The sequence below is a fragment of the Mobula hypostoma genome, chromosome X1 (assembly GCF_963921235.1).
Source record: "Mobula hypostoma chromosome X1, sMobHyp1.1, whole genome shotgun sequence".
NCBI lineage: Eukaryota > Metazoa > Chordata > Chondrichthyes > Myliobatiformes > Myliobatidae > Mobula > Mobula hypostoma.
In genome coordinates this window covers 19962630-20537781 of record NC_086128.1, presented here as the reverse complement: position 1 = coordinate 20537781, position 575152 = coordinate 19962630, and the positions used below count along the sequence as shown (strand labels likewise).

Here is a 575152-nt window from a genome sequence, read left to right as displayed (position 1 = left end):
CTTAATAATTGACTTCAACATCTTCCCATCTACTGAGGTCAGGCTAACTGGCCTATAATTTCCTTTCTTCTGCCTCTCTCTCTATACACCATCTGGTCCATGTGACTTATATAGACTCAGACCTTTCTGTTTCCCAAGAACCTTCTCCCTAGAAATGGTGACTTTACACATTTCATGACTCCTGACACTTGGAACTTCCAGCATACTGCTAGTGTCTTCCACAATGAAGACTGATGCAAAATACTTATTGGTTCACCTGCCATTTCCTTGTCCCCCATTGCTACCTCTCCAGCATCAATTTCCAGTGGTCCGATATCCACTCTCGCCTCTCTTTTACCCTTTATGTATCAAAGAAACCTTTGATATCCTCTTTAATATTATTGGCATGCTTACTTTTACATTCCATCTTTACCTTCTTAATTGCCTTTTTAGTTGCCTTCCGTTGATTTTTAAAAGCTTCCCAATCCTCTAATTTCCTACTAATTTTGACTCTATTATATGCCCTCACTTGGCCTTGACGTTTCTTGTCAGCCACGGTTGTGTCATCCTGCCTTTAGGATACTTCATCCTCTTTGGGTGTATATATCCTTCACCTTCCAAATTGCTTCCAGAAATTCCAGCCATTGCTGCTCTGCCGTCACCCCTGCCAGTGATCTTTTCCAATCAATTCTGGCCAACTCCTCTCTCATGCCTCTGTAATTCCCTTTACTCCACTGTAATGCTGATACATCTGACTTTAGCTTGTCCTTCTCAAATTTCAGGGTGAATTTGATCATATTATGATCACTTACCCCTAAGGGTTCCTTTACCTTAAGCTCTCTAATCAAAACCAGTTCATTGCATAAGACCCAAAACAGAATAGCTGATCCTCGAGTAGACTCAGTCACGAGCTGCTCTAAAATGCCAGCTCGTAGGCATTCTAGAAATTCCCTCTCTTCGAATCCAGTACCAACCTGATTTTCCCATTATTGTGCCCACTGTTTGTCTGAAAGGAAAATTTTCTGATTATCTGAAGACACATTACAAGGGTCTGCAGTCTTGTGGATGGCGTTGAGCTGTTTGTGTACAGTGACAATCCCATCTGATGTTTAATCAACTTGTTAAGATATCTGAAAAAGAAATGACACATGCATTGAGCATTTCATTAAGAATAATAAGTATTGATCCCGAGTGGGATATTATTTCATTACAGCAGCAACATATAAAACACACTTAGCAATAATAATAAATATAATAATATTAATTAACAATAAAGTACAGAATAATATACACAATAATAATTTATCATTGTGCAAAAATAATATGCGAAATAATAAAACAGAGACTATTATACTATGACGTGTGTTCTCCTGTTGCACAGAGATGAACTGTTGTACATGCTTATTGCATTTGGTAGGAAAGATTTTCTGTAACGATCCTTGTGACAGTGGAGCTGAATGAGTTTGTTTGAAAAGGGTGCTCCACTGCTTATTCAGTAGGTCATGGAGAGGATGTGCCAGATTGTCCATAATGACTAACAGTTTGTTTAGTAACCTCCTCTCCACCACTAACTCAAAAGAGTCTGGTTTGTAGCCAAGGACAGATCCAGCCTTTTTGATGAGTTCATTTAGTCTTTTTGCATTACCTGGACTGATGCTGCTCCCCTAACATAAAGCCACAAAGAAGACTGCTCCCGCTACAAGAGACTGGTAAAAGATCTCCAACATCCTGCTGCACACGTTGAAGGATCTCGGCTCCCTTCAAAATTAGAGTCTGCTCATCCCCTTCTTGTAAACAGCCTTGGTGTTGGTTTTCCAATCTGTGGTCTATGGTCTGTGGTCGAGGTGAACACCCAAGTATTTGTGCTCCTCCAACACTGAAACCTCTTCTCCCAGAATGTATACAGGACTCGTCACAGTCCTCTTCCTACTAAAATCAATCACCATCTCCCTGGTTTTGGTCACGTTCAGGAGCAGGTGATTCCTCCTGCACCACTCCACAAACTTGTCCACCAGTCCTCTGTACTCTGACCCCTGCACATCTCTGATACACCCAACCACCGCAGAGTCATCAGAGAACTTCTGCAAGTGACAAGACACATATTTGTACTGGAAGTGGGAGGCAAACACCAAACACTGTAAACAGAAACAGAAACTATGTAATTACTATTTAATTTCAATCTAAGACACCAATTTTTTTAGTGACTGTACTTTGAAATTCTTAAAACAGTAAATTTATATTTATCAAATTGTATTTTGATTCCACAGAATGACTGAGACTAAAATTATCACTGCAAATGCAACAAATGCGGAGTGTAATCAAACCACCAAGATAATATTATCAGTCATTGTGGTCTTTCTAGTTCTACCCTACATATTCCTTTTACGGAAACAAATCTTAAAATATTTTGGCTTGTGTAAGTATGAATCTACAATAGCTACTACGACTGGGATGTTGAACTACTGTATATGACATCCATATCATGGAAATACCTCTAAACTTTTAATCGAGAATGAGTCAGCAAGATTAGAAAGGATTGGACGAGGGTTTTGGGATAATATCTTTAGGCAGAGCCACTATTAAGGAGAAAAGTGCCCAATGAAGGAGTGGAGGCTACCTCAGTAAATATTTTTCAGACAAAGTTGAATAGATTTTTGCATAGTAGGGTAATTAAGGGTTGTGGGGAAAAGGCAAGTAGGGAGATGAGTCCACGGTCAGATCAGCCATGATCTTATTGAATGGCAGAGCAGCCTCGACAGGCCAGATGGCTGACTCCTGCTCCTATTTCTTATGTAACATCTGGACACTTCTCATGCTCTGAAACTTTTCAATGATTTTAAGTTCCCTGGCCCCCACTGCTTTATTTTCACCATGGATGTCCAGTCCCTATATACTTCCATCCCCCATCAGGAAGGTCTCAAAGCTCTCCGCTTCTTTTTGGATTCCAGACCTAACCAGTTCCCCTCTACCACCACTCTGCTCCATCTAGCAGAATTAGTCCTTACTCTTAATACTTTCTCCTTCGGCTCTTCCCACTTCCTCCAAACTAAAGGTGTAGCCATGGGCACCCGTATGGGTCCCAGCTATGCCTGCCTTTTTGTTGGCTTTGTGGAACAATCTATTTTCCAAACCTATTCTGGTATCTGTCCCTCACTTTTCTTTTGCTACATCGACAACTGCACGCATGCTGAGCTCGTTGACTTCATTAACTTTGCCTCCAATTTTCACCCTGCCCTCAAGTTTACCTGGTCCATTTCCGACACCTCCCTCCCCTTTCTAGATCTTTCTGTCTCTGTCTCTGGAGACAGCTTATCTACTGATGTCTACTATAAGCCTACTGACTCTCACAGCTATCTGGACTATTCCTCTTCTCACCCTGTCTCTTGCAAAAATGCCATCCCCTTCTCACAATTCCTCCGTCTCCGCCGCATCTGCTCTCTGGTTGAGGCTTTTCATTCCAGGATGAGGGAGATGTCCTCCTTTTTTAAAGAAAGGGGCTTCCCTTCCTCCACCATCAACTCTGCTCTCAAACGCATCTCCCCCATTTCACGCACATCTGCTCTCACTCCATCCTCCTGCCACCCCACTAGGAATAGGGTTCCCCTTGTCCTCACCTACCACCCCACCAGCCTCCGGGTCCAACATATTATTCTCCGTAACTTCCGCCACCTCCAAAGGGATCCCACCACTAAGCACACCTTTCCCTACACCCTCTCTCTGCTTTCCGCAGGGATTGCTCCCTACGCGACTCCCTTGTCTATTCGTCCCCCCCCATCCCTCCCCACCAATCTCCCTCCCGGCACTTATCCTTGTAAGCGGAACAAGTGTTACACATGCCCTTACACTTCCTCCCTCACTACCATTCAGGGCCCCAGACAGTCCTTCCCGGTGAGGCGACACTTCACCTGTGAGTCAGCTGGGGTGATATACTGCGTCCGGTGCTCCCGATGTGGCCTTCTATATATTGGCGAGACCCGACGCAGACTGTGAGATCGTTTTGCTGAACACCTATGCTCTGTGCGCCAGAGAAGGCAGGATCTCCCAGTGGCCACACATTTTAATTCCATGTCCCATTCCCATTCTGATATGTCTATCCACGGCCTCCTCTACTGTCAAGATGAAGCCACACTCAGGTTGGAGGAACAACACCCTATATTCTGTCTGGGTAGCCTCCAACCTGATGGCATGAACATTGACTTCTCAAACTTCCGCTAATGCCCCACCTCCCCCTCGTACCCCATCCGTTATTTATTTATTTATTTATATACACACATTCTTTTTCTCTCTCTCCTTTTTCTCCCTCTGTCCCTCTTACTATACCCCTTGCCCATCCTCTGGGCTTCCACCCTCCCCCTTTCTTTCTCCCTCGGCCTACTGTCCCATGATCCTCTCATATCCCTTTTGACAATCACCTGTCCAGCTCTTGGCTCCATCCCTCCCCCTCCTGTCTTCTCCTATCATTTCGGATCTCCCCCTCCCCCCCCCACTTTCAAATCTCTTACTAGCTCTTCTTTCAGTTAGTCCTGACAAAGGGTCTCGGCCCAAAACGTTGACTGTACCTCTTCCTAGAGATGCTGCCTGGCCTGCTGCGTTCACCAGCAACTTTTATGTTTGTTGCCTGAAATTCCAGTATCTGCATATTTCCTCGTGTCTTTGTTCAAAACATCATTTTACTTTCTTAATTTGTATCGGTTTCCTTTTTAAGACCTTATTCATTGTGTAGTTTTATAAAAAATTAAGACCCTATTCCTATGGCAAATTAATTGGATTTTCTACCAATAATTGTAAATATCACTTTAAAATTTGTTAAAGTATGATGCATCATTTAATATGAGTGTCACTTGTGGATTTTTCTTTTTTCAGATTTTTATTCATGATTTATTCAAAGGATTCGAATGTTCATTTATTATCAAAGTAATACATGAGATAATAATTAAATCTGAGATTCCTGTTCTTCAGATAGGCCTGAAACCAAGAAAATAAAGAGAATGGCAACATGATCACCAACCCCCAAAACCGTTCCCCCGCACAAAAAAAATGAGAAAGAACAGGTGAAAAACATAGAATATAAAAAAAACTATAAGACTGAAAAAATTCATAACTGCAACTACTTAAAGGTATTGACGATTATTTAAAATCAAGATAACTTGATCATTGGCTTTCTTCAAGAAGCCAGTCAATGGCTTCTGAACTGATGGGACAATCGCTGTTTGCAAGAATAGTGTGCAATCGCTCAGCAGTTGCCGCCTTCTTTTCCCGATCCCTCCAGAGTTTCAGCATTTTAAAGCGTTGCATGACTACGTCCTGTTCACTTGATTCACAATGTTCGATTTGACATTCTGTCAGATTCAGGAACTCAATGCCAATTCGCTTCCAATTATGTCCGAATTTTGAAGCCAGTGTTACCAGTTGTTTGTCAGTCAGTGGCTTTGCCTCCAACCCTGTAAGCAATCAGATACTGAATTAAAACTTGGCCTGTGGTCTCTCTTACACCTTCTGTGGCGATGAAACAAAAATTAAATGTTCAACATCCAATGCCTTCTGGTGAAAAATCTCTTCAATCTGGATATTGGGAATGGGAACAGGATTAGAGTTCTGATGCTGTTCACAGTTAAATATTCTGCCGATCGTACTCAAGACTTTATTCTGAGCTGGAAGTGGGGATTTAGGGAGTAAACTTAGTGCTGAGGAAAAGGAACATGTGACTGTCCATTCTCTATACATTTTCCCAGTGGATGCATCCAAGGGGCAGAACAACAATGGAGTAATATGATTAAACATTTTTACTAAGTCATGTTAGTAACGGAACATGCTGGGCCACTTGCATTGTGGGAGCTAGAACTGGGTCTGTCGAGATGAAAGACATGAACACCAAAAGAGAGTCTCCCACATGTAGAAAGCCCAATCAAATCACTGCGCGATCGATCAGCCCCATGTGCACTGGCCATATTCTCACAATTTATCTGATCGATTTTGTAGGGTTGGCTCCCTATGGGATTACCCCCACATGAAGGGCAATGCTACTACCAACCAGGACCATGCTGTAACTCTGCAGTGGGTGCATCTTCTGCAGAACCTGAAATTTTATGGACTTGTTTGAAAAATTAAATACTTTAATACTTGAATATGTTGAAGGAATATTTAAATATAACTTCACGTACTTTTTTTCTTTGGGATGGGGTTCTCACTCTCTGAAGGATCACTCACAGTTCCAGCGCTGTCCTGGTCTTCAGGTTTCTCCCTTTTTCTCTCTGTTAAATAAAGGAACAAGGAATAAAAACTTGGGACAAATCAGATTACGATTCCAGCTTGGGAATTTCCAGAATATGTGGGTTAATTGACTGCTGTAAATTGTTCCTACTGTGTGAGTGAGGGGTAGTATCTGGGGTGGGGGTAGGGAAAGACACGATGGGAGAATAAAATGGGATCAATAAAATTTTTAAAAACACTTTCTAATTGGTCACCTCTCTCTTTATCACTGATTGGCCAAATTAATTCTATTAAAATGAATATCTTACCTAAATTTATATACCCTTTTCAAGCTGTGCCTGTTTTTATTCCTAAATCTTTTTTTGACTCTTTGGATTCAATTTTTTCTTCCTATATATGGAAGAATAAAAAACCTCGTATAAATAAAGCTCACCTTCAAAAACCAAACAAAATGGAGGCTTTGCCTTACCCAATTTTAGGTTATATTATTGGGCAGTTAATATACGAAATATAACATTCTGGATATATTACATTAACCATGAGAATTGCCCTATATGGGTTTCTTTGGAAGTCAACTCTGTTATGAAATTTGCCATTATTCCTTTATCTTTAAATAAACTAACTGACAATGTGGTGGTCAAACATACTTTGAGGATTTGGTTACAGTTTAGAAAACATTTTGGTTTATTGAGATTCTCCCTCTCGAGTCCCATCTTTTCTAATTGTTTTTTTAAACCATCTTTAATTGACTTATCTTTTAAAGAATGGGATAGATTGGGTATTAAACGATTTCAGGATTTGTTTGATGGAGGGAATCTCTCCTCTTTTGTGCAATTTTCAACGAAATTTAACTTTTCCAATACCCACTTTTTTCATACTTACAGATTAGAGATTTTTTAAGCTCTCAACTACATACATTTCTTACCATAGAACCATAGAAACTACAGCACAGAAACAGGCCTTTGGCCCTTCTTGGCCGTGCTGAACCATTTTCTGCCTAGTCCCACTGACCTGCACACGGACCATATCCCTCCATACACCTCCCATCCATGTATCTGTCCAATTTATTCTTAAATGTTAAAAAAGAACCCGCATTTATCACCTCGTCTGGCAGCTCATTCCATACTCCCATCACTCTGTGTGAAGAAGCCCCCGCTAATGTTCCCTTTAAACTTTTCCCCCCTCACCCTAAACCCATGTCCTCTGGTTTTTTTCTCCCCTTGCCTCAGTGGAAAAAGCCTGCTTGCATTCACTCTATCTATACCCATCATAATTTTATATATCTCTATCAAATCTCCCCTCATTCTTCTACGCTCCAGGGAATAAAGTCCCAACCTATTCAACCTTTCTCTGTAACTGAGTTTCTCAAGTCCCGGCAACATCCTTGTAAACTTCTCTGCACCCTTTGAACCTTATTTATTTCCTTCCTGTGATTTGGTGACCAAAACTGAACACAATACTCCAGATTTGGCCTCACCAATGCCTTATACAACCTCATCATAACATTCCAGCTCTTATACTCAATACTTTGATTAATAAAGGCCAATGTACCAAAAGCTCTCTTTACGACCCTATCTACCTGTGACGCCACTTTTAGGGAATTTTGTATCTGTATTCCCAGATCCCTCTGTTCCACTGCACTCCTCAGTGCCTTACCATTAACCCTGTATGTTCTACGTTGGTTTGTCCTTCCAACTTGCAATACCTCACACTTGTCAGTATTAAACTCCATCTGCCATTTTTTAGCCCATTTTTCCAGCTGGTCCAAGTCCCTCTGCAGGCTCTGAAAACCTTCCTCACCTCCAATCTTTGTATCATCAGCAAACTTGCTGATCCAATTTACCACATTATCATCCAGATCATTGATATAGATGACAAATAACAATGGACCCAGCACTGATCCCTGTGGCACACCACTAGTCACAGGCTTCCACTCAGAGAAGCAATTCTCTACCACCACTCTCTGGCTTCTTCCATCGAGCCAATGTCTAATCCAATTTACCACCTCTCCATGTATACCTAGCGACTGAATTTTCCTAACTAACCTCCCGTGCGGGACCTTGTCAAAGGCCTTACTGAAGTCCATGTAGACAATATCCACTGCCTTCCCTTCATCCACTTTCCTGGTAACCTCCTCGAAAAACTCCAATAGATTGGTCAAACATGACCTACCACGCACAAAGCCATGTTGACTCTCCCTAATAAGTCCCAGTCTATCCAAATGCTTGTAGATTCTGTCTCTTAGTACTCCCTCCAGTAACTTACCTACTACCGACGTTAAACTTACTGGCCTATAATTTCCCGGATTACTTTTCGATCCTTTTTCAAACAACAGGAACAACATGAGCCACTCGCCAATCCTCCGGCACCTCACCTGTAGACAGCGACATTTTAAATATTTTAGCCAGGGCCCCTGCAATTTCAACACTAGTCTCCTTCAAGGTCCGAGGGAACACCCTGTCAGGTCCCGGGGATTTATCCACTTTAATTTTCCTCAAGACAGCAAGGAGCTCCTCCTTTTCGATCTGTACAGTTTCCATGATCTCACTACTTGTTTCCCTTAATTCCATAGACTTCATGCCAGTTTCCTTAGTAAACACAGACGCAAAAAACCTATTTAAGATCTCCCCCATTTCCTTTGGTTCCGCACATAGCCGACCACTCTGATCTTCAAGAGGACCAATTTTATCCCTTACAATCCTTTTGCTCTTAATATACCTGTAAAAGCTCTTTGGATTATCCTTCACTTTGACTGCCAAGGCAACCTCATGTCTTCTTTTAGCCCTCCTGATTTCTTTCTTAAGTATTTTCTTGCACTTCTTATATACTCCTCAAGCACCTTATTTACTCCCTGCTTCCTATACACGTCATACAACTCCCTCTTCTTCTTTATCAGAGTTGCAATATCCCTTGAGAACCAAGGTTCCTTACTCCTATTCACCTTGCCTTTAATCCTGACAGGAACATACAAATTCTGCACTCTCAAAATTTCTGCTTTGAAGGCTTCCCACCTACCGATCACATCCATGCCAGAGAACAACCTGTCCCAATCCACGCTTTTTAGATCCTTTCTCATTTCTTCAAATTTGGCTTTCTTCCAGTTAAGAACCTCAACCCTAGGACCAGATCTATCCTTGTCCATGATCAAGTTGAAACTAATGGTGTTATGATCACTGGAACCAAAGTGCTCCCCTACACAGACTTCTGTCACTTGTCACTCGGACAAAGTCAGCATGGATTTGTGAAAGGAAAATCATGTCTGACGAATCTCATAGAATTTTTTGAGGATGTAACTAGTAGAGTGGATAGGGGAGAATCAGTGGATGTGGTATATTTGGATTTTCAAAAGGCTTTTGACAAGGTCCCACACAGGAGATTAGTGTGCAAACTTAAAGCACATGGTATTGGGGGTAAGGTATTGGTGTGGGTGGAGAATTGGTTAGCAGACAGGAAGCAAAGAGTGGGAATAAACGGGACCTTTTCAGAATGGCAGGCGGTGACTAGTGGGGTACCGCAAGGCTCAGTGCTGGGACCCCAGTTGTTTACAATATATATTAATGACTTGGATGAGGGAATTAAATGCAGCATCTCCAAGTTTGCGGATGACACGAAGCTGGGCGGCAGTGTTAGCAGTGAGGAGGATGCTAAGAGGATGCAGGGTGACTTGGATAGGTTGGGTGAGTGGGCAAACTCATGGCAGATGCAATTTAATGTGGATAAATGTGAAGTTATCCACTTTGGTGGCAAAAATAGGAAAACAGATTATTATCTGAATGGTGGCCGATTAGGAAAAGGGGAGGTGCAACGAGACCTGGGTGTCATTATACACCAGTCATTGAAAGTGGGCATGCAGGTACAGCAGGCGGTGAAAAAGGCGAACGGTATGCTGGCATTTATAGTGAGAGGATTCGAGTACAGGAGCAGGGAGGTACTACTGCAGTTGTACAAGGCCTTGGTGAGACCACACCTGGAGTATTGTGTGCAGTTTTGGTCCCCTAATCTGAGGAAAGACATCCTTGCCATAGAGGGAGTACAAAGAAGGTTCACCAGATTGATTCCTGGGATGGCAGGTCTTTCATATGAAGAAAGACTGGATGAACTGGGCTTGTACTCGTTGGAATTTAGAAGATTGAGGGGGGATCTGATTGAAACGTATAAGATCCTAAAGGGATTGGACAGGCTAGATGCGGGAAGATTGTTCCCGATGTTGGGGAGGTCTAGAACGAGGGGTCACAGTTTGAGGATAGAGGGGAAGCCTTTTAGGACCGAGATTAGGAAAAACTTCTTCACACAGAGAGTGGTGAATCTGTGGAATTCTCTGCCACAGCAAACTGTTGAGGCCAGTTCATTAGCTATGTTTAAAAGGAAGTTAGATATGGCCCTTGTGGCTACAGGGGTCACGGGGTATGGAGGGAAGGCTGGGTTCTGAGTTGGATGATCAGCCATGATCATAATAAATGGCGGTGCAGGCTCGAAGGGCCGAATGGCCTACTCCTGCACCTATTTTCTATGTTTCTATGTTTCTATGTCCTAACTCGTTTCCTAACAGGAGATCCAATATTGCATCCCCTCTAGTTGGTCCCTCTATATATTGATTTAGAAAACTTTCCTGAACACATTTTACAAACTCTAAACCATCTGGACCCCTAACAGTATGGGAGACCCAATCAATATATGGAAAATTAAAATCCCCTACCACCACAACTTTATGTTTCCTGCAGTTGCCTGCTATCTCTCTGCAGATTTGCACTTCCAATTCTCTTTGACTATTGGGTGGTCTGTAATACAATCCCACTAATGTGGCCATACCTTTCCTGTTTCTCAGCTCCACCCACAAGGACTCAGTAGACAAGCCCTCTAATCTGTCCTGCCTGAGCACTGCTGTAATATTTTCCCTAACAAGCAATGCCACTCCCCCACCTTTCATTCCTCTGCCTCGATCACATCTGAAACATCGGAACCCTGGAATATTAAGCTGCCAGTCCTGCCCCTCCTGTAGCCAAGTTTCACTAATTGCTACAACATCATAATTCCACGTGTCAATCCACGCCCTCAACTCATCCGCCTTCCCCGCAATACTCCTAGCATTGAAATATATAGACCTCAGAAGATTTTTACCACCACTCACAACCTTTCTATTAGTGGATTTGCTTGAACTTTTAACATCATTTATTTTCACCCCAGCCACACTGTCAGCTCTGGTACTGTGGTTCCCTTCCCCCTGCAAATCTAGTTTAAAGCCCCCCCAATAGCATTAACAAACCTCCCTGCAAGGATATTGGTCCCCCTGTAGCTCAAGTGTAACCCGTCTCTCTTGTACAGGTCCCACCTGCCCCAGAAGAAGTCCCAATTATCCTGAAATCTGAAACCCTGCTCCCTACACCAGTTCCTCAGCCACTTGTTCATCCTCCAGAGCATCCTATTCCTACCCTCACTGGCACGTAGCACAGGTAGCAATCCTGAGATTACCACCCTCGAGGTCCTGCTTTTCAACTTCCTACCAAGCTCTCTATACTCACTCTCCAGGACCTCCTCACTCTTCCAGGTTCTCTACCAGTCCAGATAAGAATCTCATAGGTACAATTTTTAATCTGAAACTCTTTGACAATGGTTTAACATCTTACATTTACGGTCTGCTGTTGGGACTGAAAAAGGCCTCTTTAGATAAAGTTAAAGGAGACTGGGAAAAGGATTTACAGATTTTCATATCTGAAGAGAACTGGAAGATTATTTTAAAATTGATTAATTCTTCATCATTATGTGCTCGTCATTCTTTATTACAATTCAAAGTGGTACATAGAATTCATAAGTCTAAAGACAAGCTCTCTCGTTTCTACACAGATATTTCCCCTTACTGTGATAGATGTACTAATGGAGTGGCCACACTAATTCATATGTTTTGGACATGTCCGAGCCTTGCAAAATTTTGGAAAGATGTATTTCAAACTTTTTCTGTACTTCTCAATGTTAGTTTTAAACCCAATCCTTTGACTGCCATGTTTGGTATTGTTGAGGATAGTGCTACAATACTGAAGCCATCTAATTTGCGGGTAATTTACTCGAAGAAGGAGTCTGAGAGTCTGAGTGGGAGTGCCAAGAAAGACATTTTTGAAATTTTCGTTATTTTTTTTTCTCCAACAGTGTTCTGAGAGGCGGGACTGCGCAGGCGTGTGATGTCGGGCAGTGCAACGCGGCAGATTTAAAAGGAACAGAGCCTCATAGAGCGGGCAGCGTAGTTTGCAGGTGGCGGAGTGAGCCGGGAGCAGAGTGAAGACTTAAGGGCTTCGGCTCAACGGGCTTAGGCGGAAACGGGCGAGGCGAGGAAGGTTTGGCATTCATTTTAGAAACATAGTAACATAGAAAATAGGTGCAGGAGTAGGCCATTCGGCCCTTCGAGCCTGCGCCGCCATTTATTATGATCATGGCTGATCATCCAACTCAGAACCCCGCCCCAGCCTTCCCTCCATACCCTCTGACCCCCGTAGCCACAAGGGCCATATCTAACTCCCTCTTAAATATAGCCAATGAACTGGCCTCAACTGTTTCCTGTGGCAGAGAATTCCACAGATTCACCACTCTCTGTGTGAAGAAGTTTTTCCTAATCTCGGTCCTAAAAGGCTTCCCCTCTATCCTCAAACTGTGTCCCCTCGTTCTGGACTTCCCCAACATCGGGAACAATCTTCCTGCATCTAGCCTGTCCAATCCCTTTAGGATTTTATACGTTTCAATCAGATCCCCCCTCAATCTTCTAAATTCCAACGAGTACAAGCCCAGTTCATCCAGTCTTTCTTCATATGAAAGTCCTGCCATCCCAGGAATCAATCTGGTGAACCTTCTTTGTACTCCCTCTATGGCAAAGATGTCTTTCCTCAGATTAGGGGACCAAAACTGCACACAATACTCCAGGTGTGGTCTCACCAAGGCCTTGTACAACTGCAGTAGTACCTGTTGTTATTTGAGGAGAGGGGCAGTATGAGTGTGAGGGCAGTTTGCTGTTCTCGGTGTCGGATGTGGGAGGCCCTGGAGTCTCCAAGCCTCCCGGACGTCTACATCTGCGCCAAGTGCATCGAGATGCAGCTCCTAAGGAACCGTGTTACGGAACTGGAGCTGCAGCTCGATGACCTTCGTCTGGTCAGGGAGAGTGAGGAGTTGATAGAGAGGAGTTGCAGGCAGGTGGTCACGCCGGGGCCACGGGAGGCAGACAAGTGGGTCACGGTTAGGAGGGGGAAGGGGAAGAGTCAGGTAATAGGGAGTACCCCGGTGGCTGTACCCCTTAACAATAGGTACTCCTGTTTGAGTACTGTTGGGGGGGACAGCTTACCCGGGGGAAGCGACAGTGGCCGTGCCTCCGGCACAGAGTCTGGCCCTGTAGCTCAGAAGGGTAGGGCAAGGAAGAGGAGGGCAGTTGTGATAGGGGACTCGATAGTAAGGGGATCAGATAGGCGATTCCGTGGACGCAGTCCAGAGACCCGGATGGTAGTTTGCCTCCCTGGTGCCAGGGTCCGGGATATTTCTGATCGTGTCCAAGATATCCTGAAGTGGGAGGGTGAGGAGCCAGAGGTCGTGGTACATATAGGTACCAATGACATAGGTAGGAAAAGGGATGAGGTCCTGAAAGGAGAATATAGGGAGCTAGGAAGGGAGTTGAGAAAAAGGACTGCAAAGGTAGCAATCTCGGGATTACTGCCTGTGCCACGCGACAGTGAGAGTAGGAATGCGATGAGGTGGAGGATAAATGCGTGGCTGAGGGATTGGAGCAGGGGGCAGGGATTCAAGTTTTTGGATCATTGGGACCTCTTTTAGCGCAGGCGTGACCTGTACAAAAAGGACGGGTTACACTTGAATCCTAGGGGTACCAATATCCTGGCAGGGAGATTAGCAAGGGCTACTGAGGTGACTTTAAACTAGAATGGTTGGGGGGTGGGAATCAAATTAAAGAGGCTAGGCGTGAGGAGGTTAGTTCACAACAGGGGGATAGGAACCAGTGCAGAGAGACAGAGGGGTGTAAAGTGAGGGTAGAAGCAAAAAGTACTAAGGAGAAAAGTAAAAGTGGCAGGCCGACAAATCCAGGGCAAGCATTAAAAAGGGCCACTTTTCAACATAATTGTATAAGGGCTAAGAGAGTTGTAAAAGAGCGCCTGAAGGCTTTGTGTGTCAATGCAAGGAGCATTCGTAATAAGGTGGATGAATTGAAAGTGCAGATTGTTATTAATGATTATGATATAGTTGGGATCACAGAGACATGGCTCCAGGGTGACCAAGGATGGGAGCTCAACGTTCAGGGATATTCAATATTCAGGAGGGATAGACATGAAGGAAGGGGAGGTGGGGTGGCGTTGCTGGTTAAAGAAGAGATTAACGCAATAGAAAGGAAGGACATAAGCCGGGAAGATGTGGAATCGATATGGGTAGAGCTGCGTAACACTAAGGGGCAGAAGACGCTGGTGGGAGTTGTGTGCAGGCCACCTAACAGTAGTAGTGAGGTCGAGATGGTATTAAACAGGAAATTAGAAATGTGTGCAATAAAGGAACAGCAGTTATAATGGGTGACTTCAATCTACATGTAGATTGGGTGAACCAAATTGGTAAAGGTGCTGAGGAAGAGGATTTCTTGGAATGTATGCGGGATGGTTTTTTGAACCAACATGTCGAGGAACCAACTAGAGAGCAGGCTATTCTGGACTGGGTTTTGAGCAATGAGGAAGGGTTAATTAGCGATCTTGTCATGAGAGGCCCCTTGGGTAAGAGTGACCATAATATGGTGGAATTCTTCATTAAGATGGAGAGTGACATAGTTAATTCAGAAACAAAGGTTCTGAACTTAAAGAGGGGTAACTTTGAAGGTATGAGACGTGAATTAGCTAAGATAGACTGGCAAATGACACTTAAAGGATTGACGGTGGATATGCAATGGCAAGCATTTAAAGGTTGCATGGATGAACTACAACAATTGTTCATCCCAGTTTGGCAAAAGAATAAATCAAGGAAGGTAGTGCACCCGTGGCTGACAAGGGAAATTAGGGATAGTATCAATTCCAAAGAAGAAGCATACAAATTAGCCAGAGAAAGTGGCTCACCTGAGGACTGGGAGAAATTCAGAGTTCAGCAGAGGCGGACAAAGGGCTTAATTAGGAAGGGGAAAAAAGATTATGAGAGAAAATTGGCAGGGAACATAAAAACGGACTGTAAAAGCTTTTATAGATATGTAAAAAGGAAAAGACTGGTAAAGACAAATGTAGGTCCCCTACAGACAGAAACAGGTGAATTGATTATGGGGAGCAAGGACATGGCAGACCAATTGAATAATTACTTTGGTTCTGTCTTCACTAAGGAGGACATAAATAATCTTCCAGAAACAGTAGGGGACAGAGGGTCCAGTGAGATGGAGGAACTGAGCGAAATACATGTTAGTAGGGAAGTGGTGTTAGGTAAATTGAAGGGATTGAAGGCAGATAAATCCCCAGGGCCAGATGGTCTGCATCCTAGAGTGCTTAAGGAAGTAGCCCAAGAAATAGTGGATGCATTAGTGATAATTTTTCAAAACTCTTTAGATTCTGGACTAGTTCCTGAAGATTGGAGGGTGGCTAATGTAACCCCACTTTTTAAAAAAGGAGGGAGAGAGAAACCGGGGAATTATAGACCGGTTAGCCTAACGTCGGTGGTGGGGAAACTCCTGGAGTCAGTTATCAAAGATATGATAACAGCACACTTGAAAAGCGGTGAAATCATCGGACAAAGTCAGCATGGATTTGTGAAAGGAAAATCATGTCTGACGAATCTCATAGAATTTTTTGAGGATGTAACTAGTAGAGTGGATAGGGGAGAACCAGTGGATGTGGTATATTTGGATTTTCAAAAGACTTTTGACAAGGTCCCACACAGGAGATTAGTGTGCAAACTTAAAGCACACGGTATTGGGGGTAAGGTATTGATGTGGATGGAGAATTGGTTAGCAGACAGGAAGCAAAGAGTGGGAATAAACGGGACCTTTTCAGAATGGCAGGCGGTGACTAGCGGGGTACTGCAAGGCTCAGTGCTGGGACCCCAGTTGTTTACAATATATATTAATGACTTGGATGAGGGAATTAAATGCAGCATCTCCAAGTTTGCGGATGACACGAAGCTGGGTGGCAGTGTTAGCAGTGAGGAGGATGCTGAGAGGATGCAGGGTGACTTGGATAGGTTGGGTGAGTGGGCAAACTCATGGCAGATGCAATTTAATGTGAATAAATGTGAAGTTATCCACTTTGGTGGCAAAAATAGGAAAACAGATTATTATCTGAATGGTGGCCGATTAGGAAAAGGGGAGGTGCAACGAGACCTGGGTGTCATTATACACCAGTCATTGAAAGTGGGCATGCAGGTACAGCAGGCGGTGAAAAAGGCGAATGGTACGCTGGCATTTATAGCGAGAGGATTCGAGTACAGGAGCAGGGAGGTACTACTGCAGTTGTACAAGGCCTTGGTGAGACCACACCTGGAGTATTGTGTGCAGTTTTGGTCCCCTAATCTGAGGAAAGACATCCTTGCCATAGACGGAGTACAAAGAAGGTTCACCAGATTGATTCCTGGGATGGCAGGACTTTCATATGAAGAAAGACTGGATGACCTGGGCTTGTACTTGTTGGAATTTAGAAGATTGAGGGGGGATCTGATTGAAACGTATAAAATCCTAAAGGGATTGGACAGGCTAGATGCAGGAAGATTGTTCCCGATGTTGGGGAAGTCCAGAACAAGGGGTCACAGTTTGAGGATAAAGGGGAAGCCTTTTGGGACCGAGATTAGGAAAAACTTCTTCACACAGAGAGTGGTGAATCTGTGGAATTCTCTGCCACAGGAAACAGTTGAGGCCAGTTCACTGGCTATACTTAAGAGGGAGTTAGATATGGCCCTTGTGACTACGGGGATCAGGGGGTATGGAGGGAAGGCTGGGGCGGGGTTCTGAGTTGGATGATCAGCCATGATCATAATAAATGGCGGTGCAGGCTCGAAGGGCCAAATGGCCTACTCCTGCACCTATTTTCTATGTTTCTGTGTATTGGCCTTTCTGTCTCTTATGGCCAGGAGGGCGATCTTGCTCAAGTGGAAGGAGGCCACCCCACCCACTCATGTTCAATGGCTATCTGATGTTATGTTATACTTTGATCTAGAGAAGATTCGTTGTTCTTTTTCTGATTCTAAGCATGATTTTCTAATGTTATGGGGACCCTGTCTGAGTTATTTTCATAATCTTTGAACTGTTATTAAAGTATGGATCTGAGCCATTATTATTATGTTATATGGTAAGGTTTTTCTTTTTTTTTTCTTTTTTTTTTAACCAACCAGCTCATTTTGGTAGTGGGAGCAGATTTTTAAAAAATAAAATACAATTATTTTATTTCATTTCATAATTCAATCTTTTTTTTCTACATGATTGATTTGGAATATGGGATATTGTGGTCGTATTACTGTGATTTAAGTGTAATGTAATTCATATTACTTGTATCCTTATGAATTTTGTATTTGTATTTATGCAATTTATATAATATTAATAAAAATATTTAAAGATAAGAATACAAGAGCAAGGATATAATGCTGAAAGCTTAAAAGGCATTGGTGAGGCCTCACTTGAAGTATTGTAAGCAATTTTGGACCCCTTACCTCAGAAAGGATATGCTGACATTAGAAAGGGTTCAGAGGTTCACAAGAATGATTCCGGGAATGAAAGGCTTACTGTATGAGGAGCGTATGATGTTTCTGGGCCTGTACTCATTGGAATTTAGAAAAATGAGGGGGATCTCATTGAAACCTATCGAATGTTGAAAGACCTGGAGTGGATGCTTCCTTTGGTAGGGAAGTCTAGGACAGGAGGGCACAGCCTCTGAATAGAGGGACATCCATTTAAAAGAGAGATGAGGAGGAATCTTTTTAGCCAGAGGGCCTAATTCTGCTCCTATGTCTTATGGTCATAAGTGAATGACCCCAAGCTTCTGGTCACCTGTCCTAATATCTCCTTAACTGTCTCTGAATAAATTTTTGTTTAATATTGACCTCAAAAGCATTATGAATGTAATAAGAACATAAGTAGGCCGCTTGGTCCCTCAAGGCTGCCCTGCCATTCAATGATCATGGCTGATTTGCTCCAGACCTTCTCTATGCCAGTTCCCAGTACCTGTAGTCCTATGAAACTTTGATTTTCAAACGTTTACCTACTTCCACTTTAAATGCTTCCACAAACTTCAGGGATAAATAATTCAAGCGATTCACCAAAAGGTTCTTCTGCCCTCAGTTTTGATTGACCTATGGATCTATGGAAAAGAATACAGTCGATGTTTCGGGCTGCATGGCCGCTGAGTTCCTCCAGCATTTTGTGTGTGTGTGTGTGTGTGTGTGTGTGTATGTTTGCAAGAATTTAAACAGTTCTTTACTAATTATTCTGCAGTGGGACAGCAAGAATGTTGTTTCGATCACCGGTGAAATGAATGGGAGAAAGTGGGAACGTGGGAGAATACAGGCAGATGTTTAGTGATGGAAAACAAGTATCTGTTGTCAACATTCAGGGAAACATAGAAAATAGAAAATAGGTGCAGGTGTAGGCCATTCGGCCCTTGTGCATTTTCTGTTTACAGCCTGCTCTTATTGTGGGTCCTGACTAACTTGTTCATTCGATGGCTGAGTTCCTTGGGGCAATTTCAATCAACGTGTCAATCTTACCTTGCATCCTTTCTATGGATCCGTTCCTCTCTCCTCCATCTGCGAACATCCCCTCGAGATCGCGCCTTGGGATATTACGAATAACCTTTCTGGTGATATCCACCGCCTGCTTGCCATAGTGTTCCTGGAGCAATTGTGCAATTTCCTCGCGTGCTTTGTCTTCCAGCTGACTAATCGGTATTGGAGCCCACTCAGCGCTTTCCCTGAGATGAAAGATGAATTTTTTCAAGTCTCCCGCGGTCAGTTCATCAAGGACTTTGAGTATAAGACATTTTGGTGTCATGATGGCTTCACGTTAAATGAGACCCAGTCCCGTCTTTCCACTATAGCACACAAAGACTCGGGTGTAGATAAACTCAATTCAAAAATTCGTCCCAAAGTACGCTTCGTACGCCTCAATTAACGCATAGCTAGTTCTTAGATTCTCGTTTAAAATGTAGAAGTTCCGATTATGAAGCGGGGAATCACGAAAGCAAAGATTTCTAGCTCACGGCTGCAGGAAGTAAACGGCGTGCTCTACCCTGCCCCGCTCCGGTTGCTGCAGGAACTGCGACCGACGGAACAACAAGGCGCCAAACTGAGCAATGTTGGCCCTGGTCGGAGTCACTGCCAGCCATGTGTACTGAAACAGCAAGATAGAACAGTTCCACAGGGTTGGCAGACAGTCTCTCTTATTCCCAAATTCAAGGGTAGGCAACTCAGGGGCCATAATCCAGTTTGTTTAACACCAGGAAGGAGTTATTTAGATTAATGACTGGTAAAAAGAGGAAAACAATAACAGATTGCAGAATCAACACACATCAAAGTTGCTGGTGAAAGCAGCAGGCCAGGCAGCATCTCTAGGAAGAGGTACAGTCGACTGTACCTCTTCCTAGAGATGCTGCCTGGCCTGCTGCATTCACCAGCAACTTTGATGTGTGTTGCTTGAATTTCCAGCATCTGGAGAATTCCTCGTGTTTACAGATTGCAGAATATAGTGTTGTAAAATTAACTTCTGAAACTTAATGATAGTAATTTGCAAAGTTGAGATGAGATGGTACTTTCTAAAGTGGCGGGACAAGTAGTTAGGGCAGGGGTCCCCAACCTTCTTTGCACAGCGGGCCGGTTTAATATGACAATATTCTTGCGGACCGGCCGACAGGGGGTGGGAGGGTGTTCAAGTTCAACAGTGGGCGTGACGGAATGAGGAAAGGTGCAGCTGACTCATATCGTTTCATATCGCCAAATCATATCGTTTCTTCGCGGCCCGGTAGCACATGCTTTGCAGCCCGGTGGTTGGGTCCACTGAGTTAGGGAACCAGTTCAAACTACTAACAGACTTTTTTAACCGCTGAAGGAGTGCGTTATTTTGTTCGACGCCGCGAAGGCGTTTGACAGAGTTGAATGGAAATATTTATTTAATGTGCTTGAGAGATTCAACTTTAGCACAAAATTTATTTCTTGTTTTGAATTGATATATCATTCACCTTTGGCTTCCGTAGTTACCAATAATCAGAGATCCCCTATTTTAGGCTTTTCAGAGGTACTAGACAGGGTTGTCCGTTAAGTCCTTTGTTATTTGATACAGCTTTGGAACCCTTGGCAATTGCCTTTCATGATTCACCCAATATATTTGGAATTACTCGTGGGAAGGAGACGCATAAGGTATCATTGTATGCAGATGACTTGTTGCTATATATCTCTAACCCAGAGAAAGCCATCCCGGCAGTTTTATCACTACAGTACTAACTCAGGTTAGTAGTTTTTCTGGTTATAAACTAAATCTTAAGAGTGAGCTTTTCCACTAAATATGCAAGTTCCAATTTATAGACAATTGCCATTTGAATTAATTACTGATTATTTCACTTATTTGGGTATCAAAATTACTAAAAAATATAAAGATCTATTTAAAGTTAACTTTCTACCCTTAATTAACCATGTTAAACAATACATGTGGGCACGTGGCCAAGTGGTTAAGGCATTGGACTAGCGACCTGATGAACCTCCTCTGGACTTACTTCAATGTCAGCACATGCTTTCTTAGATAAGAGACCCAAAACTGATCACAATACTCCAAGTGAGGCCTCACCAATGCCTTATAAAGCCTAGGCATTACATCCTTGCTTTTGTACTCTAGTCCTCTTGAAATGAGTGCAAGCATTGCATTTGCCTTCCTTACTACTGACTCAACCTGCAAGTTAAGCTTTAGGGAATTCTGCATGATGTCCCAAGTCCCTCTGCACCTCTGATTTTTGAATTTTCTCCCCATTTACAAAATAGTCCACACCTTTAGTCCTTCTGCCAAATTGCATGACCATGCACTTCCCTACATTTTATCCCATCTGCCACTTCTTTGCCCAATTCCCCCAATCTCTCTTATTGCAGACACCCTGCTTCCTCAGCACTATATGCCCTTCCACCTATTTTTGTATCATCTGCAAACTTGGCCATCAATTTCTTCATCCAAGTTGTTGATAAGCAATGTGAAAAGAAGTGGTCCCAACACCAACCCCTGTGGAAACTAGTAGTCACCAGCAGCCAACCAGAAAGTGCCTCCTTTATTCCCACTCTTTATTTCCACCTCTGTAAGGGGTCTTTGTGCATCCTCCCTGTGGAATGCATGGGTTTTCCCCAGGCGCTCTGGTTTCCTCCTACGATCTAAAGATGCACCGGGTAGGTTAATTGGTCATTGTAAATTGTCCCGTGATTAAATTAGGGTTAAAATGGGGTTTTCGGGGATTGCCAGGCAGTGCATCTCAAAGGACCAGAAGGGTCAATCTATATTAACAGTTTGGATGAAGGGACTGAGTGTAATGCAACCAAATTTGCTGATGAGATAGGTAGATTAGCAAGCTGTCAGGAGAATGCAAAGAGCTTCTTGTTGTATTAACAAGTTGGCAAATGGAGTTTATTGTAGGGGGAAACTATAGGAAGGAAGAATGAAAAGGCAAATGGTAATGGAGTGAGACTACAAAATGTTTAACTACAAAGGGATCAAGTACATAAAATACAAAGTGAACCCTGCACATTGTGGAACTCCTAGAAAATGGGCAACATTGATTAAATGTATCTTAGCATGTTACCTCTCTCATTCTTCACTGCCTGTTAGAGAAGTTCCTAGCTCAGTGGCCTTAATAAAAATTGTAATTCCAAGCAAGCAATTAGAGTTACAAGATAGTAAGCAATTCTGCACTGCCAGCATAACATGGTTTCTACGGCATTCATCTAATCTGTTTACAGTCATGTGTTCCATTGCAGTGAGGCTATAAGTTTTTAAGGTGTGTGCCTTATTCAATATCGCATCCTGATCAATGTTTTGCTGAAGCAAATGCAATCGAGGTTTAGAGTGTGCAGTAATGCCATCAGCCATCGCATCAGTATGCTTTACCTCTGCAGAATAAAGGATGTTATTTGCCCTAAATGAGAATCCTAGTGCTGTGAAAAGTGCATCAAATAATACACAAATGGAAACTAGGCACATGTCCCTGATGTTTGACACTATTTTGCTTTCTCCATTTGTCATTATAGGTGGGTTTTAATGTCCTAGTGTGAGCAGGTGGCCAAGTGGTTAAGGCATTGGACTAGCGACCTGAAGGTCATGAGTTCGAGCCCCAGCTAAAGCAATGTGTTGTGTCCTTGAGCAAGACACTTAATCATACATTGCTCTGTGATGACACTGGTGCCAAGCTGTATGGGTCCTAATGCCCTTCCCTTGGACAACATTGGTGTCGTGGAGAGGGGAGACTTGCAGCATGGGCAACTGCTGGTCTTCCATACAACCTTACCCAGGCCTGTGCCCTGGAGATTGAAGACTTTCCAGGCACAGATCCATGGTCTTGCAAGACTAACAGATGCCTTTATTAAACAATTGTTTACTAAATGGTCCCCGCTGTCCTTATCATTGATTGGTTAAATTAATGTTATTAAAATGACTGTTTTACTTAAATTTCTGTATTTATTTCAAATGGTACCAATTTTTATCTCTAAATCCTTTTTTGATATTATTGATTCTAAAATTTCTAAAATTAATATATATGGCAGAATAAAAATCCTAGATTGAGAAAGAAAAATCTACAGAAATCAAAAAAGGACAGTGGTTTAGCATTGCCGAATTTTAGATTTTATTATTGGGCAATTAATATAGTCATAGTCATACTTTATTGATCCCGGGGGAAATTAGTTTTCGTTACAGTTGCACCATAAATAATAAATAGTAATAGAACCATAAATAGTTAAATAGTAATATGTAAATTATGCCAGGAAATAAGTCCAGGACCAGCCTATTGGCTCAGGGTGTCTGACCCTCCAAGGGAGGAGTTGTAAAGTTTGATGGCCACAGGCAGGAATGACTTCTATGACGCTCTGTGCTGCATCTCGGAGGAATGAGTCTCTGGCTGAATGTACTCCTGTGCCCACCCAGTACATTATGTAGTGGATGGGAGACATTGACCAAGATGGCATGCAACTTAGACAGCATCCTCTTTTCAGACACCGCCGAGAGAGAGTCCAGTTCCATCCCCACAACATCACTGGCCTTACGAATGAGTTTGTTGATTCTGCTGGTGTCTGCTACCCTCAGCCTGCTGCCCCAGCACACAACAGCAAACATGATCGCACTGGCCACCACAGACTCATAGAACATCCTCAGCATATCCGATATTTAAAGTTTTGGACGCAAGATTGGGATGAAATTCATTGTCCACGATGGGTGAACCTGGAGGGTGAGTCTATGCAGGGATTCTCATTAGTTTCTATTTTAGGAGCTTCGCTCCCCTTTGCATTAACCAAACTGAATAAACAAATAATTAATCCAATAATTAAACATACAATACGAATATGGTTTCAATTTTGCAAATTTTTTGGATTGAATGAATTTATTTTATCTTGTCCTATTATATCTAATTTTTTCTTTCAACCTTCTAGAATTGATCAAGCTTTTTCCTTATGGAAAACGAGGGGAGTAGCATGCTTTCGTGATTTATCCATGTCTCATGTCGTTTGAACAATTATCTAATAAATATAAGTTGCCTAGTTCACGTTTTTTCAGGTATCTGTAGATTAGAAGTTTTTTGAATGGTATTTTACCTAATTTTCCAATATTTCATCCAACTAATATTACAGAAAAAAAATTAGGTTTATATCCCGATCAGAAGTGCTTAATAGCAGTTTTGTATGATTTAATTATGAAAATACATCTAGGTACATCTGATAAAATAAAAAATGAATGGGAAAGAGAACCTCAGGTATCTTTACCTATAGAGAAATGGGAGAAAATTCTTCAACTAGTTAATACTTCCTCAATGTGTGCTAGACATACACTGATAAAATTTAAAATAGTCCATAGGGCTCATATGTCTAAGGATAAATTAGCTCTGACACATATGTTTTGGTCTTGCCCTCTTTTAGATACATATTGGAAAGATATTTTGATATTATTTCAACAGTTTTACATATTAATTTAAAATCTCACTCTATTACTGCAATTTTTGGATTACTAGTGACAGATGTTGGTCATTTATCCTTTTCAGCTTGCTGTTTGATTGCATTTGTTACACTAATAGCTAAAAGATCCATCTTACTTAAATGGAAAGATTCTGATCCCCCTACTACTTTTCAATGGTTTTCTCAAACTATATTATGTTTAAACCTGGAAAAAATTAGGTGTGGTACGGGTGATTCTTCAGTTAAATTTGAAGAAACCTGGAGACCATTTATTCAACATTTTCATATGATGTAAGCTGTCCCTTTCAGAACCATTTCTTTTTTAATAACCTTTTGTTTATCTATGGAGGACCGGAGTTAATGACAAATAATGTTCTTATCCGAAGGAATAGGACATCCCAGTTTTTGTTTTGTTTTTTTTTTAGTTTGGGAGTTCTTTATAAAATGCTCTTTTCATGTTCAATTACTCAGAGATTGGGAGGATTCAATCATATATTTTACTCTAATTATGTTTGTATATGTTAACCATTATCAATGTTACACCGATCTCTTTATATCATTGTTATTATCATAGTTGATAATTGTTATCATTGTTGTCATCATCGTATTGTTATGTATATATTCATCTGAAATTTAATAAAAAGATTGAAAAAGAAGAGATACACTGAAAAGCTCTTGTTTGTGTGATGTCCAGACAGATCATCAAGGTGGTAAAAAGAGGAAAACAGTAACAGATTGCATAATATAGTGTTGCAAAATTAACTTCTGAAACTTAATGATAGTAATTGCAAAATTGAGAGGAGATGTTACTATCTAAAGAGGTGGGACAAGTAGTTAGGGAACCACTTCAAACTACTAACAGACTTTTTTAACCGCTGAAGGGTCTGGAGAGGCAGGCAGCCATTTGAACAGTGAGCCAAGGTCTTGTTTGGATTCAGAATTGTCCTCGTTGAAAGCTGGTCATGTGTCAGTCAATTCTGGAATTGAGCTCACAACTGACTTTGCACTTGTAGGTTTTCGCAAGTAAAACCAAGTGAGGTGTTTTATGTTTAATGAAGCCTGTGACACATTTTATTGAACTCCAAAAACTAAACACAAAAGCACTCGAAAAATCTTTATGTAATTACATTATCACATCATACCAGCCTCTTAAAGCAAAACCCCAACTCAGTGTTGGTGGTTGTGAATTATGTACATTTGTTGCTTTACCCTACACAGTCCCCCACCCCCTCAGAATTCACAGAAACCAGTATTGTGAGCCTGTCTGGAGGTCAGGCGAGCCGGTTGGCTCGGGTTCTGTGTTCCATGGGTGGAGGAACGGCAGGTGCCTCTGGCTCATCCAGAGATGTGTTGACATACTCATGGTCATGTCGTGACGGCAGGGGCGTGGTATTGGAGTCCTCCAAAACTTGGTCAGTTGGATTAAGGTGATCTACTGAAGTAGGTTGAGGTTTACCCCTCTTATCTATGTTAAAAGTCTGGTCTCCCCGTCCCAGTGCGTGGAAGGGACCATTGTAAGGGGGCCTAAGGGGATGTTTGTGCATCATGGTGGACGAAGACAAACAAGGCAGAATGTCGGTCAGCTGGAACCCAAGAGGCTGTAGGCCATGATGGGATGTAGGAATAGGTGAAAAGGAACTGAATTTACTGAGGAGGGTGGAACACTGTTGAGAGGCCGGCCAGGCGGTCGTGGCTTCAGGAATGAAATTACCTGGCACTAGTAACGGCTGCCCATATCCCAACTCTGTCACGGGCGACTGTAGGTCCTCTTTCAGAGCAGTTCTGAGCCCCAGAGGGAACCATAGGAGATGATCATGCCAACACCATCTGTCGGTGAAGCCCTCACAGCAGTCTTTAAGGAGCAGTGAAACCACTTGCTTAGGCCATTGGACTGTGGGTTGTATGCCATGGTGTGATGTAGCCTCATGCTGAGGTTCTGGGGCATTGCAGCCCAGAGGTCTGATATGAATTGGGGACCGCGGTCAGAGGAAATATCAGATGGGGTGCTAAACCAAGCAACCCAGGTGCTGAAGAACACGCGAGCCACGTCTGCAGCCATCATCGATGCTGGAGGGACAACCTTTGGCCCCAGGTGGTATGATCCACCAAGGTAAGAAGTTGCGTAAAACTGCAGGAGGCGGGAAGAGGACCAACATTGACGTGGTCAAACCGTTGTTCGGGGACCTCAAAACTGTGCCAATGGTGCCTGTACATGAGGATTAATTTTTTCCTGCTGGCACTCCACACAAGCTGCAGTCCAATCATGCACGTCCTTTCTGAAGCCATGCCGAACAAACTTTAGTGCAATCTGTTTCTGTGTGGCCTTCCAGCCCGGATGTGGGAGGCGATGTATGGAGTCGAAAAAAGTCCATCTCTGGTTTGCAGACACGATGGGGTGAGTGCGACCATTTGAGACATCACACAGGAGAGAAACACCAACTTCCCCGAACTTAATGTCAGCAGGCCCATGACTGCTGTTCGGTAAACCTGGATCTCTAGGTCAGCCACGGCATTATTCTTCCCCCTGATATGTCGTATATTCATTGTGAACCTGGATATATAGGCCAGATGGCGTTGCTGCCATGCAGACCAAGGGTCTGATATTTTGGCCATCGCGTCCATGAGGGGGTTTGTGGTCAATGAATGCTGTGAAATGGCAACCCTCTAGAAGGAAATGAAAATGGCGGACAGCCATATAGAGACCGAGAAGCTCACAGTTAAACATGCTGTACTTTCTTTCGGGGGACAGAGCTGCCGGCTGAAGAACATGAACAGCTGCCTATGCCTCCAACCAGCTGTTCATGCACAGCACCCACTTCATGAAGCGTCAGAAGTAATTGTTACAGGTGCATTGGGGAGCCAGTGTGCCAGTAGGGTTGCATTAGAAAGACCTTGTCTGGTATGATCAAATGCCCTGGTCATATCCACTGACTAGTCAAGCACTTGATTAGGGGTATTTCCTTTAAGCGCACTATACAGGGGAAGCACAAGCTCAGCAGCTCTCCAAATGAAGCAGTGATAGAAATTCACCATACCTAAAAACTCCTGTAGTTTTTTTTTGTATTGCGGGGCGGTGAGAAATCCATAATAGTGGCTACTTTTGATGGGAGTGGTTTTGCATCTTCTGCGGAGATGCGATGGCCGAGAAAGTCAATGGTTGAGAACCCAAACTGGCATTTAGCAAGGGAAATAATCAACACATGTTGACTTAAGTTCTCGAAAAGTGTGCAGAGATGGGATACGTGTTCAGATTTGGATGCACTGGGGACAAATGTGTCATCCAGATAAACAAAAAGAAAATCTAAGTCTTTTAATACAGAATTCATCAGCCATTGGAGAGTCTGTGCTGCATTTTTCAGGCCGAGTGGCATGCGCAGAAACTCAAAAAAGGCCAAACAGGGTTATCACAGCTGTTTTGAGAATGTTCTCTGAGCACACAGGCACCTGATGGTCGCCCCTAACTAGATCAACTTTGGGGAAAAAATAATTTTCCAGCTAAGGGTGCCGAAAAGTCCTGGATGTGTGGGACCACCAGGTAATATTCGGGGGTGGTGGCCTCATTAAGGCATCAGTAGTCACCACATGGGTGGCAAAAACCATCAGGCTTAGGGACCATATGGATGGGAGAAGCCCAGGGGCTATTTGACTGGCGTACAGTTCCAAGTCTTTCCACGTTGGCAAACTCAGCCTTCACAGTTTCACAGCCACGGCCATCCTTATGTTGAGGGCATTGCTGACCGGGCTTATTGAGATGGAGAAAGGAAGAATAATACACCGTTGCCTAGCTGACTATAGACTATCAGCCATTTTAACAAGCTCCCTACAGTCCTTCACGGGTGCATTAGTGAGGGTGATGTGAACTTGATCAGGCATTTGCTGCATGAAGAGTTCTTTAAAAATAAAACAAGGATAGTAATTTCCCAAGAGAGACAGCATGTGGTCCATTAGCTCTGAAGGCCTCACGTCGCCAAAACCGGATTAGGAGAGCAACTGTATGGTGTGCTCAGACTCCGATAGTCCAAAAGTCTGTAAAAAGTGAGCTTCCAGTGATCGATATTCAATGTGTTCAGTGGGTATTGAAGCAGACTCACCACTCTCACAGCCATGGAATTGCTGAGTGATACTGCCATGTAGTAGAATTTGGTGTGGTCGGCAGTGATTTCTCGCAGAGCAAACTGAACTCAGCTTGTACAAACCAAGCGACGGCATTTTTGCTCCCAAAACTCCAGCAGTTTCTAAGTGACTGCATTGGCCGACATGTTCAATAACTCAAGAATTGTCCAGGAGCATCGGGGTCACCAATGTAGGTTTTTGCAAATAAAACAAAGTGAGGCATTTATTTTTGATGAAACCCATAACACATTTTATTAAACTCCAAAACCTAAACACAAAAGTGTGTTAAAACTCTTTACATAACAACATCATCAGGTCAGGCCAGCTTCTTAAAGCGAAACCACAACTTAATGTTGGTGGTTGTGAATTACGTACATTTCTCCCAGTTACAATACCTAGTGCAGAGGAAATGAGCAAACTGGAAAAGTTTATGCTGGATTATGTATCGAGAATTTGAACAATTCATACAAATTTTCGGAAGCATCGTAAAGCAGGTGACGCAAGAATGGCCAGATAGATGTTTAATGAACTGAAAAATATTAACAAAGATTAAAATCTGCTCAAAACTGATAAATATCTCCATTTTAATAGTCAGCTGAATGAGATGGTAAGGCAAGTTGGTGCAGAGTCACAGAGCGAGAGCACTTTAGCCAGTGAGATTGACGAGGGCAATGCAGTGACCCAGAGCTGAAGGAATTTCATTTGCCCCATTACATAGAGAAATGGAATGTCCCGTGAAGAATGAAGTTTGTGGGCATAACTATGAAGAGGAAGCCAGAATAGAAATAAAGCAAACCAAACACAAACAGAGGAAGGAGACTTGGTGCCCGGTTGTTGGGTGTGATAATGGAGCTGTGAACCAGTTTGACCTTGCAATGGATACTACCCTGAGATGAGCAATTGAGAGTCAGCGAAGGCATCAAAAACTGTAATTCCCAGTCACAGATACAGCAGGCACTTTCAATGAAGGAGGTTTTGCCAGATCTACTTCGAATGTTGTGAGATGAAAGAAAAATCTCGCAAAATTAGGTAACTTGGCTCAGGGTCTGCTCCACCATTTCATCATGGCTGATCCAATTTCCCTCTCAGCCCCAATCTCCTGCCATCCCTCCACCCCCTCCCCTCTCATGCCCTGACAAATCAAGAATCTATCAACAACCAAGAGAAATCCAAGTGACACACAAAATGCTGGAGGATCTCAGGCAGGCAGCAGACAGTCCTGCTGAAGGGTCTCAGCCCAAAACGTTGACTAAACTCTTTTCCATAGATGCTCCCTGGCCTGCTGAGTTCCTCCAGCATTTTGTGTGTGTTACCAAGAATCTATCAACCTCTGCCTTAAATATACATAAAAACAGCTCCCTGTGGCAAAGAATTCCACAGGTTCACCACTCTCTGGCTAAAGAAGTTCCTCCTCTTCTCTGTTCTAAAAGAACGCCCCTCTATTCTAAGGTTGTGTCCTCTGGTCTTAAGACTTTTCCACCATAGGAAAAATCCTCTCCACATCCATTCTATCAAGGCCTTTCACCATTTGATAGGTTTCAATGAGTTCACCCTTCATTCTTCTGCATTCTAGTGAATAAAGGCCCAGAGTCATTAAACACTTTTCATATGATAAGCCATTCAATCCTGGAATCATTTTTGTGAACCTCCTTTGAACCCTCTCCAATTTCAGCACATCCTTTCCAAGATAAAGTGCTCGAAACTGCTCACAATACTCCAACTGAGGCCTCACCAATGCTTTATAAAGTCTCAACATTACATCCTTGCTTTTATATTGTAGTCCTCTAGAAATGAATGCTAACATCACGTGTGTCTTCTGCACCACAGATTGAACCTGCAAATTAACTTTCAGGGAATCCTGCATAAGGACTCCCAAGTCCCTTTGCACCTCAGATTTTTGTATTTTCCCTCCATTTAGAAAATAGTCAACCCTTTCATTTCTTCTTCCAAAGTGCATGACCATACACTTCCCGATACTATATTCCAACTGCCATTTCTTTGCCCATTCTTCTAATCTACCCAAGTGCTTCCATAGCCTCTCTACTTCCTCAAAACTACCTGCCCCTCCACCTATCTTCGTATCATCTGCAAATTTTGCAACAAAGCCATCAATTCCATCATCCAAATCATTGGTATATAGCGTAAAAAGAATTAGTCCCAACACAGACCCCTGTGGAACACCACTAGTCACTGATAGCCAACCAGAAAAGGCTCCCTTTCTTCCCACTCTTTGCCTCCTGCCTATCAGCCACTACTTTATCCATGCTAGAATCTTTCCTGTAATGCCATAAGCTCATAGCTTGTTAGGCAGCCTCATGTGTGGCACTTTGTCAATGGTCTTCTGAAAATCCAAGAGCACATCAACCGATTCTCCTTTGTCTGTCCTGCTTGTTATTTCTTCAAAGAATTCCAACAAATTTGTCAAAAAAGATTTCCCCTTCATGCTGACTATGGGCTATTTTATCATGTGCCTCCAAATACCCTGAGACCTCATCCTTAATAATTGACTTCAACATCTTCCCATCTACTGAGGTCAGGCTAACTGGCCTATAATTTCCTTTCTTCTGCCTCTCTCTCTTCTTGAAGAGTTGAGTGACATTTGCAATGTTCCAGTCTTTAGGAACCATTCCAGAATCTTGTGATTTTTGAAAGACCATTACTAATGCCTCCATAATCTCTTTCAGCCACCTCTTTCAGAACCCTTGGGTATACACCATCTGGTCCATGTGACTTATATACACTCAGTCCTTTCTGTTTCCCAAGAACCTTCTCCCTAGAAATGGTGACTTTACACATTTCATGACTCCTGACACTTGGAACTTCCAGCATACTGCTAGTGTCTTCCACAATGAAGACTGATGCAAAATACTTATTGGTTCACCTGCCATTTCCTTGTCCCCCATTACTACCTCTCCAGCATCATTTTCCAGTGGTCCAATATCCACCTTCGCTTCTCTTTTACCCTTTATGTATCAAAGAAACCTTTGATATCCTCTTTAATATTATCGGCTAGCTTACTTTTGTATTCCATCTTTACCTTCCTAAATACTGTTTTAGTTGCCTTCCGTTGATTTATAAAAGCTTCCCAATTCTCTAACTTTCCACTAAATTTTGCTCTATTATATGCCCTCACTTAGCTTTGACTTTTTTTGTCAGCCACGGTTGTGTCATCCTGCCTTTAGAATACTTCATCCTCTTTGGGTGTATATATCCTTCACCTTCCAAATTGCTTCCAGAAATCCCTGCCAGTGTTCTTCTCCAATCAATTCTGGCCAACTCCTTTCTCATGCTTCTGCAATTCCCTTTACTCTATTGTAATACTGATACATCTGACTTTAGCTTCTCCTCAAATTTCAGGGTGAATTCTATCATATCATGATCAGTTGCCCCTAAGAGTTCTTTTACCTTAAGGTCTCTAATCAATTCTGGTTCCTTGCCGTACACTCACTCCAAGATGCTTGATCCTAGTGGGCTCAACCACGAGCTGCTCTAAAAAGCCAACTAATAGGCATTCTAGAAACTCCCCCTCTTGGAATCCAGCACCAACCTGATTTTCCCAATCTCCCATGACTGTTGGAACATTGCCCTTTTGGCATGCATTTTCTACCTCCTGTTGTAATTCGTAGGCCACATCCTTACTACTGTTTGGGGATCTGTATACAACTCCCATCAGAATATTTTAACCCTTGCAGTTCCTTAGCTCTATCCGCAATGATTCAATGCCTTCTTACTCTATGCCACCTCTTTCTGATGATTTAATTTCATTTTTTACCAACAGAGCAACTCCCACCCCATCTGTCTTCATTTTGATACAATCTATATCCTTGGATGTTAAGCTCCCAGCTTCTTTTAGCCATGATTCACTGATGCCTACATCATACATGCCAATCTATAACTGAGCTACAAGTTCATCTACCTTATTCCATATACTGTGCCCATTCAAATGTAACACCTTTAGTCCTGTATTTGCCCTTTTTGATTTTGTCCACCTTTTACATTGCAACTCATCCCGTTGACTGTAATTTTGCCTGATCATCAGTCTCTCCTTGCTAGGAGTCTCACTACACATTGCCTCTGTTTATAAACCAACTACCTCATCTTCAGCACTATCATTCTGGTTCCCAACCCCCGCTAAATTAATTTAAACCCACCTGAACAACTCTAGTCAACCTGCCTGTGAGGATATTGGACCCCCTCAGGTTCAATTGTAACCCATCCCTTTTGTACAAGTCATACCTTCCCCAGAAGAGATTCCAATGATCCACAAATCTGAACCCCTGCCCCCTGCACCAGTTCCTCAGACACACATTCACCTGCCAAATCATCCTATTCTTATCCTCACTGGCACATGGCACAGGCAGCATTTCAGAGATTACTATCCTGGAGGTCCCGTTTCTCAACTTTCTACCTAATTCCCATAAAATATCTCTTCAGGACCTCCTCACCTTGTCTACCCATGTCATTGTTGCTAATATGTACCAAGACTTCTGGCTGCTCACCCTCGCTCCTGGGGATGCCATGGACCTGATCTGAGATATCCCTGATCCTGGCACCAGGGAGGCCACATACCATCCGAGTATCTCTATCGCACCCACCGAACTTCATCTCTGTTCCTCTGACAAAGGAATCTCCTATCAACACCACACTCCTCTTCACCTCTTACTCTTCTGAGCCAAAGCACCAGATTCAGTGCCAGAGACCCAGTCACTGTGCCCCTCCCCCCCCGGGTAGGTTGTCCCCCTCAACAGTATCTCAAGTTGTATACTTATTGAGGGGAACAGAGGTGTCTCTGCACTGGCTGGGCATTTCACTTCCTTCTCCTGACAGTCACCCAGCTATCTGCCTCCTGCAACCTAGGCGTGACTCCCTCCCTGTAGCCCCTATCTATCACCTCCCTTAGTCTCTCGGATGAGTTGAAGGTCATCGTGCTGCAACTCCAGTTCCTTAATACATTCTCTGAGGAGCTACAACTCGGTGCACCTGGTGCAGATCTGTTTATCTGGGAGGCTGGAGGTCTCCCAGACTTCCCACATCCCACACAGAGTACAGAACACTGCCGCTGGAGCCATTCTCACTAAACTGCTATGCCCTAACAGATCAGGAATGAACAAATAAAGAGAGAGAGGGGGAAAGAGGCAGAAACTTACAAGATACTTTACTTCACCCAAACCTGACAAACCAAAGCCACTGGCACACTCACAAGAATGCCACTCCAACCTGCACTTGAGTTATTTTTATTGGCCCTTTCTAATGCATCCCTCTGATTGGTTGCTCCTCAACTCAGGGAAACTGCTGCGAATCGCTGCCCTTAAAATCTCGATCGCCCTCCTGATTAAAAGGTAGCTCTTTTTATGCTGCCCTAACATTGATTGTCCAACTCGAATTAAACAATTTGACCAAAAAAAAGGAACTCGGCCCAAAATGTTGACTGTTTATATTCATTTCCAGATGCTGTTTGACCTGTTGAGTTTCTCCAACATTTTATGCATGCATGTTACTCTAGATTTCCAGCATCTGCAGAATTTTATTCTGTTTTTAAACTTTTAACTATTTGAAAACATTTTTTGGGCTTGGCAACTGTCTGGTATCCTTCTTTGGGTGTCAGCCATCACTCTATAATGAGGATTAAGGAATGAGTGTGTTTGTGTGTGGGGGGTTGGGGGGGGGGGGAAGAGGAAGAGACCCAGTCACAATACTCACTCCAATTTGTCCCAGGACCAGGTACCATCCTCCTCCTCACTGGAGCAAGCACCATACCCACCATATTCACCCTCTTTCTCAAAGAGAAATAAAGGGACATACAGAATGTCAGGGTTAGCATGTATGGAAGAGACACACAACAAACATGAGGAAAATGATTTTATGTGGGCTCAGTCATACTAATGATTATGCCAGGGTTAAATTGGCCAAATCAAGAACTTGGTCTGGGCACTTCTCACTTTCCTGGTGAGCCTTTCATCCAATGACATCTCAGCTCGTACATCCCGACTTTCCTCCAATGCTGGCACTAAGCTGAAGCTTTAGGGAGCAATCTTTGTTAGTGGATGCCATAGTTGTGCAGATAGCAGTACTGCTGCCTCAGCTCAAGACCTACCTTCAATCCTGACCTCTGCTGTTGGTCTGTGTAGTTTGCATGTTCTTCCTATGACTGTGTGGGGTTTCCCTGGTGCTCTAGTTTCCTCCCACACCCCAAAGACACATGGATCAGTAGATTAATTGGCTGCTACAAATTACCCCTGGTGTGTAGGTGAGTGGTAGAATCTCGGGGAAAGTGATGGGAATGTGGGGAGAATTTGTTACAAGAAAAAGTAGGATGATAGGATTGCTGTGAAATGGCCTCCTTTTGTAATAAGGAAAAATAGACATAAGCATTTTCAAAAATAGGAGCACATTGTACCATGTTGTCAATGAGACAAGTGAAAGGTGTCCCTCTGACATTCACCTCTTGCATAGAACATCTGACAGCTTCATTGCTGATTGCAGCTTTTTAATACAGTGCCCATTAGAGCTGTGATCACTGCTTCATTAATTGATCTGCATTCTGCAGTAGCAGAGGGCAACTTGCAGCATGGGAATAGATCAGGATAGAGGACTTCAAGGGGGTGGTCTCTCACATATTCCCGTGGCCCATGCATTTTTTCTTTTACCCTAGTGCAAAGCTTTTTACAAACTAGTTTTGTGTGGCTGTTATGGGGAGCATTCAAAGTTTGACACCATTTCCAGTGATCAGTGCAGCAGCTGCAAGCTTTTTAGGCAGTTTCCAACAATGAATTAGACACGCTTAACAGCATGATCTGTGTGCTGTCCAGAGGTCTATATTTAACACAAATTTAGCCAATTCTAATTTTTTGTGGGGATTTCAGTTGGGATTAGCACAATATACAGCGTATGTTCAGAACAACAAAGGTGGTCCAAATCCAATTTTCAAGCAACACTTTTAATCACACTCATAGAAATGCCGTGTTTGCAACAACTGTTACAAAAAGTAACTAAAGGATTCTTAATATAAATGCAAAGAAAACTTACAAGGATGGTTCTTGTCTTCTTGAAAAGATGAGTGAAAATAAAACTGGTAACTCTGGAAACACCTCAAATGTGTTTATTTTTCGGTTGGTGGAACTATTACTGCTGCGACTAGAGTCCATAATTGCAATGCTAAGATTTGTGATTAACAATAGTATTCATCAGAATGTTCAAAATGATGCACAACACCCTGCAAAAACACCTTTATAGAATCTCACTTAAGGACTTGGCTCCATCCATACAGATAAGAATTCATGGAGCAAAAAAATGGCCAGTAAGATTCAAAAAGCAACACAGAAGCAAAATAGTTGATATCCCCACAAGTTCATCATGTAACATTCTTCCATCAAAAGTGAGAGCTGTTAGTGGAAATAGAATTATGTATATTTCATACACAAATGTGATTCAGCAAAAACTCCCAAAGCAAATACAGACAAGTTGGAAAAAGTAAGGCTCTCAGCCAAAAATTAAGAGGGCCATTTCAACAGTGTTACAATGCAACATATCACAAGCCAGATGTACTTCTGACCAGACCAAATATTGAAACTCATTTCACACAGCAGTCATATACCACCATGCTGACACAGAAGATACTTTATTCTACTAATCTAAGTTGAATTGATATCCAAAGGCAATAGCCCAATGGAGTGCAAATGCCAAATTCTCACCAGCTGGGTGAAGTTAAAAGGTACTTTGCATATACTTTTACTATTTACTTATAGACTATTCATTGGTGGTAGAATTCCAGTATTAGTGATTGTACCAGCAGTGTTCGCTGTGAATACTGTACCACCCTTTAATATATTTTTTAAAAACTGGATAACAAAGTATATTTATTTTTACCAGAAGTACATAGTGATATAAAACTAAGGCATAATTGTTTGCTGAACTCTCAAGTTCCAAAAATAAATCAAATCAGACAAACTAGAATTTTTTTTTAATCTAATGCCAAAAAGCATAGCTGGTGGACAGGACACTGGCTTTCTCTGCTAAATGAACATCTTCAGAGTCCACTGGCCTTGTCTCCCACCAAAATCATTAATTGCAGCTAGACATTCCAGAAGTAGTTCAGTAAATATGTTTCTAAAAATATAGTACAGTGCTTCTATATATACATTTTGAAAAGATATTGTTTGAATTGATGTCACAATTTTAAGCAACGTATACACTGTAACAGAGAAAGGCTTAACATTGATTCAAGTGCTTCAGTTTCAATGGAAAGCCACTTACTGATTGTGATTGGCAAAAGTCTCTTGACCACAAAATACAATGCAACATTAACAACCATAGTCAACCAATCTAGACTCTTGCATACAAATAAAGGGGGGGGGGGGGAGGGAAGGGAAGAATCGCAAAGGAATTCAGGCACGTGCCAATCGCTCTAGGATACGTCGGTACTGTTCCACAGTGCTCTGATAGGTTTCTTCCAAATATTCCTGCTCTTGGCTCAAACTCATCTCTGCCTGTTGTGCAAGCCAATCTTCAGGCATCAAACGAGAAAGACGCGTTGCTTCTTTCTTATTTTTCTGAGAAAATTAAATGAGAAAGATTTAATGACAAATTAAATGACAAAGCTATAAAATAGGTCTTTGTACTAAGGTTGTATAACAGGAGTTAGCAAAAGTATAATAGAATTTTCTCCTTCTTCTTTGGCTCATACTACATGGTTGTTGAAAGAAGTTCTGCCACAGCAAATAGTTAATATATAATAATGGGACTGGGGGTAACAGAATGTCAGTACTTTGGTTGGGATTGGACTACAGAAAAAACTCCAGACTGTAACAGCAATGTCAGATGAGATAATTGAGTTGAGAGGAATGGCTGAATGGGTGACAATTACACAAATCGTTACTTTATAAAACTCTGGCGAGGCCATATTTAACAGTACTGCGTGCATTACTGGTCATATTACAGGAAGGATGTGGAGGCTTTGGAGAAGATGCTAAAGAGGTTTACCAGGATACTGCCTGGATTAGAGGGCATGTGCTATAAGGAGAGGTTGGACAAATTTGGGCTACTTTCTCTAATGCGTTAGAGGCTGATGGATGACCTGATAGAAGTTTACAATGTTATGAGAGGTATAGGTAGGGTAGATAAGAGTCTTTTTTCCCAGGGTGGAACTGTCAAATACTAAAGGACGCAGCTTTAAAGAGGGGCAGAGTTTAAAGGAGATTTAGAAGGCCAGTTTTTATTTAAACCATGGTGTGTCCCTGGAATGGACTGCCAGTGGAAGTAGTGAAAGCAGATATAATAGTGGAGGTCAACAAGTATTTGAACAGTCACATGAACAGGCAGGGAATAGATGGATATACGCCATGTGCAGGTAAATGGGAATAGTTAAAATTTGCATGGTTAGCACAGACACTGTGGGATGAAAGGCCTGTTCCTGTGCTGTACTATGAAAGGAACTAACCAATCAATTTCTTGACCCATGAGATGAACAATGAATAGGTACTGTAATTAACTGGTTATAGTACTGGACTAATGACACAGACATTCGGAGTTCAGATCCTCCATTGTTTAGCAAAATCATTGCCATAAGGGTGATAATTGTATCTTAAACCCTAAAGTCATCTGTGGAAAGAATAATGCCACCTGACCCAGCCTAGAGCACAAAACAACTTAATTGCAATCAATTTTGAACGATGTATTAGAAAATTGGAAGAAAACAAGAAAACATCAAATCTGAACTCCAATTTTCTTGCAAAGTAAGACCACTGATGTGGGGAGCAAGAAAAAAAACTGAGTTGTTCCATAACTTCAGGCTGATCTTCCTCACTCCTAACAGTCATTTTTTTGGGGGGGATCACAGATAAAAACCAGAATTTATTGCCCCTTGAGAAGGCAGTGAGCTGTCTTCTGGAACTACTGCAGTCCTTCTGGCAAAGGTACTCCCACAGTGTGATTGGGGAGGAAACTCCAGGATTTAGACCCAGTGATGATGAAGGAACATATTTTTAACTTTGACATGGAGGGGAACTTCGGGTTCTCAAAGTGAATGAGGAAATTAAAATGGGCTGTGGGTATCAATGCCACAGCATCATAGGAAGCAAGCAAGTCAATCTTTTACTGTTATCCTGTATTATTTAAGTATATGTGGGTGCTCAGATCTGCCTTGCACCATCACCACACAACCAACATACCACCCCAACTGTTTCAACTCTGCTCTCTCTCAACATTAATCTCGGCAAGAAAAATATTGTCCTAAATACCTTAAAGGGAATGGCAAGCCTGCGTTTCACATCCAACCGGTACTCGCTGCTTTGCACTGGGTCACTCATGTTGGTCACTCGCAGCCGTAGAATCTCATATACTCTTCTTGCGTGATGCTGAAAAGTTGTAAAAATATTAAAAGACTGCAGGCTTAAATTTTCTTCAGACTCCAGGTTATTGTTTTATTAACATAGCCATCGTTAAAAGAATAAATAAAAAAGGAACCGGGGGCAGTTTGCAGGATATAAAACTGTTGAGGTGGACAAGCCTTGGACAATGTTATTTCCTTGGGAATTTATATTTTTAAAAGCCCCTCTGTGGTAACAATGAAGATTATTCTATGAAAAATGAGATGAAAAATCTGGCACACAGTATAAAAGACAGTGCAACTGCAAGGAGAGAGAAGGAGGAATGTGAACAAAAATTTGGTGTAAAAAGAAAGTAGAAATTCATTGGGTTCCTGCTAGGTCTCTGTCCATCTCAAAGAAGTGGTCTGTAGTTGCTTATAATGAGTTTACAATGGCTCTGCAATAGTGTCTTAAACTTGAATAAAGTCAATTGCATTCAGCATGAGGTCAAGTTAGAATCTTAGAAAACTAAAACACTGAAATAGTCCATGCCAACTATTATTCTGCCTAGTCTCACCAGCCTGCACCTGGACCATAACTCTCCCACCCGTTTACTAATCCAAACTTTTCTTAAATGTTGAAATCAGACTCGCATTCACTCTGGCAGCTCGTTTCACACCCTCACCAAGCTCTGAGTGAAGAAGTTCCCCCTCATGTTCCCCTTAAACATTTCACCTTTCACCTTTAGCCTATGACCTCTAGTTCTAGTCTCACCCAATCTCAGTGGAAAAAGCCTGCTTGCACTTACCCCTCATAATTTTGTACATCTCCATCAAATCTCCACTCATTCTCCTACAATCTAGGGAATAAATTCCTAACCTAGTCAATCTTTCCCTATGACTCAGATTATCAAGTCCTGGCAACATCCTTGTAAATTTTCTCTGTACTTTTTCCAATCTTATTGACATCTTTCCTGTACGTTAGTGACCAAAACTGCATATAATAATCCAATGTCTTATGCAACTTCAACATAATGTCCTAACTTCTCAGCTCAGTACTTTGATTTACGAAGGTCAATCTGCCAAAGCTTGCTTTTTTTTAAAAAAAAAGACCCCATCTACCTGTGACGCCATTTTCAAGGAATTATAGATCTATATTCCCAGATTCTTCTGTTCTACCATAGTACTCAGTGCCCTATCATTCACTGTGCAAGTCCTACACTGGTTTGTTCTCCCAAAGTGCAACAGCTCACACTTATCTGCATTAAATTCCATCTTCCATTTATCAGCCCATTTTTCCAGCTGTCCAGATCCCCATGCAAGCAATGATAGCCTTCCTCACTGCCTACTACAATCCCAATCTTGGTGTAATCTGCAAATTTGCTAATGATTTGCTTAGCATATTATCATCCAGACCATTGATATAGATGACAAGCAACAACAGACCCAACATTAATCCCTCCACACATCACCAGTCATAGGCCATCAGTCAGAGAGGCAACCATCTCCTACCACTCTGTGACTTCTCCCCCAAAGCACCTGACCACAATGGCTTTCCTCTGCTAAGTCATCATATTGTTATTGAGGGGGAACTGCTACAGGGGTACCCTGTACTGGCAGCCTATCCCTTTTCGCCCTCCTGACAGTTGCCCAGTTACCCATGTCCTGCACCTTAAGTGTAACCATTGCCCTGCATAGCCTGTCAATTAACCCCCCACCCATCCGAATGATCCTGAGTTCATCAGCTCCATCTCCAGTTCCCCAGTACAGTCAATAAGAAACTGGATGCACTTGTTGACCAGGGTAATTATAAAATTAGATTTAAAACTGCAATGGCAGAAAAGTAATGATTAATATTTGAGGTAGTATTCCATCATTCACAACAAATATACATTCCTCAAAAACTTGCAAATAAATAGACCAAGAGTGGTATTAAGTGACTTACATTGTCAACAACTGTAAAATTGGGAGAATTCTATAAACTAGAGATGGATGATCCACAAAGCAACAGAATAGAATGACAGTTATCCAGCTACAGACAAATTAAAAACAGATTGTTGAAATTCTTAATAAAATAAGTAGCTAAAGTAAATGTGGCTACCTTAGAAGCGAAGCAGAAATTATGTCTAATTACAAAAAGATTGGGAAATTATTTTGCATATCTCCTAAATAAATAACAAAAAACAAATTGAAAATTATGGAAAACCATGATTGGGTCATATGCAATATCCTGTATCAAAAGGATAAGCACAAGACCTCACGGCAACAATCTGGTCTAAGCATGGACATCTGTTAGATTAAACATCATTTGAGTGAGGGTCCAGAAAGCTATTCACACCATTTGTTCCCTGACAGGTACTATTGACTGCTCCACCTAATTTTCTCTGTTGTCCCCATCAACCTGGCTCCAAACATTAGTGGTATTAGAAACAATGAGGAAAGAAGACCAATATGAATATTCTCAAGGACCCCACAATGTAGGTCTTCTTAACCAGATCCTCAGAAGCAACCTGTTGATTCCCCGCCAAAAGGAGTTGCAGAATGCCCACTGAACTGCCCTGAAGTTCACCATAATTGGCATCTGTGAAGAGCATCTTGGTTTCACTTACAAGAAGACCAGGAATGGTTTGATGAGAATGTCTGAGAGACTGAGGAGATAATTATTTGCAAATGTATACAGTGTTCTTGGATTGGAAGCTAAATGGAAAAGAACAGTTCTATGGACATCTGAAGATAGAAGTCCAGCAGAAACCTGATGACCCAAAGGGCAGATACTGGATAGAAAGATTACATGACTTTCAGCAATTCAAGGACAACCATGACACACACAGGTTCTTCAGTGCTGTCAAGGCGGCCTAGAGTCCCAAAACTTAAGATTCTATCCTACTGAGAGCCAAGGATGAAGGTGAAGTTATCAGGATCAGAGTTCGTGCCATCGGAAGCAACACTTTAAAGACCTGCTCAACCACATCTATTTCTGAATGTCCTTGATTGCATCCTACAGGAGCAGATTTAGTACATCTTTGCTGTCATTCCTGATCATCAAGAGGTTGGTATCATAAGGAAAATTTACAAGGCCTCAGGAAAAGGAGGCCAAAGTAGACAGCAGATCCTATGGTGAGAGGACTGTGTATGTGTATGGGTGGGAGGGAGGAATAGGGTTTATTTTGCTGTTATTGTTTTGTTGCTTGTTGTGTTCTGCGGAGCATTGAGGGCATGCTATATTGGCACTAAAATGTACAGTGACACTTGAGGGCTGCCCCTGCACATCCTTGTGTGTTTGTTAATGTAAATGACACATTTTACTGTATGCATTGATGTACATGTGATAAGTAAATGTAAATCTTGAAAAGGGAATGTCCCTACTGATGTTATAAACCTTAGCAGTAACAAGCTTGAGTCACAAACCCACAATTTCTTTGCCTCTAATTGTTAGGAGGTTGATACATTCAGTGGCCACTTTATTAGGCATCTCCTGTATCTAATAAAATGGACACTGAGTGCATGTTCATGGTCTTCTGCTGCTGTAGCCCATCCACCTCAAGGTTTGACATGTTGTGCATTCAGATTTGCTCTTCTATACACCACTGTTGTATGTGTGGCTACTCAAGTTACTGTCATCTTCCTGTCAGCTTGAACCAGTCTGGCCATTCTCCTCTGACCTCTCATTAACAAGGTGTTTCTGCCCACAGAACTGCCACTCACTGGATGTTCTTATTTTGCTTTTGGCACCATTCTCCGTAAATTCTAGAGACTATTGTGCGTGAAAATCCCAAGAGATCAGCAGTTTCTGACAAATAGAAATGTTAGAAGTGGAAAATGTATATTGGAACTCAAATTCCAGTTAACTTAGAACTGAAGTGTTAATTGGGGAATTAGAAAGGTCTGTTAAAAATGCAATGATAAATTCAACAATTAAAGATCAGTCATCTTAAACTTGAACAGTGAAGACATGGTAATCATGGATGCAATTAGCAGTCACTTGGACAAGTGTAATTAAAAAAAAACATGATACAAGAGTTTTTTTTGGAGGTGGCAAAGGATCAGTGAGTCATGCAGTTATTGGGATATATATGGATTCCCAAAAAAAAAAGATAATGAGGTGTGTTGATAAGAGGCTTATCAGTTTTAAAACCAATGCAATGAAAAGGGTAACAGTAGCACATAAATGGCTAAATAACAGAAAGTAAAAGTTAGATTAAACTACTGTTCATACTGGAAGAAGTGTGTAGTGGTGAGTCTCATGAGTCACTAGAATCATGGTTTTTCTTAGTACTTGATAATAATCTGGACTTGGGAAAACATGACACAATTTCTAAATCTGCAAGTAACACATTGAGTTGGAGGCATAGGTAAGTTGTGAAGAGGATGGTAACAGACTTCAATGAGAGATTAGGTAGGCTGATAGAACAAATGCAGATGAAATTTAATGCTGAAGCACTACATTTCAATTGAAGTATGAGAAGCAATACAAACTAGAGAGCACAATCCTAAAAGCATGCATTTCCACCTATTAAATTAACTAAATTTGGCTCATTTCATTCTATACATTCCTGCTATTGCACACGAAGATATAAAAAATAAATTGTTTATTGATTCCTCAGGAATCAATCTGGAATCCCTTCACATCTTGCTGTCAAATAGGAAATAAAGTTCTATCTGCAAATATTCCCTTTTACTCTCATGTGAACTTTTATTTCACATACTTTTGAATTGTATAGTAATTTTGTTGTGGGTGCACATGCATTCTAAACTGTGCCAAAACTGGCAAACTTGATATAGGAGCCACTGCCAACAAAAGGAGGCAAGTTGGCAAGGCCCCAAAGTGTACACCATAGGGTACAAGATACTGACTGTGTATGATTTGGAAAACCTGATGAAATTTGAAATCCACTATCATAGTGAGTAAATCACAAATACCTTATTTATTTTCCAGGTTCTTCTGGCCTCTTCTACCATTTCTGCACTGAATCCTTTCCTGAGTTTTTCAGGTGAAAAGGCAGGGAGATCCTGGCAAAGTTTAGCAAGAACATAATCTCGTAATTTCACAAAGTCGTCAGATGGTTCTTCAGCTGAAATTCCAAATTAAACACCCTTTAAACATGGCATATGATTTGGGACAGAAATTACTGCAAACATAAAACATGAAGGGATGGAAAAACATTTATAGACATAGGAACAACCCCTTTGGCCCATGTCTGTGCTGATCCAAGCAATCCATTATCAAACCCCTTGTCATGATTATTTCTTTGTCAGTTAAAAAGAAAAACATTGAACTTTCTGCTACTTTGGTAAATTGAGATTACACCATTCAACTCTATTTGGAATTCCTTGAAAATGAAGAAGTCTCTACTAATATGACACGAGAAGATAATCCATCTTCTAGTAACATTATCACCAAATCAATATCCTGGGTTCACCAGTGATCAGAAATTTAACCATCCCAGCCACATAAATGCTATGACTGCAAGTCACAGTCTGGATATTCTGTGGAAGTATCTAATTTCTCAATTCCCCGAAGTCTTTCTATCAACTACAAAACACAGTTCCAGAAGCATAAATGAATGCCTAGATGACTGCAATTCCAAAGTTCAACATCCAGGGCAAAGTACCTGTCCCCATCTTAAATACAGAGGATTCAATTTAATTGGGTTATTGGTTAAGTGGCTGTCCTGATTAAATGGAATAAGTGGTTTTGATGCCAAGTTTGAAGATGATACGAAGATTGGTGGAAGGGCAGGTAGTGTTGAGGAATTGGGTAGGATGCAGAACGGCTTGGACAGATTAGGAGAATGGGAAGAAAGTGGCAAATGAAATACAATGTTGGAAAATACATGGTCATGCACTTTGGTAGCAGAAATAAATGTGCAGACTATTTTCTAAATGGGGAGAAATTCCAAGAATCTGAGATGCAAAGGGACTTGGGAGTCCTTGTGCAGAACAACCTGAAGGTTAACTTGCAGGTTGAGTCAGTGATGAGGAAGGCAAATACTATGTTAGCATTCATTTCAAGAGGTCTAGAATACAAGAGCAAGGATGTGATGCTGAGGCTTAATAAGGCACTGGTGAGGCCTCCCCTTGAGTATTGTGAACAGTTTTGGGCTCCTCGTCTGAGAAAAGATGTGCTAGCATTGGAGAGGGTTCAGAGGAGGTTCACAAGGATGATTCCAGGAATGAAAGGGTTATCATACAAGGAAAGTTTGATAGCCCTGGGTCTGTACTCAATGGAATTCAGAAGGATGAGGGGGAAATCTCATTGAAACCTTTCAAATGTTGAAAGGCCTAAACAGAGTAGATGTGGAACGGATGTTTCCATGATGGGGGAGTCTAGGACAACAGGGCATAGCCTCAGGATAGAGGGGTATCCATTTAAAACAGAAGTGGAGAAATTTCTTTAGCCAGAGAGTGGTGAATTTGTGGAATTTGTTACCCCAGGCAGCTGTGGAGGCCAGGTCGTTGGGTGTATTTAAGGCAGAACTTCATAGGTTCTTGATTGGACATGGCATCAAAGGTTATGGGGAGACGGCTGGGGAGTGGGGCTGAGGAGGGGAAAAAAGGATCAGTCATGATTGAATGGCAGAGCAGACTCGATGGGCCAAATGGCCTAATCCCGCTCCTATGTCTTATGGTCTTATTTGGGAAAACTCTTTAAAGAATAAAAACTAATTGACAAAACAGCCAGATTCCCTTAGTTCATTTGGGACACTATGTCAAACAGTTTCTAACTAGCGTCAGTTGCATGCACTTGTGTGGCCATTAGACACTAAACCATGCTTATAACCATATAACAATTACAGTACGGAAACAGGCCATCTCGGCCCTTCTAGTCCGTGCCAAGCTCTTACTCTCACCCAGTCCCACCTGCACTCAGACCACGACCCTCCATTCCTTTCCTGTCCATATAGCTGTCCAGTTTAACTTTAAACAACATCGAACCTGCCTCAACCACTTCTGCTGGAAGCTCGTTCCACATAGCCACCTCTCTGAGTAAAGAAGTTCTCCCTCATGTTACCCCTAAACTTTTGCCCTTAACTCTCAGCTCATGTCCTCTTGTTTGAATCTCCCCCACTCTCAATGGAAAAACCCTATCCACGTCAACTCTATCAATCCCCCTCATAATTTTAAATACCTCTATCAAGTCCACCCTCAACCTTCTACGCTCCAAAGAATAGATGGAATAGTTTTCAAATAGTGTCAGTTGTGTGTGTTTGTGTTCAAAAAGCAGTGAGTTTAGTCACTGATAGTTGGTGAGAAATAAACATTAAGATAATTCAGAACTGCTTTGCTCACTTTGGTTTCAAGCATTCAGGCTTGGAGATGCCAGAAATGAAAATAAAATGATTTCACTACATCAACAAGTTGGGAAATACGGAGAATTTGAAGGTTTCATCTTGAATATTACAATGAAAATGAAGATTTGGAGGATGCAACGGTGGAAAGCATTGTATGAAGGCTGTCCATTATCTGTATGATGTGTCTGCACTGATTTTGTGAATTTACTGTCAATCAAAATAACAATGTACACTGGATCAATTCCTCTGGCGATAACAATTAGGAACTAATACACAATTCATACTACTGTAGTAGTATTAGTAGTGATCTAATTTGTTATGTATTTCATTCAAATAATTTGTTACTCGGTTTGCCTTTTTTTAAAAAGTACTTTTTTAACCATTTTCATGAAACTGGCTAATTGGGGCAGCCATTTAATTGGGCCAAAATGTACTGGTCCCAATGTGTCCCAATTAACTGGAATCCACTGTATTCATTCCATTCACCAGCTTCTACACCATGCCTGCAGTATTTGCACACTGCACTAGTTACTCATCAAGACTATTCAGACAGCATCTCCCAACTAGAACGTTGTTCGTTTAAGTGCATACACTGATAAAATACCTGAATTTGGGTCAATGCAAATACAATGGAAAGCTACAATCTCCAAATTTCTTTACAAATCACACACCATCCTGACTTGGAAGTATATCACATTCCTTTGCTCTTGCCGGATCTATATCCTGCAACTTCCAACAGCGTAGAGTACCTTCACCTTAAAGGCAGCAGGGATTCTCCATCACCTTCTCAAGGGCACTTAACGGTGGTTAATAAAAATAATTAACTCCACATATGCTGCCTAACCTGCCAAGTATTTAAAGCATTTTGGATTTCCAATATCTGCAGATTTTTGTTTTGGTTAAGAGAGTCTTGCTGGCAACTCATGTATTTTTCACACTTACTGGCAGAAAGTGGTATAACAGCTAAACTAACAGTTTATCACCTTCCTCATTTTTCATTGGCTAAATATTAGCACATTACCTAGTTTATTCTCTATCTAAGGAATTTCTCTCATCCATAAAAGTGATAGATTTATCAGAAACGCCATCTTTTATTGTTTTGTCTTACATCCCTTAACATTAATTCCCTCATAGCATAGTTTCTCAGCTCTTTATTTAGTTCGTTTGCACTTTAAAATAAAGTGAAATCTTGGAATTAAGACTGCTCGCTAGTTTTGACTCCTGGAAGAACTAAGGATCAGAAATTAAACAGAGATCCAACAATACCCATATTCAGACATTTTCAAAAGTCCACTTTGCTTGAAAATACCATGGCTGTTTCAGTATTGGTTTTACTCTGTGGTAATCATTTATGTCAGTCAACACATATTGGCTGGAAAATTGACCTGTTTAAATTGGACACGGAATGCAGGTTGGATTTCCCCTCTGTTATCTAATTTCAATGAAAAACAGCAGGTCAATTACAGCAGAATAACAGATGGACACTAACAGCAAATGGACTAAAGAAAAGGATTTAAATCACCTTCCCTGCCAAACCACATCTCCCTGGCCACAAAGATATCGAACAGCTAAGGACGGACAGTTGCCCTTGGACAGCAAATTCTCTTGGCAAACATTTTCTAATTGCTTTCAATTCCAACTGTTACTTTGCACGATTCACATGCTCTCTCAAAAGTAATTGTTGAACATGTTCCAGTGCAGAGACTGACCAGTGATATCCAAAATGGATGGCTTTGTTGTGTAATATTTCTGGACCGTCTCCATCAGTTGTGCACCGTGTCCTTCACCTTGGAACGGAGGCAGCACCAGCATTTGGCTTGAAAAAAAAACAAAAAGAATTAATAGAAAGTCATTGTTCAATTGTATCAGTCTGCATCCTTTGAAGTGTGTATTTTTAGCTGTTGGTCTCTTTCACTTTTTATTTCTTCTTGGCACTCACATTCTACCTTTTGATTCTCTCTCTTGGATCACTACTTAACCAGTCTCATTCCCCCCCACCCACCCCCATTGGAACATTTTGCTCCATCCTGCTTCTCTTTTAAATATATCACCCAGCAATTCTAACTAAGACATCCTGCTCGCCCTCAACCTTGGTTTGAGTCACTTTTCAATGTTGACGATTTCAATCTATTTCCCTTAGCCCTATCTTCAACAGCTCTTTTATAAAAATGATATGTCTCCTTAGAAACTCTGCAGCTAATATTCACAACTATCCTCTTGATTTGTCATCTAATGTAGCCACTCTACTGATGCATCAGTCACAGACAAGGTCACTTTGATTGTTGTACTAATGTAAGCATTGTCTAGATTTAGTGGGACTGCACTACACTTTGTCTTAACTACACACAATTCCAAGAGCATCCTGAAGAACAAAGATACCACACAACTTCTCTTCCTCCAATTTCCAAACATTGCCCGATTGGCATCTGTGTGTTAAAAATCTCTCCTCATACACAGCCTCTGTTGATGCTCTTTTTGTACTCCGCTCCTGATCTCTGGTGTTACTTCCTAACCTCCAGCACCTTTCTCTCACCTGAAACTTGCCATTTTTTCTTGTATGCATTTTTTCCTCCCACCTCCATACTACCGGCAATATATCTTCCGACATAAAAACCCCCAAGGCACTAAGGCACTAAAGTTCTGTTTTCTACCTCTCTCTCTCCTTAATATGTTACATCTCTCATCTTTAAGTCAGGTATCCTTGTTTGCTCCTCGGTCTCAATCTCCAATTTTGTCTAATCATGGCTTTCTGAAATTCCATGGGATATTTACAGAGCATCTCTAATATTGGCAAATGCGAGCTTTTGATGGAAAGAGAAATAAATTATTCTATTGTACTGACAATAACAGTGACACTTTATCAGGATAATTTGAGATTTCTCAAATTTGACTTTTTTTTTCCAAAATTTACTCCAAAATAGAATATTTCTGTATGACATCTTGCTGCCAAGTTACCTACCCAATTCGAGGTCTCATTTTATCAGGGTACGCATAGAAATTATATACAGTCATATAACCCACAGTTGCAAAACGTGGAGAGCCATCTTCAAGGTACTTTTCAAACCTGTGTAAAATAAAAATAGGGAAATAACTTATTAACTTTCACTCACTTCAGGATCCTCAGTATAGGTAATGTGCATGGAGTTGACTCCCACTCAATCCATTCCTACCCTCAAAAGCAGTGAGCCACTGGGGGGGGGGGTGGCTGTGTGTGTGTGTGTGTGTGTGTGTGTGTGTGTGTGTGTGTGTGTGTGGAGATGTACTACATATCCTCATTAGTGACTGTATTCATTCTACTGTGTGTATTTTGTCTCAGTTTCTGCTTTACTAACTGATGGCTCAAGTTAGTACACATTGAAAAGTAACAGCTGACAAAGATCCTTGAACCTGCAATATTAACTGTTTCTCTCTCAGATGTTGCCTGACCTGCTGAGTGTTTCCTGCATTTACTGTTTTGCTTCCGATTTCCAGTACCTGCAGTATTTGGTTTAATACTTTCGTTTAACTTTAAATCAGCAGAGAGCTCTGGCCAGAATCAATTAATCCAAGTACATCTTAAATTCAGACACTGCCATTAGACAGGCTTCACAAAATACATCTCTGCAATGCATCAGATGTCTACTTACACGAGAAAGAACTGCCATTTGTCATCATCCACATCAATGAAGCTTGCTGTTTCAATGAACCAGATAAGGAAGGTCTGTAGTCTCTTGTGATATTCTCTGAATCCTGGACAGGTAATATCAGTCTGCACAAAAGAGCATTATCATCATCATTCAACTGCAACCTAAATTTGCCTGGTAATGCTTAAATGAATGGTTGATGTGCCCCAAAATACATTTAGCATCTGTGTGATGCAGACGATTTAATCACTTCAGTTTTGATTCTTTGTGGAGACAGCTCAAGATTGTGGATGGATACTAAACAGTGGTAGTACAAGCTTACTCAACAGGACAACACTGAAAAGGAATCAGGGCTAATGTTCGACTAAAACCTAGAAGTGTGGGAATAATAGAGAAAACCTGGTCTTGGGCTCTATAATTATGAAGAGACTGTTTACTCCTCTCCATAGACACTGTCTTGCTGAGTTCTTCCAGCATTCTGTGTCTATTACTCTGGATTTCTTGCTTCTGCAGAATCTCATGTACAGTGATTGATTTTGTACAGCACCTTGGTCCTGTCCTACTTGGAGCTCTGTGTACAGTTCCTGAGCTCTCCACCATGAGGAAGTCACCCAGGTGCCAGGGTGAAGCAGAAGGTAATTGAACAGTGGTGGGGTTACCAGGAAAGGCAGAATAAACTGGAAGCATTTTCAAAGGAGCAGCAGCTCTAGACCATCGTAAAGGGGACACAGACAAAGTAAATGAAAATGTTGATCACCAACTGCCAAGAAGCACCCATCCTAAAGTTGGATGAAGAGGCAGTTCAACTTCATTCGCTTTATGCAGGTAGAGGTAAGCATCTGGAATGGGCTGCTCAGTGTATCAGCAGAGTTGTGTGCCAGCATATTGATACAAGAGCTGAATCAGTTCTTGTTATATTATTCTTTTGATGATTTTTTAAAAGTCACTCCTTACAGTACAAGGTCTTACTTGGTGTTAAGCTCTTGAATATTAGCCATCATCCATCATATCCATTCTTCTACGAGGTAAGCAGAGATAGTGAGTATTGGTAGGATATTCGATCAGAGAGGAAGGAACTCAATGTTCCATATGCATATTGCCTAGTAGGAGTAACTTGACAACAATCAAGTTGTCCGACTCTACCTTCTTACCCCAACCCACACTTACACACACACGTCTATAATTTCTAGCCATCCTTCTTATAAAAGGCATCATCTTGTCTTGAAAGCAGTGTCGTCATGAGTTACAAGTTTAAAGGCACAAGACTGACAAGACTTGTGGCCATTTTGTGTCTCAGTAACTGAATGTGACATGTGTGTTCGAATTATTTAATGTGTAGTGCTTTCAAAACTGCAGCACAACAACCATTACAGTTGTAGCCTATAAATCTCCCATGTTCAAGTTGCTAACCATTTAAAGGCAGCAAGATTGCACAAAGAATAGCCAAATATACTTATGCACCAGACGAGACATGGACACATACATAGAAATATCAAAAAAAAAACAAGAACAGGCCACTGCGCTCTTCAAGCCTGCTCCATCATTCAGTACAATCATACCTGATCCTCTAACTCAATACAACATTCCTACTCTTCTGTGCCCCCTCCCAATTTATCCTATTTTTATCTTCTTGAGCAACTTGGCCTCCTCTACCTTCTGTGGTACAGAATTCCACAGGTTCACTGCCTTCTGAGTGAAGACATTTCTTCTCATCTCTGTTCTACATGTGTTACCCCACATCCTAATATTGTGACCAAATGCAAGGCTACATGAAACTCATCACAGGTATGTTGGTACAATATATTCTTCTGCATGGAGAGTGGCACATTAGTTACAGTGAAAAAATCTTTGTAAAAATCAAAGATGTCAACGATTCAGTGCTATCTCACAGAGCCCTGATTTGTTGCAAAGTTCTTGGTTGGTCCTCCAGCCAACACACTTACAGGGAGTGTAATCATGCAGGGACATCCACATCATTTACACTCTGATGTGGACAGTGGAAGATGCTCAAGTAGTGTGGTTGGCCATGACAAAGGTTACCACAAAGTCAAGGATATATTGTGGTGTACGAATTACTGTCAGGGAAGGTCACATGTGATTTTGGTTAGGGCTGCTTCCATGATGTTGCAGGGCTAGATGTCAAGCATTCCAATAAATACATGAGAAGATTATCCAGAATGACTTGCAAGTTAAACAAGACTATTACATTCAGTTTAAAGATGTTTAGCAGCAAGATTCCCATTCAATGCCATATCTTCCATCCATGACCATATATCTCCCCCAGGAAATGCAGAGGTCACAAAACTGAACTTTGGGTCAATTCAGCGACCCAAAGAATATGAGATCTGAAAATTACAAAGGCAATCCAAAAGCAGTTTTGGAGAACAAAATCTGAAAATAAAAATCTAATACTAGAGGATAACAATGAAGCCACTGCATTGTTATAAAAACACATCTTGTTAATGTGCTCTTAGAAAAGATAACCCAATTACCTTGCTCAAGTTGTCCTATTGTGATCCCAATGATGGACCAAGACACTTACTGCTCCCTAAGGTGGGGGGTGTTCACTTTACCATACCAATAGATAGGAGAAAGATAAAACAAGGCATAATACTTAGCAGCGATCAAAATGTTCAATTTCAACGTGACACAATGCTTCAATCTCCTCACCAACATCTTAGGTCAGGTGGAAGAATTAAGAGAGAGTAGTATTATAGGCTGAATAAGCAAGAGAGCCTTGAGTAAATTAAGCAGCTTACATTTCTTGTGCTTTTTTTCCCCATCTCTTGAGGTCCCCAAAGAACACTAATTTTTACATATTCCTGCAGCATACCTACTGTTGCAATGCAAGGAAATGCATCAGCTAGTCTATGCAAAGCAAGCAAGCAAAGCAAACAATTACAACACAATGCCCTGATAATTTACTGCAATGACATTCAGAATTGCACAGGAAGAGAAGCTTCAATTCTATCATCAAACTTTTGGAATAGAACTTCAGTCTATGATCTCCTAATTCTGAACCACTTATTTCTGGTAACTCAGCAATCTATTGAATCATACCCATATAGACTAGCCCATCAGCACCTTTAGATGCATCTTGTCCCACAGGCAGGACAGACCCACCAAAGATAACACAATGGCAAATATGGCTGGGAGCATGACAGAAATGAGAAGAGTAACCACTGCACCTAACTTTGCAGGCATCAAGGCTCACATTCACATAAAGGAAACACTCCTTTTGTGCTCTGTGGTATTACATCCAGCTAAATCAGAGACCACAGAACTTAAAACTGAGTGGCACTGTGGGGAGCAGGCCTATGCCTAACTACAATACAACTTTCTGGCTTGAATGGAGAGTTTTTTCGGAGGGAAGGGTTGGATTGATCTTTGAGCAGGTTAAAAGGTTGGCACAATATTATGAACTATGATGTAATGTTCTATATATCTCTTGGTCTATCATTATCATTAGGCCAGAGGACCAACCCTGGTTCAATAAGAGTGTAAAAGAGTATTGCAAGAGTATCAAAACATGCACCTGGAAATAAACTGCTAATCTGAAGTTATTACAAAGAACAATGTGAAAACTAAGCTATAGAAGGAACATATAATAGACAACGGAGAGAATCCTCAACCAACAAAACAGCTCTACTGCTGTATCCTGACTTGAACAGTAGAGGGCAGTTAAGCAGCTAACTGCAGTTGGGTATGCTCCAACAAACAGAAGTGCACAGCCTATGTGTGCTGATGAAAAGGCTAAAGCATTTGCAACCACAGTCACCCAGATGTGCCCAGTAGATTATTTGCCTTGGCTTCCTCCTACCAACCCCACCATCACAGAAGCCAGTTCAATTCACTTCACATACTATAAAGAAACAGCTGAGAGCACTTCAAGACTATATGGGTCCAAACTTCCTGAAAACAAACAAGATGTAGAACTAGCTACAGCTCAAGTCAAAATGTTCTAGTACAGTTACAAAATGGGCATCTACCCGTGTGGAAAGCATTCAGTGTGCTTGGTTTACAAAAGGACACATCCAATCTGGCTAATTACTATCCAATCAGTCTACTGTCAATCACAGTGATATAGAAGGTGATGTTGCAAACAATGCTATCAATTTATACTCATTCACCAATAACCTGCTCTTCAATAGGACCATTTTCTTTCAATTTCATCTCAACCCTAGTTCAAAAATCGTGGACCACAGCTGTATTCCAGTCACAAGGTGAGAATGAATGCACTTGACGACTAAGCAGCATTTAATTGAGTGTTACATCAAGGAGATGTCGTAAAACTGAAATCAATATGCAAAGAAAAAATACACTTAAACAGTTGGAGTCGTTCCTTGCACAAAGAGAGGTGGTTGTGTTGATGGAGGTCAACAATCCCAGCTGTGACCTGGGTGCTACCACCATTAGATGCTTCAGCACCGACTTCCTTCTGTCATAAGGGCAGAAGTGGGATGTTTGTTGATAATTGCAGAATGTTCAATTCCCTGACACTCCTCAGCAGATGAAGCAGCCCATAAGTGCAAACAGGAAAACCTAGACAATATTGAGGCATGAGCTGTTAAGTTCAAAGTAAATTTATTATCAAAGTACACATATGTCACAATATATTACCCCAAGATTCATTTTCCTGCAGGTATTCACAGTAAATACAAAGAAACAATGAAAAACTGCACACACAGATGGACAACCAATAAGCAAAAAAAACCCACAAATTGTGCAAATGTAAAAAAGAGAAATATAATAACAATAAATAAGTAATAAATATTGAGCACATGAGTGTAGAGTCCTTGAAAGTGAGTCTTTGGTTCAAGAGCCTGATGATTGAGGAGTAATAACTGTTCCTGAAGCTGGTGGTGCAGGTCCAGAGGCCCCTGTACCTCACTCCTGATGGCAGCAGTGAAAAGAGCATGGCCTGGATAGTGGAGGTCCTTTCCTGCAACAGCGCTCCTTGCAGATGTGCTCAAAGTTGGGGAGGGCTTTATAATGGACTGGACTGTATCCACTACTTTTTGTAGGCTTTTCCATTCAAGGACATTGGTGCTTCCATACCAGACCGTGATGCAACACACTCAGTTTTATGATATCTCCTTGATGCCGTACCTTCTCTGTAATGGCACTTACATGCTGGACCCAGGACAGATCATCTGAAATGATAACGCTGAGGAATTTAAAGGTGCTGACCCTCTCCAACTCTGATCCCCTAACGAGGACTGGCTCATGGACCTCTGGTTTCCTCTTTCTGTTGTCAATAATCAGCTGTTTGGTTTTGCTGACATTAAGAGGTTGTTGTTACAGCACACTTAGCCAGACTTCCAATCTCCCTCCTATATGCTAATTTGTCACCACCTTTAATATGGCCAATAATATGATGTCACCAGCAATCTTAAATAAGGCATTGGAGCTGTAGCCTGAAGAGTAATATTCATGGCATGAAAGTGCTGAGCAATGCTCATTTCCAATGAGAGAAAATCTACTTCCTAAACTAACATTCAATGACGTTATCACCACCAATGCCCTGAGGTTACCACGGACCAGAAACACAACTGGACCAAACACATAAAAATAGAGCAGTTCAGAGACTCAAGTGTTCTGCAGCGAGTGACTTATCTCCAGTTGCTCCAAGGCCTTTCCAACATCTACATGGCCCAAGGTAAGGTGAAAACTCTAAACTTGCCTAATGAGCACCTCCTCTGCACTGTCTGCAGTGTGTACCATCTACAAAATGCACTGCAGTTGCTCGCCTAGCCTATGGCGATAGCACCCTCCAAAACCACAACCTTTGCCACCAGGAAGGACAAGCACAGCAAGGGCATGGGAACACTGCCACCAGCAGTAGTAGACTGAGGCAGAGTACGACATGGGGGAATCTTATGATGGAAATTGGTTAGCTAAATGAAACTTAGGGTAATGGTCAAAGACATTGGTTTCTCCCTATCCAATAATTAGCTGGAGATCATGTTTTTCCTCCAATTAGATAGCAGAAGAGCAAAGGCACAACCTCCATCTACTCCCGGGCTAATTCCTGAAATCAAACCAGACTGTTTTCCACATTGGTGTTATAGTTAAGCCAGAGGTTATCTACAGACCATGTTTTTATGTCATTACTAAAGCCACCTATTTTCAATAATATTAACTCCACCCCTGCTTCAGCAGAGGTGTTGCGGATACTTTCATCCATACTCAATCCATGGAAGTGTCACTACACAGACATCGGAGGATGTCAGTGTCAGTAAGCTCCACTACTATAAAGGGAAGAGAAACTGATACCAGAAATTATTGCAGAGAAATACATGCAAACTCAACTTCTCAATAAAACAAAAACAGAAAAGTAAAGGCCAGTATTCATTTTCAGTTTAGAGACAATCCAGACATGCTAGTACTAAATGTTCAAATACGCAAAGAATCACTCAGGCTTCATTATAGCCATAAAAAATCTATATCATTATATTTATTCACTCACCTTGTAAATCTCATAGTTTAACTCCATTCCTTCTTTCTCATCATACATGGTGTATGAGTGAATAAGTAATCCAAATGGTCTGAAGGAGGCATCCTTTTCCAGTTGCACAATAAACTCATCAAGATTGCTGCAGTAACCAGGTGGGATAAATTCTAACATTTTACTTTCAACATTATCAACCTAGATAGGAACAAATTGTTTAAAATAAACTACAAGACTTCATGCACAAAGGAAGCAGTTTTTATTTCTTTATTTTCTCTCTTTCTGCAAAACATCAGTTGTGGGAAGACGACTGGAAGGTATTCTAAGGGATCAGATACATGAGTATTTAGATAGACATGGACTGATTAAGGATAGTGTGGCAGCTCATGTCTAACCAATCTTATAGAGTTTTCCAAGGAAGTTACCAGGAAAGTTGATGAAGGCAAGGCAGTGGATGTTGTCTACATAAGACTTTAGCAAGGCATTTGACAAGTTCCCACATACTGTAGGGGGTGGTTGCGAAGGTTCAGTTGCTTGGCATTCAGGATGAGTTAGTAAATTGGATTGGACATTGGCTTTGTAGGAGAAGCCAGAGAGTGGTAGTAGAGGGTTGCCTCTCTGACTGGAGGCCTCTGACTAGCGGAGTGCCACAGGGATCAGTGCTGGGTCCATTGTTATTTGTCATCTATATCAATGATCTGGATGATAATGTGGTAAACTGGATCAGCAAATTTACAGATAACACCCAGGTTGAGGGTGTTGTGGTCAGCGAGGAAGACTATCAGAGCTTGCAGCATGATCCAGACCAGCTGGAAAAATAGTAGATGGAATTTAATTCGGACAAGTGTGAGATGTTACAATTCAGTAGAACCAACCAGGGTAGGTCTTACACAGTGAATGGTAGGGCACTGAAGACTGTGGTAGAACAAAGGGATCTGGGAATATAGGTCCATAATTCATTGAAAGTGGGAGCACAGGTAGATAAGGTCATTAGGAACACTTTTGGCACATTGGCCTTCAAAAATCAAAGTATTCAGTACAGGAGATGGGACGTTATTTTGAAGTTGTATAAGATGCCGATAAGGCCCATTTGGAGTATTGTGTGCAGTTTTGATCTACCTACAGGAAAGATGTAAATAATGTTGAAAGAGCACATTGAAAATTTACAAGGATGTGGCTGGGACTAGAAGAAAGTTGAATAGGTTAGGACTTTATTCCTTGGAACGTGATAGAAGTATACAAAATTATGAGGGGTATAGATGGGGTAAATGCAAGCAGGCTTTTTCCACTGAGGTTGCGTGAGACTACAATTAAAGGTCATGGGTAAAGTGTGAAAGATGATATGTTTACAGGAAAACTTCTTCACTCAGAAGGTCGTGAGAGTGTGGATTCAGCTGCCAGTGCAAGTGGAGCATGCAAGCGCGATTTCAACGTTTAAGAGAAATTTGGATAGGTACATGGATAGGAGGTGTATGAAAGGCTAAGGTCCCTGTGCAGGTCAATGGGGCTTGGCAGTTTAAATGGTTTGTCGTGGACTAAATGGGCTGAAGGGTCTGTTTCTGTGCTGCATTTTTCTACAACCAAGTATTCTTATTGATCTCATAACTCAAAACGCAGAAATTATGACAGCTGAGTGACAGGCTTCTAATCACTGTTCATCCCATACATTAAATAATCTCCTTAGCAATACTGTCATATCTCAATTTATTGAAGTCAACAGGAACATAGATACAAGTGCTTGCTTATGTTCAGTTCCTGCGGAAGGGATGCTTTTGCTTTTCAGCAACAATTGCGTAATTGCATTTCCCCTACTCTCCAAGATTCAAGGGATTTTTTTCTAGTGACCTAAAAGACCTTTGGGATTATCAAAGGCAAAAAATTTTATTACATCAGTGAAAATAATTTAATCAATGACATGGCTCTCTCTGAAAACGTTTCTATATGCACACAAGCCAATGTCACAATCACATCAAGCACACGTGGTCTTATTTTTGGTTTACCTCGATTCCAAACTGTGAAGTCACGATTTGGAAATCTTTCTCCTGTCTTTCTTAGAAGTGATAACTCCTGTGCTGGTGCAGCACCAGAGGTATCTGCAGCCCTCCAATAAAATACTCTCTTGATTGGCTGCTCCTATTGTGTGAACCCACAGAGGACCAGTGGAAAATCCAAACACGGGAGAGGTGAGACTTAGCAAGTAAAGAAAAGTATTTGACAATCGTCACCTGACAATAATCTGGAGCAGGAACTCTGGCAAAATATGTCTTCCTTAGTTAAGGGCAATGAGTCAGACTACAGTCAGTAATGCTGTCACAAGATAAATCAATGCAAATTCACTGAACTAATGCATTACATTAATGCTTGCAGGAGATACCGCAGTATCATGATGGGAGTGCATAACCTAGTGAAGAGAAGCAACCGATACATTTCAATAGCCTACCTCTACGTTGTCATATTTTTCTACAACTTTGCTGGAGTATTTGATATTGAAGAATGTAGTGAGGCTGCAGGTAGTGTAGTACAATTGGATTTCAAGGTCCTTGTAGCCAAATACTGATTCTCTGCAGGCAAAGCAGAAATAACCACATGTTGGTAGAGAATCTGCAGGTTAGGTTTCTCTTTATTTTAATCCAGGCTCATTTATAAATCTCAAATGAGCACAATACTTGGAAATATCCAGTCTTACGCTGTTTTTTTATTGCAAAAGTATTGCCATTGAGTTTGAACTCTCAGCCTGCCAATACAGCTCAGTGGTGTACTTTTGCAATTACTGCTCTGTCGAAAAATAAAATTTGCATTGTTAAAAAAAGCGCCATTCATAATTGCAAAATCTTTCAAAGTGCTCTACAACCAGTGAAATATTTTTGAACTTCAGTCACTGTTGTAACATAGGAAATGTAGCCATCTATTTGCGCACAGCAAGCTCTTAAAACAGCAATGTGATTATGGCTGGCTAATCTGTGCAGGGATTTTTCAGCAGAATGAAAAGCTGCGCTTGCGACTGTAGAAAATGGCCGTGCAAATGCTGCTAAAACCATCTTAATACAATTGGGATGCAAGTTGTAGTTTGGAAACACTTGCACTAAAAGAGGTTCCATTAATATGATCACCTCTTCAAATTAGGCAATGCAGGTTTTTCAGTCGTTCAACAGTTCTGAAAACAGGGCAATAGCAATGGTATTAGAATGCAACCATTTATATAGTGCCAAATTTTTGAAGTAGAGCAAAACTTGCTGATTTGAGTCTCAAAGCATCTATATTAATTGTACATGAAAGTCAGAAAATGGCAAACACTTTGCATGGGATGTGATGACTGAAATTTTCAATTAGGAAGCTGTCATTTAATGCTCTGTGCCACACAATATAACTATGCCAGAGGTCCGTACACAATGCAGAGCTATTCTAGAACACAAATCAGGAGCCATGATTGAATTCCACAATACAGAGGTCTTACTATAACCATGTGTATTGGTCAAAGAGAATAGGTACAAGACCAATCCTGAGGGTCAGATGGATTGAGTTACAATAGTTACATTGAACTGGGGTGCCATGGTAGCATAGCTGTTAGCATGACGCCATTACAGCTTGGCGCGTTGGAGTTCAATTCTGGCATCCTCTGTATGCAAGCTTGTATGTTCCTATGTGCACGTGGGTTTCCTACAAGTGCTCTGGTTTCCTCCCACAATCCAAAGACACACTGGTTAGTAGGCTAATTGGTTATTGTAAATCGTCCCACAGTTAGGCTAGGATTAAATTAGTGTGTTGTTGGGCGGCACAGCTCGAAAGGCCAAAAGGGCCTGTTGCACACTGCATCTCTAAATAAACAAGAACTTGAAAAGATAGTGCTTTGCATTATTAAAAGGAGGCAATAAAAACAGGGTATCAGACAGAAATAATGACAGCTTGATTCAACTGGTAGCACTATCACGTTCATAAAGTTATGAGTTGAAGACTTATCTCAGGATGCAGCCCATATTCCAGGATGGCATTCAGTGCAGTAATGGAGGAATGCTCCATTACTGCACAGGCCGTGCCTCTGCAGATTTGAAGTTGAAGAGCTATGCTTACTCAGATGGTTGGCAAATATACCACATCAAAGTTTAATCGAATTCAGCACCCATCTGATAACCTTGCCAATTTTCCACTTTTGATCAACATTAGTAAGAGCAGCATGTGCAATCCTACATATAAAAGGTTAGAAAGTCAAGGAAAAGGGCACCATAATAGTTCAGTTACAATACCAAGAGGTAAGCTATAAAGTTGGAACAAAGGACAAAACAAAACATTAGTCTGTTTCTCAATGAAACAGAAAAGATCAAATGCAATTAAGGTTTTCAAAAGTATAGAAGTTTCATAAAGAAAATGGATTTGGGAATAATTTGCCTAATACTCTCGCAATACAAATTGCTTTGAATTCCTCATTTCCTTTTTGTATGCTTTCAGTGCCTTCTATTCTGAAGACCTACAAAATATATTAATGGCTCTACCATTTTGTTATTCCCATTATTAACCAGTTTCAAAACGACCAATATGTTGCTCTCTTCCTTGCATACTTGGAAAAAAATTTCATAATTTGTTTTTATTCAATTGATGATTTGCATTCATATCAATACTTTAAGCTCATCTTTTCCCTCCTACTTCAGGCCTACCATTATTCTTTCAAAAAGAAATTAAAACACTGAAATCCATTACCATTTTAGCTTTATTTAGCCATTTTCTCCCCACAAGGGGTCCATTTCTCACATGTGTGTCTTTCAATTGTACATTAGTTGGAAAATTTGAAATATTTCTTGAAGGTCTATCACTGCTCATCTATTGTGAATTCTCAATATAATTTTCCAATCTAGTCAATTTGCACCTTGTGCTCATGTAATGGTCTTTCTCTATATTTAAGATTAGTTATGGACTTAAATTTGTTAATTTCTGTCAGAATGTATCATTTTAATCACATCATGATCATTCTTTCTCAGAGGATGCTCTACTCTGAGATTAGCAACCTGCTTCCTTTTCCTACTTTGATCTTATTTACTGCTGTGGTATAACCTCTACATACTGACACTTCGTGTCAAACTTTGGTTACAATCATCCACGTAGTTGGATCGCATTATTACCTCATCTGATCTTTGTAACTTTCTCAACTCCTCCCAACACGTTTTGCTGTTTAAAGCCCATCTAAAAGCCTGGTATTCTTTTTTCTAGCGGGACACTTATTCCACCTAATTTAAATGAACAGCTCCATAAATCGAAACTCCTTTCAAACACTCAAGTCTTTAAATCTATGACTCTAAATCATGAAATCAATGCTGACCTATTTAAAAACCAATGTCAATTGTACAGCTATAAACTATTCACTAATGGGATCAGTGGTTAGGTACAAGTATGATAGAGAAAGTTAAAACTGCAACTGTGCAACACCCATCGTGACTGTAGGATGTTACAAAGCAGTTTGAATGCATAATTATTGCTGTACTGCACAAAATCTGAAGGCTGTAGAGACCAAGAGCACTGTCAACCAATCAGCAGCTGACATCATACGACCACAAGACAGAGGAGCAAAATTAGGCCATTCAGCCCATCGAGCCTGCTCCACCATCATAGCTGATTTATTATCCCTCTCAACCCCATTCTCCCATACTAATCTAGAACCTTTCAAATTCTGCTTTAAATATACACAACGACTTGGCCTCTACTGTTGCCTGTGGCAATGAATTCTATAGATTCACCACCCTCAGGCTAAAGAAATTCCTCCTCATCTCTGTTTTAAAGGAACGTCCTTCTATTGAGGCTGTGCTACTACTCTACTCTATCTAGGCCTTTCAGTATTTGACGGGTTTCAATGAGATCCCCCTCCCATTCTTCAAAACTGCAGCAAGTACAAGCCTAGAGCCATCAAACACTCATTATGTTAACCCCTTCATTCCTGGGATCATTTTTGTGAACTACCTCTGGACCCTCTCCAATGCCATCACATATTTATCAGATAAAGGGCCCAAAACTGCTCACGTTACTCCAAGAGCAGTCTGACCAATGCCAGAAAGAGAACAAAACAACCAAGATCAGCCAGATCTGGTCACAGCTTGAAAGCAGACATATCTTGCAACATCTTGTACATTTGATATAGAAACCCTGCTTGACGGATTCAGTGTCATTGAATTAACCCATGGAACATACTCATCTCCGAACACTTGGTGACTGAATAACGGACTGAAGCTTGTTGTCTCATCCTCCAGGTCTTCAGCAAATCGAACTGTTAACAAAGAAAAAAAAAACACACATTTCTGTTTTGGAGGAAGACAGATCAACTCAAATTGATTACTGCTTGATAGTTACATTAGCAATTCAATAGGTTAAAATAAATTAGATCTCAGGACCTGTTAAGAACTACTATATGCCCATAGCAACAAGGATTGCCGCACATACCACCATAAATGAATTAGCACTACATCACCATTCACCTCCTCACCCCACCCAATTCTATTACCAATTTGCCCAAGGCTGTTGAAGTCAACAGAATTCCTCAATGAATGGGGAAAAAAAAATCAAGAACTGCAGATGGTCTATATCTGAAATTTTAAAAAAGATGCTGGAAATATTAAGCATTTTCATTTATTAACTCCATTTCTTTTACCACAGATGCTGCCCGATTTGATGAGTGTTTTTGTCATTTCTGTTTTCAGTAGTGTTTCCCTTTGCATTTGCCTTGCCTCCACCAATGGTGGCAGCATGCAAATCGCTAGATAACAATGTTTTTGAAGCACATACCTAACTTCAGCCGAATAGCCTTGTTGGTATCACATTTGTATTCTGCCAACTTCTTCTCGAGGTTCAAAATATCTGTAAATATAAAGCCAGATGAAAAAAGTAAATGTGATATATATATTGAAGTAATTCAATAAGGAGGAAACTGTCCTGCCAGAACATTTTATACACAGAAACCCATATGTTTAATAAGAACAGAATATGTTTAATAAGCTTTAATAAGAACAGAAGTGTTTTTATAAGGCAGTGATATCATCATTAGTCATGGTCCTGCCTTTTCAAAGCACCAAGTGGGGTCCATTATCTACTGGTATTTGGAGGTAGGTTTTCAGAAATTGAATGGAGGTTTCAAGCAGTTCACAAAACAAAAGCAGTCCTGGATTCACTGGGATCTAATGACGATGGGGAAGGAAGTTCAAGACTTAAAAGAGGGGGAATTATTGACAGTGTGGTCTAGAGATTTGCATGGACCAGGGTTTGTGGAATCCAAGAATGGGAAGAAGGACCGAGGAGAGAGAAGGAAAGAAGGAAAAAAGGAAAACAGAGTTCAACACCTTTTTATTCTAAACAGGGAAGCAACAAGCAATATACAGAACAAAGCAACTCTGCAGTCAACTGATCAGGTCAAAGATCTGCAATCTTGACACTCCAGTCATGAATGGGGGACAACATTTAATTAACTTCTTAGGAGATGATATTCTCATACTCAATAGCACAGCAGTCCAACACACAAGTGCAAAAGCCTGAAGTACTTGCAACCATCTTCAACCAGAAGAGTTGAGAGAATGATCCATCCCAGCCTTCTGAGATCTTCATAATCACAAAATCTAACTTTCAACCAATTTGATACACTTTGTGATATCACAGAACAGCCCGGGGCAACAAACAGAGAGTATCTAAATGCAGCAAGGTCTGAACAATATTCTGACCTGATCTGAGAAGTGACAAGAAGCATCCGTGCTATATAATAAACTTTTACAACAAGAGGGAGTCTAAGGACACTCTCTCATCATTCAAAGGCACTATGGACGCCTTGACCCCCCCCCCCCCCACTATCAATATCCGCATGGGAACACCACCATTTCCACACTCTACTCTGAGGCAGACAACATCTGACTTTTAACAATAATTACCAATGTTGCTAGGTGATAATTCACAATTTATTACCATATCTTCATCCACATTTCATGGCAGCAGCACACCATCAGCAAGTAAAAAAAGTAGAGAATAGAGATTTTCAAAGAAGCATTTCCACCTTTCCAGATCTTCAAACAGCAGCCAGCCAGAGTTTGGCCAATATTACATACAACCCTCATTCCCTAGACTTCACATAATACTTCAGCTTTCAGATTGAAGTCTGCTGTATGCATTTGCACCTTCCCTTGACCCATTCGTTTCATCCCTTGTCGGTACCAACTCCTTATGACTTGCACTTTCATCTCTTCCATCACTCAATCTCTCCTGCCTTTCACCCCACCAGTGAGGCCACATCTAGAGTACTAGTTTTGGTCTCTTTATTAAGGAAAGATACATTAAATTAGGAGAGAGCTTGGAAAAGGTTCACCAGGGTTTCTTTACTGTCTTTTGAGAAAAGTCGAGCAGTTTAGGCCTGTACTCACTGGAGTTTATAACAATGAGAGGTGACCCCATTAATAACACAAGATTCTTGGGGAGCTTGACAGGGTAAATGCTGGGAAGATAATTTCCCTTGCAGGAGAGTCTAGAACCAGAGGGCTAAGTCACAGAACAAAAGTAAGACTGAGATGAAAGGAAGAATTTCTCTTCAAATGATTGAGAGTATTTGGAATTCATTGCCCCAGAAAGCTGTGGAAACCAAATCCTGATGTATATTCAAAGCCAAGACAGAATTTCAATCTTTAAGGGAAATCAAGAATTATGAAGTGGTGAGGAAAATGGACTGGAGGACAGTTAGATTAACTACAATGGAGCAGGTACGAGGAGCAGAATGGCCTCTTCCTCCTATTTTTTTATTACCTTTCCATTTGTCTCCTCTTAATTAAATAAACACTATCTTATCAACCCAAAATGTTGCCTTCTGTGATCTGGTTTCTCCACTTACTCAAAATCTTTCCTCTTCCACAACTCTAAACCCACTTCCAATTAGAGTACATCCACTGAAAGAAAAAAATCCAAAATGCGTTAACTCACTTATTTACATCTGTCTCTTTTCATCAATATCCTTAATACAGCATTGTTACTTATAGGCCTATATTCAAAAAATTGATATACAGTAAAGAGGCCACCAACTTGAACCTTATATTGTGCCACTCCCTGTTTCAACCACTGAAAGATTCTCCTTAATTGCTACTCGTCCTTCTATTAACTTTTCTTTTTAAATTCAGTTTGTTGGTCACTCTTGAATTCTACGCCTTTTAATCTTTACTAAAAATACCCTCCTCCAAAAGCTTTTGTATATTGATGGAGACTGGTTACACACCCAAGTTGGTGCAGTCTTTCATTGATTACATTATGGTTATGATTCTATTCTGGATTTATTGTGTACGCTAAGAAAATGAATCTCAGGGTATTATATGGTGACATATATGTACTTTGATAATAAATTTACTTTAAACATCTCCACATCACCTGTAAGAAATTCTGAAGTTTGTTAAACACAATTATCCCTCTTGAAAATGTGATTACTTCTACTTTCTCTTCACCTAACTATATAGTAATTCATCCCAAGAAAATATTTTGTATCACAGATGCTAACTGCAGTTACCTTCTTCCTGTTCTAAAAATGGGGATAATGCAGGCCAGTTATTTTGTCACTCATTCTTTCTCATTGCAGCCCTTAAGTATCATGAAGGGCTTTAGCAATTTCTCCCCTGGAATCCAAGAACGTCTCCGAACAGAACTTGGTACTTTGTCTTCCTTTGCTTTCCAAGACTTTCTTCAAATCATCAGGTGCATGATCATGACTTACAAGCAAGATTTGTACCTCTCCTCCACTCTACCTATAAACACAAAGCTTTAGAAAATTACAGAAACTGAAACTTTGCCTTAAATCACCATATAAATAATATAAACTAGAATTAACATGGACAAGATATGAATTAACTTTTATGGATGAAAAAAATGGAAGGCTATGTGGGAGGGAAGGATTAAATCGATCTTGGAGTAAACTAAAAAGTTTGCCACAAAATTGTGGGCCGAAAGGCCTGTATTGTACTGCACTGTTCTATGTTCGAACAATAACCAAAATATGAACCTCAAAGCTGAACTTTCCTGCTGCATCACTACAAGCTCATGTTGCTGCAATTATCACTGCATGGTCAGCTGGAACATTTGGGAGTTTCTTCTGAATTGATCTAAACGTGTATATAGTTAACGGAGGTGGCAAGTATGGCAAATCAACTTAGGCTCAGCTCAGTAATTTTTTTTAAAAAACAAGAGCAAGCTCACTGCCTGAACTTTTTGTTTGCAAATGTGAATCAATAATTTCCGAATAGTTATATTATCTCAAATACTGTTGGTAACAACCTTATCAAAGTTATAATATGGTGGGCTTAAGTCAACACTTCTACGCAGATACTGTATCAGATTGCCACTCACTCTGTCAGATATATAATCTTCCAATCTGAGAAGTACACAAGCATCCATTTACCACAGCAAGCCTCGGAACTAGTTGGTCTTACTTAATCTGTCTATTTTCTACTTTCTAGATCCAATGGCGTAAATGAACAAACAGAAGCACAACCTTATTGTATCTACGTCTTTTGATTTAACAAAGGGAAGCTTTTCCTGACATTTGAGGAAATATTTTTCTCTCAATCAACTTCACTGAAAGAGAGTTCATCACACATTCTTTGTTAGTGGGATCTTGCTGTGTAAAACGGCCACAGCATAGCTCTGAAGTACATGTTTGATCATAAGGTGCCCGGAAATGAACTACATAAATGCAAAGAAATAGAGAGGAGTAAACTCTAAAATGCTGCACCGCAAGTAACAAGAGCGAAAGAACAGCATCCCTAGTATACTGGGTAGCTGAGGCTAACTGTGGTGATCTCAACAGTGAGCACACACCGCCCCCGAGCTCCACAAACTTGCCGGGACCCGCGGAGGGAAACTGACAGTCCTCCAGCTCCACACGCGGCGGCGTCTCGCGGCGCCCTTGCAACGATCTCTGCCGGAACTCCGCCCACTAAGATCGGCAAACCCACACTTTTTCCCCACGAAACCTTTAGCGCGCACCGTTTCTCCCTCTTTTCCAAACCTAGCCGTACTCACTTGCCATCTCTGCAGCCCAGCACACACAGGCTGACAGACCAACTCACGCCACCGGCTCCTGCTCGATTAGCTTTGCCTGCCCCGTGTCACGTGACTGTCAGCCGTCAGGCGCGGGAAGGTCGATGCGAGAAAAACACACCAGAAAAGCCAAACTCCGCCCCTTCGCGAGAGAAGGCGAAAGTATGGGCACCCACGGTCAAAAATTCTGTTACTGTGAATAGCTAAGCGAATAAAAGATAACCTGATTTCCAGAAGGCATAAAGTTAAAGATGACACATTTCTTTAATATTTTAAGCAAGAAAACTTTTTTATATCCATCTTTCACAGTAACAAAAATAACAAAAAAGGAAAAGGGCCCAAGCAAAAGTTTGGGCACCCTCCATGGTCAGTACTTAGTAACACCCCCTTTGGCAAGTATCACAGCTTGTAAACGCTTTCTGTAGCCAGCTTTCAATTCTTTTTGGGGGATTTTCACCCATTCTTCCTTGCAAAAGGCTTCTAGTTCTGTGTGATTCTTGGGCCATCTTGCATGCACTGCTCTTTTGAGGTCTATCCACAGATTCTTGATAATGTTTAGGTCAGGGGACTGTGAGGCCATGGCAAAACCTTCAGCTTGCACCTCTTGAGGTAGTCCATTGTGGATTTTAAGGTGTTTAGGATCATTATCCTGTTGTAGAAGCCATCCTCTTTCCATCTTCAGCTTTTTTACAGACAGTGTGATGTTTGCTTCCAGAATTTGCTGGTATTTAATTGAATTCATTCTTCCCTCTACCAGTGAGATGTTCCCCGTGCCACTGGCTGCAACACAAGCCCAAAGCATGATCGATTCACCCCTGTGCATACCAGTTGGAGAGGGGTTCTTTTCATGAAATTCTGCACCCTTTTTTCTCCAAACATACCTTCACTCATTGCGGCCAAAAAGTTCTATTTTAACTTAATCAGTCCACAGGACTTGTTTCCAAAATGCATCAGGCTTGTTTAGCTGTTCCTTTGCAAACTTCTGATGCTGAATTTTGTGGTGAGGTCACAGGAAAGGTTTTCTTCTGATGACTCTTCCATGAAGGTCATATCTGTGCAGGTGTCACTACACAGTAGGGCAGTGCACCACCACTCCACAGAGTCTGCTAAATCTTCCTGAAGGTCTTTTGCAGTCAAACGGGGGTTTTGATTTGCCTTTCTAGCAATCCTACAAGCAGTTCTCTCAGAAAGTTTTCTTGGTCTTCCGGACCTCAACTTGACCTCCACCATTCCTGTTAACTTCCATTTCTTAATTACATTACAAACTGAGGAAACGGCTACCTGAAAATACTTTGCTATCTTCCTATAGCCTTCTCCTGCTTTGTGGGCAGCATTTATTTTAATTTTCAGAGTGCTAGGCAGCTGCTTAGAGGAGCCCATGACTGCTGATTGTTGGGACAAGGTTTGAGAAGTCAGGGTATTTATAAAGCTTTGAAATTTGCATCACTTAGCCTTTCCTAACGATGACTGTGAATAAATCATAGCCCTAACAAGCTAGTTAAGGTCTGAGACCTTAGTACTTCTGGTTTGGTTGCCGGCCACTCGACCATAGTTTTTGGTCGGGCACCAGACGCTCGGAGAGATTTGGCGGGGGGTGGGCGCCCGGCGCTTGGCCGGGGGCCGTGGTCGAGTGGTCGGCGACTTGAGCCGGCTCCCCCACCAGACTTAGTCTGGTAAAGAGGGTGTGAGGACACCCAGCAGGACTGAAAGAAAACAAGACCTAACAAAGGGTGGATGAGCTCCTTGTGAGCCAACGGCCATCTTCCGTGGAAGAGATTAAAGCCTCACCACATATCTACGAAGTGTATGCTATGCACCTAGTTAGAAGAGATTGATGAACTTGGGTGCTGCACTGTGTGCCTGGACCTGCCCAAGGCCTCTGCCTAAGGAAGGGCTGAGCTTGAAGAAGCGGCCACGGCTGAAAGCCGACACGGCCTCGGGCTCGAGTTCGGCAGGGGCAGCGGCGGGCAGTGCCAAGGCGGCCAGCAAGAACAAACTGGAAGAGAGGCTATACTCGGTGCTGTCGCAAGATCGAAGAACATGGAGGTGCATAGCCGCCAACCCTGGATTTGGGGCGGCACCCACTGACTGACCTTGGTAAAAGTTATCTGAGAGCTCAAATCTCTTGGGGTGCCCAAACTTTTGCGTGGTGCTCCTTTCCTTTTTTTTCACTCTAAAATTGTACAAAACAAAAATAATACACCAATCTTGCTTAAAATGTTGAAAAGAATGTTTCATCTTTAACTTTATTACTTTTGGAGATCAGTTCATCTTCTACTCACTTAACTATTCACAGTAACAGAAATTTTGACCAGGGGTGCCCAAACTTTTGCATGCCACTGTATCTATATAAAATAAAGTATTTTTTAAGGATAAAATCAGCCTCCTGGTTCAGTAACAAAGAGCTTCTGAAGAAAAATCAGAAAATGGTGCAAACCTTCATCAGCTCTGGCAGCATCTGGAGAAGAAATCAGAATTAAAATTTCAGGCCTCAGACCCTCCATCAGAACTGGTTTGAGTTTCAAGATATACCAACCTGCCATAATGTTTAAGAAAGTAGTGCGAGCAACTGTTCAGTATTACCCCGTGAAAAAGGCCACTGTTCAAAAGTGATGCAACAAATCAAGCTTTTGGAGATTAGGATTTTCATAGGAATTAAATTTCTTGTGTTCAGTTTTCCAACTGCTGAATCCCAAAGGTCAATGGTTATGGCATTCATGAACAGCGTCGTAGGCAAGGACATGCCAAGACTAAACTTGCAGCCAAACCGAATGTGCAAGGTGAGGTGCAAGTAGACTTGATATTACAAAGACATGTTCTATTGGCATTGATCAGCTATGCTCATTTGGGTTGTGGTTTCCATTCCTACTTAAGAGATGAACACAGAATCCAGGCTAATTTCATTGGTGTACTGTTGGAAATGCTTGTTCATGTATGAGATACCATAGGCCAAATAGAAGGTGGTGACGAATCAACAGAAGCGAGGGAGATTGAAAATCTGGCTGAGTAGTAACACAACAGCAACCTTTTACTCAATGTCAGCAAGACCAAAGAGCTGATTATTGACTCCAGGAGGAGGAGACCAGAGGTCCATGAGCCAGTCCTCATCGTGGGAAATCAGAGGTGGAGAGTGTCAGCAACTTTAAATTCCCTCGTGTTATTACTTCAGAGCCCAGCATGTACAGTAAGTGCAATTATGAAGAAAGCACAACAGCTCCTCTACTTCCTTAGGAGTTTGCGAAGATTCAGCATGTCATCTAAAACTTTGACAAACTTCTATAGATGTGTAGCGGACGATATATTGAGAGCATTATAGCCTCATATGGAAACACCAATGCCCTTGAACAGAAAATCCTATGGCCCAGTCCATCACAGGTAAAGGCCTCCCCACCACTGAGCACATCTACACAGAGCATTGTCGCAGGAAAGCAGCATCCGTCATCAAGGACCCCTACCACCCAGGCCACGCTCTCTTCTCTCTGCTACCATCAGGAAGAAGGTACAGGAGCCTCAAGACTTACACCACCAGGTTCAGGAACAGTTATTACCATCAGGGTCTTGAGGGGATAACTTTACTCAACTTCACTTGCCCATCACTGAGTTGTTCCCACAACCAATTGACTCACTTTCAAGAACTCTTCATTTCATATTCTTGAAATTTATTGCTTATTTATTTATTTATTTATTAATTTATTATTTCAATTTTTCTTTCTTTTTGTATTTCCACAGTTTGTTGTCATTTGCACACAGGTTGTCCACCCTGTTGGTGCAGTCTTTCATTGATTCTATTATGGTTACTGGATTTATTGAGTATGCCCACAAGAATATGCATCTCAGGGTTGTATATGGTGATATATATATATAGTTTGTTAATAAATTTACTTTAAACTTGAAATTTGAGATGTGAAACAAGGGACCAGACTGCCCTCTTTAGTGAACATAGAATAAAAGATTCCTTGTCACTGTTCTGGAAAAAAAATCATGTTCTGACAAATACTAATCTCAATTGTCATAATTAAAATAGATGAACAGATTATCTTGTCATTATCCATTGCATTTTCTTTTCTTTGGCTGTGAAGCACATTGGGATCATCTATGGCTGTAAAATGTGATATAAATCTATGCAGTAAAAATAAATAATGCTGGAAATGCGCACCAGGCCAGGCAGCATCTCTGGAGCAAGGAACAGTTAATGTTTCAGATCAATGATTTCAGGAGAATCAGATATATATAATTGCCATTTTTTCCCCAGTAGGATTTTGGATGAATTAAACTTAAAGAAAGAGGCAGATTGGAAGTCACCTCTTGCTGCCAATTTTCTTTAAGTTTAGTTAACCCAAAATTATTCTGGGAATTATATACAGTAGATCTGATTCTCATGAAAGGGCATTGGAAAGTCAAATCCTGAAGTGACAAGGCCATAGATGAGAGTTTCACCAGTAAATGGGCTCAGCTGGGGCTAATGCAGACAATGTTATGTGAGTGAAAGTCAAAATTCTTTGCAGCGAAGGGGATACATAATTGAGTTGAACACTTATCGTGGAATCAAATAGAGCACCAGAGTCTCAATGAACCTGTGATAGAAACAGTGATAAAAGAGAGTGCCAAAGACCATAGTCTCAATCTCCCCAGTGTTTACTTGAAAGAAATGACAGCTCATTCCAAAATTAAATGTCAGTTAGCAATATGAAAACGAGTGAGTTGGTGAGGAGATGGAATTGCTCCACAGTATTATTAATAGGCATCTGGAAGCTGTCCTATGTTTATGAATGGTGGATAATTATATTTTTGGTAATACAGTGACACCTTTAAACATAAGACACTTGGACTGAGAGAATAACTATAAGGCCTGCTGAGTGTTTCCAGCATTTCCTCCACTTGTCACCAGTTTTATCTCAAACTATCACCTTAAACCCTCTCCTCTGTCCCTTCCAGTAACAAGTGTGAGGTGTTATCTCTACTTTCCTTGCCCTAGCCCACTAGCCCAAACTTACACTGTTTCCATGGCCCAAGTTGCTACATGGTCAGGGAATATGAGTTGGTGCTTGGATGGGAATCACCTATTATAAGGCTAGGGGTAAGGGTAACTGTGGATTGGTGCTTGCTATCTTGCATTGTTGATTGGCTGAGGAGTGAGAAAGTGCATTGGCAGTAGATACAGAATCTTACTCTGACTTTCTTTCCAGTCCTGATGAAGGGTCTCGGCCTGAAACATAGACTGTTTACTCTTCCATAGGTGCTGCCCGGCCTGCTAAGTTCCTCCAGCATTATGTGTGTGTTGCATTTGACTGGCAGTAGAGTTGGGTCTTGGAAATATCCATTGGGACTTCACTGTGGTGTGGGGAAACAGGAACATGTTTTTCTACATTGGAGGAAGGTGCTAGCCTATTGATCATTTCTGGATTATATGGATTCATTTGCAGCTGTACCTTCAGTTGCCAAGAGACTAAGCTCTCCACAACTCTACCTCTATTTTTTATTCCAGTATGGTGATCCTTAAAGCCACACATTTGCTCATCTGCCTTCATGTCTCCTGATGTAGCCAGTGTCCAGTTTTCTGTGTATTGGGATGATTTTCCACTTTAAAGTGACTATATGAGTCTAGGAATTCTTGTATATGTCAAAGCACACATTAAAGCAGAAATGTTTAAGAATCAATTGTTCATATGATTACATGTGGAACTAACTCCAAATAGGAACTACTGCTTCTGTGGTAGGTGTGGTGGTCCAGTAGTTATGTTACTTGATTAGAAAGCCAGTAACCTCAGGTAACAATACAGAAACCTGGCATGACAGCTGTTGAATTTATATTCAGTTAATAATGTAGGATTCGGAATAAATTACCAGTCTCATTGATGATGACCACAAAACCATCAGATTGTCATTAAAAACCCATCCAGTTCACTAACTTCCACAGGGAAGGAAACCTGTTATCCTTACCTGGCCTCGTCTACAGGTGGCCTCCCTCACCCCCAATTTTGACTTTATAGAATTCACAAATCACTAACAAAAAAAAAAGAGACACAGAATTAAATTTGTTCTCATGGAATTTATGTGAAAAAAAGTAAATTAATCATGACTTTTTTTCAACTCATATTTTGGTGGTGCATGCGCAGACTGTTTTCTAGGAATGCAAAAAAATCTATCCTATTGTCTACCAAATATGGGGGTTGCCCAAGTGATTCCAGACCCATGTGGTTCAATCTTGAATGCTCTCATTCTTGGCCTAGCAAGCCAGTCTATTCAATGGCAGTGAAACATGCTGGCCTTGCCAGTGATACCAAATTCTGAAAAAAATAAAAATTTAAAGTAAATGATTTCACCACGTTGTTCCCCTGTGATTGGTAACTAGGGCAGGCACTACATATTGCTAGAAGCTGATGGGAAATAATAATATCAGAGGTTGGTGCCTGGGGCAGTGATCATTGTAGTTGGCAACTCCCAACAAAGGCAAAGGACTTGCTTAATAGGTGGAAGACATCAAATCATCTATGAGAATTTCAAATTATGTTTTACTAGCAAATTGCTGACAATATCTTGGATAGGGAAGGACACTCAAACATACAGTGGAGTAGGCCATAGGCTCTGGTAACCTTGCTCCTGTGTTTGAGGCCTGGTCACACTATAATATTGCAACAGCTATATCAGCCATCTGTTGCATGCTGCTTGACATCGTTGCTGCACACCGCACAGTCTCCAGGTAAGGGTGTTACATACATGGAGGCCTGTAGAAGTCATGTATCTGTCCTCTATCTGCATTGTATTTTGTATTGCGTGTTTATTATGTAACTAGTCACATGTGTGGGGTCGTGGTAAAGGCGAAGGGAACAAGTTACGTATTTGTGCTTTGTTTGTGGTAGTTTGGGGCTGAGGACCGACGGATGTCATATCTTTTGCTGACTGCTTGATTATATGTAACTTTCACTTGGGTACGCTTAAGTTTCATCGCTTCAAGATTGTATGTTTACTAATTGCTAATAAAGGATCAAATACGTATCTTCAACTTTTGGAACAAGTCTAACAAATCCATGGGGTTGCCGGCAGTGGCAATTGTTTTGGTTAGAAATGGCTGCTACATTCTGTCAGCAAAAGTTCTCAACAGTTACACCAAACAAACATCAGCATTCGGACCTGGCTGCAAAAGTAGAAGCACCACAGCCTGGAGTAGCCTATGGCAAAGAATGACCTTTTGTTGTTTCATGCTGTGTGTTCAGTTCTATTGCAAGCAGATTGACCCAAGTGTCTGGTACCTCCTTGGCATGCACTAAAACGGAGGCTGATTTAGCTGAGTTGTGTGCAACACAACAAATATTGAGGGATAAACACAAGTTGCTCCTCAAGATGGAGCAGCTTAACTTTCAAGAAGAAATAGCAGCCAAGATGGCCAGAGTTAAAGTGCGAAGGCTTCAAGTGCTGTGAGTGTGCTAAGCGTGCTCCAGCAGGACAGTTCTATGGTGTGAGTTCCTATTTTGACATGGCACAGAGAAAGTCCAACATACTTGATGTCAATGGGCCAAATGTCTATGGGCCATGAGTTTGAACCCCAAAGGGTAGTTCAGGGTGTTCACTCTCAGCCTGCATCAAGGAAGTACTCTGAACCTATGCCATTCTAATGCACAAGATGCTTCTGAGGAAATTGATTTACAGTATGGAGACACTCGTCTTTCAGAGGATAAAGGCTTAAATGCTGTGCTAGAGGCCATATGGATGCGAAAGGAAATAACAAGTATAGTGAAGCAACAATAATGCATTGCATCTCTGCCTAAAAGAGAGACTCAAATCTTCAATGGCGATCCATTGCAGTATCATTCGTTTATGAGAGCTTTCAGGATTGACAATGAAGGCAAGTCTGATAATTATGGTGACCATCTCCATTTTCTTGAACAGTTCACTGGAGGTTATCCTAGAGAGCTTATCAAAAGTTGCCAGCGAGCCAACCTGGATCAATGATATCTAAAGGCCCAAGCTTTACTGCATTTTGGTGATGAGCACAAAATTGCTGTGGCCTACATGGAAAAGGCTCTTTCTTAGCCACATATCAAATCAGAAGAGGTGAAAGCTCTTCAAGGTTACAGTTTTTTTTTCTCAGAGGCTGTTGCAATGCCATGGAAGATGGCCAGGCCGTGCGTGCCTGCTAATATGAGGATTGTCGTAAATAAATTGCCCCATAAACCTAGGGAAAAATGGAGATCTGTGGTCTGTAAACTGTAAGAAAGGCACAACTGTAAGATTAGTTTCACTGACATTGTTGATTTTATTGAAAGGCAAGTAAAGATTGCTACACACCTGGTGTTTGGGAAGAAATACAATACTACATCGCTGACAGTAAGCAAAAGTGTGAACAAAACTGGATCACAAATTCAGTCGAAAACTAAAGGAAGCAGCTTTTCTACTACTGTGGCTATGGTGACAAGTAAAGCTAAAACTGAACCCAGAACTTATGAAAGGATTTACCTGTTCTGCCAGGGTGAACTTTGGATTCCTGCTCTCAGCTGGAAAAAAAGGTTCATAATTATCTTCCTAAAAAAAAATGGTATCTCCTTTGGTTGTCTGTGTACAGGACACTCCAGCAAGGATTGCAAGAGGTGTCTTTTACGCAAGATATGCAGTGGCAAGCATCTCTGCATACTTCATATTTACTCTCAAGAAAAGTGTGTATATTCAAAAAAAGCCATGAGTGAATCAAGCACAGTATGAGTAGTGCCCTGGCCTTACAGAGCTGGTGATCTTGGTTGTAAACTTCCTATAGTTCCAGTTCAGGTGAAGTCTAAGAAGAGTAACAACAGTGGTTACTTAGGCTTTCCCAGATCAAGGAAGTACAGCAGTGTCTTGTACAGAGAGCCTCATGAACAAACTTAACTTGACAGAAAAAAGAACATGCATTCTCTTACGTTCCATAGGTCAAGAGAATGTTGTGAGTAGCTATGCTGTCTTAAAGATTGGAAGTGGTTGACTTAGAGAGTGAAAACTACTATGAACTGTCTAACAGGAATGTATGTTTGTCCACGAAGGGAACATTCCTTGCCAGAGAGATCTTCAGGAATGGTCTTACTTGAAGCATATATGTTTACTGAAAATTCAACTGTTTATAGGGGTGAATGTACCTAAGACATTAGAGCTGCTGCAATTGACTTGTAGTGTTAATGATGGACTCTATGCAATCAGAAAAATCCTGGATTGGACTGTAAATGGACTACTGAAAGGAGACCATGGTGGTGAAGAGACTATGCTCAGCCAGAACTGACAGTTAATGGGACTTCAGATTTGTACTTGGATGAGCTTTGGCAGCAGCGCTTCAAATTAGATTTCCCTGAATGTAGTCAAGAGGAACAATCTGGTTTGTTAGGAGAAGATCACAATCCAGGACGGTCTGCTTACCAGAAAGAGGATATTTTGTGTAAATGTTGAGATTTCATGTCTCCTGTATCTTGGTAGCATGTAGTTGTAGTTATTATAGTGTAATAATTAGGGAGCTGGAATGTAGGAGCCATGTATTTATTCTCTATCTGCATCGTATTCTGTGTTGCATGTTTAAAATGTTTACTATGGTAACTAGTGGCATGAGTGGGGGGTGTGGTAAAAACGAAAGGAATAAGTTAAGTATTCATGCTTTATTCGTAGCAGTTTGGGGCTGGGGTCCGATGGCTGTCATATATTTTCCTGACTGCTCAATTACACTTAACTTACACTTGGGTACGCTGTCATTGCTTCAAGATTGTATGTTTGCTGATTGCTGATAAAGGATCGAATACATATCTCCCACTTTTAGACCAAGACATTATTCCTCAGGGGCTAAGGTGCAAAGTACAGTTACACACAGCACATATAGTTACGATAGCACAGACTGACACAAAAATAATATTAGCAGAAGTCTTGAGTGACATGACCTAAAGATTGATGGTGCATGGTATGTTGACCAGTACTTTCCCTGTGTTGGCAAATCAAATTGGTGCTCAAGAGTTCCAGCTTCTGCAGAGTATCTTATGCTTACAAGTGTTTATTTCTCCCTAAACGTTGTGAGCCTCTGCCTTCACCACCTTCTCTAGGACAGGGCGTTCCAGATATGAAACACCCTCTGGATGAAATAATTTTTCTTCAGATCCCCTCTAAACCTCTTAAACCCATGCTCTTGCTTGAGATACTTCTCCAATGGGCAAATATTCTAGCGTCTACTCTATATATGCCCCTCCTAATTTTGTAATTTTGTACACCTCCATCAGGTTCCCCCTCGGCCTCCATTCCAAGGAAAACAACTGGACTTGATTAGAAACTATTTCTCTTTGAGTTCTGAATGGTAACTTTGGTTTTGGTCTGCCAAATATTTCCAATCTTTTCTTTTTTTATATTTTAAATTAATTTCAGCACCCGAGAGTTCTCGCCATTTTTATTGTCATTACTTCATTAGCATGTAATAATCGCACAAAGAGCGGACTTTTACGATTCATAAACACGATAAAGTCTGCAGACGCTGCCTGACCTGCTGAGTTCCTCCAGCATTTCGTGTGTGATGTTTTCGCTATTGATGTCGTGCAACGGTGGAATCCCTGAGCCCGACTTCCTGGTCATTGTCCGGCAAAACTGACACATGGCCAACCCTCGTGTCTGATTGGTACTTTCAAGCAGATGGAATGCAGTCACAGGACGAGGCTCCCTTTCTGATTGGTGGAGAAGAGCCATCAATCTTCAGTGTTCACACCACAAATCCAAGAAACGGGTGAAAGTGGGGCGATTGTAGCAGTGGACTCAGCGGGAGCAAAGAGATCAGAGCAAGATGGTGAGTGAGCTTTGCTAAGCAGTTACTGTTACTTCGTTTCTTTTGACTGCATGTGGCATTGATTTTTTCCCCCTCCTCTTGTGTTTGTTTTTACAGTGCGATTTTTCAGAGGATCAAATTGCCGGTAAGTTACACATTTGTTTTAATCCCGAGCGCTGGAAAAAAGGGAAACTTTCGGCCTCTGATTTTTCGAGGTTTGTAGAATCTCTTGATATGCTCATATTTACGTTAAACTTCAACAGCAGCTGCTCTCCCGTGGGGGGATATTTTCGCTCCAGAGCTTTGCAGGTGGCTGAATAAATTTCCCGACAACGATAATCGCTATAGAGACCCGAAAGCCTTGTCCTCTCGCAGCATTATGCATTAAGGCTTGTATTCTAATCCTTTTTGTCATCGTCGGTATCGCGTATGGCTGATCGACTCCTGTTGAGACCGGAAGCTGCGCCTTTTGGTTAGCTTTGCACTGCCTAAATTGGACTCGCCCGATAGGGCTGATGGCATTAACTCCATATAAGGGCAAAGATCTCAGTGTTTCGCATATTTCAGGGCGGCGATCTGGCCCTTCCCTTCCTGAATCTCAAGACTGGCCACCAGCCGATTTCCTATACTGTCTGATCTCTTTCTAAGCTTCCAAAAACACCCCGCCAACCTTTGGGACCGGTCTCCATCGGCTTGACGGGGTGTAAATCAGAACCAAACTGATTCCGGGCTCCGCGCTCTTGTTTCCCCTTTCTCTTTTTTAGGCAAAAAATAGTGGGCCAGCTGTGAGCTTCGGGTAGTTTTGCGGTGCGATGCAAAGAGGTGAAGTGTGAGGAAATAACTGCACACGCTTCCAAAATGATACTGAAACCTTTCCCAACAATCATTAAACTTTAATTGTAGCCATTTTTTCTAATTCTATTGTTTTAATTATTGATGTTTTTTTCTATTGGGAGAAATTAGAGCCTGAAAGACGAATCATTCCATGTGCTTTGATACATGAATAATTCAGAATAACTGCTTGCCTGCATACTTGATATCTAGAATAGAGCAGCAATTCATCTTTTGGTGTTCTTCACGAGAACTCTTAAGCATTTAAAATTTTGTTTGGAGGGAGAGGAGGAAGTAGATTATCTTCACTAGTAGCTTCTCCGGGGCTTTTAGGTTGGCCAATTTTGCTCAATTTTTAACAACTTGATTATTTTTCCATCTTAATGCGGAAAAGTAAACTTCAGCCATCTTGGACAGATTGCACCTCAACAAGTGGTGATCATGTCCTCTGTTTAAGCTGATTTGAATGGGAGATGAACACTGGAAGCTAATTAAACAGGTCAGAGATTTAAGAAGGGTAAATTATACCAGAATAAGAATCTATTTTCTTTTTTCCTTGAATCTATTTCCTTGATTAGACTTGACCAGGAATACTAGGGTGTGCATGGATATGTTTGTATTAAACAACGATTGTGAGCTTCATAATCTTGTATGGGCAAATTTGTTGCAGTAAAGCATCTGCTTTTTTAATAACGACAGAAATGGGATCTAAATATTCTAATGCTCAGAAAAGACGGGTGAAGAGCAGTATTGATCGAAGAGAATATTGCAGACAATTGAAAATGGCAATTTCTGCTCAGCTTTGGGAACTGAAAGAGCTATTTTCTGTACTTGTTTTGTAGACTGATGCCCATGGTGGGGAAGAGCACAACTACATCCAGATTAATTGGGATAGTAATTACAAAGGGGGAAAGAGTTCTTGAAGTTCATTTAGGAGAGCGTTTGATTGTTTCTGGCTCATGAGGAAGAAAGCATTAGTTCCAGACGTGGCTCTGGAAATTAATCAAGCCAAGTAGAGCAAGTATCAGTGGGGGAAACGTAGAAAACGGTGATGTTTAAAATCCATGTAGTAAAGGATGTGAACCAGTACATGTTACTAATAATCAGTTAGGGTCATCTCAATTTCACTATGATAAGAGCAGACCAGATTCCAGTTTACCAGGCGGTGGGAACTTTTAAAGATAGAGATGGCCAGGTACATGCTCATGAGGTATAAGGGAAGGGAAATCAAAGCTGGAAAACTGGATAACCTGAGGGATGCTTTTAGTTTTGGCTGACTTAAGCCCACAGAGGAAATTTGTAATCAGCAAGGCAGAGGCCATGGCTGAGTTACTAAGTGAGGACCTGGTCTTCACCAAGGAACTGGGTGCAATCAAGATTCTGGATGAAATATTTTAAAGTTTTTTTTTATTTTGAAAGGCTAACTCCACGGTAGATAAACGTCCCAGGTTGCTGAGGAAAGTAAGGGAAGAATTGGCAATACCCTGAGCCATAATTGTCCAATCATTTTGGGTTTGAGGATGATGCCCAAGAACTGGAAAGTCAAAAATTATTATACTCTTCTTCCAAAATAATAACTGAATGTAGTTTGCAGGGCAAAGGAAAGGGACGGTGGAGTTAGCTGTGAACTCCATTCTATTGTGTCTTTCTACCAGTGTTGTTCAACTTGCAACCAGCATCTATGAAGATTAAAGCCTTCTGCACTGTAGTTAGAAAGTGGTGACTAGTTTGATCAGAGTTACTGCTGTTGTCTCAATACTGAACAAAACTCAGTTGGAGAAATGACCTCTCAATTCTCTTTGTTCATGGCATGTTGCTTTAGATTCAATTAATCAGTCTGTTTCACCCACCTAGTCTATCTTGGTGTTATTCGTCATAGAGCAGTGATCCAATTCCACATTCCTGCCTTTACCATATTATTTGTCCTTGTATAGACCTGATTCTATTTTAGTTTTTTTTTTGCTCTAAACCTGTTAGACAAAATTAAATCTGCTTGTTCTGGAGTACCCAAACAATGGATGCCTCCTTTGCTCTTCAATTCTGTGCGTTCTTTTTGAGGATCCATTTTCTTTTCAGAATTCAAAGAGGCTTTCTGCCTCTATGATCGAATTGGTGAAGGTAGAATTGGCTACAACCAATTTGCTGATCTGCTGCGTGCCCTTGGCCAGAATCCATGCAATGCAGAAGTCTTGAAAGTTCTTGGGAATCCAAAGCCTGAAGGTAAGAATTGGAATGTTATGAGAAAGATCTCAGAAACTTTGTGAGAATGTAGAGGAAACTTGAGCATTGTTGAGATGATTCTATTTCAGATCTGTGGACAGATTAGAGTAAATTGTTCTCTTTGGAACAAAATGGGATAAAGAGAGATCTGCAAAACCTTAGTTTTGCACTGTTTCTTCTGAGGGTGTTGGTGACCAGAGAAGATTGGTAAGAAGGTTTTTTTTTGTTTTATTCCCCTTAATGAGTTGTGTGACATGTGGAAATTAATTGGGAAAGGAGTCGATTCATTAGTAGCTTTTAAGGAATTGCTTAAGTACTTAAAGGCTGCCTTGAAATATTTTTAATGAGCAGCAAAGTGTGATTAATGGCTATTTTTCAAAAACCATAAGTGTGATAAGCTGAACAGTGTCCTTTCCTGTAGTAGGTATTTATAAATATTTTCTGACCCTTGGTCACAAGTCCAAAATTTTGACTCTGCATTGACAATTCAAATCTAGCCATTAAATGACGAATGTTCTGCTGGCAGGCTTTCTAGTTTGGGACTTTCCTGCATGGTTTGTTTTCAGGGAAAGCAGGAATTAGTGAAACCACTTTTTAAGAAGGAAAATTGTATAACATGAGGGAAATCTATCTTGCAATTTCTAATGACTTTGTTCAGAGTTTGCTTGAATGATCTTGTTCTACGTATACGGTCTTGTTCTGATTGAACTAGATAACAAAAAAATTTGGTTCTGACAACTCCAGCATATCCCTTAATGGATTGCCATGCAAAGACTTCACAGTCTGGAAATGCTTATAACCAGTAGAAAAGATCATAAAAATGGGAACAATTGAACATTGTCTTTTATTTTTCAGATATGAATATGAAAACTCTGGATTTTGAGCAATTTCTCCCAAAACTTCAAGACATTGCAAGAAACAAAGAACCTGGAACCTTTGAGGATATTGTAGAGGGCCTGCGAGTCTTTGATAAAGAAGGAAATGGCACAGTCATGGGTGCTGAACTGCGCCATGTGCTGGTTACTCTTGGTAATGCTTGTGTTTAATGTGATGTATTGTTGCCCTGTGAAAATCTTGCAACACAACACAGAAGGTGCCATCTGTCTCAGCAGAACAATCCATTAGCATAATCTACTTATATCCTTGCAACATGTTCTCTTTCTTGCATGCCCATCAGTTTTTTTTTGGCCATTAACCTACCAATGTCTTGTTCTCTCTAGCATGCCCATCAGCTTTTTTGGCCATTAACCTACTAGGGGGTTTGGGGGCAAATTGGAGTACCCAGGAGACATCTGAGGGCTGTGTACAAACCTGACATGGCATTAACGGTCAGGATTGTCCTCTGGTTTCTTGAGCAATTGAGGCAGTAGCACTTGCTGCCCCAGTATTATCATGTAAAACTTTTAAGAGGTTCAAGGACTTTCAGTTTTTAGTTATGAATGCAAAGCAGCCTGTACAACTGATATTGAAGGATGGGATCCATTTAATTAGTTATGCTTTCACTCAAGCCTAAATTCAAACTCATCTAACAACTTTGGCCCCCACATTCAAGTTTTCTGCTGACTTGCAGAATCAAAGATCTCCATAATTTAGCCTAAATGTGCACTTGTGATTTGTTGCTATGAATTGGGGGCTATCCAGCATGGCTTGTTTCAGGGAAGGTAGGAGTTAGTGATAAAGGCGGCAAAATGTATGACATAAGGGGAAAAAAATCTATCTTGCAATGTTTGGATTTGTTCAGAGTTTGCTTGAATGACCTTGTTCTACATGTACAGTCTTGTTCTGATGATTGAGTTAGGTAACCAAAAATTTGGTTCTGACTGCTCCAGCATATCCAGCAACTTTAATTGAGAGGGACATTTTCCTGGTTGCTTTTGAAGGAGCTTGGCTCTGCTTTTTCTGTGCTGTACTTGACGTGGGAATGTTCTGGTTCTTCTTTCCCCCCCCCCCCCATTTTTTAAAAACTTGAATATTAATAACCTGGTTCCAGAGACTTCAATAGGTACATTTAACATCAGAAATGTATACAGTTATACATCCTGAAGTTCTTTTTTTCTTTGCAGGCACCTGTCGTGCTTTTCCATGTTTGTACCTATCAGTTGTGTTTTAGATCTCACCAGGGCACAGAAGCAGCCTTTGGCAAAATCTATTAACAATGTCCTCTTTGCCAATCAATAACAATGGTCCCTTTTGCATCCTTCCTGCATCCATTGAGTCAACCACAGCATCCTTCCCAGGACCTTTCCTTTGCCCAACTAAATGGAATTGCACTCCTTGTTCCAGTCATTGTTAGAGCATTGACTGGCATGGCTTGGGTTGGTGTAAGCTTATCTCTGCCTATGAAAATAAATGATTCATTGTCATCTAAAGATCTTCACAGAAAATTTGCAGCTATTTGAATGACTGCTGTTCATTTTTTTTTCCCCCAGGTGAGAAAATGACCGATGAAGAAGTGGAGACTCTGCTGGCCGGCCAAGAGGATGCAAATGGCTGTATTAACTATGAGGGTAAGTACTGTGCTATGCTGCAGTCGGTAAGAGTGAAACCACTTGCCCACCATTTTGTAAGCTGATGTAGCTGGAATGGCTTTTTTTTGGGGGGGGGGTGGGTGGACTTGTTTCTTTATACTTGTGATGCTGTATGACAGATAATGATCCGGAAAGCTGCAAAGCATTGATTCACTACAAATTCACTTTCCACTGAGAGGGAGTGGATTCAGTGAGAGGGAGAAATGAGGGGGTTATGGCACCTCCACATAATCCCATCCAACCTCTATCAGTAAGAGTGAAAAATGCTATAAATGGTTGCCCTTGATGCCAGGTGGAGAGGCTGGTCCACCCAGGAAAAACCCAAAACCTCCAATTTAAACAATTTAATTCCCCCCTCCTGTCTTGGAGACCATTTAATAGTCTGCTGGTCTGTGCTAAATGATTTAGTTTTGTGCTGTGATACACTGCATGGATGTGTTATTAGCTTGTCGAATAGATAAGCCCTGTACATGAACCTGAATGGGATGAGGTGTGCATCAGTTGTAGGGGATTGAAAGTAAATCTTCTAGGACAGTTGTTTCTGTTCAAAGCAATATTTACACTTTTCTTTGGTTGCAAAACATTTAACACTACTCCGTGTGCCCCATGACTGAGGGCCGACATGCTAATTACACTGACTCTCCCCTGATCTGTGAGTAAACATCTTCAAATTTGGGTAGTTTGCTTACTGATCTATGTGGAAGAAGATTTTGAAACAACCCTAATTAATACAGTTAATATTTTCCTATCTTGTGAGAGACCAATTGACTTATGTCTATACTGGCTCCGAGTAGGACCATCCCATTTATCCCTCTTCTCGTTTCCCTGTGTCCCAGCACCTTGTTTGCTCTCTTTAGGGCAACCAACTCCCCTTCAATTGTTTTGCCATTAAGCTGCACTGGGTAAGTTGCTGTAGTTAATCAACCAGTACATCTTAGGGAGACCCACATTCGTGGAAAGAACAGGCAAACTTCACACAATGGCTCAGTTCCTAGAGCTCTGCAGCAGCAGTTAACCCCCACCTGCTCAAAGTGGTTGTCGTCCTTCCCATCCCTTGGTCCTCCCTAGTCTATTGGTCAAATGGTAGCAACACAAGAGTCAATTTTCAAGCTTGGATATCATCTGAGCTTTGAATGTCTACTGGCCATTGAAACATGCTGTAGGGAAAAACTATGGTGGTAAGCTGTTCATTGTTCCCTTTTGTGCCTTGTGCATCGGGTGGCATTTTTGCCATTTCCATGGCATTTGACTTTTTTTTTAACAAGGCTGAGTTGCTAGCTTGACACTCAACCCAGCACAGATGGAAAGCGTGCAAGGAGCTGGCTGGATTTGAACTTAAGACCATTTGCCTCAAAGTCCAGTGCAGATGCCACTACACCACCGGCAGCTAAGCTGCCCATTAGTGTATGCATTTTGAGTTGCCTTAAACTCACTGGATTTGTTGTTTATTTTAATGACACTTGACTGTTGAAACAGTTCATCATCCAAATCCCCAGTAATTCTTGGGGTGGCTGTGTGTCAGAAACTTGGTTCAAATTGCATTTTTTTTTTTCCTGCACTTTAACTTTTTCCTTCTTCTTTGACAGCTTTTGTCAGGCACATCATGTCTGGGTGAATGGCAGGCCATGGTATGCCACCTTGACACTCTTCCCCTGCCAATTTTTGTCCTGTTTTCTTTTGGCATGCTCTGCATGTGGCTTGTTCTAGGTCTGTTTTACTTTGTTTTTAGGAAGGGGAGGGAGGAAGCTAACTTCCAGTTCTTGACTGTACTCGAATTTCTGCCAACTAAAGGAAGACCATTTGAATCTAGACTTCTCTTTTAGTTTGAAGACAGGCTTGGAATTATCCGCTGTTAAGTTTTGGTGGATTATTTGTGCCAGTGTCATCTTGCTTAAAAATGACTGGTATTGGATGCTAGAAGCTTCCACAGTTCTGAGGAAATGGTGAATTATAACTTTCTTCCTTTTTTTTTGGAAGAAATTCATCTGTTCCTCATTTGATTAGTGGCAGATGACATGAAAGTCCCCATTAGCTGAATAGTGGAAACTGCGGTTATATGGTCTTCCTTTGGTATTAAATGTATTGCTGTGAGGTTAACATGCCTGCAATCTTGTATTCAGCCTAGGCTTTATCAGCCCAGTGGTTAGAGCTGCCACCTTTTCTGCTCCTCTCTGTAGTTAGTGTGAACTAGAAAACTTAATTCTCAACTGGCTATGCTTAGATCCTTTGGATGGGGGTGGCGGGGGTGGGGGGCAGATGGGGAGGGAGGTGAGTGGGTTGGAGAAGGTTCCAATACTTTTCAGTTTAAATAATATACAAGTTTAAAATAGTTGCCTTTTTTGTGGGGGGGGGGAGATGGGGCATGGGGAGGTGGGGAAGAGAAAATTACTATCATCAACACTAGCCCAATACCAATTGGAGTAAATGGGAGGGGAGCGCGTCATTCAATTCTTTCTTTAACATAATTCACTTTACTCTTGCTTGTGCAGACTTTTTTTTGTAACGTTGCAGTATTTTGGCTGTTTGTCATAAACTTTAAGGTTTTAATCAGAACCTTGCATCAATTTCTCTTCCCCCCCCCCCACCGCAGAGTAATTTAATACTTAATTTTTTTTCTCACTTTATTTTTTTTCTCTCTTTACAGAGTTGGTCCGAATGGTGATGAATGGCTGATGGCTCTCTTGTACCTGAATTTTAAGTGCCTTTTCTACTTGAACACAAACCTTTTTTCTAAATGAATTACTTTCTTGTTTATATCACATGCACAGATGCAGGCTAGAGAATGGTAGTCTCCAATGCACTAATAGTGGGAGCTGAAAAGATAGTTGGAGGAAGTTTATTCCTTTTTATACTGCAACCTTCAGATCTTGGTACTAAGTGCCCCATACAGTTTGAGGGAAGCAGTTGCTCTTTTTTTCCTCCCCTTTGTGTACACATGCATGAACGTACTCACACTTTTTAAAGGCTGAGTGTTGGGTGAGGAATTTGGATGCCCCTAGTCCAAAAGTAAAGGTGGCTCCAAATTCACTAGTTTCTGCTCAGAATGTATCTGCACATCTTTTTAATCTGAAATTCTTCGTTTTTTTTCAAAATGCTTTCAATTAATAAAATCTGAACTGTTAACATGGGTTTTGTCTGCTTTTACTGATTTTTAAAAAAAATCATGCCTAGGATGATGACATTCACTTATCCAGTTCTACTGGTAATAATGGTGATGTAGTGGTTATATTCCTGTTCCATGGCAGCTGTGAAATTTAATATGTAGTCTGTATTTTTAAAAATAATTTGGTGTTAATGACCACAAAAGGAAAGTCAGATATCTACAGAAGCTTTTATAACTCTCATTACTAATGTATTCTATTCTTTGCCTTAATTTCTTTGTTGCAATTTGAATTCTGATTTTTTTCTCTCTCACCAATCAAGGTTATTAAGAAATGTTAATGCTCTGTTCCAGATGGAATTCACACAACCTAGACTCATAATTCTTAACTTGTCTGAGTGATTAATGCCAGTGTTCCAAAACCAGCCTTATATTCTACAGTACAGTAGGCTATTAAAGGAATCCTTGTAATCTCCACATGTGTATTTGGGTGGGTGGGGTGGAATTCCAAAATTTGTACCAACAAAGGAATCCCTAGCACCAAACAACTCAAATTGGTGGAGACGCATCCAGGGAGAATTGTCTCTAAGAGCACATGGTCAAGTACGAACAGCAGAAAGAATGCATGACCCAACTGAGCCAAGGTCTATGGGGCTTGTGTACCTCAGAACCCACAAATGGAGTGGAAGCAAGTCATCTTTAATCCTGAGGGACTTCCTGAAAAGGTCTTGATCACTAACACTAACAGGAGTAGGGGAGCTTTGAGAGCTGGTGAGATTGAATATTTTAAAAACTCTATTTTATGTGGATGGGCATGAAGCTTTGGAATTCTCTGCCAAAGATGGCTAGGGATGCTTATTTGTTAATTTGGAGGGTACGAGAGTCAAGGGATAGGGGAATAGTGCAGAAGGGTGAAGTTGAAAGAGGGTGATCATTATCTTAATGGCAGAAAAGGCTATTAACCTCCAATCAGTAAATTAATAGTTATGCTGGTGCATTGATGAAATTTACCACAGCCTTCATCAATGTCAATCTTCACTGAAGTGGCTCCAAAGATGCATGAAGTTCTGTTTTCCAGGGTTTTGCTGTAAAACTTTAGAAAGGTAGTATTATAAGTTGGGTAAATGCAATGTTAACATTCATTTTGAGAGGACTGGACTATAAAAACTAGGATGTAATGCTGAGACTTTATAAGGCATTGGTGAGGCCTCACTTGGAGTATCTTGAGCAGTTCTGGGCCCTTTAATGAGAAAGTATGTGCTGATATTGGAGGGCGTCCAGAGGAAGTTTACAAAAATGATTCTGGGAATGAAAGCCTTATCATATAAGGAGTTTTTGATGGCTCTGGGCCTGTACTCACTAGAATTTAGAAGACTGGGGGTGGGGGGGGGGGATCTAATTGAAAGGCTTAGATAGAGTGGATGTGGAGAGGATGTTTCCTGTGGTGGAGGAGTCTATGACCAGAGGGCACAACCTCAGAAAAGAGCAATGTCCATTTAAAACAGATGAGGAGGAATTTCTTTAGCCAGAGGGTGGTGAATCTATGGAATTCATTGCCAGGGGTGGCTGTGGAGGTCAGATCATTGGGTGTATTTATGGCAGAGTTTGATATGTTTTGGATAAGTCAGGGTGTGAAAGATTATAGGGAGAAGGCAGGAGAATGGGGTTGAGAGGGAAATGATGAAATGGTGGGGCAGACTTAAATTGTCTGAATGGCCTAATTGTGCTCCTATGTTTTATGGCAGGGGTCCCCAACCTTTTTTTGCACCGCCGACCGGTTTAATATTGACAATAGTGCGGACTGGCCAACTGGGGGCGGGGGGGGGGGTGTTCAAGTAGGGTTAAACTCACCTCAACATGTCTTTTACAGTTAGGGTTGCCAACTTTCTCACTTGCAAATAAGGGACAAAAGTAGCAGTCATATCCCAGAAACACGAAGAAATCTACAGATGCTGGAATTTCAAGCCACACACATCAAAGTTGCTGGTGAACGCAGCAGGCCAGGCAGCATCTGTAGGAAGAGGTGCAGTCGACGTTTCAGGCCGAGACCCTTCGTCAGGACTAACTGAAGGAAGAGTGAGTAAGGGATTTGAAAGCTGGAGGGGGAGGGGGAGATCCAAAATGATAGGAGAAGACAGGAGGGGGAGGGATGGAGCCAAGAGCTGGACAGGTGATAGGCAAAAGGGGATACGAGAGGATCATGGGACAGGAGGTCCGGGAAGAAAGACAAGGGGGGGGTGACCCAGAGGATGGGCAAGAGGTATATTCAGAGGGACAGAGGGAGAAACAGGAGAGTGAGAGAAAGAATGTGTGCATAAAAATGAGTAACAGCTGGGGTACGAGGGGGAGGTGGGGCCTAGCGGAAGTTAGAGAAGTCAATGTTCATGCCATCAGGTTGGAGGCTACCCAGACGGAATATAAGGTGTTGTTCCTCCAACCTGAGTGTGGCTTCATCTTTACAGTAGAGGAGGCCGTGGATAGACATGTCAGAATGGGAATGGGCCGTGGAATTAAAAGCTCTTCTTTCAGTTAGTCCTGACGAAGGGTCTCGGCCCGAAACATCGACTGTATCTCTTCCTAGAGATGCTGCCTGGCCTGCCGCGTTCACCAGCAACTTTGATATGCGTGGAATCAAATCGCGGGACACTTTACCCCAGGAAAGACTACCATGACCATGAAGCCTTGCGCGGGCACGTGTGCGCGCATGCGTGACGTGCGCATGTGGGTACATGCCGATTTCCCCCCACAAATCAGTTTTGCCTTCATCTTCCCGACTATACTGTACTGCCTCAGTCCCTTCTTTGACATTGATCTGCACGGAGTTTGTTGATCCCTTAGCTAGGACAAAGGTTGAATGATATCATAATACTTGTACTATTTATAAGCAGCCATCTCAAAGCACTGGAAAAATGCCACCAATGCCCTCTCCTCAAAATTCTCCAAATCTACTGGTAGGATAACCACACTGATAACAGAGTCCTTTCGTAGACCAACAGCCCCAGCACCATGGGTCTAACTGAACTCAGTTGGCCCCACTGCAGGTTATGGTGTTTGCATACCTTACACCAGGTTCCTGAAACATTACTCTAAGCTCAATCACAGCCAGGATATTTATGGATGTTTTCAAAACCTCCTTGGGGAAGGGGAGCAGGATGGGGGGAATGCAACATCCCCATTGACTAGGAAACCCTTGTAGGAGAATGCAAGTTGGCATTGAGATGCTTGTGTCAATGTGTAAGAAGCATCTTGAAGGCCAGCATAAATGGGAAGGAGCACACCACCTCAAATCTCCACCTACCTGCCCCATTAAGTACTCCTTGACCTACTTGTGGCGGGATCTGTGCATTCCACATTGGCCTCATCAGTTCCCTCAGAACTCAAAAGAACTGCAGTAGAAGCACGTCATGAGGGACTACCTCAGGAGAGAATGATTTATGAGAAGAATGCAATTCAGGACTTGGAGGGGTAATATACTCTGTAGTTCAGTCATCCTAAGTCTCACATTTATTTGTTATAACTCTATTGCTTCTGTTGTTTGGAATGAATAGTCACCAGCCTGCACTGTTTGAGGAGAACCTGGCACATTGCCAACATTCTTTGCTATTTAGGCAGTTTATGACGCTAAAGAAATTCCAGCTAATATTTCTATGAACTGTTTATGACTTTTTATGGCTATGCATTGCATTGGCTCAGCAAGGACTGAACTTATATTTCTGAACCTACAAGTACACCTTCTAGGATTTTGTAACATTAGAGACACTTTGGAGAGGTGGTGGGGTGGGGGAAAGCTGCATAACTCACTAATATAAAATTGGTGAGCAAATTTCAATTTTAGTTCATTATTGTATCTTTGGTATTTTTGTGAGTTACTTGGACAAGAGGTTTTACATGAACAATTTTACATTTAATATTTTGAGTTGAAATATTGCTCAAAAGAGCTGATGGTGCCTGAGGTTCACACCTCATGTGAAAGACAAAGCCTTCCTCAGCGCTGCAGTGTACGATTAACCTAGATATTTTTGCTCGTGGATATTATGTTGAAAGGGTGCGGGGGGGGGTTGGGTGTATGTTTGCACAGGTCTGAAAGTAGCAAGAGCAGATTGAGAAAGTGGTTAACAAGATGTACACAACTCTGGGCTTTCTCAAGAAGCATAAAGCATCAAAATCATGTCCAACATTGACCTGGAGGACTGTTCATTTCTGGTCACTTCATTAAAGAAAGGATGTAAAGGCATTAGAGGACCAGAGGACGTTTATAAGAATGGTTCCTGGAATAAGGGACAGTGGTTAAAAGATAGATTGAAGAGGCTGGGCATTGAAGAGAAGACTGATGTGAGATTTGTTGGAGGTACTGTATATAAAAGGATGAGTGGTCCAGACAGAGTGGGTAGTGGTTCCCATTGTTTGAGATTTAGTATTAGAGATAAGTTGTAAAATAAAGGGGAAGAGACATGAGGAAAAAAAATATTTTTACATACATATTTGGCTTGCAGATGTGATGGAGACACATTCTAACACGGCCCTCAAGAGGGATAAGTATATAGTAAGAAATAAATTGCAAGGAGAGGCTGGGGGTGGGGGAATGGAATTAAAGTTGCTCCGGCAGACAGCCAGCATGACATATTATTGCTGAAAAGTAGTTGTCTGGAAATAATACATAAGACACAGGAAATAAGAACAGAATTAAACCATTTGGCTCATAGTGTCTGCTTCACCATTCTATCATGACTGATTTATTATCCCCCTCAATCCCATCTCTCTTACCTTCTCCCCATAACCTTTGACAAACTTACTAATCAAGAACCTATTAGCCTCTGCTTTAAATATACCTAATGACTTGCACTCCACAGTCATCTGTGGCAATAAATTCCAGATTCACCACCCTCTGGCTAAGGAAATTCCTTCTCAGCTCTGTTCTAAAGGGACGTCCACCTATTCTGAAGCAGTGTCCTCTGGTCTTAGACTCACCCACTTTCGGAAATATCCTCTCCATGTCATCTAGGCCTTTCAATATTTGATAGGTTTCAATGAGATCCCGCCTCCATTCTTTCTTCTAAACTCGAGTAAGTACAGGCCTACAGCCATTAAATGCTCCTTGTACGTTAACCCTTTTATTCCTGAGAATATTCTCAGGAACCTTCTCTGGATCCTCTCCAATGCCAGCCCAACCTTTCCGAGATAAGGGGCCCAAAACTGCTTACCATATTCAATTGTGGTCTGACCAATGCCTTACAAAGCCTCAGCATTACATCTTTGCTTTTATATTCTAGTCCTCTCAAAATGAATGCTAAAATTGCATTGGCCTTCCTTACTACCAACTCAACCTACAAGTTAAGCTTTAGGAAACCTTGCACTAGAATCCTTGAGTTACTTTGCACCTCTGGTTTCTGAATTTGTTCACCATTTATAAAATAGTCTACACCTTTATCTTTCTATTAAAGTTCACGACCATACACTTCCCACATTGTATTCCATCTGCTGCTTCTTTTCCCATTCCCCCAATCTGTCTCAAGTCCTTAAACAGACTCCCCGCATCCTCAACACTACCTGTTCCTCCACCTACCTTTGTATCAGTCCACAAACTCAGCCACTAAGCCACCAATTCCGTCACCACTGATCACCTATAATTTATTTTTATAAATTTTGTTTGTTTCATTGGATTTGTGCTTGTACTTTTGTGAAATGAGCCAACTGGAATGTTGCATGTGATGTTAACTAATTTGAGCATTTCAAGCAGTTTCGGATATTACAGTGAAGGATTAAAATGCCAAAGATTTTGGCTCATTTTTAAAAGCTATTAGTTCAGATAGATTGTGAAGTAATTTTTCAAAATGTTTATGTTGAAATGTAGAGCCAGCAACAAGATCCTATCTAACTAAAATCTGATTATTACAAATAAACCTATTGTCAACACTCTTCTGAACTTGATCATCCCACCCCCATTGCCTATTTTCACATCAGAAATCTGGTGTATTGTTTTTGATTATTATCTTTCCTCCTACTCTATGTTAAAAATCTACTCCCACCCCCTTGTGAAACTGTGGGGCATCTGCTACCATTCTGAGGAGAAACCTCCAGGAAACAAACTTTAAAGCAAATTTCTGCAACAGGTGAAATTTTAAAGTAGAAGAGGCCATGTGCATTGGCTGCCACAAGAGAATGTGGCTTTTTTAAAAAAAATCAAAAGGGCACTCTAAAACTTGCAATTGTTTAAAAAGTAGAAACGGTGGTCATTCAGGATTGTAAAAGCAACAGACCACTTGTAGGAACTACGTGACCAATACCAAGAGCGAGAGCTAAAATGATCTAATCATAATGCACAAGTGATTCCATCCATACATTAAGCTCAGCAAATCCTGCCAATTGCAGGGAGCTACATTAACCATTTATGGAAATGTGCATGGGTTGACAGGAACAAACATAATAAAAGGGCCAATGTAACATTCCTTGGAACCTGGGAGTGAAGTATAAAAGTAAATACAATACTGCTCTGATATTTAATAAGTACAAGTTTATTCTTTAGCAGGTTCTCGTGATAGCGAAAGCTATACAGACTACAGAGTTACAGACTACATTTTGACAAAACACTACAACTGAAATTTGTCAATTTGTAAAAAGAACAGCTTACTTTTAAAGGGCTTGACATTTTGTCTTGTACATAATTTGTGTTAACAATTGACTGTGATAACACACAAATATGAAGCAACTTTCTTGGGCAATTTGAGCCGGAAGTCTCAAGGGTGATACCTACTTACATCAGTGAAAGGAACACTTCAAATTATTGTAACAAATAAACCTATTGACATGTTCATATGCATTCAAGGTTTTAAAAATTAGATTCCTTCATGCTTCATTGATACACATTCCTGGAAAGTTTTGACAATTTTAGGATAATACTGTAAATTTCAGAAGGTATAACGGATGATTTGAATAAAAAGGGAACTCCTGGGAGGGTAATAAACAAATGGAAGCCAGTCCATGTGGCTACGGTGGCAGTTACCTCTATCCAATTGATCACAAATGATTTGTTTCAATACTACAAATGTATTTCTAAATTTTAGTGTGTTGGAACAGAGAATATACAGCACAAGTGGATGTAGACGACATACAGAAAAATGGGCAATTCCAACATGAAAAGTAAAATATTAATATAGAAATGAGCAAATATACAATAAAAAACAATAAAAAAACTAAAGCCAGACACCCAGTCAAGCAATTCCCATATAAAATCACCGCCAGTAACATCTGTGGTATTTGAATGTTTTGGAGTCTACTTTAAATCAGCTTGCTTGACAAGATGGGATAGCTGGCATCTGAAATTAGGGTGTTACACTTAGTGTCCCATTTTTGTTCCAATCGTACTCATTGTTACTTTGCCCAGGTGCTTGGCTGCTTCAGTCAATGGTCTTTTTCAATGCCACTAAGTTTCTACAATAGCTGCTGGACACTAATTGCAATTTCCAGGCACAAATGCCCAACTGCTGCCCACAATGGAAAGAAACTGAGACTGTATTTGATTACAAGCAGGCAGCCCTGCACAACGTCTAACCATTTAAGGTCAAGAACCATACATTTTCATGGCAGTTTGGAGCCAGGAGTTCCTGCATTTGAAATCCAAGTTAACTAGTAAACTGGAAATAAAACCCCGCCTTCAAGCCAGCAAGAATGGGTTTCCTGCCAAAGCTAAAATTGGTCAAATGGAGCCAATGAATACAACACTTACAGTATGTATACATTTAATAAGCAGAAAAGCTGTTTAGTTTAGAAACGACAGTTTTCATTCTGTTGAAGAGGAGAGGGTAAGAGTGGTGCACACAATGTTAATCACTGGATGATAGTAACACCTTTACCCTCACTCAAGTCTCACTGCACAAAGATATAATTACTTGCCTTTCCTTCCACACCTATGTGCATTCCCAGACGTTTTTACTTTTTACTTTATGAAGATTACTTACCATTATACAGGAAACACAGCAGTTACTCCATACAAAAGCTCCCACTAACAGAAATGTGACAATCGCCAGATAATTTGTTCTAGTAATGTTATTGGGAAAGAAACATTGCCCAGGCCAGAAGGCTGACTCTCCTGCATATTCTTAAAAATAGTGCCAAGGGATCTTTAATGTCCACTTTAAAGGGCACAGACTGGAGGACCTTGGTTTAAAATTTCATCCCAATGTCTGACTATGTACCATTCCTTCTGTACTCCAATAGAATATCAGCCAAGACCTTTGAGCTCAAGCCTCAAGTTTGACTTCAATTCACAACCATCGAACTCAAAGTTGAGAGTGCTGGAAATATTCAGCAGTTAAGTCAATATTCTGTGGAGAGAAACAGCTAATGCTTATCAAACCATTCTGATCCTGAGATGTTAACACAAATGCTGTTTGACCTGCGGAGTTTTGCTAGCACTTTTTGCTTTAATTTACAATTCCAGCAATCATTAATTTTACTTTTGTTCTACAAAGTGAGTGTAAAATTAGGCTCATGTGGAAAAGGCTATCAACTATTTGTTGTATGGTGATAGAAGCTAATATTGTCACAAGGTAACATACTACACCTTCCACTGCATTACTCTTTTTCAGGGCAGGATGGACTGGTCCATAGCACCCACAGCCACAATTATCAGAGCACACATCTTCTGAATGAGAATAGGCTATCTTCCCATACACAACTGGTGGTCATGATGCTCAAGGACCTATGTACATAGTCCAGCCAAATGGAACATTTATTATTAAAATGGTGGTGGGGTGGGGGGAAACAGGTTAATAAGAAACACTGGATTATTTCTGAAATTTGATGATGAATCAGAAGATATTACTGTGGCAAACTAGGACATCACTTACTGTCCAGCAGTAGTCACATTAAAGTTGTAATTAAGTTTGTTAAGCTAGAAATACAAAAGGATATGGACTACCCTAATCTGAAAGACAAGACTGTTCGAAATGTATTCTGTTACCTGTTGATTAATCCAAGTCTGGAGTATAGATATAATGGATTTCTACCCTTATCAGCTACAGAGAAAAACACTCATCTTTGGCAGTTTTGTCCATATTTATTCAGTTTTGAAATTACTGGATTTTTTGTCTTGCGAAGTATTTTTCAGTTTTTATATGAAAAGAATAAGATTAGCTGGGTCTCAGTGGTCTATGAGTGCATAGCAACACTCTACATTCACTTCTAACTGATCGTTTGAAACAAGAGAGAAATCACAACTTCTTCAATGACAACTCTAGTTGATTCTTAAAGACAAATCCTCTTATTGGTAAACTTGCTCATATTCCCAGCATTCCATGCCCACACTTAAATGGGTAACAAAGATAATGCTACCAACTCAACTCCTAGAATACATTCTTCTTTTCTACAAATATAGCTCAAGAATTAAAAAGACCATAAGTATGGTGGTTGAGGGCTTTCAATAATTGAGTTACAGGCAGCATACTGGAAATGATTATGTAAGTAATACTGCAATTATCCAGTAGAACAACTAACTCTCACCTAGGGATTGGAGGAGGATGAAAGTCATAAAGTCTGGCATATTTATTCATTTCCACAGTGCAGCAAGCTGCTTACCCTTCGGGTTGAGGTTCTTTACTTGTACTAGTAGAACATCCAACAACTGAGTGACTATTGGCTATGGTATGCCAAGGGCTCCTCATTCTTGTACTTTCGCCTACTGTAGCAAAGGCAGTAATATCTGGAAAGACTGGGTAGTATTGACAATATGGTTCAGTAGCTTCATTCAACAGTGAAATTATCAATTAACTTCTTATTCAAGAAAATAGAAATGGAAATTTGCATCTACAGAATAGCAAACAAAGTTCTAACCTATAAAAATATAAACTTTGAAAACCATGCACCTGCATGTCTGTGTGTGCCCACATTCATCTACTCTTGTACATTTGTGCATACCTGTGATTGCCACTTGTGTCATCAAGTGCATTTTGCATTATTTTGTACGTGTGCATATTCTCTGCAACTTCTACATATGGAGAAAGTTACCCAATGCATCTAGTAAATTAAAACCACTAACAATCATGTCATGCCATAGGAGTATACAAACAAGCCCACAAGGGCAAATTTTGTTTCCAAAACAAAACCAGAAGAAAATCGTTTTAAACAATTTTTTTCTGGGCAAAGAAACATTCTATATGACAAGGAATGGAGATCAAATCATGTAATGTCCCGTATGTGCAGTGGTGGCAGGGTTGTGTGACTGATTGCTTCATGGTGCCCAAAATACCTGTATTTTGAGAAAACATTATCACAAAAAAATTATGAACCCAAATACTAACGTGACAGTGCTTTTTGCCACACTTTATAGGATCAGCTTAAGTTGTCTAATATTACTTTCAATATAAAAGCTGAATTTGAACTGAGACTAATCTTTTATTCCATGACTCAGGATCCCCTCTACACATAACAATTGATAAAATAGTAGCTGGAACAGAAAGGCTCACAAAGGCTTACGCAGCTCAAATGAGCTTGCTTTTTCTGTGGGAAACAGCAAGTTCGTTCACATTCACTAACACTAACTTAAGCAGCCACTGAACAATCATTACTCAAGACACAAAATAAACACTGAGATATCAGAAGGCTATTTGCATCATTTGCTGCTTCAAATTACACAGCTTTCAAGAAGCCATGAAAGCTGCTCAAGTAGAAACACGCTCAATAATCTGGCAAAGTGAAGGCTCTCATTGGTCTGTGCTCTGACCACTTAAACGTCCAGTGTTTGGGGCACTCAGTGATGGAGTGAAAGGCATAAGGAGATCTTTATGGGTGATTTCCTAGCACTAAAGTTCTAATATTGGGGCTCTATTTATTTTTACAAGGAACAAAATTGTGAGGCATTGGTGCTGTTGTCTGTCAGAGGACCCCATTGGCATCCACGACAATCTAGAAAATGTTACGACTGGAATAAATGTATTAAGAATGAATCACTGATATGTTTGGTCAATTACTATCAAAGAAAGCTAAACTATCATTTTTAAGTCACATAAGGCATGGAACAGAACTGGAGTGAGGTGCTTAAAGCCGAAAAACCCCATTCCTAATCTCACACTCTACCACAATGATTTCAAAACTTGCTGGCTGCCATTTTGAATCAAAATGGAAGACAAAACATTGGAGTACAGTGTTCAACATGGACAGAACTCGTTTCAAACTTGTGGCTTAGCCCAAACCGACAATTTAGCATAATTATAAAATGGATAAGGACCAAATACAGAAAGTACCTAACATGTAAGCTGCTGATTGTAAAGCAAGAACTAAATTAAAAAGCCCAAAGCTGGCTATTATATTCTCAACGTCAAAATTCCCCCCTCCCTCAAATTGGCACAAAAAAGATATTTTCACAAACAACAAAACAAGGAAAATAGCAACAGTCAACTATGCATTGAGCAAGGAACTCGGGCATGCTCACTCAATTCTTCTGATGACAGTTTGGTATATTTGAAATAAAAACTAATTACTTTCAAAAGTTATCAGATGCTGTTCAAGGTGACAGTATAGATGGTCTATATGTATCAGCAATATAGCAGATTAGATAATGAGTTTTACATTGGTCTATGTAACATGGTCATTTTCCAGTGCACACATTACTTCTAACAATACTGACATCAGAAGCACCTCCATTAATGATCAGAATTGTTATTTTTAACCAAATTAAATTTGAAAAAGAGAATATTTCAGCACAGCCACTCAAACTGCTCCTCACACTGGCACACTTGAGAAAATAATATTCATTCCAGGTAGAATGCTTTGTCCTGCTCAAATGTCTCACATCACTGTGACGGAGGGACTGGTGCTGCTGGGGTTGCCATCACTTCAGTCTGCATTGAACCTCCTTGCTCTGAAAAATAAATCAACATCTCTTTTTAAAAAGACTGATAGAGCAGCACACAGAATCCTGTACAGGCCATTATACTTGCTCAAGTGGACATTCAGAACCAAACAAAAGATGTTAGGAATGGTCTTCTCAACACTTCGGATAGAAGAGATGAACATTTCTCTAACTGTTAAATAATATAAATACAGACTGAATTTTGCAGTCAGCAGTAAAGTGAACACTGCTGACTTTGAAAAGATCTGTCCACAAATATTTCTGTGCTGAGAACTCCTGATCTTTTCAATGTTGGCTTCTGTCAGCTATTGATTCTAGGCATCCAGCAACAGTATTCCACTTAGCTAGGTAATCAATCATCTTAAAGAGTTCTTAACATTAGCAGGCTAGGAAGCATAAAGCCCAATTTGCAGCTAATCTTTTAATAATTTTAAGGAACATGAAATAAAAGACAACAATCTTCAGAGAAGATTAAGGGCGAAAGTGAAATATCAAAAGCCTCTTCAAGTGGACAAATGCGACTTGAAAATTCATTATAATTTGAAATATTTATCTGAGGAAATAATAATTCAAACATAAAGTGAGATCTTTAAGACCAGAGGCTTTTGCTAAGGAGAAATTATAGGTCAATAGGCAATTAAAAAGTGCTATTAATGCAACAAAGCTTAACATTTTTAGGATATTTTATAATGAGAAGAGTTTGTAAATACCTGATATCTGTGCAAAGTCACTGTTTCACAGCAACATTTAGAAAGTTTTTTGCTTTTAATTTAAAAAATGCTTAAAATCAATTGTAGTTAAATGTACATTTTTAAAGCATTTCCTCGTCCTGTGGCTCACATTTCTCCATCTAATCTTGAAATCTATTTAATTTTGCAACTTGCCAAAAGTTGTATTTTTTTCATGAGTATCCAGGGGCCTGGACTAAGAATCCAGAGATTTGAATTCAAATCCCACCATTGCAGCAGAGAATTTAAATTGTTAATTAATTCAAGAAGCAAGTAACGGCTAAAAGTAGACTCAAGGTAGATTTATGAATGGAAAATCATATTTGACCAATTTATTGGAGTTCTTTGATTCAAGAATAATTGCCCTGAACATCAAGCAGCTCAATTAAATGGGAATCAGGTGGGGTGGGGTGGTGGTGGAGAAATGCTGCTTTGGCAACAGTAGTTCATAGCAAAAAGGAATATGCCTGCAGCTGATGGAGGCAAACTAATGGTCTCGTGAACATTGGACATTATTGAAGGGGTTCTCAGGGCAGTGTCCTCGGCCCAATCATCTTCAGCAGCTTCATCAAAGATTTCTCTCTATTGTAAGGTCAGAGTGCAGCATTCAGTTCTTTTTCTAACCTCTCAGATAATGAAGTAACCCATGTCCAAACAGAACAAGTTTGAGATAACATTTAGACTTGGATTGACAACTAGTAAGTAATATTCATGACATAGAAGTAATAGACAATGATGACTAGCTTTAACTACCAAAGAGTCATACAACACAGGAACATACACTCTACCATAGATGCAATGTGGTTGGAGTGTTTGTTGTTTACACTTTGCACTGCAGGAACTTACTTTGACAGCACCATGCAGCCACTAACTATCTACTACCCAGAAGGATAAGAGCATCAAGACATTTATTACTGTTTCTCCTTGTCACTAGATCCGGAAATTCCCAATTGAGCAGTATTTTAGAATTACCTACATGACTCTCGACTATAGCTTTGTAAAGGTGACCATTTATGGGAACAATTTGAACTGGGGATTAAATGCTGGTTTTAACACCAATGCCAAAATCCCATGAATGAGTAAGCAGACAGAGGGTAAATATTAGAAAGTGGTAAAACTTGCTCTATACAGTCTCATAAAACATTCCCAGGGCAGCAACAACATGGATTAATTGGACTAAAGCTCCCCCTACACTATCCACTCCAAGGGCAGGAACAGCATGGATGAGGCACAGAGTAAATCACCTTGATGGAATGGTAATCCACTGTCCATTTACACTCTGTAACCCAGTGTTCCATCCACTCTGACCACACAGGCCAATGCAATCACCCACAGTACTAATTCCTGTCTATGAAAGGATAACAGCAATCTTTTCTGGAACTACTTTCAGTTTGGAAAAAAAAACAGCATGATAACCCATTGTTCTGAACCCAGAGAGTAAACTGCGTAAACTGATGACCCAGTGTACCAAGTCACAGAGTGTGAAAGGACCGTGTGATAACCCAGTATACCCAGTCCCGGAATGTAAAAGGACAATGTGATAACCCAGTGTACCCAATCACAGAGGGTGAAAGGACAGTCTGATAACCCAGTGTACCCAGTCCCAGAGTGTGAAAGGACAGTGCAATTACCCAGTGTATCCAGTTCAAGAATGTGAAAAGAATGGGGCAATAATCTAGAATTCTAAATCCCTTCATCAGCAGAGTTTTGTTCCATGAAAGACCAATATCATTTCCATTTTGAAACTGCTGTTCCATTTAAAGCTCAGTTTTAATAAAGTTGTACAGTTACGAAAAGCCAACTCCAATCAATTTTTCATCTGATATTGAATAATGCCTATTCCTTGAGATGTACTAGTATACAATCTAAGAAAATTATAAAATTAAAATGCCAAGCTTCACTTCTCACCTGGCAATGGACTTGTGTTTCCCTGCACAGCAGCTACAATAGCAGGGCTTTGAGCAGCTGCCGACCCTGGTGTGGATGCAAGAGACGTGGAGCCTGTGTTGATGTTTCCTGATGTGTTAGGATGTAAAGAACTAGGCAGATCTACAGGCAAATTTCCTGGCAAACTTGTACAGATATTGCCAGGAGCAACCCCAGACATGCTACTGGACATATTACCATGCACCGGGTTTGACATGCGAGCAGGAAGGTTAACTGGGATGTTTCCTGTGATGGTACTACCCATGCTACATGCAATATTGGCTGGCACCATACAAGGTATACCAGCAGCCATATTACCAGACATGTTCGTTGGCATGCCAACAGGCATGTTACTGGGCATCAGTTGGTTTGGAGTTTGTTGACCTGGAAATGGTGGCTGACCTGCAAAAGTAAAATCAACTTATAACATTTGTTTGTGGTAAATCCAAGTTGCATACTTAGTACATAGGTAGTAAATTAGAACACAAGATATTTTTCTTGAATGAGGCTGATTTTTAAACACTTAAGAATAATTAAGTTTTTATTTAAAATTTTATTTTATTTAGAGATACATCACAGAACAGGCCTTTTCGGCCCAATGAGTCACACCACCCAGCAACCCAACATTTTAAAACCAGTATAATTACAGGACAATTTACAATGACCAATTAACCTATTAAATGGTACGTCTTTGGATTGTGGGAGGAAACGCACGTGGTTCACAGGCAGAACATATAAACTCCTTACAAATGGTACCAGAATTGAACTCCAAAATGCTCTGAGCTGTAACAGCATTGTGCTAACTGCTACGCTACTGTGGCACCCAATTTTTTAGTCACAATTTTTAGTGTCATTGCATCTTTACTTGTTCATATCTGGGTCCTGCTAGGATGACTGTATCAGGATTTATCCAATGAGTGACTGGGACATTGTTGAAGGACCACCAAATCTACAACCGGGAATGACAAACGACCTGTTTAATCTATGACTGGGACATTGTACAAAGGTCCCATCTACTGAAAATGGGAAACAATACAAGTGTTCTATACAATCTCTCAGTTACACATAGTGTAAGGATTGGGACACTCACAAGAGCATTGTCCAATATTTGGTGTGGACATTGGACAAGGACCACATCCAATCTACAAATGGACCAGTTCACTGTGACCTTTTCTAAGCTGTGACTGGGTCACTGAATAAGTTTCCCATCCAGTGTGTGATTAGGACTCTGAACAAATCTTCACCCAGTAGTACTCACACCTCCTGTGATGAAGTGCTTTGACAGGTTGGCCATGGCTAGAATTAACTCCTGCCTAAGCAAAGACCTGGACACACTGCAACTTGCCTATTGCCACAATAGGTCTACAATAGATGCGATCTCACTGGCTCTCCACTCTGCCTTGGATCATCTGGACAATTGCAATACCTACATCAAATTGCTATTTATTGACTACAGCTCAGCATTCAACACCATCGTCCCCCCTTAGTATTACCCAACAAACTTTGAAACCTGACCCCAGTACCTCCCTCTGCAATGGGATAGAAACATAGAAAATAGGTGCAGGAGTAGGCCATTCAGCCCTTCGAGCCTGCACTGCCATTTATTATGATCATGGCTGATCATCCAACTCAGAACACCGCCCCAGCCTTCCCTCCATACCCCCTGACCCCCGTAGCCACAAGGGCCATATCTAACTCCCTCTTAAATATAGCCAATGAACTGGCCTCAACAGTTTCCTGTGGCAGAGAATTCCACAGATTCACCACTCTCTGTGTGAAGAAGTTTTTCCTAATCTCGGTCCTAAAAGGCTTCCCCTCTATCCTCAAACTGTGACCCCTCGTTCTGGACTTCCCCAACATCGGGAAAAATCTTCCTGCATCTAGCCTGTCCAATCCCTTTAGGATCTTATACGTCTCAATCAGATCCCCCCTCAATCTTCTAAATTCCAACGAGTACAAGCCCAATTCATCCAGTCTTTCTTCATATGAAAATCCCGCCATCCCAGGAATCAATCTGGTGAACCTTCTTTGTACTCCCTCTATGGCAAAGATGTCTTTCCTCAGATTAGGGGACCAAAACTGCACACAATACTCCAGGTGTGGTCTCACCAAGGCCTTGTGCAACTGCAGTAGTACGTCCCTGCTCCTGTACTCGAATCCTCTCGCTATAAATGCCAGCATACCATTCGCCTTTTTCACCGCCTGCTGTACCTGCATGCCCACTTTCAATGACTGGTGTATAATGACACCCAGGTCTCGTTGCACCTCCCCTTTTCCTAATCGGCCACCATTCAGATAATAATCTGTTTTCCTATTTTTGCCACCAAAGTGGATAACTTCACATTTATCCACATTAAATTGCATCTGCCATGAATTTGCCCACTCACCCAACCTATCCAAGTCACCCTGCATCCTCTTAGCATCCTCCTCACTGCTAACACTGCCACCCAGCTTCGTGTCATCCGCAAACTTGGAGATGCTGCATTTAATTCCCTCATCCAAGTCATTAATATATATTGTAAACAACTGGGGTCCCAGCACTGAGCCTTGCGGTACCCCACTAGTCACCGCCTGCCATTCTGAAAAGGTCCCGTTTATTCCCACTCTTTGCTTCCTGTCTGCTAACCAATTCTCCACCCACACCAATACCTTACCCCCAATACCGTGTGCTTTAAGTTTGCACACTAATCTCCAGTGTGGGACCTTGTCAAAAGCCTTTTGAAAATCCAAATATACCACATCCACTGGTTCTCCCCTATCCACTCTACTAGTTACATCCTCAAAAAATTCTATGAGATTCGTCAGACATGATTTTCCTTTCACAAATCCATGCTGACTTTGTCCGATCATTTCACCGCTTTCCAAATGTGCTGTTATCACATCCTTGATAACTGACTCCAGCAGTTTCCCCACCACCGACGTTAGGCTAACCGGTCTATAATTCCCCGGTTTCTCTCTCCCTCCTTTTTTAAAAAGTGGGGTTACATTAGCCACCCTCCAATCCTCAGGAACTAGTCCAGAATCTAACGAGTTTTGAAAAATTATCACTAATGCATCCACTATTTCTTGGGCTACTTCTTTAAGCACTCTAGGATGCAGACCATCTGGCCCTGGGGATTTATCTGCCTTCAATCCCTTCAATTTACCTAACACCACTTCCCTACTAACATGTATTTCGCTCAGTTCCTCCATCCCACTGGACCCTCTGTCCCTTACTATTTCTGGAAGATTATTTATGTCCTCCTTAGTGAAGACAGAACCAAAGTAACTATTCAATTGGTCTGCCATGTCCTTGCTCCCCATAATCAATTCACCTGTTTCTGTCTGCAGGGGACCTACATTTGTCTTTACCAGTCTTTTCCTTTTTACATATCTATAAAAGCTTTTATAGTCCGTTTTTATGTTCCCTGCCAGTTTTCTCTCATAATCTTTTTTCCCCTTCCTAATTAAGCCCTTTGTCCTCCTCTGCTGAACTCTGAATTTCTCCCAGTCCCCAGGTGAGCCACCTTCTCTGGCTAATTTGTATGCTTCTTCTTTGGAATTGATACTATCCCTAATTTCTCTTGTCAGCCACGGGTGCACTACCTTCCTTGATTTATTCTTTTGCCAAACTGGGATGAACAATTGTTGTAGTTCATCCATGCAACCTTTAAATGCTTGCCATTGCATATCCACCGTCAATCCTTTTAAGTGTCATTTGCCAGTCTATCTTAGCTAATTCACGTCTCATACCTTCAAAGTTACCCCTCTTTAAGTTCAGAACCTTTGTTTCTGAATTAACTATGTCACTCTCCATCTTAATGAAGAATTCCACCATATTATGGTCACTCTTACCCAAGGGGCCTCTCATGACAAGATCGCTAATTAACCCTTCCTCATTGCTCAAAACCCAGTCCAGAATAGCCTGCTCTCTAGTTGGTTCCTCGACATGTTGGTTCAATAAAACCATCCCGCATACATTCCAAGAAATCCTCTTCCTCAGCACCTTTACCGATTTGGTTCACCCAGTCTACATGTAGATTGAAGTCACCCATTATAACTGCTGTTCCTTTATTGCACACATTTCTAATTTCCTGTTTAATACCATCTCCGACCTCACTAGTACTGTTAGGTGGCCTGTACACAACTCCCACCAGCGTCTTCTGCCCCTTGGTGTTACGCAGCTCTACCCATATCGATTCCACATCTTCCCGGCTTATGTCCTTCCTTTCTATTGCGTTAATCTCTTCTTTAACCAGCAACGCCACCCCACCTCCCCTTCCTTCATGTCTATCCCTCCTGAATATTGAATATCCCTGAACGTTGAGCTCCCATCCCTGGTCACCCTGGAGCCATGTCTCTGTGATCCCAACTATATCATAATCATTAATAACAATCTGCACTTTCAATTCATCCACCTTATTACGAATGCTCCTTGCATTGACACATAAAGCCTTCAGGCGCTCTTTTACAACTCTCTTAGCCCTTATACAATTATGTTGAAAAGTGGCCCTTTTTAATGCTTGCCCTTGACTTCTTCACCTGGAAACCACAATTAGTGTGAATCAGAAATAACATCTCTTCCTCGTTGACAATCAACACAAGCCACTTCAAGGATGTGTGTTAGCCCACTGTTCTACTCTCTCTACAGTCATTACTGTGTGGCTAGGCATACAGTAATGACTGTATAGGAACATACAGGAGTGAGATAGATCAGCTGGTTGAGTGGTGTTGCAACAACAACTTTGTACTCAACATCAGTAAAACCAAGGTATTGACTGTGGACTTCAGGAGGGTGAAGTCAGGAGAACACACACCAGTCCTCATTGAGGGGTCAGCAGTGGAAAGGGTGAGCAGCTTTAAGTTCCTGGGTGTCAACATCTCTGATAATCTATCCTGGGCCCAATATATTGATGCAATTATGAAGAAGACATGCCAGTGGCTATACTTCATTAGGAATTTGAGGAGTTTTGGTATGTTACCAATGACTAGCAAATTTCTAGAGATGTACTGTGGAGAGCATTCTGACTGGCTGCACTGCCTTCTGGTTTGGAGATGCCAATGCGCAGGATTGGAAGAAGCTGCAAAGGGTTATAAACTCAGGTCTATCATGGGCACTAGCCTCCCCACCATCAAGGACACCTCCAAAAGGCAATGCCTCATGAAGGCTGATCCATCATCAAGGACCCTCTTATCCAGGACATGCCCTCTTCTCAATACTACCATCATTGAGGAGGTCAGGAGCCTAAAGATGCACACCCAGCATTTTAGGAATAGCTTCATCCCATCCACCATCAAAATTTCTGAATGGACAATGAACCCATTAACACTACCTCAATACTTGTGTCTCCTTTTGGACTACTTGTTTTTTTATATATTCCAGTTGTAATTTATAATATTTATGTATTTTATTGTACTGCTGCGCAAAAAAAAACATACACTTACTGGCCACTTTATTAGATACCTCCTGTACAAATAAAGTGGCTACTGAGTGTGTGTTCATGGTCTTCTGCTGCTGTAACCCATCCACTTCAAGGTGCGACATGTTATGCATTCAGAGATGCTCTTCTGCACACCTCTGTTGTAACACGTGGTTATTTGAGTTACCCTGTTGTCTTTCTGTCAGCATAGAACTAGTCTGGCCATTCTCCTTTGACCTCTACGTAAGAAGTAGGAGCAGGAGTCGGCCATCTGGCCCGTTGAACCTGCTCGGCCATTCAATAAGGTCATGGCTGATCCGGCCATGGGCTCATCTCCACCTACCTGCCTTTTCACCATAACCCTCAATTCCCCTACTATGCAAAAATCTATCCAACCTTGTCTTAAGTATATTTATTGAGGTAGCCTCCACTGCTTCATTGGGCAGAGAATTCCACAGATTCACCACCCTCTGGGAAAAGCAGTTTCTCATCTCCGTCTTAAATCTACTCCCCCAAAACTTGAGGCTGTGTCCTCCAGGCTACATCTCTCTCATTATTAACAAGGCGTTTTTGCCCACAGAACTGCCACCCACTGTTTTTTTTTTGTTTTTCACACCATTCTTTGTAAACTCTAGAGACTGTAGTGCATGAAAATTCTCAGAACAGCAGTTTCTGAGATACTCTGGCACCAGCAATCATTTCACAGTCAAGGTCACTTAGATCACATTTCTTCCTCATTCTGATGTTTGGTCTGAACAACAGAACTACTTGACCATGTCTGCATGCTTTTATGCACTGAGTGTAGCTGCCACTTGATTGGTTGGTTAGATATTTGCATTAAAGTGGCCATTGAGTGTATGTCAGTGATAATAAACTTGATTCTGATTCTAATATGTGACTGGGACACTGAAGAAGGCCTCTGTCTAATATATGACTGTGACATTGTAGCAAGTTCTGATTTAAACTGTAACTGACAGTCTTTTCAAGCAGCTTGCCTCATCTGTCACTGGAATACTGTACCAGGGCCCACTCTGATTTGCGACTGGAAATCCACAAGGGTTTTGTGCATTATGCCTTCTACCCCTTTTAACTATCCCAAATGGGATATAGATCCTGTGCCCCCATGCTTAGATCTGAGATGCACCATTGGGAAATATATGTTCAGTGGTGCCTAATATTTCTGGTAGTCTAGGCTCCTCCAGCAAACAACGCTGACATCCTTCACCATAACCTCTACAGTCAAAAGCCAAACTGGTAAAAGCAAAAAAAAAATCTACCAACAATTTTGATGCTATTTTTGTTTTGTTACATTTTGTTGAGTTGTGCTGTTCTGCTGAAGATTGTGGACATGCTATGTTGGTGTGGGTGGCCCCACGCACATCCTTAGGTTGTGCTGGCTGTTAACGCAAACAACACATTTCACTGTCTGTTTTGATGTACATGTGATAAATAAATCTGAATCTGAGATTCTGAGATCTCTTTCACTTACCATGGGTAAGAACTGGAGGTTGAGCCTGCTGTTGCTGCTGCTGTGGTTGCTGTGTTGGTGGTGTCTGCTGCTGTTGTGGAATGGATTGTGCTATGGAATCTCCTGCAGCCTGGCTCAAAGCTCCTTGCTGAACTGCAGCAGGTGGCACTGGCTGTACAGATGCAGGAATGACAGCTGGCTGCTGGCTGGCCTGAGGGCCAGATGGGAGCTGATGTTGTTGTTGCTGCTGTTGGTGCATTTGTTGAAAGTGCTGCTGCCGAGCCCTCATCTCAGCATACTTCAGCTGCTCCATGTGGAAGGCCTGTCTATCAGAGAGAAGCTGTTGTCTTTGGTACTCCAACTGTTAGATTTAACAAAGAAAGCAATATTTAATCCAAGTATATTTTGGACACACTTGCAATTAACATAGCAAACATAAGGACTGCTCAGACTGTGAGAACACAGTACAGCTACTTACAGCCTCTCTCTCTCTGTCCATTATGGTCTCAAGTTCTTCAAAATGTCGGAGCTTGATTTCAAGTTTTTTCATCTGCGTTTCAACAAGCAGAGCAACTAATGATTTGATTTTCCGCTCCTCTACTGCAGCAAGGTGCTGTAAAAGAAACAGATTTCAGTTACAAATATTTCTTGTCCAGCAGCAAATAAAGGGCACTATTACCATTATATCTACAGCAATTCAACATGGCCCTAAATCAATTTCTCAAACAAGCATGGGATGGGCAATAAATGCAGTTAGCCAGTAACACCCGCAGCCTGAAAAAAAAATGCTTGTGTTCGCTGACATTTTTTCATTGGCTTCAGTGCTACAATCATTGGAGATCCCCACATTCTTTCTACTCTGGCCTCTACTGCAACCATGGTTTCCATCGACCCACCATCAGTGGCTGTGTCTTTAGTTGTCAAAGTCCTAAGTGTGGAATTCTCTTCCTCTCATGCTCCTTAAAATTTACCGCTTTGACCAAGCTTATGGTCATGTGTTCTTTATATGGTTCATGTAAAGTGATCTGGGATATCTTGCTGTTAATGATATGAATTGCAGTTACTATTTCACAATAAAGCACCTTATTGATAAGAAGGTACTGATTCAAATATGGATCGTGATTTGTGCAGAGTAAAAACAGGGCAGCCATTTGCCTCTTGAGTTAATTATTGTTTGAAGTGGATGTGGCTGTAAAAATATACATGATTTTGTTGTTTCAGATTTACATTTTCAATGGTGAAAGGAAAAACAAGCAAAATTCAGCAATGCTATGCTATGTGACTCTATATAGTTATGGATCGTCATTGGCCTAAAGTTAGAACTTTAGACAGATTCCCTACTTTATGAGACAATGTGGAAATAAATAAATGTTTCTCATTTGGGAAAACAACCTTCAAATGCTGTAACTTCCATTTCTTACCATGGACTGAATATGGGATGTACAAGGAGACTGAAATCATGCCATCAGGGTTTAATTGAAACTTTCCAGGAGGCGCTCATGGAGCGAGCTACAGTTTGACATCGCTCCATTCCCTTTACCTCTTTTACCTGTAACCACCCTTATTTACTTTATCTATACCTACACTAAGGGGTTTATACTACAAACATATCTTTGAACTTCGATTTCAATTCACTGAAAATGCTGACCAGAGGACGAGAAGTTAAAAACGGAAAGGACTGCGGCGGGAACAGAAAAAAAGATGGCGATCTGAAAGCATCGAAGGAGACTCCATTAACTGTTGAAATAATGATGAAACTCCAAGAGAATACACTTAACCAAAGATTTGCTGTGTTTGAAGAAGTTTTGAACACTATTCAAGATGACGTTAAATCGTTCAGACGCGAAATTGATCAACAACAAATTAGAATCTTGGAACTAGATGAAGCTGGCCGCAAAAGGGATAGAAAAATTGAATCTCTTGAAAAAAACCTAACTTCGACAACTCAGCAGTTGGAGCGTTATAAAGCAAAGATTATCGATCTTGAAAATCGTTCTCGACGACAGAATCTGCAAATAATCGGACTTCCTGAAGACGTTGAGACTGGGGATCCTACTAAATACTTTTCAAAATTGTTAATGGATGTGTTTGATCCAGAAATTTTGGAGGAACCCCCACTGCTAGACCGCGCACATCGTACTTTACGCCCTAAACTTTCTAAACAATTTAAACCGAGATCCGTCATCGTTCGGTTTCATTACATTCATGTTAAGGAACAAGTGATATGAGCTGCTCGGCGGAAAGGCATGGTCGAATTTCAAAGTTTTAAGTTTCGTATCATTGAAGATTTCAGCCAGGAAGTATTGAAAGAACTGATGGCTTTTAAATCGCAGATGTCAGAACTTTATCGTAAGGGCTACAAATTAGCGTTGCTGTTCCCAGCCTGTTTGAGAGTTGTTATGGTGGATAATTCTCGTCGTTTGTTTAAAACTCCGGGCGAAGCTCAAAGTTTTCTCGACAACTTGTCTTCCTCTGCTGAGGACTAATTAACACACTTTTTCTTCTTTTTGTTAATCTGTTTTTCATTTCCTTTTTTTGAAAAAAAGCTAACATCTAGCTTACAGATTTAGATATTTATATTTTGCCTTGATTCTGTAGTGTAGGTATTTTTCATATTTTTAAACAAAAGTACTCTTTTTTTGTTAGTGATTTTGTATATTTCACTTTTAATATTTTCCTTTTGAGAGTAATTTAGTAACAGTTTTAATGTTTGATTTTCCTTTTTTTTTGAAACGTTATTGGAGAAGTATTACATCTCAAGATGGTGGATTGCTTCCTTCTCCTCAGAATTTTCTTTTCTTCTTGCATCATTTCTGATCACTTATATACGAAAAGCTAATAATATGAACTGGCGCTTGGTCTTTTTTTTGAAATATGAGTAAGAAGTAACTATTTTGTGTTTGTAATTGTTGTAATCTTTTCCTTACATTTATAGTAATTGCTTTTTTAAAAAACTTTTTTGACCATGGGTGGTGCTTTTTACGATAAACATATTTCTTTTGGGTTGGCTTCTGGAAAGACTGGGTTAGATTTAGCAGTAGATTTAGCATTGGCCACTTTCTGGCTTTTTTCTGGGTTTTTGTAGGAGGGCGGTGGTATTTTTTGTTCTTATTTTTAATTTAGACTTTTTCTTTAAACGAGCTGACTTGAAACTACCAAAATGTCTGAAATGTCGTGACTTCCGGTTCCTCTTTGAACCTTCTTTCCTCTTCTGGGGTCATGAGTTTGTATTCTGGTTAACCCTTTACATACCTTATGTTCGATTTCAGTACTATGGATAAGATCATTAATTTGGTTTCTTGGAATACAAATGATTTAAACCACCCGATTAAACGGAAGAAAATTTTTAAAAGTATTCCATAGGATAAATGCTCACATTATCTTTGTACAAGAAACTCATGTCTGGAAAGAGGATAATTAGCGGTTTTTTAAGTTTTGGAAGGAACAACAGTACCACTCAAATTCACAGGCCAAAGTAAAAGGCGTTTCTATCTTTATAGATCCGTCAATTTCATTTGTGCATCATGAGACTATTTCAGATCTGAATGGTAGATTTTTGTTAATTACTGGTTTGTTATTTAACAAAAAAATTGTTATGCTTAATGTTTACACCCCAAATGTTGATTGTCCTGAATTTTTTAAGAATCTCTTTACATGCCTTCCTAACTTAAATGATTATATGTTGATTATGGGCGGAGATTTTAACTGTTGTTTAAATCCTTTGATGTATAGATCTATGTCCAATCAAGTACTTCCAAACAAATCCGCTACTTTTATTAACTCTTTTATGGTTGACTCTGGAATTTCAGAAATTTGGAGATTCTTACACCCCAACGAGAAAGAGTTCTCATTTTTTTCACATGTATATCATTATTCAGTAATTGATTATTTTCTTATTGACTCTTGATTAATTCCACTTGTTATTGACTGCAAATATGACTCCATTGCTGTCTCTGATCATGTGCCGTTGAAACTATATATTAAGTCAATGGATACATCTTCTAGTACTAGACAATAGCGATTTAATACCATTTTGCTTCAGGACTCGGACTTTGTTAATTTTATTGAGGAACAGATTAAATTTTTCTTTACAACAAATTTTACGGAGTGAATTTCCAGCGGGGTATGATGGGATACTTTTAAAGCATATATCTGTGGACAAATTATTTCATATTCTGCTGGATTAAAAAGGCAAACTAATAATGAAATACTTAAACTGGTTGACAAGATCAAAGAAATTGACAAGAAATATTTTCTAGCTCCTAATCAGGAGCTTTACAAAGAGAGAGTCGAACTTCAAATGGAACATAGTATGTTACTATCATCTTCGATTGGAAGTCAATTAATTAAAACTAAGAGTCAATTCTATATACATGGTGATAAAACTGGGAAACTATTGGCTAATCAATTGAAATCGGCTTTGGTTAAACGCCAGATTGTTAAGATTCTTAAAAAAGATGGTACTCTGATGGTTGATCATGATGAGATACATAAATCCTTTCACGAATTTTATACCTCCCTATACCACCATTTAGAGTGATTACTGTCTATTTTACTTACTTGGGAGTTAAAATTGCTAAGAGACATAAGGACTTATTCAAGCTCAATCTTTTACCGTTAATTAGTCAGGTTAAACAACTGATTACTAAATGGTCCCCATTGTCTCTATCACTGATTGGCCGAATCAATGCTATTAAAATGATTATTCTACCTAAATTTTTATATCTACTCCAAGCAATACCAATTTTTATTCTTATTCCTAAATCTTTTTTTTGATACTATTGATTCTAAGATTTCCTCCTATATATGGCAGAATAAAAACCCCAGGTTAAGTAAAAAATATTTACAGAAGTCCAAGAAAGATGGTGGTTTAGCATTGTTGAATCTAAGATTCTATTATTGGGCAATTAATATTCGATATTTAATATTTTGGACACAAGATTGGAATATAATTCCAAGTCCACAATGGGTAAACCTGGAAGGTTACTTTGTACAAGGGTTCTCTTTGGCTTCCATTTTAGGAACTTCACTTCCTTTTGTATTATCTAAATTGAATAAACAAATGGTTAATCCAATTACGAATTTCGTAAATTTCATAAATTTTTTGGTTTGAACAAATTTATATTATCAAGCCCTATTATATCTAATTTTTTTTTCAACCCTCGGTTATGGATCAAGCCTTTTTGATATGGAAAATGAAAGGTATAACATGTTTCTGTGACTTATTTCTGAATAACTGTTTCATGTCTTTTGAACAGTTATCTAATAAATATAATTTGCCCAGATCTCATTTTTTTAGATTTTACAAATAAGAAACTTTTTAAATACCACGCTGCCTACCTTTCTGATTTCACATCCTACTGATATCACCGATAAAATGTTAGGTTTAAATCTCTTTCAGAAGGGATTAATAGCAACTATTTATGATATAATTATGAAATTACAGCCAGGTACATCTGATAAAATTAAAAATGAATGGGAAAGGGAACTTCAACTTCGCCTACTTATAGAGAAATAGTATAAAAATTTTCAATTAGTTAGCTCTTCCTCTATATGTGCCAAACATAACGCTAATACAATTTAAGGTAGTGCATAGGGCCCATATGTCTAAAGATAAACTAGCTCGTTTTTATTCCCATATAAACCCTTGTTTGTGATAGATGTCACTCCAAGGTGGCTTCCTTGACTCATATGCTTTGGTCCTGCCCTACTTTGGAAAAATTCTGGGAAGATATTTTTGATATTATTTCCAACAGTTTTGCATTTTGACTTACAACCCCATCCTATTACGGCAATTTTTGGTTTGCCAATAACGGAACATAGACCTTTATCCTTTTCAGCCTGTCGGATGATCGCATTTGTTACTTTAATGGCCAGAAGATCCATTTTATTGAATTGGAAGGAGACCAACTCTCCTACTACATTTCAATGGTTTTCCCAAACTATATCATGTTTAAATTTAGAAAAAATTAGAAGTGTCATTTTTGATCCTTCGGTTAAATTTGAATAGACTTAGAAGCCATTTATTCAACATTTCCATATGATGTATCTTGACCTTTTCTGAATCCTTATTAACTTAAAATATACAAATAGGGGAGCGGAGTTGACAACGTTATTGAATGTATTCGTTTAAAGATATTGGTCCAGCCTTGTTTTGTTCTGTTTGCTTTCTTTTTGGGTTTAGTATTTAGTTTTATTTTTTTGGGGGGGGTTTTCTTGCATTTTTTTTTCTTTTTATTTCTTTTTTCTTTATGATTAACTATATTAAGAGTTTGGAAGTCTATTACACCTGTATTATTTGAAGTCTTTTTTGTACATGTTTATCAATAATAAGATAATTCCAATCTCTCTGTATCAATATTGTTATTCTGTTTATAATTTTGGAAAATTAATAAAAAGATTTAAAAAGAAAGAAAAGGGTTTAATTGCTACACATAACTTTCCACTTGTGTAGATGGAGTTTGGTAAACTACCAAACAGATATTTATTTAAAACTAGGCATATTGGATTCATTTTAAAATAATGAGTGGCTGTCTGCTTTGAGAGGACTTGCATATTCCATAAAAATGCAAGCACTTTCAACTATATGCTACTGTAGTTCCCAAGACTAATAACGCTAGTATTAAAAACAACCACAGAATTGTAATTTGTAAATTAAGTTAGAAGAAAAAAATAGAAGAGCACCATTATACATGAAGCTAGACCCACAGTAATATACTAAAAACATAACTGCCTTAAGTTCCTGATAAACAGCCCATCCCTGCACACACCAAGACTGGACAATGTTTAGATTCAGGCAGATACATTAAAAGCAACACCTATACCATTTAAGCTGCGAGTAAAACTGACTTCTAACAAGTCATCTTCCTTGATATTCAATGTTGTTGAATTCCAATTATCAACATTACAGGGGCAAAAAACAGACAATTAAAATGAACAGCAAGGTAGCTATTACAAACCAGAAGCAAAATACTCCAGACCTTGATAACCTGAAAGAAAAACAAATAATCCAAGCTTCATGGTCACCGTAACTAGTATTAAATTTTTATTTGATCAAGTAATTCAATTTCAATTCCCTGACTGCTTTAGTGGCATTTAAACTGAAGTATCTGGATAATTAGTCTGGCTCTCTGGATTGGCAGTCTAGTAAGAGGACTACAGAACAGTTACACAAATATGTTCTTATGCATTTTGCACATGAAATTCATGCATGGATTTGAGCAACATCAATGACAACGCTTTTTTCATGAGTGCATGGTAACAGACCTTTCTGGCCCAATGAGCCAGTACTGCCCAATTACACTCATGTGACCAACTAACCATATGTCTTTAGAATGTGGGAGGAAACCCATGTGGTCACAGGAGAACATAAAAACTCCTGACCGTGACAGAATTGAACCCAGTTTGTTGACGCTGCAATAGCATTATGCTAATCGTGACACTACCATGAGACTTGGTGGGACAACTACTAAATCATTTATACTTAAGCAAAAATTTAGGCGCCTTCATCATTCTAATGACACTCAAAGTCTGAAATCCTACAATTAGTAACTAATAACAATCAGAAAGGAATTAGGGATGGTTTTAAATAGTGGAAACTTAGTCTAGATTTCTTGTGTGCCTCCCAATCTTTATATACATGCCAATGTGGTAGGGCAAGTGTAAATCAGCATTCCATGAGGGTATCACTGCTGCTTACTTTTGCCTTGTGTATTGTGAGATTCAACATTAGTTTGAGATACACTATAATATTATGAAATGCAGTTTTTAAAAAATGCTGTGCTATGCCATCAAATTTCTATTCCTTTGTACTATACACCAACCACACCACAAACATGCTGGACTCCAAGTATAGCAATATTATGCAAATTCAGTGTTGGAAACCTCATACAGCTGATGAACCTGTTTCTCAACCTGATGCTCACCTTTGCTTTGACTGCAGCTGCAGCCAGTGCAGCAGCTGCTGCTGTTGACAAATTCCCTTCACCAATATCCCGTTCAAGCTTAGTTTTCTTATCTGTTTCTGATTCTCCATCCTTCTTTGCTCCATCATCCTGGAATTCCTTATTTTCTTTCTCCCTCTCTGTGTCTGCTAGAATTAACAAGGAAAGAAAGATTACTAAACCTTAGACATTCTATTGGTGTACCCCAATAATCAATTGTGTTAGAGTTCCTTTGTTTTCAATCACTTTTTTTTTGGTCCCTGAGATCCAGCTCCTGCTCCTTAACTCTATTTTCACTGAAAAGGAAACCCAGCCATAAATGCAGAGCAACCAAAGTCAGATGCAGTTTTCAGCAGGAGTTGAGTAGAGGCAAGAGCAAGGCTATGTCACGTTGGTGATAATAGGCAGCTTTAGTAATGGCATACCTCTATGACCAAGCTCATCTTGGAGTTACAAAGAATTTGCATTGGACATATGGTACTGAAGCAGACTATCTAACACACTCAATTCATCCTAACAATTATGCTCCACTTGAGCCTCCTACTGTCTTTCCCTACTTAAATCTCTTGGAGGCTAATGTCAGAACATCTTTCAAGAGGGTGAACCCTCGCAAAGCATCAGGCCCTAATGGTGTTTCCAGTAGTTCATTCAAATTCTGTGCCAAACAACTGGCGGGAGTGTTCAAGGACATCTTCAATCTTTCACTACTGCAGTTGGGGGTTCCCACCTGCTTCAAGAGGGCGACAATCATACCAGTGCCTAAAAAATGCAGGGTGAGCTGCCTCAGCAACTATCACCCAGATGCTCTCACATCTACTGTGATGAAGTGCTTTGAGAGGTGGTCATGGCCATAAGCAACTCCTCCCTCAGCAAGAACCTAGACACACTGCAATTTGCCTATCGCCACAATAGTTCTACAGCAGATGCAATCTCATTGGCTCTCCACTCGGCCTTGGATCACCTGAACAATAGCAATACCTACATCAGGCTGCTGATTATTGATTACAGCTCAGCATTCAACACAATCATACCCTCAGTTCTAATCAACCACCTCCAAAACCTGGGCTTCTGTATCTCCCTCTGTAACTGGATCCTTGACTTCCTCACCGGGAGACCACAGTTAGTCCAGATCGGAAATAACATCTCCTCCTTGCTAACAATCAACACTGGTGCACCTCAAGGATGCATGCTTAGTCCTCTGGTCTACTTCCTCTACACCCATGACTATATGGCAAGGCAGAGCTCAAATGCCATCTACAAACTTGCTAATGACACAACTATTGGCAGAATTTCAGATGGTAACGAGGTGGTGTACAGGAGTAAGATAGATCAGCTCCTTGAATGATGTCACAACAACCTTGCATTCAATGTCAGCAAGGCCAAAGAACTGATTGTGGACTTTAGAAAGAAGTCGGGGGAATAGACACCAGTTCTCAATCGAGGGATCAGCAGTGGGAGGGTTGAGCAGTTTCAAGTTCCTGGGTGTCAACATCTCTGAAGATCTATCCTGGGCCGAACATATCGATGCAACTACAAAGAAGGCATCACAATGACTATGTGTCATGAGGAGTTTGAGGAGACGTGGTATGTTACCAAAGACTTGCAAATTTCTACAGGTGTACCATAGAGAGCATTCTAACTGGTTACAGCATTGTCTGGTATGGAGGGTTCACTGCAGAGAATTGGAAAAAGCTGCAGCCAGATACATCACGGACACTAGCCTCCCCAGCATTAAGGACACCTTCAAAAGGCAATGCCTCAAGAAGGTAGCACCATCATTAGGACCCCCATCACCCAGGATATGCCCTCTTCTCATTGCTATCATCAAGGATGTGGTACAGGAACCTGAAAACCTGTTATAGTGTGTGTGTGTGTGTGTGTGTGTGTGTGTGTGTGTGTGTGTAAATATATATATATATATATATATATATATATATATATATATATATCAAATTAAGTAGTGCAAAAAGAGAACAAAAAAAGTTAGGTAGTGTTCATGGGTTCTCACACACACACAGTGGTGCTAGAAAGTTTGTGAACCCTTAAGAATTTTCTCTATTTCTGCATAAATATGACCCAAAATGTGATCAGATCTTCACACAAGTCCTAAAACTGGATGAAGAGAACCCAATTCCCAGTTAAATAAATAACACAAAAACATTATACTAGTTCATTTATTTATTGAGAAAAATGGTCCAATATTTCATGTATTTGTTGGAAAAAGTATGTGAACCTCTGGGGTAATGCCTTCTACAAAAGCTATTTGGAGTTAGGTGTTCCAATCAATGAGATGAGATTGGAAGTGTGGCTTGCAGAGGTGCCCTGCCCAATAAAAAAGACACACTAAGTCAGGTTACTGTCAGAGCCTGCTCTTCTCTAGATAGATCTGTTCATGTGCATCATGCCTCAATCAAAACAACTTTCAGAGGACTTAGAAGAATTGCAGTGATGCGTGAAGCTAGAAAAGGCTACAAAGCATTTCTAAAGACAGAGTATTCATTAGTCCACAGTAAGAGAAATTGTCTTCAAATGGAGGAAATAAAGTATTATTGCAACTCTCCCTTGGAGTGGGCATCCTGCAAAGATCACATCAAGAGCACAACATGCAATGTTGAAGGAGGTGAAAAAGAACCCAAGGGTAACAGCAAAAGACCTGCAGAAATCTCTAGAACTTGCTAAAGTCTCTGTTCATGTGTCCACTATAAGAAAAACACAGAACAAGAATGGTGCTCATGGAAGGACACCATGGTTCTCCAAAAAAAAAACATTGCTGCACGTTGCAAAAGACCACCTGGATGCTTTACAGCACTTCTGGGACAATGATCTGTGGACAGATGAGACAAAAGAAGTTTTTGGCAGAAATGCACATTGCTATGTTTGGAGGAAAAAGAGCACTGCAAACCAACATCAAAACCTCATCCCAACTGTGAAGCATGATGGAAGGAGCATCATGGTTTGGGGCTGCTTTGCTGCCACACAGCCTGGCCAGTTTGCAATCGTTGAGGGAACAATTAATTCAAAATTGTATCAAGACCCTTTACAGCAGAATGTCAGGATAGCAGTCCATCACCTGAAGCTTAATAGAAGTTGGATAATGCAACAAGACAATGATCTGAAAGACGAGTAAATCAACAACAGAATGGTTTAAAAGGATACACACAAAATGCTGGAGAAACTCAGCAGGCCAGACAGCATCTAGGAAAAGAATACAGTTGGTGTTTCAGGCCAAAGTCCTGCCAAAGGATTTCGGCCCGAAACACTGACTGTACTCTTTTCCTAGATGCTGCCTGGCTTGCTGAGTTCCTCCAGCATTTTGTGTGTGTTGCTCGGATTTCCAGCATCTGCAGATTTTCTCTTGTTTGTGGTTTAAAAATATGAAGTGTTTTGGAATGGCTGAGTCAAAGTCCTAACCTTAATCCTATAGAAATATTGTGGAAGGACCTGAAACAAGCAGTTCATGCAAGGAAGCCCACTAACATCCCAGAGTTGAAGCAGTTTTGTAAGGAGGAATGACCTAAAATTTCTCCAAGCTGATGTGCAAGACTGATCAACAGTTACCAGAACTGTTTGGTTGAAGTTATTGCTGTACAAGGGGGTCACATCGGTTACTGACAGCAAAGGTTCACATAATTGTTCCAACAAATATATGCAATATTGGATTATTTTTCTCAATAAATAAATGAACAAGTATAACTTTTCTCATGTTATTTATCAATTGGGTTTTCTTTATCTAGTTTTAGGACTTAGGTGAAAATCTGATCACATTTTAAGTCATACTTATGCAAAAATAGAGAAAATTGACAAGGTTCACAAACGTGTGTGTGTGTACATGCACATATAAAAAATACATACATCTTATTGTAAATTAATTTAATTTTTTAAATTATGTATTGCAATGTACTGTTGCCGCAAAACAACAAATTTCACAACGAATGCCAGTGATATTAAACCTGATTCTGATTCTAAATCTATCTCTACTTCCTTCTCCCTCATGTGCTTGTCCAGTCTGCCCATACAGGCACCTAAACCATTCAGTTCAACTACTCAGTGTGGGAATGGGTTTCACTTGCTTGCCACTCATTTCTTGCAAATTTTTTTATTGGATTACTTGGTGACTGTCTTATATTGATCACCTTAGTCATGTTCTTCCTCACAAGTGGAAACATCTACAGCAAAACTCTTCACAATTCTACAAACTTGTTTGGTCACCCCTCAGCTGTCTTCTCTCAAGAGAAGAGAAACCCAGTCTGGTCATCCTTTCCTGATAATGTAGACCTTTGTAAATCTTCTTTGCAACCTCTCCAGTGCCTTTATATATCTTTTATTACATGGCAACCACAACTGTATGCAGATCTCTAAGAGTATGGTCTGACCAAGGTTCAATACAAGTTTAGCATAACTTAGCCATTTTTCAATTCTATCCCTCTAGAAGGAAACACTGGGGGCTTGCTTTACCTTTTTCTTAATGGACTTGTTAACTTGGGTACAGCTTTTAGTGACTGGTGTTTGGATAATAAGATCCCTTTATTCCTATACTCCACCTGGACATGCACCTTCTTAAATGCACTACCCTACATTTATCAATGTTGAACTTCACTTGGTGATATTTGCCCATTCAGCAAGCTTGTAAGCTGCCAACAGTCTATTTCAGTTTTTGACCGATGCCAGCGAGACAGATGGAGTTGATGACTAGCAAACAGTGGCTATGATGACTAAAGAAAGTTGCGATTAAGCTTTTCCAATATTTATTTGGAAGAAAATTCTGCTCATCCAGTATGGAATGTCAGACAAGCAGGCTGACCATTTAAGGACAGTAGAGAGGTCTAGACATGTTGCATGTTGTAAATATACTTGTGAAAGCTAGTGCTATATTATCAGTTGATACAGTAAAGGGCTAGCATGTTAATAAGAAGTGTGTTTCCTGTGGGTACAAGGAAAATCCTTGGGGATAGCAAAGGTATCAATGCAAGGGAAGAAACATTTACAAATGATTCTCTGGCTACAGCTGGGCAGATGAGAACCAGATGAGTGAAATCTCATCCAGATAGAGGAGATGCTGGAGATGGATGGTGAGGTCATCCGTGTCAAAGGATAGAGATGGATCAAAAAGGACAAGGAGGGATAGATTAGCTCAGTTACAAACACTAAGAACACCAGTGATGATGTTAATTAGAATCATTTCACATGGCAGGGTCAGAAACCTGAATGAAGGGATCCAAATAAAGAAAGCAAAGGAGACATGAATTTTAAAGACAAATACATTTAAGGACCAAGTAGAAGCGGGCAAGTTTCAGGTCCATGTGACAAAAGGCAGTTGTTGAACAATAACCTACCTACTTCTACCTCAGCTTGTTCATTTTCTTTCTCTGGTTCACATTCTTTTCCCTTTTCTTCCTCCTTTTTGGAAGAATCAGGTTGTTTCTCCTTACTTTCATCTTCTGTTATTTCCTTGTTGTCCTGGGAACAAATCAGCAACATGATTACCAGATATTGGAAAATTTAACAGGGAAAACTGGAATAGATTCCACTGTGGCAGTTTGGGACTGCAGGAATAATAACGCAATGTATGGCACTGAAAACAACTCTGAAGTTGCAATTTCTTGAAATATGTTTCTTGGATTACAAAATATGAAACTCATTTCTATTGACATTGACATTAAAGAAAAGGTAGAAACACATTTTTATCGTGGGGCAGGATTGATGGTGTGAAAAGAATAAATGGAATGACTTTATTTTTGGTTGACAATTATTCTTCTTCCCCATTTCTTCCGCTCTTTTGTAGAATAATCCAGGTCTTGCAAGTTCCAGGTAATAATAGTGCCTGATCCTATTTGATGTCTGCACACACTTGGAAATTTGAAATGAGAATTTAGGTGCAATCCTAGTCCATGTTATCAGCTCATAAATGATTAAATATTATGGTACTTGTGGCAGAGTACTGCACCAGACAATGTAGTTTCCCCATTGAGATAAAATGCTAAATTAAATTTCGAACAATGCCAAAAGCCTTCCCCACTGCGAAGAAGTTTGCTACCCTAATCCTTTCCAGAACTATTCCAGAGCAGATAAAAGCTTCTCCTATTAAATCAGTATAGTGACCATCTGTCCCAGTAGGTGGAAGCACAAAACTACTGATTAACACTCACATCCATAGGCTGGTTGTTGTGAAATAAGCTGCATAAGATCTGCTCTTTCAAGTTGAGGATGAAATAATATTTACAGAAGTAAGGCAAATAAATACCCAATGGAACATCTGCTCTATTTGAAATCTGAAGCTAACAATTGGAACTGTGTGTGAAATTAAATTCCCAGCAGTCTTATCCCCCAACCAACGACAAAAAGATGGTAAAATCAGTACCTTGGTAAAAATAGAGAGCACAATGCACAGTAGTGGGAGAGAAAATGAAGCAGCAAAATAAAGAGAATGACAGCAACATTACCTTTGATTCTTTCTTATCTTCTGATGGTTGAGCATCTGACTTAGCTTCCTCATTGCCTTCCTCTGAAGCACAAGTAAAATAAAATCACAGTAAATAATTTGAAATCTGCCTAAAACACAATAAAAGCTTGCTTGAGTTTTTAAAAAACACATATAAAACTCAGCAACACGGCATCAATATTTCTTCCAGTGGTCTGAGATGCATTTCTTAACTGAAATATTTAATACAAGTGAAGATTATCACATGGCCAGTTGGTTGGACTCTCACCCAAGTCGGAATATTCTGTATTCAACTCCAGAGACTTGTGCACAAACCACTCTCACACAGGACTGAGGAAGTACTATGTTATTGTAGGTGTCATCTCGTGCATTGGACCACGTTATCTTTCAGTCAATAGTTTAAAAAACAGATTTCCTGATCATTATCACGCTGCTGTCTGTAGGAGATGCAATTTGACTGTTGGGTTTCTTACATATGTATGAGCACACTTTAAAATTTTTCATGAACATTATGATGGTGTATTTTCATACATAGCACCTACTCTCAAAATGAGGGATGAACTGGACTGTATAACATTGTGTATGGAATTGCAAGCTTTAAATCAGGTAACTCTTGTAGAAGTATTCTGCCCGACCTGCTGAGGTTTTCCGCTTTTTCTGTTTTTATTCTTATACCAGGTATTGTTTCTTCACAGAGAATGCAACACCCTTTCAGTAATGCACATGACTACAGTTAACCTCCCTGATAATTCTTATATGTACTCACCCAACCTCTCTGGTTCATCTGGGGTAGTTCCTGCAATTCCACTGCTCTCCAGACCATAGGTTGGATCTGCCTTCCCAGTAACTTTAGCAGCATCTTCTACTTTCTTTACGTGGGCTTCTACGAGAGCAGAGGGGACCTCCTCCTTCATCTTAGAGAACTCTTCTGCAAAGCAAGCTCCAATAATTAAAATGGGAGAAGTGCTTATCGACATAAATACCCCATGCCTTATTTTAATAGAGGTGTTTATACAGTCATGAAATTGTATACTGAATGATTCAGGAAAATGAGAAAGACCCTATTAAAAAATTACCCTTCATTGTCCCAAGATTGAAGAGAACTTAAAATTATTTTGAACAAAAATGCTAACTTCTGTTCTAATATTGGGATTTACTTTCAACTTCTAGGAAAGAAAATCCCATTTGGTCAAAGATCTCATGGAACCCACAAAAATGGCTCTTCTTAGATAACACCTCACAGGCAACCTGTTGACTCACAATCTGAACGGTCCTGAAGTCCACTGTAATTGGCACCCATGAAGCAACTCTGAGGTTCTCTACTAGGATGATCGTCAATTGCTTTGAGAGCCATGGCTTGTGCAAGTTTTTCAATGCAGGGAAGGCCAATCACCTTAGGCCAAACACTCAAGGCCCTGAGAGCCAAGAACAGAGTGGAACTTATCAAGGACTGAGAGGTCAGCGATCACTGGAAAAAACATTTCAAAGACCCCTTCAACTGTGACACAAGTGCACTTGACTGCACCTGTCAGCAACTAGTCTGGTCCAGTCTCACCACCACCCTGACTGACAACAAATTGAAAAGGCCATATCTCAAATGGAAAACAATAAAGTCTTGGGAGCAGACTGTATGCTTACCAAAGGGCACCGTGGAAGTATCTTCATCACAAGGACTACAGTGAATTCTTACGGTTGACTCAGCACTACCTACCTAACACAGTTAAGGCCTGAAATAAGATACTGACCCAATCAACGGCACCCTAATCCTACACACAAATGAGAAAAAAAGGCTTTCGCTTTAAATTTTAGCCCATTATTTTGCTCTCCCTTATTAACATTTGGGAATCTTCTCTCAGTTGATCTCGTTTTATTGTCCAATCATGGCAATTTGTATTTCTCCCTCCTGGGTATTTTCTCACAGCTATCATTTGTGCTTTTTATCGTTCTGAGATGTGAATGTTGGAGGTGAGGCCAGCATCTATTGCTTATCCCTAACTGCTCCCTGAAATAAATGAGAATTGACCACACCAATGGGTCTGAAATCACACCTCCTCAAGCCTGGACAAGGATAGCAGATTTCCTTCCTCAAAGGAAATTTACCACTGTATCTGCATCAAGACATTAGTTTATCTTCCTCACAAACACAAATTTCAAGTATTGCAATATCAACTGAGATATAAAACTCAAAATGTTTCATAGAGTCCCTGAAACCTCGAACAGTCATGTTGTGATACCAATCCGAGGCACAAAATATGAGGAACACACATCACTGATACCAACACCCAATGACTGGTACAGCTCTTTTCACAGATATTTGTCAACATTACTTTCAATACAGCCCAACCTACAATATCTAAAATTCCTCTATATGCTCCAATCAGCATAAGCTGATTTAAAATACCTAAAACATTACTAAATACATTTCAGTGCCAGCAACTCTATGTATAATCGTAATTCTTCAGTATATATGAAGATCAATATAGCCCCAATTCTAATTCTTCTGTATGCGTTCCATGGGATATATTCTAATCAGTATGGTCCTCTCTATATCCTCTGTATACAGTATATACATTGAACAGTACTGCTGTGTCCATAAATATCTGAGGTTCCCGACCCAACTCAATTTTCAAACTGGTACTTAGAATTAAAATCATCTCACCTAATGCAGACTTTGCAGCTGCTGATGCAACCCGAGGGTCAACAACCGATGCCAGGAATGCCACAGTGCTCATTACGGGATTACCAGACTGGCTGAATGGAATTGGCTGATAAGCCAATGGACCTAGGGAGGCCTCGGAGTCTTCAAGGTAGGGATCTTCTATGGGCAAACGCAAGAAGTGCAAGATGCATTCATCCTGTGTGCGACTACCCACATGCTCTGAGACTTTGTTCCAATCATCCTTGTACATCTCCAGTGCCTGCGGGAGGGTGGGATTGGATACAGAAGTGAATCAGTGATCAACTACAAAGTTCGATGTATTCTTATTTCAACTTATTCTATGTAGATGGGAGCATGCTGGATTACATCCAAAAATAATGCATGTCCAATAAAGGTATCCAACTGGACTGGCAGTTCAAGTTTCAGTCAAAGAGGGACCACAGAGGTCAGCATCCCCTTTGATTTAATCTATTTTCACGTCATTACCATTTGTGCTGTGCATAACTAAAGGGGATATGAATGTAGTTTCAAGTGTAGCTATCTTGTGTTTTGTCTTTGCAGGGCATTAACAGAGGTTCTTGCTCCTCCTCCCAAAATATCATGAATGAGAAAAGCATGGAAGAGTGGAGTGAAATGAGGGTGAAGGGAAAGGGGGAAAATTATGACAATGATGATAACAATGATGTTAAAAGTTAATCATTGTGCCTCTGAGAGTGGCACTGTGAGGGATTAGCAGAATAGTTTAGCGGGATATGCGTCACAGGGAAATGTAGTGGGCAATAGTGTGCTAGGTCTGGAACCAGCTGGCGGGAATTTGCTACAGAGATAAGTTATTTCAGAGGAGTTGAGCAAAGACCACAATTGGATCTCTTTATGCCAAAGTTTCTGGATGCAAACAAAGTTGACGAGTGCATTATCAGGCTGTCTGGCTGACTGCAGATGTCAAGTAGGATAGAGTAGTCAGTCACCATGATCTTGCAGGAAGTTGTGTTGAACCAGGACCTTGATCTGCACTTTGAGATCCAATCATACTTCTTTGCAAGAGCTCAGTAATAATCCCAATAAACAATATCCATTGGTTCAGATGACAGATGCTATGGAGGCACAGACAAAGTCCACATGGTCTAGCAGCTTCTTAGCAATCTTGCCTTGATCCAGCAAGGGGGTCTGATCTCTGCTAGATAAGAATAACTTGATACTTGTCGGCAAAATGCCTCTAGGAAGCAACATGGTCTTCATTGGGCAGAGATGCTACATATGAGCAGATTGCTGTTCTCACTGAGCAGCAAGATGCACTTCGTGGTCAGAGGGATGTACCCATATGCAGCTTGGATTTCTGCAGGGGTGAAGGGATTCTACAAGCAAGCAGCTTCCTGTTCCTTAGACACAGATTTAGCACGTCAGCAGACTGCTCTTCTGCGTGTGAAGACAAATTAGATGTGAGCTGGCCATTGTTCTACGGGAGCAAAGATACATGAAAACTCTTCTCTTTTCTGCAGGAACAGAGATATTTCGCTCCAGTCCCCTTCTGTTACTCACACTTTTCATTTTGAGCTGAGCACCAACAGTGAAGAAACCAGTTCAGACTGCAGGGACCAGATATCTGAAATTTGGAGCTTTGTCTGTTGGCTCAGGTTTAAATAACGGTTGAGTGGCTTGAACATTAATCTATTCGTGCATCATGGTCTATCCAGTCCCTTGAAAGACATACTTAGAGCCATAGTGTCATAGAACAGTGATCCCCAACCACCGGACCGCGAGCATGTGCTACCGGGCTGTGAGGAAACGATATGATTTGGCAATATGATCCGATATGAGTCAGCTGCACCTTTCCTCATTCCGAAACGCCCACTGTTGAACTTGAACGCACGCGAGGTCCGCAAGAATATTATCAATATTAAACTGGTCCGTGGTGCGCAAAAGGTTGGGGATCCCTGTCATAGAACACTACAGCACAGAAACAGGCCCTTTGACCCACTGAGTCTGTGCCCAACTATTAATCTGCCTAGTCCCATCGACCTGCACCCGGATCATAGCCCTCCATGTCCCTCCCATCCAAATTTCTCTAAAATGTTGATATCAAACCTGTATCCATCACTTGCTTGTTCCACACTCTCACAACCCTCTGAGTGAAGAAGTTCCCCCTCATGTTCCCCTTAAACATTTCATCTTTCACGCTTAACCCATGACTCCTAGTTGAGGTTTCCAACCTCAGTGGAAAGAGCCTGGTTACATTTACTCCATCTATTCCCCTCATAATTTTGTATACTTCTATCAAATCTTCCCTCGATCTTCTATGTTCTGGGAATAAAGTCTCAACCTTTCCCTACAACTTAGGTCAAGTCCTGGCAACATCTTTATAAATGTTCTCTCCACCCTTTCAATCTTATTGATATCTTTCCTGTAAGTAGGTGAAATTAGGCCTCACCAAATTCTTAAACAATTTCAACATAACATCCCAATATATTGATTTATGAAGGCCAATGTGCCAAAAGCTTTCATTACGACTTTAACTACCTGTGACGCCACTTCCAAGGAATTATAGATCTGTATTCCCAGATCCCTCTGTTCTAGTGCGCTCCTCAGTCCACTACCGCTCACTGTCTAAGACCTACACTGGTTGGTCCTCCCAAAGTGCAACACCTCATACTTGTCTGCATTAAGTTCCACCTGCCATCTTCCAGCCCATATTTCCAGGTGGTCCAGATCCCACTGCAAACTTTGATAGTCTACAACACTGTCCAAAACCTCCAATCTTGGTGTCATCTGCAAATTTGTGGATCCAGTTAACCACATTATCATCCAGATCATTGATATAGATGACAAACAACAGACCCAATGCCTGCAGCATACCACTAATCAAAGATCTCCAGTCAAAGAGGAAAGCATATACTACCACTCTCTGGCTTTTACCGCAAAGTGAACATCTAATCCAATTTACTATGGCATCTTGAATGCCGAGCGACTGAACCCTCTTGACCAACCTCCCACGCAGGACCTTGTCAAATACCTTGCTAAAGTCCATGTAGACAACATACACTTTCCTGGTAACCTCCTTGAAAAACTCTATAAGATTGGTTAGACACAACCTACCATGCTGACTATCCTTAATCAGTCCGTCTATCCAAATACTCGCATCTGGTCCCTTAGAATACCTTCTAATAACTTGCCCACTTCAATGTCAGGTTCTATAATTTCCTGGCTTATTCTTAGAGCCTTTTTTTAAACAACGGAACATCATTAGCTATCCTCCAATCCTCCGGCACCTTACTTGTGGCCAAGGATGTTTTAAATATCTCTGCTAGGGCCCCTGTAATTTCTGCACCAGCCTCCCACAGGGTCCGAGGGAACACCTTGTCAGGCCCTAGCGATTTATCCACACTAATTTGCCCCAGGATAGCAAACACCTCCTCCTCTGTAAGCTGTATAGGGTTCATGAACTTGCTGCCACTTTGCCTCACTTCTATAGACTCTGTCTCCATCTCCTGAGTAAATACAGATGCAAAAAAATCCACTTAAGATCTCCTCCATCTCTTTCAGCTCCACACATAATCATTCTGATCTTCCAGAGGACCAATTTTGTTCCTTGCTATCCTTTTGCTATTAATATGTAGCGCCTTGAAAAAGTATTTAGCTCCCACATCTATTTCTACATTTTGCAGTCTCATTTTCTAAATTTAAAATATATTGAAGTAAGGATTTTTTGAGCTAATCTAATTGTGCATCATGTCAAATCAAAAGAAAAATTCCAAAACCTGTTAACAATTCACTAAAAATTAAAAACCAAAGTTGAGGCTGAAGAAGAATTCATCCCCTTTGTAATTACTATGCTAATTTTCCTCAGGTGTGATACTATATATCACCGTACTAACTCACCCAATTTGTCAATGTAGAAAATTGGAAGATGACCTAAATAAATATGCCCTCTCTCTGTAAGGTCCAACAGAATGGTAGATTTTCAACAGACCAAACCAAAATGAAAATAAAAGAGCATTCAAGGAAATAATAGAGAAGCACAAATCTGGGGAAGGATACAAGACTATCTCAAAGGCACTGAACATACTTCAGAGCTCAATGCAGTCCATTGTGAAAAAGTGGAAAAAATATGAAACCACAGCTACACTGCCTATGCCAGGCTGTCCCTCTAGACTTGGTTGCCAGAGAAGAATGGCACTTGTAAGAGAGGCTATTGTGGTGCCAATAGTCACCCTGAATGAGCTGTAGAAGTCAGTGGCTGTAACTGGAGATGAAGTTTATGGCTCCACAATCTCTAAGGCCTTGCACAAAGAGGGTATTTATGGAAGTGCAACTTTTTGGCCTCAATGCTAAATGGTATGTGTATTATACAGTGGCATGCAAAAGTTTGGGCACCCCGGTCAAAATTTTTGTTACTGTGAATAGTTAAGTGAGTAGAAGATGAACTGATCTCCAAAAGTCATACAGTTAAAAAGATGAAACATTCTTTTCAATATTTTAAGCAACAGCAGTGCATGCAAGCTGGCCCAAGAATCTCACAGAACTAGAAGCCTTTTGCAAGGAAGACTGGGCAAAAATCCCCAAACAAGAATTGAAAGACTTTTAGCTGGCTACAGAAAGCGTTTACAAGCTGTGATACTTGCCAAAGGGGGTGTTACTAAGTACTGACCATGCAGGGTGCCCAAACTTTTGCTTCGGGCCCTTTTCCTATTTTGTTATTTTGAAACTGTAATCTTGCTTAAAATATTAAAGAAATGTGTCATCTTTAACTTTATGCCTTTTGGAAATCAGGTAATCTTTTACTTGCTTAGCTATTCACAGTAACAGAAATTTTGACTAGGGGTGCCGAAACTTTTGCATACCACTGAGATTCTAATACTGCACATCAGCCAGGTAACACCACCTCCTACTGTAAAGTATGGTGGAGGTAGCATCACGCTATGGGGATGCTTTATAGCAGCAGGGACTGGAAATCTGGTTAGGATTGATTGGAAGATGAATGCTGCTAAATACAGAGAGATCCTGGACAAAAACCTGCTAGCCTCCGTCAGAAAGCTTAAACTGTGGAGGAAGTCAGTCTTTCAGCACGACGACGACCAACAAAAGCACTCTGCAGAGCAACAACGGAGGAGGCTTCAAATGAAGGAAATCGATGTCCTTGAGTGGCCCAGTCAGAGTCCTGATCTTAACCCTGATTGAACATCTCTGGCAAGACCTCCAGATTGCTGCCCGCCACTGCTCCTGGCACAGCTTGAACAATTTTGCAAGGAGGAATGGACAAATCTTGCTCCATCATGTTGTGCACAGCTAATCCAAAGAGATGACTGGCTGTAACAATTGTGAGAGGTGGTTCAACTAAGTACTGAACAAAGGGGGATGAATACTTTTGAACTATTGACATTTCATTTTTTAGATTTTTAGTTATTCATGCTTTACAATTTTCCTTATTTTTTGGGCTCTACTGTGAAAAAAAGAGCATGTGATTCACAAATATAAATTCTCAGTTAAATTGATCAAAATCCCTGGTTCTAATGCTCATGTGAACAAAGGGTAGGTGGCTGAGTACTTTTATAAGGCACTGTATCTGTAGAAGCCCTTAAGATTCTTCTTCACCTTTTCTGCTAGAGTAACCTCATGCCTTCTTTTAGTCCTCCTGATTTCCTGAAGTATTCCCTTGCATTTCTTATACTCCACAAATACCTCATTTGTTCCTACATGCCTTTCCCTGCTATGCACCTCCTCCTTTTTCCTAACCAGGGCCTCAATGTCTCTTGAAAACCAAGCTTCACTAAACCTGATGGCCTTGCCTTTTATTCTAAAAGGAACATAAAAACTCTGTACTCTCAGAATTTGAGCTTTGAATGCCTCGCACTTAACACCTTCGCCAGAAAACAATCTGTCCGAACCCACACTTTATTTATTTATTGAGATACAGCATGGATAGGCCCAGCAATCCTGATTTAATCCTGGCCTAATGACAGGACAATTTACAATGACCAAATAACCTGCCAATCAGTACATCTTTGGACTGTGGGAGGAAACCAGAGCAGCTGGAGGAAACTCATGTGGCCACAGGGAGAATGTACAAGCTCTCTGTAGTGTAAAGCATTGTGCAAACCACAACACAACTGTGCCGCCCCAGATCCTTTCTGATACTATCAAGATTGGCTTTTCTGCAATTTAGACTATCAACCCGAGGACCAGACCTATCCTTTTCCATATTCACCTTGAAACTTCCAATTTTTCTATTTTCTATTTATGATTTATAATTTAATTTTTTAATATTTACTAATTTTTACTATTTTTAATATTTAATATTTGTAATCCAGGGAATGGGAAGCACAGAATCAAATATCGCTGTGATGATTGTACGTTCTAGTATCAATTGTTTGGCAACAATAAAGTATAAAGTATAATGGCATTATAATCACTAGAGGCAGTGTTCTGTCACCTGCCCTGTTTCATTCCCTAATAGGAGATCTAGTATCACACTGTCTCTAGTTGGGACTTCTACAAATGAATTAAGGAAACTTTCCTGAACACATTTGACAAGCTCTTTCCCATCCAGCCCTGGAGTTCCAGCCAATATGTGAAAAGTTCAAATCACCTACTATCACAATCTTATGTTTCTTGAAACAGTCTGCAATATCTCCACAAATATACCTGTGGACTGTTGGTGTAAATGTTCAGGATATTGTTATGCCCTTTCACAAAGTGATCCTATTAAACTCACACATTAGCTTCTCAAACACTATAATCACCCATGCTCTAAAGTCATCCATCCCTAACTACGCCTTCAATTGGCCATGGGTAGCAATGCTTTGCCTGTCTATATAAGGGAAGGTATCTGCATGCACTCAAACTGAAAGGGAGCTGTTTTCCAGCAGCCAGACTTTAGCCAAAACAAAGGATACTGTGATGTCATGCTAGGACATTAAAAGGCATCCGTTAGTCTTGTGAGACCATGGATCTGCGTCTAGAAAGTCTTCACTCTCCAGGGCGCAGGCCTGGGCAAGGTTGTATGGAAGACCAGCAGTTTCCCATTCTGCAAATCTCCCCTCTCCACGACACCGACGTTGTCCAAGGGAAGGGCATTAGGACCCATACAGCTTGCACCAGTGTCGTCGCAGAGCAATGTGTGATTAAATGCAGAAAGCAAAATAGTGTCAAACATCAGGGACACGTGCCTAGTTTCCATCTGTGTATTATTTGATGCACTTTTCACAGCACTAGGATTCTCATTTAGGGCAAATAACATCCTTTATTCTGCAGAGGTAAAGCATACTGATGCGATGGCTGATGGCATTACTGCACACTCTAAACCTCGATTGCATTTGCTTCAGCAAAACATTGATCAGGATGCGATATTGAATAAGGCACACACCTTAAAAACTTATAGCCTCACTGCAATGGAACACATGACTGTAAACAGATTAGATGAATGCCGTAGAAACCATGTTATGCTGGCAGGGCAGAATTGCTTACTATCTTGTAATTCTAATTGCTTGCTTGGAATTACAATTTTTATTAAGGCCACTGAGCTAGGAACTTCTCTAACAGGCAGTGAAGAATGAGAGAGGTAACATGCTAAGATACATTTGCTCAATGTTGCCCATTTTCTAGGAGTTCCACAATGTGCAGGGTTCACTTTGTATTTTATGTACTTGATCCCTTTGTAGTTAAACATTTTGTAGTCTCACTCCATTACCATTTGCCTTTTCATTCTTCCTTCCTATAGTGTCCCCCTACAATAAACTCCATTTGCCAACTTGTTAATACAACAAGAAGCTCTTTGCATTCTCCTGACAGCTTGCTAATGTACCTATCTCATCAGCAAATTTGGTTGCATTACACTCAGTCCCTTCATCCAAACTGTTAACATAGATTGACCCTTTTGGTCCTTTGAGATGCACTGCCTGGCAATCCCCGAAAACCCCATTTTAACCCTAATTTAATCATGGGACAATTTACAATGACCAATTAACCTACCCGGTGCATCTTTAGATCGTAGGAGGAAGCCAGAGTGCCTGGGGAAAACCCATGCATTCCACAGGGAGGATGCACAAAGATCCCTTACAGAGGCCGGAAGTAAAGAGTGGGAATAAAGGAGGCACTTTCTGGTTGGCTGCTGGTGACTACTAGTTTCCACAGGGGTTGGTGTTGGGACCACTTCTTTTCACATTGCTTATCAACAACTTGGATGAAGAAATTGATGGCCAAGTTTGCAGATGATACGAAGATAGGTGGAAGGGCATATAGTGCTGAGGAAGCAGGGTGTCTGCAAAAAGAGAGATTGGGGGAATTGGGCAAAGAAGTGGCAGATGGGATAAAATGTAGGGAAGTGTATGGTCATGCAATTTAGCAGAAGGACTAAAGGTGTGGACTATTTTGTAAATGGGGAGAAAATTCAAAAATCAGAGGTGCAGAGGGACTTGGGACATCATGCAGAATTCCCTAAAGCTTAACTTGCAGGTTGAGTCAGTAGTAAGGAAGGCAAATGCAATGCTTGCACTCATTTCAAGAGGACTAGAGTACAAAAGCAAGGATGTAATGCTGAGGCTTTATAAGGCATTGGTGAGGCCTCACTTGGAGTATTGTGATCAGTTTTGGGTCTCTTATCTAAGAAAGAATGTGCTGACATTGAAGTAAGTCCAGAGGAGGTTCATGAGAATGATCCCAGAAATGAAAGGGTTACGTATGAGTAACACATAAAAATTGCTGGTGAACGCAGCAGGCCAGGCAGTATCTATAGGAAGAGTTACAGTCGATGTTTCGGGCTGAGACCCTTCGTCAGGACTAACTGAAAGAAGAGATAGTAAAAGTTTTGAAAGTGGCGGGGGGGGGGGGAATCCAAAATGATAGGAGAAGACGAAGGGTTTCGGCCCAAAACGTCGACTGCACCCCCTCCCACAGATGTTGCCCGGCCTGCCGTGTTCACCTGCACCTTCCGTGTGCGCTGCCCGAACTTCCAGCATCTGCAGATTTCCTCATGTTTACGAGGAGATAGAAAAGGCAATGCTAGGATAGTCATGGAGAATTTCAATATGTACTGTAGGTCGACTGGAAAAATCATGTACGTGTTGTAACCCAAGATGGGGAATTTGTAGAATTTCAGCAAGATGGCTTTTTAGAGCAGCTTGTGGTTGAGCCCACTGGGGAAAAGACAATTCTGGAATGGAGGTTGTGTAATGAACCAGATTTGATTTTGGAACTTAAGGTAAAGGATCATAATATGATAGAATTCACTCGGCAGTTTGAGAGCGAGAAGCAAAAGTCAGATGTATCAGTATTACAGTGAAGTAAAAGGATTTACAGAGGCATGAGAGAGAAGCTGACCAAATTGTCTGGAAGAGAACACTAGCAAGGCTGTAACCCAAGATGGGGAATTTGTAGAATTTCAGCAAGATGGCTTTTTAGAGCAGCTTGTGGTTGAGCCCACTGGGGAAATGTGAGGAGTGTTATGTGAGGAGTGTTTGATGCTCTGGGCCTGTACTTGTTGCGGTTTAGAAGAATGAGGGAGGGATCTCATTGAAGCATATCACATATTGAAAGGTCTAAATAGAGTGGATGTGGAGATGTTTCCTCTAGTGGGGGAGTCTAAGACCAGATGGCACAGCCTCAGGATTGAGGGACGTCCATTTAGACTAGAGATGAGGAAAGGTTTCTTCAGCCAGAAGGTGGTGAATCTGTGGTATTTTTTGCCGCAGACAGCTGTGCAGGCCAATTCATTGAGTATATATTTAAGGCAGAGGTTGATAGGTTCTTGATTAATCAGGGTGTCAAAGGTTACAGGAACAAGTCAGGAGAATGGGGTTGAGAGGGATAATAAATCAGCCATGATGTAATGGTGGCACAAATGGCTGAATTCTGCTCCTAGGTCTTAATGGCTGCCAGGACCGAACTCCAAACTCCAACGACCTGAACTGTAATAGCGTCACGCTAACAACTACACTGCACTGGCACTCCATTGGTGCCAGAAAAAGGAGTACGAGTGCCACCTCTCACATATACTCCTTTTCTGGGTTTGTTACACGCTAGTTAAAAAAAGTTCTACTGAATATAATTTAGAAATTCTGAGCTCTTTTTAATAAACTGTGATTAATCAATTGTGCTGTGATTAAACAACATTATTGTCATTGGATCATGCAACTAACAGGATGGTAAATCGGCAACTAGATGGAAGTCAGTTTTTTTTTAATATCCTACTGAGCAAGATTGGAAGGAGCAGTGTCACTATTAATGTGGTAGGCAAGGAACAGATAAGCAACAATGATAGTATAGAAAATACCACGCTAAGGCAGGAGATGGCGTTGTTGAGTTACAGCAATATTATGTGGGCAGCAAACAAATGTACAACTATTCTATTATTTATACTTTTTCTGGACTATGATCACTGCAATCCTCAGCCTGTAATTTCCTTTTGGAAGTTGTTGTGGCATCCTGAAGGACTTAGTAAACTGAACTCTTGAGAATGCAGGTCCGGACTTGGGCTGGACTGAAACTTTTGGCCACATCAAAATTGTGAGGCCCATTCCCAAGAGTGAAAACAGACCTATGTTTTGCCGATTTAAGCGGCGAGCCAGATTTAAAAGATCAAGGGTTTGAGGCCGAGAGTGAACAAAGAACCGGTGTTCAGCTCACTACTCCGAGAGAGTTTACTTGCCTTAGCATTGAACTGGTTCCGTGGTTGTGGACTCACTTTCAGGGACACTGTGGTTCATATTCTGTTTGTTATTTGCTTACTTACTTTACTGTTTGCACAATTTGTACTTTTTCTTCCCCCCCCCCCCCCCCAGATTGGGTGTCTTACAGTCTTTGTTATGTAGGCTTTTTTTTTTAGTGAGGTCTATTGTGTTTCTTTGTTTTGTGGCTGCCTGCAAGGAGGTGAATCGCAAGGTTGTATATGGTGTACATACTTTGATAATAAATGCACTTTGAACTTTGAAGTGCTTTATGACCAGAATGAAATTTAACTGTTTTTAGATTAACTCACAGCAAATGCCCTGAATTAGAAGCCCGCATGCTTACCTCAAGCAGTAAAAGTGTCTCCTGCTCAGTCCACTCTCGTGTAGCGCTAGCAGCTGCTTTACTCTGGGGTAGAAAGTAGAAGTAAAATGAGCACATAGTCAGGGTAACTTCCCATTTTTATGGACACTACCACTCCAAAGCACCAAAGGAGGATTCGAAATACTAAGTTACCTTGAAATGCTGAAACACTTATCATGCATTTAATTTGTATAAAGCAAAATCCCACAAACTGCTAATTACACAAGCTTGGGGAACAGCACCTTATTTTCAAAACAGGTACATTCCTCATTCACTGCATTCAATAATTTCAGGTAATCAGTTGTTCCAGCCTTGTGCTTCACATTCTAGTATTCAGCTTTTTTACTCCCTTCTGGAAATGTTAAGCTTTATTCATCTATTTAGATTTCCTCTCAACACATCTTTTGTTGTTCATCAGCCTCTACCACTTTCTTTTAGTTGGCACAACCACCACATACCATTCAATCGCTCTTGGTTTCAATCTCCATATTCTCCACCCCACCCCCAGTATCTCCGCAATTTAAAATTTGTTTTACTTATATTTTTTTCTAATTCAGATGAAAGGTCATTGACCTGAAATAGCAACACTGTTTCTCTCCCCTCAGATGCTGCCTGACTTGCTAGTGCAGAGTATGTGGTTTATTTTTGGCAAAAAGAGAGAAATGTTGGTTAAACTTGAGGCAATCTTCTGCTGCTCTTCCAAAAGACTCAAACGCTGCAAACAAAATAGCTTGTGTCTGAAACGGAATGATTCTATAAAACGTATAGAACAGAGCACAGAAATACACCTATAAGACTGTAGACCAAACTTCCACCTTTAAAACAATAAGACTAAGAATACTCATTTGTTAAAACTCTTTCTAAAGGTCCTTACAAGAAATTAGTATGAATTAAGTACCAATTCAACTCATTGTTGTTCCTTTCCGCGCCCTGTGGTGCATTGGACAGCAAGCTTGCCATTTCAGCAGTATTTTTTGTCTGTTTTTTCATGAGGCCGAGTTGCTAGCACACTCAACCCAGCACAGCTGGAAAGCGTGCAAGGAGCTGGCTGGATTTGAAGCTACAACCATTAGCCTTGAAGTCAGGTGCAGATGGCACTGTACCACCCGCCGGCTAATTTAACTCATATGAATGACGAAAAACTAGCTTTTATATGAAAGATGAAAAACCAGCTTTTATGGGGCATGTTTGGGGAAAATGGACCCATGGGTCCCTTTCCTTCTCTCAATATCCAGCTAATTAAGTGACAAATTATTAGAGGAGATGAATGCAAATCTTGGATCAGCTTGAAACACTGGCTTACCTTAGAAGGAATATTTTTCTTTGCATACATATCTGTACGTAGTCCAAAATTCTGCATATCAGGAGCCTTCTCTTTGTTCTTATCAGGAAAATTAAGCATTTGCTGGGATGCAGATGTCTGCCAAAATTATAACAAATTAATGCAAATTTCCAAATTTTTCCACTTGCTTTAAAATGTTTGTACCAAGAATACATTTTGATCAGTTTCCAAACCCATTCAAAATGCCAGCAGATGGGTCTAAACGGAACTAGTTTCATTAAGATATTAACCAAAGCGTACAGCCCTCCGCTTTATATCCCTGGAGACTTTCATGTTTACAAAGACTGACCTGTGGAGCTTTGGGTTGAAGAGGCACGAGGCCAGAAGGTGTATCTGCAAGCACATGGAAATGTGACGTTGGGGGAGGACCCATAGGTGTTGGTCGACTCTCTGCATCTACTTGGTAATTAATAAGTCCCCATTGCTCAAGAAAAGCATGTACCCTGCAGACAACCAAGAAATATCAAAATAAATGCTAGATTTATTGATTTAGTATGTGTCTTTGTGCAGCCACAAACAGATATAATTCATCAAGGTGTGAAACAACTATCATGAAGGAGGAAGTAGCTAGCATAAATTTGACAAACAACCAAGTTTGTGAAACAATTACTGGATAGGTAAAAGGCATTAAAAAGTAGAGTTCCTGTGCTACTGTGCAAGGTAACATGGAAAGCCTAATTTAGGAAGAGAATTTCAGATCTCAGCAGGGAAAATACTGCTTTACATTACATGTACTCATTTTTGCATAGCTGTACTTAAGCACACAAATATCTGAACATGTTACTTCTTAATGCTGTGTTCTGGTCACACTTTTGTGTAAGTTTTACACAGTTTACACAACAGGGGTTGTTGAGGAGGGGAGGGGTTTTATTGTGTCTTGGAGAAGATTTACATTACTTTAGGATAAGGTATTTGACAAAGGTAGCAGGATGACTATCCATCTGATCTAGTTGATAAAGTTGTAACATTCAATGATTCAATTATACTTCCATGCTGAATAAACTCTTCAGCAGCCTTTTGGTATTTTTTATTTGAAAAATAAACTTTACTCATAAAGATATAAGAAATACAAAAGTAACGCATGGTTTTCTTTGCAATTCATGGTGTTCCGTTTATATATTCATTTGTGTTATTAAGTCCATATATTTGTTGTGTTCACACATTTTATGTACAATGCAGCATTGTCACTAATGTGGTCGCTTTGGAAGAGGCCACATCCATGGCACATACAACAACTCTTTGAAATGCTATTCCACTGAGTTTAGCCCCTTAATATCTAGTGGTGGTAGGACTAGAGACTATAGTCCTTCCTCACAAATTCTTTGTGTTGGCTGAACCAAGTTTCGTTAAGCATGTACTCTAGCAGCCTGGAAAGCGCCAAGCTGCAGCATTCCCTGCAAAGGCATCTTGTTTTGCAGGAAGACCAGAGTGTGTGATAATCATTCAGTACTACTTGATGGTTCTCTTGGTATGCATCCTTGAATACAGCCAATAGACCAATGATCCGTTACACAGCTGGGATAAACCGTGACAAGAGTTTGCATCCTTTTCCAGACCTCCTTTGCAAATGCAGTCCAATAAGAAGTAGGTTATCGTTTTGTCCTCATCATAGCTGTCCTGGGCTAGTTTCAAAATGGACCACATCACAGATTTCCTTCAGTGCATTAGTGACTTCCTGAGTACATTAATGAACCAGTTGGGTTTTCACAGTAATCTGTTAGCTTTACATGGGATTACAACGTTCTTTAAATAGATGTTAACAGTTCTTGTTTATTACATACCTCATTATTGCACAGACATCTCCTGCCAGATTCCGGCGACATGCTGTTGACGTGAGGTACTCCTGTGGATTCAGACGGTACGTGTCAATCATGAAATTACGATAGGCAAGGTAACTGGGGAAGAACAGGATTAAAAAGATAGTTGAACCATCAATTTTAAAATAACATCACCATTAAGAGACTTCATAAGTCTAACCACATCTGTCCCAGTACTTTAGAACCAGCTTGCACAGGGTACTCTGCAACACCTCAGCACAGCCTCTGCAGATTGAAATTAACCAAGTTAGTATGTAACTTAGATTCCTTGTCATATGAACTCATCTTTCACCAATTCGTATGTGGGAAATATCGAGTCAACTAACCCACTTGAATCTATTTCAGCTTCTTCATTGGTTTGTTCTGTGATTGTAATTTGCCCTGGGTGCTCCAATTTCCTCCCACATCCCAAAGACATGCAAGTCGGTAGGTGATTTGGCCACCGGTAAATGCTCTTAGTGTGAACATGAGTGGGAGAATCTGGGGGGAGTTGATGGGAATAGAGTTATAAAACACTATAGCACAGAAACTGGCCCTTCCACCAATCTAGTCTGTGCTAAACCATTAATATGAGATACAATAGGTTATTGACAAAAATACTGGGAAATGGGATTGCTCTGAGTCGGCAGAAATTCAATGCCTGATGTCAAACGAAAAGCCTACCCACCTATCTCTTATCTTTTAGCTGCAAGAGGTACTTGTCCTTACTCAGCTTCATTTATTATTAATTTGAACCAATAAAATAATTTTTCAGTTAAATTATAATGTCTCCCTTTGAAAGTGGTAATTGTATGTTCAGAATACATTATATGATAGACTATAGTAATACATATGGAGTTTGGCTGACCTCCTTAATATTGCAGTAAGCAGCAAATTGAAAGGTGATGACATCAGCAGCAACATGACTTTGATATGGCCCTGATTCCAAGAAGCTGAGGTGACCATGAACCTGACCTCACCTCCACAGAAATGTAGTTCAGGCACACATAAGATTGCATCTGAGATCTCAGATTCCAATGAGGACAAAGAATGCAGCTTGATCATTAGCTCTGTAAATAGCATGGTTTCATAAGCTCCCCCCTACCCCCAAGACCAGTCAGGAGGCAAATTCTGTGTATTGATGACATCTTGGGATTTATTGGTATCAAAATATGGAATATGCTGTTTGCTTATTAAACAAAGTTACCGCTATACTACTGCCCAGATTGTGGAATCAAGGTGCTAGCAACTGGGCTTGTCTTGTGCTTTATGCTGACCAATAAATACTTTGAAATGTTGTCCATGCCTGAGAAGGTGTAAATTGCCATGTTCCTCTCAAGATGATATCTAACCCGTTCAATTCAAACTTATTGTGAAACAGGAAGACATTCAGCACATCAGGTCCATGCTAGCTCCCAGCAGAGCAATCCCATCAGTACCATTCCCTTTTCTCTTGTTTCCCAGCAACTTATTTTCTCTCACATGCCCATGAACTCTCTCTTTGATTCTTCTGTCACTTACCTACACTAAAGGGTAATTTACGGTGGGAATTTAACCCACCAACATGTATTTGGGCAGTGGGAAGAAACATGGTCATGAGGAGAATGCCTCTTCTTCATGAAGTGATTGCCGAAGGTTAGGATCAAACCTGCGACACTAAGTGCTGCACCACCATATACCGCCTAATACCACTACCCTGACATAATGCTACTTTGAATAGAACAAGCTTATGCAACTTTAAAGTTTCAATGGTGACAGTCAGGATATTAATAAAAGAAACAAAGTTGTACTTTGGACTCTTATTCATGAGGACTTGATACCTGAATACCCACTCTTGTAGTATTGCTGTAATTAAATGAAAAATACATGCACAGCAGAACCTAATTAGTTTTGTGTCTTTTACTTTGAACTTCATATAATGACACACTGAAATGGGATAGTTACAAACTGGTGAATTGGTGTCATGCCATTTAATTTCATTCATGTTTCATTATTCATTCTATTTGAAGTCCTCAAATGAATTGCAGGCCTGGAAACCAGTCTTAGCTAATTAATATGTTCTTTAGAAACCACAACGATTTATCTATTAACTAAATACTTACATCTCCGGGGTTTTGGATTTATTTTTCCCATTGAAGAATTCTGGGAGAGCTCGACGCTCAATGGCATGGACGCTATTGAGAATAACAACAACAATAATTGAGATTTTCTTAAAATTGTTGACTACTGCTCTGTACAGTTGGGCTTCCCAAAAAGGTATAATTATATCTTCCAATGGAAGCCCCATGGCAATCTTCTCAATTTAAATGTGGAGATTTTTTAATGTCTGCTGATAACTAAGAATTCAAATTTAGATTACTGAAGTTTTCACTTTATTAATTGCATGTACTCTGGTTTTGAACAGATTATATCCAAAAGTAAATTCTGAAATGAGGGAAATTCCCAAGGTTAAGTACAATATCTAAACTTTACTTTAGCTTGATTACTTTCATCTTGTCCTCCTTCAAGCAAGGTTTAGGATGAGAGAAATTACACTGTAATTTCAATACATTGTAACAGATCATTATTCATCACAATAATATACGCTAACCTCCACATAACAAATAAAAGCACCAACTGCCTCAGGTGTACCTGTTGTAGTCGAACCAGGCTGCATAGCTGGGTATAATGATATGGTGAGTCTGCTCTGTAACATTGTCTTCATGTAAATCTGGATTCTTTGTTTGTTCCCCTTTGTTTCCAGCAGAAACATCTTCCTCGTCCTGGTGCAGAAAAGCACAACTGACCATCAAATGCAATCTGGAAAGTCCTCACCTCTTACAATTTTGGACCACAATACATTACCATCAACAGACAACTTAACAAAGGAACTTAACACATTTAGAGTTATGGCTAAAACAACAGGAAAACTAGAACAACCTAATCCAATTGTGACTGCATGTTGGCCAGTACCTTTCACGGAGAAAAGTATACCTCCTATTTCGTCACTCCCGGTGGCTACCCATTTCAGTTCAACTTCTCATTCCCATTCTGACATGTCTGTCCATGACCTCCACTACTTCCAAGATGAGGTGAGGCCAAACTTAGGTTGGAGGAACAACATCTCATATTACTTTTGGGTAGCCTCCAACCTAAGACATGAACATCGATTTCTCTAACCTCAGTAACTTCTCCCCCCACCCTTTTTCCATTTCCCTTTTTGGTTACATTCTCACCCCTTTCCTTCTCCTCACCTGGTCATACCACCCCACCCCCCTGCTCATGTTACTTTGATATAGAGAAACTTACTTCACACATTTCTGCATTTATATCTTTGTGGCCAGTTGTCTTACCCTTCAATTCAGCTTGTTCACCTTGGTCTCTGCCTCAGCATAAATAAATTACTTACCACCCACTCCTTGGTCTGAACAAGGAGTCAGCAAGCCTGCTTCTACTCATCTCAGCTTCATTTTAAAGAAACTAAATTTTAAAAACTTGTGGGTTCTTTTAAAGGATGTGTTGGGCTGTAAATAAATGTAGTTTATTGCTCTATTACTGCATAAATATGGCCTAAAGTATGATCAGATCTTCACACAAGTCCTAAAATTAATTAAAGAAAACCCAACTAAATAAATAACAAAAAACATCATACTTGTTCATTTATTTATTGAGAAAAATGATCAACATTACATGTACTTGTTGGAAAAATATGTGCACCTCTTGGATTATCAGTTCATTTAAAGGGGAAATAAGAGTCAGGTGTTTAAATCAGTGGGATGACAATCAGGTGTGAGAATGGGAGGCCCTGCCTTATTTAAAGAACATAAACCTGGATCTTCATGATCAAAGTCTGATCTTCACCACACAGGTTTTTGGAAGTGTGCCATGCCTTGATCAAAGGAGATTTGTGAGGATCGCAGGAAACAAACGTTGTTGATGCTCACCAGGCTGGAAAAAGATACAAAACCTTTTCTAAAGAGTTTGGTCTCCACTAATCCAGTCAGGCAGATGTGTACAAATGGAGGAAATCCAACACCGTTGTTACTCCCCCCAGAAGTGGTCGACCAACAAAAATCACTCCAAGAGCAAGGCATGTCATATTCCAGGAGGTCACAAAGAACCTCAGGGTAACATCCAAGGAGCTACAGGCTTCTCTTGCATTGGCAAATGTCATTATTCATGAGTCTACCATCAAGCAAACACTGAACAACAATGGTGTCCATAGCAGGACTGCAAAGAGAAAGCCACTACTCTTCAAGAAGAACACTGCTGCCCATCTAAAGTTTGCTAAATAAGCCAGAAGGCTACTGGAAGAATGTTCTGTGGACAGATGAGTCCAAAACAAAACTTTTTGGCTTAAATGAGAAGTGTTATATTTGGTGAAAAGGAAACATTGCGTTTCAGCATAAGGACCTCATCCCACCTGTGAAACATAGTGGCATTGTCATGATTTGGGCCTGCTTTGCTGGCTCAGGACCAGGACGGCTTGCCATCATTGATGGAACTATGAATTCTGAATTGTTTCAGTAAATTCTATAGGAAAATGTCAGGGTATCCATCCGTGAACTGAAGCTCAAGAAAAAGTGGGTCATGCAGCAAGCAAACTAAACACATTGATGAAGGTAGAGCAGTAGATGTAGTGTATGGATTTCAGCAAGGCATTTGATAAGGTACCTCAAGCAAGGCTTATTGAGAAAGTAAGGAGGCATGGGATCAAAGGGGACCTTGCTTTGTGGATTCAGAATTGGCTTGCCAACAGAAGGCAAGAATGGTTGTAGACAGGTCAGTTAAGTTTTTTTTGAAATGCAGGAAGTGGTTAGTGCATGGAATGGGCTGCCAACGACAGTGGTGGAGGCAGATACCATAGGGTCTTTTAAGAGACTCTTTGATAGGTACATGGAACTTAGAAAAATAAAGGGCTATGGTTAACTCCAGGTAATTTTTAAAGTAAGTACATGTTTGGCACAGCATTGTGGGCCGAAGGGCCTGTATAGTGCTGTAGGTTTTCAATTTTTCTATGTTTCAATGACCCTAAACACACAAGTCAATCTACCAAAAAATGGTTAAAGCTGAAGAAATTTCACATTTTTGAATAGCCTCGTCAAAGTCATGACCTTAACCCTATAGAAATGCTGCGGAAGGATCTGAAGGAAGCAGCTCGTGGAAAGAAACCCAACAACATCCCAGAGTTGAACCAGTTTTGTAAGGCCTAAAATTCCTCCAAGCCATTGTGCAGGACTGATCAATAGTTACTGGAAACGTTTGGTTGAAGCTATTGCTGTACAAGGGGGTCACACCAGTTACTGAAAGCAAAGATTCACGTACTTTTTTCAACAAGTAAATGTAGCATTGGATCATTTTTCTTAATAAATAAGTGAACAAGTATAATTTTTAATGTTATTTATTTAATTGGGTTATCTTTATCTACTTTTAGGACTTATGTGAAGACTTATGTGCAGAAATAGAGAAAATTCTAAAGGGTTCACAAACTGTCTAGCACCACTGTCACCTTAGGAGGGATGATTGATAAGTTAGTGGCCTAAGGTAGAAGGAGTTAATTTTAGAAAACCTAGCAGGTTTATTTTTCAACATAGTCCCCTCCTACATTTACACACTTAGTCCAGCAGTCGCGGAGCATACGGAGCCTTCTTTGTAGAAGTCGGTATCTTGGACCTCCAGAAAGTGGTCCACAGCAGGGGTGATTGATAAGTTTGTGGCCTAAGGTAGAAGGAGATGGGTTATTAACTTCAAACTTTCTGCATAATCACTCAAAGAGTTGAACTGCATGTGCACGTAACGAGAGCTGTATAACTCATCTCCTTCTACATTATGCCACAAACGTATCAATCACCCCTGCTGTGGACCCCTTTCTGGAGGTCCAAGACGCCGACTTCTACAAAGAAGGGATCCGTATGCTCCGCGACCGCTGGACTAAGTGTGTAAATGTAGGAGGGGACTATGTTGAAAAATAAATGTGCGAGGTTTTTGAAAATTGAATCCTTCTACCCCAGGCCACGAACTTATCAATCACCCCTCGTATGTATATACAATTACTCTATGTATATGTTACTTGTACATTGTGTTTTATAGGATTACTTTTATTTTGTTTTTTTTGTGTTCTTTAATGCTTGTGTTTTTCATGCTGCATCGAATCCAGAGTAACAATCATTTTGATCTCCTTTACACTTGTGTTCTGAAGAATGACCACAAACAATCTTTAATCTTGAACTAACAGAGTGCACATGAATTATGAGTGAACAACACTCTTACCTTGCCTGTAGTTTCCAAATTATCATCCTCTTGCTCGTCTGGAACAGAAAACAGAGGTCAAAAGTGCTTCCTTGGCTGGAATTCTGGCAGATATGTTATAAATAATGCATTTAAGAGAGTAAGAGCATTACGTCATACTACACAGTGAAGCAGGATGTGTGGTGAGGAGAAACAATATATTAGCAGCCTGAAAATTTGCATTTCATACTATGAATCTGGTTGCATTCTCATTATTCTAAAGATCTGCATCCTTTCAAAAGGGCAGCCTATGAGAACTGCCAGAGCACAGGGTTTATAGGTTACGCATGAAGTAGTGGATCACCATTGTGACGTATACTCACATTGATATCTGTTTGCCTTGTACACTGCTCTGCAGGGGTTCCAGAGTCAAGCTTACAAATGTTCACGATGGGCAGACTGCTATTGGTTCACTTACCTACCTGCACTGATTTCTTCAGCAAATCTGCAGGCCCTACATTCTACCTTTTCATCTATCATTTATCTAAATTGTGAATTATTGAGGGCCGGTACTGAGCCATGTCACAACCAGGCAGTGCCACTTTACTAACCTGAAATAAACATTAATTATAATTAGTCATATTTTGCTGGCAACTGATGTTTGCCTAATTGGTTTATGGTTCCCTCTTTCGTCTCCACTTCCTTTCTTAGGTAGTGATGTTACATTTACTACTTCCCAATCTATTATGGATATTCCAAAACTTTGGGAATTTTGACAGATCATTCACAAATCCATTCACTTTCACTCAAGTCACTTCTTTTGGTACCTTAGGTCAGGGGTCCCCAACCTTTTTTGCACCGCGGACCGGTTTATTATTGACAATGTTCTGGCGGACCGGCTGACCGGGGCGGGGAGGGAAGGGTTGCCAACGGACAAAAGTAGCAGTCAAATACGTTGTGTTTACACCAAGAAAAACTACCATGACCATGAAGGCTTGAGCGGGCACCTGTGTGCGCATGCATGTACGTGCCGATTTTTTTCTACAAATCGTTTTTGGCGATTCTGTTCGCGGGGGGGGGTGTTAATCACGACCGGAATATAGGTGATAAGTGGCTAATACACTCAATTTCATTTCTAAAAGGGTTTATCTAATGAATTTAATATTAAACACACAGTGCATAATTGCATAATTTCCTCGCATGAATATAGTGATAAGTCAATTATCAGGGGAGGACAGGGGAGCTTGAAGTAAGTGTTGAACAAACTTCCAGTAGAAGTGGTAGGGACAGGTTCAATATTATCATTTAAAGAAAAATTGGATAGGTATATGGACAGGAAAGGAATGGAGAGTTATGGGCTGAGTGCAGGTCGGTGGGACTAGGTGAGAGTAGTGTTCGGCATGGACTAGAAGGGCAGAGATGGCCTGTTTCCGTGCTGTAATTGTTATATGGTTATATAAGTCACATAAGTCAATAGCATCATAACATTTTAAGTAACGTTTGGATATTAAACACACAGCACATATTTTCCCCGTATGAACATATAAAATCATTGCAACGCACTAATATTGCTGAATCAGTGGGAGCCCTGGGCTGAATACTTGTTCCCTGCAACAAGACGGTCCCATCGAGGGGTGATGGGAGACAGTGATACTCGAAGGGGGTTCCTTATGTCCACTCTATTCCGCAATTTAGTTTTCGTTGCATTCATTGCAGAGATATGTTGGAAATGGAAGCAACGTTTTCAGTGCTTTCGTGCCTATCTCAGGATATTCAGCCTTGACTTTGATCCAGAATGCCGGCAGAGATGTTATGTCAAACATATTTTTCAGCCCGACGTCATTTGCAAGCTCGAGGAGTTTATCTCCTTCCCGCGCAGACATGGATGACGCGTGCATTCAAGCTCAACAGTGGGCGTGACAGGGAATGAGGAAAGGTGCAGCTGACTCATATCGCCAAATCATATCGTTTCCTCGCGGCCCGGTAGCACATGCTTTGCCGCCCGGTACCGGTCTGCGGCCCAGTGGTTGGGGACCGCTGCCTTAGGATGTGAGCACAAGGTGCTAGGCCACATGACCAGATTTTGTGTTGTACGTTGTTTGACCACTGTTTGTGCTGTATGTTCTTTGTCACTGGTGGTTGTAGAGGGTGGTGCTCAAAGGACAACTTATTTTCCTTGTCATATCATAATTATTCTGTTAACATTTAAGAATTCATCTTTTTTGTTTTAGTCTTTAATATGTTGCACATATCATCTTCATTACCACAGATATTGACTGGGTGCAATTAAAGTTGTCCTGATAAACCAACTTAATGGTCAAAACAATTTGCATGAAGGTTAATGAAATTAACACCTAAGCAGGCAGCCAATGTGTATTGTGCTGCTCTGCTATTGGAAAATGAAGTTTTGCTCATCAATGAATGGTTGGTTTTGTAAAATTGGTGGTTTCAGTTCTGCAGTAAAGTTATAGATAAGAGTATAGCCTGTGTGTTATTTGTAGTCTCAGCTTGTGCATGTAATTTAAGACTCTGATTAATAAAATTCATGCTTGAACCAAAATCTGGCAATTCGGCACTGTGTTTTCCGAAGAAAATCACAAAGAGCAAAGTAAGTAAGGAGGAAAGTGAATAGGTATTTATAGTTGAGGGGATACGTATTGTTTCTGGTAAAATTTAGATGAGATGATTCAAGGGACAGGTTGGTAGACAGTGAGAAGGTAATGAGGAGAGAAAGTGAGTAACTGGCCAAAAGTGACAAAGATAGAGGTAGACATATTAAAGTGGAGAGATGTAGGATGATAGACAAATAGATGATTCATTACCTAGATCAGTCATTGTTCCACCTTTCACTGGAGCTGATTCAGAATCTTTCTTTGTATTCACTAAAAGACAAAATCTTACGTTACAAACACCGCAGACTATTTGACACCAATCATAAACATCCACAATGAACCCCAAACTGTGCAATTAACAATAGTAGAATACACAAATGAACACTGCAAATTTGAAAGGAACTGTATCCCAGATGCTGTTTGAGTCTCACTCCTCCTGTATGCTCAAACTTAAAAGAGAGATTGAAGAACTCTTGTTACTCTAACAGGATCTGGAAATCATTAGCAAGTGGTCATCTTCAATTAGTCTTAAGATGTTGGCAATGGGCTGCCTTTTTCCTGGATCTGTTCTAGAAGCAACCATCTAGGTTTGAAAACACAACCAAATTCTAATTGTGGTCCTACCAACTGGACCTGATAGCATTAAGGAGTGCTCAGTGTCACTGGCTGGCATTGTGCGACTCAGTTTATCTGTGGAATGATTTTGTTATTGTATGTTAAAAATCTTTGGGAAGGATAACATGCATTGGCTTATTTAACAGGTGTTTTATTTGGAAGACTGGCTACCCAATGTTGCAGAATATAATATGAAGAATTAAGGTGGTAGTTAATTTATCTTCATTTAAGCATGTTTTATGTAAATTTTGAGTGAACAAATGCAAAGCAAGGAGCACAAAGAGCCCCTGCTGATGAGTTATAATATTAGCTCTAGAAAATTGCTGAACTTACTACGATGAGCAGTATCTATCCAGACAATAATGCTCAGAAAACATACAAGGAGTATTGCAAAAGGCAGCGCTGTAAATTTTTTAACTGTTTGACCAAGAGGTAACAATGAAGCAGTTGTCAGCAACCTTTAACACTCCCTAAGGCTTCATTCCAGCAAGATGACTCTGTTGAATGCAGAGCCAGTGATCCATCAGCACAGTGGTTTTTCTTCAGTATCAAGACTTCAAGAACTGTTTTGCATTCAATACATGCACCAGATATGGAATAACATCATTTGCTAATGGTCAAAGAAGGGTCTCAACATACTGTATCTTGGGGTGGTAAAATTATTCGAAACTGAATGCAATCTAGATTTTAATTGCTTATAGCCCTCCAGATACTCAAATTGTACATGGACTTCCAATACAGAACAGTGGCAAAAACTAAACTGAGTTACTGAACCATCACTGTATTCTTCTGCTGAAACAGAACAGGCAAAAAAGTGACGATCCAGAAAATTGTAGAACTATCAAAACTGCAAACATTACATTGATTACAGGGAGCAGAGCGTCAGTTTTTGAGAAGGCAATGCTTTACAAGGGATGCAAAATTTTTTTAATACATTCATCCATAAATGCACTGAAATATTAAAAATGAAGACTGCTCTAATTATTTATGCCACATTAACTTTCCACACCAGGAACAACACTTCAATACACTCAAAGATGCTCTATTTTGACAGGCTGACTGCTGCATTACATTCAATACTAGAAGAAAGAAACACGACAGAGAGAGCATTCTTAAGTGAAATACCAGCTGAATCAATACATTATCTCACCATAAAGGCATGCCAATTGTGATCAACATACAATGAAATACTTTTGAAATGCTGTCACAGCTAAAGTATGTAAACATGCCAGCCAATTATTGCGCAATTATTGATGTGAAAATGAACTGTGACGGCTGTCATAGAATTCTTTAGGTCTCTGCCCAGCTTCCAGGGTTCATTAAAAGGTTTAAATCTTAAAGAATGTGTGAATTTCTCAATTACTCTGGCATGAGAGTTGGCTTTTCAGAGACCCAAATAACACAAATCATGTTTGAGCAGTATACTGCAGCATCAAGACTAGCACTCAACTTGATTTTCATTCTATTGATTTAAATGAAAACGAAACTTAGTGTCGAAGTGGTGAAGTTGAAAATTTTACCCAAATTGATCCATTCAAAATCCATCTGCTGGCACTGCTCTACAAGTCCTGCTGAACACCGTAGACGCATGTTAACAATAAAAACTTTGCTGATTAGTCATTTTGCGCCAAAGAGTTCTCGGTTTGGATTGCATGGAATATTTTACAATATGTCTGAGATGGAGTTGTAGCAATGGCAGTGGTGTTTGCATGCCTGATATTGATGTCAAAAAAGTCATTAATCAATTTTGGATGAAGATTATCAGCAGCAAGAGGATGGAATATTATTAGAAGTTGATGGATTACAACTTCTCCAGATTGAACTCATTTTGCTACCAATGAAGCAATTATACTAAAACTTGTAACAAAGCTCACTGCATTTCTTATTCTTTCAGTTACTTTTATTGTTTTCCTTTATGTTATGAATAAAAGTGCAGACCTATTGATTGTAAAATTTCAGTGAATGTCATGCATTTCTATTTCATAAAAAATACTTCCATTTATATAGCACCATGATTTTTTAAAATACATCACAGACAACTGAGTGCAGTCGCTACTACTTTTTAGGCAATAAGCAGCAGTCATTTTGCGCACAGCACGATCCAATAAAAAGCAGTGAGATAAATACGAGACAATCTGTTTCTTTTTTGCTGACAATGACTTTAGGGTAAATACCGTATAACATACCAGAAGCTACCCCTGCTCTTCCAATCATTTCTCAGGATCTTTAATGTCCAATAGGTAAACAGTGCAATGATGAAACTATTCACATGGTGGATATTTCCACAATATATTGTACACTTTAAGTGAGAAAATCCGTACTATTCTCATATATTATCTGACAAGAGTCCCTGATTATTTTTTCTATACTACCTGAAAAAATTATACTTTATCGGAAGGGGTATATTATTACTATCCCTATGTACTGCATAGTCAGATGGTCTTGTTAATGTGCAAGGAACAATACATTTATTTTCAGTAGGACATTTATGTATTGATTAGTTTCTCGTCACCCTCAAGAAATAGACAGATGGCAACTCTCCATATTGACTCTGCACTAATACAAACCACTCTGCTACAGCAAGGTTTCAGAATCCCTCACCCTCAAGTGCCCTCCAAGCATTTTACTGCAACATGAACAGTGGTCTTACATCATTTTGAGAGGTGTTTCAACCATGCTTGCTTTCTGCATATTCAATGTCTCTCTTACAGTTACCACAGATACAAAATTGGACAATAAATTTCAAGATACTGTCCAAACTCTGGAAGACAGTCCCTGGTGCATCTGTTAGCTGACAATCATTACCTGTATCAACTGTGGCCAGGTAAGGCCTCTGTTCACTAGAAGCTAATCTTCTTTCAATGACTTATTGAAGTTACTAAAATGGGACAAGCATATTGCTGCATCAGTAATATAGAATGCAATGCTGAGTTGTTTATCCAGAATCATCACCTAACGCTTACACGATTCAGGCATTTCAATGGAACACAGAATATTTCGACGGCAGTTACTGCACAGCATGCTCAGTACCAGCAAATTAATTTTTAAGCATCTTGTGTCTATTTAATGGTGCAAAATCAATCTTTCTCTGCTTCAGTTTGCTACTTTCTTTTATACACCTGTATGAATACTTCCTATCAATCTTCACTTGTTCCCTTTACTACAGATTAATGCATGATAATCATATAGTGTGTGAGGTTTCACTCATAAAATATTTACATTTATTTTGATATTCTCTGAATATTCAAATACAGGCTTGACACTAAAGTAGACACCATGCCCCATTTGTAAGTAGCTGGTCAACTTATCATTGCAGCTGAACATTAGTCCTAAATTAATTGAAAGCACAAAATAATCTTATTTATTTTGGAGTGTTGGGAGATGTTCTCTAAAAATAGCAGGAGAAAGTTGAATTCACATTTAATTAATTCTGCATATTAAAAGTAATTTCATTCCAATAGCAACTGAACACTATATTGCAAAGCACAACACACTCAATATGTATATGCACTGAAAACCAATTAGTTTAGCTCTAATAAATCTGGAGTGCAACCTACTTCTAGTATTTCTGTTTTTATTTCAGAGTTCCAGCACACACATGGTTATTAATTCATACACATTTCATCCAGCATACACTTATTTATTTATTAATTCATTCATCCCTTCTGGCCCTTTGAGCTACGCCACCCAGCAGACCAAACGAGTTAACCCTAACTTAATCATGGGATTTACCATGACCAATTAACCTACCAACTGGCACATCTTTTGACTGTGAGAGGAAACCAGAGCACCTGGAGGAAACCCACACAGTCATTGGGAGAACATACAAACTCCTTATAGGCAACGGTGGGAATTGAACCTGGTTCACCCGTACTTTAAAGTGTTGTGCTAACCACTGCACTACGGTGCCTCCTACCCTGTGTCTTACCCCTATTTTTGATATTGAAATAAGATTCAAAGTGGGTAAACTTATTTGAGAAGATCATTGGAGTGAATCACGGCTCAGTTGCAGCTATGCTGCCGAAGGTCAGGTTGGATGTTTTGCCAAGTTAAAGGCATTGTATACATACAAGTAACACACATCAAAGTTGCTGGTGAACGCAGCAGGCCAGGCAGCATCTCTAGGAAGAGGTACAGTTGACGTTTCAGGCCGAGACCCTACTGACGAAGGGTCTCGGCCTGAAACGTCGACTGTACCTCTTCCTAGAGATGCTGCCTGGCCTGCTGCGTTCACCAGCAACTTTGATGTGTTTTGCTTGAATTTCCAGCATCTGCAGAATTCCTCGTGTTTGCATATACATACAAGTTATGGATTTGTGTTCTATCCCATACACTCTTGGCAACTGCAAACCATGTTTCTTAGCGCTCAATACTGGACAGATATAAGCTGTGCAAAGGTGTTCTGACACTGTCATAATCTAATCAGACATAAAGATGCAAAATCCTGAAGTGAACTGAAGCTCCACAGGGAATTTTGTAAATGAAATTCAAAGTTCAGAGTACATTTATTATCAAAGGACACAAATACTACCTTGAGATTCATTTCTTGCAGACATTTATAGGAAAAAATGACAATAAACTATACTTAAGCAAAGAGTGATAAACAACCAATGTGCAACCAAGACAAACAGTGCAAATAGTGTATAAATAATAAATAATACTGAGAATTTTACAGCGAATAATGGTAGATAAATCCCCCGGATCTGACATGATATTTCCTCGGACCTTGAGTGTAGAAATTGCAGGGGCCCTGGCAGAAATATTTAAAATGTCCTTAGTCACGGGTATGGTGCCAGAGGATTGGAGGGTAGCTCATGTTGTTCCGTTGTTTAAAAAAGGCTCCAAAAGTTAAGCAGGTAATTACAGGCCGGTGAGCCTGACATCAGTAGTAGGTAAATTATTGGAAGGTGTTCTGAGAGATTGGACATACAAGTATTTGGACAGCCAAGGGCTGATTAAGGATAGTCAGCATGGCTTTGTGCGTGGTAGATCATGTTTAACGAATCTTGTAGAGTTTTTCGAGCAAGTTACCAAGAAAGTAGACGAAGGAAAGGCTGTGGATGTTGTCGACGTGGACTTTAGTAAGGCCTTTGACAAGGTCCCACATGGGAGGTTAGTTCAGAAGGTTCAGACACGAGGTATCCATGGAGAGGTTGTAAACTGGATTCGAAATTGGCTGTGTGGGAGAAGACAGAGAGCGGTAGTGGATGATTGCTTATCAGACTGGAGGCCTGTGACTAGTGGTGTGCCTCAAGGATCTGTGCTGGGACCATCGTTGTTTGTTGTCTATATCAATGATCTAGATAATAATGTGGTAAATTGGATCAGCAAGTTTGCTGATGACACTAAGATTGGAGGCGTTGTGGGTAGCGGGGAAGGCTTTCAAAGCTCGCAGAGGGATCTGGACCAACTGGAAAAATGGGCCAGAAAATGGCAGATGGAATTTAATGCAGACAAGTGTGAGGTGTTGCATTTTGGAAGGACAAATCAAGGTAGGACATACACAGTAAATGGTAGGGCACTGAGGAGTGCGGAGGAACAAAGAGATCTGGGAGTTCAGATACATAATTCCCTGAAAGTGGTGTCACAGGTAGACAGGGTTGTAAAGAAGACTTTTGGCATCCTGGCATTCATAAATCAAAGTACTGAGTATAGGAGTTGGGATGTTATAGGGAGGTTGTGTAAGACATTGGTGAGGCCAAATTTGGGGTATTGTGTACAGTTCTGGTCACCTAACTATAGGAAGGATATCAGTAAGATTGAAAGAGTGCAGAGAAGATTTACTAGGATGTTGCCGAGTCTTCAGGAGTTGAATTACAGGGAAAGATTGAACAGGTTAGGACTTTATTCCTTGGAGCGTAGAAGAATGAGGGGAGATTTGATAGAGGTTTACAAAATTATGAGGGGTATAGACAGAGTAAATGTGAATAGGCTCTTTCCACTTAGATTAGGAGAGATAAATACGAGAGGACATGGCTTTAAGGTGAAAAAGGAAAGGTTTAGGGGGAACTTCTTCACTCAGAGAGTGATGGGAGTGTGGAACGAGCTGCCATCTGACGTGGTAAATGTGGGCTCACTCTTAAGTTTTAAGAATAAATTGGATAGGTACATGGATGAGAGAGGTCTGGAGGGTTATGGACTGGATGCAAGTCAATGGGACTCGCGGAATAATGCTTCGGCACAGACTAGAAGGGCCGAATAGCCTGTTTTCTGTGTTGTAGTGTTCTATGGTTCTATGAGATGTAAAGAGTCCTCGAAAGTGAGTCTGTAGGTTGTAGAATCAGAGTAGTAATGAATGAAGTTATCCATGCAAGTTCAGGAGCTTGATGGTTGAAAGGTAATAACTGCTCTTTGTGCATGGTTGTACTAAACCTGCAGCTGAGACACTGTGAAGGAAAAGCCTAAACTGCAATAATAGCTTTGAGGGCGGATTCATTATTACAGGAAAGCTCCTGGTTATGATTTACTAAAAGCAGTAATTTCAGTTGCCATGTAGCAGCTTCAATTATAATTTACAAGGTTATGGTTTGGATGAATGTTTATATTTTATTAACTGAAGAAAGGAGTTTGGGACAACAGAAAATTAGTGATGTTAATTGCTTAGCCTAATGTTTTAGCTGTTCCACTCAGTCATATTGGGATTGTCTTGTGGGCTATCAGTTTTGCACAGTTTCTGACTGTCCTAACTACTGCACCAAATAAGATGTCACTGGATTTAAAAAAAAAATTTGATCTTAATCCAATTTACTTCTCCATGCATATATTTCTGCCAAATATCAGTAAAACATAGTTACTGGTTATAAGATTTTGAAAATGGCAAAATCAATTCCCAAGGTATTGCAGCTTAGAAAATCAGAAATATCTTCCAAACTCAGCACAGTTTGAGGCTTCATGTGATACATCTATAAAGAATCTGAAAGCTACACCAAAACACACTGCATAATCAACAGTAACAAGAGAGAAAACAGTGCTGGGTTGTTCATATTTACAAAGCACATTTAAAAATAGGTAATTCTGATCCTTCACTCTGTATCTGTAGTATAGTGGAGCAGAAATACAACTTGAAGTAATTTTGAGTGGTTCTTGGGCAGTACGTTCAATCTAAATGTTAGGCTTTCAGCTTTGGTATCTGGAACTAAATCCAACTTGAATTTCAGAGGAAGTGGCTCACCTTTAGGACAATGCAACTAAAATAAACATTGCGCAGTTCTAAATTTACCGCCAATTGAATACATATCCATGAAAAATCAAGCGATCAATACAAATTCAGTGATTAAAAACATTAAACGAGAAAAACTTATTACCACTTTTCGGTAGTGTGACCTCTTCTACGTTGGGGACAGGAGAAGGCTCATCCATGTCCTTGGTCAGATCCTCTTGGTCCTCCTCTCGATGTCCACGCTTTGACTTGGCATATGGTGTGGCAGGACTGCGTCTTAAAACAAGGTGCAATGCGGTCATCCGCTCAAGAGTACAACATTCTAACTCTTTCTTTATGTAGTCACATTCTATCACTATCACTGAGCAGCTACATTTATCCAATGTGGAAAATCATATGGAAAATGCTCCAGATACCAATACTGTCTCTTTGTCAAAGTTTGAGTGCATTTTATATTCAGTCAATTTATATGCAATAATGATGCAGGTGAGGATGGCTGTTACCAGAAGGCCCCAGTCAAAACAGGAAATGCTGGAAACAAGCAAGCTAGGTTTTCAATTTTTACCATCGTCCAACATCAACTTAAACAAATCTAACTACAGATCTGCAAACTTTAAAAATTTCTATCACTTTGCTGAGAGGTCATTTGGATATAGGTGTGCAGTGTAAAGCTACACCATCTTGGTTTAATATAGGTTGCAGGAACAAAAAAATTCAGATGGAACAAAAGCAGCTCAATGACCAATCCCACCAATGAATCCTACATACCCCTCAGTGCCACAGAATCTTGGATAATTTAAAAAGGTGACTATATACCAATATAGAACTCTAGTCTTGTCATGGACAGAAATATTGTAATTGTAAAGACTTGAAGTTCAAAGACCACAAGTGTGCTTCAGCCATATATTCAGTTTTTTAGTATGTTGAAGCAACCAGCCCCTCACACACAAAATTCAAATGATATATTTTGTAGATCACCATTAAAGTTAACTTAGTTGGAACTATAGAAGTTGTGCTACCTGTGTAGATCAAATGTTGGGGTGTACTTCATTTGGTTTACTGCAATAACTTGGTATAAAGCTCCAGAGTCTTGTTCCATTGTGTTTTCTTTTATCCAAGTTAAACAGAAACAGTTAAAACTCAAGGTACATGGAGCTTAGAAAAATAGAGGGCTGCAGGTAAGCCTAGTAATTTCTAAGGTAGGGACATGTTCGCCACAACTTTGTGGGCCGAAGGGCCTGTATTGTGCTGTAGGTTTTCTATGCTTTATGTTTCAACCCAAAAAATTATATCCCTGAATGACTGTTGGGTGGTATATGGAAGGCACAGATTACTCAAAGAATAAGGAAGCACCTATAAAAAGACTTTTCCCTCCATTCACTATCCTCTACAGACTGTATGACTGTAACAGAGTCTGAGAGTACATTGAGAAGTAGATAGGGGTTAAAGTTTAGTGATGTAGGAACCAATGAGTGAAGCAAATCTGCAAAAGCTCTATGAGTATATATGATGAGCTCAAGTTTTGGTCTTGGACAAAATAAAACTGATAATGAGTTAGACCCTAAGTGTGACCATCTGCAGAGAGACCAGAAAGAGGTACAAGAAAGCATTGTGGGCCCGGATCTTAATTTGAAACCTATGATAAAGGCAAGGAAATAGTGGGAAACCTACATCAACTCTGTAGTGCTATGAAGCAAAAAGTTATCTATAGACAAGGGGACACCTTTTATTTATGTGGTGAGGCATTCCATAATTAAAGTTCAGCCAACCACAACTGCAACACAACTGTAACAAAGTTGTCTGCAGAATGTACTACCTCCAAAGTGGTACTGTAAAGATATAAAAAGGTATTGGTGGAAAAACATCTTGAGAACAGTCAACAAACTGACAGTTTTTCAGTCAGCTTTGAGGAGTTGGGTTAATGGGCCATTTTCACAAGTGTAGTAACCTCATATTTCCTGCTCTTGAATGCATTTCTGTAGAAGGAAGGGTTTTATATTCTGGTCAATGAGATGATTTTTGGACAAGTGAAATGTTACTCATTAATTTGGCTAGGTACCCATGTATCGGCAGAGAGAGTAAATAGGTTAATGTAGGAAAATTGGATCAAATAATAAGGGGCAGCAATAAGGAGACTGAAGGGAATGTAAAAATAGAAGGAAACAGCAGATAAAGCAAGAAAAGCATAATGTATTTGGAAAATCATAAATATATTTAAGTCCTGAAGCAGGGTCTCAACCTAAAACATTAACCATCTCTCTGCTTCCACAGACTGCTTAGCTTCTCTAGCAGGATGTTTTTTGTTCCTAATTAAAGCATCTGTCTCCATAATTCCTCTGAATGTCAGGTTTAAAGAAGTGAAGCTGTACAGTCAGAGGTTTCCTACATATCAGTCCTACTGATATTACAGGTAACTAAGAAACATGGCTTTAGGCTCAAGAGATGGAATTGAAGGGATATAAAATGCATCAATAAAGCTACTTCTACAGATGAGGTTTGGGGAATTTCTGATAAATAAGTACAAAGGAGAGGGAAACCAATGGAAGAGATTATACTGTAATCACAAAGATCAGAAGGATTAAGGAATGATATTGCAATTACAGAATACAGATGGGAATTACTTTGGAAGTATGGACAAAATTAAAAATAGATGTGGTAGATAATTATTATTGGTACATGCTACAGAACTAAAGAATGTGAAAAAGATTATTCATAAAGAGCAGCTTGAAGTAAATAGTAGAACAATGTAACATGCCACTTAAAGGTTATTCCAATATCCATCAGTTGAATGGATAAATCAGGGAAACTGTTCAGGAAGGGCTGAGGTTACAAACAAATTCACGGAGTCAATCAAAATGGACCACTAATGAGGCTAATGACTGAACCAAAAACAGAGTTATGTTTGATATTCTGTAATCTTTCTAAGCTGGTTAGTAACTTGATGCTGATAAGCATCAGGGAATCTGTAACAGTATTTTGGTAAATTTATTACTGTCAAAGTCAAGTACAATAGCAACAAGCATAAAATACAAAATTGCAGATGCAGAAAAGCTAAAATAAAAACTGAAAATACTTAGCAGGCCAGGCAGCACCTATGGAGTGAGAAAGACCAACATTTCAGGTCAATCAATGACCTTTCATCACAACTGTTCCAATGTCCTGGCTGGCTAAGTCCAGCATTTTCAGCTTGTTATAAAATTAACAACATGCTGGTGGTGGAGTTTAAGAATCTTCATGTATTAACTAGGAAACTAAATGTAGAGATAGATTAGAAAGAAAATTCTCTCTTGAATGATATATTTATATATAGAGTAAGGGGCAAAATGGTATATTAATCTTTAAAACTTATATACCAATTTCTAATTCCATCAGAAACTTATTTACTTGAAATGTTTTCCATATTAAAAACTACTGGACAGCTATGTGTGTCTCAGACTACCCACTTGAGAATGGGAAGACTAGCAAGTATGATGTCAAAGGCAAACTAAATCTGCCAAATGACAGTTCACAATTATACCTTCTTAAATAGTGAATCAGTAACAAAGGTTCTCACACAATCAAAATGGGTTTCAACATGTTAGAAAATACTATCTTTCAAAGATCCTGTTTCACAGCAGAATAGTTATTTCTTGTATTTAAAATTGCAGTTTATTTCCTCGTAAAACATCCTTTTATTTATTAGGCAGCTCAAGTAATCTGAAGTGAACTGAAAATAAAAGATTCTATTGTTTTGTTTAGAACCTGATGAGGTAAACAAAATAAACTATGCCAGACACCTGCTGCATCATTCTGCTCTTGTAATTATAGTACTCGTAAAATAAATTTGACATTAGTTCCAGCAAAAACAACTTGTATGTTGTTTGGACAGTGGGAAAATATAGGTGTGCAGTGCTTAACAAAAAGCTAATGCAGTACCCTGAATGGTTAACTAGCACAGTAAATAAGGGTGATATACCCATTGCAATTAATATGAAGTTTCAATTGGCATAGCACCTCCTGTACAGTAGTAGGATTGTTTAAAATTTACTGGGGAGGGGGAATGATAAATATTGAAATGGAATTTTCTCAATTAGAAGGTAAATGAAGCATAATCTAGCCAGAAAAAAGTAAGCACTTCTCTTTTAGAATGTGTTAATATTAGAAGATTGATGTTAAGTGACATTAAAGGAGCAGATATTTAGAGTACTGAAGTAATAATGCAGAAGGGGTGCTTTAGAGCATAGAACAGAACAGTACAGCACAAGAACAGGCCCTTAGGCCCATGATGTTTCTACCAAACAAAACTAAACTTATCTGTCTACGCATGGCCATATCCCTCCATTCATGTTCATATGACTTAAGAAGGTGGCATCCATCACTGAGGACCCTCACCATCTGTGACATGCCCTATTCTTGTCAAGGCGGTGATACAGGAGCCTGAAGACCCAATTCAGGAACAGTATCTTCCCCTTGCTATCAGATTTATGAATGGTCTATGAACACTTCTTTGTAATTCCTTTCTTTTTGCACTATTTATTTTTGTAATTTATAGATTTTTATGTCTTTGCACTGTACTGCTCCTGCAATATAACAGATTTCACTTGTTGGTAATAATCAATCTGATTGTGATTAAATTCATTAGATTTCATGTTATTACAAATTTAATTAATTAGATTTCATAATATTAGGATTTACTGTTCTTAAGTCTTGCAGACTTCCTATTTCACTGTTTCATCCTTCAGGATGCTCTGCATTTTTAAAAATACTAGATATCAAGTGTATGGTCGTGTGGTTTCCTGGTTACTGTTACAAGTATTTTCTACAAGGCTTAGATACTAATGTTGATTCCAATGAATACTCAATCATTTCTATGGATTCCCTTGCACATAGTCCACTTTGGCAGATGCTTTGCCTTCGTTTATTACCACCCTATCCATTTCTAATATATCCTCATTCTTCCATGGTGAATGAATCTTTGATTAAAAACAAGTCAGTAGGAGTATTAGTCATCCTCTGGATATTCATTCTCATGTAGCCCTAAGAACCTAGCTGCATAATTCAGGATGTTGCCTCTGGAGTGCATCTATACAAATTGAAAGCATCATGCAAACATACATGTCAAATGAGCACCTAACTAATTTTAATATTATTCATTCATAAAAAAGAGTAAATAGTAATACATTTGCACACAAAACCTACTGAAGAGAAAATAGTAAGCAGATATACAAACAATGTATGAAAATCTACTCCTAAAAAACGTAACTAGCAACACCAGTTCAAACAGACTTGGCATATTTAAAATTATGTTTGGTCACCATCTTGTTTTTTGGTAACCCAAAGATCTAAAGTATTACATATAAAATATGATTTTTAAAAATCTTTAAACTTACCCAAAAAGTTGGCCCTGTCCTCCTGGAAATTTGTTCAATTAAGTCTTGCATTTACAGACCTACCCCCTTTCAAGAGCCTGAGGCTTAAGTTTTGGACTTTTCCTGCCATTTGCCTTGTTTTACTCAGCTTGCTATCCCTTCCAAATGATATTTAAGTTTTACAGCAAGGTACACTCCCATTGCTTACTATTTAGATATTTTGCAATGCATCAGAAAAAGTACAAGCAGATACAAGAGTAATTCTTTCAATTTATGCGCACCTAAAATAAATAATTGAATAGCATTAACATGTATGTATCAAGACCTGCGTTCTTATTTGGGCTTGCAGCAAGGGTAAAGCCATATAGCAAAATGTTCTCATTGACAACATTTTGTTTCAAATATGAATAACAGACAGAAAAGAAAATCTAAATCACTTCAAATATGATATTCCTTTACCTTCATTATGGTGACCCATATAAAAGAATATGTCCACTTGATATTATAGGTATGGAGAGCTTTCTTTAGATTATATATTATTTGAGACTTTGGGATTCATGAAAATCTATCTATAATCTGCATTGGTCTGATGTCATCATGAAGAAATTGTCTATATGGATGAATAAAATTATGGTTTTAAAGAGAGAAAAAGTCAGAGCAGAAGAAAAATTGGATGGGAGGGAGAAAGCAAAACAAAGATGAGGGAGAACAAAGACCAAAGGAGGATACTATGCGTCTGGGAACAGTTTAAGAGAGGGAGTGCACACACCAGAGGAAGCAAACATTCTGTTAAATTGCTCAGGTTTAGAATGTGAATGGAAATGCTTTCAATGTTAATAACAATATTGTGGGCACATGTCAGAGTTCATTTTTGAAACTGCATAATATTCGAGTTGATAACTTTTGTTTCCTCCTTGGGGTGGAAGAGTTTCTAAGCAACCTTTCTAACTTGGAAGAAACACTACAAAGACAACCCTGCAAATATTCTTGTTGGATTATATGTGCAATCTCACGTAAAAGCCCCTGAAATGAAGCCACCCATTCCATTAAACAAGAAACTGAAAGATCATTGCGCCCGAGTCCAAGACTTTAACTGCTGTTTGCTGCTGCAGCGTGGCGGCCTGCTTTGATGTACAACTTCAAAACTGATACTTTAGCGACTGGCCGTAATTGGTCCACAAGTACACTCATATCAGTCTACTTTGCGCACATCAGTTTAGATCACAAGACATTAAATAAATGACTGCAATTTTCAAGGTATTCCAAGGCTTTGGCAAACATTGATGCTGATCTCCCATCCCAATTATGAAGGCATTTTATTGGTTTGCAGCTAATATATTGCATCACTGGTTGTACTGAGCAACAGCTCAGGAGTGCAAAATGTGATTTTCAATGGGTGTTAAAAATTCTAACTGAATTCCTCAGTCACCTTGTTTGTTTTTTCTTCCTGTATGATTATCCTATGAGCGTTAGAAGTGCAAGTGAATGGTTGATGCTTGCTGCCATACTACCTGGAAACAGTGCCCCAGAGAGCATATCCTGCAAACAGATGAGCAACATTGATGTAATTAATTAATAAAGAGGCCCCAATATGGGCAGATGATACTTGCTATAAAGGTTCCCTGGCCATTGCTGATAATCTAATTCTTGGGTTGAACCTGAAAAAGAAAAAAAAACTTGGACCGGCCACGTTGGAAATAGAATGAAACATGTAATTTCAGAAAATTAAACTAATATTGTATTTTCGTATGACGTGGGATCAGTCATTCCACTGGGTCAATGCTAGTTTTCAGAGCATTCCTATCAGTCGCATTCCTCCACTTATTTCCCTGTAACCTATTCTCTCTCACCTACACATCAACGACCACAACTCCCCACACCCAACTCTCTTACCACTCATTTACATTAGAGGAAATGTACAGTAAACAACTAATTTGCCACCTGCCTAGACTAGGGATAACTTGTATTATCCAATTAAACTAACAACCAGCTTGTCTTTGGGATGTGGCAAGAAACTGGAGGACAAGCAAACCCCATATGGATAGCAATGGAGATCAGAATCAAATGTACGGTGGTGTAAGGCTGCAGGATTAACAGATGAGCTACTCAGCCCTGCACCTACTTCTGCAAGTTGACTGAAATTTTGTTCTGCTTAATAGTTGTACAAGTTGGGGAAAAAAGCCAGCTGTCCCAATGACTTTATGAATGCTGCACTCAGAATCCAGGTGATCACCAATCTCAGCCATTTTATGCAGGTGCTAAGCAACAACCAAATCAGTTTACTCCTGCGGAATGTGAAGGATGCATTATAAAGCAAAGGCATTAACATGCTCACTAAACTTTTTCCTAATGCATTTTTCCCTCAGTTTTAATAGCCTGGGATTTGGAAGTTATTAGGTGGTGATGACAGCATGCCATTTTCTTTGCACTAAGGCCCTACTAACCCATTATTAGAATGTTCTTTTACCACCTGCCTCCATCTACCAAAAGACGTCCACTTTATAACATAGAAAGAAACAAAAGAGGTAATGAATACCCCAGCAGCTCTTCTAAAAGATTGAAAATCCAACTGAAGTACTGTTTCAAATATTTAACACAGCTCTGCTGTTGCCTAAACAACACAGCAGGTCACCTATTTCTGTAATACAACAAATTTACTGGACTAATGTACCTTGAGGTCAAAATATTATACACTCTAATCATCCTAAAAGTTAAGACTTCCAACTGTGTCTAAATACTGTTAACTTTTACAATACTTTACTAAATGAATCAACTTTCGCTTCCTTCACAAAATCACTACTATTCACCTATATACGTTTCCTGCTACATAGTTTATATTTACTAGCTCGAATTGATCTGGGTAGGTGCTCCATAAGAGATGGCGAAAACTTTAACTTCCATGATGTAGCATCAACTGTAAATGCCAGATATCCAGACTGAGCCAAAATTTCAGCTTTTTGAAATTTCAAAGGCATTCAAGCAGATTAAACTCTCGAAAGGGAAGGCCATATACTGTATGTGTGATTAAAATTCTAAGGTCTTTTGATTGCCATTTTACAAACAGAGATGGAAATTTTTAAAGTCTTGAACAAAACTCACATGAAAAAATTGTATGCTTCAGTTTTCATTGTTTGAGTACTTTCTAAAAAGGCCATAGCCCCTTTCAAAAGCTTATACTATGAGACCGAACTGGGAGGTGGGGGGAGGGGGTGGGTTAGGCAGAGGGAAGGGGCAGAAAGAGGCACACAGGCAGAGTGGTAGAATAAGAAAGAGAGATAGCAGTGCATAGAAAGGTGTTGAGAGAATAGAAAGCAGTACTCAAGCATAGTAAATCTAAAAGGGGAATAGATAAACAGATGTAGTAGTACTAGATAAGATACAGTAAAAGATAGAAAGAGCTGGCATGAATATGCCTGGTATATAAAGAGGAAAAAGCTGGAGAATGAGAAAGTGCCCCTCTTCTATCATTAATGATGTGAATGAAGTAAAGAAAGATCAAGGCAAATAAGTTTGAGTTTAAGGAAAAAGTTACAGAATTGCAAAATTCAACCTTACAGAAAACCAATAAAAACAACAAACAGGAACTGAATCTGACTTAGTGGCAGTAAATAATTTGGCCTGATATTTTAATCTGCATTCCATTCCTATTATCAAATAGGATACCCACTGAAGCACCATAACACTGCAAGGGCATCTATTGGCAGATAGATCACAAATGTCAAGTGTTCATTTTGAAGTTTGTACTGATCCAGTAATTGCAATTAAAAAATGGTTGAGACCATCCCTCTTCATTACTGGGCAGAGGGTATACATTCAAAGACACCCCACCCCCCACAAAATAAAAACAATCTTCTACCAAGCAAACTGGAAAACTAAGCCACAGGCCCTTCAGAAGTAGCACGCCTCCAAAAATAACCATTGGTCAAATTTCCAAGAGAACTGAGCAAGGTTAGTTTTTTCTTGGGAATTTAAGTTTTGGTGTGTTTGCTGTAATAGAAACCTTTTTTTAAAATGACCTCTAGTTACTGGCAAAACAAAATGGTGGCCAAAACGATGTGTTTCCCCTGCAGAAGTATTTTGAGAATTTTAATTAATCCCCCTTCTTCTTGATGGATGCTTATGGCTAACTACTTACAATGCTCAAATGTTATTTTTACTGTCTCCTAAATATTTAAGACAACCAATATCATTCAATTTCTCATCATCCATTGCTTTGGACATACAGTTTAATTAAGGATCTGTGATAGGAGAAACTGATGAACAACTTGCATAAAGAGTTCTTAGAAATATGTAGGATGCATGTGACTTTTTCTTGTTTCAGTTTTTGCTTTGAAGAAATAATACTTGGACCAGGATCACTCTAGGTGGGCTTTAATAATTGTTGATGTTTCTTATAATTTTTCAGCACAATACCACTTTTTTTGGTCACTGTCCTCTAGATTTGTGTAGTTGTCATTATGGCATTATTAAAAGTAATTTATATTTTAACATGCTTTTGAGTAGTAGAGGACTATAATGTGCCTAATTTGTTTTAAGGAAAAACATCATTTTCTTCCAGGAGCTTGGTAGACAGGAATGTTGACAGGAGTTTTGTCTACTAATTTCATACAGGAAGGAAACAAAGATTAACATTTCCAATTTTAAAGAAATAATTTTGAGAGACAAGGGAAGTGCCTCACCCTTTCTTGGTATTCTTTTTCTTGGAGTCAGGTGTAGGAGAAGGAGAAGGAGAACGTTTCCTCTTTTTGTGACTGCTTCCTTTTTTATCTCTTCTATCTGAATCAGGGCTGTGCACCTTTGAATAAATATTTAAAGAATTATTCATTTTCTATACAGCCCATGAAACCTCATTTTCATAAAAGCACCAAATTTTACATATTTTCAGACAAGAATTGTCTCTAAATAACAGATCAAGCTTTGTCAGCCAGGGAACATATGAAAAAAAGTTTGGTAGAGGAATGACTACTCAGCTCCTCAAGCCTGCATTACCATAGCTAATTTGACTGTAACCTCAATTTTGCACTCACACCAACCTGCTGTAACTTTCACCCCTTTGCTTACCAAGAACCTATCTATTTTTGCCTTAGCATATTCAAAGACTTTGCTTCTACTGCCTTTTGAGGAAGAGGGTTCCGAAAACTCATGACCATCCAAGAGAACATTTCATGTCCTATTAACTAAGGAATAAGGGCAACAAAATCCAGCAACAGTTACTAAACTAAACTTATTTGGGATGCTAAACTCTGGGTATGGAAAAAGGAAATCAATGAAGAGAAATTAAGCTTCAGAATTCTACTAGGAAAATAAGCAGAACGGGATATTTTTCCTGATCTTAAAACTTTGAAACAAGTACATATTTACCTGAATTCAAATGATTTTACTTCCTCAGTATTTCCAAATTAAAACACCAAATGCCTGTTCTGAATATTGCATACTTTTGCAAAAATACAAGCTCACATTTACACATAACCAAAAGGAATAAACTTTAAAAAATATTTACATATAACCAATCACTCAAATGACTGAAACCTGTCTTAAATCAAGCAGAAACTAAAATGGAAAACCATGCAATTACCTCTTCTGTTAACGTTTTGGCAGAAATTCTTTTCCTTCGAACAACAGGTGCTCGATCATCATTTACCTCATAATCTTCCTCATTCATCCATTCATTAAAGGTATCAGTATCCATTATCCACTTAGCATGGACCTGTCAACAAAGAGGAAGTACAATTAGTTTTGAATATCAATTCATAAAACTGTACAGAAAGCAACAGCAAGTGAACACAAGAATTCTTTCCTGAAAACTCCAGATACAAATGTGAGAACTGATAAGAAACCAGCTTTTCTTTGTTTAATAAGATGTGAGGAATTTATTACTGCATTGCCTTACTTCTTCCACCCATCAGGAGAAAGAGAGCAGTCAAGGAAGAAGGGTTTTCACCACTATGAACGGAGTGTGCTGCAATATAAATGCAAAGTAGTCACAAAATAGGATGAACTATTTGCAAAGGTCTCAGCAAGGACCTGGACCCACTGCAATTTGTCTATCACCACAATAGATCTACGGAACATGCAATTTCATTGGGTCTTCACGTGGCCTTGGATCACCTGGACAATAGAAATACCCATGTCAGGATGCAGTTTATTGACTACAGCTCAGCGTTTAACACAATCATCCCTACAGTTCTGATCGAAAAGCTCCAGATCCTAGGCCTCTGTACCTCTCACTGCAACTGAATTCTCAACTTCCTCACCAGATTACTACAATATCTGCGCGGATTGGAAATAACATCTCCACCTTGTTGACGATCAACACTAGCGCACCTAAGGGGTGTGTGCTTATCCCACTGCTCTACTCTCTCTACACCCATGACTGTGTGGCTAGGCACAGCTCAAATTCCATCTATAAATTTGCTGATGATACAACCATTGTTGGCAGAATTTCAGATGGGTGACGACAGAATGTACAGGAGTTAGATATATCAGCTAGTTGAGTAGTGTCGCCGCAGTAATCTTGCCCTCAATGTCAGTAAAACCTAAGAATTGATTATGGGGCTTCAGGAAGGGTAAGACGAGGGAACACACACCAATCCTCATAAAGAGATCAGAAGTGGAAAGAGTAAGCAATTTCAAGTTCCTGGGTGTCAATACCTCTGAGGGTCTAACCTGGATCCAACATATTGATGCAGCTACAAATAAGGCACAACAGTGGCTATATTTCAGTCATCAAAGACACTCGCAAATTTCTGCAGATGTCCTGTGGAGAGTACTCTAACTGGTTGCATCACTGTCTGGTATGGGGGATTTACTGAACAGGATCAAAATAAGCTGCAGAATTGCAAACTTAAGTCAGCTCCATCATGGGCACTGGCCTCCATAGTATCCAGGACATCTTTAAGGAGCGATGACTCAAAAAGTCGGCACCCGTCATTAAGGACCCCTATCACCCAGGTCATGCTTTGTTCTCACTGCTACCATCTGGAAGGAGGTACAGGAGCCTGAAGCCACACACTCAACGATTCAGGAACAGCTTCTTCCCCTTGGCCATCCGATTTCTAAACAGATAATGAACTGCTGAACAGTACCACACTACTTTGTTTCAATTTTTGCACTACTTATTTAATTTAACTATTTTATTTATACATATTTATATACTGCAATTCTTATTTTTTTCCTATTATGTACTGCATTGTAGTGCTGAGGCAAAGACAATAAATTTCACGACCTATGCCGGTGACGTTAAACCTGATTCTGATGTAACAGATCTTCAATGGTCTCAATACTTCAAAAGAAGCTCCTTCTGTTCTTCTTGAACACATCTTTTATTACCTTTCTCCCTCATGTTTATTTGCCTTTCACACAAGTATCCTATTCATAACCACCATTTTTTGTGGTAATAGATTCTACAATTTAACCATTTTCAGTATGTAGATCTTTCGCTGAAATTCCTATTGAACGTATTAGTGTTCATTCAACATTTTGGTCTTCCACGTGCGAAAATATGCTCTGCATCTACTCCAATAAATCTTTTCAAAATAAGACCTCAAAAACATGGCAAAAGTGCATTAGACTAGAGGGCAGAGATTTAAGGCAAGTCACTGGTAGTGTGGGGGGATCTGAGGGATATTTTTCCCCCCACCCAGAGAATGATTGCTAGCTGGAAGAAATAACCTGAGAAGCTGATGTAGAAATCATTTAAAAAGGTACAGAGGCCTTATAAGGTGTCAGTCAGACTGCATTTGGAACACTGTGAGCAATTTTGGGCCCTGTATCTAAGGGGAAGGACCAGATGAGATTTACAAGATCCCAGGAATGAAAGGCTTAATGTATGATGTACAGCTCTGGGACTGTACTCAATGGAGCTGAAAGGATGAAAGGGGTGGGGGGGGAGGGGGGAGGATCTCAATGAACCCTACTGAATACTGAAAAGCCTGGATAGAGTGAATGTAGAGAGGATGTTTCCATTGGTAGGACAGTCTAGGATCCGAGGCTATAGGCTCAGAATAAAGGAACGTCCTTTAATCTTTTCAGCCAGAAAGTGGTGAATCTGCAGAATTCATGACCATAAAGGGGCATGGTAGGCTAAGTCATTGGATGCATTTAAAACAGAGATTGATAGGCTCTTGAATGATAAAGGGATTAAAGGTTATATATAGGCAGAAGGCAGTGGGGGGGGGGGGGGAGAGGGAGGAATAAAATCAGCCAGGATTGAATGTTGCAGTTGACTCATTGGGCCAAATGGCCTAATTCTGCTCCTGCATGTTATGGCATTGCTAGGCTGAAGACCAAATGCTGGTAAATGGGATAAGTATAGACAGATACTTGATAACTGGCATGGACATGTTAGGTTGAAGGGCCTGTTTCTGTGTTGTATGACTCTTGGATTGTACCTATTACATCTTCCCAATCAGAAAATCTGCTGGCTCCTTCTTCTGAATCTCAGTAGCTTTCCAATAGCCATTTGGAACTATTATATTTGCCAATTAATTTTTGTGCCATTATTAGTTTCTCTACTATCCTCCCCAAGTTTTATTACTTTATCAATTATCTCCCCCATTGTTATTTAAAACTATTTTTCACCACCAATGATATTTGTATCCGTTAATAGCGCTATTATTACCTTTCTTTTTATGTCTTTAAACTACTATTTCTCTCTATGATCCTTTATTTTATAACTCTCTTTGCCCATTAATGGCTTTTGTGGCTTCTTTCCGGACTCTATTAGATTGCATTTGTCGTTCTTATCCCTATTGTCCATGCAGTCGACATCCTTTTGTTCCGTTTCAGCTTTGCCTTTATTTCTTTATTCATCTGTGGTTTGAGATTACTGGCTAATTTCCATTTGTTTTTTAGTGGGATACATTCCTTTTCAATTCCATTCACCATTGTGTTTAACATTTCTCACTGCTTTTCTGTTTCTCTGCTGACAAATTTCTTTTTTTCTGCCTGCACTTTCATCATCAGAAAAGCCTTTTAGTTACTTCAAATGTTTGTTGACACATTTCTTTCCCTATGTCCTTCTAATGTTGGGTAAAAGGTAATGTGCTCCTATTAATGTAATCAACAAGAACAACATGTATTTAAATAGCATTTTTAATTCAATGAAACATCCCAAGCCACTTCACAGAAGACATCAAAAATAATCAGTCACCATCCCTTGTTTTTTTTCCCATTCCAGTCTGTGAGGATAACTTACATGTGATCTCACTACATGTACTAGGTCATGAAGAATTTGCCAGCTTATGTCATTAAGAAGAGGCCAAACACCTTAGCCTGAAGAGCATTACAGCACTGAATCAGACAACCAAAGGTCCCTTTCAGGACCAATTAACCAAAGTTAATTGCTTCAAATGTTCCTGCTCCCTAAGAAACCCATTCTGGTTGTAAATTAATAAAAAAAAACACAAGATAGTGGACTACGACGATGTAAAATAGTTTGGCTACCTCCATCCAACTTGCCGCCTTTCCACTGGAACAAGAATGGGTAAGCTGACCATCTTGAATGCTCATAAGTTACAGACTGAGATATGGCCAACCACTACCCTGCTCCATCCACCAGCCAGTCACCTACATCATTTCAGTTACTGCCCATAGATGTAGAGCCACCTGCTACCACATCATACAGACAAATAATTTAAAGATTAAACATTGAAACATCAAAACATACAGTGAAATGTGTCATTTGTATCCACGCCCAACAAAGTCTGCAGATGTGCTGGAGGCAGCTTGCAAGTGTCAACATGCCTCTAGCACCATTATGGCATGCCCACAACTTACTCAGCTTAACCCACACGTCTTTGAAATATGGAAGGAAACCAGAGCACCCCAAAGGAAACCCACGCGTCATGGGGAGAATGTACAACCTTCTTACAGACAGCGGTGGAATTGAATCCCCAACACAGGTGTTGTGAAGTGTTGCACTAACAACAATGTAGCGACAATGGGCATCCAATATCCAACATGTTTATGATGTTAAAAGCTAGGAATCTTCTTCATTGTTCACCAGCCCAAGGAAACAACCTGTACCATGGTTGCCAACCAAGTTTTAGATCATCCACCATGCAAATGCAGCAATGATACTAATGAACTTCCTTGAAGGCATGTGATTGCAGAGGAATGGAACTGCTGAAAATATGAAAAGCCTAAAATTTGCTCCATAGCCTTACTGCCTTCTCATGTGCCAAAGCTCAGCTGCAGATGCCATTTAACCTAGCGAACTCAAAGGCAACAACTTGCATCAAGAGCAAAGGCAACATAATGAAGAGGTGGGTACAATCCTGACTGTCAGCAAGTCAGAGAAAGCTAGTGGAATTAATGGCATCTATGCAGAATTCCTCAAGAACCAGGACTCCAAGCTGCATCTTCTTCATTTGCATCCAGCATCCTACATAACAGGATAATCTTAAGACATCAAAGAATTTGCCATCCCAAGATCAGGAAAAACAACAAAGTATCCTGAAAGGGTTTGTCCCATCAGTCATCTATGATCAACAGGCAATTCAAAAACAAGCAATAATAGATTTAGTAGCTGCCGCTTCAAATGTGTGATCTTCAGAAAGAAGTTGCTCTGATCAGGTCTTTGCACTCACTACTAGTACTGAGGCAGTATTCCAGAACAGCTGAAGACGAGAGTTGGCTTTATAGACTCATCACTATACACTCAATGTCCACTTTATTGGGTGCATCTGCACGTTAAATGCAAATATCAGGCATTCAGGTATCTGGAGGGGAGGAGAAGATGGCGGCGCAACGCAGTGCGCGCAGCTGCTCCGAATTGATATTGTATTTGTTAAATAGGGGCCGTGCACAATCCTGATTTGATGGAGAGAGACGTGAGAAACACGGAGGAACATCTGGAGAAACTTCTGAAATGCCTGCTTCACTGCTGCTGCTAATGTGCGATCGAGTATCTCCGGAGGGGAAGGCCCCAAATCCTAGGCTTTGCCTATTGCCGGGGCCGGGGTCGAAGAGCTCAGCAGAGATGGTGCTCGGTGTCGGAGGCTCGAAGTTTTTGGACGGACTCAAGAGTCGGCTGTGGTCGGGTGCTTCCAGGATGCTGCATTGGCAAGTTTGCGGCGCTGGAGGTTCATGTCAGGGAGAGTTTCTCCCTTCAACCATCTGCGTGAGATGATGGGACTTTCAAGAGACTTTGAGACTTTTTAAAAATCATGCCCATGGTCTGTTCTTTATCAAATTATGGTATTGCTTTGCACTGTTGTAACTATGTTATAATTATGTGGTTTTTGTCAGTTTTTTTTGGTCTTGGTTTGCCTTATGTTTCCGTGATATCATTCTGGAGGAACACTGTATCATTTCTTAATGCATGCATTACTAAATGACAATAAAAGAGGACTGCGTGTCCTCATAATCTAATCTAATCTAATATCTAATCAGCCAGTGTGGCAGAAACTCAATGCACAAAAGCATGCAGACGCAGTCAAAAAGTTCAGTTGTTGTTTAGACCAAACATCAATCACAATGAGGAAGAAATGTGATCTAAGTGACTCTGACTATGGAATGATAGTTGGTGCCAGAGGGGGTGGTTTGAGTATCTCAGAAAATGCTGATCTCCTGGGATTTTCATACCCAACAGTCTCTAGAAGAGGGGGCTTCCATGGACCCTTTGGTTAATGGTAAAGGTCCATGGCATAAAAAAGGTTGGGAACCCCTGCTCTAGAGTTTATACAGAATGATGCGATAAACAAAGAACATTCAGAAAGCAGCAGTTCTGTGGGCAAAAGAGCCTTTAATGAGAGAGGTCAGAGGAGAATGGCCAGACAGGTTCACATTGATAGGAAGGTGACAGTGACTCAAATAACCATCTGTTACAACAGTGGTGTGCAGAAGAGCATCTCTGAATGCACGACACGTCGAACCTTGAAGTGGATGAGCTACAGCAGCAGAAGACCACGAACATACATTCAGTGGCTATTTTATTAGGCACCTAATAAAGTGGCCACTGAGTGTATGACATTTTTTTGGTGTGACTGAAACAGTTTAACAATTATTCAAACACTGCACCTGATTTATCAATAGCCTAATGAGCAATCACAGGCTGTGCATCTATTTTGGCAATGGTGAGCTGAATGAGAACACTCAATAGCATGTTTGCCACGTGAACCAGTGCTCACATCAGCATTTTCTAACATTTTTAAAAGTCCTAAGCCCTGCACCAAATCCTGAAAGCCCTTCTATGTCAATAACGTGGCACTATTGATGCAAACATCAACACAACTAGCAGCAGGAGGGGGAGGGCCCCTCTTCACCTTTCTAATTACTTTATTAAGTATCCCATATGGAGGGCCTCTCTCATTTTCATTTCTCTATACCTGCCATGGTGAAGTTTTCTGATCTCTTCAACCATGAGCAGTGGATCCAGTTCAGTTCTCTCTCATATTGAGCACTGGCTCCAGCTCTGGTCATATCCATGTGGAGCACTGGCCCTAGCTGCAGTCAGGGAGACACATGGGATATATTCAGAAACTGTACACAACAATGAGGGGAGGTAAATGGTAGTCCCAAATATGAAGGGTGTGAGTTATTGGGATAAAACACCAGAGATTTTAGCTGTTTTGCAGAGAAAGGAAACACCTCTGAGATGACTTTATAAAGGGATGCAAAATTCTTGAAGGAATTGTAAAGATAAGTTCGAATCTTACTCCAAACTAAGTTGAGAGAGCAGTGCAAGGGTTCACAGGGTCAGACTACCGCAAGATAAATTAAGGACAGATATTAAGATCCTCCAGCAAGTAATCTCCTGGGGAAGAGGCAGAAGAACTTAAAATAATTTATGAACAATTTTACAGCCATTCAACTTGGGGATGGTTTTTCAGGATGCTGGAATTAAGACGGGCAGAAAGCCTTCCTTTCCGAAAGGGAGTAAGCATTTCATGCATATAATTAAGCCAAGAACAATGAAAAACTGCAACTGAAATGAGAAATTTCAGAGCATTTCTCAATGCTAATTTTGGCTCTATACAGAACATGAGTGATTAATAAACTGACTAATATTACAATCCTAATGAATGGAATAAATGCATGAAAATATGGACATTTTAAAGTATAATTTTTCAGAATATATCTGTACACTCAGTGGCCATTTTATTAGATACACCAGTAAACTTACTCATTAAAATAAATATCTCATCAGTCAATCATATGGCAGTTACTCAATGCATAAAGGCATGCAGACATGGTTGAGAAATTCAGTTGTTGTTCAGACGAAACATCAGAATGAGGAAGAAATGTGATCAAAATGACTTTGACTATGGAATGATTGTTGGTCCCAGACGGAGTGGCTTGAGTATCTCAGAAACAGCTGATTTCCTGGGATTTTCACACACAACAGCCTCTAGAGTTTACAGGGAATGATGTGAAAAACATCCAGTGCGCAGTAGTTCTGTGGGTGAAAATGCCTTATTAATGAGAGAGGTCAGAGAACGGCCATACTGTTTAAACCTAACAGGAAGGCAACAGTAACTTAAATGACCACACGTTACAACAGTGGTGCGCAGAAGAGCATCTCTGAACACACATGTTGAACCTTGAAGTAGATGGGCTACAGCAGAAGACAACGACCATGACCATACACTCAATGGCCACTTTATTAGGTATACGAGGTAACTAATAAACTGGCCAGAGTGTATTCTTCATGTATCAATTTTATTACTCTAGAGACTAAATGGTTAAGTGTCAAATGCTGTTAACTACCTAGCTGCAATACCACAGCAAACAGAACAAAACATTACTGTCTTTTCCTGATCTGAGTGCACAACCCAGGTGAATTTGATCAGCCACTGATCACGCACTGATTATGACACCAGGGCTGTGGCCAAAAACCATGACAAATCTTTGGAATTTTCCCTGACAAAATAACACAAATATATATATATATATATATATATATATATATATTTTGACATATCAGAAATTATAGATCTGCAAACCTTCCGGGGTCGTTCAGTTGGTGGGGGGTCCTCAACTGCTGCCTCAATTTCACTGGCTGGAATCCATGTATCGTAACTGGAGGGACACAATGAAGAAATAACCTCAATATCATAGAAGCGCTTATATTTTCACTTAATACGTCATAATAGTACCATAAGCCATTTCTTCACAATCACTCATTAACAAACTTTATTAAGGTATTAAAAGATTTCAGTTCCATCTTCCATTTTGCTTTTCATAATACTTTTTGATCACTCTGATAAATAAACAATTGTCGGAAAATTGTCCTGCTGAAGGGTCTCGGCCTGAAACGTTGACTGTACTCTTTTCCATAGAGGCTGCCTGGCCTGCTGAGTTCATCCAGCATTTTGTATGTGTTAATCAGAAAACTGTATTTACATATTTTACTTGTTGCAATTTTAAATGTGTTCTAAAAATGAATTTCAGTAAAGTATTTCAAAGATTAAGTCAATTTGGATTATTTTTACAGTACAAATGTTCAATGATTCATTTGATATCTGAAACATTTCAACTACAATAACTTGAGATTTGTGGTGAGAGAGAAAGAAAACAAAGATTATTTATACATATAATTATAATGGAAGAAATCTGACAGCAACTTCTGTAGTACAATGTGTAAGTACAGAAGTTCCTGTCAGTAATTTCCTGGAAATCCACAGGGTGCACTGTTTCACTGCCTTCTCCATTAAAATCAGTCAATTGATATTTCAGATATTGTTATTGTAAAAGTGTTGGCACTTGGCCAAGGGGTTAAGGCATCGGTCTAGTGATCTGAAGGTCACTAGTTCGAGCCTCAGCTGAGGCAGTGAGTTGTGTCCTTGAGCAAGGCACTTAACCACACATTGCTCTGCGACGACACTGGTGCCAAGCTGTATTGGCCCTAGTGCGCTTCCCTTGGATAACATCGGTGGTGTGGAGAGGGGAGACTTGCAGCATGGGCAACTGCCGGTCTTCCATACAACCTTGCCCAGGCCTGTGCCCTGGAAACCTTCCAAGGCGCAAATCCAGGGTCTCACGAGACTAACGGATGCCATAATTATTAATTAACAACTTCTCTCATGCTGTGCATAATAGAAGAAAAACTTAACTGCTTAAAAAGTAACCTCGTTATCTTGTGTCTACTCCGTAATATATTAAAGTGTCACTTAAAAGTTCAGCTTAATTGAAGATCACTCAGTAAGACTGACTACTCAGCCAACTTGAAAACAACTTGAAAAAAATCATGAGGTAACTACAAAAACTGAAGAAGACAGGGCAGCCAGAGGGTAGTGATTGAAGATTTTTTCTGATTGAATGTCTCTTAAACAGTGGTGTACCACAAGGATCAGTGCTGGGACCACTGATGTTTGTCGCATGTATAAATGGCTGATGGGAATGAAGGTAGACTGATTAGAAAGTTTGGTGACAACACAAAAGTTGGTCGAATAATGGATAGTGAAAAAGATTGTGATGGAGGACATAAGATCAGTTACAAAGTTGAGCAGTGCAGTGGCAGCTGGAATTTAATCTAGACAAGCATGAGATAATGCATTTTTAGACATCAAGTACCAACAGGATATTCACAGTAAATGGCAGGGATATTAGGAGAGTTGATATAGAAGGACATTGAAGTGCAAGTTCATAATTTGTATTAGGGACCACAAAGGATACTTTTCTTCCAAATACTTAGGAGGAAATTTCTGATCATCAAAGATTGGATCTTGAACATGTAGTCCAAAAGCTTAGGAATAATAGCAGAGTCAAGAGAGATGCCGGAGACACAGAATTAGGTGTCATCAGCATAAATGTGGAAACTGACACCATACTTTTGGATGTTACCAAGAAACAAAACAGATATGAAATTAGGAGGGTCAAGGATAGATTCTTGTGGGACACTAGAGGTAATAGTATGTGAATGAGAAGAGCCCATTGCTCATGATTAACTTAAAGATCTTCTTCTACATGGTTGTTAAAAACAAATGATGCTAAAAGAGCTAATCCTTTCTGACAATTACCCAGATTAGTCACTTAAATAAGATTGAAAAAGTACAGAAAAAATTTACAAGGATGTTGCCGGGACTGGGGGGCCTGAGTTATACAGAAAAATTGAATATGTTAGAACTTTATTCCCTAGAATGCAGAAGATTGAGAGGAGATTTGATAGAGATATATAAAATTATGAGGGATATGGATAGGGTAAATGCAAGCAGGCTTTTTCCTCTGAGGTTGGGTGAGACTACAACCAGAGGTCATGGTTTAAGGATGAAAGGTGAAATGTTTAAGGGGAACACGTGGGGAAACTTCGTTATTCAGAGAGTAGTGAGAATGTGGAACGAGCTGCAGCGCAAGCTGTGGATGCGATTTTGATTTCAACATTTACAAACCCCATTTCCAGAAAAGTTGGGATATTTTCCAAAATGCAATAAAAACAAAAATCTGTAATATGTTAATTCACGTGAACCTTTATTTAACTGACAAAAGTACAAAGAAAAGATTTTCAATAGTTTTACTGACCAACTTAATTGTATTTTGTAAACATACACAAATTTAGAATTTGATGGCTGCAACACACTCAACAAAAGTTGGGACAGAGGCATGTTTACCATTGTGTTACATCACCTTTCCTTTTAATAACACTTTTTAATCATTTTGGAACTGAGGATACTAATTGTAGATTTGCAATTGGAAATTTTGTCCATTTTTGCTTGATATAAGACTTCAGCTGCACAACAGTCCGTGGTCTCCGTTGTCTGATTCCCCTCTTCATGATGCGCCATACATTTTCAATAGGAGATAGATCTGGACTGGCATCAGGCCAGTCAAGCACACGCACTCTGTGTCTACAAAGCCACGTTGTTGTAGCCCGTGCAGAATGTGGTCTGGCATTGTCCTGCTGAAATAAGCATGGACATCCCGGGAAGAGACGTCGCCTTGATGGCAACATATGTCTCTCTAAAATCCTAATATACGCCTCAGAGTCAATGGTACCTTCACACACATGCAACTCACCCATGCTGTGGGCACTGATGCACCCCCATACCATCACAGATGCTGGCTTTTGCACCTTTCGCTGATAACAATCTGGATGGTCGTTTTCATCTTTGGCACGGAGAACTCGACGCCCGTTTTTCCCGAAAACTAGCTGAAATGTGGACTCATCTGACCACAGCACACGGTTCCACAGTCTTTCGGTCCATCTGAGATGAGCTCAGGCCCAGAGAACTCGCCGGCGTTTCTGCATAGAGTTGATGTATGGCTTCCTCCTTGCGTAATACAGTTTCAAATTGCATTTCTGGATGCAGCGACGGACTGTGTTGAGTGACAATGGTTTTCCGAAGTACTCCTGAGCCCAGGAAGCTATAATTGTCACAGTAGCATGACGGTTTCTTAGGCAGTGCCACCTGAGGGCTCGAAGATCACGCACATTCAACAGTGGTTTCCGACCTTGCCCTTTACGCACTGAGATGTCTCTGAATTCTCTGAATCTTTTCACAGTATTATGTACTGTAGATGTTGAAAGACCCAAATTCTCTGCAATCTTGAGTTGAGAAATGTTCCTTTTGAACTGACTAACAATTCTCTCACGAATTTTGGCACAAAGGGGTGAGCCACGACCCATCCTTGCTTGCAAAGACTAAGCCTTTGATGGACGCTACTTTTATACCCAGTCATGATACCTCACCTGCTACCAATTAGCCTGCTTAATGTGGAGTCTTCCAAACCGGTGTTACTTGAATATTCTGTGCACTTTTCAATCTTATTTTAACTCTGTCCCAACTTTTGTTGAGTGTGTTGCAGCCATCAAATTCTAAATTTGTGTATATTTACAAAATACAATTAAGTTGGTCAGTAAAACTATTGAAAATCTTTTCTTTGTACTTTTGTCAGTTAAATAAAGGTTCACATGAATTAACATACCACAGATTTTTGTTTTTATTGCATTTTGGAAAATATCCCAACTTTTCTGGAAGTGGGGTTTGTAAGAGAGTTTGGATAGGTACATGGAGGACTATGACCAAGTGCAGGTCAATAGGACTAGGCAGTTTAAATGGTTCGGCATGGAAAGGCCCATTTCTGTGCTGCAGCTTTTTTATGTCTCGAAGAACGGTTTTTTAAAAAATGTAACACACTGTAAGGTTTCACTGATATGTAATGGCTTCTTTGTAATGTTCACTGCTGAGGTAATGGTTTCTCTGTAGCAGCAATGTTTGGGTTATTGCTGGAGATAACAGTATGCATGTAGCCAATAAGAGATTGTGGTGGTGTCTTGTGATTCTGGAAGCAGTTGATTTCGCGGGCTTTTGCCAGAGGGAGAGAGAGAGATGAAGAGAGAAGACGCGAATGGAGAGATTTGGTAGACTTCCGGTTGGGGTGGACTCGGAGCGGGTGTCTGAAGGTCAGTGACGCTCGGAGGAGACTGATGGTGGAAGAAGGACTAAGGAACTGCGTGAGCTCCAACTTTGTGCACAGACAGTTTATTATTAAATCTTATGACTTGGGCCCTTTTTCTTTTATATTTTGTTTCTCTACTAACCATATAGTCAAGGTAAGAATTATAAAGCTTAATCATTTAATCACATATTGTGTACTGTTTGTAATTTCGGGGTACTGATTTGTAACAGGGGACACATCGCACAGCATCCACCCAAACAAGATTTCTTAAGTTTGGCTGGGCTGGGGGTTATCACTCCCTATATTAAGCCGCTAGGCGAAGCGAGTGTTACATAAATATAAGGAAGAACATCACATTTGATACATCTCAGCAGTTTCCATCCTTTTCAGCTTCCTACAGCTTAGGTAAAGACTCTAACTTCTCTGGTGACAATACTTACCCAAGACTTATAAAAATGAACTTTCCATTAAAAAGAAAATTCACTACAGTGTAAAAGGTTGTGTAAATCAGGACTGTACAGCTATAGAAACCAGTAACTGTTAGAAAACAAGAAAGGCACAAATGAAGTCAGCTACCACAGATATAATCCATGTGTTTAAACTGCTGAGTGGGCTTATCAACTCAGTGGTCTTGGAACTAACGCCTATGTCTCAGGGTAGGAAGTTCAACTCAACTGCATTGCTTATAAGGATTAGATCTACAAACAGAGATTATATTCTATCCAAAAAACAAGCTGTCTGTCCTCCCGTTCATTCATATCAAGATTATGGTGTGGTCCTTTTTGATTCTTAAAAATTAATTTATTATTGTGTGGGACGTCATTGGCAAAATCATAATTTATCCAGCCTATTTTCGATAAAGCGGGAGGTGAACTGCGTTCTACTGCATTCTGTTTTCTCCCACAATGTGCAGAGAATTTGAAGACTTAGACATGGTGAGGTTATTCATGCTCCTTATGGCTAAGCTTTTAGCTGCCAGAAGACAAATTCCATCACAGGGCACTCAGCCTCTGAACTGCTCTTGTATCCACTGTATTTATGTAACTGGTCCAGTTGAGATTCTGGTCCATGGCGAACACCAAGGAAGTTACCAATGGTACTGCTATGGAATATCAAGGGTATGTGGTTATCTTTTTCCTTGTGGGAAAGGCAATTATTTAATTGTGAATGTCAATGTTACTTACCATTTATCAGTCCATGTTTGAGTGTTACTGCATGCTGGAATGGGTTATTTAATATCCTGGAGTTCAAAAGTGGAAATAAACATTTGAAATATTAAAAATCCCCATTTCTCACCTTCTGATGGAAAGGAAGCCACTGATAAATTAAGTTGCAGGTATTTCGGTGCAGGATACTGTCCCAAGGAACTCTTGCAGTGATGGCTTGGGGCTGACGTCTAACAAATTTTCCTTTGTGAGAGTTTTTTCCTTAACTTCAGTTTTACCATAGCTCCTTGATGCTATTTTCAGTCAAGTGCAGCTCATATGTTAAGGGCCGTCACTTTCATCACAACTCTGGAATTCAACTCTTTGGCTATGTTTGGACCAAATCTTTATAATGTCAAGAGCAGAGTGATATTGGTAAAATCTAAACTGGACAACAATGAGCAGGTTTTGCAGGTTATTGGCTCTGTCAACTGGTAATAACTGATAGTAGGCTTCTGAAGCTGTAACTAGCAGGAATAGATTTTACTTCTTTAGTGAACAGGACAAACTTATACAATTCTCAAGAGAGCTGAAACAGTGTGGGTAGGGCGATGACCAGTTCTTCTGCTGGGCTTTTGCTATATGTACTGTTTTCATGTTTCTTGACATCACAAGTAATGAATAGAATTAACTGCAGACCATCTTCTGAGCTGGTGAGGAACTCAAGAAAAAGCTGAAAATGATTATCCAACTGGCACTTCTGGCTGAAGATTCCTGTTCTGCTTCAAATCTCTATTTCCTTACTTCCCATTCCTCATCCATGTTGAGTATTATGCAAGGTGATTCAATCAAGTTTACTTTTTTTAAAATTTTATTTCATTTTTTTAAAAGCGTATCGTACCAGACATTCAGCAATTCTTGTCTGGCACGTGGTGTCAGGATTAACTGGATCACGTTATAAACGTTCCTGACTCGACCCTTGTATTTTTTTTTACGAGGCTGAGTGGCTAGCTTGACACTCAACCCGGCACGGATGGAAAGCGTGCTTGGGGGTGGCCCGACCTGGATTCGAACTCAGGAACCTTCACTCTGGAGTCCAGCGTTGACCTCACTACGCCACCAACCGCAGTTTACTGAAAACCATCTTTCTGTGACATTTGAAAATTCTCACATCCTTTATCAAACCATTAATCCAGCAGAATATTCAAAAACCAAGATAAGCTATGCAATCATTAAGTATTTCAAAGCAGAGACTGTGACCCTTTTGTTATATGTGTAGTCCTGATTGTTTGAAATGAAAGGCACAATTGTTCACACAGTAAAATTTCCATAGCACCTCTCCATCACAGAAGTCCAATAATGTCACAGAAAGCTCCTTTTAAGAGGTTAGCTGTCCCAGAAAATTCCCATGGACTGACTGTTCACAGTTAGGGCAGCTAGCCAGTGAGTATATTTTATGTATTTTGACGGTTTTGTGAACTTTTTGATTAAGTAACTTCATTATTATTATTGCCCCAAGGCTCCTGTTGGTGACCCTTGCCCCAGGGGAGTTGCATGGCTCAGCTTGGAAACTCCTCTTTTACAGAAACCTATAATTCACCAGAAAACTTCTCCCTTCACTGAGATGAAGGGGGCCTTTCAGCCTACTGCCTCTCAACCTGAGCAAGAATTAGTTGCTCATATCTCATAATTGCTCTGAACAGAAGTCAAGAGACAGTATCTGTATTTAACATATCATATAAAGAACACTACTTCTGTCAGTGCAAGACTCCGGGAATGCTAGGTTTGATTAAGAGCTCAAATTTTGGTTTGGAGCTAGGTTTTAACTGGTCCATGCTGTTCACATATAGCTTTTTGATATACACAACATATCTAAAGGATATACATGTAACTACCTGACATACTATTTAAAGTGTAGATACATACCTGTCAGGACAATATCCCCAATGTAATAAGACCTGCTTCTCTCGCTTCATTATTGGCCGCACCCACTCTTCTAGGAGAGAAATGTACATGTTAGAGGTATAGGCTACAAATGACAATTCATGCTGTCCAATAACAGCGCTTTTGTAGACAAGAGAAATAAACCTTGACATTCAGCTGCATTGTTTTTTTTAAGTAATGGGGTGGAATTTGCAATCTTCCAACTGCTGTTTCAAAAAGCTCTTAAAAACAGTGCAACATCTTTTTACCATTGTTTAAGACTGATGCAAACACAGTGCATCAGTCTAAAACAGCACTAAAAAGGGTGCTTCATACAATATCACTCTGCTTCAGGAGTCCCAACAATCTGAGATTAATTCACATGCTAGTGCCACATTTCCCTCACAACTCTGATCTGAAAAAAATAGCCCTTAATGGGTCACTGAACTGTACAAACAGCACACTTCTTGCCCCTGCGAAGTGCTGGCAAGGAATGAGTACATGCTGCTATGAAAGGAGATGGCAGTCTTCTGTCCTCAGGAGCCAAAGGAATCTACACCGACTTTTATAGTCCAAGCCTTTGCCAGACAAACCTTAAGTACCACCTTGCTCTCAGAGTTAATGTCAAGGCCACACCAACGCTCAGAAACCTTGTCCCACTGTCTGTTGAGATATGGCACCAACATGTCTTTGCTGCTTGGTGAAGCACTGCCGAAGTTAAGAAAATTTCTAGTGATAAAGTGAGAAACCTTCATTTTTGGTCAATATGGCTTTTGTATTCATGCCTACAAGGGGCATATGGGGTGCACTGCAGGGCTCCCAACAGTGTGGGCATTCATAGATGGCACCCATGTCCTTACTGACACCTCCCTGGCAACTTTCCACCATAACTACCACCTTATTTGTCAGATGTCATTCTCCTATTCTGTAGTCATTTCTGATCTGATGAACAGACCAGTTCTGCTTGCTCTGACGTTAGTTAGCCACTGTGTCTTACCCTAGTGCAACAATTTACATATTCTAATAATCCCTCAGTTTGGATCAGTGGGGGATTTTGTTCCTGTAAGGTCTGAGGAGGGGCCAGATAAAATAGATCCCAGCCCTCTAGCAACTTGGTCCTGTGAAATAAAACTTCCACCTGAAATGTCCTCAGGGGAAACTCTGCTATATTCTGGTTGGTTTGATAACACCATGAGGGTGTTTCTATCCTCCTGAAGTGAGTGGAAGCTCATTAGCACCACGAAGAAAGGGAAACATAGGAACCTCACCCTGATTCAGTGCTATGCTCCAATAAATGACAGCAATGAAGCAATTCTACCACATACTATAGGTTGAACTAGAGACAGCATCACACCACAACTTCACTGTTGTTATGGGAAATTTGAATACCAGATTTAGATTACTTCTAATATCTCACTTTTCAAGCAGTCCCTTGAGGTTAAAACTGAATTATTTCCACTCTAGTCATGAGAAGTGGAAGATGCCTGCACATAAATTCTTTAATGCAGAGGCCACTGGACATCAGTTACAACATTGACAGACTGAGGTTTTGGTCTAATAGTAAGGAGGCTCAAGCCAATAGGACAAGCTTTGTGTATATACACATACATACACAAACACATACACTGACACCCATTCTTCCTCGTCTCCACTCCCATCTTAATCCTTACTTCTGCTTCCCACCTTCTACAGATGTGCAGCAGAGTATCCTAACAAGCTGCATCACTACATGGTACGGAAACTGCACTGCAGTAGACAAAAAGGCTCTGCAATGGGTATTCAAAACTGCCCTATGCATCACCAGCACTGTCACAAAGGACCCCACCCACATCAGAATGTCCCACTCCCATCAGGGAGGAGGCTACATAGCATCCATGCTAGACCACCAGACTCAAAAACAGTTACTTTCCCCAAGCAGTAAAGTTGAACAACACGTCCATCCACTAACCCATCCCACCACCACTACTTTATCATTTCCTGTCAGTCTTCTTAGTACAGATACTCCTGTACCTAGCATCACTTTATGTACATACAATCAATGTATTATAAGCTATCTTTATGTATTTACATTTGTTGTGATTTTTTTGATTGCATTCTTTATCTTATTGTTTTGTTTTTGTGTTGAATCAGATCCGGAGTAACAACTATTTAATTCTCCTTTACACTTGTGTACTGGAAATTACATTAAACAATCTCGAATACCCCTCTCAGATCATCGTACTCCCACTTCACTTATCCCTTTCTCTCTTTGTCCCACAACCAAGTACTTGCCCAAATGCTTTTCAACATTGTAACTTTAATGTCCCTACCACTTCATTGCATAGATTCTATATCCTCTCCATTAGCAACTCCTTGAGTGTTGCTGTCTCAAGGCCTATATACCAGATCTCTCATTATTCTCGCTTGTTGAAATGTATATATTCGCTGCATTTTGTAAGATCTAAACATTGGCCACAGTACCACAGTCGACTAATCTTAATTGCCAATTTAGCTGGCTCGATTTTCATGCCATCATAACTCCCCTTATTTATCTCTAAGTTACTTGCCTTGGACGAACAATCGTTCCAGTCAAACAGTGTAAAATTCTAATATATAACGAAGTGTAGTAATTAACCCTATCGCATTGTTTCAGCGCTCTGCAGTATCCAAGGGTATCCCGGGAGGCAGAGGCAACATGTGGGAATCTCGTGGCGAGAAGGCTGCAGGGTGCGAGCCGATGTTCAACTCCATTTCACCGATTAAAGCTTCCATTGTTCGCTGATTGTTTGCCTTTTGATCACTGATGCGATCACTCTGCAATGGAGAGGGGAAACTGCCTTTTTATCGCTGGTGATATCACTCTGCTACAGAGATGGGAGACTCCATCTTACGACCGGTGGGATCACTCTGCTACAGAGAGGGAAAGGCCTGCCACTGTGCCCAGAGAATGTTACCCAGGTTTTCTGTGTTTTGGATATGGACTTGGACTTCAGGACAAAGGAGATGGTGATGGACTAAGCCTGCACTGTTCCCTGTTAATACTGATGGTGAGGACGTGGATGTGGTGAGAATCTACAAGTACCTGGAGGTGCACATGGATGATAAGACTTGAGTGAAGCACCAACACGGAGGCTGTATACAAGAAGGGTCAGAGTCACCGCTACTTCCTGAGGAGACTGAGGTCCTTTGGAGTATGTACATCTCTCCTTCACATGTTCTACCAGTCTGTTGTCGCCAGTACAATCTTACATGCAGTGGTGTGTCGGGGCAATAGCATCAACACGGTAATGCCAACGGGCTCAATAAACTGATTAGAAAGGCTGGCTCTGTTATAGAAGTCAAACTGGACACACTGAAGGCTGTGGCAGAACAAAGGGCCCTACGGAAAATCCTGGCAATTCTGGGCAATGTTTCTCACCCTCTGCCTGCCACCTTGGCTTAGTCTATTACTAAAAGTGCTCCTCTGTTCAGCCAACTGCACTGCTCTAAAGAGCGCTAGAAGAGGTCATTCTTCCCCTTGGCCATTATGCTCTATAATGGTCAACCTATAGCCAAGGAAGTGATGACATCCTCCTGTTAGACTGCTTGAGGTAACTTTTTAAAAAAATTCTTTCTTACTTCTCTTCCAATATTTATATCTGTGCACTTGTAATGCTACTGTGACACTGTAATTTACTTTGGGATCAATAAGGTACCTATAGACTTTTTTTTCAGCCTTTTAGTTTTTTATATTCTATGTTTTTCACCCAATCTTTTTCGGGTCTTTTTGTGTGCATTGGACAAAACCATGCTCTCTGATTGGCTACAGAACACATCGTTTTAAAACCTATCCAACTAGGTAAATATTTATATAATATTTTTGAAATTAAAAGCAACATTTTTATAATATTAGTGACTGCAGGAAAGGACCTAGTCATCAGGTGCAAGATATTTCTCAGTCCTGCTGGTGTGGCTATACTGCCACTCTGCAGCAGTTACCTGAACTATCTTTCACTTTATGTACACATTAAAAATGGACTGTGCTCAAAGATACAATGTACAAATGTAGAAGTATAAATGCACCTACAAAACACTCACCCTGATAACTACATCTCTGTGTGGTTGTATTAAGTTGTGCGTAGAGCCTGGGTACTCTCACACATGGAGTGTCTCTACATGGTAAGGCTCTGCTTGTTCCTAATGTTATGAAGGACCTAGCCATATTACCACAAAATGCCCTGATCAATCGGACCATGCCATACCACCTGTCCTAGTACAAAATTCTATGCAGAGACACCTTTGAGCAAATAGAGACAACAGATCCTGTTGTATAGCTCCTCCTGCAGATTGTTAAAGCCATTTGGCAAAACTTTCTGAAAAGCATGAAGACATTACTTGGCTGATGGTATAAAGGACCCTCCCTAATAGATCCTCTATACAGAACCAGACCATTTCTACATGTTGCCCTCAAGATGTGGTGAGACAGTCCTTCTTCTTCCAAAATGTTTATCTGTTAAGAAGGCCTGGACAGGGATACAGTGATCTTTCCTGAACAGTTGCATGATACAGGGCTACGGGTCGTTTCCCAGACACACAATGAGAGATAATCAACTCTGACTGGTCTGCTGAAATATACTGGTCTTCAAGTGATTGAAAATAAAATAGTAAAATAAAACTTTATCTTGTCTCGCAAGACAATCTGGGTATCCTTGGATGCATTATGAGGTCAAGTCCCTTTTGAAGGCTAGAGCTGCAGCTTTTAGGTCCGAGAATACCAGTCGCTACACGGAATCCAGGCGCGAACTCCGGAAAGCCATTAAGGGCGCCAAGAGGTATTATCGAGCCAAGTTGGAAGCCCAGGTTAACCAGAGGGATGCCGGTAGACTACAGCAGGGTCTAAATGAGATCACTGGGCGCAAAAAAAAAAGGCTGGGAATATCAATAACTGTGGCGCTTCTCTTCTTGACAAACTTAACTTATTCTACGCAAGATTCGAACAGAAGAGGAGCGCCCCGTTCCCTCCGGATGAACCGAACCTGGTGGCATCGAGATTCATCGTCACCGAGGAGGACGTGAGAGGGGCCTTCCCGAAGATAAATCCAAGGAAGGCAACGGGCCCAGATGGCGTCCCAGGACGGGTTCTCCGGGTCTGTGCAAGCAAGTTAGCTGGAGTATTTGCTGACATCTTCAACTGCTCCTTGCTTCAGTCTAAGATCCCCTCGTGTTTTAAGAAGGCAACGATAATCCCAGTGTCGAAGAAGAGCAAGGTGGCATGCCTGAATGACTATCGACCTGTGGCTCTGACATCAATTGCTATGAAGTGCTTCGAGAGATTGGTTATGGTACACATCAACCACAGCCTACCGGTCAACCTTTACGCTTTGCAATTCGCCTACCGGAGCAACAGGTCAATGGCAGATGCCATCTCTCTGGCCCTACATTCCTCCTTAGAACACCTGGAGAATAAAGATGCATAAGTAAGGCTCCTTTTCATTGACTACAGCTCTGCCTTTAATACCATCATTCCAAATAAACTGATTCCTAAGCTCTGGAACCTGGGCCTCAGCACTCAGATCTGCAGCTGGATCTTCAACTTCCTCACAGATAGGACCCAGGCTGTAAAAATAGGGGACAAGCTCTCTTCTACAATCACTCTGAGCACTGGTGCCCCACAAGGCTGTGTACTCAGCCCCCTGCTGTACTCACTGTACACCCATGATTGTGTAGTCAAGCTTCCATCAAACTCAGTATGTAAGTTTGCTGATGACACAACAATTGTAGGCCGTATCTCGGGTAATGATGAGTTTGAGTACAGAGAGGAAATTAAGAACCTGGTGGCATGGTGTGAAGACAATAACTTATCCCTCAACGTCAGCAAGACGAAGGAATTGGTTGTTGACTTCAGAAGGAGTAGCGGACCGCACAACCCAATTTACATTGGTGGTGCACAAGTGGAACAGGTCAAAAGCTTTAAGTTCCTCGGGGTCAATATCACAAACGACCTGACTTGGTCCAACCAAGCAGAGTCCACTGCCAAGAAGGCCCACCAGCTCCTTTACTTCCTGAGAAAGCTAAAGAAATTTGGCCTGTCCCCTAAAACCCTCACTAATTTTTATAGATGCACCGTAGAAAGCATTCTTCTAGGGTGCATCACAACCTGGTATGGAAGTTGTCCTGTCCAAGACCGGAAGAAGTTGCAGAAGATCGGGAACACGCTGCAGCACATCACACAAACCAATCTTCCGTCCTTGGACTCACTTTACACAGCACGCTGTTGGAGCAGTGCTGCCAGGATAATCAAGGACACGACCCACCAAGCCAACACACTTTTCGTCCCTCTTCCCTCCGGGAGAAGGCTCAGGAGCTAGAAGACTCATACGGCCAGATTTGGGAACAGCTTCTTTCCAACTGTGATAAGACTGCTGAACGGATCCTGACCTGGATCTGGGCCATACCCTCCAAATATCCGGACCTGCCTCTTGGTTTTTTTGCACTACCTTACTTTCCCTTTTCTATTTTCTATTTATGATTTATAATTTCAATTTTTAATATTTACTATCGATTTGTACTCCAGGGAGCGCAAAGCGCAGAATCAAATATCGCTGTGATGACTGTACGCTCTAGTATCAATTGTTTGGTGACAATAAAGTATGGAGGTGTGCATGATTGAAGATTGAGATGGACACATTCCACATCTAGCACTATGTGCTAAAGGATGCACTGAAGTTTAGTGCAACTGTCGTCACAATGGCCACAATTTAACGTCCTCCCATTATTGCATGCTGAGGGGTCGGAGCACATGCCAGAATCCCTCAGAATGCTCAAGAAGTTTATTTTAAAAAAATTAATACCATACTGATATAATATAAATTTTTAAAGTGTAATGATCACTCTTGTATTAAGAATGGTGATTAGTGTATTGTATTTATAAAATTTGCAAATGTTCCAAGTTACATTTTGAAAGGCAGATATAACCAAAACAATGACCTTACAGTCCGATGGTAAAGGTTGGCATTGAATAATGATGAACAATTATACTGGACAAGATCAGGAAGTAGAATCAGTAAGGTGGAGAAGCAATACACAAGGCAAAGGAAAACCAGCAACTGTAGTGTCTAAGCTCTCTAACAGGAGCTATGCTGCTTAGGCAATTTGTTTTTATTTGATAGGGTGAATGCTGAGAGGATATGCCTTTAGTAGGGGTATCCGGGGGAGATTGTTTCAGCGTGAGGAGTTACATAATTTAAATGGAGATGAGGTGGGGTTTCTCTCTCAGAGGGTTATGAATCTTTGGAACTCTATAGCAGAGAAGTGTGTGGGTTGAGTATATTCAAAGTGGAGAATGAAAGACATTTAAACTATTAGGGTGTACAAAATAATCAAAGGGCATGGGAAAAGCAAATGAAAAAGGTGTTTGGGTTAAGATCAGATATGCATTAATATGATTGAACAGCAAAGCAGAGCCAAGTGATTAATTGGCCTACTCCTACTCCTGTTTCTCAGATTTCTTTTGATCCAGTTTTAATCTAGAAATAGGATGCAACTGCAACAAAGATAATGCCATAACTATGAAAGTTTTAACATATTTACCAAATCTTTGTCTCCTGTTATTAATTCACCAGCCTTGAACTCTAGGTCTCATACCTACCTTAGTTACTTTATTTTAAGAAAATATCCATAGAAGCACTTATTGTTCATGTTGATATTACAAGCAAGTTTTCTTTCAAAATCAATTTTCTCTCTTGACCTTCATAGTGTTTCACTGCTGGATTCACAACACAGAGCTCTCAGTAAACACACACCTTACACATGCCCATTTACACACACACACACACACACACACACGTCATTCTGTTGTCGTTGCGCTGAGAGCACGCACTTCAATGTCCTCCCCGGTATGTTCTCATAATGGGTCCTAAACTGAGCTAATGCACTCAGGTTGGCTTTACGATGCCTTTTCCACCATACACAGTGGAATATTCCATTTCTTTAGTAATGGGGATATGTAAATGTTTGATTTTTGACATATGTAATAAACATCCTTACAATGAAGTGCTGAGCAACTCCAGCCATTTTTTCCTTTGGTCATAATCCACGTATCTAACATTCCCAAATAGAAAATTCAGAGACCCTTCATAGAACCACTAACAAGCAAATTTCTTTCTGTTTTGATTTCACTAGATTGATTCCAAGGTTGAGACCATTGTCCCATAAAGAGAGATCCAGTAGAATGGAATCAATCATACTGAAATAAAATTCTGAGAAGGCTTGACTAGATGGTGAAAGGCTGTAGGTGATTCTGATGGAGATGAAGGGAAATTACTTGATGTAGAAGATAGTGAATTTTTGAAATTCTCTACCTCACACATCTCCAAATGGTCAGTTGTTCAGCATTTAAAAATCCTTGGACAATAAAGGATTCAAGGGATATGGGGAAATGACAATCAGCCATAATATTGAATGCCTTTCCAGGATCAAGGTTCGTAAGGACTACACTTGTTCCTACTCCTACTTCTTTAGTTCCTGTGTGCGCTGATAATCTCTTCCTAAAATTTATTGAATCAAAGTGTTTCATTAAAACAACACATATTACAAGCTATTCTAATCTTCAGATTTATGGCATAGAATTTCCAGCAGGGATGAATAGCCCAAACTCATTGTTTTCTCTTTCAATTTTCCAGTTATTTCTGAAGACATTACAACCTGCAATAATTACAAGCATAGCTGAGTCAAAAACTGCTCATTTTATTGACAAAAGCAAAAAAAAAACTGCCTTATTCACCTCTGAAAATCTCTTAAGCTTTTATTTTACATTTAGCACACATCTGTTCCTCACATTGCACCATCAGATTCTAATTCAGAATCAGGTTTATTATCACCAGCATGTGATTTTGATAACCTTCTCAGTGATCACAAATTCTATAATCAGTTCCTAAAACAATGCTTAAGTAGCAGTGCTGCAAACCTATGTATTATCATAAGTTTCTAAAATTTAGAAACAACATCCCACTGTGCACCTAAATCCACTGCAGAGCTAATCATTTTGGTATCAGAACTTAGAAATAAGGAAGGGAAGTAAAAAGTAAAAAAAAATGACATAAACACGAGATTTTGTGATGCTGAAAATCCAGATACACACACACAAAATGCTGGACAAAATCAGGTTAGGCAGCATATATATTCATGAATAAACAGTCGACGTTTTGGGCCAAGACCCTTCATCAGGGCTGGAGAGGAAAGGGGAAGATGCCAGAATGAGGTGGGGGAGGGGAAGGCTAGAAGGTGATAGGTGAAAAAGATAAAGGGCTGGAGAAGGAATCGGATAGGAAAGGAGAGTGGACCATGGAAGAAGGGGAAGGAGGAGGGGCATCAGGGGGAGGTGATAGGCAGGTGAGAAAAGGTAAGAAGCCATAGTGGGATATTGAAGAGGGAAAGTAGAGGGAAAGTAATGCTGATGTGACACTGCAATTTCTTTTGGGATCAACAAAATATCTGTCTATGAATTACTTGAGGGGCATCAAAGGTGGAAGTCAACTGGGAATTTCAACACTTTGTTTGACCTCAAGCCATTAGACTTTGGGATCTGAAGCTAATGATAATATATTACAATGAAAGACCATGGACCTAAAACATTACTGCTATTTTCCTCTCCACAGATGCTGTCTGACCTGATGAGTATTTCCAGCATCTGCAGTATTTTGCATTTGTATTACATATTTTTGTCCTTCCTCTAAAGGATCTGTCCACCAATGGGATAGGACGTACTTGGGGAGGACAAACAAGATTTGTTATATTTGCCAACACTGTTGTTTTTAACTTACTGAACCTCTCTAAAGATATTAGCAGCTATCATTTTGAAATGTTGACAGGACTGACATTTTCTGGGATTTACCCTAATGACTGTGATTCGGGAATTATTTTCCATATTATTTCTCATTTCTTTACAACACAGCAGGAGACATTCAGCACTTCGGGTCTATGCCAGCTATACCATTCCCCCACTTGTTCCATTATCTATGATCACTAACATACCAATCAATTCCCTCCCCTGCTCCAGTAGTTCTCCAACAGAAACTTTGATAAATTTGCATTCAATTAATTGGATATCAGAGGGTCAATTAAAGTATTTTCTGGTTGAGCTGGACTAGGACAGGTGCAAAGCCTAGGGACAGAGAAAAAAACATTAAGATGAGAAGGGAAGAAAAACAATAATGTGGGAGCAGAAAGCAAATAATGGGGCACATCCAGGAAACAAAGTGATGGAAGGATTCACTGAGCATTACCAGAGTATTCAACAATTAAGGGCCAATTTCAAGGATAGGGCTGTGAAGAACCAGGAGAATATCTAGAGTGACATTGAGATTTTTTTTCTTTGAATGTTTCTTTGTTATGAAAACAATGGAAGTAAGACACAGGAGCAGAATTATGTCATGTGGCCCATCGAGTCTGCTCTACAGGGAAATGAGGTATACTTCAGACAATCAGATTCACTTGCTGGTATTGTTAATCAGAGGAGAGAAGTTACAACGTTAAACTATTTTAATGAAACTCATTGCTGGCTAGGACAGAATTGGTCTTCAATTTCAATTAAATATTTGAAGAGCAAGCCTGGTCAAAGTCTGTCCTGATTCCACAAACAAAATATCCCATTACTGTAAATTTTCCACAACGTACTTATGTGAAGTACAAAACCAATATACCAAAGTAAAAAACAAATGATCCGATCATTAAGTTCTTGAGATAAGTGTATGCTTTTCACAAGTGCAATGACCAGTAATCATACTTATTTAAAGTTTACTACCATTGTGAAATGTTCCCTAGATATCCCATGCTTTTCAAAGGGAAAGAGTTCACTATTATTTTTGGCTGGTGGCCCAATCGAATCGAGGGAAGAGGCTATATACAGGTTGGGATGAGAGATTTAAAAAGCAGCACTCGTGGGTCTTTGGCCTTTTTGCAGTCCAATCGAATCTCAATTCATTAGCAAGGGCAAATGAAAATAAGGTAGGGACAAGCAGAGTTGCCACTGTGTGAGTGGACCTGTGTAAGAGTAGCGAGGCTTTGGCTCAACAGGGTTAGCACGGTAAGTTTCTGGTAAATCTCTTCTTCTGCATTCTTCATCAGTTACTGCAGTGAGAATGGCTCAAGGGGCTGTGCTGTGTGAGATGTGAGAATCCTGGGAGACCTCCAGCCTCCTGGATAACCACATCTGCACCAGGTGCACCAAGCTGCAGCTTCTCAGAGAAAGTGTTAAGGAACTGAAGCTGCAGCTCAATGACCTTTGGTTCATACAGGAAACTAAGTAGGTGATAGATAGGACCTATAGGGATGTACTCACCCCAAAGTTGCAGGAGGCAGGTACCCCGGTGACTGTCAAGAGAGGGAAAGGAAAAGGACAGCCAGTGCAGAGTTCCCCTGTGGCCATTCCCCTCAATAATAAATATTCTGCTTTGGATACTGTTGAGGGGTACAACCTCCTGAGGTGAGCTGTAGTGACCAGGTTCTGACAATGAGTCTGGTGCTGTAACTCAGAAAGGAAATGGGGAGAAGAGGACTACAGTAGTGATAGGGGATTCCACAGTTAGAGGCGTTGACACTAGATTCTGTGGACATGAAAGAGACCCAGATGGTATGTTGCCTCCTAGGTGCCAGGGTCAGAGATGTCACGGATTTGGTCCATGGCATTCTAATGGGCGAGCAGCCAAAAGTCTTGGTACATGTTGACTCTAATGACATAGGTAGAATCCTGAAGAGCAAATTTAGGATTTAGGGAGCCAAGTAAAGCTGAAAAGCAGGACCCCAAGGATAGTAATCTCTGGATTGCTGCCTGTGCCACGTACCAGTGAGGGTAAGAATAGGATGATTTGGCAGGTGAATGCGTGACTGAGGAACTGGTGCAGGGGGCAGGGGTTCAGATTTCTGGATCATTCTGATCTCTTCTGGAGAAGGTATGACCTGTACAAAAAGGGATGGGTTATACCTGAACCCAAGGGTGACCAATATCTTTGCTGGCAGATTTGCTAGAGCCATTAGGGAGGATTTAAACTAAATTGACAGGGGGGTGGGAAACAGACTGATAGGGCTGAGGATGGGGCAGTTGGTGTACAACTAGATGCAGTGTGCAGTGAAACTGAGGAAGGACAAGCAGATGATGGGGCAAAATTGCAGTCAGTGGGATGAGTTGCAATATAACATGGGGACAAAATCTAAGAGATTTTTTGTCCCTAAGAGATAGTATTCTAAAACTTGGATGACGCTACCATGGCTGACAAGGGAAGTCAAAAACACCATACAAGCAATAGAGAGGGCATATAATAGAGCAAATATTAGTGGGAAGTTAGAGATTTAAAAAAAACAATGCAACTAAAAAAAGCCGTAAAGAGAGAAAAGATGAAATATGAAGGTAAGATCGCCAATAATATCAAAGAGGATACCACCAAGCATTTTTTTCCGGATATATAGAATAAAAGAAAGGCAAGAGCAGATATTGGACTGCCGGAAAATGACTTTGGAGATGTAGTAAATGGGGGCAAGGAAATGGCAGATGAACTTAAGTATTTTGCATCCACCTTCACAATGGAAGACACTATCAGCACGCCAGAGGTTGAGAGCATCTTGGGGCTGAAGCGAGTGTAATTGCTATTACTACTGAAAAGGTATTTGGGAATCTGAAATGTCTGAAGATGGATAAGTAATCTGGATCAGATGGACTACACCCCAGGGAGATATGGCTGTGGAGATTGTGGAGGCATTGGCAATGTTCTTTTAAGAATCACTAGATTCTGGTGTGGATCAGAAGAACTGCAGATGTCACTCCATTCTTCTGAAGGAAGTGAGGCAGAAGGAAGGAAATTATAGGCCAGTTAGCCTGACTTCAGTGGATGGGAAGATGTTGCAGTCCGATTGTTAATGATGAAGTCTCAGCCCCAAGATAAAATAGGTCAAAGTCAGCATGGTTTCCTTAAGGGGAAGTAGTGCCTGACAAATCTGTTGGAATTCTTTATGGAAACAACAAGCAGGATAGACAAAGGAGAATCGGAGGATGTTATTTACTTGAATTTGCAGAAGGCCGTTGATAAGGTGCTGCACATGAGGCTACTTAACAAGATAAGAACCCAAGGCATTACCGTAAAGATACTAGCAAGGATAGAGAATTGGCTGATTGGCTGGAGGTAAAGAGTGGGAATAAAGGGTGTCTTCTCTGGCTGGCTGTCAGTGACTAGTGGAACAACTTCTTTTTACATTATATGTCAATGACTTGGATGACAGATTTGACGGTTTTGTGGCCAAGTTTGCAGGCACTATGCAGATAAGTGAAGGAGCAGGTAGTGTTGAGGAAGTAGGGAGGCTGCAGAAGGACTCAGAGAGATTAGGACAATGGGAAGGAAAATAGGTGGTATATGGAATACAGTGTCAGGAAGTGTATGGTCATGCACTTTGGTAGAAGGATCGAAAGCATAGATTTTTTCTAAATGGGCAGAAAATTCAAAAATCCGAGGTGCAAAGGAAGTTGGGAGCCCTCATGTAGGATTCCCTAAAGGTCATCTTGCAGACTGAGCTGGTGGTCAGGAAGGCAAATGCAATATTAGCATTCATTTCGAAAGGATTAGAATATAAAAGCAAGGATGTAATGCTGAGGCTTTATAAGGCACTGGTGAGGCCTCACTTGCAGTATTGTGAGCAGTTTTGGACCCCTTACCTAAGAAAGGATGTACTGACGTTGGAGAGGGCTCAGAAAAGGCTCACGAGTATGATTACAGGAATGTAAAAGTTATTGTATGAGAAGCATTTGATGATTCTGGACATGTACTCGCTGAAATTTAGAAGAATTGAAACCTACAGAATTTTGAAAGGCCTAGTTAGAGTGAATGCTTCCTATAGTGGGGGAATTCTTGGACTAGAGGGTACAGCCTCATAATAGAGGGATATCCATTTAGAACGGTGATGAAGAGGAATTTCTTGAGCCAGAGGGAGGGGAATCCATGGAATTCTTTGCTACAGGCATCTGTAAAGGCCAGGTCACTGGGTGTATTTAAGGTGGAGGTTGATAGGTTCTTGGTTAATGAGGGTGTGAAAGGTTACAGGGAGAGGGAAGGAGAATGGGGTTGAGAGAGAAAATGGATCAGCTATGATAAAGTGGCAGAGCAGACTCGATGGGCCAAATGGCCCAATTCTGCTACCTTTTATACTCTTATTATGAAAAACCAGTTCAAAATCACTAAAAATTCTAATTTCAATCAACTCAGCATAAACAGCATTCAGAAATAAAACCTATCAACATGTATTCTCATATTGCAATCAGATGAATTGTAATCACTCTTTCATCCAAAGCTGCAAAATTAAATCACACAAGTAACTGACTGAGAATTAAGATAGAATTACACAGAATTAAGACAGAAAACCATAAAACTCACCTTCTTCCATACTGCCAGGAATAGGGTACACAACATGTGATGCATTTGATTTGTCCTCAGTAACAGTACCCTATTAGAAAACATTTAAATAATTAACATTTAGAAAGACAGACCCTCGTTGATGGAAAATCATGAAATATGAGAACAAAATCTCTCTCAGTGAAATATAACCATTTATACCTGATCAAGGAATTAGAATACGGCTATTTCAACAAAGGCACAATGAAATGGCAGAATGAAAGGTTTGCAGCCAGGATTCCAGCTAGGGCGTTTTTCTATTGAGGGGGATGCGCTGATCGAAAACGTGGGCTACCATCATATGAAAAAGAATCAGACAGGATCACACGAGAGAAATAATAGGATATAGAGATTTCTAAGTCTTTACAGTGTGTATTCATGATTCTGATATCATTATTGCCAGCAACAGAATGGAAGCTACTCTCCTCCACCAGCTTCCTCCAAGGTAGTACATTTACACACAACATACCCATATATTGCTCCTTTACATCACATCCCAGAATTCCCGTCGACTCTACTATAAAGCACCATCACTATAAGGACTATAATGCTTCAAAGAAGGTTTACCACTGCTACCATAGTGAAACTGCAGTTTGTCTCTGAATGTGTGTCACCCACATTCTGAGAATCATTTTTAAAAAAAACTCCATCCAATTTTATTGCAAGGCAAGTCTTTTATTAACTTTCTTTCTCAGATATCATGAGTACCAATAAAACCTAAGTTATGTTTAGAGTGAGAAATAATAAAATATCTGTAATTATTTTGGCAATCCTTTGTGGACCACTCAATAATGCAGAAACAACCAGGGATGTGAGATAACAGCAGCTTATGACGAACAGAGTTGTAATGATAAGACATTTTAATTATATAGGAATTGAGTAAACATTTTTGATATCACTGGGACTGTTTCCTTTATTGGAATAAAACATCTCTAACAAAGTAGAATGCAGTATGAGATGAACTCCAAGTTACAAATCCGAACAAAAAAAAGCCAAAAGGAACATTGTAACTAGATTAAGCCAAAGAAACATCCAAGGTGATATAATAAAAACTTAATGGTGCAAAATTATGAATGCATGTGCCCATTTCTAAGGAGAATTAATTCTAGCATGTTTATATTACAGTAGACAGTAAGAGAACTAGTGTTTTGCTGCAAATAGAGCTTTAAGACATGCTGAAATATTCCAAACTCTCAGGAAACGTAGAGGAGGTTTTACCCAAACGCAGAGCAGCAGAGACGATTTAGCAGTAAGCGATAACTTTAATAGTAAACTGCAAGAGGGTTACAAGAGAGAACAGATACTTAACATGAAAAGGCAACAAGGTCACTAAAGGCTAGAAGCAACTGGATGAGGCTGGCTAGCTAGCTAGCTTGTACAAGTCAACGAGGAATGTGGATGAGAGCTGGGTTTAAATAGGCCACAGGTGATGAAGTTAAAAATGAGTTGCAGGTGACTGGAGACTGGGAGGCATGTACAGGCCTGACACACAAACAGGCTAATTCTCACAACTTTAACGAAATACAATCTTACCTGGTGTCTCTTAATAATGTCTTTCAGTTTACTCAGCAACTTAGGCTCAATGTCTGAATTTAGATAAATGTTGGGCCGAGACAAGCAGTGGTTCTGCAAAAGAGAAAAGATAACAAAGAGTGGGCATAAAATTATAAGTATAGATAGATGAGATCTATTTCTCTCAGCAAGGTGGCATAAACTTACTTAAGATAAATGGTAGAAACATTAAAGGACGGGCTGAGGAAAAAAATATCCTGAAAAGGGAGAAAGTTTTGGAACTTATTGCCTAAATATCAAGCCCTTGTTATCCACAAAGATACAGGCCCAAACCTCCAGTGGATAACAAAAAAAATGTGGATATATTAAGGCCACTGGCAATGACATCAGTTGTAATGACATGCAGGGTCTACCTGTCATAGATAATACAACTTTATCTAGATTCAGCCTACAGACACACTTCTCATCATTCTTGGCTACTTGCGGCTTCCTACAAAGATGTAAACAGCAGGGATTTCAGCAGAGTTACCTACACTACAGACCTTAGCTCTAGGCACAAATCTTCACACATTCTTCATTTTCAGCATTGCCAACACCAACTCAGTCACACATCATGAGGCACACAGTTCAGACCTCTAGTTCCAGGTGCAATAATAGTCAAATATCAACGTAGCCAGTACTTAACCTTACCTACTGCATGGGAAGTCATGTACAGTCTATGTAATATGTATAGTAATTAACCCTGGCTCTGACTGTATACCATCTATTGATATTTCATTAGTTGACAGTATAAGAAATCAAATGCAATCCATCTTATGACAAATAGAATTCACTGGACTTCAAAGGACAGGGTTCTGGAGGAACACAGTATATATAAGCACATCCAAAAAAATGTGGCAGACCTCACATAAGTGGATCTGCGAATAACTAGTCAGTGGATAATGAGGAATTGATGCAAGACTGGGGAAGAAGACACCCTCTTTATTTGATTATGTGTTTAACGCGCTGTAACATACAAGGCTGTGGACTAAAACTTAGGAAGTGGATAGAATGTTTTTTGATCACATTAGCAAAATGCATTCCCTCTTCTTGTAAAATACAAAAAATAAGTATGTGTAGCTCATTTAATACAGAAGATGTCTTTCACATAATTATCATTTTACCTGAACCAGTGTCTTTTCGATAGTCATAAACATTTCAACATTACGATCCATGCGGGAGGGGTTCTGAAAATCAAAGCGTCGCCTAAAATAAAATAGAAAAGTTTGACTGAGTCATACTGTCAGCTGGATGATGCAACTGAATCCAATACACCACAACAGAGAGCTAGCTACCTGATGTGACCAACTACAGGATAATAATAGAATTTTTAAATTTAACAACCAAGTGATTTAGTCACTTGTGATGGGAAAAGGAATGCTCCAAAGGACTGAAAAAAAAAGTTCAGAAAGGGGGCAAACAGCTAAAACAAAAACACCAACGTAGTCTGCAGAGTATTCAAAAGAGATATATTTAGAAGTACTGTACGTAGCAAGCCTTACAAAATTTTAGATAAAAACAACTTATTCTACTAATTCCTTTTAATCAATTACAGGGATGGTAAATATTATGCAGAAAAAGTTGCAATTGCTTATTTCATCATTGTGGCCTCGGGTTGTCTCAAAATGTGTCACAGCCATTGGAATTCTTGCGAAGTGTTGTCACTCAATATAGAAATAAACAGCCAAATTGCACACAACATGCTCCCTTGAAATGCAATGTGATGAAAATCTGATAATTTGCTATTGTTATATTGATTGAATGAGCTTTGACTCAGTTGGTAGCAGTTTTACCTCTGAATCAGAAAGGTCAGGATTCAAGTTACATTCCAACTGGACGAACCCAGAAACCTCGGTTAATGTTTTAATGTAATATTGGAGTGCAGTTGCCTGGGTGAGACATTAAACTGAGTGATACAAAAGATCACTTGGCACTATTTTGTAAAAAAAACCTCCTGCATCTACTTAATACTTAACTCGGCATTCACATCTATGAAATAGATCATTTGATTACAACACTGACAGATTGCTGTGCTCAAAATGGCATCCACATTTCCTAAACAACAGTGAGTACCCTTCAAAAGTACTTCTCTAAGTTCTTTACAGCTAGTGACAGCCCGCCAAGGCTGCAAAAGCCATGTAAAATTAAGCCTCTTTTCCTGTGGAACCTTTGCAAATTAAAACTCGCGTATTTTCTCACTTTCCCAGTTCTCATGTAGGGTCTTCTACCTGACGCCCTAATTCCGTTTCTCTTTCCATTAATGCTGCCTTATCAGAGTTCTGCTAATGATTGAAAGCAGACCAACAGGGTGGTAATTAGATTGGATTTGTCCTTATTTTTTTTGGACATATCTGGCCAATTTTCAACATTGTTGGGTAGACATTAGTGTTGTTACTGGAGCAGCCTGGCCAGAAGTATGGCTAGTTCTGGAACACAGATTTTCAGTACCACAGTTAAGATGTGCTCTCAGCCATTTCTTGAAATCATGTGGAGTGAATCAAATTGGCTGGAGATTTGTTTCTGTAATAGTAGGGATCTCAGGAAGGAGCTGAAGTGGATTACTGACTTAGCACTTTTAGCTGAACACATTTGCAAGTACATTGGCCTCGGAGACTTCCGGTAGCGCTCATGGAGTGAAGTCGCGTTCTTGACTCGCTCCATTACCTCTGAGTTTTTTCTCTCTATGGTCAGCTATACTTTAATTAACTATTAAGGCATCAATTTTTACAATACTTTGAATTAAACTGAATTCTCTGACAATTGGATGATACTGAGATCGGCTATGTCTAAGAACGGGAAAGACGGCAAGGATGGTAAACCTCCGGTTAAACCGAAAGCTACGGATCTCCCTCCGACTGAATCACCGGTGACTTTGGAAGCTATATCGGAGTTAATTCAGAGGGAAATTTCAACCTCTGTTAGGGAGATGATTCGTACAGAAATTATGGGCTCTGTTAAAGACCTGATTCATATGGAAATCTCAACTAAGTTCCAGAAAATTGCCGATTTAATTGATAAGATGCAAACATGTATTGCGGAACATCAGTCGGCTATATCTGGTCTTCAAAAATCCGCGCAACAAAGTGAGCTTAAGATGGGGAAAGTCGAAGAAACAATTAATGTAATGAAGAAGAAACTTGACTTTTTGACTTTTAAAAACTCTGACTTGGAATCTAGAATGCGACGGCAGAATTTACGAATGATTGGCGTCAGGGAAGCCGTGGAAGCTAACAACCCCATGAAGTATTTTTCTCAACTTTTAAAAGATGCATTCCCTACTGTATTTCCTGACCAACCACCGCTACTGGATCGTGTTCACAGAATCCCATCATACTCGTCTAGGTCAGATAGACCTAGGCATGTTATCTTACGTTTTCATTACTTTCAAGACAAGGAGAGACTGTTTCGATTCGCTCGATCTAAAGGTTTCATTGATTTTTCGGATCTTAAGTTCCGATTCGTGGAAGATTTCAGTAAACCAATCTGGGACCAACGGGTCCGTTACAGATCCGTGATGTCGGAATTCTATAAGATGGATTTAAGACCAGCGCTGCTGTACCCTGCACGTCTAAGGATTCGCATGTTAGATGGAGCTCTTCGTTTTTTTGATTCTCCATCGGATGCCCAGAGTTATCTGGATCAACTTTCATCTTCAACATCTTAATTGCCTTTTTTTAATTTTCTCCGTTGATCGGAGGCTGTGAATTGGTTGGTTTTAACTTTTCTGTGCCCTATTTGGGCAGAAAAGTTTACTTTTGATTTCTTAATATGGCTGCTAAACTTTCTTTTTAACTGCGTCATTTCTTTCTTTTCCCAGGGGATTCTGGGTGGTTACTTCCCTTTTGTCATCTTACGTATTTCCTGTGCGGCCTTAAATTTTGTAGTTTTTTTTAAATTTTATTCTGTTTTGCTTTTTATAATCATTTTATGTTAATAATCCTATTTTTTTTGTTGCTGTGTCTATTCATGAGTTTGAGGTTTATTGTGGTTTTTTTTTAATATATACTTTCCGGCTTTTGTTCTGTTCTGTGTGTATTTTAATTGAGCTAACTTTTTTTTACTTATTTTTTTACTGTTTTACAATTAGCTGATCCTTTTCATATTTATACCTTTTTTTTAGGGAGCATATACCGGAAGTCATGGGGGTAGTTTTAGCGCTTGCTTCTTTCTGGCGGGTCTGCTTTAGATTTCGCCTTGGGGTCCTGGGGTGGGGGGCGGTGGGAGGGGCTTCACGTTTTAGTTTGTTTCTCTTTGGGCTATATACATTATTGAAGTATTGGTTACGTCCTTTTCCCCGGTATCTTTTGTATGTTCTGTTTCCTCTCCGGGTCTGTGGGTCGCGCCTATTGTCAATCCTCCTTGTTATGGGTTGACTTTAGGATTTATGGAGTCTATTATTAATTTTGTCTCCTGGAATACTAATGGTCTTAATCATCCTATTAAAAGGAAAAAAGTTTTTAAAGTGTTCCGGAGACTTAAAGCACAAATTTTATTTTTACAAGAGACCCATGTACGGAGGGGGGACAGACTACGTTTTTTCAAATTTTGGAAGGGACAACAATTTCATTCGAACTCCAATGCTAAGATTCGAGGCGTCTCTATTTTTATAGACTCCTCAGTTACTTTTATACAACAGGATATTATCTCTGATCCGAATGGTAGATTTTTATTGGTTAGTGGTTTATTATTTAATAAAAAAGTAGTTTTGGTTAATGTTTATGCTCCTAATATGGATTGTCCGGAATTTTATAAATCATTGTTTGATCAGTTTCCGAATTTGAACGAGTTTTCATTGATTTGGGGCGGAGATCTTAATACCTGTTTATCTCCAGCTTTGGACCGTTCGGCTCCTTTACGGACTTTACCTAATAAATCTGCAAATTTGATTAATTTTTTCCTTTCTGATTCTGGGTCGACGGACATTTGGCGTTTTCTGCATCCTCAGGAAAAAGATTTTTCCTTCTTTTCACATGTTCATCATTCCTATTCAAGAATTGATTATTTTTTCATTGATTCTCGTCTCATTCCTTCAGTGATTAAATGTGATTATGATTCTATAACCATTTCGGATCATGCTCCACTTAAGCTTTCTATTAAAATTATGGCCAATATACCAAACAATAGACAATGGCGTTTTAATTCGCTGTTGCTTCAGGACTCGGACTTTGTTATTTTTATGAATGAACAGATTGAGCTTTTTTTTACAATTAACCATACAGAAGATATTTCGGTTAACACTCTTTGGGACACTTTTAAAGCCTATATTCGGGGTCAGATTATTTCGTATTCCGTTGCTTTGAGGAAGAAACAGAAGCAGGAGGAGATGGTAATTGTGGACAAGATTAAAGAAATTGATAAGAAATATGTTATGGCTCCTTCTGAGGAGCTATACAAACAAAGAACTGAACTTCAAATGGAACACAGTTTACTACTCTCGTCCTCGATTGTAAACCAATTAAAGAAAACAAGAAGTGATTTTTATGTTCACAGTGATAAAATTGGCAAGCTGCTGGCTAATCAATTGAAATCTAATTATGTTAAATCTCAAATCAATCAGATTTATAACCAAAATGATCGATTGATATTGGATCATGTGGGGATTAATCAAACCTTTTGTGATTTTTATTCTTCTTTATACCAATCAGAGTCTCCTCGAGATTCTATATATATGAATGATTTTTTAGATAAGTTAGACTTCCCTCTGATTTCACAGGATATGTCTTCTTTATTAGATACTTCCATTACAATGGATGAGATTAAGAATGTTATTTTTTCTATGAATCTGGGGAAAGCTCCTGGCCCTGATGGGTTTACCGTTGAATTTTATAAATGTTTTGCTTCTTTATTGATTCCTTGGCTCTATAAGGTTTTTGAGGCTTCTTTGAAACTTGGTAAACTTCCGGAATCTTTTAATAGAGCATCAATTTCTTTAATACTAAAGAAGGATAAAGACCCTGCTCAATGTGCATCTTATAGACCAATATCTTTATTAAATGTTGATTCTAAAGTTTTTTCTAAGTTATTAGCAAATAGACTAGAAAAAGTACTTCCTTCTATTATTTCGGAAGACCAAACGGGTTTTATTAAAGGTCGTTACTCTTTTTATAATATTCGTACATTGTTAAATATCGTTTATACTCCCTCACAAAATGTTCCTGAGTGTGTTATTTCTTTAGATGCCGAGAAAGCTTTTGATAGAGTAGAATGGCCTTATTTATTTAAGGTGCTTGAAATGTTTAATTTTAGCTTGAAATTTATATCCTGGATTAAACTGTTATATTACTCCCCTGTAGCCTCGGTTCGTACTAACTCCTTAAACTCACCTTTTTTTCCTCTCTTTCGTGGTACTCGACAAGGCTGTCCTCTTAGTCCCCTATTATTTGATATTGCATTAGAACCTCTTGCAATTGCTATTCGAGAATCTTTAAATATTACTGGGATAACTCGGGGATTAAAGTCCCATAAATTATCACTCTATGCTGATGATTTACTTTTATATATTTCTAATCCTGAGAGATCCATTCCTGCTGTTTTAGAGTTATTAGCACAATTTGGTCTTTTCTCAGGTTATAAATTAAATCTTAGTAAGAGTGAACTTTTTCCGATTAATAAACATCTTCCCTTATATTATAAATTTCCATTTAAATTGATTAATAATTACTTTTCATATCTTGGGATTAAAATTACTTGTAAACATAAAGATTTATTTAAGACTAACTTTTTACCATTAATAGACCATATTACTCAACTTTCATCTAAATGGTTTCCCTTATATTTAACTTTGATTGGTCGTATTAATGCAGTTAAGATGTTTTTTTTGCCAAAATTTTTATATGTGTTTCAGGCATTACCAATTTTCGTTCCTAAATCTTTTTTTGATAAAGTTGACTCTAAAATTTCTTCATTTATTTGGCAGAACAAGAATCCGAGACTGGGTAAAATACATTTACAGAAAGCTAAGAGAGATGGAGGTTTAGCATTACCTAACTTTAGATTTTATTATTGGGCTATTAATATTCGACATATGAAATTTTGGTTACTTGACCGGGACATACTATTTATTCCTAAATGGGTAGCATTGGAATTACAATCTGTTCAGGGTTATACACTTGGTTCTATTTTAGGTTCCTCTCTTCCTTTTGATTCGAAACGTCTTAAGCAGGTCTCTAACCCGATAGTTAAATATGCTTTGCGCATTTGGTTTCAATTCAGAAAATTTTTTGATCTTAATCAATTCGGGTTAGCGATTCCTATTTTAGGTAACATATTTTTTCCTCCCTCTTTTACGGATCGCGCTTTTCAAACTTGGAAGACTAAGGGTATTTTACGGTTTTTGGATTTATTTTTAGATGGTTCCCTTATGTCTTTTGAACAATTATCTAATAAATATAACTTATCAAGAATACATTTTTTTAGATATTTACAAGTTAGAAATTTTCTAAGTACTATACTTACTTCCTTTCCAATGCTTCCTCCTATATATATTTTAGATTCGATAATTAACCTTAATCCATGTCAGAAAGGTGCATCGGCTATGATTTATAATATTATTATGAAACTTAGGAAAGCTCCATTTGATAAGATTAGGGTAGATTGGGAACAGGAATTGGGGCTTACCATTTCTGTGGATGATTGGGGGCAGATTTTACAATTAGTTAATACTTCCTCTATTTGTGCTAAACATTCCCTAATTCAATTTAAAGTGGTTCATAGAGCACATATGTCCAAAGATAAGTTAGCGCGTTTTTACTCGCATATTAATCCTTTCTGTGATAGATGTTCGGGGCAGATAGCCTCTTTAACTCATATGTTTTGGTCTTGCCCTACTTTGGAAACTTTTTGGAGAGATATTTTCAATATTATTTCTAAGGTATTAAATATAGATATCTCTCCTCACCCTATTACTGCTATCTTTGGACTACCTAAAATTTCTAGTAATCTTTCCCCTTCAGCCCGTAGAATGATTGCATTTCTTACTTTAATGGCGAAAAGATGTATTTTACAACATTGGAAAGAGCTTAATGCTCCAACTACCTTTTTTTGGTTTTCTCAGACGATTTTATGTTTGAATCTGGAGAAAATTAGAAGTAACCTTTATGATTCTTCATTTAAATTTGAACAGATTTGGGGACCTTTTATTCGATATTTTCATTTAATGTAATATTTACCCTTCTTGTTTTTTCTTCACTGTTTTAATGGAGGTCGGGATTGAGGACGTGATTTTAAGTTTAACTCTGTTTGGTTTCAAGTTAGCCCATTGCTTTGCTTTGCTTTTAGTTAGTTGCACGGTGGGTTTTTTTTTTGGGGTTTTTTTTTTCTTTTTTTTTCCATTGATATATATAAAATCTAGTATACTATTATGTTATCTTGGTTTCTTATGCTTAAATTACATTGTTTGTAGTATTTTCTTTTTGGTATTGTTATCTTTTGGAATTTTATTATACTTTAACATTGTATTAATGTTTATATGGCTTACCTTTTTTGTATACTTACTCAATAAAAAGATTTAAAAAGAAAGAAAGTACATTGGCCTCATGGTGAGTCCAGTTGCAGAGTCATACAGCGTGGGAGTGGGCCCTTTGTCCCGACTGGTCCATGCCAATCAAATGCCCATCCAAGCTAGTCCCATTTGTCAGTGTTTGGCCTTCTAAACCTTTCCTATCCATGTAGTTGACTAACTGCCTTTTAAAAGTTATATTGCACCTGTCTTATCCACTTCCTCTGGCAGCTCGATCCATGTACTGAACACACCCTTTAAAAAAAATTGCTCAAGTTCCTATTAAGTATCTCCCATCCTACTCCCATTGATTGTTTAATTGTTCATTATCATTAAATATTTACTAGCAGTTCAAAGATTTCACATGATAGGGCTGTTTAGTCTATTATTGTTTATTAGCCCCGTCCTGATTTTCTTTTGTTGAGACAGACATTACAAAAATAAAAGCAAAATATGAACCGTATATCTCACACAAACATGAATAGATTCATGCAAGTGATCTTGAAACACAGCTTATAGATCAGATAATAGCATTGAGAAGGGTGTTCCAGCACAATTAGCTATCTGATTTTTTTTAATACAATTCTAGAGCCTAAAAGTTTTGATTTATATGGTAACGGAGGCAGAAGTACCATGGACAATTGTTCACTTTTATGTGGAAGATAAACTCAAAATGGCACTCAGCAAAGGTTGTAGCCAGTGAGAAATGTTTTCTATCAATTTAACGCTTGCCCCCAAATTTATGGGCTATAATTTGGGGAAACATTCCATAAGACTACTTGTAAAACTTACTTCTTTGCTGTTGCTCTTTCATTGATCCTGTTTACAGTTACTACTCTATAGATTTATTGAGTATGCCCACAGGAAAAAGAATCTCAGAGTTGTATGTGGTGGCATGCATGTACTCTGATAATAAATTTTACTTTGAACTTTGAATGACATCTCAACCCTCAATACTCTGACCTGCAGAGAGAACAACTCAACTTAAAAGAGATGTTGAGAGTAAATACCTTCTGTGAACAACACTACTTCTGGAAAGGAAAATCAACCTACCATCCTTGGTCACTCTTGAATTTATAAGCAGCAGCAAGAATATGGCACAAAGCTCCACCTGCCTTGAAGTCGAGAAAGCATTTCATCTAGAAAACAGAAGCAGTTATTTAGTTCAGGCACTGAATTAAACCAGAATACATCTAAAGTTACTAGTAACCCTAAAAAAGTAATTATATATCAGAGAGGTTACAATGAGATACACATTTTGAGATGTTTTGTAGAGTTTGCAGGAAGTATATACTGATAAAAGAGAAGAATGTTGAAACAAGTGGAGGCTGTTAAAAGGTCTGAGGTTGGAGGCAATGAGATTCTCTCCACATCTAAAGTAATCCTATTAGTTTGACTACTATTCAAGAACAGCTCCAGACCTAATGCTTGCTAACTTTTGCTCTGACAAAATAGAGTTGGCTTTGGTGAGAACACTGTACATAGCTTTAAGAGCTATGTTTTTTTTCCCTTTTGCATCTAGTTACTCTGAACTGAATACTTGCGACACAGGGAATTAACAGCTATTTTGACTTTTGCATCAAGGTTAGAAAAGTTTGCATCTGGATATATTTCATTCAGCTAGACAAGATAATTAACAAAGAAATTTTAGTAGGAGGGAGACAGGAGTGGACAACCAGTGTTCCATAGATGCATGTACATTGTATCCCTTATTCCTTTCAGACAAGTTTCATTCTTTTGTTTTCTCCTTCTGAGTACATGGCAATGCCTTAACCATTTGTGTGTTGTAAGGCCACTAGGGCTCCTTCCATCCTTATCAAGGGGAGTGCTAACCTTCTCTCCTTTCATACAACACTTGTTTTCTCCTTCTGAAAGAATTATGGCCTTTCCTTATTCCTTACAGAAAAACATAGTGAGATCAACTTAAAAAACATAGCACCAAAATATTTTAATAGCAAACAGATGGAATGGGACAATGTAGAAGAAGTTGAGAGTAAATTAATAACTTCTTGTATGTTTTAAAATATTTTTGTATCAAATCATTGAAATAACACTTCAGTAAATTTACTGTATCAGCACAATGGACATTATATGGAGAAATAGACCCTTAATAAAATTAGAGTCCCTGGTCCTGATACAAGAGTGCCAGTAAACAAACCTCCATAGATCGAGCTCATTTGAGATGAACTCCAACACTGGATAAACATGTTGCACAATTAAATTTCATCATAAGGTATTGTACAATTCCAGAGACCTTGCTCATTGCAAATATTTTCAATTAAATGAGTCTCACCTACTTGGTAAGTAGCTAAGCATTTAAAGTTGGAAGACAGATTCCATGTTTTTTTTTAAAGAGGATTAGGGAGTTATTGAAATGGTTTAAAACTATTGTGGCATTTGATAAGAGAGAAGTTAATTCCACTGGTTAGGGGAGTATGGAATGATGAGGCATAATCTTAAAATTACAGACAGACCATTCAGAAATAAAGTCAGGAGACACTCCTTCCAGCAAGGAGTAGTAAAAATCTTGAACACACTTCTTCGAGAAAGACTTGCTTCTTAGAAGAGGTCCAATGAAAACATAACTGAAACTAAAATACTTCTGTTAATTAAGGAGGGTTGGTTTACAGATTTCAAAATAATAGATGAAGGAGATAGAGGATAGCTAAATGGTGGAAGAGTGAGGAGGGCTGAATTGTTTATTTGTGTCTCTATGTTAAAGCAGCATTAATGTATACCTGATTTACTTACTGGCAATTTGGTAAGAGGTGCATTGCTTACGTGTTTCCCAAACACCTCTTCCTGGAACTGCAGCAACTGAACAACCAGACTTGAGAGAGACTTGTTAGTTGGCGGCTCTGCTTGGATGTACTGTAAAAATAAAAGTCCACCATCAGACAAATTACAGAAACAGTTTATGTGGCTCAACAATAAATTGCTGCTATCATAACCATTCATACTTCAAGAACTTTTCTTACTTGGAGAATATAAAGATATCAGATATGATACTATTCTCACCTGTTATTCTGAAGAGTAAAGCTCTATGATGGAAGGTAAATGGCTTTTATGGTGCCTGCTTTTATAGATACTTTTATTATAATCATCACATTTTGTTCTTTGAAAACAAATTTGCACACTTCAAAAAACAATTCTTAATGGCTTCCCTACTAAAATGTGCCTGGCTAACATGTACAAAAAGCTTTGACTTCATTTATAGTAATCTGAAATTCCAATAATAGTGAAATCAGAAGATCAAATTGTGGGTTAGGATTGGTTTTATTCAAAATTTATTATCAGGGTGGAGAATGTGGAAACAGAAAAAAATCTTAATGGAGCAGAGCACAAAAAGCATAGGAATGCCTGCCTTAGTGTGGCATGGTAGCGAGCTGATAGAACAGCTGCCTTACAGCTCCAGAAACCCTGGGTTTGATCTTGACTTCTTTTGTGGTCTGTGTGGAGTTTGCACATTCTCTTTGTGACTGTGTGGGCTTCCCCTGATTTCCTCCCATGGCTGACAATGTTTAGGCACTGTAAATTAGCCTTAGTTTAGACTTATGGCAAAAAGGATCAAAGGGCAATTGATGGCCCAGAGAAAGTAAGTTGCAAGTGTACAGGAAAAATAAGAAGATGGGAAATAGGGCTGATGTGTTTGCTCCTCCAGAAGCTGAATGACCATCTTTTGTATCCTAGTAGTAGGTCACCAGTTAACCAATGAAACTAAGACTGAGAAATAAACAAAGAAAGAACCAAGCGGAATTGAGTATGGGTGACTACTATTCTCAACTTGCCTATTGCAATGGTGTTCTGGCAGACTTTTCCTTCATAAATGTGAGATCCAAAACTGTAGCTCCCCATAAACCAATGTGTTTGTTGCCAGATGAATAAGTGCCAAAGGTCTATAAATGGAGGAAAGGCTTTCTCTGGGAGATTGAAAGAAACAATATCAAGGCATGCAGCCAGGGAAGATCTTGCTCATGACTGTTACAGTTGACAAAGCCTCAACCATATTATGCCATAGCCTGAGCAAAGAAAACACAGTAAAAATAACATGAAAAATACAACAGGTCAAAAACTCTGCCAAAACTGTGTCATGCTGTCTTCAAATTCTAAGGATGAAAAATGTATCATCAAAGGATGGCAAACAAAACCAAATTATGCCATTACGCAAGTACACTTATCCTCCTTGGACCTCACAGAAACGTGCAAAATTTATACCACGATTTAGGTGGGTGGTGTTGAGGGCAAATCTAAGTCAGTGGCAATTTCCTTAATTTATATCCGGTTTTACACCATAGCAAAACTAAAAACAGGGTACAAATGTACTTAAATTCTTAACTTCAAATTATTTGTTGACACTGAAATTCCTCTCAATCCCATTTTCCTGCCGTCTCCACATACTCTTTGACACCCGTACTAATCAAGAACCTATTTTGAATATAACAATAACTTGGCCTCTGCAGCTGTCTGTGGCAATGAATTCCACAGATTCACCAGCCTCTGACTAAAGAAATTCCTCATCACTTCTGTTCTAAAGGAACATCCTTGTATTCTGAGGCTGTGCCCTCTGGTCCTAGACTCTGCCTCATTCTTCTAAACTCCATCGAGTACAACAAACACTATTCATACATCAACCCCTTTGTTCCCAGGATCATTCTTGTAAACCTCTTATGGACCCCTTCCAACAGCAGAACCTTTCTTAGATAAGAGGCCCATATTACTCCAAGTGCGATCTGACCACCACCTTATAAAGCCTCAGCATTATATCCTTGTTTTTCCTATTCTAGTCCTCTCGAAATGAATGCTAACATTGCATTTGCCTTCCTTACTACTGACTCAATCTGTCAGTTAACCTTTAGGGAATCCTGCACGAGGACTCCCAAGTCCCTTTGCACCTCCAATTTCTGAATTTTCACCCCATTTAGAAAATACTCTACACTTTTATTCCTACTACCAAAGTGCATGACCAGACACTTCCCGGCACACTTCCATCTGCCACTTCCTTGCTCATTCTTCTATTGGTCTAAGTCCTTCTGCAGACTCTCTGTTTTGTCAACACTACCTGCTCCTCCACCTATCTTTGTATCGTCCACAAACATGGCCACAAATTTATCAAACGCACCATCCAAATCATTGACATATAACATGAAAAAATGCAGTCCTGACATCACTATTCACCAGCAGCTAATCTGAAAACGCTCTCTTTATTCCCACTCTTTGCCTCCTGCTATTCAGCTAATACTCTGTCTATGCTAGTATCTTTCCTGCAATACCATGGGCTCTTATCTTGCTAAACAGCCTCAAGTACGGCACATTGTCAAAGGCCTTCTGAAAATCCAAGTAAACAACATTCACAGACTCTCCTTTGTCTATCCTGTCTGTTATTGCCTCAAAGAATTCCAGCAATTTTGTCAGGCAATATACCACCTTAAGGAAACTATGCTGACTTCAGCCTTTTTATAATATGCCTCCAAGTACCTCAAAATCTTATCCTTAATAATGGACTCCAACATATTCCCAACAACTGAAATATGGTTAACTGGCCTATAATTTCCTTTCTTCTGCCTCCTTCCCTTCTTAAGGAGTTGAGCGGCATTTGCAATTGTCCAGTTCTCCAGAACCATTCCAAAATCTAGTAATTCTTGAAAGATCACAGCTGATGTCTTCACAATTTCTTTAGCTACCATTTCAGAACCCTGGGGTGTAGTCCATCCTGTCTGGGTGACTAATCTACCTTCAGACCTTTCAGTTTTCCAAGCACCTTCTCCTTAGTACAGGTTGAGTACATCTATCTGAAATGCTTGGTGCCAGCAGTGTTCTGGATTTTTTCACATTTTGAAATATAAGATAGCTTGAGATCGCTAACAGGTAACTGACAGAGCCTGCTCTTCTCAAGAAAGATCTGTTTATGTGCTCCATGCCTCAATCAAAACAACTTTCAGAAGACCTTAAAAGAACTGTAGCTGGAAGAGGCTATGGAAGCATTTTTAAAGATCTGAATGTTCATCAGTCCACACTAAGAGAAATTGTTCAGAAATAGAGAAAATTCAGTACTGTTGCTATTCTCCCTAGAAGTGGGTGTCACGCAAAGATTGCAGCAAGAGCACAACATGCAATGCCGAAGGAGGTGAAAAAGAACCCAAGGGTAACAGCAAAAGACCTGCAGAAATCTCTAGAACTTACTAAAGTCTTTGTTCATGTGTCCACTATAAGAAAAACACAGAACAAGAATGGTGCTCATGGAAGGACACCACAGAGGAAATCACTGCTCTCCAAGATTGCAAAAGACCACCTGGATGTTCCACAAAGCTTATGGGACAATGTTCTGCGGACAGATGAGACAAAAGTTGAACTTTTTGGCAGAAATACACACTGCTATGTTTGGAGGAAACAGGGAACACCGAAACCTCATCCCAACTGTGAAGCATGGTAGAAGAAGCATCATGGTTTGGGGCTGCTTTGCTGCTTTAGGGCCTGGGCAGCTTGCAATTGTTGAGGGAACAATTAATTCAAAATTGTATCAAGACATTTTGCAGGAGAATGTCAGAGTAGTAGTCCATCACCTGAAGCTTAAAAGAAGTTGGATGATGCAACAAGGCAATGATCTGAAACACAAGAGTAAATCAACAGCAGAATGGTTTAAAAAGAAGGAAGTCTATGCTTTGGAATGACCAAGTCAAAGTCTAGACCTTAACCAAATTGAGATGTTGTGGCATGACCTGAGGAGGGCTGTCATGTAAGGTATCCCAGAAATATTGATGAACTGAAAAATTTTTCTATGGAGGAATGGTCTAAAATTCCTCCTCGCCATTGTGCAAGTCTGCTCACCAGCTACAGGAACACTTGATGGAGGTTATTGCTGCGAAAAGAGGTTCTACTAGTTATTAAATACAAGGATTCACATATTTTTTCCAGCCTGGACTATGAATGATTGAACAATGTGTTCAATACAGACATGAAAAGTACAATTGTTTATGTGTCACACGAGGAAATCTGCAGATGCTGGAATTTCAAGCAACACACATAAAAATTGCTGGTGCACACAGCAGGCCAGGCAGCATCTATAGGAAGAGGTACAGTCGACGTTTTGGGCCGAGACCCTTCGTCAGGACTAACTGAAAGAAGAGATAGTAAGAGATTTGAAAGTGGGAGGGGGAGATCCGAAATGATAGGAGAAGACAGGAGGGGGAAAGGATGGAGCCAAGAGCTGGAAAGTTGATTGGCAAAAGGGATATGAGAGGATCATGGGACGGGAGGCCTAGGGAGAAAGAAAGGGGGAGAGGGGAAGCCCAGAGGATGGGCAAGGAGTATAGTGAGAGGGAGAGAGGGGGAGGGGGAGGGGGAGGGGGAGGGGGAGGGGGAGGGGGAGGGGGAGGGGGAGGGGGAGGGGGAGGGGGAGGGGGAGGGGGAGAGGGAGGGGGAGAGGGAGGGGGAGAGGGAGGGGGAGAGGGAGAAAATTAGTAATAAAAAATAATAAATAAGTAACGGATGGGGTACGAAGGGGAGGTGGGGCATTAACGGAAGTTAGAGAAGTCAATGTTCATGCCATCAGTAACTAGTTTAGGCAAATGGTGTTTGTCTATTATTGTGACTTAGATGAAGATCAGACCACATTTTAATGAATAATTAATGTAGAAAACCAGGTAATTGCAATGGGTTCACAAACTTTTTCTTGCAACTGTATATTTAAAAAAAACTTTTGGTATTTATTTTTATATTATTGGCTAGCTTACCTTCATATTTCATCTTTTATCTCTTTACTGCTGTTTTAGTTGCCTTCTGTTGGTTTTTAACCCTCTAACTTTCCACTAATAGCATGCCATCTCTTTTGCTTTTATGCTGCCTTTAACTTCCCTTGTCAGCCTCCTTCTCATCCTCCCTTTAGAATGCTTCTTATTCTTTGGGATGTATCTATCCTGCACCTTTGGAATCGCTCCCAGAAACTTCAGCCATTGCTGCTCTGCTGTCATCCCCAATAGTGTCCCATTCCAATCAACTTTGGCCAGCTCCTCTCTCATGCTTCTGTAGTTCCACTCCTCTGTAATACCAATACATCTGACTTCAGCTTCTCCCTCTCAAATTGCAGGGTGAATTCTATCATATTATTATCACTGCCTCCTAATGATTTCTTTACCTTCAGCTTCCTAACCAAATCTGGGTCATTACACAACACCTAATCCAGAATTGCCTTTTCTTTAGTGGGCTCAACCACAAGCTGCTCTCTTAAAAGCAATCTCGTAGGCATTTTACAAATTCTTTTCCTTGGGATCCAGCACCAACCAGATTTTCCCAATCTATCTGTATATTGAAATACCCAATGACCATCACAACACTGTCCTTTTTACATGCCTTTTCTAACCCCCTTCATAATTTGTACCCCACATTCTGGCTACTGTTCAGAGACCTGTACAACTCCCACCAGGGTCTTTTTAACCTTGTAGTTCCCTAACTCTAACTACAAGGATTCTATATCTTCTGATTGTCCTGTATGTCACTTCTTTTCCCTCCCTTGATCACCTGTAATATATTTGGTGATTTCCAACTTATTGGGACTCTACCACCCTATATCATTGGTAGCTCCAAGGGAGAACACAGCCCCCATTCCCACTCATGTTTTCATTCTGCCTATCCTTCTAAAATGCCAAGTACTTTGGAATATTCGGTTCCTAGCTTTGGTCACAATTGCAATCAATGGATGTAATGGTATCAGATTTTTATCAACGTAAACACGTCCAACATATTATTCTCCGTAACTTCTGCCACCTCCAACTGGATCCCACCACTAAGCACATCTTCCCCCCCCCCCGCTTTCCGCAGGGATCGCTCCCTACGCGACTCCCTTGTCCATTCGTCCCCCCCATCCCTCCCCACTGATCTCCCTCCTGGCACTTATCCTTGTAAGTAGAACAAGTGCTACACATGCCCTTACACTTCCTCCCTTACCACCATTCAGGGCCCCAGACAGTCCTTCCAGGTGAGGCAACACTTCACCTGTGAGTCAGCTGGGGTGATATACTGCGTCTGGTGCTCCCGATGTGGCCCTCTATATATTGGTGAGACCCGACGCAGACTGGGAGATCATTTTGCTGAACACCTACGCTCTGTCCGCCAGAGAAAGCAGGATCTCCCGGTGGCCACACATTTTAATTCCACGTCCCATTCCCATTCTGATATGTCTATCCACGGCCTCCTCTACTGTAAAGATGAAGCCACACTCAGGTTGGAGGAACAACACCTTATATTCCGTCTGGGTAGCCTCCAACCTGATGGCATGAACATCGACTTCTCTAACTTCTGCTAATGCCCCCCCCCGTACCCCATACGTTATTTATTTATGTACACACATTCTTTCTCTCTCTCTCTCCTTTTTCTCCCTCTGTCCCTCTGACTATACCCCTTGCCCATCCTCTGGGTTCCCCCCCTCCCCCTTTTCCTTCTCCCTGGGCCTCCTGTCCCATGATCCTCTCGTATCCCTTTTGCCAATCACCTGTCCAGCTCTTGGCTCCATCCCTCCCCCTCCTGTCTTCTCCTATCATTTTGGATCTCCCCCTCCCCCTCCCACTTTCAAATCTCTTACTAGCTCTTCCTTCAGTTAGTCCTGAAGAAGGGTCTCGGCCCGAAATGTCGACTGTACCTCTTCCTAGAGATGCTGCCTGGCTTGCTGCGTTCACCAGCAACTTTGATGTGTGTTGCTCAGATTTTTATCAACTTGTTTTGATTTAAGCTTCTAATTTATCCATCTTTTCAAAATGCTTTGCTCATTCAGACTAAATTCTCTAAATTGGCCTTTTTACCAATTTTCCACACTTTGACTACTGTGCTATTACTTGTAATATCCCCTGTCCCTTCCTCCCATACTTCCCATTTTGCTGCTCCACACTATTATCTTGTCCTTTTCCCTGATCTGAAGCCTAACCCCCCTCATCCCACTTTAAAACCTTATAAATTGCCTCAGCTATATGATTTCAGAATCAGAATCAGGTTTATTATCACCGGCATGTGACGTGAAATTTGTTAACGTAGCAGCAGCAGTTCAATGTACTGCATAATATAGAAGAACAAAATAATAATAATAAATTAAAAAAACAAATAAACAAATCAATTACGTATATTGAATAGATTAAAAAACGTACAAAAACAGAAATACTGTATATTAAAAAAGTGAGGTAGTGTCCAAAGCTTCAATGTCCATTTAGGAATCGGATGGCAGAGGGGAAGAAGCTGTTCCTGAATCGCTGAGTGTGTACCTTCAGGCTTCTGTATCTCCTACCTGATAGTAACAGTGAGAAAAGGGCATGCCCTGGGTGCTGGAGGTCCTTAATAATGGACACTGCCTTTCTGAGACACTGCACTCTAAATATGTCCTGGGTACTTTGTAGGCAAGCGCCCAAGATGGAGCTGACTAGATTTACAACCTTCTGCAGCTTCTTTCGGTCCTGTGCAGTAGCCCCTCCATACCAGACAATGATGTAGCCTGTCAGAATACTCTCCATGGTACAACTGTAGAAGTTTTTGAGCGTACTTGTTGACATGCCAAATCTCTTCAAACTCCCAATAAAGTACAGCTGCTGTCTTGTCTTCTTTATAACTACATCGATATGTTGGGACCAGGTTAGATCCTCAGAGATCTTGACACCCAGGAACTTGAAGCTGCTCACCCTCTCCACTTCTGATCCCTCTATGAGGATTGGTATGTGTTCCTTCGTATTACCCTTCCTGAAGTCCACAATCAGCTCCTTCATCTTACTGATGTTGAGTGCCAGGTTGTTGCTGCAGCACCATTCCACTAGTTGGCATATCTCACTCCTGTATGCCCTCTTGTCACCACCTGAGATTCCATCAACAATGGTTGTATCGTCAGCAAACTTATATATGGTATTTGAGCTATGCCTAGCCACACAGTCATGTGTATATAGAGAATAGAGCAGTGGGCTAAGCACACACCCGAGGTGCGCCAGTGTTGATCGTCAGTGAGGAGGATATGTTATCACCAATCTGGACAGATTGTGGTCTTCCGGTTAGGAGGTCGAGGATCCAATTGCAGAGGCAGGTACAGAGGCCCAGGTTCTGCAACTTCTCAATCAGGATTGTGGGAATGATGGTATTAAATGTTGAGCTGTAGTCAATGAACAGCATCCTGACGCAAGTATTTGTGGTGTCCAGGTGGTCTAACGCCGTGCGGAGAGCTATTGAGATTCCATCTGCTGTTGACCTATTGTAGTGATAGGCAAATTGCAAAGGTTCCAGGTACTTGCTGAGGCAGGAGTTCAGTCCAGTCATGACCAACCTCTCAAAGCATTTCATCACTGTCAATGTGAGCACTACCAGGCGATAGTCATTAAGGTAGCTCACATTATTCTTACACACTGGTGTAATTGTTGCCTTTTTGAAGCAAGTGGGAACTTCTCCCCGTAGCAGTGAGAAGTTGAAAATGTCCTTGAATACTCCTGCTAGTTGGTTGGCACAGGTTTTCAGAGCCTTACCAGGTACTCCATCGGGACCTTCTACCATGCGAGGGTTCACTCTCTTTAAAGATAGTCTACCATCAGCCTCTGAGATGGAGATCACAGTGTCATCAGGTGCAGCAGGGACTTTCACAGCTGTAGTTGCATTCTCCCTTTCAAAGCGTGCATAGGAGGCATTGAGTTCATTTGGTCGTGAAGCATCGCTGCCATTCATGCTATTGGGTTTCGCTTTGTCAGTATGATTCCAGCTAAGACTGATAACCTAATAAATGTCTATCCTCAGTACAAGCACTAATGTCCCATCACTCAAAGTCACTGCCTCCTACTCTTTGAGTCGCACATTAAATTCACCAACTCCGTGTCAATTTGAATATGGCTCTGTTAGTAATCCCTAAGATTAACAGCTTTTTGGTTCTGACAGTTAATTTAGACCGCAACTTCTCAAATTCACCTACTTTTAAAAATTTTGCACAACATGTAAGCCAATGGGAGAGACATACTACTGAATCAAAGTGTCTAGATAGCTCACCCCTACCTATTCCTCTTCGCAAGGTTTGCAACTCAGATCCAGCCCACTAACCCTGAGAAGAATCTTCATATGATGTGGATGGACACTGCACGTGTGCTTGCCAGGGATCAAATCATTTCCAACAACTACTCATTGGAACAGATCACCTGCCCTGTCAGCCCTATCAAATCTTCTTTCATCTATTAAATCAGGTAAGCGTTCTAGTTACTTGATAACTTGTTTAGTTTTTAATTGATTGCTTAATCTATTAACATTTTAGTTAGACATAAATTTTATTCTGTGGCAAGCTTAAAAAACACACTAACTAATATTAAGCAAGAGTCAAAATGTAAATATTTCTTTGCTGAAACTAACACCAACCAGAAGTATTGGAGAGAAAAATACCTTCATCCTCCCCTACAATTACTTCTCACAATGTCCAAAATCCTAACATTCCCACTCTACTTACATATTCACCACTCTTCCTTGATATATTTAATCATTATCTAAAACTTGAAAAGTTTTATTACTTGGTTTAGTGTACCTTACTGATGAAAGTGAGAGGGCTTTTAAGGCTAGAATTCAGATTTTAAATGGTGGATACACTTGCAGTAAAGACCAGAAACCAAATGTCTGAGGCTTATTCAAAATTGGAACCAAGGTTCTAAGGGAATAATTTTAATGAACTGTAAATACTTGCTGGTACTTCTGAGGAAACTCACCAGTTTCCTGTCTAAATTGGGCCTAACGCTACATCAGTAACAGCGCAGGAGCAAGTATGAAGAAGACTGCTGGCTGCCCTGAGATGGCTATGGCAACTTGGAAAGAAGAGCCTTACCTTGATGTTGGCAATGTTTACTAAGGGCAGCTGGTCAGAACACAAAACGAAGATGGACTTTTGTGCAACTAGTAGCGACAAAACACAAGTGGAAGTACTATTAATTTTATCTTGAAATTAACAACTAAATGTATATTCACCTTGGGACTCAAACCACAGATTGCTCTCGGAAATTCTAGAAATCCAGTCAATTTAATTGCTGGTAAGGTGTGATTTGCTTTTACTGTTTAAATTCAAGACAATTACAATTTATTTTGACCACTATAAATAGGTAATTTAAATCACAATATGAAAAATGTCCAGGACTTGTACCACAAGTACTACTACTACGTCGACTCAGGCCTAGGGGGCCGGCGTCGGGCATGATGACGGACTCTCCACTTCTCCCTCATCAGTGTTCAGTTCATCTACATTAGCCGTGCCGCTGTCTTCTAGGAGCGTGTTGACCGTAGTCTTGGGAAGGTGCCCAGGGTTCATCCTCCCATGCTTGGGCTCCCATATGATGACTAGGCTGGCAGGTAGCTCGGGGTGGCGTAGACAGTGCCCCGCTAATTGCAGTCTTCTCGCCTCAATTGTGTACCACAAGACCTTAGATGAAAGAGTACTTAACTAACTGCTCTAAACTTTTGGAGACGTTGAGCATTACCAGATTGTTGTTAGTAGGCAGCAAATTCTTGAATTAAGTGTACATGGCAGCTGGGGGGGGGCATTTCAAGTGAGGCGCCAATTTTTCTTAAGTAAAAATTAAGCATCAGCAGTGTACAGCAAGGGACACAATAGACTCTTGCACTACTATGGACATCTCGTTTCTCCACTAATATCTTGTTCTGCATATTTTCCTTTCTCTTCACTGTTTTGAATAATTTATATTGTGTGTTGTCTGTACCTATGTGCCTGTGATACTGCTGAAAGTTTTTCATTGTATGTGTACCTCATTATACTTACGAACATGTATGTTTTTCATTGTACATGTACCTCGCTCTGCTTGTGCACATGACAATAAACTCAATTTGACTTCAGGTGGTGATTGCAACTAACTACTCAATGATCTGATATTGATCCTAGACAAACTGATTCATTTATATGGCAAGGTCATGTGCCTGGATACATGGACACCCATCCCTATTAGATGACCAAGCATCACCTCCAAGGCCACGAAGTCGACAGCATTTTGATGAAGGATCTTCAACCTGGAACACTGATACTTGCTCTCTCCAGAGATGCTGTCTGACCTGCCGAATGCTTCCAGTATCTTTTGTTTTGTATCATATTTCCGGCATCTAAAAGGTTTTTGTTTGCAGCATTCCCTTCCCACCGGCTCCTAATATTCAGCGGAAAATGCACTATTTTTTAGGAGGCGCGAGAAGAGGTCCGTGCCCAGTTGTGTGCCTCCCTCCCTCCATGCCAGGCTGGCACACCTGCTTCTCACACGATACCAGGACAACGCCACACCTCCAGATCCAGGTGACCCGACCTCGCCTCTGCCCTAAGTACGGCCCGTGGCCCTGGATGCGTAACTAGGCACATGATGCCTCACCGTTAATTGTGGCTGGAAGCGGCGAGGCGGGACCTGCGGCCTCCATCTCCATCCCTTCTCATTTTAATAACAATAATAAGTCGCGCTTTTCATATTTTAACACCCCAGGCCCAACGCTTCGTTATAATTGCGCTATTCACCGCGGGAACCCGAGCTCTACCCTCCCACACCCCCTCACCTTTTTGTAATTCTTCCCCAGCCACAGCCGCACGTTGTCGAACTGCGACACCGTGTCCGAGGACTCGAAGTATTTCACGTTTGGGCCTCCATCTTTCTTCCGCACCGCCATCTTCCACGGGCATTCAGAGTACGACCACAAACGGCCAATAGCGCCACTCCGAGTCCGGGAGCGGTATTGGCGGCCAACGGCGCCGCTCGGATTTCGGGAACGGTATAAGCGGCCAATAGCGCCGCTCCGAGACTTGGAGCGGTATCGGCAGCCAATAGCGCCGCTCCGAGTTCGGGAGCGGTAACGAATCAATGGCTACGTGGAAAGGTAGTTTAGGTAAATGTGAGACTGCTAAAGTGTGGAATGAGAATTGAATTAACGGGAAACAAGGAACTGACGAAATTAATGTTTTGCGTCAGTTTACCCGAAGGCGACATCTCAGCCAAGGTGAGGCACCGTAGGTCCTACTCAGGAAGGAATTGAGGTTGGGTCACTTGGTTTCGGAGGTGTGGCGGTAGGGATGCTTAGATTTCAGGACAGTGTTTCTGTATCATCAGGGGTTTTTATGGTGACTTTAGGTGCATGTGCGGTAGAAAAGCATTTACACTATTTGTCCCTTGTGTTTTATTTCTTCCACAGCAGCCCAATTAGCCCTAACTCTAATTCTTTGAGTTCTGCGGTGTTTATTGGACCCACGGAATCTGTTATTCTAAAACTGTAGTTATTCGCTTTACTAGCTTACGTTAAACAAGAAAAAACCTTTTTACAAAGCTGCTACTTCAATATACAATGTACAATGAAATTTTGTATTAGAAGCTCCAGAAGATAAAGCAAGTGTATTTTTGTCTAATGTTTGGATTTTGATGATTGTGCTTCAAATAAGACATGTTGCAATTCCTCTTAGGTTTGCAATTTAACTATGCAAAGAATAACAGTAACTCTAAGTGAAGTTTTTGGGAACTCTGCCTCATCTGTCACCCCTTGCGTTTCAATCTGTAACAGTAAAATAAACGCTGAGAAAGCAGACCTGATGGCGGTTAATCGCTACCGCAACAGGCACGCACATTTAAAGAATGTTTTGCCTATTATGTATATGTGATCGATTCTACTTAAAAGTCCTGCTTAAGCCTTCTCTTTCTGTTCCAGAAGGAGGTGACAAATGTTAAAGTGAAGCCTCTGTTGGTCGGGATCGACCATAAATTTTGCGTCCTGGCTGTCTACGTGATACACAAACCAGGGTAGTACTATATGGAGAGCAAGCTGTTATCCCTGCAACAGCCCCACCCCACCCTCCATGCAGCTGATGGATCCAAAGGAATGGCAAAGACCAATACAGTTTGGCATCAGTGGCATTAAAGGAGTTGCCAGTCAGCGTTGAACTAAACTGGCCACAAGGCAGCGGAGGTTTGAGATCAGTTTTCCTTGTCTTAGATGAGCTGCTAACCACGGCTGACAAGTCCCATCTGCCCGAACCGACTGGGTTGAAGGTGACCAGAACCCACCTTTGTCCTTTCTCCTATCTGTAGAAACGGGTCTGCTGAGCTTAGTAGTTAAGCTACACGCGAAGGCCAGGAGCTGGACTTGGTTGTCAGAGGCTATTTGAGATGCTCGCCATTAGGAGCATTTAATAGGAAGTGGGAGTTTACCCCCTGGCTATGACAATCTTAAGGAACCACTATACAGTGGGTTTCTGCTGTCTTAGTTACAAAAATGGAAAGAGTTGGAGAAACTGAGCAAGTTGGGCAGTATCTGTGGAAAGGGAAACAATCAGTGTTTCAGATTTGTGACACCTTGTCAGACTGGGAAAGACAATGATGCAAGTAAGTTTTTAATCACGTTGATATGAACCTACTTTAAGATCTCTCTGCAGTACTCTCATTCTGCACCCAGAATGGTTGTAGACCAATCAGATTTATAGTTATTCTCTCCACGGTTGCTGCCTAACCTGCTGAATTCCTCCAACGGTTTGTTTCTTGCTTCAACATATTACTAACCCACTACCTTTGCAATCACCAGGTCTTTCATAATTTCTACATTTAACTAAGCTTAATTTTGCCACCATAAGCCAACAGATATGCATAGTTACTGGATATTCACAACTCCATTCTACTGATTTTCTCTTCATTACATTAGAGTTGCAGAGCACTACAGCACAGAAACAGGCCCTTTGGCCCATCCTGTCCACTAACTGTTATTAACAGTTCTGTCCTCCATATGCCTCCCATTCCTGTACCTGTTGAAATCTCTTAAATGTTGAAATCAAACCCGCATCCACCACTTCACTGGCAACTCGTCCCACACTCTCACCACCCTGAGTGAAGAAGTTTCCCCTCAGGTTCCCCTTAAATATTTCACCTTTCACCCTTAGCCCATGACCTCTAGTTCTGCTCTTAGCCAAAGTGGCAACAAGTAGAACATGCAAACTCTGTCTCTGGAGCTGTGACGCAGTGATTCTACCTGCTGCTTCACTTTCCCATTCATATTATATATATACTGTATATATAGGCAATAACCATTTCAGATAAGGGGCTAAGGAAATCCAACATGTCCCCATCAACTCTTACCAATTTTTATCAATGCTCCATAGAAAGCATTCTGTCTGGATGCATAACAGCTTGGTATGGGAACTGCTCTGAATGTGACCACAGAAACCAGCTTCCCCAGTATAGACTGTCTATATTTCTCACTGCTTCAGTAAAGCTGCCAGCATCAAAGATCCCACCCCCCTGGACATTCTCCCTTCTCGCACTCCACTCAGGCAGAAGATACAAAAGCCTGAAAGCATGTTGCACCAGGCTCAAGGACAGCTTCTATCCCACTGTTATAAGACTATTGAATGGCCCTCTTGTACGATAAGATGGACCCTTGATCTCACAATCTACCTTATGATCTTGCACCTTATTACTTATTTCCACTGCACTGTGGCTGTTACACTTTATTCTGCATTGTTATTGTTTTACTTTCTTCTAGCTCAATACACCATGTAATGATCTGATCTGCATGAACAAGATTTTCACTATCTTAGTATAGGTGGCAGTAATAAACCAATACAAATAATATTGTACAATGCAAGATTGGAATGAGATTCTCGTGCTGGGCTAGGAACATACCTGGTGAATGTGATCAAAGAAAATTTATGACACAGAAAAAGGGTCATTCAGTCCATCTCATTTATGCTGGTTGAGGGAGAGCACCCGGCCTAACTCACCTCCAATATGGCTCTGTAACCCCACAGGTCACTGTTCGTCAAGAGCACATTCAAAATTTATCAAAGGTCTTTCCTCCACCACCCTTTTAGGCAGTTTGTTCCAGACCCCCGCCACTCTCTGGATGAAACCAATTCCCTCATCTCTCCTCTGTTCCTTCCACCAATTACCTTAAATCTCTATCCCTTTCTATTGACTTCTTTGCTAAAGGAAACAGGTCCTTCCTATTTATTCAAGTAGGCCCCACATAATTTTATACCTCTCAAATCAATCTCCTCTGCTCCAAAGACGACAACCCAAGTTTATCCCAAACAAAACTGTCCTCATGGTTAGAATTTTCCACTCCTCAGATTTCGTCAGCATCCCCACCAGTGTAATCTCATCTTTCCCATAATGCAGTGACCAGAACTGCACACAATACTCATGATGTGGCCTAACTAGATTTGGATGCAGTTTCAACACAACCTGTTTGCTCTTATAGTTTATGCCTCATTTAATAAAGAGTCATCCCACATGACTTTTTAACCAGTTTATTGATTTTAAAGTGGTTAAAATAACTCTTAAATTTCTAAGCTACTTGGTTTTGTTTCACTTAATTTAACATGGAAAAGAAAGCTGCTGAGGTATAGTTGTGGAAGCAAATTACATAAAGCACTTGCACAATATCTAAGGCCTATTTCTATCATACACTGGACAGCTACTTGCTAGGAAAATGAAGTAGCAATTGGAAAAAGGACATCAAAGTGAAGAGAATTGTGTACTCTGAATCCTTATCCACTTCCTGTTACCCTGTTGAACTAACACTTTGTCCCATTGAATGCCAGCTAATCACCCCTTATGTTTCCCATTAAATTCTTGCTGGCATCCCTTTATCCAGCTGAAGCTCTATTAGTCTCTCCTTCCTCCCAGTATAAAATTGTTACTTTCTTAATCCCAATGAATTCTAATTGGTCTTTCTTTCATTCTCCTTGACGTGGCAGAATTATCATTAACCTACTCTATATTCCAATGAATTTTCATTGTTTTCCCCATTGTCTAACAGAATTCCCATTGTTCTTCGTCTTGTCCAGCTGTTTCTTTTAAGTTCCATTATTTCACTGAATCTTCATTGGTTTCTTATTTATCCAGCTAGATCCCCATTTATCTCTCCTTAATCCCATTGATCTACGTAAATATAAACCCCTCTGATCCATGCTGATCTATCTCAAATTCTATCAATTTCCCATTGATGTCAATATATCACTAAATCCCCACGGTCTTTGTTTGTCATACCGAATATCTACTTGTCCTGTATTTACCCCATTGATGCCCTCTTTTGCCCTCTGAATTTTCATTATATTTCCCTTCCCTCCACTGAATTCCTATTAATTTCCCCGTCATCCCACTGAATCCATTTTGGTGTAAAGATTATTCACACTGTTACATCTTCAATTCCATTGAATATCCAATAAATCCTTATCAACTACACACAGGACTCTCCTTTATCTCACCCAATCTCCATTCACCCCATTGATGTCTCTCTAATTCCTAATTGATGTCAACATTGTTGCATTGAATCCAAACTAGCCCAGTTTTAATTCCACTAAAACCTTGCTATTCTCTGTTTTACCTGATTGAATATCCATTGGTCTTCCACTTACCTGACTGCATTCCCACTGGTCTCTCATTCTTCCCACTAAAGCCCCTTTATCCACCTTAATCGTAATTAGTCAATTTTCCCAATAGCCTCCACTTCATCCCACAAGATACCATGGGCTCTTCTTTATCCCACTGAAATTCTGATTGGCTTTCTATTTATCCAACTGAATTCCCTTCTCTTCCACCCCCCTCCATTATTGAATAATTCCCCCAGTTACCTTTTTGATTATTCAGCTAACTTCCTGTAGCAAAAAAAAAAAGCCCACTGAGTACACATTTGTGGTCTTAGAACATTGAAGCATGCAGCACAGGAACAGGCCATTCGGCCCACAGTGTTGTGCCAAACCAGCTAAAAAGTAAATCAAAAACACGAAACACTAATCCCTCCTGCCTACACCATGTCCATATCCCTCCATCTTCCCCAAATCCATATGCCTATCCAAACGTCTCTTAAAAGCCTCTAATGTATTTGCCTCTACCACCGTACCAGGCAGTGCATTCCAGGCATCCCCCACTCCCTGAGTAAAAAACTTACCCCTCACACCCCCCTTGAACCGACCCCTTCTCACCTTCAGTGCATGCTCTCTGGTATTAGACATTTCAACCCTAGGAAACAGATACTGTCCACTCTACTTAAGCCTCTCAATCTTGCAAACCTCTGTCAGATTTCCCCTCAGCCTCTGGTACTCCAAAGAAAACAACTCAAGTTTATCCAGCCTGTCATTATAGTGCATGCCCTCTGAACCAGGCAACGTCCTGGTAAACCTCTTCTGCACCCTCTCTAAAGCCACAACATCCTTCCTATCATGGGGCAACCAAAACTGTACACAGTACTCCAGATGTGGCCTAACTAGTTTTATATGAACTTGCAACATAAAAAAATGTGGCCCATGTGATCTTCTGCTGCTGTAGCCCATCCACTTCAAGGTTCAACATGTTGTGCATTCCGAGATGCTCTTCTGCATATCACTGTTGAAACATTCATTTACTGTGTCTTCCTGTTAGCTTGAACCAGTCTGGCTATTCTTCTCTGACCTCTCTAATTAACAAGATGTTTTTGCCCACAGAACTCTTGTTCACTGCATATTTTGTTTTTCACATCATTCTCTAAACTCTAGAGACTGTTGTACGTGAAAGTCCCAGGAGATCAGCAGCTCCTTTGATACTCAAACCACCTTGTCTGGCACCAACAATCATTCCACAGTCCAAGTCACTTAGATCATATTTCTTCCCCCATTTTCATGTTTGGTCCGAACAATGTTGTCTCCTTCTCCTCCTTATCCACACTGTTGCATTACTGCCATCTTCAGGATTTATTCTCCCTCATTGTCCATTCACTTTAAAGCCGTCTTTCCAGTCCCATCACCCTTAAAAAACTAAACAACCATTTCCTCCCCTGATCACTCTCCCCACATTCCAATAAGCCTTTAACACTGTTCTCTACCAGTCCTTTCTCTTTGCAGAATTGTTGTAACATTTGTTGCCTTTCCTGTGCAAATTTCCAGCATGAAATAAGGATATGCTCTACTGTTTCAGTCTCCTGACATAGATCGCAAAAACCTGTTGGATGCATATTTATGATGGACAGAGTGCCATTAAGGTTGCTGTGCCCAATTCTCAGTCTACTTATAATTACTTGCTCCTTCCGCTTTACTCCCCTACTTCTTCCCATATCTACTCTGTTCTGAATTGAATGTAAATGTCTTCCTTTTATTGCTCTATCCCAATGCTGCTGCCACTGTTGATTTATCCTTCTCCACACTATGCTCTTCCCCTCTGATTTTGATAGTTTAATATTGACCTCTATAGAACCTTTTTTGACTGCTGCTTTTGCCAGTCTATCTGCTGTCTCATTTCCCATAATACCTGAATGTGCTGGAACCCACATGAATGCGATATTTTTGCCTTGTCTAGCCAGTCTTGAATTTGCAAACAGGATTTCCTAAAGCAGATCCTGGTGACCTCTAGCCGTACCCACCTTAATGCTTGCAAGGGCAGACACAGAACTGCTACATATCACAATAATATACAATCAACCTGCTCACTCCATTCTAGTGCTAACAATATGGCAAACATTTCAACTGCACATACACTCAAGCAATCAGGTGTTCTCTTGCTAATTTCCACTTGATAACTTGGCACAACAATTGCAGACCCTGTTGCACCTGTTTCTGGATCCTTTGATCCATCTGTAAAAATCTGTATGTCTTTATATTTACATTCCCTGTAACTATGATATTCACTGAGTATATCAGCTGTTTTATTACTGTGTTTAATCTTAAGCAATTCCAAATATACAGAGGGATTTTCTAATGCCCAGAAAGATCTGACAGGCCACACCACACTTGGACAAAACTCTTTATCGTATACACCCATATCTTTTGCTGTTTGCTCTCCTGTCCAGCCAAAACTTTCACAACGTGCCGGAGGAACTCAGCAGGTCGGGCAGTATCCGTGGAAAAGATTGGTCGACGTTTCAGGCTGGAACCCTTCGTCAGCCAAAACTTTCTTTTTGTATCCTCTCCTTCTCCCAGCATGTCTGCAACACTTTTTGTAGGATGGCTATCACCATGCCCCCTTAAATTAATCCAGTAATTGGCCTCCAGCTGTTTACACCGCAGCCCCAATGGCATTTCATTTGCCTCAACTTGGAGTGCACACACTGGGGAAGTTCTAACCGCTCCCAAGCACACCCTTAGAGCCCGAGCTTGCACGATATCCAGCTCTGACAGCACAGATTTTGCTGCTGACCCATATACAATACTTCCAGTCTAATCTTGATCTTATTAATGCTACATAAATATAAGTCAGCGATGCAAAATCAGCATCCCATTCCAATCCAGCAAGACACCTCATGACATTTATCACATTTTTACATTTAGTAACTACATATCTAACATGTTCTCTCCATGTTAATCTCAGGTCAAAGTGCACTCCCAAAAACCGAAAACTTTCAACTCTCTGCAGGTTACTTCCATACAGATTCAAATTAAGTCCCCTGAACTTTTTCCTTGTAAAGAACATGGTTTTTGTCTTCTCCACTGAAAATTTAACAGCCCACTTTGTCCCCCACTCTTCAACTTGATTAATTCCATCTTGCATTTTTGTAACTGTGTTCAATATTTCTCCCTCTTTGCCACAAAGCCCCATCATCTGCAAACAATGACCTCCCCACTTCCGTTGGAATATTTACGAATATATCATTTATCAAAATGGAGAATAAGTTGGACTCACTACACTCCCGAGGCATCCCATTTTCTACAACATACTGGCTTGATAGCTCTGATCCTATCTTCACCTGAATAGTTCTCCCATTTAAAAAGTCCTTAACCCAATTGAACATCACCCCCCAGATTCCCATTAAATGTAACTTGATTAGGAGCCCCTCTTTCCATAACATATCATAAGCTTTCTCAACATCAAAAAAAACTGCAACCACTGTCTCTTTATTTGCTTGAACTTTTCTTATTTTATCTTCTAGACACAACACCGGATCCATAGTATTCCTTCCTTTCCTGAACCCGCTTTGATACATAGCCACCACACCTCTACTTTCCAAGAAGTACACTAACCTCTCATTTATCATACGTTCCATAAGTTTACATGCCTGTGACGTCAAGGCAATTGGCCTGTAGTTTTCCGGCCTGTTGGCATCTTTCCCAGGTTTCCTTATTGGAATAATTATTGCTTCTTTCCAGCTCCCTGGTATTCTCCCTTCATCCCAGACTTTGTTATACAGAAGTAGTTTTTCCAGACTTCCTTCACTCAAGTGTTTTATCATACTATAACGCATTTCATCTTTACCTGGTGCAGTCTTTCCTGTTTGATCTAGTGCCTTTCTTAATTCTCCCATGTTGAAAGGGACATCTTGCACACCGTCAAGGTTAGTTTTCCTACACAAAGCCTCCACATTTTCAGCTTTTGTTCTCTCTCTACCTCTTCTTCCCTTCTCAGACAAATTATCAGAACTGTGTACCATAACAAAAGTGTTTGCCAACAACTCTGCCTTTTCCTTATTTGTTACTGCGGTCACATTTCCATCAACCAGAACTGAGTACCTCCACTCTCTCCTGTCCCCTCCTTTTTATCATCCCCCACACCTCTCCTGCTTGAGTTGTGTTTCCGATTGAATCACAATACTGTCTCCAGTGCGTCCTTTTAGCATGTCTATTGTCCTCCTTACTACTGCCTGAGCTTGTTTGTACTGAATCATATGTTGGAAGTTATGAGTTCTTATAACCAGTTTAAATACCTTATTTCTATTTCTCACTGCTTCCTTACAATTATCATCCCACCATGGTATTATTCTCTTTATTCTTCCTTTACTTTTAGGAATGGAATTCCAATGCAGCTGATATTATACCTTGTTTTATTATGTGGTCAAGTGTTTCTATGTCCATTCCATCACTGACCTGACTTAGATATCCATCACTTTTTTCCAGAAATTTCTCCCAATTGGCTTTCTCAAGAATCCATTTCCCACCTGTATTCTCTGTGACCAATGAAGCAGAAATATTTATCTTGCACCAGATTGGGTAATGATCACTCCCTGCAGTTCCTTCTTGGTACACTAACCAAATACACACTGATGCAATGGAGTTTGATACTAATGTAAGATCAAGCACAGATTCTTCACCTGTATTAACATCAATTCTAATACTACTACTGCCATTATTTAGGCACACTAAATACTTCTCATCCAGCAACTCCTCTATTACCCAACCATTGATGTCTGTTTTGTCACTCCCCCATAATACATTATGCCCATTAAAATCACCACACCAAACAACATTACTACTATTCTGCCCTTCTATCTCCTCAAGCTTGTTTAACTCTAGTCTTTTGCATGGATTATAATAATTCACAATCACCAACTCTTTCCTTTCAGCCCATACTTTTACTACCACATACTCTTGTTCACTTCCTACACCTAGTATTCTATAAGGAATACCTTGCTTTACAAAAGTTGCACATCCTCCTCCTCTTCCCCCCCGCCTCCTGTCTCGCTTTACTGCCTCATAACCATATTAAACAAAATCTAAATTAGGTTTTAACCAGGTCTCCTGGATACACATAACATCTGGCTTTTCTCTCCTACTTGCTATAAACTGCTTGAAATCTTGTCCATTAGCAATCAGGCTTCTTGCATTCCATTGAAGTAGCATTATTAGTAATATCAACCCACACATACTGTCTCTTGACCTGACTGTACTCTGAGTTCATCGTTTACTTCTTCCATTTTAATCCTATCATATCCAAATGGTGCTCTGCAGCTTTCACAGTAATCTGAATCCTTTCAGTTTTAGATTTGATCTCATAAGTTGCATTTACCACTCCTGCTATAAAGGTCACCAATTTCTTCTTCTCTGTCCATGCATTCTTCTTATCTTGCCTTTTTTTAGCTGCCGCTTGCTCTTTGCTACATCCTCCCTCATTCATTTTCTTCTGTCCTGCCAACTTCACTGCCTCAGCTTATGAGACTTTTTCCTTCACCCTTATCTGCTGCACCTCCACCTCTTTTTTCCAACACTTCACATCCCCAGTCCGCTACACTATGGTTACTGCCACAATTACAGCACGTTGGTCTCCACATTTTCTGTATTCATGTTCCCCACCATACCTTGCACATCTTCTCTTTCCTTTGCACACTTTGGCCACATGCCCAAACTCTTGGCAATTGAAACACCTAATAGGTTTTGGTATATATTCTCTTACATTGTATCTTAGAAATCCAAAATATAACTCCTTTGAAGGCACCTTATCCTCAAATTCTACCAGAACAGTTTCAGTCTCCCTTCTCTCTGCTCCCCTTGTCATTCTTTTCACACTCTTCACTGAACTATTCCTCACTCTCAAGTTCTCCACTAGCTCCTTCATATTAACACTGAAGGGAACCCCAGAGACCACCCCCTTGCAACCATTGTCCCTTTGTGCTCCAACTCTTCCAACCCTGGACACTTTGACTTTCCCAACATTAGTCACCTTCATTGCCTTCTCCATCTGCTCTTCAGTTTTACATCCTATCAGCAGGTTTCCATCTCCTAAAATTCTCACATGGCTCACTTCCCCTACCTGTCCTCTGATGATTTTTGTTGGCTTAAGCAGATTGATTTTCTTTACTCCCCTTTCCCCCTCAAATCTTACCACTACATTTAGCAATTTGGCCTCAGGCCCTCCTCCTCAACTTCTCTTCCCTCACTTTCCAATCCCTCTACACTAGACCCACCTCCTTTCTTTCTCTTCCAACCCATCACCTTCCTGTTTTCCTAGTCCCTCTCCCCACTCACACTCCATGCTATTGCTGTCACCATCAGTCTCCCTCCCTGCCATCCTATCAGAGTTTGCAAGGAACCATGTACAAATATCATTCCAGACCTATACAGGCCATCAGTCAACATTCCCACAGAATGTTCCTCACAACACCCCACAGCCAGCAGCCAACTCATAACTCTGGCCCAGCAGTTGAAGCTTCCAGCTCAGCCAGCCACCAGTAATCAGTGCTAATCAAGAGTCCAGATTAAATAATCATAGAAAACAGGAATTCTGTGTCAGCAGCCAGCCCTGAACAATGACTGTCTGTCTGTATCTTGTTTTACGGCGGTTGGCATCCAGCTTAATGGTGCATTACCGCCACCCTCTGCTCCAGAATGTGCACTAGACATACATTCTAGACATACACACACACACACACATATATATATATATATATATATATATACACACACACACACATATATACATATACACACATATACACACACACATATATATACATATACACACATATACACACACACATATATATACATACATATATATACACACACATATATACACACACACATATATACATATACACACATATACACACACACACACACACACACACACACACACACACACATATATATATATACACACACACACACACATATATATTAACTCCCTTAATTTATTTGTCATCTCTCTCTGTATCCCATACTTCCTGCAACTCAGAACTACATGTTCTACTGACTCCTCTTCCTGACATTCCTCATACAATCCTGTCTGGTGTTTCCCTATCATTTTCAATGTTTTGTTTAATGCACGGTGCCCCAGCCTTAACCTAGTCCACACAATTTCCTCTCTTCTGTTTCCATTACCTACCCTAGTAACTGCAACACTCTTTTGTATTTGATATAAATGCCTCCCTTTCCCCTCCCTGTCCCATCTTTCTTGCCACATTCGGTTGACTTTTTCCCTGATTACACACACACTTAACCTCTGCTTTACTGATTCTAATGTGCATTTCCACATTTTCTTTCTTTAACGCCTTCTTTGCCAACTCATCCACCCTCTCATTCCCCTTCACCCCTACATGTGCTGGAACCCATAGAAATTTTACCTGACCTCCCTGATTTGCAATTCTTGTAACTAGCTGAAGGACTTCATAAAGTACATCTTGCCGACTGTTTGTGTGAAAAGACCTTAAACTTGCTAGAACTGAGGATGAATCTGAACATATCAATGCTTTGGCTTGTCTGGCTTTCTGCACCCATTGCAACACAACCAACACTGCCAGCATCTCCACTGTAAACACCCCTAACTTATTAGATGGTCTTCTGCTGATTCCAGTTTCTTTTGCTGGTATAACCACCCCAAACCCTGTCACTCCTGTTTCAGGTTCCCTTGCACCATCCATATAAATGTGAGTATAATCACTATACTTTTCCATCACATGACAGTTAAATGCATTTACCAAATCTGTTTTATATCTTTCTTTCCTTTTTACCTCTAACAAATGCCAGTCTATGTCAGGCCATACAAGCTTCCATGGAGCTACAACCGGATAAACTACTGAAGGACTTATCCTCAGATCAAATACTCCACATTCTTTCGCAATATCATTCCCTACCCGACTAAAGGTATCCCTCTGAAACCTCCCATTTTCCCAGCACTCCTGCAACACTCCTTTAGTAGGGTGAGAATCATTGTGCCCCTGCAAGTTAGCCCAGTAGTTTGCCATCAGTTGCATCCTTCTTAGTTCCAAAGGCATTATTCCCATTTCTACCTGTAGTGCTGACACTGGTGTTTTAAAAGCCCCACTGCACACTCTCAAGGCCTGAGCCTGAATCACATCCAGTTTCCTTATAAGAGACCTAGCTGCTGATCCATATACTATATTTCCATAATCCAATACAGATCTCACTAAAGCCACATACATTCTCTTCAAAGCTGAACAACTTGCTCCCCATTCCCTACCAGTCAAACATCTCATCACATTTATTACTTTTTTACATTTCTCCTCAACTTTCTTGATATGGTCTGCCCATGCTAATCGTGAATCAAATATAACTCACAGAAATTTAAATGATGCAATCCTTTCTAATTCAACCCCATACATTCTTAACTTCTTCCCTACCTCAACCCTTTTCCTGGTAAAAAATAGAGTTTGAGTTTTATCTACTGAAAATCTACATCCCCAATCATAACCCCACTCCACCACTTCATCAATTGCTTCTTGTAGTTTCCTGATTATATGGTCCATGTTCCTGCCTCTTTTCCACAAGGCCCCATCATCCGCAAACAGTGACCTACCTATATCCACTGGTACCTTTGTGAAGACATCATTGATCATAATGATGAAAAGTAGCGGGCTAATCACACGACCTTGAGGTGTGCCATTTTCCACTATGTACTGTTTTGATAATTCTGATCCAATCCGAACTTGAATTTTTCTACCAAACAAAAAATCTTTAATCCAATTAAAAACTCTCCCACCAACCCCCATCTTGTGCAGTTTAATTAATAATCCTTCCTTCCACATCATATCATAGGCTTTTTCAATGTCAAGGAACACTGCCACTACTGACTCTCTATTTGCCTGGGCCTTCCTTATTTCAGTCTCTAACTTAATCACTGAGTCCATGGAATTCCTTCCCTTTCTAAAACCACTGATAACTTGCCAGCATTCCCCGTTTCTCAAGCTCATATGATAACCTTTCTGTTATCATCCTTTCCATTATCTTACATATACTTGATGTTAATGCAATTGGTCTGTAGCTAGTGGGTTTTGACAGATCCTTGCCAGGCTTCCTTATTGGAATTACTACTGCTTCTTTCCATGCACTTGGTAATCTTCCCTCCTCCCACACTGTTATAAAAATGCAGCAACTTCAAGAGTGCTCCTTCTCCTAGATTTTTTAGCATCACAGAGCATATCAGATCTTTCCCTGGGGAGGTTGGTCTCGATCTCTTTATTGCTCTCACCATTTCTGCTAATGTAAATGGATCATCAATTATATCATCTGTTCTTTCCCTCCTGCTTAACACACCTGGGTGTTGGCTCATTATTCTTTCCCTTCTCCCTTCTTCAGACAAATTTTCTGAACTGTGTATCAGTACAAATGACTTGGCCATGACCTCAGGCTTATCCCTACTGGAGACTGCAGTTTCCTCCTCAGATATCATTACTGGATATTCCCATTCCCTTCTATCTCCTCCCATCCTCTTAATCATTCCCCATATCTCTCCCACAGGTGTTGTTCTTCCTACCTTGTCGCAAAAACTCCTCCAACTTGCCCTTTTAGCTTGACGCATAGTTCTTCTCACCACTGCCTGTGCTTTCTTATATTGAACCAAATGCTGCATATTATGGGTTCTTTTAACTAGCCTGAATGCTCTATTTCTGTTTTTTACAGCCTGACAACATTCCTCTGTCCACCATGGTACCAGTTTTCTATTCATCCTATTTTTACTCCTAGGTATAGACCCTTCTGCTGCCATGATAATTGCTGAAGTCACCTGTTTAATTCATCTACATTTCCAGAAATATCAATCTTTGTCAACCCTTCTTCACTCAACTTCTGGAACTTACCCCAATCAGCTTTTTCAAACACCCACTTTAGGGTTCCGCCACCTGGTCTTACTTCAACTCTTTCACCCACTGAACACAAAACTGGGTAGTGATCACTGCCTACTGTTGAAGCAGTCCAAACTCCCCAGTTGCTAACGCCAGCCAAGGTATTAGACACTAACATAATATCTAACACTGACTCAGTTCCTGTTGTTATATCTATCCTTGTGCCGCTACCATCATTCATACACACCAAATCCCTTTCTTCCATCAAATCTTCAATTACCTTTCCATTTGGATCTGTAATCTGATCCCCCCATATTGTGCTATGAGCATTGAAATCTGCACACCACACTACTTTATGTCTGTTTTGTCCTTGTATCTTTAATAGGCTGTCCAAATCCAACCTTTTACATGGATTGTAGTAGTTAATTATAACCACTCCCTCCCCTCTCTCCCACACTTCCACCACTATGTATTCCTGATCATCTCCTTTCTCCAGTACCCTATATGGTATACCTTGCTTGATTAACATAGCACAACCCCCTCCTCCCCCTAGATTTCTATCTTTCCTTATCATTGTATACCCATATACCACAAAGTCTAAAGTTGGTTTCAACCAAGTTTCCTGAATACACACTACATCCGGTTTTACAACCATTTCTTTAATGAAGTGCTTGAATTCCTGGCTATTGGCCAGTAAGCTTCTTGCATTCCATTGTAAAAGAATCACCATAATTAGTATTAACCAACACATGACACTTCCTGGCTTGACTGATTACTGAGGTTCTCCCTCACTTCCTCCCATGTCAGTCCTACTAACCCTAAATGGTTTACTGCTGCTTTTACCACCAGCTGAATTTTGTCACTTTTTGACTTTACCTCAGCTGTATTATTAATCACTCCTGCAATGAATGTTACTAGAGCCTTTTTGTCTACATAAATCCTGTCATTTGTTCTTTGTTGCATCTCTCGTATCCCTATTGCTCCCTGTTCATTAGGAGCATTATTCTGTTCTCTTGACATTCTTACAGCTTCTGCATAAGTGATCTTTCTTTTCACTCTTATTTCTTGAATTTTAGTCTCCCGTCTCACAATCTCACACCCACTATATGCAACATTATGAGCTCCTCCACAATTGCAGCATTTTGGTTGAACTCCTGTTCCGCACTTTCCATATTCATGATCACCCCCACATCTAGCACATCTCCTCTGCCTTTTAGTTTTTAGCCACGTGTCCAAACCTTTGACAATTATAGCACCTCAATGGCTTTGGCATATACACCCTTACTGGGTAACTCATGAAACCCAGGAACACCTTCCTTGGTACTTTCTTCTTCAAATTCAATCAATACAGATTCACTTTCCTTTTTCACTCCCTCCTTTGTTGTTTTCAGTCTTTGAACATTCATTACTTTCCCTCCTTTGATATTCCTCTTTATCTCCTCCATATTTATACTCATTGGTATCCCCGTGATCACTCCTTTACAACCACTGTTTTGTGCTCCCACCCTCCCAGTGTATTCCACCTTGCATTTTCCTATCTCTTTTAGCTTGAGTGCTTTCTCAAGTTGTTCCTCATTCGCACATCTTACCGACAAGTTGCCATCATTAAGGACTTTTGCAAATACTATTCCCCCTATCTTATTTGTCAGAGTTGTTGTTAGCACAAACAGATTAATTTTCTTCATATGTCCCTGAGCCTTCTCATTAAACCTAATTATGACAACACCTCCTCTCTGAGCTTGTTCATCTTCCTCACTTTCAGAGCTTTCTCCACTATCATTTCTTATTCTTTTATTCCCCCTGTCTTGGTTTTTATTCATCCAACCCCTCACTACCTCCTCATTCCCTTTATTTCTCCCTTCACAATAATCCACCTCTCCCCAGCTGCCTACCTCTGGTCCCAAGCCTCTATCCCTCTCCTTCTCCACTTTCTTTCCCTCAACCCCACCTCTTATCTTGTCCACCATTACCAGACCCACACAACCCCCTCCCAGCAATTTCCATTCCTTCCCCACTCTTTCCCTCAACAGAGCCCTCCAGCAGAACCCTGAACAATGACTGAGCCGCTTGACCACTTTTATGCATTGAGTTGCTGCCACATGATTGGCTGATTAGATATTAGCATTAATGAGCAGGTGTGCCTAATAAAGTGACAACTGAGCATGCATCACTTTACCTTTCATTCCACAGAATCTTAACTGGTCCCACCTTTGTCCCATTGATGTACCCTTTAACCCTCTGAATTCATATTGGTCTTCCCTTCAGCCCCCAAATCAGATTTGGTCTGTGCTTTATCTCACGGAATTTCTAGTCCTATTTCTCCCCTCATTGCTCATGGAATCTGCATTCGTCTCAGTTTAAATCCGCTTCCTTCCGCACTGGGCTCCACATTAGCCAATTGGGCTTTACTTCATCTGACTGGATCTTTATTCGTTGTTCGTCTACCCTATTGAATTCTGCTTAGTCTCCTCTAAACGTCACTAGATCCTCATTGATCTGAACACAATTTGATCAAATCCTTCCCTTTATTCCATTAATCTTCCCTTTATCCCACATAATATTTCTTTGCCTTCCCTCCATTCCATTGAATTGCCATTAGCCTTCCCTTTTACCTAAATATATCCTTAGCCTTCACTTTATGAATGGAAAACCCTCTTGCTTTCCACTTGATTCCACTAATTTCTGATATTTCCTTCTATTTCACTGAATTCCCATTGGTCTACCTCAATCCCACTCACCCCATTGATCATTAAACTGCTAAGTGTGCATTGACCTATCCTTTAGATACTTGTAGTCACTTAGACTTATCTATCACTTCCTCAAACTTAGCTAGGGTTGGGGAATAGGATGTTGTGGACAGATACATACTAGGAAGTGATCACTATCCTATATTATGTAGATTTGGTAGAAATTTGATAGTAGAAGTTGAGGAGAGGTCTGCTAGGTATAATTTTTCTTTGGCCCATTGGGATGAGTACCAGGAGAAAGCTGTGGATATAATAGAGGAGATTAATAGCGAGGGCTCCAGAGACGATTGGAATGAATCCCTCTGTTCTATAATTCATAAAGTTGCTCAGTTGACTATTCTGCTATGGAATGTACTTAAGACTCGAGCATTAGTTCCGTGGTGGAACTAAAATTGTGATATAGCAGTAAGAAACAGAAATAGAGCTTACAGGAAATTAAGAAAGTACCCAGTGTTAGATAATGTTATGGAGTATAAAAAGGAAAGAGAAGTAGCAGGGAGAGTAATTAAAAATGCAAAGGGGGATAGTTGGAGAAGATTTTATGGAACCCTGGGCCCTGAGACACCTATAAAGCAGCTATGGACGATCATTCACAGAATGTCAGGGATATATAGGAAACCATCTATCCCAGCTTTGCTGGAAGGAGATATTGAAGCTGTAACCAATAAGGAAAAGGCTGATATGTTTGTAGAGGTGTTCCAAGCGTTACACAGTTCTGGAGAGTTAGGTGATTTGAGAAAGGAAATTATGTTAAAGGAAAGTTGGAAATTGGACAGGAGTTTGGATGATAATAGCTCCATAAATTTGTTTTTCTCCCTTCAGGAATTGCAGGAAGCTGTCCTATCAGGTTCAAACACTTCTCCTGGTAGGGATGGACTGTGTTATGAATTGCTTAAGCATTTAGATGACTCTGTATTAATAGAAATTCTAGCATCGTTTAATTCAGTGTGGAAAGAAGGAAAATTACCAGTAGAATGGAAGCATGCGGTGGTAGTTCCAGTTTTAAAGCCAGGTAAGGATGCGTCTAGTCCTAGTTCATATCGGCCTATAGCTTTAACGTTGGTGCTTTGTAAAACTATGGAACGAATGGTCACCAACAGACTTGTTTATTTTTTGGAAAATAAGGGACGTTTTGCTGCCTATCAAAACGGTTTTAGAACTGGAAGATCAACAATGGAATCTGTTGCCCTTTTAGATCATGATATTAAAAAAGCGTTTCAAAATAGAGAAGTAATGGTAAGTGTATTTCTAGATATTGAAAGAGCATATGACTCACTATGGAAGGATGGCTTACTAATTAAACTCTATGATGCGGGAATTAGAGGGAGAATGTTTAATTGGATCAAAGATTTCCTTAAGGAAAGGACAATTCAAGTAAGAATGGGCGGAACAAGCTCCAAGTCAGTTAAAATAGGTAATGGTACCCCTCAAGGAAGTGTCATTAGACTAGTTCTTTTTAATGTCATGATAAATGATATCTTTGATCAGGTAGGGACAGGATTTAGCAAATCATTGCAGACGATGGTGCAATCTGGAAAAGAGGAAGAAACATCAAGTATATATTAAGACAGGTACAAAAGGCTTTAAGATCAGTTGAAAACTGGGCTAATAAATGGGGTTTCAGGATTTCTGCTTCTATGTTCAAATACATGATTTTTGGCTTTAGAAGAAAGATTCCTGATTGTGAATTGTGTCTATATGATTCTCCACTAGAAAGAGTCAAGGTATTCAAGTTTTTAGGTGTCTGGTTTGATGAAAGACTTACTTGGAGGGTTCATATAGATAAAACAATTGGAAAGTGTGAGAAAGTTTTAAATGTTATGAGAAGTATTGCTGGATGTGACTGGGGAGCAGGGCGGGAAATATTGTACTTAAATGATCTAATCATAGCTAGATATATTATAGATTATGGTTGTATTGCTTATGGTTCTGCTGCTACGGCAGTGCTTGGAAAACTAGACACTGTGCAGTCCAAAGCACTTAGACTCTGTTGTGGAGCTTTTAGAACAACATCAGTCCCAGCATTATGTGTGGAGATGGGAGAAGTACCTCTACATTTAAGACGAATTCAGTTGGGCCTGCAGTATGGATTCAATCACAGCTGTCCATCAAAGTGTCTTTTGCAGGGGAAATCAGAGAGTCAAAGTAAAATTAAAAGATACCCATTTTTTAGATTTGGTTAATAACTGGGCTGTGAAATTGAAACTGACTGAGGAAGACATAGTTGACCAAATTTGCTTGCCACCTGTCCCTTTTTGGTTTTTCCTAGAACCAGAAGTAGAACTGTTCCTCCTTTTTTGGCTTCAAGGAAGCAGAACAATTTCATCAGGGTTGATCACAAATGAATATTTAAATAATAAATGGGGATGTTATCTGAAGATTTTTACTGATGGCTCAGTGGACCCAGAGAGCAGTAGGGCAGGATTTGGGATGTATGTGTCTCAACTTGGAGTTAAGATTGGTCACCGGGTTTCAGATGGTGTTTCTGTCTTTGCAACAGAATTATTAGCAATCCTCTGGGCCTTATGGTGGATAGAAGACTCTTGACCACGGAGGGTTATCATCTGTTTGGATTCTGCTGCTGCCTTAGAATCTATAAAAGGGAGTAAATCAAAAGCTCATCCTGACATAGTTATTGAGATTCTCTTAGTGTTGTTTAGAGTAGGGAAGATGGGATGTGCAGTTAGATTTTCATGGATACCAGGGCATGCAGGGGTGGAGGGAAATGAAATTGTGAATGGCATGTCAAAATCTTCCTTACAGAGCAGGCAAGTAGAAATTAGAGTTCCCCTAGGCAGAGCAGAATTGAGAAGTAGGATTAAAAAAGGTATAGAGAAGAAGTGACAGGAGGATTGGAAAAATGAATTAAGGGGCAGGCATTATTTTTCAAGTCACCCACTGGTTAAAAAAGTTGCAGACTGTTATCTTTTAAGTCGTAGAGATATGGTGAAATTAACAAGACTTGGGTTGGGGCATTGTGGGCTAAGCTATTATTTAAAGATAATAGGAAAACATCCTACTGAATTACATGACTGTGGTAGTCCAGAGATAGTCCAGCATGTTTTGCTGAGCTGTAATCGATACAAAATTGAAAGAAGCATGTTGTTCAAGAGGCTATCTGGCTTAAATTTATTTTGGTTTTCTATTAAATCTTTGTTTGGCCATCAAGAGAATCAACATCTGATTGAAGAGTCTATCATTCAGTTTATACGTGAGACTAGGTTGTATTCGAGAATTTGAGTCCCTTGAAGTTCTATAATTAATTATACATACTGGGGAGGGCTGTAATAGAAGAAGAAGAAGAAGAAGAAGAATCCTTAACTCAATGAATCCCCACTAGCCTACACTTAATTTAATGAATTCCCATTGGTTTTTCCTTCATCCCAATGAATCCCTTTGTCTCAATGAATTGCTGCTGATCTAGCCATAAATTCACTGAATTCCTGTTGTTCTCTGCTTTATCCAATTGAACTTATATAGTTTTTCCATTTATCTGAATGACCCTTTCATCCTACTGAATTGCCATTGGGTTGGGAAATGGTGTGAAGCTGTGCTGTAGACTCAGTGATGTTTGGCACAGTGGGGAATTGTCAGTTTGCATTATGGCTTGAAGGACAAATCTTGCTCTCATGGCAAAGAGGAAACAGCTGCAAAGTAGAGTTGGTGCTCGTGCTGGTTGCAATGTTAAAAATCCATACCCAGTCTGTTGTTGCACTTCAGCCAAAATGAGCAGAAGGACAGCAACTACCTCTTGTGACATCACCAGAAACTCTCTAGGGAAGTACCTCTATTGTGTGTTATAGCAAATCATACAGCCTATCCATATGCAGTTTTCATCACCCAGCTATCGGAAGGATGTCATTAAGCTGGAAAGGGTGCATAAAAGATCCACAGGATGTTACCAGGACAGGAGGGTTTGAGTTATAAGGAGGGACAGGATGGGACTATTTACTCTGAAGAGAAGGAGGCTGAGGGGTGACTTTATAGAGGCTTATAAAACATAAAAGGTATACTGTTGATAAGGTGGATGAACACAGCCTTTTCCCCAGGTTATGGGAGTCTGAAACTAGATGGCATAAGGTGTAAGATGAAAGAGAGAAGATTTAAAGGGGACCTGAAGGGAAAGATTTCCTACACGGGGTGGTAGGTATTTGGAATGAGCTGCTCGAGGAAGTGGTTGAGGCGGGTACAATTACAATGTTTAAAAGACATTTGGTGGGTAGATGGACAGGAAAGGTTTAGAAGGATACCAACCTAGGCAATTGCGACCAGGCTAGGTAGGCAGTTTGGTTGGCATGAAGGAGTTGGGCCAAAGATCCTGCTTCAGTGCTGTATAACCCATGACTCTATGATTATATCGATCAGATACATGTTATTGGGTGGCACAGTGGCACAGTTGGTAGAGCCACTGCTTCACAGCTCCAGAGACACAGGTTTAATCCTGACAACATACATCAAAGTTGCTGGTGAACGCAGCAGGCCAGGCAGCATCTATAGGAAGAGGCGCAGTCGACGTTTCAGGCCGAGACCCTTCGTCAGGACCTGTCCTGATGAAGGGTCTCGGCCTGAAAGGTCGACTGCGCCTCTTCCTATAGATGCTGCCTGGCCTGCTGCGTTCACCAGCAACTTTGATGTATGTTGCTTGAATTTCCAGCATCTGCAGAATTCCTGTTGTTTGGGTTTAATCCTGACCTCTGTTGCTATCTATGTGGAGTTTGCACATTCTCCCTGTTACCACTTGGATTTCCCTGAATGTTCCGATTTCCTCCTGCATCCAAGGAGGTCTCGAAATTACGCCTGTTTCCAACGTCAGTCCCCTGGTCACTTGGTCACCAAGTGTTTCACCTCCATCTTGCTTCCGCACACCAAGATTATGGCTCTCAAAAATCTCCAATGATCAAATTGGAGATTACCTCAAGGATTTCATTATGTCCGTGGAGGCAATGTATCACTGACCAACGTCTCTGGCCCTACCACCATTGAAAATATTGCTGTCTTCTTCTCAAATATTGCTCATCTCTCTTGTGTATGATTGTTTCTGGGGAACTCAGTGTTATTTATTTCCATAAATACCTTCCCTGAACACCCCAACTCACCCTCTCCCTTATGGGAGTCGGATTTGGGCATTGTAATTGATCATCAATGTTGGTTGCATCTATGTTTGGATAGTGTTACCACTCTTATCAACTCTAGATACAGAATGATACATTATAATTTTTTTTACATCAGTTGTATCTCACACCTGAAAAAATACATAAAAATAAACCAGAAATTTCTGACAAGTGTTTCATAGATGTTGGTACCTTTTTGCATTCTATCTGGCTATGCACGAAACTGAGATCTTTTTGGATGGATCTTGGGGGGCGGTACTGGGAAAGATTCTGGGGATGAATTTCCCTCGAGATCCAGAATTGCTTCTTCTGGGGAACTTAGCAGTTTTGAAAGTTAACCTCCCCAGAAATAAATCCAAATTTATTAAAATTGCGTTGTCAGTGGCCAGGAAATGCATAGCGGTAACATGGAAATCCGATTCCCTTGTACATATTGATCATTGGAATAAAGAAATGCAAAGTTGTATACCCCTTGAGAAGATTACTTATACCCTTAGGAATGGATACACTTTCATTGAGATTTGGCAACCATATTTGGATTACTTAAATGCCCAAATTGTTTAATCTATTTATTTAAATTTTTAAAAATTAACATATCCCTTATTATAAGCTAGTTTCTTTAATTTGTATTTTAAACTGACTTTGAGAGCTGAATGCCTACTCTTTTTCTTTTTTTCTCTCTTTTCTTTTTTCTTCTCTCCTTTCTTTCCTCTGTCTTTTATGTTTTTTCTCCCTCCTTTTTTCTAAATGCGGGGAGATGGTGTTGGGATAGGTGTTCTTTTTTTCTCTTGGACTTATTAATGTATTTGAATTAATTTTTTTTCAATATGTATTAATTGTTGTATTAATTGAGTCCTTATATTTCTTCTTTAAAAAATTAAATAAAATATTAAAGAAAACTCACCCTCTCCCCTCTGCTCTGATACTACTAACTCCACCTTCCCGCCTCTGATCCCAGCTCTCATCCGTGCCGGGTCTTCACCATTCCCTCTGACCTTCCCCTCTCTGAGGAGGACTTTCTATCCTCAGTAAGGGCCTCACCTTTCCCCCCTGCACGTACACCTCAGTGAGATCCGCACCCGCCGTGACACTGAGCTCTTCTTCCGCCACCTTCATCTCTGTGCCTCCTTCTTTGGCAAAGACTCTCCACCCCATACTGATGACCCCTTCTCTCATCTTTAAACCTCCTCCTCTTCCTGGACACCCTGCTCTGGTCTTCAGCCTGCTCTGGACCCTTTCATTGCCAACTGCCGACAGGACATCAACCATCTCAACTTTAACACTCACTCCCTCCTATTCCAACCTCACGCCTTCCAAACATTCTGTTCTCTACTCCCTCCACACTAATCCTAACCTTACCATCAATCCTGCAGATGGGTGGGTGTGGTGCTGTAGTAGTCTAGCGTATTGACCTCTGAGACCTGGCGATGACTGTCAGACATCTCTTCTTACTTATCCCTTGAACAGGAGCCCACTAAGGAGCACCAGGCCATTGTTTCCCACACCATCACCAACCGCTGTCCTCTGCCATCAACCTCCTAGTTCCCACACCACGCACCTCCCATTTCTATCTCCTACCCAAGATCCGCAAACCTGTCTGTCCAGGTAGACCGTTTGTTTCAACTTGTTCCTGCCCCACTGAACGCAGAACTGCATACCTTGACTCTGTTTTATCTCCCCCGGTTCAGATCCTTCCTTCCTACATCCATGACACTTCACACACACTTGATCTTTTCTATGATTTCAAATTCCCTGGCCCTGATCATCTTATTTTCACCATGGATGTCCAGTCCCTGTACACCTCCATCCCCCACCAGGAAGGTCTCAAAGCTCTCCATTTCTTCCTGGACACCAAACTTAACCAGTTCCCCTCCACCATCACTCTCGTCCATCCAGTGGAACTTGTTCTCACTCTCAATAATTTCTCCTTCTGCTCTTCCCAGTGCCTTCAAACCAAAGCTGTAGCTATGGGCACTCGCATGGGTCCTGGCTATACCTGTCTGTTTGTCGGCTACGTGGAACAGTCTATGTTCCAAGCCTACACTAGTGTCACTCCCCATCTTTTCCTACGCTACACTGTCGACTGCATTGGGGCTGCTTCCTGCAAACTTGCCGAACTCATTGACTTTATCTACTTTGCCTCCAACTTCCACCCTGCCCTCTGGTTTACCTGGTCCATTTCCAACACCTCCCTCCCCTTTCTAGATCTCTCTGTCTTTATCTCTGGCGACAGCTTTTCTACTGATGTCCATTATAAACTCACTGACTCTCACATCTACCTGGACTAAACCTCTTCCCACCCTGTTACTTGTAAAAATGCAATCCCCTTCTCTCAATTCCTCCGTCTCCACTGCATCTGCTCTCAGGATGAGGCTTTTCATTACAGAACAAAGGAGATGTCCTCCTTCAAGGAAAGGGTCTTCCTTTCCTCCGCCATTAACACTGTCCTCAACCGCATCTCTTCTAATTCACTTAAGTCTGCCCTCACCCCATCCTTCCACCACCCTACCAGGGATAGGGGTCCTCTTGTCTTGACCTACCACCCCACCAGCCTCCATGTCCAGAACATAATTCTCTGTAACTTCAGCCATTTTCAACGGGATCCCACCACCAAGCATATATTTCCCTCCCCCCGCCATTTTCTGCTTACTGCAGGGATCGTTCCATACGTGACTCCCTTATCCATTCGTCCCTTCCCACTGATCTCTCTCCTGGCATTTATCCTTGCGAGCGGATCATGCGCTACACCTGCCCCTACACCTCTTCCTTCACCACCATTCAAGGCCCCAAATACTCCTTCCAGGTGAGGCGACACTTCACTTGTGAGTCTGTTGGGGTCATCTACCTCACCCGGTGCTCCTGGTGTGTCCTCCTGTATATTGGTGAGACCCGACATAGATTGGGAGACCGCTTTGCTGAGCACCTACACACCCCCCACCAGAAAAAGCGGGTCCTCCCAGTGGCCACCCATTTTAATTTCACTTCCCATTCCAATTCTGACGTCAGTCCATGGCCACTACTGTCGCGATGAGGCCACACTCAGGTTGGAGGAGCAACACCTTGTATTCCATTGAGTAGCCTCCAACCTGATGGCATGAACATCGATTTCTCGAACTTCCAGTAATGTCCCCCTTTTTTCCTCTTCCACCTTATCTCCTTACCTGCCCATCACCTCCCCCTGGTGCTCTTCCCCCATTTCTTTCTTCCATGGCCTTCTGTCCTCTCCTTCAGATTTCCCCTTCTCCAGCCCTGTATCTCTTTCACCAATCAACTTCTCAGCTCTTCACTTCACCCCTCCCACCCTCCCAGTTTCACCTATCACCTACCGCTGCCTCACAGCTGACTTTGGTTCAATCCTGACTTTGGGTTCTGTCTGTGTGGAGCTTGCCCGCTCTCTTTGTACATGCATGGGCTTCCCCTGGGTGCTCTGTTTTCCTCCCACATCCCAAACACGTGCAGCTCGGTGGGTTAGTTGGCTGCTGTGGATGAATGTTAGAATCTGGGAGGGTTCTTGAGGATTGGGGAGAATAGAATGTAGGAAAAGTGTAATTGGTTGGTTGATGGTCAGTATGGACTGGGTGAGCTGATAGGTCTGTTTCTGTGCTCCATGCTCCATGATTCATGTGACTCTTTGACTGAACAGCAGCATCTTGCAACAATGTACCAATAGTTAAACCATCACGCAATACATTACACGTACATACATATAGCCACAAAATGAGGGCTGGAGCTGAAATATTTTAATCTGAGACAAATATAAGAGAAGGATTTAGACAATGAAATCTGCTGTAGTCAGAGGCACATACACTCAGTGGTCACTTTCTTGTGTACACCTGTACACCTGCTCATTAATGCAAATATCTAATCAGCCAATCATGTGGCAGCAACTCAATGCATAAAAGCATGCAGACATGTTGTTCAGACTAAACATAAGAATGGAGAAGAAATTTGACCTAAGTGACTTTGACAATGGAATAGCAACACACATAAAAGTTGCTGGTGAACGCAGCAGGCCAGGCATCATGTCTAGGAAGAGGTACAGTTGACATTTCGGGTTGAGACCCTTCATCAGGACTAACTGAAAGAAGAGCTAGTAAGAGATTTGAAAGTGGGAGGGGAAGAGGAGATCCAAAATGATAGGAGAATACAGGAGGGGGAGGGATGAAGCCAAGAGTTGGACAGTTGATTGGCAAAAGGGATATGAGAGGATCATGGGACAGGAGGCCCAGGGAGAAAGAAAAGGGGGAGGGGGGAAGCCCAGAGGATGGACAAGGGATATAGTCAGAGGGACAGAGGGAGAAAAAGGAGAGAGAGAGAGAAAGAATGTGTGTATAAAAATAAATAACGGATGGGGTACGAGGGGGAGGTGGGGCATTAGTGGAAGTTTGAGAAGTCAGTGTTCATAGCATCAGGTTGGAGGCTACCCAGACAGAATATAAGGTGTTGTTCCTCCAACCTGAGTGTGGCTTCATCTTTACAGTAGAGGAGGCCGTGGATAGACATATCAGAACAGGAATGGGACATGGAATTAAAATGTGTGGCCACCGGGAGATCCTGCTTTCTCTGGCGGACAGAGTGTAGGTGTTCAGCGAAACAATCTCCCAGTTTGTGTCAGGTCTCGCCAATATATAGAAGGCCACATCGGGAGCACCGGACGCAGTATATCACCCCAGCCAACTCACAGGTGAAGTGTCGCCTCACCTGGAAGGACTGTCTGGGGCCCTGAATGGTAGAGAGGGAGGAAGTGTAAGGGCATGTGTAGCACTTGTTCCACTTACAAGGATAAGTGCCAGGAGGGAGATCGGTGGGGAGAGATGGGGGGGATGAATGGACAAGGGAGTTGCATAGGGAGCGATCCCTGCGGAAAGCGGGGGGGGGAGGGAAAGATGTGCTTAGTGGTGGGATCCTGTTGGAGGTGACGGAAGTTACGGAGAATTATATGTTGGACCTAGAGGCTGGTGGGGTGGTAGGTGAGGACAGGGGAACCCTGTTCCTAGTGGAGTGGCGGGAGGATGGAGTGAGAGCATATGTACGTGAAATGGGGGAGATGTGTTTGAGAGCAGAGTTGATGGTGGAGGAAGGGAAACTCCTTTCTTTAAAAAAGGAGGACATCTCCTTCGTCCTGGAATGAAAAGCCTCATCCTGAGAGCAGATGTGGCGGAGATGGTGGAACTGCGAGAAGGGGATGGCATTTTTGCAAGAGACAGGGTGAGAAGAGGAATAGTCCAGATAGCTGTGAGAGTCAGTAGGCTTATAGCAGACATCAGTAGATAAGCTGTCTCCAGAGATAGAGACAGAAAGATCTAGAAAGGGGAGGGAGGTGTCGGAAATGGACCAGGTAAACTTGAGGGCAGGGTGAAAGTTGGAGACAAAGTTAATGAAGTTAATGAGCTCAGCATGCGTGCAGGAAGCAGCGCCAATGCAGTCGATGTAGTGAAGGAAAAGTGGGGGACAGATACTAGGATAGGCACGGAACATAGATTGTTCCACAAAGCCAACAAAAAGGCAGGCATAGCTGGGACCCATACGGGTGCCCATGGCTACACCTTTTGTTTGGAGGAAGTGGGAGGAGCCAAAGGAGAAATTATTAAGAGTAAGGACTGATTCCGCTAGACGGAGCAGAGTGGTGGTAGAGGGGAACTGATTAGGTCTGGAATCCAAAAAGAAGCGGAGAGCTTTGAGACCTTCCTGATGGGGGATGGAAGTATATAGGGACTGGACATCCATGGTGAAAATAAAGCGGTGGGGGCCAGGGAACTTAAAATCATTGAAAAGTTTCAGAGCGTGAGAGTTGTCAGGAACATAGGTAAAAAGGGATTGCGGCAATGGAATGATTGTTCGTGCCAAACGGGGTAGTTTGTGTATCTCAGAAACTGTTGATATCTGGGAACTTCCACGCACAACAGTCTCTAAAGTTTACAGAGAATGCTGTGAAGAAACAAAAAAAAAATCCATTGAGCTGCAGCTCTGTGGGCAAAAACACTTTGTTAATGACTGTGGTCAGGAGAATGGCCAGACTAGTTCAAACAGATAGGAAGGTGACAGTAACTCAAGTAACCACATGTTCTAACAGTGGTGGGCAGAAGAGTATATCTAAACTCACAACATGAAGTGGATGGGCCGACAGAAGCAGAAGACCTCAAATATACACTCAGTGGCTTCTTTATTAGGTATAGGACGTACCTAATAAAGTGGCCACTGAGTGTATGTACAAAGATGTCTTACAATAATGGACCAGAAAATATTAACTTTGCAAGTGATTCCCAGACTTTGCAAGTGGAGCCCAGAAAACAGACTGGTGGATTTCAAGAAAACATGGGAAACAGGTCTCAGTGCGCTTAGGGAGCATGGCAAATGTTGTCCTGGTGAGGTAATGTGGGAAGTGGGAAATGGGGCCCTGGTGAGTTTAAAGGGGGAACGGGAAACAGAACCCCAGTGAGTTTAAAGGCAGTGTGGGAGACGGGACCCCGGTGATTCTAAAGGGAGTGTGGGAATTTCAGCCTGAGGACTAAACCTATCCTTCTCCATAATTTCCTTGAAACTATAGGCATTATGGTCACTGGATGCAAAGTGTTGCCATACACAAACTTCTGGCCCACCCTGTCTCATTCACTAATAGGAGATCTAGTATCACACTCTCTCTAGTTGGGATTTCTACAAACTAATTAAGGAAACTTTCCTGAACACATTTGACAAACTCTTTCCCATCCAGTTATTTTACAGTACGGGAAATATGTGGAAGGTTAAAATCACCTACTATTGCAACTTTATGTTTCTTGCAATTCTCTGCAATCTCTACAAACTTGCTCCTCTAAATCCTTCTGACTATTGGATGGTCTATAATATAGCCCCATTAATGTGATTATTCCTCAGTTCCACCCATATAGGCTCAGAAGATGAGCTTTCCACTCTGTCCCATCAGAGCATTGCCATGACATTTTCCCTGACTAGTAATTCTACCCCTTCCCTTTAATAGCTCACACTCTATCATGTTTAAAATAACAGAACCCTAGAATATTGAGTTGCCAGTCCTGCCTCTCCTGCAACCAAGTCTCACTAATGGTTACAATGTCAGAATTCCAGGTGTTGATCCATGCCCCGAGCTCATTCACCTTTCCTACAATACTTTACTTCACTTTTCTTTATTGTCGCCAAACAATTGATGCTAGAGCGTACAATCATCACAGCGATATTTGATTCTGCGCTTCACGCTTCCTGGAGTACAAATCGATAGGAAGTAGTAAAAATTTAAATTATAAATCATAATTAGAAAATAGAAAAGGGAAAGTAAGGTAGTGCAAAAAAACTGAGAGGCAGGTCCGGATGTTTGGAGGGTACGGCCCAGATCCGGGTCAGGATCCGTTCAGCAGTCTTATCACAGTTGGAAAGAAGCTGTTCCCAAATCTGGCCGTACGAGTCTTCAAGCTCCTGAGCCTTCTCCCGGAGGGAAGAGGGACGAAAAGTGTGTCGGCTGGGTGGGTTGTGTCCTTGATTATCCTGGCAGCACTGCTCCGACAGCGTGCGGTGTAAAGTGAGTCCAAAGACGGAAGATTGCTTTGTGTGATGTGCTGCGCCGTGTTCATGATCTGCAGCTTCTTCCGGTCTTGGACAGGACAATTTCCATACCAGGTTGTGATGCACCCTAGAAGAATGCTTTCTACGGCGCATCTATAAAAAATTAGTGAGGGTTTTAGGGGACAGGCCAAATTTCTTTAGTTTTCTCAGGAAGTAAAGGCGCTGGTGGGCCTTCTTGGCAGTGGACTCTGCTTGGTTGGACCAAGTCAGGTCATTTGTGATATTGACCCCGAGGAACTTAAAGCTTTTGACCCGTTCCACTTGCGCACCACCGATGTAAATTGGGTCGTGCGGTCCGCTACTCCTTCTGAAGTCAACAACCAATTCCTTCGTCTTGCTGACGTTAAGGGATAGGTTATTGTCTTCGCACCATGCCACCAGGTTCTTAATTTCCTCTCTGTACTCAAACTCATTATTACCCGAGATACGGCCTACAATTGTGGTGTCATCAGCAAACTTATATATTGAGTTTGACGGAAGCTTGGCTACACAATCATGGGTGTACAGTGAGTACAGCAGGGGGCTGAGTACACAGTCTTGTGGGGCAATACTCCTTGCATTGAAATATACACAACTCAGAACAGTAGTTCAACCTTTCAATTCCTGACTTCATATGTAAACTTAATAATGTCCTTCCCCACAACCACTGCATTATCTGCTCTGATGTTTTGTTTCCCATCCCCCTGCAACTCTAGTTTAAACCCCCCCCCCCCATGCAGCATGAGCAAGCCTTCTTATAAAAAAGATATTTTAGTCCCCCTCCTGTTCCTGTACGGGCCCGACTTGCCCTGGAAGAGAGCCCAATGATCCAAAACTCTGAAGCCCTCCCTAGAGCACCATCAATACTCTGAAGAAACTCAGCAGGTCAGGCAGCATCTATGGAGGGGAATGAACAGTCGATGTTTCAGGCTGAGACCAAACATTGATTGTTCATTTCCCTCCATAGATGCTGCCTGAGCTGCTGAATTCCTCCAACATTTTGTGTGTGTTTTGCTACAATTATAAGAGATTGTTCAATTTCCATTAAAGTTTCAGAGATTCTCAAAACACTCAGTAGGTCAGGCAGTATCTGGCAGGGGGAAACAATGGTTTGGGTTAAGTTGTTCTCCGATCTTGGCAATCCATTTGCAAATGTTTCGTCACCATACAAGGAGTCATCATCAGTGTGCTGTTCAACTGTGGTATGTCCTCTGAATGATTGGCCTTTATACCCTTATCAATCAGTTGATTGGCCGTCATTACGGAAACTCAATTGTGACGTGAGGAGGGGGTCTCATCTCTGATTGAGTTACAATTGTCATCATTCGGAAGACACCACAGTTGAACAGCACACTGATGATGTCTCCTTGTCTGGTGAAGAAACGTTTGCAAATGGATTGCCAAGATTGGATAACAACTCAACCTGAGCATCAAAGACCTGAGCTACACATTTTCTGAGTTATTTCCAGAGGGAAACAATATTTCAGGCTGAAGAGCCTTTGTCAGAGTAACGAGGGAGTCAGGCAAGCCATAGAGGTTGTAACAGGCACAAATCTGAGTTTCCTCATTCTGCCACGTTTTTAGAAGTTATTTTTGAGCTTTAATAATTTGCGCAGGAATGTTAGGCTCCATTGAATGGCTCTGTGCCTGGAGGACAGAATTTCCTCAAGGTTACACAGCTCTCCTTTACAATAGACTGTCTGGTTACTGCTTTCCACTTCCCCTTACAGTTGTCATATAGTCTGTACAGTAATGTCGGTGTGTGTTTAAGTTGATAACGTTCCAAGAACCTAGTCTGTTGCTAAAACTAGCTGCACTATTGTGCTTATTTGTCTCAAATGTATTACACTGCAAGAGAATGGGCTGAACTCTATCCACAGGCACATGCCCTTCCTGTGCTGTAAATAATGTTTTTCCCCTATAGCATTCAAGAACCTGCACCCACATTGTTTTATTGCTTGTGTTACTGTAATGGGATATGTACCGTGCTTTGTTGGCAAGGACTGATCACTATACTTGGAAGCAACACCACTGAATCAACAGGTAAGATTACCTGATACTAGTCACTGTAGTGAATAAAATTAGTCTTGGAAATTTTCAGTCTCCATTGGGAGGAAAAATCTTTATGTAACCTTCCATCTATTACCCTGCACACATTTTGTGGTTGGTGTTTTGGGAGAGATCCAGGCTATTCTTAGCTTTTTAATTTTTAAGCGCTACAGTTTTCTATAGTGTCTATAGTTACTTGAATTATTTCAAACAGAAAGCAAATGGGCTTTCACTGATGTCATTACCCAGAGGAATCACAAACACAAGAGATTCTGCTGATGCTGGAAATCTTGAGCAACACACACAAAATGCTGGAGGAACTCAGCAAGTCAGGTAGCATTTATGGAGAGGAATAAGTAGTTGATATTTTGGGCTGAGATCCTTCATCAGGAGTGGAAAGGAAGGGGGCAGAAGCCAGAATAAGAAGGTTTGGGGAGGAGTTCAAGGTGTCAGGTGAGGGGTAAGGTAGGAGGCTGGGTGGGGGAGGGGAGAGTGATGGAAGAAGCTGGGAAAGGATAGGCGGAAGAGGTAAAGGCCTGAAGAAGCATGAATTAATAAAACAGGACAGTGGAAGAAAGGGAAGGAGGTGATGGACAGGTGAGAAGAGAAGGGGTGAAAGGTTGACCAGAATGGGGAATGGAAAAAGAGAGGGAACTCTTTACTACTCTCCATAGATGCTGTCTGACTTGCTGGGTTCTTCCAATGTGATTCCCAGATGAATCAGTTGGCTGGTAGAGAACAAGATAAAATAGTGGGGCAAAATCTACTCCTCTGAACTGTAATCTATACAATGCTTTATTTAGTGTCTTGATTCTGAATTCTGTTTCTACGTCTGCATCTCCCTTCCATTTTTAAGTCCTATAGAAGAGTGAATTAAAGTATTCCAAGTTCCAACTCAAAAGCTAATACCTGGTGCCTCTGGTATTGTGCCAACAGTGCACTGTTGAAGCTGTTGGCCATTAGATGAAATGCTCAGGATTCCCTCTGGCACTAAAAACGAATCAGAAAGTTACCCAGCATGGAAATGTGCCCTTCAGCTCATTGAGTCTATGCTGACCGTCAATTTACATTAATCCTACACTAATCCATGTCAACTGTACTAAGGAGCAATTAACAGTGGTCAGTTAACAAACCAACCCTCATGCCTTTGGGATGTGGTAGAAAACTGGAGCACCTGGTGGGGGTGGGGGTGGGGGAGGAGATGAAGGGGAAACCCCAGGTTGTGACAGGGAAACGTGCAAATTCCGCACTATCCAATCCGAGTGTTGGGATTGAACCCAAGTCATTCGAGCTGTGAGGTAGCAGCTCTACCCAATTCGCCACTGCGCTGCTCCCTTTCTGTGGGAAAAGGATGGGAATTCTGCTCTGCAAGATTACATTCACTCCTCAACTACAACAAGAGGAGGTCAATTGGTCTTTTCCCTTTTTGCTATTTTAGACCTTGATGGTACTTTTGCTTTTTTCAAATAAATACTTTGCCATCTGTAATGTGCTTTCTCTTCCATTCATCTTTCTTCCTTGCCTTATATTTTTTCTGCTTCTGCCTTTTGTTGTCGGTGGAGAGTTTACTCGGCTTGTATCTTTAGATTTATTTCTCAAATGTACCTGGAAACATTCAGCAAAGCACGTCATTTGCGTTAACAACCAACACCCTTAAGGATGTGTTGGGGACTGTCCGCAAGTGTCACCACACATTCCAGTACCAAAATGGCATGCCCACAGTACTCAGCAGAAGCAACAGAGACCACAATAAGCAACAAAACAAGCCCCTTTCCTCCCTCCCACACACATAAACAGTCCTTCAACTCCAGGACAGGCCTCAGACTAGCCGATGATGGGGCTTTGAACTCCAGGCCTTGAACTCCGGCCTAATAAGTCTCACCAGTCCCTGCGCCTCTTGCTTGCATGGACATCCATTTCTGGGACCTATTGACCTGGGATAGCTTGATATCCATAATGTCCTTCATCACCCATCTACATCGCTGGCCGTTGAGTGCAGGGTGGAGGTCTGGGCTCTGGACGTCCTCCATCACACATCCACGTTGCTGGCCTTAGAGCATAGAGCAGAGGCCTAGACTCCGGATGTCCTTCATCCTGTGTTCACATTGCTGGCCTTCAAGTGCAGAACAGTTGCCTAGACTCCAGATGAACTTTGTCCCACATTCACATTGCTGGCCTTAGAGCATGGAGTGTGGAGTGGAGGCCTACATTCTGGCCTGACCTCTAACTTCTCCCTGTCCCTAAACCCTAATCTGTCCTCCAAATCCCCCTCATCCTCATTGCTAAACCCTAACCTAATCCCGAATTCCCCTCTCTTGTCCCCAAAACCATCCCAAAAAACAACTAAGTCCAAGCCATAACCTCAACAGAGATCGCAGATCAGTGCCATCTTGGGTTAATTCTGATTTTGATAGAGAGATCTTAACTCTGTGGGCTAGTAATGTTGATTTATGGTGTAGGATAATGAGCTAATTCTTCTCTAATATTAGCATATTTGCCTAGATATTCAAAAGCGTAATGCCATTTCTTCATCTGAACAGTTATATTTTTAGGAGTGTAATGTGTTAATGTCCATTCCTGGATCAATTCATGTCATTCGTAAAATTTGATTGGCTATTTCCATGTCAGGGAAGCACGAAATGATGTCAGTCCATGTTCATCAGTCCTTTCAGAACTTGGATCCCATTGAACAGCCATTGTTGGACACCCTCACATCAATGTGGCCTTCCCTGTATAGTTTGGTACTAGGTTGATGGTCAGCTAAATAAGGTAGTTCTTCTTTCAGACCCTCACAATGCACTGAACATAACCCATCTTCCACTACTACTTAATCCCTGCCAAACTTTGATACCAGTCCTGATCTGACATTCTCTCAAATTCCAGTTCCTGAGCAGCTGATCTACCAGTTTCCAAACGTGGGATTGCCAAAGGATTCCCTTCCATTGTTGCCATTCAAAATGCTGGGTATCTCTACCAACTATGCCCCATCTCCCTCAACTACTTCCACCAACGTCAGCACCATTGTATGTCATACAGCACAGAAGCAGCCCCTTTGGTTTATTGAGTCTGTGTGAGACATCAAGTGCCCACTTATTCAAATCCTCCACTAATCCCATTTTTAATTCTCTTCACAACTTCTGCTGCTCTGCCACAACCATGACTGTTGAAACTGTTGCTTAATTGGCCACTGTATATCCCCCCCCCCCCAACCCCACAGGCGTCTGGTTCAGTAGAGGAATCTGGGGAGAGTTGACAGGACTGTGGGGAGAATAAACTGGAATTAGTGTAGGTTCAGTGTATGTGGATAGTTGGTGTGGACTTGGTGGGCCAATGGGCCTGTTTCTGTGATATACGACTCTATAGTTCTCCTATGCTAATGTGAAATTCCTGACCATTTTTCCCTGAGAGCTTGGGCTTAACTAAAGTTTTCACTGGAGGGCTATAGCTGAAGAATTGGCACCTTTCTGAGACATCCATCTCATGTGGCCATTACAGTGCACCAGCAATTGTTTGCTCCTGAAATAGACAACATCCTGGTGAATTTCCTCTGCACCCTCTCCAATGCAAGCACATCCTTCTAGTGGTGCAGTGACCAGAAGGATCCTGAACTATATTTATCCTGTTATCAACGTCCTGAACACAGACTGTCAGATTGTCAAATTGCTGTTTTTAGGTGCTTGGTATTGGCAGCTTGGCAACAGTTTTTTCACATTACAACAATAGCAATAATTCTAAATCACTTCAGTGACTCGAAACTGCTTTTTTGTGCTACATCACACACAAAATGCTGGAGGAAGGAACTCAGCAGGTCAGGCAGCATCTATGGAGAGGAATAAACAATCAATGTTTTGGGCCGAGACCCTTTATTAGGACTGGAAAGGAAGGGGGAAGAACGGAGGACAAGCTGGCAGGTGAGAGGGAAAATGGGTATGGGGGGGTAGAAATACCTAGAAATTGGGGAAATCAATGTTCATACCATCAGATTGGAGACTATCCTAAAGGAATATGAGGTGCTACTCCTCTAACCTGAGACCATAGAGGAGGCCATGAACTGACACGCCAGAATGGGAAGTAGAATTAAAATGGATGGCCACCAGGAAGTACCACCTTTTGTGGCAGACAGAGCGAAGGTATTCAATGAGGCAGGCCCCCAATTTACATCGGGTCTCACCGATGTAGAAGAGGCTGTACTGGGAGCATTGAATACAGTAGATGATGCCAACAGACTCACAGGTGAAGGTAAAGTGTCACTTCACCTGAAAGGACTGTTTGGGCCCCTGAATGGTTGTGAGGGGAGGAGGTATAGCCCTTGTCTCACTTGCATGGATAAGTATCAGGAGGGAGATAATTGGAGAGGGATGAGCAGACCTTTTGTGTGTGTTGTGCTAGATTTTCGGCATCTGCAGAATCTCTTGTGTTTTCTATCCTGTACGACTCTGTAATTCCATTCCCTAACTTCCCTGTTTTTCAAGATAGTTTTGTATGTCCACCTAGACACCGAGCTTTTATTAATGTCTCATTTGAAGGATACTCCTTGGCTACTGCACTGGGAACACCAGGTTTGACTTTTGTGCTCAAATTTATGGAGAAGAACAAGCCTACCACTTACTGACTCAGTGAAGGTGCTACCCATTGAGCAATGAGTGATATCCATAATATTTATGCAACCGAGGCCATCTTGTTAGGGGCCCAGTCCATTTTGAAAGGGCTGTGCTTGGGATGCCATATTAGTCAGCAGCTCCGTTGAGGTCTCGGAGCTGTTGGACCAAAGGGAAGGCATAATGTAAATGGGTGCTTGATAGCAGAGCAGATGGTGGACCGAAGAGCCTGTTTCTGTGCTTGTGACCCTATGAATCTCAACACCCTCCCACAACCCCACCCGTGGACTCCTCTTCAGCTGTGGCAGCAGCTCATACTGGCTGAGCAGTGCGTGCTGTAGCTAGATCAATCTAAAAATTACCTTTGGTGTTCCACTGGCATTGTAGAGCGCTGAATTCTACTTGAGGTCAATGAGGTTAGGACTGCCGTATGTTCCTTCCTGCAACCATCACGATGGAAGAAGCAGAGTGTTAGGTCACCATGGTCCATGTTGGGAGCGCCAGTGTACAGTTTCCTCTGGTTGAGGGAGGCTGCAGAAGATTTACTACTCGAGGATGTTTGTATAATGAGATTGAAAAAGAGTGCTTATTGGCACTTTGCACACCCAGGCTAATAGGTATTTAACCTAACTGTAAATATGGTAAAACTACACTGCTGCGGATTTTATTTAAAAACAATTAAATCAATTTTTATGATATGGAATCCTCTGATGATTTGTGATAAAGCAGGAGGTAGCAGAATGGCAGGTAGTGTGCAGTCAGGAGTCAGGAAGGATGTTGCATTTCTTCGGGGAGGTGGGGGGAAGTTGAGCACATCCTTGAAACTTTTCCCCTGTCCACCTGGTAATCTCTTGCTATGACAGGGTTCAGAATAGGGTATCTGATTCAGAAGTCTGGTGAGGGGCATGCAAACAACGAGGGCTGCCCAATGTACAGAGGATGGCAGAGTGGTGTATGAAGCCGAATTAAAAGCTGTGAGAGGGTCAGTCTGTTGAATAGAAATGGGTCCTTAAATTAGAATTGAAAACAAGTTATTTTTATAAAGTCAATGGCCCTGATCAAGGGCAGAATGCTCTACTGGATTTCATTGTATAACCCTGAGCCTCATTCCTGTTTGTGCTGAGAACAGTAAGTTTGAAGAAACGTTACGGAAAAGCGGAGACACTTTCTCAAGGGACTGAATTTGCTGTTTCCTCCCAGGTTGCATTCTGCAAAAAAACATTTTTAATGAATTGGATGTGAATTCCACAAGGGCTTTTAATGCTGGGAACAGAATAGCTCCTATGCTTTGCACTTGGAGTTGGAGACTGCTGTATTGCTGAGTGCATGGTGGATTGTGTTTAAGATTAATCCAATTTTATTTCACTTAGGGCGCTCACAATAACAGAAGAAGCCATTCAATCAACACACAAGTGTCTCACCGCCACATTTTAGAGCAATTAGTAATATCTCCTCCTTCCCAATGATGTATCACCACAGTTGCTATGGTGCCACTATTGCATAGAAATCATGCCATGACAATACCAATCACAAAAGTTTAATTGTACTACTAAAAACTATACTCAAAGAGGAATAAATGAAAAGTTTCTGTAAGCTTTAAATTATGGCTTTTGAGATGTAAATTTTAAAGTACATTGACAATACTTAATGAAAACATGTCACCCAGTTGTTCAGTTAAATTCTAACGGTGTTTGCTGAAGCTCATATGTTGATTAGAAGAGTGAAAGGCAGTGAATGAAGCATTAGTAAAGGGTAGACTTATTGTCCTCAATCTAGAGAGGGATACCAGGACAGATTTTTCTTTCAGCTAATGTTTAACAGATTAATTCATAGTTTGCAGCAAGCATACTGTATATCCTTTTAGGTACAAAAGGCCCAACATGAAATAGGGCCTCACAGAATGAGAAAATCTGCAGATGCTGGAAATCCAAGCAACACACACAAAATGCTGGAGGAACTCAGCAGGCCAGGCAGCATCTATGGAAACGAGCACAGACGACGTGTCAGGCCGAGACCCTTCATCAGGACTCCAATATGGCTTGGCTGTAGTTGACGTGAGAAGTTAGAGGTAGTATTAGATCAAAGAAAAATGTGTATAATGTTGCCAAAATGAGCAGTAAACCCGAGGAATGGGAACATTTTGGAATTTAGCAAGGAAGGGCTAAGAGATTGCTAAGGAAAGAGAAAGTAGATACAAGAGGCTGAGGTGGGACAGGATTTCTTTAACACATCCAAGAGGGGTTTTTGAAACACTATGTGGGGAATCCAGCTGGAAGAGAAAAAATGTTGCACCTAGTTTTGGGAAATGAGCCAGGCCAGGTGATAGACCGGACAATGGGTGGCTGTTTTGGAAATAGTAAGGATAAACTTGGATCTTGCGGGAAGGTACTAAATTGGGGTAGGGAAAATTACAACAGGATAAGACAGGAGTAAAGGAGCGTTGATTGGGAATGGCTGCTGTCAGGCAAATCCACATCTGACATGAGATTTGTTTAAAGACCAGCTGATCAGAGTGTGGGATTGGCATATTCCGGTAAAGTACAAGGACAAGGATGGTGAGATAAGGGAACCTTGAATGATCTGAGAGGTCCTAAATTTAGTCAGGAAGGAGGAGGAAGCATACATAAGATTTCAGAAGCTAAAATCAGACTGGGTCCTTGTGGAATATAAAGACAGCAGAAAAATGCTGAAGCAGACAATTAGGAAGGCCAAAAGTGACCATGAAATATCCTTGGTGAGCAGGATCAAGGAGGATACTAAGGCGTTTTATACTTACAATCACTGGGTGACTAAGGAGAGAGTAGTTTCACTTAAGAATAAAGGAGGGAATTTGTGCTTGGAGTCAGAGCAAGTAGTTCAGGTACTAAATGAGTACTTTGTGTTAATATTTACTGAGGAGAAGGAATTTTAGAGGATAGTGAAGACAAAGTGGGGCAGGCAAATATGCTGGGACATTTTGAGATTAAAGAGGAGGCAGTGCTGGGTCTCCTAAAAAGCATTAAAGTGAGTAAATCCCCAGGGCCTGATGGCATATATCCTAGAGTATTGAAAGAAGCAAAGGAGAAGATTGCTGGGGCTTTGACAAATATCTTTGTGTATGGCTAGCAAATGGCAAGGTCCCAGAGGACTGGAGAGTAGCAAATGTTGTGCTTAGTTCAAGAAGGGAAATGGGGATAATCCAGGTAGTTATAGGGCAGCGAGCCTCACATCAGTGATAGGAAGGTGTTAGAGAGGATACAAGGGATAGGATTTTTACATATCTGTAAAGACATGGCCTGCTGACAGACAGTCAGCATAGCTTTGTGCAGGGCAGGTCATACTTTCCAAACTTGATCGAGTTTTTTTGAAGAGATGTCAAAGGAGCTTGATGAGGGTAAGGCAGTGGACATTATCTACATGCTCTTTAGTAAGATATTTGATTAAGTCCTTCATGGTAAGTTGAGTCAGAACATAGAGATGGATGGGATCCAAGGTGAATTGCAAGTTTGGATTCGGAACTGGCTTGAGCAGGCATGGAAGGCTGAAATTCTGGCTGGAGATCCATTACCAGTGGTGTTCCACAGCGATCAGTGCTGGGACCTCTGTTGTTTCTGATATATATATAAAATCACTGATTTGGATAAAAATGTAGATGGGAGGATTAGCAAATTTGTAGATGACACTGAGATTGGTGGAGTTGTGGACAGTACAATCAAAGAATACAGTGGAATATAGACCAGTTACAGATATGGACAGGTGGAGTTTAATCCAGGCAAGTGTGAGGTATTGCACTTTGGGATGTCAAATATACAAAGGTGTCAGGGCACTGGAGCAGGGATCCAATCACAGACCCAGTACTGTGCACACAGCGATATTAATTGAGTAATAAATCCCAAGGTGCAAACAAAGTCAGGGTCAAAGTTCAGGCAGAGATCAAAACATCCAGAGAAACTAAAAACCAGAATCGGGAAACAGGCAGTGTTGATATTCAGACAGACAGAGTACAGATACAACTGCTGGAAAGGCTCAGGAAAATTCACTGACAATAAACAGGTGAAAACACAGGACTGAACTACACTGAGCAATAAACAGAGAGGCAGATGATAGGTGGAGCACAATGAGACACAGGTGGCAGCAATACAGGTAATAATGGGAAACAGATGAGAGACGGAGTACTCAGTAATACAGGGGCCGGAGCAGAGCAGGAGCACATGGTAATACAAAACCACAGACTGACAGCTGGGAGAAACACACAAAAAGATGGAGTTCAACTGAAGGTACTGACAAAAGGAGAAAATAGTCATAGTCATACTTTATTGATCCTGGGGGAAATTGGTTTTTGCTACAGTTGCACCATAAATAATTAAATAGTAATAAAACCATAAATAATTAAATAGTAATACTGTATGTAAATTATGCCAGGAAATAAGTCCAGGACCAGCCTATTGGCTCAGGGTGTCTGACCCTCCAAGGGAGGAGTTGTAAAGTTTGATGGCCACAGGTAGGAATGACTTCCTATGACGCTCTGCACTGCATCTCGGTGGAATGAGTCTCTGGCTGAATGTACTCCTGCGTCCAACCAGTCCATTATGTAGTGGATGGGAGACATTGACCAAGATGGCATGCAACTTGGACAGCATCCTCTTTTCAGACACCACCGTCAGAGAGTCCAGTTCCATCCCCACAACATCACTGGCCTTACGAATGAGTTTGTTGATTCTGTTGGTGTCTGCTACCCTCAGCCTGCTGCCCCAGCACACAACAGCAAACATGATCGCACTGGCCACCACAGACTCGTAGAACATCCTCAGCATTGTCCAGCAGATGTTAAAGGACCTCAGTCTCTTCAGGAAATAGAGACGGCTCTGACCCTTCTTGTAGACAGCCTCAGTGATCTTTGACTAGTCCAGCTTATTATCAATTCGTATCCCCAGGTATTTGTAATCCTCCACCATGTCCACACTGACCCCCTGGATGGAAACAGAGGTCACCGGTGCCTTACCCCTCCTCAGGTCCACCACCAGCTCCTTAGTCTTTTTCACATTAAGCTGCAGCTAATTCTGCTCACACCATGTGACAAAGTTTCCTACCGTAGCCCTGTACTCAGCCTCAACTCCCTTGCTGATGCATCCAACTATGGCAGAGTCATCAGAAAACTTCTGAAGATGACAAGACTCTGTGCAGTAGTTGAAGTCTGAGGTGTAAATGGTGAAGAGAAAGGGAGACAAGACAGTCCCCTGTGGAGCCCCAGTGCTGCTGATCACTCTGTCGGACACACAGTGTTGCAAGCACACGTACTATGGTCTGCCAGTCAGGTAATCAAGAATCCATGATACCAGGGAAGCATCCACCTGCATCGCTGTCAGCTTCTCCCCCAGCAGAGCAGGGCGGATGGTGTTGAACGCACTGGAGAAGTCAAAAAACATGACCCTCACAGTGCTCGCTGGCTTGTCCAGGTGGGCGTAGACACGGTTCAGCAGGTAGACGATGGCATCCTCAACTAGTCGGGGCTGGTAGGCGAACTGGAGGGGATCTAAGTGTGGCCTGACCATAGGCTGGAGCAGCTCCAGAACAAGTCTCTCCAGGGTCTTCATGATGTGGGAGGTCAATGCCACCGGTTTGTAGTCATTGAGGCCGCTGGGGCGCGGCATCTTTGGTACAGGGACGAGGCAGGACGTCTTCCACAATACAGGAACCCTCCGGAGCCTCAGGCTCAGGTTGAACACATGGCGAAGTACTCCACATAGCTGAGGGGCACAGGCTTTGAGCACCCTGGTACTGACACCATCCGGTCCTGCAGCCTTGCTTGGGTTGAAACGTTTCAGCTGTCTTCTCACCTGTAGAGCTGTGAAGCCCACCGTGGTGGTTTCGTGTGGGGAAGGGGTATAGTCATGAGAGCAGGGTGGGGGACTGTGAGGAGGGGTAGGAGGGGAAAGTGGAATATGTGTTGGTTGGGGGCCGACAACAGATGGCTCATGTGTGGGATAGGCAGGGGCCACAATGTCAAATCTGTTAAAGAACAGGTTAAGTTCGTTGGCCCTGTCCACACTGCCTTCAGCTCCTCTGTTGCTAGTTTGCCGGAACCCAGTGATGGTCCTCATCCCACTCCAGACCTCTCTCATGTTGTTCTGCTGGAGTTTCCACTCAAGCTTCCTCCTGTATCTGTCTTTAGCCTCCCTGATCCTGGCTTTCAGGACCCTCTGTGTTGCCCTCAGCTCCTCCCTATTTCCATCTCCAAACACCCTCTTTTTAGCATTCAGGATGTCCTTAATGTCCTTTGTCACCCATGGCTTGTTATTTGAATAACAAAGGACAGTTCTTGTTGGAACATTGCAGTCCACACAGAAGTTGATGTAATCAGTGATGCATTCTGTGAGCCCATCAATATACAGTTAATGGTAGGCATTGGGGTATCTTGGGGTCCATGTCCATAGTTCACTGAAACTGGCTGCACAAGTGGATAAGGTGGTAACAAAGTTGTATGGCATGTTTGGTTTTATTTGTAGGGATGTTGAGTACAAGAGTAAGGAAATTGTGCTGCAGCAGTATAAAACTTCACTTGGAGAATTGTGTGCACTTCTGGTCGCCCCATTATAGGACAGATGGGGAGAGGGGGTGCAGAAGAGGTTTACCAGGATGCTGCCTGGATTAGAGGGTATGAACTGTAAGGAAATGTTGGACAAACTTGGGTTGTTCTCCCAAGAGCATTGGAGGCTGAGGGGAGACCTGATAGAGACCTTTAAGATTATGATGGGTATTATTGGGGTAGACAGTCAGAATCCTTTCCCCAGAGTAGAAATATCAAACAGCAAAGGATATGTGTTTCAGGTTAGAAGGCAAGTTTAAAGTACTGCAGAGAGAGGTAGGTGTCTGGTACAGGTTACTGGACAGCTTGATGGAGTTTAAGTGACTTTTAGCTAGACACATGAAATGAAGGGAATAGAAGGATATGGATGATACACAGAGCTGAATTACATGTTCAATGCCGTGTTCTATGAATATGGGAGTGGTTTGGTGTGAAACGTGAAAAAAGGGAAAGATCTGCTAATGTTGATGTGGATACCTTACTGAGACAGGAAAAATTATATTGGGAAATAAGTGAATGGTAGAGAAACAAATATTTTGCACCTGGCTTTAAGGAATAAGAAACAGTAAACCTCCTGGAAACAATCAAGAACAGTCGACCTAGAGTGAATGAGGAGCTGAAAGAAATATAAGATTAGCAAAAAAAAATCTATTGGAGGAATTAATGGGACTGAAAGGTGATAAATCCCCAGAACCTTATGACTTGCTTTGTGAACTTTTAAAGGAGGTGACAGTAGAGATAAGGAATGCACAGGTTGCCGTCTTCTAAAATTCTTTAGAGGCAACAGAAGGGAGGGAAAGGGTACACAAGTTATTACAGTCGACGTTTCAGGCTGAGACCCTTCGTCAGGACGAAGGGTCTCAGCCTGAAACGTCGACTGTACCTCTTCCTAGAGATGCTGCCTGGCCTGCTGCGTTCACCAGCAACTTTGATGTGTGTTGCTTGAATTTCCAGCATCTGCAGAATTCCTCGTGTGTACAAGTTATTACAGATCTGTTAGCTTGACCTCAGTTCTGAGGAAAGCAATGGAATCTATTATTAAGGAAGTGGAAGTGATAATAGAAATAATAATGGGGCTGGGCAAAGTCAGCATGGATTATGAAAGGGAAATCGCATTTGGCAGATCTGTGTGACTTTAAGGCTATAACTAGCAGAACAGCTAAAGGCGAATGAGTGAATGTAATGTATTTGAAATTTTAAAAGGCCTCTGATAAGATGCCACACAAAAGCTTATTAAACAAAGTTAGGGTCTGTATTATTGGGAATAATGTTCTTGCATGAATTAAGGATTGCTGAATGCTTTGAAAACAGAATGCAGGGAAAAACGGGCTGTTTTCAGGTGTCCAGTGGGGTGTCATGGGATTTGTTCACTAATCTAAGTCTGTCATTTGAATAAGGAGACAAAGTGAAGTATATCCAGGTTTGTTGATGATAGAAAGCCATGTGCCAATGAGGGTTTGTGGGAGGATGGAAAGTTGTTTTGAGGGATATAGTTGGGTTGGAAATAAGTGAGGTCTTGGCAGATTTAATATAATGTATAAAATATAAGGTGATCCAATGACTTTGGCAGAAGAAATAGAAAAGCAAAGTACTTTTTGAATGGGGTTGTTGTTCAGAGGAACCTGGGTGTCCTTGCAAAGTAATCACTGGAAGTTCATGTGCAGGCTGAGGAGAATTTGAGTTCAAGAGTAAACACATCTTACTGCAATGAATTATTTGGGACAGAGATGAGGAGAAATCTCTTCACCCAGAGGGTGGCGGATCTTTGGAATTCTCTACTCAGCAGGTCTGTGGAGACTTGGTCACTAAGAATATTCAACACAGAGACTGAAAGATTTTTGGAGATTAAAGGAATCAGAGGAGATGGAGTTTGTGCAGGAAAGTGGTACTGAAGTAAAAGACCAGTCATGATCTTGTTGAATGGCAGAGCAGAGATGAGGGGCTGAATGGCCTGCTCCTGCTCTACTTCTTCCGTGGCAGAGTTTGGATAACTGATAGGCATGGTGTGTGATTTTTGCAAATTTGTACTTTTTTAAAGCTAAAGGTTAAAGTTATCATCAAAGTACATGTATGTCACCATATACAACCCTGAGGTTAGGACATAAGAACATAAGAAATAGGAGCAGGAGTCGGCCATCTGGCCCGTCGAGCCTGCTCTGCCATTCAATAAGATCATGGCTGATCTGACCATGGACTCATCTCCACCTGCCTGCCTTTTCCACACAACCCTTAATTCCCCTACTATCCAAAAACTTTATCCAGCCTTGTCTTAAATATATTTACTGAGGTAGACTCCACTGCTTCATTAGGCAGAGAATTCCACAGATTCACCACCCTCTGGGAAAAGCAGTTCCTCCTCATCTCCGTCCTAAATCTACTCCTCCTAATCTTGAGGCTATGGCCCCTAGTTCTAGTCTCACCTACTGGTGGAATCAACTTTCCTGCCTCTATCTTATCTATCCCTTTCATAATTTTATGTATTTATAAGATGGCGCAGGTAACTGGTGACTTTGCGCGTGCTCTCCCGAAGCAAACTGCCCTCTCCACTATCCTATACCCAAGAAACCCTTCTAAACCTCCAACCTAGCAAGATCAAGATCAACAACACCCTGGCGAAACTACTGACCCAGCTGGAGACCACCGCGCCAGAATTGCTTCTTAAACTTTGGACCGCACCTGGACCTGACCAGTGAGGCCCACCATGTTCTCGGAAATTCACGGTCTGCTACCGTGCCGGAGCGCTTGGAGACACGGCCCATTCTGACCAGCACCTCTCCGGAGCAGACGACCACACAGAGGTGACGGTGGAGACCTCAAGGAGTGACCACCGTAAAGCCCCGCTGTTGGCCATCCACAGCTGCCGGAAGTGAGGCCTCTGCTGCCGACCTTGGAAATCGAGCCTGAGGCCCGGCTGGAGCGGGGGCCTCCGCAACCGTGACTCCACTTAAGGACTTGTTTCAGCCAGGAGCCCGGCCATCCGGGATTAAGTGTCAGCTTCGGGGCCTGACCCAATCGACAGCCCGGGCCCCCGGCAGCTGGAAGTGGCAGCGGAGCCTTCCCCGTTACTCGGCCCGACCTGGAGCGTCCGATGATGCGACCCGCCGATCGATCCCCACAGGACACGTCCACCTACCTCAGAGCTGACAACAACACACTGCATCGATGGAAACCTGGAAAGATGCACTACTTACCGAGGAAGTGTGGGAAAAGAGCTGGGCTGCTGGTCAGATTGAAGCTGAGGGGCTTCAGGGTCCCTATGCCCACCATCCTACTAGCTAATGTGCAAGCCAGAGAGAACAAGGTGGATGATCTTAAAGGGAGACTCACCTACTGCAGGGAGATGCAGAACTGCTGTGTATTCTGTTTCACTGAGACCTGGCTCTCCTCTGCCACCCCTGACTGTGCCATCCGACCGGAGGGATTTTCGATCCATCGGATGGACCGCATGATGTCTTCGGGCAAGACAAGGGGAGGTGGTGTCTGCCTACTGATCAACACTGGGTGGTGCTCAGACACAGTGGCACTGACAAGCTCTTGCCCAGACCTGGAACACCTGTCGGTGAAGTGTCGTCCCTACTATCTGCCACGGGAATTCACCTCGGTCATACTGACAGCTGTCTACATTCCCTCCCCCAGGCGGACGTGGAGTGTGCTCTGAACATATTGTATGCCAACATCAGTGAACTTGAAACCAGGTATCCGGAGGCTTTGCTCATGACAGCGGGGGACTTCAACCAGGCCAACCTCAGAAAGGCACTGCCAAAGTTATACCAACATGTCTCCTGCCCCACTAGAGGCCCGAATATACTTGACCACTGCTACACAGCAGTCAAGGATGCCTACCGTTCCGTCCCACGACCTCACTTCGAAAAATCAGACCATCAGGCCGTACTCCTCCTCCCGGCTTACAAACAGAAACTGAAGCGGGAGGTCACGGTGTCAAAAGTGGTGTCGCGTTGGACGGAGGAAATGGATGAGGTCCTCCGTGACTGCTTTGAATCGGTGGACTGGTTAGTATTCAAGGACTCGGCAGCTAACCTCGATGAGTATGCCTCAGCTGTCACGGACTTTATTTGGAAATGCACGGAGGACTGTGTGTCTCGCAAGACGATCCGGATATTCCCTAACCGGAAACCTTGGATGAATTATGAGGTCAAGTCCCTTTTAAAGGCTAGAGCTGCGGCTTTTAGGTCCGGGGATACCAGTCGCTACACGGAATCCAGGCGTGAACTCCGGAAAGCCATTAAAGGCGCCAAGAGGCAATATCGAGCCAAGGTGGAAGCCCAGGCTAACCAGAGGGATGCCAGTAGACTATGGAAGGGTCTAAATGAGATCACTGGGCGCAAAGAAAAGGCTGGGAATATCAATAACTGTGGCGCTTCTCTTCCTGACGAACTTAACGTATTCTACGCAAGATTCGAACAGAAGAGGAGCGTCCTGCTCCCTCCGGATGAACCGGACCTGGTGGTATCAAGATTCATCGTCACCGAGGAGGACGTTAGAAGGGCCTTCCTGAAGATCAGTCCAAGGAAGGCGACGGGCCCAGATGGCGTCCCGGGACGGGTTCTCTGGGCCTGTGCAAGCGAGCTAGCTGGAGTGTTTGCTGACATCTTCAACTGCTCCTTGCTTCAGTCTAAGATCCCCTCGTGTTTTAAGAAGGCAACGATAATCGCAGTGCCGAAGAAGAGCAAGGTGGCATGCCTGAATGACTATCGACCTGTGGCTCTGACATCAATTGCTATGAAGTGCTTCAAGCGATTGGTTATGGCACACATCAACCACAGCCTACCGGTCAACCTCGACGCTTTGCAATTTGCCTACCGGAGCAACAGGTCAATGGCAAATGCCATCTCTCTGGCCCTACATTCCTCCTTAGAACACCTGGAGAATAAAGACGCATACGTAAGGCTCCTTTTCATTGACTACAGCTCTACCTTTAATACCATCATTCCAAATAAACTGATTCCTAAGCTCCTGGACCTGGGCCTCAGCACTCAGATCTGCAGCTGGATCTTCAACTTCCTCACAGACAGGACCCAGGCTGTAAAAATAGGGGACAAGCTCTCCTCTACAATCACTCTGAGCACTGGTGCCCCACAAGGCTGTGTACTCAGTCCCCTGCTGTACTCACTGTACACCCATGATTGTGTAGCCAAGTTTCCATCGAACTCAATATACGAGTTTGCTGATGACACAACAATTGTAGGCCGTATCTCGAGTAATGATGAGTTTGAGTACAGAGAGGAAATTAAGAACCTGGCGGCATGGTGTGAAGACAATAACCTATCCCTCAACGTCAGCAAGACGAAGGAATTGGTTGTTGGCTACAAAAGGAGTAGCGGACCGCACGACCCAATTTACATCGGTTGCGCGCAAGTGGAACAGGTCAAAAGCTTTAAGTTCCTCGGGGTCAATATCACAAATGACCTGACTTGGTCCAACCAAGCAGAGTTCACTGCCAAGAAGGCCCACCTGCGCCTTTACTTCCTGAGAAAACTAAAGAAATTTGGCCTGTCCCCTAAAACCCTCACTAATTTTTATAGATGCACCGTAGAAAGCATTCTTCTAGGGTGCATCACAACCTGGTATGGAAGTTGTCCTGTCCAAGACCGGAAGAAGCTGCAGAAGATCGTGAACACGGCGCAGCACATCACACAAACCAATCTTCCGTCCTTGGACTCACTTTACACCGCACGCTATCGGAGCAGTGCTGCCAGGATAATCAAGGACACGACCCACCCAGCCAACACACTTTTCGTCCCTCTTCCCTCCGGGAGAAGGCTCAGGAGCTTGAAGACTCGTATGGCCAGATTTGGGAACAGCTTCTTTCCAACTGTGATAAGACTGCTGAAAGGATCCTGACCCGGATCTGGGCCGTACCCTCCAAATACCCGAACCTACCTCTTGGTTGTTTTGCACTACCTTACTTTCCATTTTTCTATTTTCTATTTATGATTTATAATTTAAATTTTTATATTTACTAATTTTTACTATTTTTAATATTTTTAATATTTAATATTTGTAATCCAGGGAGAGGGAAGCGCAAAATCAAATATCGCTGTGATGATTGTACGTTCTAGTATCAATTGTTTGGCAACAATAAAGTATAAAGTATCTCCTCTCATTCTTCTGAATTCCAGTGAGTACAGTCCCAGGCGACTCAATCTCTCCTCATATTCTAACCCCATCATCTTTGGAATCAACCAAGTGAACCTCCTCTGCACAGTCTCCAAAGCCAGTATATCCTTCCTCAAGTAAGGAGACCAGAACTGCACACAGTACTGCAGGTTTACCCCGCATAGTTGCAGCATAACCTCTCTACTCTTAAATTTAATCCCCCTAGCAATGAAGGCTAACATTCTTGATACCCTGCTGCACCTGCAAACCAACCTTTTGTGATTCATGCACAAACACTCCCAAGTCCCTCTGCACAGCAGCATGCTGCAATCTTTTTTTTACCATTTAAATAATAATCTGCTCTTGCAATTTTCCTTCCAAAGTGGATGACCTTGCATCTACCAACATTGTCTTCCATCTGCCAGACCCTTGCCCATTCACTTAACCTATCTATATCTCTCTAGAGACTCTCCGTTTCTTCTGCACAATTTGCTTTTCCACTCAATTTAGTATCATCAGCAAACTTAGAAATACTACACTCGGTTCCCTCTTCCAGATCATTAATATAAATTGTGAATAGTTGCTGGCCTAGCACGGACCCCTGAGGCACGCTGCTCACCACTGATTGCCAACCAGAGTAACACTCACGTATCTCAACTCTCTGCTTTCTATTAGTTCACCAATCCTCTTTCCATGCTAATACATCATCCCCAACTCTATGCATCTTTGTCTTATAGATAAGTCTTTTATGCAGCACCTTATCGAACGCCTTCTGGAAATCCAAGTAAATAATGTCTATCTGTTCCCCTCTATCCACTGCGCTCATTATAACCTCAAAGAACCCCAGTAAATTTGTCAAACAGGACCTGCCTTTGCTAAATCCATGCTGCGTCTGCCTGATGGATCCATTTATTTCCAGATGTCTCGCTATTTCTTCTTTAATGATAACTTCAAGCATTTTCCCAACTACTGATGTTAAACTAACCAGCCTACAGTTACCTCCCAACATACATCAAAGTTGCTGGTGAACGCAGCAGGCCAAGCAGCATCTATAGGAAGAGGCGCAGTCGACGTTTCAGGCCGAGACCCTTCGTCAGGACTAACCTTCAGTTAGTCCTGACGAAGGGTCTCGGCTTGAAACGTCGACTGCGCCTCTTCCTATAGATGCTGCCTTCAGTTAGTCCTGACGAAGGGTCTCGGCTTGAAACGTCGACTGCGCCTCTTCCTATAGATGCTGCCTTCAGTTAGTCCTGACGAAGGGTCTCGGCCTGAAACGTCGACTGCGCCTCTTCCTATAGATGCTGCCTTCAGTTAGTCCTGACGAAGGGTCTCGGCCTGAAACGTCGACTGCACCTCTTCCTAGAGATGCTGCCTGGCCTGCTGCGTTCACCAGCAACTTTGATGTATGTTGCTTGAATTTCCAGCATCTGCAGAATTCCTGTTGTTTACAGTTACCTCCCTTTTGCCTACATCCTTTTTTGAACAGTGGCGTGACATTCGCCATCCTCCAATCCGCTGGGACCCACCCAGAGTCCAGAGAATTTTGGTAAATTGTCACCAGAGCCTCTACTATAACCTCTGACATTTCTTTCAGTACCCTGGGATGCATTCCATCAGGACCAGAGGACTTATCTATCTTCAGGCCCACAAGTTTGCTCAGCACAACCTCTCAATTTTCTTGTGGGCATACTCAGTAAATGTAAGAACCATAATTGAATCAATAAAAGACTGCACCAACAAGGCGGTCAAACAGCCACTGTACAGAAGACAGCAAACTGTGCAAATACAAAAGACAAAAAGAAATAATAATAAACAAGCCATAAATATTGAGAACACGAGATGAAGAATTCTTGAAAGTGAGTCCATAGGTTGTAGGAACATTTCAGTGATGGGGCAAGTGAACCTGAGTGAAATTATCTCCACTGGTTCAAGAGCCTGATGGTTGAGGGGTAGAAAAAAGCTCTAGAAGTATTTTTTCAGTCTTCTCTACCCAGTGCAACACTGCGGCACAGTCAGGAGAGCAACAATCTCTCAACTCCAGAAACCCGAGTTCAGTCCTGAACTCCAGTGCTGTCTGGGGTTTGCAGGTTCTCCCTGTGACCACGTGGGTTTCCCCTGGGTTGCTCCAATTTCCTCCCACATCACCGAGGCATGCAGGGGGGTAGGCTAATTGGCTGCTGTAAATTGTCCCTGGTGTTTGGTGAGTGGTAGAATCTGGGGACAGTTTGTTGAGGAAATGGGGATAACAAAATAAAAGATTAGTGTAAGTGGGCTGCTGCAAGTTGCCCCACATATGTAGGTGAGGGGTAGGATTGGGGGCGGGGCAGTTGATGGGCATAAGATAGAGAATATGTTTCAAGGAAGTCAGCGGGGGAATAGAATTGCTCCAAGAGCTGGCGTAGAATGGCCTCCTCCTATATCGTGATGAAGTATGAGAGAAAAAGGTGAGTCCAGTGCTCCTCATTCCTCTTGCTAACTGATCAGAAAATAGAACCAGTCTGGAATATACCATGGATTCTAATTGAAATACTGTGATAAGACTTCTGGTGGCTGATTTTGAGAACCCAAGCAAAATGCAGTCATTGAAACAGTAACCAGTATTGTGGCAGGATTTACAGCAGACAACTTATCAGTTTCTACTTAAAATGTAGGGTCAAAATTACCCCCTCCTGCTGCTGAATAACTTTGTGCGGATTTAGGCTGCTTGGTACATTGTCCCAGCACAAAGCTGCCTCTGCAGTCCGCTGGTGATGAAAAATCCTCTCGGATGGATGTCATTTCTTGGGAGGAAATGATTTCCAGCTGGTGCCAGACAGCAGCAAAGTTACTTAAAACTACCGTGAGAGAATCTTGACAGATTTCAAACTGAGAATCCTGTTTTGTGATGAGAAATGCAGCTAATTTTTGTGAAACTTTATTTAAAATAAGGGCTGTTAGTCCCAGGAAACTTACATACGATGTTTCCTGAAGAATTGATGAAAGGATACTGAAATCCTGGAGAGGTAAATGTTTAACTTATTTACTTAGTTTGCTAAAGTCTTGTAGAGTGTTGTTCTGATCACAGAGGGAGCTTGTAAGGTGTATTTAATATGTTATATAGTGCATGATACCAGCAGTAAGAGTTGCTCATCCTTCAGCTGTTATCTCCTACACTAGTCACAGAGTAATACCCCTTGTGCTGAGGGCAGGGTGGGGAAGGGAAGCTTCAGGACAAAAAAAATATCAATGATGGTTATCACTATTTAAGGATAAAGAGAATCCATGCATCATGGTTATACTTAATGCTTTGATGTGCATATGATAAGTAAATCTGAATCTGAAACTGAGTCTGTGCTTTAATTACCTTCAGAGTCTGCAATTGGAATGATCTTGTGGCCGGCCTCCATATCTATCTCCATAAACTTCCACAAGCCTCGAGCTCCTCTGTATATTCCTTGCTCTTGAATTCCCCCATAGAACCCCTCAAACTTGCTACTTTCCTCTTTTCATCTCATTGCATATCATTAGTTTAGATTTTTTTAAAAAAAATCATGCTTCTGTGAAGTGCCTCTATTCGAGGTTTGTTGCTATTATGTCTTAATGTGTACAAATCCAAATTTTTCTCTTTGTGCCCACCTTTTACTCACTCTTGTCTTTATAGACTGATGACTTCAGAATTCAATTGCTTTAAACTTGACGGTCCAATGCGGGTTGGTTTGAGAGGCAAACTGTAGCTTGAGTCATTAATATTGGACTTGTTTACCTCTAAGTGTGGTCACAGCCACTGGTGAGTGATGAAATTCATCAGAGATTAGTTTGAGGTAGATCACTGGGTGGGGCAGATTTGGGCAGATGACTCAAGGGTGATGATTCAAGAGATTGCAGATGCTGGATTCTGGAGCAAAAGTAAACAAACTGCTGTAAGAACTCAGTGGGTCTGACTTGTGGGGGGTGGGGACATGGTGCGCATGTTGAAGACATCAACATTAAGATTAAACTGAAGGGTGTAATTACATTGTGACGTGTTCATGTAGGATTTTAATTATGTCTTGACTAAGGAATTTTTAGCAGAAACGTATAAATAATGATTGATGTCTTTGATATAGGGACTTTGAAATCTGCTTCCCCTGAACCCTGTTATGAGCTGGATCCCCCTGTCAAACACTATTATATCTGAAGACTACATTTGAATGTGATTTTTAAAAATTAAATACAATTTATTCTTATACTGGAAGTATTTGTTCTTACAGTGGAAAAGAAAGCAAGTGTCAGGAGTTTCCCTTCTTAGTGTTTTTAGTTGCCTGTATCTGCCAGAGCCAAAGATAATACATTTGCAATTCGTCATTATAACTCATTAAAGAGTCTCTTAACAAATAACATTAAATGCATGAGTCACTTTGGGTTTGTTTAAAGCAGGGACGCCCAGACTCTGGCCCTGGGGCTGGGTTTGGATTGCTGCAGGGGAGGCTTGGATATATAGATAAGGTCATATGACATAGGAGCAGAATTAGACTGTTCATCCCACCTGACTAACTTTACATCAAAAATCGTACCATTTCAGAATCTGTGTGACAGATCCAGCCATTCAACTCTGCTCCGCCATTCGATCGTGGCTGATTTATTTTCTCTCTCAACCCCTTCTCAATGTAACATCTGACTAATCAGAGCTTATCAACTTCTGTATTAAATATATTGAATAACTTGGCCTCCATAGCTGCCTGTGGCAATGAATTCCAGATTTCACCACCCTCTGGCTAAAGAAATCCCTCCTCCTTTCTGTTCTAATGTCCTTCTATTCTGAGACTGTGCCCTCTGGTCTTAAACTCTCCCACTAATATAAACATCCTCTCCATGTCCACTCTATCTAGACCCTTCAATGAGAATCTCCTCCCCCCTCCCCCAACTTCAAAACTCTCTTGAAACTCCCGCCATCAAACTCATACAAGTTAACCCTTTTGTTCCTGGGGTCATTCTCATAAACCTCTTCTGGTCCCTTTCCAATGCCAGCACATTTTCCTAGATTTTTCCTAGGGACGTAAAACTGCCAAAATGTGGTCTGACCAATGCCTTATAAAGCCCCAGCATTACATCCTTGCTTTTATGTTCTCTTTCTCTTGAAATGAAGGCTAACATTGCATTTGACTTTTTTACTACTGACTCAACCTGCAAGTTAACTTTGGGAAATTTTGCATTAGGACTCCTAAGTCTCTTTAAAAAATAGGCATCTGTTAGTCTCGTTAGTCATGGATTTGGGCCTTGGGAGGTCTCCAGGGCGCAGGCCTGGGCAAGGTTGTATGGAAGACCAGCAGTTGCCCATGCTGCAAGTCTCCCCTCTCCACGACACCAATGTTGTCCAAGGGAAGGGCACTAGGACCAATACAGCTTGGCACCAGTGTCGTTCCAGAGCAATGTGTGGTTAAGTGCCTTGCTCAAGGACACAATATGCTGCCTCAGCTGAGGCTCCAACTAGCGACTTTCAGATCACTAGACCGACATCTTAACCACTTGGCCACGTGCCAACACTTACACCTCTGATTTCTGAATTCGCTCCCATTTAGAAAATAGTCTATTCCTTTATTCCTTCTACCAAAGTGCCTGGCCATGCATTGTATTCCATCTCCCATTTCTTTGCCATTCTCCTAATCTGTCCAAATCCTTTTGCAGACTCCCTGCTTCCTCAACACTACCTGACCCTCCACCTGTCATTATATCATCCGCAAACCTGGCCACAAAGCCACAATTTTGTCATCCAAATTATTGGCATATAATGTGAAATATAGCTGATTCAACATCGACTCCTGCGGAACACCACTAGTCACCAACAGCCAACCAAAAAGGCTCCCTTTATTCCCACTCTTGGCTTCCTGCCAGTCAGCAATTCTTCTATCCATGCTAGTATCTTTCCTGAAATACCATGGGCTCTTATCTTGTTGAGCAGCCTCATGTGCGGCATCTTGTCAAAGGCCTTCTGAAAATTCAAGTAAACAATATTCGCTGACTCTCCTTTGTCTATCCAGCCTGTTATTTCCTAAAAGAACTCCAACAGACTTGTCAGGCAAGATTTCCCTTTGAGGAAACCATGCTGACTGCGGCCTGTTTTATTGTGTGCTTCCAAGTATTCCGAAACCTCATTCTAAATAATGGACTCCAACATCTACCCAACCACTGAAGTCAGGCTAGCTCAGAATCAGAATCATTTGGTGTTTCGTGGCAGCAGTACAGTGCAATACATAAAAAAACAAACTATAAATTACAATTTGAAATATATATAAAAATTAAATCAAATAAGTAGTACAAAAAAAGAGCAAAAATATTGAGGTAGTGTTCATGGGTTCATTGTCTGTTCAGAAACCTGATGGAGGAAAAAGAGCTGTTCCTAAAATGTTGAGTGTGTGTCTTCAGGTTCTTTGATGGTAACAATGAGAAGAGAGCATGTCCTGGGTGATGGAGATCCTTAATGATGGATGCTGCATCTTTGAGGCATCGCCTTTTGAAAATGTGTTTGATGCTGGGGGACACGAATGCCCATGATGGAGCTGACTAAGTTTTCAGACCTTTGCAGTTTTTTCCGATCCTGTGCAGTGGCCCCTCAACACCAGATGGTGACGCAACCAGTTAAAATGCTCTCGATGGTACACCCGTAGAAATTTGCTAGTCTTTGGTGATGTACCAAGTCTGCTTAAACTCCTAATGAAATATAGCCGCCGTCGTGCCTTCTTTGTATTTGCATCAATATGTTGGGCCCAGGCTAGATCGTCAAGAGATGTTGACACCCAAGAACTTGAAACTGCTCACCCTTTCCGCTGCTGATCCCTCGGTGAGGACTGGTGTGTGTTCCCTCGACTTCCTCTTCCTGAAGTTCATTATCAATTCCCTGGTCTTACTGATTTTGACTGCAAGGTTGTTGTTGCGATACCACAAAACCGGCCAATTTATCTCATTCCTGTACACCACCTCATCACCATCTGAGATCCTGTCAACAACAGTTGTATCATCAGATTTATAGATAGTATTTGAGTTGTGCCTAGCCACAACTCAATGAAAGAAAACTTCCAGTCAAGATTGCGCCTGTGTACAACGCTCCTTCAGTCGACACCTTCTGGTTAGATTGTGGAACCATATATTTCACTTCTTTTATGTCTTTTACATTTGTTTTTCGTTTTGAATGTGATTCTGGAAACATTGGCACCTGCAATTTGCAGTTTGGAGATTATTTGGGTGTTCCAGCACTTTGTGGTCTCCAAGGGTATTCTGGGAGGCAGAGGCAGCGTGCAGGAGTGCCTTATGATGAGAAGACCAGGAGCTGATGTTTGACTCCATTTCACCAATTAAAGCTTCAATTGTTCACCGATTAAAGTGACAAAGAAGATTGAAACGCCGACTGCCTGCCTCTTTCTCGCTGGGACATCCTCTATTGGTGGAGAGGAGGGATTGCCTTTTTATCGCTGGCGAGGTCGTTCTGCTACGGAGAGGGGAGATTGCTTTTTTATTGTTGGTGAGATCACTTTGCTATGGAGAGGGAGAATGTTGCCCAGGTTTTCTTCATTTTGGATGTGGACTTGGACTTCATTTTGGATGTGGACTTTTTTCAGTCTTATGGGTTTTCGTGTATTCTGTGTCTTTTTGCCTGATATTTCTCATTTTTTGTGTGCGGGGGCAGGGTAATTTGGATGTCGATGTATCTGTTCTGTTTTTGTTCGTTTTTTTGGTGCAGGGTGGAGGGAATTGGGGATTGATGATTGTGCTGCTGTTCTTTTTATTCTTGGTTTCATGGCTATCTGGAGAAGAAAAATTTCAATACTGTATACTTCGATAATAAATGAACTTTTGAACTTTTGAACCACACAGTTATGGGTGTAGAGAGAGTAGAGCAGTGGGTTAAGCATACAGAGGTGCGCTGGTGTTGATTGTCAGTGAGGAAGAGATGTTATTTCTGATCCACACTGACTGTGGTCTCCCAGTAAGGAAATCAAGGATCCAGGTTTTGGAGCTTTTTGGTTAGTTCTGAGGGGATGATAGTGTTGAACACTGAGATGTAATCAATAAACGGCAGGCTGACATTGTTAGATTAGATTAGATTCAACTTTATTGTCATTGTGCCAAGTACAGATACAAAGCCAATGAAATGCAGTTAGCATCTAACCAGAAATGCAAAGAATAGTGTTATTTACAAAATAAAAAGTAATAAAAAGTATAAATAAAAAAGTAAAAGAATAAAAAGTAAGTGCTACAGCACACAAATATAAAAGTACTGAGACAGTACAATACGGGTGCAATACTGCTTAGCGCTGTGATGTGAGGTTCAGCAGGGTCACAGCCTCAGGGAAGAAGCTCTTCCTGTGCCTGCTGGTGGGGGAGCGGAGGCTCCTGTAGCACCTAGCGGATGGGAGGAGAGTAAAAAGACCATGGTTAGGGTGAGATGCGTCCCTGATAATGCTTTTCGCCCTGCCCAGGCAGCATTTATGGTAGATGTTCTCAATGGTGGGCAATTGGGTGCCGATAATCCGCTGGGCAGTTTTCACCACACGCTGGAGTGCTTTGCAGTCCGATACGGGACAATTGCCATACCACACTGAGACGCAGTTGGCGAGTATGCTCTCAATGGTACAGCGTAAAAGTCCGTCAGTATCCTGGGACAGAGGTGAGCTTTCTTGATGCTCCAGAGGAAATAAGTTGTCCAGATGGTCCAAGGCCACTGGAGAGCTGATGAGATTGTATACGCTATAGACCTCTCGTGGAGGTAGGAATATTGCAGCAGGCCCAGGTCCTTGCTTAGGCAGGAATTAATTCTAGCCATGACTAACCTCTCAAAACACTTCATTACTGTAGATTTTACTGCAACTGGGTGATAGTCATTGAGGCGTCTCACCCTGCTCTGTTTGGGCACGGGAATGACTAATGCCCTTTTGAAGCAAGTGGGAACCTCTGATTGCAGCAATGGGAGATTGAAGATGTCCTTGAACACTCCCACCAGGTTTTTCAGTGCCTAACCAGGTACATCATAGGCGGCTGACACCTTGTGAGGGTTCACCCTCCTGAAAGATGTTCTGATGTCAGCCTCTGAGGCAGAGATCACTAGATTGCCAGATGCTGCAGGGATTCACACAGGTAGCTTTATTCTCCATTTCGAAGTGTGCATAAAAGGCATTGAGTTGATTTGGGAGTGAAGCATCATAGCTATTCACGATGTTAGGTTTTGCCTTGTAGGAAGTAATGGTCTGCAAATGCTGCCAGAGGTGACGTGCATCCGGTTTTGTTTCTAACTTCAATTGGAATTGCTTTCTCACTCTTAAAGTAGCCTTCGTATAGACTTGTAAACTCCAGCCACGGCTGTTCTGCCATCATCCTTGCTAGTGTCCCCTGCCAATCAACTTTGCCCAGCTCCTCTCTCATGTCTCTGTAGGCTGGAGGCTGGAAATTTAGAGGGAATAGTGAAGGGAAAGAGGGATCTTTACAGAGAACACCATGTTGGGAAGCAGGGAGAGAAATGTTGGAGACCATCACAAGCAGAATGAGGGAAGAGATTTTTGGAGTGAAGTGGAGAGGTGAAGCATTTCTACAGGAGATTCTGTGGGAAAAGAGTCGTGAGTGGAGTTGTCCAGGGTATTGTGCAGGTAGGAGGATAATTGTATGGAGGATCACACAGGGAGGGATGTGTGGGGGTGAGAGAGGTTCAACGTGGGAGGAGTATTATAGAGAGGTTTGCATGGGGAGGAGGAGGTGTAGAGAGAAACACAATGTGTGGGGGTGAGAGAGGTTCAACGTGGGAGGAGTATTATAGAGAGGTTTGCATGGGGAGGAGGATGTGTAGAGAGGATAGATGGGGCAGGCGATAGAGATTGAATACAACGTGAGACGAGGGACAGAGAGAAGTTCACAGAGGGGGCAATGTAATCAGAGATGATATTCAGATAAGTCACTGGATGGGGAAGATCTGGGCAGATGAGGACATCAACATTAAGATTAAGCAGACTGGGCTTTTCTTTGAGTTGCAAAGAATGGGAGATAATCTCTGTAATATACAAAATTCTTGTGAGTCCTGACAGGATAGATGGAGAGATGTTGTTTCCCTGGTGTGGGCAGGCTGTGACAGTCTCAAAATAGGAAGTCTGTCATTCATGATGGAGATGGGAAAACATTCTTTTTGCCCAGCGGGTGGTGAATCTTTTCACAAGGGAATGTTAGAGGTTCAGTCACTAAGTGTATTCAAGAAATTTTGGCCAGTGACATCAAAACAGTGTTATGGGCTTTTTGCCAATATTCTGTGTGCTGATCATGTGCTCTGCATTCTCTTCCTACTTGTGAATGGCCCTCCAAACTTGAGAATCTGGGCAGCCCAAACCTGAAGCAATGAATGCAGTGTTGATTTGGGGTATGGGGGTGTTGTGCTATGGCAATTATTCATCTTTCCATAGACAGCTGTGAAGCAAAGAAAGAAAAACCAACATTCAAATTAAATTTTACATGTATGTCACCATGAACAGCCCTGAGATTAATTTTTTTGTCAACAAATCTATAGAATAGTAACTATAACAGGATCAATGAGACATCACCCAACTGGAGCATTCAACCAGAATGCAGAAGACAACAAACTGTGCAAATGCAAATATAAATAAATAACGAGAATATGAGATGAAGAGCCCTTGAAAGTGAGTCCATTGGTTGTGGGAACATTTCAATGATGGGGCAAGTGATGTTGAGTGAAGTTATCCTCTCTGGTTCAAGAGCCTGGTGGCTGAGGAGTAGCAACTGTTCTTGAACTTGGTGGTGTGAGTCCTGAGGCTCTTGTACCTGAGACCTTCTTCCTGATGGCAGCAATGAAAAGAAAACATGTCCTGGGTGTTGGGGATCCTGTTGATCAATGCTGGCTTCCTACGACAGCCTTTCATGTAGATGTGCTCAATGGTGGGGAGGGCTTTACCTGTGATGTACTGGACCAAATCCGCTACTTTTTGAAGGATTTTCCATTCAAGGGCGTTGGTGCTTCCATATCAGGCTGTGATGTAGCCAGTCAGTATGGCTGTTCATGTAACTAATTCAAAGAAACACATCAAACCTTCAATGTGCAAAATAAAAACAAACTGCGCTAACAGCAAAAAAAAGTGAAAAACACAGAATATAAAACACAAAACCACAAATCATCCAATCAGTCCAGTTCAGTTCAAGTTCAGTTCAATCCAGCTCTGTGTCGTTCGTTAACTTCAGCCGCAGAGCCAGTCTGGCAGCAGCGAGCAAGAGGCTGGTAGACTGTGCTGAACACCCGCTTGCCTTCTGCTCTCGCATCGGTGATTTAAATCTTCCTGAGTGCTTTAGTTGGGTAGAAGTGGAGTTGATCGTGAGCTCGTGCACTGTGTCCAGCCTTCTTGGCCTCCAGGCTGCACACTTCGCTCAGAACTTTGCACCAGATTGCCCAACCAGCCTGAAAAGATACCAACAAAATTTAGATCACAGGCTCCAACAGTGGCAAGAGCACATTTAAAGAAAAAGAAATGAAAGAAGTTGATTTGTGGACTGTCTGAAGGATGTCACCCTTGGTCACATTGTTCACTGGCACCATCTTCCCATTCTTCTGGTGCGTTTTCTTTTAAAGAGCACAGAGAAACAGTTTGGAAGATTCTGTTTGTTACCATGAGGCTTTGAGGATTCCTCCCTGGATTTTCCATTGTCCTTTTACTTCTGCACAGAGACCCTCAATATAATTTGGGTCGCACACTGAGAACTTGAAGACCAACGGACGGAGAAGGAGTGTCTAGACTTCCTGGCACGAGAATTAGTATGACGATGCTGCTACTGAAAGGAAAGGCCTTCCTTCCTCATTCTGTAGATGATACAATGACCTGGTGGGAAGAATTCTCAGTTCCCTGTGATCCAAAAGTCCTTTTTTTATTCATTCACAGAAGGAATGTTCTGAGCAATTACAGCACAAAGCCATTTAACCCATTGTGCCCGTGCTGTTTGCAAAAGAACCCAGCCCAGTCCCATCTCCAGCACTAGGTTTGTAGCCCTGCAGTTCACGAATTTTCAAATATATATGCGAGCGCTGTCTAAGTGTGATGAAGTTTATTTTTAACCTGTCCTACCCTTATAGGCAATGAGTTCCAGACACCCCCCCCCCCATTGACTATACCATTCCATCACAGGCTTCCGGGTCAGGCACACAGTGAAGCTTCCTCTAAACCATCTAACCACACCCTCCCAGGGTCAGATACAAAGGGGAGCTCCCTTTATGCTGTCCCATCACACACTTCTGGGGTCAAGCACAGAGTGAAACTTCTTCTACACCATCCCATCACACACTCACGATGTCAGATGCAGAATAAAGCTCCCTTTACACTGTCCCAACACACACTCCCAGGGTCAGACACAGGGTGCAACTCCCCCTACACTGTCCTTTCACACACTCTCAAGGTCAGGCACAGAGTGAGGCTTCCTCTGCACTGTCCCATCTTGAGGTCAGACGTAGAGTGGTTCCCTCCACACAGTCCCAACAACCACTCCCAGGATCAGACAAGAGTGAAGCTCCTTCTGCATTGTCCCACCCCACAGCCCCAGATGGACTGATCTGTTCAGCTGGTTATTGAGTGGAGGTCTTCCTGCAGTCAGTGGAGGCAGGGATGGGAAGGGTGGCACTGCTGTGGAAGTCAGGGCCATGCATTCTTATAGAACACGGTGTGGGGCTCTCCAATACAATGCAATGCAGACATATCCAGAGATGGCAGGGTCTGGGGAGAACACCCTAATGAGACCTTAGAGTTTGTGGAGTGGGTTTCTGATTTTATTTGTATCACTGGGGGAGGAAAGAAGAGGCCTAAAGACTGAGTGTGGGGTTGCTCCTGTGGTATTTCCATCTAGCACAAGAAAGTTCCCTCCCCACTCCAATTCCTAGCCTAGAATGGTTTGGGTGGAGATGGTTTTGGTTTGAGTCTCTATAGCAGATGAGGGTTCAGTTTAATATTCGATCCAATAGGTAGCCCCTCTGACAGCGCAGCATCCCCTCAGTCCTGCACTGGAACATCCACATACATTGTGTTGTGAAGACTCTGAGGTTGTGAAGCCTGACTCAGTGGACAGCGTGTTACCTGCTGAACCATGGCAGGGAGAGGTTCTTGAAGCAACAAGAGCACTATGAGTTTTGATGCACAAAGGATTGTGGAGGAAAGAGTCCACAGAAGGAGCTGCTTCCCTCAGATGCGGAATGAGAAGTATTCCTGTTACTCCTTCAAGCACTGGGTCATTAAAGTGTGGAGAAAGGAGCAACCCTGGTAAGAGCTTCTGAAAAAGGCAACTAAAGGATTAAACCACTTTTGCTTTCACTCCCATGACAGTTCCTCTTTTTCTGTGAGATGTGAGGCAAATGCATGTTCTGCTTTTGTTGGATGAAAGGCTGAAAAAAATTTGAATGCTTAACAGCAAAATCCTGGCATCAGCACAGTGTCAGCCTACAGCAACGAAACTACTGCAATGCACAACACAACACAGGAGAATATGTCCCCGCAGATCATAGCATAGAGAGCTCCGACAGATATGGCTGCAGCATTCTACTGGAGGGCCTCGCGCTGTTTTCTATAAGAATGTGTGGTCTGGCTTCCACAGGTTCTGATTGCTGCAAGAACAGGCACCTCCACTGACTGCAAGAAGAGCTCCATTCAATAACCAGTTAACCAGAACGGTCCACCCTGAGAGTGTGTCATGGGACAGTGTAGGAGAGCTTTGCTCAGTGTCTGACCCTGGGAGTGCGTGGTGAAATGGTGTGGAGGGAGTTTCAATCTGTGCCTGACCCCAGGAGTGTGTGATGGCACAGAGTGGAGGAAGTTTCACTCAGATTTTGACCCTGGGAGCGTGTGGTGGAGTAGAGGGAGCTTCACCTGATGTCTGACTCCGGAAGGGTGATGGGATGGGTGGAGGGAACTCCACTCTCTAACTATCCCTTGCCCTGGGAGTGTGTGATGGGACAGTGTACAGGAAGCTTCACTCTCTATTTAACCTGTGTCCTGAAAGTGTGTGGTGGGACATGGTGGTAGGAGCTTTGTTCTGTAACTACCCACTCTGGTGGGATACCTTCTGGAGTTCACCTCCTCCCTCACCTCCGTTCAGGGCCCCAAACAGTCATTCCAGGAGGAAGGACAATTCACCTGCAAATCTGCTGGGGTCACCTATTGTGCCTAGTGCTCCTGATGTGGCCTCCTCTACGTTGGTGGACCCGTAGTAAACTGGAGACCGCTTTGTTGAGCAACTCCACTCCACCTACCAAAAGCAGAGCCTCCCGGTGGCCATTTTAATTCCAATTCCCATTCTCATTCCGACAATCTGGTCCATGGCCTTCTCTTGTGCCGCGATGAGGCCACCTCAGACTGGAGGAGCAACACCTTATATTCTATCTGGGTAATCCCCAACCTGATAGCATGAATATCGATTTCTCCTTCCGGTTAAAAAAAAATTCCCTCCTCCTCCCCTCTTCTTCTATTCCCCTTTCTGCCCTCTCACCTCTTCTCACCTATCACCACCCCCTGGGTCCCCCCCTCCTTTCCTTTCTCCTATAGTCAACTCTCCTGTCCTATCAGGTTCCTTCCTCTCTAGCCCTTGACTTTCCCACCCAGCTGGCTTCAGCTATGACCTACCTAAGCCTCCTTCCACTCAACCCCCCCCCCCACACACCTTTTTATTCTGGCATCTTCTCCCTTCCTTTCCAGTCCTGAAGAAGGGTCTCAGCCCAAAATGTCGACTATCTGTTCATTCCCATAGATGCTGCCCGACCTGCTGAGTTCCTCCAGCACTTTGTGTGTGTTTCATCTGCAGAATCTCTTGAGTTTATTATTTATTCCTTGTTGTAGGTTTTAGTTAGTTGTTTATATTATAACTATTTTTCAGATTACTTACAGTGTAGCTATTCTTTGGGCAGTTATTTTTGGTGTGCATAATTATTCCTAGGATAGGTAGTTGCAAGAGAGTTACTGTGTGCTATTTAATTACCTTTGAATACAGATAGGGAGGACATTTTTATGGAAGGATCAGTTGGCTCTTTGCCACTTCCTTTATAGTCCATGATTGGGCCCATGTTCACTGAGGGTTCTGCTCTGTCCAAAACCAGGTGCTGACCTGAAAATTCAGATGCCAGGAAATTCTGGAAGGTTCTGGGTGTGATAAATAAATTGTCTTCCTTGTTCTCTTTACTAAATCTGCAAATGTTAGAGAGGAGAAAATCACCTTCATTTTTCAAGAACTAAAGGGTACAAATGAACTAATTTTGTTATATAATGTCCTAAGGATTGCAAGCTCTTTAATGAAGGATGTGGGCATCAGGGTGTCAATTGAGGAAGAGGAAGTTCAGCAGAGTTTCAAATTAACTAGTCACACAAATAAAAGAGAACGTGAGGCACTGACTATCTGGGGTGGATCGGAGATCGATCATGGCTGCTGATTCATGAGGGATCTGAACAGTGTCCTTGGTGAATGCAGTGCTCCAGGGGTTATGCGATGTGTTGAATGCTGGAGAGGTCCATTGGTGCTCCCTCTGCCTCAGTCTGTCTGCATGAGGTAGATGGTCACATCCTCGACTTGTTATTGCTCCCTGTCTGGAGGAATCTGCTTCTTCTTAAACCAACGTTGCTACATTGCGATGTGTGCCTGTAATCTGAAAAGTTATTAGTCTGGTAGGTCTTTTTCTAATATGCTAGAATCCTCATTGATGTTGAACTAGGGCTTCTGTGGTGTAACAGCTGTCCTGCAACTGTTCTAGCCCGGGTACAGCTTGTACCATTCCTGTCAGATCATATGCCAGTCAGCAGTTTTGCTTTGTCTGTTATACACAGCTCAGCAACAGAGAATTATATGCCTCAGAGATAAGGAGACAAAAATTGATGGAACAAACCTTAAAACCATTGTTCATGCAGAGGAAGGAAGGAATAGAACAAGCTGGAGGGAGGAGAGAGAATGGGAAACTTTACCACATGACTCCCAGCCAATATGAGATGGTCAGTAACAAACTCACCTTTCTGTTTTCTTTACAGTTCATCCTTGCTTTCATTTCTTCTAAGTGTGCACAGTACGATCCAGAATATGAGAGGAGGTGTGATCATCTGCTTCCTCATGGCCACAATACTGACAGAGGTGAGGAAAAACTGATATAGTTTCTTCTCTTATTTGCATTTAGTGAGAATAGTTCATAAAATGCAGATGTGAAATGATATATACATTTTATATGTTGACTAATTAACTGTACAGGTTTCCCCCGCCATCCGAAGGTAGAGCGTTCCTATGAAATGGTTCGTAAGCCGGAATGTCGTAAAGCGAAGAAGCAATTACTATTTATTTATATGGGAAATATTTGTGAGCGTTCGCAGACCCAAAAAATAACCTACCAAATCATGCCAAATAACACATAAAACCTAAAATAACAGTAACATATAGTAAAAGCAGGAATGATATGATAAATACACAGCCCATATAAAGTAGAAATACTTCTCTACAATCATTGCCACACTGTTCTCTGTAGCGAAAATCTCGCACAAGCACGCTCAGTAGAAACACGGCGCAAGCGCTCTGGGCAGAAACACTCTCTCCGGTAACCTTTAAGCTATGAAGCTGCCAAATCATACCAAATAACACTTAAAAAAACACAGCCTATATAAAGTAGAAATAATGTATGTACAGTGTAGTATCACTTACCGGAATCGGGAAGACATCGAGCACACTGATGATGGTGTGTTAGGCTGAGCTGTCAGAGGCTGCGGTGGTGCAGTGGTCCCCAACCTCCGGGCCGTGGACTGATACCGATCTGTGAAGCATGCAGGGGTGCAGCGGTAGCCGGGACGCACTCAGCACATCTTTAAGAAAAAAGCCGAAATAAACAAGCTAATTAATTAGGTGCCGCCCGGCACGTAAATGTCGGCCCAGATCAGTGGCAACGCAATGGGCAATCGCCTCTGATCTGGGCCGACATTTACGTGCCAGGCGGCACCTAATTAATTCACTTGTTTATTTTGGCTTTTTTTCTTAAAGATGTGCTGGGTGCGTCCCGGCTACCGCTGCACCACTGCATGCTTTGCAGCAATGTATCGGTCAGCGGCCCGAGGGTTGAGGTGGTGGGACACTGAGGTGTCATCTGATCGTCGTCTGTTTCCATCAGGGCAGGCAGGTCATCTTCTTCTATGTCTGCCTGCCTCGATGTCGAAGGTCGAGGTTCATCGTCTGCTGTGGCTGATGTGGAAGGCTTGAAAAACGACAGTATGCTTGACTACTTAGCCTCGCGCATTTTTCTATCATACAGTTCTTTGTAAGCACTCAAATCATCCTACAAATATGCCCTAAACCTACGTACCCTTTCAAAATTAAAGTCGTACTTTTCTGCAATCATTGCAGCGAAAATTTCACGCAGTTGCTTCACGTTCAGTTCCTGGACAACTTCACTTTCAATCCGTTCGCTACTGCATTCGGTTTCGATTGTTATCCTTTCCTCTTCCAATTGCATTAGCTCGTCATCTATCAGTTCTTGGTCATGGGATGCCAAAACCTCTTCAACATCATCTTCGTCAACTTCCACAAGCCAAACTCACTTTGTCCTTACTTCGTCCACCACGATCGAAACGCTTAATTATGTCTAGTTTTACGTTAAGTGTAACACCCTTGCGAGCTCTTTTAGGCTTTTCCGATACCTTAGAACTCATCTTGTAAACGGATGCTCAAAATAAATGGATATAAAGCACAGATGCTCACAGGCATGTGTTTAAGCAATGCAGTTCTGGGGGAGGAGCTTGGCTGCTCGGGGCACGCGCTGCCTTTTATCGCGCGCTGCCTTTTTTCGTAACAGTGAAAACATCTTCTGTTAGTGAAAACAGGTAACTAATGTAGGTCTTTCGTAACAGCGAGGTGTCGTAAAGCAAACGTTTGAAAAGCGGGGGACACCTGTAACATGTTTGTCACAAAGTTGCCTGATCATAGCTACGGTTGAGGCTTTGTTCTTTCTCTCCTCTTCCCTACATCTCCCAGAAAAGGACAACTTCCTGACCTTTGCCCTAAATTTGCCTTTGCTTGTTTCATGTAGTGACCCCCTTTTTCTTATCCCTCAATTTAAAGTAAGAATCCATATTCACCTTTTCCTTTTTCCCTTGTCTTGCATTCTCTTAAACATCTCCTTTACAGGTTGAATAGTGAAGGTTTCCCCAGTTTTCCTGATTTGCCAGACCACAGTCATTTAGGACAAACTCTGGCTCTCTCTCTGATGATCTCAAGTGTTTCAGTCTCTTTCTGCCTCACCAACTTCAGTATTCATGATGGGAGAGACCAGAACCGAACCTGGTACTCGCCAAGTTGGTCTGAGCACTTTTTCATCCATGATTTACATTCTAATGGCGTTCAGTAGTCTATTCCCTCTGTTAATGATTTCCCAGAGCTGCTACAGTTGTGGACTTTGTTCAGCAAACCTACTCAGCATTTCAATCAGCTTTGTACTTCACTGTTTCCGTTGTGTTCATGGAGCACATTTGTCACCTGGTCCCCTTCCTATCTGAAATGCTTTACAACAGTGTTCCCTCTGTGAATTTTCATCTGCCATCATTGTGTACTGTCACATACTTTCTCTAACACAGTTTCACTAAAAACACTACCTAAGAAGGCCTTCGAGTCTATGCCATCTTCCAGAGGAGCAATTGCATGTCTTATTTTCTGTATCACTGTAACCTATTCTCTGTCACAGTTACCCATCAACTCTCCTTTGAATCTTTTCCCATTAACCTAAACTGGGGACAGTTTATCCCAGCCAATCAAGTCTTTGCCAGCTTCAAGAGCAATTCCAGCACCCCCCAGCCATTTCCCTGGACCCTATTCTCTTTCACGTGGCCCCAGTGCCCATGCTTATTAAACTCATTGGGGCTCCACTTCTTACTCCCCCTAAACTCAGCAGGGCGCTGTTTCCTGCACTTCCTTAATACTCACCATGTTCACGTGAAACTTCATTCTATGATGGGTAATATATTTATTTATTGTATTGCCATAAAATAAGTGATTAAAAGTGTGGCGAGCTATTAATAAAAAGTAACATTTAGTAGTCTAGTAAATCTGCCGTTCAGGCACAACCAAAGTCTTGATGGTGCAGGATCATTACAGTGTTGTTGTATTGTGCTGTCATATCGAAAATCTCTTTCCTTCTGTCTACCTTATTGTTCTCTTAAGACCATTTCTTTCAGCTTAGTGCTTGTAAGTAAATGTTCTGTATTTAATGATTGTGAGAAACTGAAAGTAACAGAAGTAGTCAAGTGCTGGAGAAGTTAAATGGGATGAAAGATCAACAACTATCTTGGACCTGATCATTTTAATAGAGGGTTTCAGAGATGGTGGTTTCAGATCTGGGATTTCAGATCAGATTTGACAGTTTCCATTTCCCTTGTCCAAAACAACTTATCTTCAATGTGGATGGAGAGTCCCTCTATAACTCCATCCTACATTATAATGATCTGAGGGCCTTCCACTTCTTCTTTGAACAGAGGCTCAACCAGATCCCTTCCATGAACACTCATTCACCTAACGGAACTTATCCTCATGTTGAACAACTTCTACTTCAAGCCCTTTCCCAATTCTGATGAAGGTCCACAAACGTGAACCGTTAACTGTCTCACCCTCCATAGATATTGCCTGACCGGCTGAGCGTTTCCTGCGTATTCCGCTTCGATAAGAGGGAAAGATAGGCCTATAAGCCTGACATTGGCACTGGGAAACATGTTGGAATTCGTTACTAGGCACATAGTAACAAGGCAATTATGAAATCACAGTATGGTTTTATAGGTGGAAAATCACAATTGCTAAATAAATAAACTGAGGTTTTTTTTCAGCAGTTCAGTGGTAAATGACTGGATTTTGCTTAACTATCATCCAAGAATTTGTTACACAGGATCTTTGCTTCAGAATAGTGGTTGATCAAATCTGAAAATGGTTTAACTCAGCATCAAATCAGACAAACAATTAACAAGTAAATGATCAAGTCAACTGCTGCCTAACTTTCATATGAACTATTTCTGCTTTGTGTTGTGAAATATGAAGTGAGTTTAAAAAAAACTTGGCAATATGACAGAGGATATAACACGCAAGTCAATAACATGGAGAAACAAACACGAGGCTGCTGAACAGTTCAAGAAGTTCACAAAGAAATACTTTTCCTTTCCAGTTAGCCTGCTGGGAACACAGCACAGTTCAACCAAACAGAGAAACAATGGCGAGTCTGCTGCCGTCACTGACTGAGTCACGTTCCATAATAATGTCAGCACAATATAAGTGTTACTTAAAAATCATCAGAGATCCACCATATAAAATGAAAGGTATGTACCAAGCATGCGGTAACCTCGAAAACATTAACACCAAGACAAAAATAAAAAGCTGAAGATTCAGCTTTCTCAAGAACTATATGACAAAGGAAGGCGGTGGAGCCGTCACATTGACAATACGCATTTTGGGAGTGGTTATGACACTGTTCTTTCTCACTCTGGAAATGGGTACACTGGGTTATCACACGGTCCTTTCACTCTCTGTGACTGGGTACTCTGGGTCATCACAGTCTTTTCACATTCCGGGACTGTGTACACTGGGTCATCACACTGTCCTTTCACACTCTGGGACTGGGTGCACTGTGTCATCACTCTGTCCTTTCTCACTCTGTGACTGGGTGCACTGGGTTATTACACTGTCCTTTCTCACTCTGGAACTGGGTACACTGGGTCATCACACTGTCCTTTCACACTCTGAAATTGGGTACACTGGGTCATGACACTGTCATTTCCCACTCTGTGACTGGGTGCACTGGGTTATCACACTGTCCTTTCACATTCTGTGACTGAGTACACTGGGTCACCACACTGTCCTTTCACACTCTGGGATGAGGTACACTGGGTCATCAGACTGTCCTTCCATACTCTGGGACTGGGTACTCTGGGTCATCACACTGTCCTTCCATACTCTGGGACTGAGTACACTGGGTCACCACACTGTCCTTTCACACTCTGGGATGAGGTACACTGGGTCATCACACTGTCTTTCCCCACTCCGCAGTGGATACACTGGGTCATCAGACTGTCCTTTCACAATCTGTGACTGGGTACACTGGGTCATCACTCTGTCCTTTCACAATCTGTGAACTGGATACACTGGGATATCACACTGTCCTTTCACACTCTGGGACTGGGTACACTGGGTCATCACACTGTCCTTTCACAATCTGTGACTGGGCACACTGGGTTATCACGCTGTCCTTTCACGCTCTGGGACTGGGTACACTAGGTCATCACACTGTCCTTTCACACTCTGTGTCTGGGTACTCTGGTTATCACACTGTCTTTTCACACTCTGGGACTGGGTACACGGTCATCACACTGTCCTTTCACACTGTGCAAATGGGTACAGTAGGTCATCACACTGTCCTTTCTCACTTTGACTGTGTACACTGGGTCATCACACTGTCCTTTCACACTCTGGGACTGGGTACACTGGGTCATCGTACTGTCCTTTCACAATCTGTGACTCGGTACACTGGGTTATCACACTGTTCTTTCACACTCTGGGACTGGGTACACTGGGTCATCACACTGTCCTTTCACAATCTGTGACTGGGCACACTGGGTTATCACACTGTCCTTTCACGCTCTGGGACTGGGTACACTAGGTCATCACACTGTCCTTTCACACTCTGTGTCTGGGTACTCTGGTTATCACACTGTCTTTTCACACTCTGGGACTGGGTACACGGTCATCACTGTCCTTTCACACTGTGCAAATGGGTACAGTAGGTCATCACACTGTCCTTTCTCACTTTGACTGTGTACACTGGGTCATCAGACTGTCCTTTCTCACTCTGACTGTGTACACTGGGTCATCACACTGTCCTTTTACACTCTGTGTCTGGGTACTCTGGGTTATCACACTGTCTTTTCTCACTCTGACTTGGTACACTGGGTCATCGGACTGTCCTTTCACACTCTGGGACTGGGTGCACTGTGTTATCAGACTGTCCTTTCTCACTCTGTGACTGGGTGCACTGGGTTATCGCACTGTCCTTTCTCACTCTGTGACTGGGTGCACTGTGTCATCAGACTGTCCTTTCTCACTCTGTGACTGGGTGCACTGGGTTATTACACTGTCCTTTCTCACTCTGGAACTGGGTACACTGGGTCATCACACTGTCCTTTCACACTCTGAAATTGGGTACACTGGGTCATGACACTGTCATTTCCCACTCTGTGACTGGGTGCACTGGGTTATCACACTGTCCTTTCACATTCTGTGACTGAGTACACTGGGTCACCACACTGTCCTTTCACACTCTGGGATGAGGTACACTGGGTCATCAGACTGTCCTTCCATACTCTGGGACTGGGTACTCTGGGTCGTCACACTGTCCTTCCATACTCTGGGACTGGGTACACTGGGTTAACACACTGTCCTTTCACACTCTGTGACTGTGTACACTGGCTCATCACACTGTCCTTCCCCACTCCGCAGTGGATACATTGGGTCATCAGACTGTCCTTTCACAATCTGTGACTGGGTACACTGGGTCATCACTCTGTTCTTTCACAATCTGTGAACTGGATACACTGGGTTATCACACTGTCCTTTCATACTCTGGGACTGGGTACATTGGGTCATCACACTGTCCTTTCACAATCTGTGACTGGGCACACTGGGTTATCACACTGTCCTTGCACGCTCTGGGACTGGGTACTCTGGTTATCACACTGTCTTTTCACACTCTGGGACTGGGTACACTGGGTCATCACGCTGTCCTTTCACACTGTGCAAATGGGTACAGTAGGTCATCACACTGTCCTTTCTCACTTTGACTGTGTACACTGGGTCATCAGACTGTCCTTTCTCACTCTGACTGTGTACACTGGGTCATCACACTGTCCTTTTACACTCTGTGTCTGGGTACTCTGGGTTATCACACTGTCTTTTCTCTCTCGGGCTGGGCACACTGGGTCATCACACTGTCCTTTCACACTCTGGGACTGGGTGCACTGTGTCATCAGACTGTCCTTTCTCACTCTGTGACTGGGTGCACTGGGTTATCACACTGTCCTTTCTCACTCTGGAACTGGGTACACTGGGTCGTCACACTGTCCTTTCACACGCTGAAATTGGGTACACTGGGTCATGACACTGTCATTTCCCACCCTGTGACTGGGTGCACTGGGTTATCACACTGTCCTTTTATACTCTGGGACTGGGTACACTGGGTTATCACACTGTCCTTTCACGCTCTGGGAATGGGTGAAACTGGATTATCACACTGTCCTTTCTCACTCTGACTGGGTACACTGGGTTATCACACGGTCCTTTCATACTCTGGGACTGGTTACACTAGGCCATCACACTGTCCTTTCACACTCTGTGACTGGGTACACTGGGTCTTCACACTGTCCTTTCACACTCAGAGCTGGTCACATTGGGCCATCACAATGTCTCACTCTGTGACTGGGTACACTGGGTTATGACACTGTTCTTTCACACTCAGAACTGGTTACACTGGGCCATCACACTGTCCTTCCTCACTCTGGGACTGGGTACACTGGGTCATCACACTGTGCTTTCACATTTCAGCCCAGGATTTGTCATCAGATCTATCATTGCTGAACTTTCTTCATGATGCAGTTTCATGCCTTGTAATATTGCATTGACGTTATAATATAGAGGATTTGCTGCTTTGATAGAGACAAATGGATTTACATTTCATTTCCTTCGCTTTTGTTTGTAAGGGTTAGTAAATCTGCATTGTTCTCAGCAGGCTCCTTTTTATTGATGAGCTGCATTGAAGTCAGTTGGCCAGTTTAAAGTGTGTGCTTATCTGGTCTTTTCAAATCTTGCCCCTGTCATTGGACGGCAAGGCCAAGAGAAGTAAGGAGCTGGATAGGCTGTCGGCTTGGAAGAAATGATTTCAGAGGGGAAGCCAGCACTCTGCTTTTCACTGCCGTGTAGTGGCTGTGCAAAAGTATCTTTTACCATCTTAGGATGTTCCAAAATCTGGCCCTAAGTAATTAAGTACTGCTGTGTCAGTGTTGTAATTCAGTAAACACTACATGAAAGTTATGTATTGCAAGATTCTGCTATAAACAGGTGCTTTTGATGTTGGATAAACTGTATTTAGTGATTGTGGTTGAAGTGTAAGCATTGCACCAGGGTTAATTCGTTCAAATGGTAACCTGAGATCATTCTGTATCCACTTGACGGGGCCTCAGGTTAACGTCTCACTTGGAAGACACCGGACTTACACACAGTCTTCTGTTTCTACTGCTGAACTGTGATAGAGAGGGAAGATAGCCCAGCACACCAAGTTTAAGGTTTAGTGAAAACAAGTTGGGTTATTCAGAGGACCAGATAAGAAAGGGAGAAAGTGGACGTTTAAAGCACTGCTTTTGCACAGGGTCCTACTGCAGTCGTACCTGGGATGGATGGCTCTGTTGGGAGGACGCTCCTGCCAAGTCAACCTCTGTGCAGCATTGCCCTAACTACTTCCAGGACTTTGATTACACGGGTAAGTCAGTAAAATACTAGTCTCTTCCACTCCCCCCAAACCCCACCCTGCCCGTTATCTTAATTATTCTGTAATCTGTGATAATACACAGTGCAGTGGGAAAATCCAAACATTGCTTCCCCAACAGATTATTCTTACTTCATTCCTGCCTTGCCCATCTGTATGCTTCCCCTAAGTGGCTTCCTTGACACCCAATTCTACTTCTCTAGTGCTGCTGTCAATATCCCAGTCCTGGATAAGATGCAGTTCCATCTGTTTAGACACTGAAATGGCTGAGGATGTGTGTGAACCTCACCATAGCATCTGTGAGCCACCAATTGCAATACCTGGCCCAGTTCCTTCGAGGTTAAACCTGCCTGATGACCTTGGTCTCTATTTTACTGCAAAAAAATATCTCCAAACCACCTGTCCTGTCATCACAATGGCTGACTACTTCTAACTCCTATATTCTATCGACACTCAGTGGCCACTTTATTAGGTAGACTTGTATAGCTATGCCAGTCATGTGGCAGCAACTCAATACATAAAAGCATGCAGACATGGCCAAGAGATTCAGTTGCTGTTCAGACCAAACGTCAGAATGGGGAAGAAATGTGATGATCTAAGTCACTTTGACTGTGGAATGATTGTTGGTGCCAGACAGTTTGAGTATCTCAGAAACTGCTGATCTCCTGGGATTTTCACACACAACAGTCTCTAGAGTTTATAGAGAATGGTACAAAAAACAAAAATCCAGTGAGCGGCAGTTGTGTGGGTGAAAATGACTTGTTACTGAGAGAGGTCAGAGGACAGCGGCCAGACTGGTTCAAGCTGATAGGAATGTGGCAGTAACTCAAATAATCACACATTACAACAGTGGTGTGCAGAGGAGCATCTCTGAATGTGCAACATATTGAACCTTGAAGTGGATGGGCTACAGCAGCAGAAGACCATGAACGTACACTCAGCAGCCTCTTTATTAGATATGAGGTATATTCCACCTTGACACATACACCAAACAGCTCAAAGACATCAAAATGTTTAATCAAAACTGTGGTAGACAATGATATAGCATCTTAGGTGTTTCACACTCAGTGACTGAGTATACTGGGTTATTGTGCTGCTGGTTTCCATTAGCTCAGTCCCCTTCTTATTGATAACCTTGGTCTCCCATAGCCACTGCTTTGTTTGTGAATATCAAAATTTGCTGATTACATTCTGTTAGACTACATCTTGCTGTCGAAGAGGCAGATATTTTGCTTGACGAAAGTCTACCATAACCATTCCTCATCTTGTTCAGAAAAGGTAACCAAGATTTGCACCGAGAAAGGAAGGTGGTTCCAACATCCAGAGAGCAACCGAACATGGTCTAACTACACCCAGTGTACAGCGTATACCGAGGGGAAACAGATGGTGAGAAACTTGTCTTAAACCTGGCAGCAAACTGTGCATGTTCTTCACCAGCTCACGTCATTTATCACAGAAAAGATTATTTTTAACTACTTACCATCCCATTCCCTACACAGCTCCTCATTCACCATGGCCTCTCATCCATTGCACACGCTGAACTAAAATTACCATCAGAAATACAGGAGTTCTGTGTGTTTGATTTGTTTATCTCAAACTGGAAGGATGTATGCTGTGGCCCTCCACTGAGATTAACATTAGAACCATTTTCTTGTTCTGATTCCATCATTAAGAGCCCCCATCACCCAAAACATGCCTTCTTCTCATTGCTACCATCAGAGAGGAGGTTCAGGAGCCCGAAGAGACACACTCAACGTTTTAGGAACAGCTTCTTCCCCTCCACCATCAGATTTCTGAATGGACAACAAACCAGCCCATGAACAATACCTCAATATTTTTGCTCTCTTTTTGCACTACTTGTTTAATTTAATTTAATATATTGCACGTATATTTCTTATTGTAACTTCTAGTTTGTGTTTATGTATTTCACTGTACTGCAGCCTCAAAACAACAAATTTCACAACATGCCATGTCAGTAATATTAAACCCGATTCTGATTCTGATCTATCCGGATATCTAAAGAGCTAATGTTGAACAGCAACAGCATCCTGTGCCTCCTCTTCCTTTGCTTTATATTGCTGGAGTGCTTTGTAATTGTATCTGCCAGTGGTCACTCCATTCTCGCCAGTGGCCACTCCCTCCTTCCCACCCACTGCTCCAGCGGCTCCCATGGCCCAGTCACCATTCAAACTACCAACGGCAAAGGGTGGGATGAAGATCTTTGGTCACCTCAACGTGGCGATAGAGGCCTGTGTAAAGGTAGTAGTTGGGGTTGGTGGCCCTTATGTGCACAAATTCATGAAGGGCATAGATGAGGTCACAGTCTTTTTCCCAGGGAAAGGGTATGAAAGCCAAGAAGGCCTAAGCTTAAAGTGAAACAGCAGAGATTTAAAAGGGACCTGATGAGTAACAACCTCACACAGAGGGTGTGGAATGAGCTGCCAGAGGAAATGGTAGAGGCAGGTACAATTCCAGTGTTGTAAGAAGCATTTGGACACGTACATGAATTGGAATGATTTAGAGGGGTACGAGCCACACTCAGGCAAATGGGACCAATTTAGATGGGTGAGCATGGACTAGTTGATCACCCTGTTATAGGAAAGATGTTATTGGTAAGAGTGTGAAGAAGAATTACAAGAACGTTGCCAGGACTTGAGGGCCAGACTTATTGGGAGAGGTTGGACAGGCTAGGACTTTATTCTCTGGAGTGTAAGACTGAAGGATGACATTATAGAGGTGTATAAAATCAGGAGGGGCAGAGATAGGGTGAATACACTCAGTCTTTTTCCCAGAGTAAGGAAATCAAGAACTAGAGGACAGAAGTTTAAGGTGAGAGGGAAGAAATTTAATAGGAACCTGAGGGGCAACTTCTTCACACAGGGGTGGTGGGTAGATGGAATGAGCTGCTAGAGGAAGTGATTGGGGGTAGGTACAATAACATTCAAAAGACAATTTGATGGGTATGTGGATAGGAATGGTTTAGAGAGATATGGGCCAAATTCAGACAAATGGGATCAGCTTAGATGGGCATCTTGGTCATCATGGGTCATAGGGCCTGTTCCTGTGCTGTCTGATTCGATGACTCCATGGCAATGTTGTGGCTTCAAAGGTACGCGAAGGCTGTCTTCTTCCTGAAGACGGTGCCGAAGCTGTCCTTGCCTGTGAGCAAGGGGCTTGCTCTGGGTGGGATTTTCCAGCTGGTGGAATCCACAGAAGGTCACTGGACAAGAGGGTTATCCCCTCCAACGCCCGTCTCTTCAATTGTGGTGAGCTTCTCCTCCCCTTGCCTGCACCTTTTGGGGGAGGTGCCCCAAGGGATCAGCCCAACCCCACTCAATCTTTGGACGAGCAGCCTCCGTCACATCATCTGTCCATTCTGCTGATGAAGGAGAAGTTTACCTCATGACAGTTTGATGTCCTGTTCTAGGGGAGGCTGTGGCAAAGCCCTCTACAAGGGGGGATCACTCTGATCCCTCACATGGGAAGAGTGGAGTGAAGAAGCCCCTGTGACACCAATCTGTCCCTGTAGTTGGGAAAGCTGAGGACCTTCCTAAAACTGATTCTCACTGCTCTGAGGAAGTTACCTGTGTGTGTGTGTGTGTGTGTGTGTGTGTGTGTGTTTTTTAACCAGGACCCTCAAAATCTGGGATGTGTCAGCTCCAGTCAGAGCAATTCTCCCCCTGGTGGAGGGAGTGGCTCTGTCTGTGAGGGCATAGTGGCTGTTGAGTGTGGGTCAATCCCAACTGGGTTAACTCCTACTCGGCTACAATTACTCATTGAACACAGTTCATGAAACCCTCTGGAGCAAGTCCCACACAACGCGGGTCGTCACTCGGCACTGTCCTCTGTGCTGTTCTATGCTGCACAGAGGGGTTTCCTGTACGGGCTGCTCATTGTCATCCTTGTCTGCCAACTGGACACGCTGTGGAGGTCTTTTCTGAGGTGATACCCGAGGGGAGCTCTCTCTCTGTGCCCAAGTCCTGTCCTTTCACATCAGGGACTTGGGATGGAAAGTGTTGCAGAACGCTTAGCATTTCTGCAGTCTGGAAGAGCCTGTGTTTGATTGTACTATACATATCAAATATGGGAGGTTATAGCTGCTGTTTAAGCTCCTCAAGTTTTGGCTGCTCTTCAGTCCTTCTCTCCTGATTTTGGGTGCTTTGGGGTGGGATGTGGGCTCAGTTGAGTTAGTTGGGGACCTCCTTAGCAGTCTTCTCCTAGGCTTGACCAAGGTGGCCGTTCATAACTCCAGGTGGGTTCCACCCTAGCTGACTGCCTGCCCCATTTCTGAGGATATGTCTGTGTCTGGGTGTCGCTGAAGAGAGGGAAGGTGATGTCCAAGGCTCACAGGGACGTGTAGACACTGCGTCCTGGACAAGGATGGTCACGTTTTAATTTGGTGTCCACTTTGCAAAAACCGAAATGTGAATGAAGTAAATGCATCACTGAGCTTTTCTTAAAAGTAAGGGATTAGACATGAAAAGTCATCTATCTAATTGGTAGAATGTGAAACCAGCCTGATTTCCCGCACCTGCTTCCTGTGTGGTTGTGGCTCCTCTCACGTCTCCCCGTGGCTGAGAACAGGATGGCGTTCAGCGCTGACACTGACTCACAGCCTTTGTTCTCATATCCAAATACCAACTTGATTAAGGTCACAGGGGCCCCAAGCGTCAGTGATGTGACCTTGCTGCACATTGATGGCTCATTCTGACTTTTGCATTTGTGTATCTGCAGACTGCAACAATTCTCTATTACGTGGCCATCACAGGACATGGAATCTCCATCTTGTGCTTATTGATTGCCCTTTGTATTTTCTTCCATTACAAGTAAGTGTACACTTTCAAAATCCTCTATTAAAAACTTGCATTTACTTCAATGTGAATGAAGCTCAGAGGTGACACTCTGGAGAAACCCTGGCTTTTTACAAAGTTTGTTTCTAACTGAGAGAGGATAGTCTTGGGAAAGCATAAGGGCAGGACTCAATCCAATTCATTCCCCGCTTTGTACATGTGAGAGTTTTGAAACGCAGGCATGAAGTGATAGTCTCTTGATAATTGTCACCTTGAGGGCAGGGTCCACACATCCTGACAAACTCACTGATTAACTTCCGGTCAGCAGACACGCCCAGGCAGCCAGGCACAGCAAGAGGTTTATTATATCATAATGTAATTTAAGTGGACAATGATGATCACAAGAACCATTTCCCGCTATTCAAACCAGGGAGGTAGCGTGCCTCAGAGGTTGTATTCTTTTTGGAAATCTTCACTAAAAAGGAAGCTGTTAATTTTTTACTCGGACTAAATAAGCCACAAGAGAGAAATATTCTGCTGTGGTTTTTGTGTAGGTATTATTTTGGCAACAATTTCCTTTTACGGCATTTCCCCCCGACTCTTTGAACTTTACCGTGTTAGTGAGAGGAATTAATATTAATATGGTTGATCTTCTAATGGAGAAAGGTGGGTTAGTGCATCATGCCCAGGGTGGAGATGAAGTGCTCTTCTTTGAACTTCATTGGAGCATTGTGAGGAGTTTAAGGCAGAGAGGTCAGAGTGGGATGGAGGTTTGAATTAATAGCTCAGGGTCCCTCCTGTGGACTGACAGGAACACCACCTCATCTTCTGTCCGTGTGTGTTGCAGCCCTTGTGACTATCAAGTGCAGTTTCAGACAGCCAGTTTTACTGTTGTGTGTCGGAACTGGCTAGTTCTGATGTAAGGCTAGCCACTTAGATTTTCTCTCTCCACAGATGCTGTCTGATTTGCTGGGCATTTCCAGACTTCCAGCGGCCGCCATTCTGTTTCTCACAGATGTCCTTCTGGTTGTCCCTCCCTCCCTAATCACCCTGATGCGTCTGTTAACTTGGCGGCTGTGGAAGTGTTGCATCACCTGGACAACCTCGACCTCCACCCTGTCACTGACATTCCCCTGTTCCCTACACCCCTCCAACTCAAAGCATATTCGCTTTCTCAGGCTCCCAGTTCTGATGAAGAGTCCTTGACTTGAAATGCTAACCCTAATTCTCTCTTCCACAGATGCTGCCTGACCTGCTGAGTGCTCTCATTTTAGCTTCTACATTAACTTATTTCACTGGTATAATTTCTCATATAATCATCCCGAACAGCTGCCTGCTTGTTACATTTTTATGATGGAGTAAACACTGTGGTGCAGAAATTTCTAATGGTGCTTTCCAAGGGCCCAGACCAGCCCTGGCCTTGGAAAATGGCGTTGCTTGAAATTTTCAAACAAACTGACAGCATTCTGTTAAGAGGCATACTGCATGGGAAGGGGCCCTTCAGCCCACCAATTCTGTGCTGACCCATATACACTGATCACATTTTAATTTCCCTACATTCCCATGGGCACCCCCCCCCCCCCACCTTTCCCTGCAGATTCTACCACTCTCTACACACTTGGGGACTTGGGGCAACTTACAACGGCCAATTAACCTACCAGTGTGCAAGTCTTTGGGATTTGGGAGGAAACCAGAGCACCCAGAGTAAACGCCACACAGACAGTGCCCAAGGTCAGGATTGAACCTCATCTCTGGTGCTGTGAGCCACGCTGCCCTGCAGGTTGTGATGAAAGGTGATCAGAACTGTTGCCAATCAGGAATTAAAAAGCACAACATTCGAGAAGCACTCAGCAGGTCATGCAGCATCTACTTGATTAGCATTAAGTTCTGATTGTTAACAATGCCTCCTTTTTACAATGATTCCTTGCTACAATCAGTCCATACTGTGGGGACCGGGATGGAAATCTCTTTCAGGATAACCCTAAAACATTATATGTATATCTCACTTCTTGCCCCAGGAGTCTCAGCTGTCAGAGAATCTCACTGCACAAAAGCCTCTTTGTATCGTACCTCCTCAACTCCATAATCACCCTCATTTGGCTGTCAGCGGTGGCAAACAACAAGGAACTGGTGGAAAGGAACCCTGTAAGTTTTAACTGCTTTCAGAGAAATATCAGCATCAACTTGGGAGCTGCAACCATATCTTCCAGGCTGTGCTTCATCTTTGAATCTACTTGATCAAAAAAGTGATTGAAACGCCTTGCGCAAAAAAAAAGCTTCTGGAGGAACGTAGCAGGTCAGGCAAAATCTGTGGAAAGGATTGGACGGTCAAGGTTTCTGTTCAAGACCCTTTATCTGGATTGTAAGAGCAGAAGGAGATAGATAGTATAAAGGGGGAGGGGAAGGGGTGGCAGGTGACGGGTGGATGCAGGTGAGGAGGCTGATAGGCAAATGGAGGAGGGGGGAGTGAAGATAGTGACAGAGACCGGGAGGGGCGAGGTGGAGGGGTCAAAGGGCTGAAGATGGTGGGTCTCATAGCAGAGGAAGTTGGAGCATGGAACCAAGTAATAGAGATGGTCCGGGCGGATGGGAACGCTGGGGGAGTGTGTGGGTGACGGACAGATGGTGTGGGTGGGGGAGGGGACCGAGTGGGAGGGGTGTGTGGGTGATGGACAGATGGAGTGGGTGGGGGAGGGGACCCAGTGGGAGGAGTGTGTGGGTGACGGACAGATGGAGTGGGTGGGGGAGGAGACCCAGTGGGAGGAGTGTGTGGGTGACAGACAGATGGAGTGGGTGGGGGGAGTGAACCCCGTGGGAGGGGTGTGTGGGTGATGGACAGATGGAGTGGGTGGGGGAGGGGACCCAGTGGGAGGGGTGTGTGGGTGACGGACAGATGGAGTGGATGGGGGAGCGGACCCAGTGGGAGGGGTGTGTGGGTGATGGACAGATGGAGTGGGTGGGGGAGGGGACCCAGTGGGAGAGGTGTGTGGGTGATGGACAGATGGAGTGGGTGGGGGAAGGGACCCAGTGGGAGAGGTGTGTGGGTGATGGACAGATGGAGTGGGTGGAGGGAGGGGACCCAGTGGGAGGGGTGTGTGGGTGACGGACAGATGGTGTGCGTGGGGGAGGAAACCCAGTGGGTGGGGTGTGTGGGTGACGGACAGATGGTGTGGGTGGGGGAGGGGACCCAGTGGGAGGGTGTGTGGGTGATGGACAGATGGAGTGGGTGGGGGAGGGGACCCAGTGGGAGGAGTGTGTGGGTGACGGACAGATGGAGTGGGTGGGGGAGGAGACCCAGTGGGAGGAGTGTGTGGGTGACAGACAGATGGAGTGGGTGGGGGGGAGTGAACCCCGTGGGAGGGGTGTGTGGGTGATGGACAGATGGAGTGGGTGGGGGAGGGGACCCAGTGGGAGGGGTATGTGGGTGACGGACAGATGGAGTGGGTGGGGGAGGGGACCCAGTGGGAGGGTGTGTGGGTGACGGACAGATGGAGTGGGTGGGGGAGGGGACCCCGTGGGAGGGGTGGGTGGGTGACGGACAGATGGAGTGGGTGGGGGAGGGGACCCAGTGGGAGGGGTGTGTGGCTGATGGACAGATGGAGTGGATGGGGTGGTGGACCTGTTGGGAGGGGTGTATGGGTGATGGACAGATGGAGTGGATGAGGAAGGGGACTTAGTGGGAGGGGTGTGTGGGTGATGGACAGATGGAGTGGGTGGGGGAGGGGACCCAGTTGGAGTGGTGTGTGGGTGACGGACTGATGGAGTAGGTGGGGAGGGGAAACCAACACGGTGATGGATGCTGGGATGGGTGTAGATGATACTGGGTAGATCACGAAGAGAGTGAAAAGGGACAGAGGGGGAGCAGGTTACCTGAAGCTGGAGAATTCAATGTGCATGCTGTTGGGCTGTAGACTACCTGGTGGTAGGGGTGGAATATGAGGAGCTGTTCCTGTAATTTGTGTTTGGCATCCTGGCAGTGGGGAGGCCACAGACAGACAGTTTGGTGTGGGAATGGGGAGGTGGATTAAAATGGCATTTAGCGCTAACTTATCATACCAGTTTTCTGATGTCCAGCGCTGTGTGATGGGAGAACGACGAGCCATTTCAGTGCTTGGCACCGTCTCAGCAGATGGACTCTTCCAGAAACTTCCCAGTTGCCCCATTGTGGTCTGAACACAGCCCGAAATCCTTGCTCTCACATCCTCAAACTCACGCAAGACTTGTGCTGAACTGCAAAAGCAACTTTTGCAGTGCACTCTGTGAGAGGTGATGAATTGTGTTCTGAGCTAACAAGCTGTGAAACTGTGATCCATTCAAAGCCCAATCTTTGCCCCAAAGTCACTGGGGAATGAGCAAACTCTTGTATTGTGTAGATGTAGTTAATGTGCTTGTTTCTGTGGAGGGCGGGCTAGGGGTTTTGTGAGGTGAGGGGTAGCATATCTGGGAATGGGAAGAAAGTGGTGGAGTGAAAATGAAATTGTACCGGTAAAATGAATTCTGAATTTTTAACTTCTTAAAAGCTTGCCTCATCTGAAGAAACAAGTCAAAAGCAACAAAGCTGACTTTGAGTTGAATCACACTAGCACTACAATTGGAAGCTACACAGGGTTAAAGGAAGTAGTGGTGGAGGAGCATGGGGTACTCAACGGTATCCAGTGGTGGAGGGTATCCAGTCCACAGCAACAATGACTTGCATTTACAAAGTGTCCTAAGGCACTATTCTGGAGAGACTTCAGATACCGAGGCACAGAAGGAATCATCAAAAGCTTGGTTGAAGAGAAAAGTTTTAAGAAACATCTTGAAGGAGAGAGGTGGAAAGGTCTAAGGAAGTTAACTCCAGACCTCAGACACCCACATCAATAGAGAAGAAATTAACAAATTAGAAAAGGCTATTCGGCACGGACTAGAAGGGCCGAGATGGCCTGTTTCCGTGCTGTAATTGTTATATGGTTATATGGTTATTGGGTTGGAGGAAATTACAGGGATTGCATGTGGAACGAATACTTGGAGAGAAAATGGCGTAAAAAGAATATGAGTGTGACTAAACAGGTAGCTGTACCACCTTTGGTGCAGGTACAGTGGCGGGGGAGCTGGGAGGGTGAAGGGATTTTCAACTGTACCCTCAATGAGGAGGACCACTCGAGTCTCCAGTGCAACCAGGCATCAATGAGGAAGTTAAAGGAGCTAGTGGGCTCCTTTGACTCAGTGGAAACCTAGTGGAGCCTTCACCCAGCCCCTTCCAAAGGAAGTCTAGAAGAGGAAGCTCTCACATAGATTGCCTGTGTACTTCTCAGGCACTACCTTGTGTGGGTAGAGTTTCACATTGTGCACGTGGGTAGGATCCATATAGAGGCACTTTACAACCTGCTGCTGAAGGACAGCCGATTCTGGGACGTGTTCTGAGAGTTCTGTACTGCCCGGAGAAGGAGATGTAAGAACATCTACTCCCTGCAGGTATGGTACGATGTGGGTAAGGCCGATATCTGCTTTCTATGTCAGGAGTACACTAGGGGGTAAACCAAAGGGCGGAAGTCTGAGATCGAGCAGCTTGGGAGAGAGCTGCTTGATTTTGAGTTCTGTCTCGATCTGACCACTGAGGACCCGCTCCTGTGGTGGGAATACCAGGAGAGGAAGGATGCGTTGCGGATGCTTCAGCAGTCCCAAGGCACGTATGTGAATTCACACATCCAAAGGCAGCATGATTTGCACTGTGGCTCACCCTTCGACTCATTGGCGAAGCAACTGGGAGTCCAAAAGCAGTTGGTGGAGCCCTTTGTTGCAAGAAGCCAGAGTCAGGGGAGGGTTCAGCGTCTGGGTCAGCCCTCTCAGAACACTGCAGATGTGCTCACTGGACAGGTCTAATGGAACCAAGATCCCATGAAAGCAGCGGATTGCCACATAGTCCTTACTGGATATGTAACAGAGGAACCTTAAGACGTGAACTCCTGCCCCACCCTATGGCAGAGGTAGAAACAGAAGAATTGTGTGCAGAGGGATTTGCAGCTTGAGCTGCATAGTTGCAGGTGAAGATCATGGAGGACTTGGACTGCACCCCATCTTTCTACTCACTGGTAAAATGATGGGGTGTCAGTAAATAGCTTGTGGAGCTGCAAGCCAATAACAGCTCCTCTGTCACGGTTCTGGAGGGAATACACAACTTGATCCACTTCTTTCTTGGGGCTGTATTTTCTCCAAATCTGTCCAGTGAGAATGTGCACAGCATTTTGTAGGAGGACTTGCTGATTGGATGTTCGTTGTTGTTAGTTGAGCTGAACAAAGAGACGAGTTCTCAGGCTTGGTGATTATGCACAGGTCCTGGGGGAAAGCCTGGAGAAGGGGCATAGGGCAGTCATGCTCTTATCAGATTAGTAGCTTCTCTTCAATGCCCCTGTAACACACAAAATGCTGGAGAAACTCAGCAGGCCAGGCAGCATCTATGGAAAAAAGTGCAATCGACGTTTTGGGCCAAGACCCATCAGCAGGATTGGAGAAAAAAAACTGAGGAGTAGACTTAAAAGGTGGGGTGGGGGGAGGGGAGAGAGAAATGCCAGGTGATAGGTGAAACCTGGAGGGGGAGCGATGAAGTAAAGAGCTGGGAAGTTGACTGGTGAAAGAGACAGAAGGCCATGAAAGATGGAAGGGGAGGGGGAGCACCAGAGGGAGGTGATCAGTGGGCAAGGAGATAAGGTGAGAGAAGGAAAAGGGGATGGGAAATGGTGAAGAGGGAGGGGGTGGTGGGGTCATTACTGGAAGTTTGAGAAATCGATGTTCATGCCATCAGGTTGGAGGCTGCCCAAACGGAATATAAGGTGTTGTTCCTCCAACCTGAGTGTGGCTTCATCACGACAGTGGAGGAGGCCATGGATGGAAATGTTGGAATAGGAATGGGAAGTTGAATTAAACTGTGTGGCCACTGGGATATCCCGCTCGTTCTGGCGGACAGAACATAGATGCTTGGTGAAACAGTCTGTCAATCTACATCGGGTCTCACCGATATACAGGGGGCCACATTGGGAGCACTGAACACAGTAGATGACCCCAACAGACTCTCAGGTGAAGTGTCCCCTCACCTGGAAGGACTGTTTAGGGCCCTGGATGGTAGTGAGGAGGAGGTGTAGGGGCAGGTGTTCCACTTGCAAGGATAAGTGCCGGGAGGGAGATCAGTGGATCAGTGGGGAGGATGAATGGAGTTGTGTAGAGAGCGATCCCTGCAGAAAGCAGAAAGTGGGGGTGGAGGGGAGGAAAATATGTGCTTGGTGACGGGATCCTGTTGGAGGTGGCAGAAGTTTCGGAGAATTATGTGCTGGACGCAGAGGCTGGTGGGGTGGGTAGGTGAGGATAGGAGGAACCCTATCTCTGGTGGTGTGGCGGGAGGATGGGGTGAGAGCAGACATGCGTGAAATGGAAGAGGAGTGTTGAGGACATCGTTAATGGTGGAGGAAGGGAAGCCCCTTTCTTTGAAAAAGGAGTACATCTTTGTTCTACAATGAAAAGCCTCATCTTGAGAGCAGATGCGGCAGAGATTCTCCTCTTCCTCCTCGACACAAGATCTTTACCTGGATCCCATCCACACACTGTAGTTCCTTTCTGACTCATTTGATCCACCCTAACCAGTCCCACCCAGACCAAGGCCATTTTTCCAGGACAACATGCATTTGGTCCAGGACTTGGTCTACCTTTTGAAGAGGGCTGGTCTGTCAGGTGCCTCTCTCTCCCTCATTCAGGAAAATGTGTGTGAGATCACAAATACCTTTTTGGGGCTCTGCACATTTGGATTCAGTCTGTTTCTTGTGACCCAGGTTCGACTTCTGTATGCTGCCGCAGTGTGTCTGGTGAACGTCAATGGGGCCTTGATGGCATGAGGAGAGGAGTATGTTGGGGGTGCCCCATGTCCAGCCATCTATCTTCCAGTGGTGTGTAGCCATTGCTGTGTCCTCATTTACAGAAGGTTCTGCTGTGTCAGTGCCTCCTTGCAAGCTTGTCCTACAAAACATGGGGGGGGGGGGTCTCTGTATTTAATATTTCAGCAATTTTTGAGCAATATTGTCTGATTAAGCATTCTGTGTTTAAATAATTCATTGCGGGTTATACGTAAAAGTACATGAATGGTAGACAGTATTACACCACCACATCATATGCACGTGCCTCACTAAAGTAAAAGCAGAATTAAGCACACGTTTTTTTCAATTAGTTTTATGTTTTAGAGTTACAAAACATAACAGTGACAATGAGGAAGTTTTAAACGAACCCAAGACATTGAAGCGCAGCGAGACATTCAAGTAAAAAAAACAGTGGGACTTTCAAGTTTTTAAAAAAGGAAGAGATGTTTGAGTTTTTAAAAAAAGGCAGAAAATGGACAAATTCATGGGTTCATAAACAGTGGGTACCGGGTGATATTAATGAATGAAAATGGAATTGGACACTGGCTCAGCTGTTTCAGTCATTACACAAAATGAGTTTGAATGGCATTTCAAAGGTGTGGACCTGAAGCCTGCAGATATCCAACTAACAACTTACACTGGTAAATGACATTTGTAACAGTGAAATACAACAACTAACAAGCCACTTTGAGCTTATATGTGGTAAAAACAGGAGGGCCAGCATTGTAGGGATGTGATTGGCTGAGACAACTATGGTTTGATCAGAGATCCACCAAGTGCATGCCACATCCCCTGCAATAGAGTCAACTGAAAGTGAATGAAGAAAGGATTCTGGATGATGCCACAGCAGTGTTCAAGGACAGCATTGGAAAACTCAAACATATCAAGGGTAAAATAGTGTTAAATGAAAATGCCACACCCAAGTTTTACAAAGCTAGATCACACGAAGGCAGAAGGAATTCTTTCCAAGGTTGAGTGGAGCCCATGGGCAACTCCAGTGGTCTCAGTAGCTGAGAAGGATGGGTCTGTCAGGATCTGTGGTGTCTTTAAGGTCACCATCAGCCCAGTACTAAAAGTAGATTAATACTCTCTGTCCAGGATAGAGGATATTTTTGCAAACCTTTCTGGAGGGGAATGCTTCAGCAAAGTGGATTTAGCTGAGGCCTACCTACAGATGGAGAGAAGAAAAGAGTCCGAAGTGTTTCTCACCATAAGCACTCACAAAGGGCTTAATTGCTATAAAAAGCTTATTTTTTTTGGGTAGCATCTGCACCCTGCACTCAGGCAGAAATCTATGGACTAAGTGCTTCAAGGGAGCCCGGGCACTCAGCGTTACCTGGATGATATTATTGTCACTGGTAAGGATGATAAGGAACATCTAAAAAATCTCAAGAGAGTGCTAAAAAGATTAGAAGATTTTGGGCTCAGAGCATGATGCAGCAAGTGTGAATTCTTTAAACCAAGTATCTCTTACTGCAATCACACCATTGACGCACAAAAAACAGAAGTTTGCTGAGAAAATTCAAGCAGTGGTAATACCCCATGGCCAAAGGATGTGTGCCAGTTGTAGACCGTTGTAGGTTTTATCATTTACCATAACAGGTTCCTGCTAAACCTGGCTACTATACTCCACCCCTTGAACTCATTCCTTCAGATGAGGAAGAAAAGACAATGGACAAAGCAATGTCAGGTGGCTTTCCAAAAGGCAAAGAAAACGGTGGCATCAGACACTGTACTCACACATTATAATCCACGTCATCCAGTAGTTGTATGGGAGAGAGTTTACTCTCATTACTGATCATCAACCAATAGTGTCCATTTTCAGCCCACACAAGGCTGTTCCACTAACAGCAGCAATACGAATACAGAGATGGGCTCTGGTTCTTGGAGGATACAATTACACGATCAAATCCAAGAGTACGACTAATCATGGAAACGCTGATGGATTTTCCCATTTAACCCGGGGAAAAAGAAATACCTGAAAAATTTTCAAGTGTTGGAGGAGCTATATGCCGGTCTCCTAGGCCTGGTCAAAATGAAAGTGTTAGCTCAAAGTTTTGTCTGGTGGCCTGGGATAGATCAGCAGATCAAACAGCTTGCCGGGCACTGTTTGGGATGCCAACACATCCAGAAGAAAGGTGTCTAGAGCTGTCAGAACCACTTCCTGTAGTCCCAGAGTCAACTTCTACAACCACCATGGAGGAGGCCCCAGGATCTGAGATTGTTTCACATCCGCAAGTCTCACCTGACAAGCAGAGTAATCTCCCTGGTCAGGAAATTCGTTATCCTACAAGAATAAGAAATCCTCCACAACGATTAAATCTTTAGACCTGAATGGGACAATTTAAAAGTTACTCTGCTGTGGCTGTCTATATAATAGTTGTATAGTATACTGTGTATATCATTGAAATGTATTCTATGTTGAATTTGGAGTTCATGGCTAAGCAGGGAGGAGTGTAGTGCATTTAATATTTCAATAATATTTGAGTAATGTTGTAAATATATTAATTGATTAAGCATTTTTGTTTGTTTAAGTAATTAATTATGGGTTATTTGTAAAAGTACGTGAATGGCCTACGTTATTACGCCACCATGTCATATGTGCACACCTCACTTAAAGTAACAACAAAACTAAGCACACACATCTGTCCAGGGGTCTGTCTGAGCTGACTGCCTGTCCCTCTGCCAAGTTTATGTCCATGTCCTGGTGTCAACTGGCTTTCTGGAGGAAAGGCACACTGCAGGGGCAGGAATGCACCCTGGACAGTGAGGATTCCATTGTAATGTGAAATGGCCTGGTATAGCAATTCAAATGCGCAGGAATGCAAGGACCTGCAGAGTAGTGGGCTCATTTCAGTGCATCACAGGCACATCCCTCCCCACCATCTGTAATATCTACAGGAGATGCTGCCTCAAGAAGGCAACATCCATCATCAAGGATCCCATGTTCAGGCCACACCATCTTCTCGCAGCTACCATGGAGTGGGAGGTACAGAAGCCTGAAGTCCCACATCACCAGGTTCAAGAACAGCTACTTCCCTTCAACCATTTGGTTCTTGAACCAACTTACAAAATCCTAACCATTAGAGTTCAGTAGTACGATGATCACTTTGATCATTTTCCATTAAGATGGACTTTATTTTTTTCTTCTAATTGTGTTTTTTCACGTAACAATTTTTTTTGGTGAATGCTGCATATCTAATGCCATGTGCCTGTGATGCTGTTGCAAGTAGGTTCTTCATTGTACCTGTGCACACATGGACTTGTGCATCTGGCAATAAACTCAACTTTGAACTTTGAAGTATTGTCAACAACATTTATTTAAATAAAAATTCAACCAAAAAGGACAATTGGCCTAGGGATAAAAGAGTTGACCACTTTGTTGAATCTCTTGCCACAGTAAAAAGAAATAAAGAAATGGGTTAACCACATCAATACAGGATTCAGCCCCTTTTATACATTGCGCAGTTGCAGTCATGGGTATCCACTAGCTTATGCTTTGTTTCATAAAAGACATTCTGTTAAGGATTCTGCCTGTGAGCTCTGTTGAAAGCTGTTTAGTTGGAGCTTATCTCTTGTTCTGTAGCAAGTCACACACAGAGCATTTGGCAGTCCTCAGTGACGGATTCCCAATCCTGAAGCAAATTGCTGGAGGTTTTATCCCCATGGACATAAAATGCTCGTCTACTCTCTTAGCATTTGTAGGCCTGCCACACTCCTGCAGTATTTGCTGTGGTCTCACTGTTGCCAATGTGCGATCCGCATTTCCTAATGCATTACCTTTGATGTCTGTATCTGTGTCCTGTCCGCAGGTTGGCTGTAGGATATTACTCTTTGTTCACTTGTACTTGATTGGATGCAATTACTTCTGGATGCTGTGTGAAGGGGTCTACCTGCACACTCTCATTATCGTGGCTGCATTTGTGGAGGAGCAAAATTTATTCTGGTACTACGTACTTGGATGGGGTATGTACTCTCAGCAACACAGTACAATAGATATTGCCTATAGCCTTTGATCAGATAAGTGATTTAAAAGTTTAATAATTTTAATTAAAAGGTCCTGTTTCATGCTACTTGCAATCCTAGTGTCAAGTGGTGCTTTCCACAATCAGATTCCAGGTTCAATTCCCACTCTGGAGACTTGAGCATAAAAGCTTCAAGTGTCGTTCTGAGGGAATGCAGCACTGTAGGAAGAGTTGTCTTTTGGATGACGTGAAATTGAATTCTGTCTGCTCTCCCAGGAGTACTGTATGTTTTTTTAGTTATCAGGAACTGGGTGACCAGCATTTACTGCCCAACCCTAACTGACCTTCAGAAGGTCATCCATCTTGAACACTAGCTTACAAAGTACCCAGGACATCTTTAGGGTGCGGTGTCTCAGAAAGGCAGTGTCCATTATTAAGGACCTCCAGCACCCAGGGCATGCCCTTTTCTCACTGTTAACATCAGGTAGGAGGTACAGAAGCCTGAAGGCACACACTCAGCGATCCAGGAACAGCTTCTTCCCCTCTGCCATCCGATTCCTAAATGGACATTGAAGTTTTGGACACTATCTCACTTTTTTAACATACAGTATTTCTGTTTTTTTTTGCACATTAAAAAAAATCTGTTCAATGTATGTAATTGACTTACTTGTTTGTTTATTATTATGTTTTATTTTATTTTATTTATTTTTTTCTCTCTGCTAGATTATGTATTGCATTGAACTGCTGCTGCTAAGTTAACAAATTTCACGTCACATGCCGGTGATAATAAACCAGATTCTGAAGGTGGGGATAAGCTGTAACATTGAACCATGCCAGTCCTGGTGAAAGTGTACCCACGGTGATGTTGGGGAGGGAGTTCAGTAACGTTTATGAACTAATGTTGAAATTCCACAGGTCTTCAAAGTCAATGGCAATTTAATGGTTCCTGTGCTGTTGAATCTTAGTCCTCCTCACATCTGCCAAGATGGCAGAGGCATGTAAGTGGTTATTAACACTGACCAATGCATCGGGATCTTCTTGACCCCGCTAGCCCTCTCCAAACTCACTCACGAGTTGGTTTTTCAAGGAACTGTTTGTTCCAGTTGCCCTCACCTTTGCATAACGGGAAAAAACCAGGACTGTTAACACTGTTCAAACCATGGAACCTCATTATGTGACAACTTGCTGCACAACTGGCAAATCAAGCCCTCCTCCAGTTGCTTCTCAAGTTTACTTGCTCAAAATTGAAAAGGGACCTGGGGCATGTTTTTCCACACAAAGGGTTTTCCATCTGTGGAATGAGAGGAGGGGGCAGAGGCAGGTACAATCCTAACTCTTAAAGGGCATTTGGACAGATAAATGGGTAGCAAAGGTTTAGATGGATATGGGGCTGCACGAGTTGGGCTGAAGGGCTCTATTACTCTTCAGCTACAGCAGTCAAACAAATAAGCACTGCTGTCAGCAAGGGGCCCCCTTAGATTAGTTGTTGGGGCTGTGATATTTAAAACAAAGATGTTTGCAAAACATTAGTGTGTGCAGGTCATTGGGCACAGTGCCCAGGGCTCACTGCAGGTGGAGAGGTGGAGTCCCTGATTAGCTGCAAAAGATGTGGCTGTCTGCCCCACCTCTAATGAAACAATCTCCTCAAGGGGCCCTGGAATGGAAATGGGGAAAATTGAAGGCAGAGGTTCCTGATGAGGGATGGGCTGGAATGTAGAATCTGCACCTTATTATTCAGCAGGTGGTATATATCGAAGGGGAAGGGCTGTGAGGAGGAGGATTAGAGTAATGAGGCTACTGTCATCTTCAGTAGTCACTGGCACAACCCCGGCTCCTTTAGAGGATTTGGATGCACAGGCAGCCCGTGTCCCTCTGCTCCCCTCTTGCTGTCTCTGGGCCTCCTTGTCCCCCAGACAGGGAAGAGCACAACTGTGAACCTTGCAACATGTTTGGGGGATTTGCCTCTCGCGGTTGAATGGCCGGCCATGCGTGCGAGCTGTGGCATGAGGTTTGCAGAAGGACTGGGTCTGCATTTGGGGAGCACGAGCTGAGTTCTGACAGTGCGTCCGCAGCAGGGTCAGATGTGTGGTCCACTGAACGGTGCCCTAGGCTGGTGGAGCAGTTACACCATAAGACACAGCAGCAGAACTAGACAGGTCCTTGAAGAGGTACTGGATAATAGTGTTACATGGGTTAAGATGCATTATACAACTCTCTAATGGGAAGACTGACACTGTGTCCTTCTCTTGTCAGGGTTCCCACTGATTCCAGCCATTATACATGCGATTGCCAGGAGCATGTACTACAATGACAAGTAAGAGCAGCTTTGATTTCTCTTCTTGAGCTATGGATAGAAACTAGGATTGTCACTGCAAGGTATTTCAGTTCAAGGAAATCATTCAATGCATTTTCTTATGTTTATGAGATAATAAATCACCTCACTAAAAGAGGTGGTCCAAGGGAAGACACCATGAGCGCACCATGAAGCCCAGTGCAAAGCTCCAGCATTAGATCCATGCAGAGACCAGTGCAGAATACCCACTGTCATGTAGCACTGTGCAGTCCTACTGTTCAAATCCACTGCGATGCCTCAGCACAGAGCCCCGTTATCAAACTCTACCCCCAAGCTTCCCTGCCAAATGAAATCCAGATCCCAGTGTAGGTCTTAAGTTGCACAAGGTTTCTATCCTGTTTCCATTTCCTGGCTACTGGGTACCAATAGAACAGTCAATGTCTTAACAGCAAACAGGAATAACCAATCATATAATGAGAAGCAGACTGGTGTGTTACCTTCTGTAGTGTTGAGCACGTCATTCACTGAGGTCATTTAACTGGCTATCTATTCTTTGAGTGTCTCAAGATAATGGATGAGTTAGGCACTGGATCTTTGCTCTCTCGGTGTTTGACACTTTTCTTTCCTTGTCACCAGTTGCTGGATGAGTTCTGACACTGTTCTTCTGTACATTGTCCATGGCCCAGTCTGTGCTGCATTACTGGTAAGTATGTTATTCCGTTCTAAAATCAATGCAACTGGAGTGATAAAGACCATTATATAGAGATTCTAGGGTTACAGAGCATGAAATGATGCTAAGTCTTGATCTAGTTGACCTTGTTTCTTTAGACTGTTATTCTTGGCCCCTAGGTCAATCTGTTCTTTCTGCTGAACATTGTTCGTGTCCTTATTACCAAGCTGAGGGTGACACACCACGTACAATCTAAAGTCTACATGAAGGTTGTCCGAGCCACGCTGATCCTTGTGCCGCTCATGGGGATTCAGTTTATTCTGATTCCATCCAGACCTGAAGGACATCTGATTCGGAAGATTTATGATCATGTGATACACGTTTTTGCACATTATCAGGTAAGCGTCTTTTGTTGGCTGCAGTGCAATTGTTTTAGAATGACTGCCCATCTTCTTGCTGTATTTGTGTGATGGCATTTGAGATAAGAATTAGCAGGAGTTTGCCACTTGATCCCTTGAGCCTGCTCTGTCACTCATTAAAATCCCGGCTGATCTGATCATCCTGCCTGTTCCTAACATCTGTAATCAAACAGATTCTGATGCCATGCTGGAGTCACTCAGTGGAAAGCTAGTAGATACTAATGCTGCAGAGTAATGCTCCTATAGCGCACTAAATATGGGAGCTTTTGAGCGATGGACTTCTGATGTCAGAGAAGACGTTCTGTGCTAAAGTGCAGATGCTAATTAAAATGAATAGCTTAAACTATATAGCTTCTAAAAGTGGAAATAGATTTTTAAAAAACTTATGAATAACTGAGACATATTGCTCACAAACTGCACATGTGAAATGGCAGGATGCTTCATGTGTCTTTGGGGAACTGTTTGTGTAAAGGCTGATTTATACTTCTGCGTCAAATGGACACCGTAACCTACGCAAGTGGCCTACGCGCGTTTATACTGGTACATTGGTGTGTCTGCGTCGCTCTGCAATTCGGGCATGTCGCGCATGCGCACACACCTGCCCGTGCAAGGCTTCATGGTCATGGTAGTGTTTCTCTGGGTAAACAAGTTTAAAGCGAGCGTCTGTTTTCGTAAAAGCGAAATGTGTCCTCCATAATTTCGGAGGTCTGTAAAGCTTTATGGAAAGCATTGCAGCCAGAGTTCCTTCCCTGCCCTTCAGTCGCCCAATGGGAAGCTATTGCAGCATAGGAGGAAATGCGATGCTACCAAGCGGACCAATCACAGTTGTTGTGGTCTGCGTTGCCGCGATGCGTAGTTACATTTTGGGAGAGGTGCACGTCAGGCTACGGCATAGGGATCCGCGTAGGGTCTGCGTAGGGTTCGCGGCTACGCCGTACCTACCGCGTCGATTTGATGCAGAAGTATAAATCAGCATTAAGAGGGGTCTCCAGTTGCCTGAGCTCAAACTTGGGGAATCTGGGTTGGAGTGGAAGCTGGAATCACTGTGGGGCATCAGGTATGTTCTTCAAGGGGAAGCGGCTATGCCAGAAGCAGTGGTGGTATGGTTAGTAGCAATGACAGAAAGGGTAGCTGAGGTCCTGATTTCATTCAAGAGCAAGGGATTAAGTAAAAAAAAAGAAATTAGTATCTTGCAGATTTTAGCCTACACATAACTCAGGGTACCACATCACTGGTGACAGTAAAAGATCAGGAGTATTGCTGCTACACTTGATGCATGATTCAAGAGGAAGAGGCTTAGATTGTTGCGGTATTTGGATTAATTATGGGGCAGGAGGAACCGATACAAAAGCACTCATACTAAATTGTCAGAGCAAAATGTATTATCAAAATATGTATATGTTACCATATACATATTTTGAAATTTACTTTTTTGCAGGTAATTACAAGAAAATAAAGAAAAGCAATAGAATTTATTAAAGACTATAAGCAAAGACTGGCAAACAACCGCTGAGCAAAAGAGGACAAATTGTGCACATAAATAAATAATACTGTTGACTCCATGGAAGTGAGTCTGTAGGTTATGGAAACAACAGGAATTCTGCAGATGCTGGAAATTCAAGCAACATACATCAAAGTTGCTGGTGAACGCAGCAGGTCAAGCAGCATCTATAGGAAGAGGTACAGTCGACGTTTCAGGCCGAGACCCTTCGTCAGGACTAACTGAAGGAAGAGTGAGTAAGGGATTTGAAAGCTGGAGGGGGAGGGGGAGATGCAAAATGATAGGAGAAGACAGGAGGGGGAGGGATAGAGCCGAGAGCTGGACAGGTGATAGGCAAAAGGGGATACGAGAGGATCATGGGACAGGAGGTCTGGGAAGAAAGACAAGGGGGGGTGGGGACCCAGAGGATGGGCAAGGGGTATAGTGAGGGGGACAAAGGGAGAAAAAGGAGAGAGAGAAAAAGAATGTGTGTATATAAATAAATAACAGATGGGGTACGAGGGGGAGGTGGGGCATTAGCGGAAGTTAGAGAAGTCAATGTTCATGCCATCAGGTTGGAGGCTACCCAGACGGAATATAAGGTGTTGTTCCTCCAACCACAGGTGAAGTGTCGCCTCACCTGGAAGGACTGTCTGGGGCCCTGAATGGTGGTAAGGGAGGAAGTGTAAGGGCATGTGTAGCACTTGTTCCGCTTACAAGGATAAGTGCCGGGAGGGAGATCAGTGGGGAGGGATGGGGGGGGAACGAATGGACAAGGGAGTCGCGTAGGGAGCGATCCCTGCGGAAAGCAGAGAGAGGGGGGAGGGAAAGATGTGCTTAGTGGTGGGATCCCGTTGGAGGTGGCGGAAGTTACAGAGAATTATATGTTGGACCCGGAGGCTGGTGGGGTGGTAGGTGAGGACAAGGGGAACCCTATTCCTAGTGGGGTGGCAGGAGGATAGAGTGAGAGCAGATGTACATGAAATGGGGGAGATGCGTTTGAGAGCAGAGCTGATGGCGGAGGAAGGAAAGTCATTTCAGGTGAGGTGACACTTCACCTGTGACTCGGCTGGGGTGATATACTGTGTCCGGTGCTCTCGATGTGGCCTTCTATATATTGGCGAGACCCGACGCAGACTGGGAGATCGTTTTGCTGAACACCTACGCTCTGTCCGCCGGAGAAAGCAGGATCTCCCAGTGGCCACACATTTTAATTCCACATCCCATTCCCATTCTGACATGTCTATCCACGGCCTCCTCTACTGTAAAGATGAAGCCACACTCAGGTTGGAGGAACAACACCTTATATTCCGTCTGGGTAGCCTCCAACCTGATGGCATGAACATCGACTTCTCTAACTTCCGCTAAGGCCCCACCTCCCCCTCGTACCCCATCTGTTACTCATTTTTATGCACACATTCTTTCTCTCACTCTCCTTTTTCTCCCTCTGTCCCTCTGAATATACCTCTTGCCCATCCTCTGGGTCACCCCCCCCTTGTCTTTCTTCCCGGACCTCCTGTCCCATGATCCTCTCGTATCCCCTTTTGCCTATCACCTGTCCAGCTCTCGGCTCTATCCCTCCCCCTCCTGTCTTCTCCTATCATTTTGCATCTCCCCCTCCCCCTCCAGCTTTCAAATCCCTTACTCACTCTTCCTTCAGTTAGTCCTGACGAAGGGTCTCGGCCTGAAACGTCGACTGCGCCTCTTCCTATAGATGCTGCTTGGCCTGCTGCGTTCACCAGCAACTTTGATGTATGTTGCCTGTAGGTTATGGAATCAGTTCAGAGTAGTGGTGAGTGAAGCTGTCCACACTGCTTAAGGAGCCCTGATGGATGTAGGGTAATAACTGTTCCTGAACCTGGTGGTGAGAAATCTAAGGCTTCTGTGCCTCCTGCCCAATGGTAGTAGTGGGAGGAAAGCGTGGCCTGGGTGGTGGGATCATTTATGATGGATGCTGCTTTCCCGTGGCAACGTTCCTTGTAAGTGTGCTCAAGGGTTGGGAGGGCTTTGCCTGTGACAGACTGGGCTGTATCCACCACTTTCTGTGGACACCTCTATTCTTGGGCATTGATGTTTCCATACCAGGCTGTGTTGCAACCAGTTAGGATATTTTGTCAAAGATTTTGGTGACTGGCTGAATCTATGTAATGTTCTAAGAAAGTAGAGCTACTGCTGTGCCTTCTTTGTAATGTCACTCGCGTGCTGGTCCCAGGACAGATCCTCTGAAATGATAACGCCAAGAAATTTAAAGTTACTGACCTTCTCCACCTTCAATTTGCTAATGAGGACTGGCTCATGGATCTCCAGCTTCTTCCCCTTGTAGTCGGTAATCAGCTCTTTGGTTTTGCTGACATCGAGTGGGAGGTTGTTTATTGTGGCACCATTCAACCAGATTTTCAATCTCCATCCTATACCATTTCATCACTTTTGATTTGGCCAACACCCAGTGGTGTCGTCAGCAAATTTGAATACAGCATTGGAGCTGTGCTTAGCCAGACAGTAACAAGCATAAAGCAAGTAGAGCAGGGGGCTAAGCACACAGCTGTATGGTGACTGTGTAGGAGGTGTTGTGAATCCATACTGACTGGGGTCGGTAAGTGAGGAAATTGAGGAAGCTGGGCACCGATATATAAAAGTAGAAAAGAGAGGAACAACATACATGTAGAAATGAGTGTTGGCTGTTACCAGAGCAGGAAGTGGTATATTAGCAAGAAGCGGACTAAGGAGAACTTTGAGGTGAACAAGAAGGTTGGAATACAGGTATTTCCTGTGTGCCTGTACCTGTGTTCTCCCATTATTGCAGACCAATTATTTCAAACCATTTCAGACTGGCAAAGGCATCTTCAAGCTGAACTGAAATCTCTTGCATTTTCAGCTAAGAAACAAGTGGAAGTTCAGTCAGTTACTTACACCCACCACGACTAATACCGTTTTGTTTCACAGGGTTTACTGGTGACATTGATATTCTGCTTCTTTAATGGAGAGGTGAGTATGATCTTCAACTATATTTGTTGCTGGGAGTTCATCTCAGCTCATTAGAATTCGTGTTCCTAATGCAAACCTTCAAATCAGGAATTTGAGGGGGAGGGATATGTGTGTCTTTCTGCTTGTGGATTATCAATAACTTTTGTGTCCCAGTTCATTCCCTCCATAAACAACACACCTTAATTAGGTTAACTGCAGAAGCCCATTACCCAGAGGGCTAGCTTAGCTTCATCCCTCACGGATAGGATCAGTATGGATCTCCTTTTCCTATAATCACTCTAATATAGTTCTCTCGCTAGTATTTGGCCATTTAGGGCAGGCATGTTTTTTATTTTCCTCTCCTCCAAGGCCGCACCAACCACAAGGAGGGAGGCCATTCCAACATCATGTGAGACCGGGAATGGGAAAAGTGGGTATGATTATGGGAGTTCACTGGATCAGAATCCATAGGATGATTTGGGAGATCAGAGACTGGGAATCCCTGGGAAAGTGTAGAACAAAGTGGGAATACTTGGATCTTGCCACTGTGTTAAACTACTAACGGAACTCTTTCCTTTCAGGTACAAGTTGCATTGAAGAAGCACTGGTCAAAGTATAGGGACCAGAGCAATCACCAGTTTAATAACTTGGATGGTTCCCATTCCAATGCTACATCAATGTCAGAGATTACCCGAAACTCTCTGGCACAGTCCATCAGCAACCACCGAACCAATGGCAAGAGCTGGTGTGAGACTATCCCACTGAAAGAAATAGGCAACCCTGTGTGAGGGGTTTCCTTACCCAACCCCTTTAAAGATTTTTTCCCATATACAGGGGAAAGTGTGTGTATATATATATAGCAAGTCGTATTCTTGAATTGTGGTAATAGCTCCAAGCTCCATTTAACAGAATGAGGTGCAGTCCGTGTGGATCGGAAATACACAGACGTTTTCTTCAGAACATAGCAGCTTACTTCTGGTTCCGTTGAACAAGTACCATTAAAACTCTCTCTACACTTGATTATGGAACTAACCCATTGCGCCTGTTCCTTTGAACAATTTGACAGGCCAAGGTGATTAAAACATCATCTGAGGGGCAAAGCTCTTAAAGTTGGAATTTCAGATCTGGTAAGAGCAATTCAACGATGTGCATTTTGATAGCAGCTTCAACGTGGGAAAATGTTTCAAGGTGCTTCATTTTTTTTTTGCCAAATTGCTCTGTAAGACCTTGGGAAACTTGTGAAGAAACTGAGATGAGATGGCTCTGAGCAGAGTGACTGCCTGACTCTAACCAGTAATGTACAAGATAGCAATGTAAGACGGTTTCTATGTATCTTCCCTGGCTGCCAAGCTTCACAAAGTGTACTTTACAACTGTTGTTTGGGAGGCTAATATGATCGTTTCCTTTGTCTTTTAATGATTTAAATGGTTCCAGTGAACATTTCTGACTCAGGGACTTGGATAGTCAAATCCCAAATTTGAAACTACTTTCCATGAATACGCAGGCTATCCTAGGTACCAATTGAATTGGAGCTTCATTTAAAGTGGCTGTTTTCTCAAATTCTCCTGCTTTGAATTGTTAAGGATTAATCATGTCAAGCTGCTCCAAGAATCACAAACATTGCGATTAAAGTTAGCTTTGTACATTGCTGCCCCTTTCTCCGGGTCTGGCTAAGTGACTTCTTTCAAATTGTACCCATATTAGGGGAGCATGTTAATTTTTAGAGGTTTACACTTGTGTCTGTCTTTATCCCTAATATTGTTAAGACTTCTGCAGTTACTTCCCAGAATTATTCTTATGAGCTGACTGGCATTGGAGGAAGGTTTCAGGATTGTGTATACAAAAATCAGTCTGCGACTGGATTGAGCATTACCTCAACTGGAACAAGTAATTGAATCATGCTCCCATGGTAGCTGACTGTACACTCCTGTTATTTATATTATCCACATAAAATGGTCATATGTTGAAAAAGCAATGTCACCAGGTACCACGCCACCACTGGCTCGTCCAAGAAAAGCTTTTACTCAATAACCATTTTCTGATCTTTAAGTTTTTCAGGATTTCTCTCTAAAATCTGTATGGAACAAGACCACAGTAATCCAAGGGACAACATTGGCGGTGATCCTGCCCTAGTGACATGATGAAAAGACAGAATAAGGGCCTGGATTTAATTGTTACATTGTTGCTCCTTTCCGCACCTTGGGCAGCAACGCTACCGTTTCTTTAGCATTTGTTCCCCCCCCCCCCGAGGCTGAATTGTTAGTTTGACGCTCAGCCCAGCGCGGGTGGGAAGTGTACAAGGAGCGGACCAGACTCGAACCTGGGACACTTGCCTCGAGGTCCAGTGCAAGTACCACCACGCCACCGGCTGGCTAAATTGTTACATTATGTTGAGTTAATTAATGCCATGCAGTACTTGTCCTGGATTTATTTCACATGCTAAATGAAGAAGTATTTTATTGAATGAATCATGAGATTCTGCAGATACTGGAAATTGCAGGTCGTTGGGTGACAGTCAGAGGGGGGAATGCGAAGGTGAGCAGACAGGTAGTGCAGAGCACCCCTGTAGCCATTCCCCTGAATAATAAGTTTACCGTCCTGGATACTGTTGGCAGGGACGACCGACCAGGTGTGAACCACGGTGGCAGGGCCTCTGGCACTGAGTCTGACCCGGCGGTGCAGAAGAGTGGGACGGAGAAGAGAAGAGCTTTCGTCATTGGAGACTCTATAGTCAGGGGAGCAGACAGGAGATTTTGTGGACATGAGGACATCTGCATGGTTTGTTGCCTCCCGGGTGCAAGGGTCCGGGATGTCTCTGACCGGGTGCACGACATCCTGGGAAAGCAACCAGAAGTCGTGATACATGTTGGGACCAACGACACAGGCAGGAAGAGGGATGAGGTCCTGAAATGTGAGTTTAGGGAACTAGGCAGAAGACTGAAGAATAGGACCTCAAGGGTGGCGTTCTCAGGATTGCTGCCAGTGCTACGTGACGGTGATGGTAAGAATTGGAGGAGATGGCAGTTGAATACGTGGCTGAGGAGTTGGTGCAGGGAGCAGGGTTTTAGATTTTTAGATCATTGGGATCTCTTCTGGGGAAGGTGGGACCTGTATAGATTGGATGGGTTGCACCTGAACTCGAGGGGGAGCAATGTCCTTGCAGGTAGGTTTGCTAGCATGGTTCGGGAGGGTTTAAACTAATTTGCAAGGGGGATGGGACCCAGAGCGATAGAGCAGTGAAAGAAGTGCATGGAGTAAAGCCAGACCTAACATATAGAGAGGCTTTGAGGAAAGAGAAGCAGAATAAACGGTGTAAATTCTGTAAGGTAGAAGGGCTGAAGTGTGTGTACCTCAATGCAAGAAGCATCAGGAACAAAGGTGATGAACTGAGAGCTTGGATACATACATGGAATTATGATGTAGTGGCCATTACAGAGACTTGGCTGGCACCAGGGCAGGAATGGATTCTCAATATTCCTGGATTTCAGTGCTTTAAAAGGGATGGGGGGGGGGAAGGGGAGGGGGGTGGCATTACTGGTCAGGGATACTATTACAGCTACAGAAAGGGTGGGTAATGTAGCAGGATCCTCTTTTGAGTCAATATGGGTGGACGTCAGGAACAGGAAGAGAGTAGTGACTCTACTGGGGGTATTCTATAGGCCCCCTGGTAGCAGCAGAGATACAGAGGAGCAGATAGGGAGGCAGATTTTGGAACGGTGCAAAAATAACAGGGTTGTTATCATGGGTGACTTTAACTTCCCCAATATTGATTGGCACCTGATTAGTTCCAAGGGTTTAGATGGGGCAGAGTTTGTTAAGTGTGTCCAGGATGGATCCCTGTCACAGTATGTGGACAGGCCGACTAGGGGGAATGCCATACTAGATCTAGTACTTGGTAATGAACTGGGTCAGGTCACAGATCTCTCAGTGGGTGAGCATCTGGGGGACAGTGACCACCGCTCCCTGGCCTTTAGCATTATCATGGAAAAGGATAGAATCAGAGAGGACAGGAACATTTTTAATTGGGGAAGGGCAAATTATGAGGCTATAAGGCTAGAACTCGCGGGTGTGAATTGGGATGATGTTTTTGCAGGGAAATGTACTATGGACATGTGGTCGATGTTTAGAGATCTCTTGCAGGATGTTAGGGATAAATTTGTCCCGGTGAGGAAGATAAAGGATGGTAGGGTGAAGGAACCATGGGTGACAAGTGAGGTGGAAAATCTAGTCAGGTGGAAGAAGGCAGCATACATGAGGTTTAGGAAGCAAGGATCAGATGGGTCTATTGAGGAATATAGGGAAGCAAGAAAGGAGCTTTAAGAAGGGGCTGAGAAGAGCAAGAAAGGGGCATGAGAAGGCCTTGGCGAGCAGGGTAAAGGAAAACCCCAAGGCGTTCTTAAATTATGTGAAGAAAAAAAGGATGACAGGAATGAAGGTAGGACCGATTAGAGATAAAGGTGGGAAGATGTGCCTGGAGGCTGTGGAAGTGAGTGAGGTCCTCAATGAATACTTCTCTTCGGTATTCACCAATGAGAGGGAACTTGATGATGGTGAGGACAATATGAGTGAGGTTTGATGTTCTGGAGCATGTTGATATTAAGGGAGAGGAGGTGTTGGAGTTGTTAAAATATATTAGGACAGATAAGTCCCCGGGGCCTGATGGAATATTCCCCAGGCTGCTACACGAGGCGAGAGAAGAGATTGCTGAGCCTCTGGCTAGGATCTTTATGTCCTCGTTGTCCTTGGGAATGGTACCAGAGGATTGGAGGGAGGCGACTGTTGTCCCCTGTTCAAAAAAGGTAGTAGGGATAGTCCGGGTAATTATAGACCAGTGAGCCTTACGTCTGTGGTGGGAAAGCTGTTGGAAAAGATTCTTAGAGATAGGATCTATAGGCATTTAGAGAATCATGGTCTGATCAGGGACAGTCAGCATAGCTTTGTGAAGGGCAGATCATGTCTAACAAGCCTGATAGAGTTCTTTGAGGAGGTGACCAGGCATATAGATGAGGATAGTGCAGTAGATGTGATCTATATGGATTTTAGTAAGGCATTTGACAAGGTTCCACACGGTAGGCTTAATCAGGAAGTCAGATGGCATGGGATCCAGGGAAGTTTGGCCAGGTGGATTCAGAATTGGCTTGCCTGCAGAAGGCAGAGGGTCGTGGTGGAGGGAGTACATTCAGATTGGAGGATTGTGACTAGTGGTGTCCCACAAGGATCTGTTCTGAGACCTTTACTTTTCGTGATTTTTATTAACGACCTGGATGTGGGGGTAGAAGGGTGTGTTGGCAAGTTTGCAGACGATACAAAGGTTGGTGGTGTTGTAGATAGTGTAGAGGATTGTCAAAGATTGCAGACAGACATTGATAGGATGCAGAAGTGGGCTGAGAAGTGGCAGATGAAGTTCAACCCGGAGAAGTGTGAGGTGGTACACTTTGGAAGGACAAACTCCAAGGCAGAGTACAAAGTAAATGGCAGGATACTTGGTAGTGTGGAGGAGCAGAGGGATCTGGGGGTACACGCCCACAGATCCCTGAAAGTTGCCTCACAGGTGGATAGGGTAGTTAAGAAAGCTTATGGGCTGTTAGCTTTCATAAGTCGAGGGATAGAGTTTAAGAGTCGCGATGTAATGATGCAGCTCTATAAAACTCTGGTTAGGCCACACTTGGAGTACTGTGTCCAGTTCTGGTTGCCTCACTATAGGAAGGATGTGGAAGCATTGGAAAGGGTACAGAGGAGATTTACCAGGATGCTGCCTGGTTTAGAGAGTATGCATTATGATCAGAGATTAAGGGAGCTAGGGCTTTACTCTTTGGAGAGAAGGAGGATGAGAGGAGACATGATAGAGGTGTACAAGATAGTAAGAGGAATAGATAGAGTGGATAAGCCAGTGCCTCTTCCCCAGGGCACCACTGCTCAATACAAGCGGACATGGCTTTAAGGTAAGGGGTGGGAAGTTCAAGGGGGATATTAGAGGAAGGTTTTTTACTCAGAGAGTGGTTGGTGTGTGGAATGCACTGCCTGAGTCAGTGGTGGAGGCAGATACACTGGTGAAGTTTAAGAGACTACTAGACAGGTATATGGAGGAATTTAAGGTGGGAGCTTATATGGGAGTCAGGGTTTGAGGGTCAGCACAACATTGTGGGTCAAAGGGCCTGTACTGTGCTGTACTATTCTATGTTCTATGAAATCCAGAGTAACACACACACAATGCTGGAGGAACTCAGCAGGTCAGGCGTCTATGGAGAGGAATAAACAGTCACCATTTCAAGCTGACACCCTTTATCAAGTCCAAAACGCATGACAATTTTCACTATTTAGTTTGCTCTGCATCATGTCATTTCAGTAATCATCTTGAAGTTTGTTACTATCCAGTTCAACTGAGTAGTGGTTCTAATGACAGTTCCTGTGGAACATCACTGTATACTTCCCTCCAGTCTGAAAATCAACTGTTCAACAGTGCTTTCTGTCTGCCACTATTATATTTATGCTGTAATTGTCACTTCAAATCCCCTGAATTATGAACCTGATTTTCCATATCCTACTTTCTGCTAGCATGTTAATCTCTCACTCGAGTCACACAGGCAGCTAGAGCTTTCAATTTGCCTTCCTCTCCACCTCAAACCTATTGTGTGCCTGAACAATTTGAAATGTTTCATAAGTGGACCAGATCATTTTGGTTTGCTCTACTCAGCTTGTTTGCTCACTGATACAATTCCACTTGCTTCACTTTGTTTCCCAGAAGTAAATGCAGCATTGCATGTCCTCGTTGGGCTGAGAAATCAGGAAATTTCTGTTATATATAGTATGTACATTTCATGCATTCCCCTCCCTTTTGCCCTTTGCAGACAGCCCATCCGAGATAATTAATTCTAATCACATGGACTTAGTCTATACTGCCTTTTTCCAGGGCTATAAGACACCACTGATAGATAATGTTAGAAACATTCAGATCGCACCATATCATGGTCAAATAAATAAAACTGACAATTTAAGTTGAAGATCCTTCCATGTTCTAGCGAAGTGTCTACAACCTGTTTCTCTCAGCACAGATGCTGCCTGACCTGCTATATCTTTTCAGCGCCCTCAGTTTATTTTTATTTCCTTCCCCATCCTCCAGCGATCTTTCTTGTGCTTCTTGTAGCCAGGGATATTGCTAAAGATTGGCCATGTAAAAACTTAAGCCTGCACCTCACCAATCTTTTTTTTGACCCACTATGGATTTACTCATGTTAATTTCAAACCTGGGAGTGCTTTACATTTGTCTCTCGTTTTCCTATCTCCATTTCAGAGCTATTCTCAGCTTGCGTAAATTGTCCACCCCAGCTCTCTGCACTTCTCTCTGACTTTTCGACTGGTGTATTCCACTGTCAGATTAGTTTAACCGGCGACCATCCACTGTCCCAAACTCTTCACTTACACTGAGGAACATTCCCTGAATAAATCATGTCCTCAGATCTAAAGGTCTTTTCTAAAAAAAAATCAAGTGTTATGAATACATTTTAGCATTGCAAACTTGCAATGTTGTTTCATGTGTATTTGTCTGACAAGCTTTTTAACTAATCCACTGCTGTACAAACAATAAAAAAAATCACCCAAAAGCATCAAATTCATTATATCAATTCATGACCCTGACTTGCTTCTCTTTACAGTTCCAGGAGTGAGGCCTGCTTCCAGAGCTAGTCAATGCAATGTGGGGAATGCAGTAGTCAATTTAGACCAGATATTAGCTTTAGCAATCTGGTTTGAGGATATCTGAGATAATGCCCTGGTCGAAAAGTGTAATGGGACCTTTAAGCTTTGTCCCGGGGGGTGGGGGTGGGGGAACTTGGGCAGGCGCAGTCAAGTTCCATTCTAATCCAAGATATTCGGCAGTCTAAGTTACAGTATCAGTGGTGATATATTTTATACAGTTAACAGTAATAAAGGTCAGAGACAAAATACCATTATGGAAATATCTATTTTAATTAAAGCATATAAACATCTGAATTATGTACATTTCCTCTGATATAATAGTGCACACAGTTGATTATTGGTACAAAAGAGCTGGTAGGAGACTGTTGAGTCAAGACTTTTGTCTAACACATCCACAATCAATAAGCAATTTACAACCACTCATGATATCAAAGCTCAGTTGGAGAAAAATTAAATTAAAAAAAAATTTGAACTATTTTAGCCCCCTCCGGGAATTTCAGTTTGACATACAATATTTTTACAGAAATCACTCAAAACTCCAATTGTTTTATTATAAAAAAATTAAATACTTGCCACTTGAAAGTCCCTTTACCTCAGTGCATTGCATTTAATACACAGCAAATAAAGCAGAACAGCTCAGTGTTGCCTTCTGTTCACCCTGTGGGACCACCATAATAAAGGGTAGGGTTATGTGGGGAGTCTTTAAATCCAACTCCATTGGATGAAGAAACACCTGTGCTGCTTGGCTGGAAGGATCTAACATAGAGTACGTTTACAAAATGTCAATGGCTCCAGAGTACAAATGGAGCCTATGAAGGGACAAAATCACCAGAGTCTCAGACAGGGTGTTGGTAGGGGCTGGGGGGGAAGCAAACGGGATATTCAGGGGAAGGCAGGGATCTGGAAAGTGAATTAAATGGTGAAGTCTTTAGCTGGGTTCACTCGAATTCTTTAATCGCTCTTGCATCTTCTCTAGTGGTTGATGGGGTTGGGTCAATTAGTTTTAAAATGCCTCCAGTACCAGCAGAGCCCAAGGGCTTCCTGCCAGCTACAGCTTTGCCATTAAAACTCACCCGTGCCTGTTTTTACAGAAATCCCGTTATTTGTGTCACAGGTGGTGTACTTGGAAATCACTCTGTAAGTCTAGGGAGATGGATGAAACTTTAAGCAATCCCTGAATGTTAAGGGCATGCCCAATGCAAGTAAACCCCAGTTCACATCTCCCCATCCAATATTCTGCTATTGCACGTGTGTGGGATGAGATTGTGAATACTGCAGTATTTTGCTGTTGCATTTTTTAATGTATACTAACCTAATCTAGAATAGATCTGAAAGGCACTTTAATACCAAACGGCTTTAAATGAAGATTTTGCCTCTTCACATAAATTTTATTCACAAACTCAAAACACCTCAGAACTTAAATAGCCTCTGTTCTCCGCTGAGTTAGCTGATTTCATCCCGACAGCAATGGAATGATTAAATGTCCTGAGCCAGCGGGGTAGAGAATTCAGCCAAGGTCCCCGCAATCAGATCACTGCTCACCAACTTTGCTGAAGTTAGTGGTTACTTCTCACCTCAACCCTGCCACTTCATCCCCACTACTTCATGATGTAACGTATTTATCTCAGTTCTACAGATAGCACTAGTCAGACATAATGGCAGTGGCTAGTATACTATGTGAGTGCTTCAACTCCTAGAACTTGCTAAATCTGAGAAGACTCAAGGCCACAGTAAATGCGACAGTTAATGTGTGGCCAGGAATTGCAATAGTTTAAAAGGGCCAAGAAACCTTTCCAACATAAAGCAATTCTGTGTCCCACTGCTGAAGAGAAATCTCCAGTTGTAAACGCTTCTATAAACTCTCATTTTTTTAATTCTATCTTTCCTTACTGCATGATAGCTGGCAACTAACACACTGATTTTAATAAGGGGGTAGGAATACCAGCCTTGTGGTAGTGTGAGTAAGGCACTGGTGTGGGGATAGGACAGCTCACATCTGTATGCTCTCTGATGAGTATTGAATTGAAACCAAGACTAAGTGAATTGGTACTTCACTTGTTGCAGGAAGTTTAAGAGTTGTACTGACAACCATGAGAAGGCTCCTTGAAAACATTCCTTCAAAAGCAGCTTGCAGACAGCAACAAGGAAATAGATTATTTTACAATGTGCCATCTAATATTGATGTTTAATAACCCTGGGGATGTGCAGAGAGAAAACAGTAATGGGGAGTATTCTTAGCAAATGCTAAGGATGTGTAGTTGTCATTAATAACACAAGAGATTCAGCAGATGCTGGAAATCCATAACAACACGCACAAAATGCTGGAGAAACTCAGCAAGTTAGGTAGTATCCATTGAAATGAATGAACAGTTGACATTTCAGGCCGAGACCCTTCATCAGGGTTGGAAGGGAAGGGGGAAGAAGCCAGAATATGAAAATGGGGGGAGGGTGACAGGTGAATGAAGTAAGAAGCAGAGGTGATGGGTGGAAAACAGAAAGGGGTGAAGGAGGAATATGTGAGAGGAGAGAGGACCGTGGGAGAAAGGGAAGGAGGAAGGGCACCTCCTGGGATGGGGTCAATAGGAAATAGAACGTTGGCCGCTGCAACAGCAATGGTCTTCTACTACTCCAGACGTGCTGAACATGAATTGTTGATCACCAACACTGACTTCTACCTTCCCACCCATACCAAAACTCTGTGGTTGCACCTCCGCTCTAAGCACTGGTATCTAATTGACTATGTCATCGTCAGGAAGAGAGACAGACAGGATGTAAGGGTGACAAGATCTCTGTGCAGTGCTGAATACTAGACAGACCACTGTCTCATCATTTCTGAACTGAACATTCATATCCAGCCCAAGAGACAACCACAAGGAAAGAAAGCCCCAGGGCGACCGCAAAGCAGCAACATAAAGCATTCTTTTGTTGGCACTCTGGAAGATTGCTTAAACTCCAGCCCCCTGTACAATCAGAATGTGGAAACTGCTTGGTCAACCCTTTGAGAACTGATCTACAACACTACTACACAGATTTTGGGGCCTACTACCTAAAAGCCAAGTTTGATTGAAACTGTGTTAACATCGAACTGCTGGATGAGAAACATCGTCTCCACAAAGCTTTCCTCAGTGACTGAAAGTCCATCTCAGCGAAGGATGCCATCAATAACATACGAAGGACTGTACAACACAAACTGCCAGATGCAGGATACCTGGCTGAGTAATAACGCTGATAAGGTCCAGGCATATGCAGATAGGCATGACTTAAAGAACTTCTATGTTGCACTAAAAGAATTCTGTGGTCCCACATCATCAGGATCATCCCCTCTCTTTAGTGCTGATGGGAACATGCTGACCATGGACAAAGAGAAAATTCTTCATAGGTAAGCAGAGCACTTTAACAGTGTCCTGTATCGTCCTCTGACTATAAGTGACGAAGCCATCATTCGCCTGCCCCAAGTACCTGTCAATGATGTTCTACTGACCTTTGCCGAGGCCCAGACAGCGATACATCAGCTCTCTAAAGGCAAAGCTCTTGGATCAGACACAATACCAAAGTTCAAAGTACATTTATCATCAATGTATGTATACATTATACAACCTTGAGATTATTCTCCCAACAGGCAACCACAAAATAAAGAAACCCCCCAAAAAAACATTAAAAAAGATCAAACACCCAATGTGCAGAGAGAAAAAAACAAATCATGCAAACAATAAATGCAAGCAAAAGGCGTTCTCAACTGAAGTCCACAGAGAGTTGGTCCACGGACCCTTATTTCAGCACAGAGCATTGCAGCAAGCTGAACCAGCCTGTTCCCCGCCTCGGACTCCATTATCCTGACTTTTTTCAATTTGGCCCCGTGCTTAAATTGGCATCCAAATGTCGGTTCTGTTGCCTGGACCCTGCCGCCTCAATTCGGCCTGGTGCTTAAATCAATCGAACCTCAGGCCTTTCTCACTCTCGGCAACAGGCCTGCTGCCTCACCTCGTCTTGGTTCTGCCACATCAAATTGCCTCTAAGTCCAAAGGAATGTTACAGACTGTTGCTCATGACGATCGTTTACCAGAAAAAGAGAGATCAACAAAGTATTTAGTTATTTTCCTTGTTTCATCAGCCACCAGCCAGAAGTCACTGAGATTCACCAGAGCCATCTTAAACCAGCTGAGGCCTACAAGGAAGGTGGTGCAATGCCAAAAGAAAAGCTCCAACTGCTCTTCCAACTCATGTGGCAGCAGAGACCATTCCAGAGGAATTTATAGTTGCATCCATCACCCACCTGTATAAGCATAAGAGAGACCAACAGTCCTGTGACAACTACTGTGGAATATCCTTGCTGTCTATCACAGGCGAGATCTTCACTAGACTTCTTCTTAACTGTCTCGCCTCACACCTTGATTAGGGTCTCCTACCAGAGAGCCAGTGTGGATTTTGGAAAGAGTGTGGGACTATCGACATGTTTGCTGCAAGGTAGCTGCTTGAGAAATGCCAGAACCAAAGCGCTGACCTGTTCTCCTGCTATGTCCATCTGACATCAACACTCAGCAGAAGGGGTCGATGGAAGATCACTACAAAGCACATGCCAGATGCCCAAGGAAATTCATCACCATGGTTCAGCAACTCCATGTTGGCATGCAAGCTAGAGTTCAGGACAATGGTGAGACATTCAAGCCCTTCCTCGTCTCAAATGGGGTCAAGCAGGGCTGCATCTGGTGCCGAGGCTATTCAGTCTGTTGTTGCCTGATGCCTTCAGAGACAGCGATGTAAGCTTCAGCATCAGATTCCCATGATGGGAAACTGTTCAATCTCAGAGGCTTCCTTTTTGCTGATGACTGTGCCTTCAATGCTGGTTCAGAAGATGAAGTGCAGTGCCATGTCAACAAGTTTTCTGATGTGTGTACCAACCTTGGGCTGACCCTCAACACCAAGACTGAATAATGCATCAGCCATTTCCAGGGAAATCATATGTTGAGCCAAACTTCACAATCACCAGTCAAGGACTCAACCCATTAAACAGGTTCACATATCTTGGCAGCACATAGTCCCAAGACAGCATCATTGATGATAAAGTAAACACCAAGATTACAAAAGCGCAGCCTTCAGCAGACTTTATACCAACGTCTGGAACAAAAGAGGCATAAATCTACATAGGAAGCTGACGGTGTACAGGGCCACAGTACTTCCCACTTTGCTTTACATCTGCAAAACATGGACAGTGTTTCAACGGCGTGCCAAGAAACGGAACCATTTCCACACAGTCTGCGTCAGAAAGCCCCTCAACATTGACAAGACAGAATCCCTGGAAAATGGTGGCAGCAGTGGGATGGCCAGTCACAAAGGGGTGCGTTCAACTCAGTGGAGAGTGGGATTGCTGTCCCAAGTCAGGAAACTTAACCCCCAATCAAGTCTAAAAATGAAGCAAATGCCTGGGAAACAGCAGGGACCTCAGAAGAGGAAGAACTTCAGCCCAGGGCCAAAATTATAAGGGTCAAGTGGCATCACCTCCAAACCCCCCCAATATATCTGTTCAGGGAATTTTTCTCTGCCCAGCAGAGGAGAGATGATGATTTCAGAAAGGAATGCTAAAGCCTGCAGAGGTCTGTTGACGCTGTCGCCCAGCTTAAGTCAACCGTCTCCCCATCTGACCAGTCCTTCAACCCTCCTGCTCTGCTGCGGAAGGGTCCCAAGATGCGTTCTTCTCAACATGGTGACAGTATTGGGAACTATTTCCTCAGGTTTGAAAGGATAGCCTAGACATGGCAATGGCCAGAGAAGTGGGCCTGCCAAGTAGTGCCACTAATGACAGGTATAACTCTCGAAGCCTACACTGCAATAGAAGAGATATCCAACAACTATCCTGACCTGAGGGAGGCAATGCTGGCTAAATATGACATAAGCAGAAACCTATCACCAACACTTCAGTTCCTGCACTTTTCTGCCAGGGGAGTCACCCACTGAGGCATATCACCACCTGAGGGGTCTTTACTGCTGACGAATTTGACCAGTGCAAAGAGGAGATTGGTGAGGCTATTGTTCTGGAGCAGCTGCTGTGGTTTCTTCCTCCAGACACCAGAACATGGGTCGAGAGCATGAGCCTGCGGATGGACTCTCTGTGGGCCTGACTTGCCCTGCAGTACCTCCATGCCCACAAGGGGGCGCCATCATTCTGAAGCAACAGAGACTAACCCTTCAAGGGACTCTCAGGGTAACTCGGTAGAAGTGGGAGAAAAGCCAGCAAAGAATCTTTGGTAGTTTCTTATAAGACTTATTTTCTATCATTGTCAGCAGGTTGGTTACAAATCCTCTCAAGAAGGCCAAGTTATCAGGCATGTAATCACACACAAGAGAAAATCTGCAGATGCTGGAAATCCAAGCAACATACACAAAATGCTGGAGAAACTCAGCAGGACAGGCAGTATCTATGGAAAAGAGTACAGTCGATGTTTCAGGCCAAGACTCTTCACCAGTCCTGCTGATCAGGTATGCGCTATGTACTGAGTGAGAGAGGGAGATAGGGGCTTGCCAGGAGTTCACACTGGACAAGATTAGGTATGGAGCTATTATTGTGTTTTCTTGTAGCTATCTTTTTGTAAATATTGGTATTTTTTCATTATTTTCACTCATTTTTGTAAGTTCAATTTTTAACGCACCTAATAAACACCTTTGTACTAAAGTGCTAAGCGACTGCAGCCATTTTTTTCTTTGGTAAAATTAAAGGTGATGGCCCATGTTTTAACATATGGTGCCACTGAGGTACTTACCAAGGTGGGCCTGCTCAGTATCTACACCATCCTGATGCAGTCTCAGTTACACTGGGCAGGCCACGTAGCTCAAATGCTAGACCTTTGGCTGTCTAGGAGACTGCTTTATGGTGAACTACAAAAGGAAAACATTCCAGTAGAGGCCAAAGGAAACACTATAAAGACACCCTTAAAACGTCACTAAAAGCCTTTGGCATCAACCTAGACACATGGGAACATATCACCCAGGATCGGGTTGAGTGACGCTCCTCCCTCCATAAGGATGCAGCGATACATGGGGCAGAAAGGGCGATTGCAGCAGAGAGACTTAGGCTGGCCAGGAAAGCCCAAGCCAGTGACCCCCAATTTAGCATGTTTGCCATCTTTTATCCACACCAAATAACTTTTTGAGTGTGGATTAGCACCCCCATCCACCTGTGCACCCATGGACCAGTCCTGTCCCTACAAATCACAGATGACTGGAGTGGTTCTCATCGTTGCACAGTGGGCAAACAAACTGAATGGTGGAGGAAGGGAAACCCCGTTCTTTGAAGAAGGTGGACATTTCTGATGTTCTGGAAAGGAAAGCCTCTTCTTGAGAACAGATGCAGCGAAGGTGAAAGGACTGAGAAAAGGAAATGGTATTTTTACAGGAGACAGGGTGGGAAGAGGTATAGACAAGATAGTCATGGGAGTCAGTAAGTTTATGAAAGATCGGTAGACAGTTCATCTCCACAGATGGAGACAGAGATATCACGAAAGAGGAGAAAGGTGTCAGAAATGGACCAAGTGAATTTAAGTGCAAAATGGAAGTTAGATGCAAAATTAATAAAATTGAAAAGCACAGCATGGTTGTATAAAGCAGCACAACTCAGTCGGCAATGTAGCGCAGAAGATTTGGGGAACATTACCAGGGAAGGCTTGGAACATGGACTGTTCCACGTAGTAAAAGCTCATTTTTACAACCATGAGTTTGGAGAAAGTGGGAGGAAAAAGACATTTTTGAGAGTGAGGACCAGTTCCGCTAGACAGAGGAGGGTAGTGGTGGAGGGGAACTGGTTGGGTCTGTTGTTGAGAAAGAAGCAGACAGCTTTAAGGCTGGCCTTCATCATTCTCCAAAGCTGCTGTGTGACCTGAACTTCTCCAGCATCTTGTGTGTGTTACTGAGGTAATCAATAATTAGTTTTAGAATATAGTAACTGCAAAAGATTTGAAAGCTGTGATGGAATTTTAGTGTCTTAAAGCAGGATGGAACAAAAGTGAAGTCGAAATAAATCATATTAATAAGTTTCCCTATATAACCGTTTGTTAAGTACACTAACAGAATAGCAGAGTTACATAAAATGGGCAAATAGAACAGTCAATGCTGTGCACCCTCTATGGAGTTACCGGCTACACCGGATATGGCCAGTAGATGGCAGTATGAAGTAGAGCATGCATTTGCTTGCTGCATTCAGTGAGGAAAAGGGGAACAGCTCAGCCACTCAATGGATGCAGGTCGACTTTAACCTTTTCACCATTGCTAAGCATTCCGATAGTAGGGTAGAACCCTCCAGATGGCACTGGTGCTTCTTTCCTGCCAATTATCTTTCCATTTCGAGTAAAAAATACCTGAAAGAGATTTTTAAATTAATACCTGCAGTGGGCATATAGAACACAGAAAACTCTAAATAATGCTGCAACAGAAAAAGCTGATTTCAGTTCAGGCTTCAGCACACTTGCCCTGATGGAAAGTGTCTTCCTCAGTTCATAATCAAACTCCACTTACATTCTGCTTCATGGATACCGCAAGGTCAAAATCAGGATTGCTCAGAACACAAAACAGTCCTCTGACATGACAATTTGAAGCAAAAAAAAACTAATGTGCTAGCCAGCAGGAACTGAAACAGAAAATGCTGGGAGCACTCAGCGGGTCTGTGGAGAGAGCTATGTAAGAAGGTGAAGGCAGAGAAGTCAGTGTGGGAGTGGATAATTAAAGCCCAGGGCCACCCTTGAAACTGAACAGAGTTGTAAAACAGTCACAATGTGGTCACACACCTGTGCTTCATTTCTTCAGTGTAGAGGAGACCACATTGCCAACACTGAATGTATAACACTAGATTGGATAGTGCAATTGAATTGTGGCTTCATCGTTGGGTCCCCGGATGGTGAAGAGGGTGGATGTAGAATGACAGATGCTGCATGGAAGGGCAGTGGTTGGAGGAGATGGAAGGGTGGGCCAGGGAGTTGCAGAGGGGAATGGTCCCTTTGGAATATTGAAAGGGAAGAGGTGAGGAAGATTCATCTGGTGGTGGATCCCAATTGAAAACTCTGCAGATTATAAGGGATGACCCACTGAATGTGGAGACTGGTGGGGCAGACAAAGGGACTGTATCCTTGCACAGGTTGAGATGAAAGGGATTGAGGCTGAAACTGTGGTAAATGTTGGAGATGTGTCTCTTTCAGTTATGTTGATTGGGACACCACATGTATTCTCTTCTGCATAATAACATTACAAGATGTTGTCTATCTAGTCAAGAGAGCACAGAGAGTCTTCGTTTAAAGTCTCATCTACAAGACGCCATTTTGAAGAGTGCAGCAATCACAATTTCACATTGAACAGCCCCAAGTATAGCAACACTAAAACCACTTTGCACCAAAATAGACTTTGTTCCTTGGTGGTCTAATTTTGTTCTTTCTTGTATATAATTTATGTTTAATTTCTCTTGAGAATGTTGTATATCTGATGTGATGTGCCTGTGATGTTGCTGCAGGGTTTTCATTTGTAACTGGGCGCACATGGACTTGTGCATCTGACAATAAACTCAGCTTTCACTTGGAGTAGGACCTGAATCCATTACCTTCTGACACAGCTAAGCTATAGCACACACTTCAGTTTGTCATATAAAAAATAATTTCTTTACTTGAATTGAGCTCCAAACATAGACAAAGCTTTCATGCTTTCGAACAGAAAGAAAAGAGATCAAGTGACGAGTACCCCTTCCCAAACTCTGGCTGTCACTTCTCTTTTGCTGTCTTTCATCAACAGCATGTTAAATGAAGATTTATCACACTGTGTCATATCCTACCCCAGGTCTCCAAACCCACAGAACTCCTTCCTTCACTCCTACTATCTGCATGCTATTAAATAATCTGCTATCTAATCATAATCTATTATATTACCTCCTCTCATTCTACAGTAGTGAAAAATGATTGAGACACAAGGGAAACAGAGCCAAGAAATGCGTCTATACCGTTACTTTCTTTCCATCATAATCTTGCTCCATATCTTCTCCTTCATCTTCTTCATCCTCATCATTAAAATACATGATGTTCCTCACTCGTCTCTGTTTGTATTTGACTTCTGCAGCGTCAATACAGTCATCACTGTCGGCTGTGGAAAGAAGCAGTCAGTCAGGACAAAGTACTTACAGGGAAGATGCACGGAAGCTTTCAAACTGCAACTGAATGGATTGATTATGGGACGCTGGCATTAATGTTTCATCAAACAGGACAAGTTCAATTAATTAAAGACACAGTAGAATGAAACAGGATATATAAATCACAGGCAGTTAAAGAAGGTGTTTAGTGTTGCTATAAATGTTTGAGGACTGAGATTCTATTATTTATGATTTAGTCTTAAAAGTTTAAATAACTTGTTTTAATTTCCTCATTCCTGGAATAGAAAAATTGATCACACACATAAGAACAGTACCCGCACTACATTCTATGCACAATCCTGGCATTTGAAAATTGTGACTCCTGTCGATCAAGGCCTGACGTCTACTCAATCCCCACAAAAAATCGTCCAGTTAACATTCAGTAAAGCTATGAAAGTTATAACTTGCAAGTCTTGCCCAATATTTGCAACTCATTTCTTATGAAGCCAGACAGCTTCAGCCAGGAGTCCTGCTCTCTGATAACAATGCAGAATCCATTTTAACCCTCAGCAAGTCGGTGGCATCCATTAGTCTCGCGAGACCATGGATCTGCACCTGGAAAGTCTTGCTTCTCCTCTCCAGAGCACAAGCCCGGCAGCCCAAGCAGCAAGTCTCCCCTCTCCACGACACCAATGTTGTCCAGGGAAGGGCCAGGGCCGATACAACTTGGCACCAGTGTCGTCGCAGGAGTTGCCAGAACGAGGTTGAAGGCAACGTTGGACTGCCTTCGGGACTCCAGCTCTGGATTTGTCCTCAGGGTTTACCCCCGAAGCCTTTCCCATGAGTGCGTATGGCCACAAGGCAGTGGAGATTTGAAATCAGAGTTTTCCCTCTCTTAAATGGACTGCCTTCCCAGGCTGACAAGCACTGGTTTTAAGGTGCCAGGACCCACCTTCGCCCCTTCTCCTGTCAGTAGAAACAGTTCCGCCGGGCTTAGAGGCTAAGCCACACAAGAAGGCCAGGAGTTGGACTTGGTTGTCAGAGGCTATTTGAGTGCATGCCATGAGGAGCAGTTTTAGGTAGTGGGAGCTTGTCCCCACTACCACCCCTCGGCTTGACAACCTTAGGAACCTCAGAAAGTACTGCTTTGAAATTGGAGGTCCAAAAATGGCCTGGGTATTTTTTTGAGTGATGTGGAGCTGTGGCTTGTACACTAAGACAATCAGGTAAGACCTCTACCTACTGGTATATCACCTAAAGGGGTAAGGCACCAGGGAGCTTGCAGCAGGATTATCACATCATACCCCACTCTTCCACCACCCCAACTTTGGTGATCAACTGCATTAGGCAGACTAATTCCTCAAAGTGGACAAAAAGAATTTGGCACTGTCATTATCAAAGTAAACCCAAAAGCACGGATAGGAAGTTGGCTAAAGGACAGAAACTACTGCTTGATGGATATTTCTCAAAATAGCGGGAAATAACCAGCACCATCCTCCAGGGTCACCGCTGAGACCACAGCTCTACTCTTAAATAATTAACTACATGAAGTGAAACTTAAATTGTAACCACATTGCTCAATGACAGCAGAGTTCTGGATGACCTCAAGTTTAGTAGGACAGAAAATGGGAGGCCAGCCAAGAGAAGTCCAAAGGTATCCTAAGCACAAATGAAGACTATGGATGAGCACAGCAAGGCAATTTACCAGAGATGGAAATAGCTGCCCTTTCGGGATGCCACAGACACAGACAAGGCTGAACGTCATTCCAGACTGTAAACATTCCTATTCAGTCTCAGAGCTGCCAACGGGAGGAATGGATCCAGTGGCTAGGGAATGGAGTTTATGTTGAGGAGCAAGCCGGGGTGATGTCTAGGCTTTGTTCCATGCAGGCGTGATCTGCTTTATTATCTGATGAGTTACAAATGGAACTGAACATTGCACAATGAATATCCCTTTAGAACTTAAGGAAGATCACTGAGGCATCAGCTGACGATGATGGGTGGGGTTGCAACACTGTCCAGTGGATATGGTCTGGTGATAGAATGTTTGGCCTCCACAACTACAACCTTCTTCCTACCCAAGTGCTTTGACTACAGCCAGTGGAAAGATTGTCCTGGTTTTCATTGATTTCAACTTTTTTAAGAAAAGTTCTTCAATGCCACACTTGGTCACATGCTGCTTAATGTCAAAGACAGTCACCCTCAACTCATCTCTGAAATTCAGCACTTTCATCCATGTTTGGACTAAGGATTTAGTGTCACCGGGATACAAGTGGTCCCAACAGAATCCAAATGGAGCATCAGTCAGCAGATTATTAAGTGTCATGAGACTGTTGTTAATGACTCTTAGCATCACATTGCTAACAACTGACTGTAGACTGAGGGTTGTAAATCAGCTGAAGTGGTTTTGTTTTTTTTTGTGAGCTGGATAGAAATGGACCACATTGCTGGGAAGATGATAGCTGTAGATGACAGAGTCTCCACAAGGCTTAACTATATTTACTTGCATAGCTACTTCCTAATGCAGAGAGACTGACAAGGACAATGACTGGGTCATTTTTGTACTTGTGTTGCCTCACTTACTACTGTTGCAGGTTCAGAATGACAGTTATTTGTTCAGAATGCAAGGATGTCTGTCAGTATTAATGCTACCCCCAACCACTCTGCGATGAACAGTGAGGCTCCCACCCGTTAGCCTAAAATGCTGCTTTGACATGAAGCACAGACTCATTAGCTGAGGCTGGACAGTAGGTGGTAATTAGTTTCCCTGGCTGTGTTTGACTTAATAGCTTGTGACTTCCTGGGGTTCTGAGTCAATGGTGAAAACTTTCAGGTTCTTTTCTACAGGCATTTGATCTGTATAACTTTGTGGGCCATTTCAAAGCACAGTTAACAGGCAACCACTTTGGTGCAAGAACACTCAAGTAGGCTTCCTTCTGCCAGTCGTGTGAACGAGTTGGCTTTTTACAATTCCAACATTTTTGTTTAAAAGAAATTCACGGTGGTATCTGACCTTTTGTTTTCTAGGTTATTTGTCCAATGACCTAACTTGTTCAATGTAGCCGGAGTAATCAAATCCTCCTGAAAGACAGTTTTTTTTGGGGGGGGGCGCAGGAGATCCAAAGTCCAGGAGGGACAGGAGGGATCCAATTCAATGACAGGTTCAGGGGGAATCCAAGGACTGGGTTGAAACTTGCTGTGCTGTAAACGGCCAGAATGTTCTAGAAATGAGGAGGAAAAATCTGAGCAACTACAGAAACCTGAAAGAGAAATATACACAGTTACAATGACCTGAGGAACTACATTAGCTATACTAAGTGATGGAAAGCCTCTGCATCTCTAGGTGAGGTATAGGTGGAGGTGCTGGCTTGACAGAAGCAAGGACAGCCTACTGTCATATTAGAATAGGAAGTGTTATTAAAGCAACACTCAGAGATGCAACATATTGAAGCAATCATGAAGAAGGCACGTCAGAGGAGATTTGGTATGTTACCAAATATTCTTGCAAATTTCTACAGATGTACCATGGAGCATTCTGACCGGTTGCATCATGTCTGGTATGAAGGCTCCAATGCACGGGATCGGAAAAAGCCGCAGAGGGTTGTAGCCTCAGCTAGTTCCATCATGGGCACTAGCCTCCCCAGGATCAAGGACATCTTCAATAGGTGATGCCCCAAAAAGCATGAAGGACCCTCACTACCCAGGGCATACTCTCTTCTTAGTACTACCATCAGAGAGGAGGTATAGGAGCCTGAGTATGTTTTAGGAACTGCTCCTTCCCCTCTGCCATCAGTTTTCTGAACATTCCATGAACTCATGAACACTACCCTACTATTTAGCTCTCTTTTTGCACTATTTCTTATATATTATTGTAATTTATAATATTTTTATCTTTGCACTGTATTGCTGCCACAAAATTTCCCGACATATGTCAGTGACAATAAACCTGATTCTGAGAACAGTGAATGCTACCTACTAACATTTGCAACAATAGAAATTCTTTTTGGGAAAGTTTACCTTTCCTAAAGTCTAGTACGTGACAAGACTGCCAATTACTTCTTTACTGCTGCTGAGCATAGGAATTCTGTTCACCTGACAGTCGATTGAATTTCCCTCCCACGGAGAGTTCCATAACTTCAACCTCTGACATTAAGTGGGTGAGGCTAGATTAACTGAGATGGAACGCATCTTCTCCTTTGTTAGTTAATAACCTCGTGGGAAGACTGAAACATGCGCTGAAATCGTTGTGTGCAAGCTGATGATATAAGCTGCGCTTTAAAATCATGTCCACATCTCAATATATCAATTGCAGCATCCAGTCAGAATGAACTAATTGCGTTAATGTACACCCAACAAATGTAATAGTAGCAGTGGCTACCACCTCGGAGAGAAGTCACAACTTCTCCTCTTACATGGAAGGCGTTTATTGCTGCCAATCACCTATTACAGCAATGCTTTACCAAGGCAGTAACAAGTCATGGGAGAGTTCAGAAGACAGCAAACACTGATTTTCAAACATAATTCTGGATGCCTTGGTTGATGAGGTGGAGATAAGGAGCAATCCTTTATGCCCAAGGCTGAAATACATTAGAGTGTACAAGGTGGGAGATGGGGGGAAGTGATCAACATCAGGAGTGAAGTCTTATGCCTGTTTGGCTTTGCATGGAATCTGGAGCTCATCTTTTCCAACATGGATATGATCGTCAGCTTCACTTCAACAGAGACTCAATCATCATACACCACCTGGTGGCTGAAGTCAACAGACATATGGTTGAAACATGATCTCCCATTCCCTCAAAGATTACCAGGGTTGCTGAGATGCTGCCTTGGGGAAGCATGTCTTGTTTTCCTTTATTCTCTCAGAGTGACAGCATTTATAGTTATACCACTGCCATATGCTGAACACCCTTGCTGTTTTCCAGCAAGCAGCCAGCTCAGACTACTCCAGGGGAGATGGTGTGGCTTGAAGCCCATGAGTAACTTGAGCTTCTCCTTCAGGCCCACCTACAGCCTTCTCCATTGCACAGGAGCAGCACTCTATGGCAACAAGGGACACATTAGCAGGACTGTAAAAGGCACATAGAAAACAGGCATTAAGGGTATGGACAAGGATAGTTCATTGATGCAAGTGTTTTTTTCTTAATTGGATGGGCAAAAACGATTCAACATGTTTGGTTTTGTGTTCATCAGCTGTAGTCGAGCTTCAGCAGAAATTATCAGGGAAAGGAGAAAAGAAAGATGGGAATTAGGATGGGACCGAGGGTCTTGTTTTCCTTTGTTCTTATTGACTCATGCGACACACACATGGCTGGGATAATAATTCTGTATTGTTCAGCACCAGATAATCTAAATGCACCACAATGCATGGAATGAAGGCACCCCCACTCCACTGCTAGGTAGAGAGGTCCAGGGTTTAGGCTGAAGCCAGAATGACGAGTGCTTTGGAAGAGTACCATAGATGGTAGCATTGCAATGTATAGTCAAAGCAGCCTTTGGGAGTCACTGCATTCTTATGACGCAAACACTACAGCTCTGGTATGCTAGTTATGCTCAGGAAACACTCGGGTGAAGGATGGGGTACTAATCATGCAAGGAGCTTTTTCTTGACAGATGTCAACCATCATCAATGCTGCTGGCACACACTCATTCAAACAAGTGAAGAATATTCCTTCACAATTCTGGATCAAAGTCAGGAATTGCCTCTGTCCACAGTTTACACCACTTGAGAAGCTTGTGCAACTACAGTAGCTAGGTGGAGACACCAGAGATAGCACCTGCTGGAATCTGAAGCAACACACAAAGTGGGTCAGTCAGCAACTGAGAAGGAAAAAGGACAATCAACATTTTGGCTCAAGACCCATCTGGACTACTCACAGGAATTTAGGGGACAGCTTTTTGAACTCTAAAAGACATTCAATGGTCTGGTACAGCAGACTGCCTCAAGAGAGTTGTACTTACTCTCTGGGTGTGCAGTGTGTTGATTACGTGCTTGTGACTGCTGTGAGCATTTCCAATGCTGGGGAAATGAATGTGTTTGGGTCTCCTGTACAGGCAATGGACTTGGTGTGGAGCCTTTCATGCCCTGTAAATTAATTGCCTGTACCATAGAAAGCCACACATCTGCTCTGCCTTGAATAAAATCAGAAAGGTCTGAAAACACTCAGATCAGGCAGCATTTGTGGAAGGAGACATAGGGTTCGAGTATTTCCAGGACTGCTTTTATTTTCATATTCCCAGCTGGTGCAGATTTTAAAAATTTTTAGTAATTGCTTTCTACTCAGAGAGTAGATGAAACCCTCTCTACTTAAGTAGAGAACCCACCTCACCTCCAGAGGTGGCTGCAACCTGGATAACATTACCCACATCTGCCACAGCTCCCTGCAAGCAAAGATATAGTGACCTACCATGACCTTGACTGCCCTGGGCAGAATGACTGGGACATGACTTTGCAGTTGGAGATCGGCCAACTGCAGGAGACATATCTCAAAGACGACCACTTTGGACACATTGCTCCTGAGTGCATGTACAACTTGTTCTCCACAAACATAATGTACAGCACAGAAAAAGCTCACCTCACCCATGGTGACTGTAATGCCTGTTTATGCTAACACTAGTAGGATCGGCCTAGAGCCTGAAAGTCATTGAGAATCTTTTTAACTAGTGCACCAATGATGTCCGCTCACTGTTGAAACAGGTTTCCTGTGCACGGGTACCACCTGGCAATCACCAGATTGAGACAGGCCAATTTGTCAAAATCAATATTGCACAAGGATCAGCAGAATCGACTGCCTACTCTCCACGCATCCAAGTGTACATGGAATTCTATTCCACTTAAGTAGCAGTCACATTAAAAATGCACTCTTGTTATAAGCGCATGATCTTCTATGTACAGTGCCATAGTGCAGCTCTGGAGTTGAAAATAACACAGAGCCCAATTTTGCGACTTCTGTCTACGTGACATTGAATGTGCGATATACTGAATAGCAAAATGCAGCTTGCAGAGTTACATTTCCTGGCAAGTCAATATCGGGTACCAGCAAGGTAGCATTGACAATCAAAGAGAAACAGATACAGATGTGTAATGGTTTGCAAATGGAAATTAGAAAATAGTAGATCACATAAATAGCAGGTCTTTGCAGTAGGGAAAAAAGAATAAAATATCAGAGATATAAAGAAAATTAAGCATAAATGAAGGGAACAGAGATAATTGAAGGATCATTACAAGCAAAAAATGACAACAGACAAACCAATGAGATTACAGAGACACACATCTCCAGGTGTTGATGACTTCTATCCCATGGTGTTACAAGTACAAGGTGAGGGATCTGCTATAATCCTCTACAGTATCCTGATTCAGGAACACTTTCCTTAGATTGTTCCTAAATGGCACTAGTTTTACCAAAAGGCCAAGTGGCAAATTAGGGAATTTCTGTAACATTTGAAGTTACTAAAGCTTAGTTTACACAATTACTGGTGGCAGTGATAATACAAATTGAGAAAGAGTTCCCACTGGGTCACAGAAGGGCAAGAAATTCATAGAGACCAGGCAAGGCCAAGAGAGTGACTAGGAAAGTTTAACCAGAAACAGTAGGAAAGGTACTATTCAGTTGTTCTTGAATATAGATAAACTTCTTACACAGGCAGGAAATAGGGTTAATGGGAAAGGTCTTTCAGAGCTTAAGTACTGCAATATGTGGGTGAATTGGAAGAGAAATGAGAGCACAGACTGCAGTGAGGGATGGGGTTTACAGAAGGAACAGGGGAATGGGATTCAGCTCTTTCTAACATTAGGGCGAGGAGATGGAGCAAGTGTGGAATTTAAACAAAAATATGAGAAAATGTCACATAACTAGCATTATCATTGTTGAGTGCATCTGAGAGGATGGTGGTGACAAGTCATCTTGAATCACAGCAGCCTACGTGAGCAGTATCCTTCTAATAGTGCAGAGAGTGCAGAGTTTCAAGGGAGCCATTTGTTTTAGAACATCCTATCTCTAACTTTAAGGAACCAAGGCATGTACGGCTGCTCCAATTTATGTTAAAAACAGAATAGACAGCACATGTGCGATGGGACTTAGTGGAGAAAAGGGGATCTGGACTGGGAGAGAACTCTTTAAGGAGTGGGTGCAGAGACAATGGGTCAATGCAAAAGTATGGAGAAAATGAGAGCTCCAAGTGATGATCAAAGACGTGGTCATCCAATGGAGAATGGAGCAAGGCAATAGAAGGGCTAACTCTAGTCAAGAGGTCTAAGGGGCTCCTTCTATGTTTGAATTTCTAAAAAGTCAGCAGACATGCTATTGCATAAATTTGGCTGCATTGTTGGGTCACCACATCCCAACTCATTCTTACTCAGAAATGAATAATTCCATTTTCGATATACGGGGCACGCTCCATATTATATATTGTACCAACAATGTTCTTACCATCACTGTCTAAAATATAATCTCGAGGAAACATGATACCACAACCCATGATATCACCCTTGTAGCAGCGAGGGCCAAAGGGATCTCCCACTCCACTTCCTTGGAAAAGTTTGCCATCATCTGAGAAAAGAAATCAGAAAATTCAGTAACACACACACACACACACACACACACACACAGCCACACATCTCTCTTTCATAAACTGTATACACACTCTCTTGTTCACACAAACATATAGACATTGTGGTATACAACAGTCACTTGCAACCACAGGGGCACTGTCACCATCTCTCAAACACACAAGCACTATCCTTCAGTCATATACTCCACAGCATGCATTTATTCGCAGTCTTTAACCCAGGAAAAATGGCCAAGCAACTCCTTGGGAAAGTAATCAGACAAATTTTGACACTGAGCACATGAGGAGATATCAGATGACCAAAATCTTGGTCCAAGGGGTAGATTTTAAGATTTTGAGATTTTAAGGAAGGAAAGACATAAAGGCAGAGAATTTCATGGAGGAAATTCTAGAGCTTAGGATCTTGGAAACTGAAGGCACAGCTGCTAATGGTGGAGTGATGAAAACTGTATATTTATAAGAGGGGAGAAAGGTTCTTGGAGTAGTGTAGAGAAGGATAACACAAGGGAAGAATTTCCTTACTCTGACACACAGGCAGCTTTGAACAAATGAACACTATACAGTATATGGATAATGTGTTTTTGTACACAGATACTATATTCTACTATAGATACTATATTCTGCATCAAGTTTATCCACCCCAAGTCCCCATTTTTAATGACCTAAATTACTTCTCAATCTGGCATCACTTCAGCTCTAAAATTTCTTATTCTTGAAATATAAACGCAACCCCTCGACTTTGTCTGTCCCCACCCAGTGCTACAAACCTCCAAGATCTCTGCTCTCTGAAAATTTTAGCCTCTTAATAGCCACAATTGTTACTGCTCTGCCAACCATCAGGCCATAAACAGGATTGCGTTCAACAGTCAGGCCATAAACTCGAGTTTCCCCTCCTAAAGCTCTGTGCTTATCTTAATATTCACTCCTTAAAAATCACCCTTACAACTTTCCTTTTGTTTTAAACCAAAGTTTTGGTCATCCAACTGAAAGTCTCATCTGGGCCAACATCAAATTTTGCAGTTTGGTCATTTGCTAGCTTGTTAAGCAGCTTGGTTCATCTTTTTTGGTACAATTATCAAGATAATTGGGGAGGGTTTGAACTAATTAGGTCGGAGGAAGAGAAAAAGAAAGCAGAAAAGACATTTTGGGTCTAGAGTGCAAACAGCTATAGATGATAGTGAAATCAGAAATATTCTAGAAAATCACAGGGACTAGATTGAAAATATCAAAATTGTCAGAGGCATTATTTGTTTGAACAATCAAACAAGGTGAGGAATACATTGTTAATATTGCTGGTGATCAAACCCTCAGGAAATAGAGAAGAATAAAGAGTAAGGAAATTAACAGTATTGCTCAAGGATGATGTTACAGTTCAAAATATAAAGAGATACTAGTTTGTTCAGGAACTGAATCTATTTAACTCAAGAAGCAGAGAGTGAAGTGTTTCATTATTGAGAATCTGTTTAATAAAACCTCAAACAAGGAGGTAATGGATAAGTATATTTTGGCAAATTCCCAAGACTAGTAGCAAAAATTGAATTGTAGAATTAGAAGATTCTTATGGCCCTAATGTAGCCTTGGAATAAACAAGTGGTCTAAGAAGTGGGATGTCTGATATTTTATATTTATGATAACTTTATACTTCTATGACTGCACAGCTCCAATGCCATATTAAAGTTTGCTGATAACACTGCTGTTGTTGGCTGAATCAAGGGCGGTGACAAACCAGCATATAGAAGGAAGATTGAAAATCTGTCTGAGTGGTGCCACAACAACAACCTCTCACTCAATGTCAGCAATACCAAGGAGATGATCTCTGAGTTCAGGAGGAGGAAACCAGAGGTCCACAAACCAGTCCTCATCAGGGGAATTAGAAGTGGAGAGGGTCAGCAACTTTAAATTCCTCTGTGTTACATTTCAGAGGATCTGCTCAGGGTGCCATTGTGAAGAAAGCATTGCAGAGCCTCTACTTCCTTAGGAGTTCGCAATGATTCCGCATGTTATCTAAAACTAACAAACTTCTATAGACGTGTGGTGGAGAGTATATTGACTACATCATGGCCTGGTATGGAAACACCAATGCCCTTGCATGGAAAAGCCTACAAAAAGTAGTGGATACAGCCCAGTCCATCATGGGTAGAGCTCTCCCCACTATTGATTATGTCTATACAGAGCTCTATCACAGGAAAGTAGCATCTATCATCAAGGACCCCCACCACCCAGGACATGCTCTTGTCTTGCTGCTGCCATCAGGAAGGTGGCACAGGAATCTCAGGACCCACAGTACCAGGTTCAGGAACAGTTATTACTCCTCAATCATCAGGCTCTTGAACCAGAGGGTATAACTTCACTCAACTTTAGTCACCCCATCACTGAACTTTTCCCACAACCTATGGACTCACTTTCAAGGACTCTTTATCTCATGTTCTCAATATTTATTGCTTACTTATTTAGTATTTCTTTTACTTTTTCTTTTTCTTTTGCATAGATTGTTGTTTTTATTTTGCACATTGGTTGTTGTCCACCCTGTTGAGTGTGGTCTTTCACTGATTCTATTGTGTATTTTGTGTCTACTGTGTGTGATTGCCCACAAGAAAATGAATCTCAGGGTTGTATATAGTGACATATATGTACTTTGATAATAAATTTACTTTTAACTTTGATACTTGGACAAAAGAGCTTCCTCAATCAAACTGTCCAATTAGAAAGGAGCTAAATGTCTGTTCTGGTTCTGCAAATTGAGGTTGGCCAAACAGAGTATATATTAGGAGAGCTGCAAGTAACTGCCTCTAGAAAATAATTTGGTTTGCAATAATTACAGCAAGATACCAGAAAATACTGATGGTAATGGTAATGTGTAAGGCAAGGAGAGGTTACAAGATCAACTGAAACACAAGTCATTAGCAAATAAAAAGGCCAAAAATAATTCCTCATTATAACAGATGATATGAAGATCATACTAAAGGTGGTGATGCTTATGGACAGGATAGAAATAGGAATGAAAAAACAGGTTAAAATTTTACTAAAGTTGGGGGAGTCAGCAGGTACTGAGAGATGCAAAGCTGAAGTAGCAGAAGTATCGGTTATAAATGGGCAGATGACAGGCAGAGCACTGCTCTACTCAAGACAGGAGTGTGGATGAACTCAGAAACTACAGGTTTGCCAGCCAATGATTAGCAATGAAAAAGAACTTGGAAATCATTAGAAGGATCAAAATAAATTTTAATTTGGAAAAGGCATGGGTTAGTCAAAGGGAAGCAGCATGAATTTGATTACATTCTATCACAAAGTAGCAGAGGTTGTTCAAGACAGTCCATATCGACTTCTGGAAGGCATTTGATGAATTGGCACCTGAGGCTCATTAAGAAACTAGAAAGAAACTCTCTTAGAATTAAAGAGAAAACAATGTTATGAAATGGAATTAGCTTAGTGAAAAGCAGCTAAGTGTGGTGGAGGAATACTTTTTAGACCCGCAGCTAATCACAAAGGTCAGTTTTGAGTCTATTACACTTAGTAATTTAGATAAACAATATTGACTCAGGCGTAGGGACACGTATTATAAAGTTTGCAGATGACCCAAAATTTGACAAAGTTGTAAATGGTATGGATAGTTCTAACCTTCTCAGAGCATAGCAGATGGAGTTCAATACAGAGAGGAGTGAGGTGAGGCAAATTAGGAGGATTAACTTGGAAAAACAGTATACTATCAATGGCACAAGATTGACAAGTGTAAATAAGAAGGGAGACCTTAGTGTCTATATACACAAGTGTCTTATCAAATTTTTAAGGTGTTTAAAAAACATATAGGATATTATATAGCAAGGAAGAGGGTTTAAAATCCCAAAGACCACAAAAGAGCTTTCTAAATACTTGGAATATTTTGTAACGTCTTGGGGAACACACTTCAGGAGAGATGTAAAATCTTTTACAAAGGGTATAGAAAGTATTTGTGAGGATGTTACCAAGAATGTGAGACTTCTGTGTGGAGGAATGATTAGGAGCTTATTCCATGGAGCACCTAAATACATGACACTTAAACAGGCCCTTTTTCCTATCATGTTGCTATCGGCCATCGATACTGATACCATTTACCAACACTTGGTCTGTACCCTGTTATGTCTTGATGATTCAAGTACTAATTCAGATAATACTTCAATCTTGTGAGAGCACCACCCCGAGGCAGTGTGTTCCAGATTCCAACCACCAACTGGATGTAAAAGCTCTTCTTCAGATATTCTTTAAACTTTTTACCCCTTACTCTAAGCCTATACCTTCAGGTTTTACATACCAGTACAATGGGGAAAAGTTTCCTACCATCTGCTCTATCTATGCCTCTTATATTTTTGTATACCTTTCTCAGGTTCGCCCTCAGCCTCCTCTACTTCAAGAAAAGCAAACACAACCTCTCCTGTCTCTCCTCAGAATCTGAATGCTCCATCTCAGGAAACATCCTGGTGACCTGCACCCTCTTCAGTGCAATCTTCTCTCGGAGGGGAGGAGAAGATGGCGGCGCAACGCAGTGCGCGCGGCCACTCCAAAATGATGTCGTATTTGTTAAGTAGGTACCGTGCACAATCCTGATTTGATGGAGACAGACGTGAGAAGCACGGAGGAACGTCTTGAGAAACTTCTGAAATGCCTGCTTCACTGCCACTACTATGCGATCGAGAATCTCCGGAGGGGAAGGCCCCAAATCCTTGGCTTTGCCTATTGCCGGGGCCGGGGTCGAAGCGCTCAGCAGAGATGGTGCTCGGTGTTGGAGGGCTGGTCGGAGGCTCGAAGTTTTTGGACGGACCAAGCGTCGGCTGTGGTCGGGTGCTTCCAGGATGCTGTATTGGCAAGTTTGCAGTGCTGGAAGCTCATGGCAGGGAGAGTTTTCTTTCTTCTACCGTCTGCGTGAGATGATGGGACTTTCGAGAGACTGTGAAACTTTTTTTTTTACTGTGCCCATGGTCTGTTCTTTACCAAATTACGGTATTGCTTTGCACTGTTGTAACTATATGTTATAATTATGTGGCTTTGGTCAGTTTTTCAGTCTTGGTTTGTCTTGTGTTTCTGTGATATCATTCTGGAGGAACACTGTATCATTTCTTAATGCATGCGTTACTAAATGACAATAAAAGAGGACTACGTGTCTTCATAATCTAATCACTTCCTTCCTTTAGTGTGGCCAGACCTGTACACAGTGCTTCAGCTGTGGCCTAACCAATGTTTCATAAAACCTTTCTGATCATAGATTCTCTGCCACAGCTCATGAAGGCAGGTAGCCCATATATTTCCCTCATCACCTTATTTATGTGCATGGCACCTTCAGTCATCTTTGCACTTGAACTCCTTGGTCCCCTTGTTCCTCAATACTCCCTAGGGCTCTACCATTCATTGTTTAAAGTAAATTTCATAAATACATTAACCCTGAGATTCATTTTCTTGTGGGCATTCACAGTATATATAAAGAAACACAACAGAAACAATGAAAAACTGCAAAGATGGACAAACAACCAATGTGCAAAAGACAACAAATTGTGTAAATACGAAAAAGGAGAAAATAACAGGATAAACATTGAGAACATGAGTTGTAGAGTCCTCATGGCGAGCCCACGCTTATTAGTCCTGCCAAACTGCACAAATCACACTTATTTGGATTAAACTTTGATGTGACCTAACAGGGATATTCATGATGATAGGTTTGATAAGAGTAAATGCTTCAGGAGAATGGGTCAGTAACCAGAAGCTACAAATTTAAACCTAATGGTAGAAGAACCTGAACAAAGATGAACATTTTCACTCAGGGAGCCGGATTAGGTACTGGAGAATAAAGAACTTGATGGGTTCAGGACTAAAAGAGGGCAAAGGCTAAGAATGACACTGTTTAATGCTAAATGTTTCAATAAAATGTGGTAAATTAGTGCAGGATTGTCCTTCCAACACAGGGAAACAGATCAATTTTAGCCTCACCAAAGCACACAGGAAATGTGCTTGGTTCAGTCACCTGTTTTACTGCAGGGCCAACATAAACATACAGAGACATCTGCACACAAACATGTCTTCAGTCACAGACACCACATCACGCCCTCACACAGACGTACACAACTGCAATCAAAGTTTAGCATACACAATCAAATGGTCATTCACACAGGATCTTTGGTACTTATGCATGAATGATGCTCTATTATACATGCGTACTGGCACTTTGTTGTTTTTGTTTAGGTGCCAGTATAGTATATGCACTCGCGCCATTATTTTATGCATGTTGAAGTTTTTATTGTATATGCATTGGCAGGGTTACATTATACACATTGGCGCTGTTATTGTACACGCATTAGCGCTATTATCTTGTACACATTGGCGGCATTACTTTATTTCTATTGACAGCATTTTTTATATGCATTACCAGTGCTAATATGCATTGTTGTGTTTATTAGTGTGTTGACCCTGTGGCATATCATTACAAGTAACCTGTTTAACAATACATTTTAATCAGTTAGAAAGGACCATACAATATTCCAGTCCAATCCGTTTGCATAAACCACTCGCCTCCATATATCCACCCCACATTCCTTAACTTCACTTACCCCACATTTCATCAGATCCCCTACACCACCTTCAAATGGCCTGATCCTTCCCTATCCCTCAGAACTGTTTAACCTAATCATTTTGCCTTTAGTTTAAAAGATACATCTGTACACTTTTCCATTTAGTCCTGTTTTCTAAAAGGGGATTTGGAATCTGAACCATAATCTTGTCAATCTTGTTCTAGCCTTGAACACTTACCTCAAACCTGATTGGCTCCTTCATTACCCACTTGCAATCAGGAGTCCAGGATCAACCCCGATTCTTGCACGTGATCTAACAAAAACTCAAACACAATGACCTCTTCACATTTGTACTCTGCTCCTCTGCTAACATCACACACCATTGTTTACTTGCATGAAATGTGTCAACAAAATAACAGACCACAAGAGGAGATCAAATGTCCACTGTGCCCCTGCTGGTTAACTAGCTCCTCCGAATAACCTTACAACTATTTACACATTTACGCAGTGTTTATCCAAATCTCTATTAGTATTGAACCCATTTCTATTGCACTGGTCTTCTAGGCAGTGCAACCCAGCTTGCAACAATATGCTGAGTGGGGGGAAAAGGTTCTTTTCTCAGTTCGTTTCTATGATTTCTTAACCAATCCTACTGCCACTCATAACTGTTTCTTCCTTATGTCATCAAAATTGTAGCTGGGTATGAACACCTCTCTCCTGCTCAACCTCAACCTCTTCAGTCTCTTCACATAACTGAAGCCCCTCAATTCTGAATACTCTCTATACTTGCTCTGTACAAGAGGCTGAGATCGATTTGAAATGTGCAGTTTAGGTGCAACACACCGTAGCTACAAAGCAGGACAAAATTTGCTAAATTATTTGAAAGACTTGTTCTACCTCAACTTTGTTAGGGAAAAAGGAAACTACTTTTAGGGATCATCTGCAGGAACAGATTTCAGCAAATTCAACAACTTAAAGTGACTTGACTTCCAAAAAATGCCTTTATACTGTTTCTGAACTGTTACAATTTTTGTTGCTTCCTTCCTAAATTATCAATTCCAATCATTAAGGAGATAAATAATTGAAATAAGGGCAGGAGGTGCAGGCATAGACTCATGCATTGTCACCACAAGGAATCAGTTTTAACATCAGTTACTGCATTTTTCCTTCCACAGTTCTCTTTTCCCAAAGGTGCCAAGTCCTTGCTGGATTACAATTCCAGGAACATCAGTGCTTCTCTCCTACTCCAGGCAAATAGAGTCAATAGGCTATTGTTGGTGCACCAAATCAAGTCAGATCCAGCTGCTGCCTAATGCCAACAGTACCTGCACTTTCCAGCAGAAGTCATGGGACAGTGAGTAAGGGCCGAAGTCCTAGGTGAATTCTCTCCCAAGCAGTAATAACCTCACTGGGTACCGCAGCTAACTCAGCATAGCAGGGATTTTCTTTTGGACCTTTGGACTTTTACACTTAGCAATAAATGTGCCAGTTTTTGTCACCCTCTCCATTGTCTGGCTTCAAAAATTAACTTCATTAATGTAGGGAAAGTGGAGGGAACTAAGGGGAAGTTAACTATGCTACTGGATGCAGAAACTGTGGAAATATGGAAAATAGCTCCAGAGCTGCCAGGCCACAGAAGCAAGATATCTGACTTACACCAAATTTCAGATTATCACTTCTTGTTACAATTCCAAATTAGCCATTTTCCAAAACAGCTGCTTTCGATCACACTTCACATTTATACAGCTTTACATCTAATCCTACAATGCAACCTCTTGTTTACCAAGACAGACTTTGCATATTTGTCTTGTATCCCAATATCCATTGACATCTTACCTACACGCTGCATCTCATGGAAAAAATGATACTATATTAGGAAAGTAATAAGAAGTTAGTCCAATTGAAGAAACTCACAAGAAAAATAAACAGCCACAAGATTTTTTATATATAGGATCTGCTATAAAAGCTTAATTGCAAATGTCAATATTTCTGTTCAGCACAGGAACCTAGATGTTTTCAATTTCTCTTCTAAAGCTATCCAGGCGTGTATTTCCCAGGTTAATTTACAAAACTTAATTCAACTCAGGCTATATTTATCTAATTTAAGGTCAATGTCTCTGAATAATTTAACAGTTTAAATTTGGTGTTATGGCACTCTCTCCCCAGGACAGAAATGTATAAGTGCTAATGAGCCATATCAGTTGAAAGGTCTGCATACACACTTCTGCAAAATGTTAACCAATAGAACATAAAACGGTTGGCTTAGTCGTAAATGGTTTGTTATCTGTGACCAATAATAGAATGTCTGTGATAAACCTTTGGTTCACAATGGGATAACACAGCAGCTTGCACCTGCCTGTGCTGAACTTCAGGTCGAAGATCCTTTCTGATGAAGGGTCTTTTACATAAAATATTAACTGCTTCTCTTCCCACAAGTACAGCCTAGCCTGCTGAATACTTCCAGCATTTTGTGTTTTTTTTAAAAAAGATTTACAGTGTCTGCAGTTTTTTGATTTTCATTTTCCATCAATTAAGCATTTCCTTCTACCCTCGTTAACCCCATCATATCCACTCCAAGAATGAACTTAATGCCATTGTACTTACTTGTGCAGAGCCAAATCACTACTCACCTCCCCCACCCCCCACTATGCACATGTATTCATGATCTAGCAAGGCCCCAATTTTAAATTTCTTTCCAATCTACTCAGCAGTCTGGTGGTTAACACGTTCTATAACAAGTCAACTCAAGGACCTTCTACACACTCTAATGCCACAGGGCTAGACTTGTATCCATTTCCTTCAGCCCACCATGGGTGACTGTGCCTTCAGTTATTTCAAACCCAAGTTCCTCTGTTCTTTCTCTAAATCTCACCATCTTCAAGACATTTCTCAAATTTACTTCACTGACTATGTACTTGATCTCCTATTTTAATGTCTCTTAAGGGGTGGCAGCCAATCTTTGCCTGAACATGCGTCCATGAAATGCTTTGGGACACTTTCCTGCATTAAAAGTATGAAGTAAATGCAAGTTGGTGTTCTACGCTTAAGGATATCCTGAGGCTGAATTAGGTCCACAAGTTCATTTTGCTTTGTATGTGATAACTTATCCCTTTCTTCCCACTATGTCCTGGTAGGCTTTCCATTGTAGCTGTGGGCATGGGAAGAGGAAAATTTCTAGGTCAATTTATTGTACTTTTGGGCTTTGGCACAAGAAAAAGAGGCTGATACTTCTGACATCCTGAATATTAACAGCACTGGATTCAACTACACCCTCCTTTTTTCACTTGCCTTGGAACTTCTGGCTGAGCTCACAAGATTTGAAGATGGAATGTATGGAAAAATACCATTAGCTAATGGAAAGACTTTGTAGTTTGCAGCTTCTTAATGTAGAACTTGGCATTAGTCAGGTATTTTAAATTAAATAACTCAGCTGTAGTGTTCTGAAGCATAGTCCAGAATAAGCAGGAATTCTTGGGCAGGTGCCCATATTCTCCTGATCACCTCAACTCCCAAGCCCATTGAAACACAAAACCCACACAATCCATTTCTCTCTGGCTTACTCTGTAATCACCTTCCATAACTTGACACCAGTCCAAGTCATCTGTATACATTTTTCTGCCTGTTTGCATGCATTAATGACCAATGGCCTAGTTTACCTGCATATGTACGACTGATCATTTGGATAAATAAACATAAATTATTTACAGCACAGAAACTGGCCACATGGCCCAACTGCTCTGTGTCAATGCCAATGTTCCACATAAACCTCCTTCCACTCCTCTATTGAAACTCACCATCATATTCTTCCAACACATATCAAAGTTGCTGGTGTCCATATTCTTCCGTTCCATTCTCCTTCATTTGCCTATTTAGCTTTATTTCTGAATGTTATTTGTGAATTTATTGTCATCTACCATATTTATAGTCCCCAGAACTGGTCTGACCTCGGAGTTGAATATATCTTTTCTATCTCCACCCAATTAAACCCTACCATAATCTTGAAAACCTAAGCCTGGTCACCCTTCTGTCTCTCTATTCTAGAGAAAACAGACACAGGCCCACCAATTTTTCTTGACTGGTATGATCAGTCATTCAGGATAACATTCTGCTATTTAAGATACTTTCTGGGAGGGTGGGAGGCTGCAAAAGGAACAGTATAGCCTGTGATCGGGAAATGGGATGTGTAGAGGATGAGAGATGGGGTGAAACAGGCATAGTTGTAGAAATGTCTATGGTATCTGAGATGTTTATCTTGCATTTGGCACATATCCCTCTATGCCTTTCCTATCCATGGACATGTACAACCCGCCCCCCACCCCCAAACACTGTGATTGTGTCTGCGGCTACCACTACTTCCTGCAAGTTGTTCCACACACCTAGGGCACTATGTATAAACACAAAATGCTGAAAGAACTCAGGTCAGGCAGCATCCATGGAAATGAATAAACTGTTTACGTTTTGTGCCAAGACCCTTCATCAGGACTGGAAAGGAAGGTGGAAGATGGAAGAATAAGAAGGTGGAGGAGGAGGAGGAGGACAAGCTAGAAGGTGATAATGTGAAGCCAGGTGGGTGGGGCGGGGGGAAGAAGTAAAATAAATAAGTGGAAAAGGTAAAGTGCTGGAGAAGAAGGGAGGCAGGGAACACTAGGGGTGTGGAGTCAGGGAGGCAGAGAGGGGGAAGGGCGTGGGGGGGCTGGAGGAGGGGTGGGGCTCGAGAAAGAGAGAGAGGCAGAAGGCACAGGGAAGCAGAGGGAGAGAGACAGTGGGAGGGAGAGGGGGAGACAGAGAGGGAGAGGGGCTGGCATAGGGAGAAAGAGAATGGGAGGCTAAAGGAGAAAGAGAGAGAGAGAGACAAAGGGGGGAGGGAGAGGGGGTGGCAGAGAGGAAGGGGGAGAGTGAGTGGGAGGTAGAGAGACAGACAGGCAGAGAGGAAGAGAGGGCAGCAGAAGGTGAGAGAAAGGGAGAGGGGGTGGCAGAGGGGGAGGCATTGGGGATAGGGAGAGAGAGAGGCAGGCAGAGGGGAAGAGAGAAAGTGGGAGGCAGAGGGACAGAGAGAGAGGGTGGGAGGTAGGGGAGGGGGGAGAAAGTGGGTGGGAGGTAGGCGGCGGGAGAGGGCAGGAGTGAGAGGGAGGGAGCAGTGGAGGGACGGAGAGAGGGAATGGGACGGACAGAGGGAGGGAGGGAGCAGGATAAACAAAGGGAGAGTGGGAGGGGGTGGAGAGGGTGAGATGTGGGAGGAAGTGGGTGGTAGGGAAGGGAGAGAGACAAGGGAGACAGAGAGAACCTTCTCCAAGCCCTGGATCAATTGAGGCACTCTATTTGTCAGGCTCGAACATAAATATTGCAACCTAGGTGTCTACTTGATACGCAGTCTGGGGCAGTACAATATAGAGAGCAAGCTGTTGTCAATGCAGCAGGCTCCTTCCCCACCCACCCCTATGCAGCTGATGAATCCAAGGGAACAGCAGAGATTGAATCAGTTTGGCACAAGAGGCATTGCAGGAGTTGTCAGTCAGTGTTGGGATTTACTCTCAAAGCCTTCCCCATGAATGGGCATAGCAGCAAGGCAGCGGAGGTTTGAGATTAGAGATTCCTTTTCAAAGTAGCTGCCAACTACGGTTGACGATCCTCATTTGCCCGAAGCAACTGGTTTTTAGGTGTCAGTAACCAGCCTTTGCTGATTCTCGTGTCAGCAGAAACGGGTCTGCTGGGCTTAGTAGCTAAGCCACAGGTGAAGGCCAGGAGCTGGACTTGGTTGTCAGAGGCTGTTTGCTACACACGCCACTGGGAGCATTTAATATGTAGTGAGAGCTTGTCCCCACTACCACCCCTGGATATAATAACCTTTAGGAACCTCCATACCCTTCCTATAACAGGGTAACCAGAATTGAATGCCATACTCCAGATGTGGACTAATCGGTGTTTTATAAAGCTGAAATTGCATTCCTTGCAAAAGATTTAGTTGTATGAGGAAGAGTACAGAGTAATATGTACATTGTGGGCATGTCTTATCATCCCATTGGCAATCAAAAGCAATTGTCAATACATAGCTGTTTATTCTCTTGTTCAAAAGTCAGATACATACTTCCAAAACTAAAATGAACCAAATGATGAAATCATGCTAACTTTTATATCTTTTATGTAACATAAATGACAGCCTTAGCTCAGTAATAGCACTCCCACCCCCAAGTTGGAAGGCCACGGGATCATGTCCCATTTCAGAAGCAAACACTTAACTTAATGTGAGCGCAAAATTCAATGCAGCATTTTTGAAGGATGGCTTGAGGACATGATAGGTGCAGGGTTTACTGCTTTCTTTAAAGTGCATTCCATAATGGCTTGATTTCACCTTCACACAACCTCTATTATCTTGAGTGCAAGTTAAAGCATACCTCCAATCCAAAGCAGAAAGGTAGACTACAGGTTATCCACTTAACAGCGCCATTTGGCTGTATTGTCTACTTTACAAGTACACAATTCACTTAATCAGATCGACAGCCATGCACGACTAGTCTAATCTGCACAAACCACTTATTGTGATACTACTATTAAGATTCAGATATAATTTCAGTGCAGCTACTGGGATAGCAACATTCTCAGGATTTCTATTTGAAGATCAACATTAAAAATGAGAACAATGTTATCAAGTTTGCAGCTTTCCAACCTTTACAATACAAGGCATTTGACCTCTTTTTCACTGATTTCTATCTAGCTAAAGGGATATCCTCTAACATTTTTTTTCTTGCTTTAGTGTTATCCAACACAGATTTTGTAGTACCCATATTTTGTTTGCTCTCCCCGAGGATAACGCCCAGTCCTTTTGCTAAGTGAAAAGTGTGAAATAAGAACATTATTGAGGGTTTCAATATTCTGCCCTCCTGAAGGTACTGATTGCAGCATTTCAGGTTCACAGTTGTTGACTGCAGTGCAGGTTCACACTTGAGAGGTCTTGCTTCAGTCTGTATGACTGAAGGTTATTTATTCGCAGGGGCCAAAACTGAGCACAATACTTGACACTCTGGATGTTTTCCAGCATTAGTCACTGAATAGTGATAAACAGAGTCAATCCTGGCAGAGTTCTTTCCAGTGGTTAAGGTCAAGAGTGGTGAAGCTAATTGGGATGCCCCTATAACATTCAACTTACTCTGTAATGGATTGGTCAACAGGGGTAATGCTCTACTGTGACCTTATCTGTTATATTCTTCACCCAATTGTATGCACCAGCTATGATCTGCTTGTTACCACAGAACATCCTATCTTGGCAGTCGTGCTGTGCAGATACCACACACCTTCAGGAGCAGGCCATTCAGCCCCTCATGCCTGCTCCACCATTCAGCAAGATCAAGGCTGATCTTTTATCTCAGCATCATTTCCTTATATACTTCTATGCAGTGGTGTGTCAGGTCAATGGCATCAACATGGGTGATGCCAACAGGCTCAATAAACTGACTAGAAAAGCTGGATCTGTTATAGGAGTCAAACTGGACACACTGGAGGCTGTGGTAGAACAAAGGATCCTACAGAAAACTCTGGCAATTCTGGACAATGTTCCTCACCCTCTGTATGCCACCTTGGCTGAAGAGAGGAGCACTTTTAGTAATAGACCAAGACAACTGCACTGCTCCAAAGAGTGCTATATGAGGTCATTCTTACCCTCAGCCACCAGGTTCTATAATGAATCGACCTATAGCCGGGGAAGTGATGACCCTCTTCTGTTCGATTGTTTGTGGTAACTTATTTTTATTCTTTCTACTTCTCTTCTAATATTTGTAGAACCGTACACTTGTAATACTACTGCGACATTGTCATTTCCTTTGGGATCAATAAAGCATCCCCCAAAGTTCTTAACAGAAAAAAAACTTATCACTGTTATCTGAATTCTCTTGATTTGAGATGGGTGATCTGATCCTAGTGTTTAAATGCAAAGATATTTGAGAGACTGGATGCAGAGGAATTGCTTCCTCTGCTAGAACAAGAGAGAATATTAAACTTAAAGCTAGGCCAGTTAACAGTGAAATTAGAAGTGCTTCCTCCAGTCTGGAAGTAGAAACACTGAATTCTCTCCTGCAAAAAAAAGTTGCACATGTTGGGAGTTCAGTCATTCATGACAAGATTGATAGGAACGTGGGAGTCAAGACCAATAAAATGAAGTTGAAGTAAAAATTGGCCACATTCTCAGGCTTGCGGGATTGAATGACCAACTCCATTTCCTATTTACCAGCCTCAAAGAGATGACCCCAATTAGCTTTACTGCTCTTAACATTTGATTTTTATCGACTTTCAAGGTTCTGGGCATTACTAAGATCAACACTGCCCATATTTAATTGGGAAGGTGGCAGTGAGACACTTCCTTGAATTACTGTGGTCCTTCTGCTGAAAGTATTCCCACGGAGCTGCTGGGGGAAGACGTTGCAGGATTTAGACCCAGCAATGAAGGAGGAATGGTAGTATATTTTTAAAGTCAGGATGGTGTACGACAAGGAGGGGAACCTGAAACTGCTGGTGTTCCCATGTGCCTGCTGACCTTGGTGGTGGAGGCTGTTGCAATTTAACACTGAATAATTGATGATACAACTGTAGGAGCGGTTCCCTTATGTAAAGAAATAGGAGGGAGAAACCTATTAAGGTCAAATCACTGGTCCCAAATTCCATTTTTATTTACTCTCATTAGTTGTGCTGATCACTTTTGTACTGAAACTCTGTTTTCACTTCAGTGTCTGGTAGCTTTGATCAAAGTGCAGTTGGGGAGCCAAGCAGCTCTGGTCAGTACTGATTGCTACTTTAAATAGCCATACACCCCAGTGATTAATTTGTTTAACTGAAGATTAGCATTAAGCAGCATTAGCTTCAGACTGCTTGTTTAGGATTGAACAAACAGAATGATAAAAAAATGGTGATGTTAAGAGTTGCTAATATTAACAATTCAGACGTTAACACAAACCATAAGGACGAGGAGCTAATCTGCAGTCATTCAATGTATCTAAAACTACTTTTGAGTCAAAACTCCAGTGAGAGATTTATATCATAGGCCATTTCTTCTCACTAATTCCATAATTTTTCTGGACTAAAAAAGTAAATCAAATGTTGGATTCAGCTCCAATTCTCTCTCATTACTCAAGTCACTGTCATCTCAAAGACGGTAATGAGAGTGACACTCACACACTTGCTTCTGCTTGACCTCTCACAACAGTAGAACAAGATTAGGATCACATAATATGGAAAACATTCACACATCACGTCTGGTGACATGTAGTCCCTTCACTATTTACGTTGTCCAGATGCGACATTGAATTGTTCTCTGAGGCAGATGAGAAAATATCTCACGTGAAGGAGAGCAGTGGAGTTATCCTGAAATTTTTGGGGCCAGTACTAAAAACTCAACAACCTCAATAAAATAGATAATCTGGTCAACACTGTGCACAAATTGCTGCTGTGCTTTCTAGGTGACAGGAGTGACCAAGTTTCAAAAAACATCATCAGCAGTGTAGAGATTTGGGAAGATCTGAAAAATACTATGAAGTCAGGTGCTGCTTTTTGAGGGGAATTAAGAGTTCAAATCCAGTTTAGATCCCTAGAGGAAATGTTACTTTGATATTAGCCATGTGCTCTCTGTACAATAGTGGTTGTATGCAACTTTTCCATATTGATATCTTTCTTATTGCAAAAATATTTATGACTTGAGAGCCATTACTGATGGGGTCATGACTCTGCTAATGGAAAATAACCCAAACTATTATCATTCATCCATTTTTTCTGCCTCAATCTTCAGCAACACTGCAAAGTAGGGGCACTTGTAATGAGATTTACATGTTGGGTTTAAGCAACACAAGGAAGCCAAAGGGATCAACTATCTGAGATTAGATTAGATTAGATTCAACTTTATTGTCATTGTGCCGAGTACAGATACAAAGCCAATGAAATGCAGTTAGCGTCTGACCAGAAATGCAAAGAATAGTGTTATTCACAAAATAACTGCGAATAAAAAATAAGTGCTACAGCACACAAATATAAAAGTACTGAGACAGTACAATATGGGTGCAATACTGCTTAGCGCTGTGATGTGAGGTTCAGCAGTGTCACAGCCTCAGGGAAGAAGCTCTTCCTGTGCCTGCTGGTGCGGGAGCAGAGGCTCCTGTAGCGCCTAGCAGATGGGAGGAGAGTAAAAAGTCCATGGTTAGGGTGAGATGCATCCTTGATAATGCTTTTCGCCCTGCCCAGGCAGCGTTTATGGTAGATGTTCTCAATGGTGGGCAATTGGGTGCCGATAATCCGCTGGGCAGTTTTCACCACACGGTGGAGTGCTTTGCAGTCTGATACGGGACAATTGCCATACCACACTGAGATGCAGTTAGTGAGTGTGCTCTCAATGGTACAGCGGTAAAAGTCCGTCAGTATCCTGGGACAGAGGTGAGCTATCTTGATGCTCCGCAGGAAATAAAGGCACTGTTGCGCCTTTTTGATCAGGATGGAGGAGTTCAGGGACCAGGTGAGATCCTCGGAAATGTGGACACCAAGGAATTTGAAGCTTAATACACGCTCCACTACAGCTCCGTTGATGTAGATGGGGACGTGAGTGTGGCTCCTAGCATGCCTAAAGTCCACAATGATCTCCTTGGTCTTCTGTGTGTTAAGGGCCAGGTTGTTGTCCGCACACCACGTGGCCAGGTGCTGGACCTCGTCCCTGTAGGCCGTCTCGTCATCTCCTCTGATCAGACCAACCACTGTGGTGTTGTCTGTGAACTTGATTATGGAGTTAGAAACATGTACAGGAACGCAGTCATAGATGAAAAGGGAGTACAGAAGAGGGATCAGCACACAGCCTTGAGGCACGCCAGTGTTCAGGGTGAGAGTGGAGGAGGAGAGGTTGTCCAATTTAACTGGTTGGGATCTGTTAGTCAGAAAGTCCAAGGTCCAATTGCAGAGGGATGAGCTGATACCAAGCTGGCAAAGTTTGGCGATCAGCTTGGAGGGGATCACAGTAATGAATGCTGAACTAAAGTCAATGAACAGCATTCTGACGTAAGAGTTGGGGCTGTCCAGGTGGGTCAGGGCAGAGTGAAGTGCCGTGGAGATGGCGTCCTCTGTTGACCTGTTGGTCCGATAGGCAAATTGATGGGGGTCCAGGGTAGTGGGCAGACAGGATTTCAGATGTGATAGAACCTTCCAAATTACACAGAGGTTCTTCCATAGAAAAAACTAGCATAATCTATTTAACATAAAACATTTATGCCATATGAATCCCAGAAACTTAAATAGTGAATAAAAACATTATAGGTCTGCTTTTTTGCACTGCAAACACGATACCCTTTAATGTTAATTTGTTCATGGAAATACAGCTCTGTAACACACACAAAAATGCTGGAGGAACTCAGCGGGTAAGGCAGCATCTACGGAGAGTAACAAACAGTCGATGTTCCAGGCCGAGACCCTTCATCAGAACTCATCTGTTCCTTCATTGTCACTGGGTCTAAATTCTGGAACTCCTTCCACAACAGCGCCTTCACCAGAAGGACTGCAGTGGTTTCAGGCGGCGGCTCATTGCCACCTTCTCAACGGGCAATAAATGCCCACAATGCATTCAGCACAACCAGTCCACATTAGTGTTTACCTTCCACCAGCGACCAATTAGCCTCACATTCACCTGCCTTCTTCCTTCATCCCTGCATCAACTTTTCCTAATTCACTTCTCAGTCTGATTTTCTCCTCAATTTCCTTTCCAGAATTCGGAGATCTGTAATACTGGCATAACAAAGCCTTTTTAACATCTTCAGTTCCAACTATATTGATGTCTTTCTTTTACTTCAGCCCTCTCTACAGCTGCATTCTTTCTGTGACTGACAATGCCCTTCCACCTAATTTTTTTCTACCAACCTTAATGTATTTTTTTCTTTTCCAGTGAGCAGCCAAGTCCTTTTTATTTACCTAAGTGCACATTTTCTCATCAATATTGTAAGTTGTGCGTCTGTTCCAGTTTTTTTCTTCATCCTTGCATTGCTTAAGTAAAAAAAATGTGTGTGAATAGGGCAGCAACCTAAAAGATTGGGACTCAATCTCCTGTCTTTATTGCCTCATGTTTTGAAATAACATCACACAATTATTTCTGGAAATGCTAAAGCAGAGGTTCCAATGGACTCCTACCGTTAACTGAGGGGTCCGGTTAATGGTAAGAGTCCGTTGGAACCCCTGTGCTAAAGCATATTTCTACTCTGTTAATCAATAGCAAAATTACCTTCACTCAAGGCTTCAGACTTTGGAATTAGAAAGTTAATAATGCTGGTGGTATTTCTCCCTCTTGATTTTGTCATTCATTTAATCAGCATATACTTTAACTTCTCTCCCCAGTCACTTCACATCCTGCAGCTTGTATGAGAAGTTTTGCATGGGAGTCCTGAATGAAGCACACAGCCAGTGCTTTCTGTGTACACACTTCCATTTGTACACAGGCAGCTGCTGCAAGTGTTTACAAAATGTTTCACTGGTAACTATGGGAACAAACAGAAAACAATTATAGACTCTAAAAGATACACACGGGTGGGAACAGATTTCTCATTTCCTTTCCCTCAAGCACCGAAGCCCTGTCACAATAAAAACCATTGCAAAAGAATTCAAAAGACTGGAAAACGAAGACCTCCAGCTTCCTGGCACACAGTAGACATAAGACACTCATTAACCTAGAAAAAGTTACAGAAACCTTGAGGAGCGCCACTTGTTTCGGTCTTATAACTGCTGACTCAATGCATGTCAATTGGGTTCAGTCCTCCTCTGAGCTATAATTGTTTGGGACAGCAATTTTACCCTGTCCCCTTGCTACCTCACTGAAGACCTTTACTGACTATGCACCTAGTAAATGCCACCTAGAATTTTATTTAAATTTCATTTATATCCCTTCTTAGGATCCTCTGGGCTAAAAGAACATTTACATCTTTTGGTATCTAGGTATTGCGAGAAGATGGTGGTGAACCACCTTTTTGAACCGTTGCAGTCTTTCTAATAAAGGTGTTTCGACAGCGCTGTTGGGAGGGAGGGAGTTCCAGGACTTGGATCCAGTGACAACCAAGGACCAGCAATAAATTTCCATCAGAGAATTAAGTTTAAGCTGTACTATTTATTTCCAGTATTTAAATAATGAAATTGCTGGCACTGACATGGTAATAATGCGTTATGTGAAATAGAATATTCTTATTTAATATTTATATAACTGTGCTATCTTTAGAAATAGTACTTCAGCATCAGAAAGGATTTAGACACCCAGCACCATAACATTAAGAGGCAGGAACAGAATTGGGTAAAAAAAAAGTGGTTTTATCATGGACTTAAGGGCAAATCACGAATATCAAAAGTAAGATTCATAGCCCTTCCATTTACTTGGAATCAGAAAAAGATGAGACAGACAGTTACGTTTGAACAAGAAAATTGAGCTTCATTCCAAGCTGTGTTGGATGCTAAGATATAGAAAATCAACCTTTATTTTACACCCTTCCTATATCCAGATAGTTGAATTTTGGTGAGAAAAGTTGTAAGAAAAAAAGGTTAGCCTGTGAAAGGCATTTGGTTATTATTTTTCTCTTGTTCTTGGAGGAAGGAAGTAACATTCAATGTAGAAAATTAGGTATCCTTTGACTCTGTATATTCTCAACTGGAACAATAAAGCAGTTTAACAATTTATATTTAGCCTTGCCTCACTGAGGCGTTTTTAGTTAGCCTTCAGAATCATGCACAATAACATTATCAGATTACAAGACATTTCTATTCTTACACCCCACATAATTCTTTTGTTTAAGTAGATATTAGAAGTAGTACAGAGGGAATCCTGCACACAAGATGGTGAAACAACTTAAAGGAGTTACTTTACTTGAAAGAATACGTCAGCCAGAGCCGAAACTAATAGCTAAAGTCCTTTGGTGCTACAGTACATAACTCAAAATGGCATCCTTTGGATGAGACATTAGACTGGTTGTTTGTTTGGGCATAAAAGATCCTTTAGCATTACTAGAAAAGTTCTTCCATCGTCCAGGTCAACATTCCACCCTCAATTAACACTACCAAAAACAGACCAATAGACCTCTGATCTTATTGGAGTTTGAGGGATTTTGATCAAAATGGCTGCATGGTAATTTATTGTCTGATAAATTCTAAAATGAGATTAGCTTTTTCACACTTACATCAAAACATACAGTGAATGTGTCATTTTCTGCTAACGACCAACAGCCTGAAGATGTGCTGGGGCAGCCTGCAAGTATTAACATGTCTCTGGTGCTAACATAGTATGCCCATGACTTACTAACCCGTACGTCTTTGGAATGCGGGAAGAAACCGGAGCAGCTGGAGGAAACCCACACGGTTATGTGAAGAACGTGCAAACTCCTGAGAGACAGTGGCCGGAATTCAATCCCGATTGCTGGTACTGTAAAGTGGTACACTAACTGCTTTCATTTGAAGGGAAGGAAAGCAGTGAAAACTACTTGTGTCTTACATTTCTTTCTGATTAGAATAAGCACATTTTTTTCAATAAGGATGTTTCAACAAAAAAAAATGAAAGACTTCCACTGCTTTACACAACTTCAGTATATACCAAATGATTTTCTAACAAATGAGTACACTTTGAAGTGTGCTCGCTGTGGTAAATCACACATAGTTAAGGCCTATCAGCGATAAGATGAATAATCAAATATTATGTTTCAATGGTTGTCATAAACATTGGTGTGTATACCAAAATGAATCTACTTGTCACTGAATAGTGCGTGGGATTTTTTGCATCCACCCAAAAGATAATTCGCAATCTCTTAACTCATGGCGAAAGTGATACCAAGTCACTTGTGGTTGACAGTACTTGATACCACTGAGTGCAGCTCATAGGATCTGCTCCCGACACCAGTATTCTCTCCCAGGCAGAAATCTGTTCAGACAGGTTCAAACTGTGGAATTACTGGAACAATGGGAATGGATACGGGAGGCACAACTCATTTAAGTGCTTTGCAGAAAGGAAGTTTGAGACAGAAATGGTAGTCTGCAAGAATTTCTTTCCCCATGAGAGTATGATGATAACAGACTTGTCAAGAGGGACAATACCCTAGGAAGGGAAACAGTTTACAATACAGGGGTTGGGGAGGAAACTTTCATGCTCAGCAGTTTATCATAAATATAGTTGAGAGTTGTTGGAGAGGGCACATAAAGAAACTACAGAATTATACAGGTTTAGATGGTGGTGGGAAGCTGTGGAGGCGAAACGGTTTATTTGTCGAGGAAGGAAAGAACGATGCAATCAAAGCAACTGAAGGCACAGTCCTGGGAAAGCAATGACATATATAAACCTTTTGGAAAACAAAGGGGAATAGACCAAGTGAAAGCATTTGCTGCTCAGTTCAGTCACCCTGTACAGAATTCTGGTGGTATGATGTTGTTTCAAAAATATAAAAAAGAAAATATAAGTTTTATTTTTAAACCTGGTCTGATTTGAATCCCAGGAAAGTGAAGGGTTCCAAAAAAAACCTGCACCTTCAGTATTTGGTCTCATTGTCAATAAAGGTTTCACTGCTCTCTTCAGAGTCTGACAGTGCTGATTCTTCACTTAGGCCTTAGATGCAAAGAACGTTTACATCTCTTAGTATCTGCAGTAGATTTTTTCCATTCTTTATAACCATAGATTAATACTCCCTAAACTGCCAAGTCCACTACTTACTCCCTAAAATAGCTTTGTTGGAGCTCCAATGATTCAGTGTCCCATGTTGCCAGCATGTATTCTATCTTGGATGTCAACCTCAACTGCTGATGTCCCAGTTTCTACCCCTGCTGCAAAGCCTGCTCCTCCTATGTTCCCAGTAGCCACCTTTGACATGAATCAGAATCAGGTTTCAGGATCAGAATCAAGATTTTTTTTATTGACTATTTCTGGAAAAGACAAGACATACATCCTAATGCACTATTGTAACAGTGGAACAGAGAAACAGGGAGTCAGTAAGATGAATGAAGTAGGGAGAAGCCTGCAGCACAATGGCTCAGTTGGTAGCTGAAGTCAGAATACTTAAAAGCATTTTGTTATGCTCTCCCCACATTCTTAGCATGGCTTAGATTCTACCATTCAGCCACAGATTAGGGACAATTAATCTACCAACCCACATGTTTTTGGGGTGTGGGAGGAAACCAGTGTACCCAGGGGAAAACCCACACAGTAACAGGAAGAATGTGCAAACTCTACACAGACAGTGTTGGTGGTTGGGACTGAACCCAGGTCTCAAAAGCTGGGAGGCACCAGTTCTACCAACTGCGACACTATGCCATTATGTTCTTCCCAATGTCCAAAGACCAAAACATATCTCTAAGTCAAAGTCACAAAAATTTATTATCAGATATCACAACGCTATTTGAGGGTCTTGCTGTTTGCAATAAGTGTTTCCCAAATGTGACACATTTTAAAATTATTTCAATGGCTATTATGCACTTTGATGCATTTTGTCTGTGAAGGTATTTCCTCACTGTAAAAATTTTGAAAAATCATTCAGTTGCACACCTCTTTGGTCTACAAAAAAACTGTCAGACGCAACTCCAATGAAAGGTAACCCATTCAAAATACTAACTCTGATTTTCTCTACAGATTCTGTCTACTCTAAACAACAAATACAGCATTTTATCTTTATTTTTCAAACTTGTCAAGTTTTTTACCACACAAGTTATTACAACTTCTCTTCAGCATACAGCGGTGCTTTAAAATTCCCTTCAGCATTCATAGCAAAGTAATTCTATTGTAATTGCAACATCTGGTCAACAGGTGATGCTGTGGAGCTCTTTAAGGATTCTGCCACAAGTTTGATTCTCACCAACTGAGTATTTTCATTCTGGAAAGCCAATACCAAATTTCTACACTTACTATTTTCTGTTCTTATGCTGTACAATTTCCTTCCCTTTACGTTTTGAAAAGGTTTTCTTCACAATCTCCCATCACACTAACATGGCCCCACCTGGCGTCTTACTTGGGCTCCAGACCGCTACTCTTTCTGTGCCAGCTTGAAGATACTAATCAATAGTTACTGCATTGATATAAAGAACCTTTGCTTCCTCATTAGTTTCCTCGACACTTAAACAGCAAAGTTGGCTCCCACTGATTTAAAAACCTTTGCTCTAATTTCAAACAATGACTATGCTAACCTATATCTACTCCTGATTTATTAAGATACATAGGTACTTACATACCTCAGTTACAAAGAAAGTTGGCTCTCAATCAATCCTACTAAAACCAACCTCAACACAAAAAAAACAACCTGCTTTTGAAGCCCAAATTTTGCAGAACATTTGCCAGATTTTCCTTTGAAAAGTTATTTCTCCTTATCCCATTAGAGCTTTGGTTGGATTTTAAAATGCCCCTCAACATAGTCCTTAGCCTTCTGAGCCCTGTTCCTGTTTATCACTGACTAAAAATTTCCTCTTTCTTTTCCATTCCTTACCCACCTACCTCGCTTGCCGCAAGCTTCCCAATCAGCTCCATGCAGAAATAAACCAAGGTGCCATATTATTTTCATGCATCCACCTGCATATTGTAGTTCTTTGCCTTTGGTATGTTCTCATTACCCACTTTCTTCAATTACACACTCCCAAGCATAACACATCTTCTGTATGTTCAATACTGCATTTGTCTGATATGCCAAACATCAAAACTCTTCTCATCAGCCTAAACCCTTCATTAACCTTTCTGAAGATTTTCCTTATCCCACCAATTAAAATCAATGTACCACATAGGGAGATCCAGTGGATTCAAACATTAGAATATTTTACCAACAGAATCCTGTAGCACTTTAAAATGCAAGGGTAATTACCAAACGCAGTGTATTACTAACATAGCAGTCCAAAGGAGCAACAACCAGACCTTATAATAGTTGTGGAAAATGGCTCAGATGCCTTGAAATGTTTGAACTTTATTTATGTACCTGCATGATAGGCCACCGATCCTCGACTCCAGCCAGGGTGCCGATTTTTTGGGTAATCCTAAAAGAGAAATGGAAAGTTATCAAACACTTGGTCAAGGAATTTTCTCTGGGGTGAAGACACAGTGCCTCTGAAAATCAATGGACAAGCACTGGGAGCTGCTTGACAATGGGAATGAATAGCATTCTTACTTTCTTCATCACAGTCATAATGTCATGGAGCTGCACTGCACAGAAACAGGCCTTTCGGCCCACTTCATCCATACTAAACGAGATACTACATAGAACAGTACAGCACTAGAACTGGCCCTTCAGCCCACAACTTTGTACTGAACCAATTAATTTAGCAATCAAATAGCTAACTAATCTCTTCTACCTACACAATGTTCATATCTCCTCCTAATCTCCCATTCCTTCCCCACCTTCCTCATCCTCCACAAATGTCCCAATCTGTGCTATACAAAAATAAACCAAGATGTACATATTATTTTCATGCATCCATTCGCGTTGTCCTTTACCTATCTGGTGAGTTGTACTGTACTATTTAGCCTATATCGGCTAATCATTTGCCTGCATTAGGCCCATATCCCTCCAACTCCTTACCTGTCCACGTACCTGCTCAAGTAGCTTTTAAACACTATAATTATACCTGCTTCTATCACCTCCACTGGCAGCTCATTCCAGATAAACACCAATCTGTGGAAAATATTCTTCCTTCCCCTTTAACTTTCTCACCTAAAACCTATGTCCTTTAGTTTCAGACTCTCCCACCTAAGAAAAAGACTAATTATGTATCCTATGCCCCCAATCTTAGAAACCTCCATAAGATCATCTTTTATCCTCCTCACTCCAGTCAGAACATACCTGAGCTATCCAATCTCTCTATGTAACTAACTCCATTCCAGGCAACACCCTAATGAATCTCTTCTGCACTTTATTTCTACATCACCCTTCTTGTAGTGTGGCAAACAGAACGGTACACACTAGCCTTAGCTTGTTATTTTGTGCTGAGATGAGAAAATTTACTTCTGCAGAATCATTTATGTTCTATTTCAGATGCACACAATGACATCTATTTTTGAAATTTGGATATATGGTCTTCTGTTCCATTGTCTTCGTCATAAAAAATACAGTGAAGAGTTCAACGAACAATTTCTTTTGAGGAATAAATTATACCCAGTACAGGCACATAGCACAGATTTGAACCAGAGTACGACCCTCCTCCACTAAGCCAAGGACAGTAAAGATTAGATATAGAGTGAAACAACCTCTATGTTGTCCCATCAAAAAAATCTCAGGATAGGAGCATCATAGGTTAGAATTAGAATAAAGCCTTTCACATGTTCCCAGGGACAGCACGATTTGGATACAGGATCCCTGCCTCTCATTCCTCAGGAAGGGATACCATAAATTAGAAAAAGAGTAAAGCTCCCTCAGTACTGTTCCATCTATTATCGCAAGAGTAGGTACAGTACAGGTTGGACATAAGGAAAATTTTCTGTACTCTGTCCAAACCCCAATAGCGCACTTGCCATTCCTCCATGTCTTAGCATGGCAGTTTTCTATTATCCACATCACCACTCAGTGACCTGAGTTGATACCATACAAGTGGTACAGTATATCTTGCCATATTAGCATTTATCTGCTGTGCGGTTCACTGAATAAAGATTTAATTTCAAGGCTTCAACTTGCCCTATAACCTTGGGCTTCAGCAATTTAAAAAAAAACTGACAGCAACTGAGCAAAAATTTGAACCAGTGTGGCGTATTTTTAGCAGTTTGCAGAATTTTATAGCTTGCAAAGTGTATCAATGTACCTCGAGGGTGAAGAGACCTGTGCTGCGATGCTTCAAAATATCTGTTTTACCACAGGACTGAGTAAAACTGGAAACTGAATTATCAGAGCTTAAGAAAGGTGATTGAGAGTGCTAAACAGGGAATTATAGAGCAATTAGCCTAGCATCTATTGCCAGGAAATTACACTGGTCTATAATTAGTAATAGTGTGACTGAATGCCTTGGAAATTTTCAATGATCAGCAGCAGTCAGCGATCAGTGACAGCTGAAAAGTGGGTCATGCATGGATGAAATAGTTTGTCGAAATAACTAAAGTAGCAGCCGAGAAACATGTAAATTATTTATGTACATCTTTACAAGACATATGATCAAGCCCCTCATGAGAAATTGTTCACTGAACTATTCACTGCATTTCTGCATCACAGACAATGGATAACCAATTTTACCAAGGACAGAAGTGTCATTGTGCGTGTGTACAGGTAGATGGAGGCATTAAATTGCAAGATATTAATAGATTAAACCAATAGGCATGGCTGTAACAAGTACAGAATCAATTTAGGCAAATGCGAGGTCAACCACTTTGGATATGAAAAGGATAGAACAGAGAACTTACTAAATGGTGAAGAGCCAGAAGCAGTGGAGGTCTAAAACGATTAAAGAGATTTAGAGGGCTTGTACATTGATTGAAATGTCATGGAGAGGTACAAAAAAAAAACACAAATCAGAAGTGGTAATGAAATGCTGGGCTTTAGATTTAGCAGATTAGAGTACAGGGAACAGATGCTATGTAATAGCCATACAAAGCCCTGGTAAGACCACACCTGGAGAGAGCAGATCTGGGCGCCACATGTTAGGAAGCATGAATTGGCCCTAAGTGGATTCCATCATAGGTTATCAGAATGGTACATGGACTGCATGGATTTAGTCAGTGTAAAAATTAGGATCAAGCCCTTCAGGAACAAGTTAGCAAACAGTGATGTGCAAAGGATGGTATAAGCTTGGAATAGTCTATTCGATGCTAGATCAGTTGCCAATTTTATCTGAGATTAACATATCATTGATAATCAAAGGTGTAAATGGATTTGAGGAAAACATAAGAGATTCTGCAGATGCTAGAAATCCAGAGCAATTTTGGACCAAGATGCTTCTTTAGGACAGGAAAGGAAGGGGGAGGACACCAAAATATAAAGGTAGTGGGAGGGGAAGGAGGATAGCTAGAAGTGACAGGTGAAGCCAGTTGGGCAAGAAAGGTAAAGGGCTGGAGAAGAAGGAATCTAATAGGAGAGGAGAGTGGACCTTGGAAGAAAGGAAAGGAGGGTCAACAAGGGGAAGTGATAGGCAGGTGAGAAGAAGAGATAAGATGCCGGCGGGGGGGGGGGGGGGAATAGGAAAAGAGGGAAGGGAGAGGGGAAAAGAAAAACATTACCAGAAGAAATCAATGTTCATGCCATCAGGTTGGAGGCTACCTAGATAGAATATGAGGTGTTGCTCCTCCACATTGTGGCAAGAAGTGGTCATGGATTGATATGGCAGAATGGGAATGGGAATTAAAATGATTAGCCAGTGGGAACTTCCACTTTAGGTAGACGGAGCAGAGGTGCTTGACAAGGCAGTCCCCCAATTTACGTATACAATAGATGACCCAACAGATTCATAGGTGAAGTGTTGTCTCACCTGGTAGTAATGTTTGGGCCCCTGAATGGAGGTAAAGGAAAAGGTGAATGGGTAGGTGTAGCATTTCTGTCGCTTGCAGGGATATGTGCCAAAAGGGAGATTAGTGGGGAAGGATGAATGATAAGGGAATCAAGGAGGGAGCGATCCTTGCAGAAAGTGAAGAGTGGAGGAGTGATAAATGTGTTTGGTGATAGGATCCTGTTAAAGATGGTGGAAGTTGTGGAGAATGATGTGTTGGATAAGGAGGCTAATGGGGTGATAGGTAAGAACAAGTGGAACTCTATCACTATTAAGGCTGTGAGAAGATGAGGTGAGCACGGTTGCCTGGGAAATGGAGGAGATGTGCGTGAGGGCAGAATCAATGGTGGAGGAAGGGAAACCTTGTTCTTTAAAGGAGGAAGACATCTCTGATGGTCTGGAAAGGAAATCCTCATCCTGGGAACAGATGCAGCAGAGGCAAAGAAACTGAGAAAAGGGAATAGCATCTTTACAAGAGATAGGGAATTGGTAGGTTTATGAAAGGTGTCGGTAGACAGTATATTGCCAGAGATGGAGACAGAGGGATCAAGAAAGGGGAGAGAGGTGTCAGAAATGGGCCAAGTGAATTTAAGAGCAGGGTGGAAGTTGAAGGCAAAGTTGATGAAATTGACAAAGCTCAGCATGGGTGCATGAAGCAGCACCAATGCAGTTGTCAATGTAGTGCAGAAAGAGTTGGGGAACATCACCAGCAAAGCTACGTAGAACAGTCTATGTTCTAAGGCTAATGAAAAGACAAGCATAGCTGGGGCCCATGCAGGTGCCCACGGCTTCCTCTTGAGTTTGGAGAAAGTGGGAGGAGTAGAAGGAGAAATTGTTGAGGTTGGGGACCAGTTCTGCCAACTTGGGTAAAAGCTGAGACAAGATTAGAGTGTAGGTCTGCCATGATCTCATTGGATGATGCAACAACTTTGATGAGCTTAAAAGCCTATGTTCCTAAGTTTTCACTTCAAATGATGACATTTAAATTCATTAATAATTGCTCCTTTTCCATTATGTGGCAACACCCGCGATTACAGCAGCTGTGGTTTCTTTGTTGGATGTTTGAACTCAAAACAGACTGACATTAATTAAGACACTCCCCTCTATTAAGCTTTTGAAACACTTTTGAGGTTTCAGAAAGGGGAAAAATACTGACCTTTCATATCTGCTTTCAAAATCTCAGGACATCCCAAAGCCTTTTTACAGCCAATGAAGTACGATTTAATGTGACTCACATTGCTGTTGTCATGAACACAGTGCGCAATTTGCATACTATAATCAACCATGAGTGGTAATGCCAGATCATGTTTAAATGATGTTGGTGAAAAGATAAATCCTGACCCTTATGCCAACTCCTGCACTTTTCTTTAAAATGGTGTCACTGGATCTTTAAAATGCCCCTGAGAGGTTGGGGGAAGGGGTCTCAACTTGACAATCCACTCAAATAATGAACTAATCATGTATTGCACTTGAATGCACGTTGCTAGGAACTGCATAGGATGATAATCTGTCTAAAAGGGCACGAAAGAAGGACAGTTGACAATGTGAGGAAAACACACTGGTCACAATTTCCATTTATCATTTCAGCCAGCAACAGGAACATAGAAAGCAGGATGTTGGCCCTTAAATGAAGGTAATAATGTGAAATCTAGTGCTGCCTATAGCCTGCAGTGCAAGGTAGCTTCACTGTAAAAAGTTCTGGGGGTTGGCCTGCTGGCAGGGATGTTGAAGCTAAGTTGTATAATACTCACAACTTCCTATGCTCTCTCAGACTGCATTCCTTCCAAATGATATGAAAGGGCCCCACTGTGCTTCTGCAAGGCTTTTAGAACCTACTCTCTCCTTAAGGTGCCAGACCCTGACCTACCATGCTCCAGAGCCCAACCACTACCCAGTCTTCCTTCTGTGCTTCCAAACTCTTTCAAGACTCAACTGCATTCCTGTTGAGGTTTAATCCCAGTGTAGATTGGCAAATATAGGAATAATAGGCAAGCATAATTTAGGTTTCAGGTTCAGATTTACCTATCTATCACACAGTGAAGTACATTGTTTGCACTGATAACCAACACAACCCAAGGATATGCTGGAGGCAGCCCCAAAATGTCGCCACACATTCTGGCACTCATATAGCATGCCCACAATGCTCAGTAGAGCAACACAGAACAAGCAACAAATCAACAACAGCAAAATAAGCCCTGTTCCTCCCTCTCCCCCAACCCCTACCTGGCCAGTCCACCAATTCCAAGATAGGCCTCCAGCCTCCAGGCATCAGCCAATAGGCTTCGACTTTGGGACTCCCATTAACTTGATCTATGCAATTGATTTAGGAAACCCAAGAGATATACAGATTGGGAAGGCAGGATGAATGGCACTACATTAATTAGTCATAGTCATACTTTATTAATCCCGGGGGAAATTGGTTTTTGTTACAGCTGCTCCATAAATAGTAAATAGTAATAGAACCATAAATAGTTAAATAGTAATATGTAAATTATGTCAGTAAATTATGAAATAAGTCCAGGACCAGCCTATTGGCTCAGGATGTCTGACCCCCCAAGGGAGGAGTTGTAAAGTTTGATGGCCACAGGCAGGAATGACTTCCTATGACGCTCAGTGCTGCATCTCAGTGGAATGAGTCTCTGGCTGAATGTACTCCTGTTCCCAACCGGTACATTATGTAGTAGATGGGAGACATTGACCAAGATGGCATGCAACTTAGACAGCATCCTCTTTTCAGACACCACCGTCAGAGAGTCCAGTTTCATCCCCACAACATCACTGGCCTTACAAATGAGTTTGTTGATTCTGTTGGTGTCTGCCACCCTCAGCCTGCTGCCCCAGCACATAACAGCAAACATGATAGCACTGGCCACCACAGACTCGTAGAACATCCTCAGCATCATCCGGCAGATGTTAAAGGACCTCAGTCTCCTCAGGAAATAGAGACGGCTCTGACCCTTCTTGTAGACAGCCTCAGTGTTCTTAGACCAATCCAGTTTATTGTCAATTCGTATCCCCAGGTATTTGCAATCCTCCACCATGTCCACACTGACCCCCTGGATGGAAACAGGGGTCACCGGTACCTTAGCTCTCCTCAGGTCTACCACCAGCTCCTTAGTCTTTTTCACATTAAGCTGCAGATAATTCTGCTCACACCATGTGACAAAGTTTCCCACCGTAGCCCTGTACTCAGCCTCATCTCCCTTGCTGATGCATCCAACTATGGCAGAGTCATCCGAAAACTTCTGAAGATGATAAGACTCTGTGCAGTAGTTGAAGTCCGAGGTGTAAATGGTGAAGAGAAAGGGATACAAGACAGTCCCCTGTGGAGCCCCAGTGCTGCTGATCACTCTGTCGGACACATAGTGTTGCAAGCACATGTACTGTGGTCTGCCAGTCAGGTAATCAAGAATCCATGACACCAGGAAAGCATCCACCTGCATCGCTGTCAGCTTCTCCCCCAGCAGAGCAGGGCGGATGGTGTTGAACGCACTGGAGAAGTCAAAAAACATGACCCTCACAGTGCTCACTGGCTTGTCCAATTGAGGTTAGTAGCGCCATGGAGATGGGAAAGGACTTCAGTAACAGAATGGCTCAAATTGCAATGGATGCAGGAAATATTGGAGAGGTAGGTATAAAGAAATTGACACTGGATAATAGGCAAAGCTTCCTGCCACCTGACGTGGTTCAGAATGTTGAAGAAATTAGTAACTTATATATCATCACCATGAAACAGGAAATGTATGAAAAACCGGTGGATGTAACACAAAAGATGAATGTCGGAGTGGGAAGGGAAGCCATTTCCGACAGATGTGCTTGCTGTATTTGGATAGTAGAAGTGGAATGAAGCAAAGGCTATTCTATTGAATGGATTAGTTAAGACATAGTCATAGAATCATGTGACAGTCGTGGAAAAATTTGAAGAGAATACTTTGGAAGAACTGAATGGGAAGCATGGGAAAAGTGGAGGTTAAACACATTTTGCTAAACGGAGAGCTCTCTAGGAATGACTAAATTTTCACTAGTGAGAAGGACAGTACTAAGTAAAATGGCTGTTGGGGCTGGCAATGAGGGGTTGGAAGAATATGTTGAGCAATGACAATGCCATGGATAAATCAGGGGCAATGGGTGTAAAGTGAAAAGACAGCCAATCAGATGTAAAGAAATACATGAGATAAATCTTCTCAACAGAGACCAAAGTAAAAAGAGAATGAGAAAAAGAAAGAAATAATAGGACAGGGCTCAGAAATGACTCAGGTCTGATGTGGTAACAGGAATTCACACAGAAACGAACATTAATGGGAATCCTAACATTGACTACATTGTCAGAAAGACCTAGGTATCACAAGGAAGCCAGGATAATGTCTAAGGATTGATCATGAGAAAGAGAATAGAAAATTCCAGACAGGAGATAATTGATAATCAGCAACTGGTTTGGATGCCAGCAAACTATTTCTTTGTAGGAAAAGCCTACAAAATAGCAATTTCTTTTTAAATCTAAAAAAGGAGAACCCCACACTATTGGGTTGGAGGTTCTTCAATCATAAAAACTCACTCCTTTATAAAGTTATCTGAATTACATAATTTCTGATGGCTTCAATGATCTGGTTCATTGGATAAGTACTAGCTGATTATGTACTGTTCAATAATATTAATTTCAGCACCATCAATAGCTGCGAAGGGCACAGTAATGCACTATTCTACCTCTCTGGTTTAAGTACACAACTCCACAGATAAAAACACACATTTGACCTTCTAAAACAATGTTGTGCTTTCTTTTGGATAGCAATAAACTTCAGAAGATGACTAATCATAAAATTAGCTGTGTGTAATGTCATGAATAAGGTGAACAGAAAGGGTCTCTTACCACAGAAAGAGCAAACTTCCCACAAGCTATTATAACTCCTTATTGCTTATACTGAGTTTCTCTTCCCAATCATAGTGATGGCATATTGCCCAAACTCTCGCAATTTTAAAATAATTTCCATTGGCAATCAGACCATCATTAGTGGCACCTGTGGAATCAACTACTTCCTGAGCAAACCTCCCTTCCTAACAAAGTAGAAATGGTCACCACCCAACAACTTACTCTTTTCTGCCTTTGTTCACCACTCCAGGGTGCTGGCTTTTACCATGCCCTTGCATAATTATGGAGAAATAGAAAAGGCAGGTAAAAAGAACAATGCTTCAATGGTCATGGGGAATTTCAATATGCAGTGAGATTGGAAAAATCATGTTGGTGCTGGACTCCAAGGGAAGGAATGTCTACAAAATGGCTTTTTAGAGCAACTTGTAATCATGCCACTAGGGAAAAGGCAATTCTGGACTGAGTGTTGTACAATGAACCAGATTTGATTAGAGCACTTAAGGTAAAGGAACCCTCAGGGGTGCAGTGATCATTATATGTTAGAATTTACCCTGCAATTCGAGAGGAAGAAGTTAAAATTGTACATATCGGTATTAAAGTGGAGTAAAGGTAACTACAGAGGCATGAGAGAGGAGCTGGCCAAAGTTGATTGGAAGGGGACACTAGCAGGGATGATGGCAGAGCAGCAATAGCTGGAGTTTCTGGGAGTAATTCAGAAGGTGCAGAATTAGTTCATCCCAAAGAAGCAACAGCATTCTAAAGGGAGAATGAAGCAATGTGCCTGACAAGGGAAGTCAGAGACAACATAAAAGCAAAAGAGAGGGCATACAACATAGCAAAATTTAGTGGGAAGCTAGAGGATTGGAAAGCTTTTTAAAAACCCCAACAGAGAGCAACTAAAAACAGCAATAACAAGAGAAAAGATGAAATAGGAAGACAAACTAGTCAATATTATAAGATAGGATACAGAAATTCTTTTTCAGATATACAAGGACTAATAAAAGAGGCAAGAATGGATATTGGACAGCTGGAAACTGACGCTGGAGAGGTAGTAATAGGGAACAAAGAAATGGCAGACAAAATGAATAAATATTTTTCATCAGTCTTCACCAGAAATATGAGTGTGTCAGGGGGCAGAAGTGAATGTAGCTGCTATTACTAAGGAGAAGGTTTTTGGGAAACTGGAAGGTCTGAAGGTAGATAAGTCACCTGGAGCAGATGGACTACACCACAGATGTGGAGGGAGCTGAAGAAATTGTGAAGGCATCAGTGGTGCTCTTTCAAGAATTACTAGATTCTGTAATGGTTTTGGAAGACTGGAAAATTGCAAATGTCAACCACTCATTAAGAAGAAAGGGAGGCTAAAGACAGGAAATTATAGCCCAGTCAGCCTGACTTCAGTGGTTGGCAAGATGTTAAGAGTCCATTATCAAGGATAAGGTACTTGGAGGCACATAATAGGTTGAAATCACTATTGTTTTCTCAAGGAGAAATCTTGCCTGACAAATTTGTTGAAAATTCTTGAGGAAATAACAGGCAAGATAGATAAAGGAGAATCAATGAATGTTGCTTATGTGGATTTTCAGAAAGCCTTTGACAAAGTGCCAGATATGAGGATGCTAAACAAGATAGGGGTCCATGTCCATGAAAGATATTAGCATGGACGGAAGATTGAATGACTGGCAGCAGCAAAAAAGTGGGAATAAGGGGGTGTTTTTTGGTTGACTGCTGGTGACTAGTGGTATTCCACAGGGGTTGGTGCTGGGTCTGCTACCTTCACGTTATATGCTAATGATCTGGACGATAGAATTGTTGGCTTTGTGCCCATTTGCGGGCCATACAAGAATAGCTTGGGGGGCAGGTAGTGTTGTGGAAGCAGGGAATCTGCAGATGGACTTGGACAGATTAGGAGAAAGGGCAAAGAAGTGGCAGATGGAATATAGTGTAGAGAAATGTAGGGCCATGCACTTTGGTAGAAGGAATAAAGGACTATTTTCTAAACAGGGAGTGAATTCAGAAATCGGAGATGCAAAGGCACTTGTGCAGGATTCCCTAAAGGTTGACGTGCAGGTTGAGCTGATATTCATTTTGAGAGAATGAGAATGTAAAGCAAGGATGTAATGCTGGGGCTTTATAAGGTGCTAGTCAGACCCCAATTGGAGTATTGTGAGCAGTTGTGGGCCCCATGTCTAAGGATGGATGTGCTGGCACTGGAGAGAGTCCAGAAGAGGTTCATGAGAATGACACCAGAAATGAAAGAATTAATGTGTGAGGAGTGTTTGAGAGTGTTTAGAAGAACCAGGGGTGGGTTGGGAGGGAATCTCATAGAAACCGACTGAATATTGAACAGCCTAGATTAGAGTGGACGTGGAGAGGATGTTTCCTACAGTGGAGAGTCTAGGACTGGAGGGCACAGCCACAGAATAGAAGGACGTCCTTTTAGAAGAGATGAGGAGGAATTTTTTTAGCCAGAGGGTAATGAAACTGTGGAATTGATTGCCACAAATGGCTGTGGAGGCCAATACACTGGATATATTCAAAGCGGAGGTTCACAGGCTGTTGATTAGAAAGGGCATCAAAGGTTATGAGGAGAAGGCAGGAGAATAGAGAGGAAAAATAAATAGCAGAGCAGACTCAATGGGCTGAATAGCCTAATTCTGCTCCTATATCTTAAATTTGCCAAAATGAATATCTTTCATATGCAAATCTAAAAAGATCTGACAGTAGAAGAACCAGAGCAGAATTTCAAAGCTACACACACAAAATGCTGGACAATTCTCAGCAGGTCAGGCAGCATCTATGAAAATGAATAAACAGTCGATGTTTCGGGCTGAGACCCTTCATCACGACTGGAAAGTAAGGGGGAAGATGCCAGAATAAAAAGGTGGAGGGAGAGGAAACAGGACAAGCTAGAAGGTGATAGGTGAATCCAGGAGGGGTGGGAAAGGTGAAGGGCTGGAGAAGAAGGAATCTAATAGGAGAGAAGAGTGGATCTTGGGGTAAAGAGAAGGAGGGTCAACGGGGGGAGTTGATAGGCAGGTGAGGAGAAGAGTTAAGAGGCTAGAGTGGGGAATAGAAGGAGAGAGGAAAAGAAGAAAAACAAAAAAAAATAAACCGGTAAGAGAAATCGATGTTCATGCCATCAGGTTGGAGGCTACCTAAGTGGAATATGACGTGTTGCTTCTCCAACCCAAGAGTGGCCTCATTGTGCCAGAAGAGGAAGCTATGTTATAACTGGAATGGGGATAGGAATTAAAATGGGAAATTTTACTTTTGGAGCGGAGGTGCACGACAAAGCAGTCCCCCAATTTATGTTGGGTCTGAGGCTTTGGAGTATGTTAACTCCTGTTCCATCAATGCCAGGCATTGTTTAATACAATTTAAAATCCTACATAGACTACATTACTCAAAAGTAAGGATTCATAAAATATTCCCAGAGGTGTCCCCAATGTGTGAGAAATGCAAGTCCTCGGAGGCAAATTTGTTACATAGTTATGTTTTATGTCCCAGGATACAAGAGTATTGGAAGCAAATATTTGAGGTCCTATCGAAGGTACTAAAGGTTCAGATAATACCAGACCCCTCTTTAATAATTTTTGGAACTTCTGCGAGGTCAAGTAAATTCCAGGCTACCCAGCAACAACTCCTGACCTATGGCATACTTAATGGAAAGAAACTCATACTGATGTTCTGGAAAAAAAAAGAGGAAAATCCATCACTCAGACAATGGCTGGCTGCATTAATGGATACTCTGCATCTAGAGAGGATAAGATACGTTATCAAGGACAGACTCAAGGAATTTGAAAAAATCTGGCAACCATTACTGTTGTATTTAGAAGAGACCGACAGCTGAACTAAGTGTGGGGGGGCAGTAGGACCTAAACAGCACATACGGGAGGGGTGAGGGGAGGGAAGGGGAAAGAAGATGGGGTGGTAGGGTTTTCTTTGCTTTTTGCTTGTTTACTACACATACATTCATTTGATTTTCATTATGTTGTTATAAGAAAGAAAAGAAAACAGAAGCATTGTACTTTAGGACATTGTCGGTTGTGGTTAAGCTGATGTTGCTTCACAATAAAAACATTTGAAAACAGTTTATGTTGGGTCCCATCAATGTAGAGGAGGCTGGACCAAGAGTGATGGATACCTTAGATGACTCAACAGGTTTGCAGGTGAAGTGTTGCCTCACCTGGAAAGGTATATTTGCCAAGGACAATTCAAGAGTTTTACAGAATGTCATCATTGAAGTCTTAAATTTCCCCACAATAGTTTTAGAAACTGCAGGAATGAAATGGAAACCTTTGAGTACACAAGCAGTGGAACAGTGCGAAAAGTGAGCTGTTATTCTTGGGCATTCAGGACATCACAAAAACTCTCAAAATAGTCAAAAACTGTCCTGTAAAATGGAACGCCTACCCTCTCTACCCAAAATTCTGTGTTCACTTTTGCCAGGACTTTAACTCATTAAAAATAGAGACATTGTCTGTGGTGAAACAGAATGAACATTTCTATCATTTCATTGCTTTACTGCTTCTGATCAATTTTAGAACATAGAGACATTTTAGCAGAAAAGGTCAGCTGATCCACTGAGCAGAGACTGTGGTTAGTCCAACCACTGAATTGCATTTCAACAAGATTAGTTCTTTTTATTCACTTAGAGATTACAAAACATCGAAACAAATTCACATAAGTTATTTGTTAGCGTTCTCAGACCGCTTTCCCAACAACTAGCTCTCAACGAGCTGCACTTCTCTTCAAACATCTGGATGGTTGCAACTCCTGTCATTAGACCCTACCAAAATCTTTGATTTCTAACCATCGACTCCCTGCAGATTATGAGGCTAAACCAAATGATGCGTGACCTTTGTGAGTACGTCGAGTTCAGATTCCACAGCCACTGCATTAGAGAACACTTTCGTGTAATCATTTGTCTTTCTCCTTTTCTCAGTTCTTTTGTTGCTTAAATGTTCATTCATGTTTTTGGCATTTCTAGGCCCAACTGATCCTATTATCTTGCACATCATCTCCCATCAACTATTCTCCACAAACAAAAATCTTGCTGCTTGTATAGACTGTCTTGCTCAACTAACACACTTGTTCTCATTGGTTCCTGCCTCAGAAATTATTTGTATTTAGTAGCACGATCCTTCTGTAGTGTTGCCCTCTTGACTCAGTAACACTCTCCAACCAAACAAAAATCGGAGAATTCTGCTCTACTTTAGATCTTGCCTCTTATACGTATTTATCTTTTCCCTACCACTGCAGTAGTGGCATTAAGACACCTGGGCACCCACAAGCAGAATTCTCCCCCAAAAGACTTCCCATTAAATTTGCATCATTATACAAACTTTAAATTAACCCTCTCAAATACCCCTGCTTTGTCTCAGTGTTATTTTAGTCAATTATGCTGTGAAAGGTCCAAGGGAGTTTTCCCAAGTATACTATATTAATGCATATATTTATTGGATGTGGTGTTCACTTATGGGAGTTACTGCTGACACTTCCAGTTAAGATGGCACTACCAAACGCATGCAACAGCTCACTGGCAATTAAAAAGTTAAGCATTCTGCCTAGATCATTAAAAACACCATTTCTGAGGTAATTTGTGTTAAATTTTCACCACCAACAGTGAAGGGGCAAGCCGAGTTCAGGGGATGAGGTGGGATGGTGTGTTGCAGAATCGATGCAAGTGGAAGAGCCATTCGGAGAGGAGAACTTGAGGCAGAGTTGTTCTGATGCCTGTACAACTGGCCCAGGTGTGAGGTTGGATCACTTTGGGTGCAGAGGTGATCTGAAGAGTTTGAGAGCAGCTGCGGGCTGAGTAGCATGGTGCTTCACAACAGCCAGGAACTAGTGCGAGGTACGATCCACTGTTTAAACAATTTAAACGCTGGCCCAGATCAGCGGTGAGAGTTGATTTTGCTTACTCTTCGTGATGTTCACTCCTTTCTCCAGGGCACTGAAGCCTTTTGCTGTTCCGTTGTTAGGTCAATTTAAATACCAGCCCAGAAAGAGTGAAAAGACAGCGTGTCGGGATGCAGGGCAAGAGCAGATTTTGCTCGTTCTCCACGACGGTCACTCCTCTCTCCATGGCGCTGATGCTATGAAGACTGCCCTGGCTGCTGTGCTCAGTGCCTGCCAATATGCTGAACTGATAACTGAGGCTTTGGGTCTACTCCGGGTTTCAGATCTGAGGACTCAATTTTGGTTCGGAATCTTGTTGCTCACTTCAATTGTTTGAATGATTTGTATTTTTTTTTCTCTTGCACATCGTGTTGGTCTTTTATTTTTATTCATATTTTTAAAAAATTGGGTTCTTTTGGGTTTCTTGCTCTGTGGCTACCTGTGACCAAGCAAATCTCAAGGCTGTATGATTTATACACTCTTTGATAATAAATGTACTTTGAATCTTTGAAATGTGAGAAAATATCGAGTGCAGTCCTCAAGCTTGCAGCAGACCTTCAGTGCCCAGGCCTGCTCAGTTTGACCGATGGTGGCAGGAGAAACCAAGGGAAGGACCAATGCGTTACGCTCAAGCCCTTGAACTGATTCAGGTCGATAAAGGTGACACCAGACAGAGGTCAGCAACAAGATCTTGCTGGATTTCTTTCAATTTTCTGAGTCCAACTGCAAGCAATCTGAGAAATGCCCTGGCTCAGACCAGTTAACTAAATGCAGTTCAGGAATTGAGCCAAGAATTAACATGGTGAATGCAGCTTAATATCAATGGGCATGTTTATTTTCCAAGTGGGAAACCCAAGATTTTTAATTTCAAAACAAACAGTATACATTTGCTCATCTGATACACACACTAATCTTGAAGGAAATGGCCTTTACATCAGATGTTTGTATAAAAAAAATTGTCACCACACCCTTGCCCATTAATATGATTCAAATACTTTAAAAAAAAAACAATGCTATTGCTAAAGCATACAGATAATTAATCGAAAGATTGAGGCTCAGTCTCACCAGACTTACTGTCACAATGTGCTTCTGGTAGGTCACAGAGCCCTTGCAAAATAATTGAAGCACAAAAATTAAACAAACCCTGCAGGGCTTTACGATGAGGATGCCCTATATCTCTTCATTGTAATGAATGTGGGAGAGCGCTTCAGTAGACTGTGGGCATGGAGAACACAGGCGGTGGGTTGGTGGAGAGAGGACAGTGGGCATGGAGAGACTGGATCATGGTAATGAACACAGATACACCTTCATGGCCCGCAGTAATTACACAAGCTTTTCGCTTCTGGATTTTTGCCTGTGTCCCCAAGCAGACCGAGTGAGGATGGTATAAACTTGACTTTATGGCTGAATGCTTTGCAGGTACATGCTGCCTGGACTTGCATGAAGCACGTTGTTTTGGAATCTATATAGCACTCCACTCCTTTGGCAAGTGTAGAAGAAGACAACAGCAGAGAAAGTAATGTATAAACACAATGTGGGGTAACATTCTTTGTGGGACATCGAACTTCAGAAAATGGCTTTAAGGCAAGCTTAAAATGTGAGGTAATTTTCAGTGAAGATGTTGCTTTAATTCTATCTCCCTGAATCATCAGGGAAGGACAGCAAGAGGACTCCACCCTATCCTGAAGATGAGTTGTTCACAAGACCCATTGTGTTCACCAATTAACTGCCAGTTATCCCAAATCTCAATTACACATTAATTGTTCATTAAACAAACACTGATGAACTCTTTTCAAAAAAATGACTAGCTACTATCAGGTTGGATCAAAAAATATTGAAGTTATGGAATCACTCCCCAGGATCCACTTTGTTTGGTAAGAAGTCCTATATTCGTTTTACGCTTGCCATCCATTCAGACAATCTCAATTTTATCAAACCGAGGTTTACTCAGGCGATAGAGATACTGCTGGCAGCTGATGCCTAAAGAACATATTGAGGACAAGGAGAAAGTAAAAGTCTGTCAGTGATAGAGCCCACATTTAATAATATCCTGTGGCAAATAAGTTCTGTATTTTCTGTAAGAGGGCTGAGCCGGAGGTGAGACCGCAAAGTGGAATTGAGATAATCCCAAGGGTCCTTCAAAATAAGCTCTTCATCGACCTATTTACTTAAACAAACCCACATTATTGATTTTAAATGGGGCTGGGGGCTCAAGTTATTATTTTCCCTCTCCTTATTGTATATGCTGAAAAAGAAGGACTTGCACTTCTTTTTTGCCTTTCACAACCTCAGGAATACAGTTATTGTTGTAATAATAGACAACTCACTGTTAGCCTTCCTGCTGCACCTGTATGCTGTCAGTGTTTCATCTACGTCCCTCTGAAAATCCATTACCTTTTGTAAAAGGCCACTTCTTCCACATTATATTCCGTCTACCACATTCTTGTCTACAACATGTCTTAACATGTCTACAACCTCCAGCATTTTATTTTCATATGCATCTTCCTCAAAGTCTACACTACCACCCACCTTTGTAACAGCAAATCTGGATATACAGGTTGAGCACCCCTTATCCAAAATGCTTGGGGCCGGAAGTATTTTGGATTTCGGATCTTTTTCAGATTTCGGAATATATAACAATGCATAGTTTGGGACAGCCATCATTTTCAATTCTGAATTTATGCGCTACCGGTAAGCAGTCCTTGTCTTACACTTGTTCATCACAAATACTTACTTAACAGCAAAAATTATTACAAGTCATTAATATAATGAAAATATAACATGAGCAGGGTAACAAAAGCAGCACAGCAGCATTGAGAGAATACCTGAATCAGCTGTTGAACAACAAACAACGGCAGGCTTTTGGTCTCCACCCACAATGCTTTTTGGTTAAAAGTTTACAGTACACTGTATTTGTATTTTATTTTGATTTTAGGTTTTATGTAAGGTATAAGAACAATCAGCATTGTAGACTTGTTCTGGTGTTAAGATTTTCATCAGTGATGATTTTCCAAACTTATCAAAGTCTACATTGGTATCACTCCCCAACTTTTCCTAAGCTGTATCAATGACTGCATAGGCACTGCTTCCTGCACCCACGCCGAGCTCGTCAATTTCATCAACTTTGCCTTCAACTTCCACCATGCCCTCAAATTTACCTAGTCCGTTTTTGACACCTCGCTCCCCTTTCTCAATCTCTCTGTCTCTATCACTGGAGACAGTTTACCTACTAATATCTTATATAAACCCGCTGATCTCAGTTACCTGGACTATACCTCTTTCCACTGTCACTTGCAAAAATGCCAACCTTTTCTCTCAATTTCTCCGTCTTTGCTGCATCTGCTCTCAGGATGAGGCTTTTCATTCCAGAACTAATTAGATGTCCTCCTCCTTCAAAGAAAGGGACTTTCCTTCCTCCATTATCAATGTTGCCACCACCTGCATCTCTTCCATCTCACGCACATCTGCCCTCACCCCATCCTCCTGCCGCCACACCAGGGATAGGGATCCTCTTGTCCTCACCCATCACCCCAGTAGGTTCCGTGTCCTGCACATAATTCTCTGTAAATTCTGCCATCGCTAACAGGATACCACCACCAAGCACATCTTTCTTCCCAGCAACACCCCCCCAACCCCCTGCTTTCCACAGGGATTGCTCCCTACGCTATTCCCTTCTCCGTTCATCCCTTCCAAGTGATCTCCCTCCTGGTACTTATTCTTACCAACCTGCCCCTACAGCTCCACCCTCACTACCATTCAGGGCCCCAAAAAGTCCTTCCAGGTGAGGTGACATTTCACCTGTGAGTCTGTTGGGGTCATCTACTGTATCTGGTGCAGCCTCCTGTACATCGGTGAGACCTGATGTAGATTGGGAGACCACTTCATTGAGCACCGTCCACCAGAAAAAGTTAGATCTCCCAGTGGCCACCCATTTCAATTCTACTTCCCATTCCCATATGTCAGTCTATGGCCTGCTTTACTGTCTCGATGAGGCCACACTCAGGTTGGAGGCAACACCTTATATATTCTGTGTGGGTAGCCTTCAACCTGATGGCATGAACATAGATTTCTCGAACTTCCTGTAATTGCCACCCTCTCACAATTCACCATTCCTATTTCCCTCTCTCACCTTATCTCCTTACCTGCCTATCACCTCCCTCTGGTGCTTCTCCCCCTTTTCTTTCTTCCATGGTCTTCTACCCTCTCCTATCAGATTCCCCCTTCTCTGGCCCTTTATATCTTTCACAAAACAACTTCCTAGCTCTTTACTTCGCCTCTCCCCTTCTCCCGGTTTCACCTATCACACACCACTAGGTACTTCTTCCTCCACTCCTCCCTTCTTAATCTGACCTCATCTTTTTTTTCCAGTCCTGATGAAGGGTCTCGGCCTGAAACATTGACCATTACTCTCTTCCACATGTGCTGCCTGACCTGCTGAGTTCCTCCAGCATTTTGTGTGTGTTGCTTGGATTTCTAGCATCTACAGATTTTCTCTTGTTAGTGAATTTGTCTGCTGCTTCGTGATCAGCAGATGCTTTATCTTTAAAATTTTTGAAATCTTAAAAAATTTAATTTTGTGCCTTTTCTTAAATTTCTACAACAAACCTGCTAAATGTTCACAGTTACCTTCAGTTTTCAGTTCATCATGGTAGAACTTTGTTTCACGATCAGCATACCATTAGTCATAGTCATACTTCATTGATCCCGAGGGAAATTGGTTTTTGTTACAGTTGCACCATAAGTAATTAAATAGTAATAAGTGGGATATATTCACTCAGACGTTGACAAATCCACTCTTTCAATTCACAAATGATTTCTTAATTTTTCACTTTTGCAGTATTTTTCTATTTTCCATTAACTTCAGTTCATTACATATGTGACACGTCATTTCTCAGAAATGTCTGTGAATCACAGAGAACTGCGCATCGCCTGGGAATCTTCCCAGCACCTTGTGGAGTTTTCCATGTGTGACATCATGTCAATGCTCAAAAAAGCTTCAGTTTTGGAGGGGCTCAGATTTTGGAATTTTGGATGAGGAGTACTCAACCTGTATTACATTTGATTTATCATCTAAGTAATTTGTACTGATTTTACACAGCTGCAGCCTCAGCACACTTGCCTGTGGTACCCCACAAGTCACACCCTCCCTATCCAACAATGACCTATTTAGTACTATTTGTCTGTTAACCAATCCTTAATCTACATTAGTATATTATTACCCTTAATACTTTGCAGTTTAATTTTATTTACTAACCTTGTGTGCCATCTTGCCAAAGGCCCTATAAAAATCAAAATGCACCAAATCAAATGACTCTCCCTGATCTATTTTGCTTACAACCTCAACAGCTTTTAACAGATTTGTCAAATGCAATTTTCTTTCCTTTCATAAATCCATGCCCTTTCATATTATTGAGTGCCCTGTTACCACTTCCTCAATGATAGATTCCAGCAATTTCTTGGCTGTTATTGCTGAATTGTGGGACTCTTTGCAATTCTCAGACTTGCCTCCAGTTTCGCCTTTGGTCCAATACCATCATTAAACTTCAACTGATTGCCATGAATGGACCATTTTTTCAGTACACAAGTGGTGAGGTGCAACTCCTTACCACTACATCCACTGCAAAAGTCCTTTATCTGATCCAGACTTCACCTATATATTATATCAAGGCCAGTGGGAAGTGAACATTTTGCACATTCTAATGAGGGGCTTAGTATTATTCTAAAATAACATATCACTATTAAAGAATTTGGAACATTCCAGGCAGCACTTATGTTGAACCATGCTGGTTCCGAAGTGTCTCCTGTACTGGACTGTGTTGTGTCTGTTAAATACCCTTTGGCACAAAGCTATTGTAAATAAGCTTTCAAGATAATCTAAAAGCACAAACAGCAAGTGTATTACAACATACTGTAAAGCACACATCAAAAAGTCATTATCCAAGGTCTAGTAGCCATTCAGTAATATCACAAAGACCTCCAGATCCTCCAACAGAACAAAGTTATTCAAATTCTTCAAAGACGCGTATTTTTCATGTCACTCTGTCTGACAGCATCTCCTACTCCTTACCTTTGAAACCCCACCCTTCGTCAACATCATTGATCTTAAATGCAACTCCCACATCTTTCATTACCAAAAGTGCCTCCAACAAATTTTAACTTCTTATTCAGCCAAAGCTCTCACTTTCCCCAAATGAACTAATTCTCTAAAGCTCAACCACTTCCCAAAGTTAGGATGCTGCTCCCATCCATGAATGCTCTTTTACCCTTGGTGCCCATGAACTAACAGGTCAGGAACAGTTTCCCTCGTTTCCCTCTCTTCCCTCTTGTGAGCAGCTTCCATTATAACCTTCCTTGTGATTCAATTTTCTATCTGTACACATTCCTTCTGGAAGTTTCAAAGGAAAGAAGTCTCCTTGTCCCTTACTCTTTTCTTCCTCCTGCAATGTTCAAGCTTTTTTTTAAAATAAAGAAATCTTCAGCTCAGCTTTAATTAGTCAGAATCAGAATCAGGTTTATTATCACTGGCATGTGACGTGAAATTTGTTAACTTAGTAGCAGCAGTTCAATGCAATACATAATATAGAAGAGAAAAAAAATAATAAGTAAATCTTATTCAGTATACCTTATACAGTATATGTATAGTGAACAGATTAAAATTGTGCAAAAAACAGAAATACTGTACATTAAAAAAAAGTGAGGTAGTGTCCAAAGCTCCAATGTCCATTTAGGAATCGGATGGCAGAGGGGAAGAAGCTGTTCCTGAATCGCTGGATGCATGCCTTCAGGCTTCTGTATCTCCTACCTGGTGGTAACAGTGAGAAAAGGGCATGCCATGGGTGCTGGAGGTTCTTAATAATGGACGCTGCCTTTCTGAGACACCGCTCCTTGAAGATGTCCTGAGTACTTTGTAGGCTAGTGCCCAAGATGGCGCTGACTAAATGTACAACCCTCTGCAGCTTCTTTCGGTCCTGTACAGTAACACCCCCATACCAGACAGTGATGTAGCCTGTCAGAATGCTCTCCACGGTACATTTGAGTGCATTTGTTGACATAGCAAATCGCTTCAAACTCCTAATGAAGTACAGCCACTGTCTTGCCTTCTTTATAACTGTATCAATATGTTGGGATCAGGTTAGGTCCTCAGAGATCTTGACACCCAGGAACTTGAAACTGCTCACTCTCTCCACTTCTGATCCCTCTATGAGGAGTGGTATGTGTTCCTTTGTCTTACCCTTCCTGAAGTCCACAATCAGCTCTTTCGTCTTACTGACATTGAGTGCCAGGTTGTTACTGCAGTATCACTCCGCTAGTTGGCATATCTCACTCCTGTACGCCCTCTTGTCACCACCTGAGATTCTACCAACAATGGTCAATCGTCAGCAAATTTATAGATGGTATTTGAGCTATGCCTAGCCACACAGTCTTGGGTATATAGAGAGTAGAGTAGTGGGCTAAGCACACACCCCTGAGGTGCACCAGTGTCAATTGTCAGTGAGGAGGAGATGTTATCACCAATCCGCACAGATTATGGTCTTCCGGTTAGGAAGTCGAGGATCCAATTGCAGAGGCAGGCACAGAGGCCCAGGTTCCGCAACTTCACAATCAGGATCGTGGGAATGACCGTGTTAAATACTGAGCTATAGCTGATGAACAGCATCCTGACGTGGGTGTTTGTGTTGTCCTGGTGGTCTAAAGCCGTGCGGAGAGCCATTGAGATTGCATCTGCCGTCAACCTATTGTAGTGATAGGCAAATTGCAATGGGTCCAGGTCCTTGCTGAGGCAGGAGTTCAGTCTAGTCATGACCAACCTCTCAAAGCATTTCATCACTGTCGATGTGAGTGCTACCGGGTGACAGTCATTAAAGCAGCTCACGTTATTCTTCTTAGGCACTGGTATAATTGTTGCCTTTTTGAAGCTAGTGAGAACTTCTGCCCGTGGCAGTGAGAGGTTGAAAATGTCCTTGAATACTCCCGCCAATTGGTTGGCACAGGTTTTCAGAGCCTTACCAGATACTCCATCGGGACCTTCTGCCTTGCGAGGGTTCACTCTCTTTAAAGACAGCCTAACATCGGCCTCTGAAACGGAGATCACAGGGTCATCAGGTGCAGCAGGGATCTTCACAGCTGTAGTTGTGTTCTCCCTTTCAAAGCGTGCATAGAAGTTGTTGAGTTCATCTGGTAGTGAAGCATCGCTGCCATTCATATGATTGGGTTTCGCTTTGTAGGAAATAATGTCTTGCAAATCCTGCCAGAATTGTCATGCATCCAATGTCTCCTCCAACCTGGTTCAAATTTGTCTCTTCGCCCTTGAAATAGCCCTCTGCAAATCATACCTGGTTTTCTGGTACAGGCCTGGGTTGCCAGACTTGAATGCCACAGATCTAGCCTTCAGCAGTCAACGTACCTCCTGGTTCATCTACGGCTTTTGGTTTGGGAATGTACAGTAAGTCTTTGTAGGGACACACTCATCCACACAGGTTTTAATGAAGTCGGTAACAACTGCGGAGTACTCATCCAGATTTGAAGATGAATCCCTGAATACAGTCCAGTCCATTGATTCAAAGCAGTCCTGTAGGTGCTCCTGTGCTTCCCTTGTCCATACCTTCTTGGTCCTCACTGCTGGTGCTGCAGTCTTCAGTCTCTGCCTATACTCAGGGAGTAGAAGTACAGCCAGGTGATCAGACTTCCCGAAGTGAGGGCGTGGAATAGCACGGTAGGCATTTGTGATGGTGGTGTAGCAATGGTCCAGTGTGTCGTTTCCTCTGATATTGCAAGTGATCTGTTGATGGTGGTTGCTTAGTGATTTTTTTCAGAGTGGCCTGGTTAAAATCTCCCAAAATGATGGTGAAGGCATTGAGGTGCACTGTTTCGTGCATGTTGATCCCATTACTCAGATTATCTAAAGCCTGCTTGATGTTGGTCCGAGGTGGAGTGTAAACTGCTAACAAAATGACCCCAGAGAACTCCCACGGTTGGTAAAAAGGATGGCACTTTACTGCTAGATATTCCAGGTCTGGTGAGCAGAATTGGGACAGCACTGATATATTTGTGCACCAAGAAGAGTTGACCATGAGGCATACTCCTCCACCTCTACTTCCCGTAACATTGCCCTTTCAATTTCACTCATGGCCTACATTAATTGTTTTGCTGTTCATCCAGGATTTTAAATAAAAAATGCAAATAGCATTATACTAGGAAGAGGAAGAGGGGCCCCTCCTGTCTTCTCCTATCATTTTGGATCTCCCCCTCCCCCTCCAACTTTCAAATCCCTTACTCACTCTTCCTTCAGTTAGTCCTGACAAAGGGTCTCGGCCTGAAACGTCGACTGCACCTCTTCCTACAGATGCTGCCTGGCCTGCTACGTTCACCAACAACTTTGATGTGTGTTGCTTGAATTTCCAGCATCTGCAGAAGTCCTGTTAGCATTATACTATAAGTCAGACTGGGATTCAGAATATCTCAAAGCTCCAGCAGCTTTCAGCACTTTGGTCTGTTTCCCCATTGCTTTGTCTTAGAACATAAGAACACATGGAGTTGGTTAGACTTTCGTGCTGGAGATGGTCACTACTTGGCACTTATTATACATGTCTTCAGTGTTACTTACCACATTTGAATGTTGTCCTTGTTTCACTACCCTCTGACACGGACTACTTTGACTGAGGAGCTGCTTATGGAATTCAACATTGTGCACCGAAGAGCAGGTATCCTCACTTCTGACCAAATGATGGAGAAAAAAATACTGATAAAACTAAAGGTAGGTTGGGACTAGGGATGCTGCTCAAAGAAACTTCTGCAAATAGCCCCGGGGAGTAAGATAACTTGGCCTCCAACAAGCACAGTCATTTTCCTTATACTCGACCAGCTAGCAGAGAGTGTTCCCCTAACACGAGATTAATGGAACACTCTGCTCCTCAACTGTCATTGACTTCAGTTTACAGAGCTCCTTGATGCAAGTGAGAAATTTGTTTTCACTTAGCAATGGTGTGTGTGTGTGTGTGCGTGCGCACACACACACACATTTATGTTCAGCTCTATTAAGTTCAATGGATGAAATGTGCAGAACTAGGTACAATTGTTGGCTGAGATTTGCACAGACTGAGTGCTAACTAAAGTCATACATCGCCTCATTCTTCATTCATTTTACTTTGCACTGCTTTTCTGAGATCAAAGTTTGAAACAAACTCTTCAATATCCGTTGATGTCGCATGATGATATAAAATGTAAACTTTAGTTGCGAATAGCTGTCAGTCATCAACAGCAGAAATTATAGCTGAATTTTCCACTCACCAATGCCAATCTTAGCCGGCAGTTCGTAGCCTGCTTGCCTGGTGCCAAATCACTAAAGCATTTGAGGAATGAGGGCTTGAATTTTGTCAAATTTCATCCATACATACTGCATGGAAACCCTACTGCCCTACACTTTCCTGGTTCGGGTCCATAACTAGCCAAGCGTGTCTAGGGCTTTACTGGCAAAGCCCTGCACAATGCCAAAGCCTTGCGCAGGCTCACTAGATCATGTGACCAGGCCAACAATCCATCCCCACAAAACTGCTCCCAGCAAAGCTATGCTATGCTTTCACATTCCCCACTGGTTAGCCAATCCAATTTTGGGAACGCTTCCCAATATCCTTTACATTCAGAAGCATCTAACAGTTGCAAAAATTTTAAATTGAAAATTAGAAACAAAAGATAACCACTTCAGATTTATGCAAAGAATTTTAAAAACTGCAATATCTTTTTCTTTCTTCCTCACAGATATAACATTTAATTGGATTGAATAGATTTGTAGATTCTGAATCAGGTGGAACCCAGCAGCAAGCAAACTCTTTAATTCCCTGTGAAGGATCTCTCAGCAAATTTGGAACTTGCACATTCAGACACGCATTTTACGTCCCAAATTTGCTTGCGTTTAAGTCCACGAACATCAAAAGTTCACTGCAGAACTGCTGGCTGGCACTTACCAGCAAGATTTGGCCCAAGTAATTACCTTCTTCAAGCAAACATTCAGGTGCTAAATTATAGACCCCAGTTAAAGTGGTTACAGGAATCCAGATTTCAACAGTACACAGCAGTTAAAACATAATCCTCTAATAAAGAATTAACCTAATAATAAATTAGGTTATATAGAAAAGCAAATTAGATACATGCTTGCAAACAATCATGGAGTTTTAAACCCCAAGTAAGGCTGACCATACATTTCTTGGGCAAGAGTTCAAATCCATAAATTGTCTATGCCAGCTTCTTAGAAAACCTACACACAATACAGGCCCTTTGGCCCAAAAAGCTGTGCCAAACATGTCCTTACCTTAGAAATTACCTCGGGTTACCCATAGCCCTCTATATTCTTGGGCATCCTTATTTTGGCTGCAGACACTTGGGGAGAGAACCTATGTGGAACTTCCATAACGTTACAGACCGTAACAATGATAAATTAATTCTGTCTACCATACAGTTTTGTATTTAATGTTTGTTATAAATGGATTACAGACGTTTTATTTATTTAGAAAGCACCCTTCGACCTGGATTTTGCAGTCAGTAGTAAAGTAAGAGCTTGCTGCTGACCTTGAAAAAAGCTACCCATGAAAATTTGACAACTGCTGTCAGTTCTGTGACATCTAGCAGCTGTGATGTCATCAAGTAGGCTGAACAGCCAATCGCACCAAATTCTCAGACAGCACACCAAGAAGCAACAATTAAAAACTTTCAGAAAGATTTAAAATTTAAGAGACGTTTTAATAAGAAACATTTAGTCTAGGAAGTCACTTGATTTCGAATGACAGATTAATCCTGTCTCAGGACTCAGTCTGTGACTCTGTAGGGTATAACCCCTCCATTCTTATCCAGATACTACTTAAATGTGGTGTGGGTTTCCAAGCCTGCCACTCTGAGGCAGCAAGTTCCAGGGTATCACCATTCTGAGTGTAGATATTTTTCCAAGTCCCCTTCAATCTTTCAACCTATTATCTTAAATTTGTGCCCTCTTTGTTACTGATGCCTCTGATATGCACCAGTTGACAATTTTCCACAGAAGAACACCATATTGCAATGGAAGTTTGCATGTTTATGGCTAGTAACAAAATGATCCCCTCTTCTATATTAACCAACACGTACAGAGATTGGCTAACTCATCAAGGCCTACTTGCAGTTCATAGGTCAGGAAGGAATAGTTCAGTTTCTGAAGAGCAAATAAAGTAAGGCCAAGAAACCAGATGCAGCAAGACCTGGGAAATGACAGACTCAATCAACAGCAAGTAACCTGAACTTAATTCACCATACTTGAAGGACTAATGAAACACAGAAGCTCAGCAAATGCCTTTTTAATCAGACAATGGTCTCAAGTTGCAGATTTAAATGTAAATAAAACAAACTGGACAACTTATGCTGCCTTATCGATACAACAGATAAACCAGAAGGATACTGCATTCTCACTCTTCCAGGTTCTGAGTAGCAATTGACGTAGCGAGAGTATGGAGAGATGCACCAATCATATGAGAATTAAGACAGAAAAGTACATGTTAACACAACCAAATATGTAAAAACACATCCGACAGTATATAGCGGTGAGGTTCACATGACACCATTAACTAACACTAATCCCATCCCAACTAGAGTAGTTTGTTTAATTCAACCCATCACATATTAGGAAGGACATGGGGGTGTACAGAAGAGACTTATTGCACAGTTCCACAAGATTACAATCATGTGGACAGACTCAAGAAACTGGTGCAAATCTCTTTAAATCAGAGAAGGCAAAAAGGTTTATTGCAGGTACTTATAAACAAAGGATTTAGATTAAAAGCAAAGAGGAAGTGTTCCCAGTAAAAGCCGTGTCAGGGCTAATAATAGGAGGGAACAGATTTAATGTCTTACAATCATACAGCCCAGAAACAGTCCCTTCAGCCCAATTTGTCCACACTGACTACGTTTCCCAACAAGCTGTCTGCATTTAGCATTGCCCTCTAAACATCTCCTATCCACTTACATATCCAGACAGCTTTTAAGATAAGTACAAGGTGATTGGCAAAGGACAAGAGGGGACACAATGAAAAACTTATTTTTTAAAACAAAGTGGCAAGAATTTGCAACGTGTTACCTGCTTGGGATTCAATAGTAGCACCAAAAAGAACGAATAATTACTCAAAGGGAATAAATACGGGATGAAAGAAGAAAGCAGAAAGGTTTGAGAAAAGATTGCTCTGACTAAAATCTGATAGGCTGAATGTCTGCTCCGTGACATACCTGTCAGTGACTCTCTGAAGTTTTAAATCTCCCTCTAAAAACATAAATATGAGAAGGATTCCAATGCAAACATTTATACTAATTAATATATACATAATGGAATGATTTAAATAAATGAGAAGCTACAGGATTTTAATTCATGATACTTTACTGACTACTTAAGAGGTTCAGAGAGTCAAATTCTCAGGACATACTCTGAAAGAATAATGAATAGGAAAAGCAAAAGGTGAATGATTTTAGCAAGGAACAAAAGCTACCACAAAGATGTTGAATAACTAACATGGCACTCAATACTTTTGTTAGCAGCCTGTTGCTCTATTCAATATTGGGGGTTGGGAAGGACTGTTCTTTTCTAATCCCTGGAAGCCCAGCCATCTGGTTTAGCAGTCACTGTTGAGGGTGAGTAGACCATTTCCATTTATAGCAATTTAAGGAGCTGCAGCATACGTCTGAGACTGCAAATTTCAAGCGCAAAAAAAGCTTATGTTCCAGCCATAAATGAAAGTTAAAAAAATACCAGATGCAAGAAATAAAATATAAACAGCTTAGAAACTTTTCACAAAACAAATACTCATTTTATAAACCATAAGCAAATAGTTAAATAATCTTTTTAGCTCTGAAAAGAGAAAAGAATTTTCACCAATTAAACAAACTCACTTTATACAGACGACAAACTCAGTCTGGAACTTAAATTTAAGAAGAGGCCTCTAAAATACTTCCCCTTGACACTAATCCCAGTCAGCTCATTTCTAAAGAACACTACTCTCTTTTTGGGATTTCCACTTACATTGTACTTCACGGAAAGGGAAAAGTTCTCAAATGCTTTGACAACCCTCATCTGTTCTTTCAGCAGGTAGGATGGTTGTAGCACCTGGAGGCTGGTGCTGAGATAATGGGACAAAGCAACATGTGGGGGAAAAGCCCTACTATAATGCTGCCATTAGATGAGGGGGCAAACACATACAAACATATTTCATCCTTGCTTGCAGTTCATTGGTGTTGACTTCAGAATTAAGTTCAAGGGTACCAAAATAATACACTTATTTAAAAAATAATATATTAACCTATAATAAAGGAAGACAAATGTAAGTTTGTTTTTATGAGTGTTCATTTCCCACAATTTTTTTTTCAGTACCAAGACATGGAAATCCTTGTTCCTTGCCCTTCCTCTCAAATCCCTGTCTCAGCTGATGTTAAAGTAATTGAGGCAACAGTTGCTGAATATGGATCTTCCTTCCTGGAACTACATAAAACTACAATAGCATGTACTTGAACTTTAACGCCAGGAGCCTTGAGAATGTAATTTTATTTAACGTCTGTTGATGCTTTGTTTGTTGTTCAAGTGCATGCATAAAGCCTTCAGATAAATAGAAAGTAGTAGCTAAACTCAGGAAAATTTACAAAGGATAGAGCAGTGATAAGCATTCCAGCCCCTGGCTTGGGTCCTTGGCCAGCCTCAAAATTGATACCATTTCTGACAAGGTCTTTCCAAAATCTGCAAGATTAAATGACACACATCTAAATCTACCAAGTCTTCTCATTCCGTTCTCATGGACGTTCTGAGGTTTCTTGTTCCACTACTGGGTTCAACCCAATCCTTGTATTCCATTAAACTTCATGATGCACATTAATTCAGTATACAATGTACCATTTCAAAGTCTGCAGATGACAATATACTTGGAAGTGTAATAACAATGTGGAGGATATGAATTGGCTTGAAGAGAATGTAGGTAGTTGGTAGAATGTGCAGGCATATCACAAGTGAAATCTAATGCAGAGACATGTTAAGTGTAATATTTTGTTGGAAAAAAAATATAACTTAAAGTAACAGAACAAGTAGCAAGAACAGAAAGTCCTGAAGCATATGCTCAAAGACCTTTGAAGATGGCAGGACAGATAAAATGCATTAAAAGCACATGGAAACTAAGGGCTTGTGAATAGTGTCAGAATGTGCAAGGTTGAGTGCCTATAAATTATGGTCATAACTGGAGTACAGATAGCCCCCAGATCCCAGAAAGCAGCCCATCTCTTGATTTTCTGGCATGCAAAACAAAGTTTTTCTCTATGGCGTAACATGGAGACATGGGGATGGGGGGGTGTAGAGGTCACCTGTATTATGTCCCATTTTGGGTGCTGTACTTTAGGATAGATGCAAGATTATAGTGAGGTAGAGGAATGATTTACCAAAGTAGTTCCTGTGGTGAGATTGGACTGGAAAACCTGGTAAGACAGGGTGGTAAAGCCACATAAGACATATTTGCCTTTGTCGGTCAGAGCGCTGGGTATAAAAGTTGGGAAGTCATGTTGCAGCTGTGTACAATATTGAACAGACCATATTAGGAGTATTGTGAGCAGTTTCAGTTGCCACACTATAAGGATGTAGAGGCTTTGGAGTGAGTGCAGAAGAGGCTCACCAGGATGTTGCCTGGTTGGGAAAGTATTAGCTATAAAGAAAGATTGGAAGAAGGTATTTTCTCTGAAGCATTGGAGGCTTAAGTGTGACTTAATAGAAGTAGATAAAATTATGACAGTAGATAGAGTTATTCTTCTAGGGTAGAAATATCAAATGGGGTGGTGGTGGTAGTGCGTGCGTACACACACACACACACACGCACGGCAAGATTCGTTTTAAACCCAGAGAATGGTGGTAGGTGTCTGGAATGCACTATGAATGGAAGTGCTAGAAGCAGATATGACAACAATGTTTAAGAGGCATAAAGACAGATACACAAACAGGCAGGGTTATAAAGGGATATGAATTATGTGCAGGCAGTAGGGATTAATAGTCAGCACAGACACGGTGGGTTGAAAGGTCTGTTCCTGTGCTGTACTGTTGAGTACTTTTATGTTTGCAGCATATAGCCTGTATTATTTCAACCAAAGTACATTTTGAAACTACAAATGCTATCAATTCATTAAAACATTTACTACTGAGATAGATCCTAGTAACGCAAGGTCTGTAAAGGTACGTAGTGAGGTTTAAGTACAAATCAAGAATAAGGTAACCAAATGGCAGATAAGAGATGAAGGGTTGAATGGATTGTCTTATTTTGCCTTTGCTCTGAACAACAGCATTTTAATAAATTATTTTTATTTTTATGGATGGAGAGATAATTCTTCTGTTTGACTAAATAGGTAACAACCCTGCCTCTGAACCAGAAGGTCACGGCTTCAAATCTCACTCCGGAGATTTGGTAATAAATCCCGCTCAACACTCCTGTGCAGTGCGTGCTAAACCGAGAGACGTCTTGACTTTGTTTTAGATAAGCTGCTAAACCTAGTCGCCATTAGTTTGTTTAGATGGCAATAAAAGATCTGACAGCTTTGTTTGATGAATGGGCAAGGCATGAGACCAGAGCAGACTGAAGGGGCAAGCGACAGGCTGGGAGTGGGGGGCGGGTGACACAAAATAGTGAGGAAGTGTGCGTGTGCGCATGTAAGAAAAACAGAACATGGGATAAAACATATGGCAGAAATAACAACAGGGACGTCATCTTAGTCAATTCAACTTAAAAGGTGAATCCTAGCTCAGCTGATGTAAACCAGATGCAGAAATGTGGCAGACTGAATGGAAAAGTTTTCTAATTTGTAAAGCAAGCCAGCTGCTAATCCACCATTGTGCCGAGTAACAATGGACACCAGGTCTTTCTCCTCAATGCTCCTCCTCTGAACCGTTTTTTCCGTCACAAACTTTTTCCTTATTTCATTCCAAGTCATTTTGTGTAACCAGCCAACTCACTCACCCTCTCTTCTCCATCAACACCCATCTTCGACTCGCCGCTATTATTCTCTCACTTTTGCCTCCCTTGACCCCGCTATCTCTATAGGTTACCATACTGTCTACAAACTTCCTTTCCTAGCCAAGGTCCTTAAATACGTTAGCATCTACCACATCTGTCCCACCTTTCCCTCAATTCTGTGTTTGGATGCCTCCATTCAGGTTGCTAGTCCTGCTACAGTACCGAAACAACCAAAAGCACAATGACATTTTTGTAATCCTGAAATGGCAACTAACACCTTTGCTCTCTGTAGATGCTGCTTGACCTGCTGACAGTATTCTGTGTTTTTGTTCCAAACTCCAGCATCTGAAGTCTCATTAGTCTTTTCAATCTTGACAATCCCCCTTCATTTTCCTTTGTCTTTCTGCTTCCTTCCCCACCATCTATCTCTAAAACTGCCTTTCCATTGTCTAGCTGGCTTTGCAATTAATATTGAATTATTATTGTCACATGTAACAAGATATAGTGAAAAGCTTGTCTTGCATAGTGTTCATACAGATCAAATCACTACACAGTGCATTGAGGTAGAACAAGGTAAAACAATAACAATGCAGAATAAAGGGTAACAGATATAGAGAAAGTGCAGTGCAGGTAAACAATAAGGTGCAAGATTATAGTGAGTTAGACTGTGAGGTCAGGAGTCCATCTTATCATACTAAGGAACAAAGTTCAGAGTAAATTTATTATCAAAGTACAGATACAGAGGTATGTCACCATATCTATCATGTGCCATCTTGTATGACTTGGGCAATCATGGTCTTGACCATGATTGTTCTTCGCAATTTTTTCTATGAAGTGGTTTGCTATTATCTTCTTCTGGGCAGTGTCTCTACAAGATGGGTGACCCAAGCCATTATCAATACTCTTCAGAGACTGCCTGTCTGGCATTAATGTTTGCATAACCAGGACGTGACACGGATGAGCTACTCCCATGGCTTCATGTGACCATAGGACCATAAGATATAGGAGCAGAAGTAGGCCATTCAGTCCACTGAGTCTGCTCCGTCATTCAATCATGGCTGATCCAATTCTTCCAGTCATCCCCACTCCCCTGCCTTCTCCCCATACGCTTTGATGCCCTGGCTAATCAAGAACCTATCTATCTTTGCCTTACATACACTCAGCGACTTGGCCTTCACAGCCGCTCGTAGCGACAAATTCCACAGATTTACCACCCTCAGACAAAAGTAATTTTTCCGCATCTCAGTTTAAACAATGGCGGGAGGAGAAGATGGCGGCGCGATGCAGCTCGCAGCAGCCACTCCGGTGGCGATGTCTGTTATTTGTCAAGTAGGGTGCCATGCACAATCCTGATTTGATGGAGACGGACGTGAGAGCACGGAGGAACATCTGGTGAAACTTCTGAAATGCCTGCTTCGCTGCCCCTGCTGCTGTGTGGTCCAGAATCTCTGGAGGGGAAGGCCCCGAGTCCTCGCCTTTGCTTGTTGCTCGGCAGCCAGGGCGGGGTCGAAGCGCTTGGCAGAGGATGGTGCTCAGTGTCGGAGGCTCGAAGTTTTTGGACGGACTCAGAGTCCGCTGTGGTCGGGTGCTTGCAATGGTACTGCATCGGCAAGTTTGTGGTGCTTGGAGGTTCATGGCAGGTAGAGTTTCTCCCTTCTACCGCCTGCGTGAGATGATGGGGCTATCGGGACTTTGAGACTTTCTTTTTACCGTGCCCATGGTCTGCTCTTTATCAAATTACGGTATTGCTTTGCACTGTTGTAACTATATGTTATAATTATGTGGTTTTGTCAGTTTTAGTCTTGGTTTGTCCTGTGTTTCTTGTGCTATCATTCTGGAGGAATATTGTATCATTTTTTAATCCATGCATTTCTAAATGACAATAAACAAGGACTGAGAGTCCTCATAATCTAATCTAATCTAATCTAAAATGGACATCCTTCAATCCTGAAGTCGTGCCCTCTTGTCCTAGAATCCCCTACTATGGGAAATAACTTCACCATATCTAATCTGTTCAGGCCTTTTAACATTTGGAATGTTTCTATGAGATCCCCCCTCATTCTCCTGAACTCCATGGAATACAGCCCAAGAGCTGCCAGACGTTCCTCATAAGGTAACCCTTTCATTCCTGGAATCATTCTTGTGAATCTTCTTTGAACCCTCTTCAATGTCAGTATATCCTTTCTAAAATGAGGAGCACCAAACTGCACACAATACTCCAAGTGTGGTCTCACGAGTGCCTTATAGAACCTCATCATTACATCCCTGCTCTTATATTCTATACCTCTAGAAACGAATGCCACATTGCATTAGCCTTCTTCACAACTGAGTCAACCTGGAGGTTAACCTGATTGGGGGCTAAGCAGGTGCTACACCCTGCGCAAGGGTGACCTGCAGGCCAGCAGAGGGAAGGAGCGCCTTACATCTCCTTTGGTAGAGATGCATCTCCACCTCGTCACCCTGTGTCACCATATACATTTTACGACCTGGAATTTATTTTCTTCCAGATATTCACAGTAAATACAAAGAGACACAAAATCTATGGAAAACTGCACACAACGATGGACAAACAACCCATGTGCAAAAGGCAACACATTGTGCAATTACAAAAAAAACAACAAAATAATAATAAATAAATAATAAATATTGAAAACATGAGTTGTAGAATCCTGGAAAGTGAGTCCACAGGTCATGGAATCAGTTCATTGTTGAGGTGAGTGAAATTATCCATTCTAGTTCAAGAGCCTAATAGTTGAGGGGTAACAACTGCTCCTTAACCTAGTGGTGTAGGACCTAAAACTCCTGTATTTCTTTCCCTATGGCAGCAGTGAGAAGAGAGCATGGCCTTGATGATGGATATTGCTTTCCTGCGACAGGGTTCAATGTAGTTGTGCTCAAAGGTGGGGAGGGCTTTACCCATGGTGGACTGGGCCGTATCCACTACTTTTTGTAGGCTTTTCCATTCAAGGATATTGGTGTTTCCATACCAGGTCGTGATGCAACCACTTAGTATAGTCTCTGCCGTACATCTTTACAAGTTTGTCAAAGTTTTAGATGACATGCAAAATGTTCATAAATTTCTAAGAAAGTAGAGTGCTGCCGTGCCTTTTACATGCTGGGCCCAGGACAGATCCTCTGAAATGATAACTCTGAGGAATTTAAAGTTGCTTATCTTCTGATCCCCTGATGATGACTGGTTCATGAACCTTCAGTTTCCTTCTCCTGAAGTCAATATTCAGCTCTGGGTTTGCTAACATTGAGTGAGAGGTTGTTGCTGTGGTACCAATCAGCCAAATTTCAATCTCCCTCCTATATGCTGATTCGTCGCCACCTTTGATCCGAAAACAATGCACCAGTCTTATAACAGCAGGGTAGAAGCTGTCTTTGAGCCTGGTGGTATGTACTTTCAGGCTTTTGTATCAGTGGAAAAGGTGCGCAGTTTTAAGTTTTTGGGTATCAACATCTCTAAAGATCTATCCTAGGTCCAACATATGGATGCAATTACAAAAAAGTTGTAACAGCAGCTATATTTCACTAGGAGTTTGAGGAAATTGTATATCACCAGAGCCACTCAAATTTCTACAGGCACACTATGGAGGGCATTCTAATTAGTTGCATCCCTGGTTGGAATGAAGGGGTCACTGCACAGGATCAAAAAAGGCTGTAAACTCAGCTAACTTCATCACTGGCACTAGCCTCCCCAGCATCGAGGACATCTTCAAAAGGCAATATCTCAAGAAAGCATCATCCATCATTAAGAGCCCCCGCCACACTGGACATGCCCCCTTCTCCTTAATACTATTAGAGAGGTAGTACAGGAGCCTGAGGATGCATGTTTTAGGAACAGCTGCTTCCCCTCCGCCATCAGATTTCTGAACTGTTCATGAACCCTTGAACACTCCCTATTTTTTTGCTCTTTTTGCACTACTTAATATATACAGTATATATTTCTTATTGTAATTTATAGTTTTATTATGTATTGCAATGTGCTGCTACCACAAAACAACAAAATTCATGACATATGCCAGTGATGTTCAATCTGGTTTGATTCTGAACTTCTGCCCAATGGAGGAGGGGAGAAGAGAGAATGTTCAGGATGGGTGGGGTCCTTTGATTATATTTGACACTTTTTGCATTCAGTTCATTTTTATTAAATCAAATCACTTTTCATAGGCTCGATTCCTATTCACACTGTATTGTCTCTGGAGTTATTTGGTCCCCTTTTATTTCTTTTGGTGATATTGTTCAAAGCACAATATCAAGTTAAAAGTGCACATGCCACTATCTCTGATTTGTCTCATTGCTTAAGTGATAGCCAGTTCTGGATGAGCAGCAATTTCTGGTAGGATAGGGACATCTTAGCTATTTCCTTTGGTTTCCACCATAAACCCAAATTCTTGGCTGCCACCCATCCTAAGAAACTGAAGCTGAGACAGAATATTGGCAGCCTTGATGTTATGGTTCATATGGAGCTGAGTTTACATCCACATATCACTCCATCGATACGATTTCCTACTTCCATCTCCACACTACTCCACCCTCAACTCAACTGCTGCTGAAATCTTCATTCATTTGCCACCTTGGGGTCACCGTTCCAACACTCTACGGGCCAATGCTTTCCAAAATATTACACTCATTCAGAACTCTACAACATGCATATTAACATTACGAACCTCACTCACCCATGTTTGCCAACTCACATTAGCTTTTGCTTTGAAAACAACTCAGTTCTAAAATCTTCATCCTTGCCTCCAACTCCTTCCATTGCTTCACAGCAACTCTCAGTCTCCCACTGAGATGAATTAGCACCCCAATTGTTTCTAATGTGGGTCAATGAAATGGATTCAGATATTCAGAGTAAATTGATAACATTTACAAAATGCACCAATTTTGGTATGTCGGGCAAACAAATGAGGAGTTGTATTTTTATAATTAAATGGGATAGCTCGTGAAATTGAATAATGAAATCTGTTTAAACTGCCACATAATCCAAAAATTAGTAAATTTTACTGAATTACAATAGTTAAATCTGGTAGATGCAGCTTTATACATCTCATCTTAGTGTCCTGTAATAGTGAAAGTTGCTTACAAACATGATCCAATGTCTTTTCTATAAAGTGTTTCCCATACTTGCATCAGCTACAGAACAAGGCTGAGGAGCGGAGGATTGCTATCATAACTTAGAAGAGGGAAAGAACAAAACAAGACAGGACAGGGCAAAATCCTGCTACAAACAGGATGAACTTTCCACATACATTTGTGGGTCATCTGACGCAGTAGAATTGAAGTACTGACATCAATCACATCCACAACATAACAACCTAAACAAGAGCTGCCTTCCCAAACTATTTATCTTAGCCTTTAAATAAGATAAGCATCAATAATCAACATGAAGTACTGGAGACCTTGAAACACTGAGCTTTGACCAGATGTCTACAAGTTATTCGACCAAAAACTACTTAAATAACATGAGAGCGGCTCAACATGAAACAACAGAGATCTTGCTGGAAGACCGTACAATCCACAGTGAGCAAAAACAAATCAATAAAAGCTCAGACTTCAGTTTTATTACTATATATTTTACAATCACATTTCTAATCAATACTTAAAAGTTTCCCAGTCATGGACCTCTTATTTCCTCGGGAGATTTTCGTTCCACAGCTTCCAGGAATAAAGCCTCCTAACATTACAGTCCTGATGAAAGGTCTTAGCCTGAAAAGTCAATTTTTCATTTCCCTCCATAGATGCTGCCTGACCAGCTGATTTCCTCCAGCATTTTGTGTGCGCTGCACTGCCCTTTTGCTTCCTCCCCATAATCCATAAAGTAGTATTCCTAGGTAGACCCACTGTTTCAGCCTACTCTTGACCCACAGAACATATTTCTTCCTATCTTGACTTCAGTGCCTCCCCACATGCATTCGTGACATCTCCAATGACTGCCACCAATTTGACAGTTTCCAATTACCTCGTCCCAACCAGCTCATCTTGACCGTGGACATCCAATCCCTCAATACCTCTATTCCACACTAGGATGGATTGAGGGATTTCTGCGTCATTAAAAAGTTTCCCCTCCACTAACACACACATTCACATTTCCATTCACATTGCACAATGTTTTTTTTCCTGTACACTGGGTGCTTGACTGTCTTTTTTAAAAAATGGATTCTATTGAGTTTCTTTGTTTTGTGTCTGCCTGTAAGAAGATGAATCTCAAGGTTACTATATAGTATACATACTTTGATAATAAATGTACTTTGAACTTTGAACATTGAGCAACTTCTTCCTCAATTTTCTCTAGATCTAAGGATCAGCTACAGGCACTGCATGGCCTCAGTTGTGCTTATATTTTTGTGCAATGTGGGAACATTCCTTGTATCAGACCTACCCCAGCCCACTCCCTCAACCCTTTTACTGGTAATGACTGCATTGGTGCTGTGTTTTGTACTCATGTGGAACTCAAATTTAGTTATTTTAGCTGCTGATTTCCACCCCTCTCTCACCCTTACAATTGTCCATCTCTGACTCTTTCTCTTCTGATCACAGGGAATAAGTTAGCGACAACATCAATACAAACCTGCTGCCTCTTACAGCTATCTCAACTACGTATCCTCTCACCTTATCTTCTGTCACTGTCATATTTGCTCTGATAATGAAACTTTCCACCTCTGAAATGCTTTCCTACAAGAATGGAATTCTTGTGATAGTAATTTATTGTCAGCATGGGAAGAAGAGCCTGGTTCTTTTCTGTATGGCTCCACATTCCCTATGTGGCTCAATAATAAATTCAGTACAATAATGCTCCTGTGAAGCACTTTGTCTCACTCCCATCAGGAAAGAGGCTATGTAGCATCCACGGCAGGAATACCAGACTCAGAAACAGATACACCCCCCCCCCCCCGCAAGCAGTAAGATTGATCAACACCTTCATCCACTAACCTGCCCTTCACACCAACTACCACTACTTTATCATTTACTGTCAGTCCCTATGTCAGGACTCCTGTGCCTAGCATCATTTTATGGAGCTACATCAATGTCTATAAGCTATCTTATTTATACTTATTGTTTTACTATTATTGTGTTCTTCATCTTATTGTGTTTTGTTTTGCGCTGCATCGGAGCTGGAGTAACAATTATTTTGCTCTCCTTTACACTTGTGTACTGGAAATTACATTAAGCAATCTGGAATCTTTGAATGTTTTTTTAAAATTATGTTAATGGAAGTACAGAATGCAAGTTGCTTTTGCTCTACATAGCCTGGGTGCCACAACAATGTATTTGCACTACCTAAATTTTATAAAGTGGAAAATCAGCCACAATGCAATATAGCTACATCAACAGGAACATTTTAATTAGAGCTCAATTACAGTGAGTAAGTGGTTAAGCATGATTTCTGCACAAAACTGAAAAAAGTCACTCATGCGATAGAAATTTGGCACAATATAAAGTGATTAAATTCATCACTAGTTTCAAAACTAATCAGAAAATTGAAAACACAAAATATGCAAAGTGTTATCCAAAAAAAACCCTTCCTTGTCGGTTTCTTTGATCAGTTCTGGGATTTTAGTACTTGTTTAGATTTTTCATTTTATTTTTCCTCTTGCATTTCCAATTTTTTTCTTGGCTCATTGCCTTCTTTTGCCCTATCAACAGTCAGGCTCTTTTGTGAGATGTTGCGGTGACCTCCATTCTAGGATGCAAAGCCTTTGATTTTTTTTTAAACCTTCTTTTGGTCCCCACTTATGGTCCAGCTCAGTCACAAAATTTGCCATCGAATTAACTCAAAATGTCAATCCTGCTCATTGTTGCATATATCAAGCAATTCAATGACCTTACTAGCTATCTTGAATCTCAGATATTACAGGTAACAATACATGAAACTCAAATTTGTTCCTGCCACATCACTCAAGTGTACTGACCTTTGAATAATTGTCTAATCCTATCTGTCCTGCATACACCTACTTTAATTACTAGCTACAACTTTACTGAATTGTTTCTAAACAGAACTGCTATCTTGCTTCTCAATACCTGCATCCTGGTCCCATTGCTCGGAAACTCTTCAAGTACTTCTGCTTCATTCCTGGATGGGATGCAAGGAACACATGCAACTGGGGAATGATTTATTGTTTCACCCAGATATTCAATGAAGCAGTTATTATTATTTAGACAAAAAACACAAGACAAAAATTAATTTAATCCTTAATTTCAGCTTCTCCTAACTTTAAACTCGTATTTTTTAAATGCCATTGCTACCACTTCAGCTAGTTTTCTTTGCATTTTGCAGTTATTGTCCTTTCATTCCGCAAATGGTGCCAATTTACAAATTCTTTCTGCTCTCTCTGCTCAAACCAAGGTTCAGTGCACCTTCTCTAGCTCAGGACTTCAAGACTCCCTCAGTAATTTTTTCCTCATTCAGGCTAAATACTATTAGATTTACCTTGTCCTCTTGTGCACTTTTGAAACTGTGTTGGCACCCTGTATCAGTGGCCTTATTCTATCACACTGAAAGAACAGAGTAACACAAGCAAACTGCTAGACAGTGCCTGTATACTATATATTGGTTAAAATAGGCAAGTGGTTGCAATTACAAACATGAGAAAATCTGCAGATGCTGGAAATCCAAGCAACACACACAAAATGCTGGAGGAACTCAGCGGGCCAGGCAGCATCTATGGAAAAGTGTGCAGTTGACGTTTTGGGCTGAGACCTTTCAGCAGGATGTAGCTTTGTATTAACTCGGTAGTATTATGTGTTATTTGGTAATTGGAAAGCCATAATATACATAGTGTGCTAAGGTTAAAGTCTTGGGCATTTTAGATATATATATATATATATATATATACACACACACACACACACACACACATATATACACGCCTAAGACTTTTGCACAGTACTGTAGAATTAGGTTGGATAGCTATTTTTTGGTCAGGAAGACATACTGGCTCAAATATCCTCTTTCTAGACTGTAAACATACACGAGTTAAACTGATTGTCAAAAATACATGAGGAGAAATTTATTTCACAAGTGGTTTGGATTTAGAATGTATTGCCCAATAGGGTGGTGGAAACAAATTCAGCAGTAGCTTTCCAAATGAAATTGGATAAGTACTTGAAAGAGGGCCTAGTGTAATGGTAGAGGAGGAGCACTAATTGGATTGTTTTCCACAAGAACTCACACGGACTTGGTCAAATGGTTTCCTGCTGTGCTATATACAATGAATCTATCTTGAAGCTTGAATTTTAAAACTTATCCCCATCTGACATTGGTTTATTTTTCCTTCCTCCTTGCAACAAATATTTAAAAATATACACTGGAAGGGTCAAAAAATTGGTTTAACATATGTAACTTAAATACATGCCTTTGAACTATTTCAGTAATCCTTGCTCCAATGTAAAGGATAATGAAATGGTCTTTTCATTGACTTAAGCAAGCAGGATAGCTAATATTTGCAAACTTTGGTTGAATTGGCCAGGGTCAGAAGGAAGCACATGGGAGTTTATTATAAAACATTAAGGAGCATTGATAGAATAACAAACCAGAACACAGAAGAAAATTAGTTCAAAGTACATAAATTATCAAAGTATATGTACTGTATACAACTTCGAGACCCGTCTTCCCACGGACAGCCAAGAAACAAAGAAACACAGTAGAATCCAATAAAAAAAAACCCGCACAACAAAAACTGTTAAACACCCAATGTGCGAAAAAAGAACAAATCATGCAAAAATAAAAAAGTAAACAAATAGCACACAGAACATTTCACAGTTACAGAGCCAGTTCAGCGCTGAGGTGAGTGAAGCCAGTCCAGGTGCCCAATGGCTTCAGGCCATAAACCGCGGAGGCAAGTGCCGATGGTTGCGAGCCACAGCTGCAGAGTCAGTTCAGCGCTAACATGAGTAAACTTTGCAGACTGCTGAACTCCAGTTCATTCCTCACCCTTGGCCTTGACATCTTGATCAAAGTGCGCAAATAGTTTTAAAAAAAGTAAACAAAAACACAAGGAACATGAACTGAGGAAAGTGAGTCCACAGCTGTGGAGCCAAGCCGAGTGAAGCCCATCCAGAAGCCTGACCGCTGCACCGCAACAACTGCTTATGAACCTGCTGGTGAGGGAGTCGAGACTCCTGCACCTCCTGCCTGACAGTAGTAAGTAGAAGAGAGGGAGACCAGTCAAACACAGGCAGACTGCGCTGAATACCTGTTTGTTTCCTGACTCTCGACATCGACAATTTTAATTTTGCTCGACGCTTTAATTAGTGCGGAGTAATGGAGCTGACCATCTGTTTGTCTTCCACCATCAGGCCTCAATGCAGAGTTCACCCCCCAGCGATGGCCACCCCGGCCATATCTGCATTCTTGAGAGTTTAGTTCACCCAATCCCCCAGAAGATCGCAAAAGCCTTGGATTGTTTAGTCAGTTCCAAAGAACATCCTTAAAAGGGAAATTACAGGCTGCAGACTGCAGTGATCACAGTTCAGAAGTACATCTATTAGAGTATCTAGCAGTTTTGTGAGCAAAACGTCACCATTGGCACTGGCATCATCTTATCAGATTCAGAGGGCTTGCGACCTGTTGTATCCTGAATGGTCAGCTCTGGGGCACGTGCTGGATACAGCTCTGGATATGCAGTGTTAAAATTTGTTGATTTCAGACTACTGCAGTTTTTGACATGTATTAATAACTTTGAACTTGGGGGTAAAAGATAAAAAGGAAATTGAGAATGGATATTCATAAGCATGTACCAAAAAGTGTCAGATGGAATTAAATGTTACTGAGTGCAAGAAGATGGATTTTTACTTCAAAATAAAGTAGTTAAGCTCTTAAAAACCCCCAGTGCTACTGGGTTTGGGGTTCAGTTCATAAGATACAACACTGCCCAAAAAGTTCATTGAATTTAGGTTTTACCTTAAGATACCCAACTATAACAACCTGTATAAAAGCCTGTATAAAATTAGACAGACATTCTGCAGCACCTTTATGAGCCCTTTAGAAGGATATTGCAAATTTAATGCAGCTTAGTTTGGAACCCTGAAGTAGACAGACAGACGCTAAAACAAAAATTGCTGGAAACACCCAGGTCAGGCAATGTCTATGGAAAGAAAAACAGTTAACATCTGAGGCTGCAGATAGTGCTGTTGAAGGGTCGCTGACCTGGAACAGTAACTCTGTTTCTCTTTCCACAGATGTTACCCGACCTACTGAGTGCTTCCAACATTATCTGTTTTTGTTTCAGATTTCCTGCATCTGCAGTCTGTAGGAAAGACTGACATCTTGGTGTAACAATGTAGATTAGGGGTAACATGATTCTGCATTTAAAATTACTAAAAGAATGGGTGAATGGACTGCTTCTAACAGATAAGAGTCTGGAACAAGAGACCAAAGACAAAAAAATTTATAAGAGATTCAGTTCAGAATAAGAACAGACTCACAAAACTTTGGAATTCACTTTCAGGCTTTTGTGGTTGAGGCAGAAACTATATCAACATTCAAAATTAGATTAGGTAGGTGAATGAAGGAAAAGTGGATGAAGAGATTTGTGAATGTGGCCGTTACACATGGCTAGGATTATGTGAGATATCCTACTTATTCTGTTTCCTGTTGTTAAACCAAATACGCCTTGAGGACCAGATTTTAAACCCCTCATCTGTGACAAGTTATTGAGTCATTAACCATTAACATGGAAGCATGTCAAAATGTTTCTGAAATTCAAGTGTAGAATCAATTGCAATTCTGGTGAACCCCATGTCTGCAATATCTTAGAAATAACATTCTCAGATTAGTTAAATATGATGTTCGTGTAGGAACTGTTGGCACTCTCTCTAATAGTGGGAAACAGCTTTAGGAGCCACGCACCAGATGCTTTGGAGGCTGATTAGAGAACATTTTCTTGCTGGAAACAAAACTACTCTTTCATTTCCTCGTTTCCCACTGTCCAGAGTCCAAACACTCCTTTCAGGTGAAACTTTAACCCCCTTTTAAACACAAATCAAGGTGTGGGAACACCCTCAAATAAGTCTTGCACTCCGACTTTGGTGATATTATCACCTGAATAATTCCAAACACTTCTAATACAGCATTGATACGCAAATAAAACAGTCATATGGTATGGTCATCATCTTCTCCTTTCAACCAGTAATATAAGGAGCCAATGAAAGGTTTATTTTATTCCAGTGTTCCATGCACCTGATTTTCCATGAATGAAAACAAGCATTCATGTCAAGATGGATCTAGTCAACTCCATCTTGGGTACTAGTCTACAAAGTACCCAGGACATCTTTGGGAAGCGGTGTCCCAGAAAGGCAGCGTCCATTATTAAGGACCTCCAGCTCCCAGGGCATGCCCTTTTCTCACTGTTACCATCAGGTAGGAGGTACAGAAGCCTGAAGGCAGACACTCAGTGATTTAGGAACAGCTTCTTCCCCTCTGCCATCTGATTCCTAAATGGACATTGTACCCTTGGACACTACCTCACTTTTTAAAAAATATACAGTATTTCTGTTTTGCATGTTTTTTAATCTATTCAATATACGTATACTGTAATTGATTTACTATTTATTATTATTATTTTTATTTTTTCCCTTCTATATTATGTATTGCATTGAACTGCTGCTGCTAAGTTAACAAACTTCATGTCACAAGCCGGTGATAATAAACCTGATTCTGATGTTAAGCAGCAACACACACAAAATGCAGCAGGTCAGGCAGCATCTATGGAAAAGAGTAAACAGTCGACGTTTCAGGCTGAGACCCTTCTTTAGGACGGAGCATCTTCTCTTCTTCAGTTAAGTAGCAGCTAACACTGGACAAAGAGAGGAGAGTTAACTGATGGCCACCAGCAAGGCCTTAAACACGAGGGGACAGGTCTCTAGAAAACCATGGATGTATCATGTTGTTTTCTTGCTATTAAAGGTTAATGATTGTTAAATACCAAGTAGTAGTACTGATTTTCCTAAGGAGCCACCTAAAGCCCTTTGAGACACCAAACACTGAGCTTTGGACACTGGAGGTCACTTAACAGATAGAATAATCAAAATATTTTTTATTGTAGGTATAAAATGAAATTTCAATGAATTAAGTTTAAAAACATTAAAATGCAGTTATTTTTAAAAATAGTATTTGAATCAACTGGGTTTTAGTCACTGAAAGAGAAAAGGCTAAAAAGTAAAAGCCCTGTAAAACTTAGCCAACATACTGATTCACATTTTTAACCGATATTTAAAAACGACACCAAACACGATTTTACTATTGTTTATGTTCTGCTGGTTCATTATTGTTAGCATCACCGTGAATTCTCAACTTTGCCCACTCATCTGACAATCTCCCTCCTCGCTACGCAAGCCCTTGCTGCCAGCAACTTTAATTATCTGGAATATGTACATGGAAAAGAAGGATCAGATTTTAACTTCTGAGCAAATTATCGACAGCGGTGAGATCTGCATTAATTTCTGGGCCATCTGGAAACATTTTTAAATGGAAAGAAAACTTCTCAGAAACCAAATTGTACCAGGCCACTAACAATTGATGAGTGAGAGGTGAAAGGCCAAGCACCCAACTATAGAACATTGAGTGCGGCTAACAAAACAGCAATAAATGCAGAAGTCAACAAGCATAAATGTGCTTTGTCATTTCCCATTATCAATTAAATCCCATGCTCTGCTAATGGTACTTTTAGGTTTGGCACCAGTCCATAGCACGAAAACCACGAGTGTCACACACTATTCCTCTTGAACAGTTCATGATAGTGAGTATTCTGCAAGAGCTTTGAAGACACAATACCACTTCTAAAATGCAGTTCTATTAAAACCAAATACTGCAAACACAGGAAAATGAAAATTAAAAAAACAGAAAATGCTGAAAATACTCAGGTCAGGCCTCACCTGTGGAAAAGGAAACAATGTCCACAGACAGTTGTTCTTTGACCTGAAAAGTTAACTTGGTTTCTCTTCTCAAAGAAAGCCCCATGGCCCGATATGATGTTCACTCGGACCCTGTGGGAGGCTAGTACAGAAATTGTAGGGGCCCTAGCAGAAATATTTACAACATTATTAGCCATGAATAAACTGTTAAAGGATTAGAGGATAGCTAGTGTTGTTCCATTGTTTGAGAAATGCTCTAACAATAAGCCAGAAAATTATAGGTCAGTGAGCTTGACTGACATCAGTAGTGGGAAAGTTATTGGAAGGTATTCTAAGGAACCGTATATATAAGTATTTGGATAGACATGGACTGATTAGGGATAGCCAACATGGTTTTGTGCATGGTAGATCATGTCTAACCAACCTTGTAGAGTTGTTCGAGGAAGTTACCAGGAAAGTGGATGAAGGCCAGGCAGTGGTTGTTGTCTGCACGTACTCTAGTAAGGTCCTTGGCAAGGTCCTGCATGGGAGGTTGGTGAAGTAAGTTCAGTCACTCAGCATTCAAGATGAGGTAGTAAATTGTATTAGGCATTGGTTTTGATGGTAGTAGATGGTTGCCTCTCTGACTAGAGGCCTGTGACTAGTGGTGTGCCACAGAGATCAGTGCTGGGTCTGTTGTTGTTTGTCATCTATATTAACGATCTGGATGATCTGTGCCGCCACCCACAGCTTCAATCTGCTAATTAAATTTGCTGATGATATTACAGTGATTGGCCTAATCTCAAATAATAATGAGGCAGCCTACAGAGAAGAAGTCATCACCCTGACACAGTGGTGTCAAGAAAACAACCTCTCCCTCAATGTCGCAAAAACAAAGGAGCTGGTTGTGGACTATAGGAGGAATGGAGACAAATTAACCCCTATAGACATCAATGGATCTGGGGTTGAGAGGGTGAACAGCTTTAAGTTCCTTGGCATACACATCACCGGGGATCTCACGCGGTCTGTACATACCAGCTGTGTGGTGAAAAAGGCACAACAGCACCTCTTTCACCTCAGACGGATGAAGAAGTTTGGTATGGGCCCCCAAATCCTAAGGATTTTCTGCAGGGGCACAATTGAGAGCATCCTGACTGGCTGCATCACTGCCTGGTATGGGAACTGTACTTCCCTCAAACGCAGGACTCTGCAGAGAGTGGTGCGGACAGCTCACCACATCTGAAGATGTGAACTTCCCACTATTCAGAAAATTTACAAAGACAGGTGGGTAAAAAGAGCCCAAAGGATCATTGGGGACCTGAGTCACCCCAACCACAAACTGTTCCAGCTGCTACCATCTGGGAAACTGTACCACAGCATAAAAGCCAGGACCAATAGGCTCCTGGACAGCTTCATCCACCAGGCCATCAGATTGATTAATTCATGCTGATACAATTATATTGCCATGTCATATTGAGTGTCCTGTTGTGCATACTAATTATTACAAATTACTATAAGTTGCACATTGCACATTTAGACGGAGATGTAACGTAAAGATTTTTACTTCTCATGTATATGAAGGATGTAAGTAATAAAGTCAATTCAATTCAATACGATAAACTGGATCATCACATTTGTGGATGACACCAAGACTGGGGTGTAGTAAATAGAGAGGAAGGCCAAAGCTTGGAGTGGGATCTGGACCAGCTGGAAAAATGGGCTGAAAAATGATAGATGGAATTTAATACAGACAAGTGTAAGGTCTTGCACTTTGGGAGGACCAACCAGCATAGATTTTACATGGTGAATGATAAGCACTGAGGAGTGCGGTAGAACAAAGGGATCTGGGAATACAGATCCATAATTCTTTGAAAGTAGCGTCACAGGTAGATAGGGTTGTAAAGAAAGCTTTCCTATTATTGGCTTTCATAAATGTATTGAGTTCAGGAGTTAGGATGTTACATTGAAATTGTATTAGATGTTGGTGAGGCCTAATTTGGAGTACTGTGTGCAGTTTTGGTCATCTGCATACAGGAAAGATGTAAAGAAGATTGAAAAGTACAGAGAAATTTCTGCGAGGATGTCGCTGGGACTTGAGGACCTGAGATTGAGGGAAAGGTAGAGATGGTTTGGATTTTATTCCCTAGAATGTGGAAGATTGAGGGGAGATTTGATAATGGTATACAAAATTATGAGGGGTATGTAGGGTAAATGCAAGTTAGCTTTTTCCAGTGATTGGGTGAGACTACAACTAGAGGTCATGGGTTAAGGGTGTAAGGTGGAATATTTAAAGAGGAACATGAGAGGAAACTTCTTCACTCAGAGGGTGGTGACAGTATGGAACATGCTTCCAGCACAAGTGCTAGATGCAGGTTCAATTTCTAAATCCCAGCCCTGGCATCATTCAAAATTTGTTTTTCTTTTACACGATATTCCTAATTGAGATGAGCTTCACTATGCAGATTAACAGCTCATTTAAAAACAGCCTGCTTCAGTAGCACCACTTTATATCCACTGCCCTCCAGCAGCAAGAGCACAGTGGCTGCAGTATATACCACATACAAAATCCACTGTAGTAACTCACCCAGGCTACTTCAAAAGCACCTCCCAAATCCCCATCCTCTACTATCAAAGTGGACATGGGAGCACCACCACCTATAGGATGCACAACATCTTGACTTACAAATTTATCGCCGTTCCTTCATCACCGACAAGTCTAAATCCAGAAACTCACTCCCAGATAGCATTGCAGGGGTACTTTACCAGAAAGATTGCAGTGGTTCAAGATAATAGCTCACTATCACCTCCTCGAGGGGCATTTAAGAATGGGTGGTAAACGTTGCCTTGCCAGTGATTTCCATGAACGGAAAAAAAATGTAAGGAAGCATGCATTACCATTATTTCAAAGAAAAAGCCAAAACCATTCCACATTTAGGATTTATGGATACAATGTGGTCTTGCCGGAAAATTGACGAGACTGGAACATGATTCTCACTCAAGAGATTTAAGTCTGTAATCTAGATTAACATTCCCATCATTGTACTGAATGAAGAAACCCATTTTCAGAAGAGGAGTTAAACTGAGGCGCCATCTGTATGGAAGTAAAAGAACTATTTGAAGAGCAGCAAAGTTGTCTTTAGTGGACTGACCAACAAAGCCAGTTAGCAATTTAATTCCTGGCTGTTTGTGGTACCTTGTGATGTGTAATTTGGCTGTTACATTTCTTACATTACAATTCAAATCAACTTTGTCCACACGATGCCAACAGGAAAGCAGACAACTGCCCCCAATATTGTGTAGTGACTGAAAGTATATTGCTCCCTAGATCCCGTTCAGGCCCTGGCTTCTGATTAAAGTCTGCCTCCGGCTCCAAGGCATGATTGCAGGAGATCCGTGGAGTAGCAAATGCATCATATGCAAGCCAGTGAGATCAGTAAATTCAACATTTCAATTTGCCAAATTTCAGTATTTTAATTGTCTTACTGAAATATGTTAGCATTTCTGGAGAAACATCTATCAACTGTGGCACAATTCCCATCTACTGACACCAGGGAGACAATTGCTCACTATCTCTTGTTTCCACAGTGAACAGCAATCAGAGTTCTTGGATGAGAGCAATTTGATAGACGTATACAAGATAGTAAGAGGCATAGACAGAGTGGAAAGCCAGAGAGTTTCTCCCCAGGGTGGAAATGGCTTATGCTAGGAGGCATAATTTTAAGGTGTTTGGAGGAAAGTATGGAGCATGTCAGAGGTAGTTTTTTTTAAAAATAGAGTGGTGGATGCATGGAACACCATGCCAGGGATGGTGGTAGAGTCAGATACATTTAAAAACTCTTAGATAGGATGATAGAAAAATAGAGGTTTATGTTGGATCGAAGGGTTAGAGTGATCTTAGAGTAGGTTAAAAGGTAAGCATAACATTGTCGGCCAAAAGGGTCCGTACTGGGTTGTAGTGTTCTATAGTCAAGGATACTTTAAAACCATTTTATCATCCTAGGCTAAAAATATAAATTCTTCAAATATACCCCTCCCACCTACTGGTTAATCCATACAACAGCATCCCTCCAGCAGAAATCACTGGTACAGCAGTAGCTAGGCATGGGTTGATCACAGAAAGCTGGCTCAAATGGGAAAATTTGAGCATGTGATATTCCAAACTATTGAGTATTAAGGAAATATTGGGGAAAATACATTGATGGTATTAGGTGGCATTGATCAATGAAATAATGTTGTACCACAAAAGATCAACCACATCACCAGAAGTCAATTCCTGTCTATTTCTACCCAGACTAGTTGTGGGAAGAGGAACAGTAAGAGTCATTGTTTATGTTGGGATTGATAACACAAGTATGAAAAGGGTTGTGATTTTAAAGATTGTATCAGTATAGTTCATCCAACGATATTGACAGCATGTTATTTCTTCAAAGATTAAATATGATTTTCTTTCACAAAACCACGTTGACTTTGCTGGATTACCTTGAAATTTCCTAAGTGGTCTGTTATAAAATGCTTTAATAGCTCAAGTTAGTACTTCATTTTCCTGGCTTGAAAAGTTACTTGCAAGATTGACAGCACTTAAAGTAGACAACTCATTTGTCAAGATAGGGAAGAAAGGATGGAAGTTATGGAGGTCTGACCACAATCTTCTGATCCATCTAGATTTGGAAGTGGTGCCACAGGACTCAAAAACCAGAGGTGGTGAAGGATAAAAGTTGATTTTATCTTTCTCCCCATTTACAACAAAGGCTGTGAAGGATAAAATCAACTTTAAATTACTGTCTAAGAAGCAGTATCAATGGGAAAACATTACAGGCAAGAAACCATTACAAAATCAATTGGTATGTGGAAAACTACGGGTTGCTAAAGGAAACCCTGCAGGGAATTGTTCATTACATTTGACTAATGATTGAATTCTTTGAAGTAGCAATGAGGGCAATGCAGTAAATATTCTGTATATGAACTTCCAAAGGTGTTTAATAAAGTATCATATAATAATACTTATTAGCAAAATTAAAGTTTATGGGATTAAGGGATAGCTACCCCAATGGATGTAAAATTAGCTAAGGACTAGAAAGCAGAAAGTGGAAGCTGTTTTTCCAGATTGAAGGGAAGAGTAGACGTTTGAGGTATCATTTGATATATTAATGACTCGAACTGGGTTCAAAGAGCAGAATTTTAGTGTTTGCAGGTATCAGAAAACTCAGAAATTAGTGTATAGAGAATCGTAAACACCTCATAAGGATAGAAGCAGACATGAATTGGGCAGAAACACATCACGTTAAAATTAAGGCAAGGGAGTGTGAAATGTTTTTTGACAAGATGAGGAGAGGTAATGTAAACTAAATAGTACAAGTATAAAGGGATAGAGGGATCCTAGGATGTACTCTGGAGATGGCAGGAAAAGTTGAGAAGCCTGTTTAAAAAAAAAACTCAAAATCTTTTGGTTTACAAATAAAAATATGACGGAAAAGTACAGAAGTTCAAAAACTTTATGAGCACAGACTATGTTGCACTGAGGTATTATCATGGATTCTTAGATACGACACTTTGAGAAGGACATCAAAGCCTTAATGGCACCAGTACTTGGGAAGAACAGAATGGAGTTGTTCCTAGCATATCAATTTAGGTAATTGGCCAAACAATGGGGTGCTGATGACTTGGTTGCCCCATGGCTCTATACAATTGCAGTAGAGCTCTTTTAATTATCTCAGATCAGAATCAGGTTTATTATCACTGGCATGTGACGTGAAACTTGTTAACTTAGCAGTAGCAGTTCAATGCAATACATAATCTAGCAGAGAGAGAAAAAAAGTACAAAATAATAATAATAAACATGTAAATCCATTACTTATATTGAATAGATTAAAAACACGCAAAAACAGAAATACTGTATATTTTAAAAAAAGTGAGGCAGTGTCCAAAGCTACAACGTCCATTTAGGAATCGGATGGCAGAGGGGAAGAAGCTGTTCCTGAATCGCTGAGTGTGTGCCTTCAGGCTTCTGTACCCCCTATCTGATGGTAACAATGAGAAAAGGGCATGCCCTGGGTGGTGGGGGTCCTTAATAATGGATGCTGCCTTTCTGAGACACCGCTCCCAAAAGATGTCCTGGGTACTTTGTAGGCTAGTGCCCAAGATGGAGCTGACTAGATTTACAACCTTCTGCAGCTTCTTTCGGTCCTGAACAGTAGCCCCTCCATACCAGACAGTGATGCAGCCTGTCAGAATGCTCTCCATGGTACAACTGTAGAAGTTTTTGAGTGTATTTGCTGACATGCAAATCTCTTCAAACTCCTAATAAAATATAGCCGCTGTCTTGCCTTCTTTATAACAACATTGATATGTTAGGACTAGGTTAGATTCTCAGAGATCTTGACACCCAGGAACTTGAAGTTGCTCACTCTCTCCACTTCTGATCCCTCTATGAGGACTGGTATTGTGTTCCTTTGTCTTACCATTCCAGAAGTCCACTGACGTCTTACTGACGTTGAGTGCCAGGTTGTTGCTGCAGCACCGCTCCACTAGTTGGCATACCTCGTTCCTGTACGCCCTCTCGTCACCACCTGAGATTCTACTAACAATGGTTGTACTGTCAGCAAATTTATAGATGGTATTTGAGCTATGCCTAGCCACACAGTCATGTGTATATAGAGAGTAGAGCAGTGGGCTAAGCACACACCCGAGGTGCACCAGTGTTGATCGTCAACAAGGAGGATATGCTGTCACCCTGATAAGAGTTATCACAGCTCTTGCCTTCTCATTGTATACTATATACTTTAACTCTGGCACGTGACATTGTTCAAGAAAATATGGGTTCCTCTAAATAGAATTCCTGTCTCATCTCTTTTTATATATTCTGCTTTTCAGTTTTGCCGAACAACGTGGATAACTTGTCATTTCACTGTTCCATATTCCATTTGGTAACTCTTGTACCCTGCTACATCTCATTTTCCTTACAACTTGCTTTCCCATTGACTTCTGTCTTATCTGTAAACCTTGGCACTGCATGACAGCAGGAGTTTGTCACCCATCAAACTTTGCAGCAGGAGTTGGTTACCTGCAGAATGGTACTGCAGAGATTTGTCACCTGTGTCACTGTCTGGCTACAGAAGCTTGTCAGCTGTAGGACTGCACCACAGCAGGAGACAATGTATTTGGTAAAGGAGACTGGAGAGGAGAAAAACCAGAAGAGAAACTGTCAAAATTAAAAGTTCTGCAATATTTTCCACTGTTTAAAATATGATACTGCAAAAATAAATAGGATGATATTTTAGCAAAAATTGGTAAGAAAATCTGAAAGCATGATGGGTTTATTTTTCCAAAAGGCATCTTTTTGCTATGCCTCGAAACAATCTGTAGCTAATTTTCTTTTCCATTTACAACATCAGATGAACAGGAGGAGACCATTCAACTCCTCAACCATGTTCCACTAATTAATCAGATCAAGACTGATCTGTACCTCAACTTCTACATGCTTACTCAATGATGGAACAGTTGAATTCGACTTGGCAAAAGTTAATGGTTCAAAGTTACCAACTGGAAACCCAGTGATCAATTTGCCTAATTCCTCTTGGCTATTACACATTATATCTTCCCTTGGAAGACTTCATATTATCTACAGCATTGCCAATGAAGTGGATAGGTTCGAGTCTGGTTCTCATTTTGTATACTGAAAGAGTATACAAACTGAAAAGATGATAATTGCGAATAGTTAATGTAATTGGTTATGGGAAAATAGTTATTGAAGGGCTTACTGATTGTAATCAACAGGGATATCAATATTGATGGTGGTGGTTGGGGGGCAGGGGAGAAAGAGTGTTTTTTTAACATTCTTCGTGACAGGGACAGAACTCTAATTATTTCTAGTGAAGTACCACTGTGGATACATTTTCAGAACATTTAAGTTATGTTGCTCTGGAGTCAGAACAATATAGCATGGATACAGGCTCTTCGGCTGAACAAGTCCATGCCAACCACAGTACCCACTCAGCTAGTCCCAATTTCTTGCGTATGATATATCCCTGAATGCCCCACCCATCCGTGTACCTATCCAAGTGCTTCTTAAAGAAACTACTGTACCTGCCTCGTTCCATGTACTCATCACCCTCTGCATGAAGAAGTTGTCCCTCAGGTCCCTTTAAAATTTTTCCCCTTTTAACCCAAATCTATGCCCCTGGTTTTAGTCTACCCTACCCGGGGAGAAGACTTACCATCCACGTTATCAATGCTGCTCATAATTTTAAATATTTCTATAATGCAACCCTCATTCTTCTATGCTCCAAGGAATAAAGACTTAGTCTGACCAACCTGTCCCTGTAACTCTTCGCTTTAGTCTAGGCACATCTAGTAAATCTTTTCTAAACCATATTTTGTATTAGAACCATGGCTCCAGTCAGTCCATTTAAACAAACATTGAGTTTATGTTACAATCCTGCTGCTTCAAAAAAAAAGAGGGATAAACCAAGTAACTAGGGGGGCCTATCTAAAATTGGTTATGAGGATTTACTGGGAGGAGAGGGACTGGTGAAAAGTGATGCTACATTACACTTGAAATATAATTATCTATATTTTTAGTTGCTTTGCTCACTGAATGTGGACATCCCTGCAACGCTAGCATTTATTTTCCATCCTAATCATCTCTGTACTAAATTACGCATCAACTAGATTGGAGAGTTTGGAGTTACATATAGAGCAGAACAGATAGGATAGCTATCCTTCCCCGAAAGGGATTTCTTACTACAATCTGGTTGTCTCTCAGTCATTACCACTGAGACTTGATGTATTTTTTTTCATTTCTAAATGAATTACTTGAACTTAAGTTCCCCAGCTTGTATACTGTTATTTGAACTTATGGTTGAGGGTCAATGGTCCATACAACTCTGGCATTAGTCCAATAAGTTAATCATTACACAAAATGTGGGACACAAAAATGTGAAAATGAGGAGAAGTAATGCTAACAGTTTAAAAGCAATACAGGAATGGAAAGATCTGTAGGTCATCTACTTAAGTCTCTGTAGGTGGTAGACTAATTAATATTTAGAAAAAAAATTCTGAGCTGCAGTAATATAGGCACATACTACATAGCAAGATTGCTATGCTAATTCTTTATAACAATCATACTCCCCAACCAATAACCTAAAACGTGTTGACTAATTGGTAATTAAATTATTATTGTCATATGTACCGAAATATAGTGGGAAAAAATGTTTTCTGGGCCATCCATACAGTTCATCTCAAAATGCAACCAAATTGAGGGAGAACAATGGGAAGGTAGCAACTGAAAACAGAATAGTGTTACAGATACAGTGCAGTGCTGGTATTACCCTTTTCAAATGGTATATATTTTGCAGTTCTGTAATCTAATGTATAGCAATTTTCATTTCATTTTACTTTAGCTAACTCACTAGTCTTACTAAAATCTGCTCTTCTTTTAGTGCTAACTTTCCCTTTCAATTTGGACCTTTGACATTCTCCCATATTTCCTTTTCTAATGCTCACTACATTTAAGTAATTTATCTGACCAACAGCATCTGTTGTCACTAGAGGTAGTCAAGACTCTTTGTCACATCACGGACACACTGTTCTAGGAAGGAGACCAACACACGTAGCAGGAATTCCATTTTTTTTCTAGTTTATTCCTTCCCTGTGCCAGTCAACAAGTGGGTCATTAAGATCTCCTGGAACGGTAATTTTGTCATTTCCTTGCTCTGTTTACTGATTTCCTCTGCCATTTCCCTTCCACAATTAGTTCTCCAGTGCAATCCCACAAACGTAAAGGTTACTTTTTATCCATAATCTCACACCCATACTGGCTCTATTTGTACCTCCTTTGCGTATGGCAATCCTGTCCATAGTAGCTTTCCCTCCTCCATCAATGTTGCTAACACCTCTCCTTCTTCCTTACCTATTCCATCCTTTCCAAAAATATTGTTTATTTTTCAGTCCTGCTGACATTGTCAAGTTTCTGTTTGTGGTTTTAAATCTACATCTTCCTGTGACATCATTGTTTCTAACACCCCCACTGAACTTCCCACACTTTTAGACTTACAAAACAAGCTCTGTCTTTTCCCAAGTTTGTATTTAAAGCTACTTCTTTTCCCTTGGGCATTTTGTCCAAAGTAACACTTCATTGTGTTATCTTACTCTCGTTCCTGCTTATAACACTTCATCTTGATCTTTCACCTCAACTTTTTTTCATCCAATCACTTATGATATTTTTAGTCCTATGTTTAACTTAACAATTTCTACACATCTGTTTATCTTTAACATAAAACAGCACAGTATAGACCCTTCGACACACGATGTTGGGCTGACCTAAATCGACCTACTCCCATTAGATCCTTCCTACACAGCCCATAACCTTTTATTTGTGCCTATCTAAGAGTCTCTTAAATGTCCCTATTGTATTATTCTCTGATACCACCCTCGACAGTTTGTTTCAGGCATCTACTACTCTGTGTAAAAAGAAAACTTACCTCTGACATTTCCCTTCAACTTTCCTCCACTCACATTAAATGGATGTCCTTTGGTATTAGCCATCCTACCCTGGGAAAAAGGTGTTGACTGTCCACTCTGTCTATGCTTGTCATGATCTTATACATCTCCAACAAGTCACTTCTCATCTTTTTCACCCAAAGAGAAAAGCCCTAGATCACTCAGCCTTTCTTCATAAGGTATGTTCTCTAATCCAGGCAACATCCTGGTAAATCTCCTCTGCACCTTCTCCAAAGCTTCCACATCCTTTCAATAATGAGCTCGGAACTGAACACAATATTACAAGTGTAGTCTAACCAAAGATTTAGAGTACTGCAACATTACCTCATAGTTCTTAAACCCAGTACCCTGACTAATAAAGGCCAGTACACCATATTGAACCACCCTATCAACTTTAAGGATCTATGGACTTGGACCTTAAGAACCATCTGCTTCTCAACACCACTAAGAATCCTGCCATTAACTTCATACTTTGCCTTCAAGTTCGACCTTCCAAAGTGTATCACTACACTTTTTTCTGGATTGAACTCCATCTGCCACTTCTCCACCCAGCTCTGCATCCTGTCTATATCCCATTGTAACCTATGACAACCTTCTACACTGTCCACAACACCACCAACCTTTGTGTTATCTGCAGACTACTAACACACCCTTCCACTTCCTCATCCAAGTGATTGCCTTTATTTTTCCTCTGCTCACCCATCATAGTTAAATAATTTGTTTAACTAATTTGTTTCACAATTTAATCTCTTCCGAACTTATTAGCCCTTCCTTGTGGAAACATATTTTATCCAAAACTCCAACAAATGGCTCAGATCAGAGTACCACCTCATCCCTAATATTACTCCTTCAGCTGCAGATTACTATTCTTTGAAGTGTTGATTCCTAATATTCAAATTATTACAAGAAACATTTTCCCCTACACTTGGCTCCCGCACTCCTTCCCCAGTATTTCCCAGCCTTTTCAAAATATCCTTAACCTTAACATCTGGAAGGTGACAAAATAAGTGAGAATCTACCTGGATTGCATTCAATGTGGTACAAGTTCTGATGAAGGGTCTCAGCCTGAAACATTGACTGTTTATTCCTCTCCATAGATGCTGCCTGACCTGCTGAGTTCTTCCAGCATTTGGTGTGTTAGATGGTACCAGGGATACTTGCCATTATTGATTAAGGAATAGAATTAAAGAGCAGGGAGGTCATTCTGGAACTGGACAAATACTGCAATATACCTCTATGATCATCATTCAATAAGAAGGACACGATAGCACAAGAGAGGATCCAGAAGAGATTCACAAGAATGCAGCCAGGGCAGGCAAATTTAGTAACAAGCAGAATTTGGTTCATGTGAGGTTTTCTATGAAACAAAGGCAGCAATGTTGAAGCCCCAGACAGGTTAAAGTGGACCCATGCCTTTTGAGCGGATGGTCAATAGCCAGAGGGCATAGGATTAACATGGATTTAATGCTTGAAGCAGAAGACTGTACTAGAATTGACCTTGGCACATCTGTGTGCATCACTTCATGCTCAATGGTTGCTGAGCATGTGAAGACACGCCAGTTGACATGTATGCAAGTTAAACATTACCTACACATAATTTTGTTGTGTGCACAAGCTCCCAGGAACGCTGAAGCAGGTGTTAACTTGAGCTAGCTGGTTAAAGGTTTCCACCCTACCTGGGCTAGTGCTGTCAGAGGCAACGACCTTCTAGGCAAGTCTTTTAACTTGTATTGTTACTCATTACACCTCTATCCCTCCACTCGTTACTAGTGACTTCTGCTTCCACCATCAGCTCATCACTACCCCACTCCCAACCATCGATTCAGCCAACATTCAAGCCACCTCAGATCAGGCAGTATCTACAGACAAAGAAATAGTTAATGTTTCAGCTCAAGGACTTTTGCAAGACTGCGGGCTTTAAATTGCAGAGTGGTGAAGGTAGAAGGAACAAAGGAAGTACCTGGGACAAATCAAGGTTGTCCATGCAACACAATTACTTTTAGTGCTAAGAGAGGGAATCAAATGCAAGGCAATCATAATGGATCTATCTGGTGAAGCATAAATGCAGACCGTTGAATGAAGGCAGTTGCAGAGTTGGAACAAAAGAAGGTTGTTGAGAATGCTTGCTTCTGAGATGGAGGAAGCCAACAGTGGCGTCTGCTTGAAAACAGGGTTAAGGACTTTTATTGACCCAAATTAATGACTTAGATTTGAGAATACATGTCATAATTTCTAAAATTGTGGATGATACAAACCTGGCAGTATTGTGAATGGCAAAGAGGATAATGATAAACTATTTCAGGTCAACACTCTTCATCTGAAGTAGATGTCAGTTAATAGTCTGTCTCCCAAGATGCAGACAGATCAAGAAAGGAGAGAAAGATTTCGGAGATGGACCTTGAATGAGGGCAAGGTGGAATTTGATAGCAAAGTTGATAAAATTGACAAATTCAGCATGGTGCAGGATGCAGACATCAATGTGGTGGAGAAAGAGTTGGGAGGTGATACCAGGCAAATGTAGGGCCTCCACCTGAAATGTCGACTGTTCATTTTCTTCTGTAGTTATGGCCTGACCTGCTGAGTCCCTCCAGTGTTTTGTGTGTTACTACAGGTTGGTATGTAAATTGGCCACTGTAAATTGCCCCCAGTATGCAAGTGAGGGGAAGAATATTGCATTGGTGGGTATTGTGAGGAGAATAAAATGTGTTTAACAAAAAGATTAGTGTAAATGGGCGGTTGATGGTAGGTGAGGATGTGATGGGCTGAAGGGCTTGTTTCTGCACTAAAAAATTCTATGGCTCTATGTTTGTTATCCAACAGAGTGACTTCAGTATATTAGAGCATATTCACCTCTGTAAAAAAAATTTGGTTGATGTATTGTGCAAAAAAATGGTAGCAGAAACACTTGGTGCTACTAAAATTGTAACTTCAGAAGGGATTGAGCTAAGAACATTAACATAAATGGTAGGATTTCAATACAGCAGAACTGTAGGTGTTCAATATTAAATTGTAAGATTCCTGCTCACACTGTTGGGTTTCCTTTGGTAAAAGTGTCCAGCTACGTGAAGCACCAAGATTACCCACCTTCCAACTGCATTTCATTGCTGCTCAGCACAATTTTGATTTGAAATTTAGTTAGATATCCAGAAATTGGTGAAAATATGCTTTCATGCTAAATTGACAACATCACTCAGAAACTCAATGATTTCAGCTCTGGTTTTCTGGGACTGTGGGAACAGGACATGGCTTGGCTCGTCTTAGTGCAAATACTGATTGTTGCAACTCCCAGTGTGAACTCCCTTCAACCTTGATTAGCATAAACGTTAATAGCAGTACAAAAAGAAGTGTGTTTTTGTACCACTTACCTTTCGTGCCAATCCTAAGGCAATGTAGCACTTTTCACCTGGGTCAACTATTTCTACTTCGAAGTAATGACTTCTGGTGCTGAGGGGATGTCTTGCTTGTGCCAGACCTACATCCATTATGCTTTTCCCTTTGCCGACATATTCTAAGAGCTAGAAACAAGCCAGGGAAGGGACGAAAAGGAAAGTAAAGTGATATTAGTCTTGCGGAGATATTCAGTAATCCAAAAACAATATCATATTCCACTTATTCTTATTTGTACAGAATGTGAACTCAAATGTGAAGTTTACAAATACCCATTTCAGCATGACAGGGTGCACATCTCCAATTTCTGGTAATTACTCCCTACCTTCTCTCTTTTTCCATTCCCCATTCTGGTTATTGTCTCACCCCCTTCTCTTCTCCTTCCCTGCTGGACACCTCTGATGGCACTCCTCTTTTCCTTTCTTCCATGGTCCATTGTACTCTTCTATCAGATTCCTTTTTCTTCAGCCCTTTACCTCCTCCCCCTATCAGCTCCCAGCTTCTTACTTCATCATCCCTCCCCACTCATCCACCTTTCCCCTCACCTGGTTTCATCTTGGTCCAAAACATTGACTGTTTATTCATTTTCGTAGATGCTGGCTGACTCGCTGAGTTAGACCATAAAACATAGGAGCAGAATTAGGCCATTCAGCCCATCAAGCCTGCTCCGCCATTCCATCATGGCTGATCCTGGATCCCACTCAACCCCATACACCTGCCTTCTTGCCGTAGCCTTTGATGCCCTGACCGATCAGGAAATGATCAACTTCTGCCCTAAATATACCCACGGACTTGGCCTCCACTGCAGTGTGTAGCAGAGTATCCCACAGATTCACTGCTCTCTGGCTAAAAAAAAAAATTCCTCCTTACCTCTGTTCTAAAATCTAAAAGGTCACCCCTCAATTTTGAGGCTGTACCCTCTAGTTCTGGATACCTCCACCATAGGAAACATCCTCTCCACATCCACCTTATCCAGTCCTTTCAATATTCGGTAGGCTGAGTTCTCCAGCATTTTGTGTGTGACTCTCTGATTGCATGGATTTATCAGCCAATTAAAAACAAATTTGACCCAGTTTTTAACCAACATCTACAGGCTTTTACTTTGTTTTAGTAGTTAGGGGTTGGGAGATTGATCACCGGATGAACACATGGAACAGGACCCAAAGCTAAGGTTCCTTCTTCCCAGTTTAAGGTCATTGAGGCCCATCTGTCCTACCTGAGATCAACTAAACAGTAGAGATTAGGAATGTTATCCAGTCCCTTTCTGCTCCGCAGCTCAGTATCACCCTAACAGCTATTTTTTTTAAACTAACATAACTGCCTTGGAGAGCTTAGTAAGAGATTTCATGAGTTTAACAGTTTAATTTGGATGACAAGTAAGCAGGCCTGAGATTATGGCACCTCCTCACCTCTTAGTAACTTTCTTGCAGAGGCTGAAAATAGTCGTAAAGTTACTATGCTATCTTGGCCCCATGACTGCAGTTGTACAGCTGTTGTGAATACCGATCTCCATAAATCCAAAGGGATATTTTAAAAAAAGCATTTGGACTGACACCCAATTTAGCACTTACACGAACAATTGCCTCTCACACTTTAGTCTGCTACTACAAGCCGTAACTGAGACATTGCCACCACAAAGCACCAAAATACAGCAGATTTCCAACAGTATCACAAACAGCTACAGTCACAAGGTGACCACACCAAGGACATTTTTTTTTCCAAATCACACGGCAGTTTGGTAACATCTCAAAATTCTCAAGAAAAATTCACAGTCAAGTTATACATAATGGGATAAAAAAGACATTACACTTCAAAAGAATGTCAAATCTGACAATTTATATGCTACATACATTAATAGCACCAAACTGGGTAACATTTACTGAACTGAAATCAACAGTTCTTCCACTTGAAAATGTGCCCATTTTGGAATCAGACAGTTCAAGAACAATATAGCACGCTAATATTCTGCCATTCACCAATGCTTACATATTTTGGAAGTGGCCCTTGTCACCTACCTATATGGGAAGTGGATTTTGAAATAGCAGTTACCTATTCAAGGGACTTTTTGAAGGCAGAGCTATCTTTCCGAAGGAATCAATCAGCTCTTCTGCGTTTCCTGTGTTGCCCTATAAAAGCATTTACAGCTGGGATTCTTACTGAGATGAGGCTAAAGTGTCCAAAACTAGAGGGCATAGTGAGAAGTATGAGGTTTAGAGAGGACCTGAAGAACTTTTCTCCCCAAGGTGTTCATGCTTTCATGCACTGTGTTGCTGCCACATGATTGGCTGATTAGTGATTTGCATTAATGTACAGGTGTACTAATAAAGTAGGCACTGAATGTATTTATATAGCACCTTTACTATAGCACTATCACAGTAGTGTAGTGGATAGCGCAATGCTATTACAGCTCAGAGCGTTCCAGAGTTTAGAGTTCAATTACATAAAACCTAAGATATAGGAGCAGAATTAGGCCGTTTGGACAATCGTGTCCGCTTCACCATTTCATCATGACAGATCCATTCTTCCTCTCAGCCCCAATCTCCTACCTTCACCTCATATCCCTGACCAATCAAGAATTTGTCAACCTCTGCCTTAAATGTATATAAAGACTTGGCCTCCACAGCTGCCTGCGGCAATGAACTCCACAGATTCACCACTCCCTGGCTAAAGAAATTCCTTCTCATCTCCATTCTAAATAGATGCCCCTCTATTCTGAGGCTGTGTCCTCTGGTCTTAGGCACTCCCACTCCAGGAAGCATGCTCTCTACATCCACTCCAACACTTTTCACCATTCAATTGGTTTCAATGAGGTTATTCCCCATTCTTTGGAATTCCAGTGAATACAGGCCCAGAGCCATCAAACACTCTTCATGTGACATTACAGTGCCATTCTGGAAGGAATCTCCGTATGTTCTCCCCATGGATTGTGTGGGTTTTCCCAAGATGCTCCGGTTTCCTCTCACAGTCTAAAGATGTACTGGGTAGGTTAACTGGTCATTGTAAATTGTCCTGTGATTAGGTTAATTGGATTTCTAAAGGATTGCAGGGGCAGTGTGCCTCGAAGGACCAAAATGACTTACTCTGTGCTCTATCGCTAAAATAAATGCTTTTTAAAAATCAAGGCACTGCAGAGGAGTGCACAAAACTTGCACAGTAGTAAAACCAGAAAATGTTGGAAATATATTCAATCATCTGACCTGCCATTCGACTTTGTGCAAGTATATACTCAGTGACCATTATATTAAGTACACCTACAGAATGAATAAAAGCATGCTGACATGGTCAAGAGGTTCAGTTGTTCAGACTAAACATCAGAACGGGGAAGAAATGCGATCTAAGTTCTGTGGGTAAAAATATCTTGTTAATGAGAGGTCAAAGGAAAAATGGCCAGACTGGTTCAAGTGACAGGAAGGCAACAGTAGCTTAAAATACCCAGCATTACAACAGCGGTTTGCAAAAGAGTATCTCTGAATGCACAACATGTCGAACCTTCAAGTGGATGGGCAACAGCAGCAGAAGACCACACTGGGGTCCACTTTGGCCTCAGTTACCTCAGAGCCTACAAGTCCAGAATGGATACAAGTCATCCTCAGTTCTCAGGAGTTGCCTAAAATGATGGTGGGACTGAGCAAGAGAGTGGAGTTAACTAGAAAGCTCTTGCGGGGAAAAAAGGATGGCAGTCATGATGTGTTAAACGATCTTTTTATGCTGGAACACATTCTGATTAAATGAATAGAGGATAATTACTTCTGTTAGTCACAGTCATACTTTATTGACCCCGGGGGAAATTGGTTTTCGTTACAGTTGCACCATAAATAATAAATAGTAATAGAACCATAAATAGTTAAATAGTAATATATAAATTATGCCAGTAAATTATGAAATAAGTCCAGGACCAGCCTATTGGCTCAGGGTGTCTGACCCTCCAAGGAAGGAGTTGTAAAGTTTTAATGGCCACAGGCAGGAATGACTTCCTATGACGCTCTGTGCTGCATCTCGGTGGAATGAGTCTCCAACTGAATGTACTCCTGTGCCCACCCAGTACATTATGTAGTGGATGGGAGACATTGACCAAGATGGTATGCAACTTAGACAGCATCCTCTTTTCAGATACCACCGTGAGAGAGTCCATTTCTATCCCCACAACATCACTGGCCTTATGAATGAGGAACAGCCAGCAAAGGACCATTTACATCATCATATTTCCCTCCTTAACAGAAGCTTTTTGAGCACAATCAGAATAGATATTTTTGGGGAGGACAATGGGTTAACACATGGATACTGTGCTGTGCTAATGCATGCACTCTCAAATTATTAACTTTATTATTTAAAAAACAATCCATTACACAGCAGCCAAATGGAGTTACTCAACACATCAAAAGAAAGCCTTGCACCTTGTCTGACACAGTCCCAGGCAGAATGAAAGACACACTATGCAAGCAAACTACAGACCTTGGAAGTTTAATTCTTCCACTGGCCTTCCAACCTCACTTCAAATGTATAAACTGCTGGGTTAAAATATTTTTACACTCAATTTAAAGACATGAATTAAAATTGACAAGTCAAGTTTATTTTTTACTTTTTTAAAAAAAATGACTCTTCAGTAAGAAATTGTGCATTACAATAGGCCATGGCAGTGTAAGCAAAAAGGAAGCTGCCTATGATATAGTTATTGTTGTCCTCAGATGTCAAGCCGTAACTCCAGAAAGACAAATCCATCATAATAGGATAAAGAAAGCAACTGGTCAACATAAAAATATTTAGTTTAACAACCCTCTTTCTGTAAGTGATTTGCAACATTCATTCAATAAGAAAATGTCCATGGGATCTGCATTGCATCATCTTCCCCATATGCCATTAAAAGAAACTGTCATTCCACCTATTTACTTTGTATTACATAGCTCTCTATCTATTCCATCTCCCAATCACTTTTAATATATTTACAGTACTGTGCAAAAGTCTTAGATAAATGTAAAAAATTCTGTAAAGTGAAGATATTTTCAAGAATAATGGAATGAAAAGTTTCTAAGAATCAAAAAATTACTATAATAAGCAGGAACAGTGGAAAAAACCCTAAATCAAATCAATATTTGGTGTGACCGCCCACTGATTTTAAATCTGCATCAATTCTGTTATGCAGTTGTATAAGACAATCTGCTGGTAGGCTGTTCCAAGCATCTTGGAGAACTTGCCACAGTTCTTCCGCAGACTTTGGCTGTCTTGCTTGTTTCTGTCTCTCCAGGTAATCCCCAAAAGCCTTGATGATGTTGAGATCAGGGCTCTGTGGAGGCCATACCATCTGTTGTAGAACTCCTTGTTCTTCTTTTTACTGAAGATAGTTCTTTATGACCTTGGCTGTGTGTTTGGGGTCATTGTCCTGCTGCAGAATGAAGTTGGGACTGATTAGACACCTCCCTGATGGCATTGTGCGTTAGATGAGAATCTGCCTGTGTTTCTCAGCATTGAGGATCCCATTAATTCAGACCAGATCACCAACTCTAAATGCAGAAACGTAGCCTCAAACCTGCAGGGAACCTTCGCTGTGTTTCACTGTTGGCTGCAGACACTCATCCAAGTAGCACTCTTCAGCTCTTCTACAGACAAACTGCCTCCTATTTGAGCCAAAAATTTCATATTGAAGCATTGGTCCAGAGCACTTGCTGTTAATGTTCAGCACCCCAGTCCTTGTGTTTTTGTGGGGTAGTTGAAACCCTTGGCTTTGTTTCCACTTCAGAGGAATGGCTTCTTCCAGTTTAGAAGGGACATCAGTTTGATGTATTTCTCATCTACCTTGCTCAGTTTCTGTGGCTGACCACTGTGTTTCTGGTCCTCAACCTTACCCATTTCTCTTGTGGTTCTTCAGAAGAGCTTGGACAGTACATCTTGAAACTCCAGTCTGCCCTGAAATTTCTGCTTGGGAGAGATCTTGCTGATGCAGGATGACCACCTTGTGTCTTGTTGCTATGCTCACTCTTGCCTTGGTGTAAGAATTGATGATTTGAAGGTTAAACTGTCACATCTGCAAGACCTTCACCTTTTAGTTTGGTAGCCTTTTGCCCAATCTGATTCCTTTTACACCCATTTCTGTTTCAGTTAGTCAGTTTAGTTCATTCAACTCATCATATCATTGATCATTAGCATCTTGTTTGTTATCTTTGTTTAATCATGCACTAGTCCATATACCTACAAAGTCAAGTTTTTATTTGAAAAGTGATCTATTATTTAATATGTTACTTCCTTTAATGAAATACAAAAAATTCTCTGTAATATTTAATTTTTTGGTAAATGAATGTTTGGAAATTTAAAATTTGCTCTTTTCTACTTACACACTAATGCAGAAAACAAAAATCATATAAAACAAAATTTATATAAAAATCTAGGGTGTCTAGGGTGTACAGTACTTTAGCATTTAAAAAAATTCTAGCAATACACTTTTGAAATCCATACCCATCAAAAGGTTTTAAGATCATAGGATTAGGTTATTCAGCCATTTGAGCTTGTTCTACTATTTACTGATTATATCTGATCTGTATCCTAACATCATTCAACCACACTGGCCCCATAACTGTCAACAGACGGAGGGTGGAGCTTAGGATGATGGCACCTATCGGCAACTCCTTTGCTTGCATCTTCAGAAACAGCTCTATTTCTATCTTTAATACCTCTTTTTTTCCCTTTTCAGGGTTCTTTTGAAGACCCTGACCTGGAGTTACACACTGACTTTGGTTCTTTGCAAAAATGGGATTTGCCCTCAGGGCCTCATGACCAGCTGCTTTTCGATATGCCAAGGATGCGGCCTGGAAGACCAGCGCGCTTTCAGGGTGCTGGATTTTCATGACTCTGGAGGCGGGCGGATATGAGGTTGATGCCGCCGCCTGGTGTGTCAGGAGAGTACATGGAAGGTCGAAAGCAGTGAGCTGGCTGCTGGCTATGTGCCCAGAGACCCGAGATCTTTGGGCACAGAGCTCGGAAAAAGCGTCGCAGTACACTTTTAACACCATAAATTGGCGAGTTGTTTTGTTACGTCTCCCCTCTCACTGTGAGACGGGACATCTCTTTTCCCCTTATTAGGGAGGGCAAGAATACTGGGTGAATGAGTAGCCTTTGGGGTACTGCAAGTCTGTCTTTACTGATGCTTTGCTACACGTTTGCGTGCTCGGTGGGGGGCACCGATGCTTTTTTTGCTGGAGGAGAACGAGGGGGTCGTTGCCTTGCTGCTGCTTGTGCGTGGGAGGGGGGAGCTGGGGGGGGCTTTGGGGTTCTAACATTTAACTGTCATTCATTCTTTGAGGCACTGCTTTGTTTTTGTGAATGATTGCGAAGAAAAAGAAGTTTAGGTTGTATATTGTATACATTTCTCTGACATTAAATGTACCTATTGAAATATTGTTAGCTAGCAACACTACTGACTTCAGATTTTAAAATATTAATGGAGCCAGTCCAAAAATGATCAGTCTTGGATACTCTTACTGACAGCCTCCACAGTGCATTGTGGTGGAGAATTTCAAAGATTGACAATTCTTGCAGAAGAATTTTCTTCTTATCCCAGTCAGGTAGCAACCCCTTATTTGAGACTATGTCTCTAGCTCCAGACTAGCTCACTAGCAGAAACATCCTCTTTGCAACAACCTCATGAAATTCCCTAATAATATTGCATTTCAATGAGGTCACCTTTGTTCTTCTCAGCTCCAGACTGTATAGGCCTAATCTTCTTAATCTTCTCTTACAAGGCAGCACCCCCCCCCCACCCCACTTCACCCTAGGAATCAATCTAGTGAACCCTCAAGCACTGCTTTTAAGACAAGCATATAACTCCTTCACAGTTTAGTTCTGAAGATAAGCTCTATTTCCACAGAACTTTGTTGGAGATGATGTGCAACATTGTGTGGCAAGAAAGGTTGAGAAAAGCATTGGAGAAACAGTGCAGCTTTGTTTGCCACCTGTTTTCTCTAAGATTGGTTCTGTTAACTAGTTGCTTAGGATCACAGCTTCGATGCTGTCATGAAGCAATCAAAAAATAAAGACAAATTTCTATGAGGGTGCTCCACAGTCATTCTTAATTGTGGAAGCAACGCTTTATGGAAGTTGAAAGAAGGCCTCGTATAGTGGCTAGATCCTCCTCTCTGCATTTTTCTTGGGAGTTGTCGCACATGATTATCAGGACCACTGTGACGCTAAGTGGATAGAAACCACACTGACACTTGACCACTGGGAGAAGCAGACATCCCACCCTGCAAAAACTCATTTCAGGGAGGTAGCACCACCATTTCAGGGAGGAGGCACCCCCGCCCCCTGCAACCCCATATCCCGCACCCCCCCACCCCCCGGTTGACCTCCTAGGGTGTATGTAATACTTTGTTTAGTGATTTTGTCTAATCTGTAAGCCAAGTTGGGTATATGCAGAAAATGTGACATTAAAATATGTACTTATATATTATCATGTTTATTCTATTACAACTTTAAGCAAGTCTACAGTGAGTTTGGCCTCATCACGTAGGACATCAATAGTGTAGCTCCTTAGCAGCCAGCCAGCTAGTTTAATTAACATTAGCTATGCTAATGAATAAATGAATGACACCTGTAAAACTCACCTCAACACGTCTTTTACAGTCTTAACCCACCATGGGCAATAGAAAAGTCACTGTTGCAAACAGTGCAGTGAGCAACACTGTCATTATTTTTGAGGTCGACTGTAAAGCCCGCCCACAGAGAAAACTGATAGGTCTACTTAGCAGGGGTCCCCAACCTTTTTTGCACCGTGGACCGGGTTAATATTGACAATATTCTTGCGGACTGGCCAACCAGGGGGCGGGGGGTGTTAATCACGACCGGAATATAGGTGATAAGTCAACTATAAGTCACTTATAAGTGGCTAATACACTCAATTTCATTTCTAAAAGGGTTTATCTAACGAATTTAATATTAAAAACACAGCGCATACAAGTGTCCCCCGCTTTTCGAACGTTCGCTTTACGAAACCTCACTGTTACGAAAGACCTACATTAGTTCCCTGTTTTCGCTAACAGAAGGTGTTTTCACTGTTACGAAAAAACTCAGCGCACAATAAAAAATCAGCTTTGGCACCACCATTTCAGGGAGGAGGCACCCCCTGAAATAAATAAGGTGTCGGAAAAGCTTGAAAGAGCTTGTAAGGGTGTTACACTTAGCGTAAAACTAGACATAATTAAGCGTTTTGTTCATGGTGAACGAAGTAAGGACAACGTGAGTTTGGCTTGTGGAAGCTGACGAAGATGATGTTGAAGAGGTTTTGGCATCCCATGACCAAGAACTGATAGATGAAGAGCTGATGCAATTTTGGAAGAGGAAAGGATAACAATCGAAACCGAATGCAGTAGCGAATTGAACGTGAAACAACTGCGTGAGATTTTCGCTGCAATGATAAAGTATGACTTTAATTTTGCAAGGGTACGTAGGTTTAGGGGATATTTACAGGATGGTTTGAGTGCTTACAAAGAACTGTATAATAGAAAAATGCACGACGCTCAGCAGTCAAGCAAGCCTTCCACATCAGCCACAGCAGACGACAAACCTCAACCTTCGACATCAAAGCAGGCAGTCATAGGAGAAGATGAGCTGCTTGCTCTAATGGAAACAGACGACGACGAGATGACACCCCAGTGTCCCACCACCCCAACACCCAGGCCGTGGACAGATACTGTACCGATTCGCGGAGAATGCAGTGGTAGCTGGAAGGCATACAGCATATCTTTAAGAAAAGATCCAAAATAAACATGCTAATTAATTAGGTGCCTCCCGACATGTAATTGTCGGCCCAGATCAGAGGTGATGCAATTGGCAATCGGCACTGATCTGGACCGACAATTTCATGCTGAGCGGCACCTAATTAATTAGCTTGTTTATTTCGGCCTTTTTCTTAAAGATGTGCTGTGTGCCTCCCGGCTGCCGCTGTACCCCTGCATGCTTCGTGGATCGGTATCGGTCGGTGGCCCGGAAGGTGGGGACCACTGCACCACCCAAACTCTGACGACTCAGTCTAACACACCACCATCAGTGTGCTCCGCGCTTTCCCAATTCCGGTAAGTGATACTACACTGTACATACATTATTTCTACTTTATATAGGCTGTGTTTTTTTACGTGTTATTTGGTATGATTTGGCAGCTTCACAGCTTAAAGTTTACTGGAGAGAGTGTTTTTGCCAACAGCGCTTGCATGAGATTTTCTGCCGACGGCGCTTGCGTGAGATTTTCGCTACGAATAACAATGCAGGCAATGATTGTGGAAAAGTATTTCTACTTTATATAGGCTGTGTATTTATCATATCATTCCTGCTTTTACTATATGTTACTGTTATTTTAGGTTTTATGTGTTATTTGGCATGATTTGGTAGGTTATTTTTGGGTCTGCGAATGCTCACAAAATTTTCCCATATAAATAAATGGTAATTGCTTCTTCGCTTTACGACAGTTCGGCTTACAAAACGTTTCATAGGAACGCTCTACCTTCGGATGGCAGGGAAACCTGTATTTTCCTCGCATGAATATAGTGATAAGTCAATTATAAGTCAATAGCATCATGACATTTTAAGTAACGTTTGGATGTTAAACACGCAGCACACATTTTCCTCGTATGAACATATAAGATCATTGCAACACACCAATATCGCTGAATCAGTGGGAGCCCTGGGCTTGTTTCCCTGCAACAAGATGGTGCCATCGAGGGGTGATGGGAGACAGCGATACTCGAAGGGGGGTTCCTTATGTCCAGTCTATTCCGCAATTTTGTTTTCGTTGCATTCATTGCAGAAAACCCTGCTTCGCAGAGATATGTTGGAAATAGAAGCAACGTTTTCAGTGCTTCCGTGGCTATCTCAGGACATTTATCCTTGACTTCGATCCAGAATGCCAGCAAAGATGTTACGTCAAACATACTTTTCAGCCCGCCATCATTTGCAAGCTCGAGGAGATGATCTTCTTCCCGTACTGACATGGATGACGCATGGGTCATGACCTCATGTGCGTTCAAGTTCAACAGTGGCCGTGACAGGGAGTGAGGAAAGGTGCAGCTGACTCATATCGTTTCAATCGCCAAATCATATCGTTTCCTCGCAGCCCGGTGGTTAGGGACCACTCTTAGCACGAAGACAGACCAATCAGGATGCTCGCTCTCCCTCTCAAAAAATCGATTTCCAGGATATTGTATATAATTTCCGGGTATCAGGGAGCCACTATCAATATGTGGGAGACTCCCGGAACTTCCGGGAGAGGTGGGATGTCTGGAGAAGGAAGTTGAAGAGGACCATGGTGAAGTTTAAATGTTCTCTTCGAAGTGAGTTCAGTAAGATCCTCTCTCACTGCTCCCCGTGATCTCTACTGCCCTCTTGACTCTTCAACCACATGCTCACCCGGACTCACTAGCACAGCCATGAATTCTTCCTGGGAACTTGTCTTCACTGCCATCTTGCTCAACTTCTAGCTATTTTCCTTCCTCTCCCCCACCTTTTTGGTCTGTCATCTTCCCCCTTCTTTTTCAGTCCAGAAGGAGGGTCCTGAAATGTTGACTGTTTATTCATTTCCATAGATACTGCCCGACTTGCTGAGTTCCTCCAGTATTTTATATGTTACTGTGGTTACCTTTTGTCTTGTTTCTTGCAGATGGTCACAATTACAGCATCTCTGGATCTCATCTACACTATCTCCATTGCCTTCCTATAGTGTAGCAACCAGAACTGTATACAATACTTCACGTGTAGCTTTATCAATGTTTTGTGTAACTGCAAGATGATATCCCATCTTTATACTCAGTGCCTCAGCCTATAAAGGTAAGCATACCAAATGCCCATACCAGTGTCTCCCTACTCTCAGGGAGCTATGGACCTGCACAAAAAGACCTATCTGTACATCAATGCTCCCAAGAACTTGCCATTTACTCTTTATGTTCTGCCAGCATTTGACCTCCTAACGCTCATTACCTCACACTTGCCTAGATTAAGTTCCATCTGTCACCACAACGCCCAACTTTCCAGCTGATTCATGTCTCACTATACCCTTAGACCAGGGGTTCCCAACCTTTTTATGCCATGGACCCCTACCATTAACCAAAGGGTCAGTGGACGTCAGGTTGGGAACCCTTGCCTTAGACAATTTTTTCGCCATCCATGACTCCTTCGACTTGCTAAAGGTACCACCTACATTCTCATCCAAGTCACTTATGTACATTACAAGCAACAACGGTCCCAGCACAATACAGAAGTCCAGTCAGAAAAATACCCATCCACCACTACCCTGTCTCCTATCACAAAGCCAGTTTTGGATCCAGTTTGTATACCCTGCCCCACTTGTGGGGAAGTCTGAGCCCCACCTCATCAGTCACCTTAGGGAACCAGTGTGGAAGTCATCCTTGAACCCAAGGGACTACCATAGGATAAGAAGACTTATTCCCACTTGGAGTACTGTGCTCAGTTCTGGTTGCCTCACTACAGGAAGGATGGTGGAAACCATAGAAAGGGTGCAGAGGAGATTTACAAGGATGTTGCCTGGATTGGGGAGCATGCCTTATGAAAATAGGTTGAGTAAACTCAGCCTTTTCTCCTTGAAGTGACAGAGGAAGAGAGGAGACCTGACAGAGGTGTATAAGATGATGAGAGGCATTGATCATGTGGATAGTCAGAGGCTTTTTCCTAGGGCTGAAATGGCTAGCATGAGAGGGCACAGTTTTAAGGTGCTTGGAAGTAGGTACAGGGGAGATATCAGGGGTAAGATTTTTTTTAATGCGCTACCGGCGACGGTGGTGGAGGCAGACACAATAGGGACTTTTAAGAGACTCCTGGACAGGTATATGGAGCTCAGAAAAATACAGGGCTGTGGGTAACCCCAAGTAATTTTTCAGGTAAGGACATGTTCGGCACAGCTTTGTGGGCCGAAGGGCCTGTATTGTGCTGTAGGTTTTCTATTTTTCTAAGGCGTCTTCTTAAATGAGGCAGCCAAAACTGTATGAAGCACGCCAAGTAGGGTATCACCAATGCAGTGTATGTCTGTATAAAGACCATCCTTTGTACTATCAGCCTTGCAACTTCTATTTGTTAATATTGTACCTGCATGCTGACTTTATGTTCCTTGCATGAGGAAATACAGATCTCTCTGAGCAGTATCATTTAGTCTCATACCGTTGAAATAACATCCTGCTTTTATATTCTTTCTCCCAAGTAGATTTCATGTATGCCCTCATTGTACACCAACTTTATACCAGCTATTTAACCTGCCTATATCCCTTGTAGACGCTGTGCTCTCTCACCTTTCTTCAATTCACCTGCAAATCCAGATATATTGTTAGGACCCTTCAACAAAGTCAATGGCATAAACTGTAAATTGCCAAAGTTCCCACAGTGATCCCTGAGGAATCCCAAATATTACAATGCAATAGCCTGAAAATAGAGTGTGAGTGTGTTAACCATACCTCTATCCAAACTACCACATTGCTCTCAATCCCACAAGACTATATCTAACACCTCACCCAATTACTTAGTGAAATTACCAATCACCTCTTAAAAATTCAAGTACTGGCACCCTTTTCCTTACCACGACAAAATTCAGAATCGGAATCAGGTTTATTATCACCAGCATGTGACGTGAAATTTGTTAACTTAGCAGCAGCAGTTCAATGCAATACATAATCTAGCAGAGAGAAAAAAAATAATAAATAAACAAATCAATTACATATATTGAATAGATTTAAAATTGTGCAAAAACAGAAATACTGTATATTAAAAAAAATGTGAGGTAGTGTCCAAAGCTTCAATGTCCATTTAGGAATCAGATGGCAGAGGGAAAGAAGCTGTTCCTGAATCACTGAGTGTGTGCCTTCAGGCTTCTGGACCTCCTACCTGATGGTAACAGTGAGAAAAGTGCTGGAGTGCCTGAGTGCTGGAGGTCCTTAATAATGGACACTGTCTTTCTGAGACACCGCTCCCTAAAGATGTCCTGGGTACTTTGTAGGCTAGTGCCCAAGACGGAGCTGACTAAATGTACAACCCTCTGCAGCTTCTTTCGGTCCTGTGCAGTAGCCCCTCCATACCAGACAGTGATGCAGCCTGTCAGAATGCTCTCCACAGTACAACTATAGAAGTTTTTGAGTGTATTTGTTGACATGCCAAATCTCTTCAAACTCCTAATAAAGTATAGCCGCTGTCTTGCCTTCTTTATAACAACATCGATATGTTGGGACCAGATTAGATCCTCAGAGATCTTGACACCCAGGAACTTGAAGCTGCTCACTCTCTCCACTTCTGATCCCTCTATGAGGATTAGTATGTGTTCTTTCGTCTTACTCTTCCTGAAGTCCACAATCAGCTCTTTCGTCTAAGAAAATCATTCAACACCATTTCTCTTTCAGGAAACCTCATCAACTCTGCTTAGTCACGAGCTTTTCCAAGTACCATGCTTTCATTTCTTAATAATGGATTCCTATATGACTGATAAGCTAGCTGACCTGTATTCCCCTGCTTCTCTTTCCTTTCATTATTGAACTACCGTATCGCAGTCACTGTATTCCAATCTGTTTGAAGCCTTCCAGAATCTAGAGATTTTTGAAGGAATGTACCCAATGCAAACACTATCACTGAAGCCAGATAACACAGAACCAGCAACAGGCCCAAATTCCTCAGTCCTGAATCCTAATAGTTTGTCTATTCCTTATTTTGGTCTGTTTTAAATTTTTTACTCTTTTGGTGACCAATTATTTTTAGTATGTTTTTTTGTGCTTTCCACTGTGAAATTGGTTGCAAATATTTGGGGAGACACAAGAGATTATAGATGCTGGAATTGGGAGCAAAGAAAAAGATACTGGAAGAAATCAACAGATCAAGTAGCATGAGTGGAGGGAAATGGAGCACCTGGTTACAAGCTATTTTAATTCTCCTTCCCATTTCCACACTGACCTGTCACTGACCTAAGTCCTCAGCATCCTCCAAAGCCAAGCCAAATGCAAAGAAGAACAGCACCTCATATCGATGTGGTGCTAACACCTAACAGCATGAATACTGAATTCTCCGATTTCAGATAACATTGCCCTCTTTCTCTCTCCTGTAAATCTACCCATCTCCACACACACTAACACACACCTTTCTGTAAACATCCCCTGCCCCAGCCACTTTCTCAGTTTCTTCCCCTCCCCAGCTTGGATATACAACTTTCTACTCCTTTTACCAAAATGTGAAGAAATGTAGATGCTCCAGAACAGATTAGTTATCACTTTCCGTTAGAGTATTTATCTCTTACCCTCATTCAGTCTCCTAAAGCTTAACCAATCCTCAAATCAAATACAAAATACTTTGCAGACGCTGGGATCAAAGCAACACTCACAACACGCTGGAGGAACTCAGCAGGTCAGGCAGCATCCATGGAAACGTTTCGGGCCGGAACCCTTTGTCAGGACTGTAGAGGGAAGGGGCAGAGGCCCTATAAGGAAGGTGGGGGGAGGGTGGGAAGGAGAAGGCTGGTAGGTTCCAGGTGAAAAACCAGTAAGGGGAAAGATAAAGGGGTGGGGGGGGAAGCAGGGAGGTGATAGGCAGGAAAGGTGAAGAAGGAATAGGGGAAAACACATTGGGTAGTAGAAGGAGGCGGAACCATGAGGGAGGTGATAGGCAGCTGGGGGAGGGGGCAGAGTGAAATAGGGATAGAGGCAGGGAGGAGGAGGGAATTACCGGAAGTTGGAGAATTCTATGTTCATACCAAGGGGCTGGAGACTACCTAGACGGTAGATGAGGTGTTGCTCCTCCAACCTGAGTTTAGCCTCATCATGGCAGTAAAGGAAGCCATGTATGGACATATCTGAATGGGAATGGGAAGAAGAGTTGAAGTGGATGGCTACTGGGAGATCCTGTCTGTTGTGGCGGATGGAGTGGAGGTGCTCGACGAAGCGGTCCCCCAATCTGCGTTGGGTTTCACCGATGTAGAGGAGGCTGCACCGGGAGCACTGGATGCAATAGATGACCCCAACAGACTCACAAGTGAAGTGTTGCCTCACCTGGAAGGTCTGTTTGGGGCCCTGAATGGTGGCAAGGGAGGAGGTGTAGGGACAGGTATAGCACTTGCACTTACAGGGATAAGTGCCGGGTGGAAGATGCGTGGGGAGCGACGTGTGGATAAGGGAGTCGCGGAGGGACCGATCCCTGCAGAGAGGGGTGGAGAGGGAAAAATGTGCTTAGTTGTGGGGTCCTGTTGAAGGCGACGGAAATTGCAGAGGATAATGTGCTGGATCCGGAGGCTAGTGGGGTGGTAGGTGAGGACAAGGGGAACTCTATCCCTGTTGGGGTGGCGGGAGGATGGGGTGAGGGCCGAAGTGCGGGAAATGGAGGAGATGCGGGTGAGGGCATCATTGATGACAGCAGAAGGGAAACCACGATCCTTAAAGAAAGAGGACATTTGAGATGTCCTGGAACGGAAAACCTCTTCCTCGGAGCAGATGCTGCGGAGACAGAGGAACTGGGAATAGGGAATGGCATTTTTGCATGTGGCGGGGTGGGAAGAGGTATAGTCGAGGTCGCTATGAGAGTCAGTGGGCTTGTAGAAGATGTCAGTGGACAGTCTGTCTCCAGAGATGGAGACCGAGCGATCGAGAAAGGAGAGAAGTGTCCGAGATGGACCAAGTGAATTTGAGGGCTGGGTGGAAGCTTGAAGTAAAGTCGATGAAATTGACGAGCTCAGCATGGGTGCAGGAAGCAGCACCGATGTAGTCGTCAATGTACCGAAGGAAAAGTTGGGGAGCAGTACCAGAATAGGTTTGGAGCACAGACTGTTCTACAAAACCAACAAAGAGGCAGGCGTAGCTGGGGCCCATGCGAGTTCCCATAGCTACACCCTTAGTCTGAAGAAAGTGGGAAGAGCCAAAAGAGAAGTTATTAAGTGTCAGTACCAGTTCCACCAACCGGAGGAGGGTAGTGGTGGTGGGGAACTGGTGAGGTCTATTATCCAGGAAGTAGCGGAGGGCTTTGAGGCCTTCTTGATGGGGAATGGAGGTGTATAAGGATTGGACATCCATAGGGAAAATGAAGCGGTCGGGACTGGGGAACTGGAAGTTATTGAAGAGGTGGAGGGCATGGGATGTATCCTGAATGTAGGTGGGGAGGGACTGAACTATGGGTGACAAAATGGAGTCCAGGTAGGCAGATACAAGTTCGGTGGGACAGGAGCAGGCAGAAACTATGGGTCTACCGGGACAGTTAGGCTTGTGTATCTTGGAAAGGAGGTAAAACCGAGTGGTACGGGGTGTGGGAATAATGAGTTTAGCAGCCGTAAGCGCAAGTGCTGCACCTGTCCCTACACCTCCTCTCTTGCCACCATTCAGGGCCCCAAACAGTCCTTCCAGGTGAGGCAACACTTCACTTGTGAGTCTGTTGGGGTCATCTATTGCATCCGGTGCTCCCGGTGCGGCCTCCTCTACATCGGTGAAACCCAACGTAGATTGGGGGACCGCTTCGTCGAGCACCTCCACTCCATCCGCCACAACAGACAGGATCTCCCGGTAGCCATCCACTTCAACTCTGCTTCCCATTCCCATTCAGATATGTCCATACATGGCTTCCTTTACTGCCATGATGAGGCTAAACTCAGGTTGGAGGAGCAACACCTCATCTACCGTCTAGGTAGTCTCCAGCCCCTTGGTATGAACATAGAATTCTCCAACTTCCGGTAATTCCCTCCCCCTCCCTGCCTCTATCCCTATTTCACTCTGCCCCCTCCCCCAGCTGACCATCAGCTCCCTCATGGTTCCGCCTCCTTCTACTACCCATTGTAGTACACCCGTATTCCTTCTTCACCTTTCCTGCCTATCACCTCCCTGTCTCCCCTCCGCCACCCCTTTATCTTTCCTCTTACTGGTTTTTCACCTGGAACCTACCAGCCTTCTCCTTCCCACCCTCCCCCCACCTTCTTTATAGGGTCTCTGCCCGTTCTCTCTGCAGTCCTTACGAAGGGTTCCGGCCCGAAACGTCAACTCATCATTTCCACGGATGCTGCCCGACCTGCTGCGTTCCTCCAGCGTGTTGTGAGTGTTTCCTCAAATCAAATCATGTTCATTTGCAATTCAATGCTCTCTCAAGTTAAGCATCCACTAGGACTCTGACCAAACCTCAGCTCTATGGAACTAGAGTGGAACAAATCATCCTTAACCCTAAGCAACAGAAGATGAGGATGTAGAAGCATTCTCACTTATGAATTATCTCACAGGTAGAAGGATATAGAATCTGTAAGCCCATAGATACTCCCCTGTTGATATTACTTACATGCTGGAAAAATTCAGCTGAATTAGTCATTCTGCTGACCCACTTTGAAGCTATGCTGAATCTCTCAGATCAGCTTCTATTTATTCAAGTGTTCAGTCACTTTATTCGGTATGCTAACTTTTAGTAACTTCCCCACAACTAATTTAAACATGTACGTAGCCAGTTGGCTTCTCCTTCTCATCCTTAAATAATGCAGTGACATTGGCAGATTTCCAATCTAATGACACAATTTCAAAGAGTATAAAATTTGACAAATTGTGACTAAAATTTCTGCACTTCACTTGTTTATTTTAATTTTAAAAAGGAAAAAAAAAGAAAATGCTGGAAATACTCAGCAGGTCAGGCAGCATCTGTGCAGAGAGAATAGGAGTTACATTTCAAATTGGCAGCCTTTCTGATGTGCAGAGGATTAATATAGTAGAAAGATTATTAAATGCAGTGAGTTCTAGTTAAAGGTGATTAACTCGAAACGTTTACTGCCTCTCTCCTATACACAGGTTTCCCCCGCCATCTGAAGGTAGAGTGTTCCTATGAAACGGTTCGTAAGCCGGAATGTCGTAAAGCGAAGAAGCAATTACCATTTATTTATATGGGAACATTTTGTGAGCGTTCACAGACCCAAAAATAACCTACCAAATCATGCCAAATAACACATAAAACCTAAAATAACAGTAACATATAGTAAAAGCAGGAATGATATGACAAATACACAGCCTATATAAAGTAGAAATACTATTCCACAATCAACACACATAAAAGTTGCTGGTAAACGCAGCAGGCCAGGCAGCATCTCTAGGAAGAGGTGCAGTCAACGTTTCAGGCCGAGATCCTTCGTCAGGACTAACTGAAGGAAGAGCTAGTAAGGGATTTGAAAGTTGGAGGGGGAGGGGGAGATCCAAAATGATAGGAGAAGACAGGAGGGCGAGGGATGGAGCCAAGAGCTGGACAGGTGATAGGCAAAGGGGATATGAGAGGATCATGGGACAGGAGGTCCAGGAAGAAGGAAAAGGGGGGGGGGGAAACACAGAGGATGGGCAAGGGGTATATTCAGAGGGACAGAGGGAGAAAAAGGAGAGTGAGAGAAAGAATGTGTGTATAAAAATAAGTAACAGATGGGGTACGAGGGGGGCCTGAACTGTTCTCTGTAGTGAAAATCTCACGTAAATGCTCTCGGCAGAAACATGCGCAAGCGCCATCGGCAAAAACACGGAGCAAGCACTCTCCAGTAACCTTTAAGCTATGATGCTGCCAAATCATACCAAATAACACGTAAAAATACACAGCCGATATAAAGTAGAAATAATGTATGTACAGTGTAGTATCACTTACTGGAATCGGGAAGACAGCGCCGAGCACACTGATGATGGTGTGTTAGGCTGAGTCGTCGGAGTTGGGGAAGTGCAGTGGCCCCCAACCCTCTGGGTAGCGAACCGATACCTATCTGCGAAGCATGCAGTGGTACAGCGGTGACCGGGAGGCACCCAGCACATCTTTAAGAAAAAAGCTGAAATAAACATGCTAATTAATTAGGTGCTGCCCGGCACGTAATTGTCAGCCCAGATCAGAGGTGATTGCTAATTGCACCACCTCTGATTTGGGCTGACAATTACGTGCCGGGCAGCACCTAATTAATTAGCATGTTTATTTCGGCTTTTTTCTTAAAGATATGCTGTGTGCCTCCTGGCTACCGCTGCATTCTCCGCGAATCGGTATCAGTCCGTGGCCTGGAGGTTGGGGTGGTGGAACACTGGGGTGTCATCTCATCGTCATCTGTTTCCATCAGGGCAGGTAGGTCATCTTCTTCTATGTCTGCCCGCCTCGATGTCGAAGGTCGAGGCTCGTCATCTGCTGTGGCTGATGTGGAAGGCTTGCTTGACTGCTTAGCCTCGCGCATTTTTAGATCATACAGTTCTTTGTAAGCACTCAAACCATCTTGCAAATTTGCCCTAAACCGACGTACCCTTTCAAAATTAAAGTCGTACTTTATCATTACTCATTCGGCTTCGATTGTTATCCTTTCCTCTTCCAATTGCATCAGCTCTTCATTTATCAGTTCTTGGTCATGGGATGCCAAAACCGCTTCAACATCATCTTCGTCAACTTCCGCAAGCCAAACTCACTTTGTCCTTACTTGGTTCACCATGATCGAAACGCTTAATTATGTCTAGTTTTATGCTAAGTGTATCACCCTTACGAGCTCTTTTAGGCTTTTCCGATACCTTAGAACTCATCTTGCTAACGGTTGCTCACAGGCACTTGCTTAAGCAATGCCGGCTATAATGCCGTTCCGAATCCGGGAGAGAGCGGCTGCTCGGGATGCGCAGTTTTTTTCGTGCGCTGTCTTTTATTGGGCGCTGCTTTTTTCGCGTGCTGCTTTTTTCGTAACAGTGAGAACCCCTACTGTTAGCGAAAACAGGGAACTAATGTAGGTCCTTCCTAACAGTGAGGTTTCGTAAAGCGAATGTTCGAAAAGCAGGGGACACCTGTACCGAGCCGCTTCCATTTATTTCTTTTAATAACAAGGGTAAAAATCTAAGTAATTTATATAATTATAAAAAAGCAAGGAGCTTAGTATATACTCCTATGAAACACCAGCTATTGTGGCCTGACAAGCAGAGGAATTCCCTTTATTCCTATTCTCTATGTTCTAGTTTTCAACCAACTACCAAGCTAAATCATAAAGCTACATCCAAAGAAACAGAACAATTATAACCAACTGGAGAAAAAGAAAAGATTTTGAAATGATTTTGGAGACTTCAAGTAGACAAATCATTTATGGGTGCATCCCCGAATGTTGAAAGAAACAATGTAGAGGCTTTAAAAACTATTCCAGTGGGAATGGAGAACTACATAAAAATTTTAGATGAAGTTACTGACTGAATTAATCCAAAAAAGTGCAATAAATGTGGTATATTTTCCACATTTGTTATCCCAATTTATCTGTATTCTTTTGTTGGAATGACCAAGTAAATAAACCATGCTATAATGAAGAGTGCTCTGTATCATAATGAACAAAAGAATTCCCCCACATTGAGAAAAATCTTAAATTAGATTTCTTTTCACTAAATGAGTTCAGTGAGCCAAGTCCTGGTTTGGAGTTTAAAGAGTACTTTGAAAAGCATAAGGTAAAAGTAGTATCGGTCATGCACTGTGCCATTCTAGAACTCGGGGTGAACATTAACCCGTCACATGGGGCCTATACATTAAGAAGGCTTCAGCATGATGTTATTCGAGACAACCAAAATTTAACAAAAAAACGGAGGCTAGAACTTGTACTACAAATCAATCTCAGCACAAAAAGATGTTTCTACATTTTCCATCAGAAACTGGACTGATATATAACAAAAGTAAGGCAATATTAAGATCTCCTACTGACTACAAAAGGAAAAACTGACAGCATGACCCATGATAGATCTTCACAAGCAGCACAGCAGAGGTAAATCATCAGAGGAAACAGAGCATGCACAGACATTTAAAGAATGTCCAAGTCTTCACTCCATCCCCAACCATGCCACCTAAATCCCAGACATATTTATAGTTTAGTGCACAGGTTTCATAAATGAAAGAATTTGGATTTTTCTTTCTGGTTTGGTACTGAACTTTTGCATTCCACTGAAGTCTCTGGCTGTTTCAACAGAAACTTACTAGGTGACTCATTCCATTTCTTTTAAATCCATACCTGTCAACCTGAAGGTCAATGTACTTCAGTTAGGCTGTTTGAGAGTATAACAAATAAAAGAACTTGTAAACAGAGCATAAAATGAGGCTACCTAGGGGTATGACTGATTAAAGTAAACATGATAAGTGGCAAAGTGGAGCTCAGACAGAAGCAGACAACAGATAAGGCTGGAGGAGCTTTTGACTTCGTTCTGTTTACATTCTTAAACTAATACCATGGATAGCACTTCATCTATTTAAAATAATGCACCTACTGAAATCTTGCATACTAACTCTGCACCCTCTAACCCACCATCATCTGACTAGGTAACTCAATTTCTGAAATGTATTAATTTAATTGTCTGGAATTTTACACTGGTGTAGTGATGCCAAAATAGTACTGGCAAGAACAAAATGAAATTATGTACATTGCTATTTACAGTATTAGTCCATAATCAAAGTAAAGTGGATTCCAGTTAATTGGGACACATTGAGACTAGTACATTTTGGCCCCATTAAGTGATTACCCCCATTAGCTGAAGTTTCATGGAAATAGTTAAAAAGTATAAAAAAGATAAACGACTGGGTAACCGAGTAACACATTAGGCATTTAAATGAAATACAGAACAAATTGGACCAACTCATCATCATTATGTGCCATGTCAAATGACGTGGCCGATCATGGTTCTTGTCAAACTTATCTACAGAAGTGGTTTGCCATGACCTTCTTCTGGGCAGTGTTTTTACAAGACAGGTGATCCCAGTCATTATCAATATTCTTCAGACATATGCCTGGTGTCAGTGGTCGCATAACCAGGACTTGTGATATGCACTAGCTGCTCATACAACCATCCAACACCTGCTCCCATGGGTTGTAACCCTGATTAGGGGACCAAGCAAGTGCTATACCTTGCCGAAGGGTGACCTGCACTGCAGGCTAGCAGAGGGAAGGATCGCTTTACATCTCCTTTGGTAGAGATATACAGTGCCTATAAAAAGTATTCACCCCCCCTTGGAAGTTTTCATGTTTTATTGTTTTACAACATTGAATCACAGAGGATTTAATTTGTCTTTTGAAAGGTCCTACTGCTGGCGAGTCAGTATCCTGGCAAAAACTACACCATGAAGACAAAAGAACACTCCAAGCAACTGTGCAGAAAGGTTATTGAAAAGCACAAGTCAGGAAATGGATACAAGAAAATTTCCAGGTCACTGAATATCCCTTGGAGTACAGTTAAGTCAATCAGAAAACTTCTGAAATGCCTGCTTTGCTACCGCTGCTACTGTGTGGTAACCGGAATCTCCGGAGCTGAAGGCCCTGAAATCTTCGGCTTTGCGTGTTTCAGTGGCTGGGGAGAGGCTGAAGGCGCTCGGCATAGAATGGCGCTCGGGAGGCTGTATCGGAGAGGCTGGTCAGAAGCTCGAAGTTTTCGGATGGACGGACTCGGTGTCGGCTGTGGTCAGCTGCTTCCAAGGCATTGGCAAGTTGATGGTGCCTGGAAGTTTATGGCAGGGGGTTTCTCCCTTTTGCCGCCTGCTATCGGGGACTCGGGAGTCGATCGACTCGGGACTTTGAGACTTTTTTTTACTGTGTCTATGGTCTGCTCTTTATCAAATTACGGTAATTACGGACTACTGAAGGAGGCCACCAAAAGACCTATGACAGCTCTGGAGGAGTTACAAGCTTCAGTGGCAGAGAAGGGAGAGATTGCACAGACAACAACTGTTGCCCGGGTGCTTCACCAATCACAGCTTTATGGGAGAGCGGCAAAGAGAAAGCCACTGTTGAAAAAAAACTCATAGTCATACTTTATTGATCCTGGGGGAAATTGGTTTTCATTACAGTTGCACCGTAAATAATTAAATAGTAATAAAACCATAAATAGTTAAATAGTAATATGTAAATTATGCCAGGAAATAAGTCCAGGACCAGCCTATTGGCTCAGCATGTCTGACCCTCCAAGGGAGGCGTTGAAAAGTTTGATGGCCACAGGCAGGGATGACTTCCTATGACACTCTGTGTTGCATCTCAGTGAAATAAGTCTCTGGCTGAATGTACTCCTGTGCCCACTCAGTACATTATGTAGTGGATGGGAGACATTGACCAAGATGGTATGCAACTTAGACAGCATCCTCTTTTCAGACACCACCGTCAGAGAGTCCAGTTCCATCCCCACAACATCACTGGCCTTACAAATGAGTTTGTTGATTCTGTTGATGTCTGCTACCCTCAGCCACTCGCATGAAATCTTGGCTAGAGTTTGCCAGAAGGCATGTGGAAGACTCTGAAATTGGCAGGAAGAAGGTTCTATGGTCTGATGAAAACAAAATTGAGCTTTTTGGCCATCAGGCTAAACACCATGCTTGGCGTAAGCCAAACACATCCCTACCTTGAGGTATGGTGATGGCTGCATCATGCTGTAGAGATGCTTCACTGCAGCAGGCCTGGAAGGCTTGTGAAGGTAGAGGGTAAAATGAATGCAGCAAAATACAGGAAATCCTGGATTTCCTGTATTTTGCTGCAAGAGAACTGCGACTTGGGAGAAGATTTGTTTCTCAGCAAGGCAATGACCCCAAGTATGAAACCAAAGCTATACAGGAATGGCTTAAAAGCAACAATGTTAATCTCCTGGAGTGGTCAAGTCAAAGTCCCGACCTCAATCCAATTGAGAATGTGTGGCTGGACTTGGAGGGCTGTTCACTCACAATCCCCATGCAATCTGACTGAGCTTGAGCAATTTTGTAAAGAAGAATGGGGAAAATTGCAGTGTCCAGATGTGCAAAGCTGATGGAGACCGATATCCACACAGACTCAAGGCTATAATTGCTGCCAAAGGTGTATCTACTAAATACTGACTTGAAGAGGCTGAATACTAATGCAATCAATTATTTTGTGTTTTATGTTTGTAATTAATTTACGTTTGTAAATCACTTTGTAGAGATTTGTTTGCACTTTTGACACGAAAGAGTCTTTTTCTATTGCTAAGCATGTATCCTTGAGGTATACCTGTGATGTTAGTGAGGAGGAGTTGTTATTTCTGATTCGCATTGATTGTGGTTCTCCGATGAGGAGGTCAAGAATCCAGTTGCAGAAGGGGGTACAGAAGCTCGTCGATTAGTAATGGAGGGATGATGGTGTTGAACACTGAAATGTAATCAACAAACATCAGCCTGACGTATGTATAGCTATTGTCTAGGTGCTCCAAAGCCAAGTGCAAAGTCATGGTCTTCCTGCTCTACGTGTAGCAATTCTTGTCGACATGCTTTTCTTTTATGGCCTCACTCTCTTTACTGTTCTCATTCAATCATTGACTAGGTAACTTGTTTACCCTGATCACCCTGGTTTTACCTTATCAGAGATATCAGCCTTCCCTCACCTTTTCTGCAGCTTTACAAGCTGTTTTTCTCTCCTTCCCAGTTCAGAGGTATGTTCTATTGTTGTTACAATTTATGATCTAAGAGTTGTATGAGTACTTTGGAATACATTACCTGCTTCGGGAATCTGGTGTTGGGCATCTGAACAACATGACAAGCCCAGTGTACCTATCCAAGAGCACTAGGCCCTCAATGCTGAGGTTGTTGGCCAGGGCAAGAATACTTATCCTTCCAATGAATTTTGAAGGATTTTGTGAAGACACCATTGGTATATTTTTCCAGCGCCTTGAGATAGCCCAGGACTCAGAAACTCAGAGGAGGGCTCCAATCATTTCTGCCAATGTAGACTACAAGACTTGTGCTGGGTCTGATGTCTTGATCTTCAAATACCCCTTTCCTCAATCAACCAAAAGTCGTGCTGGCATATTGAAGACAATGGCAAATTTCATCGTTGTCTGCTTTTGTTGTGAGGTAGTTTCCAAGATATGGGAACTGTTCCAGTCTCCACGGTCTTGTCAGACGGCAGTGCGTTCAATGGGGGCAGATTGGTTAAGAACTAGTGCCTTGTGGATGTTCAGCACAAGGTCCTTCTTCTCATATGCTTAAAAGGAGTCAAACACCTAGTGGAATATTTGATAGAAGAGTGTGAGAGAGAGGTGGAGCTGAGTTTTCTGTCCTAGGCTTGTATGTTCTTGTGTTCCAATAAAATAATATTTAAGTAGAAAAACAAAGGATTTCAGATTAGATGTTGCAAGAAACATTGCTGAAAACATACCAAAGCCATTGAGGAAAGGGCAGGAATTCTTGCACAAAAGAAGCTGGAGTCTAGAATGGAAATGTTTAAGGATATTATTGTAAAAGAACTTGTAGATCAGAATTTCGCATCAGTGTATTAGGCAATAGAGAACTAAAGTAAATCGACAATAATGGGTCAGTAAATTTGGAGTGAGATAAGATATGGATGGGAAAGTTTTGATAAAGTTTAAAATTAAGCCTAGGAGATGAAAGGAAGCTGGCCGGCAGTGTTAACCAGTACAGTAGGGTAGACTGAAGCAGAAACAAGGATGTGAAATGCGTAGATGAACAGTGTTGCAATGGAAGAAGTGAACAGCTTTGGTGATAAACTGGATGTGTTTTAAAACTTAGATTAAACTTGATCAAAGCACTAAGGTTGTGGAGGGTCTGGTTCAGACAGATTGTGTAACAAACCTGATAGAATGAAGACTGCTTTCATATACAGAGAAATGAAGCTTGGTTGAATTATAGATAGATAGACACTTTGTTGATCCCAAGGAAAATTACAGTGTCACAGTAGCATTACAAGTGCACAGATTTAAATATTAAAGAGAAGTAAAAAGAATAAAAAATAAGTTCACACTGTCTAACAGGAGGGGGTCATCACTTCCCCAGCTGTGGGTTAACTCATTATAGAGCCTAATGGCCGAGGGTAAGAATTACTTCATATGGCACTCTTTGGAGCAAGGTAGTTGTCTTAGTTTATTACTAAAAGTGCTTCTCTGTTCAGCCAAGATGGCACACAGAGGGTGAGAAACATTGTCCAGAATTGCCAGGATTTTCCGTAAGGTCCTTCGTTCTACCACAGCCTCCAGTATGTCCAGTTTGACTTCTACAACAGAGCCAGCCTTTCTAATCAGTTTATTGAGCCTGTTGGCATCACCCGTGTTGATGCCATTGCCTCAGCACACCACTACACAGAAGGTTGCACTGGCAACAACAGACTGGTAGAACATGTGAAGGAGAGGCCTGTATACTCCAAAGGACCTCGGTCTCCTCAGGAAGTAGAGTTGACTCTGACCCTTCTTGTACACAGCCTCTGTGTTGGTGCTCCACTCAAGTCTATCATCCAGGTGTACCCCCAGATATTTGTAGGTCCTCACCACATCCACGTCCTCACCATCAATAGTAATAGGGAGCAGTACAGGCTTAATCTTCCTAAAGTCCAGTACCATCTCCTTTGTCTTACTGATGTTGAGCTGCAGATGATTCAGCTTGTACCATTTGACAAAGTCCTCCACCAAGACCCTGTATTCATCCTCCTGTCCTCCCTTTATACACCCAACTATTGCTGAGTCATCAGAGAATTTCTGCAGATGATATGCCTCAGTGTTGTATCTAAGGTCTGAAGTATACTGGGTAAGCAGAAAGGGAGCCAATATAGTCCCCTATGGGGACCCAGTGATGTTTATAGCCATGTCTGACACACAGCTCTGAAGTCACACAAACTGTGGTCTGCCAGTCAGATAGCCCATTATCCAGGATACAATGGATGTGCCAATCTGCATTGAACGGAGTTTTTCCCCCAGCAGAGTTGTATGGCATTGACGGCACTTAAGCAATCAAAAAAAAGCACCATCCTCACAGTGCTGCCTTGCTTATCCAAATGGGAGTAATTGTTTAGCAGATAGATGACAGCATCATCGACTCCAGTATGCTCCTGGCAGGCAAACTGCAGGGGATCGAGGGCTGATTTGACCAGGGGTTAGAGGTGAGCCCAGACCAGTCTCTCTAGCATCTTGATGATTTGTGAAGTCAGGGCCACTGGCCGGTAGTCGTTCAAGACTTTCGGTTGACCCTTCTTGGGTATTGGGACCAAACATATGATGTTTTCCACATAGTCGGGACCCTTTCCAGGCTGACTCTCAGACTGAAAATGTGCTGGAGAACTCCATACAATGGCTCAGCACACTCCTTCAGGACCTTGGGGTTCACATCATCCAGTCCCAATGCTTTATTTGAAGTGTAAAAGGTCTGATCCAGTGCTTATCAGTAATGGAGTTGACAGAGATACAGTGGAAAGGGGGCCCATGGTGACCTAGTGTAGAAAGATTACTCACGACATCTTTTATGGTGCATTAACTGTGTTCGTTTGGGCAGGTGTGTACATTACAATTGCAAATGCTTATTGTCACAAGCAGTGTGGGAGTGTGTTGATAGCATTGAGCACTTTTATAAAGATTGGGGGCAGATAATAAACCTTTCTGATTTCAGCAAAAGGCAGACTTGCAAGTTTGCTTATAGAAAAACAGATTGAGTAACATGTTGCCAAACACACCTGTTTACTAGCAAGTGATTGCTGCATAGTTTGTTCTGTGCATAATGGAATAAACCAGCTTGGCTAAGGTTTTGACCTTTATGGGTTGCATCAGTGCACACAATGACAAAAGATTTAATGTAATATAAAAGCAAAATACTGCAGATGTTGGAAACCAGAAATATCAAGTGGCATGGTAGCATAGTGGTTAGTGTAATGTTATTACAGCACCAGCGACCTGCGTTCAATTCCATCACTGTCTGTCAGGAGTTTGTATATTCTCCCGTGACCAAATGGGTTTTCTCCAACATTCCAAAGACCTATGGGTTAGTGGGTTAATTGGCCACATGGTTGCAATTGGGCAGCACAGGCTCGTTTATCTCTAAATCTAAATAAAATTAAATTCTGGAGATACTCAAGAGGTCTGGCAACATCTGTGTAGAGAGAAAGGCAATGTTAATATGTCAAAATAATGGCCTTTTATCACATTTCAATTCTGATTGAAAGTAGTCAACTCGAACCATTAACTGCTTTGCTCTCTCTCTCACTCTCTCCCCGATGCTTTCTTACAGGCTTAAGATTTCCAGCCTTTACACATTTTATTAAAGATTAAATGTTTTTTTAGTAATTTGCATCCTTTCAGACCATTAGCAATTTTTTGGGCACTCTGTTAGCAGATTTAAGTGGCAATGAACCAAGAGTTCTCATTCTGTCCACACTCTCAGATTTCAAATATTCAAATAGTGAATGTAGGGATTAGTAAATGTGAATTGCCAGGGCCTTAAGGGCCACACGGAAATTGCAGCGGGTTCTGTTGTGTGTCCTAACCTGCTATCATAGTTTACAGGATTTTCCCATTATGATTCTCAAAATGTTTAGTGCTCAATGGCAATAGATGCAATCTCAGGATGAACACAGACAGAATAGAGAGTCTATTCAGGCCACCTTGCATTGTTCATCTAAATGAATAAAGATTTCTTAATTCACATCCACCATACCTTCAGTGTAATGGGTTTTATTCCTTTTGCCCTTCAAAAAGATTATGTATTATGTAAAATACTTCTTTCTGACATTTTCACTTAACTTCACATTCGCTCATTTTTAATCAATATTTCATTCTAGTATCTGACCTTCATTAACTTTTTCTGCACTATTTAATGCCTTGTCTGCTATTATGAGGATCATTCTGAGCTGCCAATTTTCAGAGCTGAGGGGTGTCAGGTTCTCTAGTCTTTGCACACTACTTGGTTCCTCTTGACACCATCTCTGTGCTACGTTGGTGTAGTATGACCTGTAAACTCTCCTTGGGTCACACTTGTAATTAGGATGGATTTCGATTAATTGGGGCAGCCACTTATTAAAACAAAAACTGATTGAAAAAATAGCTAGCATTCCCTTCATTTATTTGGGACACTACGCTGCTTAATTGAGACAGAATACTGTTACTGAACAGTTTCTAACCAGCATCAGAGACGTGAATTTGTGCACCCATTAGACACTACACCATGCAAACAGTTTTCAAATAGCACTAGTCGCATGTGTATGTGTTCAAAAAGCAGTGATTTTTGGTGAGAAATAAGCAACAAGACAATTCAGAACTGTTTTGCTCACTGCGGTTTCAAGCATTCATGCTTGGAGATGCCTGAAACGGCTGGAAATGAAAATTAAACTATTTTACTACTTCAACAGGTTAGAAACTATGAAAAATTTGAAGGTATTAACAGTAATCTTGAATGTTACAATGAAAATGAAGATTTGGAGGATGCAATCAAAGGCACTGTTTGAAGGCAGTCCATGATCTGCACTAGGTGTCTGCACGAATTTTGTTCATTTGCAGTCAAACAAAAGAACACGTTAGCTTACACTGAATCCCTCTGATAACTATTAGGAACTAATACACAGTTGCATAGTACTGTAGAGATATTGATCAGGTGGCAGATTGAAGATACAGTGCCTATAATAAATATTCACTCTCCCATGGAAGTTTTCATGTTTTATTGTTTTACAACTTCGAATCACAGTGGATTTAATTTGGCTTTTTTGACACTGATCAACAGAAGACTTAACTGTACTCCAAGGAATATTCAGTGACTTGGAAATTATCTCTTATCCATCTCCTGACTTGTGCTTTTCAATAACCTTTTCACAGTTGCTTTATAGTATTCTTTTGTCTTCATGGTGTAGTTTTTGTCAGGATACTGACTCACCAGGAGTTGGACCTTCCAGATACAGGAGTATTTTTACTACATTCAATTGAAACACCTTGACTGCACACCAGTCTCAAAAAACAGATCTCCATTTAACTAATTATATGACTTCTAAAACTAATTGGCTGCACCAGTGTGTCATATTAAAGGGTGGTGAATACTTATGCAAACATTTTGTGTTTTATATTTGTAATTAATCTAGATCACTGTGTAGAGATCTATTTTCACTTTGACACAAAACAGTCGTTTTCTGCTGATCTGTGACAAAAAGCCAAATTAAATCTACTGTAATTCAATGTTGTAAAACAATAAAACATGAAAACTTCCTGGGGGGGGGGAGAATACTTTTTATAGGCACTGTCAATTCATCAATGACACCACTGTGGTTCGCAGAATCTCAAATGCTGACGAGGAGTTGTACAGGAGTCAGCTGGTCAAGTGGTGTTACAACAACCTTGCACTCAACATCAGAAAGACCAAGGAACTGACTGTGGACTTCCAGAAGGGGAAGTCAGAAGAACACACACCAGTCCTCATTGAGAGGTCAGTGGTGGAAAAGGTGAGCAGCTTCAAGTTCCTTGGTGTTTACCCTCGGGCCCAACAGAATGATGTAATCACGAAGAAGACATGCAAGCAGCTATACCTCATCAGGAGTTTGAGGAGACTTGATATGTCACCAAAAACTTTGCAAATTTCTAGATGTATGGTGGAGTGTATCATGACTGGTTGCATCACTGCCTCGTATTGAGCCCCCAATGTACAGGATTACAATAGATGCAGAGGGTTGTAGAATCAGCCAGCTCCATCATAAATGCATACCTTCCCACCATTGTGAATATCTTCAAGAGGCAGTGTCTCAGGAAGGCAGCACCCACCATTAAAGGTCCTCACCATCCAGGACATGCCATCTTCTCAACATTGCCATCAGGGAAGAAGTGCAGTAGCTTGAAGAACCACACCCAATGTTTTCAAGAATAGCTACTTTTCTTCTGCCAAATTTCTGAACAGTCCATGAACCCATGAACACTACATCTTTTGCAATACTTATTTTGCAACTTGTAGTGATTTTTGAAGTCTTGAACTGTACTGCTGCCATAAAACAACAAATTTCACAACACGTTAGTGATAATAAACCTGATTCTGACCTGTCAGCAGGTCGGGTTGGGCATGTCCTCCACTTTGAGAGAAAATAAGAGAGGGGGTGGGCAGGTGGGAAGAAATGGTCTTTATTTCATTTCTAGCTGTGCCGACTCCATCAAACCTTCTCCAGTACATCAATGACTATTTCGATGCTGCTTCACAACAACTTACTTTTGCTGCTGATTTCCACCCTGCTCGCATGTTCACATGATCAGTCCCTGACTCTTCCCTTCATTTCCTGGATCTCTGTCTCCATCTCAAGAGATAAGCAAGTTACTAATATCCATAACAAACCTACCAACTCTAACAGCTAGCTTGACTATCCTTATCCTATCATGACTCCTGAAAGGATTCTATTCCACTCTCCCATTCCTTTGTCCTTGTTCTGATGATGAGATTTTTCATAAAGATGCCCCTGGCGTTCTTCCTTCTTGCTGAACCTTGGCTTCCCCTCCATCATTGTTAACAAGCCTTTAACTGCATCCCATCGATTTTCTGCATCTCTGCTCTCATCTCCTCCTTTGTTTGAGATCAAGGAATTCCCCTAGTCCTTGTCTTCCACCCCACTAGTCTCGCTTTCTTTCTCTACAATTTCCTACACATTCAGAGAGGTTCTACCACCAGACATTTTACTTTCTTCTCCCCTTTCAGCATTTCACAGGATCATTCTCTTTGTGACTCCTTGGTATTCTCTTCTGTTCCCACCCATTTCCCCCCTCCTTATGATACCTCCCCAAGCAACCACAGGCAAAGAAACACCTGTCCTTTCACCTCTTCCCACTATCCAGGGACCCAACTGGTCTTTCCAGGTAAAACAATTATTCACTTGGACTTTCTCCAGTCTATAATATTCCACTTGACGCTCACATGTGGTGCTATCTACTGGAGAAACCAAAGGTAGACTGTGTAACCTCTTAATTGAGCACCTTTGCGCTGTCAGCATTGGCCACCCTGAGCTTCCTGCTACTTTGATTCTCCATTCCATTCCAACTCTGATGCATTAGTCTGTGGTCTCCTGTAGTGTTACAACAAGGCCAAATGCAAGCTTGAGGAACAGCACCTCATCTTTTGCCTGGCATACTGCAGCCTTTTTCAGTCAATGGTGAATTTTACAACTTCTGTTAACTTGATTTCTGTCAGTATCTGTCACCCACCTATGATACTGGCTCAGCGTGTTTTTCTTTTCTTTTTTTTTCTCTGGAAGTGGAGAATCAAGTCAAGCCACTTTTTATTGTCATTTCAACCATAACTGCTGGTATAGTACACAGTAAAAATGAGACAAAGTTTTTCAGGACCATGGTGCTACATGAACAATACAAAAACTACACTAGACTACAGACCTACCCAGGACTGCATAAAGTGCACAAAGCAGTGCAGGCATTACAGTAAATAATAAACAAGACAATATGCACAGTAGAGGGCAGTAGGCTGGTGTCAGTCCAGGCTCTGGAAATTGAGGAGTCCGATAGCTTGGGGGAAGAAACTGTTACATAGTCTGGTCCTGAGAGCCTGAATGCTTCGGTGCCTTTTGCCAGATGGCAGGAGGGAGAAGAGTCTGTATGAGAGGTACGTGGGGTCCTTCATAATGCTGTTTGCTTTACGGATGCAGTGTGTGGTGTAAATGTCTGTGATGGCAGGAAGAGAGACCCCGATGATCTTCTCAGCTGACCTCACTATCCACTGCAGGATCTTGCGATCCGAGATGGTGCAATTTCCGAACCAGGCAGTGATGCAGCTGCTCAGGATGCTCTCTGTAGAATGTGGTGAGGATGGGAGGTGGGAGATGGACTTTTCTCAGCCTTCGCAGAAAGTAGAGATGCTGCTGGGCCTTCTTTGCTATGGAGCTGGTGTTGAGGGAGCAGGTGAGATTCTCCACCAGGTGAACACCAAGAAATTTGGTGCCCTTAACGATCTCTACGGAGGAGTCATCGATGTCCAGCAGAGAGTGGTTGCTCCGTGTCCTCCTGAAGTCAACAACCATCTCTTTTGTTTTGATCACATTCAGAGACAGGTTGTTGGCTCTGCACCAGTCCGTTAGCCTCTGCACCTCCTCTCTGTATGCTGACTCATCGTTCTTGCTGATGAGACCCACCACGGTCGTATCATCGGCGAACTTGATGGTGTGGTTCGAGCTGTGTGTTGCAGCCCTGTCGTGGGTCAGCAGAGTGAACAGCAGTGGACTGGGCACACAGCCCTGGGGGGCCCCCGTGCTCAGTGTGATGGTGTTGGAGATGCTGCTCCCGATCCGGACTGACTGAGGTCTCCTAGTCAGGAAGTCTAGGATCCAGTTGCAGAGGGAGGTGTTCAGGCCCAGTAGGATCAGCTTTCCAATCAGTTTCTGAGGAATGAATGTATTGAATGCTGAACTGAAGTCTATGAACAGCATTCGAACATACGTGTCTTTTTTGTGCCCAACTGGACCCTTTGGGTATGTCTTCTTACTCTGCAGTTCACAATTTTCACATTCTTTTATGTTTTCACTATTTAACTGCTCCCATTCACTCTTTGGCCCAACAATCTTTTTTATAGCTTAGTCCCATGGTCACCCCAGTTTTATCCCATCAGAGAATCGACTTCCTGCAGCTTAACAAGCTTTTGTTATCTGCCCAGTTCTGGCAAAGAATCTTCGACCTGAAACACTGACTGTTTCTCTTCCCACAGATATGGCCTGACCTGTTGAGCATTGCCTGCATGATGTGTTTTTATTATGCTGAAATGTGAAATGAGTTACAAAATTGAGGGGAAGGGCTAGAAAGCAAGGTACATCAGTTATGACATTTATTTCAGCACTTTGGATCAATTTCAGATACAAACTAATTTATAGATCACATCTTTCCATTCCCACAATCTTTCTCAGTCGTTTTTGATATCTGGGCAATTAAGCAGCATATTGGATCAGGTATAAATTGGTAGTTACTATTATCAGCAAAGTTCTGTGTTTAACAAAACTAGTGTTCACCAATCACCACCTCACTGCCTGGCTGAATGTCTTCTTGATGTTCACATGAACTCAAGAATAGTTGACCATCAAAGACCAATCTCACTTACAGAAACAACAAAAGTGGCAGGAGTTAAAAGTTAAGTATTCTCTTCTCCAGCACTGAAATGCTTCAACGGAGCAGAACAAGAGTCCTTTCTGCAAAATAAAATTACACATAGAACATGCTTTCTTATTTACAAATCTTCCTTTAAATATTAATTTATTTCATCTATAAAACAGTAAAAGAACAAGTAGGTGGAATAAGAACTTATGCATCACCTTTTTCTTCCTTCTTATTCATGGAACCACCCTGCAATATTATGCGGAGTTTTATTAAGATCAAACATTAGAAATCCACCAAGTTTCCGCATGAAGTCATTACACAGTCAGAGTGTAACATTTCTTTTTTAAATATTCCACCTACCATATCCTTTTCCAACTTTACAATCAATGCTTTGAGCGATATCAAATCACCAATATTAAGGTACATCACATCAAGATTTTTCAGCAATGCTTTGTTGAGCTCCACTGATGGGTATGTTGTCCAAGTCTCAAATAACATGCCATGAATCAGTGCAGTCAGATACCAGAACACAGATTCAATCTCAAGGCACAAGCTAACAAAGAATCCACAGCTCCTTTTCAGGGGTCTTTGTCTAATTTTGTTCCACCTGCGAAGATCAGATCAGTCACGTTCTACACAAGCTACAAACTGCCAAAGAACACTGCAAGACAAAGTCTGAAATCCAATACACACATGCTTAGCCTGTATTGTTTAGAATATCTATAGAACATCTATTTAACAGGAACTTTTGTTCCCTTCATGGAGATATTAGCTAGTATTCATTCTCGCAGCCTCTGCCATCTTCCTGCCATACAATCCACCTATATATCATGGTGCAAGGATCAGCAATTAGACACAAAGAAGAAGAAGAAAGCCCTTAGTTCGAGTGGAGTCATCGGGACGCCGTCATGACGACGTTTTTTTAAAGCAGGCTTTCTTATTTTTATGAAGCCAAGTTGCTATCTCGACACTCAACCCAGCACGGATGGAAAGCGTGCAAGGGAGCTGGCTGGATTCGAACTTGGGAGTCTTCGCTCTGAAGTCTGGTGCAGATGCCACTACGCCACCAGCCAACCAGCAGACACAAGATACAGGAAAATCAAGCAACTCAACAGGCCAGCTGTGCTTAAACTAACACACTACCCACACACTTTTCCTGTGGCCACACTTACTTGCTGTAAAACCATTGTTCAAATCATCCTGGGACCCTGACAGACATGGCTATCCCGTGAGCTGAAGTACTTCATGAGCACCAACTAGGACTCAAATGGCAGATTTTGAATACCAACCCCTGACTCTGCTGACAAACTGCTATTTTCAAATACCGTTGCACAATTGTAACTATTGTCATCACCACAATTTTTTAATTAATTGAATGGGTTTAAATAATTAGTGATATTAAAATTGTTTTCAATAACACATTTAAAGAATATAGAAATTAATTAAAAGCAATCAATATTAAAGAGCAAGAGATTTTCCTTAACACAAGAGTATCTGCAGATGCTTGAAATCCAGAGTAACACATATACAAAATACTGGAGGAACTCAGCAGGTCAGGCAGAATCTATGAAGGGGGATAAACAGTCGATGTTTTGGGCTGAGATCCTTCACAGGACTGGAAAGGAACAGGGAAGAAGCCAGAAATTTTCTTTTACTCATCTATTTGAACGAGGTATGCAATCCCATTCAAATGAATGGCAGAGCACTCTGCGCCCCAGCTAAGATTGATAAAGTCTGACAGGATGGATGGAAACTGCATCAAGCCCCTTAACGCAAGAGGGGTGACTGAAATTATTCCATTCTTTTGGAAAGTTTGCTAAAAGCAATGAAGCAGTACAGGTAAGATGGGGAAAACCAGATTTTTCATAATGATTTTAAGTGCCCTTGTTGGTGAGGTGGAACGAGGTCTTTTAAAATCACAGCCCAAGGAAGTGTCCACATGCTCAATGAAGCAGCAACAGCAGGAAGTCGCACATAAAGCTAATGACAGGATGAAGCACCAAAGCCGCTAAGTAACGCTACAAAGTGAACACAGTCAGGATTCTATTACACATTACTTAATCCCATTTTTCAAACAACTGCTCTAGCCATACACACTGCTCTATATGCTGTCACTTGCAACAGTTCTAACAGGACCCCTATCAAACATTCATTAGTCTTACCACATACATTCAGATCTCTCAACATCAAACTACCAACTCTTCCAATTACAGTAGACATATTCTACAAGTCATCAACACACTCCTCTCTCTCTCGCAGAAGAACACAGTACATATCTGGCAGAGGATAACTGTTTCAGTGCCCCAGAGGAGAGTGTTCAGACTATTAATGGAATGAGCACCACAGAGCCCATATCTAGCAATTTTACAGAGATCAACGATGACAATATTCCCACATGCGATCCAATTTCTCATCTCTCCATTATCCCAAAATATCTTTTCATTTACAAGTCACAAAGAGTCTCACTTTCCCTTATTCTCACTGTGACCCTGTCTTGAGCTTTTCATCTTTCAGATAGCTAAGAACTTCTATCTGGCCAGCCAGCAACTGTTAAGCAAGATGACAGTGACAAAAAAAGGTGCTTCGTTGCTCACAGCCGCAATCTCATATATTGGCACTTCAGGTGTTTGTAGAAGATGACTTCGATGTAAGAGCTGCATATTGTGACAGCTAGAGCAGGGGAAAAGTGTGGCCCAGAGGCCAGAGGATGAAGCCATGGAAAATTTCAACACCAGTGGACTTGGATCAGGACCTTATTGGGGCAGCTGAAAAAGAAGGATAGCTAAGAGCCTTAAGTTGGTTGTAGAACTTGCATATTTCATTACATTAACCTGCAAATACATTATCCTCTTGGTGAAGAAATGTCAGAGTCTCAATTCTGAGTGGCTGACCCTCGTTCTGACACTAAAATAGTGATAATTTTATATCCCATATTGGCTGGACTTCAGGATATTCAGAATATGAGAAAGGGTATTTAATAAGGCCAGGGTTTCTTTCCATTTTAGACCTTTGATGTTATATTCACCCACATTTAAGTCAGTTATACAATCAATAGAATCTCACATTACTGTTCTAGGAAGGAGACCAACACACGTAGCAGGAATTCCATTTTTTTTCTAGTTTATTCCTTCCCTGTGCCAGTCAACAAGTGGGTCATTAAGATCTCCTGGAACGGTAATTTTGTCATTTCCTTGCTCTGTTTACTGATTTCCTCTGCCATTTCCCTTCCACAATTAGTTCCCCAGTGCAATCCCACAAACGTAAAGGTTACTTTTTATCCATAATCTCACACCCATACTGGCTCTATTTGTACCTCCTTTGCGTATGGCAATCCTGTCCATAGTAGGTTTCCCTCCTCCATCAATGTTGCTAACACCTCTCCTTCTTCCTTACCTATTCCATCCTTTCCAAAAATATTGTTTATTTTTCAGTCCTGCTGACATTCTGTCTAGTTTCTGTTTGTGGTTTTAAATCTACATCTTCCTGTGACATCATTGTTTCTAACACCCCCACTGAACTTCCCACACTTTTAGACTTACAAAACAAGCTCTGTCTTTTCCCAAGTTTGTATTTAAAGCTACTTCTTTTCCCTTGGGCATTTTGTCCAAAGTAACACTTCATTGTGTTATCTTACTCTCGTTCCTGCTTATAACACTTCATCTTGATCTTTCACCTCAACTTTTTTTTCATTCAATCCAATTATGATTATTTATTCCGATATTAAACGTAATTTCTATAGTCCCCCTCTTTATTGCTCTTATTTACGATCAACTATTACTTCATTTTAAATGGTCCTTCATAATTTATCCATTTGCCAGTTCATTAACTTCTCCCCACCCACCCACCCTGATCAGCCTTGTGGAAAAAGGTTGCGCCATTCCCACAACTCTAACAAATGCCTCATTACTCATTTGGTCACATTGCAAGCCCTTATTTATTTATTTAGTGATAGTGCGGAGTAGGCCCTTCAGGCCATGCCACCCCAGCAACCCTACAACCTCACAGCCTCGATTAACCCTACCTAACCACAGGACAGTTTACAATGACCAATTAACCTACCCAGTACGCCTTTGGACTGTGGAAGGAAACCCAAGCACCTGGGGAAAACTGATATATTACATGGGGAGCACGTACAGAGACTCTTTACAGAAATGAGCTGAAATTGAACTCTGAACTCCAGAACATTCAGACATGTAATAGCGTCGCGCTAACTGCTACACTACCGTGGCACCTGTTAACTAGCTATCTATCAAGTTTAACCTCAGTTAATAGTTGACTTTTTGGTACAAGACCCTTCTCCAGGACTGTCTCGACTGTTTATGCCCTCCATGGATCCTGTTTGACCTCAAACAACAGGAATTCTGCAGATGCTGGAAATTCAAGCCAAACACATCAAAGTTGCTGGTGAACTCAGCAGGCCAGGCAGCATCTCTAGGAAGAGGGGCAGTCGATGTTTCAGGCCAAGACCCTTCGTCAGGACTAACTGAAGGAAGAGTGAGTAAGGGATTTGAAAGTTGGAGGGGGAGGGGGAGATCCAAAATGATAGGAGAAGACAGGAGGGGGAGGGATGGAGCCAAGAGCTGGACAGGTGATTGGCAAAAGGGATACGAGAGGATCATGGGACAGGAGGTCCGGGAAGAAAGACAAGGGGGGGGGGACCCAGAGGATGGGCAAGGGGTATATTCAGAGGGACAGAGGGAGAAAAAGGAGAGTGAGAGCAAGAATGTGTGAATAAAAATAAGTAACAGATGGGGTACGAGGGGGAGGTGGGGCATTAGCGGAAGTTAGAGAAGTCAATGTTCATGCCATCAGGTTGGAGGCTACCCAGACGGAATATAAGGTGTTGTTCCTCCAACCTGAGTGTGGCTTCATCCTTACAGTAGAGGAGGCCATGGATAGACATGTCAGAATGGAAATGGGATGTGGAATTAAAATGTGTGGCCACTGGGAGATCCTGTTTGACCTGCTCAGTTCCTCCAGCATTTTGTGTGTGATTCATTATAGGAATGTAGGGTAATGTAATTGGTGTAAACCTACATATTCACAGGCACCAACATTGAGTTGGGGTTCAATTTAAGAGGCTGGTCTAATGCAATGTTGTAATTACATGAAGTTCTTTTTACCACGCTTTGTGTTTGGTGTTTGGAGTATAATAAATAAGTTATGGTTTTCCTTAAATATAAAACGCCTCCGCCATTTTTAATTTGTGAAAGCTTACATGATTTTGTTTTTAGATTATGAAGACACGCAGACCTCTTTTATTGTCATTTAGTAATGCATGCATTAAGAAATGATACAATATTTCCTCCGGTGTGATATCACAAAACACAGGACAGACCAAGACTGAAAAAACTAACAAAACCACATAATTATAACATATAGTTACAACAGTGCAACAATACCATAACTTGATGAAGAAGTCCATGAGCACAGTAAAAGTTCAAAGTCTCTCAAATGTCCCACATCTCACGCAGACGGGAGAAGGAAGAAAATCTCTCCCTGCCGTGCCTGACCACAATCCGTCTCTGAGTCATCCGAAAACTTCGAGCCACCGAATCAGCTCTCCGACACCGAGTACTAAGCGCCATCTCTGTCCGAACGATTCGACCTCAATCTCGGTCGCCAACAGCAGGCAAAACCGGGGATTTTGAGGCCCACCCCCGGAAGATTCCCGACCACACAGTAATGACAGCAGCGAACGAGTGTTTCAGAAATTTCTCCAGGTGTTCCTCTGTACTTTCACGTCCCTCTCCATCAAATCAGAATCATCCATGGCTCCTATCTTGCAGTTCGAATTGGGTCTCGGCTTGTACAAACTAAGGAACGGCATTTTGCCCCCAAAATTCCAACAGTTTCAAAGCGATTGCATTAACCGACATGTTCAATAACTCTGGAGTCGTCCTATAGCATTGGGGTTGCACTAAGGTTTATGTGGCACGACCTTAGAAAGGATGTGTGTGATTGGACTGCAGCTTGTGTGGAGTACCAGCGCACAAAAATTAACCGTCATGTTCAGGTGCCATTGGCACCTTTTGAGGTCCCTGAGTGACAATTTGACTTTGCCACGGTGGACCATACCACCAGCAAGCCAGAGGCCGTCCATCTCGCATTGATGATGGCCGCAGACATGGCTCAGTTGTTCATCAGCACCTGGGTTGCTTGGTTTAGCACCTCATGTGATATTTCCTCTGACTGCGTTTCCTGAGAGACTGAGGTCCTTTAACATCTGCCGGACGATGCTGAGGATGTTCTACAAGTCTGTAGTGGCCAGTGCTATCATGCTTGCTGTTGCGTGCTGGGGCAGCAGGCTGAGGGTAGCAGACACCAACAGAATCAACAAACTTATTCGTAAGGCCGGTGATGTTGTGGGGATGGAACTGGACTCTCTCACGGTGGTGTCTGTAAAGAGGATGCTGTCTAAGTTGCATGCCATCTTGGTCAATGTCTCCCATCCACTACATAATGTACTGGGTGGGCATAGGAGTACATTCAGCCAGAGATTCATTCCTCGAGATGCAGCACAGAGCGTCACAGGAAGTCATTCTTGCCTGTGGCCATCAAACTTTACAACTCCTCCCTTGGAGGGTCAGACACCCTGAGCCAATAGGCTGGTCCTGGACTTATTTCCTGGCATAATTTACTTTTTACTATTTAACTATTTATGGTTTATTACTATTTATTATTTATGGTGCAACTGTAGCAAAAACCAATTTCCCCCGGGATCAATAAAGTATGACTATGACTATATCAGACCTCTGGGCTGTGATGGCATCAAACCTTGGCGTTAGGCTACATCACACCACAGCGCATCACCCGCAGTCCTATGCAAGTGGTTTCACCGCTCCTTAAAGGCTACTCTGAGGGCTTTCCCAACGGATAAGTGTTGGTACAATCGTCTCCATGGGTCCTGTTGGGGCTCAGAACTGCTCTGAAGAGGACCTGCAGTCATCTATGATAGAGTTGGCATACGGGCAGCCATTACAACTGATTTTATTCCTGATGCTAAGACCGCCATGCCAGCCTCTCAACAGTGTTCCATCCTCCTCAGTAAATTCAATTCCTTTTCACCTATTCCTACCTCCCATCGTGGAGTACAGTACTCTTGGGTTCCTGCTGATCAACGTTCCGCCTCGTTTGTTTTCGGCCATCATGACGCACACTAACATCCCCTTTGGCCCCCTTATGATGGTTCGTTCCATGTTTTGAAAAGAGGAGAACAGGATTTTATCATAGATAAGAAGAGTACCTCAATATATTTCGTAGATCACCTTGATCCAGCTCACTAAGAGGATTCTGCTACCATGCCCCTGCTGTCACGACATGACCATGAGTGTGCCAACATACCTCTGGATGAGCCAGAGGTACCTGCAGTTCCTCCACCCATGGAACACAGGACCCGAACTGGGTAGCTCGTCCGAGCTCCAGACAAGCTCATAATGATGGTTCTAGTGAATAATGAAGGGGTGGGGGGCTGTGTAGGGTAACTTAATTGGCGGAAATGTACATAATTCACAGCCACCGACGTTGAGTTGGGGTTCACTTTAAGAGGCTGGTCTAACCTGATGATGTAATTACGTGAAATACTTTTACCCTGCTTCGTGTTCGGTGTTTGGAGTACAATAAATGAGTTGTTATAGTTTTTCTTAAACATAAAGCGCATCTGCCGTTTTTATTTGCAAAACCCTACAGGAAGTTCTTCTCCACACCCCCAGGTGAGGCGAGTTAAAGAGTGAGAGTGAGGGTGAGGGAGAAAACAACCAAAAGAGCAAGTTAAAGTTGTGAAATACAGGTCAGAGCTGTTTCAGAAACCTGAAACCAGGAGGAGGATGCTGAAAATGCCAGATCAGACAGTGGCTGTGCAGCGTGGTTATCTGCCTAATCTTTAATGGCTTTTTATAAAAACAAAATACCTCAACTTGCGTGGTAAGTAGATAACTGTTTTTGCCATTGTTGACAATATCAGGTGGCTCAGTCAAGAATAAAACAGTGCAACAGAACAGAATTGCCAAGGCACTATGCGATCAAGTTTGTCCCCTTTTCAAAAAACATCTTATGAGCAGGATAACTACACTGCAGCAATTGTCTATGGAACATCATCTAATACACAATATTCTGCCACCAATATGTCTCAGGTATAAGTTAATTGAGCAATGCATGGAAAATTCATGCTTTTGTAAAATTCAAAAGTGGCTTTATTTATTTTTATTTAGAGATACGGCACGAAAACAGGCCCTCCTGGCCCAATGAGTCCGCAGTGCCCAATACACATGTGACCAATTAACCTAATAATACACACAATGCCACAGGATCTCAGCAGGCCAGGCAGTATCTATGGAAAAAAGTAGTCAGCGTTTTGGGCCGAAACCCTTCGGCAGGACACAAACGTTGACTGTACTCTTTACCATAGATGCTGCCTGGCCTGCAGAGTTCCTCCAGAATTTTGTGTGCGTTGCGTGGATTTCCAACATCAGCAGATTTTCTCGTTTGTAACCTAATAACCCATATACTGTATGTTTGGAATGTGGAAGGAAACCCATGTGGCTACGGGGAGAATGTACAAACTCCTTACATACAGCAGAGGGAAATTAAGCTGGGTTGCTGGCACTGTAATAGTATTGTACTAACCACAAAGCTACCACTTTGAATAACATTCTACCACCTACACTATTATTTTGCACTAAACCAACAGCAGAAATACAATGCAGCATTGATACGGGGGGTGTGGGGGGAGAGAAAGAGAAAGGAGTGATGAGTGTGAGAGAGGGGGAGAGAAAGTGAATGGGAGAGGGGGTGGGGGGGGGCGGGAGGGAGGGAGAGGGAGAGAAACAAGCAAACATACATTTTGTGTGCATTTTGTCAAAACAAAAACCTGCACATTATGTCTCTTGTCCTTTTTTTTCCCCTCACCCCATACCTGACCAAGTTCACATATTCAACAAACACAAGTGGAACACTTTGATTGTGGCTCTGGATAACTGACTTAAACAGCAAGTATAGCTTCAGTCGGGTGTCAAGTCTGCAACCTTTCAAAATTAAATGTAATTATTGTAAGCCATGTAAATAGCTGTCCCCATCCAGTATTTTAGCCAAGCATAACACACTGGTTAAGCCCATTTAACAACCAAAACATAAAACCAGCTGTGAACACTTATATGCAGAAAAACCTCCAGTAAACTGAAATTGACTTATTTTGCCCATCAGATGGCTGATGTTTTGTACATGGAAAATATCTACTTAAAAACTTGAAACTTCACATGGTCCCAACACTGCTTCCACCAGCTCCCATCCAATTATTTACCTGACCGTTGTATTAAAACTAATACTGTGCATACCGTCTTCACCTTATATTCCACCCAAGCCATACGTCATCTCACTAATGCATAGATTTACTCCTTCTTCTAATGGTTTTCACCCAATTTCTCACTTAAAGCAATTTTGATATATTGGGACATTTAATGAATACTGGCAAATAATACCTTCAATTCAGTAGGAAGGAACCATGCCTCCAGGGTAAATTGTAAAACCAATAATAATTCATGGGATAGTTGGAAACCAACTGTAAATCAGAATAACCAAAAACGTTGACAAACTTCTGTAGATGCACATTGGAGAGTATTCTTACTGGTTGCATCAAGGGCTGGTATGGAAACACCAACACCCAGGAATGGAAAAGGCTACAGAAAATAGCGGATACATTCCAGTTCCTCACATGATGATGATGCTGATGATCATCATCACCTCATCACCCTCACAAGCGAAGCCTCCCCAGCATTAAGCACATTAACATGAAACATTGCCATAAGAAAGAAGCATCCATCATCAAAAGCCTCCACCATCCAAAGCCAAGTTCTCTTCCCACTACTACCACCACCAGAGCTTTAGGTCCCACACCACCAGGTTCAGGAACAATTGTTACCCTACAACCATTAGGCTCCTGAACCAGCGTGGATAACTTCACTCACTACTACTCTGAACTGATTCTGCAACTGCTTCAAGGAATCTTTACAACTCATGTTCTCAGTATTATTTTTATTTGCACAGTTTGTCTTCGTTAGCACATCAGTTGCTTGTCAGTCTTTGTCTCTGTATAGTTTTTGCATAAAATTCTATTGTATTTCTTTTTTCCCTGTAAATGCCTGCAAGCAAATGAATCTGATGGTAATATATGGTGACATATATGTAATTTGATAATAAATGTACTTTGAACCAATCCTTTAGGTAAGCAAGCCCCCCCCCAATCAGCCAGTTTTAACCCAACAACAGCCCACAAACAGAAGTGATACAAACAATTTATCTGCATTCAATTTCAGAGGAATAAAGATCGTCAGCACACTAGGAGGACACACTGCTTTTATTCCGTGGGGGTTTTATATCGACTTGACGTCCTGCAGCAGGCTGGCCTCTAGAGGACACTGGGAATGCATTCTGTAGTCCTGTAGGCCTCTGGTGATCAGGGTCGACCATGGATGTTGCATCCTAGCTGTCTACATTATCAATACGCAAGCCAGGGCAGTACAGTATGGAGAGCAAGCTGTTGCCCATGCAGCAGGCTCCCCTTCTCCATGCAGCTGATGAAGGAACAGCAGAGTTTGGCACCAGTGGTATCGCCGGAGTTACCAGTCAGCATTGAACTCAACGTAGGACTGCCTTAGGGACCCCAGCCCCAGATTTTTCCTCAGAGGTTTACTCCTGAAGCCGTCCAATGAGTGGATATAGCCGCAAGGCAGTGGAGGTTTGAGATCAGAGTTTTCTTTCTTCTAGATGAGCTGCCAACCACTGCTGATGAGCCCCACCTGCTCGAAGCGATTAGTTTTAAGGTGCCATTGGTCTGCCTTTGCCCATTCTCTTAGTAAAAGCGGTTCTGCCGGGTTTAGCAGCTAAGCTACAAGCCAGGAGCTGAACTTGGTTGTCAGAGGCTATTTGAGACTAATGCTATTGGAAGCATTTAATAGGAAATGCGAGCTTATCCTCACTACCACACCCGGCTAAAATAACTTAAGGAACTTGGGTGATGCTATTATAAAGTAAATTTAAAACAATAACCACTTGCATTTAAATAGCATCTCTTGTTGTCAATCATCCCACAGTTTGTCACAGAACAGGATCATAGAACAAAACATGACGCCAAATTACGTATTTTATTAGAACAGGAGACAAAAGCTTGGTCAAAGCTAAATGCAGTTTAAATATAGAGTGAGTGTTGAAGGGGCAGAGGGCTTTAGAGAGACAGTTCCATAACTTTGTGCTTAGGTGGCTAAAGGCATAGTTGCCAATAACAGAACAATGAAAATTAGGGCTGCGCAAGTGATCAGAATGGGAGAATGCCATAGATCTCGAAAAGCTGTGGACCTGGGCCAGGTTTCAGTGATATTTAGAGAAGTCATTGAATGGTTTGAAGAAAAGGATGAAACTGAGACTCCTGAGATGAGTGACAATGTAAGTCAGTAAAAGTGAAGGAATGAGTGAATGTGGCTTGGTGCAGAGAATAAGACACGGGGCATAGCTGATATTAAGGAGTTTCTCTATCCATAAGATGGAGGAGAAGATGGCGACGCGCGGCCACTTCGGTGGTGATGTCTGTTATCTGTCAAGTAGGGGACCGTGCACAATCCTGATTTGATGGAGACAGATGTGAGAGTACAGAGGAACATCTGGAAAACTTCTGAAATGCCCACTTCGCTGCTGCTGCTACTGTGTGGTAACCAGAATCTTCGGAGCAGAAGGCCCCGAAATCCTCGGCTTTGCGTGTTTCAGTGGCTGGGGAGAGGTCAAAGGCGCTCAGCAGAGGATGGCGCTCGGGAGGCTGTATCAGAGAGGCTGGTCGGAAGCTCAAAGTTTTCAGACGGATGGACTCAGTGTCGGCTGCGGTCAGCTGCTTCCAAGGCATCGGCAAGTTGACGGTGCCTGGAGGTTTATGGCAGGGAGTTTCTCCCTTTTGTCGCCTGCTATCGGGGACTCGGGAGTCGACCGACTCGGGGACTTTTGAGACTTTATTTACCGTGCCCACGGTTTGTTCTTCATCAAATTATGGTATTGCTTTGCACTGCTGTAACTATATGTTATAATTATGTGGTTCTGTCAGTGTTAGTCTTTGGTTTGTCCTGTTTTCTGTGATATCACTCTGGAGAAACATTGTATCATTTCTTAATGCATGTATGCATTTCTAAATGACAATAAAAAGAGGACTGAGTGTTCTCATAATCTAATCATATGATCTGGGACCAGGATGAACAGATGGACAGAATAGGAGACACAGAAAAGCTACAATCATTTAGTGAACAATTGCATGCAACACTAATGTATCATTCTGAGACACAGGAGATTCTGCAGATGCTGGAAATCTTGAGCAACACATGCAAAACTCTGGGGGAACTCAGCAGGTGAATCAGCATCTATAAAGGGAACTGAACATTTAACATTGAGCCAAGACTCTTATCAGGACTGAAAAGGAAGAGTGCAGAAGGCAGAATAAAAAGATATGGAGAGGGGGAGAAGCACAAGCTGGCAGGTGATAGGTGGGTTTAGGGTAGAGGGGGAAGGTAGGTTGGTGGGGGAGGGGGGATGAAAGGGAATGGTGTGAGAAACTAGGATGTGATAGGTGGAAGAGGCTAAGGGCTAAAGAAGGAGGAATCTGATAGGAGGACAGTAGATCATGGAATGGAGGGAAGGAGGTGGGGAACCAGAGGGGTTGATGGGCAAGGACATGGGGGGGGTGGTAAAGGAGGGATAAAGGAAAACAATGGGGGGAATATAAAAAACAGGGGGGAGCGGTTACCAGAAGTTAGAGAAGTCAATGTTGATCCATCAGGTTGGAGACTACCAAGACGGAATATGAGGTGTTGTTCCTCCACCCTGCATCTGGCTTCACCTGGGCAGTAGATGAGGCCATGGACACACATGTCAATGTGGGAAAGTGAAGTGGAATTCAAACAGCTGGCCATTGGGAGATCCTGGCTGTTGAGGCAGATGAAGCAAAAGCTGCTCAGTGAAGCAGTCCCCTAATTTGCATTAGGTCACACTGATGTAGAGGCAGCTGCACCAGGAGCACCAAATGCAATATATGACACTGACAGACTCGCAGCTGAACCAACACCTCACCTGGAAGAATTACACAAGGTATAAAGGACTTGATCTACAATTCTCAAAAAATGCAACAAGATTCACACCATTGCCTCATTCTGCTGCATAACAGGCCCAGGGAAATTAACCTTACCTATCAATGCACATGTGCTATGAATTGCGTGCTTGGTAGGATGAAGTGTCATCATCTCTTTCCTTTATTCAACAGCTAAGCAAATTAGAAAACATACGTTTCACTGCCTTTCCAGTACATCAACAAAAACAAATGGTCATTAAGAGGATTGCCAGCTTGGAAGGGAGTGGCTCAGCATTTAAAATTTCTATTTTATTTTGAAAAAGTAAGCTACGTTTATTATTTTGTGCTTGTGTGTCGTTTGCTCATACCTTCCTCCAAACATGTGGGTTGTATTAGCAGCCAATGGCCCATGATAATAAAAAGCAGCAAGCCAATGGAAAATTTCTGGAAACAATTTTGTTAATACATTTGGGGTCCTAATTTTAGAACATGTCAAGCAAGAAAATGCTCAAACATGAGAAAGGAAAGTGAAACAAAAATACACAGAACATTTGGGTGAAAAAAGACGAAGTAGCTGTTCAAGTATTGCACAGCTCCCACAGTACCACCATAGAAACTATAAAATAGCCAGTGCATCTGTTTGCATCTAGGAGAGGCACAGCAGGATGAAGCACTATTGACTAGCTATTAGTGTCAATTTTTAAAAAATAATAACCCAATTGTTACTGCAAACTGTTTTGACTGCAGCTTTTTTAGGTTGGAAAATCCAAAAAGTTGGGTACATAATAATTGATACTCACTTTGTGTGTATATATTCCTGTGATTACGGTTTAAAATCAGAAATGCAAATAATAAATCCAAGCAATTTCTAAATATGTAAATTAATATTTAAATAAATTCTGCAAAAATATGGGATGACTTTAAATTAAATGCACAGCAGCCTGTATATCAAGCAACAAGATGATAACGTCAGACTGTCATGTTCCTTTTGACTTGTTCCTGCTGCCTTATGGAGCAAGTCACCAGTAGGTGCATTTTAGCTGGTGTGTAATCTGCAGGGCATTTCAGAAAAAGGTAGAACAAATGCAAAGCTCTGTAAAGTAATTCTAAATTCTCTCACAATACAGGTAATCCAATGACCTGCTGTCATAACAACTAGAACTGCTATCATTGCTGTGATCTACTACCTAGCCCAGAAGCAAGACTGGAATAGAGGCATCAACTTTCAATGAAGAGTGAAGCGAGGATTCTTTGATGACATAGCTAATGTGAACTACCTAGGGTGGGTCAAGACAAAATATTCAACCAAAGCATAATAGCAAATAGACCACTTAGAATGTTTTAGGAAAAATGACCATAAAAATGCAAGATGTCAAGAACAGTTTAAAAAAGGAAATATCTTTCAATTTACAAGTGACCTGCACACTTCTCTAAACCCATAATGACAGCTTCATTTTCTTCTGACTTCATTTTTTTTCTTTCATCCTTCATCAAGATCCCCACTGGACAGAGCAGACAACTCTTGATTTCAGCGAGAGTTTAAAGAGTTGGAAATGATAAGCCAAGTAACACAATTTCCATGTTTAGAAAAAAACATACAACTGAGGGATAGAATATTCAGGAACTGACCGAATAAGTCAATAATGGCTCAAACACAATTATCTCAACCTGTAGCACAATAAACATACATTTACTAACATAGAAACCATTACACTCCTTCAGCTCTCAGTGGAGGACTTCTGAAGTGCAATCTCCATTATAACGCAGGAAACACAGCAGCTAATTAACACATTGCAAGCTTCCACATCTATGTGATAATGGCCATGTAATCTGTTTTTGTGATAATAATTGAGGAAAAATATGCTCCAGGACATTTGGGGATAATTCCCCTACCATTCCTCAAAATAGTACCACTGTACCCTTTACAGAAAGTCTAAGCCTTGGTTTAGTGCCTCACCTGAATGAAAACACCTCCAACAGGGCAACACTTGCTCAATACTGGCCAGATTTCTGTACTCAGGTCTCTGGAACTAGACTTGAACCCACAATCTTCAGACTCTGATCTGAGAGGAAATGAGCCTGTAGTGATACAGTGCATGGATACAATGGTGTTCAAATTAATTCCTCTTGTTCTTGTAAAGCTATTTCTTTAACTCACGTATAACTCATCTGAATTATATATCACCATGCAAACAGGCGACTAGAAGACTGTAGATATTAACCTGTGCTCTACTCCAGGGGGGAGGGGGAGGGTAGTTGATAGAAATTTGGTTATGTTTAAAATGTAGGGCTTAATATGTATTTAGACTTTTAAATGAGCACATAATACTCACCAGACCTAGAATACCTCACAATTAAGTGCCGACCATCTTACCTGCCACGAGAGATATCAGCGATCATTTTGGTAGCGGTGCACATTCCAACTCAGGTCAACGTCAGACAGGTTCTAGACAAACTGAGCGATGGGATCAACAGGTATGAAACAGCACATCCTCAAACCTTCCCCATCATTTTGGGGGGATTTTAACCAAGCCAGCTTGATAAAGTCACTAAATAATTATCAACAAATCATCTGTGGTACCAGAGGAAACAAAACACTGGACCACTGTTACACTAAGATCAAGAGTTCATACTGTGCTATCCCACACCCACACTTTGGTAAGTCTGATCACCTAGCTGTACTCCTACTCCCTGACTATAGACAGAGTCTGAAGACGGTAGCACCAGCAGTGAGGACCAAGAAAGTATGGACAAGAGAGGTGCAGGAGCGCTTACAGGACTGCTTTGAATCGGTGGACTGGACTGTCGTCAGGGATTCATCTTCGAATCTGGATGAGTATGCCACAGTTGTCACCAACTTCATTAAAACCTGTGTGGACGAGTGCATGCCAATGAAAACTTATTATATATTCCCAAACCAAAAACCGTGGATGAACCAGGAGGTCTGTAGTCTGCTGGGGGCTGGATCTGTGGCATTTAAGTCTGGTGACCCAGGTGTGCACAAGAAAACCAGGTTTGACTGATGGAGGGCTATTTCAAGAGCCAAGAAAAATTTTTGGGAGAGGTTGAAGGCAACATCGGATGCACATCAACTCTGGCAGGGTTTGCAGGACACTACTTCCTACATAGCAAAACCCACCATCATAAATGGCAGCGATATTTCACTCCCAGACAAGCTCAATGTCTTTTGTGCTCACTTTGAAAGGGAGAATAAAACCACTATCAGGATCCTTGCAGCATCCGACATCAAGCGGTCTTTAAAGAGGGTGAACCCTTGCAAGGCAGCAGGGCTCAATGGACTACCTGCTAAGGTTCTGAAAACCTGTGCCAACCAACTGGTGGGAGTATTCAAAGACAGTTTCAATCTCTCACTGTTACAGTCAAAAGTTCCCACCTGCTTTAAAAGGGCAACAATTATACCAATGCCCAAGAAGAGCAGGGTGAGCTGCCTTAACGACTATCACTTAAGTAGCACTCACATCTACAGTGATGAAATGCTTTGAGAGGATAGTCATGGCCAGAATCAACACCCGTCTTAGGAAGGACCTGGACCCATTGCAATTTGCCTATTGCCACAACAGGTCTACAGCAGATGTAACATTAATGGCTCTCCACGCAGCCTTGGATCACCTTGACAATGCAAATACCTATGTCAGTACACTGTTTATTCACTATAGTTCAACGTTTAACACCATCGTTCCTACAGTCCTGATCAAAAAGCTACAGAACGTGGGCCTCTGTATCTCCCTCTGCAACTGGATCCTTGACATCTTAAACAGAAGACCACAATCTGTGCGGATTAGAAGTAACATCTCCACCTTGCTGACAATTAACGCTGGTGCTTCACGGGGTTGTATGCTTAGCCCACTGCTCTACTCTCTCTACACTCATGACTGTGTGGCTAGGCATAGCTCAAACAGCATCTATAACTTTTCTGATAATGCAATCATTGTTGGCAGAATTTCAGATGGTGACGAAAGGACGTACAGGAGCAAGACATACCAGTTAGTTCAATGGTGTCGCAGCAACAACCTTGCACTCAGCGTCAGCAAGACCAACGAACTGATTGTGGATTTCAGGAAGGACAAGATGAGGGAACATAAACTAAAAAATCCTCATCGAGAGATCAGAAGTGGAGAAGTGAACAGTTTCAAGTTCCTAGGTGTCAATATCTCTGAGACCCAGCCTGGACGCAATACAAGAAGGCAAGACAACAGCTATATTTCATTAGGAGTTTGAGGAGATTTCGTTTGTCAACTAAAACACTCGAAAACCTCTACAAATATACCACGGAGAGGATTCTGAATGGCTGCATCATCATCTGGTATGGAAAGTGGGGGGGGGGGGTCTTGCTACTGCACAAGATGGAAATAAGTTACAGAAACTTGTAAAACTAGTCAGCTCATCATGCGTACTAGTCTCTGTCGTATCCAAAACACCTTTAAGAAGCGGTGCCTTAGGAAGGCGGCATCCATTATTAAGGATTCCCATCACCCAGGCCAAGCCCTCTTCACACTGTTACCATCGGGAAGGAGGTACAGAAACTTGAAGGCACACACTCAACGATTCAGGAACAGCTTCTTCCCTTCTGCCATCCGATTTCCAAATAGACATTGAACCCATGAACACAACCTCACTACTTTTTTTATTTCTGTTATTTTGCAATATTTATTTTAACTTTACATATATATGCTTAATGTAATTCAGTTTTATTCCCTCTATATTTATCATGTATTTCATTGAACTACTGTCATAAAGTTAACAAATTTCACAACGTATGCCAGGGATATTAAATCTGATTCTGATACTCTTTAGAAGTGATTCATCCTTAAATTTCTATTGCAGGAGGTTTTAACCAAAAGGAAATATAAAAAGTACCCAATTCAATTGACTTAATACCTTCTTTTTTTGGAAAATACATAGAAACAGGCTTTTTGGGCAGAATTTACTCTACACGTAACTGTAGATCCATTTAAATTGTTATTATTCTGTTACTTAACAAGATTCAGCACCATGTAAAAGAGAAAAATGGAATTTCTTTCTCTACCTTATCCTTCACAATCCAGTTCCTTGCCATCTCGCTCCTTCTTGAACAGCCACCATCCTATCTGCTCCCCTCCATTGCTCCTACATTCAACCTGCTGTGCCCTGTTTATTGCTGCTTCTTGCTCAACACTTCACTTTATCTGCATATAAAGCAGAGAAACATTGACTCGTTTTTTATTTAGAAACCGCAGTTCTTTGTTTCATTATTCTCCACCAAGAGGAGAACAAAATAAAACACACAAATGCACATTACTGCAGTCCAAAATTAGAACTAAAGCTAGCGGAAGTATTAGTGAACAAAAAACACTTCTTTTGAGAAAAATCCTACTGTTGGATAAGAAATGGGTGAGAGAAAAGACTAAACATTCTAAACACTTTATGATTCTGTCAAATCTTTCAGCATTCTCTGCTCCAAGGAAAAAAAACACTTCCCTGGTCAATCCACATAACTGTAATCCCTCATCTCTGGATCCATTCTAATCAAATCTCTTATGAAACCCCTCCTAAGACTTTCCAAAAATATGGTGCACAGAACTGAACATAATTCACAGAATGAAAATAAAGGCTGACCTACTGTATTATAAACTTTAGCATAAATTCCTGGCTGTTACATTCTAACATTCTATTGTTCTATTTATAAGCCCAGTATCCCAAATGCCGTATTAATTGCTTTGTTAACCTATCCTGTAGCCTTCAGAGATCTGTGCAAAACAATTCCCCAAGGATTTATAAAAAACATCTCAAATTTGTTTTCTGCAGTCTTTTTAAAATTATACCTTCAGCACTGTTTCTTTACTCTTCCTACCAAAATGTATCGCTGTTTATTTTCACCTTCTGTGTGCTTGCCTCTCTCACCTGCTTGCATGTCCTCTTAGTGTCAGTTAATATCTCCTTCACTACGTGCCTGCTCAGTGCAAATTTCAGAACTATCCCATGGATCTCCTAAGTCCATGCACATCAAAAACTTAAGTTTCACTGATCCTGGAGAACTCCATAATAAAGCTCCAAAAGTTCAAAGATCAACCCTTCATCCCAATTCTCTAATATCCATCGCTCAGTCAATTTTGTCACTTTATTAATTCCCCTTTTATCCCCCTAGCAGCAATTTTGTGACTAATACTTCTGAAACACCTTTTCAAAATCCATTCATACATCACTGCACTGCCTCAAGCATCCCCTCATCAAAATACACTAAGTTAGTCAAATTAAGTTTCCTTCGAAAATCTATGGTGGTTCTTCACAATCAGTTCATGTGTATCTAAGTGTCAGCTAAATACCTCCTGGGCTACTGCTCCTATAATTTTGCCATCAATGGTGATCAGGTATGGATATATTCTTCTCCATTTCTTTGAAAAAGGGTGCAATATTTGCAGCCCTTTAGTTCTTTGGGTATTGCTTGTGATCTGAGATGGGAAGCATTTCTAGTGATCTTGTCTTTATACATTTTTCGTCTCATCCAGTATCCAGGATACAATCTTATTAACCCTCACTCTACCAAAGACACTCTCTTTGGCAGACAATGATGAAAAATGGTCATTTAATGACTTAACTATGCCTTCAAGCTCCCTGTTAGATCCCTATTTTGGTTCCTAATTGGCCCCAACTCCCACCTAACAGCCCTTTTACTGTTTTTGGATCCCCCTTGATGGTTGTCACCAAGCTATTTTATTCATGTTTCTTTGGTCTTATATTTCCTTCTTCATTTTCGTACCTTTCATATTCAGTCCGATCTTCCCTTGTTTCTGTTATACATCCACTTTTTAAAAGTTTTATCTCATCCGCTAACTTCTTTACGTACTTCTTCAGCTATCTGCCTAGGGTATTTCCGCCTGCCAGTCTTCAACTTTCCATTTACACACACAGTCCTCTTCCATTCACTGAAATTCAGTATGTTTGTTCATGATTGCTCCTGATCTTTCTCTATAATTAATTTCAAACTTTACGATTCTACTGTTGTTACCACCCCCTCACCCCAGGTCTAATTCTAGGGGTGAATCCTTCCTCATTGAACAGGAGATATACAAATTAAGAACTCGCTTCAGAAATGTATTCTATACTCTTCCCTTAGATCCCCAGTGCTGCATTCAATATTGGCATATTTGTGTCAAACAATGCCTTAAAAAATGTATCTATGTAACATGAACTTTCAATACAAGAAAAATAGTTGCAGTAGATGTGCATGGTCAAGGAGCTGGTTTAATGGGCTATTCTGAAACTCACATTGGTATCCTTCTGCAATTGATATAAATTCAATACATTTATGGAAATAGTTAAGTCATAAAAACTCAAGAGGTTTACTAACATAGTCAATGGAGCCAGCTAACTTGCTCTGGTCTGGCTCTTAATGCTGCTCTCAAAGCAACACAGCATGGTAATAAATAGTTCCTTTCTAGTGTTCCATTCCAAGGGCAAATAAAAAAAAGCAATTTGGGGGAAGGGAAACAACTGTGGACTCCAAGATGGCAAACAAGATCTTACAAAGAGTCAACCTCAGTAATAAATGACGACTCTGTCAACAACTCCACCTCACTGGAAATACAACCTTGGGCCACAAACCCAGAATGCAGGTTAGAACCTGAAGGAGGTTGAGAACACGTCGAGGGGATAATACAGTCACTGACTATATTAAGAATATCACATAATAAGGAAGTGACTGAGTGTATGTTTCTGGTCTTCTGCTGCTGTAGCCCATCCACTTCAAAGTTCCATATATTGTGCATTCAGAGATGCTTTTCTGCATACCACTGTTGTAATGTGTGGTTATTTCAGTCACTGTCTCATTCCTGTCAGCTTGAACCTGTCTGGCAATTCTCCTCTAACCTCTCTCATTAACAAAGTGTTTTCACCCACAGAAATGCAGCTCACTGGATTTTTTTTTTGTTTTTCGCACCATTCTCTGTAAGCCCTAGTTACTGTTGTTCAAGAAAATCCCAGGAGATCAGTAGTTTCTGAGATACTCAAACCACCCCGTCTGACAGCAACAATCATTCCACAGTCAAAGTCACAAGATCACATTTCTACCCCATTCTGCTTTCTGGTTTGAACTACAACTGAACCTCTTGACCTCATTATGTGCTGTGTCATATGATGTGGGCAATAATGATCTTGACCAGGTAACATACATTTTTTTCTACAGAAGAGGTTTGCCATTGCCTTCTTCAGGGCAGTGTCTTTACAAGATGGGTGACCCCAGCCATTATCAATACTCTTCAGAGATAATCTGGACTTGTGATGTGCATCAGCTACTCATTTGACCATCCACCATCTGCTCTCATGGCTTCACTTGAACCTAATCAGGGGCCAAGCAGGTGCTACACCTTGCTCAAGGGTGACCTGTAGGCCAGCAGAGGGAAAGAGCACCTTACACTTTCTTTGGTAGAGACACATCTCCATCCCACCATTCTTTAACGAGGCATACCTAATAAAGTGGCCACTAAGTGTATAACATTACAAGCTCAACTTGTATCAAACATGAAGCATTGTGGCTGAAAATTATAATATCGACAAAGATTCAAAGTACACTTAATATCGAAATATGTATGCAGTATACAATTTTGAGATTCGTCTTCCCACAGACAGCAATGAAACAAAGAAAAACCATAGATCTTGTTTGAAGAACACATCACCCAATGCCAGTCCGCCCCAATCAAAATCACACAAAATAGCAACTAAAAAAAGGAGTAACCAGAAACACATCATAACATGAACTGGAGTCCAATCCACAAACTGCGTTGATTAAATCGTGCCCAAGATCAAAGACTCTAGCAACATCGTCCGGCAGATTCGAGGGAGAGGAAGAGACGAGTCAAATGTAAGCACCTTCCTCTGGGAGCAGTGAGCGAGAGAGGGAGAGACAGACTGGTCAAATGCAGGCAGATGGTGCCGAACAACCGCTCGCCTTCTACTCTCATCCTTGACTTCAATCTTGCTTGATGTTTTACTCAGTGGGTAATGGAGCCAATCATGGGCTCACGTCCCATCCCCAGGCTTCCTGGCCTCCGGGCCTCATACTCTACTCAAAACCTTGCCAAACATCCTCGGAGACAGAAAAGCACCAGATTGCTCAACTGGCCCAAAAGTACACAGGTTCCAAAAGTAGCAGAATTATATTTGAAAGAAGTAGTAGTAAAATAAGCAGTTTTGTGAACTGTTTGAAGGGTGTCACCTTTTATCATGTTGTTCACTGGCGCAATCTTCTTCATGATCAGGTCATTCCAGTAAATGGATCAGCTGAAAGGCTAATCTTTTGTTCCAGAGGGGAGCAATGTAGTTAATCAATTAGGGCATCTTGGGAGAGTAAAACTATTTAATATTTTCAGATACACCTGGCAGACAGTCAAGAGGGGAGTCCAATTAGGCTATGAAAGGAAAAACTGGAGAGGTAGTCAGATCTTGAATAGTAACACCATCAAGTTTGATGCATTAAAGTTTGCTTACAGAGACAAAGTCAAATTTCAGCAAGACTTGCTACATTTTTGACTTGGGAAAGTGGGTGTATTTCACACTCATCAGCTTATTTTGGATTTGTTTTGTTTGCACAGTGGCAAAGTTCCCTAGATCTGCCCATTCCAGAAATTTAATATTTTGAAAAAGATACATCTCAGAACAGGAACGTTGTTTGCCTTTGATATTTCATTGATGTCTGTGTTCATTTCAGCTATGTCACCCTCTTATATGAGGTGCTTTCTCACATAATATTAGTCAAGTTGGCAATTCTTTTGAAAGGTTGTTCCCAGATGGCAGAATGTAATCTCAAAAAAAACCTCTTAAGAGTGATTCTGAAGGTGCTCAGAAGATGAAGCACAAAATGTCATGAGAAACAGAGGCAGTAGTGTATAAGACAATGAAAAAAATGCTGCGATTATAAAGTGTCCCAAAGTGACCAGACAGAAAACATTACAAAAAATAGATTAACCTTCATTTAATTTATAACTCTCTGATAACCAAATATTCTCTATGTACTGTAGGATTGTACTCTTTCCTCCACCCACAGTGATTCTTACCCAACTGCAGTATTAGTGGAAAATTGTAACTAGTTCTTTGTACCTGAATGAACAGAACAATTCAGTAAAATGGCTGGACAACTGGGATTAGTGAAAGAGTGCAATCGAAAGGAGCTCAGGGTTAGATTGTATTGTTAAAAAGTTTGCTCATTCAATTCACCACAAAGCATTCAGCTTGAGGCTCAATTCAATACTGTGAAACTGCACAATACCTCAATCTTCTCTCAAAGAGCAACCACAGACCATTATGAGCAAAGACAGAATGGGAATAGAAGCTTGATTTCAGGGAATGTTAAACAATTGTACAAAACCTTGGAAAATGGCAGGACATTTTGAGATGGTGATTAGTAAAGCATATGGGACCTTGGGCTTTATAAACAGAGGCATAGCATTAAAAGCAAGGAAGTTATATTCAGCCTCTATAAACCACTGATTAGACCACAAATGAAGTATTGTGTCCAACTGTAGTCATGCCACTTTGTGATGGATGTGAAGTTCCTCAGAAGCTGGGGTCCTTGGAGGAAGGAAGGCTGACAGAAGATTTGAGACACAGAAGATCATTACAGGGTTGAGATAGGGAAAGTGGAGACAGGTTTTTCAAGGACCAACAAATATACATACTGTAGATATAGACTGGGTGAAAGATGCAAAGGGATGTAAGAAAGCTGATTTTTAATATAAAGAATGGCAATGATCTTGAATTTTGCTTCCACTACCTTTATAGGAAGGGAGTTAAGGGATTTTTAAAAGGGAATTGAATTGGTGTTTGAGAGAAAATATGTTGTAGGGCTACTGGGAGAGAACAATGAACAGACCGCTCTACCTGAAGCTGACACAGATTTGATGGGCAATGTTAGAGTGTAGAATTGTTATTTTTCTTATAGTTTAACTTTATGATGCTTGCTTAATGTTATTTAATCACCTGTATGTATGTAATTGTTCCATGAACTTTTCAGTAATTGTAGCAAAGCTGATACAGTATTTTTCTAGAAGTTTCTTTGCAGCCTGTCACACCACTGAATCTGATTATTTCATAGGTTATTCCTTATCACTGGAATGCCTTATCTCTCTCATTTGAGAGTCTTTCTCTGTTCTTGCAACACCTACGGGGTGTCAGGGAGGGGTAGCACCTCTGGTAGGGGAACATGTTGCGTCCTTTTCAGGGCGGTTAGTCCACCTTTGGTCCCCACCTGGCACTCAGCTCTCACCTGTGGCTCCTCATAGCTGTTTGCATGTGACAGCGGCCACACCCCGGACAACGGCTTCGACAAGCCAGCTAAACCAGGTGAGGGTAGTCGACGGGTCTCAAACCCTCGGTGAGATGGGGAGTTGTCTATCCCAGCATGTGAAGACAGACTCCGGCGGATTGAGCGGACGAGACCATTGGAAGGTCCAACGGTCAAGAAGGCGGTCTCTGCAAGTGTCATGAAATGTGTAGAGCATGACAAGACACAGAAGACGTCCCGGTCATCCACTCCGCCTAGTCCCATCTCCAGCCGTCTTGACTCTTGTCTTGCCACTGGATCCAGATAGGAATTGGGAAGAGACAGCGAGGCTGACGCCGCGCAACTCTCCTCACTTAAATCCAAATCATGCACTAGTCTCAACACTATTAATGGTGTCGAGGTCTTCATTGACGACGACGATGGACGAACATTGTAACACCTAATAAACAGCTGTAACTGCCAAGTTTCATGCCTCATTCTTGACTTCCGAAGAATTTCTGGATCACAATATCACCACATCCAACCACTGAAAGATCTCCATCTGTGCTATATTGATTCCATGACTCTTGTTTGAACAAAGAAAAAAAATCAGTACTAGAATCAAATATGGGCAAACACATTGCCATTGTTTGCAATGTGTGCAATGCTATAGAAAAGTAGGAGGGGCTCTTTTTCATACTTTAGGTCAGTCATATAAATAAAGGAGTTCCAGGAATTGGTCAGAGACAAGACATTCTACAGCTAATATTGCCTCTTAATTTTCTTAATTCCAACCTACATCCATGGCACAGGTCTAAAGACTGCAGGAATGCTATCCACATGCCGGGATGTGCACCTGCAACAACATTTAAGAATCTCCCGGAGCAAAGCAACTTACTTGATCCGACACATTATGCACGACATTAAATATTCATTTCCTTCACCAGCAGTGCACAGTAGCTGCAGTGTGCACCTAACACCTACATTTACTCACCCCAAGCTCTCTGACAGCACTTGACAAAACTTTATGTCTACAACCAAGGTCAAGGACAGCAGGTACAAAAGAACATTGCCACTACTCAGTATTCTGCCAAGTCTCACACTATCAAAATGCATCAGGTTTCCTTCAATACCCACCCAACAGCACCAGGGGAGTACCAGAAGAACAGAAGCAGTGTGAGATGATGGCTCATCACCACTTCCCCAAGGTCAATGAGAGAAGGGCAATGAATGCTTGCACCCACATTCCATTTATAAGCAGAAATAAAAGAGATATTAAGTTATACACATGGAGGTGGAGAGAATACTATATAGAAGCTCACTCAGTAATTTACACATGGTTGGAGGTGGGGAGATGGTTCTTTAATCATTCAATAGGTTTTATCAATAGGTTTAGTCATTTCTTCAGATAGGCAGAAGACTTTTAGTTATTTATACACAGGTAGAGGGGCTTCTTTATAAATAATTTACTCAATGACTTATCCGTGAAGTTATACATGAAATTCTTCTATACAGAATCTTGTTCAATTATTGATACACCCTATCCTTGTTATATGCGAGGGATACGTTCCTCAAAGTTGACGCATAATGTGAAATCGCAAAATGTGAGTAATTATTTAAATGGAGAAAATAGGGATGCATTCCAGAGGGCTTCCTAAATATATTTTATCTGTAATTTATTCACATTTTCATACCAATACGACACAAAAGCAGTACTACAAGACAACATTTGTATTATATTTAATCAACTTAAGGTAATATTCAATGTAATAAATCATAGAAAGTTAACATCCTCTGGTGTACAGTACTCACCAACACCGGCAGGTGTGTTCGCTCCGAGATGAGTGGTTGTTGTGGTGTCGGGCAGCTTTAAAAGATAAGGTGGATGGTTGTGGTCGTCAGGATCATCAAGCACAGCAAGGGGTGAAGGAAGACTCACGGAACTCTTAGAACTGCCGGTAGCAGAAGATTACAGCGATTTGAATAAAGTGGTGAGGGTTGTTTGCTTGGCAGCATTTTGTTTTTCAGCATAAATCTGCTTATAGGGAAGAAGGGTTGACAGCAGGGAACGACTGAAATGCTGACTCCGTTCTAAACTTGGGTCCATGTCCATCACCATTTGTGCCAAGTGTTCCGACTTCCACCATTCCTTCACCGTTGGTAAACTGCCGGGATTTTCAAAATTGTCTGTTGCTTGCAGCATCTGAGAGATAGTTCGCCGCAAAAAAAAAAAGTACACCTTGAATGTGGATCACACCGGTCGAGTGGTTGAATCAGCGATGTTGTGTTAAGCGGCAGGAAACGCACCGTTATGTTAGGATGAATGCTGTCCAAATGTTTAGGATGGGCTGGCGCATTGTCAAGCAACAAAAGAACTTTAAAGGCAAGATTCTGCTCCCGGCAGTAGTGTCCCAGAGCTGTGTTACCTTCAGCTGATGCTGCGCTGTTTATAATTTCTAACTTTTTTTCCAAGTGTTGAAGTGGTTCTCTGCCGCTTGGCTGACGGCCCAAGACATGACATCCGACGCTTAGGAGGCATAGTTAAATATTTCAAGCACAAAATCACTGCACTGTAGGTAAAACCAACAGAAGTTTAAGATCACGCATCCACACCTTGCCAAAGCCAATGTGAGAGTGGCAGGAGTGAAATTGTGAGGCACGCACACCTGACTTGTATTGGCGGGAAAGCGGTGCTTTTCATCCCAACAGTGAGACTGTGAAGTGTGCACACGTGACTTGTATTGGTGGGAAGGCAGCGCTCCTCACCTAACTGTGAATTTTGGACGCATATAAGGAGACGTTGGTAGAAATAGGTTCCTCGCATAACTGTGAATCCGCATTATCTGAAGATACATATAACGAGGATAGGGTGTACATGCATAGAACACTACAGCACAGGAACAGGTCCTTCGGCCCACAATGTTGTGCCGAATTCATCTATGACAACTAATTAAATTAATTCTTCTGCCTACACAATATCCCTCTATTCTTTGCATATTCATTTGACCATTTAACAGCCTCTTAAGCACCCTTATCGTATTTGCCTTCACCACTACCCTTGGCAGCATATTCCAGGCTCCCATCACTCTTTTTAAAAAAAACTCTCACATCTCCCTTAAACTTCTCCCTCTCACCTTAAATGCATACCCTCTAGTATTTGATATTTTGACTCTGGAGAAAAAGACACCAGCTATCTACTCTCTCTATGCCTCTCATAATCTTATAAACTTTATTCAGGTCTCCCTTCAGACTCCAAAGCTCCAGAGAAAACAATCTTAGATTGTCCAACCTCACCCCATTAGCACATCTTCATATCCAAGCAGCATCCTGGTAATCATCTGCACTCTTTTCAAAGGTTTTACATCCTTCTTTTAATGGGGTGACCAGAATTGAACACAATACTCCAGATACTGCTTAACTAGAGTTTTATAAAGCTGCAACATAACTTGATTCTTGAACTCAGTGGCTCCACTAATAAAAGCAATAATGTAGGAGTGGTGATTAGGAGAGGTGAGCTCTTTTATAGAAAGATTTGTTCGATGATGGAGGTGCGTCTTTTAGATACAAAACCATATCCAGTGATTCAATTGAACACACAACTTGAATATATAATTTTGTTCAGTGATTTCTGCACATAAAGCCATGGGACACTGAAAAGCCATCCATGTCACTGCTCATGTTTTTGCATATCTGTACTAATCCCACGTTTGCCTTATGCAATGCTTTTTTTGCATATCAAGGTGCTTGTATACAAAGCCATCCCAAGAAGAGGCATCACATCAAACCATACTTAACTTTTGCTGGCAGATCAGAAGAGCACTGCAGGAGAGGTACTCCTTACATTCAGCATGGTTCTGACTTCTGAAGCTGCATGCTGCGTACTGCAAAGCAGAAGTAAGGGACACAATGTAGATCAAATGCCAGTACATCTGACCTTCTGCTCCACTGTATTTGTCCCCTCAGCTTTATGCAGCCATGGCTGGCATAATTTGCACTGTACTATTTGAGTGGGGTTGCTGGTCTGGATGGAAAAGATTTTTATTTTATGTTAAATAATTACAATCAATTTTAATTAATATTTTAAATTATGTTTTGAAATAATTAAAATTATTTAAATGGTTTCAACTATTTTGAAATATCTAAGGCAAAGGCCTGTAGCTCATTTAGATCCTCAACTGTCTCTACAAGAGGATCATCACTGTATCCATCACCTGGTCAAAGATATCAACAGAATTACCCAGTGGTAATTGATACTGAAATACTTTATTTAACACAGGGGTTCCCAACCTTGCGTATGCCATGAGCCATTAACCAAGTGGACTCCAGGTTGGGAACCCCTGCTTTAACATCTGAAAAAAAAATTAAACGCTAATAACGGGTGAATTCAACATCAAAAAGCCATGAAGTTATATTCTAATTACGTCGACCAAAAGAGGAAGATGGAAGATGCAATCACATGACTTCTAATGGAAGAAACATGACCAAGTTTTATCACACAACAAAAGGCAATAGAAGAAATAGTCAAATTAGTCACTGAAGAATGAGACTGAAATATGAAGTTTAAATTCATCTATGTTGTCCCCTTCCACCAACAATAAAGTGAAGTTTACAGCAAAGATGGCAATTCACAGAACACTTCTACAATTCTGTCACCCTCAAAGGGGGTAACAGGAAAGCATCAAGTATCCTCCTGGTTGCATCACAGTAATTCGAGTGTGCAGGAGCACAAGACAGCAATGGAGTCAGCCTAATGCACCTCCCCACCATCAGTATTATCTACAGAAGGTGCTACCTCAAGGCGGCAACATCTATCAAAGATCCCTATCATCCAGGCCATTCTATTTTCTCATAGTTATCATCGGGCAGGAGGTACAGAGGTCTGAAGTCCCACACCACCAGGTTCAGTTACTTCCTTCAACCATTTGGTATTTGAACCAATTGGTAAAACTCTAATCACTGCAATTCACTATGACCACATTGATCACTTTGCAATGAAAAGGACTGTTTTGCTTTATTCAAATGTGCTTTCTTGTTAAAAAAAAGTGTGTAATTTGTTTAATTTATGTTTTTCTTTTGAGTGAGTGCCATTTATATGATTTTATATGCCGACAATGCAGATTTTCATTGCACCTATGCATACATGTACTTGTGCACATGACAATAAACTCAACTTTGAACAGGACTAAGGGATTAGCCATTTTACAAACTGACATGCAGCAAGTATAGAGTAAGCTCTAAACCACTTTAACATAAGTTAGTAAAATCTTTCCCTTCATTGTGTAATTTACCTGCTTCAACAGTTAAATATTCATAATATTTCTCTTTCAGTCAGATACAACTTAGACTGCCTAAAAATCTCCCAGTGGTCTATATTATTTACATAGACAATTCCATTGTCTGCAAACAGTTCTGTAGTATTATTTGGCATGGGTACTATAGGCTTCATTGTTCTACCACAGCCACACAGGCTGCAAAGCTTTATAGAATACTTACAAGTATCTTAATCCTCAGACTGTCAACAAGTTCAGAGAAATCCTAGCACTGACTGATTCGACCATTTTTCAAATCTATCATCCAAGTATCAGTTTGTGGCACCTCCACCTGAGGCATGAAGTTGAGAATCCAAGCGCTACTCAAACTACATGAACATGTAGGGATATACCTTCCGATAATCTCCCAGCAGTTGCTCCCATAACTGCCTGCACTTACAAGCTTCTCTTTGTAAAAGACAGGTAAATATTGAGGAAAGCTACTTGTTCAGTGACAGGAGATGAACTCAGAACGAACATAATTTGGCACACCCTGACCACGAAGTGGTGGGAGGCACATTGCTGTTCCTAATTTTGGATGAAACAAGAAATTATAATTGCAAAAGTTTTCAATACTTGCACCAGGTTTTCTATTACTTAGCAAACCACTTCTAGTAAGCTTTATGGAGCTAATTGAAATTAGCTCACTTTGTCATATTGGTGAAAACTTGAGCATTGATTAGTTTCAACTTTCTCAGGATTACAAGACAATCTTCCTTGTATTGCCAAGTGCCCCCAGGAGTCTGTCCCTTGTGTTGTGTAGTAGCAGTTAGTTATAGCATACAATACTCCCTGATTACTTCCCACTGAGGTTACCGCTTCCATACTATCAAAAGGTAACTCAACAACACTTCACTTGAATTTGAAAGCATAAGGGGCTTGAATGCTTTGCCTGGGAAAAAGTCTGGGACGGTGAACTGAGCAACTCTGTACTCTGCTTCCTTTGTGAGAGTTGCACAGCATGGCGACTGGGATCCGAAAGACTAGTTTATCTGGCAGCCAGTGAACTGAGAGCAGGGATTCAATGACTGTCAAGCCCATTCAGGGGCGTAACCCGCCAATTATGGTTGAAAGGCACTTCACTGCTTAGGGGCTCACCAATCACTAGATTCCGGACTCTCAATGGGGATTGTTGCAGCTGCATGGTTAAAAGACAGCATACTCTCATTGGCAGGCAGCTTGCCAGGCATCAGAAGATATGAACCAATATCTAGAGCTAACATTCTTGTACGCTACTGAAAGATCTCCACTGTGATGCATCATCTTTCAATCAACTGAGAAGGCAGTCTGGACAATTGTCATAAATCTCATACCACAACTCAAGACAATAACTAGCATTTTTGAGGTTTGTAATAACAACAACTTGTATTTTAACTTTAAACAATGCAGAACTTAAAGTTTTTTTAAAATGGGACTGCCATTGCATTTTAAAACTGAGCCAAAGAATTAGGACTGGTGACCAAAAGCCCGGTTTTAAAGGACATTTAAAAAGAGCAGGAAGAGGAGGCTTGGGCTGAAACTCCAAGGATTAGGGCCTAAGTGAATGAATGTGAGGTTTGGTGGGAAAGAGGAAGTCAGATGCCTAGATTGGGCTGCTTTCAATGTTTCTGAATAGCATAAACATTTATAAACATTCAAAGTCTTTTAAAAATTTTCATAGCTGATAAGCCTGAGTGCACTTCCTGGGGAAAGCCTTGCATTTTCCACAAGGCAGACCTGCGTTACCAATCAATAACTGGAATTGGGGAGCAAGATGCCATTGTTGGCAGACGCACATGCTACTTAGAGATGAGCCTGACTGAACCTCTCCATGGTCTGGTTGCAGATGGGTGGTCTATATATTGTAAATCATTCATCTGGGATAAAATCCCTATAATTAGGAATGTTAAACTCCTTTCTTACACTACTTTGTTTCAGTGATAGCTATAACAGCACAACTCTATATCCGTCTTTATGCTCAGATCATTTGCCTTAAGCACAGCCACCTTCCTTTGATGTCTGCTTTTTTTTGTTTTCCAAATTTTCTGCCTCTCATTTTCAGCTTTCTTTCCAAAGCTACTCAGATGCTCAAACCCTAAGCTAGTTTAAACTCTTACCAACACACCACCAGCAAAACAGGATTCTGACACTGTTCTCAGCCCCCTTCAGTTTGTACAGATTGTGATTCCTTTTCCAGAGCAGAACTTAGTGCCTCAGAAGTCTCTTGAACTGGACTTTTATATCTATCTCTAAACTTAATGTTTGGCACTACAAATAATTGTTAATATCTTTGAGATAACTTTCATTCATTTTTAGCTGCACAAATCTGCTTGCAGGAATTCACCCATCTTTCTATTCATGTCATTTGTACTAAGGGGACCATGACCTCTGGCTATTCATCCTCTCCTCCCTTAGAATGCTTGCAGCTGTTCAAAGACATCCTTGATACTCCGGCACCAGGGAGGAAATGTACCATCCTGGGACCACTTCTATAGCTGGAAAAAGCCTGTCCCTCCCTACACTGAATTTCTTATTACTATTGCTTTCCTGACCTCTTTTCTCTCCTGTTCAGCTGAGCCAACCATGTTTGAGTGGTCTAAGCTCTGGCTGGATATTACCAAGAAGCCAGTATCCTTATCAGTATTTAGAAACGAATGCTGGTTAGAGAACAAAGGGTCTACATGTTTGGTTCTTATCTGTCCACCCTTAACTTTCCTGCCTGTGGAATGCTCAGATTCTGAGCACAGGACAGTACAACAGACCCTTCAGTCCACCATGACTGCACCCACTATGGTGCCACATTAAGAGTCCCATCTGTCTCCACATGGTTCATATCCTTTCATTCCCTTGCCTGTTCATGTGTTTTGTCTGAATTCTCTTAAATGTTGTTACTGTGTTCACTTCCACCACCTCCCCTAGCAGCACATTCCTGGCACCCACCACTCTCTTGAATAAAAAAAAACACAAAGTTGGCTGGCAAATCACCTTTAAACTTTCTCCTCTCAACTTAAACCCAAGCCCTAGTATATTTGACATTTCCACCATGGGAAAAAGATTCTCTCAAGTTTATATACTTCTAACAGGTGACCCCTCAGCCTCTTCTTATGGTTAATATACTCCAATCAAAGCAATTCAGGTGAACCCTCTTCTGCACCCTTTCCAAAGCCTCCAAAAACTTCCTGTAATGTGACAACCAGATCTGCACACAACAGTTTAAATGTGGACTGGCCAAAGTTTTATACAACTGCAACATGACTTCCCAACCTTCATGCGAATTCTTTACCACCTTGTCCATTTGTGTTATCACTTTCAGGAAGCTATGGATTTGTATCCCAAGATCCCTCTGTATAGCAATGTTCCTAAAGTCTGTAAAGCACTGTCTGTGTAGCTCAATATCACGGATGTACTGCTGTGAAGCCAGCTGCTCTTCAAACTCCAAAACCCAACGCTCAAGTTCCTCTAGCCAATAACATTTCATGCATCAACTAATCACCAATCAGCTCATTCCCTTGTGCAGACACCAGATTAAGAGCTTTTTACCCCCCTGCTGGCTGTTCCCTTACCTTCAGGTTCTCCAATTTTGCCTATTCCAATTTAAAATAGTCAATTGAAATATACTGTAACATTTTTATTAATTACTAAACTGACATTAAATTATCAGTTACCTGCAACTCAACACACAGACTCTCTTTGTACTATGTCACATTGCATTTTCCCCCTCCGGCCTCGTGGCCTTGCAGTTTTCATTGCCTCTGCTGTATCTTAAACTAGTGTTCCTCAGATTCCTAATCTTTTGAGTTTCTTTCTGAATTGTCCTTGCCAATTGTGATTTTGCTCCTCTGTGAATGAAAGCTCTAAAAATCTAAATGCAATGCTTTATCAATAACATTACATTACTGCGTCCATGGAAATTACATAAAAAATAAAAGACCTTTCTTCCAAGAGCTCAGATTTTAAAACTGACATACTAACTCAGGGTTGCGATGTGTCAGCATACTATATTAAAGGGCACTATATAAATGCGAGTTTACAATCCTAGCTACAGTTTTCTGTGGTGCAATAGTATAGGGTCAGCTATACTAAAGCGTTTTAAAATTTCACTTCGGGCAACTTCTTTACAAATGTTCTCAGAACTATTTAAAAAAACATAAAAGAAAGCTTTACTGAAATAAATCTCAAACTGAACATCTGTTTTAATGAGAATATGTACAAGTAAATGAGTGAGCAAGCTCAGAGGGGCCAAGCAAGTTATTTTGTGACCTTTGAAGTGAAAGAGTAGAAAAAAAACAGGAATGCTTTTTGTCAGCTCACCTCACCAGTGGAGAGAAATGTTAATTAATAACAGTGCTGCAAAACTCAATGGTATTAAGCAACAAAGGGTGATTTGAGCATTTTCCATCTTTATTTCAGAGTTCCAGCATGCATCTGCTATTTTTTTCTCTACCAGCTTCACAAGTTTGCAAAAGGCATTCTATACCGTATACAAAGAACCTCAATCTTCAAAGTGAAAAAAAATCAAATATGACAACGGTATTTCTCATCGCTTTATTTCTGTTTGAGAACAATTGGATAACTTGAAAGACTTTCAGAAATTCTTAATAGCCACTGGATACTATGCGACTAACTTTACAATCAAAATGGAATAAGAATGGGACCCAAAGAAGAAAAAAAAATCAGGTCTTAGTATTAGTATAGCTAAAAGCAAAGTTACATGCATGAACTACATAAGACTTGGCAGGATTATGCTAAATGGTTGTCAAGGATAAAGACCAGTTTACCTACTTTGGTAGAATCATAAGAAAAGTTGTCCAAATAAGAATAGATAACATAAAGCAACATCTGCATCCTGAAAGAAAATCTGAGTAGTCCAGAAATTCGTTCATGAGACTAAATTTTCCTTTTTATGCATAATAGTAATTTTAAACTGAGGGGGGAATACTGAATGAAGCCAAGACTATGCCAGACAGTTCATTGATTATGTGTCAATAAATGCCTGTGAACAATCATGGACATTCACTGACCTAATCAAGAATAAGGAACTGAGACAAAAAAAATACAAGACAAGAAACAAAGCAGAAAACAATATTGAAATGAACATGCCTGTGGCAACACCCATTCATCATTGATGTGGAATTCTCAAGGGAATAGACAAGACAAACCAAAACTTGGTGAGTGCTGTACTGTAGATGCCCAAAAGTGAACTAACAGGATCAGTTGGAAATACTTATCCAAACAAACACAAGAAAACAGATGAAGATGCATACTCCACAAGTGACGTGGTTAAATAACGCTGAGGCTCTTTTTTTTTACCATAATAACCTCAGGTGTGTTTTGTTCAGATAGAAATTATCAATATGTACAACTATGTAACCTAAAGGAGAAAAACTGAGAAACTATGAAAATAAATTAAACTCTAAGAAAGGAACAATGACAGTTTCTTTCCTGATTTGAATTTGACTTTTCCTTAAAGCTGAATTCTGAAAACAAAGCATGAGAAAACATAAAAATGTAGAGAAAATGTAGGGTGGAAGAAGAGAGGAAAGAAAATGTTTGAAGCAGAAGAACTCTTTGATCCCTTGCCATCTGTTCCAGGAATGATGAGATAATGTAGATGAAAAGGCTAGTACTGAGATGACTGAAAACAGAATGGTGGGGAGGAGAAGAGATGATGCAAGGATTAAGTAAGCAGTTCAAACTGAAGTAGTTGCAGTAATTAGAGGTGATAGAAAATGGAATAGTAAATACCATGGGAGCAAAGAATTAGACAGCCATATGAGCAATGGGGGGGGGGGGTGGGTTCCAAAAAGACCAGCTAAGGACCGCATTACCACCTAAGGACCACATTTTCCCCAGAACTTTCATCCCACATGCACTCTACTGTTATCAAATGCTACAATCAATAGATTAATAAGGGCAAATGGACTACTCTTGATTCTACCCTCATGCTCTTATCAGTCACTATTTTGCTGCCACAGGACATTGTTTCACTGACAGGAGAAAAAAGTCTGAGAAAGAAGAAAGTCGTTAAAGGGAGATGTGGAAGGAAAAATAAGCATCAACACTTTAATACAGCACGTACAAGACCACAGGAGATCAACTAGTGATACAGTAAATTTGCTACATATATTGCACCTTCCGAGTTTGGTATCACTATTCTGTCACCAAGGTAGGATTAACTCCTCTATGTTAAACAATCGTGCTTGCAGTTCTACATCTTTACTGCTAGGTGGCAGTATAAATAATCCAGCTCTTCAACTTTCTGGATTTATCCGCCTGGCAGATTTTAGTTTTAAATTTTAACTTTAAAGAAAATAGCTTTGGCTTTAAAAGTCCCTTTTTGTCACAATAAGATCCTGACCTCACATTTCTATTTCCTTCACTTAACCCAGCCTCCAGGCACTGTATAGCTGGGAGAGTAGGGAGATTTAATTTTTTAATACAAAAGGCTATGGTTCACTTGACATCTAAAACTTTTGCCAGACCCAAAATCTCCCTCCATTTCCAACCAGCTCTTGATCTGACAGTCCTATCCCACAAGATGCTGAGTTATTACCTAGTAACCATGGTCTTCTGTGGCCTGCTAAACCTCCACAACCTTCAACCCTTTCTTGTCTCTCCACACTACCACCTATAAACACATCTTTGGGGGAGCAGAGCATTCCAAATAGCACTTGCTATTACTTCTGTTCCCCATTCTTCCTTAGGATAACCCACACTGTCTGCACCAAAAACATTTTTTTAAAAATGCTGGAAATCATCAGCAAGTTGTCAGAAGTTAATTCTTTCTCTTTCCACAGATACTGCCTAAGCTGAGTGTTTATAGCATTGTTTTGCCTTTATTTCAGATTTCCAGTATCTGCAGTTTTGTCTTATTTGGTTTGCAACATGACACTAATTACTAACAATATCCATTTTTATCAACAGCCACCCTCTTTAATTCATTCTATTTACATTTAGTATGCTCTCAACATTTCTAATCCCCTCATTTAAAACCTTTGCCTTGTAATGACCATCCTTTTGATGTAAGCAGTTTGGAAAATAACTGCCATTTAATTGGTTAAAATAGAACTCAGTTAATTTCAACAATAAAATAATTAAAACAAAAGATGGACTTCATTGTTTCCTTTAAGTGGCCTTTGAGATATTGAAGTACAAGGGGGCTATGGACAAAAGGTTAGCAGCACTTCTCCTGGAGGCATACCTTGTCCAAGTTTGGTACTTTGGATTGAACTTTACATCAGCTAAGTAATACAAAGTGATTTCAGAGCTATTAGCACAACATAACAACCCCTTACATTTATAATCAGACATTTAACTCAGCAAACTGTCCCTGGGCACAGGAGGAAATAAAAAGGCTTTTTATTCTATACTGCCCTGTACAATTTTAAGACATCCGAAAGTGCCTTCCAGTCAATTAAGTTCTTTTCAAATGTTGCCACTATTATGGGTTAGAAATATAGCAGTCAATTTGTGCTTTGTACATTCCCACACACATCAATGTGATGGGTCTATAAATTTGATTTTTTGTTGTTAACTGAGGGGGTGTTAGTAAGCCAAGAATAGATTCCTTGCTCTCCTTAGTGCCATATTTATGTTCATCCAAGAAAGCAGATGAGGCACTCATTTGACACAGCATTCAAAAGACACCTCCAACAGTGCAGCACTCCTCAGAACTGCACTGGTGTCAGCCTAAACTTTTGTACAGACCATTTGCAGCACAAAAGAGGCTATGTGGCCCAAAGAGCCATGTCAACTGAGAAAAATACTCAGTCTCATTGGCCTGCTCTTTTCCTATAATACTGCAAATTATTTTCCTTCAGTCCTATGCATTTTATTAAACTTTGGATTCTATCTGCTTTACTAGTCACTCTCTCAACCTACCCCATCACTTTTAAAGACTGTGCACAAGAATACCAGCACACCCTTTAAAACTGCCATTTCATCTATATTGTTTTCTGTTACTGGATGAAAGGATTAAGTGTTCTGTAGCCAAATTTGTTGGTAAATACAAAGATAAGCGGATTAGCAAATCATGAAGAGAACAACAAAACCTTGGAAGAAATAGAGGTAGGTTAAGTAAGTGGGCAGGAATTTTGCAGATAGAGTATATTGTCATAAAATGTGAGGTTATGCACTTTGGAAAAGTGAAAGTTAATTATTATTTAAATGGAAATGAGGCTATAAAATGTAGTGGTACAAAGGGATGTGGGATCCTAATTATGAAATGCAAAAAAAGTCAGCATGTAAGCACTATAAACACGAGTTTCTGCAGATACTGGAAATCTTGAGCAACACACAAAATGCTGTTGGAACTCAGCATCTATGGGAAGTTTATTCCCCTCCATAGATGCTACCTGACTTATTGAGTTACTCCAGCATATAGGTACAACAGGCAATTAGGAAGACTCCTGGAATGCTACTTTTGTTAATTATTGCAAAGGTTATTAAGTATAAAAGAGGAGTTTTGATGCAACTTTACAATCTGATGCGAGACCATACCTAGTGTACTGAGGGCAGTTTTGGTCTCCGTATTTAAATAATTATAAATTTGCATTGGAGACAGGTCAGAGAATGCTTATGAGGTTGATTTCTGGGATGAAGGAACGTGAAGAAAATTTGAGCACGTTGGGCCTATACACATCGGAGTTTAGAAGAATGACAAGTGGTCTTACTGAAATACAAGTTTCTGAAGGGTACTGACAGAGTGGATGTTTCTCTGGTGGGGATACAGAGTCATAGAGAAGCACAGTACAGAAATGGGTCCTTCGACCCATCTAGTCCATACCAAAACCATTTAAACTGCTTATTTTCATTGACCTGCACTAGGACCATAGCCCTCCATATCCTGACAATCCATGTACCCATCCAAACTTCTCTTAAATGTTGAAAATAGCCACTGATCTACATACCATCCTTACACATCTGGAGAAGAAGGATGCTTATGTGAGAATGCTGTTCTTGGACTACAGTTCAGCATTCAACACCACAGTTCCCTCCAGGCTCGACAGGAAGCTCAGAGACCTCGGCCTTGACCCTGCCTTGTGCAGCTGGATCCTGGACTTCCTGTCAGATCGCCGGCAGATGGTAAGAGTGGGCTCCCTTCACCTCCACCCCTCTGACTCGCAACACAGGTGCCCCTCAGAGCTGTGTATGAAGTCCCCTCCTTTACTTCCTATATACCCATGGCTGTGTTGCCACCCACAACTCTAATCTAATTAAATTTGCAGATGACACTACATTGATTGGCCTAATCTCAAACAATAACAAGGTGGCCTATAGAGAAGAAGTCATCACCCTGACACAGTGGTGTCAAGAAAACAACCTCTCCCTCAATGTCACAAAAACAAAGGAGCTGGTTGTGGATTACAGGAGGAATCTAGACAGGCTAAGTTCCTATTGACATCAATGGATCTGGGGTTGAGAGGAAAAACAGTTTCAAGTTCCTCGGCATCCACATCACCGAGGACCTCATGTGGTCTGTACACACCAGCTGTGTGGTGAAAAAGGCACAAAAGCGCCTCTTTCACCTCAGACAGTTGAGGAGGGTTGGTATGGGCCCCCAATCCTAAGAACTTTCTACAGGGGCACAATTGACAGCATCCTGACTGGTATGAAAACTATATTTCCCTCAATCGCAGGACTTTGCAGAGAGTGGTGCGGACAGCCTGGCACATCTGTAGTTGTGAACTTCCCTTGATTCAGGACATTTACAAAGACAGGTGTGAAAAAAAAAGGGCCCAAGGACCCAACCACAATCTATTCCAGCTGTTACCATCTGGGAAACAGTACCGCAGCATAAAAGCCAGGACCAACAGGCTCCTGGACAGCTTCTTCCACCAGGCCATCAGACTGATGAATTCATGCTGATTTGAGTGCGCTTCTATGTTACACTGACTGTTCTATTTATTATAAATTACTATGATTGCACACTGCACATTTAGATGGAGATGAGGAGTAAAAATATTTACGTTACGTATATGTGAAGGATGCAAGAAATAAAGTCAATTCAATTCATTCATTCAAATTGAGCTTACATGCACCACTTGCACTGGCAGCTCATTCCTCACTCTCATGACTCTGAGCGAAGGAGTTTCCCCTTCATGTTTCTCCTGAAACTTTTCACCTTTCACCCTTAACCCATGACCTCTGGTTGTAGTCCCACCCAACCTCAGTGGAAAAAGCCTGCTTGCATTTACGCATGTAGAACATGGGCACATAGTTTCAGCATAAGTGGTTTCCCATTCAAGAGAGAAAAAGTAAGGAACTTCTTTCAGAGGGCTATGAATCTTTGGAAGTCTCCACTTCATAGTGCTATGGTGGTAGTAAGGTCACTGAATATATTCAAGGTGGTGACTAACAGTCACTTAAAGTACAAGGGAATCGATGGATATAGGGAGAGTGGGTGGAAGTAGCAGGGAGATTGACTGGATTGACCATGATCTTATCCAATGGCAGAGCAGATTCAAAGTTCAAAGTAAATTTATTATCAAAGTACACATATGTCACCATATATAGCCCTGAGATTCATTTTCTTGCGGGCAATCTCAGTAAATACAAATACAAGAAACAAAATAGAATCAATGAAAAACCACACCCAACAGGGTGGACAACAACCAATGTGCAAGAAAAACTGCAAATACAAAAGGAAGGAAAAAATAATATAAATCAATAAGCAATAAACACCGAGAACATGAGATGAAGAGTCCTTAAAAATGAGTCCACAGATTGTGAGAACAGTTCAGTGATGGGGCGAGTGACGTTGAGTGCAATTCTCCCCTCTGGTTCAAGAGCCACATGGTTGAGGGGTAGTTTGTTCCTGAACCTGATGGTGTGGATCCTGAGGCTCCTGTACCTGCTTCCTGAGAAGTGAGAAAGTGGCCTGGATGGTGGGGATCCTCGATGATGCACACTGCTTTCCTGCGACAGTGCTCTGTGTAGATGTGCTCACTGGTGGGGACTGGACTGTATCCACTATTCAATATGCCAGTTGGCTACTATTGTTCCCGTCATTTATTTAGAGATACAGCATGGTAACAGGCCCTTCCAGCCCAATGAATCTGTGCTGTCTAATTACACCCATGTGACTAACTAATCTACCGACCTGTATATCGTTGGAATGTGGGAGGAAGCTGGAGCACTAGGAAGATACTCATGTGGTCACAGGGAGAATGTACGAACTCCTTTCAGACAGCAGCAGAATTGAATCCAGGATGCTGGTTCTGTAATAGCATTGTGCTAACCACTATGCTATCAAACTGTATGACCTTACATTGCTTATATAACATTTCTTTTTACATTTTGCCTATTCTACCAGCCTACTTATGAACCCATGCAATCTGTTACTATCTTCCTCACTGCTGACAACACCTACATCTATGTCAATTTCTTATTGTCACTGACCCCTTTATTTTACCAGTATCAATTTTGCCAGACAGCCTACGTGAGACTTTGTCAAAAACCTTGCACAAATTCATAATGACAAAATTTACAACATCCCCTTCATCAATCTTCTGAAAGCTCAAAATATTTAATCTGCTTAGTCAAACACAATTTGCCTCTCATAAATCTGTGCTGTCTTTCCTTTATCAACTCAAATTTCTCCAAGTTTTTTTTTCACAACCTCTGATTCTTGTTTCTCAAGTTTCTGGTGTGGCTTTCTGATTAAGAGGCGAGAATGCTAACAACTGAGTGACAGTTGACAATATGCCACATCTTAACAGGTTTCTCATTCTCTTCCCCACCCCCCGCCAGACAATACTTTACATTACAACATTCATTTGAAAACAAGTAGTTCCAGCCAACATTCACACAAATCTCCCACGTAGTTAAGAGAAAATTAAAATTCCCATGAACGCTATAAATAGCAAAGCTTTAAACACATTTTTCTCCATCTTGATACCATACCCAGCATTTGAGGGAGGGATGGAGGAACAGAGAGAATTATCACAGCTCCTGATGCTTATTTTGACAGGTTGGGAATGTACTAATTTCATAGCCTTAAGATACAGGTACACCTTGCAGTTGTGCAAATTTAGAATGCCACCCCCATGCCTTGAAATTTGCACCTCTCTATACATTTTCACAATATGTGCATAAATACTAGCTCCAGAGATTCTGTTCAAACAAGAGCAATGGAATGCAAAAATAGCTCCATGTATTATTCACCTAAAAAGATGCACACAAAATGTACTCTATTTGCAAATGCAACCTCTGGCCCAACCCCTCTTAACTAGGCACCATTTCATCATTATATTTCTTTGTGTATACCTGTATACTCACACATACACACACCCCAAAGAGAAAATTGCCTAGAAATTCATTCCTAGAATAGAACTTTGTTTTCATTTCTCAAGACAATGAGATTGTGGTACTACTCCAGTCCGTGCAAAACATATAAACAATGCATGCGGTATGGCTTAATTATAAAAAAAATTCTCATATTTACATGCAACAAGTGACTTCAATAGTCCTTAACACTCAAAGGCCATTGGCAAGCTGGGGTGTAGCATTATTCAGCTGCACAACAACCCTCGGGAAGCTGTTTTTTCAGTCTTACTGTCTTGGCCAAGATGCTTCTGTATCTCCTACCAGATGGCAAGAGATTGAACAGACAGTATCTGGGATGGGTTGGGTCTTTAATGATGTTACAAGTGTAAGTGTAAGTGATGTAAGTGTCAAGAATTGTAGATTGTAGATTGTCTCCAGGTTCGGTAGTTGAGTTCCATCCTAATCACCTATTGGAGTACTTTGTGATCTGTCTTACACATATTGTTATTCCGTATGTGAGTAGGCTGAATATTACATTCTTAAGCTTTTTTAAAAAAGGGCTAGAAATTTACCACTGTATAGGGTCACATTCCTGAAACAGTCAGTGGTAGCCAAGCATCCCCTGGATTGTCTGTTCTGCTGTCGCTAATTACCAGTATAAATCAATACCATTGGGCCCGTCAATGGAAGGATTCATGACTTTGGTGAATGAACATGCATTGTAGTGTTAGTAGTTGTAATATGCTGTGATCCAACCAGCCACTCAGAATACCAGGATCAGCCTGAAGCAGCCTAAGCTAATAAATAAGGGTATCAAGTGATTGAAACTAATTGTGACTTTGTTGCTTTAATCATAAGTTAAATAATTATATAGTTTGAATAGTCCAAATGAAGTAGTTTTGTTATCAAGTCTAATTGATGCAATGGGGAAATGCTTTGCCTTAATGGACGCTGATCCAGTACATCATGGCACATATCTCCCCACAATTAGTAGTATCTACAGGTGCTGCCTCAGGAAGGCAGCTTCCATCAAGGATTTCCACCATTGGGTCATGCCATCTTCTCACAAATACAGGAGGTAGAGACACCTGAAGTCCCACACCACCAGGTTCAAGAACAGCTCCTTCCCTTCAACCATTTGGTCCTTGAACCATCCTGCTCAACCCTATAACCACTCTGCACTAAAATGGATTTGTTGGTTTATGTCCTTCTTGTGAATGCTGCTTATAAACTGCTACTGTATTTGCCTGTGATGGGGTATCCAAGGAGGGGTAGCACCTCTGGTGAAAGGGCTTATTGTGCCCCTCAGCTCATCCACCTTTGGTCCTCACCTGACACTCAGCTCTCACCTGTGGCTCCAAATAGCTGTTTGCATGTGACAGCGGCCACACACCCCGGTACATTGCTTCGACAGGTCAGCTAATCCGAAACATAGGTGAGATAGGGATATGCCTATCATAGCATGCAGAGTCGGTTTCGCTGGACTGGAAGGGAAGGTGGTCCTGTAGCGCTCCATGGAGAGTGAAGGGCATGGCAAGGCACAGAAGACATCATGGCCATTCACTGCAACCAAGGTGGTCACGATGTGTGACTATCACTCCTAACACTGGACTAGAGCTTCTGAAGTTGAGAGAGTGGAACTACCCCAGTGCAACAGATTTCCCAATTTAAAAGCTTTCTTACACAGGTTCCTATCATCATTGTCAAAATTGACGGACAACCAACTCGTGCCTGTGATGCTGCCGCAAGTAAGCTTTTTATTACACCTCTGCACATATATACTTGTGCATATGACAATAAATTCAACTTAGACATAATGTAAATTTCACAATAAGTTCAATGCTTGTCACTATTTTTGTTATCTGCTTCAGTGCTATCACCCCTCAAATCTCCACTTTCTTCCAATTTTGACCTCTTGCACCATGGTGACAAAAACTGATCAAAATCCTTAAAATCCTTCTAAAATTGAAAAAAAACAAGATGGGGTTTCATCCCAAATATACAACAAAGATGGAACTACTAATAACGGGTTAAAAACAGCGAGATTGAATGTACCCAGATATTAAAGAACCACATTCCTGAGCTATTAACCAACAAGAAACACTAAAATTGACACAAAATTAAGACAAGCAAGGCAACTCTGATAGAGGAAAAAAAGCAGAAAGCTATGTTAATAGGGTAAGGCAGAGCAAGAGGAGGCTCACTCATGTGGAGTGTAAATGCTGGCACATACTGAAATGGCCCCTGCACTGTGAATTACAGATGTAAAATGGAGATGTATTTAACCATGAAAGAAAGCTGTGCAATTTTCAAAAAGAGCTATTCCTTGGATTGAGAAAGCTTCATTTAACCAAAGAGCCAGGTTCTCAATCTTTTCTCCCTCTTTTGGCATTCTTTACAGCTATTTAAGAAATAATAGAACATAGAAAATCACAGGCACACTACAGGCCCTTCGGTCCACAATGTTGTGCCGACCAGGTAACCTACTCTAGAAACTACCTAGAATTTCCCTACCACATAGCCCTCTATCTTTCTAAGCTCCACGTACCTATCTATAAGTCTCTTAAAAGACTCTATTGTATCCACCTCTACCGCCTTCACTGGCAGTGCATTCCACGCACCCATCACTCTGTGTGTGAAAAGAACTTTGCACCTTCAGAGCTAAATGACTACCATCCAGTGGCACTGATAGCAATCATCACGAAGTGCTTTGAACAGCTGATAATGGAACATATCAAATACTCCATTCCTGTCACATTGGACACTCAGCAATACTCTTGACAGCACAGCTCTACGACAGTTGCCATAGCAAGTGTCATGCACATGACCCTGGCTCACCAAGAAAACAAGGACACTTATGTCAGAATATTGTTTCTGGATTTCAGTTTGGCATTCAACACTATTGTCACACAGACGCCTGTGAACAAAGTCCTACTCCTTGTGCTAAATACACCATTGTGCAACTGGGTGTTGAACTTCCTAACTAACAGACCTCAGATAGTCAGGATGTACAACCTCTCCTTCCTCCCCACCACCCTCAACATGGGTGCCCCCCAGGGCTGTAGCCGAACCCATTACTGTACACTCTGCTCACACATGACCGCACAGCCAAACACCTGAGGAATCGCATCAAGTTCACCGATGACATGACAGTGGTGGAGATCATCACCAAAAATGATGAGACAGTCCACAGAGAGGAGTTGGAAGAGCTCTAGGCTTGGTGCCAGGCAAATAACCTCTACCTCAGTGTCAACAAGACAAAGGAGATGGTTATTGATTTCAGAACTCACACCACTCACCCCTCCCATAGGAAACTGCATGCAATTTCAAGGTCATGGAATGCACATAACACACAACCTCTCATGGCCCCAGAACAAATCCTACAGTTAAGAAAGTTCACCAGCTTCTCTGCCTTCTAAAGAGGCTAAAGAGAGCTGGGCTTTACAAGTCCATACTCACATTGTTCTAGAGGTACAGAGGTGCAGTAGAGAGCATCCTGACAAGTTACATCACTGCTTGGTACAGAAACTACACTGTGGTGGGCAGGAAGGCTCTGCTACCCAACGCATCACTGGCACCAGCCTAGCCACTATCAAGGACAGATACAGAAAGGTGCCGGAAAAGGGCCAGTAACATCATGAAGAATCCCACCCACCCTGCTCATGGACTGTTTGTCCCACTCCCATCAGGGAGGAGGCTACGTAGTATCCATGCCAGGACCACCAGACTTAAAAAGCAGGTAATTTCCCCAAGCAGCAAGGGTGATCAACATCTCCACCACTACTAGTCAACCTTTAGGGAATCCTGCACAAGGAAGGACTCAAGTCCCTTTACACCTCAGGTTCTTGAATTTTCTTCCCGTTTAGAAACTAGTCTGCGCTTTTGTTCCTTCTACCAAAGTGCATGACTATACACTTCCCTACACTATATTCCATATGCCACTTCTTTGCCCATTCCCCCAATCTGTTCAGGTCCTTCTGCAGACCCTCTGCTTCCTCTACATTACCTGTCCCTCCACCCATCTTCATATCATCCACAAACTTGGCCACAAAGCCATTAATTCCATCACCCAAATAACTGACTTACAACATAAGAAGTTGTCCCAACACCGACCCCTGCAGAATACCACTAGTCACTGGCAGCCAATCAGAAAAGGCTTCCGAAATTCCCACTCTTTGCCTTCTACCAGTCAGCCAATGCTCTAACCATATTGGTGTCTTTCCTGTAATACCATGGGCTCTCATTTTGCTGACCAGCCTCATGTGTGGCACCTTGTCAAAGACCTTCTGAAAATCCAAGTACACAACAATCCTTTGTTATCTCTTCAAAGAATTCCAACCAATTTGTCAGGTAAGATTTTATCATGTGCCTCCAAGTACCCTGAAACCACATCCTTAACAATCGACTCCAACATCTTCCTAACCACTGAGGTCAGGCTAACTGGTCTACAATTTCTTTTCTTACGCTTCCCTCCCTTCTTGAAGAGTGGAGTGACATTTGCAATTTTTTCCTGAAATTGATTGATTGATTATTTATTTCTTCTATATTATGTATTGTATTGAACTGCTGCTGCTAAGCTAACAAATTTCACAACACATGCCGGTGATAATAAACCTGATTTTGATATTGCCTTAATATGATGATACTTGACTATCTCAGTGTTTGATGTTGGCAGGAGGAGTTAAAATAGCAAAGTTACATCACACCAGTGGTAAAGTGAAGATTATGTTGATCCAATTCCAGGAATGTGATCAAGTATCCTCTACAGTACAGGATTTTGAATTTAATCTGTGTGTGATAAGCATCCTGCAGGAGCAGTGCATAACTAGAGAAACCAATGTCCAAGTGTGACAATGTGGACAAGTGGCTGTGCTGAAGTGAGATACTGACATTACCTTTCTATACAGATCCAGGTACGAGTAGGATGGCATAGAGTTTCTTTCATTCAGACTAATCTACCTGACATTGGTTCTCTACTTCTAAACACGAAAGGTCAATGGATGCTCTTTGGTGAAAACAAAAAATATTAAGGACAAAAAATAAAATCATTACTACAATGTTTTTAGAACATTTTAAATGGTTACAGTGGAAAGAAGCATTCAGAGTTAACTGAAACAAATGCAGAATTAATTTTCTTAATGGCCTTTGTCAACTGTAGATCACACCAGAGTCTCCACAAATCCTTAAAGATTATTTAAAAGACATTTAGACAGGCCCTTGGAGAGAAAAGGCATACAGGGATACGGGCCTAATGCAAGCAAATAGGATTAGCTAAGATAGGCATCATGTTCGGCACGGATGAGTTGGACCAAACAGGGCCCGTTTCTGTACTGTTCAATGATTCTATTTTGAATTGACATTCTCCAGATAACATCTTGGGAGATTTCATATCAGACACTCCCACCTAAAGCTGAGTTCTTGTTGAGTCTGTGCTTCTTCTATAGCCGGCATGGGTCACCACAGAAGCTGCACATGATGCAAAAGAGCAGAGATCCAGATGACATGTCAGAACTGAAAATCAAAAAGACTGCACATGTCAGATATTTTAAACTGCAACAAAATTCTGAAAATACTCAGGTCAGGCAACATTCTGTGGAGAAATATTTCAGATCAAAGACAACCAGAACTAGAAAAGTGCATCAGAGATGGATCGAATTATCAGCTGAAATGATATCTGTTACAGGATAGAGATCGAAGTTGTCCAGGTGGCATGTTTTCACAGACATTTAGCAAATAGATGGATTAGGGCAGTTTGAGAAAATTTTTAAAAAACAGAAGGACAAGCCAGAACTGTGAGAGGCTGCCTACTGAAAATCTGAAACTAAAGGAAATGCTGTAAATGGCTAGCAGACCAGACAGCATCCATGGAAAGAGGAAAATTGAGTTAAAGTGGATGATCTATTACCATTGCCACCAAGGACCCATCTCCTTAAGGCAAGAGACACAACACCTATCCCATTTACCTCACCTATTCCCTCCATCTAGTGATCCTCCCAACCCTTCCTGGTTGAAGCAACAATTTGCTTCAAAGTTCAAAGTAAATTTATTATCAAAATATATGTCACCATATACAACCTTGAGATTCATTTTCTTGCAGGCATTCACAGTAGAACAGATAAATAGAATAGAAACAATGAAAAACTACACACAAAGACTGACAAACCAAAAGTGCAAAAGACAAACTGTGCAAATAAAAAGGAAAAGTAAATAACACTGAAAACATAGGTTGAGTGTCCTGGAAAGTGAGTCCATAGGTTGTGAAATTTGTTCAGAGTTGAGGTGAGTGAAGTTATCCCGGCTAGTTTGGTGCCGATGGTCAAAGGGCAACTGTTTCTAAACCTGCTGGTGTGGGACCCAAGGCTCCTGTACCTCCTTCTCCATGGTAGCAGCAAAAAGAGAGCATAGCCTGGATGGTGGAGGTCCTTGATAATGGATGTTGCTTTCTTGTGGCAGAGCTCTTTGTACATGTGTTCAATGATGAGAAGGGCTTTGCCTCTGATGGACTGAGCTGTGACCACTACTTTTTATCGGCTTTTCCATTTTTGGGCATTAGTGTTTCCATACCAGGCCATGATGCAACCAGTCTATAGAAGTTTGTCAAAGTTTTAGATGACACGCAAACCTGTGCAAACTTCTAAGGAACTAGAAGGGTTGTCGTTTTTTTCTTTGTGAGGGCACTCGTATGCTGGTACAGATCACCTGATATGATAACACCAAGAAATTTAAAGTTATCGACCCTTTCCACCTCCAAACCCTTAACTGGCTCATGGACCTCCAGTTTCTTCCACTTGCACTTCTGATCTGACATAACAACATTCCATGTACACAATGCAAGCTGCTCTACATTGAGTGAGCCAAATACAGAGTAGGTGGTTGCTTTAAAGACACAGAGATTAATTAGTCTGCAACAGTGACACTGAGGTTCTAGATGCTTCTTCCAACCCACTATGACATACTGTACATTTCTGCCCTACACTGTTTTGACACAGCTGACGCATGGACAAGGAATATTACCTCATCTCTCATCTCCATGTGCTGCTGCCTTAAGGACTTTGAATTGAATTCAACAATTTCAGACAACTAGTTTCTACTGTCTTGTATCAAAACTGGCCAAGTTCTCATGGAAGGCCATTTTAACTCAGATTTTCTCTTTCCAGAGATGCTGCCTAATCTGCTGGGTATTTCCATCATTATGTTTTGTTTCAGATTTCCAACAGCTGCAGCTGTCTCCCAGTTTTGACATGTTATTTTGGGGTGTTCCACTCCAATTATCCATCTGATTCATCCATTATCTGGGTGGTTCTGTAAGCAGTGTGTGACTTGGGCAACCTTTATCTCCACCCTGTCACAGACAACTCTCTTTCTCCACACCTTGCCAAACCTCCTCAAATGGTCCATCACAACAACCTTCATCTATCCAACAAATTTGACCTCTCACTCTAGCTTCTTGCACATCCCTGCCACAGACAGAAGGTAACAGGACCACCAGACTCAAACACAGTTACTTTCTCCAAGCAGTAAGGCTGATCAACACCTACACCCATTAACCACCCCTCCAAACCCCCAACCACCACTATATCATTTTCTGTCAGTCATCTTATGTACTGGCACTCCTGTGCCTAGCATTACTTTATGGACATCCAATCAATGCATAGAAGCGATGTATTTATATTTATTGTTTCTTAATTAGTGTGTTCTTTATCTTAATTTTTTGTGATGTATCAGAGAAGGAGTAGTAATTATTTCATTCTCCTTTACACTTGTGTACTGGAAATGACATTAAACTATCTTGAAGACATTTGCAGATTTCAGAAATGATTCAAACAATAAATCTTCACAAGGATTGTAAACACCATTTCTCAAAGTGAGATATGCCTGTGATACAAATGAAACAGATCTATTTCCAGTAATCAATACAGGAAAGAAATACTCCCAGGGCATGTACAACATTGCTGTACAACATATTAAACAATAAAGCTCCCTCTATACTGCCCCAAGGGCAATCACAATGTAGAAAAGAGACAGAATAAATCTTCTATATTGTCCTATTAAATTCTACTACATCGCTGAAAAAGACTAGAGAATCAAACAATGCTGATCCAGAAATACAGTATAAATTGTAGATGATGCAAAACTTGGAACCCTAGAGCCATTGAAAGATGCAGCTCAAACTCTTAGCAGCATTAAATATGCAAGCCCACAGAAGAATGGCACATGAAATTTAATATTTATTGCATGCAGAAAGTGATGGGTTTAACATATGAGTAGCATGGAAATGATGAAGGATATTGCCAATCCAGATTTGAACTATAAATTTGAACAATAAGATTATGTGACCTCAAATCAGTAATAGCTGAAGTTAGGACATAGATCAAAAAACTTTATTGCACAAGAAGTGATGAACGAATAGACCAGAGTGCTGAGTAAAGCACTGGAGACCAGAGTAAGTTGGTATCTTCATGTACACGCATTCTTGGCTCTTAAAACATGTATTTTCTTTAAACAATAATTATAGAAGCAAGAATTCTAAATGGAATAAGAGGATATGGAACTATTGTTAAAAGATAACTAGAAAAAGGAATTAACACACCTGGGAATTCTCTGAATTTGACTGTTCGTAAGTTGTAAGTTGTGAACATTACCAGGGCTCTGAGGAGTTCAATGTGAACTCCAGATTGACCCAAAAGCTCTCAGAGGATTAAATGTTTTGCCACAGGAAATGTGCAAACTACACAATTTTCAAAGGATAATATAAGATTTTTGGAACAGAAAACATCAGAATAAAATGAGAAATCAGGGCAATGGAATAATTTTTGGATTGATCGAGCATAGAGCCAGTGTATACAAGATAGGCTGAATGATCGTTTCTATTGCAAACTTCTCTGGTTCTATTCAGAATCCTTACAGACAAATAAAACCTTTGAAACATTAAAATGAAAAATGAAAGATCATTGAATAAACTCATTAATCAGCTGTGTACCTGGGGAATATACTCAGTGGTGGTCAGATAAACAATACATGAACTTAGCTTAATACCCAAGGTTACTGGCCCTGGAACAATTACTTTCAGTGCTGTGTAACAAGAAAGAATTTAAAGAAAAAACAGAACTCAGCAGTTTTAAGGTTATCTCCATAAATATGCTCAATTAATTATACTGCATTCCGTATCAGGAACAGATAACATAAGCAATCCATTGAAGTTTTAATTACAGCCTAGCCAAGAACAAACAAGTCATACGTTTTCTCCAAATAGCATTCTGCAGCACTGTAGATGTTTGTACAAACTCAGTTATTCAATATCCAAATCAGATTAACAACCATTTGAAACATAACTACTATAGCCTCAAAAAAACATCTCCATATTTTCTCCACCAAAAGGTTACAGATTAGAAATGAAAAGCAATCTTTATCAGCATTGAAATTCCACTGGGTTGTGTAAGTCCATCAATTTAACTAGCAACATACATCAAAGTTGCTGGTGAACGCAGCAGGCCAAGCAGCATCTATAGGAAGAGGCGCAGTCGACGTTTCAGGCCGAGACCCTTCGTTCACCAGCAACTCTGATGTATGTTGCTTGAATTTCCAGCATCTGCAGAATTCCTGTTGTTTGAATTTAACTAGCAAGATACTTTAGGATGTTTCTCATTTAATCATAAAAGGAAAAATATTCTTTCCCATACCTTATATAAGATTCATCCTTTGCTATCACCATATTGTTTCCTAATATACAACAGGCTATTTTCAGTACAAACATGGAGAAAGGGCAACACATTGGAGAAAGAAATGGCAAGGGTGCATGAGTAAAATGGAGCACAGTGAGACAGCAATCGAGAGTATGCACAAAAGTGACTTATTCCCCCAAAATGAAGCTGTTGGTAAATATGATCACAGTTTTAACTCATTTAAAGCAGACTAATCTCCTGCAACAAAAAAAGGCAGCAATGCTTACAGTGGTCTCCAAATTACTCACTATACATTCAGATAATATTTCCTAGCTGCATCTAATACTGAATACATTCTATTTTGAGGTCCTTAAGCTATTGTACCAAATTAACACACTACATTTTCTCAATTTTAAGTGGTCACAGGCATAAATTGTCAAAAATAGGTTTCAATGAAGGGCACAAGAGATAATCAAATAATATAATCAATCCATGATAAACAGAGGAAAAGGAGTAGGCTATTCAATATCTCATCCCTATTTTGCCATTCACTTTAAAGTAAAGTCATCCGTTAGTCTTGCGAGACCATGGATCTGCGCCTGGAAAGTCTTCACTCTCCAGGGCACAGGCCTGGGCAAGGTTGTATGGAAGACCAGCAGTTGCCCATACCGCAAGTCTCCCCTCTCCACGACACCAATGTTGTCCAAGGGAAGGGCATTAGGACCCATACAGCTTAGCACCAGTGTCGTCGCAGAGCAATGTGTGATTAAGTGCCTTACTCAAGGGCACAACACATTCCCCCGGCTGGGGCTTGAACTCACGACCTTCAGGCCGCTAGTCCAATGCCTTAACCACTTGGCCACGTGCCATTCACTTTAGACCAGGGCTAATTGTAGTTCAACCCATTTTCAGATGACAGAATAATATGACAAGAGATTTTGCAGATGCCAGACACACACACACAAAGTGCAAGAGAAACTCAGCAGGTCAGGCAGCATCTATGAAGAGGAATAAACAGTTGATATTTCGGGCCTCTTCTACATCAGTGAGACCCACCTTAGATTGTGTGGGGGGGGGGGAAGAAACACTTTATCGAGCACCTTTGCTTCTTCTGCCAAAAAAGGTGAGATTTCCTGGTGGTCACCAATTTTAGTTCAACCTCCCATTCTGACATATTGGTCCATGACTGCCTCTATTGCCACGATGTAGTCAGCCGTGAATGGTGGTGAACAATCAAGCAACTCACTGGAGGAGGAGGCTCCACAAATATCCCCATCCTCAATGATAGAGGAGTCCAGTACAACTTTACAAAAGGTAAGGCTGAGGCATTTGCAAAAACCTTCAATCAGAAGTGCTGAGTAGATGATCCAGCTCGGCCTCCTCCAGAAATCCCCAGCATCCCAGATGTCAGTATGCAGCCAATCCAATTCACTCCACTTGATATCAAGAAATGGCTGAAAGCACCAGATAACTGTGAAGGTTATGGGCCCAGACAAAATCCCAGCAAGTCCTGAAGACTTGTGCTCCAGAACTTGCCACGCCACTAGCCAAGCTATTCCAGTACAACTACAACACTGGCATCTACCCGGCATTGTGGAAAATTGCCCAGTATGCCCTGTACACAAGATACAGGACAAGTCCAACCCAGCCAATTATCGCCCTATCAGCCTACTCTCAATCATCAGCAAAGCAATGGAAGGGGTCATCAGCAGTGCTCTCCTGCAGCACCTACTCAGCAATAACCTGCTTATGGATGCCCAGTTTGGGTTCCATCAAGGCCACTCAGCTCCTGACCTCATCACCTCCTTGGTCCAAACATGGGCCAAAGAGCTAAACACCAGAAGTGAGGTGAGAGTGATAGCCCTGGACAGCAAGTCAGCATTTGACCAAGTATGATATCAAGGTGCCCTAGCTAAAATGGAGTCAATGGGAAGTAGGGGGAAACCCTCCACTGGTTGGAATCATATCTGACACATAGGAAAATGGCTGTGGGGGTGGGAGGTCAATCATCTCATCCTCAGGACATTGCTGAAGAAGTTCCTCAGGGAAGTGGCCTAGGATTAACCATCTTCAGCTGCTTCATCAATGACCTTCCTTTTGTTATAAGGTCAGAAGTGGGGATGCTTGCAGATGACTGCACAATGTTCTGCACCATTCGTGACTCCTCAGATAGTGAAATACAACAGGACCTGGACTATATCCAGCAAGAGAGGCTCTAACCATCGTCCCTTGACATTCAGTGGCATCACCATCAATTAATCCCCTACTATCAATATCCTGGGGGTTACCATTGACAGGAAACTGAAAACACAAAATTATCTGCAGATGCTGGGGTCAAAGCAACACTCACAACACGCTGGAGGAACTCAGCAGGCTGGGCAGCATCAGTGGAAAAGATCGGTTGACATTTCGGGCCAGAACCCTTCGTCAGGACTGAAGAGGGAAGGGGCAGAGGCCCTATAAAGAAGGTGGGGGGGAGGGTGGGAAGGAGAAGGCTGGTAGGTTCCAGGTGAAAAACCAGTAAGGGGAAAGATAAAGGGGTGGGGGAGGGGAAGCAGGGAGGGGATAGGCAGGAAAGGTGAAGAAGGAATAGGGGAAAACATGATGGGTAGTAGAAGGAGGTGGAACCATGAGGGAGGTGATAGGCAGCTGGGGGAGGGGGCAGAGTGAAATAGGGATAGAGGCAGGGAGGGGGAGGGAATTACTGGAAGTTGGAGAATTCTATGTTCATACGAAGGGGCTGGAGACTACCTAGATGGTATATGAGGTGTTGCTCCTCCAACCTGAGTTTAGCCTCATCATGGCAATAGAGGAGGCCATGTATGGACATATCTGAATGGGAGTGGGAAGCAGAGTTGAAGTGGGTGGCTACTGAGAGATCCTGTCTGTTTTGGTGGACGGAGCGGAGGTGCTCGACGAAGCAGTCCCCCAATCTGCGTTGGGTTTCGCCGATGTAGAGGAGGCCTTCTCCTTCCCACCCTCCCCCCACATTCTTTATAGGGCCTCTGCCCCTTCCCCCTACAGTCCTGATGAAGGGTTCCGGCCCGAAACGTCGACCAATCTTTTCCACTGATCCTGCCCGGCCTGCTGAGTTCCTCCAGCGTGTTGTGAGTGTTGACAGGAAACTGAACTGATCTAGCCATATAAACACAGTGGCTACCAGAGCAGGTCAAAGGCTAGGAATCCTGCAGCATGTAACTCACCTCCCGACTCCCCAAAGCCTGTCCACCATCTACAAGGCTCAGGTCAGGAATGCAATGGAATACTCTCCACTCGCCTGGATGAGTGCAGCCCCATCAACACTCAAGAAGCTTGACACCATCCAGTACAAGGCAACCCACGATTGGTACCCCTTCCACAGGCATCCCGTCCCTCCACCATCAATGAACAGTTGCAGCAGTGTACACTACCTACAAGATTCACTACAACAACACACAGGCAGTACCTTCGAGACCCACGACCACTACCATCTAGAAGGACGAGAACAGCAGATACCTGGGACACCACCACTTGAAAATCCTCCAAGTCACTCACTATCCTGACTTGGAAACATATCGCCATTCCGTCATTGTCGCTGGGTTAAAATCATGGAATTCCCTCCCCAACAGTACTGTGGGTGTACCTACACCTCAGGGACTGCAGTGGTTCAAGACCATCACCACCTTCTCAAGGGCAACTAGGGATGGGCAATAAATGCTGGCTTAGCTGGCAACTCCCACATCCCATAAATGAATAAATTAAAAAAGAAACTCCGGTTGGTGGAGCAATACCTCAGATTCCATCTGGTTAGCCTCTAACATGATGACATGAACGTCAATTTCTCTAACTTCCGGTAATTTCTCCCCACTCCCCCACCTTCTCACTTTTTTCATTCCCATTTTGGTTCCCCTCTCACCCCTTCTCTTCTCCTCACCTGCTCATCACCTCCCTCTGGTGCCCCTCCTCCTTCCCTTTCTCCCACGATCCACTGTCCTTTTCTATCAGATTCCTTCTTCAGGAGCTTTTACCTTTTCTACCTATTACCTTTCAGCTTCTCACTTTATCCCTCCTCCTCTACCCACCTACAATCCCCCTCACCTAGTTTCACCTTTTACCTTCAAGTTTGCCCTCCTCCTCCCTCCACCATCTTCTTATGCTGGCTTCTGCTCCCTTCCTTTCCAGTCCTAATGAAGGGTCTTGCCCTGTAATGTTGACTGTTTATTCCCCTCCATAGATGCTGCCTGACTTGCTGAAAATAATATGGCAGCCCACTATGCCATTCAGCTACAATGCTAATCCACCACTTTAATAACCTGTTGTATAGTACATGGAAGTTCAGGTGATAATCCAATGTATCTAGTGCCAGAATGTGAAAGAACAGTGAGGCAAGCCACATTATCACCAGTGTTTGCAAGGAGAGTGTGTTATCCCAGTGATAACCACTGTTGTACTTTGATCCAGAGTCCAAAAGGGCGAATTCCTTTACATCCACAGTGTGAAGGGCAAGTGAACATTAAAAACAAAGGAAGACTTTAATTGGCCTTGGGTCTGATGCTTCAAAAGCTTGTGTTGATGACCTCTACCAAACAATTTTTTTTTCTAAAACTCATGTAAGAACAAGGGCATCACTGGGTTGGTAAGTATTTCACATCCACCTCTAAGAGATGGGTGATGAACTGTTGCAGTCCTGTATTGAAGGTTCCCCACTGTGCCACTGGGTGAGGAGCTCCAGGATTTTGTTCCAGCAACAATTATACAATATTTACAATGCCGGAAAACGTATGCATTTGGAAGGGAACCTACACTGGTTGTGGCATTCCTATGTCCCCGCTACCCTTGTCCTATTCCGTTTTAGAGTCTATGAATTTGGGAAATGCCGTTAAGGCATATTCCTGGACCGCACTTTGTTAATGGCACACAATGCAGCCATAGTGTCCCAGTGGTGGGTGGTGTAAACGTTCAGAGTGGTGGTTTGGGTGCCAATCACACCTGACAAATTTTGAATTAATGAGTGCTCCTGAAGTATAATCATGGTAGCATTGCAACCAAGGCTACTCCTGTAAACAGCAATGACTAAATAATCCAGTTGATTTTGTGATGCTCACTGAGGGCCAGGGATAGTCAGTACTCACTCTTTGGCCTGTTACTAAGTGATAACTCAAAACAATGTTAAAATACAACTTGACAACTACTCATAAAGGGTGTGTGACAATCTCTCCTGCCAACACAAAAATAGCACGATTTTTAAAAAGCCTTCATTGGTCAAACCTTACCTCACTCAGAAACCATGAACTTAATCATGGTTGTGTGCAAAGTTCATTAACTGTTTTTCAAAAGACATAACTAACCATCTGTCATTAATAAACCATTGACTATTTGACTGGCAAGTTGGCACCTGCCTAAAAGAAATGCAATGGCATTCAAAGCCCACATTCAGCAAGCTTAAACCTGTTTATTTTGCTACAAGATGGCAGTCATTATTAGCAATGAATTTACACTTTTCATTTCTACTTACATTTAGCCATTATCAATAGAAATGCAATTCCAACTGTACCAGATGTTCATTTTGAGGAGCAGTGGTTAAGATGAAACTTTGCTTTCAAAACTTTGATATGAATATTGCTGTGCACTTTCAACCTTACATTCCAGTCAACTTCAAGACCTAAGTCTGCTGTTCATCATTTTAATGTCATGAAATTAGTTAAATCTATTAGTAATTTTTTTTGCATTTTTGCAGTCACAAACAATTAGAGATTCTGAAAATCAGTAATCCTTGAGGAAAATGGATAGAAGAACAGGAAATCTTGCAGACCGCAAGTCATAATTTTATAAAGCACCTAGATCACATATGCATAATTTTTAATAATTAAAATAATAACTTCACAAAGGACCATACTACCTGTTGCCAAATAGGAAGAAAGAAGCAACTGTGTCTAACACATCTGGAAAGTGATTGATGTACGTGCTTCAGGGACCAAACCCAGGTGATCTGAGTCAAAGATTAAAACCAACATTTTAGCACAGATTATGTTAACTGCTGAACTTTTCTCCCCCAATCAGAACTACCAGCTTTCAATCGATGAGACTCCAGTTAAGTTCCAAACTCTCTGTGCAAGTACCATGAGGTGTGAAAGTTTGGACCTTATTGACAAATTCAAAAGACTGAAGCTGTCAGTTCACTGCTAGACACCAATACTAAGTGCCAAGTGGAGAATTGCTTCTCTGGCACCAAATCAAAGATGCCACTGATTTCAGTGAGAACCCCAATGATTTAAGTGAGGAATTCACTCCAGGAATTTAGGAAGCAAAAGGAAGGCAAGTTACTTTTCCTAAAAATGTTTTTAACATGTGTTTTTAGTTAACTTTAGAAAAAAAAATTAAATTTAATTTTCCAAATGAATCCCATCATCCCTGTGTTTTTTTTTTGCCAATGAAGTTGCTCATGCATCTCAGTATTGAATAAATTAAGTTTCCATGAGTGACTATTCACCTGAAATACACACTCCCTCAAAATTATATTGTTTCAATAAGTGAATTTTAAAATCCTTCTGCACTGTTGCAATTTGCCATCTTAATCAAGGACATCAAATTTATTACTTATTCAAATCTAGACACATCTGTGTTTGGTTTCAATGTCCAGCATGGTATGAAGTACCAGTTGGTTAAAAGGGATGGAAAACACCACCAACCAAAGATGTATCACATTTTCAGAATGCAGTCATAGAAACATACCCAAGGTAGCAGCTTTAAGCAAATAGATCAACGAATCTTGGTCATTTGGCCTTTACTAAAACACATGCTCATATAAACACAACCATTTGTGAATGGAGTTGAACACTGCAGGAAAAAAATGAATTACAAACAAAATTAAAAGATAATTATAGGTACTGAATGTGGTCAAGAATAGCAAATAAGCAGGAACCACATATGTCTGGCATGGTTTTGAAGAGGTCAGACACACCAACAATGAATACTACATTTTCCAAAATACATTGATTTGTTGTATTTTAGCTTACTAGATCATAAAAACCCCTTGCAGATTGTTTCTGCCACCGTTCAACTTCCACAAAAGCCTCTTCTTAATTTTCACCAAATCACATCAAATCATTCTATTCCTTTCTCTCCCACCTCCCCTAAAATGCTATTTGCTACAACGGCTCCATGCGTTACTAAACAAAAAAATATCTAAAATACATTTGAACACAGAGCAAAAAGTCTATTGAATATTGTAGTTGACAAGCAACCTGGAAATAATGAGTTCAAATGGTGACAAGTAATTAAAATAATTTGGGGACTGCCATCAAAAAATTGTTAGATTGCTGCAAATATGCAAGTGGCTCACTGATGTCTTTCTGGGATTGTAGTTTATCATATTAATCCTGTCTGGTCTATATACAACTCCAGCTCCACTGCTCTTAATACTCATACATGCATCAAATATTGTCTTGACTGTGTTGCCTACATTCTCAAGAACATATTTTAAATGTTCAAACACATTTAAGAGATAGAGACAAAACAGTTTGATATCATAGCTATTGGTAAATATATGTCCAGAAAGAATCAACCCAAAAGAACATCTTCAATTCTAACTACATTAGGTATAGTTAAAAATAAACAAATGGAAACTGAGCAGACTATGCAGCAAGGAGTTAACCCTTTACAGATCAGTTAATCAATGAGGCAACATGGCTTGGTTTAAACTGAGTGGAATTCAAGGCTCACAGCAAACCCAAGGATCACATTCATTACCGTCGGCAATTTATGAAACAGGAAGTATTTAACAACAGGAACTAGTGTTCAATGACCTCTGTACTCAAAGTTAGTCATGATGTTCAACATTCTATTTTTCAAGTAGTTACAGTATACCTGTTTTCTCCATTAACAGACTTTCCTGATGCAAAGACACTCTGTGATATACGTTCTTCAAAAAGTTACTTACTGTTCCACAAACTTTAACATCATGTAGACGTCCCCATTCATCTTCATGGCTGTCGACCATCATGACACTGTCATCGTCATCCAGTCCCCATTCTGCTTGGAGGTCAATGCGTACTTCTTCTCCAAGGGAGTGCATTCCAACTGCTGGGAACAATCCATCTGGGGACATGGCCATAACTACAGACCCTACCTACACACACAAAAAGGGAAAGTTCCAGTCTCTCATATAGACGCAAAATGTTTAAAAAGAATATTAAATCAAACAGTAGTTACTGTAGGGGAACAGGGTACATTACCCAATGTTTAACAGAAGATTTATGCAGCTTAAAACACAACAGGAACATTGCCATTCAATCCACTGAGCTAATTCTGCATTTCAATCTAACCATGGCTGATCTACACCTCAAATCCTTTACCTACCTTTGATCTATTATGAATATTAAGAAACCAGGGTCAATTAATAGCTACAGAAATGTTTTGATACTGTCCTAAAAATACTCCCAAGACAGGAACAAAGACGACTAAATAAAGGGTAAAGTGTCCAATACACTACCACGAAGCACTCACAGAATGGGCACCAAATGGATCGGATTCTGAGTGGAACTACAGTGGATTCTGGTTGATTGGGACACATCGGGACCAGTACATTTTGTCTCAATTATGTGGCTGCCCCAATTAGGCAAAGTTTCACGGAAATAGTTAATAGGTATAAAAAAAAGGCAAGCCACCATTTAACTGAGTAACAATTTTAAATGAAATACAGAACAAATGAGAAGGGTCCTGACGAAGGGTCTCGGCCTGAAACGTCAACTGCACCTCTTCCTAGAGATGCTGCCTGGCCTGCTGCGTTCACCAGCAACTTTGAAATAAACAAGCTAATTAATTAGGTGCTGCCCAGAAGCCAGTCTTCATTAGAGGAACTGAGGTGGAGAGGGTCAATAACTATAAATTCTTCGGCATTAAGGATCGACGTTTCTCTCTCTGAAAAGTGTCAGAGGATCTGTCCTGGGACCAGCACGTAACTGTCACAACAAAGAAAGCACGGCAGCGCCTATACTTTATTAGAAGTTTGTGTAGATTCAACATGTCACTTCGATCCTGACAGCCCTGTCTTTTCAGCCTGTCTGGGCTGGCATTTAAATTGACCAAACAATGGAACAGCTAAAGGCTCCAGCAACCTTGAAAGAGCAGTGAACATTGCGTAGAGCAAGTGAAATCGGCAATCGCCTCCGATCTGGGCCGACATTTACGTGCCGGGTGGCACCTAATTAATTAGCTTGTTTATTTCGGCATTTTTCTTTAAGATGCGGCCCGGAGGTTGGGGACCGCTGAACTGCATTTGCGTAATTATTTTGCTGAACCTTCCCCTGCCCCACCCGATCCCTCTATCCAATCCAGGCTTGGTTCCCAATTTTCTGCTTGTATCTCTTTTGCTTGGAAGGCTTCAGTACTTAAGGTTTATCATCTGGGTGAACCTCTGGGGGTGGTGGTGGGGGTAGGGATGGGACCAGCCCCAAACAAATACCTTCAACATGAATTATTTTCTCCCTCACCCCCACTTCTAATCCTGCCTTTGTCTTCTCCAGCCCTTATCTGGCCCCTGCTGTCACAGCCCCATTTCTCCACCCTCGAATGTTCCTTCCAACCCCAATCCCACCACCTCCACAATCACTGCTGTCAATACTCCTGTTGTATTACCACCCTGCCACCGTTCCCCTTGTTCCCACACAGAAGGACACCATTCAGTCCACAGTGACTGCCCAAGCCCTGGAGTTATTGGGCGCATAAAGTTTCAGCCACAATCCTTTGCCCCATCCCATTTCCATGGTCACCTTACAGCAGTCGGCTTGAGTGGCTCGGCCCACAGACCCCCAGCCAGCTCAGTTAACAGTAAATGTAACTGCACGTGTCTGTCCCATCTCACTGGATGTTGGAGTCACTGATTTTATTTCACTTCTTGGTCTTCTCCTGGCTCTCTGATACATTTACCAGCATGATGTGTCCACTGCCATGTGTCTTTTACCGTGCAGAGGTTTGATGCTATGTTAATTTGAAAGGCATTCAAATTTCCATGAACTTTAAAGAAACAGGCTTGTGCACTTCCAACACCAGTTTTCTCTTCACCTGTGTTGTGACATCCCTTCCTCCACTTTCTCCAGAAGGCCGAGAGGATGCCTGCTCCATGCAGGCTCTTTTCAATCACTCTTCAGCCGGATCTCCAATCTACTTATTGACCCTGCTGTACAATCTCACTGAGCCTCGTTGCCGATGAAGAATGCCATCTGGGTAGGGTTACTTGCATCGTTTAGCTGCAAGTGCGCCAAAGCTTCCAGGCATATCTGGGGAGGAGTGTTGTCACACTTATCTGCACAGTTCTAGTTGAAGAATTACCTGCCATGAAACGTGTGTGGCATCAACACTGGAAGCCTCATGGGCAGAGCTTATGGGTACAGTGCAGGCAACCTTGGTGAATGCATGGGTTCTTTGGTGACTGTATGCCTCTACGCTCTGAAATGGGCTCTTTGCCACCTCTAACTCACTTGGAAAATACTTGCAGGGACTTGTTGCACTAAATGTTGAATGAAAGAAGCAAAAGTTCAGGTTACCCTTGGTGGTGTTACTGGATGGACAGTTCTCCTCTTCAGAGGCCGTTCCTTTACTTAGCATTTTATAGCGAGAATATTGCGCTATATCAGCAAGCAGCCATTCTGTGATGGGAACCATTTTGTAATGCCGGGTATAGGTGCTGCCGTGCTTCCTTTGTAATGACAGTTACGTGCTGGTCCAAGGACAGATCCTCTGACACTTTTCAGAGAGAGAAATGTTGATCCTTAATGCTGAAGAATTTAAAGTTACTGACCCTCTCCACCTCAGTTCCTCTAATGAAGACTGGCTTCTGGGTGGCACCTAATTAATTAGCTTGTTTATTTCAGCTTTTTTCTTAAAGATGTGCTGGGTGCGCTCTGGCTACCACTGCACCCCTGCATGCTTCGTGGCCCGATATCAGTCTGCAGCCCGGAGGTTGGGGACCACTGCTCTACAGTACTATAAAACTGTACTGGTTCCAAATAGTCAGCAACGAGGAATTCATCTGCTGTGTTCTTTAGATTGATTGTAAATGAATAAAATCAGCACAGACACCTAGTGCAGATTATGGACTCCTTTCATACAATGCCTTCGATGATTGCATTCTCCAAATTTTTATTTTCATTGTAACGTTCAAGATACCTTCAAATTCTTCACAATTCCTAACTTGAAATAGTGAAATTGTTTCATTTTCAATCCCAGCCATTTCTAGCATTTTCAAGCCTGAATGCTTGAAACTGCAGTGAGCAAAACGGCTCTGAATTGTCTTGCCGTTTATTTCTCGCCAACTATCAGTGGGGGACAAAGAATCGCTGCATTTGAATACAAACACATAAATGACCTTATGTAAACTGATCGCTCTAAGCACAGTGTAGTGTCTAATGGCGAAGTGCACGTGACTGACGGCAGTTAGAAACTTTATGAGGATTCTTATATTCAAGAGTTTCTCATTTCTCTTTTTTTTCATAACAATGAGGCCATTATTCAGCCCACTGAGTCTCTTCTAGCTCTCAGAAGATCTGTCCTTTTTACTACTTAACAGATCTTACTGGCTCTCATTTTCACCAGTTGTCATACAAACATGATATGACAGAAAACAGCTTTGATTTTCAAAAAAAATTGGTAATTTTTTTAAAAACAGGTTGGTAGTTTCCAAAAGTCTTTCATTTATCTTTGGTCATAATCACAAAAGAGCTCAAAGATAAGATAAGATCTTAAGGAAATCAAAGAAAAAATGCAGAATATGGCATAAAAAATACAAGAATGAAAAGCATGGAAACCCTTCATAGTTGTAAAATTACTCTAGAATGAATAGTAGGCCATGAGCTAAACATCAGAAGTTTGTTACTAAGGCTGACAGAGTAAGAAATTGAAATGCCTACAGATGAAGCACATACTGTCTACAACAGAGGGCTTAATGAGCCTAGCAACAGCAAAGGTAGTGGTTTGTAACAGACCATGTCAAAGGAGCCAGATCATTACCACTAAACTTCAGTCGAGAGCCCATCGCTGTTTGCTGCAAGCAAATATTGTCTACGACTGAAAATATTTTATTCTAGTGGCAGAATCCACAGCTGTCTTGAACACTAATGCTACTTGATCCTTGAAAATGATTGTGTAGAATCTACCAGTTGGACTATTGCATGGACTGAGAACACATTGTGATACAAAAATTGACAGTTTTACTGCAACATATATGAAAAATACTTCCATACCTCTTTTCCATTTCTTGTGAAAAACACAGTTGCCATTCCCCTGTCAAAGGACTCTGCCTGGACACCACATCCAATTCGGTCACCTGTAAAACACTTGGGCCCAAATTGCTGGCCCATGCCATTTCCATTAAACAACCTACAAAGTGGAAGAAAAAAAAGATAGGGTCACTAAAAAGGAGCCCTGAAGGACTGAGTCATTGGAAGTCACAACTTAAAATTGCTACACATTCAGCTCCGCTCATTAGAGGTCAAGCTTAAAAATTACACAAATCAGCAAACCAAGATTTTAGAAAGAACACAGGTAACTTAAGAAAAGGGAAAAAGGGAAAATCAGCCACTCTATTTCCAAGCTGAGCAAGATGCCACCAGCGACGTCCTGCAGACAGTTCACAAAACTACTGTACTTCTTCATTTTCTTTTTATATTTAATATTTTTATTAGTTTCTACAATGAAAAAAACCAGTAAAGAAATTCATACAGTGCAAAACAAAGGTATTGAATGGACAGTTCATAAGTTTTAAAAAAAGCACCCACGTTAGAATCATATATAGTTAGTTACCACCCCACCCTCCCATTCCCCAACTCCAAGCCAACCTTACAATATATATAGAAAAGTTAATCAGAACTTTTATCTCCACAGAGCTGTATTTATAAGAAAGGTATATTGCCTACTATCTAGGCTATAGTATGTTTACACATCAAAAACCGTAAATCTTAACCAAAAGAAGCTAGAAGTAACGGATTTATATGCAGAAGGGGAAAAAAAAGGGGAATTATGAAAATATTCAAGAAAAGGTCCCCACACCCTTTGGAACTTTATGTCTGAATTAAGAAGTGAACAATGGATCTTTTCATGGTCTAAGCAGGACATAATGTATCTGAGCCATTGAGCATGAGTGGGTGGGGCAGCATCTCTCCACCTAAGAAGGACTGCGCGTCTGGCCAAAAGAGAGGCAAAAGACAGTGTACGACGTTTAGTCGGACTCAGGTGCATGTCAACTTCTCCTGAGGTGCCAAAAAGAACAATCAGAGGATTAGGTTCCAAATGGTAATTAAGCATATGGGATAAAGTTAGAAAGACATCTCTCCAGTACTTCTCCAAGCCAGGGCAAGTCCATGTTAAATCATGCATAGAAGGCTGAAAGAGATGATTATGTAAGATAAGATGATTATGTAAGAAAGCATAATGAAGACCATTATACTTTCTAAACTGAGCCCAAATTCTCAGAGTGTGCCTGATAACAGGATTAACAATTGGTTTAGGCGGATGGCAAGGAAGTGTGGATCCAAGAAGTGCGGAAATGGAGAAATTCTTGTTAGAGTTCAACTCGACTGCCACCCATATTGGGCAGTCAGACTGATTATGAAAGTAAGACCAAAAGATAAGACAACGTATGTTGGCTGCCCAGTAATATAAGCGGAAATTGGGCAAGGCCATACCTCCTACACTTTTAGGTTTTTGAAGGTGAGCTTTATTTAGTCGGGGACATTTGCCCTTCCATAAATAGGACGAAATAATTGAGTCTAACGAGTCGAAGAAAGCTTTAGAAATAAAAATTAGTAAAGATTGAAATAAGTATAAAAATTTAGGAAGGATATACATTTTAACGACATTAATTTGACCCATCAGGGACATGGACAGGGGTGACCACTGTACTAAACTCTGTTTTATATGATTTAAGAGATTAGTAAAATCTTCTCCAAAAAGACTCGTATAATTCCTTGTTACTGTAATGCCAAGGTAAGTAAATTGATTATTCACTACTTTAAAAGGGAGTTTGTGAAACACTAATATTTGTGCTTCTCTGTTTATTGGAAAGAGTTCACTCTTATATAAATTAAGTTTGCAACCGGAAAATTGGCTAACTTTGTTAAGGAATGAAAACATTTGGGGTAAGAAGGTAGTTGGATTTGATATAAAAAGTAAAAGATCATCAGCATAAGGAGAGACCTTGTGCTCAACACCCCCCCCCGCACCAAATCACCAACAGATCAGCACAGTTACGAGACGCGATCACCAATGGCTCTATGGCCAGATCAAAAAGTAAGGGACTTAGAGGGCACCTTTGCTGGGTGCCACGTTTAAGATTAAAAGGTTGGGATTGCTGAGAGTTAGTCAAGACAGAGGCAGTGGGATGGGAGTATAACAATTTAATCCACGTAATAAAACTTTGTCCAAAATCAAAATTTTTCTAAAACTGCAGAGATAGTTCCACTCCACACGATCAAACGCTTTCTCCGCGTCTAAAGAAATGACACATTCAGGAATCCCAGCTGAAGGTGAGTATAAGATATTAAATATATGCCGTATATTGAAAAAAGGAGACAATTTTTATCAAAACCAGTTTGGTCTTCAGAAATAATTAAAGGCAGAATGTTCTCCAATCTACGGACCAAAACTTAAGCCAAAATTTTAACATCAACACTTAGCAAAGAGATTGGCCTATATGAAGAACACTCTGTTGGATCTTTGCCTCTTTTCGCTAAAAGAATGATACATGCCTCATTAAATGATGCTGGCAACTTACTTTGCTTAAACACGTCAGATAAGACCAAGGTTAGTTGAGGTGAAAGCAATGAGGAAAATGATTTATAGAATTCTGCAGAGAACCCATCAAGTCCAGGAGATTTACCAGTCTGCTGTATAGAAACGGCTGAGGATATTTCTTCTAGTGATATTGGCTCATTCAGTTTTGCTTTGAGATCAGGAGAAAGCATAGGAATATTTAGACTATTTAAGAAATTCTTGGCCAAAATATTATCGTTTAAAGATTCAGAAGTATAGAGTCAGGAATAAAAATTCCTGAATGTGTCATTGATTTCAGAATGATTCAAGGTAATATTTTTCATTTCCCATTCGAATTTTAGTAATTTGTTGTTTAGCTTTGAAGCGTCTTAGTTGGTTGACTAAAAATTTACCGGATTTATCACCATGAATATAAAACCGGCTTAAATGGAAAGGTATGGGGCCCCTCCTATTCACGCCCAATGATTACGTGATGTGATGTCATATTTAAATTTAGAGAAGATTCGATGTTCAATTTTTGAATCTAATCAAGACTTTCAAACATTGTGGGCAGCTTTTCTGAATTATTTTCAAAATCTTTGATTTGCTGTTAAAGCACAGATGGACGACTAAGAATCTTTTTTCTTTCTTTTCCTACTAGTCAGCTTCGATCTTGGTAGCGGGTTAGTTTATTTTATATATAATAAAATTACTATTTTTCAATGTTACGAACTAATTGACTTCTACGAATATAAGGTAAGGAGTCTTTATATGCGATTTAGTTTAATGTATTGACATATTTTTTTCCTGTACTCTGTATTTTTATATATATAAATTAATAAAAATATTGGAAAAGAATATAAAACCGGCTCTTACTTTCCAAAAGTTGGTGTTCAATTGGGTAAGTGGAAATACTTAGTTTGAAGTTCCACTCGTTTCTTATATATTTGCGGATTTTTGGTTTGGGCATATAGTTGGTCTGTTTCTTTGATTTGATTGACCAGATCTAATCGCTCTTTATAGGTCTTTCTTTTCAAGTTCGCAGTATATGAAATTATTTGACCCCTTAGGTATGCTTTCATAGCGTCCCAAACAACCAGACTTGAAGTTTCAGATGATGTGTTAGTATTTAGAAAAAAAAATTATCTGGTCCTCCATAAATTTTACAAAATCATTATTTAACAATAAGGTCAAATTAAAACGCCAATACTTATTTATTTGTGGAAAACCAGGAATAATTATAGACAGGGTGACTGGGGCATGATCTGAAATCATTATACTCTGAGAGTCACAAGAACGGACAGATGGGATCAGCTGATTATCAATTAAAAAGTAATCAATTCTAGTAAAAGTGTGATGAACATGAAAAAAAAAGTATAATCTCTCTCATTTGGGTGGAGAAAACGCCATACATTGGAGATACAATAATTGGAAAGGAAGGACTGAACTAATGAAGATTTGGTTGGTAGTCTGGGAATAGAAGACGATTGATCCAAAACTGGATCTAACCAACAGTTAAAGGAGAAGGGAGGGAACGTCGACTCAGACCATGAGAGGCCTGTGTGTGGCATTTTCATGCCTTACAAGGCGCAGATTGGACAGTTAAAGTCACCACCCAATATGAGAGAGTATGAACTCAACTCAGGCAATAGAGAGAAGAAACGATCAAAAAACTCCATATCATCCGAGTTGGGAGCATATAAATTAGCCAACACTACCAATGTATTATATAATTTCCCCAAGACAATGATAAAACGACCATTTGTATCTGATACTTTCTTATGGAGTTCAAAGGGAACATTTTGATTTATGAGAATTGAGATTCCCCCCCCCCAACTTTAGCCTGAAAAGTAGAATGGAAGTGGTGCCCCACCCATCTTGACATGAGACGAGAGTTATCAGAACTACGAATATGTGTTTCTTGCACAACAGCAATTGCTGCATTAAGCTGTTTGAAATGCAAAAACACCTTCCTTCCTTTAACAGGATGGTTCAATCCCTCAACATTCCAGCTCACAAAATTCAACTGACTAACCATTGTCCTTTTAAAAAAAAGATACAGGATAATAGGCATAAGCAATGTCAGAAATTCAAATAACAGCTCTAGGGCAAAAGTATAAAACAAAGAAAAACAGAATAAAAATACGTCCTGAATAACAAAAATATCTAAAGGTTCTATGAATGATATTGGCACTAGAGTTCCCTCCCCCCACCTCCCAACCCACAGCAAGACAGCTACCGAAAAACAGCAGCAAGTTCTTCAAAACAAAAATCGTCCCAAAATTCAACTTCCTGTCTCGTGACATCATCATCAATGCCGTCTTTTATCAATTAGAAAAAAACAGAAAACTTTTAGCACTCCAAACTATTACACATTGTGAAAAATAGAGCAATTCCTCCAAAATTTATTAAGCATGACTCAAAGTAATAATCCAAAGATATAAACTAATATTTAGAAAAAGAAAGATAAAAACAAGTAAACAGACTTTACCCAATGATCCATCCACGAAAGATTGTAAAAAAAAAATCACTGAATTGAAAAAAAGGTCACGAAGGAAAACAGAAAAAAAATGCTTCTCCGCCAATCTAGCTAATCAGACCGAACCTGAAGAAATCAAAGTAATAGGGAGGCTATCAATAAATTTCTGAGCTTCTGCAAGCGAATTTAACCACTTCTTGTCTCCGCTGGGAAGAGTAATTCAAAGTCACGCCGGAAACCGAAGATAAGGCCTGAATCCACAATTATATAGCTCCTTCATTACTTCTCTGTACTCGGCTCGTAAAGTCAGAACTTGAGGAGCATAATCCTCAACAACACGAATCGATTGACCCTTGTACTCTAAATTCTTACTCCGCCGAGCTTCTTTAACCAGGAGATCTTTAATCTGGTAGCAATGGAATCATAAAATGACTGGGCACGGTCTGTGCCCCGAAGCTGGTTTAGGTGCTAAGGAACGGTGAGCTCTATCTATCTCAGGCGGAGTCAAAACCATATCCTTCCCGAAAATCTCACATAGCAGAGTGGAGAAAAATTCAGTGGGACATCCACGTTCGATAGACTCTGGCAAGCCCAAGATATGTAGATTCTGACGTCTGCTTCGGCTTTCCAGGTCGGTAACTTTTGCAGATAGCTTGTTATTATTGTCGCGCAAGCTGGAACAAATGTTTTCCAGCTCGTTAACGCGATGGTCCAAACCATCCATAACAAGCTCGAGATGTGATAAGCGTTGGGCCTGATCCTCCACTTTGGAATTGATTTGATCCAATTTCAATTCCAACAAACTGAAAGAGGACTGAAAGAGAACGATCTAGCACTTTTGCTGTCTCTGAGGGAATCAGTGTGGTTGAGAACGAGGCTGAGAACAAAGTATGCTGGCTGATGGTGGAGCGTGAACCCATGATCAGCTCTAATTCTTGACCAATTCACCAATTAAAGCGTCAAGCAAGATTAAAATCAGTGGGAACGAGAACGGAAGGCAAGTGGGTGTTCAGCGCCATCTACCCTGCATTTGACCGGTCTCCCTCTCCCTCACTGCAAGAGTCAGGTGGGGGGATGAATTGGGAGGGGTAAACAAAGGGAGGAGAAAACTAGGTGCATAGGAGAGAGTGAGAGAGCGCAAGAGTGTGAGAGAGAAGAGGTCATTGGAGGATGGGGGTGAGCTGAAATTGGAGAATTCAACATTCATGCCATTGAACTGTAAGTGACTCGAGTGGAAATTGAGCTGTTCTTCCAATTTGTATCTGGTCTCTCTGCAGCCACGGAGAAAGCAGAGGAGAGAGAAGTCAGTGTGTGAGAGGGAAGGAGAAATAAAATAACATATGACGAGAAGCTTGGGAAGGCTGGTGCAGACAGAGCACAGATTCTTTGCAAAACAGTCACCTTGTCTATACTTATTTTCACTAGTGTAGAGGAAGGCAAATCTGAGGGTGTCAGTAATTCCACCTTTTTCCTATTCCACTAACAGGCAAACATAGGATCATGAGTGCTTAAGCAAGTCCCCACTGACTTGCAAAGCTGTTACAAAGAATGAAATTACTCAAAACAATACTTGTTAGGTTTCATCCCCAAGATTGAATAATTCCAATAATTTCAAGACAAGATATGCTGGCACACCACTATGACCGAGCACTCTACCAATTTTGTAATAAGTTCTGGGTTGCATAGAATATAAAGCTTCTTCAACGTTGTCTCATAGATTAAATGCAAACTAACAACGTGAGATTAAATCCCCTCTATCTCAGTTTTTCTGCTGTAATACTCACTTGCCATCATCTGCATGGTAAGCAACAGAATGTGGAAGCCATCCTGGTTGGTGATCTAGCTTGTAATACTGAGGGACGAGTCCTACTGCAATTGTTCCTCTCACACCAGTATCCACTATACACACCTGCAAAGGGAAGGACAAAACAAATACATTCCATCCATAAAATAACATAATTGAGCACAACAGAATTCTCAATAAAATCCATGTTTCCTATCAAGTCCTGGAGCAATAGCAATGTGAAACAATGTGAAGAAAATAATTTCTTCTTCATCAGAAGAAATTCAGCATTTATAATCTCAGAAATCAGTGGCAACTGCAGAGATGCAAACTCAAGTGGAAGTAGGTATGGTCACATATAGTTAAGTTAAATGAAGGCATGAATTTGAATTGCACCCAGGCAACTGGAAGATTCTAATGTTATTGTTGATATTTTGTGAAGGCAAATAAAAATGATCAAGATAAGCATTTGTCACATGTAGATTGAAACAGCGAAATGTGTCATTTGCGCCAGCGACCAACACAGTCCAAGAAGTGCCTCTGGCACCAACATAGTATGCTCACAACTTGCTAACCCTAACTGTGCGTCTTTGGAATGTGGGGGGAAACTGAAGCTCCTGAAGGAAATCCGTGCAGACACAGGGAGAACATACGATCTCTTTGCAAATAGCAGCGGGGACTGAATTCAGGTCCCTGGTGCTGTAGAGCAGTGCACCAACCACTATGCTACTGTGCTGCCCTTAGCAAGGAGAAGCACAGCAGGGTGAAGAGGTTAAAAAGGAGAAAGCAGGTTAACGCATGGACGTGAAGACACTGTGACGATGACTGAATAGCTTGATGGTGGCAGGGATAGTGGGGAGAGGGCAGAAGAGAGATATAGAATAGAAATGCATTGTAAGAGTTAATAGCACATAAATAAAGGAAATATCTTGAATAGGATTTCAAGTAACTTAAAGAAGATATCTATGGCAAAGATTTTGGTCTATGACTGTCTGCAAATGACATTGAATATCAAACAGGTAACAAGAGGGGATGGCTCCAAAGTCAACTTCACTCCCAACGTTGGTAGAGCTCAGCACTGCATGCCAAGTAGAACAGGGAAGCATTTGCAAACCTCTCCAGTGAGAAGTGCAGAGTGAAGTATCAACGTTGACCCCTGCCATGGTCTGAATCCTAGCAGAAGATGGCTTTCAGTCAAATTGAATCACTCACTCCACTCAAGGAAAACAGCTTTGGATGCAGCCAAGCTTATGAGACCAGACAATCTCCTGGTTTGTAGTGCCGAATACTTGTTCTCCAGGATTAGCCACAATACTAGCCAAGTTGCTGGAGGACAGTTACAACACTGACATCTGCCTGACAATGCAGAAATCAGCCCAGTAATGCTCTGGTCACAACAAGCTGGGAAATATTAATCAGTTGATTAACCGAAGTGATAGGTGTTATCAACAGGTGTTGACAAGCAGCACTTCTGCCATGGTAACCTGCACACTGATGCAAGGGGAGACCAAATGGCCAGGTAGACATCAAGTGGGAAGTGTGGTAGAAAGGGAGGCTGCTTTAACACAAACTCCCTCCAATGGTTTAACCTGATGCACAAAATCAATTGTAACTTGCTAACCATCAAAACATCTCAAGATACCTCAAGAAATAAAATCCATCACTGAACCACATGAAAATTTAAAAAGCAAACAACCAAGAGGTAGGTTTTTTAAAAAAAAAAAGGCATTGGTTTAAGTAGGGACTTCCAGGGCTCAGCACCTTAGCATCTGAAGGCACAGCAAACAATAATAATTATTGCTGGCTCTTTATTGTTCAGGGATAATCAATGTGCTATAATTTGGGAAGAACAGATGTACTGATGGCAATATGGAGAAGAGACACACAACTATAAATTAAATTTATCAAAGCACATATACTACCCTGAAATTTATTTTCTTGCAGGCATTCACAGTAAATACAAAGAAACGCAATAGAATCAATGAAAAACTGCACGACAGAGACGGACAAACAACCAATGTGTAAAAGGCAACAAACTCTGCAAATACAAAATTTTTTTAAAAAATAATAAATAAATAAAATAAGCAACAAATACGAAGAACACGAGTTGTAGAGTCTTTGAAAGTGAGTCCATAGGTTGTGAAATCAGTTCAGTGTTGGACGAGTTAAGTCATCTACTCTGGTTCAAGAGCCTGATGGTTGAGGGTCCCTGAACCTAGTGGTGAGGGACTTGAGGCTCCTGTACCTCCTTCATGATGGCAGTAGCAAGAAGAGATCGTGGCCTGGATGGTGGGTCTCTGTTAATGGACGCCACTTCTCTGCTACAGCACTCGTGTAGATGTGCTCAATGGTTGGGAGGGCTTTACCCGTGATGGACTGGGCTGTATCCACTACTTTTTGTAAGTTATTCTATTCAAGGGCATTCTTCTGTTCAAAGTCTTAGAAAACATTGCGAATCTGGACAAACTTCTAAGAAAGCAGAGGCACTGCTGTGCTTTCTTTGTAATGAATGGCACTTGCGTGCTGGATCCAGGACAGAGCCTCTGAAATGATAACGACGAGAATAGTTCCTTACTCTCTCCACCTCTGATCCCCTGATGAGGACTGGCTCATGGACCTCCAGTTTCATCCTCCTGAAATCAATAATCAGCTCTTTGGTTTTACTGATATCAAGTGAGAGGTTGTTTTGGCACCATTCAGCCAAATTCTCAATCTCCCTCCTAAATGTTGATTCGTCACCACCTTTAATTTGGCCCACAACGGGCCAACTTAAATATGGCATATTTAAGCAAACTTAAATATGGCATTGGAGCTGTTCTTAGCCTCAAAATCGTAAGTTTTAAGCGGGTAGAGCAGTGGGCTAAGCACACAGCCTTGTGGTGTACTTTGCTGATGGAGATTGTTTCAATAGGTACATTTAATGTCAGAGAAATGTATACAATATACATCCTGAAATAATTCTTCTTCACAAGCATCGACGAAAACAGAGGAGTGCCCCAAAGAATGAATGTTAAATGTTAGAACCCCAAAGCACACCCTAGCTCCTCCCTCCCATACATAAAGCAACAGCAAAGCAATGACCCCCCCCCCCAGCAAAATAAGCTTCAGTGCCCCTCACCCAGCACTCAATCGTGCAGCAAAGCATCAATAAAGACACAGGCTTGCAACACCCCGAAGACTACTCATTCACCTGGTGTTCAACATACCAGAGACACTCTCTCACCCTAATAAAGGAAAAAGAGATGCAAGGACAGATCCTCTGACACTTTAGCCTCTGCCTACATGTAAGGTAGGAGGACAGCCAGATGATCCAGTTTCCAAAATGCAGTCTAGGGAATTGAATAGTAAGCAATTTTTGTTCCTCCATTCACTGAGATGCTAAGTACCTATCGCCATGTCCTTGCTGCTTTTCAACTCTTCAGCTCAATTCATTTGCTCAGAAGTTGCCGAGCAAAATAATTTTAGCCTGAAGGGAGAACGCATATGTCTAATTAAACCTCTCCAGTGTGTTATCCACTTCAATGGGACATCCTGGCCTTGGCAACTATATAAAAAAGGAACTGCATTTTAAATGAAATTCATACCTGGTTTACAAAAAAGGTAGAGGACAAAATTATAGTTACTATGCAAAAATGAACACAGGAGAGCTTCCTTGTGGATTTAAGATTTAAGGATTTAGATTACTGAAGCCCCAATGAAACATTCAACATTAACAGCCACTCCAGTGCAAAGGCACAAGGGTTGATATGGTAAAATTGAATGTCTTCATGCAAATGATAGAATGCATTGGAAAGAGAACAATGGATGAAATTTTGCTAGCCAAATATTACTGAAGAATATGACACAATGGAAATGTTATGACTACTGAGGCTAAATGGAAGTGATAATTCCCAGCGCTTTATCACTTTCTACTCAAACAAATACAAGGGAGTCAGGAAAAGTCCTGACGAAGAGTCTCGGCCTGAAACGTCGACTGTACCTCTTCCTAGAGATGCTGCCTGGCCTGCTGCATTCACCAGCAACTTTGATGTGTGTTGCCTGAATTTCCAGCATCTGCAGAATTCCTGTTGTTTGAGTCAGGAAAATGTTTAGTTTGAGAATGGATTGGTTTAACAACATCTCAAGTTCACCATGGTCTTATAGCATTCTCCAAGTTGTCTTTAGGTGCCAAGGAGCAATTTTGCAAAATATATTTTTCCTAATATTGGTCCCTTTTATCTCAATTGTTTTTGTTTCTCCATGAATGAACGTCAATGTTTTCAATGGCTAATGAATGATGATGGGTTTATTGGATTTTTCTGAGCCTTCCAAGTGTCTCGAGGCAGCACTCATTTTGGTGAGAGATTTGTTGGCTCAAATCCCATTTCAGAAACTTGACCTCAATTAAAAGTGACACCTCAACACAAGCCTGAAGGCAAACTGCATTATAAGAGGCATTGTTCCTTGGATTAGACGTTAAACCAAGGCCCACTCTACCCATAACATAGACGTAAAATATCACATGGTAATGCACAAAAGGCAACAAGAAGTTTCCCAGGTGACCTGGCTGATGATTAAAACCAAATAGAAACATAGAAAATAGGAACAGATGTAGGCCATTTGGCTCTTCAAGCATGCTCCACCCTACAATATGATAATGTATAATGTTCAAAATTCCTTCTCTCCATATAGATTAGATTAGATTCAACTTTATTGTCATTGTGCTGAGTACAGATACAAGGCCAATGAAATGTAGTTAGCATCTAACCAGAAATGCAAAGAATAGTTTTATTTACAAAATAACTGTGAATAAAAAAAGTGCTACAGCACACAAATATAAAAGTACCGAGACAGTACTTCAAGCCCTAAGAATAATATTTAACAACTTCTTGAATATATTTAAAGGGCTTCAGGCTTACCACTATGTAAGATAAGAAATTTCACATCTCAGTTTTAAAATGCTTGTTGCTTATCCTTAGACGTGACTCCCCACCATTGGGAACATCCTTCTGGCAACTAGTTACTCCAGTCTTATAGAATTTTGTAGATTTCTGGAAGACCCCCTTTCATTTTTCTTTACCCTAGTAAATATTGACCCAATCTCTCTTCATACATGTCCTGCCATCCTTGGAATCAATCTGGTGAATAAAATAAATTAAGTAGTAATCTATCTTATTTGTTATTTATGGGAATTCGCTTGAAACAGAACAGTACAAATGCCTGAGTTTCTTTAAACTGCCACTCAAGACAATTCAAATTAACCTATCTGTTAAAACTTAAACCAAAACAATGCAATTCGAACCTTAATTGCTCAACTATGTTTATTTCTTCAACTTGAATGAAGTAAAACCCCAAATGCCACTTGCTGACAATTATTCTATTAAAAGGAAATCCACTAACTCAACTATAATTTAAGGCTGAAGCAATTTTCTACAGGACTCTAGATGTACAGTAGTACATCAGAACCACCATATTTTTATCTCGGCAAATTTATTCTTGACCACACAGGTAAGCTCCATACTTAAGAGCATAAATATTTCACTGCTTTTGTCACAGTGAACAGAAATTTAGGAACAACTGGGTTCACTAATGGACAGTGGCCATACTTTACATGAGTGGAATAATCGATCATAGCAAATAATGTGGATTTAAACAATAGTCTCTGACTGTTGATACATTAATTTTGATTTCAATAATCATGTATAGAAAAGCATGTCACTGCACAGCACAAGCAGCTCATTTAAATTCACACACCTCAAAATAATTGCTCTCCCTTGTCAACGGATGTGGGGCCACATAACAGCCAACTTCATCTGAGTTTCCATGGTAGCTGGGAGGAAAAACCCACAAGATTAATATCCATAAACATTGCATGAATTTGCTTTAAATAAAATTATTGAAAACCTTGTGTGAATGAGACGTAACCCCCACCAATAGTGTAAAGCTGCCCATAAGTCAGTTAAGAAATATCCACCAAGTGGTATTGTTAACTTCAACAATAGTTATCACTGGTGTGGGGGCTGGCCACTCTCTTCATCACTCAAGTTCCTTTGTTCACCAATTCATTCAACACATACAAGTCACCCAGAGTTCCAAGATTACCTACAAGTCAAAATCTATAAAGTGATTGTAATCCAAGCATAATTACATATGATCTGTATCATCCAATTCTAAGGATTCAGATTAGAGATGAGAATTTCCTTGACCAGAGATGGGACCCCTGTTCATCACAAAACATCCCTTTGATTCAACCACTGTCATATTCCTTCAAAGTCATTTGTATTCTACAGGCTTGTTGTTCATAGTTCCTAAAGCCATCATCTCTCCCCACATTCCTACAGAGGTTAATTATTTTAAGAACAAGACCATGGCCCCTTTATGTCTTAGAAAGTGTTCCATCTGGAGCTGGTGGTCAATAAATCCTTCCCAGCGTCCTGGCTCAATTATGGAAACAAGGTCTGACTTGTGTAATAGGACAGTGACATTTGTTCTTATACAATGTTTTACCAGCTGCATGCCAATACCATAACAGTATATAGTCACGTGTTCTAATTTCCAATCATCTAGGAGCAACTTGAGAAGAGATAAATAAATGTATTTGCAGTACCCACCAGCTTATAGAATGGGATGTTTCCACAAGTACAGCAACATCATAAATGGGCCTTCAGTGTTTCTCACTCTCAGACAGTTTAAAGACCTGCCCAATAGTATGATATTACTCCAAATGAATCTAGCCTAGGGGCCAGGGCTACATCCAAAACCAGAAAAGGGCAGGGATGCCTAAACTACTCTGGCTAGATGTTGATTTGCTTTTGCACTGCTGAGAACATAATGAAACACTGAAAATCTTCAGGCTCAACTGTTAAGGTCTGTGAATAATAATAAAAAATCGTGGATTGATAGCACAACAGCCCATTATGTTTGCTTTGCCATTCAACAGAAGCACCACAGATTTGATCATTTCATCTGGCCATTTTTTGGAATGACTCCCAGAACTCCACAATGTAAAGGTCTTAGCTATGTCAGTGCTGAATATACTTAATGAGCAAGCACCCACAGTCATCTGGGCAGAAAATTGAAAAATACCTAAACCTCATAAGAAATCCCACTTCACCTCAGACATAAATAGCTGATTTCTTATCTTCAGACAATGGCCCAGAGATCTTTATCACTCCACATGCTCACCAAAGAAAACATCCTGACTACCTCTTCACGGATTTACATGTTTTATTGAGATCCCCCATTCTTCAAAATTGCAAGGTGCACGGACCTTTTCTACTTAATCCTTCTTCAAAAGACAACCTCTTCCCCTCAGGAACCTTTGCTGCACAGCAACCATATATTTAATTAAGTGTCGACAAACATTATACTCTGTACTCCAGATGTTGTCTCATCAAAGCCCGGTACACTTGTGGCAAGATTCCAAAAAAAGATAAAACAACAGTAATTTTTTAAAAAATCATGATAAATATAAACACACGAGATATCTTTTGACACTAGGCACAGGAGTATCTGTACATTATCTGTTTATTGAGATACCATGCAGAACAGGTCCTTCTGGCCCAGCAATCCCCAACTTAACCCTAGCCAAATCACGGAACGATTTACAATGACCAATTAACCTACCAACTGGTATGGCTTTGGACTGTGGGAGGAAGCCGGAGAACCTAGAGGAAACCCACATGATCACAGGGACAACTTATAAACTCCTATAGGCAGTGGCAAGAACTGAACCCGTGTCACTGGTACTGTAAAAACGCTGTGCTAACCATTATGCTACCTGCGAGTACTGTGCAAAAGTCTCAGGCAGATACGTATAGCTAGAGTGCCTAAAACTTTTACTCAGTACATTATTTGTCAACGTGGAGTGGAGAGCGCGTTTGTAAGTCTCATGGGGATAAAGGATGTTGGGAATGGTGAGGCTAGGGCACTTCAGGAGGGGTGTGGGACAGGTGGCGGGGGGGTGGTGCACGGGTGCAGACACACCCACCAGGTAAGGTCATTTGATTCCAAACAATTGATTTATTAATCATTACAGAATGTCTCTCTGGTGCTTCCCATTCCCTCCCTGCTCCCTTCTGCTTTTCCCAACCATGATTCCCCTCTCCCTGCCTCCCCCCCTTCCACTCTCAGTCTACAATAGAGACCTGTATCAGAATCAGGTTTATTGTCACTCACATATGTCATGAAATTTGTTTTTTTTTTGTGGCAGCAGTAGTGCAATACATAAAATTACTACAGTACTGTGCAAAAGTCTTAGGCACTCTAGATATATAATGTGTGCCTAAGACTTTTGCACAGCACTGTAAGGTGACTAACAGGAAATGACAAAGTAGTGGTGGTTGGGGGTGTGGAGGAAAGGTTAGTGGGTGGAGGTGTTGATCAGCCTTACTGCTTGGGGAAAGTAACTGTTTTTGAGTCTTGTGGTCCTGGTGTGGATGCTACATAGCCTCCTCCCTGATGGAAGTGGGATAAACAGTCCCTGACCAGAGTAGGTGGGATCCTTCATGTTAATGGCACCTTTTTGTATACGTGCTCTTGACGACAGGTAGGCTGATGGCAGTGATGTGTTGGGCAGATTTGACTTCCCATTGTAGAGCCTTCCTGTTCACTGCAGTGCAGGTTCTGTACCATGCAGCGATGCAGTTTGTTATGATGCTCTCTACTGTGCACTTGTAGAACGGTGTGGGTATGGATGTGCACAGTCCAGCTCTTTTCAACCTCCTCAGAAAGTAGAGGCATTGGTAAGCTTTCCTGATTGTGCAGAATGTGGTCAGAGACCATGAGAAGTTGTCCAAAAAGTGTACTCTCAAGAGTTTGAAACTGCTTACAGATGTGGCACCGATGTAGAGAGGGGTGTGAGTGGTGTGAATTCTCTGGAAGTCAATAACCATCTTGTGTTTTTTTTGAATTTTAAGGAAGAGGTTATTTGGCTGGCAGCAGGCCTCGAGCTTTCCCACCGCCCTTCTGTAAGCGTCTCATCCTTGCTGGTGATGAGCCAACTGTTTCTTTGGTAAACCTGACAATGTGATGACTCAGGTGTTTGGCTGTACAGTCATATGTGAACAGAGTGTACAGCAGTGGGCTCAGCACACGGCCCTTGGGAGGGGGAACAGCCATGTTGAGGATGATGGGGAGGGAGGAGAGGCTGTGCACCCTGACTATCTGAGGTCTATTGGTTAGGATCCATAGATCCCTCAAGTTGATAGGGTGGTTAAGAAGGCATATACTGTGTTAGTCTTCATTAGTAAGGGGATTGCATTCAAGAGCCACAAGGTAATGTTGCAGCTCCATAAAACTCTGGTTAGACCACACTTGGGAGTATTGTGCTCACTTCTGGTCGCCTCATTATAGGAAGGATGTGGAAGCTTTAGAGAGGGTGCAGAGATTTACCAGGATACTACCTGGATTAGACAGTGTGACTTATGAGGATAGGTTGAGCGAGCTAGGTTTTTCTCTTTGGATTTTAGGAGCAGAGATGACTTAAGAGAGATGTAAAACATGATAACAGCAGGCAGTGATAAGAGTGGGAAGCCAGTGGCCCCCCCCCCCACCCCCCAGAGTGGGGATGGCTATTATGAGGGCAAAATTTTAGATAACTGGAGGAAAGTTCAGGGGGGAATGTCAGCAGCAGGTTTTTATTTATTTATTTAAAACACACAGAATGGTGTGTTTTAAATAAACTGCCAGTGGTGGTGGTAGAAGCAAATACATTAGGGACATTTAACAGACTCTTAGTCACATGGATTAAAGAAAAATGGAGGGAATGTGGGAGGGAAGAGTTGGATTGATTTGGAGTAGGTTAAAAGGTCGGCACAAAATCTTGAGCCAAGGGGCCTGTACTGTGCAGTACTGTTCAATGTTCCATGTGTCTTAAATTTACTAATTCTATAAACTCAACATATTCTGTTTTCTCCTCGCAATTCACTTTCCCACTCACCTTTGTAGCAGCAATCTTGGATACAATTATGCTTGGTCCCTACATCCAAGTTATCTATATAGATAACAGGCCCTAACAAACCCTGCTAAATACGGCTTACCACCGTGACAGTGACACATTTAAACTTGCTTTGTTTTCTTTCTATTAATAAAGGAAACAAACTCATGGAATGAATTTAAGGCAGATTTCTAGAACTACATGGTGCAATCCAACCAAGAAATAATCCACTGTATGTTAGATCTGTTTTCGGTATCAAAAGGTGTGATGATTTTTTTAATTTTATTGAGATACAGTGTGGAATAGGCCTTTCCAGCTGCACCGGCCAACAACTGATTCAACCCTGCCAAATCACAAAGCAATTTACAATGACCAATTAACCTACCAATCGGTGTGTCTTTTGACTGTGGGAGGAAACTGAAGCACCTGGAGAAAACCCACACGGTCATGGGGAGAATGTACAAACTCCTTACAGGCAGCAGTGGGAATTGAACCCGGGTCACTTGTACTGTAAAGCACTGTGCTAACCACTACACTACCTTGCCGCCCTCATTACACAGGCCATATGCTAATACATTACCCTCCAACAATCTTACCTTGCACTGCAATTTTTTACTTGTCACCTCTTAAAAATCAAATTCACCCCATGTATGCCATTCATGAAAGAACATTACCTCAGCCTAATTATATAATAATTTGCTTCCCCCATCTCTTTCCCATTATTATTGTAATCTCAATTTCCAAAGGAACAAATATTAATTTTTGTACTTTATCAAGGTATTTACTTGCAGAAGCTCTTACAATCTATGTTTACATTTCTTGCTGGATTCCTCATTCAATTTTTCTTACCCTCATCAATCTTTTGAGTCACCTTTTGCTGGGTTTTTAAAATTCCTCTAAGCCTCAGGCTCATCTTATCTTTCAACTCATACTTTATAAACCTTATCTTTAGCCACCCAGACACCTCGTCTTTCTGACAGAGTCCCAACTTCCCAATGGAATATACAGTGGATTCCAGTTAATTGGGACACATCAGGACCAGTACATGTTGGCCCGATTAAGCAGCTGCCCCAATTAGCCACAAGTTCATGGAAATATTTAAAAGGCATAAAAAAACTCAAACTACTGTTCAATTGAGTAACAATTTATTATTTAAATGAAATACAGAACAAATTAGAGCACTACCAATACAGGTTTCCCCCGCCATCCGAAGATAGAGCGTTCCTATGAAACGGTTCGTAAGCCGAAATGTCGTAAAGCGAAGAAGCAATTACCATTTATTTATATGGGAAAATTTTGTGAGTGTTCGCAGACCCAAAAATAATCTACCAAATCATGCCAAATAACACATAAAAACTAAAATAACAGTAGCATATAGTAAAAGCAGGAATGATATGATAAATACACAGCCTATATAAAGTAGAAATACTTTTCTACAATCATTACTGAACTGTTCTCCGGAGCGAAAATCTCACGCAAGCGCTGTTGGCAAAAACACGGCGCAAGCACTCTCCAGTAACCTTTAAGCTATGAAGCTGCCAAATCATACCAAATAACACGTAAAAATACACAGCCAATATAAAGTAGAAATAATGTATGTACAGCGTAGTATCACTTACCGGAATTGGTTCAGCGCCGAGCACACTGATGATGGTGTGTTAGACTGAGTCGTCGGAGTTTGGGTGGTGCAGTGGCCCTCCACCCTCCAGGCCACTGAACGATACGTTGCCGCGAAGAACGCAGGGGTCCAGCGGTAGCCGGGAGGTACACAGCACATCTTTAAGAAAAAAGCCGAAACAAACATGCTAATTAATTAGGTGCCACCCATAATTGTCGGCTCAGATCAGTGCTGATTTCCGATTGCGTCATCTCTGATCTGGGCCGACAATTATGTGTCAGCGGCACCCAATTAATTAGCATGTTTATTTCGGCTTTTTTCTTAAAGGATGTGCTGTGTGCCTCCCGGCTACCTTTGCATTCTCCGCGAATCGGTATCTGTCCGTGGCCTGGGGGTTGTGGTGGTGGGACACTGGGGTGTCATCTCATCGCCTGTTTCCATTAGAGCAGGCAGCTCATCTTCTCCTATGACTGCCTGCCTCGATGTCAGAGGTCGAGGTTCGTCATCTGCTGTGGCTGATGTGGAAGGCTTCCTTGACTGCTGAGCCTCACGCATTTTTCTATCATACAGTTCTTTAATAAGGACTCAAACCATCCTGCAAATATCCCCTACACCGACGTACCCTTTCAAAATTAAAGTCGTACTTTATCATTACTCATTCGGTTTCAATTGTTATCCTTTTTTCTTCCAATTGCATCAGCTCTTCATCTGTCAGTTGTTGGTGACGGGATGCCAAAACCTCTTCAATATCATCTTCATCAACTTCCACAAGCCAAACTCATGTTGTCCTTACTTCGTTCACCACGATCAAAACGCTTAATTATGTCTAGTTTTACCGTAAGTGTGACACCCTTATGAGCTCTTTCAGGCTTTTCCGATACCATAGAACTCATCTTGCAAACGGCTGCTCACAGGCTCGTGTTTAAGCAATGCCGGCGACAATCCAGGGCAGAGCGGCTGCTCGGGGCGTGCTGCCTTTTATCACGCGCTGAATTTTTTTTTCCATAACAGTGAAAACACCTTCTGAAAGCGAAAATAGGGTACTAATATAGGTCTTTCGTAACAGTGAGGTTTCGTAAAGCGAACGTTCGAAAAGCGGGGGACACCTGTACCTCTACAGTACTATAACACTGTATTAATTCCTAATAGCTGAGGGAGGAATTAATCTGCTGTGTTATTTTGATTGATTGCAAATGAACAAAATCAGCACAGACACCTACTGCAGATAACCGACTGCCTTCATACAATGTTTTAGATCAGTAGTCCCCAACCTCCGGGCCGCGGACCGATACCGATCCGCGAAGCATGCATTAGTGCAGCAGTAGCCAGGACGCACCTAGCACATTTTTAAGAAAAAAGCCTAAATAATCAAGCTAATTAATTTGGTGCCGCCTGGCATGTAAATGTCGGCCCAGATCATAGGCGATTGCCGATTGCGTCGCCACTGATCAGGGCGACATTTACATGCCCGGCGACACCTAATTAATTAGCTTGTTTATTTTGGCTTTTTTCTTAAAGATGCGCTGAGTGCGTCCCGGCTACCGCTGTACCCCTGCATGCTTCACGGATCGGTATCGGTCTGCAGCCCGAAGGTTGGGACCACTGTTTTAGATGATTGCATCCTCCAAATCTTCACTTCCATTGTGCATTCAAGATATCTTCAAATTCTTCATAAGTCCTAACTTGAAGAAGTGAAATTGTTTCATTTTCATTCCTGGCCATTTCTGGCATCTCCAAGCCCAAATGCTTGAAACCACAGTGAGCAAAACGGTTCTAAATCATCTTATTGCTTATTTCTCACCAACTATCAAAAATCACTGCTTTTTGAACACACACACACAACTGATGATGTTTTAAAACTGTTCACTCTAATCATGGTGTAGTGTCTAATGGCCAGATAAGTGCACATGACTGACACGCGTTAGAAACAGCTGAGCAAACAGCCTCCTGCCCAATTAAACGGCATACTGTCCTAAATAAAGAAAGGAAATCCCGGCTAGATTCATGATTTCATTTTTTTTCCTTAAAGAGTTCTCCCAAATAAACAGCTGCCCCGATTAACCAATGGCCCAATTAACTGGAATCCACTGTATATTCACTGAGAATTATGAAATATTTCTTTAAATGTCTCCCTCTGACATTTTACCATCAAGATTAGCCTTGTCATACAGTGAAATGCATCGCTTGCGTCATACTTTTGATTTATAAGTTGCCAATCTACCCTTGTTATGTAAACCTTACTACCTACAGTACTGTGCAAAAGTCTTAGATACATGTAAAAAAGATTCTGTAAAGTGGTTGCTTTCAAAAATAATGAAAAGTTTCCAAATATCAAAAAAATTTACTATAGAGCAGTAAACAGCAAAAAAACCAAATCAAATCAATATTTGGTGTGAACGTCTTTGCCTTTAAAAATGCATCAATTCTGTCATGCAATTTATTAAAAAAATCAGCTGGCAGTTTGTTCCAAGCATCTTGGAGAACTTGCCACAGTTCTTCTGCAGACTTTGGCTGACTTGCTTGTTTCTGTCTCTCCAGGTAATCCCCAAAAGCCTTGATGATGTTGAGATCAGGGCTCTGTGGAGGCCATACCATCTGTTGTAGAACTCCTTGTTCTTCTTTTCACTGAAGATAGTTCTTTATGACCTTGGCAGTGTGTTTGGGGTCATTGTCCTGCTGCAGAATGAAGTTGGGACCGATCAGATGTCTCCCTGATGGTATTGTGAGATTAGATTAGATTATGAGAACACTCAGTCCTCGTTTATTGTCATTTAGAAATGCATGCATGCATTAAGAAATGATACAATATTCCTCCAGAGTAATATCACAGAAAAACAGGACAAACCAAAGACTAACACTGACAGAACCACATAATTATAACATATAGTTACAGCAGTGCAAAACAATACCATAATTTGAATGGGCATGGTAAAAAAAAAGTCTCAAAGTCCCGAGTCGATTGACTCCCGGGTCTCCGACAGCAGGCAGCAAAGGGAGAAACTCCCTGCCATAAACCTCCAGGCACCGACAACTGCCGATGCATTGGAAGCACCTGACCATAGCCGACACTGAGTCCGTCCATCCGAAAACTTCAAGCCTCCGACCAGTCCCTCTGATACAGCCTCCCGAGTGCCCTCGACTTCGCCCAGCCGCTGAAACAAGCAAAGTCGAGGATTTGGGGCCTTTTCCTCCGGAGATTCCGGACCACACAGTAACAGAGGCAGCTTGAAACACCTTGTGTCATGGTGCGATAGATGAGAATCTGCCTGTGTTTCTCAGCATTGAGGATCCCATTAATTCAGACCAGATCACCAACTCTAAATGCAGAAATGCAGCCCCAAACCTGCAGGGAACCTTCGCTGTGTTTCACTGTTGGCTGCAGACACTCATCCAAGTAGCACTCTTCAGCTCTTCTACAGACAAACTGCCTCCTATTTGAGCCAAAAATTTCATATTGAAGCATTGGTCCAGAGCACTTGCTGTCAATGTTCAGCACCCCTGTCCTTGTGTTTTTGTGGGGTAGTTGAAACCCTTGGCTTTGTTTCCACTTCAGAGGAATGGCTTCTTCCAGTTTAGAAGGGACATCAGTTTGATGTATCTCTCATCTACCTTGCTCAGTTTCTGTGGCTGACCACTGTGTTTCTGGTCCTCAACCTTACCCATTTCTCTTGTGGTTCTTCAGAAGAGCTTGGACAGTACATCTTGAAACTCCAGTCTGCCCTGAAATTTCTGCTTGGGAGAGATCTTGCTGATGCAGGATGACCACCTTGTGTCTTGTTGCTATGCTCACTCTTGCCTTGGTGTAAGAATTGATGATTTGAAGGTTAAACTGTCACATCTGCCAGACCTTCACCTTTTAGTTTGGTAGCCTTTTGCCCAATCTGATTCCTTCTACACCCATTTCTGTTTCAGTTAGTCAGTTTAGTTCATTCAACTCATCATATCATTGATCATTAGCATCTTGTTTGTTATCTTTGTTTAACCATGCACTGGTCCATATACCTACAAAGTCATCAAGGTTTTATTTAAAAAGTGATCTATTATTTGATATGGCACTTCAATGAAATACAAAAAATTCTCTAACATTTAACATTTTGGAAAATGAATGTTTGGAAATCTAAAATTTGCTCAATTCTACTGATAATAATGCAGAAGACAATAAAACCATGTAAAACAAAACTTATAAAAGATCTAGGGTCTGTAAGACTTTTGCACAGTACTGTATGCCTTTAAGACTCTAAACTTGTTCCAAATTATAACTCTGAAATTGAGATTCCTTTAATACAAGATTATTAATTAATTTTGTCCCATTGACAGGACCAGATCTAAACTATCCTATCCCCGGTTGTTCTAAGGAATGGTTGGCGGAAACCATTTAAAATGCATTCCATGAATTCATCCTCAAGACCACCTTTATTGATTTCATTTCCCTAGTCTATGTGAAGGTTAAATTCACCAATTATTGAATTACCTTTTTTTTTGAAAAAGACCTTTCATTCCTGATTGTTACCCTGCTCATAATACAAGTACTAATAGCTAGCCTATCAATTACTCGCATTAGTGTTTTCTGCCCCTTGTTATTTCTTATTTTCACCCAAGTGGTTTCTACTTCCCAAGCTATCAAGTCAGGAAGCTTGCTCATTACTGTCATCTTTTGTTATCAAAGCTACCCCTGCTCCTCCTATTCCATTCTGCCAATTTTTTCAAAACGTTACTTTCAGTTACCCAACCTTGATCACCTTGCAACTACGTGATGAGATTGAACCCATCCATTTGTACATGTGCTAATTCATATCGTGTTAATTCTGATTTATGTTAGCCCAGTTTGACCTTATTTACAATGAAACCATTACCATAATACACACTAGCAATTCGTTTCACAATCTGGGTGTAATTCCCCATTTCACTAAACTGCATCATTCTCTAACATTCTAAACTTACTCCCATCTGAAATCAGTATATTCCCAGATCAATCCATTCACCCCACCCGCTCTTATTTGTAGCCTTAGTCATTCATTTTGCCAGAGTACTGGTCCCAGTTCATGTCAAGTGAAGCTTGACCTAAGAGAACAGCACGCTCTTTCCTCAGTACTGGTCGAAACAGCCCATGAAGCAAAACTCTTCCCTGAACCATTTTCTGAGTCATTTTCAACCCTCCAATTTGTTGGCTCTCAAGGCAATTTACATGCAACTTTAGTGATAATCCCCCTTTTATTACCCTTTTATATTTCATCTTCAGTAATATTTCAGTAATACCCTTCAGTAATATTTCATCTGCAGAAACTCTTCTTAGTACTGCACAGCAAAACAGCTTGCCAATACACTGGGTACCCCAGTAGGGCCATCCCTGGCTGAACACAAACAGAAAGCAGTGGTTGCAAGATGGGATGAAGAAATGTAAAGAATTTGGATTAAATCCATTTTCAAGGAAAAAAGCAAGCATATTTACCCCATTCTAATAAAAGCCACAGAATTTACAGCAACATTTCAAATACCTAGGATGCATACTGGGTCAAACTTTCTAGCATAGATTATGTTGGGGGGGGGAGGGGAGAGAGAGAGAGAGAGAGAGAGAGAGAGAGAGAGAGAGAGAGAGAGAGGGAGGGGGGGGAGAGAGAGAGAGCGCGAGAGAGAGCGAGAGAGAGAGCGAGAGAGAGAGCGAGAGAGAGAGCGAGAGAGAAAGCGAGAGAGAAAGCGAGAGAGAAAGCGAGAGAGAGAGCGAGAGAGAGAGCAAGAGACACAGTTAAGCAGAACACTGAAGCTGTAGCACAGAAACATTACCTCAATATGTCTCCATCAACAAGAATGCGCTTGTATCTCTCTTGATGGCGAACTGCGCGTACTTCTCTTATTTCCCTTATTCTTCTCCTCCAATTTAGGAACCTGTAGTGCAAGTTGAAGTCGTCCATTTCCTGTGACTACTGATCCTACAGACGAAAGAAATATTCAGGGTCAATTTCAAACTGCAGTCTTTCAGATCTCACTCAGCTGCCTTAAGCTGGAGCTCAAACCCAGGCCATGTTCCAAACAAGCCTGAGCCAAATTACTGGCAGGGAAGTTGACATTTGGATTTTGAATTCAACCTCGGTTGAAGGGAGCTTCATTGATGTGGCAGATCATTTAATTGGATGTGTTCGTCAATTTAGTGGTTTATATATCCCTTGACTGATATTATTGCATCTCAACCCTCTATAGACAAGAAACAGTTATCAATCTGGGCAGCTGAATTACAGATGAGAATATTTAACTATTGAGTAAACTATTGAGTAGAAAATTTTAACATCTCCAAGCATGACATTATACAAATATTGTTAACTAATATGTAATGTAAAAACAGGAGCGGTTCTAAAACTGAATCTTACACAGACACCATTTTACAAAAAAAAATCCAGCAAGGCACGGATGTGAAAACATATTACTCACTGATATCCCAATGACAAAGCTGACTTTAATTCAGCTTAAACTTCCTCTCAACCACAAGCAGCAACGGGATAAACCTACAAAACAACTCAGAATTCTCAACACAACTGGCACTCTTTGGAGGACAGAAGTGTGTACATTCAAGTCTATCCCCTCCCGTCAGCAGATATATCTGGTCTGTTCTTCTGTCCCCATTGACCACTCCCCACCTTGAGTACTTAATGAGTGCCTACTGTAAGACAGTTCAAAAACATTGGGAATGTGTACAGCTTACCTACTCCTACTCATACTACACTAATACTGATACAGAGCACAAAGTCCCAAAAAGTGCAATCCCAGCAATACTGTGATTTGCTCATTCCATATCCCAGTATTCTTTCACTTTCTTTTTGAAGTGCTGATGTAATGTCACTTTAAATGACACTTCAGTCCCTGTACCAGTATCCCTCAGGGCATACAATATTCAGAGCTAAGTGATCACACAACCAGCAGATGAGATCAAAATAAAAACAGAATCACTAGAAACACAAGTCAGGGAGCAAATCCACAAAGAGAAAGAGTTAACCTTTCAGGTTCAGGACCCTTCGTCAGAACTGGGAAAGGGAGAAAAGCTAACTAGTTTTCAGAGAAAGTGGGGGAGAGATAGGTAGAACAAAGGGAAAATCTCTGATATTTTTGCTTTTGGCAAGACCAAAAAGATGAAGGGAGCAATTAAGAAGAGTAGCTTTAACAAGCACATTTTACTTTGTGCAATGTTCATTCATTATGTGCTGTGTGATATGATGTAGACGATCATGGTCCTTACATGACCATGATTGTTTCTGGCAAATGTTTCTACAGAAGTGGTTTGCCATTGCCTTCTTTTGGGCAGTGTCTTTACAAGATGGGTGACCCAGCCATTATCAATACTCTTCAGAGTTTGTCTGTCTGGTGCCAGTGGTCACATAACCAGGACTTAAGATGTCACCAACTGCTCACACAACCCATGGCTTCATGTGATCCTGATCGGGTGGGGAGGCTAAGCAGGTCTACACCTTGCCCAAGGGTGACCTACAGGCTAGCAGAGGGAAGGAGCACCTTACACCCCCTTTGGTAGAGACGCATCTCCACCCCGCCACTCACTGTGCAATGTATTGCTAATAAAAAGGCTAAGAGACACACCTATTAGGCCAAACTATGCAAAAGGAGAGAGAAAAATATAGCCAAAATGAGGACAGGTATAAATGGCCAGTTCTGAAGCACACTGTATCAACGAGCATGTTATCCAAATTTGATACAGTCCAAAAAGCTGCAACATGCCCAGACAGTAGATGGAGCATAGTTCCTCAATCTTGCGTTGAGCTACAGCGTAACAGTGTAGAAGGCCAAAGACATTTGCATGGGCGAGAGATGAAGGATTAAAGTAGTGTGTACCCAGAAACTCAGGTTCACTCCTACAGACTGACCACATGTCCTCTGCAAAGTGATCATCCAGTCTGTGTCTGGTTTCTCCAATGTAGAGGAGACCACACTGTGAACACAGAATGCAGTGCACTAAATTGGAAGCAGCACAGGCAACTCACTGCTTTATCTGAAAGGACTACTTCTGTCCCTGGATGGTGGGAAGGGGAGAGATGAAAAGACACATGTTGCATCTCTGCCAGTTACGTGGGAAAGTGCCACTACATGGAGAGCGGCCAATGAGGACAGAAGAGCCGACCACAAAGGTCCGCTGACAGGAAGGAGAGGGCATCTGGCATTGGAATCTTGTTGGAGCTGGCAGAAATTCCAAAGGATGATCTGTTGAGTGTGGAGGGTGTTTGGATGGAAGGGCCAGGCAACTTTGTTCTTATGGCCAAATTTGTTCCTGATCCCAGGAATGAAAAGGTTTCATGGCTCTGGGCCTGTACTTGCTGGAGTTTAGAAGAATGAGGGGAAATCTCATTGAAACCTATTGAATATTAAAAAGCCTAGATCAGGGGTTCCCAACCGCTTTTATGCCATGGACCCCTACTATTAATCAAGGGGTCCGTGGACACCAGGTTGGGAACCTCTAGCCTAAATAATGAACATTGAGAGGATGTTTCCTATAGTGGGGGAGCGTAGGACCAGAGGGCACAGAATAGAATGATGTCCCTTTGGAACAGAAATGAGGAGGAATTTCTTTAGTCAGAAGGTGGTGAATCTGTGCAATTCATTGCCAACAGACAGCTGTGGAGGCCAAGTCTTTGGGTATATTTAAAGCGGTGGTTAATAAGTTCTTGATTAGTAAGAGCATCAAAGATACAGGGAAAAGGCAGGAGAATAGGGTTGAATGGGATAATAAATCAGCCATGATCGAATGGCAAAGCAAACTCAATTGGTCAAATGGCTTAATTCTGCTCCTATGTCTTATAGTATTGCTATGTCCAGGACGAGAGAGTGAGAGCAGAGTTGCAAGAAACAGATCATCTTGAAGATCTGCAGTCCCATCACATCTAGTCATGAAAGGCTTTGGACTATTAAATGGCCAACAGGAGGTGGTGATTACAAGAACATCTTCAAAATGGCTGGGCCAGCAAGTAAACACTAGAGACAAGGTTGGAGTACTCACAATAATTTTCAGCCAGAAGTGCTGAATGGACAATCCATTTTAGCTCCCTCCTGAGATCCCACCACAGAAGCCAGCCAATTCTATTCTACTCCACAATATCCAGAAATAGTAGAGAATATTAGGTGGAGCAAAGGCTGACATCAGGCAACATCCCTATTTAGTAACATACATCAAAGTTGCTGGTGAACGCAGCAGGCCAAGCAGCATCTATAGGAAGAGGCGCAGTCGACGTTTCAGGCCGAGACCCTTCGTCAGGACTAACTGAAGGAAGAGTGAGTAAGGGATTTGAAAGCTGGAGGGGGAGGGGGAGATGCAAAATGATAGGAGAAGACAGGAGGGGGAGGGATAGAGCCGAGAGCTGGACAGGTGATAGGCAAAAGGGGATATGAGAGGATCATGGGACAGGAGGTCCGGGAAGAAAGACGGGGGGGGGGTGACCCAGAGGATGGGCAAGAGGTATATTCAGAGGGACAGAGGGAGAAAAAGGAGAGTGAGAGAAAGAATGTGTGCATAAAAATGAGTAACAGCTGGGGTACGAGGGGGAGGTGGGGCCTAGCGGAAGTTAGAGAAGTCAATGTTCATGCCATCAGGTTGGAGGCTACCCAGACGGAATATAAGGTGTTGTTCCTCCAACCTGAGTGTGGCTTCATCTTTACAGTAGAGGAGGCCGTGGATAGACATGTCAGAATGGGAATGGGATGTGGAATTAAAATGTGTGGCCACTGGGAGATCCTGCTTTCTCTGGCGGACAGAGCGTAGATGTTCAGCAAAGCGGTCTCCCAGTCTGCGTCGGGTCTCACCAATATATAAAAGGCCACATCGGGAGCACCGGACGCAGTATATCACCCCAGTCGACTCACAGGTGAAGTGATGCCTCACCTGGAAGGACTGTTTGGGGCCCTGAATGGTGGTAAGGGAGGAAGTGTAAGGGCATGTGTAGCACTTGTTCCGCTTACACGGATAAGTGCCAGGAGGGAGATCAGTGGGGAGGGATGGGGGGGACGAATGGACAAGGGAGTTGTGTAGGGAGCGATCCCTGCGGAATGCAGAGAGAGGGGGGGAGGGAAAGATGTGCTTAGTGGTGGGATCCCGTTGGAGGTGGCGGAAGTTACGGAGAATAATATGTTGGACCCGGAGGCTGGTGGGGTGGTAGGTGAGGACCAGGGGAACCCTATTCCTAGTGGGGTGGTGGGAGGATGGAGTGAGAGCAGATGTACGTGAAATGGAGGAGATGCGTTTAAGAGCAGAGTTGATAGTGGAGGAAGGGAAGCCCCTTTCTTTAAAAAATGAAGACATCTCCCTCGTCCTAGAATGAAAAGCCTCATCCTGAGAGCAGATGCGGCGGAGACGGAGGAATTGCGAGAAGGGGATGGCGTTTTTGCAAGAGACAGGGTGAGAAGAGGAATAGTCCAGATAGCTGTGAGAGTCAGTAGGCTTATAGTAGACATCAGTGGATAAGCTGTCTCCAGAGACAGAGACAGAAAGATCTAGAAAGGGGAGGGAGGTGTCGGAAATAGACCAGGTAAACTTAAGGGCAGGGTGAAAGTTGGAGGCAAAGTTAATAAAGTCAATGAGTTCTGCATGCGTGCAGGAAGCAGCGCCAATGCAGTCGTCGATATAGCGAAGGAAAAGTGGGGGACAGATACCAGAATAGGCACGGAACATAGATTGTTCCACAAACCCAACAAAAAGGCAGGCATAGCTAGGACCCATACGGGTGCCCATAGCTACACCTTTAGTTTGGAGGAAATGGGAGGAGCAAAAGGAGAAATTATTAAGAGTAAGGACTAATTCCGCTAGACGGAGCAGAGTGGTGGTAGAGGGGAACTGATTAGGTCTGGAATCCAAAAAGAAGCGTAGAGCTTTGAGACCTTCCTGATGGGGGATGGAAGTATATAAGGACTGGACATCCAATATTTAGTACTTGTGCTCCAGGATTAGCTGAATCTCCAGCTAAACTGTTCCAGTATACTGACATCTGCCAATGATGTAGAAAATTGTCCACGCTCGTTCAGTTCACAAAAGCTAATCTAACAATATGTCTATTCTCAATCATCAGCAAATTGATAAACGGTATCACAAGCATATCACCAATAACCTGCTCACCAATGCATAGTTTGGGAGTCAGTGAAAATATATGGGCCCAGACCTTACCAAAGGCCTCCTTAAATAGTCACAGTGTTTGCCCTTGATACTAAAGTAGCATTTGACTAAGTTTACCATCAAGGCAGTTAGGTAAAGTTGAAGTCAATAGACAAAGAGAAAACAACAGGAATTCTGCAGATGCTAGAAATTCAAGCAACACACATCAAAGTTGCTGGTGAACGCAGCAGGCCAAGCAGCATCTATAGGAAGAGGCGCAGTCGACGTTTCAGGCCGAGACCCTTCGTCAGGACTAACTGAAGGAAGAGTGAGTAAGGGATTTGAAAGCTGGAGGGGGAGGGGGAGATGCAAAATGATAGGAGAAGACAGGAGGGGGAGGGATAGAGCCGAGAGCTGGACAGGTGATAGGCAAAAGGGGATACGAGAGGATCATGGGACAGGAGGTCTGGGAAGAAAGACGGGGGGGGGGTGACCCAGAGGATGGGCAAGAGGTATATTCAGAGGGACAGAGGGAGAAAAAGGTGAGAGAAAGAATGTGTGTATAAAAATAAGTAACAGATGGGGTACGAGGGGGAGGTGGGGCCTTAGCGGAAGTTAGAGAAGTCTTTAGAAATCCAATTAACCTAATCACAGGACAATTTACAATGACCAGTTAACCTACCCAGTACATCTTTAGACTGTGAGAGGAAACCGGAGCATCTTGGGAAAACCCACACAATCCATGGGGAGAACATACGGAGATTCCTTCCAGAATGGCACTGTAATGTCACATGAAGAGTGTTTGATGGCTCTGGGCCTGTATTCACTGGAATTCCAAAGAATGGGGAATAACCTCATTGAAACCAATTGAATGGTGAAAAGTACCCCAGCTGTTACTCATTTTTATGCACACATTCTTTCTCTCACTCTCCTTTTTCTCCCTCTGTCCCTCTGAATATACCTCTTGCCCATCCTCTGGGTCACCCCCCCCCCGTCTTTCTTCCCGGACCTCCTGTCCCATGATCCTCTCATATCCCCTTTTGCCTATCACCTGTCCAGCTCTCGGCTCTATCCCTCCCCCTCCTGTCTTCTCCTATCATTTTGGATCTCCCCCTCCCCCTCCAGCTTTCAAATCCCTTACTCACTCTTCCTTCAGTTAGTCCTGACGAAGGGTCTCGGCCTGAAACGTCGACTGCGCCTCTTCCTATAGATGCTGCCTGGCCTGCTGCGTTCACCAGCAACTTTGATGTGTGACAAAGGGAAAACATGCCTTTCACTACAGTCACAACTTGCACAAAGGAAGATGGTTGTGACTGTTAAGAGGTCAACCACAGGGTATCATTGGAGGAGTTCGTCAGATTCCAAGACGCAACCATCATCAGCTGATTCATTAATGACCTTAATTCTCCTGGGAGGGGGGAGAAGATGGCAGCAGGAAGACAGCATGCACGGCCACTTCAGTGATGAGTATCTGTAATCTGTCAAGTAGGGGACCGTGCACAATTCTGATTTGATGGAGACAGACGTGAGAGCACAGCAGAACATCTGGAAAACTTCTGAAATGCCCACTTCGCTGCCGCTGCTACTGTGTGGTAACCAGAATCTCCGTAGCTGAAGGCCCCGAAATCCTCGGCTTTGCATGTTTCAGCGGCCGGGGAGAGGTCGAAGGCGCTCGGCAGAGGATGGCGCTCGGGAGGCTGTATCGGAGAGGCTGGTTGGAAGCTCGGAGCTTTCGGACGGAGGGACTCAGGGTTGGCTGGGGTCGGCTGCTTCCAAGGTATCAGCAAGTTGACGGTGCCTGGAGGTTTATGGCAGGGAGTTTCTCCCTTTTGCCACCTGCTATCGGGGACTCGGGAGTTTGAGACTTTTTTTTAAACTGTGCCCATGGTCTGTTCTTTATCAAATTATGGTATTGCTTTGCACTGCTGTAACTATATGTTATAATTATGTGGTTCTGTCAGTGTTAGTCTTTGGTCTGTCTTGTTTTCTGTGATATCAATCCGGATAAACATTGTATCATTTCTAAATGACAATAAAAGAGGATTGAGTGTTTTCATAATCTAAGAATTCCAAATTCAAGAGCAGAAGTGGGGTTGTTCTCTTACAATGTTCAATTCTATTCACAATCTTACAGCAAGTGAAGCAGCACATGATTGCACTAAAACTTAGACAACACTCAGACACGGACTGATAAGGGACATGTGCCAGGCAATGACAAATTCCAAAAGAGAGAGCCTAATCACCTATCTCTGACGTAGGATGGCACTAGCATTGTCTAGTCCTCAACCATCAATATCCTGAGTGGGGAGGGGGTGTCAACATTGACTAGAAACTCAACCACACCAAACTTATAATTCCCATAGCTACAAGTGCAGGACAGAGACTGGGACTCCAGTTCTCTCCCCCCTCCCTCCCCCCACCGAAAGGCTGTTAGACTAACTGGTTCCTTTTGAATGCAAATATTACAGTTTCTGCACAATTTTCATTTTTAAGAAACTTATAACTATAGAGTCTTTGTTCAGTAGCTGTTTTAATCTTCTTTGATGTCACAGCCTTGTCTTACTAACCACCTCCTGGCAAGAGACAACCTTTTAGGTGAAACAATAAACTAAGGACCGTTTTCCACCAATGTCTTTACCATACTGGTCAATGAATGAAACAGAGCAGGAGTCTATTCAACTCATTATGTCTGTGTCAGCTGTTTGGTTTATCCCTCAAACAAGCTTTCAAACATTTCTTTTAATTCACTACTGATCACAACTTGGTGGCTGCATCTCCCCAATTATATTTCTCCTGGCTGAGAAGTGCAAAACCAGAGCTCACAGTCTGAAAATAAGGAGTTTGTCATTTAAGACAAACAAGGAGAAATTTCTTTACTCAGAGGTGGTGAATCTTTAGGAATTCTCTATCCAGGGAGGGCTGTTCAAGCTTTATCATTGTGTTCATTCAAAACAGATCAACAGATTTCTAGACATTAAGGGATATGAGAATAGTACAGGGAAATTCACGCTGAGGTAGACAAATCAGCCACAATACTAATGAATGGCACAGCAGGCCTAAGGGGACATACAGTCCACTCTAATGTTCTCATCAACAGTAACAAAAGTACTTAAATCAACAGCAAACAGTTGGAGTCTAGGACCATAGGGCATAGCCTCAGAATACAAGGACATCCTTTAGCAGAGATGAGGAGGAATTTTTTTTAGCCAGAAGATGGTGAATCTCTGGAATTCAATGCTGCGGCAGGCAAGTCATTGGGTGTATTAAAAGTGGAATTTGATAGGTTCTTGATTGGTAAACGCATCAAAGATTACAGAAGAAAGCAGGAGAATGGGGTTGAGAAGAAAAACAAATCACCCATGATCAAATGGTGGAACAGACTCAATGGGTCAAATGGCCCAATTCTGCTCCTATATCAAATGGTCTAAAATATTTACAGATGCTTCAAGTCATGAAAGATGCTATAATTCTAATCCTTATAATTTTCTATATTCTTGTTTTTATTTCAGATCATAGATCTGGTTTTATTACATGCCTCCCATTACGGTTTCAGTTTAGCCTTTAAACATCAATTCACAGCCAATCAAAATATATATTGTTGTCTCTCTTCACATCCTGTATTTGAAGATTCCCAACTACCACAGACATGGAAGTGCATTCAATAAAAATAGATGAAGGGAGATGCGACAATCACCAGTCAGGTGGTTCTCAGCAACAGCAAAGATGATGCAGTGTGAGAGCAACAAGCTTTCCCACGATGGCAAGTGGTCCATTTGCTGCAAGGAGGTTGGAGCATACTCTACTTCCTGCTCACCTATGGGTCATAGCTTGTGCCCCTCTGGTGATTCTTCACATTGACTATATCAGCCTTGACCGGGTTTCCCCAGATTGAGTGATCTGGGCAGGATGCTTCTAATTTTCCAAGGGAATGCTGAATTTTTAATGACCTTGGTCATTTTGTTAGAGCTTTCGCCTTCCTCATCATCATGGGCTGTTCTTCAGTTGATCAGAGCACAGGCTTTGGCAGATCACCTTAATGCATGTAGTCCATTGTCCCAGTCTGATTATGTCTAGCATGGTCTACAGATTTTAGTCCAGTTTTCCCAAGGATTTCACCATTAGCTTTGAGTGACTCCAAGAATATTTCTAAGGAGGAAACAGTTCAAACTATTCAATTACCACTTCTGCTTGGAGTACATGACAGAGCTCTCATAGCAACAAATAAAGATACTGAGGAACATTGTAGAAAACGCTGGAGGAACTCAGCAGGTCAGGCAGCATCTATGCAGTGGAATAAACAGCCAGTGTTTCAGCTTGAGGACCTTCAGCACAACTGGAAGGGAAGGCAGAAGAATCCAGAAAAAGGAAGCTGGGGAGGGGAAGAGGTGCAAGCTGGCAGGTGATAGGTGAGACCAGCTGATGGGGAAGGCGAGTGAGTGGATGGGTGGGGGGGAAGAAGAGATGAAGCAAGAAGCTGAGAGGTGATAAGTGGAAGAGGTAAAGGTCAAAGGAGGAATCTGATAAGACATTGGATCATATGGGAAAAAAGGAAAGGAGAGGCACCAGAGGGAAATGATGGGCAAGCGAGAAGAGAAACAGTAAGACGGAAGCCAAACTGGGGAATAGAAAAAGGGGGAGGGGGGAGGACACAGCACTGATAAGCCTGTGTTCAGCATCAGTAGGTTGCTGTTCCTCATATACAAATTAAGCTTGCCAACATTGACAGATATAAGCTTTTTCTATTTTCACATCTAGTTGTCCATCAAACCTAAATGAGTTGGTAAGACAAATTTAAGTAACAGTAGTGATCCACATTGCCTCATCCTTCATAACTGATGTAGGTTTCTGGTAAAGGAGTAGTACTTTTGACACTCCAACTACTTTCTTGATACTAATTACTATGCCAAAGTTGGTTCATGCAATACAGAACTTGAACATCACAATCTGTAATTCATCAAGAGACTTTAGAGGCGAATGCAGCATAACCCATGAAAAGCCGATGCCAGCTAGTGAACTGGCTAACATGCCTTTTTCTCTGAAAGGCATGTGGCATTGAACAAGCTGCCATCTGTCCTCAAACCAATTAGTACATCAAAATGATTGTTTTTTTAAAAAAAACTTCAGAAGAGTGAAGAAGCCAAAGTTGGCAGGCACTGAATCCGAACGTTGTTTCACATTAGTGTCAGCTTAACTCAGATGATATCCAGTCCAGATGTAGGGCTTCAACCCAAAACAGCGACTATCCATTTCCCTCTGCAGATGTAGTCAGATTTGCTGAGTTCCTTCAGCGGTTTATTTTTTAAATCAAGATTCTAACATTTAGTCTTGTGTTTCAGATGATTGCTTATTCTCACATTGGATGATTGCCTTCAACTTCTTTAACAAGGTAAGCACTTGTTGTCAAGCTAATATTCAACAGGATTTTGGAGATGCCATTTCTGCTCACCATGTTAAAAAGCCTTCTGTGGTCAACCAACAAATGCTACATCTAGAGGTACCTGGTGTTCATGTTTTTTTCCATCAGTCAGAATATGAAGGACATAGCACTTGTGAAATATCCAGCCCTCAAGCCACACCTGCTATCAGGCGAGACCTTTTCAGCAAAAACAAATTTTCAGTTGTGTGCTTGTAAATACCATGTTGACAATACTGAACAACGATTCCTCTGCATTTGTTGCAGTCAGCTCTGCACCCTTTATCTTTATACATGGTGCATAATCATTATGAAAATGATCATTACGTCATTGATGTTAGCGCAGAAGGTCCCTACCTGGGGTCCACAGCCCCCTTAATGGTATTGGTCCACGGCATAAAACGGTTCACAACCCCCGTGCTAGTGGGAGCTTTCAACATTGAAGGAGTTTATACTTCACAAGTATTTAATTGCCTGTTAAGGCTTTCCGGAGTATTCAGAGAACATTAAAGGTGCTGAAAGTACAAATCTTCGTTTGCTTTTTAACCCTAGAAATAATTTTAAAAACTATTTCGAAGTTACAGAATGGCACACTAAGTACTCACAGTACAGCAAACAACCCTTTAAATAAACTGTCTGCTTAAAAATTGGGAAAATATTCCAAGTCATAGTGACATAAATACAAATGAAATCACAAGGAAAAGTCAAGCAATTTCCCTCTGCACTGAGGTAATCTAACTTAGAGCACTTTTAATGAGGGGACATGCCTTGAATATAAACTTCCGAGTAACCCTATTGTCTTATTTTAACAATTTACCAAGATTGAAAAATGAACCCATATTGAGAGATATATTGGCAACAGATCACATAGTTTTCTGTCTATGAGGTCAACTATCTTTGACTGTACACACAATCCCAATTCTCACCGCCATCTGTGCAAACCACACATAACCTCACTGCTAGCCAGTGCCAATGAATTATACACTTTGTCTATCTAACCAAACAAATGTAATACCACTAGCCAGTGCTGCTCGAGGAGGTCGCACAAGGATAAACTTCTGAGTTGTTGAAGCACCTGAACACCACACTAAACTTCCTGAACAATCTTAAGTAACGGGATTAGTACTTCAAACTATCCTTTTCAGTAGTATTCATTTATTCACAATCAAAAGATTTTGCATTTGCATAGCACCTTCATTCATCCTTAGGGTGCCCCAAAATACTTCAGAATCAATGGATTCATTAGAATTTGACAGCTAATTTAGCTAGGTCAAATGAATGGAGTTGGCCAAGCATGAATGTCAGGCAAGAATTCCCTATTCTTTTGCACCAACCCCCATGGGATTTTCTATACAAACCCATAAGACATAGGAGCAGAAGGAGGCTATTCAGCCCATCGAGTCTGCTCTGCCATTCCATCATAACTGATTTATTATCCCTTTCAATCCCATTCTCCTACCCTCTCCCTGTAACATCTGACACCCTTACTAATCGAGAACCTTTCAACATACATTTTAAACCACTTTCAAATTTCTTACTAGCTCTTCCTTCAGTTAGTCCTGACGAAGGGTCTCAACCCAAAACATCGACTGTACCTCTTCCTAGAGGTGCTGCCTGGCCTGCTGCGTTCACCAACAACTTTGATGTGTGTTGCTTCATATTTCACTGTATCTACAGAATTCCTCGTGTTTACGTTTTTAAATATACCCAATGACTTGGCCTCTACAGCCATCTGTGGCAATGAATTCCACAGATTCACCATCCACTGGCTAAAGAAATTCCTTCTCATCTCTGTCCTAAAAGGACGTCCTTGTATCATGAGGCTGTGCCCTCTCATCCTAGGCTCCTCCACTACAGGAAATACCATCTCTATGTCCACTCAATTTAGGCCTTTCAATATTCAATATGTTTCAACAAGTTCCCCCCTTATTCTTCTAAACTCCTGTGAGTACAGACCCAGAGCCATCAAATGCTCTTCATGCATTATCCCTTTCACTCCCATAATCATTCTCGTGAACCTCCACCAGACCCTCTCCAATGCCAGCACATCTCTGCTTGGATAAGGGGCCCAAAACTGCTCACAATACTACATGTGCGGTCTGACAAATGCCTTATAAAAGCAAGGATGTAATGCTGAGGCTTTATATTCTAATCCTCTCAAAATGAACACTAACATTGCATTTACCTTCCTTACCACCAACTCACCCGCAAGTTAACCTTTAAGGAATCCTGCATGAGGATTCCCAAGTCCCTTTGCACCTCTGATTTCCGAATTTGCTCCCCAATTGGAAAACAGTCAACGTCTTTATTCCTTCTACCAAAGTGCATGACCATACACTGTATTCCATCTGCCATTTTCCTAATCTAAATCCTTCTGCAGACTCTCCGCTTCCTTAACACTATATGCCTTTTCACCTGACTTAGTACTGTCTGCATACTTTGACACAAAGCCATCAATTCCATCATCCATATCACTGACATATAACGTGAAAAGCAGTCCCAAAACCCCGCTGCAGAAAACCATTAGTCACCAGCATCAACCAGGAAAGGCCCGCTTTTTGAAATCTTGAAATCTCTGGAACAGACAAAACCATGGTTAAAGAACATTAAAAATAGAAGTAGGCTATTCAGCCCTCTCATGCCTGCTCCAGCATTCAGTAATATCATGACTGATCTTCTATCCCAGCAACACTTTCTTGCAATTTATTGATATCCATTGATTCCCTTAAGATCTACAAAAACAATGCATCTCCAGTATCCGAGTTTCTACAAGCCCCTAAACTAGTAAATTCCAAAGATTCACAGATGTCGTGAAGAAACTCTGGGTGAAGGAATTTCTTATCTGTCCCGAATAGCTGGCCACTTATTCTGAGACTGTGATCTCAGGTTCAAGACACCCCACCCAAACTAGGCATCATCCCCATATTTCCTCTGTAAAGTCTGGAAGAATTTTGTATGTTTCAACATGATTGCTTCTCATTCTTCTCAAGCCAAAAACATACAGGCCCAACCTGCTTCAATTCTTCTTACAGGGGACGATCTCATCCTGCACTCTAGGAATGTTGCCCATTCTCCAGCACAAGGAAGGACACTAGAGCTGCACACAACATTCCATTCCAATTTCACCAGGGCTCTATATAATTGGAACAAGATGATGTTGACATACTGCATCAACTATCATATCTCCACTAATACAGCACTTCTTCAGGACTAAGTATCAAGCTATAAGCAGGGCATCAGCTTAACCTTCTGACTTACAACATGTGTGCCACAAGTTAATTCAAGCTGGCATTATAAGCATCAAGTTAAAAATACTTTCTTCCAATCCACAGGAAAGCTGACTAGCCATTCTTAGTGCGACTGCCTGGGGCATTTTCAGGCTCAAGTCAATTATCTCAAAATATTAATCTATGAACAAAACTGATTTGTCAGCAGCAACTGCTGCAATGCTTTATTGATCCAACTGTCTCAAAATCAGAGAAGCCACATCAGGATGCAGTGCTGGGAGAGGAGGGAACTCAACTGTCAGCTGAATGAGCCCAAGGTGGTTATAATGAGACCTGCTGGTCCAGCTCAGTTTATGTTGCATCTTAACTGCGGTACTCTAACTGACCTGGAAACACTTAATGAGTGTAAAGTGAGTGTAAGAGAGAACAGTCAAGTTTGAGTAATAAGAAGGTTCTGGGGTAGGGTTAAGTATTTCACGAACAGAGCGATCCTCGTTTTAATAAGGCACAGTAATCTTCTCCCCCTAACCAGAGAACTATTCTTCTGCTTTACCATGGCCTGTCACAAGTTCAGAAGTGGTTGCAATGAAATGCGGCGCGCCATTAGTCTTTGCTGCCATGCCTGGAAACCGGTTTTACACTTTGAAGTTCATCCCCACCCGCCCATGCATATTGTCCAATTGCCCTCACTGAAAACGTGAAGCGGTTCATCGCGCACGGGTTCCCCATTCAGACAACAAACACCCTACCTGGGCTTTCTGTGTAAACTCCCTTATAGCAGCCGGCAAAGACTCCCTTTCTAACCCCAGTAACTATATGACGCACCTCTAGCAAAAACTTCACAGGGAAGCGGAAACTCAGCACAAAGCTTTTGATTGGCACTGCCTTCAGCCAAACAGAGTTAGCAGAGTGAAGTAAGTGACAGCAGACGGAACAATCAGGCGAGTCGGTAGGAGGAGAGCTCAGCACGCACCGGTCCAGCCTCGGAGTCGAGTGGTCTGCGTCCGTGTATTTCTACGTCACAGCTTCACGCTCTGAGTCCGGGAGGCGTGTGTCATAATCGGCTTCGTGGTGACAGGTTAAGTTGGGTCAGGGATAACTGTGTCGTTCGTGGGCTTGTTTCTGCAAAAGCCATGGATGTACGTGAGCAGAAAAAAGTATCTGCCAAACACTGTGAGTTGAGAGTTGTCAGCCTCCGACAATACTGGAAACACTGTATCAATGAAAGCTCCATGAAGCGCTTGCAGCTTTTCTAATAGTGAATGGACTGATGTCAAACTGTTCATAAACTTGGCACCCTATCTTTATATAGTTTCAAAGATGAAGGAGTACTGAAACCAGCACTAGTGAAAGCTAATATTTTATTATATGGAAGGGGGAATGGAATAAAACTCTTTACGTGAAGGCATAATTAATGTTTCTATTTATACGTGAAGTGTGACGTTGAAACTACGCAAGTAATTGGTCATAGAAAACCATTCAGAAACAAAGTAAAATTAAGACAACTTTGAAACCCATAACAAATCTGATAAGTTCTTTGAAAAACAATGAAAAGAATAGACAAGATTGGTGGAACTAATGTCATATGTTAGGGGTTTTTTGAAGGTCCTTTGTTTCTAACAGTAATTGTGTTAACTGGAGTGAGGGACGAATAGCTGAATAGATAACAAATAAATAAACCTTCAAAGTTGAGTTGGGCATATGAAGAAAGTCGGAAGTTGAGCTTATTGTCATATGCACGAGAATAGCTTACTGTGGCAGCATCACGGGGACATGCATCATATAAGTAGCATTCACAGGGAAAACAGACACAAGCAGACACAATGGTAATTACTCAGATTGGAGGGAAGTAGAAAGAATTTTCCAGAAGGATGTTATTTGTAATTTAAATCAATAAACTGTCATGTAACTTGAAATTAAATTTGTGGATAATACCAAACTGTAGAATATAGTAAACACTAGTCTAGAATGTTGCTTAAGACTAAAAGATGTTCAAAAACTTGAAGGCTAGGCAGGTCAGTGGCAAATGAACTTTGATACATTTGAATATGAGGTGATGCACTGTGAAAAGAAAAATAGAAACATTCCATATGCCTTAGAAAGTAAGAGATGAAATAGTGTAGAATGGCAAAGGGAGGTCATAGTAGGACAAAATGGGGTACATTTAGTAAAGCTCCAACCTCTCAGCAAGTTCATTCCTGCCCGTGTGGAGCTCACTTATTCTCCCTGTGACTGTATGAGTTTCTTCCACGTGGTCTTGTTTCCTCCCATATTGCCAACAGAGTGAGGGTTTATAGATTAATTGATTAATGTACATTGTCTTTAATGTGCAAATGAGAGGTCGATCTGGGGAAGATTGATGAGACTGTGAGAAGAATCAGCTACAGGGGAAAAAATAGCGTGTGAATAGGATTTTTCTGTAACTCCACCAGAGACAGTCCCAAGCTTAACTGCAAAAGGAGGGCGGTTGGGCGTAGGGCTAGCAACCCCATCCCATAAAACTCAGAGAACTACAGAAATGTCAAAAGAAGCTCCAAGACCTCATCGCTGGGAGAGGAAGAGTTTTTGCCTGCTGACTGGTCCAGGACAGAGGACTCGGGCGAGCTGCTGTCAGTAGCCTATGTCCCAGTAGGTATAATTGGTTTAAGTAACTAAGTAAGTAAGGATTGTTCTGTGAGCCAGCATTGACCCTATAGGAAAAAGTTACTCCTATATAATCAAGAGATATAAGCAGAGAAAGACTAAGCTGACTTTCTGCAGAAGAGACTGCACTTGAGTTACACAAACTGGGAAATTAATGACAAGCAAGAAATAGAAATGAGAACCATTTAAAAGGGTAACTAATGGAGTCTAAGAGAAATATATCCCATTGGAAAGCAAGAATAGACTTGCCAGGAATAACACACCATGGATGAAGAAAAGTATATGCAAAACTCAAGCCAAAGAAAAATACAAAAGCAAAATTTATTAACAACAAAGGCAAGGATGACAGGGATAAAATGCTCATAAAAGACAGAAAAACAAAGAGAAACTTCATAGTTATATTATTAGAGTATATACAAAGAAATAATATTCTATGGATACATAAATAACAAAAGCAAAAAAAAAATGATGGGACCACTAAGAGATTATACACAATAGGTCTTTGTAGCTACAGCAGAACTGTACAAATATTTTAAAACTATGTTGTCTTGGTTCTCACCAAGGAAATTTACAGATGCTTGACAATAGGATACAGTATATTTCTGTGCTGTACTTTTCTATGACTATGACTCTAAAGACATTTTAAGACAGAATCAGAAAATAATTGATTAGCTCAGGAAGAGTAAGACCTTGTATAGAATATTTTCTGGGTATTATAATGCAGTTTGTTGAACATCAGTGATAAGAAAGTGGTGGAATCCTCAAAGATGCACTCAAACAAAATATTTAGAAACTGACAATAATAAAGAATAGATTATACACCAGAGACTGCAAAAAGAGAAGGTTATTCTTGACCAACCTTATTAAACTCTTCGAAAAGTGGCAGAAAGGATACATATGAGCATAATGTATTTTGATTTCCCAAAATGGTCCTTGATTAAATGCCACATAGCAGATATGTGCTGAAGGTCAGAGGAGAAGTAGGACGATAGCAAATTTTCTATGAACCAGAAAACAGAATAGGATTTAAAGACAATTCTGATTATCAAAGTGGAGATTTGGAAGGATTGACACTAGGACCATGATTCCCCAATTATGTAAATGATGCGGACTAACAGATGCATTCAGAGTCTCTTGTTGCTTTCTGCATGCACACCTTCAAGTAATATTAAATTTCTAACATCAGAAATTCTGCAGATGCTGGAAATTCAAGCAACACACATAAAAGTTGCTGGTGAACGCAGCAGGCCAGGCAGCATCTGTAGGAAGAGGTGCAGTCGACGATTCAGGCCGAGACCCTTCGTCAGGACTAACTGAAGGAAGAGTAAGGGATTTGAAAGTTGGAGGGGGAGGGGGAGATCCAAAATGATAGGAGAAGACAGGAGGGGGAGGGATAGAGCCAAGAGATGGACAGGTGATAGGCAAAAGGGGATACGAGAGGATCATGGGACAGGAGGTCCGGGAAGAAAGACATGGGGGGGGACCCAGAGGATGGGCAAGAGGTATATTCAGTGGGACAGAGGGAGAAAAAGGAGAGTGAGAGAAAGAATGTGTGTATAAAAATAAGTAACCGATGGGGTACGAGGGGGAGGTGGGGCCTTAGCGGAAGTTAGAAAAGTCGATGTTCATGCCATCAGGTTGGAGGCTACCCAGACGGAATATAAGGTGTTGTTCCTCCAACCTGAGTGTGGTTTCATCTTTACAGTAGAGGAGGCCGTGGATAGACATGTCAGAATGGGAATGGGATATGGAATTAAAATGTGTGGCCACCGGGAGATCCTGCTTTCTCTGGCGGACAGAGCGTAGATGTTCAGCAAAGCGGTCTCCCAGTCTGCGTCGGGTCTCACCAATATATAGAAGGCCACATCGGGAGCACCAGACGCAGTATATCACCCCAGTCGACTCACAGGTGAAGTGTTGCCTCACCTGGAAGGACTGTTTGGGGCCCTGAATGGTGGTAAGGGAGAAAATGTAAGGGCATGTGTAGCACTTGTTCTGCTTACACGGATAAATGCCGGGAGGGAGATCAGTGGGGAGGGATGGGGGGGACGAATGGACAAGGGAGTTGCGTAGGGAGCGATCCCTGCGGAATGCAGAGAGAGGGGGGAGGGAAAGACGTGCTTAGTGGTGGGATCCCGTTGGAGGTGGCGGAAGTTACGGAGAATAATATGTTGGACCCGGAGGCTGGTGGGGTGGTAGGTGAGGACTAGGGGAACCCTATTCCTAGTGGGGTGGCGGGAGGATGGAGTGAGAGCAGATGTACGTGAAATGGGGGAGATGCGTTTAAGAGCAGAGTTGATAGTGAAGGAAGGGAAGCCCCTTTCTTTAAAAAAGGAAGACATCTCCCTCGTCCTAGAATGAAAAGCCTCATCCTGAGAGCAGATGCAGCGGAGATGGAGGAATTGCGAGAAGGGGATGGCGTTTTTGCAAGAGACAGGGTGAGAAGAGGAATAGTCCAGATAGCTGTGAGAGTCAGTAGGCTTATAGTAGACATCAGTGGATAAGCTGTCTCCAGAGACAGATCAATCAGTCAGTCACTGAAAGCTTTTGGCTGAATGTCTGAAGAACATTGAAAAAAGAATAATAGTCTTCTACAAAAGAACACTGGTATCAAAATACAGATGGGTTGGCCATACTGATTGAATATTGAATTCAATCTGCCATAAGATCATGAAAAGATGCCAGCTTTATATGTATCACATCCATACATTTGCTTTGTACTTGTATTTGGTAATAATTATTTCAGTAGGGCGTAGACATGATTCCTTGAGAGTTATAATCACTGTACCATTAAGACTTTACAGCTTTCTTTAAAAGATGAATCCCAAGTTTCTGCTAAATCCCTAAATCACAACTGAATCATTATTAGAAAACATTGAAATAAGTACAAATTGCATACTGCCAGCACAAAAAATATAATATGTTTAGTTTGTTTTATTAAGATCGCCTTTAAAGTCTTTAATTGAGAAGTCCAAGTGAAGGGCTGAGGTTCACTGGACATGAACCATAGTGGTTGAAAATAGTTGCAGGGGGGTGGTGGTAAACAAGATGAGGCTGCTACTATGCTGTGGTAAATTAGTAACCTGGTTCAACACAAACTTGCGTGGAAGTAACAAGTTTTTAAAGACTTTAGAGTCAGACCACTCAGCCAAAAGATGTAATACGTAGGTTTCCCAGGAGTCTATACCACAACAGCATGGTCTGCTTCACACTGACTTTTGGCCCATATTAAACATTCCCACTTATCACTCCTTGTCTGAATGTTCCTAGGTCATACTGTATGCAGCTGTTGTGTATTTAGTATTTCAGAAACAAAGCATTCCTGGTCACCCCTTGTTTTTCTTTCAATTAGTTTTATGTTTTTGAGGTACAAAACATAACAGTGGCAATGAGGAAATTTTAAACAAACCTGAGACAACTGCCGACCTGTTGTAGTGCAACAAAATGTTCAAGTTTAAAAATGTGCAGTGAGGAGTTTGTTTAAAAAAAAAGGTCAGTGAGACATTTGAGTTAAAAAAAAAAGGAAGAAAATGGATGGAATTCACAGGTTCATAAACAGTGAGTACTGGGTGATGATAATCATAAATTTAATGAAAGCAAAAATGGCTGGCTACATGGGAAAGATAGATGTGTTCAACTGCATAAGAGACAACTGGATATTGTATACTGAGCGAATTGTGCAGTACTTTAAAACAAATGGAATAGACAATAAGAAGCAAGTGCCGGTTTTGTTGAGTGCATTGGGTGGAAGAGCATACAGTTAACTTAGAAGTTTGACTACTCCAACCAAACCAGCTGAAATGAGCTTTGTTGATATCATTAAAGTAATACAGGAATATTTAGAACTGAAATCATTGTCGTTTGCAGAATGATTTAGGTTTTGTAAGTGGAATCAAAAGGAAGGGGTGTCCATTTCAGTGTACATGGCTGAATTGAAGAAGTTATCTGTGCATTGTCAGTTCAGTGATGGGCTTAATGATGCACTGAGATATTGTATAGTTTATGGAATTTTACAAGAAAGCATTGAAAATCTGCTCCTAACTGAAGCGCTACTTACACTTAAAAGAGCAGTTGAATTGGCTGTATCAATGGAAACAGCAGACAGATGCAATTGAATTGCAGTCAGGAATGAAAGTGAGCATGAACAAAATTACAACATCTGAACAGAAACCACCTGGCCGCACAAATTGTGTTACCATTGTGGCAGGGGCTCACATACACCAGACCAATACAGGTTTAAAGGTGAAACTTGCATAAAATCCAACAAAGGAGGACACATACAAAGAGCATGTCGGGCAGACAAAAATAAATGGACTGCACAGGGAAGAGTTAAAGATAAAAAGTCAAGTTGCATTTTCAAAAAGCGCACTAATCTGCATGCTGTTGATGAAAAATCTGATAATGTTGAGAGTGATACAGGACGAAGTAGCCTTAAGATTTATAATGTGAAAACTAACAGAAGCCAGTCAATATAGCTTACACCAGAAGTGAACAGTAAATTAATGAAAATGGAATTGGACACTGGTTCAGCTGTTTCAGTTATTTCACAAAATGAGTTTAAACGGCATTTCAAAGATACTGAACTGAAGCCTGCAGATATCCAACTAAGAACTTATAATGGAGAAAAGATAACTCCTGTGAGAATGACACTCATAACAGTGAAATACAGGTACATTAGGCTTGTATGTGGTAAAAACAGGAGGGCCAGTATTGTGGGGCTGTGAGTGGCTGAGACAACTACAACTTGATTAAAAAATCTATCGCTACTCAAAGTCAATGAATCTTGGATGGTGCTCTCTAGAAAGCGCAGTTCCCCTTTAAGACAGGGAAAGAAAGGATGCTGTACTGACTTAAAAGTTTGTTTAAGGAGAAGAGGGTTCTAACTACCACTGCTGACTATTCTGCTGGCAAATGTACAGTCTCTGGTAAATAAAATCGAAAATCTCAGAACAAGATTGCTGAAAAGAGGGACATTAGGAACTGTTGTGCTTTTTGTTTTATGGAGACTTGGATATCCCCCATCATTCATGCCGTAGCTAACAGCTGGTTGACTTCACATATCACTGCCAAGATAGGACTGCTGGGTCTTTCAAAGGCAAAGGAGGTGGAGTATGCTTTATGATCAACTCCTTGTGGTCCTGCTCACCGAACTTGGAACATCTCGTGATCAAGGATCATCCATTTTATCTTCTGTGGACTTTTCAACCATCATCCTGATAGTGGTGTACATCCCACCTCAGTCCCATGACAAACATTTCAACAAACTGAGCGACATAATCAACAGGCATGAAACAGTGCACCTTGATGACTTCCCCATCATTTTGGGGGATTTTAACCAGGCCAGCTTGAAAAAGTCTCTAAATAATTATTACCAGCATATCACTTGTGGAACCAGAGGAGCCAACACACTGGACCACTGTTATATTCGCACCACATTCTGGAAAGTCTGATCACATGACTGTACTTCTACTCCCTGAGTATAGGCAGAGACTGAAGACCATGGCACCAGCAGTGAGGACCAAAAAGGTATGGACAAGGGAGGTGAAGGAGCACTGCTTTGAGGTGGTGGACTAAACTGTATTCAGGGATTCATCCGAGTCTGAATGAGTACACCACAGTTGTCACTGATTCCATTAAAACCTGTGTGGGTGAGTGTGTGCCTACAAGAATATATCGTACATACCCATATCAAAAGCCATGGATAAACCAGGAGATTCATGGTCTACTAAAGGCTAGATCTGTGGCATTCAAGTCTGATGATCCAGGGCTATACAAGAAGGCCAGGTACAACTTATCGAGGACTTTCTCAAGAACAAAAGGACAATTCTGACTGAGGTTAGAGATGGAATCGGATGCATGTCAACTCTGGCAGTGGTTGCAGGCCATTACTTCCTACAAAGTGAAACTTATCGTCATGAGTGGCAGTGATACTTCACTCCCAGATGAGCTCAATGCCTTTTATGCTCGCTTTGAAAAGGAGGATAAAAATACAGCTGTGAGGATCCCTGCAGCATCTGGTGACCCTACGATCTCTGGCTTGGAGGCCGACGTCAGATCATCTTTCAAGAGGGTAAACTCTTGCAAGATGACAGGCTCCAATGGGGTACCTGGTAAGGCTCTGAAAACCTGTGCTAACCAATTGATGGGTGTGTTCAATGACATTTCTGATCTCTCATTGCTACAATCGGAAGTTCCGAGTGTTGAGTTCTGTTCATTTGGGCTATATAAGCATTTAGTAGACATGCACTCTTATTCTGTTATGGGCATGCACATGAGGGCTGAAGGGGGATTGTGGGTATAGAGATGGCGGCCCTCATGTATTGAACTTACGATAGAGGAAGTAAGGTTGTTTAAACGAAAGAAAAAATAGGGTTCCCCTTGTCCTCACCTACCACCCCACCAGCCTCTGGGTCCAACAT

The 575152-nt window shown here is 41.6% G+C and overlaps 6 protein-coding genes, 1 non-coding gene and 1 pseudogene across 19 annotated transcripts; 3 read left to right on the top strand and 5 right to left on the bottom strand.

Moving 5' to 3' along the window:
- Positions 1-4854: 4854 nt before the first annotated feature.
- On the bottom strand, positions 4855-19375 carry LOC134340268 (uncharacterized). The gene is made up of 3 exons (XM_063037299.1): positions 18883-19375; positions 6141-6230; positions 4855-5420 (listed from the first exon to the last, which is right to left on the bottom strand). The coding sequence occupies exons 1-3, from the start codon at positions 19163-19165 to the stop codon at positions 5131-5133; spliced, it is 663 nt and encodes a 220-aa protein (XP_062893369.1). The 5' UTR covers positions 19166-19375; the 3' UTR covers positions 4855-5130.
- LOC134340492 (E3 SUMO-protein ligase NSE2-like) lies at positions 19334-29348 on the top strand (annotated as a pseudogene).
- A 5992-nt stretch (positions 29349-35340) lies between these two features.
- Positions 35341-67196, bottom strand: hat1 (histone acetyltransferase 1). Its single transcript, XM_063037681.1, has 11 exons — positions 67096-67196; positions 62848-62919; positions 62257-62332; positions 58526-58646; positions 56104-56283; positions 49638-49759; positions 48971-49075; positions 47721-47827; positions 43640-43791; positions 38652-38768; positions 35341-36965 (listed from the first exon to the last, which is right to left on the bottom strand). The coding sequence occupies exons 1-11, from the start codon at positions 67100-67102 to the stop codon at positions 36801-36803; spliced, it is 1224 nt and encodes a 407-aa protein (XP_062893751.1). The 5' UTR covers positions 67103-67196; the 3' UTR covers positions 35341-36800.
- A 10565-nt stretch (positions 67197-77761) lies between these two features.
- LOC134340443 (myosin light polypeptide 6-like) lies at positions 77762-86573 on the top strand. Of its 2 annotated transcripts, XM_063037683.1 has the most exons (7): positions 77762-77887; positions 77984-78011; positions 80774-80917; positions 81773-81946; positions 83347-83424; positions 85032-85073; positions 86090-86573. In XM_063037683.1, the coding sequence occupies exons 1-6, from the start codon at positions 77885-77887 to the stop codon at positions 85058-85060; spliced, it is 456 nt and encodes a 151-aa protein (XP_062893753.1). In that variant the 5' UTR covers positions 77762-77884; the 3' UTR covers positions 85061-85073; positions 86090-86573. The 2 variants fall into 2 exon arrangements, with proteins under 2 accessions (XP_062893753.1, XP_062893752.1); XM_063037682.1 differs by lacking the exon at positions 85032-85073.
- Positions 86574-93036: 6463 nt separating this feature from the next.
- Positions 93037-221565, bottom strand: LOC134340355 (SWI/SNF complex subunit SMARCC2-like). 4 transcript variants are annotated; one of them, XM_063037510.1, is made up of 28 exons: positions 221422-221565; positions 209650-209769; positions 207952-208037; positions 199526-199607; positions 198384-198476; positions 196833-196902; positions 182464-182533; positions 175000-175075; positions 166629-166760; positions 165733-165848; positions 155851-155975; positions 148142-148201; positions 145362-145399; positions 141744-141874; positions 141215-141286; positions 139098-139211; positions 137606-137759; positions 137278-137394; positions 135957-136019; positions 124953-125211; positions 123060-123221; positions 122295-122356; positions 121188-121311; positions 115837-116003; positions 108390-108524; positions 107933-108272; positions 101027-101446; positions 93037-98399 (listed from the first exon to the last, which is right to left on the bottom strand). In XM_063037510.1, exons 1-28 carry the CDS (start codon positions 221530-221532, stop codon positions 98332-98334), a joined length of 3567 nt encoding a protein of 1188 aa, XP_062893580.1. In that variant the 5' UTR covers positions 221533-221565; the 3' UTR covers positions 93037-98331. The 4 variants fall into 4 exon arrangements, with proteins under 4 accessions (XP_062893580.1, XP_062893577.1, XP_062893579.1 ...); XM_063037507.1 differs by having other exon boundaries at positions 155851-155981; positions 221422-221551; XM_063037509.1 differs by having other exon boundaries at positions 101363-101446; positions 155851-155981; positions 221422-221551.
- LOC134340356 (calcitonin gene-related peptide type 1 receptor-like) lies at positions 200375-323277 on the top strand. 6 transcript variants are annotated; one of them, XM_063037512.1, is made up of 14 exons: positions 200375-200466; positions 218913-219080; positions 286825-286924; positions 290973-291123; positions 295218-295328; positions 296608-296720; positions 300069-300160; positions 302143-302269; positions 311817-311970; positions 314223-314283; positions 314899-314965; positions 315112-315330; positions 319775-319816; positions 320377-323277. In XM_063037512.1, exons 3-14 carry the CDS (start codon positions 286874-286876, stop codon positions 320581-320583), a joined length of 1395 nt encoding a protein of 464 aa, XP_062893582.1. In that variant the 5' UTR covers positions 200375-200466; positions 218913-219080; positions 286825-286873; the 3' UTR covers positions 320584-323277. The 6 variants fall into 6 exon arrangements, with proteins under 6 accessions (XP_062893582.1, XP_062893586.1, XP_062893585.1 ...); XM_063037516.1 differs by lacking the exons at positions 200375-200466; positions 218913-219080 and adding an exon at positions 219450-219908; XM_063037515.1 differs by lacking the exons at positions 200375-200466; positions 218913-219080 and adding an exon at positions 273727-273840.
- Positions 208627-208753, bottom strand: LOC134340657 (U6atac minor spliceosomal RNA). The gene has a single exon (XR_010016604.1). It is a non-coding gene; the product is annotated as a U6atac minor spliceosomal RNA (small nuclear RNA).
- A 4489-nt stretch (positions 323278-327766) lies between the features above and the next one.
- Positions 327767-566947, bottom strand: spryd3 (SPRY domain containing 3). Of its 4 annotated transcripts, none has more exons than XM_063037983.1 (12): positions 566840-566947; positions 552158-552303; positions 540576-540651; positions 534844-534968; positions 528075-528210; positions 523775-523963; positions 521735-521824; positions 429532-429681; positions 370600-370657; positions 346010-346129; positions 337458-337597; positions 327767-335835 (listed from the first exon to the last, which is right to left on the bottom strand). In XM_063037983.1, exons 2-12 carry the CDS (start codon positions 552283-552285, stop codon positions 335701-335703), a joined length of 1347 nt encoding a protein of 448 aa, XP_062894053.1. In that variant the 5' UTR covers positions 552286-552303; positions 566840-566947; the 3' UTR covers positions 327767-335700. The 4 variants fall into 4 exon arrangements, with proteins under 4 accessions (XP_062894053.1, XP_062894054.1, XP_062894056.1 ...); XM_063037984.1 differs by lacking the exon at positions 566840-566947 and adding an exon at positions 552800-552953; XM_063037986.1 differs by lacking the exon at positions 346010-346129.
- Positions 566948-575152: the final 8205 nt, after the last annotated feature.

Bases quoted from the DNA above. Each gene is read 5' to 3' on its own strand.
- LOC134340268 (XM_063037299.1), bottom strand. From the start codon at position 19,165: ATGACACCAAAATGTCTTATACTCAAAGTCCTTGATGAACTGACCGCG. The intron at 6,231-18,882 runs GTAAGATTGACA...TTTATTTAACAG, and splicing joins ATCCATAGAAAGGATGCAAG to AGAGAAAAAGGGAGAAACCT. The intron at 5,421-6,140 runs GTACGTGAAGTT...GATTGCTTACAG, and splicing joins CCCCATCCCAAAGAAAAAAA to GGTTGGAGGCAAAGCCACTG.
- LOC134340355 (XM_063037507.1), bottom strand. From the start codon at position 221,532: ATGGCGGTGCGGAAGAAAGATGGAGGCCCAAACGTGAAATACTTCGAG. The intron at 139,212-141,214 runs GTAAGTATTTAG...GTTCTTCCCCAG, and splicing joins AAATCCAAAACCCCGGAGAT to TTACCTTGCCTATCGTAATT. The intron at 125,212-135,956 runs GTAAGCATGCGG...ACCCTCCCGCAG, and splicing joins AGACACTTTTACTGCTTGAG to GCACTGGAGATGTACAAGGA.
- hat1 (XM_063037681.1), bottom strand. The intron at 58,647-62,256 runs GTATGTTCCATG...CTTTGCCTGCAG, and splicing joins CACCAAGTGTTCGGAGATGA to AGAATCAGTATTTGGCTACA. The intron at 38,769-43,639 runs GTATTTGTGATT...ACAACTTTTCAG, and splicing joins GAACCTGGAAAATAAATAAG to CATCACGCAAGAAGAGTATA.
- spryd3 (XM_063037983.1), bottom strand. From the start codon at position 552,285: ATGGACGACTTCAACTTGCACTACAGGTTCCTAAATTGGAGGAGAAGA. The intron at 540,652-552,157 runs GTAATGTTTCTG...TTTTCCTCCCAG, and splicing joins GTTGATGGAGACATATTGAG to CTACCATGGAAACTCAGATG. The intron at 429,682-521,734 runs GTAGTATGGTCC...GCTTGTTTCTAG, and splicing joins TTCTTCCTATTTGGCAACAG to CTCTTAGAATATGTCGGCAA.
- LOC134340443 (XM_063037682.1), top strand. The intron at 78,012-80,773 runs GTAAGTTACACA...TTTTCTTTTCAG, and splicing joins TTCAGAGGATCAAATTGCCG to AATTCAAAGAGGCTTTCTGC. The intron at 81,947-83,346 runs GTAATGCTTGTG...TTTTTCCCCCAG, and splicing joins CCATGTGCTGGTTACTCTTG to GTGAGAAAATGACCGATGAA.
- LOC134340356 (XM_063037511.1), top strand. From the start codon at position 286,239: ATGAGGGATCTGAACAGTGTCCTTGGTGAATGCAGTGCTCCAGGGGTT. The intron at 295,329-296,607 runs GTAAGTCAGTAA...CATCTTGTTCAG, and splicing joins CCAGGACTTTGATTACACGG to AAAAGGTAACCAAGATTTGC. The intron at 296,721-300,068 runs GTGAGAAACTTG...GTGTATCTGCAG, and splicing joins ATACCGAGGGGAAACAGATG to ACTGCAACAATTCTCTATTA.